Below are 573,591 nucleotides of genomic sequence, written 5' to 3'. Positions count from 1 at the left end.
ATGTATATATATATATGTGTGTTTATATATATGTGTATATTTATATATATATATAGAGAGAGAGAGAGAGTACATATGATGTTGTAATGTTCACTGATTAGAGCAGCATTCAGGGAAGGTGATCTGTTAGAAGAAAGCTCCTTCAATCAGCCCAAACAAAACTAAAAAAGGCCAAGTGAAGAGAAGGGAGTTAAAAATAACCCTTCCACAGCTGCGGTGCACATAGAGGTCATGGCGATAGGCTGTGTTCCAAATAAGACAAGTGACTTGTCCACTTGAGATTGCAGCATGAGCTGGATGGCATCTGTCCACACTGCTAGAAGAATAACAAAAGCAGAACTTAAGAAAGCACAAAGAAGGGCCTCGATCAAAGCCAACAGGTACACCTAATATGGGAGAGAAGGCATCACAGGCACATGGTGGTGATTTAGTGAGATATGGAGACCAGAACTGGGTTCTGGGAACAAATTCCAGAAATTTCTATTGGCTGTTAATTTATTTACTATATGACATATGAGTATAAAAATCACATCACAATACAAAGCCCAAAAAACACCTGCTTTCATAACAGAGAATATATGAAAAGTCTTAAACAGATGTTATTAATGTGCTCAGTTGACACTAGGGTTGCATACAGGAGGCCATGTCGATTCCTTCCATCCACTTTAAGGTGCACTTCTTTAAGATATGGCATATGTCTGGTTTTCGGCAGGGCAGTCATACACTGGGGAGTGGTATTCTACCCTATTTGTTCTATGACTACGAGTCCCAAGCACTAAAGAGTTCCAAAACACAAAGACACAAAAATGCCCACTAGAGGGGGAAACCATGAAACTCAGCTAGTAAAAAGGGCAAACACAAACCTTTATATATAACAATCTTCACATTCAAGGAAAATACTTTGTAACCCTGTGAAGCTCCAAAGAGCACAAAAGACATGTAATGTCTATTAAAGGGAAATCCAAAATCAAACATTACTCAAGAGTAATCAAAAAACACAAAAGGTGAAAAAAATCCAGTAATTTACTAAGCACAAGCAGAACACAAGAACTCACCACTCCTAAGTGCATTTGTGATGAAGCACCTGGAGCTGTGGGAGACTCTCTGGCCATACAGGACAGTGGAGGAGGGCAGTGCCTGACGATGATTGGCAGGTGGCCCCGCCTCTTCAAGAACCCACCCACAGAACACAAGCCATATAACTAAGGCGGCAAAAATGAAAACTAGGAATAATGCATATAATCCACCAAAGTAAAAATGAACAAATAGGACATTAAAGAAAGACTTGAACCCCAGGACACTTGGCTGAAATATAACAATCTGTGGAAGGCATCAGCACATCTACTAGGGATGTGCGTTCAGTTTTAGAGCTCGAGTAACCAACAGGGCAAAAATTGAGTGTATGTGGGGAGTGTGAGAGAAAGTGGGTGGGATGAGCACATGGGTAAAAAGCATACTGATATAAACTGCATTTTAAATATTATTGAATTTTCATTTATTAAATGTACTTCTTATTTGATTTGGTGAAACAGCAACTCTCAATGCTAACCTTGTACTTTGAGAAAAATGTCAAACTAGCTTTAAACTGCTGAGCCACTGAACATTCAATCGGGGAAAGCAAACTCAAAATTTGGAAAAGAAAAGGGAGATTGTGCTTCTACTGCATATTCTTATTCAGAAAGATCAATCTCTGCACATGCTCTGTTGACAGGAACCGTGTGCATTTGATGGACAATGTGGCGGCTAAGCAAATTTCTTCACCCGGGGCAGAGGTTAGAGGCACACAAAGCAAACATTACGTAAGAACACTTAACTATTTGCAGCGATGATCGTATTATTGTAGCATGAGAATCAGAGGTTAGAGAGGTGCTTGAGTCACCGGTGACTCTGTCTGTCTTTGAAAGTTTATCTTGAAGGGAGGATGCAGTCTTTACTTAAAGTTATGGCAGTTGTGGCGTTTCAGCAGGGTATGGTGTATTGGGGTTCAGTGTCCCCTAAAGTCTTCCCCCTCTACAAAGCGAGGTGGTAGTATGTCTTAAGCAAACATCTCCTCTACTGGCTGTGTAGTTCTTTCTGCTCTACTAGCATGGCGCCTTCATTTAGCATCAACGAATAAAGAAATGCTGCTTTGGCTTGTCGTAGGATTAGACATATCATTTTCGTCTAAAAGAAAGGTGGTGTAGCATTGTGCTTGTCATGTTATGGTGTCGATGTTTTATTTGGCACAGCGTGCACTGAACAGTCCTTTGGTCAAGTTGTTCAAAGTGTCTCCATACTTCACTACATTTCACTGGGGTCATCGTCAAACGCATATCTGAATAAAGGTGGAACGTACTACCTGCCCCAAATTTCTGACCCCATCAGAAAAATAAGAACATACAACCCTGCGCCTTGTGACTTTGTGATTAGAAATGTATCGTGATAAGACAGAGCCACGCTGTACACAACAATCTGTATTTAGCTATGCGATTGACTGGTACATATTAAACAGGATTTGAATTTTAATGGACACGTTTTCTAATAAATCTCCAGTTTCAGGTACACTTTTGAGTATACAAGTGCACTTTTGGTTACTCAAGTACTCGAGTACTCATTCTTATCACTAGCATCTATTTGAGCCGCCAAACCAATAAAAGCAGTTCAGAACAAGAGAAATCACAGTGTGCTGTAAACCTGGATAAGACTTTGACGAGAAGATGACTGGAGCTTGGCAGAGCTGATGAGACGAGAACATGAGGGTGACTGGACAGCAAGTAGACCACCTCCACCAGACAGAGACGACTGGATGAGATGACCACCTTCCATCAGGCAGAGATGGCTGGATGAGATAACCACCTTCCACCAGGCAGAAATGACTGATTGAGATGACCACCTTCCATCAGGCAGAGATGGCTGGATGAGATGACCACCTTCCACCAGGCAGAAATGACTGGATGAGATGACCACCTTCCATCAGGCAGAGATGGCTGGATGAGATGACCACCTTCCCCCAGGCAAAGATGACTGAATAAAATGACCACCTTCCCCTAGCTGGGATGGCTGGATGAGAAGACATCCTCCAACTCTAATTGGTAGGGATGACTGGACGAGAATAGCACCTCTTGGCCAGGGTAACTCAGAAGTGAATTTTTTTAGAGTTTCACTTGACTGTTGGCGATTCCTGAAGCAAGGCTTTTCCGTCGAGTCCAAGCAGTAGGGTGGCAGAGACGACTTCCTGGCAACACTCTGACAGCAAGTTGATAGCACCCCCTTCTGGTGATGCAAAAAAAAATTCTGAAGCAACTCCTCTTGGGGGAACAACAACAGGTTTTAAGATAAGCAGTAGCTCGATGGGCTCAGGCAACCAGGTAAAAGCAGAAGACTCCTTCAGAGTAGCAGATGCCTGAGGTTCAGTTATAGTAGTGGAACAGATGGCTCAGTGAGACCTGTGGCAAAAACCAGAATTGGTGAATTTGACAGCCATTGTGGCATAGACTGGAGCTGATGGCTTTACAGCAACCCAGACAAAAACTGGAACTGGTATTCAACAGCAACTGCAGTAAAGACTGGAGCTACTGGCTTTACAGCAACTGAGGCGAAACTGGAAATGGTCATTCAACACCAACTGTGGAAAAACCTGGAACTGATGGTTAAACTACATGGTAACTATAGCAAAGGCAGGAACTGCTGGTTCGATAGCAACTATGGCAAAAAAAGAACTGGTGGTTCAACGGCAGCAGTGGTAAAGACTGGAGCCACTGGCTTGATGGCGACTGAAGCAAAAACTCGAGCTGGTGGGTCAACAGCAGCCAAGGAAAAGACTGGAGCTTCAGGTTTGACGTCAACTGCATCAAAGGCTGGAGATGTGGGTTCATGGTCAGACACAGCTGGCTTAGGCTTCAGAGCTTTTTCCACAGCTCTACGAGTGGATCACACTAACAGGTATTGGATATTGGCTTGGCATATACTTAAAAAGTCTGTCAAATCAAAAAAGGAATCATCTTCCTCCAAATCCACAATTCATTCCAAAAATGATGAGGCAGTCACTAATTTGTCCATTATCTGTTTTGCATAATTATATGTATGGATCAGACCTATGGACGGTATGCCATCATTCAAAGCCTCACAATACCTCTGAAAAATGTTGTCCACATCCTCCAAATGTTTAGGAATGTAACATATCTCATCCTGTGGTCTTTTGTATGGCAATTGTGGAAGAGAAGTGAAAAAGAGAGTGCAGGCAGGATGGAATGGGTGGAGGAGAATGTCAGGAATGATTTGTGACAGACAATTATCAGCAAGAGTGAAAGGGAAGGTCTACAGGACAGTAGTGAGACCAACTATGTTATATGGGTTGGAAACAGTGACACTGACCAGAAAGCAGGAGACAGAGCTGGAGGTAGCAGAGTTAAAGATACTAAGATTTGCATTTGGTGTGACGAGGATGGACAGGATTAGAAATGAGGACATTAGAGGGTCAGTTCAAGTTGGACGGTTGGGAGATAAAGTCAGAGAGGCGAGATTGCGCTAGTTTGGCAGAGGAGAGATGCTGAGTATATTAGGAGAAGGATGCTAAGGATAGAGCTGCCATGGAAGAGGAAAAGAGGAAGGCCTAAGAGAAGGTTTATGCATGTGATGAGAGAGGACATGCAGGTGATGGATGTGACAGAGCAAGATACAGAGGACAGGAAGATATGGAAGAAGATGATCTGCTGTGGCAACCCCTAACGGGAGCAGCCAGAAGAAAAAGAAGAAGACTTTTGTATGGATGCTCATTCTATTGGGATTTAATTAGTGATGAGCGAGCACCTAAGTGTTCAGGTGTTCGGGCACCCGAGTATAATGTAAGTCAATGGGAGACAACCAAGCACCCCTTGCTCTGAAGAGGGGAGGGTGGCTGGTCCATTGGAAAAGGTCAGAAAGTGACAGAAACACCACCCAAATGGACCGGGAACAGCATGGGAACGATGTCTGGATGCATCTTGGACTCCCAAGTCACTGCTTTGAACCAGTTTGTCCAAGTTGTACACTACTTTTACAGACTGACCAAAAAACTCCCAAAATCCCCCCAAAAAAATCAATTTTACAGGAAAAATGACGCTCTAAAACATTATATGCCAGTGCCTGCAGGTGAGCTGACGCTCTAAAACATGACGTGTACCGGCCAGCCAATCACTGTAATGCCAGCACCTGACATGGCTACTGGCATTACAGTGAGGGCAGTACTTACCTGCCACTTGACTGGCTGTCTCCAACCCGCAAAACGTGTGGGGCGGAGACTCGAGCATGGTGCACGAGCACATGTGGTGCTCGTTCGAGTAGCGCCATGCTCCAAGCATAGTGATGCTTGAGCCGAACACATGTTCGGCCGGGCATGCTCACTCATCACTAGATTTATTCTTACAAGTAAAAATGATATGAGGCTTTCAAAAAAACTGAGGAATATGGGCCTGAATCCCACCAGCCTGTCCAGGGGAGATGCACCAAAAAGCAGCCTAGCGTCCATTTTTCAAACAAAATATATTCTATACCACACTCAAAATGCCCCAAAAAGAAGAGGATCATCATCAACCCCTCACTTATATAAAGCAGTGATTCTTAAATGGGTAGCCTAAGAAGACTTCAAGGGAAGCCACAAGTTGACTGGAAAATAACAATAACAAGCCATAAATACTACAGCAGGAGTAAGGCATGTTGGCAGTTGGAGCCTGGGATCTTTTTAAAGTGGACAGCTTCATCAGTATTCAAGTATGCTACAAACGGACTGTTCGTTTTTCTCTGAGATGACCTTGTAAACATGTTGCGTATATACAGTATACAGTTGACTCAGAAGGTAATGAGATCCTTTCACTTTTTGCACACTTCATTGTTTTGTAGATTTCATTTGAAATGGATACCTTTGCCATTTTTGCCCATCGCGCTCAATAACCCATAATGACAAAGTGAAATTCTGTTTTCAGAAAGGTTTGCAAATTTATTAAAAAAGTGGAAATCTCTCATTCTTATAAGCATATAAGTATTTAAACCCTTTTTTGTGGTACTCCAAATTTTGGTTGGGTGCTCCTTTTTGCTTTAATTCTTCTTGAGGTGTGTCTAGAAGTTGATTGGGGTCCATCTGTGGAAAAATTAATTGATTGGACATCATTTAGAAAGGCACATGTGGACCTGCATATATAGAAGCTGCCACAATTCACACTGCATGGCAGGACAGAAGCCAAGCCATGAAGTCCAAGGAACCAACAGAGCTCTTCCTAAGGTTGTCCATCTGGACAAACTATGTAACCGGTGTGAGGGATGGCTGAGAGACTTACCTGGCCGGGATGCCCTGACCATGGAAGGAACTGGGAGAGACAACCAGCACAGGGTTTTGTCTCCCTCAGGGCTCTAGATGACAGCACCCCTGGGCTACAGTATTGCCATGGATTACCTCAGAGAATCCTGGGAATTTTGGGAGTTTGTTAACTTAGCTCTGTAGAGTTCCGTCGGTGCCGCCAGGAGGTGCTATAGGGATTGGTGAGCCCTATTTGGTCAGCCTTCAACATCACCCAGATGTGCTTCCAGGAATTACATAAAAAGAGCTCCCTGACACAACTCTGGGAGCCAGAGTCGGGAGGAGAAAACAACACTTGCTTGGAGGAGTGCCAGCAGAGAGAAAAAGAAAAGAGGACAAAACATTACTGTTTGCTGTTGGCTGTAGTTGTGGTTGTGGTGTGGGAAACACTTACTTTGGAAGAGTTTCCCACAATAACAGCCTTGGGTCAGTGCAACTTGTGTCTGAGCTTTTGGGTTCGGGTGACTGGGGAGCTGCAGCACGCCTTGGAGGCCATACCCGGTAAGAAGGTCCTTGGTCAGGGAGGTGACCAACAACCCAATGATCACACTTAACAGATGTTCAAAATGTTGTATTGGGAGAACCATCATAAACCATCTCAGCAACGCTCCATCCATCTGGCTTCTGTGGTGGCCAGATGGAAGCCACAATTGAGTAAAAAGCAAATGACAGCCCACTTGGACTGTCAGAGCATGAGGAAAAGGACTCTTTGGTCTGATGAGACACAAACTGAATTTTTTTGGGCTGAACTCCAAACACAATGTCAGGTGAAGACTAGGCACTGCTCATCACCTGCCTAATACCATCCCTACGGTGACGCATGGTGGTGGTATCATCATGTTATGGGGGTGCTTCTCAGTGACGCAACAGGGACACTGGTCAGAATAGAGGGAAGGATAAATGCAGTGAAATACAAAAGGGGGTTTGAAGAAAACATGCTCAAGCACATGTCATCTCAGATCAGCTCCGACCCGAGGCCCACAACCAAGATAATGCTGGAGCAGTTTTGGGACAAGGGTTGAGTGGCCCAGCCAAAGTCCAGAGTGTCACCACAAAGAACATCTGTGGAGGGACCTGAAGATGGCAGTTTCCAGACACTTCACATGGAATTAACAACAATGACATGAATTATCAGTAAGGGTTTTTCTTTCTCAGCCTCATTGTCAATTCTGATCCTAGTTACCCTAAGCGAATAAATAAAGTTAGTTTTGCACATTCCAAAGAAATGAACCAAAAGATAAACACTGAGATGAATAAAGTTTCAAAGTTTAAGTCAATACCTAGCAGTTTGCACTAATATTAGTTAAAAGATACACAAGGATTTCCACAAGTTAAATTATGGCTTGTTTCAGCATTTTGGTATGTTTTGAAATTTAGAGTCCCAATAAATAAATGTCTTTTATTGTTTATTTGAGAAGGTTATAGTCCTAAAAGTTTAAAGTTCAGGCCCTGAGTGCGGCCTGGGTATTCTGTGTTAGCTCACACAGTTCAGATTTTGTCTTGCAGTCTAATTTCCAATTTTATATTTTTTAATTTATAGTACAGTATTATGAGTTTCAACATTTATTCTTCATATGGCTTATTGCTATGCCATAACAAAGGGTCCTTCCTCTTCCGGACAGGACCATCATGTGGGGCGAGGCAACAAGGTGATGTAACAGTGTTGTTATTTTTTTTTTAACATTTCCAAAATAAGAAAAAGATTTAGGTTCGCCACCCCATATACTTGGTAATGTCTGGCAAAATGAAGCAAAAAATAAAACCCAAAACAGAACTGAGAACTTGGAGGTAAGACGGCCGTTATATAGGCGGTGGGCAGGAAGAGGAGGGCTCAATGGGACCGGAAGTAGAAATGATGTCTTTGATAGGTGGGTTCATGGAGACTGGAGACGGAAGTGATGTGTTCTAGGAAGCAGGTTTGTCAGGTGGTCTGCAGAGGGGCAGAAGAGAAAGTGTTAGAGTGCAGCACCGCAGTGTCCGGTGGGAAACACATTTATTTGGGCCCGTAAACTGTCTGACATTAGTTAAGTAGGAACCATAAGAATTACATACACATCCAGTGTCCTACTAATAAACTACTTTCAAAATCTGTGAGGAATAATTAAATTCTGAAAGTTTCATATTTAACTGAACACTGTTTTCACGGCCTCACTGCTACAGAAACATCTGAGAATTAAAATGGCGCATTTTGAAGGTACACATCAGTGCATGATATTCCTGATTTTCACAAAACAAACTGTGCACATATTGGTTATGTCCTTTTGTAAAGTTCCATTCATTTCTGAAATGCCATTAAGGTGTCAGTTGAATGTCTTTAAAGTTTTCATCTCTTGTGTTTAGTTAAAGAGGGCAGGCGGGACAGTTTGAAATTGCCAAGGAATTGAAAGAATCACGCAGGATGAGCAAAGCATTTAATTTCACAGTTACAAAATTCATTGAATAGCTGAAAACAGAAGAGATGATGAATTAATACATTTTATTAAATTAATGCATATGTTGTGTGTTTAATTGCTTTTAAGCTATTTTTTTTGTAGTTTTCACTTTTTTATTTGTTGTCTGTTGTTCTGAGGATGTACCATATCATGGTAGTGTTGTGTTGTGAAGCCTGTTGGTCAAGTGTATCATCTCACGCCTAGTGACGATATAAATGATGGTTGGCAACAAGGTGCCTTGTCACAGGCGTCATTATTTAATACACTGGCACAGCTTCAGCATTACACACAACAAACAAAATATCACAACATCTATATATATATATATATATATATATATATATATATATATATATATATATATACAGGGTGGGCCATTTATATGGATACACCTTAATAAAATGAGAATGGTTGGTGATATTAACTTCCTGTGTGTGGCACATTAGTATATGTGAGGGGGGAAGTTACGTTAAAGCCAAGCACACCATTGTTTTTCTTGTGAAATTCCCAATAAGTTTGATGTGTCACATGACCCTCTTCCTATTGAAAAAACAAAAGTTGGATCCAAAATGGCGACTTCCAAATGGCCACCATGGTCACCACCCATCTTGAAAAGTTTCCCCTCACATATACTAATGTGCCACAAACAGGAAGTTAATATCACCAACCATTCCCATTTTATTAAGGTGTATCCATATAAATGGCCCACCCTGTATATATATATATATATATATATATATATATATATATATATATATATATATATATATATATATATATATATATATATATATATATATATATATATATATAGTGAAGAAAACACCGAGACACAGGTTAAATATTGGGGTTCTGCCCCATATATTGTGTGGTCCGATAGAAATCTTGTTTGAGCAAGTACAACAATCAGGTTTTGTGAAAAATGGTTGACAATCAATGGCGTACAAACGGAGCAATTAATGGGATCTGAAGAGGAAGTAAACTGCAGGAAGGGTGACGTGGATAGTCTTCGACGGAGATGACGTTATCAGGGAAAGACAGGAATAATGCGGTAGTTCTTTGGATTTTGGGATGATGTTTTCTTCGGTTTGTCTGGTGAAATAAAGAGAGAAGCATTAATACGGTACCCTTAGTTCCCCATCCTGCACTTTTTCGCGCCTTGTCAGGTCCTTTAGCTGCCCCCTAATCGCTTGTGTGACTATATATATATATATATATATATATATATATATATATATATATATATATATATATATATATATATATATATATCCAAAGTCTGTCTGTCTGCTTTTAACAAGAGAACCTCTTAACGGATTTAGATCAGGTTTTTTCTAGAATTTGCTTGAATATTCCGGTTGATTTTGCGACTTCTCTCATCGTGCTAAGTATCATAGTTCGCTAGCGGCACTGATATATTTCCACAAATCTGAGAGAGACACAGCAGGCCAAGACGGGGAGGCCCTCCTCACTCACACACCAGCCTCCATTCAAGTCGCTGTACCTATTGCCACGTGTTGGAGTGTATCTTGCCATCCGCTTAGCTAGCGATAACAGTTTGTTCAGACGTTATCATCTACAGATTGTTAAGGAGTAACGTTTGACATTTTCTAGAGAGAGATCAGAGCTATGTGTGTTTTAGAGGGTAGCTGTTCATTGGCAGAGATATCATGGCCACGTACTCTTTTTCCCCACATGGGGGACGCTCTCCCATCAGAGCTGAACACAATCAGATACAGTGCCAATGTTTGATGCTGTAGCTTACCTACCTTCCGCTTGGCCAGAATTACATTTTTTTTTAAATTTGGTTATTGATTTTTAAAGTTTGTCCTGTTACACTACTATGTGGCCGGAGCCACAGGGGACAGCTAGTAAATAATGAAACAAAAACAAAACAGTGCAAAACTACTATCAGCTGACAGACACATACCTTCATGTTGGGTATTAAGACAATCGCAGAGAACACCATTGTTGCGCCTATGGTGAAAAACACACACCTGAACTGAGAACAAAAAACATTTGCACCAGAAGGTCAGAAGCAGGCAGGGGTGAAAACTGGAAGATCAAAAGTACCAAACGGTTCTCAAAGAGCTTGTGAGAAGGTCCTAATAACTTTTGATCGGTTCACTAAGCCTACGGTGGGCTGGCGCTCTGCCTGGGGTTTGTTTCCTGCCTTGCACCCTGTGTTGGCTGGGATTGGCTCCAGCAGACCCCCGTGACACTGTAGTTAGGATATAGCAGGTTGGATAATGGATGGATGGATAGGATCCTGAGCTCTGCTGCAGTGATGGTGTCTCAGCTCTGTCTGCTGAATGCATTCACCTTTATCCGAGGTGACTTCTAACATTTCAGATACAACTGATTACATTTCTTTTTGTTTTTCCAGTTGGTGCCCAGGCAGGTGAACTGAGTTGCTGTTGGTCAAATGGTGTCAGTAGTGGGATTTGTTCCTACAGCCTCAGGGGTTGAACTCCAAAGCCTTAATCACTATGCTGCACTGCCTGAATCTTTTCCTTGTCTCAACTCTGATATGTTGATTACCACAAACAAGTAAGAATTTCACTGCACTCTGTACATGTGGCAGGATTGATCCTTTAATCCTACGGGTATCCTCCCAGCCCCTTTCTGTACGCTCCCAAATGTCCATTTTGCCAATTCCCCACAAAGTGTCAGAAGCTTTTTCAGTTGCAGTGCTTCTTCTTGATGAGGATCTAGATGGACGAGTTATTGTTATTGACCATGAGAGGTGACAATATAAAGAAGTTAAATTACTGACAGGTTCCTTGCTGCCCTCATAATATTTTGCACAATGGCTGATTCTCCTTTCATTTCCTTAACCTGTTTGGACTTTACAGATTACACGTTGCTCAGGACCATCTAAGGACTATATGTTGAATAGACAGTTTCCTCATTTACCAACTCCTGGAATTGTTAAGCAAAGTAAAAGGGCTACTTGACAACACAGACTCGTTTTGTCAGCAGACTACTTTAGTGGGCCACATACTCCATTCCAGCTGTCTAAGAAAGACAGAAACGGCCTTGTTCAGTGCTTGTGCAAGGGAGCGCTGCACTCCAGGCTGACCTGCCCATGCACCAAGGGGCAGCTCTGCTGGATTACACCCTTCTATCTGATTACACATTAACACTCATATAATAGGTCCTCTGTTAGAAGACTGTGTAGCTAATTAGTATCCTGCTAATGGGCTTAAAACGTCCAGGTTCTAAATAACTTCCTGCTCCTGGATTGAGGGCTCTGATCTGAGCAAAAGAAAAGGCTTTGAGGCCGACTCCACTTCAGCCACTGGCTCCTTGTGCACTGCTCGGCCAGGCTCACTCACACGTTTGGGTTCTTCAGGGGAGAAGGTGTAGAACTTGAAGCCAGTATGCCCAGCTGGCCCAGCCCTGCAGCCCAGTGGTGTGATTTCAGTTCCATTTCTCACTCCCTGAGCATTCCTCACCCAAGCTGCATCAACTTTTTGTGTTTCTGAGTGACGCTCGAAGCACTGAATCCTTTGGTGCTACTGAATTGTGTAGTCCAGTGGTCCCCAACCTTTTTGACAGCAAGGACCACTTTACTAGAAGCAAATTTTTCCAGGGACCTTGGGGGTCTAGGATTTCGGGACGGGTTTGTTGGGCAGTTTTATACACAATTTACATTACATTTCTATTATTGTTAAGTTATTAAGCAGTTCGCATATGTTTGCAACCCGAGATTTTTCTTCTTTTTGCATATAACAAAGACATATGCATTGCATTTGTCATTTTCAACAGATTGTACATCAACAACAACATTTTTATTTATATAGCACATTCTCATACAAAAAGTAGCTCAAAGTGCTTTACATAATGAAGAATAGAAAAATAAAAGACACAGTAAAAAGATAAAATAAGTCAACATTAATTAACATAGAATAAGAGTAAGGTCCAATGACCAGGGTGGACAGAAAAAACAAAAAACTCCAGATGGCTGGAGAAAAAAATAAAATCTGTAGGGATTCCAGACCATGAGACCGCCCAGTCCCCTCTGGTCATTCTACCTAACATAACTAAAACAGTCCTCTTTGGATTTAGGGTTCTCACAGAAGGACTTGATGATGATGGTCACGTAGACTTCTGGCTTTTAATCCATCCATCATTGTTGGAGCATCATGATGCTTTGAGTAGGTGGTCTGCGCCACCACCACAAAGAAACCGGAAAAAGAAACAGAAGAGAGAGTAGGGGTCAGTAAGGATTTTAGAGCCACCATGAATAGTTATTATGATGAATTAACATAAATAGTTATTATGATGAACTGAACATACAGAGTATCAGTATTAAGTTAAATTGAAGTTATAAAAAGGCCATGTTAAAGTAATGTGTTTTCAGCAGTGTTTTAAAGTGCTCTACTGTATCAGCCTGGCGAATTCCTATTGGCAGGCTATTCCAGATTTTAGGTGCATAACAGCAGAAGGCCGCCTGCCTCACCACTTCTTTTAAGTTTTGTTCTTGGAATTCTAAGGAGACACTCATTTGAGGATCTAAGGTTACGATTTGGAATATAAGGTGTCAGACATTCCGATATATAAGATGGAGCGCGATTAAGGCTTTATAAACCATAAGCAGAATTTTAAAGTCAATTCTGAATGACACAGGTAACCAGTGTAGTGACATCAAAACCGGAGAGATGTGCTTAGATTTTCTTTTCCCAGTTAGGATTCTAGCAGCTGCATTCTGCACTCGTTGCAAATGACTTATGTCTTTTTTGGGTGGTCCTGAGAGGAGTGCGTTACAGTAATCTAGTCGACTGAAAACAAACGCGTGAACTAATTTCTCAGCATCTTTCAGTGATATAAGAGGTCTAACTTTACTTATGTTTCTTAAGTGAAAAACTGCTGTCCTAGTGATCTGATTAATATGCGATTTAAAATTCAGATTACAGTCAACAATCACCCCTAAGCTTTTTACCTCCGTCTTGACTTTTAATCCTAATGTATCCAGTTTATTTCTAATAGCCTCATTGTATCCATTATTGCTAATCACTAAGATTTCAGTTTTCTCTTTATTTAACTTGAAAAAGTTACTATTCATCCATTCTGAGATACAAGTCAGACATTGTGTTAGTGAATCGAGAGAGTCAGTGTCATCAGGAGCTATTGATAAGTACAGCTGTGTGTCATCAGCATAGCTGTGGTAGCTCACGTTGTGCCCTGAGATAATCTGACATAACGGAAGCATGTAGATTGAGAAGAGCAGCGGACCCAGGATAGAGCCTTGTGGAACACCATATCGGATATCATGCGTCTTTGAGTTGTAATTACCACAACTAACAAAGAATTTTCTCCCTGCCAGGTAGGATTCAAACCAATTTAAGACACTGCCAGAGAGGCCCACCCATTGACTAAGGCGATTTCTAAGAATGTTGTGATCAATGGTGTCAAATGCAGCACTCAGATCTAAGAGGATGAGAACAGATAAATGGCCTCTGTCTGCATTCACCCGCAAATCATTTACTACTTTAACGAGTGCAGTTTCTGTGCTGTGATTTGTTCTAAAACCTGACTGAAATTTATCAAGAATAGCAGGTTTATTGAGGTGGTCATTTAACTGCACAATGGCTGCCTTCTCCAGAACTTTACTTAAGAAAGGCAGGTTAGAGATGGGTCTAAAGTTTTCAAGAGCCGAGGGGTCAGGATTATGTTTCTTAAGTAGGGGTTTAACTACAGCAGTCTTAAGACAGTCTGGGAAGACCCCCGTATCTAATGACGAATTTACCATGTCAAGAACATTATCAATTAGTACGCCTGATACTTCTTTGAAATAATTTGTTGGTATTGGGTCAAGGACGCAGGTGGAGGGTTTTAATTGAGATATTATTTTTGTAAATCAGGTAAATCTATCCCAGTGAAAGAGTTTAATTTGCTTATAACAGAATGCTGGGGTTTAGGAGGATCCTTAGTGTTGGAGGGATATACTGTTATTTCTAATATCATTAATTTTTTGATTGAAAAATACAGCAATAGCCTCTGTCACAAAACGAGTCAAAGACAGAAAAAGGTTTGGGGCAGCCACCCATGTAATTTGGTATCCTGGCTGCAACTTTGTTTTCTTTCTAATACCAGCACTGAAGTGCTTACAACAGAGTCCAAAACAAGACTGACACAGAAGGGAAAAGGGAAGGCTTTTAAAGGGAGACAGGAAGTGAGGTCATAAGGGTCGGGCACGTGTTCATTGTTCATTGGTTTAGTCCCGGATGTGACATCAGGGGGGCCGGAGCTGGCAAGGTCTGTCTCCATTGGCTCGTCCCAGAAGTGACGTCCAGAGAGACAGGTGGAACCTCCCGGGTTAGGTCTACAGGGAAGTGAGAAAGAGAGTTAGTGCGCTCTGCCACATCCCGGCATGGCTCAGAACTGCCTTCACTCGAGCCCTTTAGCTGCCTCCCATGCGCGCGTGTGTGACACCTCACAGGTTTTACTGGAAGTACTTAGGAGACATTCCTTTAAGCTACCTGGGTTTAGCAGACGATCAATTGTAGAAAATAAGACTCTGGGATTACTATTGTTATTTATAATCTTGGAGAAATAGCAGAATAGAGAAATAGAAATCACAAACATTAACACTGTTATCATTTTTTTTGTGCCGTTTCTATAGGAGGGTGACAATGAGTTAAGTTCCAATGGATGTTTTTCAAATGTTGGTGAGCAATAAGCATAAGGTATCACTGAAAACCACAGAAAACAAAAACAAAAAAAAAAAAAAACTGTACGAGGAAAGTTCGAAGAAAGAATTTTTTTTTTACAATGTTTCTGTTTGAGGATCGTTATGCAAATGTGCACAACTGAGCTGTGACCACAGAACCTAACTGCTCTACGGATGATTTATTCAGGCATTTCAAGGTCACTTCTTTGTAATGAAAGTATCTGCTGCCGAATGTACTTCGTAGTAACGAGATTTCTATAGACTCGTGTCATATGGGGAAACTGTCGGGACCATAAAAATACTTTGTTGTAATACTCTCTCACCTCGGTCTCTCTCCTCTCTCTACGCTGCTGCAAAGCCCCGCCCTCCAAGCGTTCTGAAAAGTCTGAGTGAGTCTCCGTTGCCGGCAGTTCTCTCGCAGCCTGGCTGTCAGGCTGTAGTGGGCCATGGACCAGGGTTTGGGGACCCCTGGTGTAGTCCACCGATCAAATTGTCTTCTGGTACCCAGGATTCCATGGTGTATAGTAGTAGAGATTCCATTACATCCACTAAATCCCCTTGTACCTCTAGGCCCAGTAGGCCAGATTCCAATTTATTTCTGACTCATCAAGATTCCCTTGCAATCAACACAAGAACAAAGCATCCCTTAGGGAGACAACACATGTATGTACAGTGTAAGTAGAATAAAAACCACAGGACATGCAGAACACGCACATGCACGGTAAAGCACAGGGAGATGAACACAGTAACCCACCGGACACAAGCTCTAATAAAGTGTGGGTTTCTTAAGTTTAAGCTTTTCATTCAAATGTCCAGTCCTAACCCGTTAGTCGCATTCTGTCACCATCAATGTGACATTCTTCTGGTGCAACAGCAGACTGAGCAGCAGAGTCCTTCCCAGTCTTACCTGTAATTAATGTACTTGGGATTAGATTTCAGTCATTTTCATATATACATTTACTATTTTTTTGTTTTTTTCAAAAATGATGTCTGTTTTGTCATTATCAGCGATCAACATTGACAGCTTTGGATGTACACACAAACTCCTGTACAAATTAATGTTGAGTTGCTGTCATTGCCAACTAAGCAGCACTAGTGATTCAAATAAGCACCTGTGTGATTCTCCATGAGTTAACAGGCTGTGGACCACCGTCGCATTCTGTATTCGTACAGCCACCATGACCCTGACTCAGACAGGCAGGACACTAATTGCCACACAGCACACTTTTATTTATAGGTGGGGAAGTGCTTTCTACACTCCCCACAAGAGCACACTGTCCACAAGACAAACACACCATTCTTTCTTTCTTTCTTTCTTTCTCTTTCTTTCTTTCACCTCCACTCCTCTTCTCTCCTCTCCTCTCCCAGCAAGCTTCGTCCACTTCCTCCCAACACTGGCTCTTCAAATGGAGTGAGGCAGCTCCTTTTATTCTGCTCCTGGGAGTGCACCAGGTGGCTTATCTGTATTACCTAAAATCACTCCCAGGTGTGCTGAAAGTCTACTGTAGGGCTCTGCAGATCCCCCTGGTGGCCCCCATGGAACTCAACATGGCTGTGCCAAACTCCAAGTCCCAGCATGCCCTGTGGGAAGCCGTGGTGTCACAGCCGCCCAGGGGGGCTGCCCTCTAGCATCCCAGGAGAGGTAATGCCTTGCAGATGCTCTCTCTCCCTGTTCTTCCATCCAGCTGGTGTGCCAGCTGGGTAATGACCAAGGCTGCCTGTTACAATATATACATATCATTTTTTATACAAAACAGTATTTTTTTTCTCAGTTAAAAAAGTCATTACTAGACAGTCCGTGCAGTCTGATTGGACAAACATGGCTTCCCGAGGCCCACATTTCACTTGTCAAGATTCCAGTTCAACCTCCGACTCATGTAGGTCAACCAAAGAGTAGCAGAGTTCACCTCACATCAGCAGTCCAGACTCCATCTGATACATGGGGATCACTTGTGTCCAGCATCTTGGATTCAGTTTGGCTACTGACTCCAGGGATTTCAGTGGTCCAGCTGCCAGTTCCTGCACCAACTCCTAGTGTTGTCCCAAGTCCTGGAACTCAGACTTAAATCCATTGTATATTACAGTTCAGTACAATCAGTTATATTGTAAAGTTTTCCACTGATTGATTTGCTGTGGTATTACTAAAATGAAATTTACATGGAAGTACTGTATGGACCATACCATACCAATTCTTTAATACAGTATATCCCAAATATTATGGACACACTACAAAGGTAGAAGTGTCCAGAGCAAAAGTTAAGTAGAAAAATGACAAGGGAAAGAAAGAAGCAATTGGGAACTGGTAAAATCTTAGCCTAAAAAAATGTTGTGGGTTAGAATGCTGAAGACATATGCATGTCTGGGGACCAGCTTCCTGGCTGCTTTCTCCTTTTTCTGCTGCTGCCAAAAAAAACACACCCAAGAAGGCCAATCTGACCCCGCCCCATCACCCAGAGAAAAACCCGCCCCTTCTGGCCTCAGCCCTATAAAGCCGTCCCGTTTCCAAAAGGTGGTGACTTACACTGAACTGACAGTAGTGAAGGACAAAGCTCCTGAGTGACATAAAGTCTTCATGAAGTATTAAAACTGCTTTTAGTCTCAGCCTTTTGTCAGTTGACTTTTTTGTTAAAATTAAAATGGGTTGCCATGGTGATACCCCAACCTTTCTTTGACTCCTTGAGTGTTCTGCTTACTTGGCCACCATACACTGACATAAATGATGATCATACGGTGGCCCCTGAAGGGCAAGTGACAAAAAATGTAAAGATGTGCTGTGCACAATTAAACAAGGTGCTGCACACACTTAAGGTGACGCGCACATTTGGACGAGGTGACGCGCAGAATTAAATGTGGTGCCGCACAATTATAAAAGGTGATGCACCCATTTAAGGTGCAATAAACATTTTGTTCCATTTGTAGTGTTAGGGGAAAGAAACTCATGTATGTGCTTGAATGTATTTTTGTTACCTAGTGGACATCATTGGTACACTGCAAAAAATGCATATGCAAAAACTAGTTAAAAAACTTTAAATGAGAGTTGTTTTGCTTTTATTTAGCAAAAAAATCTGCCAATGGGGTAAGAAAAAATTTACTTGACAAGATTTCTCAAAACATGCTAAATAATTGTAAATACAAGTTTTTTGACAAGTCAATAATTCTTACAATAAGAAAAAAAAGATTTAACATTATGATATAAGTACTTTTCACTTGTTTAGATTTCATTTTTTGCAGTGTATAAAAGATCATATTATACACCACTTTGATATCCATGTTTCAATTAAACTAAAGACTTAAAGTGCACTTTTTGGTGTATTTTTCCCTGTGTTTTGACTTGCTTTCTGACTTAAGATTGTAGTGAAAAGTCAAGCAAAATGACACCTTTTATTTTATTTTATTATAACTAAAAACATTACAATAATGGTGTTATCCATTTCAAAACGAATGCACAAAATGTCATAATAAGGGTAACAGATATAAATAAAGAAAACAAGACATTTATTTGTATAGTCCTAACTGGCACTGCTTTGTGCTGATTTAGAGGTAAACAAGTAGGTGGGCCACATCCCCATAAGATGGGGGTCTCATTTATGGTTTATTTATACAGCTTTGCTTCCTCTGACTTGTTCTCTTGGGGTTATATAGAGAAAAGCTAAGCAAAATGACCCCTTTTATTGGCTAACTAAAAGGATTACAATATGCAAGCTTTCGAGGCAACTCAGGCCCCTTCTTCAGCCAAGATGTAAACTTAAGATTCTGATTCTTGTCTCAGTTTGTATTACTGGTTTTGGCCCCAGCATGTGCTCCGTTTTGTTCCCATCTCATCTTCTGACCTTGAAACTAAAATCATTCGGCTTCAGCAGAACAGAAACATTCTCCAAAATCTTAACACCATCGTTCAATAAAGAAATTGGCCTATAGCTTTAATTTCAATATGCTACTGAAACATACCTATGATTGTAAAATAAAATACAAATGAAAACCAAGTTAACCTCTTTAGTGTTGCATTTAATCCCAAAAAAAATGTAAAAAGTGTTGATTTTTATTTTGGAATGAAAAATTACATTTTTATTAAATCTCAAAAGTATAATAATGATAAAAATAATAATAGTAATGATGAATAAAAATAAAATATGAAATTAACAATAATAACAAAAATAATAATAACAGTAATAATAATACTACTAATGATGCCAAAACAGCATATAATCTCAAAATGAGTCCTTTGAGTGATAAATCTTAAAGCACAGTGTAGGACACATTCCAAAGTCACAGTAGGGACAATCATTGTGTGTTTCTTTGTGGATTTTCTTTCCAGACTGATCGGTTTTTGCACCGCACACTGCACAGGTATGCATTGGATTCTGCTTCTTCTCTGTTGATAGGATATATTCAATGAAATGTCTACCAATAAGATGCCCTGGATTGATCCACGATGTGCTGAAATTGACCGCATCTCAGTAGCAGTAGTGTCAACGATGGATGTGCAGCAATGATTTGTTCAACTAGCTGACATGTGATGTTTGCAAGAGAGACAATTTTGTCATCTTTGTCTGAACAATACAAATGTATTTCAAATGCACTGTTCGAGCAGATGGCAAAATATCTTTTTGTAATATTTCTGTTGCTGCTTTCTCATAAACGGATGGAAAGTCAATTCCTGATGTCACACACGTGCAAGTAGGAGGCAGCTAAAGGGTCTGAGTAAGTGTAATAAAACATCCGACCAGGGGGCGGTGGAGTGTGGTGATTGTCTTTCTCAGTTTCCTACAGACCTTTCCCGGGAAATCCTGAAAGGTTCCCGCGCCTCAGAAGACATCGCTTACCTGACGTCACCTCCAAAGCTGGCCCCTTTGCTGACATCACTCCCGAAGCCGGTCCCTTTGCTGACGTCACTTCTAACTCCGGCCATTTTGATGACATCAGTTCCTCTACAGGCCTTTAAAGCCTCCATCTTGGGCTACTATAGTTAGTTCTGTTTTGGACTCTGTTATATGCACATCGTGCTACTTATTTCAAACCCTTTTGTAGCTGGGAAAAACAACATACGGGTGGTTGCCCCAAACCTTTCTGATGTCTTGTACTCTTGATTGGCACACTGATCAGCATGCTCTACACCACCCATCACATTATTGTAGTCGATCACAACACAAGGCTTAGTAACATGTTTGCTGCCTCTAGCCTGAAGTGAGCGTAGCCTTGTTATGCACAGTACTGATGAGACAAACTCTTTTTTGTCTTTCCATTTCATCACAAGCAGTTTACCTTTTAGCCAGGCTGCCAGTGCACCTCGCAAGTCTCAGGCAAGCAAAGACAGTTAGGGCACACTGTTCCATATGCATATGCATCAATAGCTCTGGTGATAAATACAGTTTGTCCATGGTTACGCAGTAACAGTGATCAAACGGAGCATTCATCACAGTCCCACCAATAACACAGCAACTCTGTGCTGATTGTATTTATCATCAAAATGTATTCCTTTTCCTGTGTACAGAACGGATTTCCAAATGTATCTAGTCTTAGATTCACAGAGCATGTAGAATTGTATCCCAAATCTTGCTCTTTTTGATGCAATGTACTATATCTGTGACAACCTGCCCTTATAAGCCATGAGACTTTAGTCTATGCTGACATCACAATCTGGAATGTATACGTTTTGGAAATTTGATTAAAATTCCATCTGTTGGTGAAGGAAGATTCACTGATCTTGACTTTGCTGATGATGCTGTGATCTTCGCAGAGTCAATGGAGGCTCTGATCATGGCGGTCAAGAGTCTGAGTGTCTGGGCTTGCAAGTGTCCTAATAAAAACCAAGATCCAAGCCTTTAATGACCTCTTGGTCACAGCAGTGTGTCTGTCTGCAGAGAGAGTGTCGACCTCGTCGAGAGGTTCACTTACCTTGGCAGTGACATTCATGTCTCTGTGACTCTTCCTATGAAGTCAGTAGACGGATTGGGTGAGCATGGTGGGGTCATGAGGCTGCTGGAAAGGGGTGTGTGGTGCTCAAAATATCTATGCAAAAGGACGAAGGTCCAAGTCTTTAGAGTCCTGGTCCTTTCTGTCTTGCTAAACGGTTGTGAGACATGGACGCTATCCAGTGACCTGAGACGAAGACTGGACTCCTTCAGTACTGTGTCTCTGTGGAGTATCCTTGGGTACCACTGGTTTGACTTTGTGTTGACTTTGCGGTTGCTCATGGAGTCCTAAATGAGGCACATTACCTAAATTGTGAAGGAGTGTCAGTTACGGCACTATGGCCATGTGGTGAGATTCCCCAAGGGCGATCTGGCACACAGGATCCTCATTGTTGAGGACCCGAGCAGCTGGACCAGACCAAGGGGATGCTCAGGTAACAACTGGCTGCGGCGGATAAAGGGTGATTCCCGGAGGGTGGGACTGGACTGAGTGTCTGCCTGGGGGGTTGCCAACTAGGATCCCAAATGGTTTCATCATGTGGTGGGTGCAGCAACGCGCTGTACCAGTGCATGCTCCCCAACCTGGCCTGACCTGACCTTGTGGTTCACCTGGAAGGTAGCTGGTTCAAATCCCATTACTGCTAGAATGGATTGCTTAACCTGAAAATTGCTCCAGAGGTGCTGTACAATGGCTGACCCTGTACTCTGACCTCTGAACTCCAAAGGTCATGCGAAAAGACAATTTTCCCTCAGGGATTAAAAAAGTATATTAAATCAAAAAAACAAATCAAATCAAAGTTAGAAAAAATAGATCTTTTCTATTTTAGCAGCACATTGTTTTGTATTCAACATGAAATAATACAGCTTGACATTGATCACATCGCTGGTCTTATTGTGCTAAGTAGTGGTATTTGCATGGCACTCAGCAGATGTTGTTGCTCTTATTTTCTGTCACTATTTAGGCCACTTTGCCATCCTTTTTTTGACTTTTTATAAAGATTAATTCTCTATGATAAATAAACACAATACTTACATTTATTCTGTACACATATGTACCATTTCTTGGGGGATTATCAATGGATGGGCTTACGCTGACCATGGTTCTGTTACAATAGAGTTGTCTGTCCACCAGTAAAGTGGCCACCACTTTTGGCTCAACCTAAAAGTTTTTGCATTTCCAGAACATATCAGGCTAGTTTAAGATTTTTTCATGTGTGTCAGTTTGTTTTAGCACCTTGTATGCTTATTCTTTCTCATTCTTTGTTACTAAAGTGCCTTCTGCAGTGTGCTTGATGTTCAGCAGATGTCACTGCTCTTCTTTTTCTTTCTTCCTATTACAGTGCTCTTCATCACATAACCAGCATCTGCAATTTACGTGATGCTCTTCTTTTTTTCTCTTGTTGCCACGTCACTTCATACGCTGACCACTTTTACGTAATAAACACACAACCTCTGATCATGTTGTCGAGGCTGTCGCGGCGTAAAAATTTTTGAATTTCCTGAACAGATCAGGCCATATGCTTTTAAATTAAGACCAAGATCAAGGTTCTAGCCCTGGCAGATTTTAAGCAATTATGTGACAGACAGACAAACTTAAGTATTATATATATAACTAGGGGGGCCAACACCCCCGAAATATTCGGCATTCAACCCCCAGTTGCAGCCAGAATATTAGTAAAATCTGTTAATGTACAAAAGAAAACTTATTATTTATTGGAGTCAAAATCACGAAATTAACAAAAATTAAAAGAAAAATGAACTGTTATTTAACGGAGTGTGGAACATGACCCGAACACAGACAGGCGGACACATTAATGTCACCCAACACACGTTTATTCATAATTATTTACAAGTTCAAGTGCACACAAACCCCAAAAGTCCCCAAAGTCCTGGCCAACAACAATGCCTCAGTTCCTTCAAGCCGCCTCCTTGGCTCCTCCACCAAGCTCTGTCCAACGCCATTCCCGACTCTCACCATCGTACGAAGGGAGGGGGTCCCTTTTATACACACCCGGATGTGCTCCAGGTGCTACCGGCAATCTCCCACCGACAAGCCCCAGTGTGGCGGAAGTGCCGGCTGCATACCCGGAAGCACCCCAGGTGCCCCCAGTCTTCTCCCCCCCCCGGCCCTTCAGAGGCACATGGGTGCCCCTGGCGGTGACCACGGGCCCATACAGGGTTGAGCTTCTAAGCTTTGTACCCGTGGCCCCCAAAGGAACCAGGGCGGTCGCCCCCACATGGTCTGGGGAAGGCGTAAGCCCTCCTCTGGTCTCCCTAGGTGTCCCGGCCGGGTTGCCACCTCAGCTATCTCTGACAGGAGTAAAAATCATGGAATGAGAATAAAATATTTACTCCCTTACCGATTGGAGTATTCCAGTTAAACTGAGGTCCACTGTGCTCGATGAGTATTTATAAGAGACTAAATAAACGAGCCATTCATTTTAACTGACATTCTTATAGATAAAAAAACTTTAAAAAAATGACTCGTTTAAATAACAGGAAAAATCACGTGAAAACTAAAGTGGTATGCAATAAGCCATCGTAACTTGACCTTCAGCTAACTAAATCACCTAAATACAAACATTGGTGTTATGAATAGATCATTTTTTTAATAGTTTGTTCCTGTGAAAGAAGGTTTACTTGATCAAAAATAAAAACTACGACTTTCTTGATATTAAAAACCATGACTTTCTTGATATTTTAGTTTATAATTTAAAAACAGAACAGGAATCTTAAAACCTAACCATCACATTAAAGTTCAATAAATTCTGAAAAGAATGATACCAAACATATATATGTAAGTTTTAAAATAAGCCAGATTTAAAGCGTGACAAAAAAGTGACATAAAATGGTTGAACTTTTAGGCTTAGGATTTTATATATCGAGAGTAGATATATATATATTTTATATTTTTATATAATATATATAGTAGATATCCAGGCTCAGCACAGACTTTGCCCAGGGTGGGTTCCTGCCATGCACCCAATGTTTCTGTGACAATTTGACTAAATGATCCTGATAATGATTTCATGATTAAGTATACTGTATATAAGAAGTGTTCAGATCCAATTCATGTGGGACAAATGTCCCTGCAAAGGTACCCTCTCATACAATGCATGCCATGTTACGCCTCTGTAAATCATTTTTAGTTTATTTTAAGCCCCCTGAACATTCTTCCCATCTTCTCAGCCCCTAGCACACTGACTGTTAAAATCAATTTGATTTTGTTGCCAGCTATTCCCAGATTTACACTGCTCCTAACAGGAGAGAGACGAAAGGAGTTGGTAATACCTAACACACTCCTAACATGGCCTCCGCTGACTCACGCTGGACAGGCACTCACACATGGTCACCAGGCCTGTTGTCAGGTTACTCTGCCTCACTCTTGGTCAGAAGCAGGTGGCAAGAAAGTCACGGGGTCACTTGTGGTGAGTCACTTCCAGTAAGTAGTTACTGTGACAGAGAAATGTTTCCACTTCACCATAAACTAACAGAAATAGTGGCCACTGAACTATAACTTGTACAGGAGTTTAGAAGGAGGCTTAATGACTGTGGCAGGCATGGCTGTCTGTTTGGTGGAGACAGCAGATGAACCAAGCTGTTGTAAAGAACAGACAGAAACACATCACAGCATACACAGCAGTGAGGTTAAGAGAAGAACAGAAACGGTGAGCACTGACACATCAGACATTTGGTCAGACATACAGTAAATAAAAAGCTGTGGTCACTGTGGCCGAAAAGCTAAGGAAGCAGACTTGAAATCCTAGGAAAAAGAAGATTCTGCCTCTAGAAGAGGATAGATAGATAGATAGATAGATAGATAGATAGATAGATAGATAGATAGATAGATAGATAGATAGATAGATAGATAGATAGATAGATAGATAGATAGATAGATAGATAGATAGATAGATAGATATTTTTTTATTTTTAAAAGCAAACTTTATTAAATAAACACAGGAATAAATACAAAAAAACACAGTAAACTCAAAATCTTAAGTCTTACAAAAAAACACGTACACACTTTCCTAATGATGAATATTCATTTTTAAACCATTACATATTCATATTGTTCTTGGAGTATATATTTATCTAATCCCCCCCATTGTTTCCACCCTCCAATCCCACTTATTCTCAATTTATCCACCCAATTTATAAAGGAATGAAACACCAAAGTCAAAGCACAAATTGCAAATTATCTTCATCACATACACAAAGCACATTATTCACGCACCACATTTCCTTAAACTTTGCTAAATTATTTGTGGACTTATAAAAATTAAAATCCACTAATATCCTACTTTCACATACTTTTCTAAAAAATACAACAACATTTTCATTTCCACTCCCAGTAATCTTGTTTTTACGGGTCTTCCATATTGACAGTTTTGCTTGCCCGATAATAAAATTAATTAAGTTCATATTTTCTCTGGTGTGTTTTGTAATTCTAACCCCAAACACAAACACCGTGCCATTATACGGGACCCCCAGCCCTTCTACTATTCTTTCAATTTCACTAAAAAAGGTCTGGAGCCTCTCACAATACATAAATGCATGAAAGACACTTTCCCTCAGACCACAAAAAGGGCAGCAATCTGAGACCCCGGACATATAATCGATAAGAAGGAGTTCACCGCTAGTATCCCATGTACCAACCTCCACTGCAGGTCTCCCACCCTACTGGCCAATGGCGGCTTGTACAACGACCTCCATGCGGGGTTCAGTCCTTGAGGGGCTCCAAGCTTGTCTCTCCATGGTGTGTCGTGTCTTCGTGTCCTCAGCTGCTCCAGGTTGTTCACCTTCACACAAATCCTGTACAGCTGTTTCCCCGGCACTGTAGGTAGAGATAACGCCTCTAGAGAACTTAAGGCTAAAACATTAGTCTCACCATCCCTCAGTTCAACAGCCGGAGACACAGTAAGCGTTGGAAAAGGTGTTTCGTCAGTTGGCTTCAATTGTGATGAGAAAATTCCGTGCAGGAGTGTCATGGATTCCCTGTCCATTGATGATTGTACCTGCCACAGAAACTTCTCCATTAGCGGACTGAGTGTACCCTGTCTCCACTGCTACCACTTGTGCACTTTTCCAAGTGTAATTTTCCCAGTCAATTATGTCCTTTATTGTGGTTATTCCATGTATTATGAAATGATTAATACAATTTTCAGAAAGTCCTGTAGCAGTGCCAACAGCAGGATTGTAGAACAGTGGTTCATGAAGGACCCAAAATGTGGAGAGGTCATCACAGTCCTTTTTTATCAACAGCAGTTGCCACGCTGCTAGAAGGCTTTTATAAAACCTGGCACCTGTAAAGTCTTGATCTTATCTAAGTGGCACAGCAGTAAACTTTTCCCAAGTCCCATATGCCTGGCTTGTTTAAAGAAGAGTACGGCTAAGTTCATCCACTGGCTCTGCTCGACAGGATACAGCAGTTTTGAATGGTCTGAAGGCGGAAAGCAGCAATCCTGCTGGTAATGTCAATAAGTCCTTGTCCGCCTTCATCCAATGGTAAAATAGAACGCCCTTCTGTATCCAATGGGTACCAGTCCAAAAAAAATCCATGATCGCCTTCTGTATCTGCTGAACAAGCAAAGGTGGAGGTTGTAGACAAATACACTTATGCCACAGGCTGGAGGTCACCAGGTTATTAATGACCAGCATCCGTCCTCTATAGGATAACTGAGGGAGTATCCACTTCCACTTGGCAAGCCGAGCTGTAACCTTGTCCAACAGACCCTCCCAGTTCTTTTGGATGTAGTGGTCATCTCCAAGATGGACTCCCAGGTACAGGAAGCCTCCAGTTGTCCACTGCAGACCCCTTCAGTCGAGGAGGACTACATCCTTCCAGTTCCCAACCAACACTGCACTACTTTTGTTCCAATTCACTTTAGCCGAAGATGCTTTGCTGTAATTCCTCAGACAATCAGTTAATTTGTCCAAATCCTTCTGGCTTGTGATGACCACAGCAAGATCATCTGCATAAGCAGTGACTTTCACAGGGTCCATGTTGCAGTTGGGGATGGAGAGACCAGTCAGCACCTTCCTCAGGTGCACCAGGAAAGGCTCCAGCGCCAGAGCATATAACATGCCGGACAAAGAACATCCCTGTCTGACTCCTCTTCTGACACTGAAAGGTGCACACAAGCCACCATTGACCTTTATGATACCAGAAATGTCACTATAAAGTAAGCGAATATGTTTAATAAAAGACCCCCCAAACCCAAACGCCTTCATGGCATTCCATAAAATGAGTGACTGACCCTGTCAAAAGCTTTTCCTGGTCAAGAAAAATAAGACCAGTCTGAAAACCAAACAGTTCTGCAGCAGCCAAAATGTCCCGAATTAAAAAAATGTTATTAAAGATGGACCTGCCAGCCACGCAGTAATTCTGATCAGGATGCACCACTCTCCCTAAAACTTGGACCATCCTGTTGGCTAAGGCTTTAGAGAGAACTTTATAATCAGCGCATAAGAGAGACACAGGCCGCCAGTTCTTAATGAGACACAAGTCTCCCTTCTTCGGCAGCAGCGTGATCACGGCTCTACGGCAGCTCTGCGGTAACAAGCCAGCTTTAAAACTCCACGAACACTTCCAATAAGTCCAGGCCGATGACATCCCAGAACTCTTTATAAAACTCCACTGGTATTCCATCGATTCCGGGACCTTCCCTGTTTTCAGCTGTCCCAGGGCTGTGGTGAGTTCTGCAAAGGTCACCTCTCTATTTAGCTGTGCCACATCTGCATTGGGCAGCTGCGTAAGTCCTGCAAAAGGCCTGTTGGTCTTCACTGCCACCATCTCCATCTGCAGCAAACAGAAGTTCATAAAATTCGGACCACCTGCCTTATTTCACTGGGCTCTTGTGTCTCACTGCCATCGGGTGTTCTTATGCAATGTAAGATTTTACTCTGCGAGTTTTTTTTCTCTAAACCAAAAAAATATTGAGTTGGTGCATCCATCTCAGTCAGTCGTTGAAAGCGGGCCCTCACTAAAGCCCCCTGAGCTCTGGTCTCAAGCAGGTGAGCCAACCCCAGTTTAGCAGAAGTCAGGCTCGCCTGAAGCTGCTCATTTGGACCCTTCTCTAGAAGCTGTTGAAATTCAGCTATTTTAATTTCTAAAGCTGCCATTTCTGACCGCAATACTTGGGTGACATTTCTGGTATACTCCTGACACAAGGCCCGGATGTGACTCTTCCCAACCTCCCACCACTGTTGTAAGCTGGTGAACTCCTTCTTCATAGCCTTCCAGCCTCCCCAGAAATGAACAAATAACTCTTTAAAGTTCTGATCTTTAAGGAGGAGTGTGTTAAAATGCCAGTATGGACTACGGGTCTGTAAGTGTTACAAATAAGTGTACAACACACCAAACTGTGATCAGAGAATCCAGTAGGCACAATAGAGCACACCTTAAATAAACCTAACAGGTGCTTAAAACTATAAAAATGATCGAGTCTCGCCATTGAGATCGTATTTCCACTCGTCCGCCCCAGGTGTATTGCCGACAGGCCCCATTTTAGCCCTCCATACATCTTCCAGCCCAATGTCCTTAATTATTTTACCTAAAGCTCGTGCTGAGCGAGGGTGCGGTTCCAGCCCATTATTTCTGTCTATTCTGGTATCAAGTGTACAATTAAAATCCCCTCCTAACACCACCACTTCCTCAGGGTCACACTTGGATAAAAGATCTCCTAACTTGTTAAAGAAGTGGAGCCTCTCCTCACCCTCATTCGGCGTACACATTAATGAAAGTGACGACACTGCCTTGAAGTTTCACCGTCACTTTCAGGAGTCCCTTTCACCAGCTCATCAGTGCTGCAAACTTCTACTTGAAGTCCTCCAAGAAATAAAATGGCCACTCCAGCACTAACATTTGTCCCATTACTAAATAAAATGTCCCCCTTCCAATCTCTGCTCCACTCCCACTGATTTTGCTCATCAATGTGGGTTTCTTGTAGAAAGGTGACATTCAAGTCTTTTGTCTGATAAAATCAAACAATGCGACCCTCTTATCTGGACTTCTCCCACCGTTAATATTTAGGGTTCCTATGTGTACACTTGCCATGGTAACAGAATAGATAGATGAACACACAATGAAACACAGGGACCACCACAAAGACTGTGGAGTAGATTTAACAGGGGGCTTAGCCATTAGGTGGTGTTTAGATTGGACTGTTTTCTCAGTTTACTTGTTAAATTCTTTAGCCTCACGAGCTCTTTAACATCAAACATTGCGGAGGCTGCTTTGTCTCGTCGCAACCCGCGGACAGACGATAGAAAGAGGTCAATGTCAGGGAAAAATTCGGCCACATCCACCCCCTTTTTTCCGGCGGTATTCACCAAAAACTCTTTCACACTTTGAGCGCTGTAACCCCCCCTGGCTTTTAACTCTGGGGGCTCCGAGGCAGCAGACCCATCGGAGATATTACCGTCGTCGTTTTCTTCCCCGACACTCCCCGCATTTGAGACGTTATCGGCCGTCTCCGCGAAGACGGGAAAATCCTCCTGACAAGGACCATAGGCGGGATCCTCTCCAACGACCCCCGAGCCCTGACTTAAAACAATTTTCTTTCGTGCCCGATCTTCTCTTTCTCCTTGCCTTTTTGAGCAGGACGTTTAAATTCACTTTTTCCTCTGTCTCGTTGCTGCCTCCCTCATCCATATCAATTCTCCCCACACACTTTCTGCTGCAGTCGCTGTTTGATCTACCGTTTCACTACCGCCTTCATTCGGCTCATCTCTGGGCGGCACTTGATTCTCCTGCCCTTCAGCTCTAGTAGCATTTTATTCTTATCACCTTGCGCCTCTGCGCCATCAGCCACAATTTCGTGATCTTCCACTTTCTGCCCCTCTATTTCTGTGTTTGTACGGCCAGTTTTCTTGCTCCCTTGCTGTCTCTCAGGACACTGTTTAATTAAATGTGCTTCACTCCCGCACCCAAAACATTTCATTTCGTTAGAAGTGACGAAAATCACATAATCGAAACCGTCCACTCTAAACTTCATTGCCACATTTAATTCGTCATCCATTCTATTTAAAACCATAAAAACTTGTCTCCTAAATGACAAGACATGTTTTAAATCAGGCGATTTACAACCTAAAGGAATGTGCCGAATTTTCGATACCAGACGCCCATGCCGCTCCAACTCTTTCGCTATAGTTTCATTTTTGAGAAAAGGCGGCGCATTTGAAATTGTTACTCTACGGGACGGGACGGCTAAAGGGGAAACCTGTACAAAGGAGCCATTAATAACCACCCCCTTCTCAACCACTGTCGGAACTAAATCCACAGAGCTCAAAAAAACCACGATATTCCCGCTCATTCGTGAAGCTGACTTAATATTGTCACATCCGACCACTTCGCCTACCGCCAAAACCCCCGCCTCTAAAGGAACAAACTCCTCCGATATAAGTTTAATCCCATGGCGGCGGCTCAAACGCTCAAGATTAGCAGCCATTGCGGCTGCCGTGGCCTAAGCCACTCAGTACAAAAACAAGTGTAGCTGTTTTCACCAAAGAAAAGATAGAAATAAGAAACTAGAAAATTAGAAGAAAAAAGAATCACCACACTCACCTCAGCGTCCACCACCAGTTCCACTCGCTCACACTCGAGACAACCACCCAGCATGCACAGCGACAGCAAGAACAGGAAGGAGATAGATAGATAGATAGATAGATAGATAGATATGAAAGGCTCTATATAATAGATAGATAGATAGATAGATAGATAGATAGATAGATAGATAGATAGATATGAAAAGCACTATATAATAGATAGATAGATAGATAGATAGATAGATAGATAGATAGATAGATAGATAGATAGATAGATAGATAGATAGATATGAAAGGCTCTATATGATAGATACAGTGGTGTGAAAAACTATTTACCCCCTTCCTGATTTCTTATTCTTTTGCATGTTTGTCACACAAAATGTTTCTGATCATCAAACACATTTAACCATTAGTCAAATATAACACAAGTAAACACAAAATGCAGTTTTTAAATGATGGTTTTTATTATTTAGGGAGAAAAAATCCAAACCTACATGGCCCTGTGTGAAAAAGTAATTGCCCCCTTGTTAAAAAATAACCTAACTGTGGTGTATCACACCTGACTTCAATTTCCGTAGCCACCCCAGGCCTGATTACTGCCACACCTGTTTCAATCAAGAAATCACTTCAATAGGAGCTGCCTGACACAGAGAAGTAGACCAAAAGCACCTCAAAAGCTAGACATCATGCCAAGATCCAAAGAAATTCAGGAACAAATGAGAACAGAAGTAATTGAGATCTATCAGTCTGGTAAAGGTTATAAAGCCATTTCTAAAGCTTTGGGACTCCAGCGAACCACAGTGAGAGCCATTATCCACAAATGGCAAAAACATGGAACAGAGGTGAACCTTCCCAGGAGTGGCCGGCCGACCAAAATGACCCCAAGAGCGCAGAGACGACTCATCCAAGAGGTCACAAAAGACCCCAGGACAACGTCTAAAGAACTGCAGGCCTCACTTGCCTCAATTAAGGTCAGTGTTCACGACTCCACCATAAGAAAGAGACTGGGCAAAAACGGCCTGCATGGCAGATTTCCAAGACGCAAACCACTGTTAAGCAAAAAGAACATTACGGCTCGTCTCAATTTTGCTAAGAAACATCTCAATGATTGCCAAGACTTTTGGGAAAATACCTTGTGGACTGATGAGACAAAAGTTGAACTTTTGGAAGGCAAATGTCCCGTTACATCTGGCGTAAAAGGAACACAGCATTTCAGAAAAAGAACATCATACCAACAGTAAAATATGGTGGTGGTAGTGTGATTGTCTGAGGTTGTTTTGCTGCTTCAGGACCTGGAAGGCTTGCTGTGATAGATGGAACCATGAATTCTACTCTCTACCAAAAAATCCTGAAGGAGAATGTCCGGCCATCTGTTCGTCAACTCAAGCTGAAGCGATCTTGGGTGCTGCAACAGGACAATGACCCAAAACACACCAGCAAATCCACCTCTGAATGGCTGAAGAAAAACAAAATGAAGACTTTGGAGTGGCCTAGTCAAAGTCCTGACCTGAATCCAATTGAGATGCTATGGCATGACCTTAAAAAGGCGGTTCATCCTAGAAAACCCTCAAATAAAGCAGAATTACAACAATTCTGCAAAGATGAGTGGGTTAAAAATTCCTCCAGAGCGCTGTAAAAGACTCATTGCAAGTTATCGCAAACGCTTGATTGCAGTTATTGCTGCTAAGGGTGGCCCAACCAGTTATTAGGTTCAGGGGGCAATTACTTTTTCACACAGGGCAGTAGGTAGGTTTGGATTTTTTTTTCTCCCTAAATAATAAAAACCATCATTTAAAAACTGCATTTTGTGTTTACTTGTGTTATATTTGACTAATGGTTAAATGTGTTTGATGATCAGAAACATTTTGTGTGACAAACATGCAAAAGAATAAGAAATCAGGAAGGGGGCAAATAGTTTTTCACACCACTGTAGATAGATAGATAGATAGATAGATATGAAAGGCTCTATATGATAGATAGATAGATAGATAGATAGATATGAAAGGCTCTATATGATAGATAGATAGATAGATAGATAGATAGATAGATAGATAGATAGATATGAAAGGCTCTATATGATAGATAGATAGATAGATAGATAGATAGATAGATATGAAAGGCACTATATGATAGATAGATAGATAGATAGATAGATAGATAGAGGGTCTCACATAGTTCCTGGAGGTTCATTTCACATGTGCTAGGCTGTGCTTTGTTTACTTGTGTTTCAGTTGTGTTTATTGTGATTATGTCGGTTTTTGAACCTTTGCTCTGTCTTTTAACTGTTCTTTGATATTTGTATTGGGACTGTGCTTGCCTTGGACTGCTGAGATTTCTGTCAACTTCTTTTTTGTGCTCCACGGAGCTTCTTATGCTACAGAGCATTTTTGTTAAAAATAAACCTTTTATTTTATAAAACCTCTTCAAGGCCCTTTTTGTCTCTAGTCAGGGTTTGGACAGTAATCCCCCCTAGCACCAAACCGGGGCCAATTTTGGAATATTTATGGGACGTGTGCTGTGGGACTGCCAGTATCTCGACAACATGTAGCATCAGAGCGATCATAGGCTCCATAATGTTGTTATCCATTTCAAAACGAATGCACAAAATGTCATAATAAGGGTAACAGATATAAATAAAGAAAACAAGACATTTATTTGTATAGTCCTAACTGGCACTGCTTTGTGCTGATTTAGAGGTAAACAAGTAGGTGGGCCACATCCCCATAAGATGGGGGTCTCATTTATGGTTTATTTATACAGCTTTGCTTCCTCTGACTTGTTCTCTTGGGGTTATATAGAGAAAAGCTAAGCAAAATGACCCCTTTTATTGGCTAACTAAAAGGATTACAATATGCAAGCTTTCGAGGCAACTCAGGCCCCTTCTTCAGACAAGATGTAATATATATATACTGTACATATACATATGTAAAATCCAATGTCTGTCTGTCTGCTTTTCACGAGAGAACTACTTAACGGATTTCGATTGGGTTTTTTTCTGGAATTTGCTTGAGCAATCCGGTTGATTTTGCGACTTCTCTCATCGCACAAGAATCGTGGTTCACTTGTGGCACCAATTTATTTGTGCAAATCCAAGAGACACGTAGTGGGCTGAAGGGAGCCAGGCGGGGCCCTCTTCACTCACACGCCAGCCTCCGTTCGAGTCGCTCTACCCCTCGCCACGTGTTGGAGCGCACCTTGTCTCCACTTAGCTAGCGATACCTGTTTGTTCAGCAGACATTATCATCTACAGATTGTAAAGGAGTAACGTTTGTCGTTTTTGAGAGCGAGATCGCAGCTATGTGTGTTTTAGAGGGTACCTGCTCATTAGCAGAGATATCGCGGTCACGTGCTCTTCTATATACGTGGGGGATGCTCTCCCCATCAGAGCTGAACACGATCAGATACAGTGGCAACGTCTGATGTTGGAGCGTACCTACCTTCCGCTTGGACAGAGGTACCTTGCCAACTTTTTACATTTTTGGCAAAGAGATCACAGCTCCATTCTCGCCCCTGATAGCAAAACCAAAAGTATTGTATATCAAGACCCCCTCGGATAAAACATTCATCAATATAAATTCTTCTCAGTACAAATTACATTTTTAACATTTTTTTAATTGATTTTTAATGTTTGTCCTGTTTCAGCTAGTATAACATATAAACAGCAGTGCTTTTTTTATTGTTGTGGCCTTTTTATAAATCCCTCTTTAACAATCGGTATAAAATAACAAGGATTAAGAGCTTCTTTCCCTTCACTACTTCTGCTTTATTGTTTGCTCTTCTCTTCCATTCTCTCACTGAATTATTTTTCTTTCCTTTGTGCTTCATGGTGGGGGTGAGGGGGGCAGTTGTTTGCGTCTCTTAACCCCTCTCATTCATGCCTGCCCTTTATGTCCCTGGTGTTATCAACTGGCCTTTACATGTGAAGCGCCGTTAAATCTGTGTGCCCCTTTTGTCAGGAGGGTGACTCTTATGTCAGCTGGACCATAGATAACCTCGGAGGATAGCTCTTTACAGTCCCCTTTGTACTTTATAGACTTGAAGCCGACTGAAAGTAATGAGTATGTGCAACATGGATTATTATAGAAATGGGGATTGACGTAAACCGCACAAATCAGCTGCTTTAGCTGGACACACAAGCCCCCCCAATAAAAAGCTGATGACTTGATGTGGCAGACTCCTCTAGCCAAGGGCTCCGAATTTGCTTACAAAGTGGCATTAGCAAGACAAAGGCCAGCAAATGAGGTCAGCCCAGTGAGTACGTGCGGCGCTGGAGATTGTCCTCTCCGGCTATCAGTCAAGCGGACAGCCTCAGTCCTAAACTATGAATAGCTGCCTGACACGACTCCAGAGGACGCAAGGTTCTGCCTTCTAGTACGTGTATATCAGGAATCACTAGAGGAATGTCCTTGTGTCCGTGTGACAATCCCCCATCTACGGCGACTCATTAGAACTGGAAGTGACGGCTTGAGGGTCAGGAGCAAAAATGCATAGGGATAAGTGGCGTCTCTTAAACACTTTCCATCGATGACTACATTGGTATCAGTTTACGGTATGCAATCCTGAACAAGATCTGATGGAAACCAAATATGGTAGACTTGAGAGGCCAGTGCAGTGCCAGTGTCCGAGCTTCTTCAAGGCTGTTTGGGTGGGACACAAGCTGCCTCATGGTGTTGGGTACAGTCCATTCAAGAGCACCATTAAGACCTGGTCAGTGGCAGCCCAACTTCCACCAGTCACACCTGATTTCAGAGTCAGGCTCAAGTCAACTGATGCTGTTTTTGGGCTACTTTAAAGTAGTGTTAGAGTCAGGATAATAGTGAGAAGTCAAGCAAAATGGCACCTTTTATGGACTAACTAAAAAAGATTACACTATGCAGGCTTTCAAGGCAACTCTGGCCCCTTCTTCAGGCAAGATGTAAGATTACAGAAGGGGCCTGAGTTGCCTTGAAAGCCTGCATAGTGTAATCTTTTTTAGTTAGTCCATAAAAGGTGCCATTTTGCTTGACTTCTCACCAGTGGTGATTCCAGACCAAACTTACCAAGTGGGCCAGAGTGGAGCCAGTGTTTTTTCATGGGAGCACAGAACATCACCGTAAGGGATTAATTCAAATTTTATCTCTTCGGCACAGTTTTACAGGAGCACTGGCCCATGCTGGCCCACGTCTAAAACCGCCTATTCTTCTCACTACATTCATAATGGCTAGATAGATAGATAGATAGATAGATAGATAGATAGATAGATAGATAGATAGATAGATAGATAGATAGATAGATAGATAGATAGATAGATAGATAGATAGATAGATACTTTATTAATCCCAAGGGGAAATTCACATAATCCAGCAGCAGTATACTGATACAAAGAAACAATATTAAATTAAATAGCAATAAAAATTTTAAAAAAAATGAAAAAAATTAAAATAAAATTAATGATAGCATTTACTCCCCTGGGTGGAACTGAAGAGTCGGCTAACACGGTACAACACCCTAGTACTTTTTTCCTCACAGGTGGTGCAGTGGTAGTGCTGCTGCTTTGCAGTAAGGAGACTGTGGAAGATTATGGGTTTGCTTCCCAGTTCCTCCCTGTGTGGATAGTGCTTTGAGTACTGAGAAAATCGCTATATAAATGTAATGAATTATTATTATTATTATTACTACAATCAGGATAATATGAACTTGTGTCATTAGTGGAGCAATTTAAACTGTGTCAGGGATGCCAGGGGCAACAACCCGGCCGGGACGCCGTGAGGGGCCGGAAGAGGGTCAGAGCCCACCCTGGATCACGTGGAGGCCGCCTTCCTGGTTGCTCTGGGGGGCAAGCTCCACCCTGTAGGGGCCCGTGGTCACCGCCAGGAGGCGCCCCAATGCCTTGGGGACCTGTTACCCCAGCACTTCCGCCACACCAGGAAGTGCTGGGGGGAAGATTTAGGACGGCACCCGGAGAGCTGCCGGGAGGACAGCCGGCACTTCCGCCACGCTGGGGCGTGGCCAGAGGAGGAATGCCAAGAACACCTGGGGCTCCTCCGGGGACTGTATAAAAGGGGCCGTCTCCATTCATTCAGCGCTAGAGTCGGGTGGAAGAAGGATGAGCCAAGAGAGGAGAGAGGAGAGTGGAGGCGGCCTGAGAAGAAGGCATTAGTGGCCAGGACTGTGTGTGTGTTGGGGTTTGTGCACTTACTGAACTGGGTCTGAGTGACCAATTAATTGTAAATACTTCGGTAAATAAACATGTGGTGGTATTTAACAACATGTCCGCCTGTCTATGTCCGGGTCGGCTCCACAACTGGTGTCCTCCATCAGTGTTCTATTAACCTGGGTTGGTCAGGATAGTGTGAACTGGTGTGACTCCTACACTGCTTTAAATTGTAGAAAACAATGTGAAATGAAGTCAACTCTGAAATGATTAAAAATGCACTCATCGAGGAGATTGCAAACTGGTTTGAGTCCTGGTTAGATTTAAACTTTTGTGAATACATTTATGCCGTCTGCACAGATGGTAATGTCATGACACAGAATGCTGTGCTATTAGAAACTCTAAGACAGGGGTATCAAACTCCGGGCCTGGAGGGCCGCAGTGGCAGCAGGTTTTCACTCAAACCCTTTTCCTAATCAGTGACCAGTTTTCACTGCTAATTAACTTCTTTTCCCTTCATTTTAATAGCCCTTGTTTTTAAGGATTCAGTCCTCTCAATTGATTCTTTTCTTCATTAAATGACAGCCAAACAGAACTGAGATGTGAAACGAGCTGACAGTTGACCAGTTAAATTGGGATTTCAAACTCCAACCAATCTCTTAATGAGAAGATGATTCTTGCAGTTAATTAAACCCGTTATTTAATTCCACAGCTTGTTGCTGCTCTTGTTCTGCTACAGCAGACATTTCCAAAACTTTAGATTTTTCTGTTTTTTCTAAGAACACCGTCAAGATGTTTTGGTGAGCTGAGAGATTATGCTTACCGACAACCATCACCTTTCTTTATTTTCAGATATTGTGTGATGGGCAAAGGTGAGCTGGTCATGTGTTTTCTGTCTGATTAATGTCTGGCTGCTAATTAAGGAAAAATAGGCAACTAAGGGGTCTGAGTCAAGTTAATTAAAATTAAAGAAAAAGAAGTTAATTAGAAACACAAACGAAGAAGATGGTTAGAATGAAAACCTGCAGCCACTGCGGCCTTCCAGGACCGGAGTTTGATACCCGTGCTGTAAGACACAGTGGACTGTCACAATAAGGGGAGCACAGCACGTGAGAAAGGAAAATGGTAACATGGAAACAAACTGCTAGCTGCTCTACACAAAATCTGAGAACAGCTTTCCTCGTCCCTGTCTATGTCTGTAAGATGAGGTGTCTAACCGACTTCCCCACCTCAAAAGTGAACTCCTATCCTCACCACTCATCTCTATCTTTCAGCCAGCAGTGGTCATTGCCCCAAGTGACCCTTCCTGACACACCAATGGCCCATCCCGTGGTCGTCTACAGGGTCACACACTGGGATCACTTAATTCAAGTTCAGACTCATGAAGGTCTTCAGCCATAGGTTCGCACCCGGATGTGACATCACAGGGGCCAGAGGTCAGGCAAGGTCTTCTTCAGTAGGCTCAGTCCCGGAAGTGACGTCAAGAGGGCCAGGTGGAAACTCCCGTGAATGGTCTGCAAAAGGGAGAAAAAGAGTCGGAACTCGGAAGAGTATGTCTTGGAACTGCCCTTACTCAAACCCTTCAGCTGCCTCCCATTGCGCACGTGTGTGACACTCTCTATTATATAAAAAAATCTTGGGATGAGATGAGACTTTTTCAGATAGATGAGATTTTCACATCCCGTGAGACAAAGAGTAGATGCCAAAGTAGAACATCATAAAGAATTCAAAAACGTTGGCACGATACACATGCAGAGCAGGTTAGATATAATTGAAGTATGAAAATTCAAAAGTCTCAAAAAATGATAGTAAAGATCGCATTAGCACAAACAAATGGAAATTATTACTCAATGAAATAACGGAACAGCAAAAAGAGATCGAATATATTGTTTGGATTTAAACTTTAAGTCAGAGACTTGTAGATCGTCTAATTCGTGTTGCCATCAGCGACTAGTAGTGTTTCTTCCCAGTGTAGAGGCGTATCCACGAGAATTAAAAGATTTGTTGTTTGGTGAAAGTGAAATCCACATACGCTGTCACGCTTGGGTCACAGAGTTGCACATATACACAGGAGATTATTCAGACACTTCAAACAAACATAAGTCTCTTTCAGGAGTTAATGGATCTTCATGAATAGTCAGAGGGGACAGTTCCGTCTCTCAATTAAAAGAATAGAATATCTTCCTCTTCATACGACAGCGGGACCCCCAACAGGAAAAGAGGATGTCTGGGCGAGAAGAGAGACAAGGCAATGAGACAAAAGGACAACTGTTGTACAGGCTTTTAAACGTTAGAAGCGCCATGCGAGATGCAGATCACACTGCAGCAGCAGCAGCAAATCAGCAGCTGATCGAGCAAAGAGGAGGTAAAAAAAAAAAATGGATTTGTTTCCCATTGTATCACCATTTAAGAGGAGTTTTGGAGGAGCAACCACGTCTCCTTGGGTGGATTCAGCCCTCCTCTTCACAACGCGAGCAGCAGAGATGCGAAGTGGCTTACACGTAGCGCAGGCTTTGGGGTTGTGGGCTTTGGCAAGCGAAGCCAGTCCTGGCACTTTACAATGGAGGGTATAAGGGCTCGGAGGAAAAGATTAAATATTTACCAAATACATCCTAGGAACAAAGTGCTGCCACCTAATGGCCAGGAGATGTTCTCATCTTCTCCTTTAAGAAACCCATCCACCTCCACCATCCCTGTCCTCCATATCCCCCACTAAATATCCACCGCCCCATCCGTAACATATTATGCGTCTAATGCCCTGTGGCATCAAGGAAAAATATTAAAATATGAAGAGCAGTCACCCTGATATAATCTAGACCAATGTTTCTTAAACTAAGGAGATACGTTGATGTCATGAATTATAGCACTGAATGAGAAAGGGTCGTGAACGGTTTGCTCAATGGCCTGCGATGGGTCATCCTTTGCATGGAGAAAAGAATCTCTCCAGGCGATTCTCCAAGGGGGGAACCCAAGATGAAGATTACCAGCGATTCTCCAAGGGGGATCAGGGGTGACAATCAGCAGTGACTTAAAGTTGATCTCAAAGCAAACAAAAGGTGAACCGGTGTCACTCCTCAACTTGTTTAAACTGGAGTGAAGTAGAATCACTAAATGACTAAATCAGGAGTGGAAACTGTGATCGGGCCACTTCAGTGTAACATAGACCTGGGGTAACGTGAAGGGATATTTATGAGGGGGCACAAAGGATCACATTACCAAAAAGTCACATTGTCTATTCAATCATACATACTGTACATTTCCTGAATTGCTTACAAAGTTTAGGGTGACAGGAAGCCAACACTTATCACTGAGAACAAAGCAGGAATCAACCCCCTAATAGTGGGCTAGTAAGTGTCGCTTACAAATGAGCGCGGGTTTATATCAGCTAGGATGCCAGCTTGTGAACTGTGACACCCCAGCCCCATCGGCTTTGTGTTCGTGACCTCGCTGCACATCAGCATACCAGCCTATAAAACACATAGAAGACTCTGATTGGGGGTGAAAGGTTAATGGTTGGATGGATTATCTGTCACCGCAGCCATTGATATACTGCCGTTTTGTGTGCTGCTCATGGAAACACACCGAGTGGACTGCTGCCTGTCTCAGATGGCTGCTGTGGCGTCTTTATTCGGTGCTCAGCACGTACATGTGTATTAGTCTCTGGAGGCTGCGATCATCCTCTTATCTTGGTACTGTGGATATGTTCCCAAGTATTGTAATCGTCGATAAAGATTCGATGTGAAGATTTTGATGAATCTTGACGTTTTAGACCTCCCTGACTTTCTTGTGTACAAAATAAAGGGAAAGTATTGGAATCCTTCAAAAGTTCCATTTCAAGATTTTGATGACTCTCGACATTTTAGACCTTTCTGAGTCCAAAAATACCATTTCTGGAATTATGTCTGTGTGTCTGTCTGTGTGTGTGTGTGTATGTAAACACGATAACTTGAGTACGCTTTAATAATAATAATAATAATAATAATAATACATTTTATTTATATAGCGCCTTTCCCATGCTCAAGGCACTTCACAGAGTTTAAGAGAGAACGGCAGGGTATACAGTATACGGCATAGTACAAACCAAATAAATAAATAAAGAAGATTAAGACAGTAAATTCAGAGAAAACCTAACAGACAACAGAATTGATGGTCTCGCACACACACACAGGTTACATGAGCATCTCGACAGAGAGGTAAACTGAGAGAAGGGTAATAAAGTCAAGTAGAGCTAAGAGCCTTCCTGAACAGATGAGTTTTGAGTTGTTTTTTAAAAGAATTCATGGAGTCAGCTGACCTGATTAATTTCGGTAGATCATTCCAGAGTCTGGGCGCTATACAGCTGAAGGTCCTGTCACCCATGGAGTGTAGATTAGCGTGGGGCACAACAAGATTGCCAGAATCAGAGGACCTTAGTGGGTCCTTACTGATGTAGTTTGGCGCGAGGTTATTTAAGGCTTTGTAGGTTATTAGTAGGATTTTATATTCAATTCTGTAAGACACACTTAGGTCAACCAAATTTTCCATACAAGTTGTGGCGGACAGCCGGGGCCCTTGCCAAGCTGGGACGCTTCCACGCTGGGAGTACTGGGGAAGCAAGTGTGGCCAGAGCATTACCTCCCCCAGAATGTTAAACAGCAGCCCCCCTGGGTTGCAGCGGTGCCTCGGACTCCCACAGGGCTTCATGGGAGTTGGAGATTGGCACAGCCCTGTGGGGATCCATGGGCACCACCAGGGGGTGCTATAATTACTGCTGAGCCCTGGAGAGCAGCTCTTCTGTCACACCCGGACACCTGGAGCACTCCCGGGTGTCCTATATAAGGGGCCAGCAGGCACTACTCCGGGAGCCAGAGTCTGGAGGAGGAGGATGAAGCCTGCCGGGTGGAGAGTGGAGGAGAAAGAAAGACAAATAGAAAGAGAGAGAGAACGAAGAAGAAACGAAAGGAAAGTAAAGCGTGCTGGTGCTTGTTGGAACTGTATAAATAAAGTCGTGTGTAGTTTGGTACTTGTGGCCTTAGCGTCTGTCTGTGATCAAGGCTGGAAAGTTCACAAAGTATTAGGTATACATTTTCTATCAACTTTTGAGCTGTTTCTACTAACCAGAAGTGGTATAGGGGGGCCCACGGAAAAGCAGCCCGCCTCCACTGAGAGTGCAAAGAGTGTACATGAGCATGCTGAGACGGGCACAGAGATGTATTGACACACAAGGAGATCACTTTCAGTGTCTTCTGCAAATGTGAGTACCAGCCTCGATCATTTTTCTCTTCACCACGTAATGCAGTCGTCTTGGTGGAGATAGGACACTTTTTCGTGGGCCATCCTGTACTTTACCTTTTATTCATGCAGCTGCACAGTCTGATTTATTCAGCTTTACTTTTATAATAATTGTTCAGTATATTATTAATTTGATGTGAATTGTTCTTGATGGTTCTTTAAGGTACATAATATAAAAATAGAATCATTGTCTTGTGGTTTACTCCTCAAATATCCATCCCCCTGCAGTGAGCTGGTGCCCGGCCCCGGGTTTGTTTCTTGCCTTACACCCTGTGTTGGCTGGGATTGGCTCCAGCAGACCCCCATGACCCTGTGGTTAGGTTATAACGGGTTGGATAATGGATGGATAGATGGATATCCATCCCCGTATTTAAGCATATGAGAAAGTCTAGGGGAGCCCACTCCCGATTTCTTACACTGAAATCAACAACAATAACAACAAAAGTTACAGCTGAAAACAGGGTGACCAGGTCATATCAGTCTTTCAAAACCTTTGTCCAGTATACCAAATGGATGCATCGCTAACAATCAATATCACCTTGCCAGCTAGAATTGTATGTCATTATAAGAACGTATGATAGTACACTGTAAGAGACTGCATGAAGAAGGTATGGAACAGAATAAGCACTGGCTGTCCACCATTACCTTGCTCCAGTTGGGATAAATAGATTGCAAAATGCATTCATTGATGGACAGGAGTTGAAGAACTGGGGAAAATATTAAAGAATAAAAAATTAAAAATCTGACTAGTAAAACATGCCCCTTAATGTGCTGCCATCCCATCCAGGCCGGTTTCCTTCCTTGCACTTGCTCTTGCCAGTATAGTCTTGGGCAACCAGTCACCCTGCCAAGAACAAAGATGTTTGAAAAAAATCAAACAATGGATCTTAGTTAAAAACACAAGTCCAGTGGTGAGGAGGACATGTGGAATAAAATAGAAAGTAGGGGAGATCTGCCACTCCATTTAAGTCCAAATGTTGCATAACAGGCCATGGCACATCACGTAAGTATTCCAGTGAATTTCAGCCATTGCTGTAATTTAAATATTCTTAGCGAGATGGAGGCAGTCGGCAGTGTGGTCCTGTGAAGTCAGTGGTGGGCCAAGGTGGCTTTGCAGATGGACCATGGCCAACCCCAGATGCCAGACCCCAATCAGAAGATTCCCAGTGGCAGGTGAATTGTGGACGATCTTGGATGACCAAAACTCCCCACTCTGACAATCATTCCTGATTCGCCATTGATGATTGCACTTGATTCACCTAATGCTCTGACACTCTGGTGGTCACACTGGACACAAAGGTTGGGAAGCATTGACCTAAGGCAGGGGTGCCCAATGTGTCAATCGCGATCAATCTGTAGATCGCAAACGTAGTGCAGGTCGATCACGTTGCATTTAAATCATTTTTTTTTAATGTATGTTAATGTTAATATATCCTTCCTATGGCATTTGCCACTTGATTGACATACAGGGCAGCCAGTCTGAGATCTCTTCTCTTGTAACACACTTGTCATGCCGCACGCAGGATCAAACGTGCAAGCTACTGCAAAACTCCGGCTGTGATCTAGTTAGCCTTCCAATTTATATCGACTAAAGAAGGGATTAAAAAAAAATTGTTTGGGGAGGGTATGGACTGGATGTGAAATTAGAAGAGGATTTTTTTCTCTCACATGTCACAACTGAAGTGCGTTTGTCTGATCTGTCAATCTATCATTGCTATTCCAAAGAAGGAAGATGTGGAAAGGCACTTTCGAACTGTTATAAAAAAACTACGAAACTGACGTCCTTGCAAAAAGCGATCTAAGAAAGAGAAAGGAGAGGGAACTAAAATCGCAGTTAATCGGACAGCCGTCATTTTTCACTCGGCTGAATTCAAAAGCTCCTTGACTGAATTATTCGGCTCTACTTATTTATGTGAGTCAGCCTTTTACCACACGACGATTATGAAATCCTAATACTATAGTGATCATAAATGTATTGAATTGTTATTGTGCCATAAAGGTTATTCAGTTATGCAAGGTACGACAACATATATTTTATGTATAAAGTATACTCAGTATAAGCCTAAGGTGACACACTCAGTGGCTCCAACTAATCCAATGACTTGCTCTGACAAAATCAAACAAATTAGATTTTTTTTGAGAGCTGACAACCCATGAATGCTCACCCAGAAGTACAAAGCATATCAGGGCAGCGATGAGAAATAAGAAACATGCATGTTTTAGACGTAACACACAGAAGAGAAGCTCATCTGTCTGATGTTTAATATTTCACATACCCCAGAAGTACAGAATAAAGGGAATAAAATAAAATGGGCTGAGATTACATCTGAACTCGCCATAGATATTTACTCTTCGTATAGCGCTGGCTCTGCCAAGACAGTTAGCTATTGGCTGTCAGGAATAGGTGCAATATGACTGTGCTAAGCGGTCAGCACTCACTCCACAAATGTGAACTGACCAGCGACTTCCAGGCGGTGAGATCAGCAACTGCAGTCAGCAACCCATAAAGTCACATGATGTGACATCGGCTTTAGGAGAGAAGTATGGTATATAAACCAGGGCAGAAAAGAGTCTTTATTATAGCCAGTCTTTGAGATCTGCTATTAGTGATAGTAAACAGCAGCCTTAGCAGTTGTATTGTCACGTGTACAGAGTAGAACAGAATACAACGCGTCATCATGTCATGATACTGTATAATCAAAACTGTATTTTGATAATATTTTTTTCTTTAAGGCCAGAGGCACAGGTACCAGTCCATCATAAGGCTCACTCACACACCCCGACAAGGAGACTTCATATATCCTTCTGTGACCCTGGTCTGGATTTAGCAGGTTGGAAAATGACATGACATCCCTCCATTTCCTCAATGTGTTTTATTATGTTCCTTAGGTACAATGAATCCAGTCCTGTAACAGGCACTAATTCATTGCTGGGCACACTTTTGCACACACCCAAGTAAATATATACGTTATACGTTTATCCGTCCATTTCAATCCATTCAGACTTAAAGAGGGCTGGAGACTCTCCTAGTAACGACAGGCACAAGGAAGGAACAAACCCCAGATGGGATACCAGGTCATCACAAGGTGCATTCATGCACACAATGACAGAAAGACAATTTGAGTATCGCGTAAATAATTTAGCAGTATACCACTTAGTGGGGCAGCCATGCCTGACCAGATACTTTAAACTAATCCAAGCAGAAATGCAGGATTTAATGAAGGCAGCAACAGCGACGAGTGCTACTGCCTCCTGTAGTTTGGCGTCAAGTCCCGGCCTAGTCACTGCCTACTCTACATGACATTTGCTCATTCTCCTTGAATTAGTGTAGACCAGGGGTTCTCAAACTCGGTCCTGGGGACCCCCTGTGGCTTCACGTTTTTGTTCCAACCAGACTCATAACCAGTGACAACAATTGATAACACGGATCTCATTTAATTAGCTGGTATATTTTCTCTTATTCTCTTATTCTACATTCAGAAAAGCACAGCAGCATGATTTTTACATTCATAAGAAACTTAGAAATATTTCTGTTTTTGCTATGGATTTAAATGCTTACCTCTCTTTTCATTATATTTTGCCCTTTCTCTCTGCAGTTTCCTCCCTTCGTTGAATCTTAATAATGACAATCAAAAACAAGCAGAGCAGAAACCCAAGCAAACAGCACTGAATTATGAAAGGCTGCTTTAGCGTCAGCCCCACAAAGTAGTAAATAACAGATTAATGAAACAATGAAAACACCTAGAAAAGTAGAATGACAATCAAGATGAAAATACTGTTAAAAAGAAACAAACACATATAACTGCTTAGTACATTTTTTTTTAACTAATCATAGTTTTCTAGGTGGCACGGTGGCGCTGCTGCCTCACAGTTAGGAGACCCGGGTTCGCTTCCCGTGTCCTCCCTGTGCGGAGTTTGTATGTTCTCCCCGTGTCTGTGTGGGTTTCCTCTCGGTACTCCAGTTCTCTCCCACTGTCCAAAGACATGCCGGTTAGGTGGATTGGCGATTCTAAATTGTCCTTTGTGTGTGTGTATGCCCTGCCTGGGGTTTATTTCCTGCCCTGTGTTGGCTGGGATTGGCTCCAGCAGACCCCCATGACCCTGTGTTCAGATTCAGCAGGTTGGAAAATGGATGGATGGATGGAAACCACTAAGGGGTCTGAGTCAACTTAATGAAAACTAAAGCAAAAAAAGTTAATTAGCAGCCAAAACTGGTCACTATTTAAGAAGATGGTTAGAATGAAAACGTGCAGCCCTCCCGGACCGGAGTTCACCACACCAGCGCTAGATGATAATAATAATAATAGTTGTAACTGGCAGACTAAGTTTATTGCTAATACTACAATCTGATCACAACAAAAAGTAATTCTTCATGACCTGTCCACTCACACATGAGCCCTCATTTTAACCACTAGCACTATTTGGCATGCCAGTACTTTTCAGTCAGATCTGGAAACCTTTCTGCTATCATTACATGAAAGGCCTCTTTTTCACATGCCAGCTTACCTTCTATCAGCACCCATCACTAGAGACCATTAGCATGTCTTAGGGTTGCTGCCATGACATGCACCAAAAACCTGTAATAATAATAATAATAATAATAATAATAATTCTTTACATTTATATAGCATTTTTCTCACTACTCAAAGTGCTTTTCAGAGAGTGGGGGGCCACTTCAAACACCACCAATGTACAGCATCCACCTGGATGATGCGATGGCAGCCATTTTTGCACCAGTATGCTCACCACACATTAGGTGTTAGGTAGTGAAGTGGTGAGAGAGAGAAAGTCAATCAGAGACAAGGGATGATTAGGGGGCCAGAATGACTAGGCCGTGGTGGGCAATTTAGCCAGGACATCGGGATAGACTCTGCTCTTTATGAAGGATGCCCAGAGATCTTTAATGACCACAGAGAGTCAGGACCTCAATTTTTATGTGTCATCTGAAGGATGGTGCCATTTTTACGGCACAGTAAGTATTAGTATCCACATTCAGATCACTCCTTGTGTCTGGGTCTACAACTGACTCCTTGAACAGGGTCTGTTCAGAATCTGCTTCCCTGGTCAATTCCGATATGTGGGAGAAGGCTCTTCCAAAGGTAGGAGTTGAACTCATTTTGAACCATCCTGTAGCCATTCCTACAAAATCTTCATCAACTATTTAGGTCTTCCATGTCTGTCTAAGGGGGGATCAGTTGACAGCTCACAGCTTCTCTTTACAAAAATGCCTCATACCAGATGACAAACTGACTCATCAAAAATTGGTCTGAAGGGAGGGACAAGACAAATAATAATAAAAATATATAATCTGACCATTAAAATATTGTGATCAGGACTGAGAATTTCATAAAGAACAGGGATACCTGGACTCACTTATAGAATCAGGCCAGAGAGTATTTGCCAGCTAGCCCCTGTAGTCCCATGTAGCCCAAAAAAATCAAAAGTGGGGCCACCAAACCAGTAGTATGGAAACAGGGATAAGAAATACATCACACCACCTGATTTGTGTTTTCCATTAAAATCAAATTATGTATTTTAATCCATTAATCCATCCAAGGTGCTGGACAGTGGTGAAGTATTGCATGCTGGTCGAATGTGCACTGCCCTCTGCACATGTACTGCTAATACCACAACACTTGAACTCACCTACACACCCAGCATTAGCTATGAAAACTGACATCTCAAGCAAAGCTGGTCTGTCTCCCACTCAGCTGCCCTACAGGAGAGGCCTGAGCAGCTATGGGGGATACTCACAAGCACCTGATTGGATTCTGTAGAGTTAAGTGTGTGTGGTGCTGGTCAAGAAGGTCACCTCTGTGCGATTTTGTGTTGCAGACAGGAAAACATTTGTTGATGCTTGCATGTATGCATTCACCAGCTACTCAAGAGGATTGATGCCTGACTCCTCAGGCCTACCAGAATGAAGAAGATAACTGGAGGGGAACGTCTGGGCAAAACGACCTGCCTGATTGGAATCTGAATTGTGAATTTTTAAATCTACACTCACTGAGCACATTATTAGGAACACCTATACACTTACTTATCCATGCAATCCTCTAATAAGCCTTTCACGTGACAGCAGGGCAAAGCATAAAATCATACAGACAGGGATCAGGAGCTTCTGTTAATGTTCACATCAAACACCAGAATGGGAAAAAATGACACCTCACCGATTTTGACCATAGATTGCACCGGTCTACAAAACAAATGTTTTGTTTGCTACTGGGAACTTCCGACCAGCTCTTTATTAAGTTTTTTACACTGATTTCATATGTGAAATCTCATAATTCTCATATGAGAATTAAGCTAGCACATCATGTTCTTGAGATACACATCATTGACGTTTTGACACTTTTGAATATCAATATATCAAGACAATATCTGTATTTGGACTGTCCCACCAAAATTGTTTTGATGTGTTTATACTGAAAACAAACCAGAAGACGATGCCAGCATGTTCTCAACAAGCTCAGTATAACTCTCTGCTCTGTGACTGCCAAGAACATTCTGGACAACCTGCACAAATGCCCATGCTGCTGTTTCAGTTGGCTTGAGTTCCCTTTTGAACTCATCATCAAGGATCAGTTCATGGATATCAGGACCAATAAAAACACCTTCCTTAGTTTTGGGTTCACTTTTGTCGAGACCAAACTTATTTCTTAAATGCATTGCCGTGTCTGTCCATCTCCTTGAAAACATTTTCAAAGTAATGGTGAATCTCCATCCATCCATTATCCAACCCGCTATATCCTAACTACAGGGTCTGCTGGAGCCAATCCCAGGGCGCAAGGCAGGAACAAACCCCGGGCAGGGCACCAGCCCACTGCAGGGCACACTCATCCACACACTAGGGACAATTCAGAATCGCCAATGCACCTAACCTTCATGTCTTTGGACTGTGGGAGGAAACCCACACAGACACGGGGAGAACATGCAAACTCCATGCAGGGTGGACCCGGGAAGCAAACCCGGGTCTCCTAACTGCGAGGCAGCAGCGCTACCCACTGCGCCACCATGCCGCCCAATGGTGAATCTAGCGAACAAAATGTCCTGAAATGTAGTGTTATGTTAAGGAAACAGTAAAACCGACTACCTACTGCAGCGTCAAGTCTGAGTTGTGTCATTATGCTTAAGACTTGGTAATCAGTAACAAATATTTTTTCCGCTAATCAAAAATGAATAATTTTTAAATAAAATTAAAATTGATAAGGTAAACAACTCACAGCTGTTAGTAGCGTGTGGCATCCCTAGTAGAATTACCAGTATTTATCAAAATGGCTATCCATCTTTACTGTCCAGTCACCCTAGTTGTCCAAGACCTGGAACATCATAACTAAAAAGTGGGACGTGCTGGATAAAAACGGCTTTCAGATTTGCAGTCAGCAAGTGAAATGTGTTAAAGAACAGCTGAAAGAATCCCAGTAGCAAAATGCTTGTTGACCAGTGTCATTTGTCTGTGAGAGGCTAGTCTGCGCATTTCTGTAACTGATGATCTCCTGAGATTTTAATGCACAACAGTCTCTCGAGTTTACTCAAAACATCAAACATCCAGTGAGCAGCCGTTCAGAAGATGGATGCACCTTGTTGATGAGAGGAGAATGGTGAGGTCAGAGGAGAATGGTCAGACAGGTTTGAGCTGACAGGAAGAGGCTACGGTATCTCAAATAACCACTCTGTACAACTGTGGTGAGCAGAAAAGCATCTCAAAACGCACAACACATCAAGCTCTGAGGCAGATGGGCTACAAAAGCAGATGCCCATGTTGGTTTCCACTCCTGTCAGCCCAAAACAGTAAAACAGTAAAGGCTGCAGTGAGCACTGGATCACCACAACTGGCCAGCTGAAGACTGGAAAAATGTAGCCTGGTCAGTTGGTCGTCAAGTTCTGCCAAGGCACACAGATGGTAGGGTCAGCATTTAGAGCCAACAGCCTGAATTCAAGAACCCAAACTGTTTTGTGTCAACAGTCCAGGCTGATGGTGGTGTTGTAATGGTGTGGGGTAATGTTTTCTTGGCACACTATGGGCTTGTTAATAGCACTGTCACTGCTTGAATGCCATGGCCTAGCTGAGTACTGTTGCTGATCATGTGCTTGCTTCCCTTCATGGCCACAATTTACCCTTCTCCTAATGGCAACTTCCAGCATAATAAACGTGGCCTAACAAATGGGATTAGGCCAAAAATGAGCTGGATCTGCTTTGCCATTGAAAAAAGCACTCTGGCCCATATCAGAGCTCAGTACATGACTATCTGAAATGGAAAAGAGTCACGTGCCATAAAGTTAAGACGACCTAACATACAGTAGGTTGACTCAGGTACAGGATGAGAGAAATGAGTGCACATTGAAAAGACAAAGCGACTTGCAAAACCTGCATAGTACAAATATTGCCCTTCACCCAGTAGCTCCTTATTTGCTCAAAGTTTATCAGAGGACGTCCTTTATAAACTGGCAATTCCTAGAAGACCAATGGAAAGTGCATTATCAATGCTAAGCAAATATTCATTTTAACAGCACTTAAATTATGAAAGAAATGACAGGAATGAGGGAGAAAGACTCACACTGGCAGGATCACTGCAGCTAACAATGAGACCATTAGATGTGTAGCATGCTGCATACATGTACTGGGAGTCATGGGGGTGCAGTTGATGGGGTACCAGTAACAGCAGAAAATTAGAGGCAGCATAGGCAGAGGCAAAGCGTCACGGTGGGGCAGTGGTAGCGCTGCTGCTTCGCGGTTAGGAGACCGGGTTTGCTTCCCGGGTCCTCCCTGTGTGGAGTTTGCATGTTCTTCCTGTGTCTGCGTCGGTTTCCACATGCAGGTTAGTTGTATTGGTGATTCTCAATTGTCCCTAGTGTGTGCTTGGTGTGTGAGTGTGTGTGTGTGTGTGTGTGTGTGCCCTGTGGCAAGCTGGCACCCTGCCTGGGGTTTATTTCCTGCTTTGCGCCCTGTGTTGGCTGGGATTGGCTCCAGCAGACCCCAGTGACCCTGTGTTAGGATATAGCGGGTTGGATAATGGATGGATGGATAGGGAGGGCTGGACAGAATGCAACCCAAAAGGGGTCAGGAATGCCAGGACCCTCACTCTACCATGCCAAACACAGAAAAGAGGTCGCAAAATGTCCTGGCCAGTGGAGAACAGCATAGAGCCATTACCTGTGTGAGGTGAGGTTAGGTTGTTCAATCTAAGGTGAGTCCACAAAGAACTGGGACACTTGTACCTATCTGCTGGAAATCATATTCAAATGGCTACTGGATACAAAACAATTCCAGCCCAATGTAAAAAGGCCCTGGCTTTCTCTCTGTCTTCTGCATGTGGCTGATGGGATTCCACGTCTCTCTACCCACCCCTAAACGTTTGTGCTGTACATGCACATCCATGTTGCACTACAACAGGGGTCCTCAATCACGGTCCTGGAGGGCCGCAGTGGCTGCAGGTTTTTATTCCAACTCGTTTCCTAATTAGAAGAAGATAGTCCATGATGATAATGAAATGTGGTATTGAACTGTTTGGCTTGTTAATGCTTGCATTCATTCAACAGACATTTAAATTGTACTGTAGAGTTTCCTTCTGTGAGAACATTATCCAAGTGTTTTGTGGACCAGAACAGATTTAAACTTAATGGTCGTTCCAATTCCCCTCTCATTCATTTCGAAACATTTTTTATCACAGATATTTTGTGGTAAGCACGTTAGCTGGAGAGCTGCTGGTTTATTGGTTATCTGCATCTTATTATTAACTATCCATCCATCCATTATCCAACCCGCTATATCCTAAGTACAGGGTCACGGGGGTCTGCTGGAGCCAATCCCAGCCAACACAGGGCGCAAGGCAGGAAACAAACCCTGGGCAGGGTGCTTTCCCACCGCAGCATTATTAACTAATGTCTGGTAAAGAATACAGGCAACAATTAAAACTTAAATGCAGCTGCTAAAATCTAAACTAGGCAATTAAGGGTTCTGAATGGTAACAGGCAAGATAACTAAAATGAAGCCCAAAAAACGTATTGCTTTAGTAGTAAATGAAAGGGTTCTAATTAAGAAGTCGGTTAAAGTGGAAACCTGCTACCATAGCAGACCTCCAGGACTGTAATTGAGGGCCTCTGATCTACAAAGTAGCTAAACTTTGTATTTGATGAATGAAAGCACCAACAAGGCATAGAGTTAAACACCAACTATCATTATCAGCAAGGACCGAGTTCTAATTAGGAAACGGGCTGGAATGAACACCCTTAGCCACTGCGGCCCTCCAGGACCGTGATTAAGGACCACTGCACTACAAGATGGTCTCCGAGAGCCTTTCCCACTGTGCAGCATGTCTTAGGTTACTTTTTGAGATAAATTTACCATTGCGTTGAATGAATGTTTCCAGCTGGTGATAAATTGCTTGATGCGTCTTCTGTTGTGTATACGTCATGAAAACTGTAAGCTTGTAACACTGAGACCGTTCAAAGCTTGCATTGGTAAGTGGCAGCTTGTTTCCATTTAGGTTGTCCCTCTCTGTCTCCTATGCTGGTGCCCCCCTGTCTATGTGTCATCTGCTCACTAGCCACATAATGGCATATGCTGGGCCTCTTTGTTGCCAGTGTGCTACTCTGTCTATCCAGGTGGTCTGATGTGGAAGCTTATCCTGTCATGTGTGATCCTGGTGTAGCCCCTCACAACTTCTGGTCGACTAGGTGTCTTCATACAATATCTTGCTTATTTATCAAAGTCTATATTTATTTATTCAAATATCACTATTGCTTTATTTGGTGTTTTCAAATGCTTACTCTGTATTTTTTGGCAATAAAGCGTTGATTTAGCAATGCCAATAAATCATTTTTGAACTAAACAGAGCGTTAAGAAAGAGAAGGTGCTGGTGGATCAAGCATGGGGTTAAGCACCATGGGGGAAGAAGCACACAATAAGACGGAAAAGGCGAATGCACTACAGTCCCGTTTCTCTGAAGTTATTCTTGGCAAGGAAGTTGGTATAGGACGCAGGTATAGGACCTACGCAGAGCTTGGTAGACAAAATAAATAATCTGCAGGGATTCAGGAAGCGAAAACAAAAGAAGACTTTGGGCAGGTGAAAAAACAGTTCTCCTTGAATCCTCAAAGAAGTGGCTGCATGTATACAATATGCAAATCTTCTAACTGAAAATAAACTCGGGAAATTCTTCAAGACTGGAAGCTAAGCCGTATTGAATTGGTATGACATTGGCACAAGACTCAGATTGGTAGGAATGGCAGCAGTGGGCTTAAATTGACTGCCTTGTAGCTCCAAGGGTCAGAGTTCAAATCTCATCCCAGGGTGCGGTTTGTGTGTTCTTGCAGTATTAATGTTGGTTATCTCTGGTTGCTCCAATTTCCTGGTTAAACAAGAATAAATTAACAGATTCATTGCAAAACATGATGAACAGCATATTTGTATTTTTAGAATATGTGGACGATAAGGGCGCCGTTTAGGGAATCCATTCCCAGACGGGTTTATCCATTCCTGGGAATTTGGGAATCCCGCATTTCATTACCAGGGTTCCTGGGGATGACACAGTGCACGGGCATCTCACATGTGAACAGTTTTAGAATGACCATTACTTATTTTTAATAAAACTACTGCGATATGTTGACACAAATAAAAGACTAACCTTATCTACAAGCAGTTCATGCTGTCATATAAGTACATGTATCTTTAGTTGTGGTAATAAGAGCGTAGAAAGAATCATGTCCTCACAGGTGGCGCACTGGTAGTGCTGCTTCCTTGCACGAAGAAGATTGTGGGTTCGCTTCCCAGTTCCTCCCAGTGTGGATAGCGCTTTGAGTACTGAGAAAAGCATTATATCAGCGTTTCTCAACCTTTAAGTATTTGCGACCCGAGTTTTCATAACAGTTCTAATCGCGCCCCCCTAACGTTTTTTGATAGGAGCCCACTAATACCAATTTGTTCTTTTTTTAATTAATGATATATCATCGATGCATATTTTATTATACCTACTTAACTTTTATCGACATTTATCTAACTCTATATTTATTTTTCTAGTATCAGAATGCAGTTTAAGTTAATTTGTTTTGGTTTCAATAGATGTATTTTTCATATTTTCATATATTCTTGTTGTCTTTTTTTCTCATCTTCGCGCCCCTCTTTTTGTTACTTTGCGCCCCCTAGGGGTTGAGAACCACTGTGCTATATAAATGTAATTTATTATTATTAATTATTATTAACGTGTCCAGCATGCGATCATCCAGGCAAGAGTGCACCTTCGTGCAGAAGTACACTAGCCGCTGAGGAAGCACGCTCTGCCTCCATTGATTTAGGCGGCACAATCATCAGATACTGATACACTTGTTCTAAACAACACCCGTGCTTGCCATTGCTCTGAAACACCGCCATTTCAGCTTTTACTGATGCATCCAGTTTCTTGTCATCATTCTGTGATGGCAAGTTTCTTGGCACAGATAATGCGGATGCAACAGCCTGACGCATCGCAATTTCAAGTTGCTGTTCAAAGCTGTTGTCTGATGAAGTGCAAGCTGCAGCAATGGCGCCACCTTAATTATTTTCAACTATAACTCTGTTATTTCTTGATCGATTTTTACACCTTTACACGTTATACATGCGAGCTTGGCCGTTCCCGTTTTCTCGGGAATTACAGCAGTTTCAAATGTCCAGGAATCCCAGGCTAAAAAATTGATTCCCTAGTGCTGTTGCCCCAGGAAACTCAACAGACAGATGTCCAGGACACACGTATAAAAGCACTAAGAAGAATTTTAATATTTTTCTTCAATAAAGTGCACAAAGCACCACACTCTCCACAATTACAATAATCAATACTTTAAATCAATCCTCCACTCCCAGCAGATTCATCACCCAACCTCCCAACTCCGGCTCCCCTTGCTGGGTCTCCAACAGTCCTTTATATATTCCATGACCCGGAAATGTTTCTCCTCTTCTTCCGGGTCAAACGCTACATCATCCTCCTCAAGCATCCCAGAAGTACTGTGGGCTTCCATCCTCGTGACTCCGAAGTACTTCCAGGTTGTAAGAACAGTAGGAGTCCACAGGTCCTTTATTAGCTCCCCCTGGCAGCACCCACGGCACCCAACAGGGCTGAGAAAATGGACTCCACGTCCCATGGTGCCCTGCGGGTATCCAGGGTACATTTACCATCCAGGGGAGCTGCCACCTAGCGTCCTGGGGAGGTAGTGTCCTGGAAAGGCTGTCCTTCTCCATTCTTCCCATCCTGGGATGTCCCGGCTGGATTGAGCTGCTGGCCGTCTCTCACAAACCACAGCACTGACTGAGAGTCCTATACTGTACTGAAATCGTAGTTCTGAAAAATGTGACGTTACCTTCTTGTGTGCTTTCACTTCAGAATGCAATAAAGAGCATTTTCTGTTTAGTACAGGTAGATATACAGCGGGGAAAATAAGTATTAAGCATGTTAATGTTTTTCTCAGGAAATATGCTTCTAATGGGGCTATTGACAGGAAATTTTCACCAGATGTCGGTAACAACCCAAGTAACCCACACATACAAAGAAATAAAAACAAATAAGTCCATAAATTCAGTTATGTGTAATAAAGTGGAATAACACAGAGAATAAGTATTGAACACATGAAGAAAAGAAGGCGCAAAAAGGCATGGAAAGCCAAGAAAGCAGCTGAAATGTGCCAGTATTTAGAAAGCAATCCTGATAGCCGCCTATCAGTGCAAATGAATATCAGCTGGTTTAGTCCTAAATGATGGCCTATAAAAAGGTTTCTCATTACCAAGGGAAGCATCTCGTGATGGGTAAAAGCAAAGAGCTTGCTCAAGACCTTCACAACCTTATTGTTGTCAAAGCCACTATTTCTAAACTTCTGAATGTTCCAGTGAGCACCGTTGAGGCCATAATCCTGGTAGATGGCAGCAGATTCTTATCAAGAATGTCCTGGTACATTTCTCCATTCATCCAAGCCCAGTGGATTAAAGCAAAGGAGTGGGTCTCATATGTTCTGCTCTCAGCTGCCTTTTTCTGTCTCACTCACTCAACGCACACCTTCTCACGTTTATGTGAAACCGGAGCCGCTAGCATTGTATCGCATTTTCACTACTAAGAAAGTACTTCCTCGGTGGTGGAGGCCTCATTATTCCTTTTTCCAGGCAGTAATAAGAATTGATTTTTATTGGAAGTGTTCAAGTAGAGCGGACAGTTGCTCTTTTCCAGAATGTCAAACAAAGGACGCACCACAGCTGGAATGACACAGCAGCAAACGTTAAGTCAGTCAATACTTCATCATGACAAGTGAATTGAAAATGACCACCATGGGGAGGAAGCGTGAGGTTAATTCCTGGATCTTTTCAGGTTTTTCTCCCCCATTTAGCACTGCAAAATAACACTAAAATATATTTTCATCATAGTAGAGATTGATGTTGGAAAATGGAAAATAGTGAAGGATGCACTGATGAATGTCAATTTTAATACCTAGACAAGGCCTGCTCAGACCTTCTCAAAGGTCATCAAATTTAGCAAATCCAGCTTTCCCTGTTACTATGAAACTGGTAAGAACTCCATAACAATGATTTGTACTCTGAGCTGCCTGTTTGCAAACTCCCTCATGGTGTGGGAAGCCAAACCATATCCCAGTGCTGACCTAAACCATTAAGATTTCAAATTGCCCTTCAAAACAAACAACATGACTTCTGTAGGCTGTGATGTTGCTGATTAAACGCTCGCACTGCTGTAGTTTTGGAACCTCTGTAACAAACTGCTCAATTTCACCACTTTGGTTCTGAATTATGGGATTTCCATTTGCTTTTCAGCAATTTCTTTGCACAGCCCACTATTCAGGGTACAGATGCTGTCTTGACATTATTAGAGCTCACGTCAGTCTAATTTGGTGGAAGAGGACAAGGATCACAAAACAACAACATTTATTTGTGTAGCATGTTTTCATACAAATGATGTAGGTCAAAGTGCTTTACAAGATGAAGAAAGAAAAAAAGTAAAAACAAGTAGCCAACCCGTGGCGTACCATACGCCGCATAATCAGGCCGGTTTTTTAATGATTTTTAAGCACAGGGAGAAAATTAACATTTGAAAAATCGGTAATGTAATAAATCAGCAAGAAAAGCAACATTGTAACAATGCACGGAACGAACCAACACACAATCGTCCGTGACTGAAAACTGGCGGACCGCCATCGCTCATGTGCCCACCTCCAACTCGTCACTTGAGTCATTGTCGTCTTTGCACAGTCCAGATGCACATGTGACTCACCTGTAGACTTTCCGTGTTCCTGCAGGAGCATCTAAGAAGACGCATGTTTGTCGCGGATGCGAATTGCTGTATGTAGCGTGTAAAACAGTTTGCTATGGTGCACAAGGTCGTCTGTGTGCGTCGAATCAAAACTCACTTTTTAAAGACTGCTTAATTCATTTTGTTTTAACTTCAGTTTTAAAGGATTGTTTTAAGGATCCTATGGGATACCCCTCGCAAACCATTTTACACGCTGCATATGGCGATTCACCTCTGGCGTGGCTCCTTCCATTTTACACGCGCGTGTCATAGGTGTCTTACTTGACGGTGGCTTAGTGAATCCATGCTCCTTCCGGCGTGCTCTCCATGGGTGTCTTGCGTTAGTGAATTATATATATATATAGATTAGGCAATATTAAATAACAAAGAATAAAGTAATGTCCAATGGCCAACGAGGACAGAAAAAAAAAAAAAATACAAAAACAAAATCTGCAGGGGTCCCAAGGCAACAAGACCACCCAGCCCTTAATAGGCACTCTACCTAACATCAATGATCTCAATCAATCTTCATGGTTTTCAGGTTTCACGTGGGAGAATTAGACAATGATGGTCATGTGGACCTTCATTTCATCAATGTAGGGACATCACGGTGCTCTGATCAGGTGGTGGTGGAGCAGAACACCACCACAGATAACCAGAAAGAGAACAGCAGAGAAAGTAGGGGTTAGTATGGATTGTAAAGCCATGATAAAAACGAGAATTAAACACATATACAGAATATCAGGGTTACACTAAAATGAAGCTCTGAGAAAGCCACGTTAAAGTAATGGGATGTTTAGCAGTGTTTGAAAGTGCTCCACCATATTAGCCTGAATTTCTATCAGTCAGCTATTCCAGATTTCAGGTGCATAACAGCAGAAGGCCGCCTGCCTCCCCACTTCTTTTAAGTTTAGCTCTTGGAACTCTAAGCAGACCCTCATTTGAAGATCTAAGGTTATGATTTGGAGTGTAAGGTGACAGGCATTCTGAAATGTAGGATGGAGCAGATGACTGAAGGCTTTGAGAACCATCAGCAGTATTTTAAAGTCAATTCTAAATGGCACAGGTAACCAATGTAGTGACATCAAAACTGGGGTGATGTGCTCGGGTTTTCCTTTTCTAGTTAAGATTCTGGCAGCTGCATTCTGCACTCGTAATCGATTGATGTCTTGCTTGGGTGGTCCTGAAAGGAGTGCGTTACGGTAATCTAGTCAACTAAAAACAAAAGTGTGAACTCATTTTTCAGCATCTTGCAAAGTTATAAGAGGTCTAAGTTTTGCTATATTTCTTAAGTGAAAAAATGCTGTCCTAGTAATCTGATTAATATGTGATTTAAAATGTAGGTCAGAGTCAATAATTACCCCTAAATTCTTTACCTCTGTCTTAATGGATTAAGATTATTTCTAATATCCTCATTATATCCATTTTTGCAGATCACCAAGATTTCCAAAAGTAAAACGGCAGGCTGTAGAGGTGTAGTGCAGACTGAAAAGTGATCACCGTCTCTTTGTTATGAATGTGCTTGTGCCTTTTATTTTTATTTTTGCTCTCTTGTGCTGTCATGTTTCTGCACAACTTTACTGGTTGGCCACGATTTTAAACATTGATGTCATTTCTGTAATTCTGTAATGTAGTTATTTTTTTTGCATCCTTTTTCAATGGAATTTTGTTTCTGCAAGCACTGCCATTTTTTTGGTGTGGTTGCTAAAACATTTCTAAGAAAAATGACTCACATGATGCCACCATTGGGACAGTATAAAAGGTCAGAATTAGCCAGCCAGAATTAATTTACCAGTTAAGAATCTTTTTGCTTCATATTTATAAATATGTTTTGTTTCCAGTCTGATGAAAGATCGGATTGACTTTTGGTTTTCAAACTCTGCATGAATTTTTGACTACATTTCCTCTTCTGATCCCCATCTTTAAAATTCTTCTGTCTGCCTTGTTCTACTAGCACAATATTCCTGAAATAATTTTTTGTCAGGCTGGACATACGAGGTGAGACACAAAAATAACCGGACTGGGCTTGGGGCTTTCCTGGAAAACCGTCTGGAGGTCGGCTGGACATGAATCATAGAACGATATCCCCTCCTTCACGCCCTCTCAAACCGCTGACCGGCTAGGTCTATCCTGTGAATAGCTCAGTCAGTATTGGCACAACAACTGCTACTCGAGTTGCCGCAATAATGTCAGGTGAAAAAAATCGAACAGCGAATCAACATCAAATTTCTCACGAATTTTCTCTTTTTCCATTAAGCAGTTTTTGACTGACAGAAACATTCCTGTCCTCGATCATCTTCCCTATTTGCTCGATTTAGCTTTATGTGATTTTTATTTGTTCCTGAAAATCAAAAGTGACCTGAAGGGAACACATTTTTCTTCACTGGATTAAGTGAAGACAGAAACGGCAAGCCTGTTGAAGAGCCACAAACAAGAAGACTTCCAGCACTGTTTCAATCAATGGAAGATACGTATGGAGCGGTGGAGAGATTAGGAGGGGGAGTATATAGAAGGTGACGATGCTTAGAATGCTGTAATTCATCAATAAATATATATTTTTTTACCAAATGAGTTATTTTTGTGTCACACCTCATACTCTGTTCAATTTTTATAAATCAGTGACCACTCACACTGCATGATAGAGTCGCAAGTTGTATATGTGCTCCAACTGTAAACGCACGTTGGTCTGATTGACGTGCCACAATGTGGGTGATCAGACTCTATGTGTACTCTGCCCTGACAGCCAGTTTTATCCACTGGCATTCTGCAAAAAAAAAAGCTTTCTGCATTCAAAAAAATAATATTGCCACAGGCGTCTCAAAAAATCAACAAAGAGCTGTGTTGCTGACTCTTGCTGTATGGTGTTCTGAAACTACAAAGCAAAGATAAAGGCCTAACCGGACACATGGACGGTACGAAAGGCACAGACAATACACAGAGAGAACTGGAGGAATGTAATGTATGTAATTTACAGTCTTGTGTGTTTATTTTGGGATTCTTCGAGTAAATGTTTCCAAAGATATTTTTGCCAGTGGGCATTTAGTTGTATGTGTGTTGCTGTATGATAAGTAGCATTTTGGGTGGAAAAGATGAAAAACAGCATGACAACATCAATACCCGAAGTACAGCGTCCAGCCACCATACCACAATGTAATGAAATACCACAGCAATCATTTCTCACTGCTGTTCTACAGGCCAACCTCTTGAAGTAAATGACCTCTTTCATCATGGTGTTCATTTCTTATCATGTTGTAACATAGGTGGATTATATGAAAAGGTTTGGTGAATTTCTACACATGTAGTTATTATTTTATCACTGTTGCCATGCACACACTCACTTCAGTCTGGGAAATTTCATGACGATACCAGAAAATCGACTTGTGAGACTGGTCATAACTTCAAGACACCACAAAGACAGAGTAAACAGAAACCTAAGCAATATTATATGCACTGCAAAGTAAATCAAGCAATGAATACAACTAATTATATTATTTACATAATACATAATTTAACTCAATATATTATTTACAATAAAGGAAGAAAAAACTTTACATAGGAAAAAAATACACATACAGTTATACAAAAAACACATCTCAAAACCCAAACTTAAACTGAAATCTTATATAGAGTTACAGTGAAAAAACTTAAGTAGAATAGATTACCAATCAATATATAAATATATACAGTATACAGTATTTACTAGGGGACTTCACCCCCTGATCGCTTCGCTCGTCAATCCCTGTGCCTGCGCAGGTTCGGTCGCTCGCGTATGGGGATGCAGTTGTACAATTAAACAGATTTTCATTTTATTTGCATACGCATAATAGAACTATTTTACATTCCAGTGAGTAATTAACCATATTAAAAAAGAGTAAAACGTAATAATTGTTAAAGTAAATTATGTTTCATGTTGAATTAGAGTTATTCTTTGCGTAATACGATTTCTTTCTGTTTGTACTACATTACCTTTCTTGGATACATCCTTCTTTCTACAGTAATTCATGTGGTGGAAGACCGGATGGTGTTAACAGTTGTAAATATTCTTCATGATATTGTAAGTTGATATTTTCATCTTCCGCACCATTACCAGGAACTGTTTCAGCATAGTCTATTGATATGCATTTAACCAATTTGCAGTGTAACCGATCATCATTTTTCACGTTAATTCGTTTGACTTCATCGTTTCTCTGTGCTAGGATTGCCCGTGTACTCATTTTTTCTGTTGATAACCCTTCGTGATGAAATTCTTCAATAAGATTTGGACATAATATGTCTTCTTTAAGTGGGAATTTATATTGAGGAAAATGTTAAAATTTATAAGAGCTGAGAGAGCAGATACTGTGTCTATCAAAAACAGTCACACGAATGAGAGGTGATAGGACCGTGGCCGTGATTCAATATGGTTGAGAGGAGGGCGTGACTTGAAAAAATCTCATGGCCAAGGCCTCAACTTGCGGGACTTCCAAAAAGTTTTGTCTCGTCAGAGGATTTTTTTATTATAATAGAGATATATGAATGACAGAAATTCCATGCCAGACCAGGGGGTGGCGGAGCATACTAACTCTTTTTCTCACATCTCTGCAGACCAGTTATGGGAAATCCCGCCTGGCCCTGATGACGTCACCTCAGTTTTTACCGACCCTACTGATGACGTCACTTCCGGTTCCAATCCCAGGGATGATGTTGCTTCCTCTGCTCTCCTTTAAAGCTGCCATGTTTGTGCCAACAAGGCAGTTCAGTTGTAGACTCGAACCTGTACAATTCTGTACCAAAAAATTAGCCATTGCAGCCATTAACAATATATGGGTGGCTGCCCCAGAACATTTTTTTGTGTGAATGTTTGTCGTACATATGACAGTATATACTGAGTGTAAATGTACAGTAGAATGTTCCCATTAACTAATTTAGTACCCAATTTCAGTTATCCCACGTGTCTTACAACAAAATTTTACAAAACCAACAAAGAAACAGTAATGTGCCAAAAAACGAGAACTGAAAGATACAGAGTAAAATGTCTATGAAACATGTATAAATGAACAATCAGAAAATAAATAGAACATATCAATAAAAAAAGCAGTGTGAGCCCACTAAATGAAGCGATACATCTTAGAATTATACAACAATCATTTGTAAAGAATATTTCACAAAAACCAAACAGGCACATCGTCGGGTGGAACTGAGCAAAGAGTCATTGGCTTCTTGACCGTTTCAAGTGATATGAAGAGATGTGAAGGTCTGACCGACTAAAGTTTCTGATATAACACACATTCTTCCAATTATACAACAGCCAAGTTGTAAGATGCACTGAGGCATCACAAACCTTCTCATACTTCACGTGAAACAACGGACAATGAAGCTGAAATTCAGGCCAACTCAGAAAAACTGGACTAAAATCGTGTCAAAAATCGCACAGTGTATCCTCGGGTCAAACTTCAACATCCTTATAGTTTTTTGTTTTTTTTCCTTCTGTAGTATTTTGGGTACTTTGCTGTTTATTTCGACATTGAAGCTCTGCTGATGGCAGAAGGCTTTTTGCATCCCCTTTTGATGAATAGCAATGACTCTAAGGCCTTCCATTCTTGCCCCAGTGGTGGACTTAACGTGTACTAGTAGATCAGTGAATGCTGGGCTCACGTCTGTTCCTCTCTGAAAGTTACATGGGTGGTAGACCCATTTGGCCGGGCTGGCTCAGCATAGAGATAAACAGTTCTAAATGTCAGTCTACAGAGCTCCTGCTGGCAGCACTCACTCGTGTAATGTTAACAGTGCCTGACAGATTGTTCATGTAGCATTCCTTGGCAGCATTCAAGACATAAACACGACTCTGCATTGTGTTGTTTAGTTTTAAAAAAAAAAAAAATCACATGGAAGTCACTCTGCTCTTTGAACAGATTTTAGACACTGACTGAAGCAGCCACCTTGAGTGAAAGAGTGAAAAACAGCCAGCCTCTCATCAACCCACAGCTGCCCTCCAAACTCCACTAATCCCTAATGAGAAAATTAACTAAACTACAATATTACAATTCAATATTGTCACAAGAATAAGCCTTAGGCATCATGAAGGTTTGGGGCAGCCACCGTTATGTTGTTCAAAAGCTGTAAAATGAGGTTAACTTGAACAGAAGTATTCACAGATTCGAGTCCACAACAAAACTGAAGTTACTGAGACAAGATGGCGGCTTAAAGGCCAGTAAAGGAAATTACATCATCTGGGTGGAACCGGAAGTGACGTCATCGTCAGGGTTGGGACCGGAAATGACGTCATCAGTGGCGCTGGTACCCTGCAGAATTTCTCGTGGATGGTCTGCAAGCGACTGAAAGAGACAGTCAGCACACTCTGCTGCCCCCTGGTCTGGCATGGAATTGCTATCATTTAGGCCCTTCAGTTGTCTCCCAATCGCACATGTGTGATAACATACATTAATCTCTATATATATAAAATCCAACATCTATCTTTCTCTCTGCTTTTCACAAGAGAACTACTTAATGGATTTAGATCGGGTTTTTTCTATAATTTGCTTGAACATTGCAGTTGATTTTGCGACTCCTCTCATTGCGCTAAGAATCCTAGTTCAGATTCCTAGAGAGACAGGCTACAGGCCGAGGATAAGGGGAGGCAGAACCTCAAGAGTAGAGAGCCAGACGGGGCCCTCCTCACTCACGCGCCAGTCACCGTTCGAGTTGGTCAGCCTCTTGTCACGTGTTAGAGTGTACCTTGCTTCCGCTTAGCTAGCGATACCTGTTTGATCAGCAGACATTATCATCTACAGATTGTTAAGAAGTAACATTTGACGTTTTTTAGAGAAAGATCAGAGCTACGTGTGTTTTAGAGGGTACCTGCACATTGGCAGAGATATCACGGCCATGTGCTCTTTTCTCTACGTGGGGGACACTCTACCATCAGAGCAGAACACGATCAGATACAGTGCCAACATTTGACAATGGAGTGTGCCTACGCTTGGCCAGAGATACATTTTTGGTAAAGAGAACACAGCTACATTCTCGTCCCTGATAGCAAAACCAAAAACATTGCATATCAAGCGGCTCTTGGATACGAAAACTAGCAATATAAATTCTTCAGAATACAAGTTGCCTCTTTTTTTTTTTAATTGATTTTTAAAATGTATCCTGTTTCACTACTACATGGGTGGAGCCGCTGGGGAAAGTTAGTATTACATAAAAATCACACAATATATTATACACAAAGGACTAATGCTGTATGGTGCCTCAAACATAACAATAAAACTGTTTTACAATGTAAACACCTGCATGTATAAAACAACAGAAAATAAAATTAATGCTGGCTAGCTTTAATATAACATACAATTTACATTCTATATTACACCGTATGGGGTGTCAAACATAATAGAAAATCTGTTTTTACAGCGCAGACACCTGCCCATATAAGATGACAGAAAATAAAATGAAAACTGGCCAGCCACTTGTCAGTGCACACCCCGCTGCTCGCTCAGGACAGAGAAAAACAGGAATGGCAATACAAAAGGCTCCCCACCGAGCGACATTAAAACAATATATCATCGCATTCCTACATTATACATATACTGAATGTTTTTAGAGGCTTCACGACAGGTTCCTCTAAGATAAATCACATATTTTGTTTCACTGGAATACATTTGAAACAACTATAGAAAGAATCCAATCGAGAGCTCATCTCTGTAATACCAAACTTAGCGTTGACTGAGTGAGCAAAATGGAGCGGCAGGGGCAGACATCAAAGATAAAGCTAACAAAAGAAATGAAGAGCCAAAATAATCTTAAATAATCTTTCTGTAATTTAACAAGTATACACATAACCAAAAATAATGTTGGGGTGAAATTATCCAAGTTAAAGAAATTCCTGTTACATTCAGTTTGGAGTGTGTTGCAAAATCACAATTGCGAAGTAAACCACTGCTGCTTCTTTGTAAATTTGGTTCATTGAAAGATATTAGGAAAAGGAACAACAATAAATGCCACGGCTGACTTCCCAGTTTTTCTGTGGATTGAAAGCATCTGAGCAAGACTGACTTGTAAGTTTGTGTGCTTTTCATCTGGAAAACTTTTATAAAGTGTTAATCAGTTTGTGGTGGGGAAGGCCACCAGCGTCACTAGTCTGAAAGTCTAATGCAATGGAAAAATTTGACAATAGCTTGTTGTTATCATGCTGTTAGTTTTAAAATTCAGTACAAATAAATAATAGTATGATTATTGCCTTTGAGGATTTTGAAGACCTGGATTTGATCCCCACGCAGTCTCCTCTGCTCGAGACTAAACAGGTTTAATTCTCTGAGCCTGTCACCATACGACATATCCTTAATGAGTTAAACTTGCTTGTAACAATCTCTTATATATATTTCTCTTCTGGTTCGTCCTGCTTCCTCTTCAAACCTGGTCCCGCCCACACGCAGCCCACATGGCATTTCTCGATTCCTATTTGTCCTCTTCCAAACCCTTCCCCATGCTGCCTGTGGCCTCCCATACACCCCCCACGCCACTTTTCTCGAGTCCTATTCCTCCTTCGGACTACCGCGTTCCCCGCTCCTCTCTCATTACCCCATTGGTGTCACGTCATCACCCGATAACCTGACCTAACCTGACCACGTGACCTTTCACTTCGGCCATGTCTGCACCTGGGAGTCTTTTCCGTAGCCTGCTATAGGAAGGTACTCTCTCGACCATTGGCATTGGTTTCGCTCCTTGCTATTTTCATTATACTGTGACGGTTGTTTCCTAAGCCTTTGTTATAAAATGAACGACAGTATCTTCTCTGTTTTTGTACAACATCATTTGTATTCTGGGATCCGGCAACTGCCGGATCCTATCAGTGGCTTATTTCTTGACACAAACGGTTGACAAAGGTAATGCACTCTCACTACGACATAGGGCAGTAGATGTTGTTGCATCACATTGGGACAGATTTGGAGACATTCTTCCTGTTGTTCTTTCCAACGCAAGTCGAGTTAAAACAACAAGTCAGGAGTACTATCAATACATGGCAACATCTGGAGTTTATGGTGGTGAAGCTAAAATTCAAACTCTTTCCGAGATTAGATCTTTCGACTCATTATCTGTTGTCTCCAGCAAAACACCTATTCACAACTGCGTCTTTCAAGAAATATTTCTTTCTTCTTGATTTCTGAATTCCTTTCTCACCGTTTTCCATTCCTCTTTTTACACCGCTGTATGCTATGGCGAGCGTCGGCTAGTAAGGTATATTGTAATCTTTTTGTTAGCCAATAAAAGGTGTAATTTTTCTTGACTTTTCACTGCATTGTAATAATAAAAAAGTAAAGCAAAAATAATGACTTTTTGAATTATAACAGAGATGATGAACTTCTACAAACGACCCCTTCATGGTAACTCCTGTTTCCTCATTTAGACCTCCTCTGACCTGACATTTATATTGCAGTGGTACATAAGAAATCTGACAGACGAGAGGAGGCCATTCAGCCCTTCAAGCTTGTTTGTTCAGCTAACAGCTAAGCTGTCTCAGTGTCTCCTCCAGATTCTTCTGAAAGGTTGTCAAGGTATCTGCTACATCTGCATATCACACCACGTTTTTTCAAATTCCCACAATTCATTGAGTAAAGATGTGCTTCCTCAGTCCTAAATGCACTTTCCCCTCAATTTATACTGGTGTTAAGTATGTGATTCTCCTTTAAGTAGAAAGAATTCGACTGGATCTACCTCATCGATGCCTTTGTAAATTCTGAAGACCAGGATTAGGTCCCCACACAGTCTCTACTGCTTGAGACTAAACAGATTTAAGTCTCTGAGCCTGTCACCAGGTCCTTAGGTCCTGGGATGTCCTTGGCTGCTCTTCTCTGCACATCTTCATGTGCTGCTATGTTTTACTTGTAGTGTGGTGACCAGAATTGCACACAGAAGTCCACTTAGAATCTCACTAATGCATGACGTAGCATAACTTCCCTCGATATTATATTCAACGTTTTTAATGAAATAACCTAACATTTCCTTAGATGACAAAAATGTTGGGTCAACATAACCCCATAAATCCTTTTTAGAGATTGCTTCTTATAGGACGGCGTTTCCCATCTTGTATTTATGATTGATGTTCCTCTGGCCCACGTGTAGCACTTTGCACTTTTATATGTTAAACTGCATTTGTGAATTCCCCAAGTTTAGTAACTATAACAAGATGTGTGTCATTAATGTAAATCAGAAAACATAATGGCTCCAGGACAGACCCCTGAGGGACTCCACTGGTGCTCTCGCTCCCCACAGAGCATTCTCCTCTTATCTGTATTCTTTGTCTCCTGCCGGTTAACTGTTTTGTAGGTTACCGCTGATGCATCCAGCTTCTAGCATTCAGAATTATTCTTTGGTGTGGGACTGTATCAAAGGTTCTTTGAAAAGTCTAAATAAATGATGTTATATGTCTTTCTAGCTGCCCCCCGCAGTTCCACCCGCATAGCAGTCAAACAGGAGAAACTTAAAAAATCAATAAACAACCAGATATTGCTAGAAATGTGGAGGCAAGGTAAGCTCCAAAACACAGAGGTAGACTGACTCGAACGGAGGCTGGTGTTGTGAGTGAGGAGGGCCAACCCAACTGCCTACTCCTAACGTCACGCTTCCCACTTCCCTTGATCCACAGCCTCTCTCTCGGTTTAGTGCTAATAAATTGATCCAGCAAGCAAACAATGATACATAGCGCAATGAGAGATGTCACAAAATCAACCAGAATCTAAATCCAATCTAAATCCATGAAGTAGTTCTCTTGTTCGTTAGCTAAGTGGAGGTAAGGTACGCCCCGAGGCTGGTGCGTGAGTAAGGAGGGCTCTGCCCCCTTCCCTCAGCCCACTGTGCATCTCTTGGATTCGCTCAAATAAATCGGTACCACAAGCGAACTATGATACAGAACAAAATGAGAGAAATCGCAAAATCAATCGGACTGTTCAAGCAAATTATAGAAAAAAATCTCGATCTAAATTTGTTAAGTAGTTCTCTCGTTCGCTAGCTAAGTGGAAGTAAGGTGTTCCCCGAAGCTGGAGCGTGAGTAAGGAGGGCCCCGCCCCATATCTCTCAGATTCACACAAATAAATCGGTACCGCAAGTGAACCATTATACTGTACTTAGCGCAATGAGAGAAGTTGCAAAATCAACTGGAATGTTAAAGCAAATTATAGAAAAAAACAATCTAAATTCGTTAAGTAGTTCTCTCGTGAAAAGCAGACAGACAGACATTTGCCTGTTCATAAAATCTTAAGAGATTGTTTTCACAAGATCTTCCTTTCATAAACTGATGCTGTCTGCTATTTTAGCATATTATTTTTAGTACTTGTCTAATTTGTTTCTATAATTTTTCAGGGTACAGGAGTATGAAGCCAGTTTAGAAGATGTAATGTCTTCTGTCATCTGAAATGTTAGGTTTCTGATTCCACCTTAAAAATGAATTATACTGTATTTCTAGCGAGCAATATGGCGGTGTCTCGTAGATTCAGCTTGCTGGGTCTGAGATTCCGTACCCTGGTGATGTAAGTATGGAGTCTGATGCTTGTCCCCATGTCTGTCTGTGTAAGTATTCCTCCAACATCCCAAAGACATGTGTTGTGACTCTAAAATGGCCTGATGTGGATGTGTGTGGGCAGCCTATCTAGAGGTGATTCCTACCTTGTGCCTGATGCTTGTACAGTAGACTAGATTCCCACATATGGTGTTCATCTGACTAAAAGCATCTATATATATAATTTACTAAGGCAAGACACCCATGGAAAGCACGCAGGAAGGGGTGTGGATTCACTAAGCCGCCGACAAGTAAGACACCTATGGCGCACGCAGGAAGGAGCCACGCCCACCAACTCGGATGCAATGACACAGAAAAAACAGCGTCATTTATATTTGTCTTTCGTAGAGGCCACATGCACCTCCGAGCCACGTTGACAGTTCATAGAGGCATGTTTCTCGCGGAGGTGAATCGCCATATGCAGCATGTAAAACGGTTTGCGAGGGGTATCCCATGGGATCCTTAAAACAATCCTTTACAACTGAAGTTAAAACACAATGAAGTAAGCAGTCTTTAAAAACCGAGCAGTCTTTAAAAACCGAGTTTTCGGTTATGACGCACGGCCGCGTGCACCATAGCAAACTGTTTCACACGCTACATACAGCAATTCGCGCTACTACCGTGGTCGGGTGTCTTGGTGGATTATATATAGAAAAGCAGCCAAAACCGCACAGAGCAATGAAAAGTCTACGTGAGTCACAGGTGCATGTGGACTGTGCAAAGACGACAACGACTCAAGTGACGAGTTGGAGGTGGGCACATGAGCAATGGTGGTCCGCCAGTTTTCAGTCACGGACGATTGTGTGTTGGTTCGTTCCGTGCATTGTTACAATGTTGCTTTTCTTGCTGATTTATAACATTACCGATTTTTCAAATGTTAATTTTCTCCCTGTGCTTAAAAATCATTAAAAAACCGGCCTGATTATGCGGCGTATGGTACGCCGCGGGTTGGCTAGTTTTATATATTTCTAAAGTTGCCACAGTTATAATTATTGGGTACACCTCATGTAATTTTTTCAGCTTTTGATTTAAGTGAAATAATGAAAGATTATTTTTTGATTGGCTCCTCCAGTTAAGAACCATGGTACGTTATAGTTGGAATTTTGAACCAAACTCAATGTGCATTTTCAAGTTGCCATTATCCCCTCAGTAATGACCTTTGTCCTAATTCCACTTTAGTGTGAACACTTGACTTTATGATGAACGCCTTAGTATTGGGGGGACCTTTAGATTCCTAAATTCATGCAACTGCAGCTGTAAGATTACACAGTTCACCCCAAACCGGAATTGTTGACTTTCTGATTAAGCCCCAGGAGTGAAGAGACAGATGGTAGATTTCTGTTCTCTCCATAACTCCAGATTCTGTCCAGAAGCATTTGCAGATCTCAGTTTGTGACGCATAGTGCAAACATTAACAGAAAGCGAAGGAGAGGCAAAGCTTTCCAAACAAACGCACTCTGTGACAACACTGTTGGGTGGGTCTGTTCGATGCCAAACAAAACGGGTGTAGAGCAGTCACACCGAGAGACTCTGAGGACAGTGAGATCTGATATGCGTGTTGACATGTCTCTTTATTGATTGTGGTCGACGGCCGGGACGCCCTGATTATGGAATGACCGGGGGAAGAGAGTATTTTCAAGACCGTTTCTCCCTGGGGGCTATGGGTAATGAGCATGCTGGGCACCTGGATGTTTACAGGGCCCTATTTGGCAGCACTTCCACCACACCCAGAGGTTGGGTACCTGTTGGGTACCTGGACTCCTTCCTTGTCAGTCGCCACCACTCAATGTCCAGAGTCTGGAGGAAGTGGAGGACAAAACTTGTGTGGAGAAGTGGAGGCGGAAGGGCTGTGCTGCAGATCTGTGCTGAACTGTCTTTTGTAAATAAACCATGTACTGTGTGGCAATTTGTGTCCTGCCCGTCTGTGTCGGGGTTAGGGCGGCTGAACGAACCCGGGCGTCACATGGCACAGACTGTAAGAAAAAATACAAAGGAACGAAGAAGGCAGAGACGACACCTGCGACTCGGCTGCACTGCTTGCTTGCTTTTCTTGGTGCAATTCATTCTGTAAAATGGCAGTCCAAAGACAAGCTATAAATGGCTCGGACATTTGAGGGTGTCATTGTGCCCAGCGACTGAGTGGCATCAGCACTGGCCTTAGCTAACTGTAATACTGAACAGGATAATAAAGCTGATGAATGGATGGATGGATGGGCAGTACCAGGGAAAGTCCTCGCCTTATTCATGCCAACCAACAAACATCACAAAAGGAAAAACAACAGTTACATACAACTCACATTAATAGGAGTCATGAATCAGCACTTCATTTTCTTCTCTTCAGCCGTCCTCATCCCTTTTTGTCCTTGACTCATTTCTGTATTTCCTCATTTATGGTGTGGCTTTTTGGTTTCTTGGAAAAGATGATGTTAGTATTCTTGTTTTGTTTTGGACGTGCTCTGTCTCTAGGTATTGTCAGAGGACGGGGACTTCGTGAAGTGTGATCTAGCCTCATGAGGGGAGGCAATATTGCGGGGCAGGAGGGGGAGAGAGAGCAAGCTATTTCTAACCTATCCTTTTAATCCTTATAATTGTAAGTGTCAATGTAGCAATAGGCTACATGACAATAATGCCTGGAAAAATTGGAAATTAAGGTCAACGCTATCTTATGTAATAATGTACTATCTTAAATTAAGACTACAAAATGTCAACAAAAGTTGATGTTAGTGTTCTTGTAAAGCATTTCCTTACAGCGCTCTCTCTCTATCAGAGGAGGAGGTTGCACTGATAGAGCGCATTGCCACACCCGCCACATGATGAACTGCCTCAGGATCCCAACTTAGGACCCCAACACTGCCGTGCAATGGGCACCACACTAGTTTGAATGGAATGGGACAGTGTGAGGTTTTTTGTTTTTTTTTTTACAGTGGCTGGTGTGCCATTCCTGCCACCGACCCCCAAGTTCTCCCTGCAGGTTGGAGGACCTGCTTGCAGGTTAACGACTTACCCAGGATGGAGAAATTGCAGATTAAGGGGCCTTGCTTACTACTGCCATTTACAGAATTCAAACTGGCAACTGTCCGATTTCTGGTGCAGACCCCGAGCCTCAGAGCCACCACTCCGCCTGTCAGAGTTACGTCACAAAATAAAATGCCACTTCCACATCAGAATATCTCTCCTTATCATTCTGGCTACTTTTAAACACGAATCTTGAATGTTTCCAGTAATTTTACTTTGTGCATTGAGTGTCATAGATTATACAATATTTCTCAGTGTCTAAATTATATTTGAAAATAAAACCATAGCATAGAAATATGCACAGTTTGTTTCCAGAGCAACAGCATTTGAATTCAGTCACATTTTTGTTCCTTGACTCCAGTGACACTTTTGTGTGTCAGCCACACATTTCATGTTCTCAGTGCCGCTTACATAACAGCAGTCAAGTACAGCACAGAGTTAGGCGTCTCAAGGGTCCCAGTGTGTCCTAACATTTTCAGTTTAAAGTGAGGTCCTCGTGGACCAAGCGCCTTGGCTTCACGTTCTGCGTCCAGTTGCTGGCAGTGAGGAGTTTGCATGTCCTTTATTTTTTCCCCACGTATCCTATTCATATTTCATTTCCCTCATCCCAAAGACACATATGTTGGGTTAAATTGTCTTTTTAAATTCACCCAGTGTGAGTTTGGGTGAGCTCTGGTTTGTCCTAAACTTTGCTGGGATTTGATCCTGTGTCCACCCAGTGTGACCCTTAAATAGATTAAGCAGGTCTAAGAATATTATAAAATTTTAAGAAATGTGTATGTACACCAAGCAAATTGTCAGGAATAACATATTAATACTTGGGTAGTGCCAGGGCAGTCTTAACGCAGGGGCCACATGCTAATCTATGTATGTTGTGACTTGCTGTTAATAAATAACACTCTCTTGTATGAACCGGGGGAGCAAGCCTGGTCAGGACAGTACCTACCCCAGAACACTAGATGGCAGCCCCTCTGGGTTGCGGTGGTGTCTAGGACTCCCGTAGGGCTTCATGGGAGTTGGAGTTTGGTGCTGCCCTGTGGGGATCTGTGGGCGCCGCCAGGGGGTGCTATAGCTGCTGCTGAGCCCTACAGAGCAGGACTTCCACCACACCCGGTAGTGCTGCCGGGTGTATAATGGTACATTATAAAAGGAGCCAGCAGCCACTACTCTGGGAGCCAGAGTCAGGAGGAGGAGGGTGAAGCTACCCAGAGGGAGACTGGAGAAGAAAGAAAGAGAAAAGAGTTTTGTGTTGTGCTGGGGACTGTGTGTTATACTTGTGGGGAATGGAAAAAGTGTTTCCCACAAGAGAAAAAGAAAATAAAATCCACTTGTGTGCTTTGAACCCGTGTCCTATGTCTGTCTGTGTCAGGGCTGGTCTTTACACACTATACTATACTAAACTATAAGCATTTGTTATTGTATTACAAGTGGACATTTGCATTCGCCTTTAGTATCACGGTAACCTCTGCAACCTCACGTGCATTTATGTGTACGGATCTCACGAACTACATCACGCAAAAAGCGTATATGTTAACGTCACTTCTTCTCAATTCTCTGCAAAGAAATTCCGCAAATGTTTGTGTTGAACACTTGAGTAATAATAAATAATTCACAGTCATTTCATACTGTGCCATCTCCGTCTGTATGGTTTACCAATTGAGTATCATTTACCGTATATACTCACATACAAGTCGGGTCTTGAAGCCCGAAAAATCGATCATAAAATCAGACCCTGACTTATACGCCCATTCAAAAATATGATAATTAATTTTTTTACATGTTCTTGCCTCCTCCAATTTCGCACCAGTTTCTCTGACACATCTGTTGCAGCAGCGCAGTTATCATTTCCTTCGCCACTTCAACAACTTTTAATTTAAAAACAGCTTCATATTTTCTTCTGATCAAACCCTCTATTGTAGATAAGGGATGCTCTTATGATAAAGGTGTATGAGGGTGTGAGATACAAAAAACGCAACACGCTTCAGAATAGATCAGGTGTTACTGTGAGGTCACATAGGCACAATATACAGAAAAAAAAAGGCTGTGTGTTCCATGGTTACTCTCGCAGGTGGACGTTAGCATATCGTAATCTTTTGGACCAATAGTGTGAGTTTTGTGCATTTGACTTATACGACCGACATTATAAAATACCAGAAATTATACGATAAAATCAAGCCCCGACTTATCCGTGGGAGAACTTAAACGCAAGTATATACGGTATATGTTGTAATTTTTGTGTTTTTCAAGGCTCATGTTATATTGTTCAAATGTTTGTATTTATTCATCTTTGTTGTACCTCCTATTATTATGTATTACTAGGGGGCTTCACCCCCTGCTCGCTTCGCTCAACAACCCCCCTACCTGCGCTATGCACCAGGAACTTCACATCTCTGCCGCTTGTGTAGGTGGATTTCACTTTCACCAAACAACAAAACTTTTAATTCTTACGGATATGCCTCTTTATTGGGAAGAAACGCTACTTTTTCCTGATGGCAACACGAATTAGACGATCGACAAGTCTCCGACTTAAAGTTTAAAGCCAAACAATATCTACATACTTTTGTCATATCACCCATGTCCATATATTCGATCTCTTTTCGCTTTTACCTTTTCCTCAATATCGTATTGAATTTTGATTCCGTGTTTGGAATTACATCGTGACAACGCAACGTATAACTGCCTGTGAGTGAATATCGTTTCTTTCTCTCTACACGAACTGTGTCTGACAATACTATTCACACAAATGAGAAATGATTAAACAGTGTGCGTGGTTGTAAATGTTTTAGATGTGGGCAGGACTTTTCCAAATCTCTTTGCATAAAGTCTTGTCTCGCACGGCTTGAAATTTTCTCTCGTGGGATTTCACTTTCACCAAACAACCAATTTTTTAATTCTCGTGGATACATCTCTTCATTGGGAAGAAACACTACTTTTCCCTGATGGCAACACGAATTAGATGATCTACAAGTCTCCGACGTAAAGTTTAAATCCGAACAATATATTCAACCTCTTTTCGATGTTCCGTTATTTTACTGACTAATAATTTCCCTTTGTTTGCACTAATGCGATCTTTTTTTGATCCTTTCGAATTTTCGTACTTCCATTATCTCTAACCTGCTCTGCAAGTATATCTCGCCAACATTGTCATCTACTCTTTGTCTTTTATCTCCGGCTCCAGGCGTGGTTAAATCTCTTGGCACAAAGTCTTGTCTCGCGGGACATGAAATTATCTCTCTGAAAAAGTCACGTCTCGTCTCCTTTCAAGATTTTTTTATTATAATACAGAAATATGTATTATTATGTATATTATGTATCATATAATATGTATTATGTTTCATATTATGTATGAAACCAGTTTGAGGTGACGTTTACTTTGTGACACGGTGTATTATCATGCTGGAAGTAGCCATTAGAAGATGCGTACACTGTGGCCACAAAAGGATGCACATGGTAAGCCATAATACTCAGATAGGCAATGGCAGGTCCAAAGTGTACCAAGGAAACATTTGTCACACCACTGCACCAGCAGCCTGGACTGTTGACACAAGGCATGTTGGACTCATGAATTCATTGGGTTGGTGCCAAATTCGGACTGTGCCATCCATGTGTCTCAGCAGAAACTGAGATTCATCAGAACAGGCTCTGTTTTGCAGTCTTCACCTGTTCAGTTTTGATGGAGCTCTGGCAACCACAGCCTCAGATTCTTGTTCTTGGCTGACAGTATTAGAACCCAACGTGGCTTCAAAATGTGACGTGTTGTGCCTTCTGAAATGCTTTTCTACTCCCCACAGTTGTGCAAAGTGATTATCAAAGTTACCGTAGCATTTCTGTCAGTTCAAACCAGGCTCACCATTCTCCTCCGACCTTTCTATTCAACAAGGCATTTCAATCTGATGAGCTGCCATTCACGGGCTGTTTATATGTGCTTGATTTTATGCATTAGGCTGTGATTAGATACTTACATGGACAAGCCGGTGTACATGTGTTCCTAATAATGTGCTGTGTGTGTTTTTATAGCTGTTTAAAACATACGAGGGGATACCCAAAAATAACCTGTACCTGGAGCACCAATCTTGACTTAGTTGCGAATTTCACTGCTTGGTGTAGCAGACTTGATGTAGTCTGCCAAGTGGCATTGCTCTGTATTGTTCATATGCCTTTCCGTGTCAGTTTTTCTTGGTGCTTATTAAACATTTTCTGTGATTTTTGTGATGGGTGATCATAAAAAACAGCGAGTTTGTATTAAATTTTGTTTTCTCTTAGGGAAAACAGCTGCTGAAACTGTAGTGATGCTTGAAACTGCTTTCAATGAGGAAGCTTTAAGTAAAACACAGAACTACGAGTGGTTTTTGCGTTTCAAATGAAGGCAAATGTCACTTGAAGACCAATCAAGGTTGGGCTGACCTTCCACAATTAGGAATGACGAAAATGTTGAAAAAGTTCGCAATGCAATTTACAAAGATCTTTGTCAGACTATTGAAGAGATTTCTAAAATTGACTTGTGTGTCTTGGAGTTCTTACCACCCTCCCTACTCGCCTGATCTTTGCTGCGTGCAACTTCTTCTTGTTCCTGCATATGAAAAAAGAACTCAAAAGGAAAGCGTTTTTGTACAGTGGAAGAAGTCAAAGAAAAATCACTGTGGGCATTGAACAACGTTCCTCTTCAGCAATTCCATAAAGGTTTGCACCAGTGGGAAAACCTTTGGGACAAGTGCATTCATTCACACTAAAGTTTTAGTAAGTAAAAATTATTAAAACAATTATCTTTTTTTCAGTTCTGGTTATTTTTGGGTACCCCCTCATATCGTATCCATCCATTATCCATCTGTTCAGTTTCTCAAGTCTAGGGTCAGGGCCCCTTCAAACTCACCAGTTGACCTACAGTGCTATATGAACGGTAGGTGGGACTCTGGCTTATAAACACGTAAACCTAACTCAGGTCCACAGAACAGTGAGCTGTCCAGCAGCACTAACCCTAAGCACTGCCGCACCATACATGAAGAACAATGGCTTGAAAAGTGCAAGGAAACTACATTGAGTGCTTTTACTGAGGACACCCTGCTGCCTGATACACTCACACTTTCACAGGCAGGGGAGTTGTGTGCTGTTAAGAGTCTTATTTTTGTTTGTTTTGTTAAAATGTCCACATATGACATGAAATCTGTTTATTTTCATGGCTTCATTCACTGGCAGGCAAATTGGCTGCAGTTGACTTACCCACCTAACTAATAATTATGGAAATTGAGTGTGGCATTAATGGGGGACTATGATGTGGCATTTTATTATTATTACCCATCATTTAACTATGTCAAGTCAAATCAAGTCGGGGAGCATGCACAGGTACATTGCGTTTCCGCACCCACCACATGACGAAACAGCTTGGGATCCCGGTTGGCAAACCCCCAGGCAGACAAGCGGTCCAGTACCACCCTCAAGAAATGACCCTCTATTTGCCACAGCCAGGTGTTACGTGGGTGTCCCCTTGGCCTGGTCCAGCCACTCGGGTCCTCAAAAATAAGGATCTTACGAGCTGGATCACCCTCAGGGAAACACGCCACATGGCCATAACTGATGGTCCCTCACAATTCAGGTAATGTGCCTCATTCAGGACTCCATGAGCAACTTCTCATTTGACACAAAGTCAAACCAGCGGTACCCAAGGATCTTCCGAAGAAACACAGTACCAAAGGAGTCTTCATCTCTTCATCTCATAGCGTCCATGTCTCACAACCATATAGCAAGCCTTGAAGCACCAGGACTCTAGATACTTGGACCTTCATCCCTTTGATATCGGGAGCATCACCCACCCCTTTCCAGCGACCTCATGAACCCCTGCGCGATGAAAGAAGTCGCAAAATCAACCGGAATGTACAAGCACATTATAGAAAAAAACCCCAATCTAATTCCGTTAAGTAGTTCTGTTGTTCGCTAACTAAGCCAATGCAAGATACGTCCTGAGGCTGATGTGTGTGTCCCCTCGGCTCCCCTAGATTAGAGCAAATAAATTGGCACTGAACAAACTATGATACATAGCGCAAAGAGAGAAGGAGCAGAATCAACCAGAATGTTCAAGCAAGTTATAGAAAAAAAACCCGATCTAAATCTGTTAAGTAGTTCTTGTGTGAAAAGCGGACAGACAGACAGACAGACGTTGGATTTTATATACAGTATTTTGTGAACAGGGGAGCTGAACGCACCCCTAGAAAACATGGACACCCCTCCTAAATACTGATACAATGGGAATAAATGCAATTTATTACCTTCTCTTTGCTCCCTTACTTACTGGACTGCTCTTTCGCGTGATATGCTACTCCTGCCACACTTTGTATACTTAAAAACCTGAAGAGCACCTGTCCTCTTGGCTGATTGCTTTGTTTCTCTCTCGTCCCCCAGACATCTTCTGCTACTCTTGGGGGTCCCGCTCCCATTGTGCACCCCTATAATGTTTGCCTATTCTTTTAATTGAGAACTAACTACACACGGAGAACGTTTTACTTCTGAAAGACACGTTTGTTTGAAGTGTTTGAATAAAGTTCCTGTTTCTACAATCTCCTGTGTTTCTGTGCAATTCTGTGACCCAGTCGTGACAAGTGGTACCAGGAATGGTTGCACAGATGGATCCTCAAGATGATGTGAATGTTCTGGGTTTGGCAAAGGGCTCTGCGCTATAAAGAGAGAGAGCTTATACAGTGAACCCTTCTATTCAGGTCTGGCTGCTACTGCCAGAACAGGCCACCTCACATTCAAAAAATTATTAGTTTCAGGAACAGTAAACGTTCTGCATAAATGGATCGAGTAATTCAAACTCAGTTCATTGTGCTAAATTTACCACTAACCAAATGAATTACTCATGCAGTATAGTAAATGTGGTTAATGTCATTAATTGGAGTTATTTTAACTTCCATCCATCCATTATCCAACCCACTATATCCTAACTACAGGGTCACGGGGGTCTGCTGGAGCCAATCCCAACCAACACAAGGCACCAGCCCACTGCAGCGCACACACACTTACACACCAGGGACAATTTAGGATCACCAATGTGCCTAACCTGCATGTCTTTGGATTGTGAGAGGAAACCCACACAGACACGGGAAGAACATGCAAACTCCACGCAAGGAGGACCCAGGAAGCAAACCCAGGTCTCCTTACTGCGAGGCAGCAGCACTAACACTGTGCCACTGTGCCACCTTATTTTAACTTGCTTCAATTAAAAATGATTAATTGGTTTTGTTCAAACAAATTGTTGCATGTTAGTTATGTTGATTGCACCCACTTATATTGTGTGATAATTCATTGTCCATAAGGTTAATCCAAAAACAGAAACATTTTCTTAGAAATTTTCTTTATACCGATTAACTTGGCAAATAACCATCTTCTGACACCTAAGTTTTGTTTTTTCTAATTCTATTTTATTAAACAGATGTATCTTAAATCTACTGAGGTTTCTTTCTTTCGGTTTTCCTCTTGACACCTAACTGTCCAAACACACTCATCAGTGACATTAGACAGTGTCATTAATGTGTGACATGGCCGTCTGTCTGCCACATGAAGAAGAGGAATGTGATGCAGGGAGTGCCGCAAGTTTGCTAGCATGTGGGTGACAGATTAGCCCAGAGCCACCTTGATGGCCACATGCAGTGTGCACTTAAAAATGTACTGCTACCTTTTATTGACTCTGTATAAATGAAAAATGCAAGAAAGAAAAGTACAGAAAGGATCATAAAAACCGCGCTCTACCCAAAACCATTTCTGCCCATTGAGAAATGTTCAACAATCCCCCACTTCAGGGATGAACCCTGTTCACTTGTCAAGTGTGTGGGGGTCTCGATATCAATAAAATGTGTTTGCCTTGTTTAAACAGACACCACATGAACCTTGTGATATTCAATGAAATGATGCCGACCATATTAGAAGTGGATAAACTGTAAAGCCCCTGTGCCACCCACCAATCCTCCCATTTTCTAAACCTGCTTATCCAGAACAGACCTATCCCAGCAAGCGTGGCGCAGGGCAGGAACAATCGCACCAGGCATCGTCAGTTTCAGTTGAATGAACATAAGATGCCTGTAGAATTACAGCTCTGCCCAAAAGACATTTATGTAATTATAAAATTACCAGTAATGGCGCAAATACACTTGACTTGAGCATTCCTAGTTTTCATCCTCTTTCTCTGTACGTTTAGCATTCATTTGCTCAAAGGCGGATGTGCTTGCTGCTTCTTGAGCAGCTCTTCTTTTCTCCACCCTAACAGCCTGCTTCTTTTCTTCTTTCGTCTGCTTCTTTTTGAGTTGAAACCGATGAAGTCAGTGTTTGTATTGCAATTGCTTAGTTCGTTTTCTTTAATTTTTCACTTAAGCTGGCACTCAAGTCTTCAATCTGCCCCAAGAATGATTTAAAATAGGAAGAGATAGGGGAAGTGACGGCGAAGGTGATAGGGATAAGAATGGTGCCTGGTATACGCATGTGCCGCTAGGCCGCCGTTCTGGCCGCTACCGAGAGTTGATTCTACAATAAAATAAAATAAAAAGAGGAATAAACTTGGAGGTCAATCATCACCCCGAAAGCGAGTAGCAGACGTCACGTTGTATATGTGTACCAGATTTCAGGTTAATAGTTCAAACGGTTTGCGAGCTACAGGTAATTTAAAATCCTGGGCAGACAAATGAACAGCCATTGTAGCGTATTATATCTAAAGATGTTTGGAGTAAAGTCATCCTGTTCGATTTGAATAAATTAATTAAAAAAATTGTAAGTTTACGTTTAAAACAATTTAATTCACAACATCAAAAAATGTTGAGACGCATAAAGCAACGTATTGCTAATATCAACAAAATGAAAACAGTAAACGGCATTGGCTCCTTAATACTGTAGCGTTCTGTTCTTTATTGTAGAGTTCTGTTCTGCAGTTTGTGTTCTGTGATTTACATCCCTCTCAGTTATTTATTCTGTTGTCCCTGTTATTTCTGATGGACTGTAATAGAGTGGAAGGTAAAGGAGGTTCCGGAGGGATGAGGGGGTGGAGCCGAGGCGGGGGGGAGCGCTGTGAAAAAGGAGGAGTGGAGGACGATCTTGTCGCCCCTAGCTAAGAGAGTTTTGTTTTTGGATTGCTGTCTGTTCGGCGGAGTTGTGGCCAACAGCAACCATTTTTTATGTTTGTGTTTAATAAAGAGGGAACTAACCAAGTGACCGTCTAGGATCGTCATTACGTCTGGAAGACGCTACAATACTTTCCTACAAAATATTTCTACAGACATTCAGTGTTTTAATACAGCGTCCCTGTGAGTCTGGGATAATACAATTAATTATAAAAATTCGTGCATTATTAGGCCTACAACAATTGGTATTTGGTTTAATTGTTAAAAAAAGATTGCAACCGTTTAACTGTGGTACTGTTTTTCCTGTGAAAATAAATGGGTTATTTAATGTGTCTGACGGGAATTTTTATGGTGTGTGTTACAGGAACGTATGCCGAAAAATTACTTTTGACTTCAAAGTTAAAATTGAAAAAGTAATGAATGTGTGCTGGAATGGTGCACGAAATAATTCAACTGCACATGTCCGTGATATTCGAGAATTTCTTCATTCTACGTGCAGAGCGCACGTTCATACTCAGCACAGATTCACTCGGGGTCTGCGATATTTCATCACACTCGCCGAGCCCTGCCTCCCCCAATCCACAACCAAAGAGACCACCCACCCACCCACCTCACCCCTCTACGCGCACCCCAGTACAGAGACGCGCTGTCGTGATGGTTTTAGGTTATTAATATCAGCCCGCTTTGAAAAGCGGTCAGCACGGGGACCACCATATTTTATGGCTACCAAGTGATAACCGTAATAAAAAAGCGGCCTCAGGAAACGCGTCGGTGAATAAAAGAAGCTGCGGAATCAGTCGGGTTGTTTGCATGATGTCTAATTATTAGCCTAAAAGGTTTGTCTTTATTTCTAGATATTTGTCATATCTCATTAGGTGAAATGCTATTCAATTAAACCAGCATGAAAGAAAGAAAGAAAATGTGACTTGTGTTTTCTATTGCTGGAGCACATCACATTTCAGTACACAACACTGATATTACACTGTGCTGTACTCAAAAAGAATTAGAAGCCTGTACGTAATAAGCCAGGTCAACCGCCGAGTTGTCGGAAATGGCTTTAGTCTCAAATTTAGAACGATCGGGATTGGGCGAGTCGAGCTAACGTGCAGAACGTGCTGCTAGGCACTCCTCTGGCAGCCAAGGTTACTCACGTCTGCCCGTCTGCCTTTTTTCCGTCGATGACTGCTGCAGAGTCAGCGCCCATCCAGCTCATCATTCGATTGATTCATTACGCCGAGCAAAGGCGGCTTCATTTCTTTGTAATACGGCGCTTTTATGACGAGTTTGTTTCATTGTACATGTACATGGTCAATTTCTTAAATGCAAAGTTCGGATGCCCAGTCGCTGCCAGTGTGCATCGCTTTGTCAATGAAGTAACGCATAAATTCATATGCTTAATCCTTTTCGGCACCAGCTTATCGACTCACCAAATCTGTCGTTGCTTTCGAGTCTTAGTGTACACAAGAGCACTTGAGGTGGTCGGCTCCTATGATATTTATAGTCCTCTGTGGCTCAAAGTTACAGATTTCGCTCAAACTACAAGAAACGGGTACAGAGAAAACACAATGTGAATAACTGTTAATCCTGTTAAAACGGTTAATTTTGAAGCATTAGAGTTACTAAATACACTAAACAGTAAGGTAAATGTGGTGGATAACTGTCAGGCACTGCTCATAACTTTGCTCTGCTTTTACCTTTTTTACCCTTTTCTAATATATTAGATTTTTTACTAATTTTCAAATCTATTGTTAATTTTATTATAATAAAGCACTTTGGTCCACTTTTAGCTGAAATAAATCTGAATTGATTTGACCAGTGCAGCTGATATCAAACTGGGGCCCTAAGTGGAATCTTTTTGTTTTCCCTCCTTACCATTCCCTGAATCCATTACATTAGTACTTCTTATAACAGCTTTAATTTGAACAATAAATCTGTAAATAAATAATAAACAAAGAAGCACACATCACAGATTTAACTACAATTTTTTGATTTGTTTCCTTTATAAATGAAGGCCTAATTAGTTAATAATAATAATAATAATAATAATAATAATAATAATAATAATAATAATAATAATAATGGTCAGTCATTTTCCAACCTGTCATATTCTAACATAGGGTCACGGGGGTCTGCTGGAGCCAATCCTAGGCAGCACAGGGCGCAAGGCAGGAACAAATCCCAGGCAGGACGCCAGCCCGCCGCAGAACACACACACCAAGAGCACACTAGGGACAATTTAGGATCGCCAATGCACCTAATCTGCATGTCTTTGGACTGTGGGAGGAAACCCACACAAACACAGGGAGAACATGCAAACTCCATGCAGGGAGGACCTGGGAAGTGCGCCACCGTGCTGCCCATAATAATAATAATAATAATAATAGTCCAGGTTATCACTGTCATGTTATCCTCTCTTACTTGATACATCCAGAGTAGCACATGTCACATGTGATACAGCAAAAAACAACAATTTCAATATTAGTACTACTACTAATAAAGATAATAATTTGAAATACATCTACTACTACTGCTGTTGCTTATAATAATATATAAAATACTAATAATAATAACAATAAAATAAAAACTAATACTATTACTGAATGTGTTTAATAAACTTATTGTGGTAAACACGAGGTCAAAAAGAAGCTGAATATCTAGATATTTAAAAAAAATAAACATGTGTCTGTTTCACTACACTTATGAATAAATTTAAACTTCATTGTGTAGCAAATAATGCATTAATCGAATCAGTAATGTTAGCTACCAATACAATGAATGACTAATTGAAGTTATTCTGAGGTAGTTGTTCTTTTTTATATCAAAGTTGCTTGCATGGCACTTTCCCACAATTCATCCAGTAACGGACAAGTCAGTAAGAGAGCCGGCGTGTAAAAGTTACAAACGTGCCTTCAATGCAACGGCACTCGGAGCACTTCACATGTTGACTAACGGTATAGTAGCCTTTAAAAACGTGCAGAGCTCCTCAGCCATGAGACATCCAGGTACAGTAACATCAGATGGTATCTGTTAAACTGTTACACGTTATGCTACTCCATTAGCTGCAGTAAACCGCTAGCTTTTTTGTAGTGGCCATTGATGTAGCGTTAACGTGCTTACTGGAAGGTGGACAAACTAAACAACACCTGCCACAAGTGTAGCACGAACTGCTTCTTACTGCTTTCGTTTTTTTTCTGCGCACCTGACTGCTGTTGATCTCTCGTTGATGGAAAATTAATTATTAATTTTACGATTCATGACACAGCAATAAAATCAATTGACTCGAGCTGTAGTCCTTCAGAAGCTCCGCTGCGTCGATGTTTTACATTACACTTAAGCGATGTTACGCGATACTCCCGGTTACGTTATGCTCAAGACTGTTGTAGTGGGAGTTATTATCTCAAGCCGATAAAATAAAACGTGCAATCCAAATGGCTGCCCTGCGGAGCACTTGAATCGCGGAGGTCTGAGAACCCGCAACGGCACCAACCATTTGATCCTCTGATCACGTGCCCCACGTACAGCGCGTGATCAACTTATGGAAGGGACGGCTCGCGGTGTACGCTGGTGGCCTAATTGTTAATAAGTCTGCTTTTCAAGCTGGAGTCAAGGGTTTAATTCCCAGACATTACATTTAGGCTATTTGGTACAGCGGTCAGGTTGTGGGTTCAGCTTCTGACACTGCCACCATGATGAGCAAGTCACTTCACCTGCCTGTGAGCCAAATGAAAAAAAAAATAACCAATTGTATTTCAGATGTGTAAGTTGCCTTGGATAAAGTCGTCTGCCAAATAAGTAAATGCACACCAAATTAAAAGATAACACAAATTCAAAAGAGGGATATTATTAGTGTCATTCATTTGCAAGCACACTTATCAGGTATCCACAGTTTTACCGCATTCACCTGAAGTGTATACACATTTTGATAAATGCAGCTACTTTCTGCAGTAGAAGAGAAGTAATTGGACAACTAATCACTCTTTTTATATTTAGAAGAAAGGGTAATCTGACCCGCTAGCTGGAAACTTTTTAATTTGTCTAAAGTGATAGCTTTGAAAAGTCTGATACTGTGGAAACAGAGTGTTGCATATCTGTCTTTTTGTAGATGGCAAATGTGCCATTTTCTAACAGTTTGCCTTTCATTCTTGAAATATTTGCATTTGTGTGTAAATAGCATCTAAGCTTAATGTCTTCACTGGTAAGTATACACATTTCAATAAGCCAGATCTTTAAGACCTTAAAATCTGTAGTTTTGTGCACAAGGACACTTTGGGCCGAGCTAATTCTGAGTGTTGCATTTTAATTATGCCAACAAATTATGGCTGGTGATTACACAGCTAGAAGCTGTGCTTCAATATGTACTGTAGCTACTGATTACACATAAGTCATGATACACGTGGTCAGTTAGCAAAGGGCCCAGGAAGAACAAATACAAACACATGAAATTGAATGCAATTTAAGGCATACACAGTACTATAATGGCAACTTTTAAACATATGAAAAGCTGTGACTCTGTCAGTAGGGATTTTAGTTCAGTGCCCACAACTGATGACTGAATCATGGATAATAAAACAATCTAGTGCCTGTTATTTTTAAAACACTAACATATTTAAAATGTTTTCAGGCAACATAAAAGACAGATCACTTAAGAATTTCTAGTGTCTTGAATCCAGGACTATAGAGCAGTGAAGCTGCTGTACTAACTGCTGCACCACCGTGATGTATTTTAATGTAAATCTAGTTTGTAGAAAACAAATTCATTACACTTCCCATGTAGATAGATTATTTAAACAAGGAGACCATCTGTGTAGAATTTGCAAGTTCTCCGCACGTCACTTTAGGTTTTTCTTTGGGTATTCAGTTGTTTTTTTTTTTTTTTCACTTTCAAAAAACAGAGAAGTTAATTGTGACTAATTTTGAAGTTTGTGTGTGTGGTGTGTGTGTGTGTGTGCCCTGTGGTGGGCTGGTGCCCCGTCCCGGGCATTTGTTCCTGCCTTGTGCCCTGTGTTGGCTGGGATTTGCTCCAGCAGACCCTCCTGACCCTATGTTAGGATATAGCAGGTTGGATAATGGATGGACGGATGGAGTGTGCTCTTCAATAAACATGCAGCCCATCCAAGGCTGTTTCCTGCCTTGTGCCCAGTGCATCCAGGACAGGCTCCAGATCAAGCCTATTTTTGTTATACTTTACTTTGAAAACTTTTATATCATAATAAGATTCTACTCAGTTAGACATGCATTAATAACATAAAAGTACTGTACAGCCATTTACTTTAAAATAATTTCAAATGTAACAAAGAAAAATATTTTGATACAAACTGGTGAAAAGGCAAAACACAGCAAAACCAAGATTCAACCACATCCAACCAAAATTAGTTTAAGAATTGATGGCCTGTTTTATATTTGAAGAGTTAGTAGTTTTCTGTGAGCGATGCCATTTGTATGGTTGCATTGGAATTCGCACGTTTTTACTCTTTACATTGTCGTTTAAAGGGTTACAGTGAAGTTGCATCATTCTGCGGATTTCATTGACCAGAAAAATACATTTGCTTGTTCCTGACGTCTCCAAGCTGCCCGTCCAGCGCCAGAGGCCACTTTACCTTCCACGTAAAACTGAGAAACGGGTTCATTTTATTTGATAGAAAATACACTTTCGTATACATCCGTCTGCCCCTTCTGTTTATGACCCACCGGTGCTTGCTGGTCATCGATTGTTCACCTTGAAGCACAGCTTCGGACAGCATTGTATGAATTCAACAATGAAACTTTAATACTTTTTATTCAGCCTAAATAGGTGACACCAGGTGCCATACTCTGAGGAAGGTATGACGTTATACACATATTTTCTAAACAGTGTAGGACGTGCGCTAATTCATTGCTTTAGCATAGACCTCCTCTTTTTTCTTTTGCAGCCTTCACGTACTTGCATCTCTGTAACAAAAAAAAATAACCAATCAACGGTTGACATAGAGCCGGCGCCCAAACACACCCCCGTGACGTAGTTCCGCTTGACCAATGAGAGAATTGTGTCATCAGCGGTATATTAACCTGATTAATGCCTGGGACGTCAAATTGTAGTCTGGAGGAAGAAGCGATTGGGAAGATCTCTTTCCTCAGGTCTCTGCTGCTAGAGGTCGAAAAGCTTACCTGCTTTGATTTTTTTTATCTGTCTCCAAAGCTTCCCGCCTGGACAAAGAAGAATGGATTCGGGTGGAAAGGTAATTTTACTGATCGCTTGCGCGAGTGAGTGCGTGCGTGGCTGTGACGCCTTGTGCTGCCAGTGCTCCGGCATCACCGCGCGCCTCCTCTTCTCGTCATGGCCGTTTTGTAAAGTTCAGTGAGATGTTTTTCTTAAGTCTCCTTGTTTCAGTTCTCGGTGCTTTTTAATTCAGTAAACCGTCGAAAAGTGTGGCAGGTGTTTAGGTGGGTACAGTTTACTGCAGAAATTGGAATTTATTTTAACTTCCTTGTAAGATTATCTTGGTGGAAAAGGCACATTGAGAGGAGGCGCTTTCGTCACCGGCATCCTCCAGGATTTAATTTCATTGATACCAACAGCGCCCGTGTCACGTTTGTTATTTTCCTCACCCAACGACTCCAACTTATCACATAGTTTCTTTTATTTGCCTGCTTTATCCGAGTTCTACTCCGTTTCTTTTAGTGTGGTGGGCGCCTGTAGGAGTTGATAGTGAAAACGAGGGAGGACTGACTCATTCGGGGCTCCGTGTGTGTTACAGTATAGCGTGGTCCTCTCTCTATCAAACGGCGATGTGAGGGAGCACATTACTCTCGGTGGCATTGTTTCGTGTGGTGCTACTCTGTGCCTTTTTTTTTTCCTTACCTTGATGTACGTCTGCGTATGATGCTTCTTGACAGTTAGAATTTTGTAATATAAAAGTTGTCTCTAGAGAACTGCGATCACAAGTTATAATGAAAATCCAGAGAAGTGTTTCTTAAACTGTGTTCCGGGGAAGTTTCGCAAAACCTAATAGCAGTTCCGTGAGCCATCAGTCATAATACCTTGAATCAACTGTTGCTTCCGGAAAAATTCGCGGCGATCAGCGTCTGGGCAGAATTTGATGCTGATCTGACTGGGCTGACCTAAACCAGAAAGCACAGGTCCTGCTGTCTGTCATGATGCATCATACATGTCTGTTGTTTGATACATGCAATGTTATATGTGTCACTGTGCATTTAGTTGTGCGCATTAACGAACTGAACGCATTCTTATTACTATGGTTATTTTTCATTCCTTTTTTTACTAATACGAGTAAACCACTCAATTTAGATTTCATTTTTTATCATTATTACATATGGATGTTCGCTAGTTTTCGCAAGGTCAGATTTTTAAAAATACTCCGTGATAATCTGAGAGCAGAAATAATTACATTCCCATCAAACAAACTGTGACCTTGTGCAGTACTTTAAATATGCAGATTGGAATATAAAGTTACGTTATCTTGCAGACACACTTTTGAATAAGTTTAACATGTCACTTCAGGAAATACACACACTAACAGTTCAAATAAAAGGCTCAAAGAAAATAAACTTATAAAGAATTAAACATATTTTCTTTGATAATTTCTGCCTCATTCACTTATGTTTTGAAGTTATGATTATTGTGTCCAATAGTTTGCAAAATGTCATTAGTTAAACTTGAAGACTATTTTCCAGAAAGTTAGGACTCCAGGGAAGGGTTCTTTCTTTGGAGTTTGGGGGGGGGGCTCATTTATTTTCAGTGAGCAAGTAAAAATATTATATGAATGTAAAAAAAAAAAAAAATTGAAGACTAGTTTAAGCATTGATAGGTTAAAAAATATGTTGATTGTGGACCTTTAAGTCAATAAGCATTTACGATCCTACTTTAGTTTGCTTCTACATGCTTACCTGAAAGTCGATTTTCGACTAATTACTGCAACTAAGCAAAATACCAGAATTGCCTAATGATACACACAGACATTAACGCTTTTCTTTACCTTAAACCATATAATGATGATTTGTGTCATACAATGCCGACACATTCTTTTCATTTACATTTCATGTCTGAAACAGTTATTACATTTTTTTTTTCATAAATACATACTGTGTGTGCAAATGTTTATAAATATTTTCTTGATTAAAATGTTTTTTACATTACAGATTATTCTGTAATTTCTTTTATTTTCATAGGAGTTCTGTGGATCAATTTTTTTTTCCTATAGGGCTTCGCAGTTCCAAAACATTTTAGAGCATTGACCTTCTGCTGTGTATTTCCAGCACTATTCCAGTTGTATTTTCTAAGCTTCACCAATAGCCTGCATGAATGTCTGTTACTCTGCCCAGTGTGTTGGTATGCTTGTGTTCTGGCTGTCAGACCTGTTCCATATCCATTTTGTTTTCAAGCTACACAATTCTGTGTCAGTATTTTTGTGTTGCCCTAGGTATTTGTGTGTGTGTGTGTATGGCCTGCTCTTGCATTCTGCACATTCAGGTTTAATTCATGCATATATCCAGTCCTGACAAAATATACTTTTGTTCCCTGCAATTCTGTATTGAGGGAAGCGGCTTCAGAGAACAGATAAATAGAGGTCTCTCTTACCTGTTTTGTTTGTTTATTTCTGTACCCAACTGCATGTTTGTCTGTGTAAATCTTGGTACTCCTCTCTTGCGTTGTGTGTCTCCCTGTGTCCTACTTGCTTAACCTGTTCCATAGTCAAGTGCTCTCACACCAAACTCCATAAATCTGTATGTTTACTTGTGCGAGCTGAACTTTGTGAGTGTTTGCATTTGCCCCACATGTCTGTGTATGAATGCCTGGCCATAGTCCTACCCAGGGCTGTTCCTGTCCCTGTGCCCCCCTTTGGGTGTTTTGCAGCATCACATGAGCACACATGTACACTTGTGAACCCTCAGCATATCTGTCCATGCCACCACACTGTATGTTTATGTTTTACTCATCTTACTTACTTCCTCCCTGGACATGTGCCATGTTGTCTTTTTCTCTCTGTACCTGTGTGTGTGTGTGTGTGTGTGTGTGTGTCTGAACAGCCAGTGTTGTGGTTACTAGGCCTTGTTTACAAGCCTGAGTTGCCCTGGGAAGATTCAGCCTCTCCTTATCTCCTGTCTTCCATTTCAGTTCCTTTGATTGTCTGACATCTTAGGCTAAGGCTCATCTCATTCGATTAAGTAGATCCCACTGCCTCTTATTGTAGTCATTTGAGATGTTCCAAGCTGTTGTCACTTTGCAGCAAAGTTCAATGGCTTCTGATATTTTCTTGCACTCTAATGCCACTTGTCCTCTTTTCTTATTGCATCTGCCAACATGTATGCTGAAAACCCAAATTTTTTTTTTATAAAAAGTTAATGAAACAAAAGAAAAATTCAATTTGCATCCCTTTTAAATCTTTAGGGTACCACTCTGTGCCACGGGAAGCCATTTTCTTTACTGCTGAGTGAAGTACATCTACAGAAGATGGAATAGCTTAAGCTTTATTTGCATTTGGCAGAGTGAAGTACAAAGGCTATGGAAATCATTATAAACATGTCAAGTGTAGCCACCTCCCTTTAATATTCCCTCAACTCAGGTGAACAAAGCATAATTAGAAAAGAGAGAAATTGAGAGTCTGGACCCAATGATCTTAAAACTGAGCCTCTGTCTTCTGCCTGCCCTGTTCATTCTCACCTTTCAATTAGCTACTCGCCGCTGACAGCTGTAAGCATTTGGTGTGGGGGCAGCGGTATGGGCAGGGCTCTGGTTTGGTCTTATTATTGATTTGAAAGGGGCACATGTGCTCAAGATTGGTAACTCACAGTTGTGCACAGAGGACACATTATCAACAAGCCGTTTAGTGAACCAAGACTCCATGTTCGGAGGTGGGGGTCTCCGTGAAGGACTACAGTTTGGAGGCTTTACTGCATGCAGTATTGTTAATAGCTCCAGGGTTTATGCTTTGATATACAGAGGTATGGAAATTAGGGCTGCATAATATAGACATGATTTCGCATCGTGATTATGTGGCTGCCTACTGCAGTATGACCTGCGATATAAAAAGCTCACTGAGTAACTGATATGTCCACATGAAAACTGAACAAGAGAATTAGGCATCATTCTAAAAATGACATCCGGTGAATCAATACAATTGATCCAAGTCTCTAAAATAATTCTAATTTAAAATAGTTCACTGCATCATTTTCTGAATTTCAACATTTACGCCATTAAGCTTGCAGCACCCAAGTCTAAAAGTAAAATCTTCTTCAAAGCACTAATTGGAGAGGAAGTGCTTTGCTACTCCAGCGGAGGGCATCGGTGGGCACAGACTCTCAGTCTGTGCCTCGTCTTTCAGGCTTATGATACTGGCCTAATTAGACCTCTTGTTTCCGAGGTCATGCTGAGGATTGTGGATAAGGTCGTAGTTTGGGTTTATTTTTTTATATTCTGTAATTCAGAATTTGAGGGCTGCCTCCTTGGATGTGTTGGTGTGCATCCTACTGATGTTTAAGTGGGTAGCGGTAACTCAGTGGAGAGCTGGTATGCACCCCCTTTTTTTTTTCTTTTTTTTATTAATGTGGCTTTACATTCACAAATGACTCCACGCTCGATGTTTGCTAAATATAGCGCTTAACCTGGAATTTCTTTTTGTTCAAATGAAGTGTTCCCCAAGAATTCCATTTAAAGGTCCGTGGTGTTTCAAATTTCAGGCATAATTCTCACCAACTACGGAAAAACTCTGTATGTCACATCTTTCAAGTGTTTGGTAAATTGAGATTGAGAATTGATGTCGCCCCTATAATTAACAATCTCTAGATTTCATTTTTCCTAAGCTTCACGTACACTCTTATATTTATTTACCACTAATGTTTTATATGCACGTACAGGTGAGCTGAGTGCTTATGAAGGCTCTCTAGGAGTCGAGCTCTTTAGTATGCATCCTGAATTTCTGTGCAAATGCCAAAAGCTGTGCTTGCAGTTTGTGTGGCCCTGCATCTGCTCATATAGTGTTGGACACGGTTAACGCACAGAACTAATAGCAGTGCCCTTGAAGGCAGTGGTTTAGGGAGAGTGATGACCTTTTAGAGGTGACATTATGAAGGCAGTTGTGCCGCACTTGTCCAACATTTTTCATGTTAACTTACTGTGGTTTCTTCTTGCCTTAATCCACAAGATGAATGTATATTTTACTTTACCAGTAACGGTGCACTGCACAAATACATGCAGTGAATACGCTTGACTTGAGCATTCCTAGTTTTCATCGTCTTTCTCTATACGTTTAGCATTCGTCTGCTCAGAGATTGATGTGCTGGCTGCTTCCTGAGCAGCTCTCCATTTCTCCACCCTAGCAGCCCGCTTCTTTTTCTTCTTTCATCGGCATCTCTTTGCATTAAAACTGATTAAATCACTGTTTGTGTTGCAATTACGTAGTATGTTTTCCTTAATTTTTCATTTAAAGCTGGCACTTAAGTCTTCAATCTGCCTCAAGAATGATTTAAGGATATGAAGAGGTAGATTAAGTGATGGCAAAGGTGGTAAGGAATGAATGCGCCACCTGTATGCATGCGCTGCACAGCTGCCCTGCTGGCCGCTGCTGAGAGCTAATTCTCCAGTAAAGTAAAATAAAAATGGAGAGGAATAACCTTGGAGGTCGATCACCCCGAAAGCAGATAGTAGTCGTCATGTAGTATGTGTACCAAATTTCAGGTCAATGGGTGAAATGGTTTGCGAGCTAAAGGTGATTTTAAAATCCTGGACAGACAATGGACAGCCACAGTAGCGTATTACATAAGAAGATAAGGAAATGCTTTGTGTCTGCATCTGCCACACTCCACAGATTGACATCTTTGAATCTTCTCTTGTAAGAATGTGGATGTGAAGTTGACAGCAAAAGAGAAATGTTTTGAGGGAATTAGCATATTGGCTGTTTGCCATCTTTGGTGATTGTGGCCCACTAATTGTCACTGTCTGTTGTGTAAATGATACGTCACGAGCCAGTTTAAGTTTAGATTTTTCAGTGTTGCTCTGGTTTAAACAGGCCATAAGTAGCCGATTGTATTTCATTTTTTGTTCTTGGAGTCTCTAGTTGTGTGTACCTGAGCCAAGTCTCCTTAGCTCACCTAGCTGTGTCCTTCAAAGAAGAGTTTATGACTGAAGAGGATTAAAGGGACAGAAGCCACAAACAAGTGTACTTTTTTTTTTTTTTTTTTTCTGTAGTAAACCCAGTGGTAGCCCGGCGATTCAGTAACAAGGATTGACCTTTCAGCCCTGTGCTCTGACACTTTAGCCCCTTAGTCCCCCTTCCTAGGGTTCCAGTTTAGCCCCATACTTGAGCTTTGCTCCTTAGCCAAGCCAGCCAGTTTACTTGTTTTTTTTTTGGTTTTTTTTAGAAATACGTAAGTGAATGAGTTGCCCACACCCTCAGATTTCAAACTCTTGGGAGGCACTGAATTTGCATGTCCTCAAGTGAAATGCTTTTGCTTCTCTTCAGAAATAACAGTTGTCACCTGAATACAAATGTCATATGCGTAACTGGCTTGTTGTTCTTGCAGTTTCTTTGATTTGAAAAATTGATTATCGGTAAAACATTTACCAGAACTGGGTGGCATGAAATGCAAGGTGATACTTTGCTGTTATTGAAGTAACCCCGAGGGCTGTAATTTAAAAACATCAAAGATGCAAAGTTTGGAGTCCACCAGAAAGTTTGTTTTTTTTTCTTTCAGGTGCTTCAGGTTATGTGCTTATAATGGCGTTGATTTTAGGATTGCCGTCATGGCTGCTACTACCACTACCTCGCATTCTCTTGCTGGCTAACAGCGCAGTGTATTGCCACTTGGTGTTTCACTTCAGCCAAGCAAATTCTTCAAACCGTACAGGATTTTGGATTTTGGCTATTAGAATGAGCATCAAATAGTTCAGGCTCCCTCCATCTGGTCATCTTGTTTTTTTCCTGTGTTCATAAGCTTAAGGAAGTCTAGCAACCCACTGTGTGCCTGAATACAGAACAAACTTGGACCATGCGGTACAAAGAATGTTGAAAATTGAGGGACTATGCTAAAAACTGATTTGCGTACGAGTTATAACTGACTTGCAGATTTTTAAGAAGAACCTCATTGATATTGTATTACTTGACCTCATAGTAATGTGTGTCTCCACAATAGAAGATTACTCAGTCTTTGCACTGCCATTCATGATGATGGAAGAAACTGTATATCACGTTCACCACGGTGTGCACGTAACTAGCAAACCCAGTAGTACTTTTGCATCCACATGCAATGCCAAAGGTATTGTGGTATTAGAAGTTACAGAGCGGCCCTGCTGCTTCAGAGAGCTGACAGAAGTAGTGCTTTCATGTGTCTCAGTCAAATTGTTAAAAGGCTGAGTATTTTGCAGGATACGTTCAGCACTTTCATGTTGCAAGTTATTTCTTCACAATCATAGTGTATAGTCGTTTAACTTGGCATTCTAAAGTTAAACATATTTTATCAATAATAAAAATATACATATAAAAATACTTTTTTAAAAACCATGCTTATATTAAGTTAAAAAGTGTACTAAAAAGTAAAAAATAAGCCTCTCGTACATCACTCGTGTAAAAAAAAAAAAAAAAAAATTGAGGATGAATGAGAGACTTTATTTTTTACTTTTTAGTACTTTTTAACTTACTTTTTTAAAACCACGCATATATACAGTGCATCCAGAAAGTATTCACAGCACATCACTTTTTCCACATTTTATGTTGCAGCCTTATTCCAAAATGGATTAAATTCATTTTTTTCCTCCAAATTCTACACACAACACCCCATAATGACAATGTGGAAAAATTTTTTTTTTTTTTTTTTTTTTTTTTTAAATAAAATTTGTAAAAACCTCAAGTAAACTGAGTTCTGTGTTTTGGAAACAATATAGAAATTAGAAAACTAAGTTTGTTAAATTAGTGGGTCTGATGCTAAAGTTCTTGCAGCCTTTGATTATTCTGTGTTGTTTGCCAGTGTGTCTGCTCTGCTCATTTTAAATTGTCATTAATAAGATACAACAAAGGGGAAAAACTGCACAGAGAAAGGGTAAAATATATCAACAAAAGAGAGTTAAGCATTTAAATCTATAGCAAAAGCAGAAATATTTCTAAATGTCTTATAAATGTAAAAATCATGCAGCTGTGCTTTTCTCAATGTAGAATAAAAGAAAAATACCAGCTAATTAAATGAGATCCGTGTTATCAGGTGTTGTCACTGATTAGGAATCTGGTTGGAACAAAAACCTGCAGCCACAGTGGACCCCCAGGACCGAGTTTGGGGAAACACTGCTGTAGATGGTTAGCCGGAAAAAGTCGCACTTGTGATCACTTGTATTCAGTCAATTTATTTTGTTATTTTTTCAAAGATATTGCCTGCTTTTGCCAGTATGATCATGCGCTTGTGTACTTTGGTGGTCTAACAAGAGACTGAGTGTGCAATCAAGTGATATAGACGTTATAGGCATACATTTAGATTTAATCGGGGTGAAGTTTTAATACAAATGTTTTCGCAAAGGCAGAGCGGTAAAACAGAGCTGTCGTTTCTGCCTCTCGTGCCAGATTCTGCACAGAGTTTGCAAATATTTCCAGTGTATTTACAGACTAATTGGTATCCAAGTGTCCGTGAGTTTACTCACTCCGATGTTGTGCTCGGGTCTTTTATAACCACATCCTCAGCAAGAGAGGCTCATCGTCTGTTAAATTTGATAATTGATTTGTGACACCTTAATTAGTTTTATGGTGGTGGGGCTCTGTAGCACACTCCCTTTTTCATTTTCTGAGTAGTACACCACAGAAAGTGCGACATGCAGGTGACTTGGCTCTTTGAAAAATCAATGGCTTTTATCAACTATAATCAGTTCAGGTTTATTATTATGTTTAGAAAGTACAATGAAACTCACTGTGTAGGCAAACAGCACACAACATAATGGGCAGAAAGTTGAGAGCTCATGATTTGAGTGCATATCTGTGTGTTACAAGCTGAAGCTGAAGAAAGGGAACTGCAGAAGCAAAAGCAGGATAACCGGCAGAATACAGCATGGCGGCCACTGCGAGCAGAGAAGTGAGCAAGAAACTTATTGTAACCATGACAGATTAGTACCAAAAATCTGCAATTTCAAATGTGTTCTTTCTAGTTTACCTTAGTAGCCGCAAGCATGCTTCAGAAACACAGAAGGCACCGTTTTTAATCAAATCGTCTGCTACTTCAAAGTGGATATATAAAGTTTTTAAGGCTTTTTTTCCTCTCCACATTTGGATCTTGGTACCCATTAGCACCACTATAAAACAAAAAAGCAGGCTAGTTCACTTGGTTTAATTTAAAAAACATGCTTGCTTTTATGTTTTTTTCACGTGGAAAATTAATACATACCATGATTGTGAAGAAATAACGTCAACTTGAAAAATGACGGACTTGAGATGCAACACTACCAGAGTTACGGGTTGGGTAATAAGAGAGCCGGAAAGAGTTCATCTTGGTTAATTTAATGAAGTTCCTGCATTTGCACTCCTTTCCCTGGGACCGTTTCTCTAAAGCACCAGGTACAAGTAGCAGGCAAAGCAGAGTGGACCGACCCAAGCATGTCGCTGTAAGACCTAGTGTGTGTTTATGCTGCTGCGTCCAATAGTACAGTCGGACAGAGGGATCTCAAGTACCATCACAGTGCAATACTTGACTAATCTATTCTCAGATTCTCTCTCTCAAAGTTGTATCAGGATGGACCAGAGTGCTTCTGTCTGCAACTCAATTATAAAAGAGCTTTTTCTGTTGTGCCAAGCCTACACTGTAAAAAAAAAAGTCAGCAAATATATTTAATCGTAAAAATAATGGTGAAATAAAAATTCCTTTTCTGGAAAAAAAGGAAATTGAACTTATGTTTTAATGAAAATTACCAATTGATCTTAAACAATACATTTCATTAGTTTTTACAGCCAAGTTCTGTATAATATTTTTCTACCTTCCAAATATGCTACATACTGTTTACTGATACAGTACACTAAAAAAAAAATCGCTGTTTAATTTTACAGTCTAAAAATCTGGAGAGGTCTCCACTAGACTCTTGTATACTCCGATATGGGGATGAATATTTGAGGAGTAAACTGCAAGACAATGATTATGTTTTTATATTGTGTACATTAAATTACCACCACCAAAAAATCCAATCAAATTAATAATATATTGAACAGTTTATTATAAAAGTAAAGTTGAATAAATCGGACTCTGCAGCTACAAGGATGAAAGGTAAAGTCACACTTCCGGTTGACGGAATTAGCCCAAAAGTTAAAGAAATGTGTTGTACCTAATACTTATATGCAAAATTTGGTTAACCTAAGTGAAGGCGTACTCAGGTTATCGTGTTTACATACACACTCACACACACACACAGACAAATATACTCACAAATATATAGCACAAATATAATTCCTAAAATGTTTTTTTTCAGTTTCAAGGAGGTCCAAAACATCATGATTCATCCATCCATCCATTTTCCAACTCGCTGAATCCAAATACCGGGTCATGGGGGGGAGTGGGGTCTGCTGGAGCCAGTCCCAGCCAACACAGGGCACAAGGCAGGAACCAATCCCGGGCAGGGTGCCAACCCACCGCAGGACCCACACAAACACACCCGCACACAATAGGGCCAATTTAGAATCACCAATCCACCTAACCTGCATGTCTTTGGACTGTGGGAGGAAACCAGAGCGCCTGGAGGAAACCCACGCAGACACGGGGAGAACATGCAAACTCCACGCAGGGAGGACCTGGGAAGCGAACCTGGGTCTCCTAACTGCGAGGCTCGTGATTCATCAAAATCTCAAAATTGAATTTTTGGACGATTCCAATACTTTGTATACGAGAAAATCAGGAAAGTCTAAAACATCGAGATTCATCAAAATCTCACCATTGAATCTTTGGATGATTGTATACGAGAAAGTAAAAATGTTCAATAGCGAAGGTAAACAACTGTAAAATATAAAACAGTAAAGCACTGTTTCAAGTAACACTAAAGTTGCGATATTTGCATAAGGAAACCCCCTTTTACCGTATTGTTCCTGGTGAATTGCATGCCTTTGAACAGAAGGGGAAAATAAACTTAGTTAGACTTATTTTTCCCTGTGTGCTAAAGGTTTTTTGAGGTTATGGAAGCTGATTTATGGTGCGTCGTATTCGATAAGCTGGCACACCTGTAGGACCCCATACACCACAAAAGCAAACTTTACCTCTCCACGAGACAATGTGCCATAACTTCCTTAAACATTGAATTGTTTTCAGTGTATATAATTAAATGATGCATAGTTGCTATTGGTTGTTGTTACCTAACTGATACAAACTGTGTGCTGGGGTTTGATCCTGAAAGTGTTTTCTAATGGCTTCTTGATTGACATATTTATTACAGTGCATGGATTTGAGGTTATGCTTAAACGTTCACTTCCGTTGGAATGCGTTGTAAAGAAAAAAGTTATTTACTACAAAGTTTATACTATAGATCTAAAAATATTGTCACCTTATTTTTTTTACGGTAAAATTCTGGCAACCACAGTTGCTAGTACTTTACCGTAAATTTAACACTATTTATGTATTTATTTTACAGTGCAGCCACATCTGTTGCAAAAGCAGTTGCCCTTTTTTTTTTTTTTTTTTTTTTTTAAGCATCTCTTTGGAAAAAGATCAATTTCTTCCATCAAAAGTTTCACTTTGTACGCACATTTTGTGTCCTGTATATTTACTTTGCTTTGAATTTGCTTTAACCAAATTAAGATTTTTATATCTTGTTTCCATTAGTTGCACACACCCCCAGATGACCACACTCACTGTCTGAAATGGACGTCTTGAACTTTTTGACACTGCTCTCCTTCTTCCTCCTGCTAAACGGCTGTACACTCTTTTCCTTGTAATGGTGGCTAGCTGCCCTCCTCTGAATCGTCATCTCACGCTGCCGTTTGCTGTGATTTCAGCCTGATATGGCCTCGTGTTTAGTAGTTATCAAGCTGTCTGCACTGCAGCAATTCTACAAGAGAGCAGGCTGGTGTATGATCTGCTTCTGAATGAGCACAAGGCCAGCAGCTCTAGTTTTTCTTTTCCCTTATAAATGCAGAGATTGTTATAGACATGAGACTTTAGATGAGCTACGCCATTGGTATGGCTGTAGGTTCTCACCTTTTTGTCTCCATCATTCTCTCTTGCACTCAAGTACGAACACTGGCAGTAAGAAATAGCCGGCCAGACAAGCATTAAGCAAGTCATAACTGGCCAGATGATACAGGTATGCTTCAGCATGTTAATGGAAAAATGTTGAAAGAAGGGGGTGCAGGACAGGTGGTCCTGAACATGATTTTGTTGGCCTGTCTGATGCTTCATTTGTATAAAGCTGGTTGCCTGCTTGCTGCATATCTAGCCATGCAGAAGAGTGGTGTGGATTTGCACTTGAACTCCATCTGTTGTGCTTTAAAAAGATGGCTGGGCCAAATTCAGATTGTGGTGTGCCCACTCTCTGCTCCACAGTGGCAGCCATTGTGCTTAAGGTGAGATGTGCAATATGTAGCCGTGGCAATAAAAATCGGTCCATTTTCAAAAAGTGTGCAAGAATTAACTATTTTGACCTGTGGCTCGCATCCCACCAGGCTCAGTTCTTAACTAGAAAAGATAGTGGGAGCCATGCACCAAAGACACTTATGGCTGGTTTGTTATTTTTGAATTCAAGTGGCAGCTTAATTTCTTCAAGCATGGCAGAGGAGAGAATAAATAATGTAAAAGGAAAAGCTAAGAATAGACAGCAGGGAGAAAGGCTTTTAAAGTTCTCTGATAACATTTTTTAAAAAGGCAAATAAAACTTCAGCCAGACTCCAAAATGACAGCCTGGCTGGTCTTTGAAAGTGGATAATGGAGGTCAGGAGCCGCTTCTCCGCCCATTCTCCCCCAAACCTAAACAGCTTCTTAGCCTGCGGCAGCAGTGTTTAAGGGGCCGTGTTGAGAAGTATGTAGGTTAAAGGCAAATATGTTGGCGTATAAGACTTCAAGGATGAATATGAGTGTGAGCAGCAAGGCTATCCTCGGACCCCCCCGCTTCTAAACACACTTCAACTCTGTCTCTGCCTCTCACTCGCTCTGACAGCATTTCTTTCTTTCTCCTTGAAATTGAACTCTCTTTTTGAAATGGGATTCCAGTAAATGGTTCTTTTTGGATTTTTTTTTTTTTTTTCCTGGTCAGTTACTTTTTGGTCATGTAAAATTTGATACTGCACATTTTTCTACCACATAGGCTTTGATTTTTCCAGTAGACCCCAGGGAATTGGAGACAGGAGCAATCAATGAAACATGGAGGGTTCATTTAAAGACTGGGGTTAGGGCACCTGATTTACAGAGCACTTTGTGTCCCTCAGCAACTGATGTGCATGTAATACTGTGACTAACAGAGTGGCAACTGGCAGAAACAGAGAGCAGTGGCTTATGGTGGTGGGTGAGTTTGCCAGCTGAAGTACCCACACTTAATAAGGTGGAGGGAACTTGTAGACTTTGGACTTCAGTCCCTGAAGATGTGGGTTCAAATCGTGCTACTGGTACTGTCTGACCATGAGCAGCTTCAACTGGAAATAATCAGACATACCTCCTTGTTGTTGTTCACCAGTGAAGTGCCACCCATGTTTGACTTGACTCAAAAGTCATCTTGGATAAAAGTGCCAACCGTCTTTCTCTTTTGGCTACTCCTGTTAGGGGTTGCCACAGCGAATCATCTTCTTCCATATCTTTCTGTCCCCTGAATCTTGCTCTGTTACACTCATCATCTGCATGTCCCCTCTCACCACATCCATTAACCTGCTCTTAGGCCTTCCTCTTTTCCTCTTACCTGGCAGCTCTATCTTTAACATCCTTTTTCCAATATACTCAGCATCTCTCCTGTGCACATGTCCAAACCAACACAATCTCGCCTCTGTCTTTCTCTCCCAACCGTCTAACCTGAGGTGACCCTCTAATGTCCTCATTTCTAATCCCGTCCATCCTCGTCACAACCTGCAAATCTTAGCATCTTTAACTCTGCTACCTCCAGCTCTTTTTCCTGCTTTCTGGTCAGTGCCACCGTCTCCAACCCATATAACAAAGCTGGTCTCACTACCGTCCTGTAGACCTTCCCTTTCACTCTTGTTGATATCCTTCTGTCACAAATCACTCCTGACACTCTTCTCCACCCATTCCACCCTGCCTGCACTCTCTCTTTTTCTCCTCTCTTCCACAATCCCCATTACTCTGTACTGTTGATCCAAAGTATTTAAACTCATCCACCTTCGCCAACTCTATAATAAGTAATCAAAATAACAATGTCATAACAAAACCCGAGGCACGTAGGCAGGCTTGTCATGGTAGGGCTAATGTGTTCTGTTTAGATTAAGAATCTGTGGCTATAGGGCCCCAGAAAGTTGCTTCTCATCTCTTCTTCTATCCAGGGAGTGCCGACTCCTCCTTGATTATTGATGGTGATGGTACTAAAGGTGAAATGTGCTGCTTGCCAAACTCCCTGCATTTTGTGTGGGTGTGTGATGATCAACAGACTTTATGACAGCTTTGGTGCTGCTTCTTCAGGATATTCCAATGAGTCTGTAAAGACAAAACATGGTCAAGTACCTCTGACTGTGCTTATCTGTGCTGCAGTATTTTTCTTTTGTAATTTTTTTCTGTCCTTTATCGTATATCATTTTGACCCTGATTTGTATACTAACTTAGGCTTCTGAGCATGGAATTTCAGATTTTCTTAATGTTTTTTGTATTAGTATAATTAACATTATTTGATATAGTTGCTTATTTTGTTGCATATTTTCCCAAATCCATTTTGAAATCCAAGTTGCTATGGAGAAGTTTAGAGGCCCGCGGTGTGTGATGACACCAAAGCGACTGTATGATAGTCAACACCACCCGAGTTTGCTGATAAAACAAAGCAGCTTTTCCAACTGTTATTTGTAGCGATTTTTTTTTTTTTGGTGTTATTGAACTTGGTGTTCTGCATTTCTGCTTTAATTTCCGACTGCAATTTCTTAGTGCAATGACAGTATGAATTTGACTTCCCAGCTTTCATTGCTGCTAGTCTTTAGGTTTAGATCTTCTCTTCTGGACTCATTAAGTCAACTAAGAAATGTGAAGACATCCACTCCTCAAATAAAACTGGTTCATGTAGAGCAAGCTAAACATTTCCTTTTTGTCCACACCTTCTTTTGTTTTCAGTTTGAAAAAAAAATATCGCTGCATAGTGAACAATTGCTGATATAAGTAGTGTTCCTCGGCGAAATGTTGATGTAAAAGATATGAGAGGAAGTTGCGAGTAGTGTTTTGATCTACTTCTAACAATGAGTGTTCCAGGCAATGTGCGTTATGCTTAGTAGATGTCTCCATGGTGAGGAATTGGTAATGTAAGCATCATAACTAGCGCTCCTCAACCAAACGTTGATGTAAGAATGTAAAAGCAGTCTTTGCATATGAGCAGAAGTTGTGAGTAGTATAGTATTTGATGATCTCCTTGTTTGTCAGCATATGTTTCTCTGTTGTTGTACGACATCTAGCATGGCGATAAGCTGTAGTGTTATCTAGCTGGCTAGTTGCTCCGGATTCAGGCTTACCTCTTGGTTTTCTTCATCTCTGAAGTGCTTGATGCTCGGGAGATGTCACAGCTGGAGTCCACCCTCAGTGTGTAGCACTATATTTTGTGATCATAATAAACACTTTGTCAGCAGATGGCACTACTGTTCTTCTTACTATGAGTGGCCTCAGCAATGTGCTTTATGCTTAGTAGATGTCGCCACGGTTCTTTTCCTTTCTGCCATGTCACCCTCTCGAGCAGTATGCTGTAAGAAACTTTAGGGTGGTTACTGCTACACAAATTTTTTACTTCATCAGTGCACATCATGTGATAAACTTTCGATTAAGACTAAGATTAAGATTCTAGCCCCACTGATTTATGAGTAATCGTGTGACACAGGAGCACAACCATTAGTATTTTAATATTTAGTTCCTCACACACAGTTAACTCAGTTCCTCTATTTGGCAGAACAATTCTGAATGGGTGTGTGTGTGTGTGATGAGGACCGAAAGAAGAGAGTGTTGCCATCAGTATTACCTCAAGCACTGTGTCCTTTAACTCTTCACCGAGTTCTCACCTATGGTGTTGTCACTTGTGTTACACTCAAGGATTTGCTTATGACATTTTACCCTGAGACACACATTGCACTGCTTGTGTAATGCAGAGCCTTTGGCAGTTTCATGCACTTTTTCAAAACATGTGAAATGGGAGTGATGGTTTTTTTTTTTTTTGTCTGCAATGGCCAGGAATTCATTACTTCCCAATTGAAAAATGAGCAAATAGGCTAACATAATGCATTTATTCATCTGCTCAAGGCGTGTGTGCCTTTAAGACCTGCCTGCCCAGCCCTTGTAAATTCCCCAGAGGCCTGTCTTTGTCTGCCAGGGTGCGTCACACATCCTGCTGTAGAGCTGGTTATTCCATTCAGGTAATGTGTACTCTGTGACCTCTGCTCAATCATTTGCAGTGCTTGGTGGTCCAAGGGGGGCGGGGGTTAAGGGGGATGTTAAATCTGGATGGTGCCCCTTGCCTGAAGAGTATGAGGAGGACATACCTTTTAAGATGACTGTGCCAGTTTTAAGGCACGTTAGTAAACACTATAACAAAAAGGGTGACGTCCTACGTGTCATGGGATATTTGAGACTTGAACATACCCAGATTGGCAAGGAGGGGTTACTCTGCAATGTCAGTGGCACTCCTGCACAGAGTAAGGCCGTGTAATGTAGAGCCTGGTGTAACTAAGCTCTTTGCCAACTAAAAAACTAGAATGTGGGCTTCTGTTCCCAGTCAGCATACTCGCCACTGACTTTTTTTTTTTTTTTTTTTTCCCCCCTCTGCTGTCCATAGATTAGTGGTTTTTCTTCATTATGGCTTCCAGGATAAAGTTGTTATAAAAACAGAAAGAGAGAACTAATTGAAGGCAGATAGCGGTGTGTGTATCTGCCTGGCACCTTTTACATACAGTTAACTCTCGGGTCATAAATGACACACGGCAACATACTGTAATCAAGTTGCAGTTGTCACGGCTGTGATGAAGTGTGTGTTTATTTTCGAGCTGGGAGTGAGAAAGTTTTTAAAAAAAAAAATTGCCAGATGGGCAAGGGGGTGGAGGAGAGAAAATCTTTAAGAACAAAACCAAGGATGTTGGACAGTAATTGGGTTAACATACGAGGGGGTACCCAAAAATCTGCAGGAACCAGGAATCTGCACCTGGCACTCAGTCTCGACTTCGTTGCGAATTTCGCTGCTAGGTGTAGCACACTTACAGTATCATGTGACAGTCTGCCAAGTAGTGTTGCTCCATATTGTTCGTACGCCTTTCCGTGTCAGGTTTTTCTTGGTGCTTATTAAACGTGTTCTGCAATTTTTGTGATGGGTGATCATAAAGAACAGCGAGTCTGTTTAAATTTTGTTTTCTCTTGAGAGGAAAACCGCTGCTGAAACTGTAATGATGCTTGAAACGGCTTTTAAAGAGGAAGCTTTAAGTAAAACACGGGTCTACGAATGGTTTTCACGTTTCAAACGAGGGAAAAATGTTACTTGAAGACCGACCAAGATCGGGCTGACCTTCCGCAATTAGGAATGACGAAAATGTTGAAAAAGTTCTCAATGCAATTTACGAAGATCGTCATCAGACTATTGAAGAGATTTCTAAAATTGACTTGTGTGTCTTGGAGTTCTTGCCACCTTCCCTACTCGCCTGATCTTTGCTCCGTGCAACTGCTTCTTGTTCCCGCATATGAAAAAAACTCCAAGGAAAGCGTTTTTGTACTGTGGAGGAAGTCAAAGAAAAATCGCTGCAGGCATTGAACAACGTTCATCATCAGCAATCTCAAAAAAGTTTGTACCAGTGGGAAAACCATTGCGATAAGTGCATTCATTTACATGGAGAGTACTTTGAAGGAGATTTAAAGTTCCAGCAAGTAAAAAAAATTATTAAAACAATTTTTTTTTTTTAAATTCAGGTTATTTTTGGGGACCCCCTCGTATATGTGTTGAAATAGGGAGATAGAGAATCGACTAACCAATGATGTAACAAGCGATATACAATGCAGTCACTGGAACTAAAATTCTTTAAGCACTATGTGCGATATGTGAGACACATGGATGATGTTATGTGCCGCGCACTCCAACCGAGCTACCTACCAAGGACCCAAAGACAATGGCACTAAATGACAATGGCCAGAAAATAATTTTAACATGGCATTGAGATAAGTTGCATTTAACTTTTAACATTTTTGAAATCGCCCACTATTGAAAGTGAAGCTAGGCCATTGAATTATTTGACCCCTAAACTCCCCCAAATGTTATCTGACATTTTTTTAAAATGTCTGAAAACAAAGAAAAAAAAATTTTAAATTGATTTCAGATCATGACCGTAGTATTGTCACATATACAGAGTGGAGTGAAATTCTTACTTGCATGTGTCCAACTGACCTGCTGCACCGTCACATGAAGGGAGACGGGGGCTCATTTCCTCTGGCAGTGCCAACCTGATGCCTAAACTGTTGTATGATATGATTGTAGATGCATGAGAGTTCAGATTTAGTTTCTACCACTATCTTCTATGAGACCCTCCCAGAGTGAGTTAAATTTATCTAAAATTGATTATTTAATCAGTAGACAGAATTATTAACCTGCTCCTTTTTTGTTTTCTAAACCTGTTCAATCCAAGTTTATGGGTGCGGAGAGCCATAGCCACGCCAGGTAGCCTTGAGTGATGGGGAGGAACAGGACTCTGAATGAGGTGTCAAGTCCATTATAAGACACTTTCACGTACAACGGGCCACATTACACTCGCACCAAGTATGCACATTTTAGGTAAATAGGTTATGGGAGAAAAAACAAATATAATACCTGGTGAAAAATCCATTCAGACATAAGGAAAAGGTGTTAATTAATCACATAGAAACCATGCATTGCATCAGAATGAAACCCTGTGTGCCAAAGGTTGGAGGCAGCAGCACTGCCAGCCATGACACCAGTTTGTATAAAAATATCCGTTTGATTAAATGTAATTGGTATTTCTGGCCCTTGTAACCATATAACAGTGAGTTTCCTTCGCCTTCTCTGGTTAAGGTCTTTAGAAGAAGAATGTCACAATAGCTAAATGGTTCAAAGCCAGTAATGTAACCATAACTCGGCAAGAGTGTTGCCTTCTTGGGAAATGTCCTTTAAGAATTATAGCCAAACCGAAACCTCTAAATGGTTTTGCCTTGCTAGAGGTCTATATGCATGAATTAAGACAAACAAATATTGCATCAAATACAAATAGCACTAGCACTGCTTTTACTGTTGATTTACACTCCCAAATAAAACCAGCTGATGGAACCCATTGAATTACTTGTGTCATATTGAGAACTATGGCCGCCATCTTTGTCCGTCTCAGAGGATCATGGGCTGTTTGTCCACAGAATCCAGAATTTGGTTCCTGTCTTGTGTCTGGCGCTGCTGTGATAGGCCTCCTGACTGTATTACATGAAAGCTGGTTCAGAAAATGGATAGCTTCATAAAAATCTGGCAGGGTGAATTTGCCAGATCCTACTGTGTCTTTAAATTTGTTGTAACAACACTTAAGAGATTTTTTTTTTGTTTGTTTGTTTTGGTTTCTTTAAAGTGGCTACAAAAATATAACATGGTCACTTTGTTAGCAATGAGGAAGAAAAAGATAAACCAGAAGTGCATTCAGATGGACAGGCAGGTTAAGCGCAGTGCATATATTAGTAGATTACCTCCCATAGAAACAAGTTATCTAAACAAAAATGAACGGAGCTATAGGAGCACACTTAAACAATGGATACAGTAGCTCAATTGATGTTGTTGTGCAAAATGAAGTACAAATGCCAAGCGTAAAGGTCAGTCCCTACATCTGGAACTCTGACTGGTCATGTAATGTGCCCAGGGTTGATTCCTGATGCTGCCAGGATCCCCTTTGACTCAATTTCTGGCAAGATAATAAGGCGGGTGGCACGCTAATTCATCCATGCATCAATTATCAAGCTGTTTTAATCAAATTCAGGGTCATGGTAAGAGTGCTCGTGATCTTGAACAGATAAAACCTGGCCCACAAAGAAAACCAGTTTTAAAACTTATCAGATAGGAAACGCATGCTTAAGGTGACGTTTTTGAAGAAATACAACTTAAATGTTTTTTTTTGTTTTTTTCTTTATTCCATATTTCCATTCTATAGCACATTTTCTTTCTAGTAATCTATGTCAAATACTTCTGCTTGTTTTGTTCTCTTGCTGACTAAACGTGACTTGCAGGACACCTTCTCTCCTTTAAAAGAAATAAAATAAAACAATACAGCTTTTCTGCCATTTCAGCATTTTAGATTCTTCCCATCTGATGCATTTTTCTTCCTTGCGGCTCTGTCCGTTTTTAGTCTGCCTCTTATATCAAACTTGACCTTTTTTCCACTTCTGGTGTATGTTGTTCAGATTTTTGCTTCAGAAAGTGTTTCTTTCAAGGGCAGGCAGCTGGTGTATAAAGGTGGACTATCCTGTGTGCTGGTGCCAAGTCATGATTCAGCAGGAGGGATAATCCTAAATCATTTAGTGGGATACCACTGATCACAACAACAACATTTACTGGTATAGCACATTTTCATACAAATGGTGTAGTTCAAAGTGGTTTAAAAGATGAAGAAAGAAAAATATAAAAAATAAGATTAGGCAATACTATGTAACAAAGAATAAAGTAAGGTCCGATGGACCAAAAAAAAAAAAAAACTCCAAATGGCATAAGAGGGAAAAGACAATCTGCAGGTTGTTCTGAGGCCACGAGACCACCCAGCCCCCACTGGGCATTCTACCTAACATCATTGATCTCAATCAGTCCTCATGGTTTTCAGGCTGCGCGTGGAAGAATTAGACGACGACGACGATGATGATGATGGTCATATGGACCTCTTGCCTTCAATCAGTGTAGGGACTGCACGGTGCTTTGATCAGGTGATGGTGGCGCAGATGGGCACCACAGAAAACCAGAAAAAGAACAGCAGAGAAAGTAGGGGTTAGTGCGGAGTGTGGAGCCATGATAAAAATGATAACTCAATGCATACACAGAATATCAGGGTTACACTAAAATGAAGCTCTGAGAAAGCCACGTTAAAGTAATGAGTTTTTATCAGTTTTTTTTTTAAATGCTCCACGGCATTAGCCTGAATTTCTATCAGTCAGCTATTCCAGATTTTTGGTGCATAACATTAAAAGGCCGCCTCACCACTTTGTTTAAGTTTAGCTCTTGGAAATCTAAGCAGACCCTCATTTGAAGATCTAAGGTTACGATTTGGAGTGTAAGGTGACAGGCATTCTGAGATATAGGACGGAGCGAGATTATTAAAGGCTTTGTAAACCATCAGCAGTATTTTAAAGTCAATTCTAAATGGCACAGGTAACCGATGTAGTGACATCAGAACTGGGGTGATGTACTTGGATTTCCCTTTCCTAGTTAAGATTCTGGCAGCTTCATTCTGCACTTGTTGTAATCAATTGATGTCTTTCTTGGGTGATCCTGAGAGGAGTGCGTTACAGTAATCTAGTCGAGTAAAAACAAAAGCGTGAACTAATTTTTTAGCATCTTGCCATAGTTATAAGGGATCTAATTTTTGCTATTTTTGCTGTCCTAGTGATCTGATTAATATTTTTTAATGTAGCTTACAACGTTAAAGATAGTGACAAATACAATCGGCATCATCCCATAATAAAAATCGCTGGCATATTCGAAGGTTACCTATGAACAAATGGGACATCCAGCAGGCCATGCCTAATGGTAAGGCCTTCTGCTACCCGGAGGAGGACGAAGATGATCAGCATAGCTTCCACACACTGTGAAGAGGGCCACCTCACACTTTTAGACTTTGCTTTGAATCCTAGCTTGGGGTTCTTTTGGTGTTGATTTTTCATTTTCTCTCTGTTTTATATAAACCATTAAGGTGTCTAGTTGCTCCACCAAAATCCATAGCTGCACCAAATTTCATTGGATGCTTTTTAATCAAATCAATTTGGACTAGACCGTCCTGCAAATTTGTGCCACAGCTTAAAGGAAGTCGAGGTTGCGCAATTCCCTGAAAATGATAATATACACAATGGAAAGATAAAAACAAGATGAACACAACATACCTCAAGAATGAGGCAAAGCCAAACATCTGCTACTGCCTCGCAGTCTCTTTACAGACTCTGTCTGTCTGGTGGGGCTAGCCCACCTCAAACTACTATAAAAAGGTGTGTCCTTGTCACTTTGAGGTGGCTTTAAAACCCCTTTCCCTGAGGTCACTTCTGGGGTCTACAAAGACATTAGGCTGGAACTGTGTCCAGTGGTATCTTGGGTCCTTGGCCTTCACAGCAGCTTCCACCCATCCTGCTTTCATGGAGGGGCAGCGCGATTCCATTTATCTGATTCCTGGACTGCGTGCTGCCCATTGGTTGGTGGGAGGAAAACAACTGTGACCCAGAATCAGTTCTTTCGTGTCTTAACCATAAATATTTAACACAGTCCCAACTTTGCTTGGCTAAGAACCATATACTGGCACCTAGTGGTCTCCTTGCACACTGTGACCCTTTTTCTATTTAGGTGTATAGAGGATCATGCACCCTTAGCATTCTATGGTCAACCTGCCCTCTAGACTTTTTGGAATCTTCTCTACCATTCCCATAGTTTCGGTCTTTTTGTGGTGTTCCCAAAACTTGCACATCTTGGGCATTGTATTGGAAAGTGACATCTGCTCCGTAGCCATCTTTTTTCTTTTTATTCCAAAGGGAACTACCTGGTCTACCTGTCCTCAGAAAAGCAACAATTTGCTATCTTGCCAACTTTTTTCTGCCCTTGGCAAACCCTTGACAGCCAGGCACTATATGACAACCTATGTATATAAAAAAGAGGCTCATTCAGCTCAAAGTCATGTAAGAAAATCCTATTTTACTTGCTAAGCTGGACAGGCAACCATGAACAAATCCGTAGGAATCGTAGGTAGTTATAATAAGTTTAAGCCAAAGTGGGTAGCATAGTTACCCTGCCATGTATGGAATATGGCAGCAAGAATGAAGAAACCTCAGCCAAAGGTTTATTAAAGGCGCAAATGAGTTATTAGATATTCACTGCAGTGACAGAATGCTGATAAGAGATAAGAGTCGGCATTAAGTGACTGGATTTTTCCAAAGGCTTTTATTTTTACTCTGAAAAATACTCCCTAATTAGAGTAGCGGTGTGTTTTATGTTGATTAACGGATGCAAGTAAGAATTTCAACCATCCTCTGTACAGTGCACACATGACTCTATATAGTCTTATGAAAAAAGAGTTTTGTCACAGGATCCCCAAAACAGATACTACAGTGGTTCAAGTACTTTGATGTTCAGGGTGAGTGGAAAATGAAGTACCAAATTTCCTTCTCCAAGGTCATTGTGTGAGGAAGAGGCAGCCGAGTGGGTTGGGGTGGGGGTCCTTTGATAGCGATCCCTTGTAGTTTTCAGTTGGCAACATGCCTTGGTCTGGTACGCACCGTGCTTTCGCTTTCGAAGCATTCTTCAAAGACAACAAATCCATCATCACTACGCAACACGCCTTCCTAACATACTTCAGCATTCCTCCTAACAGTGACATCCCAAATCAGAAAACAATTACTTCAGTGGGTGGCTAATTTTAGACAGACGGGTACAACATTGAGCAGGAAGTCTCCAGGCCATCCTCAGCCTCTACGAACGCCTGAAAACATTCAAGTTGTAAGGCCATCAATTTTGCAATCTCCCAGACGTTCAGCATACAAACCTGCTTCTGCCTTAGGCATTTGCAACACGTCTTTGAGGTGGGTTTTGCATGAGGGCCTTCATTTCCATCCATATAAAATGATGGTAGTGCAGGAACTCACTGGGAGAGCAGTAGAGAGTTGTGTGCAAACCATTCATTGAGATGCCATTGTCATGTGCAGTGACGAAGCACATTTCCATCTGAATGTTTGTGGAAATAAGAAAAACTTTCTCCATTGGGCTGAAACCAACCCTCGTGAACTTTGTCCGAGATCCCTGCACGGTGCACGTGTTAGTTTAGTGTGCCGTTGCAAATTTTGGCATTGTAGGCCCTTACTTTTTTGAGGAGCGGGAGAGCAACGGTCACCATCACTTCAGAACATTCTATTGAAATGCTAGAGGTTTTTGCAGCCCCAACTGGAAGAAATGGATGTGGTGGATGCCTCGTTTCAACAGGATGGAGCAACAGCTTTTAAAACACGGAGATCCCTGCAAGTTTTATGAGAGATGTTTCTGGGGAAGCTGATCTCGTGCACGGCGATGTCAGGTGGCCTTCATGTTCGCCTGATCTCGCTGTGTGCGATTTCTTTTTGAGGTGCTGTCTCAAGTTGAAGGTATACACACACCGACCTCAAAACCTTGAAGCCCTCAAGGATGCTATTCCCCTTGAAATGGCCAAACGAGTCATACAAGCATCCAGAAATCGTCTAGTTAATGATGGCCACCACCTTGAAGACATTGTTTTTAAAATGTAGTGGAAAAAAATCTATTTTGTATACCCTTTCTTGGGCCATTTTATCGTTTTTGTAGAATAAACACTTGAAATGTGGAACTTCTATTTGGCTCACCCTGTATATATATTATATATTATATATATATATATTATATATTAAATATATATATATATATATATATACTATATATATATATACATATGTATGTATGTATGTATATGTGTGTATATATATATACATATATATATATATATATATATATATATATATATATATATATATATATATATATATATATATATATATATATATATATATTTTTTTTTTTTTTCTCTCTAATTTCAGTTTTCTGCATTGGTATAGTCAAAGGGAAGCTGGCTTTTTGGAATACTTTAAATTACCCACTCACTTTAAAGTGTCCATCCTTACCCAAAACCCTCAAACCGTTACTAGTCACTGAGGGATAAAGTCAATGGTCCAAACAGCTAAAGTGCAGTCAGGTGACTGAGATTACTCTTCATGAAGGGTGAGCAGCCTGGCAATCTGGAAGGTTCTTGGAAGTAAAGCTGCAAGTAAGCTTAGGTGGTCCAGACATCTTGTCACCACAGGTAGTAAGCAAGGCACAGCCTACTAGGAGGAAATATTAAAGTAAATCCAGAATTTGATGGGGAGTGCTTTGTCATGGCTGCTTTGGAAATTCAAAAGTAAAAATTGAAAAAAATAAAACATTAAAAATAAATCTAATTTGCAGTCTTTCTGGGAAAGGGGACATGTGACCACAACAGAGCAGAATAGCCCAAAGGCTTCTCGCAATAACAAGCAGTATTGGAAGTGAATAGAAATATTCAAGGAATTGCTAGCAATTTTGTCTTTACATATGCAAGAGCTCTCTCCTATTCAATATTTAAACATTATGCACCACTGCACCTTCTGAAACAGAAGTGGTGGATGGTCATCAGGCTGATTTTATGTTTCGAGGCCAATGGGGAATGGCCTGCTTCTACTGGCTGCTGATTAACAAAGTTTAGTGTCTAGAGAAATTAATTTCCCTGCAGTGTTGGACAATAGTCATGCCTCTTATGATTACAAAGTGCTATCTAGTGTTTAAGCATTAATGCATTCTACTAAATTATTTATGTCTTTGCAACAGGAAGAAACTTCATGGGGAAAAAAATAACTGGCAGCCAAAAGAGGCACCAGCATACACCATAAAATGTAAATTAAACAAAACAGGTCTTGATTGATTTTAACTCTTTATTTATATTGTTTCATTTCTAACTTTTTTTAACCACAGCCTAAAAGCAATGGTCACACAATGTACCCTGGGCTTAACCAGGGAGTATGACCCAAAGCCAGTCTATGCGAGCACAGAGAGAATCGGCAAGTGAGGAATGCCCCAACATGGACATAAGCTCTCTGAGGAGATGCTCCCCATAATGATATATTATGTTTAAGTCTACTATGCCATCTTGTTTTCATACATCAGTCTGTAATTCACAATAAAGTGTCACTGCCTGTATCTTTTAATAGTTTCGTTTATCCAGCATGCAGCTGGTGGCACTTGGTGGAGTTCTAAAGGAAATGGGCGTGCTTGTCCTCCTTGGCCTGTATTATTGTGGTTGCTGGCAGCGGTGTGTGTGTCTTGTCTGTGTTTCTTCTCCTCCTCCTCCTCCTCCTCCCAGTGGTCCTACTCTTCTCTTCCAGACTGAAGTCCCACCTTTCCCCGAGTGGCACATCTAAGCAGAGCCAGCATACCGTAAACTGCCTCATCGGTGTATCAGTCTCTTCCCTTTAATTGTATCTGCTAGTTTTGTATCCAGTACTCGGTTTCAATTTGGTCTTCATAATAAATGTGTATGGCACTTCTATATAAAGTAAACACTACTTGTGTTATTGATATCATTAAGATTTTTGGGAGATGGCCAAGAGTGATAACAGATTGATAAAGAAAACTTTGTTAATAAATCCATTGTCTATTATCTTTGGGTGGGATGGGTGCAACCATGAAGTAACCATTTGTATTTGGTAAAATGTAATGCCATGGGGGAGTGAAAGGTACCTTGTAACGTCATTTTACACAATTATGGGCAATGATGAACAAGTTTGTAATAAAATAAAGAAATTCATTTTAGTTAGTAGAAGATCCAGATTAGCTTACCTGATGTATTCTTATCTCCATTTCTACACCACTTGTTTGGTTACGCTTTCAGTTCCTAAAATTGTCTTGTTAGATTCTTAGCCTACTCTCTGCACATGCCAATACTACTACTGCTGTTCTCTCCGCCTTGGGTTACTGACTCCAGGGCATTTGATACTCCATTGGGGATTCAATGCACTTAAGTCCCCCGCTAGCCATCGGTTCTCTTCCACTTTCTCCATAATACGGAGTCTATTCCAGAAGCATTGTTCACAAGTCCTGCAACTATCCTCGGCAGAATGCTAGTCCGTTAAAAACCCTGCAACCTTATTTTTTTGATTGAAATGATGTTTGTGGACTAATGACTAGTGGGTGGCTAGCTCGCCCTGTCTCCTTTACAACATGATAGGCATCACACCAACAAACTACTTAATAATTGTGCTGTGCAAACAGAACAAATTCCAGAAATTGCTGCTCAGCTGCACGGCGGGGATAAGGCCGGATTATTAAACACAGACATGAGCAGGACTTTAAAGAAAGAAGGAGTTTGTTTTATTGCAGTTATGGTAGTTTGTGTAGATAGTGACTCAAGCCTGGACACGCCATCTTCAGTTCCTGTAAGCTGTGCCATTTTTTAACAGGGGCATTGTCAAGGTTTAAAGTCACAAATGCATCCGAAACGGTTATGGCACAGTGTTGATGGAAATTTTTTATTGAGTCGTGAGAAAAGCCAGTCACGTGGCCTCTACCCAGTGCCCACCTCGAACACAGGCTTCCTCTTTAAAACTCATATGAGACCTTCTGGTTATTTTCCAAGATTATTCCCCGAAGCTTTGAAAGAGAGGCATTGAATAAATCTCTTCCCCTTACTGCTTACTCAGCCCTGCATTTTTCACATCCTCATTAAAAACAAATGGTGAGTTTTGCCATGGCGACCAACTGGCCCTTTGTCATGATGCAGCAATCCATTGATCTCTGAACTCTAGAGATGTGCGTGAGTCCAGGCAGAGCCTACGTGTCCAGCCGCTCGTGGAATCTGTAGATGTAATCAATAGGGTGGGTTAACATTTTTATCCCATCACTCTCCGGGGCAAGGAGTAAGGCACATGGCTCTCTTTTTTTACTTTTAAATTGTTCATTTTTATTGCTGTTGGCTATTTTTATTTCATGGCCTTGAGTCTCAATAAAAGGCAGCAACTTTACACAATGTGACCAGCCTAAAACCAGTTTGTGTGTGTGTGTTCAGAAATGGGATTCGTAAACTAAGTAAAAACACTTCCCTCAATGAATCCTTTGTGTGATAAAAGTGGTCTTTCAGCACTCTTAGCGAGCAAGCATACAGCAGGACAAACCTGAGCATTGAACAAGTTGCGTTAGTACAAATTCTGGGTACTGACACACTTAACAGGGATTGCGAGCAGATGTGGGCCTCACTGTACTCTTACGGCCTTGTAACAACACCCCCATCCCACCCCACCAACACTCGAGGCTTTGTACAGCCAGTTCTCATCTCACCGGTGCCTACACAGAGCCAAACCTCGCTCTCCTGTGACATCTCAAGGACAAGTGGGTTATCTGCGGGATTGCACGTTTATGATCTCAGGAGAAGGGCAGCTGTATCAGACCATTGATAGATTTTCCTATTGTCTATCCTGGTTTTGCATATCCTCTAAATAGCTTGCTCAAAAAATGGTGCTCAACAAGGACATGATTGTGCCATTACAATGGCTCTGTGCTGTCCTTTGCATGATTGCCATCATCCGCTACGTTGTAGGATTCTCATGTTTACGCTTTGTGAAGTTTAATTCTAATTAGGTGGACACAATGAGAGTTGATTTAAACATATTGTTAGTTCTAGCTGTGTTTGTGTGCAGGTTAGCACAAGTGTGGTCCATAGTAGACTGGCACCTCATGGAGGGTTCATTCCAGCTTTGTGCTCCGTGCTGCCAGGACACTGTAAATCAGGGGTCGCCAATTCCATTCATGGAGGACCACTGTGGCTGTAGGTTTTCAATCTAATCCATTTTTTTTTTTTTTTTTTTTTTATTTTAAATGAGTGCCCTGCTTGTGCTGCTAATTAACTTTTTGTGAATTCATTTTAATTGACTTGTTTCTTAAGATTTGCTCCTCTGAATTAATGAATTTCTTTCCTTAAACGGCACCCAAACAGAAATGAAATGTGAGTGAGCTATCAGAAGACCAACTAAGTCAGGGCCTCAAACTCCAACCAATTTCACTCCAACCAGCTGCTTAATTAGGTGCCAAGTCCTGTTGTTAATTAAACCCATTCTTTAATTCCAGCTCTTGTTGCTGCTCTCATTGTGTAATAGCAGACATTTCTGAAATTGTTGATTTTCTCTTTTTTTAAGAGGACTGTTAAAATGTCTGGCAGACTTGAGCAGATCCGCATTCCTGAGACCTTCACCTTTCTTTATTTTTAGATATCATATGATGGACACCAGTTATCTCATTATTGTTTGACTTTGAAGGAAAAAGAAACAATTAAGGGGTCTGAGTCTTCAAGAGCAACTCAATTAAATAATTAGGAGCAAAAACCGGTCACTCATTAAGAAAAGGGTTAGAATGAAAACCTGCAGAAACGGTGGTCCTCCAGGACCGTAATTGGCGACCCCTGCTCTAAATGACACAAACAAGACTGAAAATGGACGAATGGTTCAAAAAATGCATCATCAGCACCTGCTTGCATACTGCCATTCCATGTAAAAAACGTCCCTTAGTTAGAAAGCCCTACAGGGGTAGTTAGCCGGTCACAAATTACATTAGGATTTATTTATTTTTCTTTTAAACCACTGTCCCTGCTCTCACCACGGTGGCCACAGTACGCAGCTTGCTCGAGTATCCGGGTTTCTGACATGGTAAGCAATGCTGACAGGATTATGGGTCAGTGTTTAATGATGTGCTGTTTACTTTTCTGTCAAACACAAATGACCTTTTTAACCTTTTTCTTTTTTTTTTCTCTCTCTCTCTCTCATTGTAGCAAGTGACAGTTCCGCTGATGGTAGCGGTAGGAGCAGCTGTTATTGGATCATTACAGTTTGGATACAACACGGGTGTGATCAACGCTCCTCAGAAGGTATATCCCAGATTAACAATCCTATGTTTAATTCCTTGGCCATTCACCGGACTCCCTCTAACATGCCAGTGCGCTGCTTTGAAGGAATTGGAAAGCAACAGTACATGTTGCTGACCACGTCTTCCTGACGGTGTCGCCTGATTGGAGATTAAGGCAGTTGAAAGCAGATTAAGGGATTATGCACTATTATTAAAAATCAAAGTCCTTGGGCAACAATGCCCTCAACATCCTACATCTTCAGAGTTTAGTGCCACACTCCGGTGTCTCTTTGCTTCATGTCTGTGTGTCGGTCGTTTTGTAAACAGCTGCAAGCCACTAAAGTCACCATTTTCCAAGATGCCCTGCATTATTCCCTGTGTCCCTACAGGACGATGAGATTTTACATTTTCAGTCTTGTCTTTGTTTAATCACAGTGCAGCAAAAAGCCAATAGGTTTACTAAAAAACAAGGTACAGGGATTAAAAAGGAGACAAATGAATGTACCAATCCAATAAGGGCCAGGGAACTGTATAGCCTGCTGGGAAAGCTGGCACATACCCAAGATCTAATAAATAATGGCAGACTAATTAGTGGAAATAAATTGTGATTTTGGTCATTGCACACAATAGGCAGATGCCCAGTGTTTAAAGACAGTTAAAACATGTAAAGCCAGGGAGTGGTCTTCAGGTGGCACATTTTAATTCTATCCCCATCCCTTTTTTGTGGTGTGCCAGGTTTCTGTAGTAGGCTGTAAGAACAGCTTCAATCTTCTTAAAGAACATTATCTGTGTTTCTGGTCCCTTTTTTACGTCTCTTCTTCCCAAACCTTTGGGTATTCTCAAATCCATTTGTTCCATCCTCTCCATCACAATTCATCCTCAAATCAGCCTTCTTCTTGGCCTCACCACCACTTCAGTGTCTTTCGCCAGCCTAACTGCATTGTCCCAGCCATCTTTCCCCCCACACCCATTTCTGTACTTGACTTTTGTCTCCTCCACTCAGTGCTGTGCACATCCACTAGGGTATCCTGTCCTATTTCCTTTCAGGTTTGCTTTAAGTCCTACCATCTTTGACCATGTGCTACTCCCATTCTTCATGCGTCCTGCCCAAGTTTTTTAAACTTTTCCCTCTAGTACCTGGGATGCTTTATTTAGAAAACTGAATAAAGTATATTTCTCAGAACATCTTCCATGTACATTTCACCCTTGTTATTACAGTCGAGTCTGCATCTCCATTCGACATTTAGCTTGACACTTAAAAGTGTAGAATTCCTACTTACTGAAGACGAATCTTCCCCATACGTTTACCACACATCGCCTACTCTGCACAATATCTTTCCTGATTTTACTTTCAGAGCTTTCTTTACCAATTTCCATTTCTGTTTCTACACCTGTAGTACTAGGGTGTTGTACCGTGTTAGCCATTATGAATGTAGTTAGAGTCAAGTAAAATGACACCTTTTATGGGCTAACTAAAAAGATTACAATATGCAAACTTTCTAGGAAACCCAGGCCCCTTCTTCAGGCAAGATGTTTCTACTCATTAAATCCTGTCCCTTTTCACCACTGGTATGGATTCTTCTCATGCCTTCCTTTAATTTAACTAGGGGGCTCTGTCCCCTGCTCGCCTCGCTCACCAACACCCGGGCGGTGCTACGCGCTAGCCACTTCGCAGATCTTCCACTCGCATATGGGGAAGCGGATGTACAATTTAAACAGATTTTCATGAAAATTGTTACATATGCATAATAGAACTATTTTTTTACATTACACCAAGTAATTAACCATAGTAAAAAAAATCATAAAATGCAATAAATTTAAAGAAAATTATGTTTCATGTTGTGTTAGAGATGTTCGTTGCGTTATACGCTATCATTCTGTTTGGCTTTGAAATTAACATGCAAATACATTTTAAACTTACACTTTTACTGTAAAACTTCAGTAAAAACAATTTTTTGAATTAACTTTTCGTCAATATCGTATTGAATTTTGATTTCGTGTTTGGACTTACATCGTGACAACACAACGTATAACTGCCCATGAGTAAATATCTATCTCTCTTAATAAATAAACTGACTTTTTCGAATGTTTGCCCCTATGATTTGTTAATTGTCTTTGCAAAAGCTATTCTAATGGGAAACATTTTAATTCGAATGGCTTATCAAGATCTCCTTTGGTGTCTAATGTTATCCACGGAAGATGTACTACAGAATTGTTCGACCAATTTTGAATACAACTAATCTTGTTCTATTGCATGGCCGTCACTCAGACATAAACTATGTAATAACATTACAATACATCCTTCTTTCAACAGTAATTCGGCCGGTGCAAGACCGGACGGTGTTAACAGTTGTAGATATTCTACAGGATATTGTAAGTTGATCTTCTCATCTTTCACACCATCACCACCAACTGTTTCAGCATAGTTTATTGATACGCATTTTGCCAATTTGCTGTGTAACCGATCGGCAATTTTCGCCTTAATTCGTTTGACTTCATCATTTCTCAATGCTAGGATTGCCCGTGTACTCATTTCTTCTGTTGATAACCCTTCAGGATGAAATTCTTCAATAAGATTTGGACATAATACATCTTATTTTATTGGGAACTTAAAGTGAGGAAAACATAAAAATTTATAAGAGCTGAGAGAGCAGGAACTGTGTCTGACAAAAGCATTTGCACGAATGACAGGTGAGAGGACCGTGGGCATGGGCCATTAACCGTAAATAGTTGAGAGGAGGGCAGGACATGAAAAAATCTTTTGGCAGTAGTCTTGCCTTAACACTTTCTTTTATAGTAGAGAGACATGAACAACAGTAGACTTGTAACAGATGCCCTAAGGAAGCTGCACACTCATTTCCATTTTCCGTTCTTCCCATCTGCCATCGAGATCACAGTTTGTGCTTCTTCATTCACTCCAGTGCTAACTTTTAGCACTCATATTCAGCTCACTCTCTCTGTCTTGACTCTGTGAAATGCCTCACCCAGTTCAATAAATGTATATAATTCAAGTCTACTTATCCTGATGCTTTACCTACATTAGCACCATAATGACAGTTTCATCCGTTGCTCCTTTCCTTGGTTTCTAATCAAGATGTGCTTCACCAATTCACCTGGATTCTTTTTTTTTTTTATCGTGTGACATAAAACCTTGATTTTTTTTAATATCACCTGTGTTTCACTGGATTGCCCTTTTTATCTTTGGGGGACACAAGTTCAGCCCGCTTAAGGTCACTTTAGAGTTTCCAGGGTCTGCTTGTGCCCAGCTGACTGGCAGCTGAGTGTCAGGGTGGCAGGGAGTGGGTTGCCAGATCCTGTAAACATTTCCAGCCCAATGACCCCCTAATGGCTCTGTGGAACAGCCCAGTGAATTACAGTACATATGCTCTTTGTAGACCATAATATGCAATATTGAATTGACAACTGGTTCCCTTTGGAGTATTATGGAAGCAGAGTATTTTTTCCCTTTCATTTTTTTTAAAGAATGATGACAAGCATGTCCCCAATGGGTGTTTCTCAAAAAAAAAAAGGTCCTATCCATGAATGCTGTTCTTCCTCCAGACCACATGGATGGAAACACTAATGGGGAAAAAACTGGATTTAGAAAATGATTAATGGATTGATACACTGTTATTTAAAGCAGTTTTTTTTTTTTTTTTGTTCTAAGTGACTTTTTCTCAGGAAGATAACAGTTAATCGTATTATTTACCTTGTGATCGATACTTATTATAAAAGTTGCTGTTTTTGTTTTTACTGAGATTAAAACTGAATTGAATAAACTGGGCACAGACGCCATCAGTCAAAAAAAATATTTTTCATGTCAGGGTGCAAACATCAATTTTAGCTCACTTTGTACTCCACTCGTAATAAAACCGTTGAGATTCTGAGAGCAGTAATGCAGTATAGAGGCAAGGAGGGCCTGTCAGAATATTTTTAGAGCCAAGATAAAGAAAAGGGTGTCTAACATGTGCAGCTTTTAAACTCTACTCATATGTTAGTTGAAATGAACTACTGAAGGCACATGCTCTTCAACCCAAAGACTTGAGCACGCTGAAATGGGGTGGGGAACACATACCACAAGGTACTCTCTATGTTCCTTGGTAATACAGTATCTACTGTAAAAGAGAGCCCAGGCACAGACAGACACGACTCCACAGATGTCCAAAAAGCACACTATTTATTTCTCTTTTCCTACACACAACACAACACAGCACAAGCACAGTGCCCAAAGACTCACAGTCATTTTCTTTCCTTCTTGTGACACCTCTACTCCACTCCTCGCAGCTCCATCCTCTTCCACCCGACTGTGGCTCTCTGTAAGGAGTAAGGTGGCCCCTTTTATAATGCACCCGGATGTGCTCCAGGTGCTCCCTGATGATCTCCCAGCAGCACTTCCTGGTGTGGCGGAAGTGCTGCGGGTGTACCTGGTTCGGCAGCACTTCCTGCTGCGGCCCATGGCTCCTTAGTCCTTTGGGCGCCCCCTGGCGGAGGCCACGGATTCCCACAGGGTTGAGCCTTCCAGTTCCATGGCTCCCACACAATTCAGGATGGTTGCCCTCTTGCTTCCTGGGGAAGGAATTGCCCCTCTCCCGGTCCCCTGCTTCTCCAGGCTTCCTGGTGGGGCCAGGTCCCCGGCCGTCTTATCACACTGCTTACCTGTAACAACCTGGTGGAGGAAGCAGCTTGAAAAAGGACATTACTGGACAGAAGAGCATTGGCACACAAAAGAGGCCACTAGCAGTATTTCTGTAGTCTGGACTGATTTAAATAAAATATGTTTGTCTTGACTGTGTTGTTAGCCATCCATCTTAAGGGGCTATAAAATAAAAGTAATGTATGTTTCTGGGAATCCTTCATCTTTGAGGATGCCGTGTGTCTCTTAGCAGAGCCATACAGTAAGTGAGATCTTGCAGAGTAGTCCAAATGTGTGCTGTTCTGTATATACTACTTGCCATAGGACTGGATACGTGTCCCTAGGATTTCCTTGTAGTTGTTGTGTACATAAAGGAGCCATGTTAGGAGGTAAGCCACACCTACCTTCTACAGAACCTTCTCTCTTCCAGCAGGGCAGGTCAGCCAGGTGACGCCTGTGATCTACTACAAATAGCAGCCATGTGATAAGATTACTGAGAACTTGAGAGCTTGGGGAATGCAGATCAGTACACCGCCTCCTTTAGCACTGCCTCTGTATCACTCGGCCATGGTTTTGTGTTTACGCAATGCAGGCCAATGCGTTATAATCACTCAGGGTGCTTATTCTGTGATTAAAACTGCTGCCCCACATTCAGCACACTCACACTGCTGGCGCTTCAGTTATTACGTTCATCAAATGCACATTCTGTTGTATCCATCCAGATTATTACCCGCTGACCCTAGCCAGTCAGTTACTCATCGTCCTTCACCGACGTTAACTTTCACATTTTTCCTGTTGAACTGCCACCCTGTGTTTCGAGTAATAGAGAAGAATTGGGACCACCTTTAAGTTTCACCAAATGTAGAAGGCATTCTTGTGTAAGTCCGAGTTCCCCTGTGAACTAGGATCTCTCTGTTAATGTCTATTAAAATATATTTCAAATTCAAAATGTTGGGTCTAAATGAATAGAAGATAACTAACTGTGGAAGAATTACACCATCCTCCATAATACATAGTAATTGCAGTTTATTTTTAGCATATTTTTATGTGAGCAGAATCAGAAAAGACAGAATGTTAAGAATCTCTTCTTACATGGTCCGTTATATAAAATGTAAGCAAAAGATTTTTCTTCTTCACTTTTTTTAAACATTTGTTACGATCATATGATTTCTACAGGAGCTATTGCTTTGTCATGCTGAGTACTGTTTTGTAAAGGACTTCAATTAGGACACAGCCTGTGATTCTTTCCCTTGATGCAGCAGTGCCACCAAGTGGACACATCAATGTGCTGGAAAATAGTGATTACTCTTTTTTGTTTTTATTTTTTTGAAGATGTTCTGCTCTGCCCAAGTGATCATTAAAGTAAAAGTAAGCTGCTGGGTAATTTTAATATTTTATTATATTACAGGTAATTGAAAAGTTCTATAATGACACGTGGATTCAACGCAACAATGTAAGCATCAGTACTGGTACTCTCACGGCACTCTGGTCACTGTCTGTTGCTATCTTTTCTGTTGGAGGCATCATTGGCTCCTTCTCAGTGGGACTCTTCGTGAACCGATTTGGAAGGTAATACAGCTGCATGCATTTCTGTGTCTCTTGGCATTTTTCTGCTTTGGTCTACTTCTGATGTCATGATACATAGATTTGCACTCTATATTCAGTGCCATAAAACCTCTTCATTTTCAAGATACAATGGATGTTCTGATACATCTCAGCATGTAAGCTAAGGCTATGGCCTAAATATTAAACACCTCAGTCAGATATGTCTTATGTTAAGCCTTATTATGGAACAGATTCATTTTGAAGTACTTTTAAAAATAATTCTTTTGCTTACACAAAACGGATTGCTTGACAATTTCTGATCTTATGAAAAATCATATGCGTTAGACTCGCATTGAAGTCTGACCATTGGTCCTTTACATGTTTCATGCACTTGAGATTTAATACAGAAAGTTTATACTCTACAGCGGACCTCCTGTTAAATTTATATTAGAGATACGTGGTTGATCTCCTAATAAGTTTGAATATCCATCACATCTATACAAAAGCTGCTTTCCTAACGAGTCCCATTATTATAAACGTATATATACTACAGTCTGAATATTCACAGCATGCATATGGCAGCATATGTAAAATCAGGAGTTTATTTGAGACAGACTTCACTGGACTTTATTCATTTCACAGCACCTCTCCTCAGCAGACAGATCACCCAGTATTTACTACATAGTGTGACCAGTAAGGGGTGTCACAGAGCCCCAGACACGATTACTCAAACTCCAGTCCTGGATTCAGATTAAGTACCTTCATATAGTCTTCATCCAAATCAACACAAAACAAAGCACAATTCTTTCCCCCTTTCCTTTGTTCTTTCCCCATTCCCTACTCTAGACTCCCCTGCCTCTGTGGAGTGCTCCCTTTTTGTACCTAACCCAGGAATACTTTCAGCACCCAAAGATTGCCTACAAGAAGCACTTTCCCAAGAGAGGGGGGCTTGCCTCCCAATACCTCCCTGTGGTAGCTCCCATGGAATCCAGCAGGTCAGCCCTACCGAACCACAACTCCCATGTTGCCCTGCAAGCAGCCAAACAGGGACAACAAAGCAATATGATCACAGGAGGCAGCCTCCTGGCACCCTTTATTTATACTGGCCCCCAACTAAGGAAAGGGAACACTAACCATACTAGCTGAGATACCCCAACAGGGCCCATTATACTGGCCTATTGGGCAGGTAAGGAACTCCCATCTATCTCTGCAACATTTTCTATTCACCCTGCCGACACTCTCTTCTGTATTGGCCTTCTATCCAAGTAAGGAAACATGGGCCACCTCCATCAGGACACCATAAAACACTTCTAAAAATGTAGTACTTAAATACTAAGTATCATAAGAACATGCAGGTTAAAATCAATTCGTCAAGGAACTCGCACAGTGTTTTCTTAATGTTACAAATACCCAGCATACACCTCTCATGGCACAGATCAGTCATGTAGTGACCCTTTGTATCATATCACTGCTAATGTTTGATATGATGGCCACTGTGCTTTCACTCATTTCTTCAACTGCTACAATATGGAGAAAAACTAAGGGTAGCTGTACATTTTGCTACTGCACATATTACATGAACATAAGATACTTAGTTATTGACTAATACCTTTTTCAAAGTGTTCAGTTCTTTTTTAAATTACCCTGTCCACACTAGTAAACTTGTGAATTGTTCTGTTGAGAACATTTATAATAAAAAAAAAATAAAACCGTAATGGCGCACTGCACAATAGCGTGCACGGAATACACTTGACTTGAGCATTCCTAGTTTTCAGACTCTTTCTCTGTACGTTTAACATTCGTTTGCTCAGAGGTGGATGCGCTTGCTGCTTCCTGAGCAGCTCTTCTTCTTTTCTCCACCCTAGCGGCCCAGTTCTTCTCTTTTTGCGTGAAAACTGATTAAGTCAGTGTTTGTGTTGCAATTACTTAGTACGTTTTCTTTAATTTTTCACTTAAGCTGGCACTCAAGTCTTCAATCTGCCTCAACAATGATTTAAGATATGAAAAGGTAGGAGAAGTGACGGTGAAGGTGGTATGGATGAGAACAGCACCCATACACATGCGCCGCACAGCCACCCAGCTACCTGCCTGCCGAGAGTTGATTCTACAATAAAATACAATAAAAATAAAAAGAGGTTTAACCTTGAAGGTCAATCATCACCCCGAAAGCAGATAGTAGACGTCACGTAGTATATGTGTACCAAATTTCAGGTCAATAGTTCACACGGTTTGCGAGCTACAGGTGATTTAAAATCCTGGACAGACAAACGGACAGTAGCGTATTATATACGAAGATAAGCCTTAGGAGTTCTGGCTGTTGGTACATCTGTGCTGTAGTAAATTTGGTCATTCTTAATATTCAGGGTTATGTAGTCAGCCTTAATATCTTATGCATATACGGTACACTCTACACCTCATGGTAAATAAAAAGGGATCTGCTGTAGTGTATATATTTATATTAGAGTCTGACTGTCAAGCCCATCTGAAATCTCTTGAATCTATAATCGGGTAGATCTAATTAGTCTGGGCATCTGGTGATTTAATATTACAGTAAATCACATAATTAGTCTGACCAACGGCTACACCTTTTGTGCAGTAGATTGGCCTGTTTGAAGCTTTATACGTATTGTGGAAAATGCTGAATCTGAATATTGATAGAATATTTTCACACAACTCTCTCAATCCATGCTTCTCTTTGTGTCTTTATTTTCTAACAGGCGGAACTCAATGCTAATGGTGAACGTTCTCGCTTTCATTTCTGCTGCCCTCATGGGGTTTTCAAAGATGGCACAGTCCTATGAGATGCTGATCATTGGCCGTTTCCTAGTAGGGATATACTCGGGCTTATCCACTGGATTTGTGCCCATGTATGTTGGCGAGATTTCACCTACATCACTCAGAGGTGCACTGGGCACACTCCATCAGCTGGGAATTGTTATTGGGATCCTGCTAGCTCAGGTAACCGTCCGTTCCTTCAAAATGTTGCACATTAAATAAACACTGATGCGCCACCGGTTAAGTCTATTTGGTTTAACTGATTTGCCCATCCGGAGGTGTGTTATGAAGAAATGTGCCACTCCATTTGATGTAACTTGAACTATTCTGTTTTCCTCAGATCTCAAAGCTAACTCCTTCTGTTCTCTTGTAGATCTTTGGAATTGAATCCATCATGGGAAATTCTACTTGGTGGCCCTTCCTCTTGGGTTTCACTTTCATCCCAGCTATTCTACAATGTATCATACTCCCTCTCTGTCCAGAGAGTCCCCGCTTCCTGCTTATCAACCGAAATGAAGAAAACAGGGCCAAGAGTGGTAAGCATCTTGTCCAGAAACTCCCTGCTGTTTCTTCTTAAATCATAATTCCCACTGTGTAAGTCAAGAAAGGTCCTAAACAAAACCTCCGTCTTTACATTTGATGTCATGAAAACTACAAAAGAAACATAAAGGCACCACATACCGTATCATTAGTCTTATAAGCACTAATGTTACACAACCTTAGTATTTTTTTTATCTTCCTGCTTCAACAATAGTATGTTTGTGTAACTCACTTAATTTGTGAAATACTGGCACTTTTTCATTAGCATTCATTTTACTTTATTTGTTTCTCAGTCACCGAGCTTTCTCCTGTCGGATGAGTTCAGTGAAATGTCTACATTCATGCACAGATATGAAGTGGGCATCTTGTCATGCAAGCCCCAATCACTCAAGCTACTCTTATGCCTCTACAACACGTTAGTGCAGTTTCCTGCTTTTATTGGACAGGGGCCTTGCAGACTTAGGTTCTTCACTGGCCTCAGTACCAAGTGACATCTCCAAACTGTTCAGAGAGTAACTTGTCCATTCACATGTACGTCTTAATGAACGCTTACTTATGAAGATATATAAATCTTTACCAGCGGTAACCCCACATGTTTGCTGCTGTAATAACATTGATCAACAAACATTTTGCTACTGGGATTCCTTTACCTCTACTTTAACAAATTTCACTTGCTGACTCCAAATCTGAAAGCCGTTTTCTTACAGCACGTCCCATTTTTCAGTTATGATGTTCCAGGTGTTGGACAACTAGGGTGACTGGTCTGTAAAGGTGATGCGTTTCAGCATTTAAGAAATAAGTTTGGTCTCGAGAAAAGTGAAGCCAGAATTAAGGAAGGTGTTTTTGTTGGTCCTGAAATCCGTGAACTGATGCTTGACGATGAGTTCAAAAGGAAACTGAAGCCAACTGAAATAAGCGCCCTCATTCGTGTAGGTTGTCCAGACTTTTTTTGACAGTCACAGAGCAGAGAATTATGCTGAGCTTGTGGAGAACCTGCTCAAAGTGTATCAGCTTATGGAAGCCAGAATGTCACTGAAGATGCATTTTTTTTTTTTTTTTACATTCTCATCTCGACTGTTTTCCACCAAATCTAAGCGATGTCAGAGATGAGCATGGGGAAAGATTTCATCAAGATACAAAGGTGATGGAAAACCGATTATCAGGGAAAATTTACTGTGAGCATGATGGGGGACTACTGTTGGTTCATGCAAAGAGAGACAAGCGCAAAAGCACAAAATTGCCTCAGACAATTTTAAGCACACTGACCTCAATTTTATATTGAGGTAAATTGATATAAGCATGTTTTAAAGTGTCTCTGGTATCGTCTTCTGGTTTGTTTTCAGAATAAACACATTCAAACAATTTTGGTGGGACAGTTCAAACTCTAGATATTGTGTTGATATATTATATTGATATTCAAAAGTGTCAAAATGGCAATGATGTGTACCTCAAAAATCTGATATGCTAGCTTAATTCCATATATGAAATCCGTGTAAAAAACTTAATAGAGAACTGGTCTGAAGTTCCCAGTAGCAAACAAAAAATATTTTCTTGCATACCAGTGTAATAAGACGACTCAGGATATTTTTTAATTTAATGAAGTACTTGTGCTAGAAATGGATCTAGAATGGTAGGTTTGGGGTCATCAAGGTTTATTTCCTCACATTTCCCTTTTTTCATTTTTTTAAATTGATCAGTCCTTAAAAAGCTGCGTGGCACAACAGATGTAAGCAGCGACATGCAAGAGATGAAGGAAGAGAGCCGGCAGATGATGAGAGAAAAGAAAGTGACCATCATCGAGCTGTTCCGATCACCTTTGTACAGACAGCCTATAGTAGTCGCCATCATTCTGCAACTCTCCCAGCAGCTTTCTGGCATCAATGCAGTGAGTATCCCTCCTGAGTTACATATATTCTACTTGGCTTGATGACAGCTGCAGCATTTCCTGGATTTTATTCCAAACAATTCTCAGTTAATCTCTACTTTTTTTTTAATAGGTTATCTGCATGTTTGGCGGTGTTGGCAGTATTCGTTTTTTTTTCTTACATTTCCCTGAGTGTGGATTTTCTTAAATAATTTCAGCACGGCCCATCCGCATGATCTTTTTGAATTTGTTTCCCTTATCTTTAAAAACTCTTAACTGGTGCTGGTCTGCATTGGGCAGTACATGTTTCAAAAGACTAGAATCAAGAGTAATTAGTGCTTTGTCTACTAAGGCTCCATTCTTCACAAAGGCCTTGCTGCCTTGCCTCACTTAGGGTGAACCAGTACCCAAAAGTGTGCACTGCTGGAACATGGCATGCTGCATCTTTTAAAGTCCTTTACATCAGCTCAGCCCTTGTGTTTGTGGAAAGAAGATAACACCAATGTGGCGTCTTATCAAAGACAACACCACTGTGGTTACCTTTACTTAGTGCTCACTATCTTAGTATACACTTAAAATGTCAGACTTTTACCATAAATCATAACTGCTGGTGAATCACATTTGATTTGGTCTGGAAGGAAGCTATAAAAAGCTTTTCTTGTCAGCTCTGTTTTATGTTGTTTCCGGAGTCTAGTAGTCTGAAACTGACTAATGTCTCTTACACAGATTTGCTAACAATACTCTTCTGTTTCCCTCAGGTCTTCTACTACTCTACCAGCATCTTTGAAAAGGCTGGTGTGGCCCAGCCCGTCTATGCCACCATTGGTACTGGAGTGGTCAACACTGCCTTCACGGTGGTCTCGGTAGGTTCTGTCCTCAGTGCTTTGCTTATGCTTTTGTACACATTAAAATTTATGTAATCTTATTTAGTGTAAACACATCCTTTACTGGATTGTTCCCTAATAGTGCATGTGTCAAGTTTTTGGTCGGCTACTGGTCCCATTGGTTGTTCAGAGGACACATAGTAAGTACTACTGCAGATTGCCAAGAGAGTCGAGTTCCTATTACCCAAAACTACCAGCTCTGCTCCCAGGTAGTGCATATGAAGAGCGGGAGCCAGATTAGCACAACTTGCATTCTCTCACTTGAACATAAATCTTCACGAGACATAAAGGCTTGCTGTTGCCATGACAACAAGCTATTGCAAAAGGTTCAATTTAGATTTTTCTATCTATGTGCAAGAGAGAAAAGGGCAGCTTAGATCAACAGCTTTTGATTTCACTAAAGCAGGAATGAGTGCCGTGGCAAACAAGTTTTTTTTTTAACCCATGCTGGATAAGCATTCCTTTTTAAAAATTTGTTTAGTTATTTACATTTTGCTTTCTCTCTTCTGTCTTTTCTTTAAAGGGTTTGATTCCATTTTTTTCACCTTTTCCCTTACTATGATGGTCTTTCTTCCCTTTTCGGCTTTTAACTACAGGACAAGGCAGCAGCAGCAGCAATACCACTCATTCTCACAACCCTCATCCATTGTAATTGTGCTTTATTGAGATGACATGGCTTTCAATATTGATACAGTGTTACAAATAAATTATGAAATGTAAATGCACAAAATTAATCATATTATTATATACAGTCATATGAAAAAGTTTGGGAACCCCTCTTAATTCTTTGGATTTTTGTTTATCATTGGCTCAGCTTTCAAAGTAGCAACTTTCTTTTAATATCTGACATGCCTTATGGAAACAGTAGTATTTCAGCAGTGACATTAAGTTTATTGGATTAACAGAAAATATGCAATATGCATCATAACAAAATTAGACAGGTGCATAAATTTGGGCACCCCAACAGGGATATTACATCAATACTTAGTTGAGCCTACGTTTGCAAATATAACAGCCTCGAGACGCCTCCTATAGCCTTTGATGAGTGTCTGGATTCTGGATGGAGGTATTCTTGACCATTCCTCCATACAAAATCTCTCCATTTCAGTTAAATTTGATGGCTGCCGAGCATGGACAGCCTGCTTCAAATCATCCCATAGATTTTCGATGATATTCAAGTCAGGGGACTGTGACGGCCATTCCAGAACATTGTACTTCTCCCTCTGTATGAATGCCTTTGTAGATTTCAAACTGTGTTTTGGGTCATTGTCTTCTTAGAATATCCAACCCCTGTGTAACTTCAACTTTGTGACTGATGCTTGAACATTATCCTGCAGAATTTGTTGATATTGGGTTGAATTCATCTGACCCTCGACTTTAACAAGGGCCCCAGTCCCTGAACTAGCCACACAGCCCCACAGCATGATGGAACCTCCACCACATTTGACAGTAGGTAGCAGGTGTTTTCCTACCCGATTGGACGTTTCTTAGCTTTGGTCAAAAGAAGAGATGGCCTGACCTGAGCCCGTATTTATGAACCACCTCCGAGTTAGAAAAACAGTCCTAACTAGTTAAAAAATCTCAGAATGACACACTCTTGGGAACATTGATAAAATACCTTTAGTCATGTTTCTAATTGAAGAAACTACTCCTAACTTCACCAGGATTTAGGAACGCTTGTCCCAACTCTCTAGGAGCTGCCAAAAGATGCCATTCAGGCAGAGATCAGCATGCACATCCCAGGAAAGGCAGATGTAAATGCTGGACAACAATAAATTCACAAAAAGACATCAATTTGGCAGATAGGGAATAAAATTCTTAACAAATCTTATATGCAAAATAGTCTCTCTGTATACATGGGGAAGCTGTGTACTGTCTGATCAAAAAGGTTTTTTGAAAAATGCAGGTTTGCCATAGCGGTGATTTGGTTATGCCACAGTCAACCATTTCTCAAATTGTGCACCAGACTTTGAACACTCTCACCACACGTGAGGTAATGCGCAGATGTATACATTTTCCCACCACTCCACAGGAGGTTACGTTAAAGCAAGCTGCATTCATGCAGATTGGCACACATATTAAGATCACTGACCCAAGTGTGGATGACCATATACATGTGAATGACAAGTCTCGTTGCACAGGTGGTCATGAAGGCAGACTGTACTGTAATCGCCAGCATATTATCCTGTTAGGGACATGATGGGTGATTGACAGCAAAACACTACACACAGGTATGCTGCGCTCTGCACTCCATGAACCACTGGAATACTCATGTTACACTTTACATGCCCAGGAAGGTTCAAGAAGGCAGGCAGAGATTCCCAGGGCATTAGATAAATAGAGCCTCACATTAAATTTGGAATCACAGAGAGAGAGCCCCGACATACCACAAGATGATCAGGAACACTGGAAGAGTGAACGCGACCTCAGAAGCGTCACAATAGCAGCCGTTGCTAGTTTAAGTACAACAGTTACCTTACGAGGGCTTTGCTGTGGCCATAACTGCAGGAAGGTGATTCTTGTGGAAGTCTGGCTGTGGATCATTCATTGTTAAAATAACTGCCAGTTACCAGGGTCATCTGTCATTCCGTGTGTATCTCAGACTTTCTATATTGGTGCTCATTACAGTGTCAGTCTTGAGGTTGTTGAGAAATAGCAATAATTGCGTCCCAACTTATGTTTTCTTCCTCGTTTTAATATCATCATCATCTTTCGGGTGAAGCCTTCTGTTAGTCTTAGAAAACTACAAAGTATCATCATGGCCTATGAACCATCTTAATCTAGTGCCATTTTGTGGCTTGGCGTGCCGTAAAATTGTGACGTCATTCATTCTCAACTCCTCGCTTTTAGAAAGCCTTCCCTCTTTTTCTTTATATTTTAGAAAGGAGAACAGGATGTGTGCCTCTGTTCCTCTCGGATCTGTTTCTCTGTGTCATCATCTGGTTTGACTTCATTTTTCCAGTCCTCCTCCATCTCACTCTCTTTGGCTGGCTCACTATTTTTAATTCCTGTTGCTGGTTTGTCTGTGGAGTCATGTCTTATTCTCCACACGCCACTCATCTGTGTCTTCTTCTTTTTCCAGCTCTTTGTTGTGGAGCGGGCTGGCCGGAGAACCCTGCACCTTATTGGCCTCATGGGCATGGCCGTGTCTGCTGTTCTTATGACGATTGCTTTGGCATTGCTGGTATGTGTTCTTGTTGGTGGGTAACAGCATTCAGCTGCCAGTATACTCGCGTCTTGTCTGTGCCTATGGTTGCAGTAAGAGGGGCAAGCCTAGGAGTATATTCCAGTAAAAAAGCATCAGAGGATTACGTCTAGTAGTGCATGCAGCCGTAGTTGTAATGGTTACTGTTGATACAAGCATAACCAATTGAACTGGGTTTCAAAAATGCTGCCCAATATTTGAGACTGTTGGGTTTACAACCTCAGAAAAGATGTCATTCAGAATGTGGCAAAGGGGGTGTATAGTGGGGTGCCAGCTACACTGTTCTTAACCTTTGCTTATCCTTTTCAGGAGAAGCTCGCCTGGATGTCTTATGTAAGCATAGTGGCCATCTTTGGATTTGTGGCATTGTTTGAAATTGGACCAGGACCAATTCCATGGTTTATCGTAGCAGAGTTATTCAGTCAGGGGCCTCGTCCTGCTGCTATTGCTGTGTCAGGCTTCTGCAACTGGACAGCCAACTTCATTGTGGCCATGTGCTTTCAGTATGTTGAGGTAAGGACTGGCAACTTGAAAATTTACCACTTCATATAAATAGCATTTCTTTGGCAACATCATCTTAATGTATTTGCATTCTGCTTCAATGTCTACAAGCAGCACTCTCATTTAACAGGGTGCGACTATCAGGCCATATTTTAGTAAAATGGGAGTCTTTCCAAGAGTGAATCTTATCAACTAATTGACATTTTGAAAGTTGAAGGCCTAAGTAAAATGGCCTCAAGTGGTGCAATGCACAGAAGTAATTTGTTGCTGGTGCATAATGTAGAATGTTTTGCTGCAGGTTCTCAACTAAGTTGCCAGATAACTAACTTTTACATTTTGTGTTTCCTTTACAGCAAGCATTAGGCCCCTACGTGTTCATCATCTTCACTGTCCTCTTGATATTGTTCTTTGTCTTCACCTACTTCAAAGTCCCGGAGACCAAGGGTCGGACATTTGACGAGATCTCCGCCGGGTTCCGTCAAGGCGCCGGTTCCAACCCTGCTGAGAAGCACTCGCCGGAAGAGCTCAACAGCCTGGGAGCCGACTCCCAGCTGTAATCGGCTGCCACCTACTGTAGACTGCAAAACAGACACAGAAGAGCAAAACAAAAAAGTGAGCAGATGTTTGATGTCTGTTTTGGAAGTACTCACTGACTGGCAGCATCACTTTTGCGACATTTCTCCCGTTTTGTCCTGGATGCTCACTGAAGTATGGCGAAATGGGAACACTTTTCCTGAGTTTTACTTTCCACATTCCGCCCCTCCCCTCCTCTTCTTTTTAGGAACTCCTGTTGTCACAAGTCCTTTTTTTTTTTTTTTTTTTTTTTTTTTCTCCCTCCCATGTACTCTTAATGGCAGAGTGGGTGGGGCCAAGTTTGTGGCAGACTTTATATGGAGATGTGACCATCAGAGGATGTCTAGGGGGCACTGCGGAGTGTAGTGTGTATTTGGTAAGTTTGTATGTGTGTATGCCTTTTTACATTTGACTTGTTTTGAGTGTTTCCGAATCCGGAGCGCAAGACTACTCTTCACTTTCACAGCTAGACTGACAATTTTTATGTGTTTTAATTTTTAATTTTTTTTTTTGTTTTGTTAAAGTAAGCAAGTGAAGTTTTTAATGCTGTAGTTCTTATTCAGGGTGGCGGTGGTAGAGGGTGGTTAAAAGTCTAGCTTTTGATTTGTCATCACCCTGTATTCCTTCCATTGCAGTTTTATTACTGATAATTTAGGGGCTGCCTTCTTAAGGAAGTGGTGGGCATTTTAGTCTACTTACTGCATGCCCCTCTTCACACCCGATTCCCTCTACCCCGCCTAAATCACCAATGTACAATACTGTAAATACTATGCAGGGGAGCCTTCCCACTAAGTCTAGAAGAGATTCGTTTAAATCAGAGGGTAAGAATAAAGAAAATTATTAAGTCACGTAAATGATGAGTTCTGGCAGTCATCCGCAATGTCCGAGTGCACTGTTTGGTGGTTAGAAGAAAAATCTAAAGGCACCACTCAACACCCCTCACTTGACCTACAAATCAGACCTCCCACAATTCCTAGCCTGGCTTTCCATTTCTAAACCTCAGACACTTGGTAATCCATCCATCCATTATCCAACATGCAATATCCTAACACAGGGTCACGGGGGTCAGCTGGAGCCAATCCCAGCCAACACAGGGCACAAGGCAGGAAACTAACCCCGGGCAAGGCGCCAGCCCACCGCAGCACTTGTTAATACAGCTGCTAATCTTTGCTTAGTACAAAGGGGTATACGTAGGCCCGTTTCACCGGGCAGCATCACCGAAGTGACAGGAGGGAGAGGTGAGCAGGAACTTTAAACTCTGTGCCCCAATGTTGGCATTCTTGACGTAGACAGGCAGGCCTGTGTAATGGTCAATGGGCAGAACGGTTCGTCCCAGTTGTGTACTGTCATATTTGTTCCTTTCTTGATTAGATTCGGAGGGTCTTTTGTAAAATGCAGGCATTGCTTTTCATAATGCCGCTTGGTGCCCCTACACACCCCTGAACAGAATTAAACATCCCGGCCCACTGACATTCTTTTTTTATTTTGGTCAGGCTGTCTGACATTTGCTGGCAGAGGGGTGACTCTATAATTCAGTGGATCTACGTCCGTCGCTCTGGTTTCACTGGGAGTCCTTCCCTAAGTTGTGACTTCGCTTAAATCATCTTGTAACACTTTCACTGGCCATCCACAAACTTGTTTTCGGAGCACTGAATTCTGAGCATTTGCTAGTAGACTAAACATGGAGGAGAACCTCCAATACTCACGCCACTTAGACAGCACAAGGGATATTCTGGGGTTGTGGGGATGGAAAGCCAACCGTCACCGCTTGTACCCTTGGAGTGGCTGCCCTCCTCATGTCTACCTGGTTGTAGACTAAAAGCAAAGAACTGTTCCTAGAAGTGTAAGGGACTAGGAAGCTGACACTTTTTACCTTCTAATTTCCCCTCCTGATATTTTCCTGAGCGATGTGGGACCAAATAAGAATTAAAAAGATAGTTGAGTAGGAACTCCAGGGGCAGGATGGGGCTAACCATCGGCTGATTAGACTCTTCCTGCAGGGGACTCCCTTATTTTGCCTTGTAGCCGATATGCAATACCGAAGTATTTCTCTGCACTTTGCCTGCTTTTTTTTCTTTTTTATCAAGTATTTTATTTTTTTATAAAAACAAAGATCTACTGCCACGTTGGCACCTCGACAGGCCATGCAAGAAGGTTGAGTGTGTCTGTGGGATGAGGACCGCATTTGGGGATTCCCGAGGGGAGGAGGGTTGGCTGTATCTGGTGTTCGCCCCAACACGTGAGACCTTGAATTTGATTTGGTGGAGTCTGGTGAGGGCTTACAGCGGGCCCCTCCACTTGACCCACCTAGTCACTGCCTGCTGAGGGTCAGTGTGTCCTGCTACTCTTATGTATCGATTGCAATATTTATCTGTGTTTTTCAAGTGACTCTTGTGTGATGGTTCCTGAGTGAATATAAAAGAAATACTGTAAATGTTAGGAGACTCGCGTCCACGAGTAGCACCAGTGTCTGGTCTCAAAGCCCTGGAGTGTGTGGGTGTGTGTGGGTGTGGGTGGGTGGGTGCATGGCGTGTGTGTGTGTGTGTGTGTGCAGACAGACACCCACCGGGGCTGCAGCATGACTGCCGAGATTGGCCTTTTCGTAGCGCATGCGTCCCCTTGCACTGCAGCTTCAACAAGGCAGGCACCAGCACAATAGAGAGCTATTTATTAGACGTTTTAAATTATTAGTGTCTTTATAAATTTAGCAACTTTATAAATTATACATTTGAAAATATCACAAAAAACAGCTTCTGTGTGTTTGTTTCTTGGGGGGGTGGTGGTGTGGGTAGGTCTGTGCCAAGATACACTGCTGTTTTCAAGAAATGTATTTTTGTAACATTTGACTCTCTGCTGTATAAAACAATAAATCACAAACACACAGGACTCTGGTCTCCTGGCTCATTCTGTAGTCATCTTCCACCTAAAATGTTGGCCAATGTTGACTAAAAGCAGTGTGGTTTGAAATCCCCATGCCATAATTATTATTCATCCACAATTCTTTTAGACCAGTAAAACAATTTTGACAAGAACACCCCAAAAAAACAAACAAAAAAAAAAAAATTGTGCCAATCACATTCACCCAATTAAGGAAAAAAAAACAAACCAGAAGTCGAGACTTGAAGGTTCCCCAAGTCTTTCTCCTTCAAACAGCACCTGAATTTATTACATGTGTCAGTAGTTCTCTGCCTGTAACAAGTTGCCATCGTGTTCCCTGTTTTTTCTTGAAAAGTAGATTTTGAAGTGGGGCGGCATGGTGGCACAGTGGTAGCGCTGCTGCCTCTCAGTAAGGAGACCTGGGTTCACTTCCTGGGTTGTCCCTGCATGTTTGCATGTTCTCCCCATGTCTGTGTGGGTTTCCTCCCACAGTCCAAAGACATGCAGGTTAGGTGCATTGGCGATCCTAAATTGTCCTTGGTGTGTGTCCTGCCCGGGATTTGTTCCGGCCTTGCGCCCTGTGTTGGCAGGGATTGGCTCCAGCAGACCCCCGTGACCCTGTGTTCAGATATAGCAGGTTGGGCAATGACTGACTGAGTAGAAGTAAAAGCTGGAGATCCACCTTACTGACTTTTCTTTTTAAGGCCAATACCGTGTATTTGCACTGAAAAACATTTTTGGTTTTTCATCAGTTTACCTCGGCTACTTGTTGTCACTTCTCCAAGAACTGACCGATTGGTCAGGAATACCTCAGACAAGCTTCAATAGCACCATACCTGTTGTGCTGGTAGCCATTAGCTGACTGAGGAGGGTGCTACATCCAGATCTTATATGCCGGGTGTGCACAAACATACTGTAAATTGTTACGTGTTGTCACCAACACAGAAAGTCAGTCGTCCGCAGTGTCCAGTTCTCCTAAAGTCTTTGAATCGATCTACTGCACTCATACTACAACAAGGGCATCTCGCAAGCGTGAAGCTACATTTATTAACCGAAACTCAATTGCATTCCATTAATGTACAAGTCATATGTGACGCCAAGATGAGACTGACAAGCCTCATGGCTCCGTGGCCTGAGTTAGCCCGTGATTCACGTAATGGCTGACTGCTTGCTAAGGTAACTGGCTGAACGCTCAGTTTTCACATGGCCTGTACTATTCATTGCAACAGCAATCCCGTCTTTATGTGTGCCAGTTGACAGCTGCTGCTCGCTCAGATGCTGGCGACTTATGCCTCTCCCAGACCCCCAGAATAGAGAGCAGGAGCACTATAAAGGCTTGTGGAGCACAGCCAGATGCTCTTGAATGCAGGCGCCGGGGTCTCAGCCCGAGATCACATGTGTGTGAGGTGGATGAGCATTGAGGCGCACTCATGATTTCTAAAGGTAGATTGCATAGCAGTGTGCATAAAACCAAGTTTTATGAATCTACATTTTTTTAGCATACGCATTTTCCTGTTTTTTGGCGTGAGCATATTTTCACAATGAAATCCATGCAAAGTTTCATAAATGAGAGCCCCAGGAGATGAAGAAAACCAAGGGTCCGAGTCAAAACTGTAGCCAAAACTCAGGCAGGGACTGTTACCTAAAAGGCCAAAAGTAACCATTTGATAAACGCAATACGCAACGCTAACATCTTAATCAAAGGTCAAAGCTAAAACTAGCAAAAATAATAATAATACAGGGCGAGTCAAAATTATGTTAACATTTGAATGGTGGAAACAATTTATTCAGAAAACATGTAAGATGATTTACAGCAAGAGTTCCCAAAGTGGTCGATATCAACCCCCTGGGGTCGATTTGAACTTTCTTGGGGTCGATAGTTTCAGTAAAAAAATTTGGGGGTCTATGACAGCAAAAATAGACCCCATTACTACGGCTATTTGTTTGATACTTCAAAATATCTATGATTCCAATAGTTACCTAATTAAGAAGTAAAATAATTTAAAAACAAAAAAAAAACACTTTTTTGATAAAAACACATTATATACCAAACTTGCGAACGAAAAGGTAAAATGTGTCATTAAAAGAGTCACATGTAAGAATGTATGAAAATACATGTAGCACTAACATGTCTGTGCATTGTCTTATCAAACGTATCAAAGCAAGTGTGGACATGAAAAACCGTTGCATGTCCGCACTTCCTCGCAGCGGGACGAGACGACGGATATTCGATATGAGCAGAAGCCATCAGTCTTGTACGGTCATGCCTTCATAAAACACTAGAAATTGGTTTGTTTGATGTGAGATGTACTTATTTGTGATTTGAACTTTGAATATAATTATTTATTGAGGAGCAGTACTACGAAAAAGAAAATCAGAGGACACAGTTTATTTATATGACTGAACAAAAATCTTCTGTTTCAAGTAAGTACATACTTTATTATTTCTTTTTTTTATCACAGGGGCTGTTGAAATTGTTTGTTAATAAAAGTTTTTACTTCTTCAGATAAAAATATGACTGAACCAAAAAAGAAACACGGACAGTACAGCTTGGACTATTTGTACTTATTTTGAATTTACATATTTATTTCATAAATGTCAAAAATGTAAAAAAACTCTGCTAGTATTTTTTTGCTTTAATTTTCGTTAATGCAGGTTTTGATATTTAAATGTTGCACAAGATAATGACATATTCCGTAGTCCTTTTATCTTTTTCAATCATTAATTACAAGTGATTAAAATGAAAAGTTTGATATCTAGTGAAATATTTAATAACGAGTACTGTACAAATTTATTAATTTGAGTAAAGAGAAAAGCCAAGTAAAATGTCACCTTTTATTGGCTAACTAAAAAGATTACAATATGCAAGCTTTCAAGGAGGCAACTCAGGCCCCTTCTTCAGGCAAGAAGTAAAGTTTGAGAAAGTAAAGTAAATGACTAGGGGGTTGTCATTTTAAAAGTTTTTGGTAATGGGGTCTGCGGCCGAAAAAAGTTTGGGAACTCTTGATCTACAGGAATGTCTCAACATGTTCGCCATCATGCTCAACACACAAAAAGCAACGAGCAGCAATACCATTTAAAGCCTGGACACACATTTCACAGTCCGTATTCTGTCCTTCAGCTCATTGATATCACAATCTCTCCTGCTGTACCCGCGCACCTTCATCATACCCCATAACCGGAAATCACAGGGTGTCAAATCAGGGGAGTGTGCAGGCCATGGCAATGGTCCACCATGGCCTAGCCATCGACCTGGAAAGGTGTGCTCAAGATAAAAATAATCCATTAGTGTTAACATAATTTTGACTCACCCTGTAATAATAATAATAATCTAGGATTGGCTCCAGCAGACCCCCTTGACCCTGTAGTTGGGATATAGCAGGTTGGATAATGGATGGTTGGTTGGTTCTTTTTACCACAACTATGAGTTAACTAGTAGTAGGTAATCTATAGATGGATGCCACCTACCAGTTCTCTCGTAAACCATCTTCAGGGCTCTAGCACCAAATACAAGCATATGCAGGGGTACTCGATCTGAACAGAGGACAGTGGGCATCTAAAATAAAAAAAAAATAAAATAAAATCAGCATACCATCACAGAACATTTCACTTTCAGCTTTTTCTTATTACCTATATTTTGGATAGTATTCATTTTTCACAATAATAATTGGCATATGCAGAGCCACCACCATTGGAGTATCTCTCAAGGGCTGGCACCTCACCACCTTCCAAACGGTGTAAGACCTACTTTGTTAGACCCAGCCGAGTTATCGTCCAGCTGGCGTGCACAAAGAATGTTACAACTGTGAGGTAACTTGAATAGATCATTTTTTTTAGAGAAAGGATGTTTTTGAGTTTTGCTAAATAGAAAAATGCGTTTAATTGGTATATTTCAAACAACGCCCCGATTTTACACTGACATCCGAAAGAAACGTCCTCGTTTTCGGCATGCGATGTGCTAAAGTTCAGTTTCCTAGGGGGACCCTGTGTTTGCTTGCTTTCAGACTCTTTACTAAGCACACCTGAACCGAAGGCCCCAAATCCCACCTATAAGCCTTGCCAGCCTGGCCACTGCCAGGGTTGAATTCTAGGGTGGTTCACTACTTTCCCTCCTTTACATTACATTTGTAATGCAGGTGCCACAACAGGCAAAAGAGAAAGTGACACTTTTTATTCATACTTTGATTAACCTTAAGGTTTCCATTAGGCTCAAATTATAAGCAGTGTGAAAATGAGTGTCAGACAAAGTTACAATCTGATTAATAAGCAGCTTGTTTTATGTGCTTAGCTACAAGGTGGCGCCCTGTCTTAGGATGCTGATTGGACTCTGTGGTGCAGCATGGCTTGCCAATGGAATGGTAGGCCCCTCTACACTTGTGATTCCCAGGTTACCTGGTGCTGGAATACTCAACCTTGAACCCAGCAAGACTGAGGTGGACCAGGCCGAATGAGGACACAGAACAACAAGGGTAGCTGCAAAACTGGCCACTGTTATTGTTCAAAAACAATCAAACAAGGCAATATCCTAATTGAAGTGTCAAGCTTCTTTACATAAATCCAGCCAAGCCTGATGTCACAGCCTGATCGATACTCCAGCCTTCCACCCAGCGTGCATTAAACAAAAAAACTTTATTATTTTTATTTGAGGGCTACATTACAGTAGCAGACCATAATGAGAATATTAGGAGCACTGCCACTGGATGTACAGTATGACACCGATTCGTGTGCAACGGCAGCACAGAGCCTCATGGCCAATTTGCATGCATAGCCCCAGCACGTGGCTAATTAAGATCTAAAATGAGCCTTAAAGGAGCTCTCCCTTCCTGTCCCCTCCCTGAGAAAGAGAACGCAGACGAGACTGTGAAATAATAATGAAAGATTTATTACTGGTTATAAAGGTGTTTCTATCCTCTTAATAGAAGAAAAAAGGGCCAAGCATCTGCACATAGATTGGAAACAAGAAGACGTTCCCTCTGTGCCCTTCAAACAATGGAAAGAGCCGCCACTTCATGGCATGGCTAATGGGTGCTCCAACACTGGAACTTTATGAACGTGACGATCTACTAGTATGTACTCTTTTGTAATTTATTGCTAGTTTGGGGCCATTTGTCATTCAGTGGAACCTCGGGTCAGGGCCGGGTTTAGACTTGATAAGGCCCTAAGCTATTTGAGACATGGGGCCCTTTATAAGTCCAGATATTCTATGTAAGTGCCAAATATGATTTGTTTTGGGGGGCCCTAAGCTATAGCTTGTGTAGCTTATACGTAAATCCTGCACTGCCTCGGGTCACGAACGTCTCTAAACACATACAAATCGGGTTACAACCAAAAAGTTCACCAAACTTTTGCATCTGTTCACGACCACACACTCGGGTGACGAACAAGCCGGTTTCCCTTCTGGTTCGTACGCACCGGTGATTTACGCACGTGTTCAGTCTCTCCCTGCACAGTACATTGTTCTCAGTCAGACAATGGGACTTTACCTCAAAACTGTAACCTCCTCTCCATGCAGTTCCTCCTCACTTCTTTCATGCCAGAACTCAACTCCTGCAAGGTTAGTTTTCTTGGTTGTTTATGATTAGTTTTTGTATAAATTATGGATTTTTCAAATATTCATTTTTTTCCCTACACTTAAAACTCATAAAAAAAAAAAAAAAGTGCAGGAGCTCACGCTACAGCCTTACGAACCGCTCGCTGTAAACAATGTTCGTTTTCTCTGTTGTTCAAGGTTTTCTCAGTGTTATTCAATGTTTTTACATGTAGTTTACTATTACACTGTGCATTCTATGGTATAATTAACTATTTTTGTGCTTATAAATCTTTAAAAAGAAAACATTTACATACAGCTCGTATGGTCCGGAACGGATTAATTGTATTTATTATTTTGGGTCATGACCAAAACAGGTTGCAACCAGAGTTTTGGAACGAATTACAGTTGTGACCCGAGGTTCCACTGTATTTTGTTTGTGGTCATTGTCCCATCTTTGAGGCATGGTGGTGTAGTGGTTAGCACAGCTGCCTCACAGCTCACCCGGATCACATTTAAGACCACAATAATCAGTCCAGCTTCCCTAGCCGTCAGAGACCATTAAAACAACACTTCACAGTTATAATTCTCTAAAAACTAGTTCCGCTCATCCTTCCAAATTGACTTCAATGCATTATGTGGAGTTTGCTACATTTTCTGAGCATTTCCATGATTTTGCTCGTCATTAATGACTTGTCTTAGGTAGATTTTACGTTCAGCACTCGGGCTGATTCATGGATGGTGCTTTTGACGTCTAGGTAGATAGAGCGGGGGGTCTACTTTCACCCAAGTGGGCACTCTGTTTATGACAAATGGCCACGCAGTTTTCTGGACCTCCATGATGTTACACAGATACTTTGGTGATGGACATCTCAGCCTGAAAGCTTTAATCGTGAAAGTACGTACAAAACACTTTATCACAGCAAGTTCTTTTGAGAAAGGTACTCCATGTAGCATTTGAGTTAGAGGCTGTCTGGTCAATCTAACCTAATGTTACAATGCGGGTTATGTAGTTAGATATAAAAATGAAAATAGACCAAGTACACAGCATGAAAACATCTCACAGCGTTCCTCTGCATGAAGTCCCAGAGAGAGTTTGTTTACATGTCATCTCTGTCCTTCATAACTAAAACTTGTGAGCAAGCCAGATGAGACCTCACTTTTAATATAGTGCCTGCACCCCGAACACGAGGAGTGCTCACTCTGTAACACTGAGCATGACATCCTTCTAACTCAGTCCTCCAATGATGGGCACATCGGTTTTATCAAGCACAGGTCAGTATGATCTTCCACTCGCTCATACAGAAGAGCCAAGGGTCATACAGAAGGGAAACCTCGTAACTGACCCTCAGCTGGGACCCACCTTGCCAATGTGACCACCAGAGAGTATTGCTGAGCGAAGTCTGAGCCTTTAAACAACAGGGTGCAGGAAAGAACATGGAGTGTACCTGTGTGAAAGAACTCAACTAGCCACTTGAAATTCTGGATGTGGCATCTTTGTGTTAGCCTTTACTTTGTACGGTGCCTTTTATTACCCTTTTACTCCCAGTGATTTGTGTAAAATTGCTTTAGTGGGGTGCACAACAGTAATGAAATGCAGTTGGTGCTTGGGAGTCATGCATACATGAGAGACGGGGACACTAAGACACTGCATGCTAAGCACATAGTAATTCCAGGTACAATGTTCACAACCACCCATCCACGTTTCTAATGTGCTTTTCCAGGTCAATGTTATGGAGAACCAGTGTCTTATACCAGCAGCAGAAGTGTTCATATTCTTGCAAGTGTGTCATGCAACATGTCACCACTGTCACATCCTGGCAGCACTCAATGGCAAGTCGGACCCACACCTGGACAGTGTGCCAGTCTTTATTTGCTTATTGTTGAAGCTGTCAGTTCTGCAGGTGACGTCGCCACTTTCTTTATATGTCAGAGTTTTTACGCTGGCCAGCACTGCATGGCATTCAGTTGAAAAATATGCACCAACCCATGTATGCACCCCAGGCCATAAGCTAGAAGCTCCTTCTGGTGGCACATTTCTTGGTTTCCTCTCCCTTGGTCCTTCTCCCCTGATTTCTCAGTTTGACCAGGCAGTCAATTCTAGGAAGAATCATAGATTTTCCAACCTCCTTCACTTTAAGCATTATGGAGAACCTTCCATGTTGCACAACTTTCTGTAGATTCCCCTGATTTGTTTCTCAACACTATTCTGTCTCTTAAGCACCGCAGGCAATTCCTTCATCTTCATGGTTTGGTTTTGTAACCACAAGGTGGCGCCAGAGAACCCAAAAACCACAGACACAGTAACACCTCACACAGCTCCTGGTTCAAAGAGAAGATATCTATTCAAACACAGCACCTTTCCAATGATCACCCTTCCAAAGACGCATCCGAATACACCTAAAAATAAACCAATCACAACGCCTCCTTCTTCCTCCTCCTAGAGTGTAGCCTACTGCCTCCCAACTGTGACTCATTCATGTATGGCAGCAGACCCCTTTTTAAGCCAGACTCAGGAGTGCTTCCGGTGTCAAGCCATAACTTCTGGGAAGCACTTCTGGGCATTAATGAAAGTAGGGAGGTTCCCCCACGCCCCGATAGTGCCCTCTGTTAGTCCCCAGGGACCCTGACAGGGCTGTATTTCCAGACTCCATATCCCAAGCACCCCGGCGAGCATCCCGACTGTGTTCCCAAGTGAGGACCACTACCACCTGGCATAAGGGGGATGAGACCACTCCCAATTCCCGCCAATCACTGGTCCGTCCATTACTTGACCCCGGTCAGACACAAATTTATTTTCTATTCCCACCAGCCAATCCCTTTGTCTTTCTGTTCTGGCCTCCTGTCCGGGTATGAAACCACCCTCCTTCCCATCTGGGATGCCTCTTACAGTTTTTACACAGATACACCTTCAATGGAGAACTGTGTGTGTGCCTTTCTCTACTCATGTCCACTCAATTGAAATGACCACAGGTGGACTCCAAACAAGGTGTAGATACAGTTGTGCTTGAAAGTTTGAGAACCCTTTAGAATTTTCTATATTTCTGCATAAATATGACCTAAAACATCATCAGATTTTCACTCAAGTCCTAAAAGTAGATCAAGAGAAACCAGTTAAACAAATGAGATAAAAATATTATACTTGGTCATTTATTTATTGAGGAAAATGATAGAATATTACATATTTGTGAGTGGCAAAAGTATGTGAACCTTTGCTTTCAGTATCTGGTGTGACCCCCCTTTGCAGCAATAACTGCAACTAAACATTTCCGGTAACTTTTGATCATTCCTGCACACCGGCTTGGAGGAATTTTTGCCCATTCCTCTGTACAGAGCAGCTGGTGGGTTTCCTCACATTAACTGTTCGCTCAGGTCCTTCCACAACATTTCAATTGGATTAAGATCAGGACTTTGACTTGGCCATTCCAAAACATTAACTTGATTCTTCTTTAACCATTCTTTGGTAGAACAACTTGTGTGCTTAGGGTCGTTGTCTTGCTGCATGACCCACCTTCTCTTGAGATTCAGTTCATGGACTGATGTCCTGACATTTTCCTTTAGAATTTTCTGATATACTTCAGAATTTATTGTTCCATCAATGAAGGCAAGCCGTCCTGGCCCAGATGCAGCAAAACAGGCCCAAACCATGATACTACCACCACCATGTTTCATCGATGGGATACAGTAAGGTTCTTGCAGTGCAGTGCAGTGTTTTCCTTTCTCCAAACATAACGCTTTTCATTTAAATCAAAAAGTTCTATTTTGGTCTCATCCGTCCACAAAAACATTCTTCCAATAGCCTTCTGGTTTGTCCATGTGATCTTTAGCAAACTGCAGACGAGCAGCAATGTTTTTTTTGGAGTGCAGTGGCTTTCTCCTTGCAGCGCTGCCATGCACACCATTGTTGTTCAGTTTTCTCCTGATGGTGGACTCATGAACATGAACATTAGCCAATGTGAGAGAGGCCTCCAGTTGCTTAGAAGTTACCCTGGGGTCCTTTGTGACCTCACCGACTATTACACGTGTGCCTTGCTCTTGGAGTGATCTTTGTTGGTTGACCACTCCTGGGGAGGGTAACAATGGTCTTGAATTTCCTCCATTTGTACACAATCTGTCCGACTGTGGATTGGTGGAGTCCAAACTCTTCAGAGATGGTTTTGTAACCTTTTCCAGCCTGATGAGCATCAATAACTCTTTTTCTGAGGTCCTCAGAAATCTCCTTTGTTCGTGCCATGATACACTTCCACAAACGTGTTGTGAAGAGCAGACTTTGATAGATCCCAGTTCTTTAAATAACACAGGGTGCCCACTCACACCTGATTGTCATCTCATTGATTGAAAACACCGGACTTGAATTTCACCTTCAAACTAACTGCTCATCCTAGAGGTTCACATACTTTTGCCACTCACAAATATGTAATATTCGATCATTTTCCTTAATAAATAAATGACCATGTATAATATTTTTGTCTCATTTGTTTAACTGGTTTCTCTTTATCTACTTTTAGGACTTGAGTGAAAATCTGATGATGTTTTAGGTCATATTTTTGCAGAAATATAGAAAATTCTAAAGGGTTCACAAACTTTCAAGCACAACTGTACATCTCAATGACGATCCACAGCATGGGATGTACCTGAGCCAAATATCAAGTATCACAGCAAAGGGTCAAAATATTTGGGTCCATGTGATATTTTGTTTTTTTCATTTTTTTAATAAATTTTCAAAAAAAAAAAAAACTAGAAGCCTCTTTTTGCTTTGTCTTTCTGGGGAACTAAATGTTTGATAAGGGGAAAAAATGAAATAAAACTCTTTTAGCCCAAGGTGGCAACAGAACAAAATGTGTAGAAAGTAAAGGGGTTTGAATATTTTGTGAAGGCCATACCATCTTTAATTGGGAAGTAGACGTGTGGGATAGAAAATGGATGGAGGTGCTCAATCAAACTTGTTTTTATATTGCACCTTTCCTGGTACAAAATGAACATGCATTGTATGTGAATTTGGTTTATGAATAAGTGAAGATAACATGGCGGCACAAGTTAAAATAGCATGCAGGCACATCATTAGACTTGGATTTATACAACACCTTTCACCATAAGATAGTGGCTGTATGTTATAAACAAGGTCTCATATGGCACCTTTCACAGAACAAAATAGCAAAATAACACTTGATGCAAAGGGTGAAGGTGATTCTATGCACTTGGTCAATGAGGATTTTATATACTGTATATACTCGCATATAAGTCGGGTCCTGAAACCCAAAAAATCGATCATAAAATCAGACCGCGACTTATACGCCCGTTCAAAAATGCGACTCTTACATTTGTTTTTTACATCTTCTTGCCTCCTCCAATTTCACATCAGTTTCTCAGACACAACGAATTTTGTTGCAGCAGCACAGTTACCAATTTCTTTCGCCACTTCAACGACTTTTAATTTAAAACCAGCTTCATATTTTCTTCTGATCGAACGGTCCATCATAGATAAGGGATGCTCTTACGATAAAGGCGTATGAGGATGTGAGATACCAAAAACACAAAACACTGCAAACGTCGCTTCTGAATAGTTCAGGTCTTACCGTGTGGTCACGTAGACAATATATAGAAAACAAAGGTCGTGTGCTCCGTGGTTACTCTCTCAGCTGGGCGTTAACATATCATAATCTCTTGGACCAATAGCGTGAGTTTTCCAGATTCGACTTATACGACCAACATTATAAAATACCGGAAATTATACGGCAAATTCAAGCCCAGACTCATCCGTGGTATCTCACTTCACTTGAAATTCTCAAACCCAAAATCAAGGTCGGGGGGCCTGGAGCCTATCTCAGTAGCTCTGGGCACAATGCAGTAATCGGCGCTGGACAAGGTGCCGGTCCATCAATGAGTGTGCCCCGTGATTAACGTCGCCTGCATGGCAATGTGGGAGGAACTCGAGGAGACTGAGTAAACTCCAGGTAGACAACATTCATGCATAAGATTTGAACCCAGCAGGCTACACTACACTTTGGTGGTTCTCACGCTTGATGTTTTTCTCCATCTGTTTTTGTAAAAAAGGGGTAGGGGGAGCAGGGAGGGGAGGTCTCCCTTTTAGTTCCTCTTCTAGAAGGGGGGTTTGGGGATTTTACTTCCACAATGTTCACCACGCACCTAGCCACCTCTTGTGGCACACCATTTGACAGCCACTTCTCTACCCAACATACCACCATTCGACACAAGATGTACTCCCAAAAAATTTTACTTTGTATTTATTAAAGATGCACTGTAACAGAAAAGTATGAGCTGGAAGCCCCTCAGCAGTAAACTTCCTGGGTGGCCTGGTCTCAGTTGAAGAACATGAAGGCACAGCACACCACTCAAATAGTAACATGTTAAATGGCAATAATAGGGCAACATGCTGTAAGAGGACAATAACATTTAAGACCAGAAGAGGAAGAGAAGTACCTGATAGTACTGTAAGGGTCTGCCACTAATTCTTTAGTCCAAAACACCTCACCAATGCAGTCCACCTCCTTGTGAGTTTTCAGTGACTGGAGCAATACAAACTGTCTGGATCTGAACACAACGAAGACCAAGGAGATGATTGTGGATTTCCGCAGGTCTAAGCTCCCATTTCAGCCTGTTAACATCCAAGGGGAGAGGACATTGAGGTGGTGCAGATTTATAAATGCCTAGGTGTCCACCTTGATGGCAGACTGGACTGGTCTGGTCTGTCAACACAGATGTCTTCTACAGGAAGATGCGGAGCAGGCTCTTTATTCCTCAAAAGACTCGGATCATTCAGCAACTGTTGCCAGTGTCCTCTTCTTTGCTGGTGTGTGTTGGGTAGGCAGAATGACAGATAAGAACATGAAGAGGCTGGTGAAGAATGCCGACTTGGTGCTGGGTAGGACTGTGAACTCACTGGGAATGGTGGTGGAAAGGTGTATGGGAAGATGGTACAGGCCAACCTTGACAATAGCAGTCAACCTCTCCACAACATTTTGGCAGGTCAGAGAAGTAAAAACCGCAGTCATCTTCTCTCACTTCACTGTAGAAAAGAATATTTTAGAAAATCATTTGTTCCTACGACGGTGAGATTTTATAACTCTGTTGTCAACACAAGTGATTCATGACCAGGGGCCTCATGCATAACGCTGTGCAAAGAACTCACACTAAAACATGGCGTACAGACAAAAGTGGAAATGTGCGTACGCACAAACAATAATTCAGATGCACAAAACCGTGCATAAGCCAACTTCCATGCACTTCAGCTCCATAAATCCCGGTCAGTGTGGAAAGTAACGCACATGCACACGCCTGCTGTCCCACACCAACTCCTCCCGTAATTTTCCATTTTTTAATATGCAAATCAATATAAATACAACTTTCCCAATTCCGTGTTTGGTTAAAAAACCAAGGCAAAAGCACGTGAAAACTATTTCAGCAAATGCGAAGTGGAGGCAAGGAAAAACTTACTATTTGTGGGCTTAAGCAGTGGTATAAGCAACAAAAGGAAGTTGATCAAGTGATACAGAGTGGCGGAGAAACTCGGAAGTTCAAGTTCAGAAAGTCACACAGTGTATACAATAACAAAAAAAGAAGTGGTCAGATATCAAAGCCGCTGTGAAAAGGTGAGTCGTAGTCCACCGTCTGAGTGTCATATGGAAACAAATTAGGGTAAAAAATTAGTGACACTGTGGAAATAAAGGTTGAAATGTCCACTTTTAATCTCATAGTTTATTTTGTCATTAAAGTAGAACATCATAAACTTAATTTTAAAATCAATGTTAAATTTACTAGAATTCCTCAGATCTCATCGTAACTACAGCAACATGTTAAATGCTGCATATTGTTCTTCTGTGTGCTCTATGTGTGTGAATCACTATGTGCTTCTTAAATGGGCTCTCTGTTACGCCAACAGGACACATTACATTCATGATATTACAGCTCTCTGAACAATTTAAGTGTTAAGATGTATACTTGATATCATTTTCATGATAAAATTAATTAAAGCATCTATCACACAGTGATAGTAATGAGCTGGCGCCCCATCCAGGATTGTTCCTGCCTCCCGCAAGATGCTAGCTGCGACGTGCGCTACTCTCGATGAAATAATTTAATGCAGCAGTACTGTCTCTTTCAAATGTACCAGCACCCAGTTCTTGTCCTTCCTTTTCTCTCTCCACATAACCAACTGCCACACAATAAGCTCTTTATTAAATGTCAAGCCATCTGTAAACTTAGAATATCAATTCTTCAAAACATTTAAGGAACATTGAAATATCTTTGTAGTACATGTTTAATTATTCCATCTGTTTATCCATCTAGTCCCAGAAAACATACAACGTGAGGCAGGAAAAATCCCTGGACGGGGCGCCAGCTCATTGCTACCACTGCACTACCATGCACACAAGTTTACTTATTAACAGTATACATTATGTAAATGAAGTTAAAATGTATCTGTATAATGTAATAAACATTCTTGAATGCATTTCATCTTAGAAAAGATTTTGAGCTCCAAGAAGATAGCTGTTGGAAACCTAAATCGACTTAGAAGCCATTGCTGTTACAACTTCCGGTTGAGTGAACGCTGGCGGGACTGGTCGCCGCTGCTCGCCGGTAACTAGAATATTGATTTTGCTAAGACTAGTGATTTTGATGGTATTTCTTTTGCCATATTGCTGACATCTCTGCATGGCTATATATGCTATATACTATAAACTATATCCTGTGTCTGCATTTAGCTTCAGCCTAACCTCCGTTTCGTTTGAAACTTACCGGTTTATTCTCTGCACGTCTGAGCTGCTTGCGGCCTCCTCGCCTACAATGTGGACTGGTAGAATTTTTGCTTGGTTGTTTGTTTGGAATCTTCTGTCGCACGTTATTCAACCTGCGACTGGCTTCCTCAAGTACCCAGCTGCTGAGCTGCTTCGACTGCGTGCGTCTTCTCCAGTCTGTGCCTCTGCTGTCGGTGCTATATTTCGACCGGACGTCATACTTCTCCTCGTCGGAGATACATCCATTGTGGGTCCGCCGGAGATTCCGAACGGACGCCTCGAAAGGAATTAACTCTTTTTGGTCTGATTTTCGGCACCCTCCACATAACACAGATAGGAACGCTGACCATAGCGTGTTGGCCAGCTTAGCTCGGTCGACTAACACCACTGTCAAATGCGACAGCAACATTGTCAGCTTTGGTCTATTGAACATCCGCTCACTTACGAGCAAGGGACATCTCATTCAGGATCTCCTCATTGACCGTAAGTTTGACTTTCTCTGTTTAACTGAGACTTGGCAGCAACCTCAAGACTTTTCACAACTTAATGAATGCACCCCCCCGGGGTTTGTTTACACTTGTCAACCCCGTGCATCTGGCCGTGGAGGAGGTGTCGCGATAATTTATCGTGAGAAGTGGAAAGTCCTGCCGTTGCCTGCTCCTGCTGTTAGCTCTTTTGAATCGACTGTGTGTCAACTGTCTGGGCCAGTTCCAACCATCATTGCAACTGTCTACCGTCCTCCTAAGTCTAACAACAATTTTTGAACGATCTTGCTACCTTCCTTACCAATCTATCTGTAATTACTCCAAATATAATTCTGCTGGGGATTTTAATATACATCTGGACAATATCAATATCCCTCTCACTAGAGACTTTTATCTTGCCTGGAGAGTTTTGGATACCAGCAGCACACTGATGTTCCTACCCATTGTAAAGGACATATCTTGGACCTGATTTGCTGCTCTGGTGTTGTTCCTTTTGATCTTACAGCAGATGAACTCACTATAACCGACCACTTTCTCCTCTCATTCAACGCTAAACTTACCTTTTCTGTTCCTAAGCTTCCACGTCTCATAGCCTTTCGTAACATTAAGAATATCAACTTGAATTTGCTGTCTTCTAGAATTGATTGCAAATGGACTTTTATAATTTATCCTCTCCCATAGAACTGGTCTCATATTATGACACTTGTCTTAATGATATTCTTAATTCTCTGGCTCCGCTAAAACCAGATCTGTTTCTTTTCCTTTTCTGCCCCCTGGTTTACACCTGAACTTCGGCTTCTGAAAGCTAAAGGCAGGCAACTTGAAAGGTTGTTTAAAAAAACCAGACTCTTTGTCCACAAAGAGATGTATAAAAATCATCTACTCTATTACAAGGATTGTATAGCTCAAACCAAATCTAATTATTACACTCAAAGGTAACACCAAGTCTTTGTTTTCTTTACTTAATAATGTTACACAACCTCCAGACTCTTTACCATCTCACCTTCACTCAACTGCCTTCTGTAATTCTCTTATGTCTTTTTTCAATGAGAAAATCCAAAAGATACATCAGCACCTTGGTCCAGATCCTTTCTGTATTTCTTCTGAACTACACTCACCTATTCACTCTTTCTCTTCTTTCCAGCTTCCCACTTCCTCTGAAATCTCAGATCTCATCTGCAAATCCAAGTCATCTACTTGTCAGCTGGACCCCCTGCCTACAGTTTTGGTTAAAGCCTGCCTCCCCTCTCTAGTCCCTCTTATTTCTGCCATCATTCACTCTTCTCTTACTACTGGTATTATTCCCTCATCTTTCAAAACTGCTGCTATAACCCCAATATTAAAAAAAACCTGGTTGTGATCCTACTAATTTCAATAATTTTCGCCCCATTTCTAACTTGCCCTTTATCTCCAAAATTCTTGAAAAATAGTAGCTATCCAACTTCACACCCACTTGTCTCACAATAATCTATATGAGAAGTTCCAGTCTGGTTTTCGCCCCCTTCATAGTACAGAAACAGCACTTGTTAAAATTACTAATGACCTCCTTATGGCTGCTGATTCTGGTCTAATCACTATTCTCATCCTTCTTGATCTGAGTGCGGCCTTTGATACTATTTGTCATACCACTCTCCTTAATAGATTATCTTTGATATCTCACACTCCACTTGATTGGTTTAGATCTTACCTTTCAGGCCGCACTCAGTTCATACAGCTTAAAACTTTCACATCCCAACCCACCGCTGTTACTTCTGGTGTGCCCCAAGGCTCTGTCCTGGGGCCTCTTCTTTATTATTTACCTTCTTCCCCTTGGCAATATTTTTCGCAAATATAACATTAATTTTCACTGTTATGCTGATGACACCCAGCTCTACCTTGCTGGTAAACCCACCTCCTCTTTTCCACCACCCTCACTTATTGATTGCATTTCTGAAATTAAATCCTGGTTCTCTTCAAATTTTCTTAAATTAAACAGTGACAAAACTGAGGTTCTCCTCATTGGTTCAAAATCATCATTATCCAAAACCAATAATCTTTCTTTTATTATTGATAACTCTGTTGTTTCCCCATCATCTCAGGTCAAGAGTCTGGGTGTCATCCTCGACAGTACTCTATCTTTCCAATGTCACATTAATAACATCACCCGGTCTGCTTACTTCCACTTACGTAATATTAATCGCATTCGTCCCTCCCTCACTCCTCATACTACTGCCATTCTTGTTCATAGTCTTGTCACTTCTCGGCTGGACTACTGCAATTCACTCCTCTTTGGTCTCCCTAATAAATCTCTTCACAAGCTTCAGTTAGTCCAGAATTCTGCAGCACGTATCATCACTGGAATCCCATCTTTTCACCATATTACTCCGGTCTTGCAGCAGCTTCATTGGCTCCCGATCAAGTTTCGTATTGATTTTAAGATTCTGCTACTAACTTTTAAGGCCATCCATAACCTCGCACCTCCATATCTGTCTGACCTTCTACATGTTGCCATTCCATCCCGTAACCTTAGATCCTCTTCCTCCACCCATCTGACCGTTCCTCCTCCCGTCTAACCACCATGGGGAGCAGAGCTTTCAGCCGTTCTGCTCCCAAGCACTGGAACTCATTACCTGCGGATCTCCGAAATATCAAATCATATTCATCTTTCAAATGTAAACTTAAAACACATTTGTTTAAAATGGCTTTTTCTTCTTCCTCCTAATTATAGTGGTTTTGTTTGGTTTTAATTTTTAGATTTTCTGATGTTTTAAGTTGTTTATAATTGTGTTTTGTATTTATTTATTTATTTATTTATTTGTTCGGTGTCCTTGAGTTCTCTGAAAGGCGCCTTGTATAAATAAAATGTATTATTATTATTTATTATTATTATTCATCATCATCTGTAAATACGCGCTCTTTTCTGTTGAATTGAATTCCTTTATTGTTATTGTATGGTACAATGAGATTCAATATGTAAATCATCCATAAACTTATTTTCCTATAAAATAATAATAATATGATAAACAATGAAAAAATATACAATATGAAAGCAAAAGTACAATATACATGTGCATAGTGCAAATGGTTCATAAAATGGCTCAGGTTGTGCAGTATTACAGCTGAATGGCAAGTTTACAGTGAGGTAACTGTAATTCTAACAGTTCTACTGGGTGCACTTGATGAACTGATTGAGGGCGTTTATAGCTCTTTGGGATGAAACTGTTTCTGAACCTCGTGGTTCATGTAGGAAAGGCTCTGAAGTGTTTGCCGAATGGGAGAAGTTCAAATAGACTGTGCACATGGCTGAGGCAGCGTGTGCTTGATGCTGTATCCCGATAATTCTCTTTCTGATCAGCTGCTATACAGCTGTGATTCCACACTCGGATACAGTGGGTTAAAATACTCTGAGTGGGCACTGAGAGTAACAATGCTAAAGCACCTATGATATTTGGAATAGTTTGTCCATTCCATAGACTATTATATTGTTACAGGTTGATTACAATCAGATGCCTTACATTTATAACCGATATGCGGTTAATTTCAGTGTATTTGATAAAGCCCACATCATGGATGTGAATCTAAAAAAGAAAGGGAAACCACACAGGAACAGTAGTACTGCTTTGATGCTGGGTGTTGCCAGTTTGCAAAACCAAGTGTAAACTTGCGTACACACAGGGCAATGCTGGCGTGAGAATGTGTGCGGCTTTACACCAAGATTAGTTTTTATACATTGCGATGCGAGTGTGGAAACGGCCTTATGCAACATTTTTGTGCATACGCACCATTTATACATGAGGCTCCTGGTCACCACTCTACCCTCCAATGCTGTTTTCAATTGACCGTTTGTACTTTTTACTATTTATTTGTTTTGTTCTCCTTGCCTTTTTAAATAATTACTGATGTGTTTGAACACCTGATTTCCCTGGGGAGGTGAATAAATATCTATCTATCTAGGATGGTGGCTTAATAAACCCCAGTGTGAGGTCCCTTCTGCGATTTTTCCCATATAATATTGCCATCTAGTGGCAGTTGTGCACATTGCACATTTCTCTGCCTGCCTTCTTCGGTCTGACTTCTTTCCTGAGCACTGTTGTATTAAGGTGCAGGACTTTTGAGAGCCTAAGCAAATGCAAGAATATGAATTGGTGCAGAGGGTCCTCACAACAGAAACACTAATCTGGGAGAAGATCCACAAGCAAGCCATCGCCTGGAGGTTTACTGGTTTCAGTGGAAAGTGAGAGCCCGCCGATCCTAAGGAGGCTTTTATACTGAACGCTTACACTCGCACTAAACACAGCGATTTTGAAAATCGGCAGACGCACAAAGCTCACCGGGGCACCAATTACGGCGTTACACACCAAGCCGTATTTCCAGGCCGTTGCTTGCGGTTTTTATTATTAGGGGAAATGTCAGCAGCGCTAACGTTCTTGTCATTACAGCGCGAGAACGGCGTCTGTGAGCAGCAGAGGAACGGAGGAGACGAACACAAGTGGTGTCACGAGCGGCACATCTGTGTCGAGCTGGAAATGTTCTCACCCTAATTACACTGTAATGATGCTTCATTTGTACAAGGGCTACCTAATTACAGTGTTTAACAAGCAGGCAGCCGCTGAGGGGGCTGGAGGATCCGATCGCAGAATCACTTGCATGGAATACTAACGTGGGCTGCCAAAGAGGAAGATCGCTGCTGCAGAGCCACCGCTGTGAGGAAGAGGATGGCCAAAAGTCTTCATTCATTCATTCATTCCGCAGAATACGTGCCAAGACTGAACTCAATCCAACGGGTGAAAAGGCACTGAAATGCATTACATTTGAAGTCATAATTAACTTAGCACCCCATATAAAATTAACGACCATGCCGCCCCCCTCAGATTTACAAACGGAGGGAGGGGAGCTAAATTCAGACACCAGTGAAAGTTGCAAATTCTTTATCGCCACAATTCGGAGACTATTTGAGATAATTCACATCAGGAGACCACCAGTCTGGTCAGGAGTAGGCTCTTAAAGGGCTAATAACAACATGCAATCAAAGAACTATAGAATTCAACTTAACCAAATCCTTCGAGATTTAACATTCAGCAAAATAATAATAATAAAAAAAAAACAACACTCCACACTTAAACCCTGCTGCAAACTCCTACCAAGACCCCTACACAACAAACTGTAAGAACAAAGTTTCAGTTTTTATTCAGTCCCTGCTGTATCAGCGCAAACTCCTCCTCCTTCACCGGCATATCACCCCCAGCAGACCTGCGGCGAGAGAACGCAGTACAGCGATAATAAATCAAGTCAGACAACATTCTGATGCGTTCGGTGTCTACGTTAACTGGCATGAAAGTCGGAGCATTTCACTTTACTGTTTTCTTTACCGAAGAGTCTCAGTTGTTACATTTTTGTTTATTAAATAGTTTCGTAGCGTGAAGCGGCAACAGAACGCAAGTCCGTGCGTTTGGAGACTCCATTAGATAAGACAATGAAAAGGAGCACAAATAGACCCCTGGTGGCTCAAGGGGCATTCATACCCAGCAGACTGCATTTCAATTGGGCTGAAAGTTGAATCGATTGATGTGTGCGAGAGGTTTAGGGGTGGGGGGGTCTGTGACTAACTGTTGTTCGACTTTCTTAAACATAATATTTTTGAAAATATACCTAATCGAGTAGTATCCAGTAATTCGCAAATGAAAAAGATGTTTTAATAGAAATTACTAGTATAAAAGCATTATCAAAAGGAGAAAGGGTACTGAAATAAGTTCCCATCAAGCTATTAATATTAAAGCACAGCAGTTCATTAAAAATTATATAAATACTGTAAGAAATTGGAAATGAACTGATTTATTGTATAACGGGAATACGAATGGAACATGATGGGCACGATGATCAGAGGCTTACCGCGATTGTTCGAGTCGGAGACTCAAGGTTCAGGAGCTGGGCATCAGAACTCAGGGGGGTTTAAGCCGTTGCAGCCCCCTGTCTCCCGAGGCTACTGTCCACTCTTAAACCCGTCCTATGTTTGTTTCATTTAGGGCAGCTGCACCTTTCCCGTGTTATAAATTAGGTCAGATGCTGCAGTTTGATAACGTCAGTTCTTTATAATACTGTTCACTGTAAAAAATGTCAGTAAATTTAACGGTACAAATACTGTAAATGGTGAAGGTAAAATACATTTTCTGAAAAAAGGAAAGTTGCCTTATGTTCTACTGAAAATTACCTGTATTAAACAATAAATTTCATTATTTTTTTACAGCCAAGTTCTGTAAAATCAATATTTGTCTACTTTCAAAATATGCTAAATACCGTTTATTGATGCATTACAGTTATACTGAAAAAAATCTGTTAATTTTACAGTGTAAAACTGTTAAATAACGAAGGTAAACAACCGTAAAACGGTAAATCACTGTTTCAGTAAAACCGGGTACGATATTTGCATAAGGACACGCCCCTTTTTACAATATTGTGCCTGGTGAACGTCATACCTTTAATAGTAGGGGAAAAAAACTTAACCTAAGTTAGCAGACTTATTTTTCCCCACGTGCTGAAGGTTTTTTGAGGTTATGGAAGCTGATTTATGGTGGGTTGTATTCGATAAGTAGGACACCATACACCACAAAAGAGAAAACTTTACTTCGCTACCAGGCAACTTGCCGTAACTTTCTTGAACATTGAATTGTTTTCAATGCGTATAATTAAATGATCTATGCTTGTTATTGGTTGTTGTTAATTAACTGATGCTAGCTGTGTACTGAGGTTTGACCCTGCTGATATGTATTGTTTATTGATTGTCATGTTTATTACATGAGTTTCTCGTTATGGTTTATCATTCCCCTCTGTTGGACTTTGTTGATAAAACCAAATCGTTTTTTCTACAAAATTATACTGTAAAATGAAAAATATTGTCACCTTATTTATTACAGTAAAATTATGGCAACCCAGCTGCCAGTATTTTACCGTAAATTTAACATTATTTTTTAAAGTGTACCGTAGACCAAAAAATATTGTTACCTTCTTTTTTACGGTAAAACCCTGGTGACCCCAGCTGCCAGTTTTTTACCGTAAATTTAAATTTTTTTTACAGTGTTCGATTATTATTCTTCCATATAGTTAGGTCCATAAATATTTGGACAGAGACAACTTTTTTCTAATTTTGGTTCTGTACATGACCACAATGAATTTTAAATGAAACAACTCAGATGCAGTTGAAGTGCAGACTTTCAGCTTTAATTCAGTGGGTTGAACAAAACGATTGCATAAAAATGTGAGGCAACTAAAGCATTTTTTAACACAATCCCTTCATTTCAGGGGCTCAAAAGTAATTGGACAATTGACTCAAAGGCTATTTCATGGGCAGGTGTGTTCAAGTCCGTTGTTATATCTTATCAATTAAGCAGATAAAAGGCCTGCAGTTGATCTGAGGTGTGGTGCTTGCATGTGGAAGATTTTACTGTGAACAGACAACATGCGGTCAAAGGAGCTCTCCATGCAGGTGAAAGAAGCCATCCTTAAGCTGCAAAAACAGAAAAACCCATCCGAGAAATTGCTACAATATTATGAGTGGCAAAATCTACAGTTTGGTACATCCTGAGATAGAAAGCAAGCACTGGTGAACTCAGCAACGCAAAAAGACCTGGACGTCCATGGAAGACAACAGTGGTGGATGATCGCAGAATCATTTCCATGGTGAAGAGAAACCCCTTCACAACAGCCAACCAAGTGAACAACACTCTCCAGGGGTAGCGTATCGATATCCAAGTCTACCATAAAGAGAAGACTGCATGAAAGTAAATACAGAGGGTGCACTGCAAGGTGCCAGCCACTCATAAGCCTCAAGAATAGAAAGGCTAGATTGGACTTTGCTAAAGAACATCTAAAAAGCCAGCACAGTTCTGGAAAAACATTCTTTGGACAGATGAAACCAAGATCAACCTCTACCAGAATGATGGCAAGAAAAAAGTATGGAGAAGGCGTGGAACAGCTCATTATCCAAAGCATACCACATCATCTGTAAAACACGGTGGAGTCAGGCAGTGTGATGGCTTGGGCATGCATGGCTGCCAGTGGCACTGGGACACTAGTGTTTATTGATGATGTGACACAGGACAGAAGCAGCCGAATGAATTCTGAGGTGTTCAGAGACATACTGTCTGCTCAAATCCAGCTAAATGCAGTCAAATTGATTGGGTGGCGTTTCATGATACAGATGGACAATGACCCAAAACATACAGCCAAAGCAACCCAGGAGTTTATTAAAGCAAAGAAGTGGAAAATTCTTGAATGGCCAAGTCAGTCACCTGATCTTAACCCAATGAGAGCATCACTTGTTGAAGACTAAACTTCGGACAGAAAGGCCCACAAACAAACAGCAACTGAAAGTAAAGCCGCTGCAGTAAAGGCCTGGCAGAGCATTAAAAAGGAGGAAACCCAGCATCTGGTGATGTCCATGAGTTCAAGACTTCAGGCTGTCATTGCCAGCAAAGGGTTTTCAACCAAGTATTAGAAATGAACATTTTATTTCCAGTTATTTAATTTGTCCAATTACTTTTGAGCCCCTGAAATAAAGGGATTGTGTTAAAACAACGCTTTAGTTCCCTCACATTTTTATGCAATCTTTTGTTCACCCCACTGAATTAAAGCTGAAAGTCTGCACTTCAACTGCATCAGAGTTTTTTCATTTAAAATTCATTGTGGTAATGTACAGAACCAAAATTAGAAAAAAGTTGTCTCTGTCCAAATATTTATGGACCTAACTGTAATTGTTTTCATGTATTTTCATTATTATTTGTAGTCTGTTACCTCCCCTACTACACTAGTTGAACAAACAGGTCCTAGTGTAACTCTGGTAAGCCGATCTTCATGGCGGAAGAAAGCCGCCTGCGGAGCAGAGCCGGGTCCATTTAGGCTCTTTTAATCGTCTGGCAGCCACTCGGATAGCCATTGCAAGTGAGTCAGACGCCGATCAGAGTCCTGCTCTTTAGGTAAGTTCACTCATGTTTCCATTCATATTTATTTCTTTAGATGACCCTTTTGTCCGAAGCGATACACATAATCGAGTAGCATTACACTAGAAGATCAGCTTACCAGAGGAGAAAAGACCCAATATACACGGTCAATGTAAACTTGAAACAATAAACGTATGATGCGTCCACGGGTGCTCGGCCTACTCGGAGCTGTGCTTTGTGACGCTTCACCTTCCTTCATCACTGGGTTTCCGATCGGACTGTTTGGGAAAAATTCGAGGTTGCTGTTGTTTTGTTAGTTGATTGGCAAATCAACAAGCCAATTAAAGATAAATGGCATTTTGTGGGATTAACAAAAAAATAAAAGTATTGACTATTCGTCACTTCGCTCCGAATTCATTTCGACCAAAAAAAAGGCACTTTGGCCTGACAAGGCTATATATTTTATTTTAAACAATTGATTAAGGTGAAAGGTCAGCGTTACCTCACAACTCGAATATTCGGGTAGCTTTATTTGGTCCAAGTCGTAATACGTGAGCTTTATGTGTCCACAGCATTAGTACTCCATTTTTAGATGAACGAATTCGCAAACTCACTAATGTAGGTATCAGCAAAAAAAAAACCCGTTCATAATCCGTTCGACTGCATTACAATAATTCGTTACAACTGATTTTTACTTTTTTCGTATAGCTGTTTATTTTTCTTGGCATGCAGTTTAGTTTAACCGGAACTGGTAAAGCATAACCAGCCAACAGTTTCCGTCTATTCTAACGCTGTTCAGTACCATTATCACCTCGATTTTAAACTTCTTTTCTTCTATTATCATTTCCACCGCTGACTCTGGAATACAATGTTCTCTGAGAAAATTACAGAAATCCATTCTTGTAACTTCTCCTGCATTTGAAGCTCCTTAAAAGAACCGTTTCATCTTCGGTGGTCTTCCAAGTAGTTCCTCTTCTGGTTCACTGATATTAACACACACAGCTTACAGTTCACTGAACTGTATGCCTGGAACACCGTAAGGGGCTCCGTATTAAGAACTGGTCTGTAAGGGGGAAAATAATAATAATCAGTTCAAATAAATGAATACATAATTATAGGGCTTCGTACTACCGAAATAAGAGTCAGGGAAAAAAATATAAATAATCTGTTCAAACGCGTTACTAATTCATTCAGACAAGTTCATAATTCATTCGATTAGATTTTTTTTTAGTTGCTTAATACCTACGGGACTCTACTTTTCAATGGGAAATCTTGAAATTTTAAAATGTCATACAGTGCAATCAGTAGGAGATCTCGCAAAAAAAATTGAACTGTTGGGGCAAATTTCTTTAAAGGATAAGTGTGACAAATCGCAACAAAATTGGTCCACGATGAATAAGTAGTTTCAGACAGACACAAGTTTCTGTAATAGGTGCTTTGCACTTTATATGCAAATGCACCTAAATACAAATTAAAATTAAGAGAACAGTGACTGACAAACCTGACTATTAAAAGGAAATGAATAAAAAATAAGCCTACAATACTTTATGCGGTGCACTGAAACTGGCTTTTCGCATGACCTTTGAAAGTCAGAGTGCAGGGTCAGCCATTGCACAGAGCTCCAAAGCAATTTTCAGATTATCATCCACTAGAATTATCATTCACCATTTGAATATCCCCTGAACTTTAGCTTCTGATCTAACTTCATACAAGGATGAGCCTAAATGTGTCATGTTATTTTTAACTACCGGTAAATCTCTCTTATTATATAAAACAATCCTGCGATGCGACAAGACTTTTTGGAAGATTTTTTCAGGTCCCCGCGATATGAGACTTTGGCCATGAGATTTTTTTCAAGTCCCGCCCTCCTCTCAACCATATTGAACCACGCACACGGTACTCTCACCTCTCATTCGTGTGAATGCTTTTGACAGGCACAGCTTCTGCTCTCTCAGCTCTGTGGAATACGGCCCGGACACAGACAGGCGGACACCGATGATTCAAGCACCAACACACGTTTAATCATATTTACGCCATTTACAGTGCACACACAACCCAGTACTCCGTACCAAACACCCTTAACGTCCAGGCTTCTATCCAATGCCTCTCTCTTCAGGTCCGCCTCGCATCCTCTCGCCTCCTCTCCTCTCCTCTCTTCCGAGCTCTGTCCTTCTTCCACCCGACTCCAGCCATCGAATAGATGGAGGCGCCCCCTTTTATGCTCACCCAGATGAGCTCCAGGTGCCTCTTGATAACCTTCCACTGGCCCTCCTAGGTGTGGCAGAAGTGCCGGCTGTGCTCCCAGAAGCACTCCGGGTGTCCCTGGTCTTCATCCCCCCAACACTTCTGGGTGTGGTGGAAGTGCTGAGGGCCAGGGCTCTTCAGGCATCTGGGCACCCCCTGGTGGTGACCACGGGCCCCTATAGGGTTGAACTTCCATGCTTCTTTCCCGTGGTCCCCAAAGCCACCAGGGCAGTCACCTGCTCGTGGTCTGGAGGAGGCTCCTCCGGTCCTTCTGGGCGTCCCGGCTGGGTACCACCCCCAGCTGCGCACCACAGCTCTTATAAACTTTAATGTTTTCCTCACTTTAAGTTCCCAATTAAAGAACAACATGAACATCAACATTTATTTATATAGCACATTTTCATACAAATAATGTAGCTCAAAGAAGACATATTATGTCCAAATCTTATTGAAGATTTTTATCACGAAGGGTTATAAACAGAAAAAATGAGTATATGCAAGAAGCGAAGAAGCCAAACAAATTAACGTTAAAAATGGCAATCGGTTTCACGGCAAATTGGTTAAATGCACATCAATAGGCTCTGCTGAAACAGCTGGTGGTGATCGTGCAGAAGATGAAAACATCAACTTACAATATCTCGTAGAACATCTACAACCATTAACACCATCCGGTCTTCCACCAGCCGAATTACTGTAGAAAGAAGGATGTGTCCAAGAAAGGTAATGTAGTACATCTTCAGGGAATAACATACATTAGACAACAAAGGAGATCTTGATATGCCATTTGTATTAAAACGTTTACAGTTTCCTGCTAGAATAGCTTTGTCAAAGACAATTTACAAATCTCAGAACCAAACATTCAATAAAAGTCATCTTATTTAATAGAGGGAAAGAAACGAAATTCACTCATGGGCAGTTATACATTGCGTTTCACGGTGAAAGTCCAAACACAGAATCACAATTCAATGCGATATTGACAAAAATTGAATTAAAGAAATTGTTTTACAGTAAAAGTGTAAGCTTTAAAAGTATTTATATGTGTTAATTTCAAAGTCAAACAGAACAAAAACGTATAATGCAACGTGAAACATAATTTTCTTTCAATTTATTATGTTTTACGATTTTTTTTTACTAGGGTTAATTACTTGCTGTAATGTAAAAAGTTCTATTATGCATATGTAACAATTCCCATAAAAATAAAAATCTGTTTAAATTGTACAACCACATCCCCATACGCGAGCAACAGAACCGCAAAGAGGCTAGCGTGTAGCACAGACCCAGGGGTTGACGAGTGAAGCAAGCAGGGGGCAAAGCCCCCTAGTATTCATAAAAAAATGTAGAAGTGCAATCATATTAAACACTTTTTTTTTTGCACATTTATTTGACATGTTTTTTTGTTAACACTAATTTAAATCCATTTGGTGAAGATAAATTGCCTATTTTTTGTTGATACATGAGACAGCCCATCACAAGGCACAAACAGCCTAATAATATCCGTTATAATTTGGACCAGTACAGTCCGATTATAGCCCTGCCATTCCTTGCAGTGTGTGAATGCGTTCTTGATCCATGCGTTTCCAGCCTCAGAATGCACCAGTCAGTCTGTCCTCAACTAGATTATTACAAAAAGGCCAAAAGCACATCTTCTGATGTCTCATATTCCACCCACACACTGTTATCTGTTGTTTCAATGATCCACAAAGCTTGTAAGTTGAATGATAAAGCTGGTTCTCCTGAAGCCCTGAGACTAAGCCTCTTCATTCGAGTGCAAGACAGTGATTCACGGGTCACAGCGCATGCCCAGTGAAAGAGAACAGCTCCAACATATGCATTTTCATTTGTTTTAGCAAGGATGGAGATGCATCATAAACTATGTGAAAATGCCATTTTTAACTGAAAATGTAGTACTGTAGACGTAAGACTAGGTGTTCATTGACATACATGGGATGGGGCAGTTTTAGGGCAAATGCCATTGTGCTAGCATATAGCAAGACCTCTCCATGCATTCTTGTACGGTAGGTAAACAGAGCGTAAGATAATGAATAAATAATAAGAACATTACTACTGAATTCCCATGTTTGTGTGGGTTTCCTCTGGGTGCTGCAGTTTCCTCTCACACTCCAGAGACATGCAGGTTGGGTGGGTTGGTGATGCTAAATTGGCCCTAATCTGTGTGTTCACCTTATGTTGGACTGGCGTCCTGTCCAGAGATTGTTCCTGCCTTGCGCCCTATGCTTTCAACTTCTCCACATCTCTGCACAGGATGAGGCGGGTAAAGAATGTGGATAGCGGGTTGGAAAATGACTGACTGACTGAAGAAAGAATATCCTTGCTAGTGTGACACCTGCAGGAGGTGCGCCAGCCACCCAACCCGACACAAACAGACTCAGGAGGCACACTTATAAAAGCACAGGTGAAATGTATTTCTCTTCACACGTGGGCAACACCTTCCTCATTCCCACAAGTACAACAAATTATTAAGCACATGCCCAATACACCTGAGCACAATACGTTCTCTTCTTTTTCTTTTCTCAGTCTTTTTCTCATCCACTCCTCCTCGGCAAGCTTCATCTCCTTCCTCCCGACTCTTGCTCACTGAGTAATGTCTGCTGGCTCCTTTTCTACTGCACCCGGAAATTTTCCGGGTGCTTGATGACCTACGTCCGGCAGCACTTTCAGGTGAGGCAAAAGAACCACCCATACGTGCTCAGGAGCAGCTGCAGCACCCCCTGGCAGCACCCCCGGATCCCAACAGGGCTGTATCCAACTCCAACTCCCATGAAGCCCTGCAGGAGTCCGAGGCACCATTGCAACCCATGTAGCTTTCTAGGGGAGGTACTGCTCTGACCAGGCTTGCTCCCCGGGTCCTCCCAGCGAAGAGGCGTCCCGGCCGTCCATGACACTAGCATATACGGCAAATGTACTGAGACCATACACACCTTCTTCTTCATCTTCAGGATAAGGGCATGGTTGGGTTCAGGAATTGTAATCCATTGCTGCCATCTCCTGGAGCCATTCACGTTACAGTCTTTTTATATGTTAACACTTGGCCAACCAACCCTGCCCACATCTGGCTCCAAAAAGTACTTGGCCTTCATTATGATGAGATGATTCTTTTGAACTAGTTGATTAAGTGAATTGATTCATTTGATTTGCTTGATTCAATAGGATCTTGAGGTTGGTGGCAAGAAAAATAACATGCTGATAATTCATATGAAAGCACAAAGCCTGACAGCATAATGAAAATTCATAATTAAAATAAGACCATGTTCAGGAATCATAAGTGAATGTGACTTGTTCATGGATAATAAATCAGTTCACCAATTTAATGAACAAGAATCGTGTGCCCCGTTCTCGGGTAATGATTCAGTTTGCGAATCAAATGAATGAGAATTGTCAAAAGAACTCATTCATTCTTACTTTCTAAAGCTGTGTTTCTCAACCTTTTTGGTGTTGCAAGCCATCTTTTCACATGTAAGTGTCTTTGTGACCCACCAAATCAAGCACAGTCGTCATCAGAGTGGGTCGGGGGATCGATCGTGATCCACTGCGTGACCCACCGTGTCACATTACAAATATAAACAATAGCAACTCACAACCCGCTGGCAGCAATAGCTGAGAAACACTGATCCAAAGAGAGTGACTATGGTTAAAGTCATTATGATACATGATACTGTCTAACATCCTTGTTCTTTAGTTCTACAAGCAATTCATATGAGGATATCTTGGCGTTATTAGGTTTTGATCTGGGTTTATTCCATGGCTTAATTTGTGGCCTGCAGGGGGCGCACCAGGTCCCCAAACCCAACACAGACCGACACAAGGCACAAGTCCAGCACAACACAGGCTTTATTAGTGGGAAACGCTTCCCAAACCATTTCCCACAGCACAGTCACAGCATACAGCATAACAGAATAAAGCGTTCAGTCCTTTCTTCTACTTTTTCTTCTTCTTCTCTGTCTCTCTGTCTTCCACCTCTATTCCTTCCAGCAAGCGCCATCCCGCTCTCCCTCCCGACTCTGGCTCCTGGAGCAATGGCAGTGGGCTTCTTTTATCCCACAGCCAGGATTACTTCCAGTGGCCCATTAGCATGGTCTGGAAGCACTGCTGGGTGAGATGGAAGCCCAACAAAGTAGGGATCCACAATCCCTTCAGCACCCCCTGGCGGCACCCACAGAACAGGGCTGTACCGAACTCCAACTCTCAGAAGCCCTGTGGGAATCCAAGGCACCGTTGCAACCCAGGGGGGCTGCCATCTAGCGCTCCAGGGGAGATAATGCCTGGTGTATGTTCTCTAACCTGTTCCTTCCATTAAGAAGATATCCTGGCCAGGTAGGGACGTTCTTGTTTTTGAATTATTTGCTATGTACTTTTTATCCTTATTTATTTTTCTGTTAATATTGTAAAGCCTGAAGCCTTTACTCTTAATTCCCAAAGCTAGTCATTGTGAGGTAGACTTTGGCCTGGAATTCACAGTCCTACTGAACAAGCACGAGGAAGAGTGTGGCATGAAGTCCTTGAACCTTAGAGCAAATGTATGTCAGTGAGGAAGAATTCAGACATATATGTAGTTTCTCTGTTGACAGTTTGAATTGAATATATTTTGACATCTTCCTCTTTTAGGGACAGGAGATTCTGAATATTTGTATGCTTTAGAGTCTGATGATACACATCCTACATAGCACCTGCCAGCCACTCCCATTTCACCATTTCCTGAAGCCTTGTCCGTCCTAGCTGAATGGACTTCATTTTCTTGCTCATCCTTCTCACGTTTTGTGTCCTCTTCCAGACTAATGTGGCTTCAAACAGTCGGACCCTCCGCGCCTCCTGCAATTCCTGCTGACAAACAGCATCCAGGTGCATTCGTTGGTTGCCCTGGTTACACGGACTTCACGTCTTTTTCTCATTTATCTGCAGCCTTGGTAATTATGAAGCCTGACAGCGGGAGACACAGCATTCAGAAGATCTGGCAGCCTTGAGAAGGCATCATGTCGTGCCGGCACGTCACGCTGCTGCCATCCACTGTGAGAGGATCACAGCTCTTCTTGGTGTGAAGCGGCCGTTCAGTGGACACGCATGACACTCCCAGACAGAAGAGGTGTCACACCCTGCCATGGAAGACGGGAGTCTGTAACGACAGATTGTGACTCCCGTCTGTGTAATCTCACATTTTCTATCAGGTTGGAAGACCCTCCCCAACAGACCCACTGAGACACCCCCCACACATGCCTTTCTACAATGAGACCAGTTTAGGGAGTAGTAGTGGATCCAGAAGAAACGCCACTTAGACCCTTTGATTCAGGCAGGCCCCCTGCAATGTCAGATTTAGTTGCAACACCCCCAGATATCCACTCAGACACCTGTCACCCAATCCCTAACATACTTACATAAGTATTAAACTCCTTTGATCATCATTAGCAGCCCCAAGGGCTCTTATTAGGCTCACAGCAGAACTGGTAATCTAAGATTTGCTTATACCCTCCCATAGATATACTTATTATGAGACCCTTTCAGTAACTATGAGCAGACCTGGGACCCTCCGGATCATCTTTAGACCCTCTGTTGCAGGTAGACTAGAGCCTGAAGACAATCTGCTATTTCAGATTTTCATACACTCTTGCCTGTTAAGATAATTCCCCACTTATTTTTAGAACCCTTTTGTAAATATGTGCAGACCCCATGATCCTCTCTAGACCCTCTGATACAGGTAGACCCAAAAGATGCCCAGCATTATCAAATTCTCTTACTCTCATTCCTGCCTTTTGAGGTTCTCACCGCCTGCCCTATACATGTTGGTATTCCTTGAGACCCTGCAGATTGCTAAGAGACCCCCTGATGCAGGCTGACAGCAATGTCAGATTTTCTTACACATTGTCCACTGCCTTGGCCACATCTTTATGTGCTTACTGTTTATGTCTATGAGAACTCTTTGGTCAGTATGAACAGACCTTTGAGACCCCCTAGATCCTCATTAGAATCCCAGGTGCGAGGAGACCCCAATAAGAGCCTGACAACACCCTGCAGTTTCAGATTTGCTTACACCTACATCCTCTCCTGCCCCACTTAGTTTCTTCATAAATTTACTGTTCATATCTATGAGAACCCGTTGCTAAGTGTTAGTGATGTAAGACCCCCTGTTCCCTGAGCTCTGCATAAACCATCCTCGAATGAAAGACCCCAAGCTTAATTACCCACTCTTCCCATCCCACTCTCATACAGTATGGAATTACATTGCCATATATTATGAGACTGGTCATACCCCTCGACCCCCCCAGTCTTAAAGGGATGCACATCTGTGACCACCATGCTGATGCCTTCTGTATTATCAGGCCTGGGGGTCCTTTACATTATCAGACTTGTGAAGATCCTTAATTAAGTACAGTAATCCCTCGCTATATCGCGCTTCGACTTTCGCGGCTTCACTCTATTGCGGATTTTATATGTAAGCATATCTAAATATATAACGCAGATTTTTCGCTGCTTCGCGGGTTTCTGTGGACAATTTACTTTTGGTACATGCTTCCTCAGTTGGTTTGCCCAGTTGATTTCATACAAGGGACGCTATTGGCGGATGGCTGAGAAGCTACCCAATCAGAGCACACCGTTAAGTTCCTGTGTGCTGATTGGCTCAGCGACAGAGCGAGGAATTCAATTCCGCTGCATTAACCAGGAAGTCTCGTCTCGCTCATTCAGCATCAACGTGTTTCGCTGTGTAAAGAGTTAACTGTTGTGTTTATCTTTGTGCATAGTCAAGCCCTTCATTATGGCTCCAAAACGATCTGCTCCTGCTACTGCTTCAGCAGCCGTGCCCAGGCGCCAACGGAAGATGCTAATGATTGCCCAAAAGGTAAAAGTTTTGGATATGTTGAAGTAAGGGAACAGCTACACCGCTGCAGGATGCCATTATGGCATCAATGAGTCCACGATTCTTTTAATTTAAAAAGAAGGAAAAGAATATAAGATCTACAGCCGCAGTGTCCTTTAAACCAGGGCACAAAATGAGTTGTAAGTGGACGTAATAAAGCGGTAGTCTGGATGGAATCTGCTTTAGGGATTTGGATTGAAAACTGCCGGAAGAAGAACAATGGCGGTGCTACACATTTGCCTGAAGAGGCTCCTTTAGAAGAGCTGTAACGCTCTCCTTTGTTGTGCAGTAAAATTAAACTCATCGTTATCGGACAAGTCGTCGTGTTATTGTTGGTGAGTACCCATAACTAATTTTCTACATACTTAGTACATGTACGTACGTTTATTGTAACTGTACACACATTTTATAAAATTTTTCTTGCATTGTAGGTATTTATTGACGGCGGCCTGTCTATCTTAATGGCTGTAACATATGTGATATCGGAGACGCTCTATAGTATCTTTAAAATAACATTTTGGTTTTATGTACAGCATTTACATGTTATAGATTTTTCACTTTATTTTTATATTACCTGATCAATTACAAATGTTTAAAACTGTATTACGTATTAAATTAAACTCCTCAATGATATACGATACGTATGTTTCTGAGTAGCATATAAACAGTGTGTTTACATACATAATTGCAACGAATCTTACCTAATAACTAAGAGAATAGAAAGGGTTTATGCTGTACAAATGTGCAGGGAATATTTATAAACAGTGTGGGAGAGTTTATAAGGGCTTAAAATATATAAAAATAACCATAAAAACATATGGTTTCTACTTCGCGGATTTTCACCTATCGCGGGAGGGTCTGGAACGCAACCCTCGCAATCGAGGAGGGATTACAGTATTGGCCTGTCATATTTTTTTTCTAAGTTCCCATAGCAGTGAATTTCCTATATTGGCAGACCCCTGATGGTACAAGTCTCTTCTGGACATGAATGATTCAAAGGTGGGCAGTGGACTCCTTTAATGTTCATTCTCCTGTTCCGGATGTCACATGACTTGTCCAGTTGGACTTTGGTGGACCAGAGAAGTTTCAGTTCTGTTTGAATCCGAATCCTGGCACACGCATTTCCCCGTAAATTGAAAAGCCATCTGTTATTGGCAGCAAAGTGAGTGATAATCTGTGATGGCATCTTGTGGAACAACAGTCTGGGCGCAGTGCTTACCCATGGATTTGTTAGCCAAAGAGCGCATCCACTTTCTGCCTTCCGGGTGTCCCAGTTTGCCAAAGCCTGGTTCAGGGGAGTGGGAGTAGTGGCAGCAGAGCGGTGGCCATGATTTTTACTTCTTGTCATTATTTGATTGTTCAGTCACCCCAGTTTTCATCTGAGGAGCAAAATGTCAGGAGTGTCTCAGCAGGCCTTCTCCTTCCATTTAGGGCTGTGCCTTTAAAATCTGACAGACTCAGGAGTCACTAAATGTCCATAGGAATGCCAATCAGAGAAAGGATACTTCCGTATTTTAGCGTGGGAGTTCATCTCTCAGTCTAAGCTGGTAAACAAGATCTATGATGGACTGGCGCTCCGCCAGGGTTGGTTCCTGCCTTGTGACTGATGCCAAGATAGGCGCCAGCTGAACTGAAACAAGGCCAGCTTATTGTAGTAGTCAGTAGTAAACACTGTAAATCAGAATAGTATGGCAGCATGTAAATAAAGCAAAGTGGCATCGAATGATAGTGCCAACTCCTGCCCTGAGAATGAACTTAGCAGCCTGACACCTTCTTACCTTTGAAACAGAAAGTAACACCTAAGGGTAAAACTGTAACATGCTTCCCTTTGTTAGGGTCCATCCCTAATACCTGAATGCAGTGCCATGCCTAATGGCACATCAACAGCCTGTGAATATACTGCATTATACAATACAATACAATTCAATTTAGTTTTGTATAGCCCACAATCACCCAGGAAGTGCCACATTGGGCTTTAACAGGCCCTGCCTCTTGACAGCCCCCCAGCTTTGACTCTCTAAGAAGACAAGAAAAAACTCCCAAAAAAAACTTGTAGGGAAAAATAGAAGAAACCTTAGGAAAGGCAGTTCAAAGAGAGACCCCTTTCCAGGTAGGTTTGGCGTGCAGTGGGTGTTAAAAGAAGGGGGTCAATACAATACAATAAAATACACGGAACAGAACAAATCCTCAATACAGTATAAAAATAAAAATTTTGGAAGTACGGAGCAGAATTTAACAGTAGATGGTATCACATAATAAGATTTGGATATTTTAGAGTCCTGGAGACCTCATCCATCAAGCTGCCTCTCCCATTTGGCCATTCCACAGCTGAAACAGTGCTGGGCCAGCCAATCCGATGAAAGGAACTCTCTTTCCCATGATTCCTGTGATCCTCCATCAGGGATGACTTTACCATAGGCAGGCACAACAACTTGACAGGTGGGCCATGGCACCGAGTGCCACATTTGAGTACCGAGAAGAGAAACAGAATAGGTGAGGGTTAGTATCAAATTATAATTATCATGTTACTTATGTTTTAGTGCTAATGTCTGACAACAGAGATGCAGTCTGTACAGTAAATCAGCAGCTCTAGTCAGGATATGCTAAACTGAAGTAGTGAGTCTTCATTCAGGATTTAAAAGCTGAGACCGAGGAGGCATCTCTTATAGTAGCAGGCAGACCATTCCACAGTTTAGGGGCCCTGTAACTAAAAGTTCGACCTCCCACTGTTATTTTATTAATCCTTGGAATCATAAGCAGAGCGGCGTCTTGAGATCTTAATGTGCGCTCAGGTTTGTAAGGCATGATAAGTTCAGACAAGTAAGCCGGACCTTGGCCATTTAATGCTTTATATGTTAAAAGGAGGATTTTGAAATCTGCCCTAAACTTAACTGGGAGCCAGTGTAAGGACTTAAGAACTGGAGTTATGTGTTCATATTTTCTTGTTCTTGTAATAATTCTTGCAGCCGCATTTTAGATTAACTGGAGGCTGTATAGAGAACAGTTTGAACAGCTAGTGAACACCACATTGCAGTAGTCAATCTTACTAGAAATTGATGCATGAATTTAATTTCTCAGAATCCTGTTTATTTAGAAAGCGCCTTAATTTCCCAACATTTTTAAGATGGAAGAAACATGATTTGGACAACTTTGTAATATGCGCTGTAAATAACATGCTAGAGTCAAAGATAACTCCGAGATTGCGGGCTGATTCAGTAAAATTAATGGTGATTCCAACTGAGTTAAATGGTGATAAAATATTGTTGTGATCAACGTCATTCCCTCCAACAATTAACATCTGTTTTATCTGTATTTAAAGACAAGTAGCCTCAAGGAGATAGACGTAGTATGTGCTGCTACTAGAGGCCAATGTAGTGATCTGGAAAGAGGAGTGACATGTGCCCGCCTCGGCTGGTTGAATAGCAGACGTGCTGCTGCATTTTGCAGTGGTCTGGTGGCACAAATGGTGGTTCTCCTGTCAGCAGAGAGTTCCAGTAGTCCAGACATGACAGGACCAAAACCTGTGCTGCATACTGAGCCAGACATGCTCTGATCTTGCAGATGTTGTATAGAGTGAATCTGTAGGACCGAGAGATCATAGCAACGTTGTCCTTGAGTGACAGGTGGTCAGTGATTACCACCCCAAACATGCCAAGTGTTAGCAATAGTAAATCAGATGGGATGCTGAATAGATGGACAAGCTGGGATAACAAGGCGTCCTGTGTTTACAAGATGGGGCTGGAGATGGCGCAACTTCATACAGGCTGCAATATCAATGAGACATGAAGAGATTGTACCTGATACCGTGTGGTCCTCTGGCAGGAATGACAGCCATAGCTGCATATCATCAGCATAGCACTGCTAAGAAAAATCATGGGGCAGGATGACAGGGCCTAGTGAGGAGGGCACTAGAAAGGAGAGGAGAGGAGAGGAAAAGGGCCAGCACTTGATCCTTGGGGCACCCTTGTGCTCGCCTGGTGCACCCATGGCATCTCTCCTCATCAGGACACGTGGTAGGATCTGCCCAAGGGATAGAACTGAGACCAAGTGAGGGCAGTCCAAGGTCAGAAAGGGTATTTGACCCTGTCAAAGGCAGAGGAGAGATCTTGCAGGACAAGAACAAATGACATGTGGTAAGCAGAGCTGTCCCAATGGAATGGCCCTTCTTGAAGTTTGACTGGTTAGGATCACTCACGCAGTCTATTCTGCAGATGAAAGAAAGAATCTGAAGTATGGCAGTTTGTTACAGCAGGTTATGAATACAATGCCCTGGCCAACAATATAGGCCACTTCCTGAATTTGACACCTCTTTAGAGTAGAGCAGCCCAGCCCAGCTCTGTTACCTTAACACACAACACCACTTCCCTTGTTACCTGATCGTAATTCTTCATTCCTGAATGTGCCCCTCTAGGCCTCCAGTGCTTACTGTCGATATAAGATATTAAGTCCCCATCGCCTTCTGCACACTTCATTTGCAAACCTTTCAGAAAACAGGTTTTCACTTTTTCATTATGGTTATTGAATATAAATTGATGAGCAACAATGGTAAATTTTGCCATTTTTAAAAATAAATCTACAACACAAAAAAATGTGAAGGGGTCTGAGTATATTTTCTGAATCCAATGTATGCTGTGGACACCAGGGGGCGTACAGCTCCCCACAATACACACACACAACAGACACAGAGACCAATTCCAGCACACAACATTTGTTTCGTTTCCCACCTTATGCAGCACCAAATACACAAGTCCCAGTCCATCTTTCTCTCTCTCTTCTGTCTCTTGTCCACCTCCAATCCTCTTCCCGTAAGCTTTGGCTCCCTGAATGGAGAGAGGCGGCCACCTTTTTAGAGCAGCCAGAAGCGCTCCAGGTGTTCCATAATGTCCTTCAGCCATTCTCCATTTGCCCCCTGGTGTTGGCCACGGGCCCCAACAGGGTTGAGCTTCCATGCTCCAAACCCGTGGCTCTGTAGCAAGCCAGAGGGGCTGCCCTCTGTCGTCCCGGGGAGGTATTGCCTCATGCACGATTCTTCCCCTTGTCCATCTGTTACAGAGGCATCCCAGCCAGGTAAGAATCCCGGCTCTCCGTTACAATGTATAGTATGCATTAACACCCACAGTCCCCTTTAAACACAGCTCCAATGGCATCTGAGTTTAGGGCTCCAGCTCCTGAATATGGCACTCTTCTATCTTAATATAGCATGGCTTTAAGAAATACGGCATACAGGCACAAGACTATTGGGCTCCTCTAAAGTATTGCACACCAACGTCCTTGTGTGGACTTTTCTTAATAACACCGCACCCTTAGCAGTCTACCTGAACGTGGCACCTTACCTTTGCCTTTTAGATCAAATGTACCACCAGATTGTCTCATAGTATCATAAATATGACACTACCACTTGTGCATGTGTCACACAAAACATGAATATATCACATGACAGAGGGTCACCCTCTGAGTTCTTCCCAAGTATGTACTACCACCCGAGCCGAGAGAGGGCGCTGTTGCAAACTGTCTGGTCTTCTTCTTCCTCCACAGTGCAGAGAACCCAGCAAGTTCAGGCAACAGACTCCACCGACCCACTTCTTGTTCAAGAGACCTAAGAAGGTGAGCTCCACGGCCTGTTTATAGTCAATCGAGTCATCTTGACTGAGCTCTCCCGAGTGTTAAGGGGCAGCATTTTTGTTTCCTGTTTTGAACGCCATCGTTGTTGAATTCTGCAAGTAACAGCCAGGTTTGTCACCCCAAATATCAGCCTGCCATTTCCTCAGATGACCACAACCCCTTTCATAAATCTTCCAGTGCCACGCATCAGTGAAGAGCTCTAGCACCTGAATATGGCATCACCAGCTCCTGACTACATGCCACCCTATGCTGGCAATTGATGGCCTTGTCTCTGGACTTTCTATTTCTACTTTAAACATAGGAGTAGTCCATGCTGTTTAGAGTTTGAGGGTCCCCTAGTGGTCCACCCTGGGTAGTGCAGCTTTGAACGGGCTGCTTGTCTGGTGCTGCAACTTGCCACAAAGTTTGAGAGCACAAGTGAGATTGTATTGTGTTGTTTGGCAGCGTAATGGATTGGAAATTAATGGAGGCCAGTCTTGATCTTCTGGTGCCCCCTTAGTGTAGTGAACCAAGGACAGGAGGAGCCACTCTACCCTGCCCCTACCCATCCACCTCATGCTGCTTTAGTACATTAATATGTTCAGTTAAAAGTCCCAAGAATTTCATCATTTCTGAGAGGTCTCATTATCTCTCCAGTTCAAAGAACACAATATTCTCTTTCCGGGGGATTTCATCAAAAATTGATGTGAGAAATGCATTGCCATGAAATATAGATCAGAGCGGCTTGTCAGCCTGGGCACACTTGACTGCCCTGCGGTCTGGGCTTGTGCTTTCTCTTTTTACTGACCCACCCCGTCTTGCCGGATTGGATGAGATCTCTATCAAAGGCGCTCAGTTCGGCTGAGAACATCTCTGCAGCTAAAATTAGAGGCCGAGCCAAGCAGCCCTGTAATTATTTACAGATAATTACAGGCTGATCCTGTCACTGAGCCGAGGGGCCCTGGAAAAAGAGACAAAGTCAAGAAATCTGGCACAGGCGGCAACACCTCTGCCGCTAGCGACGGTCACGGGTATCGGTATGAAATTAACAATCAGTTTAAAAAAAATACAATGGAATCCGGTGCCCACCTTGGACAAACAATCCTGATATGTGCCAGAGCGGTGCAGTGATGGCTTATCCCAAGGACTCTGGAGTATTCCCATGATTTCATGCCCCTGGAATACAGGTGAAACAAAGGAGGTGGGTTATCACCAGCGTGACATTATCCTGGGAATGCCAAGTTGAACTCGTCTGTTGCCATGGTTACCAAGTCCTAGAATACAAGAAAAGCGATTTCCAGGAATAGGGCGTCATCAGGAGTGCTAATGGGGCGTTATCAGAAGTGGGTTAAGACCCTTAGCTGGCAGTCATTACTATTGTCATCCACACACCCCCAAGACTAACTCACTTCTCTAGGACAGGTTCATTGGGAGCTTGTGCAGGTCTTGGAACGCAAGGCAAGCAGGTACCAGACCTGGATGGGACGCCTGTGCGCCTCAAGATCTTTGACACATATATAGGTCAGTTTTACTATTGAGCTGCACCTTGTAAGCTCCTAAGAATGGTGCCCTCAACTAAAAGGCGCTATATAACATCTAATTATGTTACCAAACCCTAGAAGGACTGGAGCAGTGTGATGAAGGCCCCTGTGCAGCACCCTGAGATGGGCCCCTCCTGTCTAGCATAACTCTTTTTTTTTTTTTAATTTTATTAATTTTGTTGTAATCATTCCATAGAAATTGATCAATTTTTACAAAAAATAGGACTGAAAACAAGTCGATCCCCACCCCTTGGCATAACACTTATTTACTCGCCACTAGATCCTAGGGGCCGGCTAGGCAGTGGTGTCACTCTGGTGACAAACAAATCCAGCTCTCTAAATTAAATCTGTCATAACTTTTTAAATAGCTTTATTAGAGCCGCTGTAAGTTAGCAAAAACAAAATAAATTGTGGGAATGGAATGTGGGAGGTGTGGGTAGTAAGTAATACTAGTACATACATCTATGTAAGATGTGGACCTGCTTACTTTTCCAAGACAACTTTGTGAAAGAAGATGATTAAAATGTAACATAAGGTAGAAAGCAGAAACTGTTTAGTGCTATACAATAAAGAAATTTCAATTTGCAACAAATTTAAACGACAACACCGGCTGACAGGATACTACCACACAATCGGCCCATTTTACACGAGTTCTGAGAAAATGGACATCATAAAGTGGTGACGCTCACAAATCTAATGCACAGTAAGCCATGCTAAGGTACACAATGAAACAGATTAAAGATCTGTTAAACTGTTAAAGCTTACAAAAGTGGAACTGACTGACAAGCAGGGCCAGATTTAGACTTGATAAGGCCCTAAGCTATTTGAGACATGGGGCCCTTTATAAGTCCAGATATTCTATGTAAGTGCCAAATATGATTTGTTTTGGGGGCCCTAAGCTATAGCTTGTGTAGCTTATACGTAAATCCTGCACTGTGTGACAAGTCACAAATCATATTACTTCTAATATCACTAGTACCTTAAAATACTCGCTTGAGTGCCTTCTGTTGCACAAAAGTCTCAACAATGTTTGACACGTGAAGTTGTCAGAAGCGCTCGTTTTCGATTGAGAGTACAGCCAAGCCATTAAGTCTGTCTTGCGACGTGGTGCTTCTGAGGTCATTTTTGATGGGGATTAACTTGGAGGACGATCGTTCACTCGCAGCAACAGTCAACAGTAACATGTAAGCCGTGCAAATGTCAGTGGAAGTAGACAACGACGCACAGCGATCTATCAGCAGCAGTTCAGCTACTCCCGAAACAGTCGACTTGGTTGGCAGGATTTATTGAAAACATGCACGAAATGACAACAACTGGGTGCAAAACGGCGGTGAAATGTCGGTGCTATAGCATTCAATGAGAAGATCGGCAGCAGCATACAATTCGTCATCAGCTATCCAGGTCAGAGTTTTTGGTAAGAAGACTCTGAACGTCGAAGCCACTGCAATGAGACTGTGAAACTGCTGTTTTAGTTACTGTATATGAAACCCAAAAAATCGATTATAAAATCAGACCCCGTCTCATGCGCCCGTTCACTTAATTTTAGCTTTACATCTCCTTGCTTCCTCCAATTTCACATCAGTTTCTCAGACACATCGAATGTTGTTGCAGCAGCGCAGTTACAAATTTCTTTCGCCACTTCAACGACGTTTAATTTAAAACCAGCTTCATATTTTCTTCTGGTTGAACGCTTCATCGTAGATGAGGGATGCTCTTAAGATAAAGGTGTATGAGGGTGTGAGATACAAAAAACACAAAACAGTGCAAACGTCGCTTCGGAACAGTTCGGGTATTACCGTGTGGTCACGTAGGCACAATACATAGAAAAGAAAGGCCGTGGGCTCCGTGGTTACTCTCTCAGGTAGGCGTTAGCATATCGTAATCACTTGGACCAATAGCGTGAGTTTTCTGCATTTGACTTATATGACTGACATTATAAAATAAAATCAAGTCCCAACTTATCCGTGGGAGAACTTAAATGTGAGTATATACGGTACTGTAAGTTATGAAATTTTTTTTTTAAATCTTTATGGTCCCCCAAGCTCATAGGCTCTTGTGCTTTGCACAATCTGCATAATCCATTGCTACGCCAGTGGCCAGGTGTATCACCACTCTCACATGATCTCAGTGTGGGATTTCAGGTTGTTATTTCATGGAGTTTCAGATCTCACTGGTGCCCTGAGGCAGTGCTGCAGTCATGCATTTCAAGAATTCGTAATAATATGTGTTTCAGGATATTGTCATGGTCACTTGTTCTTGAAGTCTTCAGGCCTCATCATGGATCTGTCCATCTGTCCAGTTTCTTAACCTGCTTATGGAGGACAGGCTCGCAGAGCAGCTGGAGCTTATTCCAGCAACACACAGAGGCAGGGAGTGTCTTGGAGTTTTGCCGTGGGTCCTCTTTGCTGGCTATCGTTTTCCTGAAGCTTTGCCATGGTTGCCCATTCTGGTTTACTGATGAAACTTCTGTCAAGGTTCCCCACTCCAAGAGCCAATGTCATGTTGGTGTTTCAGAGTGTTACCATGGCTACTCATTCCAAGTGAACGGTGAACTGTGCTCCTTGTGTTGCCATGGTAACGGGCACAAGTGGAATGCATGCTCTCTTCCTGTAGGCCTGTCAAGTACTGGTTACAGGTGGGCATGAGAAGTGTGAGCGCCAAGGGCATAGCCAGGAACAGATGAGAAAGTCCATCTACAGTGAATTCATGGCTTATGTTTTTACTGATCTCCATTGTCCACTGTGGAACCTTCTACAGACAGGTCTTTCCTAACCACAAGGTGGAGAAACATCTCAGTGACAATCAGTAGGATGAGCCAAACTTCATGGGTCTTAGCAAAGGGGCTGAATACCTGGGCTGATTTATTTTTAATAAATCTACACGAATTTCTAAAATCCTGTTTTTGTTTTGTTATTCTGGGGTATTTCAGTGAATTGTTGCTTGATAAGTGAAAAAATGAATTTAAATGATTTTAGCACAAGGCTACAAAATAGCAAAATGTGAAAATAAGCAGAGTGGTCTAAATACTTTCTGAACCCACTATATACCCATCCATCCAGTATCCAACCCGCTATATCCTAACTACATGGTCACAGGGTTCTGCTGGAGCCAATCCCAGCCAATACAGGGCGCAAGGCAGGAAACAAATCTCAGGCAGGGTGCCAGCCCATCGCGGGCCACACACACACACACACCACACACCAAGCACACACTGGGGACAATTTAGGATCTTTAATGCACCTAACCTGCATGTCTTTGGACTGTGGGAGGAAACCCATGCAGACACGGGGAGAACATGCAAACTCCACGCAGGGAGGACCCAGGAAGCAAACCCGGGTCTCCTTACTGCAAGGCAGCAGCAGTATCACTGTGCCCCCACTATATATATTTTTGTTATTAATTATTAATGTTAAGATTTGGCCTCTGGCTTGTTAGTATCGGTTACAATACGTATTTATATATACACATACTGTATATGAGGGGCAGACAAAAAACACACAAAAATGGAGCATATTGTAATTAAAGCTGAAATGTCCGATCCACACTTCAAAATGCAATCTGAATTTGTCCATATTACCGACTGATTGCATCGTCCTGTTCATACCTGCATTTAAATTCAGCAACAGAAATCCATTCTGAACACTCTAAAGATGAGCCATTCTGACCGCTGGTGCCTTCAGCAAGGCAGACGTCTATCAGGGTGTTCTTTTTGTGGTCACACCAAGCTGGGCCGGCTGTATTTAAACGTGAATGTCTTTAAATGTAAACCTGCGTTACATCTGGACCACCAGACAGGCCTCACATCTTACTGCCAACTACAAGCCTGTTATTGATGGCAGCCGCTCATCATAATCCAATCCTGAAGGGGAGTTGTTTATTGTTTTTCATACATATGTTGTGATGCCACCAGGGGGCATACAGCCACCCTAACCCGGACACACACAGACAGGACACAGGTTCAACTCAACACCCGTATTTATTTAAAGCAAAAGTGCACAAATTACCAACACCTCACCATACCAATACTCAGACCCTTCTTGACGCCAGTCCATCTGCCTCCACTTCTCCTCAGATTTTATCTCCTTCCTCCCGACTCTGGCCTCTGAGTGGTAGGACTGACTCCAGGATGCTAACAAGCTTCTTCCAGCCACACTTGCGGGTATGGCAGAAGTGTGTCCAAATAAGGCCCTGGAAAGGTCCATGTGCCCCCTGATGATGGCCACTGGAAACCAAGGGGGCCATCCTCTATCAGCCCAGGAAAGAAACTGTCCTGATAATACTCTCTCTCCCGCTCCTTCAACTCTCTGGGTGCCCTGGCTGGGTAAGGATTCCGGCCACCCGCCACAATGTATACACTTTACAGTATATATATTATATATTATATCATATATATATATTGTGGCAAGCGGCTGGGGGTGGTACCAGAGGTGAAAAAAGACATTGTGTTAGTGAATCAAGAGAATCGGGGTCATCAGGTGCTATTGAAAAGCACAGCTGTGTGTCATCAGCATAGCTGTGGTAGCTCACGTTGTGACCTGAGATAATCTGACCTAACGGAAGCATGTAGATTGAGAAGAGCAGCGGACCCAGGATAGAGCCTTGTGGAACACCATATCGGATATCATGTGTCTTTGAGTTGTGATTACCACAACTAACAAAGAATTCTCTCCCTGCCAGGTAGGATTCAAACCAATGTAAGACACTGCCAGAGAGGCCCACCCATTGACTAAGGCGATTTCTAAGAATATTATGATCAATGGTGTCAAATGCAGCACTCAGATCTAAGAGGATGAGAACAGATAAATGGCCTCTGTCTGCATTCACTCGCAAATCATTTACTACTTTAACGAGTGCAGTTTCTGTGCTGTGATTTGTTCTAAAACCCGACTGAAATTTATCAAGAATAGCAGGTTTATTGAGGTGGTCATTTAACTGCATAATGACTGCCTTCTCCAGAACTTTACTTAAGAAAGGCAGGTTAGATATGGGTCTAAAATTTTCAAGAGCCGAGGGGTCAAGATTATGTTTCTTATGTAGGGGTTTAACTACAGCAGTCTTAAGACAGTCTGGGAAGACCCCCGTATCTAATGATGAATTTACTATGTCAAGAAAAGGGGCCACCTCCCTCCATTTGATAGCTGGAGTTGGGGGGAAGAGGATGACGCCTGGAGGAGAGGAGTGGAGGCGGTCAGAGAGAGAAAGGCATTGAAGAAAAGGCCAGGGCTGAGGGTGATTGGTATGGGAGCACTGGGATGTGTGAAATCATGAATAAATGTGTGTTTGGGTGCAAACCAGTGCTGTCCGCCTGTCTGTGTCCAGGCTGCTTTCCACAATATATATATTGTGACAGATAGAGGGCGCTATCATCCTCTTAAACCCTCAGATCAAACGCCAGACACCAGGTAAAACTCCAATAAGTTGACTTTTTATTAATACACAGTGCACAAAGCACCCTCCTCTCCACAATACTCATTAAATAAACACAATACTACAGTCAATAATCAATCCTCCTACTCCCAGACGCATTGCCACCCTTCCACCCAGCTCAGCTCAACCCTCTGGGTTTCCCACAACCCTTTATAGTCCTTGACCCGGAAGCACGTCATTTCCTCTGTCCATGTGACTAGGACACACTTCCGGGATGTAGGGAAAATACTTATTGTTCCTCCCTGCAGCGTCCTCTAGTGGCCCCCATGGTATCCAGCAGGGCTGTGGATAAAAGCTCCATTGTCCAGGATTCCCTGCTGGCCTTCGGGGTACTCGTATGCTGCAGGGAGGTCTCCATCTGGCAGCCTGGGGGTATTGGCCAGGATGAACGGCCGGCCATATATCACTATATATATATATATATAAACACCCACATTTTTTCTTCTGTTGAGCTTCTGTAAATTTTTCCCTAGGGGACAAATCTAATCTAATATTAATAAAATTAAAATACCCTCTGCCTGTCTTTTGAATTTTTCAGATTTGGTTGATATTATTTATCCATTTTGCATGCTAACAACCTAGTTTCAGCCCTCAGATGACATCTTGTATGTTTGCTTATCTGTTTGTTTGTTTGCTAATGACGTAAAAACAGCTGAACCAATTTTCAAAAAAAATTTCCATGTAGGCTGCCATCCACCCTATCCAACCTATAATGTTAGACTATATGGCATTTCAAAAATTGCAATGTTAGATAGATAGATAGATAGAACATGTATTAATCCTGACGGAAATTGCAGGGTTACAGCAGCAGACTGAAATAGGCACAAACAAGTATAGACTGTAACAAGAATTGTAATATCTTAGGTGTGCCCACAAGGTACAAATACCAATGTAACCTGGCTTATCTGTAAGCATATTAACTAAGTGCTGGTATTTACTAAGTGTAAAGTAATTCAAATTGCAAACACTTACAAGTTCACTTTCACAGTGCAAGATGTCCGGATTTGGTACTGTTTGTTACACGCAGTGTCATTGTCTGTTAACTTGACGTCTAGACCAGCTCAGTACCATTCAGACCACAATGAGCAAGACCACCTCCGCCGTGGCAGAGAGTAGAAACAGCACCCAGGATTAATGCAGTTGTCTCAGTCTGCTACTGAAGGTGCTTCTCTGTTTAGCCAAAACTCTCATCCTCACCATTGTCTGGGAGATTCAGCAGTTTCCTGAGTGACTACCTTTTATGCACTGGTTTCTAGGGTGTGGGGCTCTATAGTGCCCCCTTTTTGTCACATGCCTTACACCAATCTTTTGTTCAAGACATCCACTGTAGGTCCACATCTCTCATTTCTTTGATCACTTTTTTTTAATTTTAAACTGTCACATGGTCAAAGGTCACACATTAAGTGTTTAAATAAATATGAACAAATTTAAAGGAGTTGTAGCTTGTGGTATAATAAGTGCCCCCTGGTGGTTACACCATCCTCGATATTCAACTTTTGCTGACTGTTATAGGAATAATTACTTTGGAGACACTGCCAAGAGCTCCATGGAGCCACATTAGCTTTGCTACCATCTGCACTGATGGCCTTTTAATATTTAAGGTTATTCTTGGCTGATGACAGATGGCTTGTGTTGTCCTGCTGTGGCAGGAAGGCAATGGCTTGTCACAGTTGTTTTCCAGAAACAGAAATGCTTGTTTTGTCTGGAGAGGCTGGTCTCTCCACTTTTGTTTCACAGCCTGTGTCCCTCACTGGATGAGACAGAGAGAGAGACCTCTAAAAAAGAACAAAATTGGGGAAAAGCAACCAGCAACCTATGGAGAGACCCCGAGTATAAACACAAAACAATAAGGCCCAATGTGAAATGACCAACATGTATATATCCGGGGGAAAGAAATAAGCAAGAGTGAGAAAGGAGTGATAGTGAAATGGACAGAAATAAAACAAATGAGAATGAAGTTCTCAATGTGGAAAGAATGAACGAGAGCATGAAATACGCAGGGTGAGAAGAATGAGGTGGGCTTATAAAAGGAATGAGATGGCAGACATGGGCTGGGCCGATTCAAGATTCCTTATCAGGATGGCAGGCTGGGCCACCAAATAGGCAGGATGGTGCCTGCGGCAGCCAGGAAATGGATAGGAATAGATAAGCTGGCATCCCAGAAGGCCTTGATAAAGGATCCTTAAGTGTCTGAGATGCTAATACAATGGAAGGACAAGGGAGGCAATTTATTCAGTTCCCTGGTTATGGTACCTGTTTGGAAACCCTCAGTGCATACTGGGAACTGTAGTCCTGTGGCGCAGCCCTGTTGGGTTCCATGGGTGCTGAAGCGATTAAAGTACCCTACTTCATGGGACTTCTGCCTAACCCAAAAGTGCATCCAAGGTACAGTGTTGGATAAAGGAAGCAGCTCTGCTTCAGTACAGGAGAGCCAGACCTGGAAGAGGAGCTGGACAACTCACACCAGGGAGAAGTGGAGAAAAGAAGATGGAAAAGAGAGAAGATATGTTCTGCTATTGTTTTTTTTTTTTTTAGTTTTTTTTATTAATTTTATTACAAGCCATACAAAGCAATCAAGATTTTACAAAAAGAAAAATTGAGTTAAGAACAGATCGATCCCCACCCCTGTTCTGCTATTGTATTGTATTATACAGAGAGAGAGAAAGAAAGAGGCCCCTCAAAGGCAGGTTATCAATTAAATGTTCATGTTTGTACCAGGGAAAGGTACAAACCCTGGGGCTCAGTGGCTCCTTCTGGTCACAATTAATTTTTTAAGGCTTCGACTTAAGGATTCGACACAGTAGGTCTCGTGGCCAGTTCAAACATCACAGGCAGCTGCACAGGACTTTGACCAGGTGGTGGTGTTGGTCATAATGCCACCGCAGAAAATCTGGAGAATAAAACAGAGAAAAGTAAAGTTTAATAAAGAATGCAGATACACCAAAGAGTAGGATACTTCAGTGCTTATGTAATTCATTTAGGGTAGAATTAAAAAATCAAATTCAAAATAGAGGTTTTAAAGACTTTTTTAAAATGGTCCATGCTGTTAGCCTGGCATATATCTATTGGAGAAATTGTCATTGTGGAATGAATGTGAGTGAGAATGAAGCTGTCATCCCAGGTCATGGGGTTTGGGGCTGTCGGTGTAAAACAGGCAACAGTGAAAGGAGCAGTGGTGTTATTGGAATGAAAGTTTTGGTGGGGCCACATAGACCTATGAAAGCAGAGATGCCATCCTGAGAAGCCATGCAGAGTGTTAGCAAGAGAGTGAACAGACAGTGAGATGATCAGGAACTTAAAGAGTAAAAGTTAGAAGACTCTCTCCTCTGCTGAAGCGTATTGGTCTGGGAATGTGGCCACTGGTAAACTTTTGAAGGATCCTGGCTTGGATCAGCTCAAGGCCTGCTCTGATCTACCATCTTGGTGACTTGGGTGTGTGCGCATCTAGGGGCCCTGTTCACAAAGTGGTCCTTGTACATGCAAGAGAAAAAATTATTATTAACAAGACAAGCCCACATTTTTACCTTCAGTACAGCAACCCAGTGTTCAGCACATACCTTTTACCCCATTTTGTTACTTAAAATCATAAACTTTACCCAATCGGACTTAAATAAAAAACTTTCAAAAGATAAAAATCCTGGTTAGGTTGCCAAAAAAATCCACGTGGCTGGCAATTAAATGTAAGAGTGCAGTAAAAAGAAAAGAAAATTAAAAAAGAGAGATACAAGCTGTTGTGGTGTGAAAGTTTGCATACAAGTTGATGAATATTCTGTGTGTTTTATTTGTATGGTTAAGTACCCCCACTCCCTTTTAGGGCTGAGTCTCTTTGTAATTTTACGACAGGGTCGGTGTTAGTGCCTCAAACACATTTGGCAAGAGATTCTCTGCAGGACTCTCTCAGTCAACCCCCACAGGAAAGCCAGACTGCCAAGCTGGCAAACATCAGCTCAACATATGGTTTTGGGGGCAGGCGTGAAGGTGTTCTGTGCCCCATTGGTCTGAAGTATGGCTGTTTGGAAGTGACTTGTATCACAAGCTTTTAAGTACCGTGACACCCTATTGGCTGTAGGGGTTGGACAGAAAATCTATAAATTTCCTTGCTTTACCCCTCCCTAACTCTCTCTCTTACCAACTGATGAAGCAGCACCTCACACACCATGAATTGAAAAGGACAGCACAATGAGAGCTGAGCTCGGCAGCCATATTGAGACAGGCATGTGGCCTGTTCTGAAGAAAGGTGACCAAAAATGAAGACTTAACTAGAGACATTTTAAGAAATTAACAAGTCTATGTGCCGCCTGAAACTACACATCAGCATTTATCAGGTTGTAGGCTTGCCAATATTCAAATGTACTTTACTTATTGTTATTACAGTCGACCCCGTGAAGTCGAGGTTCAGAGTTTGCGGCCTCAGCTGTTCGTGGATTTTTCCTTAGAACCTAACTTGTAATTGTTAGCGGAAACCACAAATATCCTCCACAATTCTTTATGGCTTTTTTCAACGTAATACTGTACTGTAGAGAGAACACCAAGCGACCGTAGAGGAAAACACGGCTTGGGATGGTGAAAGTAGCCAATCCGAGAGCGTTATTCATTTCTCCTTGTTGCTGATTGGCTGCTGCCCTTTGACGCATCTCCGGCAGATGCAGCCCAGCATTCCCGCATCAAAACAGTTTACCACGTGTAGCTGTCTCGAGTGTTTTGCTGAGTGTTCTCGTGTTTTTCGTTTTGTTCTTAAAGCCCTAAGATGCCGCCCAAATGCCCTGCACCTTCTAAGGCTTCTGGCAATGAACCTAAGCACTAGAAGAAGTTTAAGACAATCCAGGAGAAGGCTGAACTACTAGATTTGCTCTGGGAACTAAAAAGTTATGCTGCAACTTCCCATCACTATGTTCCTTAAACCTATCAAGAAAAGCCAGCACGAAACCCCACCAGAAGAAGACCCATCAGAAGTCCTCCTGAAGCACCTGAAGAAGAGGTGCCTCCCAAGGAGCTGTAAATCCTCTGCTTTGCTGTGTAGACATTATCTTCATTACATACCTTCATCGTACTGCACAGCTAATTCATTATCATCATCATCTTCAATCAATATCATTCATTATTGGGGAGTATCCGCAGAGAAGTATGTAAGAGTTGTACAGGATATGTATGAGGGAAGTGTGACAGTGGTGAGGTCTGTGGTAGGAGCGACGGATGCATTTAAGGTGGAGGTGGGATTACATCAGGGATCAGCTGTGAGCCTTTTCTTATTTGCCGTGGTGATGGACAGGTTGACAGATGAGATTAGACAGGAGTCCCCATGGACTATGATGTTTGCTGATGACATTGTGATCTGTAGTGATAGTAGGGAGCAGGTTGAGGAGACCCTGGAGAGGTGGAGATATGCTCTAGAGAAGGAGAGGAATGAAGGTCAGTAGGAACAAAACAGAATACATGTGTGTAAATGAGAGGGAGGTCAGTGGAATGGTGAGAATGCAAAGAGCAGAGTTGGCGAAGGTGGATGAGTTTAAATACTTGGGATCAACTGTACAGAGTAATGTGGATTGTGGAAGAGAGGTGAAAAAGAGAGTGCAGGCAGAGTGGAATGGATGGAGAAGCGTGTCAGGAGTAATTTGTGACAGAATGGTATCAGCAAGAGTGAAAGGGAAGGTCTACAGGATGGTAGTGAGACCAGCTTTGTTATATGGGCTAGAGACAGTGGCACTGACCAGAAAGCAGGAGATAGAGCTGGAGGTGGTAGAGTTAAAGATGTTAAGATTTGCATTGGTTGTGACAAGGATGGACAGGATCAGAAATGTGTACATTAGAAGGTCAGCTCAAGTTGGACGGTTGGGAGACAAAGTCAGAGAGGTAACATTGTGTTGGTTTGGACATGTGCAGAGGAGAGATGCTGGGTATATTGGGAGAAGGATGCTAAGGATAGAGCTGCCAGGGAAGAGGAAAAGACGAAGGCCTAAGTGAAGGTTTATGGATGTGGTGAGAGGGGACATGCAGATGATGAGTATAACAGAGCAAGATTCAGGGGACAGAAAGATATGGAAGAAGATGATTCACTATGGCAACCCCTAACGGGAGCAGCCAAAAGAAGAAGAAGAAGATTGGGGAGTACCCGTACATTTTACTGCATTTTTATTAAATTAAATTAAATTATTATGCATTTACCCTATTTATACCAAAGAAAATGCACTTGCATGAATTACAGTACATATTGGGATAACATCGGTATTTTGCATTCTAGCACTACGGAGAATATAGAAGTACAGTACTGTACAGTATACAGGTTTACCTTCACATTCTTTTTTTTTTGGGTAATGTGTTAAGGTGAGTTTGAAATTAAATTAAAGTTTTTTGGGGGCATATTTAAGGTTTAAACTATAAAAATATGCCTCGCAGTAAGGAGACCTGGGTTCACTTCCCGGGTCCTCCCTGCGTGTATTTTGCATGTTCTCCCTGTGTCTGCGTGGGTTTTCTCCAGGTGTTCCGGTTTCCTCCTACAGTCCAAAGACTTGCAGGTGAGGTGCTTTGGCGATCCTGAATTGTCACTTAGTGTGTAGGTGTGTGGGTGTGTGTGTGTGCCCTGCGGTGGGCTGGCTCCCTGCCCGGGATTTGTTCCTGCCTTGCACCCTGTGCTGGCTGGCATTGGCTCCAGCAGACCCCCATGATCCCGTGATAGGATATAGCGGGTTGGACAATGACTGACTGACTGATGACTATAAAAATAGGCATTTATAAACATTTTTTGACCACATCCAAAATTCACAATTTTTCACAATTCACGGGTGTTCTAGGAACGTAACCCCCGTGAATTTTGGGGGTCATCTGTATTTGTGAATATTATCAATAATACATTATTTAAAGTGTAACTTAACTCCTGCTTGTCTTTTACTACACCGAATTGCCTGAGGTTATAGATGTAGAAGGGAAGGTGGGGAGAAGTTTTGTGGTACAATACCTTATAAACAGTGGTAGGTCTGGGAGATTTGAGGCCTTCTGACAAAGGCTACATATTAATAATGTAAAAGGGGAAAGGAGAGTAATAAAGAACTCTACCAATACAAAACACAAGCAAAAGACGCTGCTTTGCTGAAAACTCCATGTGACACAAAATAAACTAAAATAATGATCTGTACCAGCACCTTCAGCAATCTGTAAATCCTGCAGCAGAGACTAATGAGAGTGACCTTACAAAGAGCCAGGAAAAGGCTAACATTACCATTTGCTGCAGCTTCAACAGCCACGTGCGTCCAATAAAAGTGACACAGACGTGAGTGACAATGCGGCAGACCACAAGACCACTGCAGGAGATAGGAGACACCAGACAACTGCAGACTCGAACAAGAGATCCGCTGGTCTTTTACTTTATCTGGTGCTATGCTTTACCTTCCTACCACAAAATGGCTGAACCTGAATCGATGTTTTTTAACTGCAGTGTCAGAAGAAATCTGATCTCACATCGATGTGATGTTGCACTTGTCAAATTGTTTGTTGAAAGCTTCAAGGATAAAAAAGGAAAGTGACAGTTGACCTGATGTAAACTTTTGGATTGTTCTTTGTAGGTGATTTATTGTTATTGCTGAGTGTGCCTAGTGGGGTCTTCTGGGGCCTGTGTGGGACGTAACTTGGCATGGGTATGAGGAGATGAGTTTAGATGATGTCGTCTGACCCCAAGTGAGTGATGTGAGGTGGAGCCAGCAGTGTGACACAGCAGAAGCTGTTGGAAGGCTGCACTGGCACTGGTAGGGCAGCCGAAAAAGTAGGAAACGTCCAGTAATCCTTGCATGAGGAAGCAGAAGTGAGGCCCTGTGCTTCACAGTGCTTTAGGCTACCTACACCATTGATGATAACATGTCAGACGAATCATCACATAAAGAAACACACAAAGTGGAGGTCCATCAAGATATTGTCATATATCACAACAAGCAAGGGGAAACATTTAACAACAACAACATTTATTCATACAAAAGATGTAGCTCAGAGTTCTTTACAGGATGAAGAAAGAGAAAAAACAAAACAAAAATTCCAGACGGCTGGAGAAAAAAAAAATCTGCAGGGGTTCTGAGGCTACGAGACCTGCCAGCCCCTACCTAACCTATTCTACCTAACATAAATGACCTCAATCAGTCCTCATGGTATTCAGGGTTCACATGGAAGAACTTGATGATGCTGGTCCTGTTGACTTCATGTGGACTTCTTAATGATGATGACCACTCTAAGAGGACGAAGAGAACCCGGAATTTGGGATAAACCACTCTAAAGAAACAAGATGTGCAAGTTCACACACTATAAAAACTGTGATGCAAAACATTCAATCAATGGGTCTCTTAAACGGGTTCTAGCCTTCAAGCCCTGAAAAGTTCAGACTGCACATGGGCACCCGAAAACAGGTTAGTGGCACCAGGGGCAATGGTGACTTCACTTGTCTTGAGCATATCATGGGAAAAAATGGAATAAAGATTATGGTTATGATGGCACAAATCTAGAAAAGAGCTATAGGCCCATGGTATATGTCACCAAAAAGAGTGGTAAAGAGTAGGACTTTAAGCTCCCGTGCTAAATCAAGTTTGCTATAAACATTTTAACAATAAGTTAAATTATACTGGCCTGTAAACAAAATGTTTATTTTATCACCATCAAAAATTGTAGTTGTTCTTCATAGATTTGAGGGTGCTGAATTCACCCATAGTACGGTGGTAGACAGAGGGTGCTCTCGCTCCCTTGAACCCCTGTCCATGACTCCAGACACCAGGTAAAAGTCCTCAAGTTGACTTTATTAAATTGCCACAGTGTATAAAACGCCTTGTCCTCCCCTATACTCATATAAACTCACAATAATACTCAATAAATCAATCCTCCAGCTCCCAGACACATTGCCACCCTTCCACCCAGCTCAGCTCGCCTTCTGGGAGCTCCCACAGTCCTTTCATATCTCCTGACCCGGAAGTGTTCCTAATCCCCAGTCCATGTGATTCTCAATCACTTCTGGGTCCGGTAAAAGTTCTTTTCTTCAAGCCCGTCGCTCTTCCTATGACGAACTTCCGGGTCATAGGGCATGAAGAAATCTTCGGTCCTCCCTGCAGCTCCCTCTTGTGGCCCCCATGGCATCCAGCAGGGTGGTGCATAAAAACTCCATTGTCCATGATGCTCTGCTGGTCTTCTGGGGACCTAATGCTGCAAGGAGGGCTCCACCTGGTGGCTTGGGGGTATTGGCCGGGATAAACGGCCGGCCATCCTCCACACCCTGTACTTTATGGTTTTTAGTGCTTGCTAAATTATAAAATCCATTATTTGAACCTGTGACTGTGTTGGACATTATTGGGTCTGGGGTTTGGGGCTCAGTGGTGCCTCCGAGTGGTTACAACCCCTATGTGTGAAGTTAGTACCTGAATGGTTCCCCACATGCAAAGCATTAAAAAAACAAAAACAAACCCACAGTATTTTCATTTGAGGGGTACATCAGCTGACCATAATGAGAATATTATTAAAATACTTTGTTGTTCTGCATTGCTGAAGTAAGCGTGTTATGCTCTTCGCCAGTGCAGGTTGGATAGTGACAATGACATCGGCCGAGTATGTAACGCTGATCCCTTGCGTCACAGGCTCTGTGGGTGTTAGGTAGTCACAGTGATAGGAGCTCAGGAGACGCAGAGAGAGTAAAGGTCTTGGAGTGTTTTGGACTCAGGGAGGCACGGTGGTGCAGTGGTTAGCACTGCTGCCTCACAGCTCAGATCACATTTTTTGTCACAATAATCAGTCCAGCATAATTGGTAGACATGTCCCTAGCCCACAGGGTCACTTAAAATACTATTGCACCATTACAGTCCAGTCAAAGTTACTTCAGTTTCTCCCATAATGCATTGGTACAAGTTGACTGAATTTCCGACATCGTTTTTTTTTTTTCAAACTCCAGGTGGCGTGGATTTCACTCATCACTACTTTTACTTTTCTTTTGACTTTGTGGTTTGCTTCGCCCTCTCATCTGATGCCAGCACTGTTATCTTCCTGGGTTTCAGTCTCATTTGTTGTTTGACTACTTGTACACTGAGGATCTCCTCACAGGCTCAATCAAGGTATGTGACAAACCACCGGGGCGAGAGGGGGCACTGTCACCAACATTGTCTGCTCCTTCTCTACCCACAGCACTTAGCCCGGTCCACGTGATATACAGTAAGAAGGTCGACTGCCTGGAAGGAGACATCATTGGCAAGCAGAGCAGACTGCCAGACGGAGCTCCAGTGACTGACCCTGATTCCCACGGCATTGACCCAAATTACTTTTGGTGTTTCATTTACCCAAGTGGGCTGTTTATTGTATTTCTTGTTGCACTCTCCTTATTAAACCAGGTCGGTGTCCCAGTTATTCCTCTGCTTGTACATCCCGTCATTCCTGCTCCCGGCCTCAGCATTCAATTCCTGGTCCTTCACTGGAAGAACACTCTGAAGGTGATCCACAAAGCAGGAGGGCATAGAGACACAAATAAGGACAAGCAGCCTTGCACCTCTGCCACCTGACCGACTTCTGAATGTGGTGGGGTGTGCCCCCTGTTCTTCATTTCACAGACACTTGTGTCTCTTTCCTAATTGTCTGTTGTCAGCGTCTGTCCACCAGACCTGGCCAGGGTGTGACACAAGCATCTGCATATGTGAGCTCCCTGTCCTCTGGTACTCCTGCTGGCCTGCAAAATGCCAGTCAGATTTCCTGGTTGAACTGCGCCAGGCACTTTGATGGCAGAATAAGAGAAGAGCCAGCATGAATTCAAGAAGCCCCAAATGAGGCTCTAAGTGGTATTAGGCACACGGCTCGGATGTGCGAGAAGTGCTCAGCAGTGCACTTTCATCTGAAACCTAATCTCCTGCTCTCTCCACTGATGACATTTCTACGACCTTCCATCCCAGTGGTTTCCGTGGAAACAGCCAGATAAGTGTGCAATAATATGAACCCACTCTTGGTTAGTCTTACTTCTTACTTTTGCCTCCCCTGGGCGCAGATCTCATCAGTATCCCCTCCGCACTGCAAATTGGTAAATTCATATGGACACACAAACTGGCATCCCCTTTCACTTCTGGCTTTAGTTTCTTCATTTGAATAAGCTACACAAAAAAGTGGGCAAGAGGTTTAGCATCAGGTGTCGTAAAGGAAACCTTCTGACAAGTGATCTCTGGACTCCGGGTGCAGATACTGTTCAAGAAGACTAAGAAAGGGTGTGAGGGTCTGAACTACAAGATGGCACCACATCAAGCTGGAGGTCACGGTGAGACAGAAAGATTGTGAGGGTCAGTCATTGAGAGAGAGGTGACCAAGGAGGACACCGGGGGTGAGTGTCTGAACTGGAATATGGCAACCAAAAAGTGTGGCAGAACTGTGGCAGAAATGGGTAAAGGAGTCAGTTAGAAGATTACAGAGGAACTGTGAGAACTGACTGATGGGAAATTAGTCACTGAATTGGGGGAAGACCGAGAACAGGGATGTCTGAATGGGGGTGAGACACAGAAATGTGGTGGGGGGGGTCAGGAGATGACACACAATCACACTTAACATATAAGACAAAGACATCATGAGGTCAGCCACTGAACGTATGAAGACCAGGGGGCACACCAGTAGTCAAGATCTGAAGTGGGCTCCATGACACCAATGCATTGTGGGGGTCAGTGAGTATACTGAGAGATGACACTGTCAAAAGATGAACAAGACGAAGGGTTATATACCTGAAATGGAGGATGTGACAAGCTTATATTGGGAATAAATGACTGCACTGTGGTCAACTACAGTAACGCACTGGGAAATCACTGACTGAAGTTAGGGAGTCAGTGAGATCTGAGATCAAGGGGAGGAGCTTAATGGTCTAGAGGGTGGGGCTAATCAGAGACAGACACGGCCCTCTTGGCTGTGATAGGTTAACCTGATATCAAGGGGAGGGGCTTAATTGTCTAGAGGGTGGAGCTAATTAGTAGCAGTCACTGCCATTTTAGCTGTGATTGGTTAAGGTGACCCCACCCAGACCTCCATCCATCTACACTGCTTATAAAAAAGGGATTCACCCCTTGGAAATTTTCACATTTTATTGTTATACAATATGAAATTATTGAAGTGAATCTGATCTTTTTGACCCTGATTTACAGAAAAAAACTCTTTAATCTCAAAGTGAAAACAGATCTCTGTAAAATGGTCTAAATTAATCACAAATATAAAACGCAAAATAATTAATCACATAAGTATTCACCCCCTTCAGGTCAGTATTTAGCAGCCACACCGTTGGCAGCCATGCCAGCTTTCAGTCTGTGTTCACAGGTCTCTCTCTATCAGCTTTGCACATCTAGACATTGCACTTTTTCCCCATTCTTCTTTACAAATGTACTCAAACTCTGTCAGGTGCCACGTTGATCGCGAGTGAACAGCCTTTTTCATGTTCAGCCAAAAACTCTCAGTTGGGTTGAGATCTGGACTTTGACTCTGTCACTCCAGGACATTAACATCGTTGCAGGCTGTATCGGGTTTTCCTCCAGGATTTCCTTGGATTTTGCTGCTTTCGTGTTACCCTCACCCTCGCGTTACGGCTTTCCTGAGCTTGATGTAGACAAGCTTCACCACACCATGATGCCACCACCTTCATGCTTCATGGTCGAGATGTTGTGCCTTTGGTAAGGTGCAGTGTTCAAACGTGGTGTTTAGTCTGATGGCCAAAAAAGTTCAGTTTTGATTTCATCAGATCACAGAACCTTCTTACTGCTGTACTCAGAGTCTCCCATCTGCCTTCTGCCAAGACGTCATGTGCGTTTTTTAACAGTGGCTTTTCTCTTTGCCACTCTCCCATAAAGCTGTGACTGGTGCAGCATCTGGACAACAGTTGCTGTCTGCATAGTCTCTCCCATCTGAGCTACTGTAGCTTTTCTTTCCTGTAGAGTCATAACAGGTCTCCCTCATTAACCTTCTTCTTGCACGATCCGCTTCTTTTTATTTGAATGACCTGCCCTAGCAGATTTACAGCAGCTGTAAATCTGCCATAATCTTTCCATTTCCAAATCCTTGATTAAACTCCGCTCTAAGAGATACTGACTGACTTGGTTATTTTCTTGTCGCCATCCCCTGACTTGTGCTTTTCAATTACTCTTTCTCAAAGTTGCTTGGAGTCTTCTTTTGTCTATGGTGTGTTGGCTAGACCACCATACTGACGCGGCACAAGCTGGCCCTTCCAGTTAAGGTTCATTTATGCAACAAATAACTTAAACCACAAACAGGTGACCTGCATTGAACTAATCCTGCGACTTCTAAAATCAATTGGCAGCCCGAGTGATGATTTAGGGGTGTCATAATAAAGTAGGTGAATATGTGATCAATTATTTTATGTTTTATATCTCTCTATTATAAAAGGAAATCTTGAGACGAGACTTTTTGCCAAGAGATTTTTTCAAGTCCCGCCCTCCTCTCAACCATTCACAGTTATGGCGCTCGTCACAGTCCTCTCACCTCTCATTCGTGTGAATGCTTTTGTCAGAAACAGTTCCTGCGCTCTCAGCTGTTATAAATTACGTTTTCCCCATTTAAAGTCAATGTTGGTGCGATACACATGCAGAGCAGGTTAGAGATTATGAAAACTAAAATTTGAAAGTCTCAAACAACTGATAGTAAAGATCACATTAGCGCTAACAAACGGAGATTATTACTCGGTGAAATAATGGAACTGCAAAAAGAGATCGAATATATGGACATAGGTGATATGACAGAAGTATGTAGATATTGTTCGGCTTTAAAGTTTGTCAGAGACTTGTAGATCATCTAATTCGTGTTGCCATCAGGAAAAGTAGTGTTTCTTCCCAATGAAGAGGCTTATCCACGAGAATTAAAAGATTTGTTTGGTGAAAGTGAAATCCACAAACACTACAGGCGCAATATCCAAATCTACAATAATCTGTTAGCGAACGCTACATTCAATGCTCAAAACTTAGATTTACACGATTTAGGATCATACGCTATGAGAATCTGTGGCCTCGCAACAATTAAAGCTACTACAAGTTTAATTTCAAAGATAACACAATTCGGTCAGGTTTATATTTATGATCACGGAGAAGCGATGTAACAGAGAATCGAAAGAGTTTAGTGATCTGATATATTAGAAATTCTACAGCCAGTAATGGATACAAATCCATATGTCCAAAAGTATCGCACTTTACACAAAATGTATCTGAAAAACACAGACAAAAAAGTTTACATCTGTTATTATATGAATCCGAAAGATCACAGTCGCATTTACAATAAAAAACATGTGACAAATTGTCAGCGATAACAGTTTCGAAAGACGGAGATATCAAAGACAGAAGTTTAAAAAGTATATGCGTGTTAATTTCAAAGCCAAACAGAATGAAAACGTATAACTCAACAAATACCACTAACGCAACATGAAACATAATTTTATTTCAATTTATTGTGTTTTACTATTTTTAACTATGGTTAATTACTTTCTGTAATGTAAAGAAGTTAGTTCTATTATACATATGTAACAGTTCCCATGAAAATAACAATCTGTTTAAATTGTACCTCTGTTTCCCCATACGTGAGTGGCAAAGATATGAAGTGGCTGGCGCATAGCACCCACACAGGGGTTGGCGAGCAAAGCGAGCAGGGGGCAGAGCCCTCTAGTTTGCTGTTAATTTAGAACCTGTGAAGTCAGACATTACCCCAGCAGCACTGGGAACAAAGCAGGAGACCACCCTGAACAGGATGCTAGTCCATCATGGAGCACGTTCCATGTTGTGAAAAAGTATTTGCCCCCTCCTGATTTCTTCTAGTTTTGCTTATTCATTACACTTAATTGTGTCTTATCTCTATACAAATGTTTTATACTTTAAAAGATAACCAGTACAGTACAAGGCAATGATCACCCATTAGTCTCTTTCTTCTTTCTTCTCCTTTGTCTCTCTCACGTTCTGGCCATGAAGAGATGACCACCTATTTCTCTTGCCTTTTATCTATGAGGCATCCATACTGAGACAGACGTGTGGCCTGTTTCAATGCTCCATTTAAAGGCCACGTGGTAGCCAAGACAAAGCCAGACTGAGGAGACATCAGTTTATCTTTTTGCTAACCACCTTGCATGTATTTTTTTGACCACATTTTAGCTCCTGATCCTGTAATTAAAATTGTTCACTCTTTTATGCTGAGGTAGAACACATGCTTAAGAAGGTAGCACTAACAGATCATTTTTATAAATAACTAGTTTATTTGAATAATTAACAGGCGTACAAAAAAAATAGCAAAAATAGCAATCATTAATCAAAAGACAAAAACCAAGTAAAAATCCATAATACACCACAAAAATGAAATACAATCCCAAATGTTCACTGTAACATCTCATAATGAACCTCTAAACACTGCAACTCCTCCACCAGACTTCAAAGGCGGACCCTCAGCAGATATGTTGTGGTGGCCAAGCCTCTGGTCTTTCACGCACGAAACACAGAGAATGTAGCCCTGAGGCTCATTGTAACAAGAATAAATAATGTACAGTTTGCTAAACATGGCTCGTAGCATGTAATTTGTGTGTGTGTGTCTTTCTTTTGCTGTGTTTTATTTTAGAAATATTCAGATGTGGCTTTTAAGTGAGTAAACTGTGTGCCTAAAGCTAGCCTTCCTTTTGACAGGAGTCGAGCAGGCGGGTGTCCAGCACATGCAGGCGCGTGACAGTGACTCACTCATAGGATGTTTTCAAGATGGATGACAGTTTGAAATGCAAGCAAATCGATTTAAGGAAATTCTGGGATTTAAAATGAAAAAAGAGGGTTATTGTCTATTAAACTCAGATAAACTAACCAGTGTGTATATGTATATATACTTGTAAGTGCTTGGGACTTTGTAAGTCAACAGATTTCTAAGAAGTATCTTAACCCTTAAACCACCGCAACCGGCTATAGTCGGTTCCCAGTGCCATTTGCCAGCACGCCAGAACTGATCAGTCAGTGGCATACTTTCGTTGGGCAGCCAGCTCATGACCACTGCCTAAACCTAGCGAATCAGCATCACTGTCTCTGGGCACTAGACTAGCCTGCCAGCATCAGTGTTGGCCTCTGTGTGCTTGTGTGCAGCCAGTTCAAGTGCAGTTGGTTCTGTGATTTACTGAATTTCATCAATGGCGTCAGTTGTACCTTGTACATATAATAATAGATTGTTGCAGTAGTTTTTTATAGTTTTTACATTTCGTTGGCAGTGTGTAAAATGGATAGATAGATAGATGGATAGATAGATAGATAGATAGATAGATAGATAGATAGATAGATAGATAGATAGATAGATAGATAGATAGATAGATATGAAAGGCACTATATAATAGATATGTCACTATATAACAGATAGATAGATAGATAGATAGATAGATAGATAGATAGATAGATAGATAGATAGATAGATAGATAGATAGATAGATAGATACTTTATTAATCCCAAGGGGAAATTCACATACTCCAGCAGCAGCATACTGATAAAGAACAATGTTAAATTAAAGAGTGATAACAATGAAGGTATAACAGACAGACAATAATTTTGTATAATATTAACGTTTACCCCCCGGGTGGAATTGAAGAGTCGCATAGTTTGGGGGAGTAATTGTGATGTTGTTTGCATGAAAAAATGTGTTCCATTAAAATTGCACTTTTTCTTGGTGAATTTGTGACGTTTCCTTAAAAAGTGCAGCAAAAAAGTATTTGGCGTCCAGGGGTGCATTAACCCCCCCAAGTATGTGGTGCTTTAAGGGTTAACGTACAGTGGATTTGGAAAGTATTCAGACTCACTTTCTGCACACTTCATTGTGTTGTAGTTTCATTTTAAATAGATTGTGACAGAAATAACAGGCCAAGGTTAGAGGTCTGGGACATCTTGCAGCCAATCCTGTATAATTCTAAGTAGTAACCTGAAAGTAAATGCTTGTTATGACATAAAAAGCGAATCGTCCCGACTCCCGTCTTAGGTAGGTTGACTAAGACGGTGGCTCCTTTGAATTTAAATCATTCTGGGAGGATGTGGCAAGACCAGGTGGAGGAACTCCAGAGCTCACGTTAGATGGAGCAGCGTCAATCATCTTTTCTGCAGAAGGGGAAGAAGAAAGAGACATCACTGACAACTAACCAGGCTATGGGAACTGCTTAGATCAGAGGAGAGAGAGAGACAGGTTGGGAGCCTGTGCTGAGTTGATTACAGCACGTTGCCGCACCTTCCACATGGCAAACCGTCCAGATTGGGACCTGAGGACAGCAGGTGACACCTCAGCACCACACTGGAACAGCATCAGGTTTTTTTTACAGTGACTGGAGTGCCAATCCTGCCACCAACCCCCAAGTTTTCCCTGCAAGTTGGAGAACCTGCTTACAGGTTAACGTCATACCCAGGATGGAGCAATTGCAGGTTAAGTGACTTGCTCAAGGGCCCAGCAGAGTTTATGGGATTCAAACCAGCAACCTTCCAATTGTAAGTGTAGATCCCTTTCCTCTGAGCCACCACTCACCAACAGATTAGATTATATTCGATTAGATAAAATTCATTAATCCCAAACAGGCTTTACTAATAAATTTGTTCAGGCATTGCACATCTTTTGAGCTAAAGTTGCTTCCCAAGGAGACATAGAACACCACACTGGCTATTATGGACTGGTAGAACATTTCCAGCAGCTTGCTGCACACATCAAAAGAGCTGAGTCTCCTTAGCAAGTCCAGTCTGCTCTGGCCGTTCTTGTCCAGAGCCACTATGTGGTCAGACCTGTCCAGTTTGCCTTTTACATGAACCAACAGGTAATTGTAGCTCTGCACCACTTCCACGTCCTCTCCCTGAATGGTGACAGGTCTCAGAGTACCTTTGGCACACTGGAAGTCCACCACCAGCTCTTTTGTCTTGCTAATGGCGAGTTGCAGGTGGCTGTCCCTGCAGCCCAAGATGAAGACCTCCACAACCTTGTTGCACTCTGATTCATCTCCATTATTAATGCAGCCTATGATGGTGGCGGCATCTGAAGATATCTGTAGGTGGCAAGCACTGGTATTGTTCTGGAAGTCTGTTGTCCAGTTTTGATTTCCAATATCTTTCATAAAACTGCCATCTAAGGCACCCAATAAAGTATAGGATTTTAAAAGCATTTTCAGAACCAGCACAACTGCCACCAATAGAAGACCACTCAGTCAGATGTTAAGATCTACAACCGTTCTGCTGCTCCCAGGCATCACACCTGAATTAAGGAAACAATGACTGCAGCAACTGAAGCTGTAGCCACCACCTGATGTGATGTTTTGCTTGACCCTGATTTGAATCGTTCAGGTTCTATGTCTTTCATATCTCTTTTTCTGCAAATAGCCATAAGTAATGAATGGAGTAAAGTCCAAGTTTTCTTGAGTTGTCTTCCGGTTTGCTGACAATTAGCAATGAGTTATGAGTGCTTAGATACTCTAGTCTGATATTGCAATGACTTTGCAAGACCAAGAGTTTGTTGCAGCATGGTCAACGAAGGACAGCTGGCCATCAATCTCCACTCCAAGGTTATATACAGACTTAGCAAGTATTAGCAATAGTTAACCGAGTTGAACAGAGATGAGGTGCTGAATAGAAGAACACGCTGCAATAACACTTGCCATTTTGAGCTGAAACCATGAGGCAGGTTGTTGGGGCCTAGTGAGGAGGTGTATATTGTCACACATGTGTACATAGAAGGCAGCTAAAGGGTTCAAAAAACAATAATTCCACTGATCCTGCACTGATCCTTTCTCTTTTTCCTCTGCAGGCCAACTACGGGAAATTCTGCCTGGGCTTGATGACGTCACTTCCATTTCTGGGCCCAGAATACATCACTTACAGTTCCTGCCCAGATTACGTCATTTCCCCTGCCCAGTTTTGTCTGTCTCACCAGTTCTGTTTTGGACTGAAGTCTTTAAAGTCATTTTTTTTAACAAACCTTCGCTTTTTGCAGCCTATTTCAAGTATAGTGGAACCTTGGGTCACAACCGTAATTCGTTCCAAAACTCTGGTCGCAACCCGATTTGGTTGTGACCCGAAGTAATTTCCCCCATAGGATTGTATGTAAATACAATTAATCCGTTCCGGACCATACGAGCTGTATGTAAATATTTTTTTTTAAAGATTTTTAAGCACAAAAATAGTTAATTATACCATAGAATGCTCAGTGTAATAGTAAACTAAATGTAGAAACATTGAATAACCCTGAGAAAACCTTGAACAGAGAAAACTAACATTGCAAGATTTCACACTACAGACTTACGAACCACTCGCTGTAAACACTTTTTTTTTTTTAATGAGTTTTAAGCACAGGGAAAAAATGAACATTTGAAACATCCGTAATTTATACAAAAACTAACCATAAGCAACCAAGAAAACTAACCTTGCATGAGTCGAGTTCTGGCATGAAGGAAGTGAGAAGGAACTGGGTGGAGAGGAGATTGTGTTACCAATGAGCACGACAGTGAGGCACTACAATGGAGCAATCGGATGGTGCAAAAAGTGCCAAAATGCATTTATTAAAATCAACAAAACAACAATCAAAAAGCAAAGTCCAAATTAAATAAAGTGCAGTGCATTCAGAAGCCTTCAATAAATAAATGATTCCATAAAAACAGAAGTGAAGTAGAAGTTAAAATCAAATAGAAAAAAATCTTCATTAAATACAACGAGATTAAAACAATGCTCGAAGCAGTATCTTTAAAAACAAGCCCGGTGCATTCTTTAACTGCCTTCTCAGCCTTACTGTCTTCTTTAACTGCTCTCTCTCTCTCGCTCTCTCGCTCTCTCTCTCGCTCGCTGCGCAGGGAATGCACAGGGAGAGACTGAACACGTGCGGAAACCATCAGCGCGTACGAAGGGAAACTGGCTTGTTGGTCACCCAATTGTGTGGTCGCTAACAGATGCAAAAATTTGGCAAACTTTTTGGTCGTAACCCGATTTGTACGTGGTCCGAGACGTTCATGACCCGAGGTTCCACTGTATATGGGATGCTGCCCCCAAGCCTTTTTCCTGTGATGTTTGAATTATTTCATAATACACAGAAGAGCCGAGGGCCCAGCACTGATCCTCAGGGCCTGGTACACCCTTGACATACCTCCTCACCAGAACACATGGTTTGATCTGCCCAAGAGGTAGGACTCATACCACCGGGGGGCCATCCCATTGATGCCAGAATCAGAGAGGTTATCAAGGAGGATCTGAAAGCTGATTGGGTTGAAGGCAGAGGAGAGATCAAGAAGAATGAGGACAGATGACAATCATAAAGTGTCCACAGCAGTGAGTAGGACTGTCTCAGCAAAGCCTAAATGATTAGGATAAAATATATTAAACAGATTATTTATTTATTTATTTATTATTTTGCCCATTGTTCCAAGGATATGCTACATAGAGACAGTATTCTGTTATGAACCCTGTATCAGAATGTTGTGTCATGTGTCACACACATGCGAGTAGGAGGACATTGTATAGACCAAGTGAAGGTAATTCCAGGCCAGGCCAGGGGGTGGTGGGGTGCGCTAAACCTTCATCTGTTGTCTGTGCAGACCAGATGCTGGAAAACCTGTCTGACTCCTCCCTGAAGACATCACTTCTGGTTCCAGCACATAGGACGATGTCACTTCCGGTTATGATGTCGGAAGAAGGTCACTTCCAGTTCCCATAGGTCACTTGGCATATAAAGCCACCATTTTTACAGCCTCAATCTCAGTTCACTTTTGGACTCCATCAAAGACACTTCTGTCTCCTTTCAAAACCCATTGAAGCCAGGGACAATACATGGGTGGCTGCCCCAAACCTTTTTGAGTGTGTTGAGTCTGATCATTTCACACATGTCATTTTCTCACCCACTTAATCCAGCTAGCCTATCCCAGCTAGCAAAAGGAGCAAAACAGGAATAAACGCTGAATGCGGTTCTAGTAAATCACACACTCACACACAGACACACACACTAAGGCCAATTTAGTGTCACCAGTTCAACTCACCTTCGTGTCTTTGGACAGTGGCAGGAAACCCATACAGACACGGGAGAACATTCAAACTCCACTTAGAGAGGACCCGGTCTCCAGCATCACTCCCACTTCACCACCTTGCCACCCTGGCATTAAAATGCATCTTCTTATATAATACGCTACTGTGGCTGTTCCTTTGTCTGTCCAGGATTTTCACCTGTAGCTCGCAAACTGTTTCATCTATTGACTTGAAATTTGGCACACATATACTACATGACGTCTACTATCCGCTTTCGGGGTGATGATTTTTATTACTCTTTTTATTTTTATTTTATTTTATTATAGAATCAACTCTCGGCAGCGAACAGCAGGGCGGCGCATGCGTATGGGTGCCGTTCTCATTCTCTACCACCTTCGCTAACCATTCTTGAGGCAGATTGAAGACTTAAGTGCCAGCTTAAGTGAAAAATTAAACAAAACGTACTAAGTAATTGCAACACAAACACTGACTTAATTAGTTTTTTAATGCGAAAAGATGCAGACGAAAGAAGAGAAGAAGTGGGCCGCTAGGGTGGAGAAAAGAACAGCTGATCAGGAAGCAGCAAGCGCATCAACCTCTGAGCAAACGAATGCTAAACAGAGACAGAGAAAGAGGATGAAAACTAGGAAGGCTCAGGTCAAGTGTATTCACTGCATGTTATCATGCAGTACGCTGTTACTGGTATTTTATAATATTCATTAAGTGTATCAACACATGCCTAATAAATGTATATGGGTTGGCAAATGTACGCCTTGCATCAGGCTCCATTATTTAACGCACAGGCCTTGGTTACAACTGATCTTGTCAGTCTGACTTTTCTTCTGGGAGTCCTCAAATTAAATCAAGAAGCCATTATTCTTTCACTGCCTCTCTTGCTCTGTCACCCTCTCTTCCTACAAGCATATCTGAAAATTGTGGTGACGAGAGACCACAACACCAACTCGATTCCCCACGTAAGTGACTCAATACGTGTAACAAGTTGACTGCACCCTGTAAAAACAACACAGAGACTAACACAGCATTTCCCATCCTTGGGGTCGGGACCCCAAGTGCAGTCACCTGATATACTAATGAGACACGCGAGAAAATATTTGAATATAGGAACAAACACATTAAACAATGTATTGAATAGAAAGTGAACGTCAATATTTCAAACAACTGGGATTGCAAAAAAGCTCAGATTTCAAAATGGGGTCACAAACCAAAAAAAGTTGAAAGCCTCTGGACTAGCATGATCAAATGCCATCAGTAAGATGGGACCCGTGTTATGTAAAAACTGCTGTTACTAAAATTCAGAAGCACTTCCCAAGCTGCCTACTCTGATATGAGCAGGACTTTACAGATGTGCGTGGCGAGGAGTACCCTCCAGAGGCGTACTGTGATCACACCGTAAATTTGTTACCTGGGTCACCTCCACCAAAGGCACTGTTATGTGGTTTTTCCACATCAGAAGCAAAAACAATGAGCCTCACTTTAAGGAATATCTTGTTGATGGTTTAAGTCGCCCATCTTGTCGTCTGTTGTGTGTAACTGATTTAACGGAGCAGCAGAAATTCATGAACAAGCTTCAGGACCAGACAGGAGAAGAGTCAGTGAAAGCTGCAGTTGGAACAAAGAGAATCATTGAACCAGAACTCAAAAGTCACACATAAACCAAATTCAAAATGTCTGCTACTGTTGTGTTTCCATCTGGGTTCTTCCCCTGGCTAGGGTTCAAACCACTGTCTCAGTTTGTTTGCTTCCATTTTAATTCTTGTATTTATGTTAATGTTACTTTTGTTGATTATTTTCATTGTTCTTTTGTTTTTGAATGCATGGTTCAGATAGCACCATTCGCATTGACGGACAAGAGCTTAAGGTCTCCAAGTTCAAGTATCTTCTCTCACTCGCCTGCTCACACAGCAACACCCAACCAGAAGCCCAAAGCACGAGCCAACACAGCATGTTTGAAATAGCATCAAGTCACAGGGGTGCTATGCAATCACAAGACGCTGAATATCTACAAATTAGTCATTCGACTGGTGGCCATGTACGGAGTTGAATGCTGGCCAGTCTCTACCAAGGACGATGAAACACTCCATGTCATTGAGGTAATGATACTATGGTGGGTCCTTGGCCTCACCCGCTTCATCCACATCATGAACGAAGATATCTGTATGATCAAAGATCAATGAGAAGATGCGTGCAGCACAACTTCAGTGGTACGGTCACATATTCCAGAGCGATGACAACTCAGTGGCCAAGACAGCCTTACGATTCGGCCTGCGTGGCAAACAGCGGAAGATGCCCCAGATTGAAACAAATGACGATTGACCTGTTTGACAGCTGACCCTGCACAAACTAAGGATCAAGGCTAAGAGGAAGAAGATTCTTTGTGTTTTATACTTGATTGTGACTATGCTTATAAGTTGCCCTGGTTACATGCCATGTGTTTTGTGGGTGGTGCCACCTGCCAATCACTACCAAGAACCGCCCTCCACCCTATAAATCCAGAGGTTCTCCCATGGCTCCTGGCGGTTCATTTCTTTAGTGCTAGGGAGATTTGGTGACTTCTGTGTTTTTGCTTTGCCTTTTGCGTTTTGTGATCTACTGTTATTTTTGGCCTTTTGCTCTGCATTTTGACTATTCTTGGAATTTAGTTTTGGGATTTGTTTGCTTTGATTGCTTTCTTTGTGTTTCAGGGAAATCCTTTTGTATTCTATGGAGTTTTTTGTGAAAAAATAAATAAATTTATGAAGATTTTGTGTTTGCCCTATTAACTAGCCAGGGTTTGGTGCTATGTCCCCCTCTAGTGGGCATTTTTGGAAGTGTTTTTTGGGACTTATGTGCCTTGGGACTTGCATTACATTTAATTCCCTGCAATCCAACTTTATGAGTTGTCTGCATTGACAAGAAGTCCCGTTGCTCTTGCATAGCAATCAAAAGTGACAACATGAAATGTCAGCAACAGTCCAGTATTTGGATCTAAAATGTATTTTAAACAGGGTCCAAGTCTGTGGATAAAACGAAAGAAGAGCAGCAAGCAGTGACCCACTTTTTATGGACTGAAGCTGTACCTGGAGCTGTAAACGGTGGCGTCACTAGGGTTGATGTCACCCAGTGCAATAACCAAGACCAGACTAAGGCCCCCACAGGTCTCTGTGTGACTTGATGAATAGAGAGTTGGTTATACTGTTGGTGTGGACTAGGAGTCCCAAAGCACATAGTCCATCCAAGGGTGTCCAACTCCAGGCCTGGAGAGCCGCAGTGGCTGCAGGTTTTCATTCTAACCATCATCTTAATTGGTGACTAGTTTTTGCTGCAAATTATTTATTTTGCCTTAGTTTTAATTAACTTGACTCAGACCCCTTAGTTGTTTCTTTTTGATTAATTATCAGCCAAACAATAATGAGACAAAATGAGCTGCCACATGACCAGCTAACCACAAAACTGAAAATAAAGAAAGGTGAAGGTCTCAGTAAGGTTGATCTGCTCAGGTCGCCAAAACATTTTGACAGTGCTTTTGGAAATGTCTGCTGTGCCAGAAAGAATGAAGAAAAGAATCAATTCAAAGACTGAGGGCTATTAAAATAGGAATAAAAGTTAATTAGCAGTGGAAACTGGTAACTGATTAGAAAAAGGATTAGAATGAAAACCTGCAGCCACTGCGGCCCTGACACCCCTGACAAAGTCCCAAAAGCACTTCCAAAAAATGCCCACTAGAGGGGGATATCACTGTCCAACCCCGGCTAGTAATAAGGGCAACCACAGAGTTTTTATAAAAGAAACAAAAATCCTCTGTCTAACTACAACACTCCAAAGGGCAAAGTAGTGGAATATCCTACAAAGGCCAAGTCCATCAACTGACCTCAGCCCAACTGGACATGCTGAAGTCAATACTGATGGCAGAAAGTCCAACGAACAGGCCGCATCTGAAGACAGCTCAGTAAAGGCCTGGCAAAGCCTCACAAAGATGGAAACCCAGCACTTGGAGATGGCCATGGGTTCAGACTTCAGGCAGTCACTGACTGTAAAGGATTTTCAACCAAATATTGAAAATGATCATTATATTTAGAATTATGTTAGTTTATCCAAGCCCCTGAAAATAGGGGGACAATATATGAAAATGGCTGTCATTCCTAAACAGCTCATACAATATTTTTTGTAAAACCCCTTGAATTAAAACTGAAAGTCTGCACTTCAATCACATAATGATTGCTTTATTTCAAACCTATTGTGGAGCCAAAATTATGAAAATCAGGTTACTGTCCAAATACTAATGGACCTAAGTGTATGTTTATTAATTAAATTTATGGTTTCTGATAATAATTGTGTCATATTATGGAGCTCAGTTTATTTTCCTTGAAATATTTTTTTATCATTTTAGAATTAAGGTAAACTAATAGAGGGGATAATGGAGAACACGATTTTTGCAAAAATTGATCCATAGGAGGAGTACTGTTGGATTATTAATAAATCTTCCTCAGCTGGACATTCACCATTAAAATGTGTTTATGGATCCTAAGCATCCTTGCTAACCACTTCAATGGAACACGTGGATTAAACTCCAAAAGAAGTTGGTATATGCTGACCGTTGTTGTCATTGCAGTCCTAATCAACGGATCAGGAGTATGGTTTTGTATGAGGGTTCTGTCATTACAAGTAGACCCACATTTTATTTAACTTTAAAAATTAAAAAAAAAAAACAAGCTGGCCCAGTTACATACACTTACGTTCTACATGTTAATTTCTGCATACATCCCACTTCCCATATTTCTTAGTCTATTTCTGTCGCCTGTCACCTCGTTGCATTCTCCCTCCTCCTATCATTGTTGTTGGATCCTAGAAGAGGAAGTGAAATGTATTATGGATTCACAACACAGAGGATCAGTGATTCAATGTTTGGTTCATTGGCAGGGATAGGGACCCCCTTTGGGAGGGAGAGGGGATTTTAAAATCTTGTACTCATTTGCATTTCTGCGTCTGTTTCATTTGATCCCAATAAACCTGATGGCCATAGCTGGAGTGCACATATTCAGGTGTGGAGCATCACCAGGATCTCCAATGCCTTCAAAACGTATTCAGATCCCTTCACATTTTGCACACTTTGTTGCGCTCAAATCACTTCAAGTTATATTCTCCCTCATCAAGTGACATTCAATAACCTAGAATGACAAAGCAAAATAGGATTTTAGCGATTGTAGCAGGTTTCTTAAAAATAAAAAAAACTGAAATATCGCATTGACACAAGTACTCAGTACTTCCTTGAAGACCCTTTGGCTGTGATTCCAGCCTGGGGTTTTCTTGGGTATGATGTGGCAAGCATTGCCCATGTGGATTTGCCATTCTTCTCTGTAGATCTTCTCAAGCTGTCAGGTTGAATGGAGCCCATCAGTGGACAGTTATTTTCAGGTCTCTCCAGAGATGTTTGACTTGGTTCAAGTCTGGGCTCTGGCCTGGCAACTCAAGAACATCCACAGAGTTGACCTAAAGCAACTGCCGTGTTGTCTTTTTTTAAAGCTGGAGGTCATGGTCCTCTTTAAAGAAGAGCATTTGGTCTAGTCTAAGATCTAGAGCGCCCTGGAGCAGGTTTTCCGTAAGGATATCTCTATACTTTTTTCTGTTCCACTTTCCCTCAACCTTAACTAGTCTCCCAGTCCCTGCTCCTGAAAAAGAGCCCCACAGGCTGATGCTGCCACCACCACATTTCACCATTGGAATGGTATTGCACAGGTGTTGAGCCGTGTCTGGTTTCCTGCAAATGTGACTCCTAAAATTGAGGTTTCCTCAGGTTAGAGAATCTTGCTTCTCATAGACCGTGAGATCATTAGGTGGCTTTTAACAAACTCCAAGTGGGCTTTCATGTGTCACCTGGCCACTCTGTCATAAAGCCCAGTTTAGTGGAGTGTTGTAGTGATGGTTGTTTCTCTCATCTCCTTATATGCCAGTCAGAGTCAGAGGGTTCTTGATCACCGCTCTTACCAAGGCCCTTTTCTCACAATTGCTCAGTTTGGCCATGCAGCTAGCTCTAGGAAGAGTTGAGATTGTTCAAAACCAGTTTCATTTAAGAATTATGGACATCATTACACTCTTGAGAACCTTCAATGCTGCAGACATATTTTTGTAGCCTTCTTCAGATCTGTGTCTCTCGACTATATAGGCAATTTCATCAATATCATGCCTTGATTTTTGCTTAGATACACATTAGGTGCTTTCCCACCGCCAGAACTATTTTCAGGAACCAGAAACTCAGGAACCTTTGCAGCATTCCTACCACAAGAACGCAAACCATTTGTAGTTCCTGGTAAGTAGTTCTTGGTACTTTTTTTAGTTCCTTCACCAGGGTACGTATTTTTGTTCAACCAGGAGCTATCATAAGTGGCATTCAGGTGATAAATTGTGCTGACTGGTTGACCACAAGCACTGGCAACATCTTACAAACCAGTCAGCAGTTTGGATTCTGAAGAGTTATCAGTGAAGACGAAATGCTGAACTTTGCACCTGAACTCTCTCTTCATAGTTGCCTCCATGGTGCACCTCACCATTCACTGCATTGAAACAATAAGTGGGGGTGAAGGGTGTCCCCAATAAAGTCTAAAGCATGTTGAAGCAATATATGAGAGGGGTTCCCCATGAAATCCTGAATATGCCTCACTTTGCACCGCATCACTCTACTGTGCACATCATCTATTTTATATAAAGGTTCCTGTTGTGTGGTGGGAACACAACACACCAAAGTGGCCAGAAAACACAAGTGGCCCAGGGTCCTGAAAACAAAACTCCTGTGGTGGGAAAGCACCTTTTGTCGACTGGGATCCCTCTACAGACAGGTGTGTGTCTTTCCTAATCATGTCCAGTCAATTGAATTGAACGCAAGTGGTCTCCAAACAAGGCGTAGAAACATCTCAGTGATGATCAATAGAATGAGAGACACCAGAGCCACATTTCAAGTGTCTGAATACTTACGCCAATGTAATATCTTGATTTTTTAATTATTTTTTTTTTTAATTGGCAAAAATTCCTAAAATCCTGTTTTGCTTTGTCATATTAGGGTCTTGAGTGCAACTTGGTGAGGGAAAAAATGAATTAAAATGATTTTAGCACAAGGTGGTAACATAACAAAATATGTAAAAAGTGAAGGGGTGAGGATTCTTTCTGGACCCTAACCCTAACCTTAACCCTAATATACAGATGTCTAAAACCATTTTAGGAATTCTAGAAGAGCTTTTTTCCACATTTGGTTTCTCTGAAATGAATTTATTTATATTTTATATTTTTCTCTCATTGCATCCTTGGTGACACCATTCATATTAACATTACAAACCAGGACTGCTGCACATGACACAATTTGTGAGCCATCTTATTTAAGAGTAGGGGGTTGTAAATACTCCACCTCTGCACTATAAAACAAATTTAAGAAATGGTCTGCCTTTCCTCAAGTATTTAGTAATAAAATAATCTTAACAGGTGTGTGTGTGTCTAGGCTCCGTGGTGGACTGGCACCCTGTCCAGGACAGTTTTTCATCCTTACGCTCAGTGCTCCTGCCATAGCCCCTCAGTAGGTTTGAAAATGTTGCATTATGTAAAGTCTCGAATGTTTCAAGTGTTTTTGCCTTTTTTCCCCCTGTAGAACTTCAAGTCTTGCTTTGCCTCATTAAGAAGGTCTGTACAATCGATCAACTTTTGCCTGTTTTCTGGTTTCTGACCCAGTCATGCATTTCTAACCTATGCCACTTACACTCAAATACCGTATCTAATGGCACGTACTTCTTTTTTTAATGGACAGAAATGCTTGTTGGTCGCCCCTGGCACTCCTGCTCCTGCTCAGATAAGTCCTTATCAAGGCTTTATGTATGGAAGTGCTTTAGCGGTCAGCCCAAGGTTGTTGAAAGGATGATGTGACGGGAATGGGGGCTGGAAAGCCAAAAGGTAAGGGGGCGGGGGGTGCAAAAATTGACGAGGATTTCAATTACAGAAGCATTGTGATCTTAAGAATTGGCATGATAGTAATAGATTGGCATAAGACTGAGTTCAATAAGCTTGACTGGCACCTCAAAATCATGACTATGCAATAATAAGAGACTGGCATTCCATCTAGGCATTCAAATCTTTTGTCCAGACTTTTGAGTAACAGATTTATGAACACCTTCACCAAAATTCTGAGGCTCAGCTCTAGCAATTGAGAAAACTTTAGCTTTGTAGAGCATCTGGGTGTAAGTCACCCCAGTACTGTAATCCTGGGTGCTGGAGGGTATAATGTCCCCAAGTCAGGTCTTGCCCAAGCCAGAGCCACATGCATTGAGATCTGCCAGCTGCCAGCATTGTATAAAGTGATGGAACTGCTGCTCCATATTTAAGGATGTCCTTTAGGGACTCTGAAGTTGCCCCGTCACTGGTTTACCTCTCTTTTTGCAGGTTCAGTATGCAAAACAGGAGATCCTACAAAACCCAGCTAGTTGCCAGAAAGTTTAGTGGAAACACCAGAACAAAGCAAACAGATAATTGATTCCATGTACAGAGTGTTGCTGGATATTAGCTGAGAAAAAGGAGAAGGCTCTGAGCTCCTCCAACTGACTCAGTCAACAGAAACTTTAGCAATACACTAAGCCTTTCAGGTTTTCTCATGACAGTTGAATGTTGAATACCATCTGTGGCTGCATCACATGGGGTACAGGTGACAATTAAATGGTTCGCCTGTATCCAGACTTTTCATCTGTTTCTACCTCACCGGTCAGGTCAAGAAGCACCAGTGAGAGCTGTGAATGAAGTCTGTCACCATTTGCTGTCTGAGATGCTAAAACTACAAATAATAATTTTGCACTGAGCCTCTGCTAGAATTGACACATATCTTTAGGGGAGCACTGGTGACAGTTTTGAGGTCTTCTAGGTGACTAAACAGTCCCATGCCCAACCCAGTCATTAGACACGCAGTAGGCTGGTAAGGCAGACAGACCTTCAGGAGTCTGTGCCAATGCAGCTGCCAATATAAAATGAGACTTATCTTTTACAGCTTTCACCCCAGCCTGCTGACAGGATAACATTGGGCATGAATGACATGAATGTGAGGTGGTTGGAATTGGTGCAGAAGCACAGGGGTTTGATGATGGCTGCCCATCTGAATAGAGAGGTCAATCAGTCTGGATGGTTGCAGTATTAAGATTGACTGGCACTCAGACCAATATATATGTTGTGAGATCAGCCCTCTGGCCATAGGAGACCTTTCATTCAGGGTATCATTTAGCCAGGCTAAGCCCCCCAAATATCACATCAAGTCCTATCACCCACGCTGTTCGGTTTGCTGTTACTAGTTGGATTTTTGGAACTTTTCCATTCCATGCCTCTCGTGGTATTTCAGACACCCTCTTTTACCGTTTTGCCTGGAGTCGATGCTAGGCTGGGATACTTGGGATTGTAGCTATTAGATCCTTCAGATGTAAATGACTGCTGGACTTAGCCCCAGGCTATCACCAAAGTTTGGAGTTAGGACCACTGGCCAGAAACACATGGTGGTGAGGAACTGATATCCTGCAGGGGGAAAAACTGGCAGTCTGGAGTCCGGCCTGCTGCCCCAGGTACCACAGAAGCATCAGATGGTTCAAAGCCAAGCTTGCTGACAGGATCAAGAGGGATGCATCAGACAATTTTGAGATCAGTATGGTAAGTGGGTTATGAAGGTGGGCTTCTACTAGTTTTGTGCTCTCTGTGTTGGCCAGTTAACTATCTGGGTTCAAAGCCGAGTCTGCTAACAGATTTGGGACAGGTCCAGCTGACGGTTCTAATTTCAGCCTGGCAGACTGGTCACGGGTTGCATATCTATCAGTTCTGAGACTACCCAGGCCACAAAGACGTTCAAATCCATAGAAAGGATCAAGAGGGTTGCAGCAGACATATCTGAGATCAGTCCAGTAAGTGATTGATTAATGAAGGAGACTTCTATTAGTTCTAAGCCCTCTGTATTGGCCAGTTTACAAAAAGCATATAAAGCGTATCTGATGGTTCCGAGCTGAGTCTGCTGATAGATTTAGGTCAGATATGACTGATGAAAGTTCTCAGTCTAGTCTGGTAGGCACGTCACAGGGGGCATAACTGTCAGTTCTGAGACTAGTCTGGCAATTGGGTAATAAAGATGGTTCATAGCCACGGATAGGATCAAGAAGGGTCCCATGAACAGTTCTGGGACCACTCTGGTTGGCAGAGTACAAACAGCACCGCTGACTGTTTTGTGCCCAGGTCACAAAAAACACATCTGACAGCTTCAAGAGCAAGTCGGCTGTCGGGTGTATATAGAACAAATGCAGCAGCAGACTCTTCTGAGATCAGTGTGGTAGGTGCATCGGAGTCATAGCAAGAAGAAAAAGGGTAATGATTACCCAGAGCCCACTGGGTTTGGGGGGCATTGAAGCTTGGAATGACAAGTTTATTTTCCAGAAGAGGGGTCCCACAGAGACTGCTTAAGTATAGTTCTGTGTTACACCCCTTGGTTAAGTGGATTATGAAGGGGGCTTCTACTAGGTCTTTGCCCATTGTTTTGTCAGCAAACAAAAAGCATATCTGAATGTTTCAAGCAAAGTCTGCTGATAGACTGAGGACAGATGCTGCTGACAGTCAGACAGGTCACTGGGTAGGTATGTATCAGTTGACAGTCAAAGGTCGTTCAAAGTCACGAACAGGATCAGGAGGGGTACCGTGGATAGTTCTGAGACCTCTGTAGTCAGTAAATTAAGAAGCGCTAGTTTTGTGCCCAGGTCACGAAAAGCAAATCTAACAACTTGAAAAGCAAGTGGGCAGTCAGGTGTCTGACAGATGCAGCGGACAGTTCTGTCCGAGTCACGTGGAGCGCAGGTGACGGTTCCGAGCCCAGCCCGCTGACCGGGTCACGTGGGAGGTGCGCCCGCGCCGCGCCGCGCACGCCTGTTTTTTTTCACAGACGCGCTGTAAGCACAAGACGTTCAGCCGGCTGTCGCTGCGGCTTCAGTTTCAGTGCATCGCGCTGCAGACTTGAACATAACTGCCCTGCAGGTAAGTCCGCCGCCCCATCGGCATCCTTAATGGGACAGTCAGGTGCTTGTTGGTCAATTGCAGATGCTAAATGAGAGGTGTGGATTTCGGGGAAGGACGACGAGTGCGGGTCAGTCGCTTTGTCATCTCGCCTTTTTTTTTACTCGGCTTCTGCCGTAAGTAGCATGAAGCGCTGGGGAACAGGACGGGGAGATAAGGAAAAGAACAGGTCATCCAACTGGACATACTGCTGCCCTCTCCTTTAGATGAAATTCTGTTCTTCACAGGCAGTTTAGTGTCCACGCTTTTCGGCGTGTGCCTGTATGTCCATTTCTGTTTCGGAGGCTGCTGCCTGTGTATCTCCATTGAAGAGACTCTTGTTTAAGTGGACGTGTATGTGCATTCATGTTTCAGCTTTGATCTCACTACATCTGTGTGTGTGTGTGTGTGTGTGTGTGTGTGTGTGTGTGTGTGAGTGCTTGAATCTGTGTGGCGTATTCAGAAACCATCGATGGATTGATATGTATGTGTATGTAAAACATATTTCCACGGATACCTGTCAGAAGTGAGCCATCCAGCTGCGTGTACACTTGCATTCCATTATAATGTGTCCGTCCATCATTCAATATATTCATTCCCAAGTGTCTGCTACTTTTCGTATACGTTTGCGTGTTCACATTGGAAACTCCTCCTTTACTGCTTTGTGTGTTTGTCCAGCCTGTAGACCATCTGCTGGTCATTTGTGTATGCATGAGTCTGAGCATGTGAGTGTAATTCTAGTTAAAGGATGTATGTATGCTAATACATGCTATACCCTATAGGCACTCTGCTCCTCCGTGTGTATACTTACCCTTTTGAGTGTATGGATTTGTGTACCTTTCTTTCAGAGACCAAAGTACACCTACTTATCAATCTGGACGTGTATCTGTAATCTGGAAGTCTCATGTTCCCATGATACCCTCAATGTATCAGCGCGTGAGTGCGTTTGGCTGTTTGTTCCCGTTTCGGAGCCCCAGTGTGTATTTAACAGATTGCGTCTTTGTATAACATAGAGAGCTTCTGCCGCTGGTTTGCGCATTTATTACAGCATCCGTGTGCGCGCGTGTGTGAATCTAGAGCCGATCGTGCCGGGACTCATCTACAGATCAGCTTGAGTATTTATTGTTTACCCGGCAGTTCCTTTCCAAATGTTCCTTCTTTGTGTACAAAGCACACTTAACACTTAAAACACATATTTATATGACTGTTCTTTCACTGTTCGTTGGGACTCTCCTCAATTTGTGCTTTTTTTTCTCGTGTTCTTGTTTGTATGAAGAATCCCCGATCTTGTTTCTTTTGTGCTGACTGATTTGTCTGCTGAGCTGAAGCGCCTTCCAGCCGCGTTTCTGTGATGAGCTGAAAGTCTCGTCCATGTTGACTAAGTGTCTCGTGTCAGTGTCTGACAGAGACACACGCCGTTTGCTTCCATCACTCTCAATAAAAGACCAGAAATGGCTGATGTCCGTTTTCTTGATATCTCCCAAAGGCTAGGACACCTTTCCAGTACAATAATTTTACCTGCAATAGAGAAAGGAGACAATGAAATCCTAGGAGATCTAAAAGATTTGCTAATGTCTCACCTGGGCATTTGAGGTTGCACAGCGTTAAAGTTGCTCCCTTAGGGCTCCCGAAGATATGCAGGGAAGGGTAGATTGGTCAGTGTGCATAAATGCGCCCAGTTAAAGAAATGGTGCCCTGTCTGGCAATTCAATTCAGGAGGATGCCATAAGGAAGTCATTTTTTGGTTCCTAAAAGAACCATCCACATGAAGGTTCCCGAAATAACCTTTTATTTAGAAAAGCAACATTTTCCAAAAATAATCATAAGTAGATGAGATTTGTGAAATGGCATTGGGTTCCTAATTGTAAAAGATCTCTTTCTGCATACACTAACACAGCCTGAGTTCAGGTTTTCTACAAGATAACGGGGACCTCATGGGTGCTACAAGATGTCAATCCATTACAGCGTAGTGTGTTACCACTGGTGTTCTTGGTGACTGTGGTCCCACATCTGCCTTCAGATCATTAACAAGCTCCTCCTGTGTAGTTTTGGGCTGACCCCTCACCTTTCTCATGATCATCTTCACCCCATGAGACAAGATCTTGCATGAAGCTCCTGACCGAGGGCGATTGATGGTCATTTTATATTTATCTTCTATTTCTGAATAATAGCACTAACAGTTGTCACCTTCTCACTAAGCATCTTGATGATGGTCTTGTGGCCCATTCCAGCCTCGTGCAAGTCTACACTCTTGTCCCTGACATCCTTTGACAGGTCCTTGGTCTTACCAATGGAATGGAAGAAATGGATTCTGTGGACAAGTGTGCTTTCTACACATAACGAGCTGAGATCAGGAGTATATCATTGATTGATTGTAATCTGTGTGTCGCGTGGAAGCCAGCATTCTGGCTGGGTTGTAGGGGATCAAATACTTATTTCTCTCAATGACATGCAAATCAATTTATAACTTTTATGTAAAGTGTGTTTTCTGGATTTGTGGTTGGTATTCTGTCTTTCTCCATTAAAATGAAACTACCGTAAAAACTAGAGACTCTTCATTTCTTTGCAAATGAGCAAACTTACAAATTCAGCAGGGGATCAAATACTCATTTCCCCCACTGTATTTATGCATATCTGATAGAGTGGCACAGAGTATTGCTTACTACCTCATAATCTCAAATATATGTTGCATCAGTTTAAAATGTTATGAATTTCTAATTTCCTGGAAGTACCCTAACTACAGCAGTAGAACTGCCAATTCACAGCACTTGCACTTTGATTTTCTAGCTGTTATTCCACCAGTCAGAAACTGTGTATTTTTTCCTTGGGAGTTCCGTTTTTCTCCCAGCATGCTGTGGATTCAGAAAGTATTCATACCCCTTCTGTTTTTTTTTTTTTTGTTTTTTTTTGACGTTTGCTATATTGCAGCCTTGTGCTAAAATCATTTAAATTCTTTTTTTTTCAATACCCCAGAATCGCAAAGTGAAAACTTGATTTTAACAGTTTTCTTTTCAAATTTCTTTAAACTAGAAACCTGAAACATCACATTGATACAAGTATGCAGACCCTTTACTCAGTACGCAGTTGTCAGTTGCAGCAAATACAGCCTGGAGCCACCTTGTGGGTGCGACTCAACAAGCGTCACATACCTGGATGTGGAGATTTTCTGCCATTTTTCTCTGTAGATCTTCTCAAGCTCTATCAGGTTGGATGTTGACAGTTATTTTCAGGTCTCTCCAGAGAGGTTTGATTTGGCTTGGGCACTCCTGGACATCCCCTGTGTTGTCTTTGCTTGGCGCTTAGGGTCATTGTCCTGTTGGAAGATGATCCTTCAGCCCAGTCTGAGGTCCAGAGTGCTCTGCAGCAGGTTTTCATTTAGGATTTCTCTGTACTTTGCTCTGTTTAGCTTTCCCTCAACCCCGTCTAGTCTCCGAGTCTTTGCCGCTGTAAAATAACCCCACAGCCTGGCACTGTCATCGCCATGCTTTACCTTTGGAATGGTATTGCACAGAGTGGTGTCTCGTTTGCTCCAGACATGACACTAATCTTGGTTTCATCAGATCGGAGAATCACGTTTCTCACAGTCCAGTGTTTGTACCTTAGGTGGCATTTTGGAAAATCCAAGTGGGCGTCCATGTGTGAGGAGAAGTTAACTATCTGCCTAGATTGGTGGAGTGTTCCAGTGATGGTTGTCCTTCGGGAAGTAATTTCTGTTGCTCATAGACCCAGAATGTGGAGGTCAAATCCCAGGTATTTTCATCAACTGTGTGCTCGGGCAAGGGTGGATCACTAGTCGGATTATGCCTGTAATAATAATAATAATTCTTCGCATTTATATAGCACTTTTCTCACTACTCAAAGTGCTCAGCAATTGCAGGTTAAGGGCCTTGCTCAAGGGTCCAACAGAGCAGAGTCCCTATTGGCATTTACGGGATTCAAACCGGTAACCTTCCGATTGCCAGTGCAGATCCCCAGCCGCAGAGCCACCACTCCGATTGTGGCTGATTTTGTCTGGTATAAATGACAGTGGACCCCCAAGAGGTTTATTTTCTCCCGTGATGCTGGTGACCCAAGTTATTGATTGCCTTTCCATGATTTTCAACTGGCTCTTATTCAACAATAACTTTAATGGACAGATGTTGTTAGGTTCCATTTATGTTCATCAGTTTGGAACTGTTCTTTGTTCAACAAATATGTGTATTCATTCTATAATCTCTATATACATATAAAATCCAGCGTCTGTCTGTCACGAGAGGACTACTTAACGGATTTAGATCGGGTTTTTTTCTATAACTTGTGTCATAAACAGATAAAGGTTTGGGGCAGCCACCCGTATAATATGGTATCCTGGTTGCAAAGTCATTTTTTATCAAATACACCGCACTGATGTGCATACAACTGAGTCCAGAACAAGACTGAGGGAAAAGGGGAAAAAGGGCAGGCTTTTAAAGGGGAAGACAGGAAGTGAGGTCATAAGGATCAGGCACGTGTTCTTCAATCATTGGATCACACCCGGACGTGACATCAGAGGGGCCGGAGCTGGTAAGGTCTATTTCCATTGGCTCGGTCCCGGAAGTGACGTCAAGAGAGCCAGGTGGAACCTCCCGGGTTTGGTCTACAGGAAAGGGAGAAAAAGAGTCAGTGCACTCTGCCACATCCCGGCATGCCTCCGAACTGCCGTCACTCAAGCCCTTTAGCTGCCTCCCATGCGCACGTGTGTGACACTTGCTTGAACATTCAGGTTGATTTTGTGACTTCTCTCATCACACTAAGTATCATAGTTCGCTTGCGGTACCGATTTTATTGTGCGAATCCGAGAGAGACGCAGCAGGCCGAGGGGAGAGGGTCGGGGTCCTCCTCACTCACACACCAGCCACGGGGTGTTCATTTCCTCTGCTTAGCTAGGGAACAAGAGAAATACTTAACGGATTTAGATTGGGGTTTTTTTCTATAACTTGCTTGAACATTCCGGTTGATTTTGCGACTTCTTTCATCACGCTAAGAATCATAGTTCGCTTGCAGGAGCGACATATCCGCGCTAATCCGATAAAGAGGCTGCGGGCTGAGGGGAGGGTGAACTGTGATGTCAGGAGTGGGGCCTTCCTCACTCACTCACACACCAGCCTCCGTTCGAATCACTCTATCTCTCTCCATGTTTTGAAGTAGACATTGCCTCTGCTTAGCTAGTGATACCTGTTTGTTTGTTTATTGATTTTTAAAGTTTGTTCTGTTTCACTACTATGTGGGCACAGCCATGGAGGGGACAGTTAGCTAATAATATGTAAAGATTGTAATTACATTTACCTGTGAATTTGTTACAGCGCTTTGAGACTGCACTCAGTGAAGAGTGCTATATACAAATTAGCTGAACTGAAGTTTGTACATTCTCTCCATGTCTATGTGCCGTGTTATCCAAGAACTCTGGTTTTCTTCCTGCTTTCCAAGGATTTGCATGTTTACTTAACAATTGACACTAAATTGGCGCACTTTGAGTAAGTGTGGATTGTAGACGATCGCGTAGACCTGGAAGGAAAAAGAATGCCGTTCACTTAGTCATGAAAAGATCCTAGGACTTCCAAAAGTGTGAAGATCATAAAAGGATGGAGGAGACAATTCTTAAAGGCTGAAGGGTCAGTTGGTACACTAGAGGGCAGCAGGACGGCTTATTGACATATACTGCCACCCATAATAATGGTCTGGCCACTTGGTTGTTGTCTGGCTCTTTAATAGAAAGAACACCTGGGGACACTAGAAGGGGCTGTCTGAGGATTGGCCTGCCTGGACCTCAGAAACTATTTCCAGAATGTTCCCAAGGTACTCACTTACTGGGGCTTGGAAGCTCCTTCTAGCCATAAGGACTTTGCAAATGAAGCTGGAAGGAGAGCTTAACAAGGGTTCAATTGGTAGAAATAAGAGAAGCCAAAGATGTTAGAGAAAAGGTATGGAAGGTGAGAAGAGAGAGAATTTGTGTGAGTGCTTTACACATCTCTTCTGATAGACAGATAGATAAGAAGGGCCCAGGGGGCCATTAGGTTTATTGATTTCTGGTTTATTTGTTACTTTTAAGTTCTTTCGTTAATCATCCACCCCTTGTAATTGTTATTTTTGTGAAAACATCCCCTTTTAATGCCACTTTTTGGCCTTTCTGGTTCTGGGGACACTTTATGATTGGTCCCTAGAGGCAACATTGTGCGTGCGTAAGTGTACCCTGCAGCAGAATGGCTCCCCATCCAGGGATGGCTCCTGCCTCGGCCCTGAATTGGATGAATGAATGGATGAACCACTTTATTTAATTATTCAGTGAGAAGAGAGCACTTTGTGTTATCTACTCTGGTGAACACGTGTTTGCCCCTGGGTGGATTGGCATCCAAGCCCAGTTCCTTTTTCACCACCTGGGATAAGCAAGTTTGAATATTGATAGACAAGTTAAACATCAAAGACCCCATGATACAAGATACACCGCCAGGCTGTTAACACTCAGGTATGCACGCGCACAAAGAGAAGCAAATGTCAGTGCTGATAAAACCGACTGCTTTAAATGCTTCTCTGCATATTCAGAAATCAGATGGTGCTGTTTTTCTTGTTCATGACATTTTTAACATGGAGCTTCTACTGAAAACTCCACTTTTGTTCAAGGACCAACTGCCTTTGGCTTGATGGCCACAGTTTGGTTACATGAAGGTGAGCTGGGAGCTGGATTGTAATGAATAAAGTACATGTACACTGATAAAAAGCGCTATATAAATGTAATGAATTATTATTATTATTATGTACACTTGACAAATCTTCTGGTAAATTAAGGGAATGGGGAACCATCGGTCTACCTGTGTGTCCTTCTGTTGCCTCAAAATGGTAAAGAGAACAACAAGTCAGGCAGCAAAGGACTCCAAGCAGGAATCAGTAACATCAGAGGAACTGCTTACGGCTTTAGTACGACTAAAGTGTTTGTGCACGTTAACACAAGTGTGCACACCGAGGACATGGCTGATTGTTTAATCTGTACCTAGAGTTAAGAAGCTGGACTTGACAAGAAAGACCGTGAGTCCAAATGGTTCCCAAAACCCCTCAGAATTTTTTCAAACATTTTCTTTGTTTTGTTTCTCTGGTTTTTGAACTCTCTGCACTCCTGGTTTTGATTTTGTCTCACAATTCTTGGCTTAGGTTACTGATCATTGTTCTCCTGGTTCTGACCCTTGCCATGTTTTTTTTTTTTTACTACATCCTTGTCTTCCTGTTGCCTTCTGCGGTCTCATGCCAAATGGTACATCACAAACATAAACACAGTCTTTGTGAGTCCCATTCCAAATAGCATATAACAGAGACATATGCATTGCATTTGGCATTCCAACAGATGGTGCATCACAAGCATTAACACTGCTTTTACGAGTCCCATTCCAAATAGCGTATAACAGAGCAAATGCATTGCATTTTCTATTCTAACAGATGGTGTATTATAACCATGTGTAGTAATAAAATGGATTGCATTTGGCATTCCAACAGATGGTGTATTACAACCATGTGTAGTAATAAAATGCATTGCATTTGGCATTCCAACAGATGGTGCATCACAAACATTAACACTGCTTTTACGAGTCCCATTCCAAATAGCGTATAACAGAGCAAATGCATTGCATTTTCTATTCTAACAGATGGTGTATTATAACCATGTGTAGTAATAAAATGCATTGCATTTGGCATTCCAAACATTTTTCGTGATGAATTTTATTACTAAAAATGTTTGTCATGCACCATCTGTTGGAATGACAAATGTAAAGAATTTTATTACTACATGTATTACAAAATTCATTCAAATAGATGGTGCAAATGTTAATGCTGAGGTCTACATTGATTACTTAGATTTCAAACCATCTCAGATGGGTAGCACAGATAGTTGCAATAACAGACTAATTCCCAATTTGAGCCACACATTTTAATACTTTGCACAGTGTAATCTGTTTGAGATATCTCAACGAAATTTGTATCGTTAAATTTCCTTGAAGAAGAAGCGTTCCACGTTTCAACAAGATGGGCCCATTGGGGAATAAGTTGTGTCATGTGACCAGCCAGAAAGACAGACAGACAGGCAGGTACCATGCACATTATATGAGAACAAACCTAAAAATGTGTGTTTCCTATTACAAGGCAGTTGAATGAGAAGGAGGGTTTATAAGGCACCTGTTTAATGCAAACAAGTCAGAAGTCAGCAGAAGCAGGGCATTGTGGGTATGCTTGGTGAAATAACCAGGCTGGCTTGACACTGGCCTTTATTTTCTTTTCTTTTCTTTTCTTAGCCACTGACCTGCCGACGACGTTAAGTGAAAGGATAGTCCTACTCGTACTAGACTCCGGTCCCCAGACATTAAAATCATTTTGGCTATCATCTCAGTGATTTTTTTTTTTTTTGCACCAAATTAAATATTTTTTTATTGGAATTTTTTTTCTCATTTTTGTAGTAATGCCATTGCATCATCTTTTTTTTCCATGAGTCCTGCCATTTTGCATGTTGGTTTGCATAGCCGCTGCACAGCTATGTTGTTTAGAGTAAGGACCTCATCGCTAGTCATGTACTGTAAGTTGTGACCTGTGATGTCCCTGTACAGCCTCCATAAAAGAATGCAGTGCAGTGTTGTGACAAATCTGATTGTAGATTGTAAGGACCAGAAAATGAAACAGAAATGAATGTCCCCTCAAGGGCCTTCCTAGGCATTTCAGCTCTTGGCAGCATTTTTAGTGATGCTGGGCTCTGGACATTTCAGTCTCTGAGGTCTGAGTTTGGAATTCCATCCTCCTCTTTTTTTTTGTTTTATGTACACCTTTTGTTCTCAAAACATGCAGAGTTTCTTTATCTTCCCTCCCATCCACTTCATAATTCCTATAGCTCTCGGTCCTCTACTTTGAGACCTGTGGCAGCTCTGTGTGCTTCTCTGTGCAAGGCCTCATATCGACCTTCACCAGTTCTCTCTGTTGAGCAGCAGGACCAACTCTCAACATCTCTCACCACTTTCTTGGAACTCAGCACAATCAAGAATGATTTATGAACCGATTAGAGATGTGTTTGGGTTTAAAAAACAGGGATAACACCCACAAAGAGGAGACAACAAATAAACTCCACATGTAGGCTGGGCCAGCATTTGAATCCAGGGTTCTGCAGGGACCTCATGGTGCCAACTTCCATGCCATCCTACTGCTGTTTAAAATATTTAAAAACTAGAAGTAGCAGATATGCTCAGTGGACAACCATGGAGGTGGAAATTTACTGAAGGAGAGGTAGAAAAATGACAATGAAAAATTGAGGCCTATGAACACATGAGAGCAATTGCTGAAAGAGAAATTAGATATCCTACATATTGGTAAGAGAGCAGCAAAGCCAAGGGAAATAAAATACGCAGAAAAAGAGCTACAAGGTACACATAAAAGGAAATGTCATTATAATGGATATGCAGTAAAGTGAACAAAATTCTTAATTTGACATGTGAGCGTATTATATAACGCAAACCAGGGCCTGAGCTGATATCTCAGACTATTTTGGTATTTACTCGACTCTTTACTCAATGAGTTGTGGGAATCTGGAACAAATTATTGAGACGTGGAGTTGAAGCAGAAACCCTGACAACCCTTGAGAAGAATCTGGATGAGGCATTGGGACAGCTTAGCTATTAGAGAAACAAACGAGCTTAATGGGCTGAATGGTCTCCTCTCGACTGTCACACTTATGTTCTTATGCATCTGCTGCCTGGTACACAACCTGAAGTTTCCGAAGCAGAATTTTACAATTGTTTTTATTTTTTCTGATATCTTTGTGCAGTATTAGAACCTGAAGTTAGTAATTTGTTTACAAATGTTATAGGTTTGGGTTTTTTGTTTGTATTGTGACAGCCCCTCAACCTGACACAGACAGACACAGAGGCACACTTACAAAACTCACACTTTTTATTTCTTGTTTTCCAATTCAGCACAAAGCAGCTTACACAGTGCTCCAATCACCACAATAACTCAGTCCTGTCTTCTTCTCTATTTTCTTTCTCTTTTTCTCTTCTTTTGCCACCTCGACTCCTCCCTTCACAAGCTCTATCCTCCACCTCCTAACTCCCAACTCCGGCTCCCAGAATGGAGTGATGAGGCCCCTTTTATATTGAGCCCCAGGTGCTCCCTAATGATCTTCCTGCAGCACTTCCTGGCGTGGCGGAAGTGGAGTGCTGCATGGGCACCCAGAAGCACTCCAAGTGCACCTGGATTATCTTCCGACAGCACTTCCTGGTGTGGTGGAAGTGCTGCAGTCCATGGCTCCGGAATCGTCCAAGCGCCCTCTCGTGTCCCGGCGGAGGTGTTGCCTCTCCCCAGGTCTTCTCATCCTCCAGGCGTCCTGGCTGAGCGGGTGTCCCAGTCGTCCTCCACAGTATCTTTGTGCAATATATGACAGAACTTGTTTTTGAATGTTATAATTTATTTTTCTGAACTTTGGATTAGTATGTTCGATTTTTGTTCTTGCTTGTATGCTGCACAATTCACCTTACAGCAGAGCAGTTTATGTTTATCCAGACTGTAATGTTCATGCCCTGTAGTTCAATTATGATACATATTTCATTGTGTTTGGATTCATGTCTTGTTAACATTAAGAGGAAATCAGTCAGTCAGTCATTTTCCAACCCGCTATATCCTAACACAGGGTCAAGGGAGTCTGCTGGAGCCAATCCCAGCCAACACAGGGCGCAAGGCAGGAACAAACCCCAGGCAGGGCGCCAACCCACCGCAGGGCACACACCCACACACTTTAGGATCGCCAATGCACCTAACCTGCATGTCTTTGGACTATAGGAGGAAACCCACGCAGACACGGGGAGAACATACAAACTCCATTAAGAGGAAGCGTCTCTTTAAAATGCCCTGATTTGGAATACTTTTGTTGGGCAGTCAGTGTTTGTTTTGCTAGGGTTATACCGGCTAAATGTCATATTCAGAACCTGTTGAATGCATTGTTGTTTAGTTCATTATTTATTCATAATAATCATTATTTATATGTTTTTGTGGCCGTCACCATTTTGAGTATCAGTTGTTATGGTGTTGCTTTGCATGGAGCTGACGTAATGCTGCAAGGGGATTAAAGATCGCACTGTGCCTTTCTTAGTCATACAAGTTTATCTCTAAGAAATATCTGTGCATTGCTTTTCACGTTCTTATTTAACGTTTCAGACCCCTTTTTTTTTTCTGCCTTTGATTTTGATGTCCCAGTTTTTCAGTTTTGATGAAAGTTAGGACAGATTCTCGTTACTGAACTTTTGTCTCATATTTTTGAAGTTTATATTCCTGGTCACCTTCATTAATTTAGTTTGCCTTCCTTTTTCTTGACACATTGTCACTATCAAATACTCCGATAATGTAGTTTATACAACGGCGGTTTAGATATCATATATTGCCGCTCATGTTTAAGGGGCATGACTATGGCAACCAGTGATAAACGTTTGATGACAGCACCGCAAAGTGGCAGCATCCAGAAGAAAGCATAATTATTACATTTTGTGAAAACAAGAAGCGACTTTATTACAGACATGTTTCAAAAAGGAGAAAATGTTATTTGTTAAATCTCCATGTTCAAAATTCCCCCAAAATTTCTTGTGTGTTTCTGAAGAGAAATTCATGTTTGAAGTTTTTTTATCTTATCACTTTTTGTTTTGTCCCCATTTCAATTAAGAAGCTGCTGCAGCACACCATTTACTTCATATTATTCATTTTGTTTTGATTACTTTGTTATTTTTGTGACAACCAAACCTAAAGAAGTAAACAGCAAATGTTTAGATGCCAAGTGTGCTTGTGACAGTCTGGATTGCAGGCAGCTGCCACTACGGCCATGAACTCAGTGGGATGGACTGCCGGGTCCCTGCCCAGCCAGGAGGCTGATATATTAGAAGAACCGGGGAAGCAGATGTGCACAGGACACTGCCTCCATCAGAATGCTAGGTGGCAGCCCCCCTGGGTTGCAGCGGCAATTTCTGCAGGGCTCCATGGGAGTTGCGGTTTGACACAGTCTTGTTGGGTTCCATTGGGGCCATCAGGGGGAGCTGCAGAGCCCCACTTTGGGCTTCCACCCCACCTGGGAGTGATTCCAGACCTCCCTAATGAGCCACCTGGATTACTCCCGGGTGCAGCTTAAAAGGAGCCGCCTCACTTCACGCGGGGCACCAGAGTCGGGAGGAAGAGGGACAAAGCTTACCAGGAGGAGTGAAGGCAGAAGCAGACAGAGAGAGAAGTAAGGCAAAGTACTGTGTGCTTGGGACTGTGTTTTACTAGGCTGCGTACCGTGCACTACAGGTGGGAAACGATTGAAAAGTGTTTCCCACTGAAATAATAAAGCCTTGTGCTGTGCTGCACTTATTTATGTGTCTGTTGTGTCGGGTGTTTGGGGAGCTGGTCACAATGGGTCCATCAATAGTCATAAACCGAGATGAGCCAGTACAATGAGGACACTTAGCAAGCAAGAGGAAAACATGCAAAGTTCAAAAGCAAGTGCAGTGCAGTAAGTCTTCGTCGATAAATAATCCATAAAAGCTGTTTCAAAGTGGAGGTTAAAAAGTCCGATAAATAAACATAACATTAAAATTAACATTGCAGGGTAAAGAAGAAGGACGTCTCACGCCTGGACAAACTTGTTAGGAAGGCAGGCTCTATTGTAGGAATAAACCTGGACAGTTTAACATCTGTAGCAGAGCGACGGGCGCTGAGCAAACTCCTGTCAATCATAAAGAATCCACTGCATCCACTGAACAGGATCATCTCCAGGCAGAGGAGCAGCTTCAGCGACAGACTGCTGTTACCGTCCTGCTCCACTGACAGACTGAGGAGATCGGTCCTCCACACTATGCGACTCTTCAGTTCCACCCGGGGGGGTAAATGCTAACATTATTCAGTTATTGTCTGCTTTTACATGCATTTTTATTACTCTTTAATTTAATATTGTTTCTTGTATCAGTATACTGCTGCTGGATTATGTGAATTTCCCCTTAGGATTAATAAAGTATCTATCTATCTATCTATCTATCTATCTATCTATCTATCTATCTATCTATCTATCTATCTATCTATCTATCTATCTATCATATAGTGCATTTCAGTTATATCTATCTATCTATCTATCTATCTATCTATCTATCTATCTATCTATCTATCTATCTATCTAAACCAACAATGCAGTTAAAACACAGTCAGGATCTTCTTTTAAAACCACCGCGAGCCTTGAGTGCCTCCCTCTAAAACTGACGTCTCCTCAGCTCACCATGATTGGCCCCCTCAGTATGAGGAGACATTGGCCGGCAGGCGCCATCTTCCTTCTCTATAGCTTGGACTCCAGCCCCCTCAGGAAGTGCCCACTAAGGCACCGCAGGTCCATCTTGTCTTCTCGATGCCTTACCTCGACACCGGCAGGGACCCCACAAGCCCTGCTCCTGTCTCCCACCACCATCCCTGTGTGTCTGCGGGAGCCCACTCAGAGCAACTGATCACTCCTACACCTAGGAGCAACTTGGGGTCAATTCGTCCTCCCTAGCTCCGCTGTGGTCCTGACTCCTTTTCTATCTTTCTTTCCTTTAACCTCTGCACTTCTTCTTTACTTTCTCTTCCTCAATTTCATCAGGCTCCTCTTTTTACACCTGTGGATGTGGCAACCTAATTACCATCTGTGGGGGGCAGCTGACCTAATTTAAATAATCCGCTCACCTCTGCACTAAATATCCTGTGGCCGCACCCACAGATCCCAAGACGTACTGTATTTGTTTTTTTTTTTGACTTGCAGACCACAGGCCTCTTTCATGACAGTGCAATGTCATCTGTTATTTGACTGGAGACTAGTCATGATGGAGTCGGTAGGTTTTAGGGAAAAAGATAAATTAAAGAATGGATGTTTTTATTTCATTTTGCTTAACTGGTTTATTGATTGATTGATTTCCCATATACTGTAGTGAATGGAGATGAAGCTGAGCCTAAGAGAAAAGATGAGGCTGCCAGCATAAGTGGCTCTTTTGAAAATGTGAATTAGCTGTCAAACTAAAATCTTCCAAGATCACGACACACAAGTCGACGCCAGCTGTTATAGTCTCAGCGCATGCTGGACTGATGCCACTCAGGTGGGAGGTGTTGTTAGGCCTGCTAAAACATTGTGGGTTGACTGACTCTTAAAACTTCAAACCCTGATGCTTCAGTCCTCATCGTTCTGGTCCTGGGAGCGTCTACCCTCTTACCCCAGTCCAAACCAAACCACGTCATGTTCATTGGCTATGTTTCCATTTGTCGTGTCCAAATCAATGGGAGTCATTTCACCAGAGGTCAGATTTGGGAAAGTTCCATGTCAGGTTGCCTCCTGGTATCTTTACATGAAGATAGGGATGTGGGGGGCGTTTGTCCAAACACAATTAGTCACTTAAGGGTCCTGCCACCTTCCCATAAGGAGTGTCCCAACAAAGTGGGGTTTCACTGTTGACACCACTTCTCTGCCCGTATCCTGTCTAGGACACTGGAATAATGCCAGTTGAAGGTAAGGAGCATGGTTGCAGATAATAATTAGACCCTGGAATGTCATGATTTGGCAAGCAATTTTAATTTTTCCGGACTGTTCCTTGATCTTTTAAAATTTTGGAACTTCATTTTCAGGGTTTTGAAGATCAAGCAATGGAGTGGTTTTATCTGATTTTGATTTCAAAGCGTTTTTAATAATATTGAACACAAATTACATTGTCTTATGGTGCCATATTGTTTTCTTATGGGTGATGCCATTTTAGTTGCTATGCAGTTACCATGCAAGATGAACGGGAGTGTGTGGCACATAATGTCCTCAGTGCCACCATTACTGTTTTAGTTCTTCTTTCCATTTTCTTATGTATTTTTATTTATGGATTCATGAGATCCAACACTCGTCTTAGAGGGTTTTGAGGCTCCTGAATGACTCTGATGGTTATTTTTGGAATTTCCAATTGCTTCAAGAGTGGTAACATTTTTTTGGACCATTTTGTCTGCCATTTTGTATTTTAACTTCAAGCGTTGCTAGGGGCGTGTCCTAGGAGATTGTGACCTTTGCATAACAACATGACAGGATAAAAGGTCATCCAAGGTTTCACCACCATATCTAAACCCTTTTTCAAAAGATATTTGTATTCTAACGCTGTAAGGTTTTGGCTTTATCTGGTAATTGAGTCATGGCAACTGGACTTCGGTCTTGTTAGGTCGATACATTTCACTGCTCGATCCAAACGGACACTCATTTGAGCACATTAGCATCCAGATATTGGATAGAGAAGACAAATGGTTTGAGAGAGGGGTGAGGGAAGCATGTGCAAATCAACAACCCCTCACTCTACAGAGGTGGAGGCCTTAGGCATAACCTGTCTTCAAATTATCATGCTGCCCTTTCATCCATCCCCAGGAAAATCAGGCCCAATTCAAACCTCCAACAGGTGGACCACTCCTAACAACCTACTCTATGGGGGTAGGGGGGGCTGTTAAAAGGCGTGACATCCACCCACACCTTCCCCTTCTTTTGTTTTACTCAACGAGCCTATTCAGGGCAGGTGTGAAGTGAACCTAACCTGGAGGATAAACTGGTGGTCTCTAACAACATTCCTCAGACTGAACAAGCAGCTTGGATGAGCAGTGAAATGTATCTGCCTAACAAGAAAGAAGTCCAGTTGCCATAACTCAATTACCAGATAATTTCACCTGGATGACTGAGAATCTTCACAGACGTTTTGGCTTTATGTTCCTGAGTTTTTGACCACAAATGTTTTTGGCGTAACGCTCACGTTTTTTGATCTCCCAATTTTGACCCTTTTTCTGTTTACTCAACTATCCCCCTGGTCCACTCTCAAATCCCATCTATGTGCAGACATAAATAACCGCGACTGTATAAAGCTCAATGTGTGTATTCCACCAGTTCTCTTAAAATTAAGAAATACTTTGGTGGTCATTCTTTTAGGAAGTTCCTCTTTTGTTCTTTGACTTGGTATAACGTCTGCTCGACTCAGCTCTGATTACATGTTCACTTTTGGCTACGAAATCCTACACTATGTCCCGACTTTGATTCATGTCTTTATGGTTTCAAAATTTGGTTTGTTATTTTGACTTCACAAAACTTCCAATTCCTTTCTCATTTAAAACCACTACTACCCAGTGCAGGCAGGGCATGGACAGCACATGTCTTGAGTGCATTGAGGACGTTAACTCAGTGGTTCTCATCCTGTGGGGCGGGCCCCCCTAGGGGGGCGCGAAGTAACAAAAAGGGAGCACGAAGATGCGAAAAAAAGAAAACAAGAATCAAAAATATGAAAAAAACATCTGTTGAAACCAAAACAAATGAACTTAAACTACAGTACATTCTGATACTAGAACAATAAATATAGAGTTAGATAAATGTCGATAAAAGTTAAGTAGGTATAATAAAATATGCATCTACATTTCAAAAAAATGTTTGGGGGGCACGATTAAAACTGTTATTAAAAACTCGGGTCGCAAATACTTAAAGGTTGAGAATCTGGATTTTTTTTATTATCACTAATATATATATAGAGGTGACCCAAAAATTCCTGGAATTGTTAAAGAAACCTTTACCTTTTAGTCACCTTCCAAATCTTCTCTTCGAGATGCAATACTCCTGCTTCAGCGCTTCTCCCATTCCTCTTAACATTCCCTGTACTCCACATTTTTTTACCATATCTAGAGCCTGTTACATTTCTTCCATGGTAGCAAATCTTCTTCCCTTCAGTCTCACTTTTAATTTTTGGGGTCTGAAAGAAGACACGAGGAGCGAGATCTGGCAAATACTGGAGGTGTGAAGCAACAACCACGTTGTTTTTGGTCAAAACCTCCTCTTACTGACAACATGGTGTGCGCAGGTGCTTTGCCTTGGTCCAAAATGTAGTTTTACATGCGACTCTACTGTGGATGTTTTCTCCTGACGCTTTCTCATTGACGCCTCAGCTTTTCAGTGTAATGTCGTTGATTAACACTCTGTCCACGGGGAGCAAACTCTTAATGAAGAAGTCTGTCAATGTTGAAAAACGTGATTTTCATTGTCTCTTGGTGGCTTGGAGAAAAAACAAATCGCCCAAGTCACATGCACGATTATAGAATAAATGCTGGAAATACACACTCGATCAGCTCAGCACAATGTAGCTTGGGGGTCTGATTAGTGAGAGTGTAGGAATGCAATACCTAGAGAATTACACCCTACTCCCATGTTATTGAGCAATTCCAGGAATGTTTGGGCCCTCGCCCGTACAATGATGTAAAAAAGAAAGAACAACCATGAAAAGGTTTGTTGTTTTTTTACTTTTTTTGTATTAAAGGATATTGTGGCACCACCAGGGGGCGTACCAGCCACCCAACCTGACACCGACAGACGCAGAGGCACAACTCCAAAGCACACAGGGCTTTTTGTATTTTCTTTTTCCCTTGTGGGAAACACATTACTCCTTCTTCTTCTTCTTCTTCTTCTTCTTCTTCTTCTTCTTCTTCTTCTTCTTCTTCTTCTTCTTCTTCTTCTTTCTTTCTTTGTTTTCTTTTTCTCCTCTACTCCTCCTGGTCAAGTTTCGTCTTCCTCCTCCTCACTCTGGCTCACTGAGTAGTGTTTAAAGGCCCCTTATATAAGGCACCTGGAAGTACTCCAGGTGCTCGGTGATGGACTTCCAGCAGCACTTACTGGTGTAGTGCAAGTGCTATGCTCCAGGGCTCAGCATCTGCAGCAGCACCCCCTGGCGGCACCCACCGACCCCAACAGGACTGTATCAAACTCCAACTCCCATGGAACCCTATGGGAGTCAGAGGCACCACTGTCATCCAGGGCGGCTGCCACCTAGTATTCCAGGAGAGGTAATGTTCTGGCCACATCTCCTCCACTGGTCCTTCCAGTGTGGTGGCATCCTGGTCAGGCAAGGACCCCGGCCATACACAACAATATATAATCATCATTTCAACACTACCAATCCATAAACGTTATCTGATTAAAAACAAATCACATTTTGAACCCATTGGTACAATTTAAATCAACAAAAATGCAGTGTAGAAATAGTTAATAATACACCTCCTGCCTTTATAATTGCATCAAGTGTCTGCTGCTTCCAAACCGTTAGAGAGGAACTTCGAGGGCCCTGCCATAAATACACTTCAGAAACCTGTGTTGGAGCATATGGCTATGTCAAAAGAGCTTTATGTGGCCTCTGAGTCTGGGAAAGATTTTAAATCAATTTGTAGTCAATCGTTCCAATGTCTTCTACAAATGGAGGAGATGTCAGTCTTCTAGCAGTCTGTCTTGGCCAAGTTAGCCAAAGAGTTTATTGAAAGAGTCACCCAAGAAGTAGCGGATGACATCAAGGGATTTACAGGAAAGTGCTTGAGTCAAACACACGGAAGAGGCCACACTTAGGCTAACATACAAGGCCAGGAAGGAAAAACTGACTAGAGATGGGCAGAGGAACGATGATGAGTTTGGGTACCAACTCGGTAAAACCTGGTTTAACCAGCAAATGATGGGACAAAATTAAATAAACAAAAAGTAACAAGCAAAGAAACAAGAGAATCAGCTCTTATAGCAAAAGGGCTCAAGGCACTTCTGGAGGCTGGTATAGCTCCCACCAGACACGGGTTCTTCATATCAGTGCTGGTGTTTAAATGTGGTCCAGAGCATAAGAAGAGTGATGTCACACTTCTTCCCTTCAAGAGCCGTCCGGTCTGCTGGTGAAAGGGAAGAACATGTGAGTGACAGCAATCTCTGCATGGCACTGGAGGAGAAATGCATGTGTCCTGAAAGCCTTGAAGATGCCCCTCTAATAGGGCATGTCTGACAACAGATAGCACCCAGTTGGAGAACAGGACTGTTGGAACCAATGAGACAAAGGTATAGCTGTTTGGTCATAATGGCAGACTTTACTTTTGGTGGAAACTACAAACTGCATTTGTCAAAAAAACAAAATAGCAATGGCGGTTCTAGGCAGTTTTTCATCCTTAGCATCTTAGCCACCTTGCCATCATAAGGTCCCACCCTCTACCAGAAAGTATTTGACTGACATATGAGGGCATCTGTCAAACAAAACTAGAGCTGAACCACAGGTGGACCTCGCAACAAGAGCAGGGCCCAAAACACTCAAGCAATGTCTCAAATAAGAGAAATGAAGGATAGTGCAAATGTCCAGGTTAACTCCGCAGAAGTGTTCGGTACGTGAAACAAACTGCCAGACACCACCCAGCTGAAGAAGTTCTGTAAGGTCAAGTGTGGAAAACATGAATGAGGCTAACACATACTGACAAGAAGCACTTACAGGAAGTTATTTGTCCCAAAGGAGGGCACCAGCTGGTAGGCCTGCAGGGTGCACTTATTTTTTTCCACAGCCGGGAACTGAAACTTTGACTGTTATTATTAAATAAATGATTGCAAAGATTTGTTTCAAATATTATTTGTTAAATCACATTAACATCAATATCATTGAAATGAAGATCATATTTCCACACACGCTGATATGTTGAAGATCACGCACCTTCTCATGGGGTGTACGTATTTTTTCACTGCAATGTGAAGATGGTGGCAAAAATTGAAAAAATTGTGCACTTTCCTGTAAGCCAGGGAGCATCTTCACAAATATAGAACAAAACAGTGCTCTCCATCTGCTTCCTGGCATCTGCCTTGACATCCAGAAGGTAAGCAGCAGTACGTTTGGCAGCTCACACCACTCGCATGGCTCTGGTCCCAGACAGATGGTTAAAACGAGCTGGGCAGGCCTGATGGGCAATGCCAGTCTTTTTTTGGTTTGCTCAGAAATGTCTGTCTGCGTGTTTCACATTGCGGTGTGCAGGCAAAGAGGCTACACTGCAGGGCAAGTGAGACCCAGTGGGACATAGAAGTGAATACGTGACAAGGGACCACCTATCATCTACACATGGGCAGAATTTGTTGAACAAGCCGAGCTATGCTTGTAGGCCAGGTCCAAGGAAATGCTTGGTTGGCATGTGAGTGGAGCCGCTTTGCTAAAATGGGTAGAAACAGGGCTCTGGAGGGTGCCAATTAGCGCAAAATCCATCCAAAAAAAAAAAAACTATTGTGAAAAAAGGTCACCCACTAGAGGGCAGCAGGTACATTTATGAGTGGGAAAGTAAGCTGCTAGAGAGACTTGTGCATGGCACGGCTAATACAGCATGCAAAGGGGTGTGTTTCCCTTTACCAAGAAAATTTTGAGGAATTCTGCTGGGGCCACAGCCACCCCAGGCAGTACCCCCTAAGGCACTGCTGAATTCTGAGCCGACTGATGGTAATACAGTATTGGCAGTTCACAGTCGGCAGAGCAGCACTGACATAAAACAATAGTCAAGGTGACAGGAGTGTCAGGGCCACCATGTGTCAATCCAGTACACCTACCACTTGCCCATCACTCAAACAAGGACCTGACCTCCAAATCTGTCAGGATTTCAGGGACAGCTAAGTCATGTATCTCCCCTGTTGTGTCCCTTTGTTCCCTCAGAGTCCTCACTTGCTATTTTTGGAAGTTCAGTTCTGACTCATCAATCGATGTTTATTTTTATAAAGCACCTTTAGTAATGTGCACTGTGATAAAGCATTTTTAAAGCAGCCATCTTTAGAAAATGAACTGTGACGGAACTGTAAATACATCAACCGGTTAGTAGATGCTTTATGGCACTTTTAGGTTGAATGTAATGCATAAGCAATTTACGCAGGAAGATGGTACTCAATCAGTTCCTCTTATATATTCTGTGCCCTCTATAATGTTTGGGACAAAAACACATTTTTCCTTGATTTACCACATTTTAAAATTACAAATCAAACGATTCAGATGTACTGTACGTATTTAAAGTGCACATTGCAGACTTTCATTTAAGGGGATTTGGCATACATTTTCGGTCTACATGGCCCCCCCATTTCTGGGCTTCACAATGTTTGGGACACGGCAGTGGCAGGTCAATTAAAGCCGTCATATTCAGGACTTTGTTGCGTATCCCTGGCATGTAAAGCCTGCGATTCAAATGACATCACCAGGTGCTAAGGGTCTTCTGCCAAGTCTCTAATGCAGCCATCTTCAGCTCCTGCTTGTTTTGGGGGTTTGTCCCCTTAACGTTTCTCTTCAGCATATGGAAGGCCTGCTCAACTGAGTTTAAATCGGGCGACTGGCTTGGCCATTCAAGACATTTCCAATTTTTAGCTTTGAAGAAGAGCGCCTGTGTTACCTCAGCAGCATGTTTGGGTCGTCATTTTGTTGTAAGATGAAGTGCCATCCAGCGTGTTTGGAGGAATTTACTTGAACTCGAGTAGATCAGATGCTTCTGTACACCTCAGAATTCACTGTGTCATTGCCGTCAGTAGTTCCATCATCTCTCAGTGAAGAGAAGTGTGCCAGGACCTGTGGCTGCCACACATGCCCAAGCCATGATGCCTCCACCACCACGTTTAACAGAATAGGTGGCCTGCTTTGGATCTTGGGCAGTTCCTTTTGGTCTCCACACTCTGCTCTTGCCATCACTGTGATCAGGTTCTTCTTTGTCTCGTCTGTCCACAAGACCTTTTCCCACAAGTCTGTGGGCTCTTGTAAGTCCTTTTTCATAAAATTTAATCTGGCCATTATGTTTTTGTGGCTATCTAGTGGTCTCCATCTTGCAGTGTGGCCTCTGTATTTCTGTTCTTGAAGTCTTCTGCTGATAGTTGTCTCTGACACACGCACTTCGGCCCCCTGAAGGCTGCGTATGATCTGTCAGGCGTTTGGAGCTTTTTCTTTACCATTTTGAGAGTTGTTCTGTCATCAGCAGTGGGAGTCTTCCTAGGCCTACCGGTCCCTTTGTGATTACTGAGCCCACCAGTGTGTTCTTTCTTCTTGATGATATTCCAGACAGTTGATTTAGGTCATCCTAAGGGTTTATTGATGTCTCTAGTGTTTTTTCTTCTTGTTTTACATCCTCATAATGGCTTATTAAACTATCATTGGCACAGCTCTTGCCCTCATGTTGAACAATGGTTACTTCAGAGTCTGAAGGGTACAAGCACACCAAAGTATCTTATGAAGCCATAAATCCCACCTGTGAATCACAAACACCTCAGACGCCAATTGTAACAAACACTATGGTGCCTTAAAATGGAGGGGCCATGTAAAGAAAGTGCTGTCATTTCTACATGGTGGGACCAAAATGTATGCCAAATCCCCTTAAATGAAAGTCTGCAGCGTGCACTTTAATCATGATGTCTGAATTGATAGATTTGTAATTTTAAACTATGGAGCAGAGGGGTAAATCAAGGAAAAATGTGTCATTGTCCCAAACATTATGGAGGGCACTGTAGTGACTTTCAAAACCGCATTTAAAAATGAAATGAAGCAGTACGTTTTTGGGACCCGACCCTACTACAAATTTCTTTTTTATCTTGGCAAATACATATTTAAGGAACCACAGTGTTCAGTTAGTGGCTTCTGACACAGCGGACATAACGGAGTAAAGCTTGGCTGAGGTACTCCTTCTCTGAGAAGTGACAAAAAAATGCCAACATTAACTGCCGAATAACCAAAAAAGTTATTCAGTGCAAATACGCAGCATTGGCCCTCTTAAAAGTAAACTAAAATACAGTCTCTGCATTATAATTATCCCTTTTGAGATTTAATATGTTCATCACGTCAACGCACCTTGTAATACCAGTCCGGCGTTATGAATTATTATACATGTGAGTCATCATTTATTTGGTTTCCCTGCTTGATCAAGGTTGTTGTCATTATCCACTTTCTTTGAAATGTTGGGTCAGAGTTGCCAGAAATACACACTTTTTTTTTTTTTATAAATCCAAAAATTCTCCTGTAAATTACTGCATGCGTAAATTTCAGTCCACTTTTTGTGTGTGCACAAGTTTTACAAATCTGGTTGCTATCCATGAAGTGACCTCATTGGGTTGCCGGTATTCAAGATGGCAGCTTACGACTGTTGTTTGTCCAGGTTAATGGATAATTAGTGATTAGTTACGTGTTCTTTTCTAGTTTAAAAGGCATTATTACAGTTGCTAGCTTGTGATGTTGATTTTTGGTTAGCGTTTGTGCTTTATTATGTTGGTATTAGACTTTTGCCTGTTTCAGATGTTGTTTTCTCTCCTTACCTGGTCCATCTCTTTTTCAGATTCAATCTGTTAACCAGATAAGACCCCAGTGTCACTCGAGTCCTTTGCATGATTAGATCAAATGCATCACAACATTCAGAGACTAATAGTTTATTTTTTCTAAATCCTAATGGTTACCCTTGCTTGCAGTTATCAGTGGAATTGAGATGCCTAAACAGAAGGGGACACACAGGAGGGTGCCCTGCTGGTCACTTTACTGGCCAAAAGAAGAAATAGGAGCACATAATTCATGCCCAGGCAACTCCTTTATGTGAGAAGTGGGTAGCAGTTTAGAGCAGGTTAAATATGAAGACCACCCTCCTACTGGCACAGCCCTAAGTCCTATAGTGCTGCTGTGCCTCTATTGACGTGGCAGTGCCATGCAGGACCATGTTCATCTGCCATGGCATCAACAAAAAAAAAAAATAGACACTCTGTAAATGGAAGAGCATTTGAGCATGGAAAGGAACATTTAGAGGAGCTAATGACGCATTTTTGTTTTCCTTTCAGAAGCTGAAGCTGAATAAAACAAAATGCAAATATGCCTGGCAGGCGCGCCTGGTTGTGTTGTCTATCTGTACCAATGAGGGCTGCTGTGGCCTCTGACAAGCTGGCTGTGCCTGTAGGCAGCTCACGACGGGTAGATAGTTAGAATACGTGAGCTGTTTTCCTCAAGCGGAGCCATGCGGCATTAGAGGGATGGGCCGTGCTGAACTGCATAGCATCCTGTTATGGCTGGTGTGAGCTAAATATGTCTACAGGTATATGAAGGTGGGCAGCACTCAGATTAAATATGGGTGGTGCTTGCACAACTCACAACATTTGTTATTTTGCTGGGTATACACAAAAAGTGCCCACTTCACCAAGGTCTTTCCAAGATGCTGTTTCATTTAACATTCATTTCCTAAAGAGGCTCAGTTTGCACCCCCACCCTGTTATATTACAGGCGGGTTTGTTTCCTGACTTATGTCTGTTGTCTTTTTATTGCATTATTTTTAATGTGTTTTTTGTTTATATGGCATTTTTGTTAATATTGTTTCATTGTTATGTATGGCATTGTTGAGCCTCAAAACTACATGCCTTATGTTTTGTGGGTGGAACCCCAGGAGGCGGGGCCACCATGATGTCACTGCTAAGGGACCACCCTCAGCCTTTATATTCAAGTAGAAGAGATTTCGGCTTCTCAGAATGTTGGTGCAAAAGTATTGTGGGTTGGAGTTCAAGTGGGTACATTTCATGATTTTTTTTTGGTTATTGTGGTTTTATTGTGGATAATGTGAGTACAGGATAACAGATTGGACTTGTTAGCCTTGGGCTGCCTTTTGAGTCAATCTCCTTTTGCCTTTCTTTTTGCCATTTTTCTCTGTTTTGCCATTTTGTGGTTCTTTTTGTTTATATAAATTTCTTCATTTATAAAGATGCTTAATTATCCTTTGTCTTCTCATGCCAGAGGTTTACAGTCTTCCTTTCTCTTGAAGAACAGTTTTGTGCAGCTAAAGTATTTTTGTACTTTGAAGGCCTGATGTCAATTTATTAATAATGAGGTGCAAATGACAAAGGAGCTCCCATCTCCCCACCTAACATGCTTCCATTTAAACCTGTGTACACGCACCATGCAGTATCTGTGTTAATAAAATAATTTGAAATAAATGAGAGAGAAGGGCAGAACTACAAAAAAAATGTATAACATTCTCAGAAATCAAAAAATATACCATTTATGTCTTGCAAGAATGAAAAGTACTAACAAGTCATATAACTAAATACCAAGTTTCATTATCTGCTAGGCCGAAAGTGGTGGGAATGAAAACCTCCAAGACTATAACTAAGTAATCCCTAGCCTAGTCATTCTTCTCTGGACTTCTCAAGTGCTGCTATGTATTTTTTGTAACATGTTGACCAAAACTGTACACAGTACTCCAGGTGAGTCCTCTCTCATGTGATATGTACTATGGCATGCTAAAGTCTGGGCACCCTTGCTTAAAATGTCCATTAGTGTGAATAGCTAAGTGAGCAGAAGATGAACTGATCCCCAAACGGCATACAGTGAAAGATGACACATTTCTTTTCAGCATTTTATGCAAGATTAGTGTATTGCTTTTGTTTTGTACAATGAAAAAGGAAAGAAGCGCCTTGCAAAAGTTTGTGCACCCCAAGATATTTGAGGTCTCAGATAACTTTTACTAAGGTGGTCTCAGACCTTCATTAGCTCATTAGGGCTCTCACTTGTTCACAGTCGTCATTAGGAAACCCCATGTGATGGAAATCGGAAAGCCGTATACATTTTCTTATTCCTCCAACATTGTCCCAACAATCGTCAGCCATGGGCTCCTCTAAGCAGCTGCCTAGCACTCTGAAGAATAAAAGAATTGATGCTCTGAAAGCAGGAAAAGGCTACAAGAAGATAGCAAAGCGTTTTCAGGTAGCTGTTTTCCTCAGTTTGTAATGCTATTAAGAAATGGCAGTCAACAGGAATGGTGGAAGTCAAGTTGAGGTCTGGAAGACCAAGAAAATTTTCTGTAAGAACTGCTCATTAGATTGCTGGAAAGGCAAATAAAACCCCATTTGACTGCAAAAGAGCTTCATGGAGATTTTGCAGAATCTGGAGTGGTGGTCCACTGTTCTACTGTGCAGTGACACCAGAACAAATATGACCTTAACGGTAGAGTCAGCAGAAGAAAACCTTTTCAGCATCATAACCACAAAATTCAGTGACTGAAGTTTGCAAATGAACATCTAAACAAACCTGATGCATTTTGGAAATAAGTCCTATGGACTGATGAAGTCGAAATGGAATGTTTTGGCCATAATGTACAAAGGTATGTTAGGAGAAATAAGGGTACCGAATTCCAGGATCCAACTATTATTGTAAGCATGGCGGTGGATCAATCGTACTTGGTCTTATGTTACAGCCACTGGCACAGGGAACATGTTATTATTGGTAGAGGGAAGAATTGATACAAATGAATACCACCATCTGTAAAAAAGCAAAAGATAATGATCAGAGACACACCTCAAAATCTACAATGGAATACCTCAAGAGACACAAGTTGATGGAAGTCAAAGTCCCCCAACATAAATATCATTGAAAATGTGTGGATAGATCTCAAAAGAGCAGTGCATGCAAGACAGCCTTTTGTAAGGACAAATGAGAGAAAATACCCCACATGTGAACTGAAAGACTCTAAGCTGGCTACAAAAAGCATTTACAAGCTGTGATACTTGCTGAGGTAGGTGTTACTAAGAACTGACCAGGTTGAGTGCACAACCTTTTGCTTCAGGCCCTTTTCATTTTTTGGTATTTTGTACCTGCGAATGATGGAAATCAAAATGTAATCTTGCTTAAAATATTAAAGAAATGTGTCATCTTTAACCTTATACCTTTGGATGATCAGTTCATCTTCTGTTCACTTAAATATTCACAGTAACAGACATTTTAAGCAAGGGTGACCAATTAGCTGTGAACCCCCCAATCTCACTGAGATTGCACAGGTGGTGAACCAGCTGCGAGGCTGCAGGGATCTGTGGTATCTGGGGTGAACTTCTCCAGGCTGGTGGCAAGGCTCTCTTCCTGGCATTGCAAGCAATCTTTGCTCCATTTGGGAGACTCGCATCATCCCAACTGACTGGAAAACGGGACTTGTCATCCCTATCTTGAAAGGGAAGGGTGATCGTCTGGATTACAGCAACTACAGGGGGATAACGCTGCTCTCTGTGCCGGGTAAGGTCCTTGCTAGGGTCGTCCTCAATAGGATCTGTGATCACTTGCGACCGGAACAGTCTGGTTTTACGCCTAAGAAGTCTACCATCGACCACATCCTGGCACTGAGGGTTCTCATGGAGTGCGAACGCGAATATCGGCAAAGTTTCTTTGCAGCCTTTGTTGATTTTTGTAAAGCGTTCAAATCAGTTGATCGAGCTGCCCTGTGGGACATCCTGATGGTTCGCAAGATCCCCTCGAGGTTGCTGGATATCATGGCTGGCCTGTACACTGGTACTGTGAGTGCTGTGCAGAGTGGAGGCAAGACCCTTGCGTTTTTCCCAGTTGATTCTGGGGTTCATCATCGATGTGTTTCTGCTCCTACTCTGTACAATACTTGTATAGACTGGGTGTTGGGAAAGGTCGTGGGGTCCAGCAGCCGTGGGGCATCTGTTGGTGAAGAAAGATTCACAGATCTTGACTTTGCTGACGATGCTGTGATCTTCGCGGAGTCAATGGAGGCTCAATGGGGCGCTCAAGAGACTGAGTGAGGAGTCTGAGTGTCTGGGCTTGCGAGTGTCCTGATAAAAACCAAGATCCAGGCCTTTAATGACCTCTTGGGCACAGGCGTCAGCAGTGTGTCTGTCTGCGGAGAGAGTTTCGACCTTGTCGAGAGGTTTACTTACCTTGGCAGTGACATTCATGTCTGTGGTGACTCTTACTATGAAGTCAGTAGACAGATTGGGAGAGCATGGGGGTCATGAGGTCACCCGAAAGGGGTGTATGGCGCTCCCAATATTAAAAGGACGAAGGTCCAAGTTTTTAGAATCCTGATGCTTCCTGTCTTGCTATATGGTTGCAGGACCATGGACGCTATCCAGTGACCGGAGATGAAGAGCAGACTCCTTTGGTACTGTGTCTCTCCAGAAAATCCTTGGGTACCGCCGGTTTGACATTGTGTTGCTCATGGAATTCCGAATGAGGCACATTACCTGCATTGTGAGGGAGCGTCAGTTATGACACTATGACCATGTGGCGCATTTCCCAGAGGGTGATCTGTCTCGTAAGATCCTCATTGTTGGGGACTTGAGTGGCTGGACCAGGGGTTGCCCACATAACACCTGGCTGTAGCAGATAGAGGGTCATTTCCAGAGGGTGGAACTGGACCATGTGTCTGCCTGGGGAGTTGCAAAATGGGATCTTCATGTAGTGGGTGCAGCGATGCACTGTACCAGTGTATGCTCCCCAACTTGACTTGACTTGACTTATGACCAAAGTTTTGCATGCCACTGTAACTTAAGCATAGCATCATCTGACTTATACTTGACAGACATGGCGCTACATAACAACACCAAGGTAGCCATTGTAAGAGACGGCCGGCAACTCAGCCTGGCCGGGACATCCCGAGAATGGAAGGATGGGGGAAGGCAACTACTTTTGAACACTGCCTCTCCCAAGACACTAGATGGCAGCTCCTCTGAAGTGTAGCGGTGCCCCGGATTCTCCCAGGACATCCTGAGACTTGGAGTTCGGTATCTCAGCCCTGGTGGGTGCCGCCAGGGGGTGTTGTGGAAGGATCTGGGGAGTCACGTTTCCCTTATGGCCCAGAAGTACTAGGAAGTTACGTGGACGGAAGAGCAGAAGCAACTCCGGGTCGGGAAATATATAAAGGCCTGCGGAACACGCAGCAGGCAATTTGGGTGGAGGTTGACAAAGCTTGCTCGGAGGTGTGGCGGAGAAAGAGAAAGAGAGAATTGTGATTGTTGTACTGTATTATTTACTTGTGTTATTGTGGCTGAGGTGCTTGGAGGGCACTGTAAGAAGGATGAAGAAAGAATTAAATAACTTCTTGATGCTTTTACCCTGTGTCCTGCATGTCTGTCTGTTGGGTTTGAGGGTCAACAGTGACCCCTAGCGTCCACACCATTTTAGTGACTTGTGTACACTATCTGTGACTCCCAGGTCCTTCTCATAATGGGTACTTTCAAGTTACATGCCTCTCATTTGTACTATTTATATGTAATTCCCTACTTTAAGTTACATTAAAATCATCTGCCACAAACCTGCATTCTGTCCAAGACCCTCTCAGGTGATTCTGCATTATCTGTCATCCCACCTAGAATGGCATCCCCAGCTTGTTTTTTATATTCAAACATCCCAGTGATGCCCCCAGTATTGTAAGCTCTAACCCAGTACTGAATACGCCCAGCTGGTTTTTAGTGCCAGGATGGAGTGCCAGTCTATTGCAGGACATGCAGCCACATTTAGACAACCACGGTGTGCGTTTTGTTTCAGCTTCGTTGCTTTCTGTCGTTTCATGCTTCCTCCCTTCCCCGACACTTTAGCAAAGCAAGCTGCTAGCGTAAATTTCAGCACCTCTTTAGTGACAGGGACGTTTAGTGGGTAATTAAATTAACAAGCTTCACTTAAGCGATTCAGGTCTGCTTCTGAGTGAGAAGTGTACAAAACATCACAGCAGTGCTGATTTCCTACACTCCTCACAGTCAGGTAGTTTCCTTACTTATCATCTTTTAAAGAACCCGGCCTGGCTTGAATGGATCCAGACGTGCAGGGCAATCTACAAAATGCCATTTAATTAGCAATCACAAAAGATGAGCGTTTAGTTGCCACCAGATAAACCCAATCTCTTCTCTTTTTACGTCATTCTTTCACCTCCAGCGTTGTTTAGTTGCTTTGCATCTTACTGTGCTGGCAACGAGAGTGTAACGATCCAAAATACTTCCCACAATGGAAAACCAGCAGGACAACCAATTAAAATGTGGGGAGAGTCCATCACTCGGATTTAGTCGTTCTGACGGGATGTCAGTCATCTCGGTACGTGTGGGTCTTCATAAAAAGGCCAATCAGGCCAGATAAACCTGGCTGTCCAGATTTGTCCATGTTTGTTGATACTGGAGACCCTTCTAACATTGGGCGTCCACGTGGACAAAGCGCCCTTTCTAATAATGATTCTCAAATTTATATTGCGCTTTTCTCGCTACTCAAAACGCTTCAGTGAGAGAGTAACCACTTCAACCACCACCAATGTGTAGCACCCACCTGGATGATGCGACGGCAGCCATTATTGCGCCAGTATGCTCACCACATATTACCTGTTAGGTGGTGAAGTGGTTAGAGTGAGGTAGCCAATTAGAGGCAGGGGATGGCTAGGGGGCCAGAATGTCTAAACTGTGGTGGGCAATTTAGCCAGGATATTGGGATACACCCTGGTCTTTTCACACGATGCCCATAGATCTGTAATGACCACAGTGAGTCAGAACCTCAGTTTTACATCTCATCTGAAGCACCATTTTTACAGCACAGTGTCCCTGTCACTACACTGGGGCACTGGGATCCACATTCAGATGGCAGGGTGAGCACCCCCCTGCTGGCCTCACCAACACCTCTTCCAGCAGCAACCCAAGCTTTTCTCCCATCCAAGTACTGGCCGGGGCTGAACATACTTAGCTTCAGGTTGATTCAGCATTTCTGTATGGTAAATACTACACAGGCGTTTAACAGACGGGCCATATGTTGCAATGTGTCTGTCCTTCTTGAATTCAGGTTTACAGGGAAGGCAGCGTTCAGCACAAGACAGGACACCACCTGGTCCATCAGCAGGAAACAGTCCATCACTGCCATAGACAGACTAACACGGGCCAGTTTAGACACACCAGTGACCCGGCAGCATGCCCTTCTCTCTGGGGTTAAGTTGATTAGAACACGGGCCACGCATTGTGAGGAAATGGACACCCCAGATAATGGAGATGAGCTCCAACATGTGTGACGACTGGAGACTGTATGATAGAGATAAGCTTCATCAAGCTGTGATATGTAAAAAAAAAATGATGGAGATTAGGCGAACCATGGATTAAAAAGACAGAGTGAAAACGTTCAGTAGGCTAATGTGGAATAGGGCTGTTTGATTCGTATGCAGTCTTTGACACATTCAAAGGTGAACTGAGCAATTTCAAAGCTTCCGTTTTGCTGTAGAAAGTGAGGGGTGCCCTTCCTTGCCTTAAAACATAACCCCCTTTCTGTGCAACAAGGTGCTTTTTAGTGTTGCCCCACCTCAGTTTCCACTTACCAGCTACTGCACTTGCTCTAGTGTACAGGCCGCAGTGGCACAACCTGCTAGTGTGACTCCCGGGTCTGACGGCTCGACATCAGTCCGTCCTGAAGCTGCTACTGTGGTCCATGTCTTCCCTGTTGCCGGGTATTGCTTGACCCTATGGCCGGTGCCGTGCATGAACTAATTCAAAAGAGCGCCTTCACTCTTGGCACGCAGACTCATTCTGATAAACTGGAAGAACCCAAACTCTCCTCTTTTAAGTCAGTGGGAAACCGATGTGTTATATTATTTGAAATTGGAAAAAATCAAATACTCAGTTAGAGGATCCGTACATACTTTTTTCAAAACATGGCAGGATCTAATCAGTAATTTTTAAAATAAGTTTATAAAGCACAGAGAATTTATTAATTTAGGTATGTTTACAAGCCTTAAATTTTACGCCGTTTGGCTTGCTCTCTCTCTCAGGGGTGGGGATCGATCTGTTCTTAACATAATTCTTCTTTTTGTAAAAACTTGATTGCTTTGTATGGATTGTAATAAAATTTATAGAAAAATTAAAAAAAAAAAAAAAAGAGCGCCTTCATTGAACAAACTCATTTTTCTAACAACGGTGAACTTAGCTTAACGTATTTGCAAGTGAAGAACTTGAACGTGAGCGAGTTCAGTTTTAGGTGACATTTAGGTCCAGATTAAATGTTTTGCCGTATCCAAATAAGGTATTCGAATAAGCACGAATCGTGGATTTTTACGAATATTTATTTCATACTAATTTTTTTGCCATGTATTTGTATTTAGAAAAAATAATGTTAAATCAAGCAGGCCCTGTCTGTGTCTGCCTGCTTGTGCTTAAGCTGCAGCCCCGCTGACACGAGTAGCCTACGCGGTGAAGCTCCGCTTTCGCTTTTAGGAAAATGTTGTACTTCGCGAGGCCACTTTATATTTTTCCCCCTTGGACATGCAATATGTGATGTGAATTTTGACCAGCAAGGTAATCGGTTAGTTCACCTACACGCTGGTCCCACAGTCACCATTTGTGTCACACGAAGAGCGGTAATTTTTACGTATAGGCTACAGTACTTACATCTTTGTTGACCGGGAGGATATTAGCATACTGTATATGGTTATACGTGTTTGTTGCTTGCTTTAACTCAATAAAGTGTATTTAAATAAAAAAAAGTCTTCATAATTATTGTATTTTATTCAAGAGCACTGTAATAGCCTAATATAAAACATGCAAAATTGAAAAAACTAAACTCATGGGTCATTTATTCTCACTCCTTAAAATATACAAAATGAACTCTGAATGTGAATTTATTCATTTTAATCTGTGCGAACTGAACTTTAAGCGAGTTCTTGTGAGCTGTGAACTTGCACAACACTGGCCTATGGCAGTAGCAGCGCTAAAAAGTATTGAAATACATTTACTTTTGTTACTGGACTTGAGTAAATTTTGTAGTGACTTGTACTTTTTAAACTATTTTATATGCAAATACTTTTACTCTTTAAAATATATATCTATTAGGTAATGATGCTACTCTGTTATATTTTCAAAGTGGGTCGTTACAAAGTACATTTGATTGCTTATGTTCAAAATGAAAATTTGCAAAGGACCATTAAAGTAAATTGTACAGTCGTGATAATGGAGTGCAAAGTGTTATAGCAAATGACGCAATGGCTATGCAGTTCTCCCCGGCTGTGTCTGTCTGTACAACTTGGTATACTGCGGTACGACTGCCCAACGCATTGGACAGATGGCCAGCAACTGAGAGTGCGCTGTTAAAGACTTCACCTTAAATCTGATGTGCCACAACTTGACGTTTTCTTCATGTTTAGATGTGAATACCACTTTCATTTCTTTTGTCTCCTACTGCACAACTGTAAGCTTTTCTTTTCTCCCCACTGTAGTCTCACGGTGGCACAGTGGGTAGCGCTGTTACCTCGCAGTTAGGAGACCTGGGTTCGCTTCCTGGGTTCTCCCCGTGTCTGTGTGGGTTTCCTCCCACAGTCCAAAGACATGCAGGTTAGGTACATTGGCGATCCTAAATTGTCCCTAGTGTGTGTGCCCTGCGGTGGGCTGGCGCCCTGTCTCGGGTTTGTTTCCTGTGTTGGCTGGGATTGGCTCCAGTAGACCCCCCGTGACCCTGTAGTTAGGATATACAGTAGCAGGTTGGATAATGGATGGATGGATGAAGTCTCTGTCATCTCAAATAATGATTTATAGTTGATAGCTATGGATTACATTGTTAACTTACTAAATATAGATTTTTTTTATATATTTTATTTTATTAAAATCAAAATACATTCTATACATGCTAGTCAAGTTTAACAAAACTGGTTTGAAACATATAGACCCCCCACCCATAACTTACTGAATATTAAGGATGTAAGAAATGTACCTAATAATTCAAATTTGAAGTTTATTTTTTATTGATGTCAAACAAATAGTAAAGAAACAAAAAAGTGAAAGATATTTTCATATTAAAATTTTGAAGAAAACCACTGCACACCCAAAACCCTGGAGCTATTGAAATATTCAAATTTTTCCTCGGTGCTCTTTTCTCACGTGTATTTTCGCTTTTGACCCTCCTGTTCTCTGAACTACAATGACTGTCTCTCGCATTGGGCTTTGTTTCACTTTATATCTTTTTTTTGTTTGTTTTGTTTTTTTACGCCAATCTCCCAGTTTTTGCTCAAACATTTCTCTCCCAGTTTTGCTGACAGAACAGGACCACTCAAGGTCGGTCTCAGACTTGTCACCAAGCTACTCCGGCATTGTCTTGGCTGCATGCTGCAGATCGTTGTCGTGCTGAAAGGAGAACCGTCACCTCAAAGAATATTCTACGTGTTAAAAAAGAACTGAAACTAATTTAAGACACCATCACAGAGACCCACCCATTGACTTATTACAAATAACACGGCCTTTGGTGTCAAATGTTGAATACTTTCTGAATCCACTGTATATATGTAGGGTGCATAATTTGTCCCAACCAGCGCATTTTGCAGTAATCTTTACACCAATTAAGGACTGACATAAATCAAGGAACCTAGTAGGGCCCAACTACTGAGGGTCCCACTTCACTTCCCTAACACTAGAATCCCTAAAGCCTGCAAAATTTTTCGTTGTCCCAGTTCAGCTTAATTGTCCTCGCAGCTCCTGTAGAAGGGTATATTTATCTTACTGCTGAATATTGGTGATTAATATATGTATTTACAATGAATCATCAGCACACAAAAGAAATGAGTGTTATATTTTATTAAGCTTGAGCACTATAAGAATTAAACTAGAAAAGTTTGGGTCTGTTATTTTTTATGTGTCTGAATAAGCTGGAAAGCACCAATATACAGGGTGGCACAGGGAAATGGGAAATTTTGGAACTCGGTGTTGGCGACCCTGGGGTGTCAACAGTTGTTTGGGACCAATGCGACTTTGTGTAGAACCCCTTGCCATTAGTTATAATGGAGCAGTGGAGTGTGAAAGCCTTTTACAAGAATGGTAATAGTGTGCGCAAAGGGAATTTTGGCGTCATTACCAGTTGGGACGTCATGATAGTGTCCCATCTGCTCATGCGATTACAACATGGGTGCGTATTTTCGAAGAAACGGGTTCAGCCATAAAAAAGAAGTCCCCAGGCGGAGCCACTTAGCATACTGCCCGACAATCGACGGCAGCTATTCGACGATTGTTTGGAAGGCGTGTCATTTCACTCAATGGTGACATTCCATGGCCCCTGAGATCCCCAGATTGTGCATTCCTGCTGGCCTGTCAAGCCACCCAGACAGAAACGGCGAATACGCACAGACAGCAGCCGCAGCCGGAACAACAGGTGTTTTATGTTGATTTACGTGTGAAACCGTTGCTTTTTGTGCATTTCAGAAATCTGAAAATTATACAGCACTCAACGAGTTAATAGTGAAATATTGGCCTTGTCGTGAAGCCTCTGGATTCTTCCTTTCCCAAAAAACACTCTGACGTAAAACTGCCAGTTAAGCTGCACCGTGTACTAAGGTGAAGTGATAAGCATTTACATATAACTGATTGATTTAAAATAACAGATGCAAATAATTATTTTGGTTAACTGATGATATGCAAATAGAGTTAAAATGTCCAAACCTAACTTTCTTTGAGTCAAGAATGACCGAATTGAACACAAAAGACCAAAATCCACCTTATTTAACACATTTCTGTCTTCCAAGAACGGCATTTGGGGGTGGCAAGTGGGGTAACCACCCCAGGCCCCGTGCCTAAGGGGGGTCCGCTTTTGAGGTCTGCATGTCCTGTTCGAGCGGATTTGTCAAGTTATATTCTCCAGTTATATTTTGATAAAGTCCGCATGTTATCTTGCAAAAATGTAGCTAAATTCTGTAATGAGAAAATCCGGTGTATGTTAACATTATTGTTCTAAAGTTTATACAGTCCACACATACCAGTAACAGCGTTTGACATAAACGGCCCCGTGTTGGGTTGGTCAGCCCTAGGCCCCGCACACCCCTAAGGCCGCCTCTGCTGTCTTTTATTTTTTATTATGTCTTTCAGACTCATTTCTATTGTTTTATTTTGCTGTATTACTTCACACTCCACACAGGCACTGTCAATTGGTGCTGAGCAGGCTCCTGTCAATCATGGAGAATCCACTGCATCCACTGAACAGGATCATCTCCAGACAGAGGAGCAGCTTCAGCGACTGACTGCTGTCACCGTCCTGCTCCACTGACAGACTGAGGAGATCGGTCCTCCAACACACTATGCGACTCTTCAGTTCCACCCGGGGGGGTTAAACGTTAACATTATACAAAGTAATTGTCTGTTATACCTTCATTGTTATCACTCTTTAATTTAATATTGTTTTTTATCAGTATGCTGCTGCTGGAGTATGTGAATTTCACCTTGGGATTAATAAAGTATCTATCTATCTATCTATCTATCTATCTATCTATCTATCTATCTATCTATCTATCTATCTATCTATCTATCTATCTATCTATCTATTATATAGTGCCTTTCATATCTATCTATCTATCTATTACCACAACTGGTGTGTGCAGTAAGCTGTCCAGTATCATGATGACTTGTCACTGATGTCAGCACAGCACACCATTGATGAATATCAGTAGACTGTCTGCTGACGTTACGCTGTTGGCAGTAATGATGAGTAATGACTGGTATAGAAACACCTAACCATATAATGAAGTGTAATGAAGATGGAGGGGAGATACATTCTATTACAATGTGTAGTAACTGGAGGAAGACCGCCTGTGATTAGTGATGACTAATGGAGATAAGTGCCACTCTTCATACAGAAGTATAATAAATGAAGGTGATTAGTTGTTTTCTATAACAATGACTAATAACTGATGTCATTAAGATGATTGTGGATTTAGGGCCAATAACCAATAGAGACAAAACATGCTGTATAATAATAAATAGGGACTCCATTTTTTCTTGACCTGCATTTCTATGGTTGTCCTCAAAGCATCCTGATAGATATGACATGTGTGGCCACTAGGGAGCGTAGCAGTACCTCAAACCCCAGGCACAGCTACACAAGGGCAGTCCCATATTCAACCAAAGGTTATTTTCATTTTCGAGCAGTTCCTCTGACAGGCTTCTTTTCCTCACGAATACACCATTGCATTCTATTCAATTCTAGTCAATCCAGTTCTTCTCTTCTCTTCTCTTCTCTTCTCTTCTCTTCTCTTCTCTTCTTTCCTCTCCTCCACTCTTCCCAGGTGAGTGTTGTCCAGCTCCTCTCCTGACTCCAACTCCCTGAGCCGAGTGGAGGTCTCGCTTTTAACTGCGGACTTGGGAGTACTACCAGTGCCTAACCTTTTGCCTCCAGGAAGCTCTTTCAGGTCAGGCAGGACCACAACAGTCCATGTATTATCACTATCTGAGGCTACCACAGACCCTGACAGGGCAGGCCCATAGGACCAGAACTCCCATGCTGCCCTGCAGGCATCCATAATGGGGCTTGCCAGATGGGATGCTTCCACCCAGTGTATAGGGGGGCGCTCTGCCCATAGCAGGTAGTCACCCACTGTGCTGTCCTTTCCAGTTCCCTGGGTGTCGCTCTGTGTTTTTTTACGATGCAAGGCCCAATGTAGAGTCACTGTAAGGTCCTGGCATGGAGATGAGATATTGTCACTTCATGACCTTCTCGAGGGCTGAGGGGAAGGGGGCGGGGCCCTCCTCACTCATGCATCAACCTTGGGGCGTATCTTATATCGGCTTAGCTAACAAACGAGAAAACTACTTGGTTTTGGTCTAGAATTTGCTTAAACATTCTGGTTGATGTTGTGACTTGTCTCATCATGCTAAGTATCATAGTTCGCTTGCAGTACCGATTTATTTGCACAAATCCAAGAGACACGCAGCGGGCCAAGGGGCTCACTTACGCGCTAGCCTCCATTCAAGTCGCTCTACCTGGCGCCACATGTTAAAGCGTACGTTGCCTCTGCTTAGCTAGCAATACCTCTTTGTTCAACAGACATTATCATCTAGAGATTGTTAAGGTGTAACGTTTGACGTTTTTGAGAGATAGATCAGAGCTACGTGTGTTTTAGAGGGTAGCTGCTGATTGGCAGAGATATCACAGCCAGTGCTCTTCTCCCCACGCGGGAGACGCTGACCTGTGAGAGTTACAGTTCGCTTACAGGAGCGATTTATTTGAGCTAATCTGAGAGACAGGCTGCGGGCTGAGGGTTGGAGTACATGTGACGTCAGGAGTGGAGAGCCGATGGGGCCTTCCGCACTCACACGGCAGCCTCCGTTTGAATTGCTCTGCTTCTCACCACATGTTGGAGATTACTTAGCTAGCAATACCTGTTTGTTTATTGATTTTTAAAGATTGTCCTGTTTGACTACTATGTGTTCGGAGCCACGGGGGACGGCTGGTTCTTTATACAATTATAACTCTGACGAAACCCCTGGTGAAGTGGTGGCACATGATGGATCTGCAGCTTAGTGCTGTTTAAGTCAAACATCTCCATGTGGCAGCATACGTCAAGATTCATCCAAGCAGGTGACTTGTTTCCAACTTCAGTGGTCTGGTCATTTTTAAAACATTTCAATCCACTAATAGACAACGCTATGAGAGAGAATATGCGGAGATGAATTTGTGCTCCCGGCACACCTTCTGCCCACAAAAAGCGTATGACAGAACTCTGTTCCTCTTTGGTACAATTTATAATTTTCACAGCCATCTTTACCACAGGGTGGCAACGCTTATACTAAACTGCAAGGGCCGCCAGTTTGCCAGACAGAACTAGTCACATGACACTCTCAGGCGCGGCCAATGACTACTCCTCCCGCCTTCACCGTTACCAACAAAAATAAGTGTGGAAACTTTTTGAATGTCCCTCGTAGTATTATTATTTATTATTGACTTGGAATTCAACGCAGGTCTCAGGGCCGTGAAGTAGCGGCAGTGCTGCACGATGGTGCTGTCCCATTTGGGAGTGAGGGTAGGTAATGTTAAGGGGGTCTCAAAAAGCTTTTTGTTTCTCTGTGATGCATTTTCTCGTAGTGTATTAGTGAGACACAATCTCCTCTGTCTAAACCCTGCATAGTGTCCATTATCTGTCAGACATGGTCACGCTGGCTGCTTTTCTGTCTTGTCTTGTGGAGCTTAGCTAACCTGATTGTCCGGCAGCTGAGCTGTTGCTGAGATTCATCCCAAATTTCAGGCAAGTCCTATTCCTGAAGAGTAGGACCAATTTCCTGCTTCTGATCTCCTGCTCTGACCTTGACAGTGTGAATCGCTTCAGTGCTTTGCGAGTTTCACAAAGTACCGCTTGGAAGAGGGGGGATTTTTTGACAGATGAAGTCTGACAGTGAACAGGAAAGGTCACCATGTGCCCACTTAGTTCTACTTTAGTTGTCTTGGGGTTTTTTCTTCCTAAGACGTTTCATGTAATGGGAACATAGAATGAGGAGTTAGGAGTACAGAAAAATGATGTGACAAGTTGAAATAACGAGATGATGGGAAACAGGAGAGGCAATCAGGTTATAGTAGATAAGGAGCCTCCAATAAAGGCCTGGCCCTTCAAGAACAAAGATGCCAAATTGACAACAGAAGCATCAGCAAATAATGCAGCACTCTGAGAACAACGTCCTCCAAAGACATATTGGTAGGATTTGGGGCATTTCACTCTCTACAGAGTACTATATAATTGAAAGATTCAAGAAATCGGGTAAACTCTTGGTGCGTGAAGGACAAGGCCATAATCCCTTTCTGAATGTGTGTGACCACCGATCCCTCAGACGTCAATGCCTTAAAAACCGGGAAGTGTCTGTAATGGATATCATGACGTGGGCTTGGAAATACTTTGGTAAACCTTCATCAGTCAAGAACGTTCATTGCTACATCCACAAATGCAATTTAAGGCTTTACTATGCAAAGCAGAAGCCACCTTTAGAGTGGGGGCTCTGTGGCTAAAGGATCTGGGCTTGAAACGTGAAAGTTGCCAGTTCAAATCCCACCAGGGACGGAAGGATTGCTACTCCATTACGCCCTTAAGCAACCTGCAATTTCCCCAGGGGTGCTGTACAAATAGCTGACCCTGTGCTCTGACCCCCAAAAAACTCTCTGGAGTGTAAGTTGGAGTATATGAAAACTGACACATTCCTAATACAAGACATTGTATATGGTGATTTAAAAAATCACTAAAAAAACACCCATCAACACTGTCCAGAAGTTCTGCCAACTGCTCTGGGCTCAACCTCATTGAAAGTGGTGCAGTTGAATGGTATTTTGTGGCCCAACAAGTCCACATTTAAAATAGTTTTTGGAAAAAAACAGCCATCGCCAAGCTGTTATCAGTGTCAGGTCGAAAAGTGTCTGTCATGGCGCGGGGGTTATGTCAGTGCCCACGGCATGGCTAACTGGTACCTCTGTGAGGGTGCCATGAATGCAGAAAGGTTTGTACAAATTTAAGAGTAACAAGTGCCACCGTCCAAATGCCATCTTTACCAGGGACATCCCTGCATTTTCTAGCAGTACAAATCCAACCACATTCGGGTTACAAGGGCAAGGCTGCGTGAGGAGAGAGCGAGAGTGCGGGCACTAGACTGGCTCGCCTGCAGTCCTGACCTGTCTGTGATGAAGAATGTGTGACACATTATGAAATGCAAAGAAAAAAAAAGAAGGCCAGTGAAGGGAGGCCCTGTGCGATTGCACAGCTGAAGACGTGCATAATGGATGAGCGGAGGAAAATTCCACTTGCTAAACTTAGCCAGCTTGTGTCTTCCGTGCCCCATACGTGCTATTAAAAGAAATGGTGGTGGTACACAGTGGGAAATACTTAACTCTCCCAACGTTTTTAGAGTGGGGTGCAATCATTTGATTTGGCGTGAGTGATATATTTAAAAATCAAAAAATGAAAACACCAAACAATGTGTTGTTGTAAAACTTTCTATATAATTCAGGATGAATAGAATTTAAAAGTCACTCCTTTCTGTAGGGTGGCACAGAGGTTACGCTGCTGCCTCACAGTAAAGAGATGTCCTGGGCCCTCTCTGCATGAAGTTTGCATGTCCTCCCTGTGTCTGCATAGCTTTTCTCCCATAGCCCAAAGACATGCAGGTTAGGTGACATTAAATTGGCCCTGCTCTGTCTGTGCCTTGTGCCATATGCTACCTAAGATAAGCTTCAGCCGCCCATAACCCTGGTTTGGATTAAGTGGGTTAGACATAACTCCTTTATGTTTTTATTAGCATTTTCTATACTGTCACCAACTTTTTTAGAATTGGGGTTTTACTACAGCACTAAATTAGAGTCACCAGTCAATGTGCCCAAATTTTGTGATGTGGGATTAGAATCAGAGCCTCTGGATGACAATCAACTCAAAGGAGACAAAGCAGAGCAAAGTCTATAGCAAAAGACACAGCAGCCATGGCACATGCACTTCAGAAGAGGTCATCCACCTGAAGCTAAGGATGACTGGACCCGGCCAGTATTTGGGTGGGAGACCATCTAGAAAGAGCTTGGGTTGCTGCTGGAAGAGGTGTTGGTGAGGCCAGCAGGGCATGCTTACCCTGTGGTTTGAACATGGATCCCAGTGCAGTGATTGGGACACTGTGCTGTAAAAATTGCACCAACGTTCGGATGAGACACAAAATCGAGGCCCATACTCTCTGTGGTCATTAAAGATCCCTGGCAGCCTTCACTTAGAGTAGGGTGTATCCCAATGTCCAGGCTAAATTGCCCACCACCGCCTGGTCATTCTGGCCCCCTAATCATCTATTGTCTCTAATTGGCTATCTCACTTTCACCCACCTTGGGTGTCATTGTAGTGACATGACTACCCAGGGCCCACTGGGTTTGAGGGGGGGTCCTTGAAGCCTAGAATGAAAAGTTTGTTTTCGAGAGGAAGCCCACAGAGTCTGCTTACGTATTGGTCCCCCAACCACCTTATAACTAATGTGTGGTGAGCGTACTGGTGCAAAAATGGCTGCCGTCACATCATCTATGGAAGTGCTGCACAGTAGTTGTTACTGAAGTGGCTCCCCACTCACTGAAGCATTTTGAGTCGTGGGAAAAGAGCTGTATAAATATAAAGAATTATTATTACGAGGGATCTTCAAAAAGTTTCCGCACTTTATTTTAACTCTATTTATTAAGAATATAAAAAACAAATTACATCACCTCGTACATAGCCACCTTCCTTTGTGATGCAATTTTCCCAGTCTTGTACCAACTGCAATCAATGCCATCAATCAACTGCCAATGCCATCAGCAAAAAATGTTTTTGGTTGAACGTGTAGCCACTCATGCACCGCTGCTTTCACATCATCATCACATGAAAATCTGGTCATGGCTGTAGCTGGACGTCTGGAGCTCTCTGTATCCGTTACACTAGTACGGCCATTTTTAAACATTTCAATCCACTCATAGAGGACGCTACAAGAGAGAACATGCGGAGATGAATTTCTGCTCCCGGCACACCTTCTGCCCAAATTGGTGTAATTTATAATTTTCACAGCCATCTTCACCACAGGGTGAAAACGCTTACACTAAACTGCAAGGGCCGCCAGCTTGCCAGACAGAACTAGTCACATGACACTCTCAGGCGCGGCCAATGACTACTCCTCCCGCCTTCACCGTTACCAACGAAAATAAGTGTAGAAACTTTTTGAATGTCCCTCGTAGTATTATTATTTATTATTGACTTGGAATTCAACGCAGGTCTCAGGGCCGTGAAGCAGCGGCAGTGCTGCACGATGGTGCTGTCCTATTTGGGAGTGAGGATACATAATATTAAGTGGGTGGGGGGTCTCAAAAAGCTTTTTGTTTCTCTGTGATGCATTTTCTCGTAGTGTATTAGTGAGACACAATCTCCTCTGTCTAAACCCCTGCATAGTGTCCATTATCTGTCAGTCATGGTCACGCTGGCTGCTTTTCTGTCTTGTCTTGTGGAGCTTAGCTAACCTGATTGTCCGGCAGCTGAGCTGTTGCTGAGATTCATCCCAAATTTCAGGCAAGTCCTATTCCTGAAGAGTAGGACCAATTTCCTGCTTCTGTTCTCCCGATCTGACCTTGACAGCGTGAATCGCTTCAGTGCTTTGTGAGTTTCACAAAGTACCGCCTGGAACAGGGGGGATTTTTTGACAGATGAAGTCTGACAGTGAACAGGGAAGACGTGAGTCAGAATAATTCAAGGACAGAGGCGTCTGGCCTGACACTTTAGCGACTCAATCTCTGCAAGTCCTTGTCAACAGGTACTGCTTTCGTGACATGAAAAGAGTGGTGCAGTGACACAGAGACTGGTGTCAGCAAAGAGCAAAACTGCCATGAAAAAGAAAGCACTGGGAGAGGCTGCTCAAAGAATTGAATAAAAGCATCACCAAAAAACTGAAATGAGGCGCTTTTCTAGAATCAAATAGAAAACGTTTGCTTGAGGGGGTTCTGTCTGGAGAGAGGATGGATCAATGTCAAGAGCACTGCCCAGAAAGAGGATGAGCACTGACATTAGGGAGTCCATCTTGGAAGGATAACAGTTGACTTCAAGTGGCTCTGGCCTGGTAGAGAAAGCTGTTGAAAGAAAGATTAAAGTTGAAAAGCATGGCTGAGGTTCGTAGAGTCGGCAGCAATTATTGGGTTACTGAAGTTGAATTTAGTGAAACTTGTGACCACCAGGGGGAGCTGCAGCTCTCCAAACTCCCGACACAAAGGCTCAGACTTAACGTCTCCTTAGAGAAAAAAGGCTTGTATTGTGTGAAACTGTTACAAGGAAGCGTTTCCCACACCACAACCACAACTCATATCTAACTGGTAGACACTTTTCAGTGATTTTAAATTCCTCTTTTTCATCTACTGCTCCTCTTAAATATGGTGTTCCTCAGGGATCCATTTTGGGTCCAATCTTATCCTCTACATACCTTCACTTTAATTTAACATTTCTTTTCACTGCTATGCTGATGATACTCAGGTTTATATTCCCATCTGCAATTCTGCAATGAATCAACTGCACAACTGTCTTTTTGAACTAAGATCCTGGATGGATGGAATTTTCTTGATCTGAATCAAAATAAAACAGAGGTGCTTATAGTTGGTCCATCAGCTAAAGTCCAAATTGGTCTTGGACTTCTCGACTCTTTCTCTGTCTTCTGCAAGCCTCAAGTCCGCAATCTTGGTGTTTTCTTTGACAGTAACCTCTCTTTTGAGAAACAAGTTAATTCTGTAGTCAAGAGTTGCTTTTTCCAGCTTTGTCTTTTAGGTAAGATCAAGCCTTTTTTATCTTCTAGGGATCTTGAGAAAGCTATTAATGCTTTTATCTTTTCTCTCCTTGATTGCTGCAACTCACTGTATTCTGGGATTAGCAAATCCCTGATACGCAGGTTACAGTTGGTCCAGAATGCTGCTGCAAGAAAGTCTGACTCTGTTTCTCCAATATTAGCTTCTTTACACTGGCTGCCTGTCAGTTTTCAAATTGATTTTAAAATCTTGTTGCTAGTTTTTAAATCCTTACATGGGTTTGCTCCTGCCTATTTATCTGAATTGTGTGCTTTACACCAGCCATCTAGAGTGCTTAGATCTTCTGGTCAGTTGTCTCTTGTTGTCCCACATACCAAGTGTAAAACTAAGGAGGACTGGGCTTGTGCAGCTGCTGCTCCTCGCCTGTGGACCTCTTTACCTCGTCACATAAAGGAGTCGTCTACAATTGAACTGGTCAACATGAGACTAAAGACTCATTTCTATTGTGGACTCAGTCCGGGCACAGACAGGCAGACATGTTGTTAATTCACCACCACACGTTTATTTACAACTATTTACAGAACAAAATCCGTGCACACAAACCCCCACAAAGTCCTGGCCACACAACGCCTTTCTTCGGGCCGCCTCCACTCTCTCTCTTGCCTTGTCCTGCCTCCACCCGACTCCAGCCTCGAATGAAGGGAGACGGCCCCTTTTATTTCATCCCGGATGGGCTCCAGGTGTTCCCTGGCACTCCTCCCTGGACACGCCCCAGTGTGGCGGAAGTGCCGGCTGTTCTCCTGGAAGCTCTCTGGGTGTCCCTTCTCCTCTTCCCCCCAGCACTTCCTGGTGTGGCGGAAGTGCTGAGGTCCAGGGTCCGCAAGGCATTGAGGCGCCCCCTGGCGGCGGTGACCACGGGTCCCTACAGGGTTGGGCTTGCATGCCCTCTACCCGTGGCCCCCAAAGCAACCAGGATGGCGGCCCCCACGTGATCCAGGGCGGGCATAGACCCTCTTCCGGTCCCTCAAGGCGTCCCGGCCGGGTCGTTGCCCCTGGCATCCCTGACAGTGCCCCACAGCCAGCGAAGACCACTCGGGAGGAGCGACACGTCCCGCGAGGGCAGCTTACCCCCAAAGCGGGTCCTACTCCTGGGCAGCCGAGGTCCGGCCCTGTTCTCCCAACAGGGATAGGGGCGGAGATGCCACCTGGACACCACCACTTGGTGTCCTCCTGTGCCTCGCACAGGCTGCGCTCCCCCCTCTTACCGGCACCCCGGGGCCCACTCCTTCGGCACCCCCTCCGAGGTTTTCACCCCCCTTTGGTTGGAGCCACTAGCTCCCTCGTAGCCTCCTCCAGCTGTGGCGGCACCCGCATGCCAGCGGAGAGTACTTCCAGCAGACGGCCCGTCTCCTGAGGGCTGGTCCTCAACGAAGTGGGTCCTACTGCTTGACCCGGGTCCGGCCCTGAAACAGACTGAAACAAAGGGGCAGAACCGCTGCCTGGACACCCTTCCCTGGCGTCCCTCTGTGCAACGCACTGGCAGCGTTCCCCCCTCCATCCGGCACCCCGGCACTTGCCTGTTCTGTGTCCCTCCTGTCATTGTAACAGTCGGAACGCCTGCACTCCTTTCCTCTCTGCTGACCTCAAGGGTTCCCTCTGTCCCCGCAGAGGGCGGCCAGCACCCGGACGTGTGCACCCAGCACCACATCCCCTCCTATCGGAGGAACCGGGATTCACCTTCCGATTCCTCCTGTCGCTCTGGGATGCCCTGACGTTCTGAGTCTCCTTATTAAAAAGAAAGAGCCTCCTTCCCGTCTGCGTCCCTGTAGAGCAGCGCGAGACTGCTGCTGACTCAGGGCGGAGGGCGCTAGGACCTGGGGCACTCAACAGCCCGTGTCCTGCCAGCCCTCTCGCTGTCTCTCCCCTCACCGCGTGCACAGCCCCCTGCGCCGCATCCACTGTTGGAGGACTGCTTACTTGATACTGATCATTGGAATCACAGCCATTTTCAGCAGACCCTCCTTCATGCTGTACGGGGATGGCTGTACTCACCTTCCCCACTGTACACCTTTGGCTGAAGAATCCTGATCTGATCACCACCAAAAGCTCCTCCATAGACGCGACCGCCTTCATTTCCAGGACTTGCAATTCTGCCCGGAGGGCACGTAGCACCTCCGACACACGCTGCTCCTCGGGCTAAAGGCATGCCTCCAGCTCCGACAGAGCAGCCAGCAAAGACAGGAAGTCAACCGACACGGAGCCTACCTGTCCATCAGCCCCAGACGCCGGCAACTTCCTGTGGGCCTCTTCCTCCGGCCCAATCGGGTCTCCCCCCGGCACGTGATGGACATTCCTTCGTCTCGCATCTCTCCAGTCATTGGCGGGCATGCAAGACACACCATCCAACCGCGTGCCTGTCAGGGGGAGGGACTTCTGGTCCGCTGCCATTTTGGCTCCCCTCCTGCGACGGCAACGTGCTTGCCGGCAGCGTTACTGTTCCTTAAGCTGCAGCGGCTCCTTTTCACCAGCTCCCGCAGGCGCCACCGTGCCATCGAAGCCCCGCTGACCAGCATGCGTCTGTCACTGATGCAGATCCGGGCTGTCCCTGCCAACGAAATAAAGCACACGCCCGGCCCTAACTACAGGCAGGGAACTCACCTCCCGGGTCCCACCCAACCGCGGAAACGTCCTCGACGTGGCCTCTGTAGACGCGATGCTGTCCCGGGCGCCTCCAGCAACGGTGTACCCACAGGAGCCTGCTGCAGTCCGGCTCCACACACCGTCGATCTGTCCTTGGGGAAAACGGCTCTCCTACGGACCCCTGGCGATCCGTGGGGTACTTTTACCCCGTGGGGCTGTGTGCACGCCGCTCCCGCGGCACGTGGGTGGGGTCCCCTGCTGCGCCGGGCCGTCCACAACAAGATTTGAAAATTCAGGTCCCCGTCTTGCACCAGACGGAGTATCCTGATGGCTACGCCAGATGTGGACACGGCCCGGGCACAGACAGGCAGACATGTTGTTAATTCACCACCACAGGTTTATTTACAACTATTTACCAAACAAAGTCTGTGCACACAAACCCCCACAAAGTCCTGGCCACTCAACGCCTTCTCTTCGGCCGCCTCCACTCTCTCTCTCTTGCCTTGTCCTGCCTCCTCCCGACTCCAGCCTCGAATGAAGGGAGACGGCCCCTTTTATTTCATCCCGGATGGGCTCCAGGTGTCCCTTCTCCTCTTCCCCCCAGCACTTCCTGGTGTGGCGGAAGTGCTGAGGTCCAGGGTCCGCAAGGCATTGGGGCGCCCCCTGGCGGTGACCACGGGTCCCTACAGGGTTGGGCTTCCATGCCCTCTACCCGTGGCCCCCAAAGCAACCAGGATGGCGGCCCCCACGTGATCCAGGGCGGGCATAGACCCTCTTCCGGCCCCTCAAGGCATCCCGGCCAGGTCGTTGCCCCTGGCATCCCTGACACTATTCATTTGCCTTCCGTGACCTTCAGTAACACAGATGGTTTCCTCATTGTGATTATGTAACATTACTTCTATTTATTATTTATTTTATTTATGTTTAGCAGCGGGGATGAGAGTCAGCACCTCTAAATCCGAGGACATGGTTCTCAGCCGGAAAAGGGTGGAATGCTCTTTCTGGGTTGGGAACACAGTACTACCTCAAGTATCTTGGGGTCTTGTTGACAGACAGATCAGTGCGACATCCGCAGTAATGCGGGCTCTGCAATGGTCCGTCATGGTGAAAAGAGAGATGAACCAAAAGGCGAGCCTGTCGATTTACCAGTCGATCTACGTTCCTACCCTCACCAATGGCCAGGAGCTTTGGGTAGTGACCGAAAGAGCAAGATCGCAGATACAAGCGGCCGAAATGAGTTTTTCTCCGCAGGGTGGCTGGACTTTCCCTTAGATATAGGGTGAGGAGTTCATTTATCCGGGAGAGTCTCGGAGTAGAGTCGCTGCTCCTCCGCATTGAGAGGAGTCAGTTGAGGTGGTTGGGGCATCTGGTTAAGATGCCCCCTGGACGCCTCCCTAGGGGAGTGTTCCGGGCATGCCCCACTGGGAGAAGGCCACGGGACAGACCCAGGATATGCTGGAGGGATTATATCTCCTGGCTCGCCTTGGAACGCCTCGGGGTCCTCCCAGAAGAGCTGGAGGAGGTGGCCGGGGAGAGGGAGGTCTGGGCTTCCCTGCTTAGGCTGCTGCCCCCGCGACCCGACCTCGGATAAGTGGTGGATAATGAATGGATGCATTTATGTTCATTTATTTTATTTCTATTTATGTTATTCATGTTAATTGTATGTTTTTCTTTAATTCTATTATTGTAAAGCACTTTGGCCACAGCATTCCTATGTTGTTTTAAATTTGCTATATAAATAAAGCTGACATTGATATTAACATCTCTGTTTCGCTCTCTGCCACACCGTCATCTCCGCTCTCGACTCTGTCTCCCTGAATGAAGGAGGCTGCTCCTTTTATGTAAAACCTGGAGACTCCTGGTGTTCCAATACTATGGCTCGGGAGTACTTCCGGGTATGTCTGGAGCCCGGTGAAGCAGTGTAGAGGCAGGCTGACACGGCAGCCCCAATGAAGACACTCAGAGAATTCAGAACAGACAGCAGAATTAAGCTTTACTGTATGCCGCACATACAGACTCACTTGAGCAAACAACTCAAATCATTTACTGTATTACCATTCTTATCACACAAGTCGTTATTCATCTTCATCTGACTCCTAGCATTCTGTTGCTCTAGTCCTGCCTCTAATTGATTCCACCAATAATTCTTAGTTAAGGGGTGTCAGACCCTGCTCTGTCTATCTTATCTGCTTGATAAGGACTGCTCTTGCTTGTTACTATAATTTACAGCCAAAGAGTTCACATTCTCTCTCTGTAAGCGAGGGGCCCATCTTTCTCCAGTTCTCCTGCACGTCTAACCTTTGGCTTAATAAACTATTGGTGATTTCTAGCTCATACAGAATAATAAAAAATATGTAGGCATAAGTCTTTTTAATTCTGTGAAAAGATCAGACTTGACACACTTAAAAAGGTTTGGGGCAGCCACCCGTATATTATCCCTGGCTGCAATGGGCAGATTTTTAAGACAAATGAACTGCTGGAGGTTTGAAAAGATGGCAGTTTTAAGTGCTTAAACTGGAAGTGAACTTCTTCTGACGTTCGTCTAGGCCAGTGTTTCCCAACCTCAGTCCTGGGGGTCCACTGTGGCTGCAGGTTTTTGTTCCAACCAGATTCCTAATCAGTGACAGAACCTGATAACACGGATCTCATTTAATTAGCTGGTATTATTTCTCTTATTCTACATTCAGAAAAGCACAGCTGCATGATTTTTACATTTATAAGACATTTATAAATATTTCTGCCTTTGCTTTAGATTTAAATGCTTAACTCTCTTTTGTTGATTTCATTATATTTCGCCCTTTCTCTGTGCAGTTTTTCCCCTTCGTTGTATCTTATTAAAGACAATTAAAAACGAGCAAAGCTGACACACTGGCAAAAAACACGGAATAATCAAAGGCTGCAAGAACTTTAGCATCAGACCCACTTCTTCTTCTTCTTCTTCTTTCGGCTGCTCTCGTTAGAGGTTGCCACAGCGGATCATCTGTCCACATTTGGCAAGATTTTACACCGGATGCCCTTCCTGACTTAACCTTCCCCATTTATCCGGGCTTAATTAGTAAATAATTTATTAATTAAACAATCAGAACACATAGAAAGGTAGAGTGAAAATCAAGATGAAAATATTGTTAAAAAGAAAAAAAATACATTATTCCTATATAACTGCTTGGTACATTTATATATATATATTTTTACCAAACTTTGTTTTCTAATTTCTATATTGTTCCCAAAACACAGAACTTGGGAAATAAGACAACACTTAATTAGCCCAGGAGTCCAATTAAAAACAGAAGCTGGTTGGAAGAAAAACCTGCAGCCTCAGTGTGCCCTCAGGACCAAGGTTGGGAAACACTGGTGTAGGCGCCAGAACCAGAACTGATGTCATCCTTTTGACACCCACTGCACGCCCACCTAACTGGAAAGGGGTCTCTCTTTGAACTGCCTTTCCCGAGGTTTCTTCCATTTTTCCCTACAAGGTTTTTTTGGGAGCTTTTCCTTGTCTTCTTAGAGAGTCAAGGCTGGGGGGCTGTCAATAGGCAGGGCCTGTTAAAGCCTATGTGATTTTGGGATACACAAAAATAAACTGTATTGTAAACTGCATTGTATCCTAGGCACCGGAGCCACAAGTGACGTCATCCTGGGCACCAGAAACCGGAAGTGACGTCTTCAATGTTGAGTCAGACCGGTTGTCCCGCGGCTGGTCTTTAGAGATAACAGGAGACGGTTTAGTGCACCCTGCCACCCCCTGGCCTGGCGTGGTATTACCTTCACTTGGTCCATCCAACTTCTTCCTACTCGCATGTGCGTGACCATTCTAACTCTTACATCTTAATGCTTAGTAAAATACAGGGTCTGCTTTTCTCATGTACTTATGATACTTTTCTCATACATGGAGATTATCAATTTTAAGAGTATAATTTTCTATATTTTCCCTCATAAATTCTTTCAGCACAACCTGGTCACACCTTTGGGACCTAACAGGTCTGTCTTGTGGTGCCAGGGTCTGCCTGGGGTTTGCATGTTCTCCTCATGCATTTCTGGGTTGATTGGTATCAGTCAGTGTGCTTTAGGGCTGTCAAGCTACAGTTTGAATGTTCAAGTTAAAAATAAGTAAATATTTAAATATATTCAAATTTAAGTTAACGATTCTGGGCGTTACCTATACATTTGTGCATGCTTTTCTTATGGTTGATTATAACGGTAATGGAAGCAGCAGCGAGCAAATGTTATTTAAATATAAGAGCCATCAAAATTTCAAGCAGCTGCACCCTATCAAAGGAAAGCATCAGCAGCGCCGTCTTGTTTGCAGATTATTACTGAGGGCTGGTGGGCAAATCTTAAACCGCTAAGCCTGTTGGGAATGAAAGCACTGCCCCTCAACCAGTCACTCAGCTCTTCCTGCGGGGGTGCCCTGCGCCCTTTCCTCACAGCTGTCCTTGCTGCATGTCGCAGTACGACATGAGCTGAGCGCTACAAACCATACAACATTGTCACAAGTGCTTCATGTTTTGCAGATACACGGCGAGTAAAAAAAGTAAACATATTAATAACGATGCAGTGCCAGCGCATGTGGCTCCTAAGAATTTAAGCTCCTTTTCGTGGCTGCTTTTATGGCTCACTGTCCTGACAAGGATAAAGAGGAATATGGGTCAGTTAGTTAGACCACAACAGGGTGAGAAGTAAAAGAGCAGGCCAGAGGCAGACTTGTTTTTAATTATTTCAGAGATGTCCAGCAGACAGGGGCAGAATACAGTCAACATTGTGGCTCTCTGAATAAAAAGCCAGTCGGCCACCATTGGACTTGCCACATGTCAAGTCAGGGTCTGCACAATCTGTCTGCTTTTTAGAGATGCAGCAATATTTTTTGTATATTTCCAAGCCCACCTTATTTATTTTTGGCATTGGTGGTACTTGAACTGGTTCCCCTATGCCCAGAGGTGTGCGCCTTATACATAAGTAGGCTTGTGGTATAGCGGGTCCACAGCCCTCTAAGCAAGGGCCAGCAGTTTTAAATTAAATAAATAATCACCGTGCTCGTGGCTTAGTGAGGGGGCGTAGCGGCCGTAGCAAGCCACGGGGCGATCTGCGGTGTGGGCATTTCTCACCTAGTGCACAGGGGGACAGAGGGACTGCCCACATCCATGATTGTTCCTGTGGCTAATGTGCTGCAGCTGCTAAGGCCCCCTCACAATATAAAGAAGTGCGAGTCGTTTAAAAAAGAGATCAAGGAGAACAAATCGGAAAGAGAGAAGGAAATGGAGGTTGCAGCAGGAAGCAGTGAGGAGATAGAGCAAGTCGCTGCAGCAGGAAGCAGGCCTGGTTGTTTGGCCAACACCTGGGAGAAGTAGTGGTTGTGGTCGCTCCTGCAGAATTTGTTTTGCAGGGAGGGAGTGACCGGAACTCTAACTCCCAGTGTGCCCTTCGGAAATCTGTGGCGCCCCAGCTGCCCTGGAGGGCTGCACTCTAGCATCCCAGGGAAGTTAGTGCCCTATTGATACTTTCTCCCCCCGGTCATCCCATCCAGCCAGGTAATGACCATCACAATGTATATTTAATACCTTTATTCATACTTGATTATATGCTACACATGTGCTTAACATTGTCGCCAACAGTCATGACTAGACAGCCGGAGCACACATGTGCACAATGTTATTACTGACCCCGGCGGGAAATGTATTTGCAAAATAAGGCAACACCTTTCTTCTTATATAATATGGTGTCCATTTTTCGGTCCAGGATTTCAAATTACCTGTAGCTCAAAATTTGGCACACATATACTACATGACCTCTGCTGTCCGCTTTTGGGGTGAAAATTTTTGTTACTCTTTTTAGTTTTATTTTATTTTATTGTAGAATCAACTCTCGGCAGTGGCCAGCAGGGCAGCCTAGCGGTGGATGCGTACGGACGCCGTTCTCATCCCTCCCACCTTCTCTGTCACTTCCCCTACGTCTTCATATCTTAAATCAATCTTGAAGCAAATTGAAGACTTAAGTGCCAGCTTAAGTGAAAAATTAAGAAGAACGTACTAAGTAATTGTAACACAAACAAACTGACTTAATCAGTTTTTAAGATGCCAATGGAAGAAGAGAAGATGCGGACCGCTATGGTGGAGAAAAGAAGAAGAGCTGCTCAGGAAGCAGCAAGCGCATCAAATTCTGAGCAAATGAAGGGTAAACATACAGAGAAAGAGGATGAAAACTAGGAATGCTCAAGTCAAGTGTATTTGTGCAGTGCGCTGTTACTGGTATAAAATAGCACAATATATTCTTTCTTTCAGTACCTTCTTTAATGTAGGCATCTCTTATTCAAGGAGACATCAGTCACAAATACCAAACCCTTCACCTTCTTTGTTTATTGCTTTCACAAAGCTTTCCGTCAGTCCATGTTTTAAGTGAAGAGCAGGCAAACATCTCCTCCATACTTTTCTGTCCTGGAGCGGCCAGATCTTTTTAATGTAGTGACACTCTTTAGCCTGGCTGTCCCAGTCGCAGTATTTGTTCTAACTGAGCTGCATTCCTAGTCATAATGGTGCTGTTTTTAGACCACCGCAGAGGGTCCAGTTGTAGTTGACGCATATTTATAATATGAGAGTCGTTTGATAAGTTTGGTAAATGGCGCCACAATTCATTTGGTGACGTCACAGCTAGCAGGTGTCACTCTTCAGACTAAGCCAGGCCAAATTTCAGCCAGAAGCGGTGCTTTGCTTATTTTCTACAGACACCCAAAGTGATTTTTTTTTTTCCCAAAAAAACGGTTTTAACTTTTTTACCATACTTATCACACAACCCTTGTATGAGAGGAAATCAATTAAGTTGCAAATGCAATCAAACAGCACACAATATTTATTGGCTAACTGAACAGATTAAGACATGCAGGTTAGGTGAATTAGCGATTCTAAATTGTCCCTAGTGTGTGCTTGGTGTGTGGCTGTGGGTGTAGGTGTGTCCTGCGGTGGGTTGGCGCCCTGCCCGGGATTGGTTCCTGCCTTGTGCCCTGTGTTGGCTGGGATTGGCTCCAGCAGACCCCCGTGACCCTGTGTTCGGATTCACCGGGTTGGAAAATGGATGGATGAACAGATTACAAGTCTTATTTTCTACAATTGATTGTCTGTTAAACCCAGGTAACACAAAGGAATGCCCCCAGAATACTTCCAGTGAAACCTGTGAGAACATTGCTGTATTTTTCAAACAAAAAATTAATGATATTAGAGATAACATAGTATATCTCCCCAACACTGCAGAACCTCCAAAGCCTCGGTACTCCATTATAAACAAATTAAATTCTTTCACCAGGATAGATTTACCTGAATTACATAGTATAATCTCTCAACTGAAACCCTCCACCTGCGTCCTTGACCCAATACCAACCAGGTTTTTCAAAGAAATATCAGGCGTGCTAATTGACAATATTCTGGACATAGTTAATTTGTCATTAGATACGGGGTCTTTCCAGACTGTCTTAAGACTGCTGTAGTTAAAACACTGCTCAAGAAAAATAATCCTGACCCCACTGCTTATGAAAATTTTAGCCCCATCTCTAACCTGCCCTTCTTAAGTAAAATTCTAGAGAAGGCAGTCATTATGCAGTTAAATGACCACCTCAATAAACATGCTATTCTTGATAAATTTCAGTCAGGCTTCAGAACAAATCACAGCACAGAAACTGCACTCGTTAAAGTAGTAAATGACTTGCGGGTAAATGCAGACAGAGGCCATTTATCTGTTCTCATCCTCTTAGATCTGAGTGCTGCATTTGACACCATTGATCATAATATTCTTAGAAATCGCCTTAGTCAATGGGTGGGCCTCTCTGGCAGTGTCTTAAATTGGTTTGAATCCTACCTGGCAGGGAGAAAATTCTTTGTGAGTTGTGGTAATCAAATCTCAAAGACACATGATATGGTGTTCCACAAGGCTCTATCCTGGGTCCGCTGCTCTTCTCAATCTACATGCTTCCGTTAGGTCAGATTATCTCAGGTTACAACGTGAGCTACCACAGCTATGCTGATGACACACAGCTGTACTTATCAATAGCACCTGATGACTCCGACTCTTTCGATACACTAACACAATGTCTTACTGGTATTTCTGAATGGATGAATAGTAATTTTCTCAAACTAAATAAAGAAAACTGAAATTTTAGTAATTGGCAATAATGGATTCAATGAGGTTATCAGAAATAAACTTGATGCACTAGGATTAAAAGTTAAGACGGAAGTAAAAAATTTAGGGGTAACCGTTGACTGTAATCTGAATTTTAAATCGCATATTCATCAGACCACTAGGACAGCATTTTTCACTTAAGAAACATAGCTAAAGTTAGACCTCTTATATCATTGAAAGATGCTGAGAAATTAATTCACGCTTTTGTTTTCAGTCGACTAGATTACTGTAACGCACTCCTCTCAGGACTACCCAAAAAAGACATAAATCACTTGCACGAGTGCAGAATGCAGCTGCTAGAATCCTAACTGGGAAAAGAAAATCCAACACATTTCTCCAGTTTTGATGTCACTACACTGGTTACCTGTGTCATTCAGGATTGACTTTAAAATTCTGCTTATGGTTTATAAAGCCTTAAATAATCTCGCTCCATCTTATATATCGGAATGTCTGACACCTTATATTCCAAATCGTAACCTTAGATCTTCAAATGAGTGTCTCCTTATAATTCCAAAAGCTAAACTTAAAAGAAGTGGTGAGGCGGCCTTCTGCTGTTATGCACCTAAAATCTGGAATAGCCTGCCAATAGGAATTCGCCAGGCTGATACAGTAGAGCACTTTAAAACACTGCTGAAAACACATTACTTTAACATGGCCTTTTTATAACTTCACTTTAACTTAATCCTGATACTCTGTATGTTCAATTCTTCATAATAACTATTCATGGTGGCTCTAAAATCCGTACTGACCCCTACTCTCTCTTCTGTTTCTTTTTCCGGTTTCTTTGTGGTGGCGGCCTGTGCCACCACCACCTACTCAAAGCATCATGATGCACCAACATTGATGGACTGAAAGCCAGAAGTCTACGTGACCATCATCATCAGGTCCTTCCATGAAAACCCTAAATACAAAGAGGACTGTTTGACTTATGTTAGGTAGATTGCCCAGAGGGACTGGGCGTCTCTGGTCTGGAACCCTACAGATTTTATTTTTTCTCCAGCCTTTGGAGTTTTTTTGTTTTTTCTGTCCACCCTGGCCATCGGACCTTACTTATTCTATGTTAATTAATGTTGAGTTATGTTTATCTTTTATTGTGTCTTCTATTTCTCTATTCATTTTGAAAAGCACTTTGAGCTACATTTTTATGTATGAATATGTGCTATATAAATAAATGTTGATTGATTGATTGAATACACAAGCATTTGAAGGCAGCTCAGGCCCTGTCTTCAGTGACGACACGCAATGACCTTTCTTGATTTTGCTTTGTAAATATCTCCTCTGTCTGGTCCACAAGCATAACTGTATGACCTGTTGATGCAGCTGCCTTTTCAATTTCTGGAGCCCATGACAGTAGTAGCCTGCTACAACAACAACAATAACAACAACATTTATTTATTTAGCATATTTTCATACAAATAATGTAGCTCAAAGTGCTTTACATTATGAAGAAAAGAGAAATAAAAGACAACGTGAGAATTAGAATAGGACAACACTAATTAACAAAGAATAAGAGTAAGGTCCGATGGCCAGGGAGGACAGAAAAAACAAAAAAAAACTCCAGATGGCTGGATAGAAAAAATAAAATCTGCAGGGGTTCTGAGACCACGGGACCACCCAGCCCCCTCTGGGCATTCTACCTAACATAACTGAAACAGTCCTCTTTGTATTTTGGGTTCTCTTTAGTGATGAGCGAACATGCTTGGCCGAACATGTGTTCGGCTCAAGCATCGCTATGCTCGGAGCATGGCGCTACTCAAACGAGCACCACATGCGCTCATGCGCCATGCTCGAGTCTCCGCCCTGCATGTTTCGCGGGTTGGAGACAGCCAATCAAGGGGCAGGTAAGTACTGCCCTCACTGTAATGCCAGTAGCCATGTCAGGTGCTGGCATTACAGTGATTGGCTGGCCGGAACACGTCATCGGGTGCTATATATGCAGGCACTGTCATATAATGTTTTAGAGCGTCAGCTCACCTGCAGGCACTGGCATATAATGTTTTAGAGTGTAATTTTTCCTGTAAAATTGATTTTTTGGGGGGGTTTTGGGCGTGTTTTTGTCAGTCTGTAAAAGTGGTGTACAACTCCGACAGACTGGTTCCCAGCAGCGACTTGGGAGTCCAAGATGCATCCAAACATAGTCTCCATGCTGTTCCCGGTCCATTTGGGTAGTGTTTCTGTCACTTTCTGACCTTTTCCAATGGACCAGGCACCCTCCCCTCTTCAGAGCAGGCGGGGCCTGGTTGTCTCCCATTGACTTACATTATACTCGGGTGCTCGGTAGAGCACACGAACATCGCGATGTGTTCGGACCGAACACTCAAACACTTTGGTGCTCACTCATCACTAGTTCTCTTGGAAGGACTTGATGATGGTGGTCATGTAGACTTCTGGCTTTTGATGCTTCAATGTAGGAACATCACGGTGCTTTGATTAGGTGGTGGTGGCACAGAAGAAAACAGAAACAGAAGACAGAGTAGGGGTTAGTATGGATTTTAAAGCCACCATGAACAGTTATGATAATAAATTGAATATACAGAGTATCAGGATTAAATTAAAATGAAGCTCTGAGAAGGCCACGTTAAAGTAATGTGTTTTCAGCAGTGTTTTAAAGTGCTCCACTGTATCAGCCTGGCGAATTCCTATTGGCAGGCTATTCCAGATTTTAGGTGCATAACAGCAGAAGGCCGCCTGCCTCACCACTTCTTTTAAGTTTAGCTCTTGGAATTCTAAGCAGACACTCATTTAAAGATCTAAGGTTACGATTTGGAGTGTAAGGTGTCAGACATTCCGATATATAAGATGGAGCGAGATTATTTAAGGCTTTGTAAGCCATAAGCAGTATTTTAAAGTCAATTCTGAATGACACAGGTAACCAGTGTAGTGACATCAAAACTGGGGTGATGTGCTAGGCCCAGAAAGACCCTTACCTGGCTCACAGCCTCTTGCACCACTGTCACCTTTTCTGGGGCTGGCTCTTCCCCCATCTTGCCTGAAGAAGGGACCTGAGTTGCCTTGAAAGCTTGCATATTGTAATCTTTTTAGTTAGCCAATAAAAGGTGTCAATTTGCAGGGAAAAAAACCATAACATGCACCCAAAAGGGTTAAAGGAAGCAAAATCTTCTCTGTCTATTGGAATGGGTGGGCACAGAACCACATCTACCCTTCCACATCTTATCATGAATTCCCTGTAAAGCTAATGGATCTCACCCACAGACGGCATCAGCATCCTGTGTGATAAACATGCATTCTGTGCGAGAGGGCATGTGGGTGCCAGGGAACACCGAGTGTTAAAGCTTGGGATATCCCCAGTGCTGTGGAAAACAAGCACATTTTTCTTGGGCAGTGTTCTCAAAGATAGAGGGCCTGGAGGGAAAATACATCTCCTGACATTCTAGTTAATATTTCAAAAAGCTTTTCTGACAGCAGCTAAAAATACTTGTGCTTGTCATGTTTCATTATTTAAAGTCGCTTTGTGGGTGGCAGGCATTGATTGGGCGTAACCCATGTTGGGAAGCCTGGCTTTGGCTTTTATTGCTTTGTTCTTCTGTTTCATGCTCTTTCTTATGTGTTACATCTCCACTTTCAGTAGTGTATGCTGGTCTGCATGATGATATTCTGGTGGCACGCAGGAACCATTGAGTAAACACGAGAAGCGGGGGGCTCAGTTTAGCAGATTCTTGACAAAGACCCCTCTCCACATGGTAACCCTGCTCAGGCTCTTTGTATTATAGAGAATTGTTTCTACAGGGCTGAGGACAAACTATAACAGTGGGGTTGGCATTTAGGAGGGCATGCATGTCTTTCAAAAGCAACTTTTGATTTTGAGGGATTCTCCCTGTTGTGCTCCTCACCTCCTAGCTTAGTCTATGGCTGCCAATGTAATGTCGAACCTGATCAAAGTTCAGACAATGTCTGTAAATTCAGCTCCATGTTATCCTTATTAGCCATAACCCACTGAACCAAGTCCCAGCCATTAAGCATAAACGTCACCTTCCATTTCTGCTACTGTCTTCCCATGTGTGGCTCAGACAAGATCCATTTCGACCACCAACTCCACATGGTGTTTTCTGTGTCACGTCTGTTGCATCGGTTACACGTGGTGTGGTCTTGAATTGACCGTCCTCGCCTCCAAAATCGGCTCCCAGTCTTCGTGCTCTTGAGTGAAGTCCACCTTAGTCTTTAGCACCATTTATCCGTTAGAGTCAAGGATCTGTTTGGCTAGTGGTGTTAACTGGAATTGATGGGTGCAAAAAATTGGCAACATCTCTTATTTTAAAAAAAAAATGAAACAGAAATAAAATCAACTGGACTAATTCCCTTCATCATTTTAAACACTTCAGTCAGGTGTCCTCTTCATCTCCTTTTGCTTTAACTGAAAAGGCTCAGCTCTTTTATTCTTTCTTCATCCCCTGTAGCCCTGGAGTCAGCCTAGTCCCTCTTCTCTGGACTTTTTCTAGTGCTGCTGTGTCTTTTTTGTAGCCTGGAGAGCAAAACTGTACCCAGTACTCCAGAGAAAGCCTCACCAGTGTGCTATAAAGCTCCTTGGACTTGTACTCCACACATCAGGGCGCTATATAACCTCATATTCTATTAGCCTTCTTAATGGCTTCTGAGCACTGTATGGAAGTTGATAATGTCAAGTCCACTAAGACTTCTAAATCCTTCTCATATGGTGTACTTTCAATTTTCACACCTCTCATTGTGTATTCAAATGTCGCATTTTTACTTGCTAAATGTAAAAATGCAAATCTGGCCAAACCTTTATGCTGTCCATATGCTGAAAAGCAGGTTCACTTAATGGATGACTGCATGGTCACTTACTATCAGAAGTGAATTAATATCTGCTAGAGGCTCTGCCAACCCATTGTGAGAGAAGGAGTGATTAGAAATGGGGGTCCTCGTTTATTTATACCACTTAGGGCACCAAAACAGCTCAAAATGGCCAGGGATGACCGACATAATGAATTACACTAAATAATACAATAAATGATAATGCTTGGAGGCTGAGTTTGACTTCCAGTCTGGTGACACAGTCTGTGCTGAAGTTGCATGCTCTAGAGTAGAGTTTTCTCCATGCTCTTCTGTTTTGCTCTCATTGTCTGCAGATATGTGTTAATTTAACTGGTGACTCCATGAGTGATTCTGCCAAGTGATGGACTGGTACCATATTCAAAGATGGTTCATACCCTCTGGCCAGAGCTGAATTGGATTAAAATGGTTTGATCCTGCAAAGGTGGAATAATACAAATGAATACTCCCTTCTTCATCTGACAGATTTATTTTTGCTCTGTGCCTGTGCTTTCTGGTGTATGTACAGTAAATCATATTTGTGGATTTCTTGAGCACCATGGACACAATTTAAATGGAATGATCGCTTTTAAAGGTTCTAGGCTTTCAGTATTTTTAAATAGAAATGGGGTGTAATGTTGGCTGAGGCAAGCAGGGGGTGTCTTTCTGTGATGAGCATTGTTATTTTGGGCTGGCCTGTGATTGTCCAACCCTTATTTAATTCTCACTCACTCTTTCTTTCTTTCTTTCTTTCTTTCTTTCTTTCTTTCTTTCTTTCTTTCTTTCTGTCTGTCTGTCTGTCACTCTCGTTGCCACCACCACTCCCAGCCTGTGCTTTGTGTTACATTAGAAGCAAGTCCCCTCTTCTGATGCAGCATGGGTGTTGGCCATGCAGGCTTTATTTACCTTCTCCTTGGACTCTCCTGCCCTCCGATGTCCTTGCACCAGGGATTGGTTACTGTTTCCCTGGTGTACAATGATATCCCCTTTCTCTGAAAGACATTGAGACTCCTCTAAGGAGTCCATTCTAGAGAGGTGCTCTGCGACAGGGCAGCGTCTACGGATCGGATGTTGTACAAGGTAATTAACTGCTATGGCATTCCCTATGGAGTCTGAAGGACTTAGCGGTGAGCGCGAGAAGCCGGAGCCTCTAATGAGCTGGACACCCCACTTAGTGGATCAGCGCTGAAGGACATTGAGAGGAAATGGCATGAAATCCATATTCAGCAGGGTGTGAGGGGTCTCCAGAGAGAACTGAGCTGCAGGATGAACACATGGTGCCCGACTGACTTTTGCTAATTAGGTTTGACTTTTGCTGGCGTCGGGTACTTTAAACTCCAGTGATTCAAGTGTTGTCATTTAGGAGGCTGAGGGCATCTTGACAGTTTGAGTGTTACTGTGTTTTGTTTTGGGAAGAAAAAGTTTTCACCTAGTAATCATACAGCTACAGTAGACTTACTTATTATTTCTTTTTTGTTAATCAGCCTGCAGCTACACCAGGAAAAAAAATCTCAGACATGATCAGAAACCTTCTCACGGGACATTCCTCTACTGTCTTTAAGTTTCATCTGTGGATGGCTGAAGCAAAGACAGACTCAAACAAGAAGAATTTTTGGGACACCAACCAGGTCGTCCCTTTTTTTTTGTCCCTAGACTAAATGAAATGAAAGATTAAAATTAGTGAGTTTTGACACATCTCCTCTCAATCGGGACGTAAAGGTTTCAGACTTGGTCTGGCTTCTCACAGCTCCATACTATAACTTGCTTGGGCTGAAAGTGTTGCCTCCTTACTGGGACATCCATAATTTATGGCAGAAGGACCAGAAGGGGCAAGACTAGGAGCCCTCATGGGGCAGTTTCTTGGCACTGCAAGGGAAGAAAGAGAAGACAATGCTACTGACACTGGCCACTCTCATCGCAGCAGGTCATTACATACCTTGACAAAGCCTCCTCTGAAACACATGTGTGACCCATCACATTGAGGAATGTGGATTGTGGGGAGATCCATTCCTTTTACTTTATTTGGGCATTAATTGTGGTCCCTCATCCCATGTCACTCTTCTTCTACGTGTGGGTTGGGGGCCTCCATCTTACTGAGGGGCCCCAAGCAGTTACTTAGCTTGCTAGAAACTGCCCTATTTGTGTGAATGGACAATGATCAGGAACCATTTATGAGCACCCCTCTGAGCTGGGTGATCCTGAACATGATGTGTGACTGTATGGATAGACCTGCTGTACATATCCACATCATTTGAACATTTAACTGTCTCCTGATTGTTGCAATTCAAAATCTGACTTTTGTTCTCGTCAGAGCTCATTAGAGTTTGGCACATCTGTGGAAAGTAACTGAGGTTTTGTTATGCAGTTTGATGTTATGTGTATTTTATGTCACATCAAATCAAATCACATTTTATTTGTCACATACAATTACACATCGCACAATATGTATTGAAATGATTAGTTGCTGAACTCCAAAACTGCATTAGAAAAATATAAAAATATATACTCATCTCTGTAAATATCAATATGTACAATGACAGTTTTATATTAATATTAGCAAAATATACAATAAATGAATAAATAACTTAATGTAGGAGAATTGACAATAGGGCATCATGCAGCTCTGGGCAGTGTCCTCATTTAGGATGTGGATGGACTGTAAATAGAAGATCCTCCCCGTCTCTCCGCACTGGCCTTCAGGCCATGGTGTTGTTTCCCCATTCGTAGCACAGAGATGTTGGGATGACGTTCTGGACATTAGAGAGCGCACACCCAGTGATGTGTTCAGCTGACTCTATGCAGAACCTTGTCTTCCAGCTGCATGATGTTTCCATGGCTGGCAGTATCACTTCTTGTCAGGATACGTTTGATGGTGGATATGTACAAGTTCTTAAGTATCTGAAATCCCTGAGGCATCTGAGGTGGTAACAATGTTGCTGTGCCTTCTTCGCCATGGTGTCAATGTACTTGAACCAAGTTAGGTCTTCCATGATGTGAACACCGAGGTATCTGAAACTGTCCACCTTCTCTATCTGAGTGTTGTTACTACTGAGGGAGTGGTAAGGTTTCTCCTGTTTTCACCCAAAGTCCACAATCAACTCCTTTGTCTCCAAGGCATTCAGGAGAAGACACTCCACTTCTTCCAAGCAAACCTGCACATTGTTGTTAGAGATCAGATCTATCACAGCTGAGCCATCAGCGAATTTGACAATGATGTGCATCCATGCAGTCATATGTGAAGAGAGAGTTCAGTAGAGGACTCAGGACCCAGCCCGGCGGAGTGGCTGTGTTGAGAGTGGGGGATATTTAAGTGTAGCTAGACACTCAAACCATCCCGGGATCTGTCTTTCTGGAAGTTAAAAACCGAGATGTACAGTGAAGTGTTCAGATGCCCCTGAGCTTGGTGATGAGCTTAAGGGAATTTATTGTGTGAATTGCTGAAGTGTAGTCTATAAGTAGCATTTATAGTAGCAAATAATTCCATCTCCCTTTTGTCCAGGTGGGCCAGTGCTAAATGAAGGATGAATGACATCTTCAGTGGGTCCACTGGAGTGATATGCAAACTATAATGGATCCAGTTCTTTGGGCAATGAAGAGCATATGTATTTCTTGATTAGCTTATCAAAACACTTCATTGCTATAGGTGTTAGTGTGGCTGGACAATAATCATTCATGCAGCTTGTCACACACGTGCGATTGGGAGGCAGCTAAAGGGCCTGAATAATAGTAGTACCACACCAGAATCGGGGGTGGCGAGCTGCACTGACTTTCTCTCTCAATCTTCTGCAGACCATCCGTGGGAAATCCCACTCGTTTCTGGCACCTTTGATGACATCACTTCCGGTATTGGTGCATCGATGATGCCACTTCTAGTACTGGTGCCATTGGTGACTACACTTCCGTTTTTCCGCCACCATTGATGATGTCGCTTCTGGCCCTGACAACATCATTTCCAATTCCATTGCTGTTGATGATGTCACTTCCGGTCCTGATGAGATCACTTCCGGTTCAGGTCTCAGTGACACCACTTCCTGTCTCAACCTTTAAAGCTGCCATCTTCCCATCCTAAAATCAGTTCTGTTTTGTACTCTGTTCAGTGAACAACTCAACAATTTACCCATTTGCAGCCTTGGCAGAATATACAGGTGGCTGCCCCAAAGTTTTTTTGATGTCTCTGGCTCGTTTACATGACAAGGTTTAATGTGATTTCTTAAGTACAGGGGCAATGGTGGACCCTTTTAAGTACATTGTGTTAAAAAGTGTTTAAATATTACCATGAACACTGATGCAGGCTGATCAGCACAGACATGTTGTGGAATGGCATTTGGAATTACTGCTTTGCTGGTGTTCACTTTCCTGAAAGATCTCCTTACATTGTGTTCCAACAAAATAAGAGCTCTGGGCAGATTTGTTGTTAATATAGAGTTATTATTTTTCATGCCTTTATGTAATTTTTTTATGTTTCATTGTTGATTTTATAATGGCCTCCTTGTGGGTGGAGCCCTAGGAGGCGGGGCCACCCTGATGTCACTACTCCTGAACCCTTCCTCAGATTATTTAAATTGGCTGAGAAAGCTCAGGAGTTGGAGAAGATTTGTTTGTTGGAGTTTTTCTGTGTTTACCACTATTTCTTGCTGGATTTTCTCTGTCTTAAGGATTCAGATTTCTGGACTGTGAATTTAGAGATGTTTGTTAGGCAACTGCTTTTCACTTCCTTTTGGTTTCTGAGTTTTTCCTTATAATTTTCTGAGTTTTATTTAAATAAATCCTTGATTTACAGAGATGCTCTATTTGCCCTTTTTTAAACAAAAGCTGGGGGTTTATTGTCATCCTTTCTCTTGTACAGCTTTTGTTATATTGTTGTGATATTTGTAATAGTTATGTCAGCTCTCTGTTTTGGTGCCAGCAGATATTATTAGGGACCCACCAAAGTTCAGGTGAGCCTCTGCTGGGGAAACTAGTTAGGATTTCAGTCTGCTGCCTTGTCCACGCCCTATTGTCTTAGTGACATAATACAACAAAGCACACGACAACAGGAGGTGCTGAAGGGAGTCCTATCCTGATTTCACTGCAGCATGTATAAAGCTGTCTGTGAACATGAAAATCATTGCAAGGCTCAGAAGGAAGTAACTCCAGAATGGGGTTCAAAGTTGCCTTGTGGTCAGAGGTTAGTTATTATGTTTGCTGGCTTGTGAAACTTAAAAGCAAGCTTTAAACCCACAACATTTAAGCCTAACCCCTCTTGTATGGCCTAAAAAGAAGAACTAGAATGCCTCCAAACTCAAGAAATACGCCTTACAGTATGCATAGGCTGAAATGGACCAGGCTGAAAACAAAATCATAACTGAGGGAGAGGGGAACTGTTAAACCCCTGGCCCCAGATAATGTAGTTCTGTGGGGCCAGAAGTGATTCTCGAAGAGAATACATGTGTGAGAGCAACTCGTTAAAAACTTTGTAATGAATAGTGGTAAAATCGGCGGCAGAAAAGGCTTTCCGTCAGTCAGTACACTTTAAACATTTACAGTTGCATTTTTACTTTTTTCCTATTAGGAAAATGTGTAAAATCACTATGTAAAGACAGGGAGAGAGAAAAAGCAGCTGAACAAAAGACTTGACACTGTGAGAAAATAGAAAGCAAAAATTGCTGTTATCAGTTCAGGAGCTCAGTAGCAGAAGGAAATTGAAGCTTAATGATTCATTTGTACATTGTAAAGTGCGTGGGGACAGACGAGACAGACACATACACACACACATAAGCGCACATAGACCACCACAGCAACTGGGCCTCACACGTTTGAGAAGTGCTTCTGTCTCCTATGAAACCTTTCTGTCCTTTTAACTATTGCATCTCTACATGGCATAACAACAGCAAACAGAGCTTAGAGAAACATTGTGGTTTATGGATTACTACGTGTTAAAGCACTGAGGCTATTCTGGCATGGCGTGTTTGAATTCTCACTTCGGCAGTAATGTTAACTTACTTTAGTTATTCAGTTAGATGTGCCATCAGAAGGTGGATGCTGTGCAGCCTCGTCTGCGGTTCTGCAGGAATGGTGTCAGCGTCATTAGGCACCTTTAACTGGCTTGAGAGTTTTGAGTACTGAAATGTGCATCTCCTGCGGCTCTTTGTTATCTGTTCTCCTAGCGGCTGTCCTTTTTGCATCTTTTTAAGGGGATATGACAAGCGGTTTACTTTGAATGCAGATATTTTGCAGTTCGTGTTCTCACAAGCATAGCTATCATTATTTTCAAACTTACATAAACTCTGACACTATTGTTATAACTGTGGACAAAAGAGAGAACACACAACACCTGCAACAACGTATCGTTCACTTTTACTACTAGTCCACTGAGGACTTTGAATGCCTATTCATAATTTGATTTTACAGCAAGGTTATACTTAATTTTAACACAGGCATCGTGCTCTGTGCATACAAGACATACACACGTAAGTGTTTAATAGCAGTCTTTATGGGAAACTATTTAGCAGTAGACAGTTTATCATAATCAGAGAAGCTTTCTGTCTGTCAGACAAGGTTGACAAAGTGTCATTGCGCTTCTAAATCACCACCCCTACTCTGAGGGCCACCTTCATGAGATGTTGGGACATGTCACATTTAATGAACCACAAAATAAAAACAGAATAGATGCAGCCCCTAATAAAAAACTCACACAAAAGACCAGACTTATTACAGGTGTGGGCCTACTGGGTTTGGCCTCACCCCAGGCACCCTTATCTCAACTCAAAAGGCCTGCACATGCCCAAAATGGGGCTAAGGCTTTTAAAGTTCAAAAATCTCAAATGTGCCCATAACAGGAGAGGATGACCGTAAATCTCTGGTCCAAAGGCACCACAAAACAAAGTATCTTTAATAATAATGAAATGTTACTAATAAATGAAAAAAGGTGAAGCACAAAACAGATAAGGCAATGAGGAGGAACCCCAAAAGCTTAACATCTTTCATAAACAGACATCAAGATGAGTCGAATGGTACATCATATGTGGGGCCTTTCTTGTACTGGTGAGCCAGGAGGTGTCGGACAAAAAAAAAAACTGAAGTGATTTTAAAGCATTCATAAGTTATTCTTATAATCACAATTAAGGAAACGTATTAATTAAATGAAGTAAAATACAATCAAATGTAATCATCAAAAAAGCCAAAATTTCAAAAGTCAAAAAAAAAAATGTAACATTAAACCAAGCCAAAATCAACCTAATTCCAAAATGAACAGCCCACTTGGCCAACAAACGTATGAACCACAAAACAGAAAGGGGCACAGAACAGCATAACCCAAGGTAATGCCACCGCACAAAGGCGATGGCATGGAGGGCTTTAAATAATCCTCAGGTGTTGTAATACAGCTGAATGGAGCTTCTGGGGCCACTAATTTAATTGACTTCCCTTTCCTTTAATTGAAGGATGAAGGAGCCTTATAATTGATTGTTCCTCCACTCCTGTTAATGGCCTGTTGCTGCCAATTGGGGAAGGTGTGATTTTAACCTCATCAGTGATATCGGGGTTCAAGGGTTAGATCCCAGGGGGGACAGAAAGGGACAAGTTTGAGAAAACATAAAATTGTACCCCCATTACAGGATAAATCTTACATGACCCAAGGAAGCAGTCTATGTGGTTAGACTGGCTAGTTTCCTTGTGGGAATTGCAACTAAAGTTCTCCAAGTTAGCATATGTGTACCCTGCAGTGTAAACATCATATTAAATCCTGCGTATTGTAACAACTCTAGTGGGCGCACCAGCCACCCAACCCAACACGGACAGAAGCTAGAGGCACACTGATAAAAACTAAGATTTTTAAAATTTTTTCTTCAACACGTGGGAAACTCCTTCCCCGTTTCCCACAGGCACAACTCAGTCCCACCAACACAAAAGCACACAATACAATAAATTGTCTTTTCTTTCTCCTTCAGTCTTCCTCGGCAAGCTATTGTCCACCTTCCACCCGACTTTGGCTCACCAAGTACTGTCCACTGGTCCCTTATATAAGGCACCCGGAAGTGCTTCAGGTGCTTGTTGCGCCAATTGTGGCAGCACTTCCGGGTGTGGCGGAAGAACCGCCCATTCAGGCTCAGGAACAGCTGCAGTGCCCCCTGGCGGTGCCCCCAGATCCCAACAGGGCTGTATCGGACTCCCTCTCCCATGAAGCTCTGCGGTACGGCTGCCACCCAGGGACTCTGCAATCTAGTGTTTCGGGGGAGGTAGTGTTCTGTCCACACTGGCTCCCTCGGTCCCTCCATAGCAGAGGTGTCCCGGCCAGGCAAGGGCCCTGGCCATCTATGACAGTATGCAACGGGATATTCAATCTACAAGTGCCATTGAAGACTAATAAGCAGTTCAGTTCTATGTGATGCTCCATAGTATGTACATAGAAGTTGCTTTACATGGCTGGGTAGCCTTCCTCATCAGTGTTGTTGGGGCCGTTCCTGCTTGGAGACACTGACCAAGGTTCACTTATTGATAGACTTCTAGCTAGCTCTCCAATTTACATTGACAGTAGATTGGTTAATATGTGTGGCAACAGTTTACCAGAGCTTTGACCATCCATCAGAAACTGGAGAACACTCTTCTTAGTGGACGGCTTGAAACTGCCATTGCAGATCCGTGCACAGCACTTAACATAGATCTACTTGCAGGGCAGTAATTACATTTTCACGTGACGTATGCATTCAGCTGCCCTACAGAAGCAGCAGAGGACGTTCAATGGAGGTGTGCCGATTGTTTGATGAGGCAAAGGCTCTTGTGAGATTGTTGCTAGTGGTGCCTGCATCATCCACTGAAGCTGAGAGAAATTTTAGTGCTCTTGGGAGATTAGAGATGTGATGTAGAGGACAGACTGAACAATATTGCAGACTGCCATGTCCAAAAAACCTGACCCTTTGGACAAAAGCATTCTGGGCCAGCAATGTATTGTTGGCAGTGATGTTCATTGGCATTTCTTTAGAAAATATAAACAATACAACACAACTGTACACTCACATATATGGGCTTCCAAGAAATCTTTACATGAACCGAGTGAATAGAGACAGTTGAACAGAAACCTTTAAAAGGTTTTAAATTGCAAATCTGGGCTTCATTTGAAGGCGTAGTACCATTTATTCAATTCATTTTGCTGCTCGATGCATCAAGGTACTCTTATTATTGTGGTTATCTATAATTGTATAAATAGATGAATGTGCTGTACTGTTATGTTATGAAGAAGGATCCCTGATTGTTGTCCTCCCAAAATATGAAGTGAGATCTATGACTCTGTCTGATTCTAGTATCCCTCCACGCCTTATAGGATCTAGCCCTGTTTATAAGTTTGGGCATAAAGGTGAAATTCGTTTACATATTTAGCTGACACCTTTATCCAAGGCAACTTACAACATTTATGACACAATTGACTCCATTTCTTTTGGTTTTTCAATTGGAGTACAGGCAGGACAAGTGATTAGCTCATTGTCAGATGGTGTCAGCAGTGGGATTTGAGCCCACAACCTCTGGGTTTGAAGTTGTGGCGTGCAGGCGGGGCCCCTGCCCGGCTAGGATTACTTCACGCTGGAAGAACCGGGGGACGAAGTATGGCCAGTGCATTACCTCCCCCGAAGCACTTGGTGGTACTCCCCCTGAGTTGCAGTAGCCGCAGTGCTACATGGGAGATGCTTGATACAGCCCTGTTGGGATCCGTGGGCACCGCCAGGGGGTGCTGCAGCTCCTGCTGAGCCCTTCTGAGCAGCTTTTCAGCCACACCCAGACGTTTTGCATCAATGAGCACCTGGATCAATCTGGGTGCCTTATAAAAGGGGCCAGCAGACACTACTTCAGGAGCCAGAGTCGGGAGGAGTGGAGGAGAAAAGAGAGAGAAAAAGAAGAAGAATGGATTTGTGTATTATGTGCGGTGCTTGGGGAAAGCGTTTGGCTTGTGGGAGATGGGGAAGACGTTTTTGCACAAGGGAAAAGAAGATAAAAAGTCCTGTGTGTTTTGCAGTTGTGCCTCTGCGACTGTCTGTGCCAGGTTGGGACGGTGGTGCCCACCTTAGAGGTCCACAAAGTCTAAAGGCTTAGCCACTACACCACACTTCCTCCCAGTTCAAGGGTGGCCAGGGACTTCAGTGCTGATAATAAATCCATACCTTAATTCTCTATGAGTTAGGTTGATGTTATCAAGGGGCAAGTGAGACTCATCAGGTTAGCTATGGATTGGTGTACTGTCACACACCCAAAGTTCAACACACACACACACACATACACAAAGAGAGAATCCTGTTATGATATCACAACACAAAATGGTCAAAATGGTTAAAAAGCCTCAGGATTGACAGAAACTCCGACCGGGACTTCACTGGTCTACCTAGAAACTGATGTCACCACAGGAAGCCTGGACCTAAACTCAAAAGTCAGGCCTGTAGAGCTCCACAATGAGGCTAATGATTCAAAAAAAGTTCAAAACACTCAAAATGCTCAAAAATACCCATCAAAGTAGAAGGTAACCGTGAAACCTTCTGGCTTGAAAAGAAAAAAGACAAAATAATGTCCCTCAAATTTAAAGAATAAATTAACTCTTTGAAGACTGAATATTTTTTCCAGTTTTCTGAAAAGTACACACAGCAATGGTTTCACATATAAATTAGCATAAAACATCCTTTGCTTCATGACATGACTGCTGTTGGCGCCTGTTTGGTGTCTCAGGTAGCAGCGGCTGTGCCGGGGGGATGCAGCTCAGTGACCAGCAGGAATACGCACAGCAGTAGCAGTGTGACGCAATCTGGTTTGTGCCTCTTGACATCATACAGAGATGGTCCTCCCAGATGAACGTTAGAGTAGGTACATTAGCCAAACAGGCATGTTGAGCACTACGATCAGCTTATTCTGGTCCTTCACTTTCATTTGCGATCTCCAGATCACTTACATCAAAACAGAGTCCAACTCAACGATATCATACGTAAAATGTCATCCACAGAGTATTTTGTTTTTGGTATTTCACCAGATTTTGATGCCATTTGAGGGGTTGTTTGCTCTTTGCTACTCATGCACACACAGAAAAACTCAGTCAAATTAACAAAGCTAACCTTAAAGAGAGTTTTCTCACAGTTTACAGCTGATTACCGTCCTCTACCCCTGAATTTTGACAAAAGTCGACATACGCCTTGAAAGAGTTAAATAAGAAAAAAATTCTAAAAAAAGGCAGGACAAGGAAAACAGGCTAAAATGAGGCAAAAAAGCTTTGCCTAAAAAGACAACCCAAGGCTAACAAACTCAATCCATCCAAGAACAAAGCAAGAATCCACAAATAGTAAAAGTACTCACAAGATGATGTAGACTCCACAGTTTTCAATGAACCTTTGATAGAATGACACCACAGTTCAAAATATAAAGGCAGAGGGCGGTCTCTCAGCAGTGATGTCATGGTGGCTCCGCCTCTTGGGCCTCCTCCACAGGAAAGGACATGGGCAAAACACATAAATACACAATACATACATAGAAACTTTATAATATTTTAAACAAAACAATATTCACAAAAGTTAACATGAAAAAGAATTATTCACAAGAGCAGAAACAATAATTTAGAAATAAATAAGCATAAGCCAAGGAGCAATCCCAATCATACCTGCACTCCTCAGTACTCCAATTGGGAACCCAGTAGCTTTAGCTTGAGCTGACCAGCTTTGTGTCCCCAAGTGTCCCCTAGACAATAGAGAGTGATACTGCTTAGTTATTGCTGCTTAACAATGATGTGTCACTCCTTAACCGTGATGCTCATTATTGAAGACGTCTAGTGTTGTGTAGTACTGAGAAAAGTACACAAAAACCCAATTTTTAAAACATTACTATACCAGAATTTTGCTAATTTCATTACCAGAAGTACTGTCGTATATCAGCACGATCAGTACACCAAGGGACACCCCACTTCGGTATAATAAACGAATGTGCTTTGAAGTATTATATTCCTGTTATCACTCTGTAAAACCAAGGGGGACACTGTCACCCCCACCACACTTCATTCTGATATGCAGAGTGCGTTGGGGCAGAGAGTGGTCTGCGTGTTGGTAGGGGAGCAGAGCAGCGAGCAAGTGTGTGCAGCGGAGCAGAGTGGCACACGTGTCTGTGGCGGAGCAGAGTGGCATGTCGGTGTGTGGGCCAGGGGAACCAAAGGTGGTGGGGGAGTTATTCATTACTTGCTTCATTATTTCTTTTGTACCAGTATTGACATGACAAAAGCTGGAAGCAGTACCAATATTGGAAGAGTAGAAGTAACAATCTACCAACATTAGGCGCCTCGTATTTACCTCAGTTACCCAAGATGTGCAAACAAAGTATAGAATTTAAAAGCAAACCAAATAGAATAATAGCAGTAAAATTAATAATAGCAACAAATAATATAAATGAAACAAATGGTGAGGAATAAAAGCAATGTCTGAATGCAAAGAGTATGTAAATACAGTCTTGTTCTAAAGCCAAAAAGCTTAAAAATTATTTTCCGTGAGGATATGAAAGCTTAAGAGTACAACCTAAAGAGAGATCTGTGCGAGGGAGAGGCAAGGGAAGGAGCAGGCTTGCCATGCAGGTGGCTTGTCTTGACTCAGAGGTCAGGCTGATTCATGGATCGCCACGTCGATGTCCTGGTGCAGGGGTGGGCAATGTCGGTCCTGGAGAGCTGCAGTGGCTACAGGTTTTTGTTCGTTCCAACCCAGTTTCTTAATGAGGGAACAATTATTGCTGATGAAGCACTTATTACTTAAATGACATTTTGATGCTTCATTTTAGTGGTCTCACTTGTTAAGGTTCCCCACCTTCGATTGGTTATTTCAATCTTAAAGAGCTGCATTTATTTTTTTAATGGTCCCTTATCAGCAATAAAATGTAAATGACAAAGCAGCCAGCAGTTCTCCATCCAGTTTGTTTTCATTTACATCTGTCTGTGTTCATCTTGCACTGTTTGATTTAATAAAACACTTAATAGAAAAATGTAACAGACTGAAAATTATGCTTTCAAATCATTTGGATGATATTTAATTTTATGGCTTGTTAGTCTGCAATGTAAGGTTCTTATATCGTAGATTTTTTACTCTCTAAGGATAAGGTGCGAGACTGGCAAGGAATGGTTTCTAATGAAGCAGTTGGATTGGAATGAAAACTTGCAGCCACTGGGATCGGCATTACTCACCCCTGTCCTGATGGAATAAAGTCTTTCTCTCACCCTCAAGTGGGCCGTTCTTTATGCCAGTATCTCACATGGGCTTCTGGACCTTATGCAGTTACACACAGATGGAGTAATTGGTGAACTCCTCTAATGATGGACCTCTTGTCCTATATATATACTATATACAGTTATACAAGTACTAGCCATGTGCGCCCAACTACGTTGTGCGTGTTAAGGTTGTCTGTGAAGGGCTCCCTGTTTAAACGTGGCTGCCAGTCGTGAACTGGACCCTTCGTCGCACAGCATTATGATTTTTTATAAGGAAAACAAAATTACAAAAGAAAACCCTTGGACATTGATTCGATAGGAACGGCCTACTCAGAATCTCTGTCCGAATCGTAATTATGTGGTGGTGTAGGAGCATTCTGTTTCTGTCCGTTCACAGTCTGTCTCGTTTTCACGACGCTATCGTTTCCTCTCACGATGTCTTCTCAACCTTTCTCCAATCTCGCAGGTTGCTTTGTGGCAATCCAAAGAGTAAAGCAATATACACGGAGCAATGGTTATAAAAGGGGGACCCATAGGTATCCAGGCTCTTTAAAACATAAATAGGGATCACTTCACTGACATGTGAGCAAGCCACGGTACAACTGTGAGACGCGCAGCACTCGCCGGGTACAACGTAACAATAATAATTTCCGGAACGTGCTGTTACGTTGTCATTCATTTTACCCACTGTCTTTCTTTCAGTCATATGTTACGTAGGCACGTACCTTTTATCTTCGGCAATCTCATTCTGTAACCAGGCCTCAGGAGCTAACCAGCGTAACACTGTCCACCACCCCTTTCGTTATTCTGGCATATTGTTGACATCCGTGAGTAACAACAACGTACTAAACTGGAAGGTGGTCTACGCATGCGTGGAATTCAAGGACAAAGATCAAGATCGAAATGAAGATCTCTTTAGTTAATTTAAAGCACAACAATTTGTTTAGTTTGAATGTCTGTGTTTTGAGGTGTGACTGGCGTACTACAGTCTTCAGTAGTATAAGCCTGGAGGAGATTCTTAATGCAATGCATATGTTTTAGCTGTCTCTCTACTGCCATCTAGTGCTTCTTCTTCTAATTCATTCGCAGACAAACAAAGATCAAGATCTAAATGAAGATCTCTTTAGTTAATTTAAAGCACAACAATTTGTTTAGTTTGAATGTCTGTGCTTTGAGGTGTGACCGGCGTACTACAGTCTTCAGTAGTATAAGCCTGGAGGAGATTCTTAATGCAATGCCTATGTTTTAGCTGTCTCTCTACTGCCATCTAGTGCTTCTTCTTCTAATTCATTCGCAGACAAACAAAGATCAAGATCTAAATGAAGATCTCTTTAGTTAATTTAAAGCACAACAATTTGTTTAGTTTGAATGTCTGTGCTTTGAGGTGTGACCGGCGTACTACAGTCTTCAGTAGTATAAGCCTGGAGGAGATTCTTAATGCAATGCCTATGTTTTAGCTGTTCTACTGCCATCTAGTGCTTCTTCTTCTAATTCATTCGCGGACAAACAAGATCAAGATCCAAATGAAGATTATATATAGAGATGAGCGAGCAGTGTATCTTGTCAAAGGTGTTTATTTATCTATACTGTGTCCAGTCCCTGTGGGATGAATACTCCCATCTGGCATTTCAGTTATAGTCTGAGCGGTCATTCTAACCTAAGAATAAATGTGAGTTATTCACTGAGATAAAACAAAACTGCATTGTGATTAAAATATGCAGAGGAGAAATGAACTGACTTAAACAACTTCACAATGCTGCATAAAGGCAACTTACCCTTTAATGACAGTAACTCTGAGAAGATTAATATAAACGGTTCAATCACTTCTCCACATACCTTTCCTGCAGGTCAATGCACTTCTTGTTTCAGCTGCTCCCGATTCCCAGCCTGCTCTGCTCCCTAAACCTCCTCATCAGAGGTGATCCTTCGACCATGTAGAGCCTCTTAAAGTGGACCGAAGCTGTGGTAGATGTTCAGACTGCAATTGTTGCATTGCCTCCACCATTTCGGACGCTGCGTGGGGACATCTTTTGTCATGGAACGGCGGGACTGTTTTGACAGTATTCTTCTTCTTTTGCTGCGAATTACAGGTTTCCGTTTCAGGAAATCTCACATTGTTCAATAATGGTGCAATCCCACAGCAGAGCATTCATGTTAATTTGACCTTGGCTTCAACTAGCCTAATGGCAGAGCGCTGTCCATCAGCCATCACAAACGTGTCGTATGGCGTCAGCTTCTATAGTTTTTTTTTTTATTTTGATTTAAATTCATACATAGGATAATGAACTAAAGCATGGAACAAATTCTCATAGTGTTGCTCTTTGTGAAATATCTCTGAGGGAAAGCTCCAAATTTATAAGAAAAACTTGCAGAAAAAAGCAGTCCTCTGTAGTTTTCAAGCAAAATGTCTGCAGTCCTCAACCTCCATTTACTATCTGACCAAACGTCCTGCATGGTCTGTAGCCACGGTGAGGTTTGGAAGTGATTTCACTTGATTTTCATTTTATTTTGTGCCATTTCTGTACAGTTTGATTAGACCTAAATGTTACAGACTTGTATTTTTTTGTTAAAGAGAAAAGGGGGGTAAAGGCTTGGGTTATTATAATCCAGAACAATTCAGATTTGGAGGCTCAGCACTAAAATCAGCAAGTGCCATAGCTATTCGAACATGTAGACCTGGGTGGCACCACTAACACACACTCGAGACTCACAGCTTTATTGAGACACCCTGCACTACTAAGGATGGAACTCAACAGACAGGATCTGTCACCAAGGGAGAGACACCACATGGAAACAACTGTGATTAATCCACCCCAAAAACGATGGCGGCCCTGCTGCTCAGCTCCAGCACTGGCCTCCCTTGTGAGGCTGCAGCGGAGAGCAAGTCCCCAGTAAGCAAAGGAGATTTATGAGCTAGTTGCTCGACAAGTGGAGTAATTAACCCAAGTGCCACCTTCAATTAGCCTTGTACTTGCGGAAATCCATCTTGAGGCTGCTCATCGCTAGCACAGCAGCCTGCTTTGGAAGGCTTGCTGCAGGGAGAAGCGCTGAGTCACGGCACAGAAAGAGACGCTGCTATTCAGGCCAGGGGTGGTTAGTGAGCCGGCAGACATACTCTTTGGGTATGAGGTGGGCACTCCTCCTTAGCGACAGGCCAACCAAACAAATTACATCTTAGTGGGGCCATCAGTCGAGCAGGATTGACACCGCTCTTTCAAACTGGTTGCTGAGAGTATTTCCTTTACAAACATTTTATATAGCACCTTTTTTATGGTGAACATAACTTTTCAAGTATGCACCTTTACTAGAAGTGCTGATGTATATTTACTTCACTCCTGGAGAGCAAACAGATTGAGTAACATGCTCAAGGTCACACACTGAGTCATCTGGCAGAAGTGAAACTGGCAAATAACTGGGCCACCCAGCCAGTGCCCAGTGAGGGTCTACCATCCTCTATAGCAGGGGTGTCAAACTCCGCAGTGGCTACAGGTTTTCATTCTGACCCTTTTCCTAATCATTGATCAGTTTTCCCTGCTAATTAAGTCCTTTTCCCTTCATTTTAATAGCCCTGTTTTTAAGGATTCAGTCCTCTGAATTGATTTGTTTGTTTGTGAAATGGCAGCCAAACAGAAATGAGACGTGAAACGAGCCAACAGACGACCAGCTAAACTTGGATTTCAAACTCCAACCAATTTCACTCCAACCAATCTCTTAATGAGAAGCTGATTCTTGCTGTTAATTAAGCCCATTATTTAATTTTGTAGTCTTTTGCTGCTCTCATTCTGCCACAGCAGACATTTCCAAAACTGTTGATTTTCTGTTCGTCAAACTGTTTTGGTGACCTGAGAGATCAACCTTACTGAGACCTTCACTTTTCTTTATTTTCAGATATTGTGTGACGGGAACAGGTGATGTGGCGGCTCGTTTTGTGTCTCATTATTGTTTGGCTGCTAATTAAAAAAAGAGACAACTAAGGGGCCTGAGTCAAGTTAATTCAAACTAAAGCAAAAGAAGTTAATTAGCAGCAAAAACTGGTCACTAATGAAGAAGGTGGTTAGAATGAAAACCTGCAGCCGCTGCAGCCCTCCAGGCCTGGAGTTCGACACCCGTGCTCTATAGCGCTGCTTCCTGTCTTGGTGGAGATGTCTGTGGTTTCTCACCACACTTCACTGAAAATTCAACCACACTTCGGTATGGAGAATGGCAGCACAATCCAAGGATGATCTGGACACTGGGGGCCCCATGTGACAAGGCGTCATAGTGTGCTCAAAAGTCAGGGTAGTTTTGGGCTTAGGCATTAACAGAACAAGTGAGAATATCAATTGTTAAGTGTTGTACTTCGTGAATGAGGGGTGATGGTGCACAAATGCTCTGAGGGATGGAGAGAAGCTGCAGTGTGGTGTACCGCAACACTGCGGCTATGAAGAGAACAGTTGGTAAGTAGTGGGCCAACTTGAGTGTGTTCACACGGGTGTGTATGTGTGTGTGATGGACAATGCAGTTAAAAATTTGGCACCAGACCGGTGAGAATCAAACTATGTCTGGCGCATTCATTGGCTATGAAGTGATGACTAAGGGCATAAAGAACAAATCACAGTACAGAAACTGCACTTGTGAAAGTAGTAAATGACTTGTGGGTAAATGCAGACAGAGGCCGTCTATCTGTTCCCCTCCTCTTAGATATGAGTGCCCCATTTGACAATTACCAAATACCATTGATCACAATATTCTCATAAATCGCCTTAGTCAGTGGGTGGGCCTCTTAAATTTGTTTGAGTCTTACTTGACAGGTAGAAAATTCTTTGTTAGTTGTAGTAATTATACTTCAAAGACACATGATATTCTACATGGTGTTCCACAAGGCTCTATCCTGGGTCCACTGCTCTTTTCGATCTCCATGCTTCCATTAGGTCAGATTATCTCAAGACATAATGTGAGCTACCACAGCTATGTTGATGACACACAGCTGTATTTATCAATAGCGCCTGATGACCCTGACTCTCTTGTCTCACTTACCCAACGTCTTACTTGTGTTTCTGAATGAATGGGTAGTAATTTTGTCAAACTAAATAAGGAGAAAGCAGAAACCTTAGTGACTGGCAAATTTAGATATAACGAGGTTATTAGAAATAAACTTGATCCATTAGGCTTGAAAGTTAAGAGAGAAGTAAAGAATTTAGGGGTAACTATTTTAACTCTTTCAGGGCGGATGTCGACTTTTTTTGTCGACATTCAGTGGTAGAGGATGGTAATCAGCTGTAAGCTTTGACAAAACTCACCATTACGTTTTAGCTGGACCCTCTTTGTCAGAAGGAATGTTCGCTTCATTGCCTTGACCTTTAGTTCCCCGCGCGTGAGAAGAGTAGCAAAGAGCAAACAGCCTGTAAACCGGCATCGACCAAAAAGAAATACTCGGCGGACGAGGTTTTGAGATTATCACTGAGTCAGACTCTGATTTTGATGCAAGTGATCCAGAGATGGATAATGAAAAGGGATCCCAGCATCAGCTGATCGGTCCCCAGCTCATTATGGTGCTGAACACATTCATGTAGTTGACGCACTTTCAGGACGGCCGCTTACAATGACATATTGCGCCTCGCTATGACTGCTGCCACCTTCCTCCTTCCACGTAAAGACAGCCAGGCAGCCGGCCCACCGTGCATCCCTACTGGCTGGTGAGCACCCCCAAACAGGTGCACACAACATCAGATGTTTTATGCTGATTTATGTATGACACCCTCACTTTGCGTGCGCTTCAGAAAAATTCAGCCCTCAGAGAGTTAAATAACATATTAATCAGATTACTAGGTCAGCATTTTTTCACTTAAGAAATATAGCAAAAGTTAGATTCCCTTATAACTTTGCAAGATGCTGAAAAATTAGTTCACGCTTTTGTTTTTAGTCGACTAGATTGCTGTAACGCACTCCTCTCAGGATCACCCAAAAGACATCGATTGTTTGCAATTCGTGCAGAATGCAGCTGCCAGAATCTCAATTAGAAAAAGAAAATCCGAGCACATCTGTCCAGTGTTGATGTCGCTACACTGGTTACCTGTGCCATTTAGATTTGACTTTAAAATCCTGCTTATGGTTTACAAAGACTTAAATAATCTCGCTCAGTCCTATATCTCAGAATGCCTGCCAGCTTACACTCCAAATCGTAACCTTAGATCTTCAAATGAGGGTCTGTTTAGAATTCCAAGAATTAAACTTAAACGGAGTGGTGAGGCAGACGGCCTTCTAATGTTATGCACCTAAAATCTGGAATAGCTGACTGATAGAAATTCACCAGGCTGATACGGTGGAGCACTTTAAAACACTGCTAAAAACCCATTACTTTAACGTGGCTTTCTCAGAGCTTCATTTTAGTGTAACCATGATATTCTGTATATACTTTGAATTATCGTTATCGATCTACACCACCACCTCCTGATCAAAGCACATTGATAGATTGAAGGCCAGAGGTCCACATGACCATCATCGTCTAATTCTTCCATGTGAACCATGAGAACTGATTGAGATCACTGATGTTAGGTAGAATGCCTAGTAGGGGCTGGGTGGTCTTGTGACCCCTGCAGATTTTGTTTTTTTCTCTTACGCCCTCTGGAGTTTTTTTTGTTTGTTTGTTTTTTCTGTCCTCCCTGGCCATTGACCTTACTTTATTCTTTGTTAATTAGTATTGTTTAATCTTTATATTTTTTCTTTTTTCTTTCTTCATCTTGTAAAGCACTTTGAGCTACATCATTCATATGAAGACATGCTATAGAAGTAAATGCTGTTGTTGTTGTTGTTGTTGTAAGGGGATGAGGTTAAGCTTTTATCCAAAGGCTCTTTCTAGGGTGTTATGAGTATTGGAGAGTGAGACGGCCTGGTGAGAGACAGCCTGGATTAGCTGAGAGCTCATTTGAGCTCCACATGGTTGTCCAGCTCAAATTCAGTTGTATCTGCTGAACAAACTATGAGAGCAGAGAAGACTGGGACCTCCGAACACATGTGAGTTCCATGGATCCGGCAATGGCAGAGAGAAAGGGAGTACAAGTGAGGTTAGTCCTCTGATTGAATAACAAAGGGAAAGAGAAAGAGGAGAAGTAATCTCAAGGGCTCGGGAGGAACAGGAGCCGAATAGGATGTGAATAAGTGGTTGTTGGATCACTGGAATTTTAAAGAGGATTTTATGATATCTGCAGTATTATTTCTTTTATTTTTAGTCAGGGAGTCATGGTCTTTTTTTTTTTTTAACTGGTGCTCTTTTTACTATTGAATGGGCGATTCTTGACTTTGAATGCTCATTGTGTGATGATCTTCACGATTTTACAACAGTTTGGCACAAAAGAAAATTGAGAACTTAACTGCTTTGCACTACTCCGCAGTGGGCTGTGTTCCTCCTTTCCTCAGTGATGCTCGGTACATAAACTAGAAGATGACTAAGCAGTAATCGTGCTGTGGTATGCTGACATGGGGCATCACAGTCCAACTGTATTGAGAAACATGATTGTCAGTGTTAAGTTCAAGGTGCCTCCCACCCGTCAGGAAGAACTGGTGGGGAAGAGCTGCCAGGAAGTCAGGTTAAAGAGGAGTGCTGGGGTCTCGCTTTCATTTTGAATGTGGTGTGCCAGTGGGCAGTGGTCTGAAGGGGATGAGGATCTGTGATCAAATTGTTATGTAGTGGCAATGCTGGGCAGAAAAGGTGGGGACTGGTAGAGAAAGAGAGGAAGCTCAGCTGACACCACCAGGAGGCGCTCCGCTCGCAGTGTTCAGAGAATGGTCTCTACACAGACTGCTAAGGGAGCTTACGTTATAAGGTGTCTCCAGATGTTTCATCTTTGTTTCTGACCAGCTGCACGTCACCATAATCTTCATACGGAGTTGTTTGTGTTGCGAGTGCACAAAGTTCACTTGGTGAAAAGTATGGGATTTGGGGATCTGGTAAGGTTTAAATAGTGAAGAGTCTAAAATAGAAAATGGGGTCACCCGAGGACCCTACCACAAAAAAAAACAGTAGGGGTACATGGAAAGAGCTTTGGTAAAATAAAAGAAGGACAAATGCCACCAGTAGTATATACTCTGATAGATGTGTGATGCACAGCTGGATGTCTTACCGGAAGATGACACTGCAGTCACCCTTTATATTCAATTCATTTCAGTTTATTTTTATATAGTGCCCTTCACCGAATGGGGCAGAGTGGTGGATTTGTGGCTAGGACAATCAGATGGTTGCTGGTTCGAATCCTGTAAATGCAAGAACCTTAACCTGCAAGTCCTGAGTATGACATTAACCTGCACCCAGCCCTGGCAGCAGCTCCTCCAGCTTGCAGAAAATATTCAGGGGTTGGTGGTAGGATTGGCACTCCAGCCACTCTTAAAAAAAAAAACCTAACACTGTTCCATTCCATTAAAAGCTAGTGTGGTGCTGAGGTGTTGCCCGTTCTGTGGTTGCACTTGGGTCATAATCGGAGATCCTGACGTGGTTCGCCGTGTTGTGCGTGCGGCAACATGTTGTATCAGTACGTGCTCCCAACCTCTCTCTCGACACTGAATACAGCACAGAGTGCTATGACAAGTGCATGGGTAGACAGGCAGAATGAGCACACATAAAGACACACATTTGTTCAAACAGTATGGAAATAAAGTGGTTTGAAACTGTTTAACATAAATGGAGCCCAGCCATATCTGTCTATTGATATTATTGTTAAGCCATGGCCAGTTGACAACAGAAGGAGAGGAAAGCAAAAATTCTAGTCAGCAGCATCCATATTTTATACCAGGAGTCACAGGACTGCCTGACCAGACGTGGGCACTCCAGGCGGGCATCAAAGTGGGTTTTGAAGAGATTGACTGAACTGGAGAGAGGCTGGGGTTCAAGGAGTATTCCATGTAAGAGATGGAGAGGGGTGACCACAACAAACAAACTGGAGTGGAGCAAGAAAGTGTGGAATTGAAGCAAAATTTGTTACCGTCTACAGGAAGCTTGTGGTCATTTTAGAGCCATTTTTCATGTATCTAAGCATCAGAAAAAATGCTCAAGTGCATAACCTGAGCGATTTAAAAGTCACTTTGCCTCCATGACTGTCAGGTTATGAACCACATAACTCACACTTGGGAACTACTGCTGGTCAGCGGACCACACTTTGAAAGCCACTGGCATAGAGCATGGGGTTATTGTTTGTACTAAAGTGTATGGTTTTCTTTTCATTATTATTAAAATTATAACGATGATGGTCATTATTATTAGTCACAGTGGCTAACTGCTGCTTCATAATGGATCCAACATCCTAGCACCCTGTCTCTTTCTGCGCGGGGCCTGCTTGTTCTCCATATGTCTGCATGGGTTTCTGTAAGAGGTGTTAGTGTTAGTTTGTTAAGTCACTCTAAATTGGCTTTTATGATGGTGTGAGTGTGTGCAAGAGGAAGTCGTATGATAGACTACTGCCCCCATGACCCTAAACTAGATAAAATGAGTTGTAGAGTGTTACGTTTTATTATTGTTAGCTGATACTGACCCTGCTGTTCCTGGTAAAATGCCCTCATCTTTAAACAATTTGAAAATGACACTTGTCTTCTTCTTGATGTATTTCACCAGCGTTTCTTAGCTGGGTGCATTGATCTGAGCTTTAGTATCCCCAAATGATGGGCCTGGATGTCTGATTGACCCTACATCTATATATGGAGGATGACACACAGACAAACAGACATGGTCCATTGTGTACTGTTCTTGTGAAGTTTGTTGTTGGTTCGAGTTTCAGACCCTCCAAGGTGACATCTGACCTTTAGATCCCATCAAAGTCAGTCTGCAAAAGGTTTACCAGCTTTTGAAAATGAGAGTAGGATTACCAATTGTGTACTTCCTGCTCTCACTAATCCTGAGGTACCATAGGGTATTCCTTTGCCATCAGTATTACTGCTTTGAAGCTTTCCTGTTGTAACCTTTAAGAAAATCCTGTCATTTTCACTTTCAGCAACAACTTCCGTTTGAAATAATAAGCACCCAAGAGGAAGGGCAACATGCGGACATTCGTAATGAATAGCCACATGCTATAGCAAGGGGCAGCAAGGTTGAAAAGAGAGTTGTCTGTGTAATGTGCCACCCTGGCAGTTTTAGTTAGAAGTCAGAAGCCCACATGTTCACTTGAGCTGGGAGGGTTCCCTTTAACTCAACTGGGTAAGCAAGTGCTTACTGGCTCAGACGCCACCAGCTCATGCCCAGCCTCATCATGTGAGGATGTGAAACAGAGAGGAGTAGAGATTTGTAACCAGTGACATATTATTATTACTTTTTATCATTTCTGTCCAGGGCAGCATGGTGGTACAGTGGTAGTGCTGCTTCCTCACACTAAGAAATTCCAGGGTTCACATTCTGAATCCTCCATGTTTGCGTCTGCACGGGTTTCCTCCCACATGCTGGTTAGGTGAATTGGCCCCAGTGTGTGATCAGGGTGGAGTTGCCTGTGTGTTCGCCCTCTGATGGATTGGCACCCTGTCCAGGGTTTATTCCTGCCTTGCGCCCTGTGTTAGCTGGGATAGGCTCTGGCAGAACAGTGTGATCCTCTTCAGGACTTAACAGGTTAGAAACTGCCTGACTGCCTGATTTCTGTCAAGGTTTGGTTCCTCCCTTGTGCCCTGTGTTGACAATGGGCTGAAAAAAATGAATTTAGTTAGTTTTGGTATTAAATATAGTATATAAAAGTATTGTCATTTCTGTTACTATTGTTGTCATACACAGGTGGTTGCACACCTTTCTTATGACTTCATGGACTTGGGTCTTGTTACTATTTGTTTGGAGAGTGCATGCCTTCTCTGTGTCCCCATATATTTTATTTGGACAGATACAGTTAATTCAAAACCTTTCCAGACCATTTTACTATACGCAAACTTTCTTGGGTTGTAGATTTCATTTTAAATGGATAAATTTGCCAATTGTGTCTATCAACCTACGTTGAATAACCCATAATGACAAAGTGAAAACAAGTTTTCTGAAGGTTTATTAAAAATCTCTCATTTCCATAAGTAGACTCTTCACTGCAGCACTCCAGATTGTGGTCAGGCACATCCTGTTTGCTTCAGATCTCCTTGAGAGGTGCCTAGAACTTCATTGAAGTCCATCAGTGGCAAATTAAACTGACTGGACACAATTTAGAAAGGCCCACACCTGTCTGCAGAAGGTCCAACAATTCACACAAGTCAGAACAAAATCAAAGAAACAAGGAACTCCCTGTAGACGTCCATGATTGTTGTGAGGCACAGATCAGGACAAGGGGATAAAACCATTTATAAAGCTTCCAGTGCTCCCAGGAGCAAAGTGGGCTTCAGTAATTGTGAAATTAAAGGAGTCTGGAACCACCAGAACTCTTCCTAGAGTTGGCCGCCTGGCCAAACTGAGTAACCAGCCAAGAAGGGCCTTGATGAGGGAGGTGGCCGAGAACCCAATTGTCATTCTAATAGAATTTCAGAAGTCCTCTGCTGAGATGAGAGACCCTGTCAGAAAGATGGCCATCTCAGCAGCATTCCATCAGTCGGACGTTTATGGTAGATTAGCTGTCTCCCACTTGGAGTTGGCCAACCAGCATTTAAAGGACTCTGAGAGCTTGTCTGATGAGACAAAAATTGAACTCTTTGGCTGGAGTGGTGGCTCTGTGGCTAAAGGATCTGGGGGCTGGTAACTTGAAGGTTGCTGGTTGGAATCCCACCAGTGACAGAAGGAGTACTACTCTGTTGGGCCCTTAAGCAAGGCCCTTAACATTTAATTGCTCCAGGGGTGTTGTGCAAATAGCTGACCCTGCGCTCTACCCCTAAAACTCTGAGTAAGTTGGGGTATGCAAAAAAGAAAATTTCCCCTAGGAGATTAATACGGTACAGTATACCAAAAAAGAAATTCCAACTCTGTAGACTACTGATCATCAGCTTCTTAGTATGCATCCCTATAGTGAAGCATAGTGGTGGGAGAATCATGTTATGGCAGTACATCCATTAGGCAAGGCCAGGAAGACTGGCCAAAAATGAGGTTTGGATAAATGCAGTCAAATACAGAAAGGTCCCTGAAGAAAACCTGCCCCAGAACTCAGTCTGGGGTTACGGTTTATCTTTCAGCACGACAACCACTTGAGGCCTATAGCCAGAGCAATGGTGATGTGACTTCGGGACAAGTGTCCTTGAGTGGCCCTGACACAAACCCCATAGGACAGGGGTGCAGAGACCTGAAGATGGCAATGTTAGGCACGTTTCCCATCAGATCTAACAGAGCGTAAGAGGATCTGCAATGAAGAATGAGGCAAACTGCCTAAACCCAGGAGTAGGGAAAAGCCAAGCAAAATGACACCTTTTATTAAATCCAGGAGTGTAAACCTTGTAGAGTCTTACCCAAGAAGAATCAAAACAGGGATCACTGCCTTCTACAAAGTATGGAATTAAAAGTCTAAATATTTACATGCTGTAAATGAGAAATGTGCAAATCTTTCTAGCAACATATTAAACTTTGTTATTATGGGTTATTGAGATTGATGGGCAAAATGGTAACTGTATTCTCTTAAAATGAAATCTACAACACAATAAAGTGAAGGGTCTGAATACTTTCTGAATCCACTCTGCTTGTTGATTCCTCCCACATCTTGATGATATGGTGTGCATTAAATGAATGAGTGACTAAACATTGGTCCATTAAAAGTGTGAGTGAGCATTCCCAATGCTGGACTTGATGATTCCTGCCTTGCGCCCAAATCCTGCCAGTGTAGCTGTTATGGTTTTACCAGCCTATACTGGAATGAGTGGAGTCAGGGAATGGGTGGATTGCTACACATGTTTGCTCTTCTTTCCACGTTCTTTATTTAGTTTCACGATCCACCATTTGTCTCCTCTCACCGTCTAGACTTGGCTTCTTTGTTGCTCTTTCGTCTCCCACCCCCAGCAGCTTGACAGGTGGACATCAAAATGTGGACAATAAAAGGAAAAATGAGACACTTTCCGGTTTGGTAAAGCACTCTTCATTTTTCTCTGCTATATTAAAAAAGAAGAAAATGGAAAGTATTAAAATCACTTTTGTTTTCTTCTCAAAGCTTTCCACTTTACAGGAATTATCAATCCATTACCCAGCTCTCTAAGGCCTCTGCGGGAAGGATAAAAAGAGAAGGGGAGAGCGAGACAGATTTTATTGAGCGCTTTTTGTTTCCAGGAAATCATCAATAATTCATTTTTATGAAAAGAAGCCTCTTTCCTTTAGATCTGGGAGGATCATCCGACTCCTGTTTCACGCTGTCTCCGTGACCCCCTTTCGCTAAGCAGCTAGGGACACAAAAGCCGAGAGAAGATGCCTTTCTTCATACAGCCATTGGCAGAACAGATCACAAAACCGATTTACCTCGCTTAAGATTGAGTCAGCCCACCGATAAGCTTATTTATTAGGAGTCCGGCTTCTATCAGCTCACTCTGAGCTCAGCTAAAATACATTGGGGTCCTGCCACTTATTATCCTCTGCAGCTATTGTCATCCTTCCCTGTGATGAAGTTCCCTTCTCTATCTGTGATTTCTGTATCTTGATCCAGTTCTTCTCTCCTCACAGGTCTATCTTCTTCCTAACCCTAAGTGTTTCTTTCACTGTTACTGTTCTCCAGCTCCCAGTTCACTCACAGCCAGTTCTAGATATTGGACGATGAGAGTCCAGTAATTCATTATCGGTTTTCTATATGAACAGTGTCAGTGCATGTGACCATACCCTTCCAACTGTTAAAGTCCACCTATCATAATCTCAATCTGTAGTATTAATATGTCTACCTGGATGCCCAGTGCCCACCACTGGTTCAGAGGTACATCTTCAATCTACTTACCCAGGATTTTATATATCACCCGGCCTATACCACCCACTATTTCAAGGGACCACCTGTGGTATTCCTCCTCCTCCATGTATAGGGTGGTCCAGATCTAATTATGCAATTTTCATTACGCTATAACTTATTAAGCTTATTACATAGAAAATCAGCCGAAAAATCCCGTACCATCGAGAAGTGTGCAAACTGACGACATGAAGAATCATCTTCGCGCTGAACTGGAATCATCCCTGCATAAATCAAAGTCATCCAGACAATCTGGATCTGCATAATTAGATCTGGACCACCCTATATGTTAATAGCCTTGACTCATCGTACTACTCCCATTTTAAGAGTTCCACAACCATCATCTGAGCCGGTCCCTCCATGTAGGCAAACTAGGTGAATACCTAGAGTGGCTGCCTGTAGAGTAGCATAGCAATGTGGGACCCCATCACTTGTCTAGTAGTGAGGACCCCCACAGAAGTGTTTAAAATGCTGAAGGAAGTTAGCTGGATGGATGCCAGCTGCTTTTTCATAATCTGGTTGTGTAGAACACAGGGCACAGATGAAGGCCAGTTAAGGATGTATCTGTCACAAATGTTAAGAAATATTTCTTTATAGGAAAGACTGCACATACATGGAGTAAGCTGCCACGCAGTGTCACTCAAAGATACAAAGCACACATTCAAGTGTCAACTTGACAATATTTTGGAAACATTAGATGACGAGGAAATGGTGAGTTACTTCTGACTGACTACACTGTTCTATTCAAAAATGTCCTTATACAGTATTAACATCAGGACATGAGTGACAATATCCTATTCTTCCCACTCCCAGGTGATGATCTGGAAGTATTACTAGTTCATCATTAAAGCAGAAACTTTGTCACTTCAGTCCAGAGCACTCAGTGCATTTAGTGACTGTAGAGTAACCTAAAGTTCATGGAAGAGCGTTTCTTCTCACCAGTCTCTCTTTAATCGCACATTGTCAGCCATACCACGTGCACTTCAGAACAGCTAATCCACTGGAAGCTAAGCATCCAATTCTTGGATGCTGGACCAGCTAGGAAAGATTTGGGTTGCTGCAGGAAGAGGCGTTGGTGAGACCACTTACCTTGTAGTCTATGTGTGTGGATCTCAAAGATGAATGCAGGAATGGGGACATTGTGCCCAGAAACTGGTGATGTCCATCAGATGAGAAGTTAATCCAAGGTCCTTACTCTCCCTGATCATAAAAGATCCTGGGAAATCTTTTGAAAATAGTAGGGTGTCTTTCTTTCTTTCTTTCTTTCTTTCTTTCTTTCTTTCTTTTCTCATCCTCGTATCCTCCGAGGCTAGTATTGATCTTCTCCTTTCCTGACATCCTGAGTTGCTTCCTTTATTTTTGGACCCAGGAGTACTTCTGGTCCCACCCTTACTGCACCAAGGAGGCACTCCCAAGTCTGGTGGAACCTCCTAAAACAAGGAACCCATAAAAAAACATCCTGGTGGTTCAGAAGAAAAATCAGCAGTGCATCCAATTGGAACTGCAACTCTTATTCAGCCTCAAAGGTGTGCACATGGGAGGTCCACCAGAGAGAAGCTTCTACCTGTCATATAAGAGGAGCACAAGGCCCCTGGAGGCTGCTTTCTTTCCTCCTTCCTTCCCTCCCTCTCTCCCTCTGTTCACCCATCCATCTAATTATGGAGTGGTTGATTTTTTTATGCCCGTGTGGGCACAATTAGCATCGAACATTTACCCCACAATTCATGATAAAGACAATGATTGGGATAAATAGCATGGATAATTTTATTTATTTATTTATTTATTTATTTATTTATTTATTTATTATTTACCAGCCACAGTACCTGTCAAGGACAGCTACTAGAATATTTAAAGAATATTTGCTATCTCTTTCCCTACGTGTACCTTCAGCGCCTTTCCTCTGTATTTGTGTGGGTCTGAACATCTCTTACCCGGCGCTCACTTTCTTGAGTTGCTCCCGTAAGGCCTACTTCTTAGACTCTGTCATTATTTTTCGAAGCACCTTTCTTGTCTAATGTTATGTTTTACTCTTTCCATCTTTGAAGGACCACCCACCACCCGATCCCCCACAATCCCCGCCTCAGTATGCCTCATACATCTTTACTTCTCCTCATGCATCTCACACTCGCACTTCCTCTTTCATTGCATCGCCAAAGCCAAACTGACCAATCAGATTGCTCAGATGGACTGCACACACATATAGTAGATTGATACAGTAGATTTGTACACATTTATAAACATTTTTTTGAAAGATTGTAGTGTGAAATCAAGCAAAATGACACCTTTTATTGGCTAACTAAAAAGAGTACAATATGCAAGCTTTCGAGGCAACTCAGGCCCCTTCTTCAGGCAAGTTGTAGATTATGTAGTTTTATCTTAATAAATATTTGCTTGGACGAAGCTTACTTAATATTTCATATTCATTTTTATTATTTATTAACAGTTTAAGTGTGAAGTGTTAGTGTCACCCTTCAGGTCAGGCTCTATGTTGCTCATTCAACAAGGTCTCCTAAAATAATTCAATGTGTGATTTTTGGTATACCAAGGTCGGCTTGATCTCAATGAGCCAAAATGTTGATTTTTTTTCAACAAGGAAAAAAGTTATTATGTGTAACAGAAACATGTAAATCTGAAAAACGTCAAGATAAACACAGGAGGAAACGCCTGTCGAGTGTCCACTGCTGTACAGATACAGATTTAGGACACGTCCTTCATGTGATACGTTTTGAAACCGTCACCAGCACTTAGCCCGATGTCATAGTCAGGACAGTAGAAGTGTGTTTCTTTGTGCACTTTTCTTAAAATAGTTGTTCTGTTGCCTGTGCATGAGAAGTTAGAATATCTGCACCTAATCTGCACGATCAGCGCCACAGTGTTATTGTAGGCTACCACAGACCAACGCTTACTGACTTCTACATTTCCACTGACATGAACATTGACAGTTGCTGTATTGTGAGCAGTGTTTAAGGAATCAACATCTTCCCTGTCCTTCTAGTTGATTGTAATCATGCTGTCTTTTTGCTGTGAACTTTCACACGATTGAATTCTTCAGGCAAGTCAATGCGTTTCAGTCATACAGTGCTGTGTGCACCAGTTTCTCTTTCTGATGACCAATTCACAGCGTCATCACTATCAATTCAACTAATAGTTTGGTTCAATTTTTTTTAATACCAGCTTTACAGCTTTTTGTTTAAATGACATTGTGCGTTTTGGTTGAAGGCTCCACTCCCTCATGAATATTGATGAGTTATCAAAGTGGCAGAACGCATAGAAATATTCATGATGGTTTAGCAGTATGATGTTCTTTCGTCCACAAAATGGCAGCAGAATACTGGCCCCGATGTTCTTCAGGCTTAGCACTGTATAGCTGTTATATTTCAGCCAGCGTTTCTCCCCTGAACAGGGTTCAAATTCTTGTTTTATGTCTTGTTTGATCATTTTTGAGGTCTTTGATTTATGCTAATGTCGCTTTTATTTATTACTTGCTGTGTAAGGGTCCTAGAAACTATTGAAATTGTCAGAAAAAAAACTGAAATGTAGAGATATCAGGTAACTGAAAGGAACTACTCTGGGCGTCTCTCTCCTAGGAGGTTTCGTTTTGCCGATGTGCTCGCATCCCTTGTGCATTAGCAGTAAGCGACTTTGTCTTTGTTCGGAGGTTTTGCTTTGCCAACGTGCACGCCTTACTTGTGTATCCTCACAGGTGGAGCCCTTAGCCCGACTCCACTTCTCACTTCCGGGCCGGTGTGACGATGTGGGTTCTGGCTCCACACTCCCATCTGATTTTGGGAACCCTTGAACCCAACACCGTCGATAATGTTACCGAGTGAGCTAGTCAATGGAGGCAAATAATTCCAGCAAGGGGAAGGTAAAAAGTGCAACAGTGCTTTTATTAAAAACCAACAAAAACAGTGTTTCATAAATAAATAGTGCAGTTCTTCACAGTTCTTCATTAAATAAATAATCCATAAAAAGAACACGTGGAGGTTAAAAATCAATAAATAGAAAAACAAACACATCCTTAAAAACGAGAGGTTAAAATCTTCTTTTAGGAAGCAGTCTTAAAAACCAACAACAAATCCGGTGCTCTTCTGTTAGCGTCTCACCTGCTTATCCCGTTTGGGCCAAGCAGCAGGCAAGACGCTCTCTGCAGCTGCCCTCCTACAACACACCCGAGACTGGAGACCTCCCGATCCCTGGCTTCGGTCTGGCACTCATCCCAGTCCCTGAGACTTGATTACCCCAATAGCCAGGACGCTCATATTGGGGACTCCACCACCAAGCCTCCCGACTTCCGCTGCCTTTCCACGGCCTTCTGCGGCTCGTCGCTTTCCTCTAGGCACTCCCACTACCTGCTCACTCAGCGGGAGCAACCTCAACTCAAACGTCTAGGTGTTGGCCTAACACCCAGCTTCCATACAGCTGCCCACGAGCGCTCGATCGCGCGCTCACCAGACGCACACACCGCCTGTCCGTCTCTCTTGCATCGCATGCTTCCTCGCTCCCTGTAACCTCCGTCCTCTTTCCTCATCTCCTTTCTCCTCTCTCCATTTTTTACATGACGTTTCTTTCTCCCCCTTTAAAACTGACTCGCGCTTCTTTTTAAAATGATGAGGGCCACAGCAGCTGCAGCATTAGCCACGGGACAATCATGAATGTGGGCAGTTCCTCACCTGTGCACTAGGTGAGAAACGCCCACACCCTACGGATCGTCCCGCGGCTCACTATTGCCCAACGTCCCCTCACTAAGCCGCGAGCACATCGATTATTCATCCAAAATGAATGGCCTTTTGCTCAACGAGCTGTGGACCCATAACACCACAGCCGGGCAGACAGACACACACACTTCCAAGCATAGTCGTTTATATACTGTATAAGATTTGCTGTATTCACTGTGTTATGTGCCACATGTTTTGTGGGTGGTTCCCCAAGAAGCGGGACCACCTGTCCATCACCTCAAGGGACAGTCCTCAGCCCTTTAAGGTGGGAGTAACCCACCTTCCCTTGAGGTTCATTCAAATGCACTTGATATCGGTGAGTTTCTTGGTTTGTGAGACTTTTTTGCCCTTATGTGCTCCATAGAGCTTGCTTTTTGTTTAGGGACTTCTTATAAGAATTTTTATTTTATTAAGATAATGTGTTTGTCGTTATTACTAGCCAGGTGCCCATATAACTAATTTTGTGAGCGAAACCAGGAGATGCATGCAAAAGGCAAAACAAAACAAATGAAATATAAACAAAGCGACTGAACCCCAGACTAAAAGCAAGAATCAGAGACAAAAATCAGGCAAGACATGAAGATCAATTAGCAAAGAGGGGTTGTTTGTGTTTAAAGGATTTAAAGGTGCAAATGCTGACCTTTTATCCCGTCATTGTCAATGAATTCAAGGTCACAACCCCAGAGACCACACCCCCAGAAACGCGGGACGCGATCCTAATGACAGTTATGCAAAATGGCGTCTAATACGGAAAAAGCGATAGGATCCTAAAATTCAGCCCCACTCATGACACCAGGGTTTCACAGTAAATCCACCCTTGGTTGGCATTTTTGGGACTTACAGTACATGCCTGGGAACACTCAAGTTCCATAGGAATATCTCATCAAAGCAAGTTACGAACAGGTTACATGGACTTTTTTTTTTTTACATAGAAATCCAAGCCCGAGAATCACTGGAGGATAATGCCAAGCAGTTAATCATGCCATTTCTGTCCACACCATTGCTGATTCTTCTGGTACGTCAAGACTCGTATGGCATTCCTCAGTTGCTCAGCAGTTCACCGCTCTATTGCTGATCTTCAGTTTCAGTTATCAGTGACTGCATGCCACAACTTTCCATTTTCCTGGATTAAGGATCTGTGTGCAGAAGAGGCTTAAGGTTAAATAATCCTGCAGAACCATTCAGTGTTTTCAGTCTTCTGTCCTGTCCCTCCATCAGTTACCCCCATGGATCCTTTAAATCATGTACGTAATTCACAGGCCCTGCCATGATCCCATTAGTGAACCTTCTGCATTTTGATTTAGGTGGTGTGTGCGCTTTGGAGAGAGGCCTTTCATTATTCCTCACTTTTTATTCAAAAGCTTTACAATTAGGGTTCACCCCTAAACCCAACATCATGCCGTCATCTCCTAAATCAGCCAATGAGTCCTACACTTTCAGCGACATGACTTATGGACTGCCGCTTTAACTTCCAATTGCCCAAACTACCACAGCAGAGAGAGTGACATCACAAATTGGATTGTTCCAAGATCCTTTGGGGCTTAGAACTCTCGAAAATGACCCGCCAGGCTCCAGCTAACTGACGGCAGATTGAATTTTACATTGAAATCATTTAATAAAAATCTATTAGTATCATATTGCTGTGAGGCAGCAGAAATAATGATTGTCAGAGGGACTTTTCATATCGAATAAAACGCCAGAATAATGAAAACAGATGACAGCTCTTTAATTGAAAGGCACCTCCATTAGGCGGCTTGGTCCTTTGTGCTTTACCGTTTGTTTTGGAGAGCAAGTGCATTCAGCTAGCATTTGCTTCTTAATCCAACAGGGAGACAATAAAAAATGTCCCTAGTCGAACTGAGGTTGAGCTTGAAATAGATGTTTCTGAATGCTTACTGAATACAAATGCAGCTGATCCCATGACTTTAACTCAAGAAAGGGATGAGAGACAACTTTGGTATTTGTTTGCAGATGCAAATGGGCTGGAGGACTGAGTTGGTGGAGAGCCACACGCTGAAGCCATTTCACTTGGTTACGATGTGCCTCACCACTTAACAGACTTGACGCTGAGAGAGTCACTAGGGGGCACATCTCCCATTATCTGTTCTTATATGGTGATTCCTGAGCCCACACAAAGTCAAGTCAAGTGGCTTGATTGTCTTACTGTCAGTACACCATATTGCAGCATACAGTGGCACAAAATGATGTTCACCAGGACTGCAGTGTATCATATACATGAAGACAGGACTAGTGTCAGACAAGTAGAGAATTCTACTATACTATAATAGACAAATAAATAGATAATAGGTAATGAACAGATAGTAATAAGCTGAAATAGATATTTTTAAAAGAAAAATGGTAGCAACATCTATATCTCTATATATATAAAATCCAACGTCTGTCTGTCTGTCTGTCCGCTTTTTCACAAGAGAACTGCTTAACGGATTTAGATTGGGTTTATTTCTATAATTTCTTTGAACATTCCAGTTGATTTTGCGACTTCTCTCATTGCACCATGTGTCATAGTTCGCTTACGGTACTGATTTATTTGCGCAAATCCAAGAGACACGCAGTGGGCCAAGGGGAGGGGGTGGGGCCTTCTTCACTCACGCACCAGTCTCGGTGCATACCTTACCTCCGCTTAGCTAGCGAATGAGAGAACTTCTTAACGGGTTTAGATCAGGGTTTTTTTCTATAGTTTGCTTGAACTTTGTAATTGATTTTGTGATATCTCCCATCGCACTAAGAATCATATTTCGCTTGCAGGAGCGATATATTCGTGCTAATCTGAGACAAAGGCTGTGGGCAGGGGGAAGGGGGAAGTGTGACATCAGGAGTGGGGAGCCGGGCAGGGCCCACCTCACTGTCCTGTTTCACTACTGTGCAGGCGGAGCTAGTATATATATAAAATCCAATGCCTATCTGTCTGTCTATATGTTTGTTCGCTTTTCACAAGAGAACTATTTAACGGATTTAGATCAGGTTTATTTCTAAAATTTGCTTGAACATTCCAGTTGATTTTGCGCTTCTCTCATCACGCTAAGTATCATAGTTCACTTGCGTCAGTGATTTATTAGCACGAATCCAAGAGGGAGGGAGGGGGTCGGTACCCTCCTCATTCACACTCCAGCCTCCATTCAGTCGCTCTACCTCTCACCATGTGTTGGAGTGTACCTTGCCTCCACTTAGCTAGTGATACCTGTTTGTTCAACAGACATTACCATCTAGAGATTGTTAAGGAGTAACGTTTGACGTTTTTGAGAGAGAGATCAGAGTTATGTGTGTTTTAAAGGGTAGCTGCTGATTGCCTGAGATATCGTGACCATGCGCTTTTTTCCCCATGCGGTAGACGCTCTCCTGTCGGAGCTGAACATGATCAGATACAGTGCCAACGTTTAACATCGGAGCGTACCTACCTTCCACTTGGCCAGAGTAACATTTTTTTTTAAATTGATTTTTTAAAAGGTTCTCCAGTTTCACGACTACATGGGTGAAGCCGCAGAGGACAGCTAGTCTAATAATAAATACAACAGTATAACTGTATAAGCATACTACTAAAAGCAGATCTGAGGGCATGGGGACAGCACAGAGTTCAGAGTCTGGACAGCCAAGGGGTATATGATGTTGCAGAACGTGGCAGAACATGGGATGCTACAGTACCTTCTACTGAAGTGGCACAAAGACACTATGGGAGGGTTAGAAACGGTCCTCCACAATGCTGCAGGTTTTACGGATGGAACACCTAATACAGATGTCTTTAAACCTTTACCCGCCAACTCCCTAAATATTCCCCACGCCGGGCGAAATCTGAACAATTTTAGATTTTTACTGATTAGATGTATTCAAGCAGTATTTACCACTAAATGTTGTGCAAGTTCTAGAAATGGGCAAACGTGTAATAAAACACAAAAATGTACATTTTCTCAGGCTTCTGGATTTAGTGTCTATTATAAAACGGAACAGTCAAAAGCTATCGAAGTAGTTCAGTCAATCATAGTTTCATTCCCAGTATTTGAGTTTGCTGTGCCACAGGCCAAAGCAGGGAACTGCACAAACTTACATTCATCTGGCAGCATTGCTGAAATACTACTCATAGGCTCCTCTTTGCCAGTGTATACACAAAATCTATAAATGTAACCTGAATTCTCAGCTAAGCAAAACATCTTGATACCAAACCGTGCCCTTTTCAAGCGGCCCTTCCACAACAATAAACTTTCATCAACTGCAACTGATGGGCCTGGTATGTAGGGCAACTGAAATGTTTCAAATAAATGGTCAATCAAAGGACGTACCTTGAACAAGCGGTAACAGTTTGGATCTTTCTTATCTGGCTCATTGCCCACTCATCGCCATCATCCGATGCGTCGTCATTCACAGTATAATGCAGCACACATTGCTGATCATCATTGTCACTAAAATCTTCTTCAGATCTGCTAAAATCGTGATCAGAATTATTGTCCAAAATTACCTGCAAAACCTCACTTGAAGTCAGTTTACGTTTCGTCATATTCACAACTTTCACTTCCGAATCACAAAGTAAACAATGGTTATTTCCGGCCAATACAACCACAGAGTTGTCGAAATACAATGTAGTAATAATACCCACGCCAAACCGTCAGTTATACTACGCGCCAGGCATTCACATAACCATAGGCAAATGTGCCGGATAATTCCGGCAGTAAGGCGTCAGCAATAACTCTACGATGCCAGATATATCCGGCAGAGGGCGGTTAAGAGGTTAAAGGAAGGTCGAGAGGTCCCAATGATCTTTCCTGCTGTGTATAACTATCTGTTGTAGGACCTTGTGGTCAGAAACACTTCAGTTCCCTAACCAGACAGTGATGCAGCTGGTCAGAAATCTCTTGTAGAATGTGGTGAGAATGGAGAGAGTCGCTGAAGGAGGTGGAGACCCTGCTGGTCCTTCTTGGCTATGAAAGTGGTGTTAATTGACCAAATAAGGTCAGCTGCCAGATGCACACCAAGGAGTTTAGTGCTCTTCAACAATTCCACCACAGAACACTTGATGTGCAGTGGGATGTGAACACCATGGGTCTTTCTGAAGTCAACAGTCATCACTGTCATCTTGCCCTTGTTAAGAAACACTGTTGCACTTGTACTAATCTGCCAATCATCATATCTCCATATTGCAAGCTGTTTCACCCCCATTGCTGATGAGACCCACCACGGTTGTTCATCAGCTGTACGTAGCCATAAAGTCGTGGGTCAGCAGAGTGGATAGAAGTGGGATGCCAGTGCTCAGTGTAATGGTGATGAAGACAATATTTCTGATGCGGACTGCATGGTGCCTATCAGTCAGGAAGTCCAGGATCCACTTGCATAGGGAAGTGCTCCAGCCTACCAGAATTAACTTCCCTATGAGCTTCTGAGGGATGGTGGTGCTGAACTCTGAATTGAAGTCTATGACCAGCATTCTAGCAAACGTGTCTCTTTTATCCAGATGGGATAGGACCAGATGAGTAGTTGACATGGAACGACACGCAAACTGGAGAGAGTCATGTGATGTGGGAAGTCTGGCTTTTCAGGTGACTCAAGTCTGACATCCTGAAGCACTTCATGGTGACCGGTATGAGCGCTATAGGGCAAAAGTCACTGAGGCAAGAGATAAACTGCCTTTCCCTATTCTTGTAATGAAATCATTTTATGTCAGGCATTATACAACTTAAAGACTGAACATTCGGAACACTTCTGAATTTATATACAGATCACAACCACCAATTAGCGAATCTGCTATGGGGTATTCCAATGGAAGCATCTCACAAATCATCAACCTAATTGATGACCAACACTGTCAGAGGACTGAAACCCTCATGTGAGTGGTACGGCCCATTTCCTGTGCTATGGATTCCTCCATTCTGCCTACACTGTTCATCCTGTGAGACGCTTCTCATTTCAGAATTTGACTGATGCGTTTCCAATCAAGCAGGATAGGTCAGGTAAGTTGTCTCTTCCTTGTCAGCTTTTCCTGACCCTTGCCTCATAACTAACTCAGAGCAGAGCAATCTCCTTCAGAGGGAGAATGGCACATTTGTGTTGGTGTCAAGTCTCTGCTCGCTGCACCTGATGAAACAATGACCTTATGTGGAAAAAAACATTTTCATCGTGGTGGGACAAGGGTTACTGTGTCTTATTTGATGTGATCTGCTCTTCTGCTTCAGACGTGTAGTAGAAAGTGAGTGCTTTGTTGAGGAAATGGTCTCATGCATGTGAGTGTGGCCTATTAAAACAGAAATTGGACAATGAATCTCTGAGAAGCTGGTATTGTCCATGAAGAGCTGATGCTTTGAGCTTAACATCTACTTTGTGCTAAAATGAAGTCTGCAAACACATCTTGATCTGTGGTGGAGTTTTATCCAACCTGCTGAATCCAAACACAGGGTCACAGGAGCCAATCCCAGGCAGGGTGCCAACCCACCGCAGGACACACACTAGGGCCAATTTAGAATCGCCAATCCACCTAACCTGCATGTCTTTGGACTGTGGGAGGAAACCCACGCAGACACGGGGAGAACATGCAAAGTCCATGCAGGGAGGACCCGGGAAGCGAACCCAGGTCTCCTAACTGCGAGGCAGCAGCACTACCACTGTGCCACTGTGCCGCCCATGGTGGAGTTTTATGTAAAAGTAAAACCAATTGTTCATTAGGAGCTCTGCCCTGTTACATTATCCAGTTGAATTAATTACATTGTGCTCGGCTTGTCTCCCCTGCTCTGATTAGTTACATTTAGTTGGCCTCAATTTGATTGTGTTAAGTTTAGTCTTATTTCTCTTTTTTTAAAAACTGACTGTCTGGATCTCATAATGAAGAGTTAAGTCTGGTCTCACTTCTTCCTGATTATGTGAGTCGCATATCGATGTGTCCATTGTTGCCTTATTACTTGTCCCCTTACCTTGTTACTCTTTTTGATTGTCCCCAAATTTGACTGATCAAATCCAATTTTATTTGTCACATACAGTAGAATATGTAGTGAAATGCTTAGTTGCTAAACTACAAGATTGTGCATTAGGAGAAGAATATAAACAGTCAATAAATAGTAAATCCTCAGCTCTATTAATACTATTAAATATCATTATTTTTTTATCAGTATGGGACAACACTGAGCCCCAAACCCCAGAACCAATAATACCCAGCATCGTCACTATTCAAAATAATGGATTTTTAATCTTTTATGCACTTCTTTGCAATGAAGCACAGCCAATAACCATACACTGAAACTCTTAACCTCTCCTGCCACCTTCAGCCTCCAGACTCTGACACCTTGAAGTAAGGCAGCAGACTCCTTTTATGCTTGAACCAGAATAGCTTCTGGTGACCTGGCAGGACTTGTGGGGAGTGCTTCCGGGATGTTTGGGAACCACGGTAGTCCTCCCACTTCTGGTACCCAGCAACCCCAACAGGGCTGCACTTCCACGCTCCATTTCCCATGAATCCTAATATATGGGCAATGGAAAAGCTCCTGGTCTTAGGCTTCTGCTTGTCTGTCCCCTGGCACCTTCCATTTTGTCCAGAGGTCATGCTGTCATCCAGCCAGAATGACTGTATGACCTCTGTGGCACTCAAAATGTATGACGACAGTATTATTTAAATGTTATTAAAATATTAGCCGTCCCCTGTGGCTCCGCCCTTGTAGTAGTGAAACATGACAAACTCAATAAACAAAAAGGTATTGCAAGCTGAGTGGAGGCATGGTAAGCTCCAAAACACAGACGTAGACCGACTCCCCACTCCTGACGTCACGCATCCCCCTCCCCTCGGCCCACAGCCTCTGTCTCAGATTAGCGCGAATATATCACTCCTGCAAGCGAACTATGATTCTTAGCGCAATGAGAGAAGTCGCAAAATCAACCGGAATGTTCAAGCAAATTCTAGAAAAAAAACGGACCTAAATCCTTTAAGTAGTTGTGTCGTTTGTTAGCTAAGCGGAGGTAAGCAACACCCCAAGGCTGACGCGTGAGTGAGGAGGGCCCTGCCGCCCTCCCCTTGGCCCGCTACTGTGTCTCTCGGATTCACGCAAATAAATCGGTACTGCATGCGAACTGTGATACATAGCACAATGAGAGAAGTCACAAAATTAGAAAAAAACAGATCTAAATCGTGAAAAGCAGACAGACAGACGTTGGATTTTATACATATTTACAAAAATGAATACACTTGACTTGAGCATTCATAGTTTTCATCCTCTTTCTCTGTACATTTACAATTCGTTTGCTCAGAGGTTGATGTGCTTGCTGCTTCCTGAGCAGCTCTTCATTTCTCCACCCTAGCGGCCCGCCTCTTCTCTTGTTCCATCTGTATCTTTTCATGTTAAAACTGATTAAGTCCGTTTTTGTGTTGCAATTACTTAGTACATTTTTCTACATTTTTGTTTTCAATTTAAGTGTTCAATCTACCTCAAGAATGATGTAAGATATGAAGAGGTAGAGGAAGTGACAGCGAAGGTGGTAGCGATGATGCCCACTAGCTATCTGCCTCAAGAATGATTTGAAATATGGAAAGGTAGGGCAAGTGATGGCGAAGGTGATAGGGATGAGAATGGCTGCCCACTGCCGAGAGTTAATTCTACAATAAAATAAAATAAAAATAAAAAGAGTAATAAAAATCATCACCCCGAAAGCAAACAGTAGAGGTCACATAGTATTTGTGTTCCAAATTTCATATCAATAGGTCAAACGGTTTGCGAGCTACAGGTGATTTAAAATCCTGGACAGACAAACGGACAGCCACAGTAGAGTATTAAATAAGAAGATAGAATAAATAAATCCATCCATTCATCCATTATCCAACCCGCTATATCCCAACTACAGGGTCACGGGGGTCTGCTGGAGCCAATCCCAGCAAACACAGGGCGAAAGGCAGAAAACAAACCCTGGGCAGGGCACCAGCCCACTGCAGAATAAATAAATCATATAAGAGAATTGGTCATCAGGCGGGTCAGCCCTGTCCTCATTTAGGGTGTGGATGGACTGTGGACTGAAGTTCCTGCTTGATCTCTCCGCGGTGGTCTTCAGGCAGTGGTAATGTTTCCCTGACGACATCACAGAAAAGATCCCATTGTTGGGATGGCTGGTGTCACAGGTACTTTTTGTTTTTCCTGGTCTGACATTGCATGGTGTAGATGTCCTGCAAGTTAAAGAGTGCACACCCAGTGATGTATTCATCTTTGTAGACCCCTGTGGTCCTACTGCGTGCTGTTTCCACACCAGGTGATGGTACTTCCTGTTAGCATAATTTTGATGGTGGATTTGTTATCTGAGTGGGCAGTCTGAAATCCCTGAGGCTGAGTGTTATTATTTTCACCTAAAGTCCACAATCAGCTCCTTTGTCATGTTGATGACATTCAAGTGTAGACTGTTGCCCTGACACCTTTGTAAAAGGCTCTCCACTTCATCCAGGTAGGCCTGCTCATTGTTGTTAGATATCAGGCCTACCACAGCTGTGTCATCAGCAGACGTCACAATGTTGTTAGTCACGTACAGCCATTCAGTCAGATGTGTAGCAGGAGTAGTACGACAGAGGGCTCAGAGCACAGCCCTGTGGAGTGCCTGTGGTGAGGGCAAGTGTTTGATGAAGTGTGGACCCGCACTTGATCCACCTGCGGCCTAAAACGCAGCCGCACTTTGAAGTGTTCAGACACAGATCCCTAACCTTGAGCAAGGCCCTTAACTTGCAATTGCTGAGCACTTTGAGTAGTGAGAAAAACGTTATATAAATGCAAAGAATTATTATTATTAAACTTGGTGATGACTCAGTGGGGATTATTGTGTTAAATGAAGAACTGTAGGCCATAAATAGCATTCACGCATAATTCCTTCAACTGTTGTCCAGGTGGGCCAGTACTATATGTAGGATCAAGGTGATGGCATCATCTGTGGGTCTACTGGAGTGATATGCAAACTTCAATAGATTCAGTTCTTTGGGCAGTGAAGAGCATATGTAATTCTTGACTAGATTTTCAAAACTCTTCACTGCTGTGGGCGCTAGTGCAACCAGACGATAGTCATTCAGGCAGGTTGGCTGTGTTTTCTTAGGTACTCGGACAGTGGAGGATCTTTTAAAGCATGTTGGTATGACAGACTGGGTTAAAGAGAGTTTAAATAACACCATAAACATGGGTAGAAGATGACCGATACAGATACTAAAAACACGTCCTGGAATACTGTCTGGGCCTGCTGACTTCTTGGTGCTCTGAATTAATTGAATTAAATAAAATTATTACGCTTGTTATTAAATTATCATCTTTGGCATAATTTCCTTTCTTTTGGAGTATGCATGTTCAGCATCAAGCTGGCGCCCTGCCCAGGGTTTGTTTCCTGCCTTGCGCCCTGTGTTGGCTGGGATTGGCTCCGGCAGACCCCAGTTACCCTGTAGTTAGGATATAGCAGGTTGGATAATGGATGGATGGATGGATGTTCAGCATCATAGTTCAAATCGTGCTGTCAATGACTGCATTGCTTTATGAGTGACCGCACTCTTCTACCCTGTTTGTGTAGGCACAGATTCATTTTGTGATTGGTGTCTGCTTCCACCTTGTGATATTTTTCTAATTGATCCATTTTGACTGATTCCATTACTTTCTGTCTGATTGGCCCGACCACTATTTAGGTGCTCTTTATTTGTAACTGCTTTCCCCGTAATTAACTCTTCTTTGTTGATGTGACAATTCTACTAGTAAGAATTAATCAATTACATATGCTGCTTTTTCAACCTCAACACTTATTTTACACTCAGATGGTCTCACCCATAATTGATTTCCTTCCTTTCTGATTGGATCTGCCCTTAATTATTTGTTCAGTATGGCCTTACATATGTTTCAGATTACCTCATCTTTAATTAATTACTTAGATTAGATTAGATTAGATCTGTTATTGTCACATACACTTCAAGAGCATAGTGAAATTCTTGTATTGACAGTTGTGGTGGCTGAAGGTCGAAAGGTGGATGAGGGTGGGTGTTTGCAGGGAAGTATATACGAAAAATAAGACAATAAAATTATTTATAAATAAAGCAGAAATATACGGATCACACATTTTAACAGTTTTGAAAGAAAAACGTAGATGGCAATACACATGTAACATACAACAGAATTAATTACACAAAAAAACCAGCAGGAGGGTACAGCGCAGGGCAGGTAAGATCATTGACCTTATGGCCTGAGCAAGAAGCTCTTTCTGAAGAGGGCATAGCAGGTGGTGAGGCTCAGGTAACGTTCAGCAGAAGGCAGAAACGAAAGCAGGGGACAAGCAGGATGGCTGGCATCAGAGATGATGGGTTCAGCTCTCCTCAGACATCTGGTGAAGGAGATGTCACTGCCCGGGACTGCCCTCAGCTCTATAAAGGCACGGGCTTCCCACAGTCCTGGCAGTTCATCTCGCATAGGCTTGGGGGTTTTTGGTGTGTTTCTACTGTGCTTACTGAGATTTTTTTTACCTTTTTGTTCTGTCTTTTTACTACTCTTTGGATTCTTATTGGGACTTTGTTCCCCTGCATTTACCTTGCAAGCAATTCCATTTTGCCTTTTGTGCTCTACGGAGTATTTTTCTGAGAATATAAGTCCTGTGTTTGCTCTTGTATCTAGTTGGGGTTTAATGGAAGACCCCCATTGTTCATTTTGAGCATTTCTGGGACTCTGGTGTGTTTTACATCAGGTTATCAAACAACATCACCATGCATCTGGTCAGGTTACTTTGAACAGTAAGATCCTTTGCTTAGCTTTTTTGAGGAGCAGATGGTATTGACTGACTAAGGAAGAGGGAGTCAGTGATCTGGATACCCAGGAACCTGAATCTTCTAACTTCCTGAATGGAAGAGCCATTGATATGGGTTTGGCTCATGACTGCATTTGTTCTTCCTGAAGTCTACAATGCCTTGCTTTCTTTTGTTGATGTTCAGGTAGAGTCTGTTGTCATGGCATCATACAGTAGGGTCTTTTACCACCCTCCATTAAACAGCCTTATCAATGTTGCTAATCAAGCCACTCCCAGTGGTGTCGTCCCGGAACTTGATGATGATGTTGCTCTCATGCTTTGCCCCACAGTCATACTTCATGAAGTCATTGCCTGTTTTTCTCAATATGTGTCTCTTCCTGACTCATCACTTTTGGTCTACATTTTTTTCTGTTCGATTGACTGGCCCAGTAATTATTTGTCTTACTGTGTTCTGAATCTGCTTAAGATGGGCTCTATCCATAATGATTCACTTTGTGTAGTCATTGTCTGGCTCCACCCCCTTTAATTGCCTCTGCATCTCATTGGTTCACTTTGATTTATTGATTTTGGTCCTGCTTCCTCTGTGTCTGATTGGCCCATTCTCTGCTTACTTGATCTCAGCTGATTGATTTCCATTTTGGCCCCACCCACAATAAATTATAGTGCTGCCTTATAATTGTGCCTGTCCTTGATTTCTTATCCCAGGGGTGCCTTATATATAGTTGGTTCAGATTGACTCCATGTGTAATTATTTACCCCTTTTAACCCTTACCTCATTTTGGCCATTTATGTTTGCCCTCAACTGGCTACTCTTATCCTACAATGGATTGATTTTCATTATTTTTGCACCTTTCCCTTTTCCTATTAGCCCCATTTCTAATTACTTACCCCATGCAACATTAAACTAATGTTAAATTTTAGCCAGGGCCCCCACCCCTTATCTGGGGTTCCAATTCTTTTTTATGTCTGTTTTGTTCATTTTTGATTCTTTTATTTTATTATTGTTGAACATTGAGTTTTTATGTGTCAATGTATCTTTGATTATGTTCCATGTATTTTTGAATGGTCCCCTAAGAGGCAGGACCACCTGCCATCAAGGCCAAGGAAAACCCACAGCCCCTTGAGGTTCATTGACTGTGCTTGTGGTGTTGGTGAGTTCTTGTGTCTATTGCTTTGCTTATGATTTATTGTTCTGGATTTTAACTTTTGTTCTGTTTATTCGACTATTCTTTTGGATTTGTATATTTGGACATCATTGTACGCTACAGAATGTCCTGTTTTAGACAACTCCTTCAATGCCTTTTGTGTCCATCAGAGCCTCTTTTGTTTAATAGAGCTTTTGGAAAAATACATCTTTTTTATTTATAAAGATCCTGTGTTTGCCATTTCATTACTATCCAGTTTTCCCACTTCCTGTGGACATGTTGAGGTATTTTTGGGACTCAGTTTGCTGGGTTTTCTCCAACTTCATAACAGAATGAACCACCACAAAGTAAAGAACAAGGAAAAAAGGTTAAAATCCAGAGCAATAAATCAAAAGTACCCGGAGGAGACCCACACGGACATGGGGAGAACATGCAAACTCCATGCAGGGAGGACCCGGGAAGCAAACCCAGGTCTCCTTACTGCGAGGCAGCAGCGCTACCACTGTGCCACTGTGCCACCCAAACTTTAGAGTAAACAATCTAAATAAAACTCTTCTTTTTATGCAAAAAGTAATGGCCATTCATTATAATTATGGAGTACAATCCTCTTGTGCAAATGAAAACAGATTTACTACTGCTACGTTTTCTACTACCATTACTACTGCTACTACTACTACATCTGCTCTAAGGCTGTATAGTGAATATAAATGTTAATTTTAACTCACCCTCACGGACCCCCTGAAACCCATCCAGGAGTCCACAGACCTCAGATTAAGAACCTCAGGTTTAGAGGACTGATGGTGGTCTCTTGACAGTATTGGGCAGGTAGCCCAGCCGCATGGGAGACCATCCACAAACTGCATGGACCATAGTATCCAAGATACATAGACACACAGAAACTAAATGATTAACAATATAAACAGAAACAAACAAAACAGGCATATAGAAGGAGTTTGAACCCCAACTGAAACATAACACTAAGTGAGGACTGGCACTCCAGCCACCATAAAAATGAAAAGCCTCACACTGTTCCAGTGTGGTGCTGTGGTGTCACCCGCAGGACTCGGGTCCCAGTCTAGGTGGTTAGTCATGTGGTCGGTCAGCGCATGGTTCTACTTCCATTTACTTGCCCCAATGTGCCATTTTCCTCCTCTTCTCATCTGTCCCACTTTAATTTAAATGTTTATTGCATTCTAATGTCTTACACCCTACTGCTGTCTTGACCACCTTACTTAAGTAGCCCCCCATGAATATCTTGCCCCTGCTGACTTGATCCCTACTCCTAATATCTTGTTGCTCCACTCCCAATTATCTTCCTTGCGCAGCCTTGACCTTTTTTCCCCAAACACGGCTTTTCCGTTAGCTTTTTGCTTTTCCTCTCGTCTTCTTGTTGTTTGTTCTTGTTCTATTCTTCTAGTGTTCCTGCTCTACACGCTTAATCAGGTGTCTCTCTGCAGTGATATGTGTCGTTAGATTTAAGTGCCTCTGGCATGGCACAGTGGGGGTGGGGAGTGTGAAAGCGAGAGCTTTGAAATAACACGCCGATTTCGGTATGAAATGTCGGGCATGGTGACGCCAGGCTTTGAAGACCTTCTGGCTGCCTGTGGATTGATACATCACTGCAGGACACAGTAAATGTCAGCCCAAGCTGTGCTGCCTCCTGTTAGAAGATCAGAGCTGTGATCTCTGCAGGGGGAATGAGCTGATCGTGTGTCCCAACAGAAAGAAAGGGCAGGTCGCTTTGGCTCTTGCAGATTCACATGCCGGCCTGCTTTACTTTCGGTGGCATTGAGAGGGCGCATGGAAAGTTCAGCTGCGGTGCGTCTGCTGAACCGAAGTCGCTTTGGTGCCCTGACTGTCACATTCAAGAGCTCTCATCGTCTAGCGATGCCTTGGACTTAAGTTTATGGGGTACACCTCACGTCTACTCAACTGTGCGTGTGGGCTGCCCGTGAGCTTCTAAAGACTGTGGGTGGGCAAGGCTCAAGTTTAAGAGCCATTGGGCTGTTGAGCTGCAGTTATGCAAAGTGTAATTAGTTAGGGTGAAGATGATGAGCATTTTGGGTTTATAAGCCAATGTCTAAACCGTATACCAACTTGGAACAAGACAATAAAATCTGTTTTTTAATGACAAAAGGACCAGGAGATAAGATATGGTCAAAAAGTGAGCCATGTTTGAGTACCAAAAAGTTTAACTGATCTGTCATCGAGTCCAATTCACAAACCAAAAAAATCACATGGAATAGTCCATACAGCACTTCCATGTAAATGACATTTTAGTGGTAATACGGGAAATCACACAACGGAAGATTTTACAACACAATACAGTCGATTGTATTGTGCAATTATATTCAATCAGGTACTTGTATAATCTTTATTATGTACACAAATACAAAGTAAATGTAGAGTCAGATGAACAGGAAATTGAATCAAGTGAACAACTGAAATAATATTTAATTAAAACACATTGGGTCAAATGACGTAAACCAGCTGTATAGATAGACGGATTGATACAGGGGGTGGCTTAATGCCTCTGTCCATGTTGACCTTACCATCCAGCATATGCTCTGTCAGCTCTCTGGGTGTGTGTGTGTGTGTGCGTGTGTGTGCATACATGTCTGTAAATTCATCATGCTAATCAAAAGCTACTCATGCCAAGATTTTATGAATCAATAAGCCTGGTCCCATGACTAAAGGAGACTGCAATATCTCTTATCTAAATGGAACAATTTCTACCTCAGTTATTGTCGGAGATCGCATAGACTGTGTTTTGAAGGATATGATGATTAGCACTGGACCAAACTGGACCATAAACAATAAGCAGTTGACAATGGCAAACACGATGCAACTTGTTTAAAGAAGATAGGTCGATTTGGTTAGAACTTAGCATTGTACATAGATCTTGGCATATGGGATGAATGTTTTGGAAAACGGTTGTTCTAAATTTTTGTATCTTTGGTAGAACATAATGTGAACCACTAAGGGGGTGTTACAGCACCCCAAACCCCTGACACAACCTCACAGACACAGTGTGAATAAAGGTTTATTCTGATAAATACCTTTCACAACAGTCTTTAAATAAATGAGAAACAAACCACCACCCAGTCCTTTTCTTCTCTCTATTTCTCTTCTTTCCTCCACTCCTCCCAGGCGAGTTTTGTCCACTTCCACCCGACTCCAACTCACCCAGATGTGGCAGGTGGGTTCCTTTTATGTTGGATCCGAGAGAACTTCCAGTGCTAGGACATATCCTGGTGGAAGTACTTCCTGGCCAACTGGAAGTCCTACAAAGTACGGATTGTCACATGACCTGAGGGATCAGAAGCACTTCCAGGTCATGGACTATAAAAGACTGTGGGAGATCCCAGATGGTGGAGCTGAGTTGGGAGGAAGGGAAAAACGCATCTGGGAAAGGAGGATTGATTATTGAGAATTGTATTGATTGTAAATTTATGAGTATAGTGGAGTGGAGGGGGGTTTGTGCACTTTATCTATACTAATAAAAGGCAAAACCCTCACTGACTCACTCTCTCTCTCACTCACTCACTCACTCACTGACTGACTCACTCTCTCACTCACTCACTCACTCACTCACTCATCACTAATTCTCCAAGTTCCCGTGTAGGTAGAAGGCTGAAATTTGGCAGGCTCATTCCTTACAGCTTACTTACAAAAGTTGGACAGGTTTCATTTCGAAATTCTACGCGTAATGGTCATAACTGGAACCTATTTTTCTCCATATACTGTAATGGAGTTCAGCTTGATGGCTGTGGGGGGTGGAGTTTCGTGTGACATCATCACGCCTCCCACGTAATCACGTGAACTGACTGAGCGCAGTACGTAGAAAACAAGGAAGAGCTCCAAAAAGCGCTGAAGAAAACATGCATTATACAATTTAGAAGGCAGCGAAACAATAAGAAGCGAGCGAGTGACACATACAAGCATATTCATAAGTGCAGCTACTGCAGAAACAAAGCACGGTGTAAACCTAAAGTTTAAATTAAGTTTATAGACACGCTCCCACTGCCGTTTGTCATGCACAGTGACGCATACAAGCATATTCATGACTGCAGCTACTTCGGAAACAAAGCACGGTGTAAACGTAAAGTTTAAATTAAGTTCATAGACAGGCTGCCGCTGGCGTTTGTCATGCCCACGGGTAATGCGGGATACAAGTTTAATGAGAGGACGCAGGGTATAAATGAGAGTTTTGATCACTTTGTAACTAAGTTAAAATTGCTGGTGAAGGGCTATGCTTATGCAAATTCTGAGACACTGTGTTTGTGGGGGGATTGACAGTTGAGGCGGGTGGGGAGTCACGTCATCATCTCCCCTCCCATTCACCTCATTTCGCTCTGAGCTGAGCTCCGCATCTAACGCGGTCTTGCGGAAGTAACTTCGTCACGCTACCACCAAATACTCACAGAAAAATCCACAAGTTAATACACATGCTGTCTCTAGAGTTTCTCCACACTCAATGCATTCCTGGCATCACCGTTATACCCTCTGATCTCCCATTTTAATTCAAATGCCTCAAATTTCCAGTAAGGCTCTGCTTCGCGATGACAGTTAATAAGTCTCAGGGACACACCCTACAAAAGGTTGCCATTGATTTGAGGCAACATTGCTTTCCTCCTGGACAAAACTAGACGTTGCATTCTCAAAAGTAATCTCAGTGCACAGCTTGGTCATATTACAACCGGACTGCTGAACTGACAACGTGGTATATGCGGGAATTTTTCTATATACAGTATATATGTATATATAGATATATACTGTATGTATGTATGTATGTTTATATATATATATATATATATATATATATATATATATGTATATATATATGTAGATATGTATGTATGTATATATATATATATATATATATATATGTGGATATGTATATATGTTATGGACGCTGGCCTGGACACAGACAGCCGGACATCTTGTTCTTCACCACACATCGTTTATTTACAGACTAATATTTACAAAGTTACCGTGCTCTCACAAACCCCAGTGCCTCTTGCACCGATTCCCCAAAGTCCAGGCTACACAGTCCTTTTCTGGCCGCCTCCTGTCATCTCGCCAGCTTTTTTTTCCTTCCTCCCGACTCTCGCCCCGACTGCTGGGAGGCGGCCCCTTTTATGGGAACCCGGAAGGGCTCCAGCTGCTTCCCGGCACTCCTCCGCAGACACGCCCTTGTGTGGCGCAAGTGCCGGCTGCGCACCCGGAAGCCGTCCGGGTGTCCCCTGTAGTCTTCCCCCCAGCACTTCCTGGTGTGGCAGAAGTGCTGGGCTCCAGGGTTGTTCAGGCAGCAGGGCGCCGCCTGGCGGTGGCTACGGGCCCCTACAGGGCTGGGCTTCCATGCCCCCTACCCGAGGCCACCAACGTAACCAGGGCAGACACCCTTCGTGGTCTGGTGGAGGTACAGGCCCTCCTCCGGTCCTCCTGGTCGTCCCGGCCGGGCTCCTGCCTCGGCCGGATGTGGCAGATGATGGTCTGGAAGTGGAGCGCCGCCTGGCGGTGGCCAAGGGCCCCTACAGGGCTGGGCTTCCATGCCCCCTTAACCCAAGGCCCCCAACATAACCAGGGCAATCGCCCCCTTGCGGTCTGGAGGAGGCACAAGCCCTCCTCTGGTCCTCCTGGGCGTCCCGGCCGGAGACCACAATGTATATATATATATAGATATGTGTATATGTAGATATGTTTATATGTATATATGTATATGTATATATATGTTTATATGTGTGTGTGTCTGTGTGTGTGTGTATATATCTATACTAATAAAAGGCAAAGCCCTCACTCACTCACTCACTGACTCACTCACTGACTCATCACTAATTCTCCAACTTCCCGTGTAGGTAGAAGGCTGAAATTTGGCAGGCTCATTCCTTACAGCTTACTTACAAAAGTTAAGCAGGTTTCATTTAGAAATTCTACACGTAACGGTCATACCGGTCGATAATGGTCGATAACGTCCGCCATGTTGAATTTTCTTATTTATGGCCCCATCTTCACGAAATTTGGTAGGTGGCTTCCCGGTGCTAGCCAAAACCGATGTACGTACTTATTTCGGTGGTATGACGCCATTGTCGGCCGCCATATTGAATTTTCCACACGTCACTAATTCTCCAACTTCCTGTGTAGGTAGAAGGCTGAAATTTGGCAGGCCCATTCCTTACAGCTTACTTAAAAAAGTTAAGCAGGTTTCATTTCGAAATTCTACGTGTAACGGTCATAACGGTCGACAACGTCCGCCATATTGAACTTTCTTATTCATGGCCCTATCTTCACGAAATTTGGTAGGCGGCTTCCCTGCGCTAACCGAAACCAATGTACATACTTATTTCGGTGGAATGACGCCACTGTCAGCCGCCATATTGAACTTTCCAACGTCACTAATTCTCCAACTTCCCGTGTAGGTAGAAGGCTGAAATTTGGCAGGCTCATTCTTTACAGCTTACTTACAACAATTAAGCAGGTTTTATTTCGAAATTGTCCACGTAACGGTCATAACGGTCAACAACGTCCGCCATGTTAAACTTTCTTATTTACGGTCCCATCTTCACGAAATTTGGTAGGTGGCTTCCCTTAGCTAACCGAAACCAATGTACGTGCTTATTTCGGTGGTATGATGCCACTGTCAGCCGCCATATTGAATTTTCCAACATCACTAATTCTCCAACTTTCCGTATAGGTAGAAGGCTGAAATTTGCAAGGCTCATTCCTTACAGCTTACTTACAAAAGTTAAGCAGGTTTCATTTCGAAATTCTACGCGTAATGGTCATAACGGTCAACAACGTCCGCCATGTTGAACTTTCTTATTTATGGCCCCATCTTCATGAAATTTGGTAGGCGGCTTCCCTCCACTAACTGAAACCAATGTACGTACTTATTTCGGTAGTATGATGCCACTGTCGGCCGCCATATTAAACTTTTCAACAGTCTTTGTTACTTATGGGCCCATCTTCAAGAAATTCTTTCGATCAAAGAACTGTCACTTACCGAGTGGTTTCCATGCCGGAGATACCACCTACCTTTTCCATTCTCTTTGTTACATATTGCACGGCCATATCAGGCTCACTCTTGATATCCGGAGGAACATTCTGTCTTATGTATTGAATGACTGGGACAGGTTCAAGGTGTGGACTGATGACGGTACAGGAGATAATTATACTACACAGGAGCACTAGAAGAGTGAAATGCTTAAGCCCTTCACCTATGGTTCTGCATGTGAGTTGATGGCTGCCGCTGAATTGTTCGGTGGTCGCTTTCAAGTGTACCGAAATGGCCAAATATTTTACACCTTTCGACAACCGCCAATGCCTCTTAAACATCTTAAGATTCAGAGGTGACGATTTCAGTAGTGGACACTTTGATGTTTATGAATGTTTAAACTCTCAAAAGCTGGATGTGATTTTATCGATGAAACCGGTTGTGTGCTTACAACGCTTGACAGATGCCAAATGTCACTTCAACACAACAAATCCTGCAAATACTGTCGTAATTGAAACAAACCATGGATCTCAAACCGATTATGACAGCAGCAATCCAAGCTGTGAGATTTGAGACAAGATTACTGTTCACATGGCCAACTGTAAGTTACATGCTCAAGAGTAAGCTCAGCGCACAGCTTGGTCATGTTACAACCGGACGGCCGAACTGACAACATGGTATACAAAGATATCCTTTACAAATAATTATTGGCATATTGTCCCACAGTTTAAAAAGGTTTAATTTTCTTCCTAATAAAAATTTGAATGCAGTACTTCGCCTCTGCGAAGCGCGGGTATTTTGCTAGTATATATATATAACAGCAACACTCATAATAGTGACAAAACAATTACATTGACAATCATGTTACGTTATTTTTAAAATGTTTCCTTTTCTTTTTCATAACTTCTTTAACACACTACTGGGTATTTTGCTAGTTATTGTAATAAAACCAATTATTGGACTTTTATCTGGTGTCTGGTCTGAGGGTTCAAGGGGATGACAGCGCCCCCTATCTGTCACTATGCAGTATATATATATACTAGCAGAATACCCACGCTTCGCAGCGGCGAAGTAGTGTGTTAAAAGAAGGTACGAAAAAGAAAAGGAAAAATTTTAAAAATAACGTAACATGATTGTTAATGTAATTGTTTTGTCATTGATATGAGTGTTGTTCTCATATCTATCTATATATATATATATATATATATATATATATATATATACAGTATCTATATATATATATATATATATGTTGTTCTCATATCTATCTATATATATATATCTCTATCTATATATATATATATATATACTCGCGCTTGGCAGCGGAGAAGTAGTGTGTTAAAGAAGGAAAGAGAAAGAAAAGGAAAGATTTTGAAAATAACGTAACATGATTGTCAATGTAATTGTTTTGTCACTGTTATGAGTGTCGCTGTGATATATATATATATATAGCAAAATACCGCGCTTAGCGATGTCATGTGTTTAAGAAGTTATGAAAAAGAAAAGGAAACATTTTAAAAATAATGTAACATGATTGTCAAAGTAATTGTTTTGTGTATTTGGCGGCAGCGTCACGAAGTTGTTTTCGGTAGCTGCATCAGAAAATGTACCACGACGTCTGACACGCCTCCTTTTTACTGTTTTCTCAAAGCTTGGATTGCTGCTGTCATATATATATACACACACACACACACACACACACACACACACACACACATACATACATACATACATACATACATACATATATATATATATATATATACACATATATATACACATACATATCTTCATATCTACATATCTATATATACATATCTACATATACACATATATATATATACATACCTATCTACATCATATATACACACACATACATACATACACACACACAAATTATATATATGTGTGTATGTATGTATTATATATATATATATATATATATATATAATCTAGATAGGGGTGTGTGTGTATATATATCTATATATATATACATACATACATATATATATACACATATATATACTTGTGTGTATGTTTGTATGTGTCTATATGTGTGTGTATAGCTTTGGTCACTGAGTGCAAGGGAAAAATAATAAAATATAGTCTATAAGTTATTAAACAGTAAAACATTAACGTTTTAAGAAGTACAGGTACATTGAGCCCTACTGGAGTGGTTGCGGGTAAACTACATTTTAAAGACTGTGTAACACAACAGGTAAGTAACTAACAGCAGCTAAAATGTATATGGATCATCTCTCGGTAGTAGATCCCTTTTGAAAGGCGCTACACGATGGCTGTGGTATAGAAATTACATTTTCTATGTGAGCGTTCAAATTTGTGCCTCTGGTAATGTGCCTTACCGGCATTTAAAGAAAATTAGTTTTGTGTCCTCTGCACTGTTAAGAGAGAAAGGCTTTGATTTAGGATAAAAGGTGTAAAGAAAGGAAAGTTGCCTTTTTCTTTTATATAGTATAGAGAGATGTGTTAAGCTGGCGTTATGATCGCCTTTTTGGGACAGTCGCGGTGGGTCTTGTGTAGACTGGTGAGACGTCCCTGCCATTAATCGGCTGTGATGGCACTGTCAGTCCTCCACTCGTGTGCGTGTCTTCATAATCCGAGGTGATGACCTCATAATCGTATACGTGCAAAAGAAAGTGTGAATCGCCTTAATATTATTTTTCCGTGGTGTAGAAAAGGGGTCCGTGTTTGCACTTGTCTGGGCTATAGCGCGGGGAGGATGAAAAAATTAAAAGTGCTCACTTTGACTTAAGGCAGAAGCGCAGTCAGCGTCTCAAAGGCGGCACAGCTATGCGCTGCGCTGGCTGCTCGACTTTGCTGGGCAGGAGACCCAGTTTTGCAGACACGTTCATGATATCAAAAGTCTCAGCTCTTTGGAGGTCATTCATATATTATATATATAGCAAAATCCCGCTACCGCAGCGAGAAGTAGTGTGTTAAAGAAGTAATGAAAAAGAAAAGGAAACATTTTAATAATAACGTAACATGATTGACATTGTCATGAGTGTTGCTGTCATATATATGCCTGCCTAAATAAGTCACCCTCGCTTTGCTCTTACTTTTTTACCGTTCATTTAATCATGGCTAGTGGCGGAAAAATTATAAAATGGAAGGAGGATGGCTTTACCAAAACAATTATTGATGGCGAATCGATTATTCATAAAGCTTGAATTGGTGATGTTTTTCTGTGTTAACCTCATATTTTTTTCATACTTCTTCTCAAACTAAGGTGGTGCGAGGGTAAAATGAATCGGGATCGCTGATCAATGTAATCGTGTACCAGGAAATCATGCATTGACAAAAGCTCCCCTTTGCTTGTAATGCAAAGTGTGATTAAATGCATTATTTTTAACGTTATGGAGCACATGCATCGAAGCTTCTCAGCTGTGCTTGTGCTAAGAAAAGGAAAGATTTTAAAAATAACGTAACACGATTGTCAATGTAACCTTTTGTAAGTAGTGCCTGGAGGATTCAGTGTGGAGAAACTCGAGAGATAGCGTGTGTATTAACTTGTGGATTTTTCTGTGAGTATTTGGTGGCAGTCTGACGAAGTTGCTTGAAGACGGTATTAGTAGAGCTCAGCTCAGAGCGAAATAGATGAATGGGAGGGAGATGATGACGTGACTCCCCACCCGCCTTAACTGTCAATCCCCCACAAACACAGTCTCTCGGAATTTGCATAAGCACACCCCTTCACCTACAATTTTAACTTAGTTACAAAGTGATCAAAACTCTCATTTATATCCTGCGTCCTCTCATTAAACTTGTATCCCGCATTACCTGTGGGCATGTGAAAGCAGGAAGCCTGTCTATGAACTTAATTTAAAGTTTAGGTTTACACCTTTCTTTCTTTCGAGGCAGCAACACTCATGAATATGGTAGTATATGTCACTCGCTTCGCTTCTTATTGTTTTCGCTGCCTTCTCAATTATATAATGCATGTTTTCTTAAGCGCTTTTGGAGGTCTTCCTGGTTTTCTACGCACTGCGTTGACAATCAGTTCACGTGATTACGTGGGAGGCGTGATGATGTCACACGAAACTCCGCCCCCCCACGTCATTCCAGCTCAACTCCATTACAGTTAATGGAGAAAAATACCTTCCAGTTATGACCATTAGGCGTAGAATTTCGAAATGAAACCTGCCCAACTTTTGTAAGTAAGCTGTAAGGAATGAGCCTGCCAAATTTCAGCCTTCTACCTACACGGGAAGTTGGAGAATTAGTGATGAGTGAGTGAGTGAGTGAGTGAGTGAGTGAGTGAGTGAGTGAGTGAGTGAGTGAGTGAGTGAGTGAGTGAGTGAGTGAGTGAGTGAGTGAGTGAGTGAGTGAGTGAGTGAGTGAGTGAGTGAGTGAGTGAGGGCTTTGCCTTTTATTAGTATACTAGCAAAATACCCAGGCCAAGAAGGTGAAATACTGTCTGAATATTTTTATTAATAAAAAGTAAACATTTTAGACTGAACGAAAATATGTCAAAAATTAATTGTTAAGGATCTCTCTGTATACCACGTTGTCAGTTCGGCCCTCTGGTTGTAATATGACTAAGCTGTGTGCTGAGCTCACTCTTGAGCATGCAACATACAGTTGGCCATGTGAAAAGCAATCCGCCTCAAATAAATGCCAACCTTTTGTAGTGTTTGTCCCTGAGACTTATTAATTGTCATTGCGAAGCAGAGCCTTACTGGAAATTGAACGCGTTTGAATTAAAATGGGAGATTAGATGGTATAACGCGGATGCGAGAAATAAAAACTGTGTCACTGAGGCACTGCCAGTAAATATAGTTGCTTCAATTAGGTTGTTTTATAGAGATGTGACCTGAAGTCTTGTGCCGTTACAAAGTTTCGGTGGTTGTAAGTTTCTGCTTCCTTGGCGAAGGTCGTAAACGAAAGATGACACCGCAGTGACACACAGAAGAGAACCCGTGGATTAAATAAAACCTACACAATAACTATAAAAATCGTAATAAATGAACAATGAAACAGCGGAGAACCCGTGGATTTAAATAAAAGGCTGCTTAGTTGGCGAAGCAAGGAAAAAGGACTTTCTTATATATCGTTCGTTTATAAAACAGTGCAGAAGCTTTGAAAAGCTGCTTCCTTCATAAAGTAAGGAAACGACTGAAGAGAGGCGGTGACGCGGTAAGTGTTCGGCAAGGCAGCTGAAGCCCTGCATTATGGGATCTGTAGTTTATTGTGTTACCAGTGCTTCATATCCCCGGGCCATTAATAACAATAATACAGTATATAAAATGATCTCGCGGGCCGGATATAATTACACGCGGGCCAGATGTTGCCTCGGGCCTTGAGTTTGACACATATGGAGTAAATAGAACTTGAAAAGATGTATTTTTTCGTACATCGAGCCCGCGTGCTATTGTGGTTTTGCTTGCATGCCTCAATAAGTCATCCTCCCCTCGCTCTTACTTTTTACCGTTCATCTAATGAATACACTGAGTATGGCTTTACCAAAACAATCATTGATGGCAAATAAAGTATCCATTATTCGAGTATGTTGATCGGGATATATATATATACATATATATATACCCGCGTATCACTGAGAGAAGTAGTGTGTTTAAAAAGCTAGAAAAGAAAAGGGAACATTTTAAAAATAACGTAACATGACTGTCAATATACAGTATTTGTTTTGTGAGTGTTACTGAGTGTTGCTGTCATCAAGGATTTGATTATCATTATTTCTTTCAATCAGGTTCGTATTTGTAGGATGTGTTGTGTTCAAGTTACATTCCGTGTTTGTCAATCGTTGTAAAGATGACAGGTTTCTTTCATTGATTCGTTTCTTACTGCATCAATAAACAGCTCGTCTTCTTCTTTATCTGAGACCTGACACACTGCATGCTGTCTTCCTTTAGCAGGACATTGACTTTTTCCACCGTGTGCTTTGTTTCCGCAGTAGTTGGATTTATGAATATGCTTATATGTATCAAACGCTTCATATTTTTTTCTGCCTTTTCAATTGTGTAATTCGGTTTTTGTTCAGCGCTCTTTGGAACTGTTGCCTTTTATCTGTGCACTGCGTCAGTTCACGTGAGCCACTCGGTGTACATGCATCGAAGGTTCCCAGCTGTGCTGGTGCCATCTCGTGCTATGTCCATGGCTGTATTTAATGTTACCTTTGTCCTGGCACTTAAAACTTTCTCTCGCAGTTTCGCTGAGTTTGTGTCAAACACCACCCTGACCATCTCATCTTCCTCTCCATAAACACAGTCCTTCACCCGTGAATATTTACCCGTGGCAGTTTGCTATTGGATTGCCGCTGACGGACGGCCTTATATGGGCAGGCACTAAATTACAAACGCCAGCGCAGCCTGTCTATGAACTTAATTTAAAGTGTAGGTTTACATCGTGCTTTGGTTCCGAAGTAGCAGAACTCATGAATATGGTTGTATATGTCACTTTCCTTCGCTTTTATTGTTTCGCTGCCTTCTCAATTATATAATGCATGTTTTCTTCAGCGCTTTTTGGAGGTCTTCCTGGTTTTCTATGTACTGCGTGATTACGTGGGAGGCGTGATGATGTCACACGAAACTCCGCCCCCACGGCGTTGAAGCTCATCTCCATTACAGTAAATGGAGAAAAACAGCTTCCAGTTATGACCATTACGCGTAGAATTTCGATATAAAACCTGCCCAACTTTTGTAAGGAAGCTGTAAGGAATGAACCTGCCAAATTTCAGCCTTCCATCCACACGGGAAGTTGGAGAATTAGTGATGAGTCAGTGAGTGAGTGAGTCAGTGAGTGAGTGAGTGAGTGAGTGAGTGAGGGCTTTGCCTTTTATTAGTATATATATATATATATACTGTATATATATATATATATATATATAATATACTGTATATTGTGGCCAATAGAGGGCGCTTCAGCCCCAACCCGACACATACAGGAGGAGGCACAACTTCAAAGCGCACATACTTTATTTTTCTTTTTCCCTTGTGGGAAATGTCTTCCTTGTCTCCCTTCAGCTACAACTCTCCCTTCTTCTTCTCTTTTTCTTTTCTTTCTCCTTTACTCCTTCAAGCAAGCTTCGCCTTCCTCCTCCTGACACTGGCTTCCCGAGTAGTGTCTGCTGGCTCCTGTTGCAAGGCACCCGGTAGCACTTCAGGGTGTAACGGAAGAGCTGTTTTCCAGGGCTCAGCAGCCACTGCAGCACCCCCTGGCAGAGCCCATGTTTCCCAACAGGGCTGTATCCAACTCCCATGGAGCCCTACAGGAGTCCGAGGCACTGCTGCAAGCCAGTAGGGCTGCCACCTAGCGCTCTGTGGAAGGTATTGCTCTGACCACACTTCCTCCCCTGGTCCTTCCAGTGTGGGGGGATCCCAGCCAGGCCAGGGCCCTGCCCATCCACTACAATATACCAGAATAACTGAAAAGGAAAGAAAATTTTAAAAATAAAGAAAAGAAAACGTCTGACTTGACAGTCTCAGTGAGGCATTATGCAGGTGTATTACTGTTGGTATAAAGGAGCCCCCCATAGTGTTTCTTGACACACTTCTGCTGAATAACTAATTGACTGAAAGTCCTCAGTGTTGGTGTGTCAGAGAAAGGATGTGCAAGGTTGTTCATAATGGCACTAAGTTCTGTTTTAATTCTGTCCTTTGCTACAACCTCCAGGGGGTCCAGAGTGCCACTCATAACTGAGCCTGCATTTTTAATTAGCTTGTTAATTCAGTGGGTATATCTTAAAGTGATGTTACTGGCCCAGTACGCCACAGCATAGAAAAACTTAACTCACTAGATAATTTTAGACCCCATCTTCAAACTTCCATTTACATGAAAGTAAATTCATAGCATCTAATACCAAAAGCAAAGTTCTTCAGCCAGCAAATTTCTCACTAAAGGTTTACAAGTCAACACAGAGAGTTATCTGTGATCTCAGATGATCTGGACCTTTATACAGCTGCTCCGGTGATGTCACACGCTATGCACTCCTGGATCGTGGTATCCATAGCAGAACAAAAACGACATTGCTAAAACTTTTTTTCCAAATGTCTTCTAGTGAAAAACAAATTTCAAATTCCTTGTGTTAAAAATCCCAAACAGATACATACAGTTTCAACACATAAACTATTAAAGAAATGCTCAGGTTATAACACTGCAATTCACTCTCAATTACATCCGCACTCCTTCCTGGTTCTTCACATCATTGGCGTGACATTGAGCATGTCCCAGCTGCAACATTTGTAAGGCAGGACCCAGCGCTGGACAGAATGCTAGTCATCCACATCACACCTTCATTCATGCTCAGGCAGAGAACCTCCAGAGCACAGACAGAACATGTAAACTCTAAACAGAAGATACTGAGATCTCAGGATTTGAATATCCATGCAGCGTCCGACGTAATTCTTAAATGAAAATACACAACTCTGAGCACTCCTGTGAGGCCAAGAAAGAAGAATCGAACTGCCTGCAAATTCAAGAAACAGGCATCCCAGTCTGCATAGGTCAGAATGGACCAGACTGAAAACAAAATCACAATCGAGGGAGAAAGGAACCATTAAACCCCTGCCCACAGATAGCCTAGACGAAGAGAATAACATGTCTGGGGTGAACTTGTTAAAAGGTTTGTAGTGAATGCGGTGAAATCTGCTGCTGAAAAGGCTCCGCCCACAGGGCTTCTTCCTAAAACAATCCCACTCACATCCCCCCCACCCCCCAGTTTCTTCAGTCTGCGCACTATAAATCAGCAAAATCGTCAGGGTTTCAGGGTGGGATCAAAATGAACTGAACCTAACTTAACCTGGCGCTGAGAGAAAATAAAAACGCTAAATTCGCTGTTATCAATTCAGGTGACTGAAGCTTTAATAATTAATTTGTAAATTGTAAAGAGTACGTTGACTAAAGAGACAGACAAACACTCACGCACACATACACCACTGCAGCTACTTGGCTCCGCGTGTTTGACAAGTGCTTCTGGATGCTACAATATATTTATATCGTTTTGACTATTGCGTCACAATATGGCGTAAGAACAGCACATAGAAAAGCATTGTAGCCTGTGGATTAACTGCGTGTTAAAGCGCTGCGGCAATATTGTACCAAATCTGCATCTCCTGTGGCTCTTCATTATCAGCTCAACGGCATTTCTTTTCATCTCCTTTTGATCAAGAGGGTGTGAAGCACCGTTTAATTCAATTGCATATTTTGCAACTCGTATTTTCAGGAACATAGCTGCCAATTCTTTCAAGCTTACATCAAGCACACGCAGCTCCTACGACAACATATTGTTCACTTTCCCCACTACTCCATCGATGTCTTTGAATGTTAATGTACTCCAGAAAATGTGAGGCAGCATCAGTCTCTCCAAGCTTACCTGCACTTGTGGCTTTCTTACCGTAAAGTAATAGACAAACGAATGATGTGGCAGAAAGAGCATGAAGACAAGATGAGCATCAAGCAAATCGCCGAGGCCGGTGACGCGCCAGGATACACAATGTAACAATGACAACAACAGGCTAATGTGTGCCAACAGACAATATCCCCAGTGTAGTCACTGTGAAGCTGTATTCTGTCATGGCGAAAACAAAAGAATGTGTCACCAAAATGGAAAACTTCAGCCTGCTCTATAGGAACTATCTTTAAGAACAGCAGCTACATCTGCTGTGAGGGAAGCAAATTGCAGAAACTGGTTAAATGATAGGAAGAAGATGGATGGCAGCTGCAATAGGCAGAAGAATGACAACTGCGTCATCTGCTGACCAGCAGGCAGCAACTGGAACTGGAACCTTAATCTTGGTCTCAATGAAATGCTAATGAACTGGGGCCTCATGTATAACGGCGTGCGTCACTATAACATGGCGTAAGCACAAAAGCCGAAATGTGCTTACGCACAGAAAAATCCAGATGCTGGAATCTGTGTGTACTCCAACTTCCACGTTCTTCCGCTACATAAATCCCGATCAGCGTGAAAACTAATGCTCGTGCACGCGCATTATGTAATGCCCCAACTCCTCCCAGAATTACACCTATTTGAATATGCAAATCAATATAAATCGCCCTTAAGCTCAGCTTTCTGTGAAAAGACAATGGAAAAAGCATGGGGAAAATATAAGAATTTCAGCGAATACCAAGTGGAGGCAAAGGAAAAACATACTATTTGTTCAAATAAACCGTGGTATAATCAACAAAATGAAGTTGATCGAGTGACATAGCGTGTTGGAGAAACTTGAAAGCTCACGTTCACAAAATCGCACAGTGCCGGAAATAAAAAAGAAGTCACATATCAAAGTCGCCGTGAAAAGGCGAGTTGTAGCCCACTGTCTGAGTGTCATATGAAAGTTTATTAGGGTACAGAGAAAAAAGGCACACAGTGGGGAAAAAGCACGAAATGTCAACTTCAATCTCGACATTTCCACTTTAATCACGTAGTTTATTTTGTCATTAAAGTAGAACATCATAAACTTCATCTTAAAATTGTTTAATTAACCAGTTTCTCAAATCATATCGTAATCAAAGTAGCACGTTAAATGCTTTGTTTTGTATTTGATTTTCTATGTGCTCTATGTGTGTGAATCACTACTTGCTTCTTAAACCGGCTGTCTTCCAACTGGACACAGAGTCCATTACATTCGTGATAACAGCTCTCTGAATAACTAAAATACTGAGACGTATACGTGATGTCATTTTCATGATGATAGGAGTTAAAGCACGTTATTAAACATGTGTTTCACTTCGATGAAATAATTTATTGCAGCAGTACTCAGGGCGGCTCTAGGCTTGTGGTGGCACTGGGCACAGGAAGAATCGGTGGCTCCTTCGCCCGCCAATGTCAGTAAGGTAGCTTATGCACGGTGGATGGCCACGTCCGTTGCAGACACTGCATAGCCGCCTCGTGCTCATGACACAAGCATTTAACTTTTGCCGAAATTTGTCGCTGCGTTTTTAGCTGTGTTGTTATTTTCTCTTTCTGTTTTATATTCAATATATATTGGCGTGGCCGCCCCAAGAGTCCTTGCTTTTCTTTCCCCAAATAACCGTTCACCACACAATCAGCTCTGTAATAGAAGTTAAGCCATCTGTAAGCTTAGCGCCGATTCTTCAAAACGTTTAAGGAACATTGAAATATCTTCGTAGTACATGTTTAATTATTCTATCCTTAACGACACTCCCAGTGAAGAATACAGATTATTTAAATGAAGTTAAAGTTTTATCTGTATAATATTATAAACATATTTTGCTGCAGTTCACCTTAAAAATTATATCGTCATCATATGTAAATACGCGTCCTTAGAGGAAAGGCTTTGAAACTTTTTGCCGTGGCTGAGGTAGCGTGTGCTTGAAGCTGTATACCAATAATTCTCTTTCCGATCAGCTGCTGCTGTGATTCACACTCAGATACAGTGATATAAATACTCCGAGTGGTGCAGTGAGAGTAATATGGAAAAAGATGATCCGCTGTGGCAACACCTAACGGGAGCAGCTGAAAGAAGAAGAAGGAGAAGTGAGAGTAACAACGCTAAAGCAGTTATGGTATTTGGAATACTATGGCTGTTCCCTGGACCATTATATTGTTACGAGTTAATTACAATCAGATGCGTTACACTAATAAACAATATGCGGTTAGTTTCAGTGTATTTATAAAGCCGCATCAGGAAAATAAGGTGTAACCACACAGGAACAGTAGCACTGCTTTGACGCTGGGTGCCGCCAGTCTGCAAAACTGAGCGGAGAACTTGCGTACAACAAGGTATGAGGTTCCATGGAAAAGTGCGTGGCCTTACGCTAAATGTAGGTTTTATACATCGTGATTTGAACGTGGAAAAGTTCTTACGCAATATTTCTGTGCGTATACACCGTTTATACATGAGGCCCCTGGTATGTTCTTGAAAATCCATAAAATTGAGGCAGCAGCAGCCTTGGAAAAGTAAAGTGATCAACAAAGTGACACAGCAGAAAGAAGAGCAATGCCATCTGCTGTGCGTCTTGCTGGTGGGCAGAAAATGTTTTTGCAATTAGGACTGAATCCTCGCAAGCCCATCTAGTGATAATCCCCCCGGACATGCTACATATGTCTTCTGAATTCATAATCAGGTGCAGGGATTGTGTTTATTGATCATCGACCATGATGAAGAATTCGGTAATCGGAAGAAGGAAAAAGAAGGAAAAAGAAGAGCAGCGACATCTGCTGGGCTTCGGATGCATCATGGAAGGTGCTTAACACAAGATACAGAATACAGGAACGAGTACGAGTATGAGAGAGAGAGAGATACATGCAGACAAACGAACGCAGCTTAGGAAAGTTACATCACCAACGTGACCACGGTAAAGCTTTGATGGTGGCCACAGCTTATTATTACAACATTGTGCATTCAGGCAGGAAACGGCCCAGAATGTGGCACTACATCATGACGGAGCCCACTCATAACTGGGAAAATTTAGAATTGCCAATAAACCTGACTTACACATCTTGACCTAAAATTTTTTGTCTTTCCAGAACATATCAGGCTATATTCAGGATTACTTGTTTAGCAAGGTTGCTCTTTCTTGTCCTTCACCATTTAATCACCCCTCGGCAAATGTGCTTGATGCTCAGCAGATGTTGCTGCTCTTTTTTTCTTTCTGTCATTATGGTATTTCTTGATCAGCTTTGTCATGAACGCACAACCACAGGTAACTTTGCTGTCCTTTATGACTACCAGATTGCCACTACCTAAATTTTTTTGAATTTCTGGGTCAGGTCATGTTATATGCTTTCAATTAAGACCATTATTAAAGTTCCAGCCCCAGTATTTCACAAGTAAATGCGTGACATTATGGCCACAGGGAGAACATCCTGACTCCACACAGGCCACATCAAGAACACTAGATCCATGAAGCAACACAGTTTAGCCACTTTTAAAACAGTTGTAAAATGACACAGCCCCAGCTGACTGCGACTGTGGTAAATGTTTAAAAACGTCCCCTTGCTTTGTGTTATTGTAAGGTTTATTGTGATGGTGCTGTTAATGAAAGCTGCTATATAACATGAATATTGAACCACTGATTGTATCAAATATTTATAATGACTATGGAGAAGAAGATGGATGGTATGGTCTTTGCCAGTGAATTATTATTCAGGACAAGTTCAAAGTCGGGATCGCGGTAACAACAAGTGTGTTATCGTAATATTCCCCTCTAATTACCCTTTACCTATTTTCTTACTCCATTGGTCAACTAGAATTGAAAAGACTGTATGGATGAAAGCCACTGGCACCCCGCCCCCATGTTTTTGCATATTTTGTGTTTTGAGACCCCCACCAGTCTCCTTTAAAGCTTTGTTCAACTGAATGGAGCTGAGCATGATAAGACAGTGAGTGCCAAGATACCAAAGATACCCCCACCACATGCAGCCAAATGAGATCTGAGCGCGAGTCTCCAGCGACCTGCCGGCTGCTCTTCCAGAAGCTGAGACTGCGTGTTTAGATCAAAGGCTTCTTGGGGGGCATCTCTTCATTGCAGACATGATGCTTTCTGCCTTAACAAGTGCACACCGCCTGATTGCTGTTTTGCTCGATTTGTGGAGGCCGCTAGCTTCGGAGTCAGGAGCCGCATTCGGTGAGCAGCACCCTCCTGGAAGTAACATGGCCTGTTATTTGTTATTCTTTATTTGGCCTGGAGCCTTGTTATTATATTGATCTCGATGGACTTTTTCTTTTCGCCCCAAGTAAATATTTGCTCATCCTCTGCTTGAACTGCAGTGTCTGGCCATATCAGTGAGGCTGGAGATCTGTGACACTGTAAAAGTTGAACAAGCTTAAGCACTGGGCAGTCCGTGATGTCCATATGACCTGAATGGTGCCTGTGTAGTCCGGAAATTCACCAACTCTTAACGTTTCCTGGTCAGGACTGAAAGGATCTGCAACCTTTAATGTCAATGGCTACCCTTACATTTTCTTAATCTGGGTCTAATCAGGCACTTGTGGACACAAAGACCCCCTGAAGATATCAAATGTCCTTTCCACTTCACACTAACACAAGCTACTTGCTCACTAACTCCATGTGGAGTCACAGGATGGATTGTGAGACAAGATCAGGATGCTAGGAGTGAACAAACGAGCACAAGGAAAGATCTGCCAGATACCCAGAAGACATGCCAGGCAGGAATCAACCAGGGGTTCGTGTGTTGCTCTGTTCCACTCTAGCATTAGTCAACTCATCTTAGCTAATTACAGCTTTCTTCCCAATCTCTCACTTGAATATGATAGTGGCCCCCATCCACTCCTCCCATATCCTAAGATGCCAATCATCAAGCCGCAGATCTTGGAAAGAGCTGTCACCAGAAAGTTCTGTTTGGGTGTAGCTTCTTCTCCATCTTCTCCTCATCAAAAACGTGGTGCACCTCAATGGCGCTTGATGAATCGTGCTGCGCCACTGGGGACATTCCATTACTAGCTTCTCCCGGACAGCAATGCCAACCCAGAGTTTTGTCACAGAGGCCTTAAAGATATTTTTCAACCCTTAGTCTTCTATGAGTGGTCAGTGTAACGGAGTAAGATGCAGAGGACATAAAGATATGGACAAAGATGATGCGATATGGCGACCCCTAATGGGAGCAGCCAAAAGAAAAAGTCTTCATGATATGAGCTGGTTTGTTGGACATTCAAGTCATTCATTGATTTGTTTTCCAAAACTGGTTGTTCCATTACATTATTATTGGGAGCCAGGGCACAGTCCACAAATGCCAGCTCTTCTTCACAGATGACTAGTCCACCACCTCACAATTAGGAGATGCCTGTTCATCTACCCAAATGTCTTTTGGGATGTGGAAGCAAACTAAAAAGTCCACATGAACAAATTGAGAACATGAAGACTCCATGGAGATACCTAGATCCCTGGACATTGAGGTTGTGTGTTCATTTAAGAGGTGGAAGGGTAGCAGGAAATGTCCTCCAGTGAATGTAACTCTGGAAATATCTGTTAACTCACATGAAGAGACCACCACCAATCTGGAAAAAGGCTGGTGGGGATAAGAAGATGGTGGAGAGTCTCATAACTGCTAAAGTGATAACTGTGACTCTGGAAATGTTACCATAATGACTCTGGGCAATATGGTGGACAGGTAGGTCTCTGCTTTTGACTGTGACTATGAGTACTCTGAACAAACTGACTTAATTGTTACTGTGACCACCACCCCATTACACTTTGGAGCAGAAGAATATGGAATCTGTCTGACCGCTGAGGCCATCAAGAACATCTTTAGGTCTGACTGTCCACAAACGTGACCCACAGGAAACTGTCTGATGGCTTCAGTGACCATGAGGACTCAGGACAAGACGATCTGAAACACAATAATAACTCTGGAGAAGAAGGTGGATAAGCAGACCTCTGACAATCAATGGGGTGATTATTAGTCTGGACAGGTTCAAAGTTGAGGGGGTCTCATAGTAACAACAACAAGATGATAGCGAGGTCTGAGTGGACACCAGTGTGACCTTCATGATTATGAAAAAGGTTATGGGGACTGTTAACAATCAAAGAGACCACCCTGACTCTGGACACAAACAATGGTAGCAATGCAGCCATAAAGACTGCTACCACTAGAAAAGATGATAGAAAATGCCATCCTTATAGGGCTGTTATCACTATGGACAAGAAGATGGAGAGGCCTGTCTTCCTGGGAATATCCTTCATCATTCTTAAACCTGCATAATCCAAGGCAGGACCATGGTGACTGCAACACTGTGCACAAAGTCTAAGGTGTCATTCACTTATAGAGCCCAGTCACACTAGCACCCAAACCAGGGTCCTTCTGCAATTGCCACTTGACCTAGCTGGCACATCTTGTGTGATTTGTGGAGAACACTCAACACAGCCACAGGGAGAACATTGAGGGCATTAGATCCATTAAGCTGCAGGGATCATCACCACACTGACTGGTAATGGAAAGATCTTAATTCTGGACAGAAGGTTGTTGCCTACTAATGTGACCATTGTGGCTCCTTGTATGTCAGCTGATGGACAGACGTAGAGCTGGGCAGCTGCATAGATGCTGCAGTGAGGCCTGGCACAGCGCTCTTGAGGCTTTGGGAAGTGAACCCTCTCAGCAGACGTAAATCAGCTTCCGGCCTTTTTAATCCGATTTAGAAGCTCCCAGTTTTGGATTATCTTCTGTGCCAGCATGAGAAAACCAGCAGCGGGACTTTCGTGATGCAAATGATTCTGCATGTCTTATCACCACCAGTGAGGATATTTATAAACTGGGAGGCCATTCTGGGACAGAGGGATTTAGATACTGCAAAGTCCTGCTGCTTTTCTGATCTCAAAAAGGAAAAGGGAAGCTGAACTGCATAATCAGATGAGCTTAATGGGTACAACAAAAAAGTCGTCAGTGCCCACCTGACTGACCAGACCCGTTCTCTTCTGTGCCTGGTGTGATTGTTCTGCCAAACTAAACAATTCCTGCCATGTTTGTTACTATTATATGATGTTCATGGGATACTGGGATATACGTACTTCAGGTCAGTATTTACTTGACCATGTGCTGCCAGGATATACTGGGCATTGTAGGCATTATGTGATGTCATATTCGGATGTAGTCTGGCATGTCACAGCTGTCAGGGCATGTTCCTTTATTACCTTTTTTATGTTGCCATATTTTAATCCTATCCTATGGTTGTGTGTTGCCAAGTATAGGAACACCTGTCTGCCAGGTTCTGCAGTGTTTTGCCCCATTTTACCATTTCTGGCTCTGCTTCATGGCACGTTTGGCCATATGATGCCACATACAGGTACATCCATACACTCTGTCATCTGTTGCCAGGTTCTGCTCCCTTTTTCTGCCATTTCTACTTATTTCTTATGGTACGTTTAGCCTTGTACTGGCACATTCTGTAATCTGATGCCATTATATATAGCCTTCTCAAAAACTGCCTGCCATGTTCTGAGACCCAAGGTCATATTGCTGCCACATCTGCTAAGGTTCACACTATTTTCTGAAACTCTGTTATGCCATTTTCTAGCACACTCTGTCATGAAGAATATACTGGAACGTTTTTATGCTTCCTGCCTGCACCTGTGATGCAGTTCTGTGTACTACCAGTTTCAGTGTCTGCCATGTACAACATTTTCTGGCTCATTGGCATGCCACAATGTGCCATATGATTTCACATACAGTATAGTCTTTTTCCATATGATACTATGTTCTGGCATATTCTGTTGTGTGACGCCATTGTCTGTAACATTCTGAACTGGCTTGGCACTTGCCATAATGCTGTAGGTCTTGCTCTTTTCTATCACATGCAGTAATTAATGTTCACTTCTTTGGTGACGTGCATGGTCACACTGTGCCACAAGGTGCCACTTTTCACTTTCCAGCATGTTAGTCATTTGTTTGTCTTGCCTGTCTCCAGCTGTCATATTTTACATTGTCCCATGCTCCTCTCCGATGCTATGTTCTGTCATATTTTTTACATTTACTACTGCCACCTGCCATTCACTACTAATTACTGCTCTTTTTTGCCACACACACACCCACTACATTCTTGTTCTAAAGTGGTCATTAGGAACTAGTGAAACAAAAGGACCTATGGACATAAAAATAAAATGATACAAAAGGCAAGATAAAACCATCAGTAAACTCTCAATGTTCCCATAGGGTCAGAGGTTTTGACTGTTTGACCTTCTCCTCGATTACCACCATTTCTACTTCTGGGGCGCTCTTTCATTGGCTATCCTGAAGTTTGTCTTGCATGCCTATGAGCCTTCATGGTTGTTTGCTGCTTGATTGCTTTTTATTTAGGAGTACTTCTTCCTTGTCAATGTGATTCAGCATCTTGTCTTCTTATTCTTTACTCCTCTTTGTCACTTAATTGCCTTCTGCTATGTGCTTGACACTCTGCAGATGTCGCTACAGACATCATAGCTAACGCTAGCATTATTTAAAGTTATTGTCTGTTTTTACCTGCATTTTTATTACTCTTTAATTAAATGTTGTTTTTTGTATCAGTATGCTGCTGCTGGTTTATGTGAATTTCCCCTTGGGATTAATAAAGTATCTGTCTATCTATCTATCTATCTATCTATCTATCTATCTATCTATCTATCTATCTATCTATCTATCTATCTATTAGATAGTGCCTCTCATATCTATCTATCTATCTATCTATCTATCTATCTATCTATCTATCTATCTATCTATCTATCTATCTATCTACATTTCTTTTTGTTTCTGTTGTTATGGTGGCCATCACTTCATTTTTTGACCACTTTGCCATAAACATACAACTGCAGGTCACTTTGCTCTCCTATAATAATAATAATAATAATAATAATAATAATAATAATAATAATAATAATAATAAAGTTTGATCTTCTTTTTCCTCTTCATCTTTTCCCAGTTCAATGTTCAATGATCATTAAACACAATGCATACACTTAATTATGAATTACACTTAATTATGAATTTCAAACTCATATGTACCGCATATGGGGAATTATTCTAAATAGATGGGCTTGCAGCACTGTGCTTTTTTGACAATTAGCTTTTCTGGCCACCAGTAAAGTGGCCACTGGGTGGCCATGACCTAAAAGTTTTTGTCTTTCCAGAACATATCAGGCTATATTCAGGATTACATGTTCAGCAAGTTTGCTCTTTCTTGTCCTTCACCATTTAATCACCCCTCGGCAATGTGCTTGATGCTCAGCAGATGTTGTTGCTCTTTTTTTCTTTCTGTCATTATGGTATTTCCTGATCAGCTTTGTCATGAACGCACAACCACAGGTAACTTTGCTGTCCTTTATGACTACCAGATTGCCACTACCTAAATTTTTTTGAATTTCTGGGTCAGGTCATGTCATATGCTTTCAATTAAGACCATTATTAAAGTTCCAGCCCCAGTATTTCACAAGTAAATGCGTGACAGACAGATAGATATTTGCATTTTATATATAGACTAGCTGTGCTACTCATTGTAAAATGGGTTGAAATCTACGTAATCATAGTAGGCCATAATGTTAATGTCTGGAATGTATTTTGTAAAGCATTCAAACAGATGGCCCTTTGCAAACATTTGTAGGAATAAAATGCATTTCTGATGCAACTATCTGTTGGAATGACAAATGTAATGAATATGTCTCTGTTATATGCGATTTGGTGTGGAAATTATAAAAGCAGTGTTAGTGCTTGTGATGCGCCCTCTATTGGAATAACAAATGCAGTGCATTTTATTATAACAAATCTTTTGGAATGAATGAGACATTGCAACTGGACAAATACACAGACACTTACCCTTGTATTAAAGTGGATTGGCACTGCTGCATACTGGCACAGTCTGTCATGCTCTGTGTGTTCAGTGTAGTGTAATTTACTGGCACAGTGCCTGCTCTCTATATTTCAATGACTTATGCTAAAGGTTGTTTCCTTGCTTAAATCAGAAGATGTAATATACCAACTGCAGACATTTTGTCTTTGTGCTTCTTGTTCTGAGAGCTTATCCTTTTTTTTGGGGGGTGGGTTTGGTTTTAAAGCGCCCTCCAGTGCTGATGAGGCAGTACTGCAGCTCTGATGACAGCTCTCTCCATGGTTGTATGTTAAACTGATTGCCAGCATTTTCTAGCTGTCAGCTGCTGTACCACTCTGGCCTCCAATAGGTGTCTCTCAATTAAATGAGCAGCCCAAGGGTTACCGGCACTGGGTGGAACTGCCATCGAGTGAGGCCCTTAGCAGAAAGTCTTGTTTTTTGGTCTGATTGAGGACCTCTGATGGTTACTGCCCCCACCCTATTCAAGATCTTGCATGGCTTGGGTACTCTGAATTTACCAATGCATTTTGTGGTCATTATATTCATGTTCTTGTCACCAGGTTGCCAACTTGCATGGCCTACTGGCAGCCCTGTCAAAACAAAGACTGAAAATGAAAAGACTCTTAAAAATAGAAATGATTGAGAAGAGGAGGATGTGTGGCAGTCCAGCAGGGGGCAGTCAGGACTCACATTCCTCTACACACCAAGCCAACAATGAGACGCTTTTCTAGGCCTCTGTCAATGGAGCAGATTGTGCGAGTCCTGGCGGCACAGAGAGCACTTTTCATGTCTTGCTCACAAGGCGGCTGAGAGTGGGTGCCGCCTTCACAAGGGTCCAACAACACTGCTTTTCTTTTCTTCTGCCTAATTATCTTTGACTTTTTTCCTCACAAATCAGTATGAATGGGTCCAGTGTCACAAGGCCAGCGTGTGTGCACTACCCGACTGTTTATATACTGGCAGAATAAATATCTGGTGCACGTCATGCGTGTAGGTCTGTTACTCAGCCTAAGGCAAGGCAAAGAAGCGTCCGCCTTAGCCCTCCGTTAACCCTCTGTGTCCTGCAGTAGCTGGTTTGAGGACTAGCGGGGTACTCTTTAATATTATGGCTTTAATGAGTTTGTAATGAGCCAAAGTGAGATAGTGGGCATCAGCAAATGGGGAGCACTCACCTATGTGTGACTTGTAGGAGACAGGAGCACTTGATCTTGATGTTGGTAGAATGGTGGGCACTTGTGAGATGGGGACACTTCTGTAGTTCATATGAGGAAATGGACAATTGTGAGGCAGAGATATGACAGGCATATGACATTATGGGGCTCTAGTGAGACAGGAGATGCCTGTAAGACCAGGAGGCGTGTGTGTGTGTGTCTCATGTTAAACAGCAGCCACTTGTGAGACACAGGACCCCTGCTGGGCCTGACGACTTGTAGGTGTCTCTAGTTTAAAGAGTAGACACGTGTGAGACACATGAGACACTTGTAAGATTAGGGAACGTGTGGTGCCTCTAATCAGACAGTAGAACAGTTGAGAGATATGGGACCCTTGTAAGACCGGGGAGACTTGTATGTGTCTCTAATTTAACAGCAGGCACTTGTGAGACACAGGACACTTGTACGGCTGGGTGACCTGTGTATGTCTCCAGTTAGGCAGAAGACACTAGTAAGAACAGGGGGTCTATAGTGCCTTGTAATTATGTAGTAGACACCTGTGTGGTTTGTCATGTGGTGGGTGTGGCCAAGTGCTGTATCAGGGCACGCTCCTAACCTCCTCCTCCTCCTGACAGTTGTGAGACACGGGACCCTTGTAAGACCAGGGGCTTGTAGTGCTTCTAATCAGACAGCTGACGCATGTGAGACGCAGGACACCTCTAGGGCCAGATGACTTGTGTATGTCTCTAGTTAGACAGAGGACACTTGTAAGAACAGGGGGTCTATAGCGCCTTGTAGTTATTTACCAGACACTAGAGAGACCAGGAGGACCTGTATGGGTCTCTAGTTAGACTGCAGGCACTGTAAAAGTAAGGAACTTGTGCTCTCTGTAATTAGACAGTAGACACTTGGGAGACAGAGGACCTCTTGTAAGATTGGGAGACTTGGATGTGCCTCTAGTTAAACAGCAGAGAGACCTACCCTGTATATGGCCAGGTGACTTGTGTTTCTCTCTACTTAGACAGAAGCGAGCTTATAGTGCCTTGTAATTATTTAGCAGAAACTTGTGAGACAAGAGTACACTTGTAAGACTAAGAGACTTGTAGGTGTCTCTAGTTAGACAGTCGACACTCATAAGACACAGTAGACTCTACTAGCACTAGTGAGCTTGTAGCGCCTGTGATTAGACCATAGACACCTGTAACACACAGGACCTCAGTTAGATCAGGAGACTTGTATGCGTCTCTTGTTAGACTGCAGACACTTGTGAGATCAGAGGCTTGCATTGCCCTTAATTTGACAGTAGACGTGTAATGTTAGACGGTGTTTCTAGTTAGAGAGCAGGCACTTGTAAGACTGGTAGCTTGACAGAAGACACTTTTGAGACTGGCAGACTTGTAAGTGTCTCTAGTTAGATAGCCGGCAATCATAAGACACAGTAGACACTACTAGGACTAGTGAACTTGTAGCGCCCATGATTAGACCATAGACACCTGTAACACACAGGACCCCAGTTAGATCAGGAGACTTGTATGCGTCTCTTGTTAGACTGCAGAACAGTAGAAGGCACTTGTAAGACTGGTAGCTTGACAGAAGACACTTTTGAGACTGGCAGATTTGTAAGTGTCTCTAGTTAGACAGTCGACACTCATAAGACACAGTAGACTCTACTAGCACTAGTGAGCTTGTAGCGCCTGTGATTAGACCATAGACACCTGTAACACACAGGACCTCAGTTAGATCAGGAGACTTGTATGCGTCTCTTGTTAGACTGCAGACACTTGTGAGATCAGAGGCTTGCATTGCCCTTAATTTGACAGTAGACGTGTAATGTTAGACGGTGTTTCTAGTTAGAGAGCAGGCACTTGTAAGACTGGTGGCTTGACAGAAGACACTTTCCAGACTCGGAAACCTGCATGTGTCTAAAGACTAGTGAACTTGTAGCGCCTGTGATTAGACAGTAGACACCTGTAACACACAGGACCCCAGTTAGATCAGGAGACTTGTATGTGTCTCTTATTAGACTGTAGAACAGTAAACACCTGTAGGGCCAGACGACTTATACCTGTATGTGTTTCTAGTTAGAGAGCAGGCACTTGTAAGACTGGTGGCTTGACAGTAGACCCTTTTAAAACTGGCAGACTTGTAAGTGTCTCTAGTTAGACATCCAGCACTTAGAAGACACAGTAGACACTACTAGGACTAGTGAACTTATGGTACCTGTGATTAGACAGTGGATACTTGTGAGACACAGGTCCCCAGTTAGATCAGGAGACTTGTATCTGTCTCTTGTTAGACTGCAGACACTTGTGAGATCAGGGACTTGCAGTGTCTTTCATCAGACAGCTGACCCACATGAGACGCAGGACACCTGTAGGGCCAGACGACTTATATGTGTTTCTAGTTAGAGTGCAGGCACTTGTAAGACTGGTGGCTTGAAAGTAGACCCTTTTGGGACTGGCAGACTTGTAAGTGTCTCTAGTTAGACAGCCGGCAATCATAAGACACAGTAGACACTACTAGGACTAGTGAACTTGTAGTGTCTGTGATTAGACCATAGACACCTGTAACACACAGGACCTCAGTAAGATCGGGAGACTTGAAGGTGTCACTTGTTAGACTGCAGAACAGTAAACACCTGTAAGGTCAGATGACTTGTATGTGTTTCTAGTTAGAGAGAAGGCACTTGTAAGACTGATAGCTTGACAGTACTCAAAATAGCTTGACAGTACACCCTTTTGAGACTGGCAGACTTGTAGTTAGACTGCAGACACTCGTAAGACACAAGACACTTGTAAAAACTAGTAAACTTGTGGTACCTGTGATTAGACAGTAGACACCTGTAACACACAGGACCCCAGTTAGGTCAGGAGACTTGAAGGTGTCACTTGTTAGACTGCCGACACTTGTGAGATCAGAGGCTTGCAGTGCCTTTAATTAGACTGTTGACACCTGTAGGCCTTAGATGACTTGTATGTGTTTCTAGTTAGGGAGCAGACACAGGTAAGACTCATGGCTTGACAGTAGACACTTTTGAGACTGGGAGACCTGTATGTGTCTCTTGTTGGACAGTAAACACTTGTAAGGCAGGGAACATTGTAAAACCAAGAGACGTGCATGTGTCACTAGCTGTACTATGGACACTTGTTAGATGAGGGGGCTTGTGGTGTCATTAATTGGACAAGGGCACGCCTGTTAGTCCAGCCAATAAGTGGGCACTTTTGAAAGAGAGTAAGGCTGCAGATACTTGTGAGACTGAGTGACCTCTTATAGTCTATAGTTAGATACTTCTGAGTCCCACGAGACACTTATTTCTGCACCCAGAAAGATAAAAGTTCACATCTGTGAAACAGTGGCATTTGTATTATATGTGAATCTCGTGTAACAATAATGTGAATTTCTGACTTATAAAACAATGGGTACTGCACGGCACACTTGTATGAGAAAGCAGAGACACGGAGAGACTCTAATGAGACCTGAACACTTTTTGGGATTTCATTCACATTTGTCATATTTATTGTCCGCATGATGCCCTTCAGTGCTATTTGGACATTCCTGGATGCTCACTGGGTCTCCCAGCCTGGTGTGCTGGTCATCTCCCTGGAGGGCCAACTCTCTGTGGCCTGCGCTGTGTGGGCAGAGGCACTGCACGAGTGGCATAACCCCAATTTTTGAACCCATTATAAGGCAGCTAATGTAATTGTCTCGGCACAGAAGAGTAAGTGTCTTTCGAGACTCCAGGTGAAATGCACGCCGGCGGCTGCTGCTGTGGTGGCTGCTCCTCCTCTCGTAGTAAAGCCAGAAAAGCGTGCGAGTGGCGTGCTGGAGTGGTTGCTAAGGTAACCCTTCTGCTTACAAGTGAGGAGCTGGAGCTGGCAGAGCAACAGGAAGAGGGCAGTGCAGTGCACCCTGGGATGGAAATGCTGGCTGTAGCCTCTGGAGTCACAGGCACGCGCTTACTCACACACACACACACACACCGAGTGAGTGAGCGAGCGAGCGAGTGAGCGAGCGGCAGAGCGCCTCTCTCCAAGTAACTGGCCTCTGAGACTCTTCAGCAAGTTGGCGGGAGTGCTTTTTGGACGACATCAACTCCCCCACCTCCTGCCCCCCCCCTCCTCGGATGCTGGGATGCCGCACAGGAAGAGGAGCTTCACCTTTGGAGCTTACGGAGGGTGGGTGCTTTCTAATTTCTGGAACCGCGTGTGATTTTATTTTATTATTATTTTTTAATGACAGCTGCCTGCTGAGTGCCGTTCCAGCTAACCGAGCTGACTGGCATCGGTTTGTGGCTCAGTGAGGTTGTACTTTGTGAGACAGAATTTACTTTGTTGAATTGATTTTCTTGTAACAAACTGAATAGCTGACAGTTGGGGTGCCAAGTGTCCTCTTCTCTATAGGAGAGGGTACTGGGGTGGCAGTGCCTTAAGCAGGCAGCCTGTCTCTTTTGGTGAGCGGCTTGTAGGCTTAGGTGTGCTGCTAGACAAGTGTCAATTAGAGATGAGGTGTAGCTGTAGGGGCCAACACTGAGACATCACCCTATAGTGACTGTGAGTGCGAGAGTCAGGGTGAGAGTGAAAGCTCTGGTGTCGTCATCCACAAACCGCTTAGTGGCACACCACCAAACCAGCTCAGGGCCCCAGCACTCTGAGCACCTCTGCTCACACTGGCCCAGGATTAGATGTGCATTCCAGCCCAGATTTTCACTAAGCTGACATGAGATGACCTGCAGTCTTGGTGAGGGTGGGAGGGAGGGAGTACTCATTCTTTTACATGTCACTTCCTTTTAGTCAAGGGTGACTGGACTGATACCTCTAGGGGCGACATTACTATCACTCAAGAAGTGCTGGAGTTGGTATGGTGGAAGAGAGCTTCATGGCATCTTTATCGTTAAAATGCTTCTTATCTACTGGGAGACAAATTCAGAATTACACACAGTGTATCTTGTGGGCCAATTTGAATCAAATAATGGACTAAGCAGGTTACGAAAATGGATGGCTGGATGACAAGTATTGAACTTGAACATGAATGTAAAATACCATCCTTTAATCTGACCCATAAGCTGTGGAAGCTGATGTGTTGTGCTTATACTGGCAGAAGCCCTGAAAGTGTGGGAATGCTGGCCTAGGTGGAGGAGGACACTATCCATGAACCTGCTCGATCCAGTCTGAGATCACAGGGTGCAATAATTCAATGTTGGCAGCGTGCCCCCACATCCCTAGATTGAGGAACACCTTTAGAATGTATTTCTACTGTATAAAATGTTAAGGATTGTGTCAACAAGATTGTCACTAGATCACTAGAACCTTGATCTTGGTTTGAATCAAAAGCTTATGACATGATAAGTGCTGGTGCCTGGAGGCCACCCCCGCAATGAGGTGTCACTGATCAAGTAGGTGACATGGCAGAGAAAAAAAGAAAGGCAGTGACATCTGCTGAGCATGAGGCAGATTTCTTGGCTGAGGGAAAAAGATGGGCAGCAACATCTGCTGAACATGAGGCAAATTGCAAAAGCCGGTTATGTGACAGAAAGAAAAAGAATGACAGCCCCAGTATGCACTGTGCACAACCTGCTGATAGTCGAGAAATGCTTCTAGTAGGAATCGTCGTGAAGTTTTTAGGGTTTGTGTCTTCCTTACGGCAATCAGCACAGTCAGACTGTTCAAGTATAGGGTGGTCCAGATCTAATTATGCAATTTTCATTACGCTATAACTTAAGTTTATTACATAGAAAATCACCGGAAAAATCCCAGACCATCGAGAAGTGTGCGAACTGACAACATGAAGAATTGTCTTCGTGCTGAACTGGAATTGTCCCCGCATAAATCAAAGTCATCCAGATGATCTGGACCTGCATAATTAGATCTGGACCACGCTGTAGGTGAGAAGTCACAGAGGAAATGAAGAGCAGCAACATCTGCTGAGCGTGAAGCAACTCACAGAAACCTTCTGTGTGAGAGGAAAAAGAAGAATGACAGCCCTGGCATCCACTGCATGCAGCCTGCTGGTTCTTGCAAACTGCTGGGGATGGAACTTTGATCATAGGAGAGGACAGAGGTCCAGATGTTTTCTATTATAAGAACAGTTTTGGTGAGGACAGGTCGTCCTACTCCTTTTTTCCCTTGAGCAAGGCCCTTAACCTGAAAATTACTCCAGGGGTGCTGTACAATGGCTGACCCTGTGCTCTGACATCCAAAGGGCAGGCAAAAAGGCAGTTACCCCCCTGGGGGGTTTAATACAACGTACCGTCAGACTTTACCCGAATGGATGTTATGATGCACATAGCTATATATAATATACTAAGGTCTGTCCATCTGTCATGGGATTTTTCACATACTAATGGGACTAGAACCTTGACCTTGGTCTTATTTGATAGCTCATGACCGGATATGTTCTGGAAATTTTAAAAAATGAAGGCAATAAAATGGATTTGCCTTTTATTTTAGGACCACAGGTCCCCGTGTTTTACTACTTTCAAAAACAATGGTGGCCTAGTGGTTGATGACACTGCCTAGTGGATTTGAATACTGCGCCTAGTCATTACCATTTGCTCAGTTTGCATATTTTGCCTAAGTCTGTATAGAAAGTCTTCTATTTTGCTTCCCACATCCCTGAAGACATGTGTGTGTGTGTGTGTGTGTGTGTGCGTGTGTGTGTGTGTGCGTGTGTGTGTTTATCAGGTCGATTGGCATCATGAAATTTGCCCTGTGAGTTGTTTTCCTGAATATGTGTGCCCTACAACAGACTGGCACTCTGTCCATTGTTGGTTCCTGCTTTGCATCTGATGCCTCCGGGATCGGCTTCTGCTTTCCATGACTCTAAACTGGATTAAGAGAGTTTAATAATGTTGTGTAGTGTAGTGCTGTGGTGGGCTGGCGCCCTGCCAGGGATTTGTTCCTGCCTTGTGCCCTGTGCTGGCTGGGATTGGCTCCAGCAGACCCCCGTGACCCTGTTTTAGTATATAGCAGGTTGGAAAATGGATGGATGGATGGAAGTAGTGTAGTGATTAAAGCTTTGGACTTCAGATCCTGAGGTTGTGGGTTCAAATCCCTCCACTGACACTGTGACCCTGAGCGAGTAACTTGACCTGCCTGGAAAACCAAAAAGAGACGTAACGTAATTGTTTCATAAATGTTGTAAGTCACCTTGGATAAAGGTGTCAGCCAAATAATTACACGTTATAAACTGTCAATTCATAGTATGTTTGGCTCACTGTTTATTTTGTAAATAGTGTGTGACTGTTATCAGTACACAGATCTGTTAATTAAATTAAAATAGCAATAGTATTATTTGTCACAGGTACAGTGTAGAGTGAAACTCTTCCTTACACGTACGACCAACGTGCAGCACCATCACCTGACAGCATGTGAAGCAAATGTCTGCAGGCTAACTGGCTGTATGTCTTTTATATTTCCATTTATGTTATATACAATGTGAGACAATATAATCAATACGTGTTTTCATTATACGATTAATTTTTGAAATCAAAACTTGTTGACCGGCTTCCCATAAAAGCTTTCCTCCTGCTGCTGCCATAGGCCCACTCATCACAAATACTATACAGGACTAAGCAGGCTCCATAATGGATGGATGGACAGAAATGTTATCACTAACTTAGTAGTGACTGTGATCAGTTCTAATAATGGAACTCATTCACTTCTCATTGTCTGAATGAACAACAGAGTTTGAAGGAAAATAGCTACGGACTGCAATCAGCAACTTAAAGAGTTCCCTGGTGTGTGCTGCTGTCAAAGGGACAATGACAGATGCTAGCTGTAGCCCGAACACTCATTGTAGGCACCTTCACAATTGGACCCTTGAGACGAGACCATTGCCATTGTTTAAACTTTTATGATTTTTATTGCTTCCCTTTAACAAGAGAGACCTACACTACATGTGGTGTTATTGAAATAACCTGAGGCCACGTGAGAGGTTCACACATGTCTGCTCGAGTCCCTCAGGGAGTAGGATGTATTTCCTTGAAAGGAGTCATTGCAGCCCTGGATCAAATTATTTTATGAAAAGGCTGAAATACACAAAAGAAGAAAGCATTTATTGTCCTTAAAGGAGTGTTACCATAGGGAGCATCACAATATAAGACAATGGCAGGCAGTAAAATCTCTTCTGCCTCGGTGGGCCTGCTGGTGCAATTTCCTGTTTCTTCATCCCCTGTAGATGGGGTGGCTTGTCCACCTTATATAACTCACAGACACCCCTGGACCTTCCATATTTCTTTTTATTTCTCTCTGTCCATTCCTGGCAGCTCTTCTTATGGTCACTCGAGTGCTCATCAACCCGTCTGCCACTTCAACATGCCAATTCCGTCCAGAAAGGAGATGTGTTTATCTCACCTCTCCGAATCCATTCAGTCCGGGCCACCTAATTATGTCTGGGGTCAGGATGGCTCTGTACCTGCTTCAAGGGGCTTCAGGCTACAGCTTGGTGCAGTGGTCCTTGGTAGCTCTGCAGCCTGTACCTCACAGTCTGTCTTTCTTTCTTTCTTTCCTTCTTTCTTTCTTTATTTCTATCATCTCAAGAGTCTTATTTCTTTCTGTTATCTCGATTGTCTTCTTTCTTTCTTTCTGTTATCTCAAGGGTCTTCTTTCTTTCTTTATTTCTGTTATCTCAATTGTCTTCTTTCTTTCTTTCTTATGTTATCTCAGGGGTCTTCTTTCTTTCTTTCTTTCTGTTATCTCAATTGTCTTCTTTCTTTCTGTTATCTCAATTGTCTTCTTTCTTTCTTTCTGTTATCTCAATTGTCTTCTTTCTTTCTTTCTGTTATCTCAAGAGTCTTCTTTCTTTCTGTTATTTCCATTGTCTTCTTTCTTTCTGTTATTTCAATTTTCTTCTTTCTTTCTTTCTTTCTTCCTGTTATCTCAAGACCAGACCTATGCTAGGAACAGTGCAGTCCAACATTTTCCTTTATTTCTGTCTAAGTGGCAACTCTGGCACCCCTGTCTAAAGCCCCTCTTGCATACATAGTACATGCACACTGTACAGTATATGTCCCCAACGGGCAGAGCAAGTCAATCCATTAGGTAACATAGGTGGCCACTTATTGAGGCATTATCTGAGGGGCACCATTGATGAAAGTTACGTTGCACACATGCTGTGGACACTGGGGTCAGGCCATAGAAGTATAATAATAATGTCTGTGGTATGTACACAAAGGGTACATTCAAATACACTGGTATTTCTGAAGGTGTGTGCGCTCCAGACAACAAACTGCCCACCCAGTTGTCAAACTATGATGGGAATGAGTAGGCAACGTTAATGAAAGTAAATCCAAGGGGACCCGATCACCATTGCAGGTCATTGTAATGTAATAATACCGAGTGCCTGCTATAAACAACAAGGGGTGAAGCCCATCAGCCCCACCTCAGGCTTTGATCGCCACTGCTGTACTTTTATTCTGGCACAGCAGCTAACCTTTCCCCAGTGTGTGCACAATTTGAACTTTAAGGGGGGATGCTGTGGGACCACATCCCTGTCAGACATCGGTCTTCTGAGCCTGCAGCCAAACTCCTTACTACCTGCTTACAATGGCATATACAGTCCTGCACAAGGACACGCGGAAATATATAACTGCAGTTGAAAAAGGAAGAAACCCCCCAGTTAGAGACATACATGTTTAGTTAATTTGGTGATTCTAAGCCGGCCCCAGTATGTTAGCCTGAGGGTGTGACTGTCTGCCCTTTGATGGACCAGCACCTTGTCCAGTGTTGTTTGCTGCCTCATGTCCACTGCTGCTGGGACAGACTATCACTCCCCAAATTGAATTAAGTGGGGTTGCAAATATACAGGTATATATATATGTATTCTATTTTTCGGTCATTACCCTCAGCTCATTACCAGAGTTGAGGACAGGGATTTAAAAACCACCACAAAACAGTAAGAGTCTGCAGAACAGCTGCTGCCCCACTGACGCTGCTGCCTCATCAGAACTGGCTGAAGTTAAGAGTCGTGTCCTACAGGGGGCAGTCCTTGGGCCGCTGCTATTGTTAATATTTTTAATTGGTCTGGAAAGCAATATAAATAATAAGCTGGTTAAGTCTGCCGATGGTACCAAACTAGGTGGATTGGCAAATAATGGTGATTCTGTTGAATTATTACAGAGGGACTTGGACAGCATGCAGACCTGGGCAGATTTGGGGGAGATGAAATTAAATGTAAAGTATTACAAGTTGGAAGTAAAAATGTTCGATTGGAATTCACAGTGGCAGGCTGAAAACTTGAAAGAACCCCTAATAAAAAAGGACCTAGCGGTCATGGTGGACACATCCAGGCAGTGCTCAGAAGCCACTTAGAAGGCTAACAGAATGTCAGGTTATACTGTATAGCGCCCTGATGTGTGGAGTACAAGTCACAGGAGGATCTGCTCAAGCTTTATAACACACTGGTGAGGCCTCATCTGGAGGACTGGGTACAGTTTTGCTCTCCTGGCTATAAAAAAGACATTCAAGTGCTAGAAATAGTCCAGAGAAGAGCAACTAGGCCTGTTCTAGGACTGCACGGTGTGAACAATAAGGAAGGATTAAAGGAGTTGAACCTTTTCAGTTTAGGAAAATAAAGATTAAGAGGCAACTTGAGAGAAATGTTTAAAATGAAGGGAATTAGTCCAGTGGATCAAAACTGTCATTTTAAAATGAGTTTAACAAAAACACAAGGAAGCGGCCGGACGTAGTGTCATAAACAGCATGGATGGATGGATGGATAGATAGATAGATATGAAAGAAACTATATAATAGATAGATAGATAGATAGATATGAAAGGCACTATATAATAGATAGATAGATAGATAGATTGATCCCCTACCACCTTCGCTAATCATTCTTGAGGCAGATTGAAGACTTGAGTGCCAGCTTAAGTGAAAAACTAAAGAAAATATACTAAGTAATTGCAACACAAAAACTAACTTAATCAGTTTTAACTCGAAAAGATGCCAACAAAAGAAGAGAAGCAGCGGGCCGCTAGGGTGGATAAAAGAAGAGCTGATCAGGAAGCAGCAAGCAAATCAACCTCTGAGCAAATGAATGCTAAACAGAGACAGCGAAGAGGAGAAACACTAGGAATGCTCAAGTCAAGTTTATTCACTATGTCGCTGAAGCTGCTCCTCTGTCTGGAGATGATCCTGTTCAGTGGATGCAGTGGATTCTCCATGATTGACAGGAGCCTGATCAGCACCCGTCGCTCCGCCGCAGATGTCAAACTGTCCAGCTCCGTGCCTACAATAGAGCCTGCCTTTCTTACCAGTTTGTCCAGGCGTGAGGCATCCCTCTTCTTTATTGCAGATGTTGAAGGACGCCAGCTTTCTAAGGAAGTATAGTCGGCTCTGTCCTTTCTTGCACAGAGCATCAGTATTGGCAGTCCAGTCCAATTTATCATCCAGCTGCACTCCCAGGTATTTCTAGGTCTGCACCCTCTGCACACAGTCACCTCTGATGATCACGGGGTCCATGAGGGGCCTGGGCCTCCTAAAATCCACCACCAGTTCCTTGGTCTTACTGGTGTTCAGGTGTAAGAGGTTTGAGTCGCACCATTTAACAAAGTCTTTGATTAGGTTCCTACCTTGATGTTGTTGTGGTGGAATTAGGTGGATAGGACTGGTGTCCTTTGTTGGGCTGAATGGTCTGTTCTCATCAAAACCTCTTCTTATGTTCAAATATGACAGACTGGTATCTTACCATGTGTATAACACATTAAATTGGATTTAAGTAGTTTTCTTTATGAATGACTAACAATGCTGTAGGCCTTAAATCTGTAAAATATGTTCATGTAGTCTCCCACCCAGAGCTGCTTTTTGCACTGCCCCCTGTGGTGTTGTTACAGGCTCTTTAATTGCCCCTGAAATGGATGGATTGGTGGCTAGAATAGCATGTTATAATAAAATACAGTTCCATGATGAAATGCGGTCCTGTCTAGGGCAGGTTGCTGCACCTCATCTAATATAACTGGAATAGGATCAAGACCACCCTGCAATCCTAAAACTGAATTCAGCAGGGTTAAAAGATGAATAAATAAATGAAGGAATGAGTACGCAGTGACTTATCCATCCACCCAGTGCCTACTCCAGCACTATCTGAGGCAAAGCAGGATACGGCCATCATAGTCCATCCATCTTGCGAGGTCTGCTTAGATGGTCAGGTTGTTCAGCTAATACAGCAGGACTGGTGTCAGGAGCCTCAGTCTATGCCTGGCCAAAGATGACTTTTGTCAGTTTACCTTCAGGTCACCTTCACTGTCACCTGGCGTTTGTGAGGGGAGTGCGGTGTCTGGCTGACTGAGTTACATTCTGTCACCTCGGCCCACATTGTCACATGCTGTAATGATCCATCGCCTTGACTTAATTGCACAGCATCCAGCAGGTCAGGTTTCCTGTAGAGTAAGTAGACTATTCAGGCAACCCCCATTGTGCTGCTGTATAGTTTTCACACCTAAAATAATTTGATATTTGCAATATTATTCATTTAAAATTCTATAGCCACAATAACAGGGTTACACTTCACCGAATTTTATGTGAAAGAACTTTAATGGCCCTCAATTATTGCATACTTTAACTCTAATTCACAGTAACTCATGTCGTGTGAAAGAGAGCAGATAAAAACCGTGAGAGATGCCCGGAAAGTCCCAAATCAGCAAAGCAGGATAGTCGTAGGTCTGTCACATTGTTGTGTAGACAAAACCTTAGGTCAGCATAGTTTTGCTCCCTTCCATGTTACTATGGTTTCATTTAAACACTGAATTTTTAAACTTTAACAATCTCCATCCACACTATGATTTTCACATCATCTACTCTGTTGATGACCTTTGAGCAAGGCCCTTAACCTGCAATTGCGCCATCTTGGGTATGACGTTAACCTGAAAATATCCCTGCAAGCAGGCCTTCCCACTTACAGGAAAACTTGGGGGGTTGGTGGCGGGATTGGCACTCCAGCCACCATAAAAAAAACCTCAAACTGTTTCATTCCATCTGAGACTCAGTTTTCAGGTATTAAAAAATACCAGGGTAGTGTTGATGCAAGACAAACATGGAGACTAATGTAGATATAGAAATACAGAGTTGGCATAGCATTCAGCATCAAATGATGACTTGTATCCTGTTTGTGGCGTTCAGACACCGGAAGGGGAGGAGTTTGGAAGGAGCAGAGGTGATGTCACTGCTCCTTGCACATGACATCCTGCTGCCAGTAATGCAAAGGTCGTTAACCTTCGTCAGATCTGTGCAATTTGATTGGCTCGTTAATGGAGCTGAGCTCTGGAGGTCTGCAGATCTATACTAATAAAAGGCAAAGCCCTCACTGACTGACTCACTGACTCATCACTAATTCTCCAACTTCCCGTGTAGGTAGAAGGCTGAAATTTGGCAGGCTCATTCCTTACAGCTTCCTTACAAAAGTTGGGCAGGTTTCATTTCGAAATTCTACGTGTAATGGTCATAACTGGAAGCGATTTTTCTCTATTTACTGTAATGGAGTTGAGCGCGAAAGCTGTGGGGGCGGATTTTCGTGTGACATCATCACGCCTCCCACGTAATCACGTGAACTGACTTTTAACGCAGTACATAGAAAACCAGGAAGAGCTCCAAAACGCGTTGAAGAAAACATGCATTATATAATTGAGAAGGCAGCGAAACAATAGGAAGCGAGCGAATGACATATATACAACCATATTCATGAGTGCTGCTACTTCGGAAACAAAGCACGATGTAAACATAAAATTTAAATTAAGTTCATAGACAGGCTGCCGCTGGCGTGCATGCCCATGGGTAATGCAGGATACAAGTTTAATGAGAGGATGCAGGATATAAACGAGAGTTGTATATTGTTATTAATGGCTCGGGGATATGAAGCGCTGGTAACACAATAAACTACAGATCCCATAATGCAGCGCTTCAGCTGCCTTGCCGAACACTTACCGCGTTAATCAAGTCTAGCTTATGATGCTGCAAGTTATTGCGAAGCTAGCCCACACGATGCAGAAGAGAAAAGGTGATTCTGAACATAGAGCCTTTAAAAACCGATGGGAGGCTGAGTATATGTTTACTGACATTGCCGGTAAACCCGTGTGTCTCATTTGTGGAGCTAATGTGGCTGTAATTACAGAATTTAATCTAAGACGGCACTATGAGACAAAACATCAAGATAACTTGAAAGACCTGAATGCAATGCAGAAGATATAGAAAGCAAAAGAGTTAAAGAAGAATCCAGCTAGGGTTGCCACTTTTAATATAAAAAAATAAGGGACGCACACTTTGCAGACTCTACTTAAAAGACCCGCCCTCCTCACTGGACAGTTAAAAAGACCAATCAAACTAACGATGACATCAAGTATTACCCAATCAAAAGTAGGAAAGGAGGCATCTTCATAAAATGCGTGTGGGATGATTTGCATGAGACGCTGCTTTAAAAAAAATGATAAAAAAAATACGGAACAAAACCCGTCACGTATCGATTCAAAACGGGACGCGCAATTTCATTCTCAAATATGGGACGATTCCGTATTTTAAAGGACGGGTGACAACCCTAAATCCAGCAGACGTTTTTACCCGTGCAAAATCACAAAGTGATTTCAAGTGAAGCTGCTTTTATGGGAGACACAAATGCACCAGTGCAACTTGCCCCACTTTCCCTGTTGCCAAGTAATGTTAAACCAAGTCGGCACAACGGTGTTCTCAAATACGCACTTTGCTGATAAACTGAGCGCACTGCGCACTGAGTTCGCACGGCGCTTTGGTGACTTTGAAGAACAAAAAAAGAATTTTGAGTTGTTTCGCAACCCATTTGCCGTCGATGTGGAAACTGCACCTGTGCAGATTCAGATGGAGGTGATTGAGCTGCAGTTTAATGGCACACTGAAGGCAAAGTACGATACTGCACGGCCCGCACAGTTTATTCACTCCATTCCCGAAAAAATGCTCCAGCTCCGTCTACATGCGGCTCGAACCTTGTGCATGTTTGGTACCACATATCTGTGTGAGAAGCTCTTCTCAGTGATAAAGAATAACAAAACAGCACACAGGAGTCGCCTCACTGATGAGCACCTGCAGTCCATCCGGACAATCTCCACAACACAGAACCTCACACCAAACAGAAACCAACTTGTTGCCAAAAAAAGATGCCAGGCGTCCAGCTCTGATAAAATGACATAAGAGCAAAGACAACTGAATGATTTGATTTGTTATTGCTGAAAAGAACACATTTTATTTATATTACCAGGTTTTGTTATGCACCATGTTCATATTTGAATTTGTATAATTTTGACAGGATATATTTTTATGGAGAGCAAAATCTTTTGGGATATTTCAAATTTAAGTTTATTTTTTATGTAAAATTACATAAGAGTAAAGAAATTTGAATCTTTGTTCTTTTAACGTTTACTTTATTTCTAACTTGTATAATTTAGACAGGATATATTTTTATGGAGAGCAAAATATAAGTTATTTAACGTTTGAGTTGATTTATTCCGGAATAATATTCTGTCGACTAAATAAAAATTCCTTCTATTTAAAATTTAAATAGAACTTGAACAGATACGATAGTTCATAATATCCACGAAGACTTGCACGTAAGTCCGTTTTAACAAACAGCGTATTGCACTGATACGAAATAGCCTGCCCATTTAATTATTTAGGAATGGATAAATAAATTAAGATTTTGTACAAATAATGTTTTTCATTTTTCTTCCTTCATGGATTTTGGCACCCCCAGCAACAGTTGCTCGCACCCCAAAGACTGTATATATGTGTATATATATATATATATGTGTGTGTGTGTATATGTATATATGTAGATATGTATGTATATACATCTATACTAATAAAAGGCAAAGCCCTCACTCACTCACTCACTCACTCACTCACTCACTCACTCACTGACTCATCACTAATTCTCCAACTTCCCGTGTGGGTGGAAGGCTGAAATTTGGCAGGTTCATTCCTTACAGCTTCCTTACAAAAGTTGGGCAGGTTTTATATCGAAATTCTACGCGTAATGGTCATAACTGGAAGCAGTTTTTCTCCATTTACTGTAATGGAGATGAGCTTCAACGCCGTGGGGGCGGAGTTTCGTGTGACATCATCACGCCTCCCACGTAATCACGCAGTACATAGAAAACCAGGAAGACCTCAAAAAGCGCTGAAGAAAACATGCATTATATAATTGAGAAGGCAGCGAAACAATAAGAAGCGGAAAGTGACATATACAACCATATTCATGAGTTCTGCTACTTGAAACAAAGCACGATGTAAACCTACACTTTAAATTAAGTTCATAGACAGGCTGCGCTGGCGTTTGTAATTTAGTGCCTGCCCATATAAGGCCGTCCGTCAGCGGCAATCCAATAGCAAACTCCCACTAAATATTCACGGGTTAAGGACTGTGCTTATGCAGAGGAAGATGAGATGGTCAGGGTGGTGTTTGGTACAAACTCAGCGAAACTGCGAGAGAAAGTTTTAAGTGCCAGGACTAAGGTAACATTAAATACAGCCATGGACATAGCACGAGATGGCACCAGCACAGCTGGGAACTTCGATGCATGTACACCGAGGCTCACGTGAACTGACGCAGTGCACAGATAAAAGCAACAGTTCCAAAGAGCTGAACAAAACCGAATTACACAATTGAAAAGGCAGCAAAAATATGAAGCGCTGATACATACAAGCATATTCATAAATCCAAAACAAAGCACACGTTGGAAAAAGTCAATGTCCCGCTAAAGGAAGACAGTGTAAAAAAAAACCGTGCATGCAGTGTGTCAGGTCTCAGATAAAGAAGAAGACGAGCTGTTTATTGATGCAGTAAGAAACGAATCGATGAATGAAACCTGTCATCTTTACAACGATTGACAAACACGGAATGTAACTTGAACACAACACATCCTACAAATACGAACCTGATTGAAAGAAATAATGATAATCAAATCCTTGATGACAGCAACACTCAGTAACACTCACAAAACAAATACTGTATATTGACAGTCATGTTACGTTATTTTTAAAATGTTCCCTTTTCTTTTCTAGCTTTTTAACACACTACTTCTCGCTGCGATACGCTGGTATATATATATATATATATATATATGTATATATATATAACCCGATCTACATACTCGAATAATGGATACTTTATTCGCCATCAATGATTGTTTTGGTAAAGCCATACTCAGTGTATTCATTAGATGAACGGTAAAAAGTAAGAGCGAGGGAGGATGACTTATTGAGGCATGCAGGCTGTAGTGCTTGCGCCAACTCTATCTGAATTGCGCGATCACATTTGAAAAATATATCTTTTCAAGTTCTATTTAGTCCATATGTGTCAAACTCAAGGGCGGGCCACATCCGCCCGGCGTAATTATATCCGCCCGCGAGATCATTTTATATACTGTATTATTGTTATTAAAGCCCGGTATATGAAGCGCTGGTAACACAATAAACTACAGATCCCATAATGCAGCGCTTCAGCTGCCTTGCCAACACTTACCGAGTTAATCAAGTTATTGCGAAGCTAGCTCACACGATGCTGAAGAGAAAAGTTGATTCTGAAAATAGAGCCTTTAAAAACCGATGGGAGGCTGAGTATATGTTTACTGAACCCGTGTGTCTCATTTGTGGAGCTAATGTGGCTGTAATTACAGAATTTAATCTAAGACGGCACTATGAGACAAAACATCAGGTTAACCTGAATGCAATGCAGAAGATACAGAAAGCAGCATAATTAAATAAGAATCTGACACTTCAGCGGACGTTTTAACCCGTGCACAATCACAAAGTGATTTCAAGTGAAGCTGCTTTTATGGGAGACACAAATGCACCAGTGCACCTTGCCCCACTTTCCCTGTTGCCAAGTAATGTTAAACCAAGTCGTCACTACGGTGTTCCCAAATACGCACTTTGCTGATAAACTGAGCGCACTGAGTTTGCACGGCGCTTTGGTGACTTTGAAGAACAAAAAGTCCGTCTACATGCGGCTCGAACCTTGTGCATGTTTGGTAGCACATATCTGTGTGAGAAGCTCTTCTCAGTGATAAAGACTAACAAAACAGCACACAGGAGTCGCCTCACTGATGAGCACCTGCAATCCATCCTGAGAATCTCCACAACACAGAACCTCACACCAAACATAAACGAACCTGTGGCCAAAAAAGATGCCAGGCGCCCAGCTCTAAAATGACATATGAGCAAAGACAACTGAATGATTTGATTTGTTATTGCTGAAAGGAACACATTTTATTTATATTTCTAGGTTTTGTTATGCAGCATGTTCATATTTGAATTTGTATAATTTTGACAGGATATATTTTTATGGAGAGCAAAATCTTTTGGGATATTTAAAATCTAAGTTTATTTTTATATAAAATTACATAAGAGTAAAGAAATTTGAATGTTTGTTCTTTTAACGTTTACTTTATTTCTAACTTGTATAATTTAGACAGGATAAATTTTTATGGAGAGCAAAATATTATAAGTTGTTTAAGGTTTGAGTTGATTTATTCACGAATAATATTCCTGTCTGTTTTTACCATTCCTACCAAAGATATTTCTGTCGACTAAATAAAAATTCCTTCTATTTAAAATTTAAATAGAACTTGAACAAATACGATAGTTCATAATATCCACGCAGACTTGCACGTAAGAGCGGAGTTATCCGTTTTAACAAGCAGCGTATTGCACTGATCTGAAATAGCTGTGTGTGTATATATGTAGATATGTATGTATATGTATATATATGTTTATATATGTGTGTGTATGTATGTATATATATATATATATGTATATGTGTGTATATATGTGTGTGTATATATGTAGATATATATATATGTGTATATATATGTGTATATATATAGATATATATATATATATGTTTATGTGTGTGTAAATATATATATATATATATATGACAACAACACTCATCACTCACAACAGTGACAAAACAATTACATTGACAATCATGTTACGTTATTTTCAAAATGTTTCCTTTTCTTTTTCATTGCTTCTTTAACACACTACTTCTCCGCTGCGAAGCGCGGGTATTTTGCTAGTGTTTATATATATATGTGTGTATGTATATATATATATGTAGATGTATGTGTATATATGTATGTATATATATATATACATATATATATGTATGATATGTATGTATATATATGTGTGTGTATATGTATATGTGTATGGATATGTATATATATATATATATATATATATATATATATATATATATATATGACAGAAACACTCATAACAGTGACAAAACAATTACATTGACAATCATGTTATGTTATTTTCAAAATGTTTCCTTTTCTTTTTCATTACTTCTTTAACACACTACTTCTCCGCTGCGAAGCGCGGGTATTTTGCTAGTAGACTATATAGGAAACATTAGTGGTTAAACTATCCAACCCTCCATTTCATCCCTCCAGTGTCCCTTTAAACTGATCCCCATCAAGCACTCACCAAGCATGTTTTGACAGCTGCCAGATAAAAGAGGTGTGTAAAGAGTTCGGGGTCCCAAAACAGATCTGCTGCCTAGGGACCCAAAATTGCTCAACATAGCCCTGTGTGAGTTGTGTATATTACACTGCTCTTGAAGGCTTAACGTATGTGGCAAGATGATGACTGGTACCCATGCACCCATTGTACATGCTGCAGAGCCTCCATGAATCTCTTGGTTGCATCTTCATGGTTTGGCCTCCACAGACATTTCTTAAGGGTTTTTTCATTTTCCATTTCTAGAATGTGTTTCATATGGTCGTGTGCCAAGCCACAAACCTAGGAGATCTTAATGAGTCACCCAGTTGTACCAGTCCCTGTGTTGCTCAATGGGGTTGGTTAAGACGTATTGTTCCGGAAATGTGTACTGAATTTGACTTCTGGAAGTGATGTCAGAGGTCAACAAGAGTAGAAACGGTGAAATGAGGGAGATACCGGGAGAGGAAATGGTCAGATGTTGTGAAATTGTAGGGGACTAGAAGTTGGGCCAGAGGAGTATGAACAGAGTACATTAAAATTGTTACTTGCATGTGTTAAGGAGGTGGAAATCAACTTCACATTCTGCACTCTAGAACGTCCCATAAAGGTTCAGGTTATTGGGAGGCACCTGGAGTTCATCTGGGTGAGCATAAAAGGGACCACCTCCCTCCATTCGATGGCTGGAGACGGGTGAAAGAAGGACAGAGCTCAGAGGAGAGGAGTGAAGGAGGACCAGAAGAGAAAGGCATTGTTGTGAGGCCTGGACTGAGGGTGTTTGGTACGGGGTACTGGGTTGTGCACTGTAAATATGGACAATAAACGTGTGTTGTCTGTGTCCGGGCTGTTCCCCACAATGTACTAATCAACAAGTACCACATCTTCACTCTCCACCTCCATGATTAGTGAGCAGAACTACCTTAACATGACCTTACCTAACCCTCACCCTAACCCTAATTTTTTACCATTAGTAGACATATTATTTTAATAGGTTTTGGAAAATGATGGTGTAATAGCAGTTAATAAGTTTTAAAATACAACCAATGAGGAAATTACTGTAAAACAAAAATAAATATGAATGTCATCAAGCACTTACTTTTGAAGGTACAGTGGAACCTCGGATCATGAACGTCTCGGAACACGTGCAAATCGGTTTACGACCAAAAAGTTAGCCAAACTTTTGCATCTGTTCACGACCACAGACTCAGTATACGAACAAGCCAGTTTCTCTTTTAGTCTGTACACGCCGATGATTTCCGCACGTGTTTAGTCTCTCCCTGTGCAGAGAGAGAGAGAGACAGACAGACAGACAGACAGACAGACAGACACACACACACACACACACACACACACACACACGCGAGAGAGACACACACACCTCCACTTCACTTTTGTTTACAGCAATCGGTTCGTAGCGTGCATTGTTGCAATATTACTTTTCTTGGTGGTTTATTAAATTATGGATTTTTCAAATGTTCATTTTTTTCCCTGTGCTTAAAACTCATTTAAAAAAAAGTGTTTTTAGTGAGCGGTTTCATAGCGCTATAGCGCAAACTCTTACAGTGTTAGTTTTCTCTGTTGTTCAAGGTTTTCTCAGTGTTATTCATTCAATGTTTTTACATTTAGTTTACTATTACACTGTGCATTCTATGGTATAATTAACTATATTTGTGCTTAAAAATCTTTAAAAAAATATATTTACATACAGTTCGTACGGTCTGGAATGGATTCATTGTATTTACATAAAATCCTATGGGGGAAATTACTTCAGTTCACGACCAAATCGATTTACTACCAGAGTTTTGGTACGAATTATGGTCGTGAACCGAGGTTCCACTATATTAACTTTTTTTTTTCTCTTCTGGTGGCTATCTAGTGGGTGTTTGGGAGCACCACAGCTTTTTCCAGTTGACATTGCTAGAGGGCATGTCTTCCAAGGTCATAACCTGCAGGTAATTGCAGTGATGACTTTAAAAGCTCATCCATTTCACCTCCTTTGTCCAAGCTGCAGATTATTAAACAATTTTTGAGTTAACTTTTTGGTTCCATACTTTTACTTCATTCCTCTGACCACAATTTTCCCCCAGCCCTTTGGCTACTTTATTTAGGTTCTTTTCGATCACCTCGTTTTTACCTTTTTCTGCTTACCGTCCCTATCCTGATTTGTCCTTTACATCTTTTGCCAGTTTTCCAGGAATACAACAGGATCATAATGTCTAAATATTTTGTTACCTTTATTTATAAGACTCATTGGCCTTTCATCCTTAATTTTTATATTAGCTTGTCATAACAGGTATGGTATAGCAAAAAAAGCAGTAACATTATGGATGGGGATTCTTTTTGTTATAATATGAGTGTTTTATACTGATAGTAATTCGTAATGGTGTGTGTGAATTTTCAGAATGTATTCTGGGCTTGACAGTGGATCAAACACAAATATATCAGCATATGACTTTCCTTCCTTAAAGCTGTGATTTGTTGTTTTTTTTTTTTTTTGCAGTAAAACATTGGTGGTTAGCTTGTGCAAAAAAGGAAAGTGTGGCTGGGTGCAGAAATGACAAGTCTTGTAGCACTGAATGAAAGGTTTGGTCATCAACTGGGTCACCTTGTTTAACACTACCGTCCCAAACAAAAATCATGCCTTTAGGCGATGAGGTGAATAGCCTCTTGTACACAACTATAAAGTATCAGACTCTTGGCTGTCAAGACAACGGTCGTTCATTGGTGATCTGCCCAGCTGATCGGTCTTAGTAGAAATGATGCCTTCTTCTGGTCAGATGGGAGGGGGCTGGGCTAAGTGCCAGAGAGAGAGGAAGAGAAGAAGAAGAGGATGTTAGTGACAATGCCTCCTCTCCCCGGTGGGTTATAAAATGCATCAATCAAGTCTGTGAGGTGACCCTCTGATGCGCATGCATGTCAATAAACTTTATATATCTGTCTACTAGATAATAAAAATGTTAATGTCTGTGTGTCTGGTCCCTCAGAGCAATCCGATTGGTCAGTTTAGCATTGGTCTGATTTGCTTTGATTTCTCAGTCAAATGTGATCTAGATAGAGATGTTGACACACACGAGAACACTGAGCAGGTGTACAATTTTTAATTCCTGACTGTCCTGACTGTGACAATTTTTTTTTTTACTTTTACAAAAAAGGAGTTTAAAAGGAGCATTCCAACGAAACAAAGCAAATAACATACCAAGTGGCGTTTGGTCGCTAAATACTAACATGGTGCAAAAGAAGTCGCCTTTAAAGTCAGGAAATGTTGTTTCTGGTCCTCAAACCTGTCTGCTTGTTTGTGCTTCTGTGGATGAGCTTGGGCAGCACATATGGAGACATCTGTGAAGGTTCTGCTTGGCAGAGACTCTTGATGATGCAGGATGACCAACTTGTGCTTGATAAAGTTATCACGATTCATTCAGAATCCGTGATCCTTCTTTGAGTTTGATTTCTAGAATAATAAAAAAAAACCAATAGGGAAATATTTTACAGCAGTTTGTTAAAAAAAGAACTCCCAGCTGAAGGTTTCACTTTGATACTGGCCTTAATAAAAATGAGACTTGGATGAGAAGGGGGTGGACTGTAAACCACAAAGAAGTCAGCTTAGTCTCCAGCATTGGCCAAATCACTTCATCTGTAAGTATTCCAAAATAAGGATAATTGTATTAATAAGTCGATTTGGATGAAAGTGTCACTTAAATATTTCAATGTGGAGAACACCACAGTAATGAGAGTGCTCAGTGTTAAACATATGCTGGCACTTTCTCTTGAGTCAAACACACACACACACAGCAGGGTTGGACCAGCCAGGTTTGGCTGCAAGTGATTTACCCGGTGGCATGGCAGAGCTGTTAGATTTAGTGAGGTGTTGGGATTCAGAGAAGGCAATGCTACAGCTGACATGGTAGCACAAACAGCCCTTCTTCCTTTCTACTGGGGCCCCTGATGCTCGGAAGCAGAAAGTGATTTCCAATTTTAGCCAGGACTTCCTCATGAGAAAAGATGACGAGGTGGTTTCTGCTTCTCTTTTCTGCCTGAGAAAGTAGCATGATTCCAGCCTATCAGCACGATCTGTGAACATGGCACTCAAAGCCTAAAGAGACACACACTGGTGTTATCCCTTAGAGTACTTCCGTCATTGTCCCCTACCCGAATGTCCTAGCAGTGGTGTTGATTACACATCTTGCCTCCAGCAGCAGGAGTTTTTGGTTGTTGCTAGCCACTGTCAGCCTTGGCACCCTGCTGCTTCAAATTAATTTAAGATGTATTGATGTCATTCTTTTTACTTGTTATGGCACTTTGCCAGAGCTCAAAAATGAACATGGTAGACCTTAAACCGGAGTGCCTGGTATGGCTGGGGGAAGGGTAAGTGCCAGTTTGGACTCTTTGTGCCTTTCTCTTGGTGGCGTTTCTGCATTTTTCCGTCTTCTCTGCCCTCTTGTCTTCTCCGACATTCTTCTGCTGGTCTCCTCCTACCCAGCACTCTCTTTACCCTGTCCTTTGCTCCTTTCATTCTTTAAACACCCCTCCAGTCTTTACCCCTTTCTTCTTTTGCCTCTCACCTTCTCTCTGCTACCATTTTACCCAAGATGCTTTCCAGACCGCCGATACTCTCGGGTGAGAGTGCTCCTCTGGTGACTATAGAGTATGTAAGACAGATGAGCCCATTAGTTGCTAAGCTACATCAGACGAGCGCTTCAGGGATCACAGAGTATTAATCGGGCATCTGAGAAGCAATGCTCATGTTTTTATAAAATACTTTCTAAACTGTTAATGCGGCTAACATGAGGCTGGCACACAAGTAAAGAATACAGGGTGGGCGCTCAGCTTCTTATCTGTGTAATGGCCCTGTGAGAAACTGCAAAGAACAAAGCAGCTGTCTCGGTAGTGAGCCGTGTGGGCAGGAGCTTATTGTTTTGAGAGAGCAGGCAAGTGGATATGGATAATGGAGTTAATGTTATAGTGCCTTTCATCGTGTGAACGTCTATTCTGTTGTTAGGGAGACGTAGCAAACTGGTAATGTAAGAACGCACCTGTTCCCAGTTGAATGATCTTTTTTTTTCAGGCTGCAGCAGATTCCCTTTAGAGGAAAATCCATGCCAGTCTGATCAGCGCAGTGGAGTATTCACCCAACACGTTCTTGTTTATCATGGCGTCTGCATCTGGACAGGATTTCAGTATACTCTATACATGTGACAGTATTACCACTATTGGCCGATTATGTCTTTCTACTGGTGGTCTCTATTAGAGGGGATGGGGTGTGAGTGTTCGTTTGTGGATGAAGCCTTTTTGATTATCAGCATGAAGTATGAGTGTTGCTCTGTGGCTCGGGTCTTTTTACTTGTCACTCCTCGCTTTCATTCTTCAAAAAGTCAATCGTGTCATTGCGTTCTTTATTCAGAGAAGTGAGGGGGTATTTCAGTTCACTTTACTGATTGGATTCTTTTGATCTGCCTGTTTTAGTAAAACGATTCTTTTGATTCCTTTGATTCACTTGATTAAAGAGTCAGGTGCATATGGGAAGTCTGCAAGGTTTGGAGGGGTTTCCCATCTGACTGTGCGCATATAAATATATAAAAAATATCATTGTTTATTAATTTGTACATAACTAGCCGTCTCCCGCGGCTCCACCCACGTAGTAGTGAACAAGACAGCAAGGAGGGCCCGGCCTGGCTCCCCACTCCTGATGTCACGCTTCCCCATTCCCTCAGCCCACAGCCTCTGTCTCGGATTAGCATGAATACATCGCTCCTGCAAGCGAACTACGATACTATGATGAGAGAAGTCGCAAAATCAACCAGAATGTTCAAGCAAATTGTAGATCAAAACCCAATCAAAATCCGTTAAGTAGTTCTCTCATGAAAAGTGGACAGACAGGCAGACGTTGGATTTAATATATACAGTATATATATATATAAAGAGATTTATACATAATTGTGCAATAATGTAAATATGTAAATAAGTTATTCTAGCCACTGACAGGTGAAGTCAGTAACATTGATTATCTCGTTACAGTGGCACTTTTCAAGGGGTGGGATATATTAAGCAGCAAGTGAACAGTGAGTTCTTCAATGGAAGCAGGTGAAATATGGCAAGCATAAGGATCTGTACAACTTTGACAAGGGACAAATTGTGATGGCTAGACAACCCGGGTTAGAGCATCTCCAAAACGGCAGGTCTTGTGGGGCGGTCCCAGTGTGCTGTGATTAGTACCTACTAAAAGTGGTCCAAGGGAGGACAATAAGTGAATTGGCGATGGGGTCATGTGTGCCCAAGGCTCATTGATGCAAGTGGGGAACAAAGGCTAGCCTGTCTGGTCCAGCCCCACAGAAGAGCTATTGTCAAACAAATTGCTTAAAAACCGCAGAAAAGTCAGAGTGCCCATGCTGGTCCTTTTCCACCACCAAAAGTCCCTACAATGGGCACATGAGAACCAGAACTGAGCCATAGAGCAGTGGAAGAGGTTGTCCTGGTCTAATGAATCACGTTTCCATTCAGATCTTGTGGAGAATCAGGTTCTTGTGTGTCATTCACCTGGAGAGAAGATGGCAGCAGGATGCATTATGGGCAGTATTGTGCCCTGGGCAATGTTGTGCAAGGAAAACTTGGATCCTGGTATTCATGTGAATCTTACTTTGACATGTACCACCTACCTTAAGATTTTTGCAGACCACGTACACTTCCTCATGGCAGCTGTATTCCCTTCAACAGGTTACTTTAACAGGTTATGTACTGGTACTGCAAAAAATGTTCAGGAATGGTTTGAGGAATGTGACAGGGTGAGAGGTCAGGGTGTTGACTTGTCCTCCAAACTCAAAACTGATCGAGCATCTATAAGATGTCCTGGAAAAACAAGTCCAGTCCATGGAGTCCCCATACCACAATTTACAGGACTTAAAGGATCTGCTGCCAACATCTTGGTGCCAGATACCACTGGACTCCATCAGAGGTCTTATGAAGTCCATGCCTTGACAAGTCAGAGCTGTTTTGATGGCAAGGGGGTGACACAACGTTAGTCAGGTGGTTTTAGCTGATCAGTGCATATTATAGATAGATAGATATATACTTTATTAATCCCAAGGGGAAGTTCACATAATCCAGCAGCAGCATACTGATAAAGAACAATATTAAATTATTATAACATCTACCAGTGACATTGAACTGAAAGATGATGATGACAGCACTCAGAACACGCATGCGCCTTAACACACCTGATTCGATTTGTTCATGCTCATATGATACACTGGAAAGAGTCATTCAAAAGGAAAAAAAAAAGTTCACTAATTGCCCATCAACAATCCAGAAGATTCGACCCTTCCTCACTAATTATGCCCTGCAAATAACCCCTTGTTCAGGCTCTGGTTCTTTCTCAGTTGGTCTATTGCTACTCTCTCTTGGTGGGACATCCTTCAACTGCTATTCAGCCTGCCCAGCTCCTCTGTCCCTTGTTTGTTTCACTCCTGCTACTCTGCTTCAGTATCTTCACTGGTTTTCTTGTTGCTGCAAGGATCCAGTTCAGATTTCTTGTCTTGACCTGCATTTTTTTCCATGGTTCTGCTCCTCAGTATCTCCAGTCTTTGGTCACTCCATTTGTCCCTTCAAGAAGTGTCCATCCTGCCTCTGCCTGTTTACTGAACGTCCCACCCCTTGCCAGATGTGCCAAGACTGGAGAGTTCCTCTCCATTGTTGCACCAAAGCTTAATGATCTCCCTTTGACTATTTGAAGCGGCACCCCACTTAATTATTCTTATGTGTCTTCTGAAAACGTGCCCTTTCATGAAATACTGTATTTTGGAACTGTTTAATATTTCTTCTACAGGGAGAGCTGCTGTCGTACTGACAAAGAACTTAGGATACTGATGTGTGTCTTAGTCCAGCTGCAGGTATAAATATATTGTAGAAGTACGACTCCTTCTTACTCTGTGTTTACCTTGTTCTTTGTTACTTTTGAAACTTGCACCTTCTGATCATTCTTGTATGTATCATAAGTTGCTTTGTAAGTTGCCTTGGATAAAGGAGTCTACTAAATAAATCAATAATAATAATAATAATAATATCCAGGCTTTGTCTAAATTACCCCTCTGTAGGTGATGATTGGGTGTCAGTATTGTTCTGTGAAAATTGTTCTGTCTTCTAAATGAGCTGATTTGAGAAGGGTGGCTTATGCACATCATCTTTCTTTTGCAAGTAAGGGTTTAACAGGAGTGTGCTGGCAGGGATTGGGCGTGAATACTACTCTGCAGGTGGAGTCACTCACCCATTTGAAGGAGATGGATAGGGCTGACTTATTTTATCTTTTTTTTTATTTTACAAAGTCAAAAAGAAATCAGCATGTCAAGATGAGAAGCAATCAATCTGTGAAATAAACCCACACAGCATCCCATGTCCTGTGCCACACCACCAGGATCCACAGCATTGCCAACCAACCGTACCACTACACTTGACCAAGGAGGTGACTGGATCAGAAGCCTCGACACATAAAACTGGCACAATCCCAATTGTGAATTGATGCTCTTGTTAATTTGTGAAGCAGACAACCACAGTTAGGGTTAGGGTTTCTTAAAGAACATTTGACATTATTAAAATGGTGCCCCAGCAAATGGGATTGTGGGGAAGATAATGTGAGGTCCTAAGACATGAGAGAGAAGGTTTTATAGGAAGCCTTACCTAACAGGAAGTACATAACTGAGAGAGTAAAATAAAAGAAAAGAATATGACTGAGTGAAGAAGAAATAAGTAAGCCACCGTAGACCTTGAGTGTTGAACAAAGTACAAGGTGGTAGAAGAAGGCTAAAGAAAGAGTGAAGATTCTGGGATGACTCAAGGCCAGATTCCTGGAGCTGACATATGAAGTTGGGCCATTTTTGTATGGTGATTGAGTCTTTTGAACAGAGCACAGTATAAGCATTGTCCTGTTCGTTGGGTACTTGTGCTTGTAGGTTGAGTCTGTCTGTCTTCAGAAGAAGTCTTTTGGAGAGGATGAGGCTCAAGCACAGATTACACATTTATTCTGCCATATTTGATATCCATCCAAAATAGCCTGGGTGAAGAAGCTTTGACTTGTGTGGGCAGCACCTCTTTGTATGTAAATGAAGACCACCCTCAGGAGGAGTCTGTGGGGCTCCTGCACTGTGAAGTTTGTTTCTGAGTGAGTCCTCTAGGTCTAAATTCAGGAAGGGTCTATGGATGACCCTGGACGGGGGCTGTTCTTCTATCAGTCTTCCAAAAGAAATGGCTGAAGAGGGGAGACATTTTGCAAGTGGTGATCTGATAGCACTCTAGGTGGAGTTCATCATTTGATGCAGTCAGTTGGAGAGTGTGGGAAATGAGCATTGTTATTTGTTCTTTGTTCATTGTTCCGTCGTTTGATGCAGCCAGCTGGAGAGTGTGGAGAATAAGCATTGCTCTTTGGGTGGGTATATTTGTTTGTTTGACTTTAGGAGAAGTTCATTGAAGACAAAGGGGTTCCAGCATTGCTTATTTGCCTCTTTGTGGGATCTGATGGCCTTTAACTGGACAGACGTGGATGGATATCTATCTTTGTATTGGTAGGGGGTCTGTCGTACAGCTTATTTGCTTGTCAGTGGGACCACTCTCTAACCAAAGGGGTGGAGATGTGTCACTGTCACTTTCTAGATGAGGCCTATTTTTCTGAAAGTGGGGTCTGTCGTTCTTTCTCAAAAACTAGACATTTGTAAGTGTGGCACCTGGAGGACTCATTTGGAGAGTGCAAAGTGTGGGCATTGTTGGTTCTGTGTGTGTGTGTGTGTGTCTAGGGGTCTGTTTTTCTATACACAGGCATATGTCGGAGTTCTGAGTAAGCTGAAAGGAAATAGATGATCTGTGCTTGTCATCACTCATTGACAGGGAATGAGATCCATTCATAGGAGAGTCTGTTAGAAAGTCACTTAAAGTAACTTACTTTCTCTTAAATCACCTTTTCTCCCCATTCTGATGCTCAGTTTGAACCTTAGCAGGTTGTCTTGACAAGGTCTACAGGCCTACATGCATGAAATTGCTGGCTGATTAGATATTTGCATTAACAAGCTGTTGACATTGAATTGTTGCCATGTGATTGGCTGATGTACAAGTATGCAGGGCTACCAATTATAGTATTTGCTGCAGCTAGGCAGTGTTTGTCAGTATTTCCTCTTTTAGGGCTAATTATTTTTTCTTTTTATTTCGTCCCAGGGTTTTTTTTTTTTCCTAACAAACTCAGTTTTCTAAAAGGCACACAAAGCAATGGTTTCACACATAAATCAATTTAAAATAATTACTGTATTTATGACAAATGTCACTCTGGTTTAAGTTCCATGAGCCACTACAGTATGTCAATTCACAGACTCATTCCATAAACTGAAAGGCAGGTTCTGGAAAAAACAGTTTGACATAGTCGAGTGGCCGGTAATCCGTTGTGTCCACTAGCACTCCGTGTCGTTTGATGAAGACCAATTGCCAGCCTGCCTCCCACAGATCTATGTCTGCTAGTCCTGCCAAGGTGAACTTTGCCTGCTTGTTCGTCAGCTGCACAATCGCCTGGGGACTGATCAGCTGATGCAGGTATCTCACATTCATTTTTCGATCTTCAGATCACTTGCATCAAAATCGGAGTCTGATAAGTCAGTGTCTGATTCAGCAATAATATGCAATAAATAAATGAATAAATAAATTTGCTTTGCACATTTGCTTTGCTCTCTCGCCCGATGTTGATGCCATTCTAGGCACAGTTTACTCTATGCTACTCATGTACATGCCGGGATTCGATGTGAAGTCAAAGAGTCAAACAGTCCTCCTAGCCAACAGGGTCTACCTATAATGTAACGGCAAGTTTTATCGATGTTTATGGCTTTTTTAAAATTTTTACACCCTCTGCCCCCTGGATGTTGACTTTAGTCGACATCCGCTCTTGACCCCCTTGTGTTGACAAAAGTCAACATCCGCCCTAAAAGAGTTAAAGACAATACAGTAAAAGGTTCTTTTGCCTCAACTCATTGTGCATCCACAAGCGTTTTGCAGATTACATGATTACAAAAGCATATACAGTACTCAGAGACTCTTCATGATTGGTCAGTGGGCACTGAAATGCAGAATTAGCTCATGTGAGTTCTCCTAAGCTCAGGTCACATTCAACGACTTTTCCAGTGATTTTCAGCCATGGGTTTTACAGACTCCTGGTGTCACACGCCACTCAGCTAATTAACCCAAAACACTTGTAAAGGTGCCCTGAGCCTTTAAATACTCTCTCAGTCTGGTTCAGTAGGCCACACAATCATGGGGAATGAAGAGTGCTGACTCATTGCTAAAGAAGCTGGCTGTTCACAGAGTGCTGTATCCAAGCAAATTAATGGAAAGTTGAGTGGAAGGAAAAAATGTGGCAGAAAAAGGTGCCCAAGCAACAGGGATAACCGCAGCCTTGAGAGGATTGTGAAGTCCATTAAAGAATTTGGGGGAGATTTTCTAGGAGTGAACTGCGGCTGGAGGCTGTGCTTCAAAAGCCACCACACACAGACGTATCCAGGAAATTACAGCATTCCTTGTGTCAAGCCACTCCTGAACTCATTGGATTTCATTTGGAAATCAAGGTCCCAGAGTCTGGAGGACAAGTGGAGAGGCACAGAATCCAAGTTGCTTGAGGTCCAGTGTGAAGTTTCTATAGTCAGTGATGATTTGGGGAGCCATGTCATCTGCTGGTGTTGATCCACTGTGTTTTATCAAGTCCAAAGTCAGCGCAGCCGTCTACCAGGAAATGTTTGAGCACTTCATGCTTCCCTCTGCTAACAAGCTTTATGGAGATGCTGATTTCATTTTCCAGTAGGACTAGGCACCTGCCCACACTGTCAAAAGTACCAATGCCTAGTTTAATGACCATGGTATAGCTGTGCTTGATTGGCCAGCAAACTCGCCTGACCTTAAACCACATAGGGAATCTAACAAGAGGAAAATGAGAGACACCAGAGCTAACAATGCAGACGAACTGAATGCCGCGATCAAACCATCCTGGGCTTCCATAACACCTTAGCAGTGCCACAGGCTGATGATCTCTTCCATGCCACGCTGCATTGATGCAGTAATTCATGCAAAAGGATCCCCGACCTTTGAGTACTGAATGCGTACATGGACATACTTTTCAGTAGGCCATCATTTCTGTATTAAAAATCTTTTTTTATTTGTCTTGTGTAATATTCTAATTTTCTGAGATAATGAATTTTGAGTTTTCATTACCATAATCAGCAAAATGAAAAGAAATAAATAAATATATCACTCTGTGTGGGTATCCTTCAATAAGGGCGCGTAAATAAAGACGAGCTTCAAAAGGGCAACCTCAATTGGGCGCAGCGAATAAAGGCAAATGCAACAAAATTATTACAGAAAATTTATTATCATTGTTGCTCTTCACATATTCCAGAGCCATTTGAACTAAATTATCTACGAAATCCTTTATTCGCCGCCTCAATTGAGGTCGCCCTTTTGAAGCTCGCCTTTTTGTGCGCTCTTTTATTGAATAGAGCCCTCTATGTGTAATGAATCTATAAAATACTAGGAGGCTCCACCCACTGCTCGCTTTGCTCGCCAAACCCGGGGGCAGACACTGGGTCCCCATCTATCCTGCAGTTGAGCCACTCCATTAGAGAAAGCTATTGTATTTAAAGATATGGTACAAGCTCCCCAGGCGCCTTTAGCGCCCAACATCCAGATGTGGGCCTAGTAGGCCGCCCCACAACTTTCTTGATATTTTACTTTATAATTTAAAAAACGGAATAAGAATCTGAAAATCTAACATCACATTAAAGTTTGATAAAAACTGAGTAGTATGATACCAATTCTTATAAGCGTATGAACCAATCCTTAAAACATAAGAATTGCGTCTATTCTGAGGTGGCAAAGGTTTTGATTTAAGAAAATGTGCCTTGGTGAGGCATGCTAGGGACAATAAAAGTAAAGTGGAAGTAATATATTTTATCACATGGTACAATTTTCTTGAGGTAAAAACACGTTTCCTGTTCGCTGGTCTACGCTAGCATTTCTGTCCTGCCTGGAGTTCACAGTTGTATTTGTTTGTGTCGTCTAAATTTATGCTATTTATTTCTGTTAATGTTTCTTTTATTTATTATGTACATTCTTCGTTGTATTAATTTTTAAATGGAAAGGGCCTAGGTTATGTCCCTTGTGTTTTGTGGGTGGTTCCCCCACCTGCCAATCACCACCAAGAACGACCCTCAACCCTATTTATGGGACGGCCTCCCAAAGTTCCTGGCAGTTCATTCTGAACACACTAGGGGGAGTGGAGAGTTCTTGTGTATTTACTGTGCCTTTGCTGTTACTTTGGTGATTTTCTGGTATTTCAAGCCTGTGCCCTCTTTCTCGACAACGTCTTTGAATTCTGCATTGGGACTGTGTTTATGGCTTTTTGAACCCGTGCTCAGTTTTTGACTATGCCTCTAGATTCTGTATTATGATTTTGGTTACTGTGATTACCTTGCCATTTCAGGCAATCTCTTTGACCTCTTCAAAGCTTCATGTACTACAGAGCCTTTGATATAATAAACTTTTTTATTTTATAAAGATTTTTCAAGGCCCTTTTCAGTGTCTAGTCAGGGTTTTTGGCAGTTTTTCCTGGTACCTTTGAAGTGCTTTTTGGAGCTTTTGTCGGGAGAACCAAGTCATGACAGCTGCAGTCATCGTGCATGGAGTTTTGACATTTACCCCGGAGATATCAAGAATTTGTTGCATCTAGAAGCAAGAATTTCACTGTGCTCTGTACATTTAACAATTGTAACAAATTGACTCCAGACAGTCACAAAGGTTTGGGGCTGCCACCTGTATAATATAACCGTGGCTGCAGTAGGTTTAAAAATTTGAGTTGTTTACAAGACAAAGTCCAAAACAGAACTGATTAAGTGGAAGTAGGATGGCGGTTTTAAGGGCTAGAAGAGGAAGTGACATCATCAAAAGGCGCAATGACCGGAAGTGACATCATCAAAAGCGCCAAGACTGGAAGTGACATCATCAGAGGAGCGCCAGAACCAGGTGGGATTTTCCCGGAATGGTCTGTAAGAGACTGAAAGAGACAGTCAGCACATTCGGCCACCCCTTAGCCTGACTTAGTATTAAAGTTACTCAAGCCCTTTAGCTGCCTCCTAATCGCACGTGTGTGATACAATCCTAATGCTACGAGTACTACATCTGTGGGAGGCTGTTGGAGAGGTTGAAATAGAGGAACAACGTCCTCCATGCAAGGCCTGTTTTCTGTTGATGGACTTAGTCTTTCATTCAAATGAACTTGTTAGAGATGGTGATAAGTGTAGGAAGTGGTGCCTCATGATTTGATATTTCAGCATAGTTGCATGGTTATGGCTTGTTGTTATTCACTTAGAATCTGTTTTTCTCTTGAAAGAATTAAGCAGTGATGGATGGCTGTTCCTGGTAGCTAATTGCATGAGGTTCAAATCCATTATCTCTGCGGAGCTTTTAGAGAGTGTTGTCTAAAAACATTAATGCAATCTGTCTAATTTTTGGAGGGGTCAGCTGTCAAGAATGAGGGGTCCTGTTTTTCTGTAAGTGGAGTAGGCCAGCCTTCTAAATGAACAGCACAGAGACAAATGATGCATTCCTTCCATGTCTTTTTTTGAATAGAGATGAAGTCCATCTCGAAGTCTGCACTAAAGGATACTAGCATGAGTATTCATTTTCTCGTAGGACATACTTTTCTGAGCATGTGTTGTGTCAGCCTATTGAATGATTTAGATGGAGCTTGTTGAGTATTGTAGATAGAATCTCTTTGAATGTAGCGCAACTCCATCATTTCTTGGAGCCTATTGAAGAGTGTGGGCTACAAGTATTGCAATTCTTATCTCTAACCTCAGACGTCTATATGAAAGGATGTGGTATAAGCATTGCTGTGTGAGTGGGCATTTTTTTCTGATAGAGTGGTCTGTTAGTCTATTTGATGAAGCAGCCATACTTACCTGCACTTCACAATTGGAAATCCACCTGAAGCTGAACATGTCTGAGCTTAGTCAGTACTTGGATAGGAGACCATTCCTGAAAATTTTGGATTACTGCTGGAAGAGGTGTTGGTGAGGCCAGCAGGGGGCACTTGCCCTGTGGTAGGACATATTTTTCTGAGCATGTGGTGTGCCAGTCTATTGAATGATTTAGATGGAGCTTGTTGAGTATTGTAGATAGTATCTCTTTGAATGTATTGCAAGTCCATCATTTGTTGGAGTCTATTGAAGAGTGTGGGCTACAAGCATTGCAAATTTGAGTTTCTTACCTCAGAGGTCTATTTGAAAGGATGGGTTATAAGCATTGCTGTGTGTGAGTGGGGCATTTTTTTCTGATAGAGTAGTCTGTTGGTCTATTTGATGAAACAACCATACTTACCTGCAATTCACAATTGCAAATCCACCCGAAGCTGAGCATGTTTGAGCTCGGCCAGCACTTGAATGGGAGACCATTCCAGAATAGTTTGGGTTACTTCTGGAAGAGGTGTTGGTGAGGCCAGCAGGGGGCACTTACCCTGTGGTCCATTGCAGTTATGTGCAAATCCGAAACAACACTTCTGAAAAGTCGACAAAACTCCAACACGAATTGTCTGTGTTTTCTCTGAGTGATTTTATGTGAATAAAGTTTGTTTCAACCCCTTTAATTAAAAATGGCGACCAATGTGATGGGTGTTGGTTCTTTTACTTCAGTTGCAGCTACAATCACTGTGTTCGTTTTTAAGCGAGTGAATACAATAAAGGGAAGGAAAACTCCCTATACTTGGCAGTGGCCACGTATTCAGGATTTCTTTGAAATCACCCACAATGATTTTACTGAGGAGCAGTGGGTAGAACATTTTAGGGTGAGCAGCTCAACATTCATGGAATTAAGCAACACAGTGGGCCCTCTTGTGTCCCCTACCGTAGGATACATGAGGGAGCCGACTGAGAAGCACACGGCCGTCACGCATTATAAACTGGCTACCTGTGCGGAGTACAGGGTTGTTGCCAAGATTTTTGCTGTGAACAAAACCACCGTTCACAATTGTGTATACAGGGTGTCTCAGGCCATATGCTCCAAGCTAAGGAGGCAATACATCACTTTACCTGACGTGGAGGAGGCACAGCAAATTTGATGAGGCACACAAAATTCCTCAGGTGTATGGTTGCAATTGACGGCACACATATCCCTATTCGTGCACCAAGTGACGGGTAACAGGAAAGGCTGGCCATCTATCGTTCTGCAGATGGTCGTTGACGACAGATTAATGGTTTACGTCATGTCACGGGACCTAAATGTCAAAAAAGTGTTTCCATTGCAGTTTTGCGAATTTATTGCATTGTCGAATTGCCTGAAAAACCACCTCAAGTGAGCGTATAAACTTTTTTGCAAAATGTGAGAGTTTTTTCAAAATTCAGGTGTTTCCATTACTGTTTTTTTTTTGTTTCGCAATTTCAAAACACACATTAAGGAGGTTAATGGAAGTGTGATGCGGACACCGTGCTGTAAAACTTGGCACCGTCCTTCAGATGAGTCCTAAAACTGAGATCCTGACTCTCATCATTTCTCAATGTCCTGTCTAATTGTCCACCACGGCCTGGTCATTCTAACTCCTAATCCTCACCTGTCTCTTTCTGACTAACTATCTCTCTCAACCTTTCACCACCTTACAGCTAATGTGTGATGAGCATATTGGAGCAAAAATGGCCGCCATCATATCATCCAGATGGATACCACACATTGTTGAAGGTGGTTCCCCACCGACTATGGAAAGCATTTTGACTGGGTTAAAAAAACACTACATGAATGTAATTGATCATTATTTATCATTACTAGGGGGCTCTACCCCCTGCTCACTTCGCTCGCCCACCCCCGGGTTTGGTTTACATACAATTTAAAGAGATTGTTACTTTCATGGGAATTGTCACATACTGTATGCATTATTTTCAGTTTTACTTTTAAAACTTTTGTAAAAACAATACTTGTCCTTTTTATCCTGCCCAGGGTGTGGTTAAATCTCTTTCTCGCAGGACGTATAACGCTGCTCGTGTTGTGAATGTGGCTGAACGCACGCTAAGGAGATGCCATCGGATCAGGTTTTTGCTGCTGCTGGCGAGCTGCGTGTTCTGCTTGTCGCTTGTTGTTTTAAGAGCTGGGAGCACATGATGTGTGTCTGCCAAAAGCATTCCAACAACTGCTAGGTTAGATGTCCGTGAACTGGTTTTAAATGTTGTCTCACTGCCTTGTCTTGCGTGACGTTCAAGTTTCTCTCGCGGGATGTCAAATTGTCTTTCGGGAAGATCACATCTCGTCTCCCTAGTCTCCCTCCCAAGATTTTTTTTTTAATAATAGATCTAATAGATGAGGCCTAACCGTATTTACGTGAAATCCATCATCTAGGATGGTCTGAATAAGAGGGTGGGATAACATCATTATTCTGTGAGCAGAACCTATTTGCTCATAAGTGGGCTCTGTCAGTCTTTAGAAAGGAGATCTTTTAGAGTTGTGGGTTGTGCATTGCTCTGGACTCCACTGTTAGCCCACCCGTCATTGTGCTGCTTGCTACGCAACCCCTATTATGAAGCAGTCAAGTGATAGAAGGTGGGAGGAATTCAAAAGGAGTTCACCCCTCAGCATGACAGCTAGCATTGTGCCCTTTTGCAGCTGTACAAGACCCTTTGTGCTCTGTATTGGCATTTTAGAGGTTTAATCTTTTTTAATCCTTAACATTGCCTAGTGTTTTGGGTTTTGGTCTTGCTGCCTTTCTTGGTTTTTAATCAGTTATTTCTTTTGTTCTGATTGCTGTTTGGCCTTGCAGATAATACAGCGGTGGACTTTATTTTGTTACCTTGTATGTTTGATTCATTCATGACGTCAACTCATGTTAGGAATGCTGGCTCAGCCGCGGCCTTTATGGATCCATTGATCGCTTACATCCCACTCTGCCAGCACTTCTCCTTCCTTTCACTGTCAGTGTGCAAAAACTGAAAGAGATCCTGGAGAACCTGCCTGGCCAGTCCAGGTGTGACATTTGTGGGGCTCTGTTTGTTGGAGATGGTGGGGTTTAGTTGTGGGTGGGGGACTCCTGTTCCTTCTCTTCAGTCTTTTTATTTGTAGTTAACTGATCATATGCAGTCATGTTAAAAAATTAAGTACACCCCTAGGAAATTGTTGAGTTTTTGAATAGGCAACCAGTTGAATCTTCATGTAAAGAGTGCCCAGAGGTAAATGTGATATAACAATAAAAACACAAGGAACATCTGCCTTTTTAATTTTATTCAACAAAAATATCAATAGATGTGGTGGTCTACTGTGAACCCTTGACCTCAGAAGCAAGTACTGCTTTGAAATGACTTCTTGTATGCGCTATGAATAACGGCCCACCAGTCTCTGACATCATCTCGGTGAAATTTCTGACCACAGCTCCATGAAAAATTCCTTCTGTTGCGAGATGCTCGTTGGTTATTTTTTAGTCATGCTGCCCTTTTCAAGTCCCCCCACAACATTTCAGTGGGATTCAAACCAGGGCTTTGATTAGGCCAGTCCATAGCCTTCCATGTCTTCTTTTTTAGTTATTCCTTGATACATTTGCTAGTGTGCTTCAGTTCATTAGCGTGCTGAAAGGTTTAATTCCAGTTCAACCTCACCTTTCAGACAGATGGCCTCACAACCCCCCCCCCTTTAAGCACATTTTCATATGATGGCAGAACTCCTAGTTGACTTAGTGACTGCAAGCTGCCTGGCCCTGAGGCAGAAACGCAATCCCAAACCGTACCTTTTTCACCGCCATGCTTCACAGTCGGCATGAAGTTCTTCTGAAATGCTGTCTTGGGTTTGCGCCCAACATGTCTACTGTTATTGTGGCCAAACAACTTTGTCTTTGGTTCATCTGTCCAGAACACATTATTCCAGAAGGCCTGGTCTTTGTCTAGATGTTCAATGGCAAAGTGTAGTCTTGGGACAGCATAAGCATTTTACTGGCACTCCTGGCATACAAGTTTATTCAATTGTAAATGCCTGCACTTCGATATCAAGTTTTTGCAAGCGCTACCTACAGACTCCACCATGAAATTTTGGGGTTCTTGGAGACGTCTTTTAATTTCAAACCGGCAACTCTTGGGCTGAATTTGCTGGACCAGCCCAGTCCAGTCCTGGACGATTTAGCAGTCGTTTGAAGTTTTCCATAAAGTGGAATGATTGATATCAAATAGTGCGGCAGTCTTTGACGATCCATTTATGTGAGAAGAGCAGGGCATCCCAGCAGAAACCTGAATAACATAAGAGGCAGGAGGCCACGTACACAATGCTACACCTCCCTGCTTCCGACTTTAGTTTTGGGAGACTCATATCTCCTATTCCTAGCTACTGACCTTCCATTTCTGTTCCATGCCTAGAAGAGTTACTGTTAAATATCTCCCTTTAGTTAGAAATTTGCCATCCACACCAGGACATGTAACTGTCAGATCTTCCATCCAGGTTCTAAGTACAGTACACATTCTGCTCGGCCAAGGTGGGAATGAGTCCTGCCTGTCAAGAAAGGAGTATACAATGTAAGGCATGGAGTCAAGCTTTACATGGTCCTATCACAGTCATCCATCCATTATCCTACCCACCATATCCTAACCACAGGGTCACGGGGGTCTGCTGGAGCCAATCCCAGCCAACACAGGGCACAAGGCAGGAAACAAACCCCGGGCAGGGCGCCAGCTCACTGCAGCCAATCACAGTCATGTAATTCATAATTTCACAGATTATCACTTCAGTTTAGTAAGAACAGACCACCAAAATGGAGATTTTTCCAAATACAAAAATGACGGATTAACAGAGGATGGAGATTATGAGAGACGGCAAGCACCCTTGCCCCGTCGGGACCCTAACACCATGGAAGGAGACAGCATGTATGGGGCATTGCCTCCCCCAGACTGTTGGGTTGCAGCATCATCACGGTTTCCCACAGGGCACCATGGGAGTCTTTGACTCAGCCCTGTTGGGTTCTGTAGGTGCTGCTGGGGGGTGGGGGGGTGCTGCAGGGACTGGGAAACCCTACTTTGTTGGGCTCTCAACTCATCCCAAAAGTGCTTCCGAGCTACAGCTTTGGAACGCCGAAGTGCCTCTGGGTGTAACATAAAAGAAGCCTGCTGCCTTCATTTGAGGAGCCAGAGTCGGGAGGTGGAGGACAAAGCTTGCTAGAAGGAGCGGAGGAGGCAGAGAAGTGGCCAGGACAGAGGGAAACAGGAAGAGAAGATAAAAGTGTTGCAGAGTGTTTGCTGTGGGCTGCTTCTCTAACTGGTGCTGTGGGAAACGCTTGCTATTAGAGTTTCCCATTAATAAAATCCTATTATTTATTTTATACACTTGTGTCCGAGCCTATCTGTCGGGTGTTTGGGGAGGTGGAGCACCCCCTACAGGACACAAGATTAAATTGGGGGCAGATTCTGCTGCCACCCAGGACTTCATGTTTTGAAATGGCACCCCTCCCGCACCCATTCATTTTAGCTGACCTTATTGCGACGGGCACTCTCACTTCTCACGTGCAGCGGAAGAGGATGCCTCAGAGGCAGTGCCACAGACTGCTAGGGACACTTTTATAAGCCTTGTGCCAGTCAACCCCGTCATTTGTACCACTAGTAGAAGTCCTTGGCAGGAATACATTTGCTGTTCTTATATGCCCATCCTTCTGTGTCTGGTAGGCAGATGGAATTTCAAGAAAAGGCAATTCTGTTGTGATGGTGATGGTATCATAATTGGAGAAGCTGGAGCTGGTCCTGGCAATAACTTGGCATAAGGAGAGGGGCATCTTGTTTGGGATGCTAGACGATCTCTGGGCACATGCACTGTATGTGTCTAGAATAAAACCCACACATCAGTGAAATTGTGAAATTACTGCATCGGTGTCAGCATAATTATTGAGAGGTGTCTGGGCATCCCCCTTGGCACAGCAATTCAGTGGAATATGAGAGTCTACCAGCAACGGCTAAGTAAGTGGCCATGACAACCCAGACAGGATGGCACTAGTGCATTTAGCAGCAACATGACGCTAGCTTCTGTACTTCACTGGGTGAATAGCAGAGCCTGCAGCTGTGTGCCTGGCAGGGACCTCCCAGGCTGGCGACTCATTTCTTCTATTAAAGCTCCTTAAGGAAAAGTAAGGGGGAGGATGGAAATAAGATGCCATCAGTCCTCTTCTTTCTTCTCCATTGCCTCCTACGTCCCCTGTGTCACTCCTTGGGTGCCGCTGGGCACAATGATGTCAACACACACCATAAAAAGCCTCAATGAGCTTCATGGAAGAGTAGTGCTAAGAGCGCCCTCCTCTGTCTGAAGGGTACACTGCAAGCAGATCACCTTGCAGTCCCTCCCATTCCAGCTCTCACTACATTCACATGGGAAACAAATAGAATGTGAGAGCGGCCCTGTTAGCTCATACTCCAGCAGCACCCCCCCACCCCAACAATACACGTCAAGGGAAGCAGTCATATGCTTTCTCCAGAGCTACAAAACACATGTAGTTATTATACTACCATACACCCTCCAGCAACTGGTCTGCTGTTCCACAGCCCGGACAGAATCCACATTATTCCTCCTGCCTCACCTCCGTCACTCTTCATATGGCTTATCTGGAAGGGCTAAGAAGTGTGATCTTTCGTAATTAGAATTCACCCTCTGGACACTTTTATCACACCTTAAAAAGCGTTGATGAGCTTAATGGAAGCAGAATGCTAAGAGCGCCCTCCTCTGTCTATGAAGCACAAAGCAAGCAGTTCACATTGCAGTCCTGCCACATGCCAACCTGTTAACCTTCTCCACTAATGCCCTAATGCCAGCGCTTAGCGACTTGTTTTCAAGGAGAAACTCACTGGTAGTAGTGCCCTCCTGGCATCATTTAAGAATAGACCAAACAACTTGAGGGCCATTAAACAAGTTTCCTCTAACTTTATTTTTTTTTTTTTAACAGAGTGGACAAGACCTTCAGTCTGCCGAAAACTCTCTGGTGAGTGACCATTTTGTCTGATTGATGGGGTCTCTTCATCTGGTTAGTACACTTGTGGCTCTAGCAACAAGAAAAAACCTGCATGATTGAGATCAGAGCTGCTGGCATCCATCCTGATGAAAAAGCAGACCGGCGGGTGTAAGGTGCCCAGCTGTGTGTCACACATAAATGGCCTTTGTCCTTCAGGGCCTCATCAAGGCTGCTTTCTGTGCAGGTGTGTTATTTTGCACCCTGCTGGCCTTTTGAACTTGCCCCTTCAGATGCCTCACTCCATGGCACCTCTGAAGATGTGAGTCTCACCTCAGTCACCTGAGACATTTGTTTGTGTGTGGCCTAACTTAATTGTGCTTTGACATGCCTCCCACAAAGGGTGCCACTAATGTGACTTTTTATGTACAGTGTTATGTGTGACCCCTTGTTTTATTGGTACACTGCCAATCTGTATGATACCCGAATGATTTGTAATATTCATGTATGGCACTTTAGTGGCTTGTGACATTCCTCTGGATTGGTATCACTGTGAATTGTCACCTAGTGCTCGTCTTACTGTATGAGCTATGACACCTTAATGGGTGTGTGCTTGACTTTGGTGACCCATGGCACCCCACTCTGCATGTATGATACTTGACACTACTGTGATTTCTAACACTCCTTTCTGAAAATGTCTTTGAGTATGGGAACCTTCATTGGTCTCTGACACTGCATATGTGATTCTTAACATGGACTGTCACAATCCTTTGGAGTCTGACACTGCATACTGTATGTGATACTCATGTGGCCTGTCACACTCCTTACACTATATTGCCATTGCTGTGACACATCTCCTTGTGCATATCTTACTCACTGAGCAGTGACAAATCACTGGATGGGTGTTTCACACTCCTGTCTGCCCATTTGATCCTTCTGTGATCTGCGTTACTCCTCATGTCATGTATGGTATTGTTTGTGGCAAATTTTCTTCCTAAGTTGTGATACTTAAGTATGTTGGTTTTTAACTTTGGTGGTCTGTGACCCTCCTCTAATAATGCATGAAAGGTATGTGACATGTGACCCTCTTCTCTGAATTTGTGTCATTTATGTTTCCTGTGACCCCCCCATGTATGACAATTCATAAGGTCAAGTCATTCAACTTTATTTATAGAGCACAGAGCACATATACAACAGCCGAAGTCAACCAAATTGCTGTACAGCTTCCATAAATACACGTATATATATATATATATAGTGACAGATAGAGGGCGCTATTCCTCTAGAACCCTCGGACAATACGTCAGACACCAAGTACAAGTCCAATAGTTGACTTTATTATTAATAAATAGTGCACAAAGCACCCTCCTCTCCACAATACTCATATAAATAAACAATTCTCCAATTCATATAACAATCCTCCACTCCCAGATGTATTGCCACCCTTCCACCCAGCTCAGTTTGCCGTCTGGGATTTCCCATGGTCTTTTATAGTCCTCGACCCGGAAGTGGTTTGCTCTCTCTGTCCATGTGACTAGGAACATTTCCGGGTCCTTTTTTTCTTCAACCCGGAAGCACGTCATTCCTCTTGTCCATGTGACTCGGACGTACTTCCGGGGTGTAGGGAAAATACTCTTTGTTCCTCCTTGCAGCAACCTCTAGCAGCCCCCATTGTATCCAGCAGGGCTGTGGATAAAAACTCCATTGTCTAGGATTCCCTGCTGGCCTTCGGGGCACCTCCATGCTGCAGGGAGGTCTCCATCTGGCGGCCTGGGGGTATTGGCCGGGATGAAAGGCTGGCCATATATCAGAATATCTATATTGTGAGGGACGGCCAGCCGGGACGCCCAAAGGATAGAAGGATGGGGGAAGGCAGCGCATCCAGGACACTGCCTTCCCCAAAACGCAGCTTCCCGGGAGTGCAAGACATCCTGGGACTTGGAGTCCGGTTTCTCAGCTCTGTTGGGTGCTATGGGTGCCTCCAGGGGGAGCTGTAAAAAGACCTGAGGAGTCATGCTTCCCTTGCAGCCCGGAAGTACTAGGAAGTCATGAGGACGGAAGCCCCAAAGTATTTCCGGGCTGATTAAAGAAATGGGATTCTCCATCTGACCCGGAAGTGCTGGCACGTCACATGGGTGAAAGAATGAAGCACTTCTGGGTCAAGGACTATTCAAAGGACTGTTGAAGACCCAGCAAGCGAGCTAGATTTAGGAGGAGTAAGACAGAGCTTGCTGGGAGGTGTAGAGGAGACATTGTGTTTATTGTTATTATTATTATCATTATTGTTATTATTGTATATTCTCTTGCCTGTTTATTGTGGCTGGGGTGCTTTTGAGGCACTGCTTGAAAAGAGAAGAATTAAAGATCTTCTTATTGCTTTTACCCTGTGTCTATGTCTGGCTGTTGGATTTAACAGGACAACAGCGCCCCCAAGCGTTTGACAATATACATGCAGTAAATAAATACACCAAAAATAAAAACAAGTTTAAAAGGCTTTCAAGTGGGATTTAAATGTGACCAAAGCTGGTTCTGAGCCTAATAGAAAAGAGTAGACCAGTCCAAAGTTTAGGGGCAGCTACTGCAAAGGCATGGTCCCCTCTAAGCTCAAGTGTAGAACTCGGCACGACTGATAACGTCAGGCCAGAGGACCTCAGTGATCGCGAGGGAGAGTGTCAGTGCAGGATTTACGTATAAGCTACACAAGCTATAGCTTAGGGCCCCCCAAAACAAATCATATTTGGCACTTACATAGAATATCTGGACTTATAAAGGGCCCCATGTCTCAAATAGCTTAGGACCATATCAAGTCTAAATCCGGCCCTGGAGAGTGTGGGTGTAAGAGGTCAGTAAGACATGAGGAGGCTAAACCATTCAATCCTGTAGCGAACAGGAAGCCAGTGAAGAGAAGCTAAGATTGGTGTGATGTGATTCTGTTTTTGTGTGCCTGTTGGAGGCTTGGCCACCATGTTCTGGATGAGCTGAAGATGAGCAAAGGATGGCTGACTAACTCCAGTGCTTAGTGAGTTACCATAGTCAAGCCGAGATGAAACAAACGCATGAATTAGTGTCTGAAAATCACTTGCAGAAAGAAAAGGCTTTACTTTAGCCAACACCCTGAGTTGACAGAAGCAAGCTTTCACAATGGAGTTCATCTGTTTATCATGTTTGAGGGCATTAGAAAAAATCACGCCAAGGGTTTACCATATGTTGTCAAAGGGCCAGGATTAGTTGCAGGAGCTCAAGATCAGAAGGTCCAAAACACACAATGTCTGTTTTTTGTCATTTAAAATAAGAAAATGTAGCGACCTCCTGTAAGAACCAATCTTAGAGAGTTAATGCTTTAAGTTAAACTCATATTAGTGTTTGCTTAATTTGAATAGAATTTAATTTTCTTTCATAGCTATAGAGTATGGTATGGTCTTTTACTCCCTGTAAGTTAACATGAGATTGAACCTTCTCAGCTGTATGTGTGATACAGTGTGTTAATTGAGTCACTTGTTGTTTAGAGCAGGTCCCAGCGCTGGCAGGGACCGAAAGGCCCATTTACAGCTTGAAAATGGGAGAAGCATCGTGTAGAAATGGTTCTGCTGTATAAGCAAACTGAGCTACTGTGTGTGTTCCCCAGAAGCCAGCCCACGCCTGTGGGTCCCTCTACCTTCTCCACGAGATGGGTTGGTAGCCCCGGTTATGCTCGTGGAGCAGAGCCTGCACCGCCCTTCCTGACCCCCGCGCACTCCCTGCCCCAAACTCGCCCCGTACTCACCCACCTGGTTCCTTGAAGGTCGTGGTCCCGGGTTCTTCAGGGACACCATCCTGCCGCCACGCCACTGTAATAAGTAAAGAAATGAAACAAGATTTATAAACTTTAAACAAGAACTTCTCTTAAACAAGAACTTTTCTTTTATTTGCCATACCAACATTCTCTATTTTTGTGTGAACTGTTCTACTTAGAATTTTTACTAAAGCTTTTAAAATGAAGATTTTTTTTGTCTGTGGAATCATTCCAACGCGTCAAACTTTTCCCAGAATCCCATGAAGCATACTGGAGCTGCAGAACTTTGGTAATTTTGGGTAAATGCAGCTACATCTCTACTGTATATTGTAATGTCTTTCAGACATTCCAATAAGGGTGTAAGAGAATATTGTTTTGCTTTTGCTTCAGTGGAGCATATATCTGTGTATCCTCTGCATAACAATGGAAAGAAGTATTGTGTTTTTTTAAAAATGGATCCTAAGGGCAACATGTACAGTGAAAAAAGAATAGGCCCAAGGACTGATCCTTGAGGAACCCCACAGTTGATAGTGTAGCGAGTTCCTCTTAACGTATGAGGAGGAGCCCGGCACACGCGAGAGTCTCCTACTCTTAGGAAGGAACCAATTGTATCGGGAACGGAACCAGACAGAACCTTAGCCCCAATTTGATCCCCTTTGATAGAGGTGTCCTTTATGTATTTAAAAAAGAAAATCACCAGCCGAACAATTCAGTCAATTAAACAAGAATATATATATATATATATATATATATATATATATATATTGGGGTAGTCGGCCCGGACACAGACAGGCGGACACGTTTGAGTCACCCACAACACGTTTATTATACATACTATTATTTACAGAAGTGCACCACAACCCCAAAGTCCCCCAAAAGTCCAGGCTTCACAATAATGCCTTTTTCTCTTCAGGCCGCCTCCTTGCCTCTCCTCCTGAGCTCCATCCTTCTCCACTCCCGACTCAGGCCAACAAACGGAGGGAGGTGGCCCCTTTTATAATCACCTCAATGTGCTCCAGGTGCCTCCCGACAGTCTTCCACCGGCACTCCCCAGTGTGGCGGAAGTGCCAGCTGCAGACCCGGAAGCACTCTGGGTGTTCTCGATCTTTTTCCCCCCCAGCACTTCTGGGTATGGCAGAAGTGCTGAGATCCAGGGCTCCCATGGCATTGGGGTGCCCCCTGGCGGTGACCATGGGCCCGTACAGGGTTGAGCTTCAAAGCTCTGCACCCCTGGTCCCCATAGCCACCAGGGCGGTCACCCCCACCTGGTCTGGGGGAGGCAAACTAGGAGGCTTTGCGCCCTGCTCGCTTTGCTCGCCAATGCCAGCATTACACACTGTTGTGAAGAGGGGGACTGAATGCCCACCAAGGAGACGCGGTCGCTCCTCCTAAACCCCTTCTTAAACGGTGATGCAATGGGAAACCTCCTCTTTGCTCGATCAGCTGCTGGCTTGCTGCTGTTCCAGTGCCCCGTTCGAACATTTAAAATCCTGTGCAGCAGCTGTCCTTTTGTCTCACTGCCTTGTCTCTCTTCTCCCCCAGATATCCTCAAACACTCTTCGATCTCTTTTCACTGTTCCGTTATTTCACCAAGTATTAATTCCGTTTGTTTGCACTAATGCAATCTTTACTATCATTTTTTTGAGACTTTCGAATTTTCCTACTTCCATTATCTTTAACATCCTCTCCATGTGTATCGCGCCAACGTTTTTGAATTCTTTATGACGTTCTACTTTGTCTTTTTCTGACCCTGAGCGTGGTTAAATCTCTTGGCACAAAGTCTAGTCTCATGGGACGGGCTGATTATTACTTTCCTTATTTTCAGAAATTGAACATTGGTTATTTTTGTTCTTTTTTGCATTCTTTTCTCTCCAACGCTTTTGGGTCTCTTTTCGACACGCTGCTCTTTCTTCTTCACTTAGTCATTGACGTGTCATCTTGAACGTGTCTGCCAAAAGCATTCCAACAACTGAGAGGTTAGATGACCGTGGTTTTGTTTGAAAATGGTTGTAAGTAGGGCATGACTTGCAAAAGTCACCGTCTCATGGGATTCGCTTCCAAAGGTTGTAAGTATGACGTGACTTGACCGTCTTGCCGGAATGTGAAAGTGTCTCTCTGTCTCTCTTCAGAAGATCACGTCTCGTCACAGGTAAAAAGTCTTGTCTCGTCCGAAGATTTTTTTTTTTTATAATAGAGAGACAACCAAAAAAAACTTTAAACAAGCTTTAACCATCCATCCATCCATCCATTTTCCAACCCGCTGAATCCGAACACAGGGTCACGGGGGTCTGCCGGAGCCAATCCCAGCCAACACAGGGCACAAGGCAGGAACCAATCCTGGGCAGGGTGCCAACCCACCGCAGGACACACACAAACACACCCAAACACCAAGCACACACTAGGGCCAATTTAGAATCGCCAATCCATCTAACCTGCATGTCTTTGGATTGTGGGAGGAAACCGGAGTGCCTGGAGGAAACCCACGCAGACACGAGGAGAACATGCAAACTCCACGCAGGGAGGACCCGAAGCTTTAACCAATCCTACACAAATCTGGAACAAATAAACAGATACTAATTAATATGACCACCCCCTTGAACCCCCTTTACAATGCAATCCCCAGAAAAACATTGAAACAGAAAAGGAAATGAGACAAGAATAATAACAAAAAAAAAGAAATATGACCATTTACAGACAGCACGAAAATATTCACAGCACATACATACTGTATATATACATCCATCCATCCAACCATTTTCTAACCCGCTGAATCCGAATACAGGGTCACGGGGGTCTGCTGGAGCCAATCCCAGCCAACACAGGGCACAAGGCAGGAACCAATCCTGGGCAGGGTGCCAACCCACCGTAGGACACACACAAACACCAAGCACACACTAGGGCCAATACAGAATCGCCAATCCACCTAACCTGCATGTCTTTGGATTGTGGGAGGAAACCGGAGCGCCCGGAGGAAACCCACGCAGACACGGGAGAACATGCAAACTCCACGCAGGGAGGACCCGGGAAGCGAACCCGGGTCTCCTAACTGCGAGGCAACAGCGCTACCACTGCGCCACCGTGCCGCCCCTGTATATATACATATATATACAAATATAAATTAGACATGCACTCCCTACGCAATCCCCAGTCCCTTTTATATCAACTTTGATTTAGCTTTAAATTCAACCGGGCTGGGAATTCCGCTGATAAATCCAGCATACTGGTCAAAATATTGATGATCTTCCCTGGTCCGTGCACTCGAACCGATCTAGCTACGGAGCATTTCTTGCCTTACAGATCGCTTCCTTTCTATTCCATTTTCCCAGCTCTTTCTCAAGCAGTCCTTTCTTTTTTAAAATGTGCGCCTCCTTGTCCTTTTGAAATCTGTTCTTTCTCTTACGACAAGCTTCCTCTTCCTCTTATGCAAGCACCCAGAAGCGTGGTTTGGCCCCCTGCTCCCCTTAAAGACATATCCTTAAAATATTCATTCTCTCAGACATATATTCCAAAGGGAGCAAGCATCCGAACCAGATAAAAGCACTAAAATATGTAGCAACCGTTACAATAGGGGCCAAGGATGAGGAGAGATTTCCTGGGCTGAGTGAAAAGCTTGTGCCAGTGAGGTGTGACCTAAAGCATCCCAAAGCAGTTCGTTGTATACCCACAGACTGCTCAAGATGGCTGATAAGGATGTTGTGGTCATCTGTTTCCAATGCTGTAGGTAGATCTAACAGCAACAAGACAGCAGTATCCCCAGAGTCACTTCTTAATAAGATAAACAATGTGACACATATATAGAGTCTATCTAGAATGTGTCACTTCATATATGCCTGTTGTGACACTCTTCATTCACCGGCCTGTGTCACTATATGTGCTACTTACTGGGGAGTTACATTGACCTCTGTCAGCGTGTCTCATTTCTGTAGCCACTGACTGTCCTCTCTGGATGTCTGGGCTTTGCTAGTCCTTGTTTGGTGGCCTGTGACACTCCGGTGACACTTTTGTCTGTCTTCCTCTATGTTTGCAGACCACTGAAGTGTGTTGCTAGTGTTGTGCTGTCCAGCTCGAGTGCCATCTTGGTGTGTGGGTACCCATTCTCGCTCTCTGCAGTCAGAGAGTCGAGTGTCTGCCGTTGCACGTGTGTGTAAGTCCTTTCCAGGTCTCTGCTTCTCTGCCGGATTAGAATTCTTCTGAGTGTCTTTGCTTGACTTCTATAATGCATCCTATAGGTAGACACTAATTAATAAGAGGTACACAATAGGCACGGCACATTGGCATTGCACTGGGCTCCCTAATATTGGTGCAGTGGCAAACACGGTGAAGAAGAGAGATCATTAGATGTGGGGGTGTGAGGTGCCAAGCAGAAACCCAGCATGTCATCCTTTCTGATTCCCATAGCTAAGTTGAGGATAGTTTGCTATAACATATTATCAATGAAATCAGCTGTCAAAGGTTGGCTGTTCTTCACCTGTCCCGTCACAGAATACACCTTTGATGTTTACTTGTGCTGTGGAGCTGCACAGTAAAATGCATGGCAACTGAAAAGTGGACTTCAGACATCACAAATAGTAAGTGGGATGGGGTGAAGTTTGTGGGGGGTTTTGTAATTGACAGATTTTAGGAAGCTCTGACTGGTCTCAACAGATCACACCATTTTGTCCTTGAGTGATAGAATGTCAAGAGATGCAGCTTTCACCCGCCAGTGAAATGGGTCACGGGATGGTTCAGATGAACCAGTACTCATTGTGAAGGACGTCTCTGATCTTTAGACCTCAGGCCAGTGAGAGAGCAGCAGACCTTAAGAGTCACATGTCTGAATGATTAGTAAGAAAGACCTTAGGTAATCACATACAGTACCAGCACAAAAAAAGCTTGATTCAGTACACTAATGTCTGCATACAGAATGAGACAAAGGCTGACTGAAAAGAAGTCCATGACGGCTTCCATGTGTAACTCCGAGCTTCCTTGTCAAAAACCTATTTTGAAAGAACTCGAAAGCAGAGAGTGCTATGAGCTATAAGAAGGTCAGTCAAAAAGAGAAGGAAAGAAAAAGGGGGCTGTGGGGAGGAAAAGAGAAAGAGAATCTAATTTCTTGGCTCCCTCTTCAGGACACAGGGTGCAAAAACGTATCTTTTTTTCCAGTGCAATGAGAAGTCCAGCAAAATGACACCTTTTATTGGCTAACTAAACACATTACAATATGCAAGCTTTCAATGCAACTCAGGCCCCTTCTTCAAGAGTTGCCTTGAAAGCTTGCATGTTATAATCTGTTCAGTTAGCCAATAAAAGGTGTCATCCATAATGGCTAACACGGTACAACACCCTAGTGCTATTTTCCAATGCAAGAAACAGACAAAAAGCATAAACCATTAAATGCTATCTGATTGCCTATGTCTATATCTTTATCTATAACAGATAAAAGAGAATTTTAAATAATTGTTTAATATCTGAAGGAGGATATTAATAATGAGGAGGATGATTCATAAGAAATTAATGGCTATTATAAAATTAGTAGACAGGCAGGGTGGAGTATTTACTAAGACACTGAACTGTAAAGCACAAGGTTGCCAATTCAATTCCCAGTCCTTCATCACTGCATAACCCTGAGTGAGTCACTTAACCTGCCGCTGGCAACAGGAACAAAGGCATTAGCCGTTGGTTCGTAAGTAACTTTGGTTAAAAATATCTGCTGCTGTAAATTTGAAAACAAATAAATAATGGAAGTTTTAAAAAATTGTTTTTTATTCTGTCTTGATGACAGTACATTTTCAGGTTCTTCTCTGTGTTTCACTGTTTCCTGTGGCATATCGTTTATCATGAATGGAGTCTTGCATTCTTTGTAGCCACTTTGTGTTGGCCACTCTGTGGAAGGAGCTACCAGACTGAGAATTATTGTTTCATTGATGCGTGGGATGAGAGCACACTAGCTAATGATTTGCAGCTCTAAGGACTTTTAAACCCCCACTCTTGTCATTGTCCATCTGGGGTCTGCATGCTCTCTCCCTGTGTCTGTCTCTGAAAAGTTTGGTCTCGTCTCACGTTGTAAAAATAAAAAGGCCAGGCTATCTGGCAAATCTAATTGACCCAGTAGGACTGTAACTGTAAGGTAACCCTCTAAGGTAGGGTCCTGCCGAGTAGTGATAGAAAACAGATCAGTAAGTTACCAAGTAGTGTGGTGGATGGTAAGACTTCAGAGACCTTCAAAACCTGACTTGATGTTATGTTTGGAGGAATTAAGTGGATAGGACTGGAGAGCTTTATTAGGCTGAATGACCTGTTCTCATTTAGATTGTTTCTACTGTTCTAGTAAAAAATATTGATTAATAATAGAATCAATCAGTTATTCATGAAATGGCAGAATAGTATTAATGTAATTTAACTGTACCAGAAAATGTAATTAATTAAATAACAGTAATCTTAATGTTTGACAATGAATGCTTAGGCACACCCATCAGCAGTGTGTCTGTCTGCGGAGAGAGTGTCGACCTCGTTGAGAGGTTTACTTATCTCGACAGAGACATTAATGTCTCTGGTGACTCTTCCTATGAAGTCGGTAAACGGATTGGGAGAGCATGGGGGGGTCTTGAAGAGGGTTTGTGACGCCCCCGATATCTCTGCAAAAGGATGAAGGTCCAAGTTCTGGTGTTTCCTGTCTTGCTACATGGTTGCGAGACATGGATGCTATGCAGTGACCTGTGATGAAGACTGGTGTCCTTTGGGGCTGTGTCTCTTCTGAGAATCCTTGTGTACTGTTGGTTTGACTTTGTGTCGAATGAACAGTTGCTCACAAAGTCCCAAATAAGGCATATTACCTGCATTGTGTAGGAGCGTCGGTTACGGCACTACGGCCATGTGGTGTGATTCCTCAAGAGTGATCTGACTTACAGGATCCTCATTGTTGGGGACCCGAGTGGCTGGATCAAGCCAAGGGGACACCCATGTAACAATTGGCAGCTGTAAAAGATACAGCAAGAGGCAACAAAAAGGTTTGGGGTTTTCCGGCCCCTTATATTGTCGACACTCCAGAATTCAAGAAAAAAAACGTTTGGTCAAACATAAACAATATACAATTCATGCCTAGTATGGCGTCGCGGCCATTTTTATATGGGAGGAGCCGGAAGTGCAGGAATGCTGGGAAGGAGCCGTGATGGATGATGGGAGTAATGACGTCATTGAAGATGGCGGAGGGAGGGCGGAAGTAACCGTACTGCGGGCAAGGTCTTTATGGCGGAGCGTCTTTGGGTCTGGAAAACAAAGAAATAAGGTTAGTACTCCGCCATTCCCCGCCGGCGAACATCCTTCGACGTGTTTTAAGATCCGTCCGCGATCTCCTACTCGCGCATGCGTGACACAGCAGCAGATAAAAGGTCATTTCTGAAGGGTGGGACTGGACCGCGTGTCTCCCTGGGGGGGTTACCAACCAGGATACAGAGGTGTTTTGTCGTATGGTAGGTGCGGCAATGCACTGTACCAGTGCATGCTCCCCAATCTGACCTGACCTGAATCTTAACATTAGAACTTTAGAAAAGCTGTGATGAGAGCAGGCCATTCAGCCCAATGTGCTTGTCCATCCTAATTATCTAGATTAGTGTTTCTCGCGTCTCAATCTTGGCCTTATTAGTGTCTTCAAGATCCAGTCCATGATGACCACCAGACTGGGGATAATAGCCACTGACAGTCATCCCAGGGGATTGACACTTCACAAACCATACATTAACCCTTTCCCTTTGAAAACAATGGTGAGTCACGACTCTGCAGCAACTGGTGACCCATTTTGGGCAGCGACTCATAGTTTAAGAAACTGTAATCTAGATTGTCCAAAATAACATGAATTGGAGATTTCAAGGTGCCTAAAATCCTACTCTCTACCACACTGCATGGTCATTTATTCCATTTGTTTGTGTTTTTTTATGTGAAGAAAGCTTTCTAACATGTGTGTGAAGTCTGCCCTTAACAAATTTCCAACTACGCCTCCAGGTTCTTGTTCTAAAATTTATCTAAGAGTAACAGTTGGGATCTACTCTACTAATTCCTTTCAGTCCAGTCTCCTCTTAACACTAGAATCCCTGAAGCCTACGAAAAAATGTGTAATCCTGGCCCACCTTAAATTCCTTTGCACCTCTCCATCAGCGTCTTTTGTTTTGCAAATGCATCAAATCAGCACAAGCAGCCTGCTGCAAGAATCACCCAAAACCACCCGTTGACGGAGCTCAATAACAATATATCGTTATTTGGAACACATGCATTTCATGTGTGTTTCGTGTCTACATCGATCTGTGTAAATTGCAGTATGACAGGAAATGCAAGAAATATAGAACAAATACGTATCTAAAAATAGGAACTTTTTTCATGTTATAGTACTAACGACAAAATTTTGACATGAATTGTATACTGTGTGAAGACCGGAGAGAGTGTGAATGTGACGGAGTGAATAAAACTGAATAATAGTAACAATAAGAGCAGCTCACTACTTGAAACAGTAATTCTGGAGAGTGCCCAGATTCGATCCCACGACCTCTTGATTATCAACAGTTCTTACCGCCACACCACCCAAGCGGTCATGTCAATGTCGTACCCTAACCTGAATTCTTTTTCTTCGTTTATATTCTTGAATAAAAGTGCACTTGTTTTGTTATACCTTTTGTGAAAGTGTTTATTTGATATTTGGACTTCAGTCTTCACACATTATACACTTCATTTCAAAATTTTGTCGTTAAGTACTATAACATGAAAAAAATATCTATTTTAGGTATTTGTTCAATATTTCTTGCTTTTCTCGTATTTCTTATTATCCTACACTTACCCAGATCGCTGTAGACACGGAGCACACATGAACTGCATGTGTTCCAAATAATGATATATTATTTACCCTGTACAGCTCAAATACCTCAGTTCTTGCTGCAAAGGGGGTCACACCAGATACTGAAAGCAAAGGTTCACATACTTTTGCCACTCACAAATATGTAATATTCAATCATTTTCCTTAATAAATAAATGACCAAGTATAATATTTTTGTCTCATTTGTTTAACTGGTTTCTCTTTATCTACTTTTAGGACTTGAGTGAAAATCTGATTATATTTTAGGTCATATTTATGCAGAAATATAGAAAAGTTTAAAGGATTCACAAACTTTCAAGAACAACTGTAGATTAAAAACAGTAGCAGCCCCAGCACTGAGCCTTAAGGGACACCAGTATTAACATTACCTAATCCTGATAACATTCTCATACCACGGGTCCAACTGTAGACCTCTGCAGTGCCATGATGCAGTAGCTACACTGGACAGTAGCAGGGTACCGGTACAGAAAGGTCACAACTGGGTTCACACTGCAGGTTGGACATCACGATTCAGTACGAGTTCAGTACAATGAGATTTAAGCAACAACAAATGAAAAAGCATAAGGCTAGGTTTCTTTTCATTTATTTTGAACAGACAGTAGTAAACGTTCACCAGCAGTCCCTGAGGGAGTCCAGTTGATAGCCTACAGCCTCTAGTGTATTAAGCAGTAAACGCATAACACACACTCTTTCATATATTTTTTATGTATGGAAGATAAAAAACAAAAGGCAATAAGTTTCAGACTGAAACATCTCACTTACTAGTAGAGAGCGATTGAGAGAGCAGGTACAGTCAAGGCCTCATTTTGCCAAATGGCCACTTTGGTTACTTCTTTATAAAAATAAGGACCTAAAATGTTTCCCCGTATTAGGCAGTGTAAACAGCAAACAAATTCACGCTGAACATACACATACATTGAAAAACATTTCTTATGCCGTGAAAATATTATAAAATAAACAACAATACAGAGCTGAATAACAATATTAAATAGCCGTGCCTTGAAGAGCAATGAATCACATTTGTGACTGATTACTGCCTCAAACACAATCCGTTATGCACCTTGTGTACGCCGGTAACGTGCAGGGACCACTGATTAGCTTATGTTTTAACAAGGCTCAAGCACTTTTAATAAAATACTTGGAGGCAGAGGTCTTCAACCACTGCATATGGCCGCATAGCTGATGAAATGTAAATGCCGATTGCTCTTGACAATGATGATTGGAGCAACTGGATGATGTCATCGAATATGTATTAGCATGTTTGATGCGTTTCCACACACATTCCCTACAAATGGCGAACAATCCGATCTATCGCTGTCTGTCCATTGCTATCGCAATTCACCGGGAACCCAAAATGTCCCCACACAGCTGATTTTAAAGAAGCAGGCGGGTGTTCCAGTCCATCTGTGGTTGTTTCCATCCCCATAGTGTGACTGATGTTGTGAGAAGCTAGTCAGCTTGTGTTTGAACTTGCTGAAGGCTTACAGTTTACGGTTTCTGTGTAGAACTCATGCTTGTAAATTTGGTTCTGCATTACTCTAATCAGTTTTTGCACATTCTGTATGACTGCATGTACCGAACTGTAACGGCCGTACCATGACGGTTCCGTCTGAATACACGTACCATTATAGCCCTAGTGGACAGCCAATTGGATTGCAAGTTTTTGTCACCGGGTTTACTTGACTTGATCACTGACGTATAACATAAAGAGACAACCTCCTCAATGGAGTGGAGCTCTGGAGATCTGCAGCTGGAGTCTATTGTTCTTGGCTTACAGGAGTGGGACCCATTGTGGCCTTCTGCTGTTGTAGCCCTTCAAGGTATGACATTCTGAGATGCTTTTCTGATAACCACAGTTGTACAGAGTGCTTATCTGAGTTACGGTAGCCTTTCTTTCAGCCCAGACCAGCGTGGGCATTCTCCTCTGACCTCTCTCATCAACAAGGTGTTTCAGTCGTCATTTCTGTTTTTCACACCATCCTCAGTACACTCTGGAGGCTGTTGTGCATGAAAATCCCAGGAGATCAACAGTATAAGTGCTGATAATAATTTGTTCAGTGAGTGTATACATTAGTTGGAGGAGGCATTGTGATGTGTCTAAACAACTGGATGGAAAAGCATGAGGTGAACTTGCATAATCCTCAGGGAGTCATTGAACCTGCCAGGGGTACCAACTGTTGAGTTATGGAAAGTGTAGAAACAGCGATATAACATCAAGTTCTCAAACCCGCTTAATCTAATTCAGGGTCCTGGAAGGCCAGGGTCTATCCTGGCAACAAACATCCTTGAATGGGGTGGTAGTCTACCATGAGGCACACTCACACACCCAAATTGGAAAGGCCAGTTACCTAGCATGCATGACTTCTGGGATGTATAAAAACAGGAGTACCTGGGGGGAAAAAAAACCCACAGAGAATATGGAAACGCCACATGGATAACGGTCAGGAGTGAAATTTGAACCCGCTGTGCTGGATCAATGTGGCTGCAATGCTAACTACTGAGCCACTATGCAGTATTGAAGATGGCCCTGCACTGTTACCAACAGACAAACACTCGCAGCTGGCATTTTGTGCCAGTCTGACTAATGGACACATGTTATGGATGTTAACTGGGTCCAAGTGCTGCCTGATAGCAAAAGTAAAGAGGCTACTTCATGATGTTAGTCAGGGTTGGGATCATGCACTGACACAGCGTGTTACTGCACCCACCATGTGACGAACCACCTCAGAATCCCAAATTAGTACCCGAGTGCAGCCGTGCAACAGGTAACACCTCAACACCACACAAGTTTGATGGTATGGAACAGTGTGAGGTTTTACAATGCCTGGAGTCCATCAACCCCTAAGTTTTCCCTGCAAGTTGGAGGACTTCCTTAAGGGCTGGATGCTGGTTAACGTCATCGCCAGGATTGAGCAGGTGCAGGTTAAGGGCCTTGCTCAAGAGACCAATGATTCAAACTGGCCAGCTTCGATTGCCAGTGTAGATCCCTACGCTCAGAACCACCACTCTGATGTTGGTCAGAATAGCATTAAATAATATTCTCAAAGCCATTTAACACTAGAATTACCAATGCCTACGAAAAAACTCGTAATCCCGGCCACCTGCAGCTAAACTCACTTCAGTACACATATAGTATGTCAGCATGCCCATGTCGATCAAAAACAGGAAGCACTGCAGTCTGCTTGTGGCTTTACGCTGTAGGAAGATACGTAAATAAATCATGGTAAATAACATTTGATCTGGCTTTTATATACAGTAAGTAACATATACATGTTTTTGTTTAAAGACCATCAGAAAACATAATCACAAACTGGACTTTGCATGATACCTTGGCAAGCTCTGTAAGCCGTGCATTTTCTTTGAAGGACAGGTGTGGGGCAGACCGACTGGCAGGATGACGCCGGACCTCTTGCTGCATCCAACGCAGCTGCGTTGTTCTTATATTTGAGTGGATGTTTCTTGGGGGCTTCTGTTTCTTTTCTCCAATGTAGAGCCCCCATCCCCATCTGAATTCGCCTCTGTTATAGCTCGTCTTTATTTGAAAACTAGCAGTGTCAGATCAGGGCGATTGTGAACGTGACTGAAAGAATAAAACTAAATAATCAAAAAAATGCTATCCTTTACAAGTACCATAAATTTACAATGGCTGTTACAGACTCAAATAAATCAAATGTATGTTTTTATTGTATAATAGTAACAATAAGAGCAGCTCACTACTCAAAATGTTTATCTTGTGACACGGCAAGGCTTGAACCCGCGTCCTCTTGATTATGCATCAGCAGTTCTTACCGTTGTACTACCAAAGCAGTTGTGACAATGACGTACACTAACCCAAAGGGTTATATAGTCTTGAATAAAAGCACACTTGTTTTGTTATACTTGTATCTTTTGTGAAAGTGCTTATTTTATATTTGGACTTCAGTGTTCATACATTATACACTTCATGTCGAAATTTTGTCATTAGTACTAAACATGAAACAAGTGTGTCTTTTAGTTATGTGCTTGACATTTCTTGCACATCCTACACTTACATAGATCTTTGTAGACATGGAACATATCTGAAATGTATGTGATCCAAATAACAATATATTATTTACCGTATACAACTCCAGGCACCTCACACCGAGATAAACAAGACTTGAGCTAGAAGAACTTTTTGCCCTTCCCGCAGCAGGCTGCTGGCTGCTTGCACGTATCGACACTATTACAACACAAAAGATGCAGAATGGAGAGGTGTGAACGGATTTAAGGAGGGCCGGGATTGCAAGTTTTTTCGTAGGCTTTGGTAATTCTAGTGTTGATTGAATTGAGTGTCATAGGGGCAGAGATTTTCCTGACAACAGAGGGCTCAATGTTGGGATCAGCTTTGGGCAGGTTGCCAGTGCATTGCAAAGCCCAGTCGTTCACACACCCACCACATAGGGCACATTTCAAATCACCAATTAACCCAGCCTGCACATCTTTTGATGGAGGATACGAGAGGGAGTCCAGACTACCACAAAGAAAAAAAATCCCTCGGAGTTACAGGTAGAATGTGCAAAGTCCACATGAGCAACAGCCGGGCTTCAGATTTACAGTTGTGCTTGAAAGTTTGTGAACCCTTTAGAATTTTCTATATTTCTGCATAAATATGACCTAAAACATCATCAGATTTTCACTCAAGTCCTAAAAGTAGAAAAAGAGAAACCAGTTAAGCAAATGAGATAAAAAATATTATACATGGTCATTTATTTATTAAGGAAAATGATCGAATGTTACATATTTGTGAGTGGCAAAAGTATGTGAACCTTTGCTTTCAGTATCTGGTGTGACCCCCCTTTGCAGCAATAACTGCAACTAAACGTTTCTGGTAACTTTTGATCATTCCTGCACACCGGCTTGGTGGAATTTTAGCCCATTCCTCCATACAGAACAGCTTCAACTCTGGGATGTTGGTGGGTTTCCTCACATTAACTGCTCGCTTCAGGTCCTTCTACAACATTTCGATTGTCGATCAGGTCAGGACTTTGACTTGGCCATTCCAAAACTTTAACTTTATTCTTCTTTGACCATTCTTTGGTAGAACGTCTTGTGTGCTTTGGGTCATTGTCTTGCTACATGACCCACCTTCTCTTGAGATTCAGTTCATGGACAGATGTCCTGACATTTTCCTTTAGAATTCTCTGATATAATTCAGAATTCATTGTTCCATCAATGAAGGCAAGCCGTTAGGGTCCAGATGCAGCAAAACAGGCCCAAACCATGATACTACCACCACCATGTTTCACAGATGGGATAAGGTTCTTACCCTGTATGTTGAAATGCACTGTTTTCCTTTCTCCAAACATAACGCTTTTCATTTAAACCAAAAAGTTCTATTTTGGTCTCATCCATCCACAAAACATTCTTCCAATAGCCTTCTGGTTTGTCCACGTGATCTTTAGCAAACTGCAGACAAGCAGCAATGTTTTTTTGGGGAGAAGTGGCTTTCTCCTTGCAACCCTGCCATGCACACCATTGTTGTTCAGTGTTCTCCTGATGTTGGACTCATGAACATGAACATTAGCCAATTTGAGAGAGGCCTTCAGTTGCTTAGAAGTTTTCCTGGAGTCCTTTGTGACCTTGACGACTATTACACGCCTTGCTCTTGGAGTGATCTTTGTTGGTCAACCACTCCTGGGGAGGGTAACAATGGTCTTGAATTTCCTTCATTTGTACACAATCTGTCTGACTGTGGATTGGTGGAGTCCAAACTCTTCAGAGATGGTTTTGTAACCTTTTCTAGCCTGATGAGCATCAATAACTCTTTTTCTGAGGTCCTCAGAAGTCTCCTTTGTTCGTGCCATGATACACTTCCACAAATATGTGTTGTGAAGAGCAGACTTTGATCGATCCTGTTCTTTAAATAACACAGGGTGCCCACTCACACCTGATTGTCATCCCATTGATTGAAAACACCGGACTCGAATTTCACCTTCAAACTAACTGCTAATCCTAGAGGTTCACATATTTTTGCCACTCACGAATATGTAATATTCAATCATTTTCCTCAATAAATAAATGACCAAGTATAATATTTTTGTCTCATTTGTTTAACTGGTTTCTCTTTATGTTCTTTTAGGACTTGAGTGAAAATCTGATGATGTTTTAAATCATATTTATGCAGAAATATAGAAAATTCTAAAGGGTTCACAAACTTTCAAGCACAATCGTATATCCATGCGGCAAGAGTGTTAACCACTGTGTGCCACTGTGCAGTAATGAAAAGAGACTTTATACATTACCAGGTATAAAGAATATATTAAATCATTCAGTGGGAGTCACTGGGATGGGGAGTTTGAACACTGGAACATTGAATCCTATAACACAAACAAAGCTCACCAACATTTTATATTGAGACATAAAGTAATAATGCTGTGCAAACAATTTTATCGGGAAGCAATAAAAGGTAATCCATGTTCATTTCCTTAATACTAGCCATTTACCCATTTCAGTGTGATAAACATTAGGCACCAGTCAACATCTGTCGCAGCATGACTGCTAAGGCTGATTTATACTTCTGTGTCGAGCCTACACTGTAACCACACCATAGCCTGAGGCCCAGCTCCTCAAAAATGGGGCTACACATCACGTTCATTTGAACCCCAAGCAGACCCCATGACTCTGATTAGCCAGTTTGGTAACTACATGTTTTCTGAAACTACTTTCCATTTGTCTTCTGGTTTGAAAGTTGGCAAATGTATGAAAAAGTGGCAAATTCATTAATCTACCCCAGAAAACGTGTAGCAAGAGGAGATGCGGACAAAAAATGCCTGCATTTTAATGGCTCATTCGCTTTGGTTGCATGCTATGAATGCCACCAACTATCATTCAGGCAGGTGCCATGCCACAGACATGTAAACTGCTTTTGATAATAACAGCTCATTTATCTGCTGAATCCTTGAGCAAGGCCCATAACCTGCAATTGCTTCATCCTGGGTATGACGTTAAACTGCATCCAGCCCTGCAGGCAGGTCCTCCAACTTACAGCAAAAATGTCGGGGTTGGTGGCAGGATTGGCATTCCCGTCACCGTAAAAAACTCAGATTGTTCCACTATGGTGCTGAGGTGTCACCCATTGAACGTGAGTTCCAATTCAAGTGGTGTGTCATGTGTTATCAGCGCATGCTCCTAACCTCCTCCTCCTCATCCCTACAAGTAACAGAAATCTAAATGCGAATAAATGAATTCTTACATCTGTTGATCCTTATCCTTGGAAACCCAAATCTGCAGCATGATGGCAACAACTAAAAAACTCAAGAAAAAGAGGATGGCTGCTGCAGGACAGAATGTAGTTGGCCTCCTTTCTAACCTGTTTGTGACACAGCTTGGTGAAAGGGGGCTGCTGCAAACCAATCATTTTACTGCTAATATATATAATCTTGTTAAGATGGTTTATATTCTTAATGCTGAGTTTGTCAAATCAATATATAAAAGCAAATGTAAGATTAGACTCAATAAAGGACTTATAAAGCAGGTTTTGTCCACTTCAAAGCAGTTGGGTTTCCTAAGAAACAATAGCCATTTCTGCCCCTTCTTGCAATTTTTTTCTAGGTTGAGATTAAAAGTTAACCTAAATAACTGTCCTTTGTAATTCTCCAACATGTCCGCTCATTCTGCTTTAATTGTTGAAAGAGTAGGGACATGTAAAATCTATAGCCAAATCCTTGGTCTTAAAGATATTTAACTGTAAAAAAAAGAACAATGGCTGACCTCTTTATCTTGAAGAAGGCTCACTATGACTATGTATCCACTATGTCTGCAGACTTCAGGATATGTCTGTCCTTCTGTGAACCCCAGCAGCCATTAGGCATATATAAACAAAAGACCAGTGTGTGTGTGTGTGTGTGTGTGTGTGTGCGTGTCTGTATGTGTGTGTCTGTGTTTATGGCACAGTCCACTCTGCTCATGCTCAACCGCAGCCACAGAATTGGCGCATGCATGGACTTTTACATTTTTTCGGCACTTGATATGCACCTCACTTCTCACTTTGAAAGGCCTGCGTGCAGCAAACGCCACCACACAACAATGCTGTCATGCTAATGACAGAGATGAAGAGACACAACGTCAAAACACATGGCTCAACAACATGCAAGTGAAACACCTCAGCAATGGAGGGTAAGGCTTGAAGTTTTCACTGAAAACGTTGTCTATCCAGAGGTATTTTCTCAAGACAAAGTTTAATGGGACTCATATTCCAGTGATATGGCTAAGATATGGCATCGCCAGTGTCTTTTTATGAAAGCCAGTGCAACAGCAAGCAGTGGTGGGTCCATGTCCTCCTCACTGGGTAATTTTTAAGAGTTAGCTGACGTCGCTCCAAGCTCACAAATAGAGTAAAACTGCTAGGGAGTCTTTGGGTTGTGTTTTGTCCCGAAGACCACAAGCAGCTAATATACAAAATGAAAACACAATTTCCCATTTATTTAAAAAGCTGAAATTTGGCAAAATCTAGGCCAGTAGGTACCTGCTAAGAGAGGACATTATGATTTATCAATATTTAGGGGGCAAATCCTAAGACTGAAGAGAGGTCATTTTAATGTAGTAATATTTAGAAATAAAACTCCCCATACAACAGAAAAATGAAATACCCCAAAATCTAAAAAATGCTCTGACTGATTTGATTGAAATTTGGTGATGTGTTACAGAAAAAAGAAATTTCACTGATCATTGTTTTTTTTCTATGCTGATACATTTTGTATCTGTCAATATTTGTTAATATTATTCTAACAGACATGCTCTGCTCTGCGCTGCGAGCGTGATTCATACTAATGAAGGACAGAGCCAAAGTGATCGACGAGCCTGGCTAATCTCAGCCCTATGACTATCAATGGTTACAGATTTGAGGGGCTCCCGGAAGCAACCAGTCGGAGCAAACCTGGACCATCACATACACCCAATTAACCAACAGCAATATAACTTAGGCCCATAGTCTTATGAAAACTTCCCAGGCAACAGACGCTAGTCTGTGTATAAAATAAACCGAAGAGAAGACAGATATCAGCCTTGCTATTAGTCTCAGAAAAACAACTGCTAACACTCCATTGATTGATCCATTTGTCAACCTTTGATGGTCTGGACTGACTTCATGGACCCTGGCAGCTTGATCATAATCATAGAATGAGGTTGAGCAAAGCTAAGGAGGACACACACACAGTCAGCAAATACTCTGTGTTTTTGTTAAGAGCAAATGATAAAGTGTCCAAAATGCAGTGTAACAATCTTCAATAAATAATCCATAAAATCAGTGCAGGTTAAAATCCAATAAACAATAAATAATCCTTTAAAAACAAGGTTAAAAGTCCAAAAAGCAGAATTATTCTAAAAACAAATGAGCCACAGCGGTTCACTCTAAAAACTGACGTCTCCTCTGCTTGCCTCAGGTGGGATCCTGCAGCCAGAGGAGATGTCCTTCTGGCAGGCTCAACCAAACTTTTAAATTACAGGCTCTGGGCCCTGATGTCACCCCGAGCTCCCAGCAGGCGCCACACCAAGCTTCAATCATTTAACTCCTGATGTCGCTCCTTGGCATCACGTGGGAACCATCTTTGAGCACTGGGTCACTCCTACTTCTTAAAGCCCTCTCAAGCGACGGCCACACACTCCTCCATGGGGCTCACTTTCCCCGCTGAATACCTACTCACTACTGCGCAGGCTCCTGTCTCTCTCACTCTCTGCTTTCACCAGTTTGTCTTTCTTCTACCCTCACTGATATTCTCTCCTTTTTCTTTCTTTTTTACCTCCCTATTTTCCTGCCCAGGCTCCACTTTATGTGCCGAGATTTTGCAATCATGAAACCCGGAGCACTTACGAGGAGATTGACTGAACCACACACATCTGCATGTGAATGCATAGCCAGTCAATTCCCCCATTAAACCCCGGGCTGCTTTCCTCATTTGCCCTTGCAAAAGGTTTCTAATTCTTCAAGATTCTTGACCCGACTTGCATGCACTGCTGCTTTAAGATCTCTCTACAGATTTTCAATGAGGGTTAGGTCGGGGGACTGTGAGTGCCATGGTAAAACCGTCAGCTTTCACCTCACATAGATTTTGAGGTGTGTTTCAGATAATTATGTTGTTGTAAGACCCATCCTCTTTTTGCTTTCTCATATATGAAGTATAGGGAAAGTATTGTAATCGTCCAAAAATTTGATTTTGAGATTTTGATGAATCTCAACGTTTTAGACCTCCCTGAGTCAGAAAATATAATTTTTGGAATTATGTCTGTGTGTGTGTGTGTATGTAAACACAATCACCTGAGTACACTTTCACTTTGGTCAACCAAATTTTACATACAAGTATTACGTACAGAACATAGATTTCTATCAACTTTTGAGCTATTCCCCCTAGCCGGAAGTGGTACTTTACCTTTTATTCATGCAGCTGCAAAGTCCGATTTATTCAACTTTACTTTCGTAAGAATTGTTCAATATATTATTAATTTGATTTGTTGTTGATGGTTCTTTAATGTACATAATATAAAAATATAGTAATTGTCTTGTGGTTTACTCCTCAAGTATTCATCCCTGTATCTGAGTATACGAGAAAGTCGAGAGGAGACCACTCCCGATTTGATTTTTAACTTCAACGTTTTTAAAGATGGTATGATGTTTACTTACTGATTTGCTGATGTTTATTTGAATCCATTCTTTCCTCTAGCAATGACATGTTCCCTGTGCCACTGGCAGCAACACAAGCCCAAAGCATGATCAATCCACCCCCATGCTTAATAGCTGGGAGATGTTCTTTTCCTGGAATCCGGTTTGACAAGCACTAGGGACGTGCCAGCCACCCAACCTGACACAGACAGACACAGGAGGCACACTAATAAAAACACATGCTTTTATTTTCTTAATTCACCTGTGCGCAACGTCTTCCCCGTTTCCCACAGGCCCACTAAGCATAACAACACAATACACAATACTTTCTTCTTCTCCTTTTCTTTTCTCCTCCACTCCTCCCAGTAAGCTTTGTCTCCCTCCTCCCGACTCTAGCTCACCGAGTACTGTCCGTTGATCCCTTATACTGTATAAGGCACCCGGAAGTGCTTCAGGTGCATATTGCCCGACTTCTGGCTGCACTTCCAGCTGTGTCGGAAAAACCGCCCACGTGGGCTCAGGAACAACTGCAGTGTCCCCTGGCGGCAGCCCCGGATCCCACCAGGGCTGTATCAAACTCCATCTCCCGTAAAGCCCTGCAGTAGTCCAAGACACGGCTCTCACCCTGGGGGGGTGCCATTTAGCATTCCAGGGGATGTAATGTTCTGTCCACAATTGCTCCCCCCGGTCATTCCAAGGGAAAGTCGTCCCAACGGGGCAAGAGACCTGGCCATCCATGACACCGGAATCCTTCCCACCCCCTCTCCAAATATACCTTTGCACATTGTGGCCCACAAAGTTCTATTTTGCCTTCATCAGTCCACAGGACTTGTTCAGATGTTCATTTGCAAACTTCAGCTGCTGAATTTTGTGGCTAGGACACAGGAAAGGCTTTCTTTTGCAGACTCTACCAGGAAAGTCATATTTGTTCAGGAGTCACTTTAAAGTACAACAGTGCACCACCACTCCAACGTCTGCTAAATCTTCCTGAAGGTCTTTTGAAGTCAAATGGGGTTTTTATCTGCTTTTCTAGCAAGCCAACGAGCAGTTCTCTCAAAGTTTTCTTAGTCTTCCAGACCTCAATTTGACCTCCACTGTTCCTGTTAACTGCCATTTCTTTAAACATTGTGAACTTATGAGCTACCTGAAAACACTTTGCTATCTTCTTGTAGCATTCTACTGCTTTGTGAGCATCAGTTCTTTTATTTTTCAGAGTGCTAGGCAGCTGCTTAGAGGAATCCATGGCTGCTGATTGTTGGGACAATGTTTCAGGGGTCAGGGAATTTACACAGCTTTGCAATTTGCATCACCTGGGGTTTCCTATTGAGACTGTGAATAAGCTACAGCCCTAACAAGTTAATTAAGGTCTGAGACCACCTTGGGAAAACGTATCTGAGACCTCAAATAACTTGGGGATGCCCAAACTTTTGCATGGCACTCCTTTCCTTTTTCACTGTACAACGTTGGCACTGACCAGAAAGCAGGAGACAGAGCTAGAGGTGGCAGAGTTAAAGATGCTAAGATTTGCATTGGGTGTGACAAGGATGGACTGGATCAGAAATGAGGACATTAGAGGGTCAGCTCAAGTTGGACGGTTGGGAGACAAAGTCAGAGAGGCGAGATCTTGTTGGTTTGGCAGAGGAGAGATGCTGAGTATATTGGGAGAAGGATGCCAAGGATAGAGCTGCCAGGAAAGAGGAAAAGAGGAAGGCCTAAGAGGAGGTTTATGGATGTGGTGCAAGAAGACATGCAGGTGACGGGTGTGACAGAACAAGATGCAGAGGACAGGAAGATATGGAAGAAGATGATCCACTGTGGCAACCCCTAACGGGAGCTGCCGAAAGAAAAAGAAGAAGAAGTAGAAAAAACAATACGCTAATCTTACATTAAATGCTGAAAATAAATAATTTGTCTTTAACTTTATGCCTTATGGCGATCAGTTCATCTTCTGCTCACTTAACTCTTCAGAGTAGCAGACAGTTTAAGCAAGGGTGCCCAAACTTTTGCCACATGCCACCGTGAATGATTTCAGTAAACCTGGAAAGACAAAATCAAAATGCAAGGCAGTGCCCCCGGAACGGAAGCTTCTGGACACACATGTGGCTCCTGCTCGATCGCGAGTACTTGTCGGCTGCGTTGGAGTGCTAATTGGTTCGCCTCATGTACCTAATAATGAATAATAAGAAAGAAGAAGTACAGATAATCATATGACAAAAAGTGCCAGGGCCTTCCATTCAGCTCCCCGCTGATACCAAAGCACTCCAGTAATAAGAGCCGAGAGCGGCTGGTCAGGCTTATTCCTCATTAGAGAGAAGAGCGCGCCCCGCTGTCTCGCTTCACCTGAGCAACTCCATCTTTTGTCTGTCTTGTTGAGCCAACTTGCTATATTTTCTTCAAAAGCTAATGGGAAAAAAAGAGCTTTTGCTGTTTGAGCCATTGGCTTCTTCCTACGTAATCTTACACATCCACCTGAAATGTCCGACCTCCAATGTCAGTTATGAGGTGCTTCGTGGCTGAGCCGTCCCACTCCTCTCTACCTTAGATGAAGCACGACAGCTCCACTGCCCTTTTTCTTTTCTGTAACAGGGCGTTCACGATTGAATTTCAAGTCACATTTCGTCTCCTGAGCACAACAGCGAAGAAACGTGGCTCAGGGAGCTAGCCAAATTCTGTGGAAATAATCAAAGCACTCTTAATTCAATTCAATTCAATTTATTTCCTCTATCCCTAAGTACATGCTCGGAGCTCTGTGACAATTCTGCTGCTTTAATGCGATGACAGAAATAATTAAATCATACATCAATTTACAAGCATGGACACGGAAATTACAACAAACCCACGGTAGTAAATTTAAATCAGATTAACATAAAATTATGGCAGCAGTATATGCTGTGGCAACCAGGGGGCGCACCAGCTCCCCAAACCCAATACAGACAAATGCTAAGGCACAAGTCGAGCACCACACGTTTTTTTATTTCAGTAGGAAACTTTTTCCTTTTCATTTCCCACCTGCTCAGCCCCGTTTAAAAGCACTATAAACAGCACACAGCAACGCTTTATCATCGTCTCTCTGTCTCTTTCTCTTGGTCACTGCCTCCTCACAAGTCTCACCCACCTTCCTCCCAACTCTGGCGCCATGATGCGAGGTAGGTAGTCCCTTTTATTTTAGCCGCCCCAGGTGAGGCAGAAACCCAGTGACATAGGGACTCCCAACAGAGCTGTCCTCTGCGACTACAATACCCAGCAAGCCGTGCAGGCACCCATGTGGGAATCTGAGCCTAGGCTCCCTGTCATCTAGCATCCTGAGGGAGATAAAGCCTCTGTTTAAGCTGTCTACCTCTGTCCTTCCCACTTGAGGGTGTCCCGTCCGGGTAAGGATGCCAGCTGCCCTTCACAACATCCATTAACAGAAAAGAAGAAAACAAAAATGTCACTCAAATGTTGTGTCAGTCTGGACATTTTATCAGTGATGTCCCTGAGGTCATTGAGTGTTTTGGGCCTTTCAACATCATACGTTCTCCTCCAGGTGACCCCACCAGGGTTGATCAGACCCCAGCATGTGTCCGGACAGCTAGCTACTCTGACCCCATGCTTCTCTTCTCCTGAGCCATTGCCATCTTGAGGCTCTTTCTGCCACTTTGATGGTACTCTCCTCTTCCTCTCAAGATCCTTTGAAGCCTAAACTGCTAATGGCTCTGACCAAAGAACAGGCCGCAAACCCCCTGCACCCCACCTCCACGGGGAGTCACCTACCTCTCCATCTTTGACTGCTGACATATGCTGACCAGTTTTGCATACTTGGAGAGCTTCCTTTTAAAGGCTTCATCTAAACAATCTTCCCACGGGATTGTTAGTTCCAGGAGAACAACTTGCTTGGTAAACTCAGACACCAGGACTATGTCTGGTCGCAGGGTGGTGGCTACAATGTGGCAGTCAGTGCTGTCACAGCCATGTTCTAAAATTATTTGAAGTCATTTTTTCCTCATTAAACACTCAATTCCCCAGAAGAACAATGTGAAAGCAGGATTTTAGAAATTTTAGCAAATTAATTTAAAATAACTAAAATATCACATGGGCACCGGTACTCAGACCCTTTACTCCTGTCACAACAAGAACACAAAGGAGTCATAAAATGTTATGGGGGAGCCACCCCGTATATTGTAGGTGGTTGCAAGTGAAGCAAAACAATTAATTTCATTGAGTTCAAAACGCAACTGATGCATAGGTGGAAAATGGCCATATTTAAAGTGAGGCAGAGGAAGTGACGTCGTCGGCCCCAAAACCGGAAGTGACGTCGTTGGGGTCATTCCTGAGAATGGTCTGCCTGAGAAGAAGAGAAAGGGTTAATACACTCCTCCCCTAATATTTCGAACCCCCCATTCGAACCCTTTAGCTGCCTCCCATGCACACGTGTGCGACGCTTCGTACTTTGTTGAAGCACTTTTGACAGCGATTACAGATTTGAGTCTTCTCGAGTCTGACACAACAAGTTTTGCACATCGGAGTTTTTTCTACCATTCTTCACTGCAGGTCCTCTCAAGCTCTGTCAGGCTCGATGAAGTCCATCAGTGGACAGCCATTTTCAGGTTTCTCCAGAGATGTTTGGTTGGGTTCAAGTCTGGGCTTTGGAAGAGAATTGTCCGTAAACCCCTCTTGAGTTGTGCTTAGGGTCATTGTCCTGTTCGAAGATGAACGTTTGGACCAGTCCAAGGTCCAGAGCAGGTTTTCATTAAGAATATCTCTTCCATTTAGCATTTTCTCAACCCTGACTGGTCTCACAGTCCTGGCCACTGTAACACAACAACCCCACAGCATGATGCCATCACCAACACGCTTCACTGTTGCAATGGTATTACACAGATGGGCAGTACTTGGTTTCCTCCAGACATGGCACTTAACAGTTCAGTGTAATTTGGCTAACGCCTTTCTTTATCCAAAGTGACTTACAACATTTGATACAATTGGTTACATTTCTTTTTTTTCCCCTGTTGGAGCACAAGCAGGTGACACGTTGTCAGTAGCAGGATTTGAACCCCACATTCTCAGAGTTTGAAGTCCAAAGCCTTAACTCCTATGCAACAGTGCCAGCCCTTAATTCAGTCTTAGTTTCATCAGACCCAAAAATCTTGTTTCACAATGCTCTGAGAGTCCCTTAAATGCCTTTTTGCAAACATCAAGCGGGCTTTCAAGTGTCATCTGACCAGTGTGCCATGAGGTCCAGATTAGTGTTGTGCTGCAGAGGTGGTTGTCCTTCTAGAAGTTTCTCCCATCTTCACACAGGTTCTGTAAAGCTCAGCCAGAGTGTCCATCGAGTTCTTGGTCACCCCTCTCACTATGGCCCTTCTCTCCTGATTGCCCCATTTGTCGTAGTTGTAGTTGTTCCAAATGTCTTCTGTTTAAGAATCGTCAAGGCCACAGTGCTTTTGGGAACCTTCAATGCTGCAGAAACAATTTTGTAGCCTTCTTGACATCTGTGCCCCAACACAATCCTGTCTCTAATCTTTGGAGGCAATTCCTTCGGCTTGTAGATGCCATAATGGATGAACAGGAGTCTTGTCTAATATGAGGAACCATACCTTAACCAGCCTAGGAGGCCATAATGAATGAACTACATAAGCGGAGGTGCAGGATCAGCCAGGATGGTGCTGGGTTCCTATCCTAGTCTGGGTGGTCATATAATGGATGGACTGGGGGAAAATGATTCTCAAGGACAATTTATCCCCCAGGGAAGAAGGTGGCAGTGCTACTCTGGTATGGTCCCAGTGTGGACTGCTGCGGCATTCCATGGGACGTGTAGTTTGGAAGGGCAACCCTGTTGGGGTCCCTGGGTGCTGGCAGAGGGCGCTGCTGGGACAAGGAGTTTCCACGTGACCTGGAAGTGCTTCCGCCACGCCATGTCATGAGATGTACCAACATAAAAGAAGCCATCTGGCCTCACTTAGCTGAGTCAGAGTTGGGCAGAAGAGGACGACACTCAGCGTGGAGGTGGAAGGAGTTTGAGTTACTGGTTTATACACTGTTGACTGACCTAAAAGCCTGTCACGGAATTTTTGTGCAGTAAAATAAAACTTTGTTCTAACTTGGAACTGTGTCTGGTGGTCTGGGCTCACTGGCGCCCCCCTAGAGCCCACATTCCTTATGGTTTGCTTTTTGCTCTGATACAGATTGTCAGCTGTGGGGACTTCTATAGATGATCCATCCATTGTACTGACCACAAGTGGAAATCATGTGTAGAAACATCTCAGCAATGGTTAATAGAATGAATGTTTGTTAATAGAATTTTTGTCATTCTAGGGTACTGAGTGTTGTTTGGTGAGGGGACAAATTAACTGAAATAGTTTGAGCACAAGACTGCAACGTGGCAAAACCTGAAAGAAGTGAAAGGGTCTGAACTTTCTGATGGCACTGCATGTAGTGCCAGCAACCACACCTGTCCTGGCCGCTGCTGTACCTTTTCCTTGGTTTTTGTTACCTGTTTTATCTGTTTGCTTTTGTGTTTATTGCTTTATGTGAGTTTAATTATTATCTTTCAATTTCTTTATTTTGGTTAATTATTTTGCAATTGTCAACCACCTGTGTGTTAATGGGTGTCCTGTTTGCTTTTGGTTTATGTTTCTTTATTTATTTAGGGGTCATTTAAATTCTATAGGTGTGCCTTTATTTAGTTGATCTTGTGAGGCTGCCCGATATAAGGGTCTACTTGGCCACAGTCGCATTTACAATACTTTGTAATTTACCACATGAAATTGTGTTCTAATGTGAAGCATTTTTTATCTACTTTAAAAATACATAGATAGATAGATAGATAGATAGATATGAAAGGCACTATATAATAGATAGATAGATAGATAGATAGATAGATAGATAGATAGATAGATAGATAGATAGATAGATATGAAAGGCATTATATAATAGATAGATAGATAGATAGATAGATAGATAGATAGATAGATAGATATGAAAGGCATTATATAATAGATAGATAGATAGATAGATATGAAAGGCACTATATAATAGATAGATAGATAGATAGATAGATAGATAGATAGATAGATAGATAGATAGATAGATAGATAGATAGATATGAAGGGCACTATATAATAGATAGATAGATAGACAGATAGATAGATAGATATGAAGGGCACTATATAATAGATAGATAGATAGATAGATAGATAGATAGATAGATAGATAGATAGATAGATATGAAGGGCACTATATAATAGATAGATAGATAGATAGATAGATAGATAGATAGATAGATAGATAGATAGATATGAAGGGCACTATATAATAGATAGATAGATAGATAGATAGATAGATAGATAGATGTTTCTGGGGGAAACTTGAGTTTTTAAATAAATATATAAATAGATAAGTCGGCTAGGAAATAGGGGCGGCACAGTGGTGCAGTGTGTAGTGCAGTTAGGAGAACTCCTGTGTGGAGTTTGCATGTTCTCCCCGTGTCTGCGTAGGTTTCCTCCCACAATCCAAAGACATGCTGGTTAGTTGCATTGGCGATCCTAAATTGTACTTGGTGTGTTTGTTTGTGCGCTCCCTGACCGGGGTTTGTTTCCTGCCTTGCACCCTGTGTTGGCTGGGATTGGCTCCAGCAGATATAGCAGGTTGGATAATGGATGGTTAGTGAATAAATAAAAAATAAATATACACTCATTCTTTGGTCTGAACACACACCAGAATGACTATTAGGCAAAAAAATTAAAAAGAAAAAAAACCAAGCCTACTATTGCATTTTTATCTAGAGTTGATGGATCCAAACATCATTAAAGTATTAAAACTTAACAATTATGTCCCTTTTTTTTGTTTGTTTCAGGCCAGGAGTCTTATCGAGTCTGATCAACCTCTTATGATTAAACTGTGTTAGGAAAGAGAAAAAGGCAAAACATTTTTTTGAGATTCGGCCATTTCAAAGGGAGGACTGGCTGTCTGTTGGCTTCACCTGCCTGATTGTCTTCCTTCATGTCAACGTTTCGGCCCCTCGGGTGCAGCTTCTCTTCAAAAAGTCGTTCCCAAGTGTTCCCAAATTCCAGCTGACATTATTGAATGGTGATGCCCAGCTGTGAATTGCCATCTCTGTGCTGTAGACTTCTAGACAATATTCACTAAAGTATTTCACATTATCACTCACAGTCTTGAACTGCATATTATTTTTTAATTAAAATAATTATAAGTTGATTTAATATGGGAAACACAGCTTAGTGCTACCTTGTGATATTATGGGATTGAATAAAAGTCTGCCAAGGAAAAACAGTGAAACATACAGTACTAGTTACATTTACTTACTCAAGGACATTGTCCTTAGCTCTTTTATTTCCATATCCTCAGCAGGAGCCACTCAGCATGCATTGTTAAGTCACTAATTGGTTTGCGGCCCTTCAGTCAGTTTCATCCTGGCTCTTAGTCTGATGCCTTTGGCATTTTGTTTTCAGTATTTTTTGATTGTGCATGCCCAAGAAATGCCAGTGAAGTGTGTGACACTGAGCACTGATTGGCACTGTAATCTTAGTGCTGATGTGCAGGTGCCCTTGAGGGCTTTTATAAAAACTGCAATGCAATGCAGTGTGTGATGAGTTCAGTTCAGATTTATTGTTACGCTGTCACTTGGTGTGGGTCTCACTCCGTATGCTATGTTTAATAATGGCACCGAGTGTTTTAGGTGAAAATATGGTGCATCATGTGTTGTTACGTGTGTCAGTATTGTTTATTAAAAAAAAATATATGAGTTGATTACATATGACATTAGATAAGAAAATGATTTGAATAAAGATGTGCCTTCAGCGCTGGTGCACATTGTAAATCATGGCAGACCTTCACGGCCTATCAGACACTCAACACTTCTGTAAAGAGCCATCATTTGTTACAAGGCATGGCAGAATATAACTGATGAAGCAACAGAACTACAGGGACACAAGTGTAGGATGGATAAATATGGATGGACAGCCGAAGAGCAGCACACGGTTTGTGAACAAGGAGGGTGTTGTCTCTTTAACTCGCCCACTTGTATAAAATGGCCTAGAAAAGGTCTGGAGGCATAGAGATCAGGGGCTGACTTGGTGTGGTGCGATTGTAAAGCAGTAAGGAAGTAAAATCCATGTGCCTCAAATTTTCACTTATTTTGGTATGTTTAAATGATTTAAATGGTTTTATTTTTATGGGGATTTTTTTGTACCTACATATATAGTATATTTTTAATGTTCAAGGTATTGTTTTGTAGGGAGAATGGGGCTTGTCATGTTTTTCTTTAGTTTCTTCACAAAGTTGTTACATTGACTTGCCGTGAGTTATTGCTGAATTTTGTTATTAATTTGATTTCACGACCTCTTGGATGGTTCCTTGGGTTTTTATGCACATAGAGAAGTTCACTTTTATTCGAATATGTTATTTGTAATAAAACGTATTGTATGACTCATTAAACATTAGATCAAAAAACAATCCAGATGAGAACAGGCCATTTAGCCCAGTAATGTTTGCCAGTCCTGCCCACTTAATTTTTCCAAAATAACATCAAGTCGAGTTCTGAAGGTTCCTAAAGTCTTACTGTCTACCACACTACTTGGTAGCATATTCTATGTGTCTGTGGTTCTCTGTGTAAAGAAAAACTTCCTAATGTTTGTGCGAAATTTACCCTTAACAAGTTTCCAACTGTGTCCCCGTGTTCTTGAGGAACTCATTTTAAAGTCACCATCTTGGTCCACTGAACTGATTCCATTCATCATTTTAAACACTTCAGTCAGGTCTCCTCTGAATCTTCTTTTGCTTAATCTGTAAACGTTCAGCTCTTTCAATCTTTCCTCATAATTCATCCCCTGTAGCCCTGGTATCACCCTAGTCGCTCTTCTCTGGACCTTTTCTAGCGCTGTTTTGTCCGTTTTGTAGCCTGGAGACCAAAACTGCACCCAGTACTCCAGAACAAGCCTCATCAGAGTGTTATTGAGTTTGAGCAGCAGCTCCTGTGACTTGTATACTCCACACATCAGGGCGCTATATAACCTGACATTCTGTTAGCCTTCTTAATGATGAACATGATTGACATGTGCCATGACTGAAGTGTTTAAAATGATGATGAGAATTACAGTCCAGTGGACCAAGACTGTGACTTTAAAATGAGTTCATCAAAAACATGGGGTCACTTATGAAGGGTACATTTCGCACAGATATTAGGAAGTTTTTCTTCACACAGAGAACCACAGACACTTTGAATAAGTGGCTAAGTAGTATAGAAGACTGTAGGACTTTAGAGATCTTCAGAACTCGACTTGATGTTATTTTAGAAGAATTCAGTGGATAGGACTTGCGAACTTTACTGGGCTGAATGGTGTGTCCTCATCTCGATTGTTCTAATGAACACGGTCTAGTAATTGATAATGATGAGTCCACTGCGACTCCTAAATCCTTCTCATGAGGTGTACGTTTGATTTTCAGACCTCCCATTGTGTATTCAGGTCTCACATTTTTACTTCTTACATGTTATACTTTACATTTACAGACATTAAATTTATGCTGTCGAGGTCCATCTGTAATGACTCAATGGATCCCAGATTATCTGCCAATCCGCCTATCTTGGTATCATCTGCAAAATGAACCAGCTTGTTACTTATATTCCTTTCCAAATCATTTATATATATTAAAAACATTATTACTCTATTAAATGCCAGACCTGTGCTACACAAGGAGGATCATATGCATCCTGGAGCTCCAGAAATCAAGTGAGTTGGAGGATCATCTGTGGAAAATGTCACACCACTGTAATGAGACAAGCAAAATGAAAATGTGTCCCTTACTTTAACAAAATCTGTGATGAAATGCATTGCATCCAATTTAGCTTTATTGTCACAATCACACCTTGGTAATTGTGGAAGGCACGTTTTCATAATTTGAAACCTTTGCTGCTTCCAAATGGACTTATTCAGTAAGTTTTAAGTTTTGTTTTTTTTTTAGACCCACACCAATACAATACAATACAGTTTATTTTTATATAGCCCAAAATTACACAAGAAGTGCCACAATGGGCTTTAACAGGCCCTGACTTATGACAGCCCCCCAGCCTTGACTCTCTAAAAAGACAAGGAAACACTGCCAAAAAAACCCTTGTAGGGAAAAAAATGGTACAAACCTTGGGAAAGGCAGTTCAAAGAGAGACCCCTTTCCAGTTAGGCTGTGTGTGCAGTGCGTGTCAAAAAGAAGGGGGGCAATACAATACAATACACAGAACAGAACACAAGTAATCCTCAATATAATAGTTAAATAAAAATATTACAAGTACAGAGCAGAATTTAACAGTAGATGATATCACATAATATGATTTGGATTTGTTTAGAGTCCTGAAGACCTCAGCCATCAACCTGCCTCCCCCATTTGGCCATTCCACAGCTGAGTCAGTGCTGGGCCAGTCAATCCATTAGAGATGACTTTAATTTAAGCAGGCACAACAACTTAGCAGGTGGGCTGTGGCACCAAGTGCCACATTTGAGTACCGAGAAGAGAAACAGAACAGGTGAGGGTTAGTAACAAATTATAACATTCATGTTACTTGTGTTTTAGTGCTAATGTCTGACAACAGAGATGCAGTCTGTACATTGAATCAGCAGCTCTAGTCAGGGTACACTAAACTGAAGTAGTGAGTCTTCAGCCGGGATTTGAAAGCTGAGACCGAGGAGGCATCTCTTATAGTAGCAGGCAGACCATTCCACAGTTTAGGGGTAACTAAAAGCTCGACCTCCCACTGTTATTTTATTAATCCTTGGAATCATAAGCAGACCGGCATCTTGAGATCTTAATGTGCGCTCTGGCTTGTAGGGCATGATAAGTTCAGATATGTAAGCTGGACCTTGGCCATTTAAGGCTTTATATGTTAAAAGGAGGATTTTAAAATCTGCCCTAAACTTAACCGGGAGCCAGTGTAAGGATTTAAGAACTGGAGTTATGTGTTCGTATTTTCTTGTTCTTGTAATAATTCTTGCAGGAGCATTTTGGATTAACTGGAGGCTGTATAAAGAACAGTTTGAACATCCAGTGAACATCACATTGCAGTAGTCAATCCTACTAGAAATTAATGTATGAATTCATTTTTCAGTATCCCACTTAATTAGAAAATGCCTTAATTTCCCAACATTTTTAAGATGAAAGAAACATGATTTGATTTGACTAACTTTGTAATGTGCACTTTAGATGACATGCTAGAGTCAAAGATAACTCTTCGATTGTGGGCTGATTCATCACTTCACCTCCATTTTAAAACACAAGAGCAGACTTGGTGTTTGTTCAAATGCATAAAAAAATGCTTCACTTTCAAACTGAATTTTTTTGTGGTACATTAATATAAGCCGGAATGATCGTGAAGAAAGCACTTCAACATGAAGCATGCTGAACTTACCCTTGGAGGTTAATTAACAGTATCTCACTTTATTATTTTTTATTTTGTTTTTAGCCATTTTGGTGTGGATTTTGTTTTTTGGGCCTTTCTCTGGTTTTGATTAATTTCATTCTTTGTAAAGTAATTACTGTTCGATTGTGGACATTTCACCCTTTTTTGAATGATCAATATAAGAAATGTTAAGAATGTCCTTTGAATTTCTATTTGGTTTAAGAGTTTTAATCTTCCCCTTTTGTGTGCTAAACGATTAATCAATTACTACTCTTCTGCTTAATTGCTTTATTTTCCTATCCAGGAGTCGCCAAGTACGAGAACGGCGCGCGTTGTGGTGCAGGCTTGGTACTCAAACTAAGTGCTGCTGAGGCCTATTGGCTTGTGAATGAACCGGGAGGCAGTGTGGCAGGCAGGTTGCGAGAGTGAGACATGGCGGGTTGGCATGGGGGTGTGTTCTGAATGGATGAGACAGCTGGGAGCATAAGGTGCTGCAGAAGACCTCAGCGGTGTGGCGGTGGTGACACTGGAGAAGCCAAAAGTTGTTTTTAGGGCAACACCAGTGGCCTGGTGCAAGGTGGCTCAATCCATTCCTCCTTTTCTTGCACCCCACTTGGGTTATTACAGTGGTGTCAGTATTGAGATAGATAGATAGATAGATAGATAGATAGATAGATAGAAGAACCCGATAGATAGATAGATAGATAGATAGATAGATAGATAGATAGATAGATAGATAGATAGATAGATAGATAGATAGATAGATAGATAGATAGATAGATAGATAGATAGATAGATAGATAGATAGATAGATAGATACTTTATTATCTAGAGGGTTCTAATGATTCTGAGACGGAGGACTGGTTTACCAATCAGCCACGCTTACAGCTTACTCCAGACTGGGCAGATTGGAAACCTCTCAGGTCACTACACTGCCAGAACTTTCGCTCTTGAGTGTAACACAAACTCCATCTGGCAGGACACTCAAGATTTGCAAGGAGACATGGTCTACCAAGCCTGAATCAAGCTGAAGCCATCTCAGAGTTGTTAGTTGGTTCTATCCCACTTCTAACACCACTGTAACAACCTGGAGGATGGTGAGAGCTAGAGGAATGGATTCAGCCATCATATACTATACCAGTAGTGAGCCCCTAAAACGGACCATTGTCTTCTTCATTGTCACTTTTGCCACAACCTTTGTCCCCTCACTCCAATACACCCATGTGGGCCACCTCTGCCACGCTGAACCTAAGTGCCACACTATCTCCTGGTTTTTGAGCTGACCCATGACCAGCATGTCTGTAGCTCTCTAGGGGCCACACTTACAGGTAAATAGGCCAGCAGCAGGGAGACACTGACTAAAGTGCTTACTCACACTGCCAGGTTTTCATCCCCACTCACGTTGTTCATGGTACCGGATTTTCCGGGTATCCTTGCCCCTTCTGATAGTGTGTCCCTCTCAGGCCCAACCCCATAGTTGCTATAATATTACAATTCCAGCCCTTCCCTTTTCTAGATACAAAGTCTGTATTACCAGATGGCAGTAGTGCCCTTCAGCTATGCCAGTAGGTCTATGTGACTGTGGCATGAGTTTGCTTGCAGGATCATTGCAGGTCCCTGTATTCCTGGCAAGATGTTAGCTTTTTTTTTTACTGATTGAAACCACGACCTCAACTCAGTGTTGCATTTTGGAGCGTTTTGGATCAGTAAGCTCCACTACCTTCCGTGGCCAGCTGCGCATTCATTAAAGAAACACCTTATAAACACTCAGGAGTCCTGTAGTCCTGTGGCGGCCGGCGCCACCAGCAGCACCCGCTGTCGGGGGGGGGTTGGTGGGCAGCAGGTGTGCGGCGGGCTGCAGAGGTGCGTGATTCTAACGGCTAATCCAATTTGCGCGAGCTGCCGTGGGGAGGGGAGGGGGACTGCGCTGCGTCCGCGGCATCGTCTGCAACCAGCCGCCCGGCAAGACGACAGTGAGTAACTTTGCCTTTCGTCCTTCCCTCGCTGTCGTAAAAAAGCCGATGCCAGAGCCGTCCGTGTGTCATGCGTCTCCGCTAAGATGTCCGCTGCCAGCACGCTCAGGTGGCACTCGCCGGTCACCGACAGGACGGACGCCTTTGTCTGCGCACACAGGTTCTGGTGTCTCAGCTGGGGCCGGTCAGCCTGCTCGGGATGGTCAGTCGCCGTCTTCTCATTTGTCACTTTGTTTGCAGTGGAGGGCGGGGCTCAGCTACAAGCAAGCGTCCTCCTGAGGGTGACAGGGCAGAGTAGCTGGTTTGGCTGTTTTGTGTGTGTGTGTGTGCGTGAAAATCTGCGAACGGGTGTGCAGATCTCATTCAGGGAAGGGGATGTGCGGGGGAAACTGTGCTTAGCAGTCGGCATCCAGCTGTCAAGTCAGCAGCAGCAACCTCAAGGCTGGGAGGCGCGGCGTCAGCGAAGGACGAGGGGGGACAAGACAGTCCGACTGTCGCACTGAGGCCAGCTATGGAAGCAGGGCGCTGGCACTGAAAGTGGACACTGGGCACCAACTCCGTGGGGTTTGTTCAGTGCCCAGCGCTCAGGAAAAGAAGTTGGCACAACCTTGTGGCCAGGTGTGACCTTCTAGATGATCTGGACTCCAGCCCACTTTTTGTTAGAAGTGGGGGGATGCATTTAAATATCCTGTTCATGGACCGGTAAGGGTGCTTTTGCGTGAGTGTATGTTATTGATCAGTCTGAGTTTCGTTTTATTAGAATGTGTGAAATGTAATGGGAGGGGCGTGGCGCGTGGTCACTTGTCACCCTGTCAATCAATGAGCAGCCGTCGCTTGTGTGACACTCTCAGCCCTCTGTCTCCTCGGTTTGTGTCACACGCTTCTAGCTGCTTAGCCCTTCTCAGTTTCACTTTAAAATGTGTTTAACTGTAATTTGTATCACTCAGTTTTGTATACTGTCTTATTTGTATGTTATTGTCATATTTATGTATCACTCTTCGTCTTAATTGTATATCACTCTGCACCCGTGGATCTTTAGCCAATACTTGAATTATATGGCTGCAAAGTAAATTTCAAATGTAATGATTTTTTTAAAAAGTTATGCTGACTCAATGATACTAATTACCTCAACTTACTATTGAAAGTAATTTTAAGTCCCTTTCATTAATTAAGTGAGAACAGAAAAAAATCAAAGTGGTAACTTAATCAAGTTGGCTGGCTGAAGTGATTTCGCTCCATGTCACAATTTAACTTGAAAATCTTAACAAGTGATGAGGTCAAACTATCTGGAACAACTTAAATGTTAATGAAATTAAAAATCTTGTCCTCCTGCTTATATTTATTAACTAAGGGTGACGCAGTGTAGGCACCGCTGCCTCGCCGTAAGGGGTTCACATCCCAGGTCCTCCATGTGTGGAGTTTGCATGTTCTCCCCATGTCCCCTGTATGTTGTTTTCCTTCTACAGTCCGAAGACATGCAGGTATGAAGGTTAGGTGGACAGGTGATGCTGAGTTGGCCCTAGGGTGGGTGTGTGTGTGTGTTCACCCTGGCGTCCTGTCCAGGGATTGTTCCTGCCTTCCACCTGATGGAGGTTGGGTTTGGCTCCATCTTCCCAGCGACTTTGCTCAGGAAGAAACAAGTTAGACAGTGGAGGGATTTATTTACTAAGTAAGTGATACATAAAGGAGCGGCACAGTAGCATGGTGGTAACACTGCTGCCCTCCAATAAGGAAACCAATGTTTGTGTCCTGGGTGTTCCCTGGGTGGAATTTGCATGTTTTTGTATGTTGGCATGTCTGTGTGTTTCCTTCAGGTGCACCGGTTTCCTCCCACAGTCCAAAGACACACAGATTAGGTGGCTAGGTTATGCTAAGTTAGCCCCAATGTGTGTGTGTGTGTTTACTAAGTGATGGACTGACACCCTGTCTAGGGATTGTTCCTGCCTTCTATCTGATGGTGACTGGGTTTGGCTCCAGCATCCCTAAAACCCTGCTCAGAATTCAGAAAATGGATGGATAAAAGTACATGATACATAAAGGGGTGGCACAGCAGCACAGTGGTAGTGCTGCTGCCATGCAAAGAGGAGACCAGGGTTTGTGTTCCGGGTGCTCCCTGCATGGACTTGTTGAAGTTTTGCCAGTGTGTGAGTGTGTGTCTGTCTGTCTGTCTGTCTGCGTGTGAGTGTTTAGCCTGGGGCTGTTCCTGTCTGAACCCACTGCTTGCTCCAGTAGGCTCCAACTGGCCCCCTGCCCTGGACAAGTGGGCTTAGAAAATGTAAAGATGGATGATGCGTAAAATTCCTTTGCATATTGAGAAAAAAATTACTTTTTTTGTGTAGCCAATTTAAAAGTTGGGTTTATACTGCTGTTAAGTAAATGATGAATAAAAACTGCTTAAATATGAAGGAAAGGTAAATTCACCTTACTGACTGAAGTGTATTGAGTCGTCTCCATTTTAACAGAAGTCGACAACTGACTGGAAATGAAACGTCTGTCTGTCATTCCTCAGCTTTGTAATTCTTCTTTATATTGCACTCTCATCTGTGTACTTTTTGAATTTGTCGCTGCCTCAGTCACTCAGATGTGCAGCACTTTACTGCAGTAATAGCAGTTAAAGTCTCCCAACCCCAAGTGGTGTACCAGATAACTGATAGATAGATACTTTATTAATCCCAAGGGGAAATTCACTGTGTGTACAGATAACCGTTCCATTAATCCCACGTAATTGTGCATTGCTTGGGTATTAAAAATCTCATTTCTCAATCTCACGTCTTTCGTTGGCACTCATGTTGGCATCACTCACATTTCCAGACAGTCCCACGTTCTCTCACTCGAGTGTCACTCACAGTTGTGCTTTAATGGCTCAGTCACTGTCACCCTCTCAGATGTGCACCCTTGCGTCGTATTTGTACCAAAAACTCTTCCAGTCAGCCATTCTCTATCGGGTGTTGTCAGCTCACTTGTGTCTAACGCTTTAATATCTTAATCTCATTTCTCACTTATGTGTGTATCATTCTTCTATTTGTGTTAATGCTCTTACCTATTAATTTTGTGTAATATTTTCAGTAGTGTAGCACCCGAGCCGTGTTTTCATGCTCATTGTGTGCCACTCTCATGGGTATCCATCTCTTGTTATATTTGCTTCCATCAATCTTTGGTGTATCACTAAGAATCATGCAAGTGTCGTACAACAGTTTTAAATCTCTTAAGAGTGGTGACTCCACAGTAGTAATAGTTTGTAATAATTACCACAGTCAGCTCTCATTAATAGTTGAGTACCCCTCGGTCTCTTGTGTATCACTTTTTATTACTAACAGTATTGTAGCACAGTGGCAGAGAACATGATGATGATGGGTTCACATCCCAGGTCCACCCAGCAGTTTTCATGCTGTCTACTGGGGTCTCCCTCCAAAGACATTTAGGTTAGGTGGGTGCTCCACTGTATGTCCAATTGGCCTCAATCTGTGCCTGTGTGTTCACCCTGCAATGGATAACGCAGATCTAGAAAATGGATGGATTATTACACTTGATTTAATAACTGCTCCAGTCAGGTACACTCAGATGTGCATCACTTTTGCTGTATTTGTTTATTTCTTATCATTTCTCATTCTTGTAACAGCTGTGTGTTACTTTCTCAGTAGTTTATCTCTAGCACTCTTCCAGTTTACCACACTCACTCATGACTGAATATAATAACTCTTTAATGTTTATGTTGCTCGTTACAGTCTTCATTGTTTATCCACTGTGTTTCACTCTCCCATTGTCTAATTATTCCTCTGGTTGATCACACTACCTGATTCCTCACTATCTCACATTTATGAAGCTTTATTTCTTTCAAAGTTAAACCTCTTGTAACAGTTGTGTGTCCATTTCTCAGTTGCTTATCACTGTCACGTATACATCGTGTGCACCACTCACCTTCATTTTCAAGTAGTTTTTTTTTGGCTTCCTCTGCTGTAGTTCATTATGAGCTATTTTTCATTCTCCCTTATTACCCCTTGAGCAGGTCACTCTCTCTCCTGTATCACTCTGTCATATGACTCATGTCATATCACACATTATGACAGTTGAGCATTGCCCATTTTGTTTTCTGTTATTATCAACTATGTTTTACTTCCCCAATATACAGGAAAGTACAGTTGGTGAAGGTGGATGAGTTTAAATACTTGGGATCAACAGTACAGAGTAACGGGGATTGTGGAAGAGAGGTGAAAAAGAGAGTGCGGGTGGAGAAGAGTGTCAGGAGTGATTTGTGACAGACGGGTATCAGCAAGAGTGAAAGGGAAGGTCTACAGGACGGTAGTGAGACCAGCTATGTTATATGGATTGGAGATGGTGGCACTGACCAGAAAGCAGGAGACAGAGCTGGAGGTGGCAGAGCTAAAGATGTTAAGATTTGAATTGGGTGTCATGAGGATGGACAGGATTAGAAATGAGGACATTAGAGGGTCAGCTCAGGTTGGACAGTCTGGAGACAAAGTCAGAGAGGCAAGATTGAGTTGGTTTGGACATGTACACAGGAGAGTTGCTGGGTATACTGGGAAAAGGATGCTAAGGATAGAGCTGCCAGGGAAGAGGAAAAGAGGAAGGCCTAAGAGAAGGTTTATGGATGTGGTGAGACAGGACATGCAGGTGATGGGTGTAACAGAGCAAGTGCAGAAGTCAGGACAATATGGAAGAAGAAGATCCACTGTGGCAACCCCTTAAAGGAGCAGCCGAAAGAAGAAGAATTAATCATTAGTTGCCTACAGCTGAAATGTCAGTTGTAAATGTGCAATTTGATGACTGAAGGTTTAATTCCAGAGTTTTGAAGAATCACCAATTACAACATGGAACTCGCTAGATCAGTGAAAGTAACAGTTCTAATTTCAAGCCGTATTTCATGTTGTGTTTGGGAAAATATTACAGACAATAATAAATGAATAAAATAAATAAGTAACAAACTTATTATGTGGCACATTTATTTAATTCTGTGCTTTTTCTGTATTTATTTTCACATTTCATTGTACTTCTGTTTATTTCATTTTGCCTGCAATATTCCTCCTTTATGACAGTGCGTATCGCTCTCCCTTTTATTGCCTTTCTCCACTTGCTGATCAGACACACTTGTGCAGCACTCCTTCATGTTTATAGTGCTCTTTAAGTTTCAAGCTAAGTTTCTTTTCTTATGTTACTGTTTCTGTTGTTACCACTCATCCCTGATCCTGTTGATCATACTCACCTGTGCCTCGGTGGCAGTTTCATCTCACTCTTGTTACGACACTTGTTTCCTGTTTCTTGCTGTCAGCTACGCATCACTTTCACTTGTGTGATTATTTTATCACTCTCTTTATTTGGTCGGCACCAGCTTTGGTCACTTTTAAATCCCGCCTGAAAGCTTATCTATTTGTTTTAGCTTTTTAAACTCTATTTATTTTTGGTGTATTTACTATATGTCTTTTATTTAAACATCTATGTGTGGAAGTGTGTGTGTGTGTGTGTGTGTGTCTGCCCAGCCCGGAAGTGACAGGTGGAGCTGAGTTAAAGGTTCCACCTGCATCAAAACAGAAAACTCGCTTAGCAGTTAATGCACAAGCGAGGCAAGCACGTCGGCAAAGTGAAACCTCTGAAGAAAGACAAAGTCGCTTAACCGCTGACATCAGCAAAATGGTATCCCTTTTACTTTTCCTCCACCGCTAATAACACAAGCAAGGTGAGCATGTCGGCAAAACGAAACCTCCTAGGAGAGATGCGCCCAGAGATGTTCCTTTCAATTACCTGACATCTCTACATTTCAATTTTTTTTTCTGACAATTTCAATAGTTTATAGGACCCCAGGGTTATTACAGCACAGGCTTACACAGCAAGTGTATATATCTATATATATATATATATATACATACAGTGAAACCTCTAGATACAATCACCTCTGTCTATGAGAAATTCAAGATAAGAGGAAAGTATGAGCGAAAAATTCGGATCTAAATACGAGCATTGGCTCGTAACGAGCCACGAGCCAGGCTGTGGTTATGCGTGACGCGTTTCCCGATCCGCCTTGACTCGGGGATTCACCCAAGATGACGCTGCCCGTCAGTTCACTCAGTGTTCCTTGTTCTCCCGTAGCGTGAGGATCTACGCGTTTGTGCGCTTGTGATTTCATTATTTCGCTGTAGCAGTTCGCTGTATAAGCGTATCCAAAAATATCGCTGACATGCAGACAGAGAATAGGAGACGATTGCCCTCAAGTGGAGAGAGAGAGAGAGAGAGAGAGGTGCGCGAGCGAGAGAGATAAGGAGAGAGAGAGAGAGATGCGTTCGCGAGCGAGAGAGATAAGGAGAGAGAAGAACCATCAGCTCAGTTATGCTCACATGATGCTCAGCAGACAAAGTGTATCCATACTACTTGTATTGCAAGACAGTGCTTGTTTTATCAAGTCAAAATTAATTAAAAAATTTAGCTCGTCTTGCAAAACACTCGTAAATCAAGTTACTTGCAAATCGAGGTTCCACGTGTATATATCATTTATCAGTGTTATTTGTTAGGAAAATTGATTTTTATGTTGATATCTTTGGGGGTGCGGAACGGATTAACTGGATTTCCATTATTTTCAATGGGGAAGTTTGTTCTAGATACGAGAAATTCGCTATACAAGCTCAGTGCTGGAACGAATTAAACTCGAGGTATCTCGAGGTTCCACTGTATATATATATATATACTAGGGGGCTCTTCCCCTGCTCACTTCGCTCGCCCCCCACCAGGTTTTATTTACTGGATATACAAGTAAAAAAGATTGTTAGTTTCATGGGAATTGTTACATATGCATTATTTTCACTTTTATTTTTACTTTTGTTAACAACAATACTTTATTTTCGGCCCCGGGCATAGTTACATCTCTTTCTCACAGGTCATATAATGCTGTTCACATTGAGAAGGGGGTGCGGCTGAATGCACTCTAAGGAGCTGCCGTCGGATCATCTGCTGTCTTTCTGCTGCTGGCAAGCTGCCTATTCTGGTTGTCTCGCTGCCCGATCATTTCAAAGCCTGTACAGCAGCTGTCCTTTTGCCACTTTGCCTCTCTCTCGCTCGCGTTGTGAAGGGGGTGGTGTGGGATGGGGGGGGAGAGGATTAGTTTGGCTGAACGCACGCTAAGGAGAAGCATTCTGATCATCGGCAAACTTTTTGCTGCTGGTGAGCTGCGTGTTTTGCTTGTCTCTTGTCGTTGTTGTAAGGTTTTAAGAGCTGGGAGCACATGAAGCATGTCTGCCAACAGCAATCTAACAACTGCTAGGCTAGATGTCTGTGGACTTCTTTTAAATGATGTCTCATTGCCTTGTCTCGCATGAAGTTGTAAAAACAATACTTGTCCTTTATTTACAGCCTCAGGTGTGGTTAAATCTCTTTCTCTCTTTCTCACAGGACGTACAATGCTGCTCGCATTGTCAAGGTGGGGGGCAGCGTCTAAACACATATCAAGGAGGTGCCGTCGCACTGCTATCAGTCTTCCGTGCTGTACTCTGCCCTCCCTCAATTGGACCTAACAGTCACTTAAAACAAAAAAGGCTTCAACCTGGCTGGGACGCTACAATACTTTCAGATTTTACTGCTTTCATATTCTTTACCTTTCTCTGCATGTGTATTGCGCCATCGTTTGTTTGAGCCTTTCGAATTCCACTGCTTCCATAATCCCTTATCTGCCTTTTTTCTCTCCAGCGCTTTTGGGTCTCTTTTCTCCGCGTTGCTCTTTCTTCTTCTTTCGTTGATGTTTCATATAGAACGCATTGTCCTTATACTTTTTATATGTGCTGAGAGCACAGGATCTGTGTGTGCTACGTGCCTTTACACGACTGAGTGTTATTTGATATTGTTTGCATCTTGTGGGTCTTTTAAGTGTCTTCTGAGAACTTCAGAGAAGATCATGTATCGTTGCCCTGCTTTTCCTTTCCAGGATTTTTTTTTTACAATATATATATATATATACAGTTGTGCTTGAAAGTTTGTGAACCCTTTAGAATTTTCTAGATTTCTGCATAAATATGACCTAAAACAACATCATCGAAATTTTGCGGAAGGACTCACACCTGATTGTATTCCCATTGATTGAAACACCTGACTGTAATTTTACCTTCAAACTAACTGCTAATCCTAGAGGTTTTACTTTTGCCACTCACAGACATGTAATATTCGATAATTTTCCTTAATATATAAATGACCAAGTATAATATTTTTGTCTCATTTGTTTAACTGGTTTCTCTTTATCTACTTTTAGGACTTGAGTGAAAACCTGATGATGTTTTAGGTCATATTTATGCAGAAATATAGAAAATTCTAAAGGGTTCACAAACTTTCAAGCACAACTGTATATATATATATATGTTAGCCATCTTCCGCGGCTTTGCAGCGTATTAGTGAAACAGGACAGTGAGGAGGGCCCCGCCTGGCTCCCCACTCCTAACGTCACACTTCCCCCTCCCCTCGGCCCGCACGCTCTGTCTCAGATTAGCACAAATATATTGCTCTTGCAAGTGAACTATGATTCTTGGCACGATGAGAGAAGTCACAAAATCAAACGGAATGTTTAAGCAAATTATAGAAAAAAAAAGATCTAAATCCATGAAGTAGTTCTGTCGTTCGCTAACTAAGCAGAGTTAAGGTTATGCCCTGAGTGAGGAGGGCCCCACCCCAACAAACCCCCTCCACAGCCCAATGAGTCTCTGTCAGATTCGCGGTGATAAATCAGTACAGCAAGTGAACTCTGATACTCTGATAAAGTTGCAAAATCAACGGAATGTTCACGTAAATTATAGAAAAAAAAAACCAATCTAAATCCGTTAAGTAGTTCTATCGTGAAAAGCGAACAGACAGACAAACGGGTCTAAAAAACTATGAGAAATTTCACGCTTGGACCACGAAATTTTTAAAGCAGTTTCTTAGCGAGCACCTATGGGCCAAGGGTAACCTACATTCCAAATTTCAAGATCCAAGTTTTCATGGTTCGGGAGATTTTGTGATGAGTGAATCAGTGGTATTTGGCTTTTATTTATATAGATAGACGTGTGTGTGTATTTATTGGTGTATTTATGGAAGCTGTGCAGCACTTTGTTCAACTTCTCTTACTTTAAATGTGCTCTGTAAATAAAATTGACTTGACTTTTTGCTTTGTGTTCTTTGCCATCGCAGGAAGCAGGATGGCGAGGAAGCCCCCATCTCAAGCAGTCTAGAGCTGAAGACGCCGACTCTTCCCTCACTCCACGCACACGACTTCAAGGTACCGCCGTTGATCCTTTCACATGGCTATGGCTTGCTGCTCATCCTTTCATCTCATCTATTCCTTTTCATGTGTGTGTGTGTGTGTGTGTGTGTGTGTCTTTCATAAGTCGGACATACCTTATGGAATCGGGGTGACACTTTTTGTTAAATGTACATGAAGGTCCTTTTTATTGTGTATCTCATGGTGTCTCCATGGTGCAGTCTGACCATACAAGTGAATGTTATTACAGCCAAATCTCCAAACCAATCCCTCATCGAGTGTATACACACTTGGAACATAAGTACACAAGTGAAATAAATGGCACCACATGCAGTGACCCTTGTAGCTTGCCCAGTACCATCTAAAGGAGGGCCTCACCTACTCACCTGAACCATTTCCTTCCAAAAGAGCTGTGTCTGGAGATGGCTATGCTCAGAGCCCACTTACTTTCTGTTTTATTCTACTAGGCAGATAGATAGTGAGAGGAGGATAGTGTTCAGACCTGGCGATAGAGGTGGCATAGAGAATCATCTCTCAGCGGGTGCTCAGATTGGTTGACTTAATTCCCTGAATGATTAAACACAGAGAATTAAAGAGCCGGACCTCTGACCCCCTGATGTCACTTCAGCCAGGCTAGGTGTTTCCTTAAATGGTGGCACATTAACATTGACAGAATGCTGCCGTTACTTGAGCAAAGCCCCTCAAAATGTGAGTGAAACCTCTACCTTCGTGGATCTAGTGAAGTAATAAATGCCATGCACTGGCACAATAGCACAGCTGTCACCTGAAAGCATTTGGACCCTGGAGCTGGAGTACCCTCTATGTGGAGTTTGTATGTTCTCTCTGTGTGCCCAAAGACATGATGCTTGGTGCATTAGCGCCAGTTGCTGCCAGGACATTCCCTGATGCACTGATCAGGGAAATTGGGTTTATAAAACAGATCAACCAACTGCGTGTATGCCGCTTTGGGATGTGCTACCAGCCCCAAGTGATAAAGTACTGCACTGGTTGGGTGCCATGATGTAATGTCACAAGAATTCCAGAAATGGAAGATTAAGATGCTTAGGGGGCAGCTAGAAAAAGAGGGGAAGGGTTGTGACTCTGAAAAAGGGGAAGAGGAGGTGAAGGACAGGAGTGAGATTGTATGGCAGACAGGCCAGTGATGAAAATGTAAGTAAGGCGGCATTTTTAAAAGGGCTCTTGCCAATGGCCTCAAGTGGAAGATTTTAAGTACCTCGGGATCTTTTTTCACGAGTGACTGGAAAAGGGATGGAGAGATCAATAGAAAGGGGTGGCAAGCATACTTATGTGGTCGCTACACCGATCCATAGTGGTGAAGAAGAAGCTGAGCCTGAAGGCAAAGCTCTCAATTTACCAGTCCACAGACATCCCAATCCTCAGCTATGGGCATGAGCTTTAGGTAATGAGTGAAAGAATGAGATGACTAGTACAAGGTAGCCAAAATGAGCTTTCTCAACATTGTGGTCGCGGCCTTCCCTTAGAGATAGGGTGGAAAGTGCAGACATCCTGGAGGGACTTTGAGAAGAGTCTGCTGACCCTGGTTCCAGTTATCTCAGTGGGCATTGGATGGTCCCGACCTTCGCCATGTTCTGGTACTTGACTCTGCTCCTGATGAATGCACCTTCTTTGCTGAGGATGGTGCTTTATTCTTAAAATCTGTCCACAGGGACTCCCTCAATGAGTAGTGGACAATACCCTACACCCAGCATGCCCTTCTACAGTTAAGCCATAATGCAGGGGACAGTTTCTCACCCAAGATATCCAGAGTCACTGGGGAGGCAGTATTTTTGGGTCATGCGTGTTCTTTGGATTCTCATTACTTTGGCCCTTCAGTCACCCCCCTGGGGGGAGTCATTGAGTTGTGATGTGATTTTGCAGTTACTGGGCACCTTGGGCCTATTGCTTTAGTTCCGGTGGCTCATGACCCCTTGCATTGCAGTATTAGTGGCTCATGTCATCGAGATGGATTAGCTGGAAGGCAATAAGCATGCCGGCTGTCTCATGCAATCTGTGCTCCTTATCTGCAGACAGATGTGCACAACTGAAGTTAAACAAGGAGCTTTGTGTTCCTCACAACAGTGGCACACAGCCAGGAGAAGGACAAGCCTGCCTGCGCAGCCCTCCCTTTGTATACTCCAGCCTTCTATAGAGATATGAATCCCACCCCCCAGGCTCCTCAGGGTTTTCCTGCAACTGTTTTGAAACCCAAACATTTTCTCCTGATGACACAAGGAATAGCTGTGAACCGTCTCTGAACCTTAAGGGCCATCTTAACATATGGGCACAATGGGCACTGGCCAGGGGGCCCCAGGAGCATAGGGGTCCACATTGTTTTTTATGCCTATGTATGTTGCTGTTTTGCTTTCAAAACAAGATGCCCCAGCACACTACTATGCTCAGGGGGTCTATGACGCTGTTAAGACGGCCCTGTACAGCTTATGTGCAGTTGCTGCCTGTCCAGCATTCACATGTGATGTATGCCGTGCACTGCAGTGCAAACATCTCCCCCACCTATGTGCAAATTGGAGGTGATATGTGTCTTTCTATCTTTGAGAATTGTTGTGTCAGGTTACATATTTGACAGCTGTGTGGTGGAGAACAGCAGGACTGGTTTAATGTCACATCAGATAATGTTTAGTTAAGCATGGTGTACCTGGAAACTACTGTACATTTGCTACAGCATCCCCATCCATGCTAGTGTTGGTCATCCTAGTCGAGATGTCATTATATGTTCTGTCCAATAATGCCACCCCGATGCAGGCCAGTCTGCTCAAGAAGGAACTGTATGTCTTCCTTAGTAACTCTCCACTAGTGCTAGCCATTGTTGCGTAATTACAACCCCACTAAACAGACTCCTGTAGTCAGTCTGGTCAAAATGGAACAATATGCATTCTCTCCTCACTCCACGTAATATGTTCTGTCCAATATTACCACCCTGATGCAGGCCAGTCTGCTCTGGAGGGAGTTGTCTTGCTTAGTAACTCCACAATAGTGCCAGCCATTGTTGTGTCAATGTATCCCAATGGTCAGTCTGGTCAAAGTGGAGCAATACTTCTCTCCAAAAGATAGTTTGGTAAGAATGGACGAATATAGTAAGTCCTCTCCAGCAACTAAACAGTAGTGCTGGCCATTGTAATAGAAATGTAACTCTGCACCTGCTCTAGTAGCTTCATGCTGGTGCTGGCCAGTTTCTTCATGGTGTGTCTGTTATTGAGCAACATAATTCACACAATGTCCCCTACACCACAACCATACATAATGCTGGCCACTGCCTTTCACCAGGAACCTACTTATGTACATACATATCGGCCATAGCCTGCAGCTCGGTTGCCGTGTGAGGCGGAGTTGCGTCCCTCATTGTCACGCCTCCCACGTAATTGAATGCCTGCTCATATAAGGCCGTCCATCAGCAGCAATCCAATAGACACGCTGCCGCTAAATATTCGCGAGTGAAGGACTGTGCTTATGCAAACGAAGATGAGATGGTCAAGGATAGACTAGTGTTTGACACAAATTCAGTGAAAGTGTGAGAGAAACTTTTAAGTGCCGGGTCTGAGCTAACATTAAATAAAGCCGTGGACATCGTGAGATTGCACGAGATAGCACAAGCACAGCTGACAACCTTCGATGCATGTACTCTGAGCGGCTCATGTGAACTGACTGTGAATGCAGTACGCAGAGAACAAGCAAGAGCTCCAAAGAGCTCTGAACAAAAAACGCATTAAACAATTGAGAAGGCAGCAAAAGAATATGAAGCGAGTGACGCATACAAGCATATTCATAAGTGCAGCTACTGCAGAAACAAAGCACGGTGTAAACCTTAAGTTTAAATTAAGTTCATAGACACGCTGCCGCTGGCGTTTGTCATGCCTAAGACGAATACGATATTCACGAGATACAAGTTTAATGAGAGGACACAGGGTATAAATGAGACTTTTGATCACTTTGTAACGGAGTTAAAATTGCTGTAACGGAGTTAAAATTGCTGGTGAAGGACTGTGCTTATGCAAACGAATAGGAAAGCAAAGTGTAAAGCTTAACTTTAAATTAGGTTCATAGACACGCTGCTGCTGGCGTTTGTCATGCCTAAGACGAATACGATATTCGCGAGATACAAGTTTAATGAGAGGACGCAGGGTATAAACAAGACTTTTGATCACTTTGTAACGGAGTTAAAATTGCTGGTGAAGGACTGTGCTTATGCAAACGAAGATGAGATGGTTAGGGATAGAATAGTGTTTGGCACAAACTCAGCGAAAGTGCGAGAGAAACGTTTAAGTGCCGGGTCTGAGCTAACATTAAATAAAGCACAGCTGAGAACCTTCGATGCATGTACTCCGAGCAGCTCACGTGAACTGACTTTGCAGGACTGGGAAAGGTAAACCCGTGCATGCAGTGTGTAATGTCTCAGATAAAGAGGAAGACGAGCTGTTTATTGATGCAGTAAGAAAGGAACAACCCTCTGAATCTGAACAAGCCTTTGTAGACATATCAGTAGGAAAGCAAGGTGTAAAGCTTAAGTTTAAATGAAGTTCATAGACACGCTGCCGCTGGCGTTTGTCATGCCTAAGACGAATATGATATTCATGAGATACAAGTTTAATGAGAGGACACAGTTACGTTCATAGACACGCTGCCGCTAAATATTCGCAGGCAAATTCACAACTTAATACCTGGAATGCCTGTCGAACATCTTAGATTCACGAGTACCGATTTGGGTGGTGAACACTTCGATGAATGAAACCTGTTACCTTTACAATGGTTGACATACACGGAATGTAACTTGAACACAACACATCCTCCAAATACGAACCTGATTGACAGAAATAATGATAATCAAATCCTTGATGACAGCAACACTCATAACAGTGACAAAACAATCACATTGACAATCATGTTACGTTATTTTTAAAATGTTCATAACTTCTTTAACACACTACTTCTCCACTGCGAAGCGTGGGTATTTTGTTAGTATTCATATAAAAACAATTAATACAAAATATAAAGTCAAAATACATAAAACAAAGTAATCTACACTACCTTTGAAAAAAATCATGGCTGGTGTGAGGGAGACGAGAGAGAGGAGAGGAGGAGGAGGAGGGTTATTGTGTAGGACGACTTTCACTCTAACTAACGGAATCACTGCTGTCTGTTGGCTCACTGGAATCTTTTTCTTTTTTTGCGACTTTAACAAGGAACCTCTCAGATGACAGTTGATTTTGCGGAAATGTGACATTGCATTGTCGTTAAACAGATGCATTGCTCGCACACAAAATAAAAAATGCTTTACACACACACACAAGGTCACAATGCTATAGTAAACAGTATCCACTCGTACAGATGTCGACTATACGAGTGAGGCACGCCGACTAAGACCGAACATGGGAGACGATTACCCACAATCCCACAGAGAGAGAAAAACCATTGGCTCAGTTGTGATCACGTGACACCCGGAAGGCAAAGCGTATACAGACTCCTCATATTGCAAGACCTCGCTTATTTATCAAGTTAAAATTTATTACAAATTTCTGCTCGTCTTGCAAAACATTTACACACCAAGTTACTCGCAATCCAAGGTTTTACTGTACTCCATATATAGGAATTTTTAAATACATGTCTGTCTGTAACATTGCTACTGAACCCTAATGATCTAATTGGTCCATCGAATCTCCGGGGATTCAGACCATCTGAATTGTTTTCCTGCATGCTGGCCGCTTAGTAAAGTCTTTAAATCCTCAACGTCTCCCGATCTGAAAGGTTCTGAGGTACCTTCATTAACCCCCCACTCCCCCCACACTGCTCAATCGTCTTTATCATCTCTGGCTCAAGCCCAGCTTCGACGTATTTGGACAGAGTGTCGGAATGCGTGGCTGCTGTGCGTTATCAGCAGGCATATGAGTGAGAGTGAATGAGAGAGAGAGAGAGAGAGAGACCCCAGAGTGCTCTCCTGCACTGCCAATGGTCTGTGACTGTGAAGTGAATACAGGAGAGCAGGCAGCTACCAGACGCTGCACAGGGTGAGAGTCCAGTTTCCTCCAGTGTCTGAGTACACAGTTGAACCTTCAGATGTTGTGTTGGATCTCGTCAAAAGCCATGTGCTACTCTCAGGACGTAAGTATCCCTGCCGTCATTTTTTCCTCCTCTTTACTCCTGTCTTCCAGCCGTGCCATCTTGTATACCACTCAGTGTGCCCCCTGGCACAGATACTAATGCCATTCAGTGTGCATGGCTTACTAATTCTCTTGGTCCCTCTTGGGTCAGTGTAGCTGGGCAGACCTCCTCATCAGGTGCACATGTCTAGCTCCTGTCAGGACTGAGACCCAGCCTCTAGGCTAATTTGGCTTCTTGATATCACAATGCCAGCCACTTGCCTGTATGTTTAAGGCTCTCGTGACCTTTTGAGGTCAGCCTTGGTTGGCACCTATGCTTATATGTTTCAGATTAACACCCGGCCCCAATACCTTTAAATTCATTGCTTTCTAGGATGCTAAAATCTCTAGAATAAGCTTGCAAAATAACAGATCCCCTTGAGATTGGCAGGCCGTATGTGTCTCATTCCAATTAACATGCCGCCTTGTTATCAGTTCCGACTTCGTTTGGGACTTTACCCTGTGAAGTCAAGGGCTGACATGTGGTTTGGACTAACCTGCCCCCTTGTGGACAATGTGTTAACAGCTTTGGGCCTGTGCCTCCTTAGAGAAAAGGGCACAGGCCGCATGGGGACCAAACGCTTTTGAGGACACACTACAACTGGGTGGAGAATCATTGAAGTGTGAACAGAAACTGGGGGTGAAACAACAAAAAAAAATCAACTCTCTGTTATTTTCTTCCAGACCTCTGATTTGTTTGAAATGATTGAAAAGATGCAGGTAAGGTGTTTTTAATGGCTGTCCTAAAGAACTGTTTTTCACTGCTTTTCACTGAGGCTGAATCAGATGGTGAGGGATTGTGGGGGCGGTGCCCTCTACCTCCATGCTGGGTTTCCACCAGTCATCCTCTGTCAGTACTGATCGGTGGTCCTATTAGTAATGGCCAGCCTGGCATGCTGACTTTCGACTAGGCAGACTTACACAGCACTCCCTCCATTCCATTGTGATATTGATATGAGTATGGCGGTCTTCCTGCAACTAACATCGGTGTATGTGAGGTGGTCTCCCTGCAACTAATCCCTATGTTAACCGTCTTATCTTTGGCATGACTCAACACCTGTGAGGCTGAACCAGTCCAGTTTCACCTCTGCTTGCAGCAGTTAAGGGTCACAGAATCCATTGTGTTGGTAGAAGATGCTTTCCAAATATGGTACACCTGTCCTAAATACCTGTAGCTGTCCATCTTCTGCACCTGTGAACGCTTAGCTACAGGGCAGCCATGCAGTGAGCAGTCAGACAGATTTAATCAGAAACTCAGTTGGATTCTCACAGTGCCCTGCCGCCCATCTGGAACTTGTTGATCACCTAATAATAAAGTTGAGTGACCACAATTGGAGCATCTGCCATGGGGCTTACCTTCTCACACGGACAGAAAACTGAGCCTGCGTCCCGACAGCTTTGACCCTAAGTTGGCACAGTTGTACTCCTGTGCATATAGTGGACAGAGTCGGATTTACATGCTCCCTGTTTGCTGTCTGGTTCTTTGCAGGCTGTATGGATGGTGATGGGCACTCATTTAGCTCCTTCCAGTTACTGACTTGAGTCTTGCATATATTGGTGATACTTTGTCTTATGTGTTCATTTCAACAACATATCAGTTGTGTGATCAGGGTCACTAAATTCATTCTTCTGCATATTTGGGACCTGTGTCCTTGTGCTGCTTCGTCATATATTTGGGTTCCCGTATCCTTTTTGCCAGGTGCTTAATCTGGTTTTCTTTGCCTTCTCACCTCAGGCCTCCATGGCAGCTCAACTGATCCCCTGTAATCACTGAGATGACTCTCCAAATCGTTTGTTCTGTTTGCTCTCTTAGGTCCTTGTGGTATTTGGTCTTATCTTTGAGGTCCTGACCTCTCTCTTCCTTCTGTGTGATCATTGAGTTCACTCTACTTGTTGCAGAGTGCCTCAGGTTTGTTTGAATTCTTTCATTGGGTTTCTATGGACACTCAGTGTAATTATTGAGTTGAGCCTCCATATCCCATCAGCTCACTCAGGTCTTCATGTTCTGCTTATTCATGTTATATTTATGTTTCTGTGACAACTCCGCTCCTTCTGTGTGGTCATTAAGTCCAATCTCCATGTTGGATGGAGTCTAAGTTTAGGTTTCTTTGGTCACTAGGCCTCCTGTCTTTAGTAAATGAGTTCCGTCACCTTGTTTATCTGGTAGCTCACTTTGGTCTTTCTGGTGTTGTTTCTTAGCATTTCTTTTTGGGTATCTGTGATCATTGACTTGAGTTATTGTGCTGCTCAGTGGCTTATTTGTGTTACTTTTGGGTGGTTGAGTGTTTCTGAATTCCTTGATATCCTAGTTGAAGGTTTGTTATGCCTGGTTTAAACGTGAGACTTTGTGTCTAACCTGGCTCATTGAATTGGGCCTTTGTAGTCACATATTCACTCTTATACTCATGTCGGTCTGTATGGCCTTACCATCACCTCTTTGGTTGTGCCTTCTTCTCTTATCAGGTATTTTCCTGAGTGCCATCCACATTCTTTTCTTCTGTGGACCCTAAACATCTTGTTCTGTTTCAGGGCAATGCGATTGCATGTAGTGAAGGGCATTTCAAATGGACCTTACTGATTCCATACTTTCAAACTACCCACTTAAGGGAATCAATTCTTTTGATTTGTTCGCCACCTCAAATAGTAAATCCGAGGGATGGATCCCCTCTGATTGCATCTGAAATATATAATTTTATTATTCATTCACAAAGTGGTGTATATATACTGCTCAAAAAACCTGAACACTTTTTAATCAGAGTATAGCATTAAGTTAGTGACACTTTATGGATATTAATCTGGTCAGTTAAGTAGCAGAGGGGTTGTTAATCAGTTTCAGCTGCTTGGGTGTTAATGAAATTATCAACAGGTGCACTAGAGGGGCAACAAGGAGACGACCCCCAAAACAGGACTGGTGTAACAGGTGGAGGGAGGCCATTGACATTTTTACCTCCTCATCTGTTTCTCGTTTTGCATTTGGCTACAGTCAGTGTCACTACTGGTAGCATGAGGCGATACTTAGACCCTACAGAGGTGGCACAGGTGGTCCAACTTCTCCAGGATGGTACATCAATATGTGCCATTGCCAGAAGGTTTGCAGTGTCTCCCAGCAACAGTCTCAAGGAGAGGTGGACAGGGCCGTAGAAAGTTCTTAACCCATCAGCAGGACCGGCATCTGCTCCTCTGGGCAAGGAGGAGCAGGATGACAACTGCCAGAGCCTACAAAATGACCTCCAGCAGGCAGGCCACTGGTGTGAATGTCTCGGACCAAACAATCAGAAACAGACTTCAATAGGGTGGCCTGAGGACCCGACTTCCTCTAGTGGGCCCTGTGCTCACTGCCTGGCACCATGGAGCTCGATTGGCATTTTCCAATGAATACTAGAATTGGCAGGTCCAACACTTGCGCCCTGTACTTTTCACAGATTCACCCTGAGCACATGTGACAGACGTGAAAGGGTCTGGAGAAGCCATGGAGAATGTTATGCTGCCTGTGACATTGTTCAGTATGACCGGTTTAGTGGTGGGTCAGTGATGGGGAGGCATATCCATGGAGGGACGCACAGACCTCTACAGGCTACACAATGGCACCTTAACTGTCATTAGGTATCGAGATGAAATCCTTGGACCCATTATCAGACCCTATGCTGGTGCAGTGGGTCCTGGGTTCCTACTGGTGCACGACAATGCCTGGCCTCAAGTGGCGAGAGTATGCAGGCAGTTCCTGGAGGATGAAGGAATTGATAACATTGACTGGCCCCCATGCTCACCTGACTTCAATCCAATAGAACACCTCAGTGACATTATGCTTCGGTCCATCCAATGCTACCAGGTTGCACCTCAGACTGTCCAGGAGCTCAGTGATGCCCTGGTCCAGATCTGGGAGGAGATCCCTCAGGACACTATTTGTCGTCTCATTAGGGGCATGAGCCCCCCAATGTAGCTGCAATGAAATTTCATCAAAATGGACTAGCCTGCCTGCCGCATCATTTTTTCACTTTGATTTTCAGGGGGTCTTTGAATTCAGCCCTCTGTAGGTTAAGTTTCATTTCCATCAAACAATGTGGCATCCTTTCATTCCTAACACATTACCAGTCCATATCAGTAGAGATATCATGTATTTACAACATGTATTTACAGTATATAGCATATTTTTCATACAAAAAAGTAGCTCAAAATGCTTTACAAGATGACAAAAAGAAAGTTACATGAAAAGAAAAAGAAGTAAGATTAGGCAATAATATTAAAGAATAAGTGACAAAGAAAAAGGTAAGGTCAGATGGGCAGAAGGACAGAAAAAAAAACGTCAGTTAGGCTGAAGAAAAAACAAAATCCACAGGGGTTCCAAGGCCAAAAAGACCACCAAGCCCCTATTGGGAATTCTGCCTAACATAAATGTTCTTAAATCAAACCTCTTGGTTTTCAGGCTTCACATGATTGGATTTGATGAAGCTGGACTGAGCCGTCTTAACAGCATTATAGGCTCCAGGGCAAAGCAGTACACTGGGGCCCCTACCTACACAACCACTCAGCAAGTCACAGCATAGATAGATTAGCATGGGGCCCCTGGGCAACTGCCCAGCGTGCCCATGCGTCAAGATGGGACTGAACCTGGCCTTGTGGACTGCTGGGACATCCGCTTGCTTTCCATGGTACCTTGATCAGTTGGTGGTGGTGCAGATCTCCACAAAAGACAGCAGAGAATAGTGGGGATTAGTACATATTGCAGATCCCTGAAGAATATGATAATCGTATATCCATATACTCTATCAGGAAAGAATATGATAATCGTATATCCATATACTCTATCAGGAGTACAACTAAAATGTAGTTATGAAAAATCCATATTAACATAATGAGGTTTTTAGCATTTTTTCAGCGTAGCAAATTTCCTTAGGTAAAATATTCCACATGTTAAGTGCATAACAGCAAAAGGCCACCTCTCCACTTCTTCTAAGTTTGGTTATTGGAATTATAAGCAGACCTCCATTTGAAGATCTAAGGTTACGACTTGGAGTGTAGGGGGACAAACATTTCAAAAACAGGTCAGGGCAAGATTACTTAATGCTTTATAAACCTTTAGTAGGATTTTAAAGTAAATTCTGGACGACACAGGTAACCAATGTAACAATGCTAAAACAGATGAGATGTGCTGAAATGTTCTTTTCCTGGTTAAGCTTCTTTCTGCTGGTTTCTGAACTAACAGCATCCGATTGTTGTCTTTCATAGATAGTCCTGCCAGGAGTGCATTACAGTAATCTAGTTGACTCAAAAAAGCAAGGACAAGGTCAAAGGTGAACAGTACAAGAAAAGATGGCCGTGCAGAGCAGGAAAGGAACCACGTCTGACTGGTCTCTGTGTTGGTCCACGATGTTTCACCTCACAGGTGTTTGATGTCAAGCTGTAGTAAGAAAACGCCCCCCATCCATTCTTTATCATTTGCCCTCTTCCAAAATTATGATTCAGTCACCTGGGTCTCCACAAAGGTATGATCTCATGTAGCCAAGTGGGTACTCTCATATGACTGCATGCCCTCTGGGCACTGCCATTACTTTTATATTTATCTTCAAACATGGGTAGTTTGCTTTGTGTAATTCTTTCAGGGTAAATCCACCAGTCTGCTGCATTCAACAGCAGGCCACAATTCTGCACACGTGTAGCCTGTTCCTAAAAAGCACGTGCCACACCAGAATAATTGTCCTGCCCTTCCTTGTCTGTTTGTTTGTTTGATGTCGGCCATCTTTCCCATTTTAGTGTTGCCCTAAAACCCATCAGTGTCCAGTCACCCAGCCATCCCACCTCATCATCTCCAGCTGCTAAATCTTTCACAGTTGCCCACTGATGTGTCCCTCTATTTCACTTTCAGAGCAGTAGGATGGATGAGCAGAGAAGTGTCCTTCCACCCCCCTTGAAGGTGAGTGCAGCCTGCAATGGCACTGCCCGGTGTGTGGGCACAGCTGAATGTTGTATTTTCTATTTGTAGTTTTTTCTTCTGCTAGGTTTTGTTACTATTCTGCTATTTCTGCAGTCTTTAAAAATAAGAGGGTCTTGAATGAAGACTATACTGACCTGTTAAAGTCAACAACAATAGAGATCTGCATGGTCAGTTACTCAAGCCACTTTCATGTACTGCCATTATGCCTCTAGTATTATCATATGATCAACAAGAGCTTCAAGTTACTAGATGAACCCTGAAAAAAAAACTCTTTAAAAAAAGGAAAGGATTTTTAGTTAGTATCAGACACTCCACAGGGGTCACTCAGGATTCCATCTATCTGAACCACATTACGATATATGCTTCCATTGTGCTTACCAGTTCCTCACTACATTGTATGCTTTTGTATTATTTGCAGACGGAAGAAGACTACATCCCATACCCTAGTGTACATGAGGTAAGAGAAGTGGCAGGTCCCAATGATGGCCCTCATCTGTCCTCTATCCTCTCAAGGTTGGTCCAAAGCATTCCATGGTGTGAGTCCCCAGGTTTTCGGTAGGCTGGCACTCCACCTAATGTGTGCCCTTTTTACACCTTAATAAAAACTCTTTGAGTTTCTCAGATGGCACTCTGATCCTATCCCTTCCTGCCACTCATTTCATTGTTTTTTACCCTCAGGTCCTTGGACGCAATAGTCCCTACCCACTTATCCTCCTACCCCAGTTTGGGGGTTATTGGATTGAAGGGACTAACCATGAGCTGAACAGCACCAAGGATGCAGAGCTTCAGTCACTGCCCACCTCTCACATCCGCCTCGAATGTAACACTGTGGCCAAGCTCTACAGGAAGCATTTTTTGGGAAAGGTGGGGAACGTCTCTCTCTCTGTCTCTTTCACTCTGTCTTTACGATGGTTACCTTTCTTTAAACATCAAGCACACAGCTTCTGATTTAATCTCTGCTTCTGCCTCACTGTGTATCCATGAGAAAGTTGCATAACCCTGTATGTACTCCAAGCTGTTGTGCATGTGATGGACCAACCAGTATCCTGACCAGGGTGAACCCTGCTCCCTTACCTGTCCTGCAAGCCAAAATAAGAGATCATCAGAAAGGGACCTCTCCTGTCAGGAGGTAGACACGCAGGAATGCTTAGGCAGCAGATGCTCCAGAGCTGCCCTGCTAGCATCTGCGGATGGACATGTTGGGTGGAGAAGCAACCCGAATAGGGTGCTTGCAGGTCCCTTTCCCAGTCAGGAGGCCAGGAATACAGTACAGCTGGAGACTGCCTGCTCTGAGCAGATCATAAACCCCATACACTGGGTGGCAGCATCCATTCTGGTGGGCCCTGTTATGGAAGACCTCAGGGCAGCATGGGAGTTGTGGTCCCGTAGGCCTGCCCTGTTGGGTTCTGTAGTAGCCGCCAGGGGGGGTGGGCCAGGTCCTGGAATTGGAAGCCTGCAGGGCAGGATGGGAGTTGTGGTCCCATAGTCCGGCCCTGCCAGGTTATCCGGCCACCAGCAGGGGGATCTATGGAGAATTAACGGTTGAGCGGCCAGACCTTGCAGTGCTTCCAGGAAAGAATGGATTGAGCACCAGAAGTACTCCCTGAGTCGGGTGTTAAAAGAGATAGCCCTTCACTTGGCCCAACAGGTCAGCTTTGGGAGTGGAGAAGGGCGACACTATTCTGGGAGGAGTGAAGAGTAAAGTTAGAACAAAGGAAAAGGAGAGAATTTGTTTGTGATGGGCAAATGGAAAAAAGCCTTTGGAAAGATACTTTTGTTAAATGAAAACATTAATTGTGAACCTGGGATTTGTCTGTGTAGTTGTGTCTGGAGTTTGGGGTGCTGTTACGCCCCCTAGAGACCATAAGCCCTACTGTATGTTACCTCTCTATATCTAAAGTGCATTTCAACCTACAGAGGTTCCATATAATGTAAAGATTGATATGACGATGAACCATTTGCCGTTGTCTTAATTAAATAGTAACTTAACACTCGGAATCATCATAAACGTAAAGGGAATTATTGTTAAAAACATAAACCATTTTCATATCTGTCATAGATTTTTAAAAATGTATTTGTTTTTCCTTCCAATCCCTAAACTGCAAAGTGACCTAAAATGTGCTAAAAATCTCATCCCATTTTCCGTGCTTCTAAAAGTGTGGCAAAATTTGACTTTATGCTTGCAATAAAATATTTTATTAAATGTCAGTGGTTTACATCTGCTTTACCTGTCCATTTTCTTACTCACAGCGGCTCAGGATGATTAGTTGTTACTTCCTGATAGTCGAGCTTTACATGTTGATGTATTGTTAGCAATTAGCATTGATCTGCAGAATTCATCAAAGTATTTTTTGCAGCAAGAATTCTGTGTTAACTGGTGACCTTGTTTACTAAATATTTTCTTGGAAAAGCCATGCAGCTGTCTTAGGCAAACTTTTTTTTTCCCAGCTCCCCATGTCCTTTGCGAGGCAAGTGTGACATCACTGAGCTGTACCAGCCATGTAGAGAACTTGTAACGCCTACTGCTTCACACATGCATGATGTCACTGCCCAGATAACATGGCAGCCAAATTTGCACTCCTCATACATTAAAAAAATGCAGTATTTTCATTTGAGGGATATATTAGCTGACCATAATGAAAATGCAGGGTGGCACGGTGGCGCAGTGGTAGCGCTGCTGCCTTGCAGTTAGGAGACCTGGGTTCGCTTCCTGCGTGGAGTTTGCATGTTCTCCCCGTGTCTGCGTGGGTTTCCTCCGGGCGCTCTGGTTTCCTCCCACAGTCCAAAGACATGCAGGTTAGGTGGATTGGTGATTCTAAATTGGCCCTGGTGTGTGGTGTGTGGGTGTGTTTGTGTGTGTTCTGGGGTGGGTTGGGTTGCCCAGGATTGGTTCGTGCCCTGTGTTGGCTGGGATTGGCTCCAGCGGACCCCTGTGTTCGGATTCAGCGGGCTAGAAAATGGATGGGTGGGTGGATATTGAAAATGCATTGTTCTGCATAGATTAAATTAGACATACTTTATTTGTCCTCATATTCATCATACGTTGTGTCTTCACTTCTGGGATTAAGCATGTTATGCTCCTCATTATGTAGCGCAGATCAGGTAGTGACAGGAATGGCCTCCTCAGTATATCATGCTGATCCCTCAGATCTCAGGCTTTCCATGCACCAATATGCATACACTAGATGGCAGATACTCAAACAGGTATATGCCGGTATGGAGTAGTGCAAACCAATCTTCATTTTTGCTGAACTGTAAAACGAACTCCATGAAGTTCGCTCATCACTATAAGTAATTCTGCCTGACAGCTCCCTGCCTTTCCTGCTTTCAGATTCCTGCCCAGGGCTACCAGTGTGGAGTTTCAGTCTTCCTCCCTTGTCTGCCTAGTTTTGCATCTTATGGTTGTCTGTTTCTTCTCTTGCATCTTAAAGAGGAAACTCTGAATTTGTCCTGTGTGTTGTGTTCATTGGTGTCTAATGTGATGGACTCGACGGCCCATCCATGGTTGGTTCCTGCCAGATAAGCACCAACCCTCGTGACTTTGAAGTTGATTAAGCGCATTAAGTAACAGGTGGATGAAGATCAGCAACGTGTGTTTATATAGAGCATTAAATAAGTTTTGATGGTAAATGAGTCTTTATGGGGAAGGAGTTCACAACTGAACTTTATATAATGTAGTACCAGCATGAGATAACACAGCAACTTCAGGGCTCAACACAGGATTTGCTAATTGCTACACTGTTCCTAGATGTCGAACAGGGTTGATATTCATTTTTCAATCAATCCAGTCATGATCCTGCTAAAAATTCCTTTTCTGCCACCAGGAGCATTTCAACTTCTACTCAATGGACAGCGCTCTAGGGCACCTTGTCTTCTCGGTGAAATACGATGTGATTGGCGATCAGGAGCACCTACGTCTCTTCCTACGGTATTTTTCACTTCTCGTAATCTTGTCTTTGCCTGCAATGGACTGACACCCCATCCAGGGTTGGGAACCTGCCTTGTATTCAGTTCTGCTGGGATAGACTCCAGCCAACCACTGTCCCGAACTGAATCAAGTGGGTCTGATAATGAGTGGCTTGATATTCTTGTGGCATCATTATGACTGGATTTGAGCAGGGTGTGTGTCAGTGTTCATTTGTATGCATCTCTCTCTGGTACCGTGTGACTAATTTCAAGTCTATGGTTGTATACGTGTTTGCCTGTGAATTTTTTCAGCATGCTTTTGTGTAGAACCATGAAATTGGTTGCGCTACTTTCTGTACAAATGCATGTCTGTCTCTATAAGCTTCATACTCTCTTGGCATTGCACATTTTTATTTGCACATGCATTCATGTACCTGTGTTTGTGTCCTCAGCTACCACACTCCCAAATTACATACTGTATTGTTAATTGTTGTATTTTTCACATAATTAAACCTTACATGTATTCATTTTTGTAGCTCATGTGAGATTTTCACACACCGTTTGTCTCGGTACACTTTCTTCATCATCAGTTCAGTTTTACAGATAGGTAAAAGAATAATAATGATACTTCTTTAAATTTATAAAGAGCTGTTCTCACTACTCAAAGTGCTTTTACGTAGAGAGTGGGGGGCACTTCGACAACCGCCAATGTGGATTGGTCTACCTGGATGATGCGACGGCAGCCATTTTGCGTCAGTACACTCATAACAGATTAGCTATTAGGTGGTGAAGTGGTGAGAGAGAGAGAGACAATTAGAGACAGGGGTTGATTAGGGGGCCAGAACGACTAGGCCATGGTGGGCAATTTAAACAGGACATCTGGATACACCCTGCTCTTTACAAAAGGGTCTTTTATGACCAGAGAGCCAGGACCTCAGTTTTATGTCTCATCTGAAGGACAGCACCAATTTTACTTCAAAGTGTCCCAATCACTGCACTGGGGCATTGGGCTCCACATTGAAAACACAAGGTAAGCACCCCCTGCTGGCCTCCCCAACACCTCTTCCAGCAGCAACCCAAGTTTTTCCTGGTTGGTCTCCCATCCATGCACTTACCGGGCATAGTCATGCTTGGTTTCAGGTAGATGACCTGTTCTGAAGTGCATGTGGTATGGCTGCTAGTAACCCAAGGTTGGCTGTTTTACCCTAAATTCCTCTTCTCCATCAACATCTATTAGCTGCATTCATAACTCTTGCCACCTCATCTAATCAAAGTTTCTTAGCCTACTTCTATGCTGCTTACCATCCATCAATAGTTCACGGCATCGCTTCACCCAGTCATCGTCATCCTTTCACATCTCATGCACAAGACAATGCTTATAGGTTTAACATTCACTCTGCTGCACAGATCTGTCTTTCAAGACACAACACACACATCCATGTCATCAATCACATCCCAGTTCTCTCTGACTTTGTCAGTTATTCAAATTTTAACACTTAGGTTTCACTACAGCATACAGGTGGAAGAAATTCTGCCTTTCGTTTGTAGTGTAGCTGCCTTTGACTTTAGCAATGGTAAAACTTCTGTAAGCGTTTGCCAACCATACCTCAGTCTGGTGGTGACAGCTAAATCTGCCCTACCAGTAGAGCCTAGCATATTGCCAAGTTAACTAAATCTATTGGCCCAGTCTAATTCTGTATTATGTGGTAGAAATTGACATCTCTCTATTACATAAAAAAATATTTTGATGCAACAAGACTTTTTAGGAGACAAGACTTTTTGGAAAAGATTTTTTCAAGTCCCGTGAGACGAGAATATTGCCATGAGATTTTTTTCAAGTCACGCTGTCCTATCAACCATTTTCAAAAAAGACCAGTCCTCTCACCTCTCAGTCTTGTGTATGCTTTTGACAGACACACTTCCTCCGCCCTTATAAATTTTAAAGTTTTCCATACTTAAATTCACAATTAAAGAATTATGTCCATATCTTATTGAAGGATTACATCACGAAGGGTTATCAACAGAAAAAATGAGTACACAGGCAATCCTAGCACCGAGAAATGAGGAAGTCAAATAAATTTATGCTAAAAATGTTGATCGGTAACACGGCAAATTGGTTAAATGCGCATCAATAGACTATGCTGAAACTTTTGGTGGTGATCGTGCGAAAGATGAAAACATCGACTTATAATATCACAAAGAATATCTATGACCATTAAAACTTTCTGGTCTTCCACCACACAAATTACTGTAGAAAGAGGGATGTATCCAAGAAAGGTAATGTAGTACATCTCAGGGGATAACATCAGACAACAAAGGAGATCTTGATATGCCATTTGTATTAAAACGTTAACAGTTTCCTATTAGAATAGCTTTTGCATAGACAATTAATAAATCTCAGAGCCAAACATTCGAAAAAGTAATTTTATTTAAAAGAGAGAAAGACAAGAAATTCAATCACAGGCAGTTATACATCACGTTGATGCAAATGTAACACTTCACATGAAAATTAAAATCTGCATCCCCATACGCGAGCGGCAGAACCGCAAAGAGGGTAGCACATAGCGCTGACCCAGGGGTTGGTGAGCGAAGCAAGCAGGTGGCAAAGCCCCCTTGTCTTAATTAAAAAAAGAAACTTATCCTCTAACAGGACAAGTCTGATAAAACTTTAGTCAGTAATCAGGTAGGAGGCATCTGCCTCATTTATTACATCTGCAGCACCAAGCAGAGGAGGGAGCATCTCTTACTGCAGTCTGTTACAGCATCGTCAGAGTGATCACAGAATAAAAGCAGAAGGAACTGAATTTACATACCAGTGCTGATTAATGCTTACATATCATACTCTGATTGGATAAAAGATATGAAGTGCTTTAGCATAGAGCACAACCAGCATCCATTATACCCTTGCTCTTCAATATCTCTTCGTTTAGATATTACCCTTGATATCTCCATGTATGTGACAACTGTCCATTCTAGTTGTTTACAGGACATCTGCTCACTTCTTACTCATCTCTTAGTCAACTTTGTTTACTTTGTGTGCTACATCTTTGTCTTTGTTGTTCACTTGATCTTGATCTGGTTTCCTGATATGCCTGAACAGGCTTCTGACATGTATTAACCCTCTGTGTGCTTTCTTTAAGATGAATGCTATATTTTAATATGGACAACATATCAAAACACTTTATCCTAAATGACTATGTGACCCCTAAAAACACTTTATCCCCTGAATCAAATTTATCTTCCACAATCACGTTCAGTCACTTTACATTGAACCATTTCTCACATTCTGTGCACTTGATCGGGTTTGAACTTATGGACTGAACATACACTGCATGGCCACCTTCCAGATTCTTCTGTGGTTTCCTATCTGACACTTGCCATCATCACCTTAGTCTTAGCCTATGTCACATTAGACAACTTGTCCAGCGATTTATCGTTATAGCCTTCATTTTCATAATCTAGTGAGTCAGAGTTAGTTGAAGGCACTTTGGCCTTCCCTTCCTCCTGCTAGTTAAGCCCTTGCCAACATCAATCCTACCGACCCTTATACGTTGGTCAGAAGGAGATTTTAAACCTGGACCATGAATCACTACCAGACAAATCCTGGGGATCATTCCTGGGGTTAGCACCAGTCTGTGGATCTCCTAAAGCTCCCTCGTATGGCCTCAGGTACTGTCTTGAGATAAAACTTCTGATTAAAGATGCAGAATATCCCTGGCCACCTGTCCATAATAATACATCACAGGAATCCACAAATGACATTATCAGTCTACCTGCTGCCACTTATCAGCCCAAAATCCATGTTTCTGGAACTCCTGGAAGCCTTGTACTACCTGTTGGTGGATGAGTGTCACTGGTGAAGCTGTAGAAGTTACCCTTCAGTTCACATTATGCTCGTCACTATATACGCTCAGTGTATATGTGCACAATCCATAATTTCAATGCATTAAACACATGGTAAACAGAGCAGAAAGATCCAAATCACAACAATATAAGTTGTGGTAAAGTGTATGAGCATATTAATTGAAATCTGGTCAATTGACATCAGACGCTCCAGTCAACAGCATTACTGGAGAGAAATAACATCTGGGGGGTTAATTGTGAGTTACAACAGACAAAGTCACATTCAAAGTCAAATATAGTTTCAGGTCCAATGTCCTCAGAGAGCTGGCTGCTCACCCTTCATGGGCAAAATCAGAAGTACAGTGGACCCTTGACTTACGAACTCAATTCGTTCGCGAGGGCTGGTTGTAACTCAAGTTGGTTGTAAGTTAAGACTATATTTCCCATAAGAAATAATGGAAATACCCATAATGTGCTCCGAACCTCTCACAGCAACACTTACTTAACCTTTTCATAATAAAAAAGGGTTGTATAATGTGCATAATTTACCAAAACACCAATAATTTTTCTAATGTACTAACCAAAAAGTTATAAAAAGTGCCTAGCCTACCAGAAACAACAATTTCATACTGTACTCACCATTTAATTTGACATCTTTGGGCTGCAGGAAGGGAGGAGGAAGAGAATGAAACGGAAGGTGGTTATTGTTTAGAAGGAGCCTCCTTATGCAAATCTTTTCTTTGTAAAATTGTCGAGATGGTGGATTTCGACATGCTGTACATATTAGCGAGATCGGTCACACGAACGCCACTCTCATATTTCCGCACAATTTTCTTCTTTGTTTCGATTGTGATTGCTGTTTCTCAAGTTAATAATGACAGTAGTCGAGCACTCCGTTCAAAGCTGGTCGTGTTATGAACTGCTGTAATAATACACTACAAAGCCAGCCAGTGCCGACTCAGCCTGAAGACATCATCATGTGCCGCGCCAGCCCGCTAGCTAACATCCCTTAACAATCGCTTTACCTTCGTTACCTTCTCTTCCTTCCTTAGCAATTATGCATCTTGCTTGCCATGGTCTTAGTGAATTATATATATAGATAAATCACTGCACTGACCGAAATTACGTCCACAAACACATGTAGCTGGGCTCCGAATGACGCTTACAAACAATCTCGGCTGTTTGTTTACAGTCCCACAAGCAGATACACGTGACCGCATTCGGGTCGTAACGCAAGATGTTGGTCGTAAATCAAAACAAAAATTTTGGTCATAAATCAAGTTGTTTGCATGTCAGGCCGGCCGTATGTCAAGGGTCGACTGTACTTTACATTATCATTAGACTCTTCTGCACCCTGGAAAATCAACTGATGTTCCAGTTCCGACTGTCATGACCCCCTACTTCCAAATATTTCATAAAGGTGCCTGTTGGTTGCCTTCAGGACTTGATCTTAGGCATACTCCCGCCTTGTAGTCTGCAACAGATAATTGTCTCTTTTCTTTATCTTTCAGAACCAAGTTTAAGACGTACCATGATGTCATACCCATCTCCTGCCTTACAGAATTCCCCAATGTGGTGCAGATGGCCAAGGTAAGGCTACCCCTATGTTCCTAAGCAGCTGCACTTTAAGGTGAATTTGCGGCTCACTCTGGTTCTAGTGATCCCTCTTACCACATACATAGAAGAAGAAGCCGAGTCCCTTAATGTGGCTCTTCCAGACAGGTAGGAAGCCTGCAGCTGTTTACAGGCCTTTCTCATTATCTCCAGGCGACTGCCTGTGATTTCTGTTGCTAGGAGTGCCAGCTGTCAATGTTGACACACACAAGTGAGCACGCATGCACCAAGACACTAATGAGAGCAGCCAGGGGTGAGAACAGAAGGAAAGAAAGTCACGTCTGCCACTGCATGCTGGGCTTTTCTACTTCGACAAATTCAGATTCAAAGCGTCATATACAAAGGCTGAATCAGTGTTTGACGTGCGAAAAGGACATTCAAGCGCATCAGAAAAAAAAAAAGAGCATGAATTTTTGACAGAAGCGTTGACTCCTTCTTCTGTATCTTTGCATTTATTTATTTGGCTGTCACTGTCCAGAGTGACTTACAAATCATTAAGTGTGTGAAAGGAAATGCAAATGGATTCACACAGGCATCAAACCGAAATTTACTGCTCAAGTCACTCTCTGCGGCTTCAAAGTCTGCCACTTACTTTTAATATATAATGCTAATAGAAAGTTTTTCTGCCCCCTTTCACTTGTTCACATTTTGCTATTTGTAGCCTTATGCTAAAATCACTTCAATTCATTTTTCCCTCATCAAGCAACATTCAATACCCCGGAACGACAAAGTAAAATCGGGGTTTTGGGAACTTAGACAATGTACGCGTGGCGTAACATCAGGTGTGTTCGGGGTCTAGATGTTAACTGATATGAAAGCTGGAGCATTTCACTTTATTATTGTCTTCAAGAGTCAGGTCAAGTCAGGCTGGGGAGCATGCACTGGTACAGGATGTTGTCATAGCCACCACCTGACGAAACAGGACAGGATCCCAGTTGGCAAGGCAGGCAGACACATGGTCCAGTCCCACTCTCTGGAACGTGGGCGTCACCTTCAGCTGGTCCAGCCACTCGGGTCCTCAAGACTGGGGGTCCTGCGAGCTGGATCAGCCTCGGGGAATTGCGCCACATGGCCGTAGTGCTATAACAGACACTCCCTCACAATGCAGGTAATGTGCCTCATTCGGGACTCTGTGAGCAACTGCCCAATCAACACAAAGTCAAACCAGCGGTACCTGAGGATTCTCTGAAGAGACACAGAACCAGGAGTCAGTTATTGCCTTTTTGTTCCTTAAATAGTTTTGTATTCAAAAGTAATAATAATGATAACAGAATGTAATTCCATGTGTTGGTAGGCAACATTAAATATGACACTTTCTAATGGAGTACAAAGACGCTTGTGGTGGCTTTCATATACATCCATCCATTTTCCAACCCGCTTATTCTGAACACAGGGGTCTGCTGGAGCCAATCCCAGCCAACACAGGAACCAATCCCAGGCAGGGTGCCAACCCACTGCGGGACACACACAAACACACCAAGCCCAATTTCGAATTGCCAATTCACCTAACCTGCATGTCTTTGGACTGTGGGAGGAAACCCATGCAGACACGGGGAGAACATGCAAACTCCACGCAGGGAGGAACCGGGAAGCGAACCCAGGTCTCCTAACTGCGAGGCAGCAGCACCACCGTGCCGCTTTTATATACAGCAGACTGCAATTCAAGTGACATGAAGTGTGGCATCGATTGAAGTGTGTTAAAAATGAAGGGTCTTTGATTAATTGTTCAATTTTGTTAAGCATAACATTTTTGAAAGTATACCCAGTCGAGCAGTATCCAGTAATCAGCAATTGAAAAATGTCTGTTGATACAAAATGATAAAACACTATTATAAAATCAATATCACTATTACACTGAAAAAAGGAGAAAAGGAATTGAAATAAGTTCCCAATCTAGCTATTAATATTAGTTAAAACACAGTAATTCATTAAAACTGTATAAATAAATAAGAATTTGGAAAGGAATTGATTTAATGTCAGTCAGTCATTTCCTAATCCGCTTAGTCCTGAACAGGGGAGCAGGGGGTGCCGAGCCCATCCCAGCCAGCATAGGTTGCAAGGCAGGAACAAATCCTGGACAGGGTAGCTGTCCATCGTAGTGTGAACCCACACACACACACACACATCCCAACCACACACCAGGGCCAATTTAGTATCGCCACCCCACCTAACCTGCATGTTCCTGGACTGTAAAAAGAAACCGGAGCTCGAGGAGAAAACCCACGCAATCACGAGAAGAGCATGCAAACTCCATGTGGGGAGGACCCGGGACACAAACCCTGGTCTCATTAGTGCAAGTCAGCAGCAGAACCACTGCGCCAATGGGCTGCCCCCAGATTTATGGTATAACAGAAATACAAAGGGTACATAATGGGCAAGAAGCTCAGGGGCTTGCCAAGATTTTTCGTGTCTATCTGGGACTGAAATATATAAAGGGGTTGGCAGCCAGGGATCAGGAGCTGATGCTACTGACGCCTCCCACCTTCCGACATCAATGTCTATTTTAAAACCCGTCTTCTGTTTATATCACTTAGGGCAGCCAGCTGCACCTTTCCCGTATTACTTACTTCAAACACCGTTTCGTTGCATGTTGATAATGTCAGTTCTTTCCAATAATAATCTGCAGATAGTATTGTTCAGTCAATTCAGTCTTATATATGCTTTCATAATTGTTTTTCCCTTCCATTTATTTCCAAAGAAGTGACCCTATTTTTGTATTGTATTGATGAACTTACTTAAAGAGCAGGAGAAGGCGCTGCTGTGCTAAACTGAGCGAGCTGTTTGTGCGCGTGCGCTCTGACCGGCGTCTGACACGTTTGCACCGGCTATCCGAGCGGCTGCCAGACGAGTAAAAGAGGAGAACAGACCCAATATACATGATCAAGCAACTGCTCTCAAGGGAAACTCGAAATGGCAAACTTAATTCCTAATCGAAGCAGCACAAAACCTTTCTCCATTTTATGATGGATGAGTTCGCAATTTTCACAATGCGCTTCAATGGGAAATCTTGAAATTGTAAAACATCTTACAGCGCAATGTGTTTGAGATATCTGAATGGTTTTCAACGGATCTTGACATTTTAGGGTCCCCGGATACCAAAAACATTGATATCTTGATGATGAGTGTGTGTGTCTGTGTGTCACAGTTTCTTGAGGACAGTCTGGAATTAAAACGACTGGACAGAAAAATTACCAAACTCAGCCTGTTATGAGATGACGATGTGCTGATTAATTTTTGAGCCAAATTTTGCAAGAGAAAGAGGCACTCTTGAGGAACCCTCAAATACCATAATTCTGCAATTAATTATGAATTCTTCTCATCAATTGCTACCGTAATGACCTACAAAGTACATTATGATCAGAAAGATCAGCATCAGAGCAGAAAATCATTACTGAAATACAATACGATTTATTTTTGTATAGACCGCAATCACACAAGAAGTACCCCAATGGGCTTTAACAGGCCCTGACTTTTGAGCGCCGCCCCCAGCCTTGACTCTCTAAGAAGACAAGGAAAAACTCAAAAAAAAAAAAAAACCATAGTAGGGAAATAATGGAAGAAACCTTGGGAAAGGCAGTTCAAAGAGAGACCCCTTTCCAGGTAGGCTGGGTGTGCAGTGGGTGTCAAAGAGAAGGGGGTCAATACAATAAAATAGACAGAACAGAACACAAGTAATCCTCAATACAATATAATCCATCCATCCCGCTATATCCTTACTACAGGGGTCTCCTGGAGCCAATCCCAGCCAACACAGGCAGGGCGCACACGCAGTAGGGACAGTTTAGATCACTAATGCACCTAACCTGCGTGTCTTTGAACTGTGGGAGGAAACTGGACCACCCGGAGGAGAACATGCAAACAAGCAAACCCAGGTCTCCTAACTGCGAGGCAACAGCGCTACCACTGCGCCACCCATACAGTACAGTATAATAGTAAAATAAAAATATTACAAGTACAAAGCAAAATTTTACAGTAGATGATATCACATAATAGGATTTGGATTTGTTCAGAGTCCTGGAGACCTCAACCATCAAGCTGCCGCCCCCTATTGGCCATTCCACAGCTGACACAGAGCTGGGCCAGCCAATCTGATGAAAGGACTCCTCTACCCGACGACTCCTGCAATCCTCCATCAGAGATGAAATGTTATTAAATAGTTTGGGTAACTTGGTTCCTAGGGCACAAAGCCTACTAACATCCACGTCCAATTTTTTTAAATTAGTTTGTTCCAGAGTCAGTGTGAAAGTTGTCCAGTTTGGTGCTAATCAATACCTTTGTTTTTTTGTCTCTCCTTTTTTGATGTTCAGTTCTCAGTTTCCCCTTTTTGATTCATTTGGCCATTATTTGTCTGTCTATTTGTCTGCTCATTCTTTTTGACTATTCTTTGGCATAGCATTCTCACTTCCTGGTATTTTTTAGCCCACAATAACCCCATGTGACAAGTCTGGAGGAAACCAGACCCTACTAATCACCAGTTCAATACCATTCTAAGGGCTCGTTTATACTTCACGCTCAGAACACGTACGCGCACGCATCATGGCTGCCACGTGTTCCCAGCCTTCATTTGACGCGTCCTCTGAGCAGGTCCTCAGAAATGAGCACGACACATGCGCGAGTTGCAGGACCAGCTAAAAGTCGGGGGGCGCAGTGTGATAAAAGTCGGAATGTGACGTCAGGGTCTCTGTTTACTATCTACATGTGACAGAAAGCCACTTTGAGGATCCTCCAGGATCGATGTGCCTACTTCGATGTGGTGAAGCAAAATGGCGACATACAAATGCATTCATGGTGCTTTTATATTTAAGCGTCGCAATGACACAATACATTTTAAAAGTCTTACATACCATCTTTTTTTCTGGGGCTTCCTCCTGACCTGACAGGAGCAGCAAACAGCAATAGATGACCACACTGAGCACATTAAATGTATGATATTCCAGCTCTCTGTACATTTAGAATCCTAAGATTTATACCTTGATACCACTTTCATGATGAAATGAATTAAAGTACAGTGGAGGAAATAATTATTTGACCCCTCACTGATTTTGTAAGTTTGTCCAATGACAAAGAAATGAAAAGTCTCAGAACAGTATCATTTCAATGGTAGGTTTATTTCAACAGTGGCAGATTGCACATCAAAAGGAAAATCGAAAAAATAACTTTAAATAAAAGATAGAAATTGATTTGCATTTCATTGAGGGAAATAAGTTTTTGAACCCTCTAACAAAAAAAGACTTAATACTAAGTGGAAAAACCCTTGTTTGCAAGCACAGAGGTCAAACGTTTCTTGTAATTGATGACCAAGTTTGCGCACATTTTAGGAGGAATGTTGGTCCACTCCTCTTTGCAGATCATCTCTAAATCCCTAAGGTTTCGAGGCTGTCTCTGTGCTACTCTGAGCTTGAGCTCCCTCCATAGGTTTTCTATTGGATTAAGGTCCGGAGACTGACTAGGCCACTCCATGACCTTAATGTGCTTCTTCTTGAGCCACTCCTTTGTTGCCTTTGCTGTATGTTTTGGGTCATTGTCGTGCTGGAACACCCATCCACGACCCATTTTCAGTTTCCTGGCAGAGGGAAGGAGATTGTCGCTCAGGATTTCACGATACATGGCTCCGTCCATTTTCCCGTTAATGCGATTAAGTTGTCCTGTGCCCTTAGCAGAAAAACACCCCCAAAGCAAAATGTTTCCACCCCCATGCTTGACGGTGGGGACGGTGTTTTGGGGTCATAGGCAGCATTTTTCTTCCTCCAAACACAGCGAGTTGAGTTAATGCCAAAGAGCTCTATTTTGGTCTCATCAGACCACAGCACCTTCTCCCAGTCACTCTCTGAATCATTCAGGTGTTCATTGGCAAACTTCAGACGGGCCTGCACATGTGCCTTCTTGAGCAGGGGACCTTGCGAGCCCTGCAGGATTTTAATCCATTGCGGTGTAATGTGTTTCCAATGGTTTTCTTGGTGACTGTGGTCCCTGCTAATTTGAGGTCATTAACTAACTCCTCCCGTGTAGTTCTAGGATTCTTTTCACCTTTCTCAGAACCATTGACACCCCACGAGGTGAGATCTTGCGTGGAGCCCCAGAGCGAGGTCGATTGATGGTCATTTTGTGCTCCTTCCATTTTCGAACAATCGCACCAACAGTTGTCACCTTCTCTCCCAGCTTCTTGCTAATGGTTTTGTAGCCCATTCCAGCCTTGTGCAGGTCTACAATTTTGTCTCTGACATCCTTGGACAGCTCTTTGGTCTTTCCCATGTTGTAGAGTGTGGAGTCTGCTTGATTGATTGATTCTGTGGACAGGTGTCTTTTATACAGGTGACTAGTTAAGACAGGTGTCCTTAATGAGGGTGACTAATTGAGTAGAAGTGTCTAACCACTCTGTGGGAGCCAGAACTCTTAATGGTTGGTAGGGGTTCAAAAACTTATTTCCCTCAATGAAATGCAAATCAATTTCTATTTTTTATTTAAAGTTATTTTTTCGATTTTCCTTTTGATGTGCAATCTGCCACTGTTGAAATAAACCTACCATTGAAATGATACTGTTCTGAGACTTTTCATTTCTTTGTCATTGGACAAACTTACAAAATCAGTGAGGGGTCAAATAATTATTTCCTCCACTGTATATATGTTACATTTTACAGATAAATCGTTAATTTTGTTTAAATAATGAATACTGTTAATAATTACACACATGGAGGTGACAAGGTGGCAGAGCGGTAGCACTGCTGTCTCGCAGGGAGTCACGTCGCTGATATTCCCTGCTTGGAGTTTACATTTCTTCCTGCTGGGTTTCCACAGTGGGCTCCGGTTTCCTTCCAAAGATATACCGATTTGGGGATTTGGTGATGCTAAAATGACTGCAGTGTATGTGAGTGCTTGTATTCACCTTGCGATGAGCGGAGGCCCAGTCCAGGGATTGTTTCTGCCTCATGCTCAATGCTTGCTGGAATGGACACATCCCTGGATTGATGGATTTAATCATTAAACATCATTTTCAGAGATATTAAGAAAGGTGTCATCAGAATTTATTGGATGTTCCAGGCAATTCACAGCACAGAAAAGCCGAACCTGTTCTCACCGTGGTGATATCTCGCACTGCCATCTGCTGGATTCCTCCAGATTTACGTAAAGTATGTGCGCAAGTAAAACAGTAAAACGCTTGCGTAGCAGGAGCGTCCACTGAAGCATGCGTCGCGTCGTGTGAAGTATAAACCTGGCCTTACGGTCACGCTGTGGGGTTGATTTTCAGCGGCAAAAACTGGGAGACTAGTCAAGGTTGGGGGAAAGCTGAACAGAGCAAAGTACAGAGATGTCCTTAATAAAAACCAGCTCTCCAGAGTTCTGGGCCAAAGTTTTTACCATCCACAGGACAGAAACCCTCGGCACAAAGACATCACAGGGGTGGTTTAGGGTCAACTCTGTGGATGTTCTTAAGTGGCCCAGCCAGAGCGAACACTTGAAATCAATCGAACACCTCTAGAGAGATGGGAGAATAGCCATCCGCCAATGGTCTCTTGACAGCTAGACCTTGATCTTCAGAGAAGAATGGCAGAGTATTCTCAAATGCAGGTGTACAAAGCTTGTTGGGTCATACCCATGATGACCCTGGGCTGTAATTGCTCCCAAAGGGGCTTCAACAAAGTACAGAGCAAAGGGTCTGAATACTGGTATCCATGTGATATATCGTTTTTTTATTGTAATGAATTTGCGAGAGAAAAAAAAATTGTAAAATCTTCTTTTTTGCTTTGTCTTTCTGGGTTATTCAGTTTTGCTTGATGAGGGGAAAATAAATGTAAATGATTTTTGCACATGGATGCAACAAAGAAAAAAGTGTAAAAAGTGATAAGGCCTGAATAGTTTCTGAACAACAACCAGGGCCGGATTAAGACGAAATTGGGCCTGATGCTGCAGCGCAAAAAAGGCCTATTTTTTCTCGGAATTGGTGCATTTGCATTCGACACTCACCATACATGCGCACTCAGACCGGCCAAGCAGCCTTAACTGCTTGCAACACAACCAGCCAGCCTTTATTGAACATGAATAATAATAACAACGTAGTATCGTAACAACTCGAGATTAACATCAAACTATATAACATCAACATTCAATAGCAATTGTCTGAAAAGAGCACTTAATGCAGAAAACCTAACAATGAAATACACAAACTTTCGCAATTCTCTTACGAAGCAGAGTAAGAAAAAATGAATTTGCAGAGACATTGGGTTTAAGTGACTCAGTTCAGGCTCTTTCATAATAGACCAGAATCCTGTCGAGGATTTAAAAAATTCTAAACATCCATGCCAGGCCCGCGGACTGGCTTTTAGTTTTACCTTTACAGATAACCATTTAAATAGCCATCGATTTTTACTGTACAACTAACTTTCAAGGTGAAAAATCTACTACGTGGCACTTACCGAACAGTAATAAAGTGGCAAGAATCCCCAAGATATTGCAAAAAGCGCAGCTAAATTACTAAGTAAACTGTTTAACGTAAAATTGATAGCATTAACTTGAAATCTTCGGTTAACAATAAACACAACAACGTTATAGTTACGTCAAAGCACAAAGAACAATAGTAACTGTATAATAAGTAACGCTGTGTCTAGGCATCTAAGGCATCTTTCTAAGAATTATTTTGAGGTTAATATAGCAAAGGAAAATTGTTCATCTTCCGGAAAATTCTCGTCTGTTTTCATCTGGGCCTATTTCAGGAGTGGGCCTAATGCTGCAGCATCAATAGCACCCACCTTAATCTGGCCCTGACAACAACAACGTTCTCTCTCTACAACATTCTCTACAGTCTCAGAAGGCGATGTATATTCAGAATAAGTGGCATCATACAGCACCCGACCACAGGGTTCGAACCCCAGTCTGCTCACTCGCTGTGTGTACAGTTTGCATGTTCTCTCCAGATCAGGATGAAGCTGACTATTGACTCCAAATCGGTTTGATGTGAGTGACATGGGTGTGTGTATGAGTGTAACAAGGGATGAACTGGCAGCCATTCTAAGTGTAAGAGCCAAATCCTTTAAGTTAGTGTGAATGGTAAATGTACCTTAGTTTTTTTGCTTAGTTTACATTAAAATAGGTAATGGACGATTTAGTTCCACTTTCTACAAGTTAAAGGTAATGGAATGTTCTTAACATTAGCTCTTTGCGATGAGAGTGTGGCTGTTAGATTTAAGTCTGACAGCTAGAGAGAAACGTGAACTGTTAGTCTGGTGGACATTAAGAGCATTGCGTCCATAGGTCCCAGTATATGTGTAACAGATTGAAACCTTAAAAAATGTAACCTAAATACCAACCATAGACGAGACGTTGCCCTTTATTCCTGTTCTTACACGTATTATCAACCTTTTTCCTTATTTTTGTGTAAACTGTTTGTTTAGATTTTACTGAAATCTTTAAAACGTAGACATTTGGAGAGTGGAGATTCATTTTCTTTAAAACAATGAGTGACACTAACTGCTGGAATACCTTTTGGGTAGCTGCATTTGAACTCTGTGGAAACCCTCAACAAATGTAGTTAGACTAGATAAGGGTTACTCCCTAATGGCCCTGAAATTGGATAAAACAGATTCAGTGGATGGATGAATATTTTGCACTTAGAGAACATGTTACTTATCCTACTTACAGCACTTACTGAAATAAGAGTGCATTTGTCTAAGCCATTCAGTCTTTATTTCTAACTCCTGAGTATCCTAATAAAATATAATATAGTATATTATGATAATGTGCAGTGAATACACTTGACTTGAGCATTCCTAGTTTTCATCCTCTTTCTCTGTAGGTTTAGCATTCGTTTGCTCAGAGGTTGATGCGCCTGCTGCTTCCTGAGCAGCTTTTCTTTTCTCCACCCTAGCGGCCCGCTTCTTCTCTTCTTTCGTCAACATCTTTTCACGTTAAAACTGATTAAGTCAGTGTTTGTGTTGCAATTACTTAGTACGTTTTCTTTAATTTTTCACTTAAGCTGGCACTCAAGTCTTCAATCTGCCTAAAGAATAATTTTAAGATATGAAGAGGTAGTGGAAGTGACGGCAAAGGTGATAGGGATGAGAATGGTGCCTGTACGCATGTGCCGCTAGGCCACCGTTCTGATTCCACAATAAAATAAAATAAAAATAAAAAGAGGAATGACCTTGGAGGTCAATCATCACCCCGAAAGCGGATAGTAGATGTCACATAGTATATGCGTACCAAATTTCAGGTCAATAGGTCAAACGGTTTGCGAGCTACAGGTGATTTAAAATCCTGGACCGGGAAATGGACAGCCACAGTAGCGTATCATATAAGAAGATGACTGTCTAGGGGCTGTGGACTAAAGGAAGGTTTGAGGCCCAGTCCCTAGACGAGCAATGTCTGAATAAGTAGCAGTCTCTGAGTGATGTCTGGTTAGGTTCCTCTCCTGTGCTACTTCATACCTCTATGGTCCAGCACTAGCACACCAGACCCCTCTCACCATTCATTTATTTGTCTTCTGGTTTTCTTTCTGTCCAGCTCGTCTGTGAAGAGGTCAATGTGGATCGCTTTTACCCAGTCATCTACCCCAAGGTATAGTACCTTCCTCTGCAGATGTGGGCTCACCTTTGCTTTACATCACATTAAGATACAATCAGTAGTAATTTGAAATAGCAGTTATCAATTGGAAATAGGGCCATGGCATCACTAGCCCCTCAAGCTCTGAAGAGAACCCAATGCAAACATGTAAACTTGGTATCACATTAGCATGGCATGAACAACTGCTGCGGCCTGTCTTCTTCTGCATGCTGCCTGCATTTCCAGTGTTTCCCGTAAGTGTTCAAACATCATTTCTAGGAGTAATCTCTCTTTATGTCTCTTCTCAGGCCTCTCGGCTCATTGTGACCTTTGATGAGCATGTGATTAGCAACAACTTCAAGTTTGGAGTCATCTACCAGAAGTTTGGCCAGGTAAGTCTTTTGCATCAGTTGGCCCAGTGGTGACTCATTTAACCTTTTGCTTTGTCTGCTGGGCCTCTTTTTCTTTGGCAATGATCACTTGAGCTGGCAATTTCTTCTGGAAGATCAAATAGAACACTTGTCGTAAATACACGTAAATGAAAAGAAAATGTACTATTGAAACAAAGAGGCTCGCAGAATCGTCGCCACTCTTAAGCCCTATAACCAGCATGCTCTCCGGGTCCTCTCACCTCATGTCATTTGAATTGCTAATGGGAGCCTTTTTTCTTGCTTGGTGGCCTTTCTTTGTTTTTCTTTTTAGACGTCCTCTTGTGACATCAAACAAATTGTTAATTAGCGGACTACCAGGCAAAAATATATTTTAAAGATTTTGAAAATTATTCATGGCATAACATTCAGGTGTGTTCAGAGACTATATCAATAGGTATGAAAGCTGGTGTTTTTCACTTTATTATTTTCTTATTTTATTTCTATAATTTTTGTTTATTAAATAGTTTTGTAACAATCGATTTCAAAAGCAATAGTGATATTAGAATACAATTACATGTGTTAATAGACTACGTTAGACATATATAAACACTAGCTGTGTAAGCCATATATAAACACTAGCTATATATATGATAGATAGATAGTGTGGACGCGGCCTGGACACAGACAGGCGGACATGTTGTTTCTCAACCACCACACGTTTATTTACAATATTTACAGACAAGTTCAATGGTCACTAAGACCCAAATTAGTGCACAATACCCCAATATTCTCAGTCCTGGCCATAATGCCTCTCTTGGGGCCGCCTCCACACCTCCTCTGTGCTTCGTCCTTCCTCCTCCCGACTCCAGCCTCGAATGAAGGGAGACGGCCCCTTTTATACATGACCCGGATGAGCTCCAGGTGCTTCCGAAACTCCCCCATTGGCCACGCCCCAGCGTGGCGGAAGTGCTGGCTGTTCTCCCGGCAGCTCTCCGGGTATCCTCCAAAGTCTTCCCCCCAGCACTTCCTGGTGTGCAAGGCATTGGGGCACCTCCTGGCGGTGACCACGAGCCCCTACAGGGTGGAGCTTCCATGCCCTGTACCCGTGGCCCCCAGAGCAACCAGGAAGGCGACCCCCACGTGATCCAGGGTGGGCGCAGACCCACATCCGGTCCCTCATGGCGTCCCGGCCGGGTCATGGCCCCTGGCATCCCTGACAATAGATAGATAGATAGATATAGGGTGGTCCAGATCTAATTATGCAGATCCCAATCATCTGGATGACTTTGATTTATGCGGGGACAATTCCAGTTTGGCGTGAAGACGATTCTTCATGTCGTCAGTTCGTACACTTCTCGATGGTCCGGGATTTTTCGGGTGATTTTCTATGTAATAAACTTAATAAGTTATAGCGTAATGGAAATTGCATAATTAGATCTAGACCACCCTATAGAATCAGGTCCATAAGTATTTGGGCAGTGACACAGTTTTCATTTGGCTATGCATGCCACCACAATGGATTTAAAATAAAGCAATCATATGTGAGTGAAGTGTTTACCAAAAATATCATATGAGGAATGACAGACATTTTTCTGCATAGTTCCCATTTCCAGGGGCTCAAAAGTATTTGGACATTTGACTGATAAGCTGTTCCATAGGCAGGTGGGAGCAGGTCCCTCATTATACTATTAACTATTAAGCAGGCAGAAGATCTGGAATTCATTCCAAGTGTGGAATTTGCATTTAGTAGGTGTCACTGTGAACTCTCCACATGAGGTCCACAGAGCTGTCCATGCAAGTAAAAACAGTCCAAATGGTACACTGTCCAAACACTTATATGGAGCGGACGATTGATCGATAGATAGATAGATAGATAGATAGATAGATAGATAGATAGATAGATAGATAGATAGATAGATGTGGAAGGCACTATATAATAGATAGATAGATATGCTAGATGGATGGATAGAGAGATATGTCAGGTACTATATAATAGATAGGTAAGAGGCTACATGATAGATAGAAACAGACAGTGAGAAAGACATTATATAATAGATAGCTCAATAGAAATATTACCAGTGTGCCTGGAAGCTAAGTTATTTCATACAGACTGACAGACTTTTAGACATGGCTACCACAATAGGTGATTCTCACATTATATGTGAGTGCATATACAGTATAAATGAAATGTGTCCAGTTCTTAGGACAGTATTGCACATGTCCAAGGTCAGGAACAGAGTAGGCACTGCACTAAGAATGCCATTGCCACTGTTGTCATTTGCTTCCTATCCAGAGTTTTGCCTTGATAAATTTTCTCTTGCCTTCCTGTAGTAATGCAGGGGGGCAGCGCTAACACCACAGAAGACTCCTCTTACACTTACACCACCGTCCTAGTTCTGTTGTAATTTGTATAAACTATGTAGAACACTTCTCTGTTGGGCCACAATGAACTGACATCCGGTCCAGAGCTAACACCTGCCTTGTGCCTAATGCCGCCAGTATAGACTCTTCCCTTTCCCAACCCTGAATTGGACTCAGTGGGTCTGAGAGTGTTAGGTTCATTCTCTGTGTGACTGACATGCTCTGTGTAGAGGTTACATATGTTCCTCATGTCTGTGCAGGTGTTTATCTGGGTGCTTTGGTTTTCCTCCTTTATCCCTGAATTTGTGTGTTGCATTACCAGATGATTCAAAACTGGCCCTGTGCTATTGTGAGAGCACATGAGAGTGGGCCCTGTGATGGACCGGTGCCCGGTCTGGAGCTGTTTCCTGCTATCAGGATTCCTCCATGACCACACATTTTGGAATATTTGATTTTGGTTTTCAATTTTGTTATGGATGAGCGTCTTAATTGTGGGAGCTTATGGGACAGTGGTCAGTAGAAAAGAACCTTTTATAAGATGAGTTTCAAAAGTTACTGCTGGGACAAGAGTTGGACTTTGGCTCAGCTAAGTGATTTCTGATTTATACTTTACATAGAGGCAAACTTTGATTGCACCATCTCTGGGTCCACAAAATAAATGTGTACATGATACCATATGGAAGATGCCTGTAAATATGGCGGTCTTACTGCAGTAAGCATTGCAGTTCTCAGACACAACCCGCAGATCATTTCACTGTGGTGTACTGTGTTCAGTTGCATCCTCTGTGAAGCAAGCAAACTGTCAGAGAAGATAGCAGAGTAAGGGTGCGCTGTGTGCCCCCTGGGACAAAGGCATGAGTGTTAGTAAACACCTTTAGTTCAGTGGGTTTAGCTAATTGCTTTCTGTGCACTTGAGACTGGCACAAATTTGGTTAAAATCCCACTGGAGGACCACGTGGTCGGCCACAGCAGGGAAAGTTCACTTCTTGTAACAAACAGGATTGGCATAGCTGCAGGCTACCAATGGGGACTTAGGACACTGTTTAAGAATTCTGACCTGTCATGGACATTTAGGAGTTGTCAGGATTGAGCAGGATACCAACCCATCTTTACAAATGCTATTTAACGGTGGGTCTGTCTAACATCCTCTGCTGTGATCACAGGATTAAAGGGACAGGGACGTTAAGATGGAGCACTGACTCAAGTTCAATGTGCCACATGAGCCATTGAGAAGCGATCTGGTGGATTTCACGTTAATGATACAGAACTGGATTTTAGTTGTGGCTTGGTGCTTTGAATACCTGCCATTGTTTTTGAGTATTCTGTTTGGAAGGAGAGACACTCACAGCAGGCGGCATGGTGGAGCAGTGGTAGTGCTGCTGCCTCGCAGTTAGGAGACCTGGGTCCTCCCTGCATGGAGTTGGCATGTTCTCCCCGTGTCTGCATGGGTTTCCTCCGGGCGCTCTGGTTTCCTCCCGCAGTCCAAAGACATGCCAGTTAGGTGGATTGGCGATTCTAAATTGGCCCGTGTGTGTTCTGTGGTGGGTTGGCACCCTGCCCAGGATTGGTTCCTTTTGCAGTGTTACCCCTTGTGCATATTAAATCTTGAAATCCTTCGAGTAACACACACATACGCACGCACGCACAGCTTGTGTGAAAAAAATGCACCCATTCTTTCATCATTTTGTTGCAGCCTATCAAAGACTTGCTGATCATGTTTTCTAGACTCAATATATGTGGGCTTTTCACTCAGCGCGCGCATTCATCTCGGATGATTAGATCCTGCTAGACTAATCTACTACCCCACTGCAATTGAAAAACCAACTTATCCCGGATGAGTTTCACTGGCATTAACTCATCCAACATGAGGCATCTGATCTTGGATGATTTAAGAGACGTACGGAAAATACCCCTCGGTGATAATAATAATAATATATTTTATTTATATAGCGCCTTTACCATGCTCAAGGTGCTTGTTGCATGTTGCATGTTGGTTGATCATGCAAGTTAGACTTTCACTGCACACTGTACACATAGCACTATTACTAAAGTTGCATCCACACTTAGAGAGTATACAGAAATTCTTACTTACATATAGCATATGCACCAAGTCTCAAGTCTCCAAAAAGTAGGCCCTCCCTGCACCTTCAGAGCAGCTCCTGCCCTTCTTGGAACACTGGCATACAAGTCCTCAGCTGTGCATATTGGGGTATTACAAAAGAAAAGCCTCCGGTTGTTTAAGAGATGAAGAAGTTGAAAGTCAGTTTGGCACTATTTACTCCAGAACTTTCCATAAAGGTTTTAAGATGTTAGCCCAGTCTGGTGATTGGGATTATAGCAAGGCTTGCCAGCCTGGGGGTGCCCATATCCCCAGAGGGTGTGAGGCGCCATTTCTAGGAATGCGGCAAAGAGGATGGCCGCGTCACGATTTGACAAAATTGAGTGAGGTTGTTGTCTGACTTTCTTGTGGTTCACTGGGTGTTTTGCAGTGGTCAATCATTTGTAGGTCATTTATTAGTTAGACCTATGATATGAAAAGAATTAAACATTGCATTGCACAATTGACACCAGTGAATGAGCCACAGAAATGCACGTTCTCGCAGGTTCCTGCGGGCAGAGCATTCATCAAAGCTAATAACTTTTTTTAAAGCAATGGAATTTGGACTTTGCAATGATCCATAGGGACAGGTGAAGCCTAGGACTGATTTCTGTGTAAGCTCTGCTCATGAATACATCACTGGTTTGGTTTTAAGGTTTGATTGACAGTTTTGCCCAAAGGTGGGCTGAATTGGATGCAGCACCTGCTGCTTGCGCTGAGCCCATCTCTCCTGCTGGCAGTCCTGACAGAACAGCAGCAATTTTAACTGTGTGACGCATCTGGCTTTGAATTGCAGTGCTGTTGTTATCGGGGGACAAAGCTCGTTGAGTGTGTTTCATTGTTTTGCTCACGCGCCGGCACCCATTGTTTCACAAGGGCTCTCCATACCACAAAACCCCTTGGTTTTTGATTGTGTGTCATTTCCTCGCAGTGCTTGATGCTTGGCAGGACTTTCCAGCCTCTGTGTAAGGCTTGTCCATGTTTAGCATACATCTCTCTCTATTATATAAAAAAATCCTGCGATGAGACAAGACTTTGGCCATGAGATTTTTTTCAAGTCCCGCCCTCCTTTCAACCATTTACGGTTAACGGCCCACACCCACGGTTCTTTCACCTCTCATTCGTGTGAATGCTTTTATCAAGACACAGTTCCTCCACTCTCAGCTCTTATAAATTTTAATGTTTTCCTCACTTTAAGTTCCCAATTAAAGAACATGTTTTATGTCCAAATCTTAATGAAGAATTTCATCCTGAAGGGTTATCAACAGAAAAAATGAGTACACAGGCAATCCTAACAGCGAGAAACGATGAAGTCAAACGAATTAACGGCAAAAATGTTGATTGGTTACACAGCAAATTGGTTAAATGCATATCAATAGACTATGTTGAAATGGTGGTGATGGTGCGGAAGATGAAAACATCAACTTACAATATCATGAAGAATATCTACAACCGTTAACACCGTCCGGTCTTCCACCACGTGAATAATTGTAGAAAGAAGGATGTGTCCAAGTTGTTTTATTTCATAAAGAGAAAGAAACGATACTCACTCACAGGCAGTTATACGTTGCGTTGTCACGATGTAAGTGCAAATAGAGAATCACAATTCAAAGTGATATTGACAAAAATGTAATTAAAAAAATAGTTTTTACTGAAGTTTTGCAGTAAAAGTGTAAGTTTAAAAAGTATTTGTGTGTTAATTTCAAAGCCAAACAGAATGAAAATGTATAACACAACGAATACTTCTAACGCAACAGGAAACATAATTTACTTTCAAATTATTATGTTTTACTATTTTTTAATATGGTTAATTAATGCTGTAATGTAAAATAGTTCTATTACCATGAAAATAAAAATCTGTTTAAATTGTACATCCACATCCCCATACGTGAGCGGCTGAACCGCAAAGTGGCTAGCGTGTAGCACAGGTCCGATGGTTAGAGAACGAAGCTAGTAGTCATTATTTTTGAGACTGTTCCCCTTGACACATTAAATAATTTTGACGTATTGGACCTCTTGGGAATTCCAGTAGTTGCCTCATGCTACCTTATAAACTCACATATTGAAGCTCCACTTGTCAAACCTCTTGCATTGCCGACACATACTGCTACATGTTCATCAGTCTAATACAGTGTTTTTCAACCAGTGTCCCATGGCATAGTGGTGTGCCATGAGAACTGCCCAGGTATGCCCTGGAAATGATAGTATAGCTTCCCTCGGTCTGAACCAGTTGAGCACATGTATGAGATATAATGTGCTTGTGATTAGCAGAACAGTGGTGTGCCTTGGGATATTTCTGGTTACAGAAAGTGTGCCACCACAGAAATAAAGGTTGGAAAACACTGGTCTAATAGAAGACACTTTCTTATTTGTGATTTAGTTCATTTACAGGTAAAGCTTCTTTTTCAGTAAGGGTATCTGCTGTTTTGTGCCATGGTGGCACCAGAAAATGGTATGACATACAGTAAGTGAGGCTCACTCAAATTCGAAAGTCCACTTGAATGTATAGAGTTCATCTTCCACTCAAGCGGGTGTCAAGGTTTGGTTTCTTATTCCTGTAGAGCAGCAGTTCTCAAACATTTTCTTAGAGCCCAATTTGGTTGTTCCTTGACTTTGCTACCCAATACTGCCGTGCCTTCCGTCAAACATCTTCTGGGAGAGGGTTGGTCCTCCTTGGAAAAACACAGCAAATCGTCCACCAGCCCTTAGAGAGTCACCACAGATTGCCTTTGTCCCCTTTGCATAACCTCTACTGGTTGTCTTCAAAGGGGGAGGTTCTCCCATGGAGAATTGCTGACAAACTGCACCCAGGGAGTTTGTTTCAGCCATTCCAGCAGTGACCCATCAAAGGGCTTTCCTTAAACCGTTTAGTGACCCTTTCTCATTCTCTTCAATTGTAATTCATGACTCTTCATGGCCCAAATAGTTAAAGAAACGCTGTTCTAACGGAGCAGGGCCAACATTTGACTGCAAGCAAGACTGAGGTCCAGCTTCATCTCATGGCGGAAGACAATCCTCTGTTTGAGTTCTTGATATTTCCTACACACGTCTACGAAACTGACTTTCCTTCTCTGTAGATGCCATACATCAATGGGGGCTGTTTAACCGGACTGTCTGGCTAAGTGTAAGTCACCCATTTACCTACTCTAGAGACAGATAATCTCTAGTGGCTTCCATGACACTTGAGAAAAGACAGTCCCAGTGGCAATAACTACCTGCACTGTTTTATTCATGGATGCAGTGAGCTTCATTGGGATGATGGCTGACAGACGTTTCTAGAATGTGCTTTCTGTAGTGCGCTCCAGTTAATTTTAAGTAACCTTAAGGCACCTTCACAGATGGGTGCAGAAAGCACCATCCCCTTTTATTAATGGAAGTCCTCTCTTCTAAAAACACATTGCATTCATCTCTGACAGATTAATAAATCAAATTTCCAAACTTCAGAGGACAGAAAATGAAAACTTGAGAACGGCAACAACTTTACAAAGTAGAATGGATAATCTCACTGTGCCCCAATGTGCAGATTTGGCAGGGACTCCTCCTAAATGAATCATGACTCCAATTTGTACTCCATGTGTTTATGCCCAGTATTGATTCTATGGGGCTGAATGCAGGAGGAATCTGTTACTTTTAATTAATAATTAAATTAGACAGATTAGTTAAATTAGCTTTTCCATTTAATTTTCTTTGTGTTGATCAATGACAATTAAATTAAGAGCATCCGGGACTTGAATCTCAACCTCTCCCAACTCTTTGTTCAAATGGACTGTGTGGCATTGTGCGATTTCCACCAGGTACTCCCGTTTTACTCCTACATCCCAATACACGTGGAGGATTAGGCTGACTGATGATTCCACTTTGGCCCCCTTATGAGTGTGAGAGTTAGTGGGCACTGTAAAGGACTGGCACCCTGTCCACGACTGTCTTCTGCCTTGTGCCCAGCTCCACCCAACACCCTGAATCAGCCTACGTGGGTATGAGAGTGTTACGTTGTTATAACAGAATATGATGAGGTTAATTTTATATCCACTTTGTATAAGGAAGTGCCTGATGAAAACACAGGGGGGTCCAGCACAGTAATGAAAATGGCCACCAGTTACACCTCAGTGCCACATCAAAAATAATTTCCTTTTTGTAGTACTTATTTATGGATAATAGGTGTTAAGCAAACAAAAACAAAAAATCTGTTAAATCTGTTTAAATGAATTTTGAACTTGTTTGAAGGAATTACATAACTCGTTCGAATGGATTACAAGTAATCCCTCCTCGATCGCGGGGGTTGCGTTCCAGACCCCCCCGCGATAGGTGAAAATCCACGAAGTAGAAACCATATGTTTGTATGGTTATTTTTATATATTTTAAGCCCTTATAAACTCTCCCACCCTGTTAACATTATTAGAGCCCTCTAGACATGAAATAACACCCGTTAGTCAAAAGTTTAAACTGTGCTCCATGACAAGACAGAGATGACAGTTCTTTCTCACAATTAAAAGAATGCAAACATATCTTATCTTCAAAAGAGCGCTGTCAGGAACAATCAAAAAATCAATACGTGCTTTTAAGTATACAGAAGCGGCATTTTGTAGAGGAGCGTCCGTGTCCTCTGTGCAAACAGCCCCTCTGCTCACACCCCCTCCGTCAGGCAGAGAGAGTGAGAAAGATAGAGAGAAGCAAACAATCTCAAGCACCGCGCGGGAAGCATATCTTATATCATTGAGGAGTTTTAGTTAATATGTATGGAGGAATATTTCGGACAAAATGAAATAAATAAATAAATGCGTAAATAAATAAAAGTACTGTGAAATGTGAGCATAAATAAATAAATGTATCATGAAATGAAGCCTTAATAAATAAATGTATCGTGAAATGATAGCATAAATAAATAAATGTGTCACGAAATATGTTTTTCGTTGCTTATTTATTTATTTTATTTTGTCCGTAACATTCCTGCAAACCGTCGTGAAATACGGCTTGAAATAAAACTGTCAGTTTCACTCGTCAAAGTTGAGAGGGTGGGCTCTAACACGCCCTCTAGTTTCTGATTGGTGAATCGACAGCACAAGAATGAATTAGAAAAATGCTTACTACTGCCGATGAAATGGATTCTGCCGAAGATATTACGTATTTCAGAGAGAATTGAAGATTTATCGGAAGAAATGACAATGTTGGCGGCCCTTTTAGACTCCGATATAGATTAAACTATTTTTGAAATTATCAAAGAACAGGTGGAACGGACTCTACTACACTCCAGTTCAGGTGACTCAGTTTCCTGCTCTGGACGTCCATCCTTTGACATTCCAGCTGAGTCAATAAATATTAGTTGGAGCTGCTTTGGGCATTCCATGTCAAAGTACCTAAACTAATACAGCCGTTGCAGCTTACCGTATATCAAACTGGCTCATTTGCCTTGTGATCGTCTTCTCTGATACATCATACAGATCTGCAATCTGTTGTACTTTTAAACCGCATGACAGAAAGGTGTTCTATTGACTCAGCTGGAATGTCAAAGGATGGACGTCCAGAGCAGGAAACTGAGTCACCTGAACTGGAGTGTAGTAGAGTCCGTTCCACCTGTTCTTTGATAATTTCAAAAACAGTTTCATCTATATCGGAGTCTAAAAGGGCCGCCAACATTGTAATTTCTTCCGATAAATCTTCAATTCTCTCTCTGAAATACGTGATTCTAAATTGGCCCTAGTGTGTGCTTGGTGTGTGGGTGTGTTTGTGCGTGTCCTGCGGTGGGTTGGCACCCTGCCCAGGATTGGTTCCTGCCTTGTGCCCTGTGTTGGCTGGGATTGGCTCCAGCAGACCCCCGTGACCCTATTCGGATTCAGCGGGTTAGACAATGGATGGATGAAATACGTAATATCAGAATCCATTTCATCGGCAGTAGTAAGCATTTTTCTAATTCATTCTTGTGCTGTCGATTCACCAATCAGAAACTAGAGGGCGTGTTAGAGCCCACCCTCTCAACTTTGACGAGTGAAGGTGACAGTTTTATTTCAAGCCGTATTTCACGACGGTTTGCAGGAATGTTACGGACAAAATGAAATAAATAAATAAGCAACGAAAAACATATTTCGTGACACATTTATTTATTTATGCTATCATTTCACGATACATTTATTTATTAAGGCTTCATTTCATGATACATTTATTTATTTATGCTCACATTTCACAGTACTTTTATTTATTTACGCATTTATTTATTTATTTCATTTTGTCCAAAATATCCCCCCATAAATATGTAATACATGCTCTGATTGGGCAGCTTCTAAGCCATCCGCCAATAGCGTCCCTTGTATGAAATCAACTGGGCAATCAAACTGAGGAAGCATGTAACCTAAATTAAAAGACCCATTGTCCGCAGAAAGCGGCGAACCAGCGAAAAATCCATGATATATATTTAGATGTGCTTACATTTAAAATCTGCGATAGAGTGAAGCCGCGAAAGTCGAAGCGCGATATAACGAGGGATTACTGTATTATTTTTTTTTCTTGTTTCAGTAGTATGGAACTCTGTCCTGTATTAATTTCTTTAAACAGATTATTATTTTTCTCCCTTGCAGTCCAGTTTTTATTATGGAGCCCCATACAGTTTTCCTGGCTTGCAGTTCAGTGTAAGTTGTGTGTGTTAACATTAGTGAACCGGAGGAGGAACAATTTGGAAGACCACTGCGGTTGAAACAGTTATTTTGTGGAGACTTGAAATGAGTTTCAAACACACAGGAGAATTTACAAAAATGGATTTATGGAATTTTCTCTGAGAACTATCCATCCATCCATTATCCAACCCACTATATCCTAACTACAGGGTCACAGGGGTCTGCTGGAGCCAATCCCAGCCAACATAAGGTGCAAGGCAGGAAACAAACCCCGGGCAGGGCGCACACACACCCACCAAACACACATTGGGGACAATTTAGAATCGCCAATGTATCTGACCTGCATGTCTTTGGACTGTGGGAGGAAACCCACATAGACACGGGGAGAACATGTAAAGTCCACCCAGGGAGGACCCGGGAAGCGAACCCGAGTCTCCTTACTGTGAGGCAGCAGTGCTACCCACTGCGCCACCATGCCGCCCTGAGAACTATATAAATAACGTATTATTATTATTATTATTATTATTATTATTATTATTATTATTATTATTATTATTATTATTATTATTATTATTATTAACATGATATTCCAGAGTCAGTGGTGGAAATGTTAATAAAAGAAAAGGTAAGTTTAAAGCCTAGTTAAGAATGGCACTGAGCAGCGTAGAATAGACTGAAAATGTTGGCTGGCTGTACTCTTCTGGTTCTGGTTCACTAAACTGAATAGCAGAAAAAATAAATAGCTACTAAAATAAGAAAAGAATAAAAATAATCCATTCAAACAAATGATATCATTCATTGGCACGAGTTACTAATTCGTTTGAATGAGTTACGTAATTTGTTCAAACGAGTTACTGATTCATTTGAATGGATTCATAATTCACTTGAATGGACTAATAATTTGTTCAAATGGATTAATAAATTGTTCAAACATATTTTTTTTTTTGCCTCACACCTACAGGGCTCCATACATGTTTAATATAAGTCAAGTCAAATCTATTGTCATATGAATGTAGTACACAGAAATTCATACTTGTCATGTCTCCTCAGAAAACTTGACAAAAACACAATAGGAAAAGCTATAAATAATTAAACATGCAGTATATTAAGCATGAAATGTATATATACAGTTATATAAAATATGTATTTGCATGTGTTATATATAGTATTTTTCACACAGTTTGTTACAATATTTGAATTCTTATGAATGAATGTTCAGTAACCACTCTACTGGTGCGAGTGCCAATGCCCTGTACCATCTGCCAGAAGGCAGGAGTGAGAAAAGCAGCTGTGCATGGTGACTGAGGCCTTTAATTATCCTGTTTGACTTTCTAATGCAGCAAGTGCCATGACCAGAAGGCAGCTGTGCCGCCTTCACCCTTGTCTGCAGTGCTTTACCATCTTGAACTGCACGTGTGCCGTGCCACAATGTGATGCAGCCTGTGAGGTAGAAGTTTGTGAAAACTAATGGAGAGCTGTGAGCTGTCCTCAGACCTCTGAGAAAGTGACAAGAGCTGAAATCTGCTGTGCCCACTTCAGTTCATCATTAGAACATTTTAAAAAATGTCGACAAGAACAGATCATTTATCCCCGCAAAGCTTGCCAATGCTGCCCACTTAATTCCTTCCAAATAGCATCACGTCGACTTTTGAATGCCCTAAAGTCCTACTGTCTACCACACTACTTGGTATCTTGTTCCTTGTATCTTTGGTTCACGGAGTGAAGGAAAACTTCCTAATGTTTGTATGAAGTTTACCTTTAATAAGTTTCCAACTGTGTCCCCATTACAGTTATGTGGTATAAAAGTACTGAAAAACACATTTTAAAATGGTACAGTACCAGCATTTCAGGATTTTTGGTACTGTACCATTTCTCCACTGTTCCCTCAACATTCACTATAGCAGTTGTTTAAAAATATCCGTTCTGCATCAATGTAATTGGAACTTCACAGCTATCAAGAGGCGAGCAGAGTATAGTGCGGCACAATGGCACAGCATACTAGGGAATGAGAGTAAGACACGACGGCAAGCATGCCAGGGAGGTTGGAGTTATCCGTATTTTGCTTCAGAACAGTTCTGGTTCCGGTACTAGGGACCCAAAGCTAATATCAATACCAATGTCAAATATTTAGTAGCGATGCAACAGTAACCACCAGTAGTCCATATATATGGTCTTGTTGAACTCACTTTAAATTAACGGCCTGTATCCATTGTACTAATTCCTTTCGTAATTTTTAAATACTTGAATCACTTCTTAAACACCTTTCGCTCAAACTGAAAAGGTTCAACTATTTTAACCTTTCTTCATAACTCATACCCTGCAATCCAGGAATCAGACTAGTTGATCTTCTGTGGACATTTCTACTGCTGTTGCGTCTTTTCTGTAACCCAGAAACCAAAACTACAGCCTGTACTCCATTGTCTGCTTTAGCTTGTACAGTACTACACATCAGGACTCTGTATAACCCAACATTCTGTTAGACTTGTCAATGGCTTCTGAACACTGGCTGGAAGCTGATAGTGATGAGTCCATTACGACTCCTACATCCTTCTCATTAAAAGCACTTTGAATTATCAGATGTAATATTTTCCTCAATAAATAAATGACCAAGTATAATATTTTTTTTCTCATTTGTTTAACTGGTTTCTCTTTATCTACTTTTGGGACTTGAGTGAAAATCTGATGATGTTTTAGGTCATATTTATGCAGAAATATAGAAAATTGTAAAGGGTTCACAAACCTTTAAGCACAACTGTACCTGGACAACTCCACGTGCAGCCTTTATCTTCTGTGATATAAAAAGAAGTATCGTGCGCATTTGCCGGGAGTGTGTTGGGTGAGTCTTGATTGAGAGGGGAAGAGCAGCACAAAACAAAGTAGATTCAAAGAGCTGTTGTTTATCTCCCTCTTTGCCAGGTTTTATTCATAATTTAAGCATTATGAACCTTGAACTTAGAGGATGAATCAGACCTGACAGCATTCCTGGTTGTAATTCAGCAAGGAGTTATGACAATTCTGGAATCCAAAAGGACCAATTCTCAGATGACGAGAGCAGAGACGTTGATAGAATGGTGGATGGGACAGCTAGCAATAACAACAGGATCACCATTTAAAAAGCCCATAAACCTTTGCTTTCTTTCCTTAACCCATTCTACAAATATACCAAGGCAACACGAGCGGCTAGTCATTTTATATATCAATCACTGTTAGTGGGTTGGAAAATGACTGACTGACTGTTAGTTTTTATTAAGAATCATTTTGTTCTCTTGGCTTAGATGTTGGTATACTTCAGACGTTATCATAATAAGATTAATCGCACATAGTGGTGAAAGTGTAAGCACTTTTTTACTCAGTTATGACTCGGCTTGAATAAATCCAGCGTTTCATCTTGACTTGCTAGAATGTCATGGTCACAACTTGAGATGTGAATTGAAATTTGAAGGTTAGGACTTGAAGCTTACTTACTGTGGGTCTTGTATATGTAGGACTCTGTCCCATCTTTTGCAGTTCAGGTCATCTATTACTGAACCCAGTTAAGTGCAACTTATGGTCATGGGAGTCTGGGGCCAGAGACAACCAAACACTCACCCCAATCCCTTTTTGGACAAATACATACATGTTTAAATATCTGAATAAAGTAACCCTCAAAAGCCTTATTTTTACTTAGGATGAAATCTACACCATGCTGACACTGACCACTGCTCTAACAAGTACCTCAGCCGGAGCCTTCGTTCACCCCAAACTCACAAAAACACTCATGCTGGGCCAACACAGACATGCCAAGTAACCTAACTTTTACAACTTTGGAAAATGGCAGGAAAACTAGAAACTGGCACAGAGAGAATGTTATTTCCTTAGCCTAGGTTTATGGGGCGATGCGGCTGCAGCACTAAGCCTTGCCTTTGTGCCACCCAACTCAGTCATGCCTACTCAATCCAATTCAGGTAATCAATCCATTGTCAAAGCTCCTTAATGGAGTTCCAAGTCTTAAACCCTGGGGCTGCCATTCCCAGTGGCATCAGGCTTAAGGCAGGAGGCCGACCTACACAGAGCACAGTCATGCACTCGTCTACATTCACTAATAAACTTAATCTATATAGCAATTTTCATATAAAGGTGCTCAAAGTGCATTGTAAGCAAATAAAAAATAATGTATGAGCAAAGTTTGCCAAAGCTCCACAGGTGATGTCATTTTTTGATGATTAATTTCCCAAATTAACACAGAAATGACCATCAGCCTAAAATGACTCAAAGCACCTCTTAGAGACTCTGCCTCTGTCTATGTACAGCAACATGAGCTGCAATGCGATCATAATCCGATCACAACAGGAGCTTTTATTTAATCAGCATTTGGCCGCAGGTCATTGAAAGCTCTGACCAAAGCAGCTTCTGTGCTGTGATTCATATGACAACCAAAAACGAAATTCCTCAAGACTATTATTAGACACAAGATAGTCATTCAGTTGTGTGAACAGACAAATGGAGGATTTGAAATTAGTCTAAAAATACCATTGGCACCATTATACTATATGTGTCAGGCTTCAACGTGGCTGTCTTAAATGAACTTGAGAAATCACTGTTTAATAATGGGTGACATGGTAGCACAGCGGATGGCACTGCTGCTCTGTGGATCAAGATGAAACTGGGTGTTGTCTTTGTGGAGTTTGCATGCTCTCCCACTTTCTATTTTTGGGGCTTGCTCTAGCTGTTCCGGTTCTTCTCAAAAACCTCCAGAGATGTGCAGGTTAGGTTAATCGGTGACTCCAAACTGGTCCTCGTAGGAGTGCGAGCGTGATTGGGCCCTCCATGGCTGGTTTCTGCGAGGACACCCTTCTGTCCCTGCAATTTTGGGAAAGTGGAAGGACTTGACTTGACTTGACTTTCCTAAGTGCTTACCCGGCCGGAATGCCCTAACAATGGAAAGGACAGGGGGGGAGATAGCTCCTATAGGGCACTGCCTCCCCCAGAACACTAGATAGCAGCAAACCCAGGCTAGGATCCTCACATGGGTGCCCACAGGGCATGCCAAGTATTTTAGTTCTGGGGGACAGCCCTGTTATGCCCTGTGGGGGCCGCTGCAGGATTAGGGAGCTCCAACCTCACACAGGAGTACTTTGGAGCCACAGTTTCACATCACCGGGAGCACTCCTAGGTGCTAGATAAGAGGAACTGCCTGCCCCACTTCAAGGAGCCAGAGTCTGGAGGAAGAGGACAACGCTTGTGTGGAGGAGGCAGTGACAAGTCACAGAAAGGAAGAAAAGAGTTGTTCTATACTGTACTTTATTGTACTTCTGGCTGGGGTGGTGGGAAACACTTACAGGGAAGAGTTTCTCACAGTAAAAGACTCTTTAGCCTTTTAACTTGTGCCTGCGCCAGCCTGTGTTGGTTGTCTGGGAAGCTGGAGCGACTCTTGGTGTCCACACATATCAATATTTTAATTATGTGGACAACAGCAAACAATTCTGAGAGACTTGAACCCAGCAATGGGATGACTGAATAGTCCTGCCCTTTCATAATAATAAAATAATTATTTACCTTTCTATAGTGCTTTTCTCATTACTCAAAGTGCTTTATTGAGTGGAGAGCTACTTTAGCCTCCACTAATGTGTAGCATCCACCTGGATGATGCAATGGCAGCCATTTTTGCACCAGTATGCTTACCACACATTAGCTATTAGATGGTGAAGTGGAGAGAGAGATAGCAAATTAGAAACCGGGGATGAATAGGGGGGACCAGAATGACTAGGCCATGGAGGGCAATTTAGCCAGGACATCGAGATATACCCTGCTCTTTGTGAAGGATGCACAGAGATCTTTAACGACCACAGAGTGTGAGGACCTTGGTTTTAAGTCTCATCTGAAGGGTGGCGTCATATTTACAGCATTGTGTCCCTGTCACTGTACAGTGGCATTGGGATCCACATTCAGACCACAGGGTAAGTGCCCCCTGCTGGCCTCACCAACACCTCATCTAGCAGCAGCCCAAGCTTTTTCCAAGATGGTCTTCCATTCAAGTGCTGGCCAGGCCTGAACACACTTAGCTTGAGGTGGATGAGCTCTTCTGAAGTGCAAGTGTGATATGGCAGCTGTCACACTGTTCTCATTTAACTTGATTTTTTGCTATAGGTATCTTCTTCCACCTCTCTACATGGATCAACCTGTGACCATTAAATGTGATGCTGCTGTCACATGGTGGGGTCCTGTAACACATAAATGGTGGCACTTAATTAAAACCACTCTTAATCAGGTGACACTGCAGTGTCTTAATTATACAGAAAACCTTAATTAAGATCAATTAAAACATATATTTTATTTATTTATGAAGATTGAAACTAATTTAATTCAAAGGTTAAAAAAACAGGAAAACTAAATGGAAGGAATTAACCGCAGGCCTCCGGCCCTCACCTCAGATAAAGGTGGTTCATGCAGAGCAAGCTGAACATTTCTACACATTCTTTTGTTTTCAGTTTTATAATTTAGCACCAACCGTGAGCACACTGTTGATCTAACCTTTGTTAGGAGTGCTCCTCAATGACCTCAACCAAACATTGATGTCAAGGATGTAAAAGCAGTCTTTGCATATGGGCGGAAGTTGTGAATATTCAATGATCTCCTCGTTTATCAGCACACATTTCTCTGCCATTGTTGCAGTTGACATGTGTCTACCTTGGGGGTTGCCAAACGGGATGGGTGCAGCAATGTGCTGTACCACTGAATGCTCCCCAACCTGCGCTGACCTGACCTGACGTGCTGTTATTGCATTCTGTATCGTGGAGTATGTCTGGTATGTCAAATTGCTGCAGTGACCAATGATTTCATATTCAGGCTTACCTCTTGTTGTTCTTTATTACTAAGGGCACCTCTTGTGTTTGGCTTGATGCTCAGGTGACGTCACACCATCATTGTGTATAGCATTATCTTTTGTGATCATACTGATCAATTTGGTGTGAGGACAGGAGCGCTGGTCAGTTTGCACAGGCATTTGTCTGTCATTGTCACACATGTGTTATTAATGCTCAGTAGATGGCTCTTCTTCTTTCTATTAGTGGCCTCAGCAATATGCTTCACGCTCAGCAGATGTCAACCTCTAAAATAGTTTGCCATAAGTAAGATTACAAAACACAGAACGAGATGTTACTATCCTTGTGCAAGCACGTACAATAGGTTCAGTTACGCTTGTCGGTGAATGGTGAATGGTAGACTTAGAGAAGTTTTCCAGAATATTGGGACGCATCATCAGTAGTGTTCCTCTGGCTCATGGGGTGTTTCAGCCTTTCACACTATACACCCTCACCAGAGGCGGCCAGCTATATGGTGATCAGCCCTAAGCTTGCGTCCCACTCCCAATTAGTCATGAGAGTCGCTTTGGTGCCAAATGACTGAAATCTCATGAACCTATGTATGGCAGCCTAAGTTTATTAATTGGGGGCCCAACAGGGAATATTCCTCTTCATCCAAAGCCACTGGCTACTTCTCTTCGCTGCCTCTGATGCAGCTTTGATGGCTGCGCGCTGGCTCTGGCCCCTAATTCCCAGGTCGCTAAGCAGTTTGACGGTAGATGTTGCCACAAACCCTCTGCATGCAACTTCCACTGGGCGAACCTCCATGGTCCAGCCGCAATGTTACGCTTCAGCAGCCAACTCAGCATAGCGTAGATATTTCCGCTCATATGCCTCATCCACAGAATCCTCCCAGGGTACGGTAAGCTCGATAATGTAACCCTTCCTTAAGGCAGGGGACCAGAGCACCATGTCAGGTCTCAAGGTAGTAGAGGCAATCTCCGGAGGAAACACCAACTGTTGGCCAATATCTACCAGCAGTTTCCAGTCGCGTGCAAAGCACAGCTGGCCTCTTTCCGATGGTGTGGAGTTGCTCCTGGTAACTGTAGCCCCTTCTTGGACAAAGGCAATCGTCCATGGGTGATTAGATATTGGTTGTGAAAGGGCATTGATGAAAGATCATTTTTCCTCCATTGTGGACGCAAGGCGTTTTAGGACCTGGTTGTGGCGCCAAGTGCATCGCCCTTGAGTGAGACTGGTCTTACACCATGTGAGTATATGTCGGAGAGAGGCTGGCCTGGAGCAAAGGGCACACCCTGGATCTTCACCAATCCACTGATGGAGATTGGTTGGTGTTGGCAGGACATTATAAGTGGCTCTGATGGTAAAGCTCAGACTCCTCGTCTCCATGGCCTACACATTGTTCAAGCTAAGCTTCCTCCTTTTGACACTGTCCCACCGTGTCCACTGCCCCTGTTTTCCAAGCAAGACTGCCTTAACCCACCTTGCAGCCTCTTCCTGACAATGTACTTCCTCCACCACCATCCTCCTCCGTGCTTGAGCAGTGGCTTTATTCCAGGCTGGGCGGCTAGTTGTAAGGCCAAGGCCTCCTCTTCCATGCTGAACATTCCCCACAATGTCAGCATATCTGAGAGCTGATATTGCCTCCTTCACCGCTGCTGCTGGTCTCCATTTTCGGCCAGTAGCCAAGGTTGGTGCATTGCTCCTCAACACATTGTCCTGAGAATCATTCAGTGTCATCTGCAGTCATGTTTTAGTGCACTTGTACTCCTCTGTGAGGCTGATGAGGGGCAGCTTGAGGACACCGTCTCCATAGAGGCCTATGGAGGTAAGGCTCCTCGGAACCCCGAGCCACTTTTTAATGTAGGCTGTGACTCCTCTTTCCAGCTTCTCTACTATTGAGATGGGGACCTCATAAACTGAAAGGGGTCACAATGCCCGGGGTAGGAGACCAAACTGGAAGCACCAGGTCTTTAATTTCCCAGGTAGCTGGGTGCTGTCGATGGACCGTAGACCAGCATTAATGTCCTTGCACAGTTGTTTCACCTGGTCTCTGTCTTTCAGGCTTGCATCATAGCACCTTCCGAGGCTCTTTACAGGCTGTTCCGATACTGTGGGAATTGGCTCATCTCTGATGAAGAACCTCTGGTTAGCAAGCACTCCCTTTACCACTGAGATGCTGCGTGACTTAGATGGCTTTACCTTCATCTGGGCCCAACTGATATTCTCCTCCAGCTTTCTGAGCAATCTCCTGGCGCATGAACCATACCATACCAACTGAACAAATTGCAAACAGGCAGCAAACACAAGTTTCCTCGTTACATTTGGGTTATTTTCATCAAGAGAATATGAGAAAAGAAAGTATAGTCTTTATATATAATTTGATACTATCTGTATTTATGGTGTTCACAGCAATACCTCGAGCAAGCACAAGAGCAGCGGCTGTGGGAAGGATGCGTAGGAAACGAAGTCACATGACTGACACGTAACATAGACTTGCTAATGCGAACACACGTACACATCAAGCACAACAAACGGATGAGCAGCGTATGGCTACAAATGCTACTAACGCTGAAAAAATCGTGCAAATCGGACACAAAGGACAGATGAAGAACATGCGCTACGGTATGCTACTAACGCTGACAGACATCGTGCCAGCCGTGCACAAGCAACTGAAGTAGCTCGAGCAGCCGCAGATGCAGGACAGGTTGAAAGAAATCAAGCAGCCCATGCCTTGCGGCAGCCAAAAAAGTCTATTTTAACCACAAATCAGTGCCATGATAACAAAATCATTTCAAGGACTTAACAAAACAAATAATTCTTTACAGAGAAAGTATGGATTTCACAAACGTTGAATTTGTAGCCCAATTCGATCGGGCTCCCAGCCACTAGTTACAGTACTTATAAAGTTACAACTAAGTACCATAAGAAGGTAGTAAAAATATATTTTTAATTATGAAATTCAAAATTGAACTAAATACGGGACATTTGGGTGTCCCAGAAAGGTCAGCACAGGACAGGGGACAACATTTTTAAATATGGGACATGTCCCATATATAAGGGACATCTGGCAACCCTACTCTAGGTTGGAATTGCTTACCTGATCAGAGCTAGGAAGGTGGTCCAGAGACGTCCATGCATGACAATAGCAAGCAGCTTATTCTAAAGTATGATGTAAATTTTTGATTGTTTCTACTAGGCTTTCAAGAAAACGAAGTTATATCTTTTAAATAAATTCTATAGTACCATGGCGCCTGACATGTTACATGTTGGTCAGACATGTAAGTAACAATTTCACTATACTCTTTACATCTAACAATATTACTACTACTAGGCAATATTGGCCTTTGGATTGTCCAAGCCTCTGCCCACTAAGTAAATATAATTATAATTTATGGACATTAGATCTACTAGAGACATCTTCGGGCATACTGAGCACCATTAAAGAAGGCCATGTAATTATCTCCATGAATGAATTCTCAACGTGGGTGGAACCCAAGTGGACAAGATGAATAGTAAAAAAAGGTCACAGTGACGGGTTAGAAGACAATGATTGTAACCCAAGTTCAGCCTTGAGTGCTCAGAGGATGGAACCCTTTGGATAACCCTGATGCGTCTTCCTCCCTTTTTTAAATTTGTACAGACTACAGAAGAAGAACTCTTTGGGAACAATGAAGAAAGCCCAGCCTTTGTGGAGTTCCTGGAGTTCCTGGGGCAGAAGATTGAACTGCATGACTTCAAAGGGTAAGCTGGCCTGTGCCTGCTTTGAGAATCTCCATGCCAGATGTGCTCTTTCAGTGGTCTGTCAATTGACGGCAGTGCCCTACTTTCCCCATGCTATATTTTAAGCACATGCTCTTTGTTCTATGTCTTCTGTATACAACTGCAACTGACTACCCTGCTCTTTGCTTTTGTTATTCAGTTTCCGCGGTGGTCTAGATGTGACTCATGGGCAGACTGGCATAGAGTCTGTCTACTGCAACTTCCGAAACAAGGAGATCATGTTTCATGTCTCGACAAAGCTGCCATATACGGAGGGAGATACCCAGCAGGTAAACCATTCAGTCACCCTAATACAAATCATTTAGTCTAACTGACAAAGAAAATGGTCTTCTTATCAGTCATGTGACCTTGTTCATTTTCGTAGAGCTGTGCCTCCTTTTCTAATTCAGGTTATGGTGTGATCAGTTTCTGAGAAGACTCAGTCTGTCAATCCTGTTCTGTGGAACTCATTTTATAGGGAGAACTTCTGAGTTACCTTTTAATGGTTCAAGAGCAGACTTTCATTCAAGGAGAACTTAATTGATTTTTCTTGTCTGGCCCTCAGTGTCCATGAGAATCCAGTATATTATATTGAGAACCCCAAAGTATGGGCTCTTCAGGAAGCTCACCTGGAGAGAGAACTAGCTCAGTTAATGTTGAAGGCTGTTTTGGTACATCTAGATATATTCCAGCACTGGAAGCCAGGCCAGAAACAATCATGGACTGGATGTTATTCCATTTTAGGACCACACCAGCCTGAAAACACAAACTAACCTAACCTGCATGCCAGATGAGAGTCATTGTGTGACCCTGGACAAGTCACCTATTGCAGTTATAAAAAGCATTTGTAAGATGGATGGATGACTGGATAGACGAGTGTATGTGTTTCCTACACTTGATTTATGGGGCGGTTGGACAAGTGCTGTGCTCTGTTGAGTAGGACAAGTTAATAGTGAATTGGTGAACTGATGTTAAAATCTGGGGAAGGCTTCATAATTTTTTGTTGATATATACACTGAAACTTGCATGATAAAAATGTAAGCCAATTATATAATGAAAGCAATACTCCAGTTTCCTTGCAGAGGCATGTAAATTAGAATTATTGACTACACTCAGTGATTGTGGGTATTGTAAACTGCTCCCTGTCGTAGACTGGTATCCTGTCCAGGACTGGTTCCCTTTTTACCTGACCAGTGATATCGTCTGACCTTAAAGCCCCAGTAGAAGAACTGACAGATAGAGATTTGTGTACACAAGCCGAGAATCAGAAATGTAAATGAACGACTGCCAAGTAGACCTACAAATCAATGAGCACATTGAGCCCCCTAATGGTAATTTTGTGTCATTGCAGCTCCAGAGAAAACGGCACATAGGAAATGACATTGTGGCAATAGTCTTTCAGGATGAAAGTACACCGTTTGTACCCGACATGATCGCTTCAAACTTTCTTCATGCTTATGTGGTGGTCCAGGTGGAGAACCCTTGCTCTGACAACATTTGGTATAAGGTGAATCCCTCAGATCTTTAGTGGAATAAGGTACACTGATGCTCCTATTTGTTTTTTGTTTTTTATAAATTATTATAAACACACATTCAGTTTCAGGCAGGTCTTTTGTTTGATGTTGGATTGTACTTCAGGAGTGAATGCAGTATCAATAATGGGGTGGGTACATAACATGCATTTCCACCTGAGAATCTGTCAGTGCTGGACAGTAACTGATTTATCTCACTTTCTTCCAGGTATCGGTAACGGCAAGAGACGATGTGCCTTTTTTTGGACCTGCTTTACCAAACCCTGCTGTTTTCAAGAAGGTATAGTGATGGGAAAGTGGGAGCATTTTTGTACATGTACAGTATGTTCTTTATTTGGCACGTGGCTCGGGCACATATAGAAGGAGATGAAATTGAATTGAGAAGATAATACGAGTCACAAAACCATGCAGCACAACAGCCTCCCTGGCTTTCCTTTCTTCCTATTAAAATGGATTTATAGATTTACATCTTCTGTTTGTTTGCTGAAGGGTGGGCTCAAATGCCACAGAGATCCAGATATATAAATGTGGTACAATACTTAGATGACTTTGGCATTCTGTATATATGGGAAACTGTTATTGGTCATATTGTTCTTGGTTCAGAAAACCAAGCAATGCCAACAATATTCTTGTATGCACATACATACAAACTTTAGGCAGCATACTAACTTTTGATTATAACTTGCCTGTACATCCATGTAACAAGTTCCAGCCTCACTGGGCCACATGTTTTGGGCCTGCACCAAGTTAATCATTCTGGACCAAAATCTTTAAATGCCTTTCAGACAGCTTTGGTGTCACAATCCCTCCTAATCTACTAACAGCTGTGTTTGGTGGTCTCACAGAGGGGCTTAAAGTGGAGAAGGACAAACAAACTGTGATTGTCTTTACTGCACTACTGGCACGTATACTTATCTTACTAAACAGGAAGAGTCCTAACTCACCTCTTTTAAGTCAGTGGGTAACTGATGTTATATATTATTTGAAATTGGAGAAAATCAAATTCTCATTTAGAGGATCTGTACAAAACATTTTCAAAACCTGGTAGGATCTGATAAATAACATTTTAGAATAAGCATTTAAATTAAGGAAGTGGATTCTCTCCCCTCTTTTTCTATTCCAGCTTTCTTTCATTCTTTCTTTCTTCCTTTATTTATTTACATATTTTTACTATTATTAAAGCGCTACTCTGCTGACCTAGCTCTCTCTCTCATGGGTGGGGATCGATTTGTTTCAAACCAGTTTTGTTAAACTTGACTTGCATGTATGGAATATTTTTGATTTTATCCATCCACCTATCCATTATTCAACCCGCTATATCTGCTGGAGCCAATCCCAGCCAACACATGGCGCTAGGCAGGAAACAAACCCTAAGCAGGGCGCCAGCCCACCACAGGGCACACACACACAGACACACCAAGCACAATTTACAATCGCCAATGTACCTAACCTGCACGTCTTTGGACTGTGGGAGGAAACCCACGCAGACACCGGGAGAACATGCAAACTCCACACAGGGAGGACCCGGGAAGTGAACCCGAGTCTCCTAACTGCGAGGCAGCAGCACTACCCACTGCGCCACCATGCTGCCCTATTTTTGATTTTAATAAAATAAAATTAAGAAATAGAATTTCTATTTAAAAAAATCATTAAAATGTAAATGTTCAACATAACTAATTAAAGTAGCTGGTTAGGAATGTAAAGATAAAATAAATTGGGCGCTCAGTGTCGTGCTGTCTTGAAGAGGAAGTGGCCAGAAGAAAGACATCTTCAAAACACAGCATGCTAACCCAAAATATTTAACTGACAAATAGAAGCAGAGGGATTGATAACAGTTTTCATTTAAGAAAAGCACAGTAATATGATCTGAGTTTGGAGAAGGTGAAAGTCTGAGATAGATAGATAGATAGATAGATAGATAGATAGATAGATAGATAGATAGATAGATAGATAGATAGATAGATAGATGTGAAAGGCACTATATAATAGATAGATAGATAGATAGATAGATAGATAGATAGATAGATAGCACTATATAATAGATAGATAGATAGATAGATAGATAGATAGATGTGAAAGGCACTATATAATAGATAGATAGATAGATAGATGTGAAAGGCACTATATAATAGATAGAGCATTTCTGCCTCCTACCACTCCACTTCTGCCCACTTTCAGTTCATTTCATTTGCTCTCTGAATATCTGAAGAATGAAATGTTGTTGTCTTTTTATGCTTCCAGGGCAGCGACTTTCATGATTTCTTGCTGACAAAACTTATAAATGCAGAGTATGCCTGCTACAAAGCGGACAAGTTTGCCAAACTTGAGGTAAGACTGCCGAGTTGTTTCAGTTGCAAAAGAATTTTAAAACTTTAAAATGATGTTATGTATACACTACTAGTGTGGAGAGTTTTACTTTATCGAGACGTGGATGCTAAGGAAAGCTGATTTTCAACATTGGAAGCATGCAAGATGTAGTCATGGAGAAGAAGGGGAAGCAAACACTGGAGAGAAGAAGAAGAGAGTATTAAAGAGTTACTGAGAAGAGTAGGAGAGGAAAGGACCTTCATTAGAGCAGCGGGTCTCAACCTGTGGACGACGGGGTCGAATGATGATTTGCCAGGGGTCGTCTAAGACCATTGGAAATATGGGTTTTGTCTGTTCTAATGTGTAAAACTTGCCATTGTACAATTTTTTTTCCATTGGTAGTTACTAGTTTTTTCGAGGATAGATGCTGCAGACAATTGAATCAGAATAATTTCAAAAGTTTTAATTGTCGTAACTTTATTATTTTTAACTGTTTACATTACTGTACATCGAATGGTGTGACGTTACGTAACGTCACGCCATTGTGGGGATTTACGCACTTCTTCCATTTCCAACATCATATCTTTGCGAAACAGGGTTTTCCAGCTTGTTGGTTATCAAGTCAAAATACAGAAGTAGACTTGTTGCAGAAGATGATCTTCGTCGTGCTGTTACAAAGACTGCCCCGAGAATTTCTGATCTGGTGAGAAAGAAGCAACCTCAACCTTCGCACTGACGTTGGCTTTTTACGTGTACTGTCGCAACAATTTTGTAGCAATGTAGTTTACTGTTGTTATATTAAGACTGTTGTTACCCATGCTACGCCATGCTTTTCACATTTTCACATAAGTATACAACATGAATACGGTGAATACAGTTAAATACACAATGAAGAAAAACAAATAAACGTAAGTCATAAAGACAAAATTTCATTTATTTGTAATTAGAAATAAATATTTCACAATATATAATTACATATTGTTTTTGTTTTTAATCACTACGCTTTAATTATGTTCAATTTGTAACAATGAAAATACATCCTGCATATCAGATATTTACATTACGATTCATAACAGTAGCAAAATTACAGTTATGAAGTAGCAACGAAAATAATTTTACGGTTAGGGTCGCCACAGCATGGGAAATAGATAGATAGATAGATAGATAGATAGATAGATAGATAGATAGATACTTTATTAATCCCAAGGGGAAATTCACATAATCCAGCAGCAGTATACTGATACAAAGAAACAATATTAAATTAAATAGTAATAAAAATGAAAAAAAATTAAAATAAAATTAATGTTAGCCTTTACTCCCCCGGGTGGAATTGAAGAGTCACATAGTGTGGGGGAGGAACGATCTCCTCTGTCACTGAAGCTACTCCTCTGCCTGGAGATGACACTGTTAAGTGGATGCAGTGGATTATTCATGATTGACAGGAATTTGCTTAATGCCCGTCGCTCTGCCACAGATGTTAAACTGTCCAACTTTAATCCTACAATAGAGCCTGCCTTCTTAACAAGTTTGTCCAGGCGTGAGGCGTCTTTCATCTTTATTCTGCCACCCCAGCACACCACCGCGTAGAAGAGGGCACTCGCCACAACCGTCTGGTAGAACATCTGCAGCATCTTACTGCAGATGTTGAAGGATGCCAACCTTCTCAGAAAGTATAGTCTGCTCTGAAATTTCTTACATAGAGCATCAGTATTGGCAGTCCAGTCCAATTTGTCATCCAGCTGCACTCCCAGATATTTAAAGGTCTGCACCCTCTGCACACAGTCACCTCTGATGATCACAGGGTCCATGAGGGGCCTGGGCCTCCTAAAATCCACCACCAGCTCCTTGGTCTTGCTGGTGTTAAGGTGTAAGTGGTTTGAGTCGCACCATTTAACAAAGTCTTTGATTAACTTTCTGTACTCCTCCTCCTGTCCACTCCTGATGCAGCCCACAATAGCAGTGTCATCAGCGAACTTTTGCACATGGCAGGACTCCGAGTCATACTGGAAGTCTGATGTATATAGATTGAACAGGACCGGAGAAAGTACAGTCCCCTGCGGCGCCCCTGTATTGCTGAACACAATGTCAGACCTGCAGTTCCCAAGATGCACATATTGAGGTCTGTCTGTAAGATAGTCCACAATCCATGCCACAAGGTGTGAATCTACTCCCATCTCAGTCAGCTTGTCTCTAAGGAGCAGAGGTTGGATGGTGTTGAAGGTGCTAGAGAACTCCAAAAACATAATTCTTACAGCACCGCTGCCTCTGTCCAGGTGGGAGAGGGATCGGTGAAGCATATAGATGATGGCATCCTCCGCTCCCACCTTCTCCTGGTATGCGAACTGCAGAGGGTCGAGGGTGTGGCGGACCTGTGGCCTCAGGTGGTGAAGCAGCAGCCGCTCCATGGTCTTCATCAGATGTGACGTCAGAGCAACAGATTGTATTAATAATAATAATAATACAGCTTATTTATGTAGCACCTTTCCCATGCGCAAGGCACTTATTAAAGGGTCACATCACTAGAAAGGTTGAGAACCGCTGCATTAGAGACAGAGGAGATGGTTGAGACAAGTACTTGAGCACACACATGCTGTATATATATATATATATATATATATATATATATATATATATATATATATATATATATATATATATATATATATATATACTAGCAAAAATCCCGCACTCCGCAGCGGAGAAGTAGTGTGTTAAAGAAGTTATAAAAAAGAAAATGAAACATTTTAAAAATAACGTAACATGATTGTCAATGTAATTGTCATAGGTTTATTTTAGTATTGAGAGTGAATTTAATGATTGTAAAGAGTTTAATTTATGATTGTAAATATTGTGTATGAGAAATAACCATTTTTAGGATGTACAGATCTCTCAGTAAATGGCGTTTGCAGTTCTGCCCTTGGGCTGTAAGATGACCAAGCTGTCTGCTGAGCTTACTCTTGAGCATGCAGCGTACAGTTGGCATTGTGAGAAGCCATCTTGTGTCAAGTCAATGCCGACCCTTTTTAGAGTCTAGCCCTGTGACTTATTTATTGTCATAGCAAAGCAGACCCTTACTGGAAATTGGAGGCATTTGAATTGGAATGGGAGGTCAGAGGGTATGAGAGGGATGCGTGGAATAAATACAGCCTCCCCTGAGCCAGTTCAAGTGAAGACAGTTTCCTCAATGAGGTTCTTGTGCAGAGATCTGATCTGAAGCCTGGTGCCGTTACAAAGTTTTGGTGGTTGTAAGTTTCGTAGTAACATAATTGGTGCGTCGACCTTCAAAAGTAGAGTATTCGGACGCATGCCTAGAGGATTAAGAGTGTGAAGAAACTGTACCGGATAGTGCACCAAGTCCTCTAGTTCTACAACAGAGTCAACAGACTTATATGTTTTTGTTTCAGAAGTTAGTTGTTGAAGTAAAATGGTGTTTATATGTGAAGTCTTGTCAATTTTGGTGTTAGAACAGTTGTCTCCCTCAACCATGAGACGTCCTTTTCATGCAGATTTCTTAGGTTGGGGTGCGCAGACAGCAGCCGTGTGGAAAAATGAAGAGGGACCAGGTTCAGCCTTTGTGCATCTCTGCCATGAATTAAATCGTCTGTTAACAGAAATAAGGAATGAAACTGCCAAAAGGAGAGGTCAGTTCCGAAAGTTCCTTAACGTAATATTGAGAACCACCAAACAAAAGACGTTATTTTTGAAAGTTCGTTATGGGGCATGGCATGAAATGAAACATACTTAACGTTTGTAAGTACAGTGTTAAGGATGAGCAAGGGATATTTGGGCATATATTGGAAGTTGCAGAAATAGTGAGGACAGGTTTCCCTGTCTATATTTGCAGTTTTATTGGGTACAGATAGATAGATAGATAGATAGATAGATAGATAGATAGATAGATAGATAGATAGATAGATAGATAGATAGATAGATAGATAGATAGATAGATAGATAGATAGATAGATAGATAGATAGATAGATAGATAGATAGATACTTTATTAAAACTTTATTAATCCCAAGGGGAAATTCACTCCAGCAGCAGCATACTGATAAAAAAACAATATTAAATTAAAGAGTGATAACAATGCAGGTATAACAGACAATAACTTTGTATAATGTTAACATTTACGCACCCCCACCCCTGGGTGGAACTGAAGAGTCGCATAGTGTGGCAGAGGACCGATCTCCTCAGTCTGTCAGTGGAGCAGGACGGTGACAGCAGTCTGTCGCTGAAGCTGCTCCTCTGTCTGGAGATGATCCTGTTCAGTGGATGCAGTGGATTTTCCATTATTGACAGGAGCAGCGCCCATCGCTCTGCCACGGATGTCAAACAGTCCAGCTCCATGCCTACAATAAAGCCTGCCTTCTTCACCAGTTTGTCCAGGTGTGAGGCATCCTTCTTCTTTATGCTGCCTCCCCAGCACACCACCGTGTAGAAGAGGGTGCTCACCACAACCGTCTGATAGAACATCTTCAGCATCTTATTGCAGCTGTTGAGGACGCCAGCCTTCTAAGGAAGTATAGTTGGCTGTATCCTCTCTTGCACAGAGCATCAGTATTGGCAGTCCAGTCCAATTTATCATCCAGCTGCACTCCCAGGTATTTATAGGTCTGCACTCTCTGCACACAGTCACCTCTAATGATCACGGGGTCCAGGAAGGGCCTGGGTCTCCTAAAATCCACCACCAGCTCCTTGGTTTTGCTGGTGTTCAGTTGTAGGTGGTTTGAGTTGCACCATTTAAAAAAGTCCTTGATTAAGGTTGCTATACTCCTCCTCCTGCCCACTCCTGTTGTAGCCCATGATAGCAGTGCCGTCAGCGAACCTTTGCCCGTGGCAGGACTCTGAGTTGTATCGGAAGTCCGATGTATATAGGCTGAACAGGACCGGAGAAAGTACAGTTCCCTGCGGTGCTCCTGTGCTGCTGACCACAATGTCAGACCTGCAGTTCCCAAGACGCACATACTGAGGTCTGTCTGTAAGATTGTCCACGATCCATGCCACCAGGTGTGAATCTACTCCCACCTTTGTCAGCTTGTCACTAAGGAGCAGAGATTGGATGGTGCTGTATATGCAATATGCAAAGACATTACCTTTAAGACATTAATACACAACATAAAATCACATTCCTCGTTTCTTTTAGTGAGATAACATGCTTTATGTTTATCAGTATTTCTTCCATATCAGTGTGAATGTCATCACAAGGCACAAAACTTAAATCTGATAACGTTTTTCTGTGCAAGAGATTCCTTTGCTTTTCTCTACATCATCTGCCCAAAATAGAAAAATCTGCCCATTAGTTACATGCATTTGTCTCTGCGTGCATTTGCCGCCTCATGCTTTAGTCAGTGCGCTTTCATCCTGTGCATTGCATTTATGCTTATTGTATGCACACTTCTGGTTTTTATCTGTGTTTAGTACATGTTTTGTCTTGCTAGAGTTCTGTATGATTCTACTTTCCCCTTTTGTATTCTTTATTGTGTAGCCTTTGTCAGAATGCCTAAAATCCCATAGACTTAGCACTGTTTATAAGGTAGTGTAGTATATAACTTCGCCCCACCTTCCTTTCTACATCTGTAACCTCAGGCAATTAGGTATAGTAAAAGACAAGCAGGAGTTTGGTTACAACTTTAAATAATTTATTATTGATAACCAGTAACGGCAGTGAAATATACTTGACTTGAGCATTCCTAATTTTCATCCTCTTTCTCTGTACGTTTACCATTCATTTGCTCAGAGGTTGATGCGTTTGCTGCTTCCTGATTAGCTCTTTTTTTCTCCACCCTAATGGCCCGCTTCTTCTCTTCTTTTGTCGGCATCTTTTCACATTAAAACTGATTCGGTTTTTGTTTTGCAATTACTTAGTAAGTTTTCCTTCATTTTTCAATCTGCCTCAAGAATGATTTAAGATATGAAGAGATAACGGAAGTGACAGAAAAGGTAGTAGGGATAAGAACAGCACCTGTATGCACATGCTGCACAGCTATCCTGCTGTCTGCACTGAGAGTTGATTGTACAATAAAATAAAATAGAAATAAAAAGAGGAATAAAAATCATCACCCCGAAAGCGGACAGTAGAAGTCATGTAGTATATATGCACCAAATTTTAGGTCAATGGGTCAAACGGTTTGCAAGCTACAGGTGATTTAAATTCCTGGACAGACAAATGAACAGCCACGGTAGTGTATTATATATCAAGACTAGCAAAATACCCGCGCTTTGCAGCGGCGAAGTACTGCGTTAAAATTTTTATTAAGAAGAAAATTAAACCTTTTTAAACTGAGGGAAAATATACCAATAATTATTTGTTAAGGTTCTCTTTGTATACCACATTGTGAGTTCGGCCCTCCGGTTGTAATATGACCAAGCTGTGTGCTGAGCTTACTCTTGAGCATGCAAGCTACAGTTGGCCATGTGAACAGTAATCTTGTTTCAAATCTCACAGCTTGGATTGCTGCTGTCGTAATTGGTTTGAGTTTCATGGTTTGTTTTAATTACGACAGTATTTGCAGAACTTGTGTTGAAGTGACATTCGGCATCTGTCAAGCGTTGTAAGCATACAACCGATTTAACTTCACATCCAGCTTTTGAGAGTTTAAACATTCATAAACATCAAAGTGTTCACTACTGAAATCGTCACCTCTGAATCTAAGATGTTTAAGAGGCATTGGCGGTTGTCCAAAGGTGTAAAATATTTGGCCATTTCGGTACACTTGAAAGCGACAACCGAACAATTCAGCGGCAGCCTTCAACTCACATGCAGATGCATAAGTGAAGGGCTTAAACATTTCACTCTTCTAGTGCTCCTGTGTAGTATAATTATCTCCTGTACCGTCATCAGTCCACACCTTGAACCTGTCCCAGTCATTCAATACATAAGACACAATGTTCCTCCGGATATCAAGAGTGAGCCTGATATGGCCGTTCAATATGTAACAAAGAGAATGGAAAAGGTAGGTGCCATCTCCGGGCATGGAAACCACTCGGTAAGTGACAGTTCTTTGATCGATGGTGATCACCTCGATAGACATGTTAATGGGGGTACGGTTGGAATGATAAAGTAAATGGGTACCTGAACAATGTAAAGTAAGTCTAAAATACCTACACAATAACTAGAATCGTAATAAATGAACAATAAAACAGCAGAGAAGCCGTGAATTAAATAAAAAGGCTGTAGTTATCAGCAGGGAGACGTGAATCCCGTGGCGAAGCAAGGAAGGGAATGTAGAGACTGGAGCGACGGACGGCCTTATATAGGCAGGCAGCCAACAACGTGGGAGGCGTTGGGATGGGGGACCCAACGCTGCCTTACACGGTGACTGAGCTGCAGGCTATGGACGTATATATGTACGTAAGTAGGATTCAGTTAGCGTTGGGAACCCACGTACCAAATTTCTTGAAGATGGGCCCATAAGTAACAAAGACCATTGAAAAGTTCAATATGGCGGCCGACAGTGGCATCATACCACTGAAATAAGTACGTACATTGGTTTTGGTTAGCGCAGGGAAGCCACCTACCAAATTTCGTGAAGATGGGGCCATAAATAAGAAAGTTCAACATGGCGAACGTTGTCAACCGTTATGACCGTTATGCATAGAATTTCGAAATGAAACGTGCTTAACTTTTGTAAGTAAGCTGTGAGGAATGAGCCTGCCAAATTTCAGCCTTCTACCTACACGGGAAGTTGGAGAATTAGTGACGTTGGAAAGTTCAATATGGCGGCTGACAGTGGCGCTATACCACCAAAATAAGTACGTACATTGGTTTCGGTTAGCGCAGGGAGGCCGCCTACCAAATTTCGTGAAGATGGGGCCATGAATAAGAAAGTTCAACATGGCGGACGTTGTTGACCGTTATGACCGTTACGTGTAGAATTTTGAAATGAAACATGCTTAACTTTTGTAAGTAAGCTGTAAGGAATGAGCCTGCAAATTTCAGCCTTCTACCTACATGGGAAGTTGAAGAATTAGTGACGTTAGAAAATTCAATATGGCAGCCGACAGTGGCGTCATACCAAACAAAATAAGTACGTACATCGGTTTTGGTTAGCACAGGGAAGCCACCTACCAAATTTCGTGAAGATGGGGTCAGCCTTCTACCTACACGGGAAGTTGGAAAATTAGTGACTTGGAAAGTTCAATATGGCGGCTGACAGTGGCGCCATACCATCGAAATAAGTACGTACATCGGTTTCGGTTAGCGCAGGGAAGCCGCCTACCAGATTTCGTGAAGATGGGGCCATAAATAAGAAAGTTCAACATGGCGGACGTTGTCGACTGTTATCGACCGTTATGACCGTTACGTGTAGAATTTCGAAATGAAACCTGAAACATGAAATGCTTAACTTTTGTAAGTAAGCTGTAAGGAATAAGCCTGCCAAATTTCAGCCTTCTACCTACACGGGAATTTGGAGAATTAGTGATGAGTCAGTGAGTGAATGAGTGAGTCAGTGAGTCAGTCAGTCAGTCAGTCAGTCAGTGAGGGCTTTGCCTTTTATTAGTATAGATATTCATAAAATAATAACTAAGCAAAGTACATTTGAATATTGGCAGCCATACAACCTCATAAATGCTGATGTGTAGTTTCTGGCAGCACACAGAGTTGTTAGTTACTCAAAATGTCTCTAGTTGAGACATCATTTCTGGCTTTCTTCAGGACAGGCTGCATGCCTGTCTCAATATGGCTGCTGAGCTGTGCTCTTCATTGTGTTGTCCTTTTCAAGGCAATGGTGTGAGAGATGCTCCTTCATGGTGATGGTGTGAGACAAAAGTGAAGGGGTAAAGCATTTGATTTATACATTCTCTGTTCAAATCCTACAGCCAATATTGCATCATGGTACACAATGGCCTCTGATTCAAACCCAAACAGCCAACTTTAGACCAATAGAATTCTGGTCTGACACATCCCTCAGTTATTGGCTTATTTTCACACCTGCCCCCAAAACCCATTTGTTGAGTGAAGCTTGCCAGCCAGAGGCAGTTCGGCTTCCTCTTGGCAATTGATTAAGAGAGAATGTCCTGTAGAGAATCACTTGCCAGACTGGTTTTGGGCATTTACCCCAACCTTGTCTTAAAATTCTGCAGTCAGTCCAAAGATTTAGGGGGGTCTTTCTACATGAAAGCTTCTCACCAAAGAAACACTGATATTACATTACTTTGTCTAACTTCCAAATAAAGAAATAGTAGCTTTGCCCCCTGTTCGCTTCACTCACCAAGCCCGGGCGGGCGCTACACACTAGCCATTTTGTGGTTCTACCACTCACGTATGGGGAAGTGGATGTACAATTTAAACAGATTGTTATTATAATAGGACTTGTTACATATGCATAATAAAACTATTTTACATTACAACGAGTAATTAACCATAGTAAAAAATAGTAATAGTGTTGTGTTAGAGGTAATCGTTGCATTATATGTTTTCGCTCTGTTTGGCTTTGAAATTAACACGCAAATACTTTTTAAACTTACACTTTTACTGTAAAACTTCGGTTAAAACAATATTTGGAATTAACTTTTTATCAATATCGCATTGAATTTTGATTCCATGTTTGGAGTTACATCGTGACAACGCAACATATATAACTGTACGTGGGTGAATATCGTTTCTTTCTCTCTAATAAATAAAGCGAGTTTTTTGAATGTTTGTCCCTGTGATTTGTTAATTGTCATAACAAAAGCTATTCTAATGGGAAGCTGTAAACGTTTTAATACGAATGGCATATCAAGATCTACTTTGGTGTCTAATGTTATCCCCTGAAGATGTACTACATTACCTTTCATGTCGACTGTTAAAATTTTATTTGTCAGAATTGTTCGACCAATTTTGAATACAACTAATCTTGTCCTATTGCATAGCCCATCGCTCAGACATAAATTACGCCATAACATTATGATACATCCTTCTTTCAACAGTAATTTGGCTGGTCGAAGACCATACAGTGTTAACGGTATTGTAAGTTGAGGTTTTCATCTTCCGCACCATCACCACCAACTGTTTCAGCATAGTCTATTGATACGCATTTAACCAATTTGCCGTGTAACCGATCGCCAATTTTTGCGTTAATTCGTTTGACTTCATAGTTTCTCTGTGCTAGGATTGTCCGTGTACTCATTTCTTCCATTGATAACCCTTCGGGATGAAATTCTTCAATAAGATTTGGACATAATAAGTCTTCTTTTATTGGGAACTTAAAGTGAGGAAAACGTAAAAATTTTATAAGAGCTGAGAGCGCAGGAACTGTGTCTGACAGAAACATTCACACGAATGAGAGGTGAGAGGACCGTGGGCGTGGGCCGTTAACCATAAATGGTTGAGAGGAGGGCGGGACTTGAAAAAATCTCTTGGCAATAGTCTTGTCTCGCGGGACTTGAAAAAATCTAATGGCAATAATCCTGTCTTGTCTCAAGATTTTCTTTTATAATAAAGAAACAAAATGTTTATCGACTTGATTAGAAAATTTCACACCACAACAGTACTATAATTGTATGTTTAGCATGTTGATTCGATTAGTTATTACATTTTATTAGTAGCACTTATTCTTTGTTAGCCCTGCTTACCTTCACTCTCTTCCTACCCATCTGTTTTGGAGTAAATGGATTGCAGGTAAGATAAACCCAAAATGGAATGGAGATATGGAAAGGGCTATAGACTGATGGATTCTATTAGCCAAAAGAAGGCAGAGCTTTCTCTTTTTTACTGGCAATGTATAATAGTGAATGTAACTTAGTGGCAAATTTCTGTTCAGTCTGTAAGTGAAAGTGAAGTACACTATGATGTGTCATTGCCTTTACAGAGGTGGTGGTGGTCTTCGGTTCTAAATCGGATTACAGTTGTGGTTAGCCCTGTTTTTGGGCCATGCAACTGGGTCAGATGTGATGATTAACTGTCACTTTGGGGTCATGAAACAGGGTCAGAGGAGATGATTACATTTCAGCAGATCTTGTGTTCATGGAGTCTGTGAAGCTCGCATTTCTTTAGCAGAAATTTGAGCTGGACTTCACTGCAGACAGTTCAGTTGTTTCATACATTTCACTTTTCAAACCAAAGGTGCTGTTTACATTTTCAAACTCTTCCTGTTCTAGGAGCGTACCCGTACTGCCCTGCTTGAGACACTCTATGAGGAGCTGCACATCAACAGCCAGTCGATGATGGGAATGGGTGGAGAAGATGACAAGATGGAGAACGGTGCAGGAGGGGGAGGGGGCTTTTTTGAATCATTCAAGGTAACATTTTGTAAAATATAAAATGGTGGTGGTCAGCTAAGATACAAATCCAACGTAAAGTAACCAGCATGTATAAGTCCTTCTCGAATGTTAGTTCTTGCCCTTAAGTTCAGGTTTCGGGAACTCTGCTTATTAAAAATGTTGCCTATGGGATGGGTGTTTAATGTCAATTGGAATTTTGGTTTCTGTTGATCAATTATTGATAATATTTCCTGGAAAGACTTTAGAGGGCTACTCTTGTTAGTCATGTTCCTCACAGAACTGGTGCCATTTGGTGATGTCACCTCATTTTTAAGAATGATCAGCAGTGGTTAGATTAGTACAGATTAGCTGTGCCATTTGTAAAACAACTAATCTATTGGTAATGCCACTTAGAGGAATAAAACTTAATAGTAACACCGTTAAATAGGATGTGATTTTAGTAAAGTGTAGTGATTTCACTCAAGGAGGGGGTTCTTAATCAGTAACATCATTCTAGGGGGATTAATAGTGGCATCATTCCATTGACAGACTTTCCATAAACACTAATTTGGGTCTCTTTAGTTTATATTATTGTTGTTAGTTTACTGGGTGACATTATAGGGCAGAACGTATCAATAATGCTACTCATTACAGAGATGATACTCATTACAAGAGGGATTTTTTTAGAAATAAATTGTGCTCTCAATTAAGGAGAGACTTTTTAGTACTAAATAGTGGTGTCCTTTAGTGAGAGATTTTGCAGAGCTACACATTTTTGAAATAACTGCTAATTAGTGATGCAAAGATCATGTCACATTACACAACTTTTCCAGTGATTTTCGGTCATAGCCTTTGTTTACATATGAGGCAGTTGGCCTTGCACTCCCGTAAAGCCAGTCGCATAGCCTGACATGCTCAGTAACTCACTCCAGTCGGACCACAACTCACGCCAACAAAATGTTTTGATTTTGACTTGGGTGGTCTCTGTGCATGTGAGCCGATGTGAGAGCTGACAACCAATGAACGCTCACTTGGAAGTACAATGCATAGACTGTAGTGGCATGAAATAAAGAACACGGGTGTTTTGGACCTCACAAACAGATAAGAAGCTTGTCTGTCTGATGTCTCGTGTTTTATGTACCACTAGCAGACCACGTGCGCTTCGCTGCAGTCGCTGTAGTTGGAATAATTATGTATCTATGTGCGACTTATAGAGCTTCTTTATATACAACATTTCAATAAAGTAAAAGTCTACTAAACACTAAAGTACAAAAACGAAGTAGAAAGTAACAGTAAACCGCAACAACGCCAGGAACAGATGCACACCGCGCCTACTAAACACTAAGAAACACTAAAGGAAAAAATACTATTCAGTAAGTACTGCGTCTAGTAAACAGTAAATCAGTAAAGGAGAGAGGACTAAACACTAAGGAAAAAGAACAGCAAGACCGCGTCAGCTGCGGAGCTCAACTCGGAGCGAAATGAAGTGAATGAAATGAGGTGAATGGGAGGGGAGACGATCATGTGACTTCCCCACCCGCCTTAACTCTCCATCCCTCCACAAACACACAAACACAGTCTCTTGGATCCCAACTCTCCTTTATATAAATCAGTAAAGGAGAGAGGACTAAACACTAAGGAAAAAGAACGGTAAGACCGCGTCAGCTGCGGAGCTCAGCTCGGAGTAAAATGAAGTGAATGAAATGACGTGAATGGGAGGGGAGACGATCACGTGACTCCCCACCCGCCCTAATTCTCCATCCCTCCACAAACACAGTCTCTCGGATCCCTGACAGAATAAATACACAAAAAAAAAATGGGCAGAGATTGCAACTGAGCTCGTTGTAACTGGAAAGCATTCATACAGGACTGACTCTGTCAGGCAGCACATTTTTGGCTGTCACAAAAAGGGGTGAGCATGACTGTTCTGGAGGGTCATCAGACAGTTACTAAATGTGACATGCCCAGCGATTTCCAGCCGTGTGAACTGATATGGTCCAGTGATGAGATAAGCAACTGAACACCTTGAGTCTGACATACCCAACCACTAGACGTTACGTAGTGTGACATCGGCTTCACTGATTGGTGAAGTCATTCCATTGACTTTTTAGTAAATAATCTCACTTATTTTGCATTAAGTATTGATGGAATTTAGGAAGAGGTTTCAGAGAACCACACTTGGAGGAGTGATACTAATTAGTGACATAATTCCACGGATCTTTTCACCATGGATTCGTCAGGGCTTCTCTAGTATTAGTCTTGCTGGGCTAGATCTATAATATATAGATAACCACAAATGAATCTGACTTAAATGTGGGTGGGAACATTAAATGTTTCACTGAGTGTGAGCTTTGTAAACCAATCCAACCATTCCAATGCAACGTAAAGCAGCAAAGAGCAACGGTGGTCATGTGAACATCATCCAAACATCTGTGGCTGAAAGTCTCCCAAAAACACCCCATTTAACATGCAAATTTGTATACAAAACACATTAATTATGTTAAAGTAAACATAACCTTCTGCAAAAGAAAAAATATTCTGGAAAGCAGATTGCCGGTTTGGCATTTGAAATCATCGATGTATTCCGATGCCAGTTATACATGGCCTCCGTCGCTGACAGTTATGGCAATACACTGAGAATAAATACAGTTGAATGAATTGGCAGATACTGTATGTCTGCAAAAATATAAACTCTGCAATATGCATTTGAGGTAAATGGTATGCCGTCACCTGCAGTTAAAAGGAGGTGAAAGGAGCTCACCTTATACTATTGATAATGAAAAGCCACAGGGGGTGCAGGTTTCAATGGTTATTAAACCCAAAACGATTCTGAAACCTGCAGAACTGTGGACCACCGCCTCTGTAGCTTCATTCCTGGTCTACGTTTGCAACGAATAGCTAAAGGGAGAGAAAATGACTGTTAAACATGCCATGCCAGTATGAATACAGACCACAATAATGAGCCGAACATTTTTTGAAACATTACTATTAATGTTGCCTTAACAAAGTCAATACATTTTGCTGCTCATCACAACGTTGCCTTTGCTTGTGTTTCTAATTGTACTACAAATATTTACCACTGCATGGACTGGGGGAAATAAGGGGTGGATTTTTAAAAAGAACCTCTTAGGCTTAGCTACTTTATTCCGAGAATCATGTCTGGCCCCAACAGACAACGCCAGCATCAATAGTGTTGTTATTCAAGGACTGGTATTAGAAGACCACACTTAGTGTTGATATTCCTTTAAGGATAATGCTAATTAATTCTCCCATTCAACAGAGGGACTTTTTTCAGTAATTCACTCACTCGCTTAAGGAAGGGCTTCGTTAGTACTAATTAGACATATCATTTAAAGGACTACACTACATTAGTTTCTTTAGGTAATTAGGGATGTCATTCCATAGTGGAACATTTTTAATAATGATCCGTGAGTTGCCTAATAAATGAGAGGTGTTTCTGTACTGATTAAGCTTATTGTTCAGGGAGAGAGTGTGGATGACATCACCTGCTAGCAACAGGAATGTGAATTAGTTATGTTATTCATAGAGTTGACTTTTTAATAAAGTTTAATGGTTTCACTTAAGGTGGGGTTTCATTCATATACAGTCATATGAAGAAGTGAGTACACCCTGTAGAAATTCTTGACAAATGTGAGATCTTCATGCAGTGCCTTCAGGTAAAGTTAGTACACTTGAACAAACGATGCTCAAAAATGGCACGGTGTATTCATTCTCATAATCTAAATGAATAAAATTACAGATTTGTCAGGCAGAAAAAGTAAGTGCTCCCCTACATGTATCACCACTTCAAAACCATCAAATTAGAATCAGCTGTCCTACATTAGTGCAAAAGAGTATACCCTCCTTACGAAATATGCAGGTGGGCCTGGTCTTATTTAAACCACAGTTATTCAGAGTCTGGTGTCCTCTTACTACTAACATGTGTTGGGTCATCATGTCAAGATCAAAAAGAGCTTTCTAAGACCCTCGGATAGAAGGTTGTGCATGCCTACGAGTCTGGCAAAGGATTTAGAAAGATCCCTGGATTATTTAAAACCAATCATTCCACTCTGTTGAAGAATATCATCTGCAAGTGTTGTTGATTGTAAATGACAGATAATTTGTCCAGAACTGGCCTGCCCAGCAAATTCAGCCCAAGAGCTAACCATTTGACCATTTAACCATATCTGTTATATAGTGCCTTTCATGTCTGTCTATCTATCTATCTATCTATCTATCTATCTATCTATCTATCTATTATATAGTGCCTTACATATCTATCTATCTATCTATATCTATCTATCAATTTTTATATAGTGTCTTTCATGTCTATCTATCTATCTATATCTATCTATCTATTATATAGTGCCTTTCATAACTATCTATCATACTGTATAGTGCCTAATCTATCTATCTATCTATCTATCTATCTATCTATCTATCTATCTATCTATTATACTGTATAGTGCCTAATCTATCTATCTATCTATCTATCTATCATACTGTATAGTGCCTAATCTATCTATCTATCTATCTATCTATCTATCTATCTATCTATCTATCTATCTAATCAGAGAGAAACTACATAAACCTGACTTGTCCAAAAAGACATTGGAGTAAGGCTACAGTTTGCCATTGAACATTTAGGCAAAGACCATGTTTGCATGAATATCATTTGTCTGCCTGTTCAAATATGTTGAAAACGTGAGCAGTTTCCATGGGGTGTACTTATTTTTTCACATGGCTGTAAATTAGTGATGTCAATGCAGTATTACTTTAATTAACAGTGTCATCTAGCCATGGTTTCTTGAATATCTTGTGTTCAGTATTATGTTCACTATACTGGTTACTGATGTCAAGTAATGTCAGGGATTATTGATTAATGAGTTGTGATGTCACATCGGGGAGGGGCTTTGTCAGTGCTAATAAAGGGGATCACATAATTTGGCCTTGACAATTTGGTAATCCTGTAGCAGTGCTGACAGTCATAATTGAAAGTGGGCATATTGATCTCTTTAACATTAGCCAGATCTGCATTTATAGAACACCACTTCAGCTAACTACTGCAGTATTAAATGGGTGGTGTTTGTAGCAAGACAAGTCTCCCCCCCAATGTGTACAGAATGTTTCTCAGAGGTGCAGCACAGTGTACAAGTTCTCAGCTAATCCAGCAGGAAGGCCTCCTCTAGGGACAGGTCCTCAGCACATTTTGCTGTATATTTGAAGGGGTTGGGGATACCAAGCTCCTAAACCTCTGGATGGTCCAAATCTTTAGGAATGCAATGATGAGCCTCAGACTGTTAGCTTCACTCTGACAGTTCTTTCTTTTCTTTCCTTGGTATAGAAGAGGTAATTGTGGGTTTGAAATGAGGACCGTGTGCTCCAAACCGCAGTCCAGCACTGCTCTGCATTGCCTGTCCCTTGCACTGATAATCAAAAAGTTTTCAGATCCCCCTAACCCCTCCCCAACCCCACCAACTTTGGGAGTGACAGTGTTGTATTGTGGTTAAACCTCTCTTTGCATCTCTCTCTGTAGAGGGTCATCCGCAGTAGAAGCCAATCTATGGACGCCATGGGCCTCAGTAACAAGAAGCAAAACACGGTTTCTACTAGTCACAGCGGGAGCTTTACCCACAATCCTCCAGAGACCCCCAAAACCCCTGGGATAGTAAGTAACCCTTTTGGTGTTAAAAGAGGCAACAGCTGGTCTCTAAAAGGAGCTAGGGGTCAGGAGGAAGTGTGCTAGCCCAAGTGAGCCTCATTTGACATACAGGAGTAGAAGGGAACGAAATAAAAAGACAGACAAGCAGGGAGGCATGGGTATGGCACCGCTTTTGTTCCGACAAATGCTTCAACAGTCCAGACAGTAGAGCCGAAACTCCTCCAACTTCCTTTCTGCTCCCACCACCATTCTGAATCTTCTGATTTGACTCAGCCTTTGTCCGTGATGCCGAAAGTAAGACGCCTATTAAATACTTCAAACCCCTACCTCAGGGAGTTTGTCACTTTTGATGTTAGCTACCTGCTTTAATTCAATAGTCATTGGAATGGTCATCAGATAGTCAATGAATCCCAGAATGTTCCTGGGTTCTGTCTTTACCGAATAAGGGAGAAGAAACTTAATTGGCAAGAAAGGAAAAGCAAAAGTTTCATTTGTGTGCATTCTGTGCCATGTTGGGTTCACTCCTGTGAGTCTTACTGTCTTCACTGACATTACAAAGCAGTCAGGTGGACATGAAGGTGCCACTTACACCTAAGCTTTAAGCTTCCTTATAGATGAGGAATGCAATTTTAAGGATTAAGGTGGGCCTGGAAAGCATATCCACTCAATCTGCTGAATAAGCAGTATTAAGATTTGCAGCACAGAAACACGTCAGATGTAGAGGCTGGAGGTGTTACCCTGTCCCTACTTTGTGGCACTAACCGTCTAGAAAATTTCAAAGTGCCATCCTGCTAGGTGCTGAGGGGGGAGCTACAGCTCTTTAGCCTTTGTCGCTGGCAAGTGCTGGACTGCAGTTTGGAGACTAAGAGGAACACACAGTGGGACAGCCGCAAGTGCCAGGCCCTCCATTGGCAAACAAGTTTCCCTTGCCTAAAAAAATCAAATGCTGGCACTTTCTTCCTCATGCCCCCAGTTCTTATTCCAGAATGCTTGGCGCATGGCATTCTCTATAGGTTTGACATTCCATAGTCACCCCTCTTTTTCAAAAGTGAGTATTTCTAGTGTGTTTGGATGTTTGGGGGGATGGGGTGGGTAATTCCATCCTGCTGTCATTAGTCCCTGAGAATCTCTTGTCAAACAGAGCTGTCCTCCGTTTCCTCATTTCATGCCTTTTCTGATTTTCTGCTGTGCTTTTACTGCTTATGATTGTATTTCTTTTTTTTTTCTTAGTATGAATTAATCAGGAGCTTCCTGCTGCATGAATCTCATGGTGTCTCTCTTCTCTCTCTTCTTCTCCTGTCTTCTGTGCCTCCTGTCTGCCTCAGTCATTGCTTGTGCCAGGGAAAAATTCCAGTAAATATGGACGTCGTGGCAGCGCCATAGGGATAGGAACCATAGAAGAGGTTCACGTATAAACTCTGTCTTCTCTTTGCATGCTCAACATGTCCAACATGTACAGTATGTCTACTTCTGCCCAGCTAATTGGCACCTGAGTACATACAAAACATGGTGGGAGGGCTCACTTACCCAGGCTTGCAACATCTACAGCTCTCAAAGTCTACAAGTCGGATGTACAATATATCAAAAGAAAATCACCGACACACGCGTGTGCGAAATAGCACAGTAGATGACATCGCAACAAATATAAAGTGCTTCTTAGTGTGTTGGTGTGTGCGCATAAACGTCACGTGTGTGCAAGTATCTGTACGGTGGATTCAGAAAGCATTCAGACCTCTTCGCTTTCTGCACACTTCATTGAATTGTGGATTCAATTTTAAATGGATAAATCTGACATCTTTGCCCATCAGCCTAAATTCAATAACGCATAATGACAAAGTAAAACCACATTTTAAGAAAGGTTTGCAAATTTATTTAAAATCAAGAGCTGAAATCTCTCACTCATATTAAGTATTCAGACAATTAAATCACTACTTTGTAGAAGCTCCTTTGGCTATGATTCCCACTTCCAGTCTTCCTGGCTAAGTGTCCACAAGTTTTGCACAATTGGTGTGATGGAATTCTTACCCGACCCCGGGACAGATGCCTTCATAACCCAAGGACCGGAGCTTGCACTGGATGACAGAGGGCCTGGCTGACGGTGGTACCACGGGGTTGGAGCCTGGAACCTCAACACTCTCAGGCCCCGTGAACGGACCACCTGGAAGTGCGGCCGGAAGGAGATTGTAGAACACCTGGAGCACTTCCATGTGTTCTATAAAAAGGGCTGCCTCACTCTATTCGGAGAGCCAGAGCTCTGGAGGTTGAGGGTGGACTTGAGGCAGAAGAGAAGAGACAATAAGAAGAAAGGGACTGTGTGTATGTGGTGCTTGATGGTACTGTGCTGAAACGGTGGGAAACAACCGTGTGTTGTGTGCTCTACTTGGACTCTGTGTCTGTTGTGTCAGGTGTTTGGGGAGCTGTGCGCCCCTTGGTGGTTGACACTGGAGTTAGGCAGTTTACTCCACTCTTCTTGAAAGATCTTCTCAGGCTCCTTTAGACTGGACAGGAAGTGCCTGTAAACCGGCATCTTCAGCTCTCGTCACACATGTTCTATGAAGTTTATGTCTGATCTTTTGCTGGGCCACTCAAGGGCAGTCAGTGATTCGTCCTAAAGCCACTTCTGTGTTGTCTTGGCTGTATGCTTTTTGGGATGAAAGGTGAACTGTTGCTCCAGTCTGAGGCCATGTGCACTCTAGAGCAGGTTTTCTTCAAGGCCTTCTCTGTATTTGGGTGCATTCGTCTTTCCCTCAGTTTTTACCAGTCTCCCTGTCCCTGTGAAGTGCCCTCCATAGCATGATGCTGCTATCACCACGCTTCACCATAGGGATGGTATTAGGCAGGTGATGAGCAGTGCCAGGTCTTCGCCAGGCATAGTGCTCGGTGATTCGTTCAAGTGAATGCTACTTGGCAAACTCCAAGCAGGCTGTCCTATGCCGTGTACTCAAGAGTTGCTAGCCATCTGATTGATGGAGGGCTGCTGAGATGGTCATCCTTTCCATACGTTCTCTCATCTCAGCAGGGGACTCCTGAAGCTCTGTTAGAGTGACCATTGGGTTTTTGGCCACCTCCCTGACCAAGGTGCTTCTTGCCTGGTTACTCAGTTTGACTCGATGGCGAACTCTTGGAAGAGTCCTGGTGGTTCCAGACTTTTTTCCATTTCACAATTAAAGCTTTAGAAATGCTTTTATCTCCTAGCCCTGATCTATACTTCACCACAATTTGATGACGGATGTTACAGAGAGTTCCCTACACTTCACTTGTTGGTTTTTGTCCTGATGTGCAGTGTGAATTGTGGGGCCTTCCATACACTGGTGTGGGGCTATCTAGACGAGGTACAGTCAGCTCAGTTGGCCAGAGGTGGACTCCAGTCAAGTTCTACACGCATCTCAAGGAGGATTAAAGCAAATTGACCACAGTTTGGAGTGCTTTAGGAAAGGGTCTGAATACTTACATGAATTGATGAGCAAAAATGGCAAATATATCTATTTAAAATAAAGTGTGCAGAAAGTAAAGGGTCTGAATACCTCCTGAATCCACCATGTGTGTGTGCGTGTATGTGTGTCAGTTCTCCGTTACTACTAAGAGTGCAGGTTGTGTGAATTGATGTGTGGCAAACTAAGCATTCACACATCTGCAAGAGAAGGGTGGCACAGTGGCGCAGTGGTAGCGCTGCTGCCTCGCAGTTAGGAGACCTGGGTTCGCTTCCAGGGTCATCCCTGCATGGAGTTTGCTGTTCTCCCCGTGTCTGTGTGGGTTTCCTCCCAAAGACATGCAGGTTAGGTGCATTGGCGATTCTAAATTGTCGTGTGTGTGTGGGTGGACTGGCACCCTGCCTGGGGTTTGTTTCCTGCCTTGCACCCTGTGTTGGCAGGAATTGGCTTCAGCAGACCCCTGTGACCCTGTAGTTAGGATATAATGGTTTGGATAATGGATGGATGGATGGACATCTGCAAGAGCCTGCGCTAAGATTTACTTTTTTGGTGGAATGTGAAGGCGTGTGCTTTAGCATTAATGTGAACATGCTTCTGTAACTGTACAGAAATGTGAAAACAGGCATGTGTGTGAATTTCAACTCATGACAGTAAATGTGACTGACACTCGGGCTTAGTGGTTGGCACTGCTGCCTCACGGCCTTGGAGCTTGAGGTCAATTTCTGACCATGTGGACTCCGTACTGTGCTTGAGTTTCCTCTCACTTTGCAGACTCATTCAGATTATGTGAATGGGTGAACTCCTGATACCCAGTGTGCCCGGTGGTGGTTTAAAAGGGTTTGTTGCTCCTGCAATAAGCTGTTTCCATCCAGCCGATTTTGGGAATCATTTAAGAATAGATATAAATAGAATGTGACACATGAGAGAGGGTCTGACAGAAGTACCTCCATATACAAACGTGTGTGTTCTGACATTTGTGCTTTAGTGTCTGTGCGTATACAGACTCATGGTCTTCAAACTGTGTGTCTAAATGCATGTAAATACTTGTGTATGTGAAAGCGGGTGGCTTGTGCAGCAGAGTTTGTGAAACTAAAGAGTGAACTCCTGCAGTGTGAGCTCACATCCATTTAAGCACAAAGCCCAAGAACGCAGACGCTATGCCTGCTGTGCCACTCTCAGGAAACACATAACCTAATGTGGCTTCTCCCCCTTGTGGCCAATGTGGGAAGTCCACTTTCTGTGAATTTCAAATACAAGTGGTACCTTGGTATACGTCCTTAATCCGTTCCAGATCCTTGGACTTATACCAAACAGGACTTATGCCAAACAAATTTTTCCCATAAGAAATAATGGGAAAATAATTAATTCGTTCCCATGAAAAAAAAATCCTATTGTTATTGGCATATTATACATTGATGGGGTTGTATAAAATAATTTAAACACTGCTTAATACTAAAATACATAAATACAAAAGCAATTAGATGAAATAAATGAAAATGACTTGTCCGATAACAATGAGTTTAATTTTACTGCACAACAAAGGAGAGCGTTACAGCTCTTCCAAAGAAGCCTCTTCAGGCAAATGTGAAGCACTGCCATTGTTCTTCTGGCAGTCTTCAATCCAAATCCCTAAAGCAGATTCTATCCAGACCACTGCCTTATTACATCCACTTACAACTCGTTTTGCACCCTGGTTAAAAGGACACTGCGGCCGTAGATCTTATATTCCTTTCCTACTTTTTAAATAAAAAGAATCGTAGCCTTCATCAAATCCAAAACGTTTACCTTTTCGGTAATCATTAACATCTTCCGTTTGCACTTGGGCACGGCCCCTGAAGCAGTAGCAGATCGTTTTGGAGCCATAATGAAGGGCTTGACTATGCACAAAGATAAACACAAACGAGCACAAAAGTTAACTCTTTACATAGCGAAACACATTGATGCTGAATGAGCGGGACGAGACTTCCTGGTTAACACTGCATTCAGTGCGCAGGAACTTAACTGCGTGCTGTGATTGGTTAGCTTCTCAGTCAGGAGAACTGAACTGCGTGCTCTGATTGGTTAGCTTCTCAGTCTTCCGCCAATAGTGTCCCTTGTATGAAATCAACTGGGCAAACCAACTGAGGAAGCATGTACAGGAAGTAAAAAGACACATTGTCCACATAACCCGCGAAGCAGCGAAAAATCCTCGTTATATATTTAGTTATGCTTTCATATAAAATTCACGATGGAGTGAAGCTGCGAAAGTCGAAGCGCGATATAGTGAGGGATTACTGTACAGGTTAAAACTTTTTTTTTGAAGGCGCGCGACCGGTATACCACACGTGTTGTTCTAGCACACGAGTCGTATTCCAAACAAAGGTCGTATACCAAGCAAAATATTTCGCCTCTAAACAGGACGTATACCGAGGTACCACTGTAATTCTTTAGAGATCACTTTAAAACACACAGATGAAGAATATTTGGCTTTTCCTATTAATTTCATAGAGGCAAACTAGCGATGTGTGAATCAGAGCTCAGAAAGTGTCATTGAAGATTTTCTAGGCCAGAGCAAAGCCGGGACACATTGAAACACAATTTATCTGAAGGAAAGTAATGTGTGTTCATAAATAATAATAATTAATTACATTTATGTAGCACTTTTCTCACCATTCAAAGTGCCTTGACAGCACAGAGGGGAACCAGTGTGTAACACCCACCTGGATGATGAGACAGCAGCTATTACTGCACCAGTACACTCATCAAGCATTAGCTATGAGGTGGTGAAGGCGTGAGAGAAATAGCCAATTAGAGACAGGGGATGATTAGGGGGCCAGAATGACGAGGCCATGGTGGGCAATTTAGCAGGCCATCGGGATACACCCTGCTGTTTTCAAAAGATGCCCACGGATCTTTTATGACCACAGAAAGTCAGGACCTCAAATTTATGTCTCATCCCGAGGTTGGTGCCATATTTACAGCACAGTGTCACAGTCATTTCACTGGGGCATTGGAATCCACATACATAGCACCCCCTTTTGGACTCAACAACACCTCTTCCAGCAGCAACCCAAGCTTTCCTAGATGATCTCCTATCCAGGTATTGGCTAGGCTTGAACACGCTTAGCTTTAGGTTGATGACCTCTTCTAAAGGCCATGTGGTATGGCTGCTGGCTATGTGGTCACTGAGTACACCACACAGAACCATAAAGCACACTCAGTTGAGAGGGTAACACATGTTAAAATCCCACATTAGCTACCAGGTGATTAAAATAGTTGGGGAGGTCTCAGGTAACAGTAAATGACCCAGACCTAATTCAAGTAGGGCAGCATGGTGGTGCAGTGGGTAGCGCTACTGCCTCGCAGTAAGGAGACCTGGGTGTTCTTCCCATTTACTCCCTGCGTGGAGTTTGCATGTTCTCCCCGTGTCTGCGTGGGTTTCCTCCCACAGTCCAAAGACATGCAGGTTAGGTGCATTGGCGATCCTAAATTGTCCCTAGTGTGTGCTTGATGTGTGTGAGTGTGTGCCTTGTGGTGGGCTGGCGCCCTGCCCGGGGTTTGTTCCTGCCTTGCGCCCTGTGTTGGCTGGGATTGGCTCCAGCGTGACCCTGTGTTAGGATATAACAGGTTGGAAAATGACTGACTGATGACTGACTAATTCAAGTATGTGTATTTAAAGCAACTAGTGCCTATTACTTGGATCACATGACCACACACAAGGCATGATATTAAGAATCAGGGTTTTGAATGTGGGTCTATACATAAGACTTAACACACTCCCCTTCAGTCAGCCAACTGTGCACCCATAATAGTCGCCACGCCATTTTGAACACAAGGAACACATAAGGAAAAATGAAATTATCATACTGGAAGTAGCCATTTGAAGATGGGCAACTTGAGGCCATGAAGGGATGCACATGCTCAGGAACAATACTCAAATAGGCCATAGCATTCAAGTGATGGATTGATTGACATTAACAGGCCCAATGTGTGCCAAGAAAGCATTCTCTGACTCCATTACAGTGCCACCACCAGCTTGAACTGTTGACACAAGGCAGGCTGGGTGCATGGATTCATGCAGTTGGCACCAAATTTTGACCTTACCATCGGTGTGCATCAGCATAAATTGAGATTGATTAGACAAGGCTACGTTTTGCCAGTTTTCAACTGTCCAGTTTTGGTGAGCCTGTGCCCACTGCAGCCTCAGCTTTCTGTTCTTAAGTGACAGGAGTGGAACCCATTGTGGCCTTCTGCTGTTGCATTCTGGGATGCTTTTCTGCTCACCAGAATGGTTATCTGACTTGCCATAAGCCTTCTGTCAGCTGAAACCAGACTGATCATTCTCCTCTGACCTGTCTCATCAAAAAGGCATTTCCATCCACAGGACTGCCACTCTCTAGATGTATTTGTTTTGGTTTTTCACACCATTCTGAGTGAACTCCAGAGACTGCTGTGTGTGAAAATCCAAGGAGATCATCAGTTGCAGAAATCTTCAAACCAGCCCGTGTGACCCCAACAGTCATGACACGGTCCAAATCACTGACAACACATTTTTTCTCCATTCTGGTTCTTCATGTAAATATTAAATGAAGCTCCTGACCTGTGTCTGCAGGATTTTATGCATTATGCTGCTGCCACATGAGTAGATAATTGCATGGACCAGAAGGTGTACACATCATCCTGATAATTTGCTTAGTGAGTGTAAGTGGATTGTTAATTCTGAATTACTGCTGTCTCTCCAGGTCTCCTTTATTTCCAACTTTTATTTTCAAATGGGCAAACTGATGAGCACCAACCTCTTCTAAGATTCAGTTATGTTATGTAACAGGAAAAGCCATCAGAAATCACTTCATGACACAACCCAAAAAGTTCACATATTTTCCAAGTCAGAAAGTCATTCTGCCCAAATGCCATTTTACAGCTACACAAAAAATTGTTTTCATCTAGGCACCATGCACAGGGACTAGTGAGATCAACATCTGACTGCACAAATAAGTTCTTAGGGCACAATGTGACAGAATGAGCCCTTGCTGTCCTGTCTATCGTCAGACGATTTCCATTCTTGAGTACTCTACACTGCCTCTTATTCAGGGTGAGGCGCGAACTTTTTTGCTGCCCCAACCAGATGCTGAACTAGCATGTCATTGTGTTTTACAGTCATTGATCATCCCAGGGAAGAGCCCCACGAGGAAAAAGTCTGGACCGTTCAGCTCCCGGCGAAGCAGTGCCATTGGAATTGAGAATATCCAGGAGGTACAGGAGAGAAGGTGAGAATGGTAAGGTCAGTCAAAGAAAATGGACAGTCAAGGCTACACTCCCAGCCCTGTGAACACTGGTGCTTCTCTGCAGCCCAGTTGTACATTGGGACCTCAAATTTAAACCAGTGTAGTGAATAAGGCCACACATTCAGCCCTGTCACAGTCACTGATTTACTAGGTCAAAGATTGTTGTAACTTCAGAGTCTAGGCCCCACTTGACCATCCAGATCCAAAACCTCCATCCTCTACATCTGGTAAAGCAAACACTTTGCCTTTTGGCTGTGCTGCTCTTTATATAAAGTATGCAAGAATCCCTTTTGATTTAGATTTTAATTTGACCACATTATTGATTCCATCTTCAGCAGGGAGTGTTCTCCAAGTGCCCCAAAACACCCAGACAGTGGTCATGTGTCCCAGGAGCCAAAGTCAGACAACTCATCCAATCAGAGTTCACCAGAGATGCCCACCACCAAGAACAGGTGAGCTCTTGTATTGAGTCATGTAAATGCAGACATGTTAGTGCTGGTGTCACATGGAGCTGGAAACGTTATCAAGAACCCAATTTGGTGATCGGTGAACCAGTCTTCGATCCTAGGTGGCATTTTTTTTTCTGCAGTGTTTTTGTGGGAAATTGCTTGGAGTGCACATCACAGGCCTTATTTCTTTAGAATTGGCGGGATTAAGGTCAGCCTTCTTAATGATTCAGCCCTGATGTTTGAGGATCCTGTTGAGGTTTTCTTCAACAGCATGGTGGTCACATTAATATTTTACCTAGAAATATGCAGTATTGATGGGTCTTCTTAGGGTTTACTTCAGAAGGGAGCACAACCAGAGAACAAGAATAGAGAAAAAAAAAAGCAAACAGGAATGTGCATGCTGAACATTTAAAACCCCCTTCTATCAACATTTAGGAATCAACCACCCACTTAAGCATAAATCATGATATAAGTTGTGAAATCTTCCAGCCATTCTTGTACACATTCTAGAAGCACAGTATGGTCCATGTGAGCTTCCAGTGCTCAGCAGAATATGCCAAAGATAAACTGAAAAGTAAACCTGCCCATTTTGTGTTACTGTAATTTGACATTAAAATCAGATTTCTATGTAAATAATTGCATACTAGCCGACGCCCGCCATAGCATACAGCGGTGTAAGAACAGGAATGGAAAATGGTGAGAAAGGAATTCAGAAATCAAGAAGAAATAAATACTTCTTGAAAGACGCAGTGTGCATGTAGAATTTCCGGCCAAGTAGCATTACATGTGAAAGTGATGAATAAATCAGGCTTTCCGAATTTACATACTATGGCCATGGCATCCTGATAGTTTTGTTGCATGTATCTTGGACTTCCTGGAAATGTGGACAGTAATATGATCATTTTGTCTACACGTACGTTATTATTTTCAGCGTTTGCTTGCAGTGCATCTGTATTCAAACATTGTATTGTTCCACACGCAGATCTTGTTAATGTAATCTGAGATAGTTGAGACACGCACCCTCTGTTTTAACATACGCATCTACGACATACTGTTGGAATAGTTTGCCGTTGGAGTGCAAAATACTAAATGTATTCCTCATTGCTAATCTGTACGCGTAAAATTAGCATTGAGTAAGCCTGATTCGCTTGGTGGTTCTTTCGTCGGGAACATGTTGTAAATCTTGGTGCCAGCTAGTGTCTCCATAAGGGTATAAAAGTGGGTAAACCATAGGATCGCAATTCATATTGAGCATGGAAATCTGTTTACATGAGTTGCGTATGGGATAGATGCAAATGTCCCTTTCGGCAGGTATTTCGCCATCTTCTCCAACGAAAATCACTGCAATGTCGGGGTAGATGCTGTTGGATTGGACTGAGCGATTTTATGCATGTGTTTGCATGATTTAGCGAAGGGGTTGATGGTTCTGAGCATGTAATCTAGCTGGAGAAGTACATTTTCGCTGCATGCAGAATTTGCTTTATTTTGTAAGCATACTGCATTAGCTTGCGCTGTGTCAAAAACATACAACTGTCCATATCCTGGAGAGGTAGAAGTGTTAGCGTACAGTGGAGAGATGTGGTGATAAATTTGCCCGTGTATTTTAAAACAGTATGGTCCGTGGCCAGGAGGTTGAGTTATCTATGCACCCATGGAAACAAACGCTAGAGAAGAGTTGTATTCTCAAATGTGTTCACGATAATTTTTAGCTTCTGATGTTTGCTGTGTAAGAAGCTGTGGTAAAGACATAGGTGGCTCCCGCAAAGGTGGTAAAGCTACTTTACCGTTGTGGCAGCACCTCGAGTACTTGTTGGATGTATTACGCTCAGCAGGCCAGTATAGTGCATGACATGGAAGACAACGAATAGGAATCGAGAAATGACGTGTAGGCTGCGTGTGGGCGAGACCGGTTTTGAAGTGGAAGCAGGATGAACCAGAAGAGAAATATATAAGAGATTAGTGGTGGCTTAGAGGCTAAGGATCTGTACTGTTATCCGGAAGGCTGCCAGTTCAAATCCCCATTACTGCCAAAGGGGATCCTACTCAGCAAGGCCCTTACCCTGCACTTGCTCCAGGGGTGCTATACAGTGGCTGACCCCAAGGGGTATACAAAAACTAAAAAATTGTAAATTGCAAAATAACGATCATATTTCTGATCCTTCTTTGATTTTAACAAACCCAATAGGCAGCTGCACCATTTATTTACAAATGAAACTTATTCTTTGCTGTATATTTGCAAAGAGTTCAGTCACTGCAATAGTGTTTATTAGCAGATAGGACATAAGAGCATAGGAAACTTTAATGATGAGATAAGTCTTTTCATTCCAGTTAGTGAATATCTACACCGCATCTGCTAGTATCTCATTCAGACATTTCTTAGAAGTCATCACGATCTTTTCTTCCCTATCTCAACTTGACAGTTATTCACAATTCCCATAACACTTTATGTGAAGAGGACCTTTTGTTTTCAATCTTCAGTGCACTTCCACTTAACTTCCAACGGTGCTCTTGAGTATATGTTTCATTATTCAGCTGAAACAATTCTATTGCCTTAACTTCAACAAAATCTTGAGATTTTGAAGTAAATCAAAACTGTGACATTGAAGCAACTGAGTTGAAGTTGTATAAGAATTGGGTGCAATACGTATAATCAGGGGGTTCTGTTGGTGCCTCAGTGTCAGCTGAACGCTAAGGTCTTACTCTGGTGCTCTATTAGATAATCTGCTTTTCACAGTATTTTTTTTATTGTGCGTATACCCGACATGTCACAGAAAGCGGGTAATGCGGAGTGTTGATTGGCACTGTGAACTTAGTATCAGCTTACAGGTGGTCATGGCTTTTTCAAAAATCTAAAGCTTTTATAAAAAATGCAATGCAGTGTAATCCATTGAATTCAGATTTAGTGTTCTGGTGTACAAAGTACAGTGATTCCCTTGTGTGCACCTCTCACCAACACACAGCACATGGCATGAATCTCCCTCCATAGGCTGTTTAAAAAATAATTGGTGAAAAATTGGTTTAAATGTTCATCTGTCGTTAAACCATTATGACTGTATGTGAGTTAGTATGTGTTGCCAACATTGCCTATAAACAAATATAATTTAAATATATATTGCATAAGAAAATAATATGAGTTGTGTATGCCTGTGTCGCCAGCCCGTTTTGAATCATGGCAGGTACCTACTCCACTCCAGTAATTTCAGGGCATGCTGACAGCTCTGCTGCTATGTCACACAATGAGCACTCGTTTGTTAAGTGCATCTCTTTATTAAGCCATTGTGGAAAATAACCGTTGAAGAAACAGAACTGCAGAGACAAAGTAGGATAATATGTTTCCTGAAACTATGGACATTTGGCGAATTAGGAGTACACCTGTGGAAAATGTCAAAACTCCTCCACAGTGGCCACTGTGAGCAGATAAGCGAACGAGAAAAAGTGTCCTTACTAGGTGTCCTTAGATTAACATTAACTTCCAGTTTACTTTTATCATCACAAGCAGGCCTCTGAAATGTGGGAAACACACTTTCTTAAATCAAAACCTTTGCTGCTTCAGAGTGGTCATCTTCAGTCAGGTGCCCCTTCACCTCCATTTTAAAATGCCAGAACAGGCTAGGTGAAAAATGCTTAACCTTAAAATCAGAATTTTACATGGCATAATTTATTCCATGGTCGTGAATAAATAACTTTGACTTTAAAAATAAAGAATTGATCCTTTAATGAATGGAATGTGTTTACTTCAAATGAAAATCAAAGTTGCTGTCTTGTACTTTTCCAATTTGTACAATTATTATGTTTATCATTAATTTATTTTAAATCATGGTAATGATTTGTGTTTTTCTGCAAGGGAAAAGACTATTTTACTTTTTTATTATATCCCCTCTTACTCTGCAATACCAAGATCACCAAGGTCACAGATAAGGAACGGTGTACTCACACTAGCAATCTGTTCCGTGCCTGAGCACATTTGTCCACATGTAATCCGCCCCGCCACAAAGTCTAGTTCATTAGACTAGAGTGATCACTCCATGGCTTACCAATGGTACTGTGCCAACCATACCGTGCCCTGACCCGCAGTGGCATAGCTCGAGTTCGTGCCGCTCAGGGCAGGGTGGTGCTTCAATTTGCCACCCTCCAACATATGTAATTATGTTAACCTGTTTAAATAGAAAATTAAAATGACGTATAGAGAAAAATTAAGATAGATTTGCATAGATTTATTCATATATAGAGAATCAGCAATCATTTTTCAAATATAATTATTTATAAGCATCAAGTAGACAAGAATATAGTATAGACGCACTGATAAGCCGTTTTTTAATTATTAGTTTAATATAATTACGCTGCAAAAACCAGAACCAGAGTATTGTGTAAGTGATAGGTGGGGATGTTTTCTGCGCAGAGCAAGAACGCATTTGGATTGATAACGAAACAAAATTATAAATTGTAAATTAGTCGTTTATCTTCCTAGAAATTATTATCAGTGTAATGTTTGTTTATTTTTGTTATTGCTTCTTTTCAACCGCTGTGTCTGATGCCGTCACAGGAGGACAGTCTGAAAATTAATTTTGAAACATTTGTGGATAAAAAATCAGAGAATTTAACTTTTTGGATTCATGAGTGATATTTTTCCAAACCCTGCTGCTTACACACGAATTGTACTGACCCTTTTGGCCAATAATGCAGCCCCCAAAAATGTGCCACCCGGTGCAGACCGCCACCTCTGCCCGCCTCTAGCTACTGCACTGCTGGCCTGTTTGGAAGAGGTGGGCCCGAGCTTGGTTCAGTAGCATTCTGAAATAGTGTGATCGCTAAACGTGCCCGAGCACAGAACACAGACATGACGACAATGATGCAACATCATTTCCTTCGATTCCATTTGAGTTAAAAACAGGTTTTTTATTCTCACCTTACAGATGAACATGATTTAACATCATTTGTCTCCGTAAAAATACTCTCGTGCAGCAGAATTAACAGCAAAAACCTACTCTGCACACTCTTTAAATCTGTAAGAGTGGAGAGTGTTATCCTACCCTACACGACTCTAAAAAAAACACAAAATAAGGAAGATCCATTTAAACATGTATGCAGTCACACTATATGCGGATTTTGTTTTGGCAACATTAGTGTGAGTGCAGGCCAGCAGGGCAGTAGGGAGTGGGGACAATCGTGCTCAGGCACCGTACGGAACAAACGTGCCTAGTATGAGTACACCCTGTAATACGTTTATGGTGCAATGGCTTTCATCTTGATCTTGGAGTACCGTGTGCACAATTTTGATTCAAACCTGGCAGGCAGTGTGGTGCAGTGGTTAAGGCTTTGGCCTATAAGCCCTGCCATTGGGGGTTCGAATCCCACTGCTGACCCTGAGCCAGTCACTTCACCCACCTGTGTTCCAATTGGAAAAAGAAAAGAAATGTAACCAATTGTTCTGGATAGAAGCATCAGCCAAAAAAAATGTAAAATGAGGGGAAAAGAATGACAAGAGCTCGTTTGATTGTGTCTGTTGCATTTATTTTTTCTTTCAGGTGAAACAACATAACAGAGAGTTAAAGGTTATTTCCACCCTGAATAGGAAAGAAGGCAAGAGACCCAATGTTTCAGCTGCATGTTACCACAATGTCATGTCTCTTACCTACTATTCAGTTGGAAACTTTAACTTTTTTTGTCTTAAAATTGTATGACATTGCTAAACGCCAGCAACACAATTAAAAATGTCACAGTGTTCACGCAGAAACCATTCTTGTAAAAATATACTGGTCTTGTTTAATGTTTTACTCTAAGTCTCGTATTCACATAAGAAACTATGCTACAGCCTTTTAGTCTTCACATTGTCTCAAAGAGCAAGTGCGAGCCATTGGTTTAGATCAAGATTGCCATCCCATACATTTTAAAAGTGTTTTTATATTTTCCCCTCATGTTTTCAAAACGTGGTCCAACAGTGGTAGAGTCATCATGAAAACGCTCTCTGTTCTCAAGTTATCCTGCCTCTACATTCTTATCTCAGACACTCATTTGTGTTTTTCTGTTTTGGACAGATTGTTTTCACCAGTTGTAGTTTGTTCATACCTACGGCAATGGTCAATTTTTATTATTATTATTATTATTATTATTATTATTATTATTATTATTATTATTATTATTACCACGCTTATTTTAACTTTCACCTGTTTGTTGTCTGGTACAAATCTTGTAATCGATATTTAACCCACTTCCTATTGTCCAAATGACTCACTTCCGATGACAATACATGAATCAGTAATCAGTTTCACTACTTGATCAGGTGGCACAGTGGCACAGTGGTAGCACTGCTGCCTTGCAGTTGGGAGATGCGGGTTCGCTTCCCAGGTCCTCCCTGCATGGAGTTTGCATGTTCTCCCTGTGTCTGTGTGGGTTTCCTGCAGATTAGGTGCATTGGCGATCCTAAATTGTCCCTAATGTCTGCTACCTGAGCTTTTTTCCTGCCTTGCGCCCTGGGATTGGCTCCAACAACATTTATTTATATAGCACATTTTCATACAAAAAGTAGCTCAAAGCGCTTTACATAATGAAGTATAGAAAAATAAAAGACACAATAAGAAAATAAAATAAGTCAACATTAATTAACATAGAATAAGAGTAAGGTCTAATGGCCAGGGTGGACAGAAAAAACAAAAAAAAAACTCCAGACGGCTGGAGAAAAAAATAAAATCTGTAGGGATTCCAGACCATTAGACTGCCCAGTCCCCTCTGGTCATTCTACCTAACATAACTGAAACGGTCCTCTTTGGATTTAGGGTTCTCATGGAAGGACTTGATGATGATGGTCACGTAGACTTCTGGCTTTTCATCCATCCATCATTGTTGGAGCATCATGATGCTTTGAGTAGGTGGTGGTGGTGCAGGCCGCCACCACAAAGAAACCGGAAAAAGAAACAGAAGAGAGAGTAGGGAGAGCAGCAGACCCCCATGACCCTGTGTTAGGACATAGCGGGTTGGAAAATGACTAATTGATCAATTAATCCATGTTAATTAAGAAATGAAATTTTCAAATGAAGATTAGTTTAAGATTTCACCAATAGATGGCACTAAAACAAACCCAATACTAAAAAGTTGAAAATAATATATAATAATAATAACTCATAAAATAAAAGCATGGGCGCTTTTCATTAATCAACATTCAAAAAACACTTCTTAAAATCTAAGCAAAAGCGCACACCTTTTATTTTTTTTACGAGTGATGTATGAGAGACTTATTTTTTTTACTTTTTAGTACACTTTGTAACTTAATATAAGCGTGGTTTTTTAAAGGTATTTTTATATATATTGTGACAGATACGGGGCGCTGTCATCCCCTAGAACCCTCGGATCAGACGCCAGACACCAGATAAAAGTCCCAAATATTGACTTTTTATTATAAATAAGTGCACAAAGCACCCTCCATTCCACAATACTCATATAAATCAATACAATAACAATAATAATAGTCAATCCTCCTCTCCCAGACGTGTTGTTCCCTTCCTCCCAACTCAGCTCGACGCTCTGGATTTCCCACAATTCTTTATAGTCCTCGACCCGGAAGTGTTTCTTTCTCTCTGTCCATGTGACTGGTAACACTTCTGGGTCAAATAAAAACTCCTTTTCTTCAACTCGGAAGTACATCATTTTTTCTGTCCACGTGACTGGGCCGTACTTCCGGGCTGTAGGGAAAATAATTCTTGATCCTCCCTGCAGCGTCCTTTGGCAGCCCCCATGGTATCCAGCAGGTCTGTGAATAAACACTCCATTGTCCATGAATCCCTGCTGGCATTCGGGGGACCTCCATGCTGCAGGGAGGGCTCCATCTGGCGGCCTGGGGGTATTGGCTGGGATGAATGGCTGGCCATTAACCACAATATATATATTTTATTGAATGAACTATAACCATCTGTGAAATGGACATGTTTTAAACTTCAAATGAAGGGAGTTGTGCGCTATTTCAATGTTTTTTAGTCTATTTGGTGTCGTGTCCTATTTTTTTTTTCCATACAAGTTTCTTCACGACCCATGCATGCAGGTCTCTCCCTTGGTGGTTGTCCATGGTGAACCGTGCACAAATGACAGAGCACTTGATCTCCATTGGTGAATCGAGCGCAATCGTCTAAGCCTGAGGGGGAAGGAGCGGAACTCATTATCAATGAGAAACACTGTCATAGTTTGCAAAAAAAAAAAGAAATGGTTTCATAGGCTAAACTGACATGGTGCCATGGGGCACAATTGCAAGTAAAACAGCTCAAAATGAAGAGTTAAATCCAAGTCATTTGTTCCTCACACAACAAACCACATATGGTCCAACTGGGCGTGAAACCATCCAGTCTGGCCACCATGTTGATAAATTCTGAGCGTGGACTCAAGAGCAGGGATTGAAGACTCCAAATTAATTTGCACAGCCAACACTAAACGCCTCCTATGAGAATCCTTTAGCAACAATATTGGCAAACCCATTCCAGACTGCCCAGATTAGATGAATATGGCTTAGAATGTAATAAGGAACTGAGCTTAATATTTGTCCGTGTGCAAAAGGAGGTACCACTGTTAGAAGCAGAGATGAGAGTGCAGGACTACGCTTTGTTCCTTAAAGTTGTCAGATAACTACCAGCTGGTTTCACTGCTGTCTCCTGAAGGATATCTTATTGTAGCTGATTAATTATTTTCACTTGGCTTTGCAGAGCATAGACTGAGTGTGTCCGTGGAGAAGCTCGCAAGAGAGAGGCAGAGAGCAGGAGGAAATGCACCGGATGTGAATACCTGACAATAATGCTGCATGTTTAAAATTTGAACTGAGCCATCCGTGAAACGATGCTTTCCTGCCACATTGACTTTGATCTGAGCGGGACCCTACTCCCCTCAACAGGTAGGAGAGTGCAGTGAGTCCAGGGAAACCCCCAAGGCGCTGAATGCTAAACGCTGGCCAGGCCAAGCAATTCAGCTTGCATTAGTTAAGTTCTTCATTCTCCCTTAGCTTTAGAGGTAGTATCTAGCAAAAGGATGGCAGTACAACTCCTGCTACCCATGTTCTCTGTGATCTCAACCATTCATGTATTCTTTTTCTGCACATGTGTAGTGTATTACAGGGTCACCAGGAGCTGGAGCCCATCCCGGCAGCAGTGGAAGCAAGGCAGCAACTCAAACTGGATGGGATGCCACACTGTGTGCACAGGACCAATTTAGAATCAGTGTTCACTTTAAATTGTACTTCTTAAGGATTATAAAAGGAAAATGAAATGCCCAAAGGAAGCCCACGTGAATATGAACATGTAAACTTCACTCAGAGAGACTTAAGAGCAATGAGGCAGCAGTGCTGATCATTTCATTACGGTGCCACACTCATGGGCACTCATTCAGCTACACCTTCACATGTTGACTTACGGCATTACAGCATAGGATCAAGCTAACAAACATATGCGCAGAATCACATTTACACTTGTTCCAATTGAAACAAGAATGTAGTATTAATAAGAGACCGCAAACAACCTTTATTTTGTGCAGTGTCCTAAGTTAGGCCCAGTCTTGCATCAGATGCCACTCTAAAAATTCTAATTTCAAGACACTGTCACCTTTTACTAAGGCTACATCATGCAGCACCCACATCCTGCACCAGAGTTCATATATCACTGGAGATTGGCAGACACACAAAATCTTTACTCTGGGTAGTGGGAATCTCTTGGCACTATACACATAACATTGTCTCCTCCATTGAGGCCAAGCATTTCCAGGATTTGTGGAATTGCCAAGGCATCTGTAACAGGATGAAATGAAACTGTGGCACTGCAGAGTCTTTTAAGATATTGAAAGGCTCAATACAATGCCAACAAAAAGACTGTGCAGGTCTAATACAGATGTGCAGCTATTCTGTGTATTGCAGGGCCGCCTCCATCCCTGAAGACCAGGACTTGTCGCGCTCCTCATCCAATGCCAGCAGTTTTGCCAGTGTAGTGGAAGAGAATGAGACCCTGGAGGACTATGACACTGGCATGGTAAGCGAAAAAGGGGTTTTGAATTGTTTTTATCTGTTTTGTCTTTATTTGGAAAAGTAGTGTCTGTATTTATCAAGCATCTCATAGTAGGAAAACTGGCCTGGCTGGCTGAAAAATCCCAGAGTGACACAAATTTGCTCCAACTCTTAAGGGTAGGAGTTAAAAGCATGTTATCAATTCTCCTAGTTTAGGAAACGACTCCTTACTTCACCAGAATTTGAGAGTTCATTACCCGTACTAATTCACAAGTAGGGAATTGTTCACGCATCCTGGGAAATGTTGAAAGTTTTTGAACCGCTGGACAATGGTGAACTCATAAAAAGATATCAACTTGACAGAGATGGAATAAAATTTTGTCCATCGTATGATCGCTACATTTCTTTGAAGAAGCCATGCGCCATAAGCCAAAATGAAAGTGTCGTTACTTGGCCACAGGGAAAATGAAGCTTTATGAGAGTGCTGATTTAAGTATCTCACAACCAACCATTTCTTAAATTGTGCACCAAGCCCTTATCTAACACTCCATGTGAGGTAATGTTAAAGTTAATTAGTGCAAATTGCTGGATTTCCTGGAGTTGTTGGTATGGTTGACTGTATGGACTGTGATAAGAATGAGTCCTAGACATCATAAAGATTTGGGGCAGCCACCCATATATTGTTTTCCCGGCTGCAAAAGTCGATTTAAAGTAGCACGATGTGCATAGAACAGAGTCCAGAACATAACTGACTGCATTGAGAAAAGATGGCGGTTTTAACAGAAACAATGGGAAATGGGCCAGAACCGGTAGTGACGTCTTCATGACCCGACGTGATGTCATCGTCGGCACCGGAACTGGGAGTGACTTCCACATTCCCGGAAGTGACGTCATTGTAAGCTCTGGAACTGGAAGTGGCGTCATCGTGACCGGAAGTGGCGTCATCGTCAACGCCGGAACCAAGCGGGATTTCCCAACAAAGGTCTGCAGGAGACTGAGTTAGACAGTCAGCACAGTCCACCGCATCCTGGTTTGGTGTAGAATTACTATTATTTAGAGCCTTTAGCTGTTTCCCATGTGCACGTGTGAGACAGGACATAAAGATCATTGCCCTAAGTGTGAATGAACACTCAAATGTGCATTGGAAGCAATACCCCAGTATCAACACATAGGTGGTCATGGGTTCAAACTGTACCATAGTAGCCAGCATAGTACCCTGAAGATAGGAAGGGCTGGGTGGGTGATTGACAGCGAAATGTCACAGAGGTATGCTGGACTCTGTATTCCACTAAAACCTGAAATATTTGTATTACACTTACACCTCTCAAGCTTGGGAAGGTTCAAGAAGGCAGGCGGAGACTCCTGGGGCAATGGTTAAATAAAGCCTTACAGAAGATAAGTGGGGGATCATGGAGAGATGTATGGCACGTGACTCTGCAAGACAATCAGGAACACTGGAAGAGTATATGCAACCTCAGAAATAGCACGAAAACAGCAATACTGTTACTTTACAAAGTGTTTCCCGTGGCCTTTTCTGGAAATATGGCTGTGAATCATTTATTGTTAGATAATCGTGTCCATTATCAGACTTTACTCTCTTTGGTCTTTCCCTCTAGGTGCTCATTACTGTATTGTTCTTAATGGGCCTGATTCAATGCATGGCTCTAGAGTACTTCATGAGAGTGACATAAACCTTATAGACAGATACATAGATAAACAGAACTTTATTTGGCCCCAGGGGGAAATTTGGCTTTTTACAGAATTTCTTAAAATAATTAAATACATTAATAGGTAGCTAATGTAAATAAATAAATACACATATACTTTGGTCAAAACACACACTGGAATTACTATAAAGCAAGAAAAATTCAAAAGAAAGAAACTTCTGACTTGGCAGTCCCAGTCCCAGTGAGGCATTATGCAGATGTACTGTATTACTGTTGGTATAAAGGAGCCCCCGTAGTGTTTCTTGACACACTTCTGCTGAATTCATTGTCTGAAAGTCCTCAGTGTTGGTGTGCCAGAGTGAGGATGGGCAGCATTGTTCATAATTGCACTAAGTTTTGTGTTAATTCTCTCCTTTGCTACAACCACCAGAGGGTTCAGAGTGTGTCCTATAACCGTGTCTGCCCTTTTAAATTAGCCTGTTGATTCAGTGGGCCTCTCTTAAAGTGATGTTACCAGCACTGCACTGCATGGCAAGCAGATTACACTTGGAGTGTACTCATCACACTAGGCACACTAGACATGATTGTTACCGACTCCATACTCCTTCTCTGGCCTGCACTCACACTTAACGTTCTGGGCCCAGGCATACTTTCGTCATTACCGAATGGCATTCTGTAAAGCCAAAACAAGATCCGCACACAGAGTGACAGCATGCATGTCAAAATGATTGTGTTTTTTTTGGAGTCATATAGGGCAGGTATTAAGTGTTTTGCTGTTAATTGTGTTGCACATACTAGAACAGTTTACAGAGACACATGATGTTAAGGGGGGAATTTGCAGCTTTTCTTGCCAACTGCAGTTCATGTTCATCTGTAAGGTGAGAATAAAAGCCTGTTTTTAACTCAAATGAGAATCTCTTCCACGTGGGCCAGGGCACGGAGCCATCAAAATAGTCAAACAAAATAGATTTTGGGGGGATACATGTGGACAAACTTGCTCGGGCACGGAACAAATTGCTAGTGTGAGTATACTGTATACCTGAGTATAACTGGTGAGGAAGGCAGGCTCTAATGTAGGCACGGAGTTGGACAGTTTAACATCTGTGGCAGAGTGACGGGCGCTGAGCAGGCTCCAGTCAATCATGGAGAATCCACTGCATCCACTGAACAGGATCATCTCCAGACAGAGGAGCAGCTTCAGCGACAGACTGCTGTCACCGTCCAGCTCCACTGACAGACTAAGGAGACCCCACACTATGCGACTCTTCAATTCCACCCGGGGTGGTAAACGTTAACATTATACAAAGTTATAGACTGTTATACCTGCATTTTTATCACTCTTTAATTTAAAATTGTTTTTTATCAGTATGCTGCTGCTAGAGTATGTGAATTTCCCCTTGGGGTTAATAAAGTATCCATCTATCTATCTATCTATCTATCTATCTATCTATCTATCTATCTATCTATCTATCTATCTATCTATCTATCTATCTATCTATCTATCTATCTATCTATCTATCTATCTATCTATCTATCTATCCATCCATCCATCCATCCATCCACCCCCTTAAAGGCATCTTTACCATTTAAATACAGTACAGCAGGTCCAGCTGTTTTCCTCCAGTGGAACAAGTCACAAGCTGATAGAAAGTTGTCATCATTTGGTTGAAGTCACCACATGTTATAACTGCAGGGTCAGAGTGAGTCATCATTAAAGTGTTGGTGACAGAATGAATTATTTCCAATGCTAGGTCCCCATTAGCGGAGGGAGGAATATAAACATTAATAAGGATGATTTAATTTATCTCCCTGGGCAAATAACAGCCAGACAGCCAGAATTTCAATGTCTGAACTACAAACTGTGGTTTTAAGGGTAATCTGCTCCTTTTTACACCATTCCTCATTCACGTAGATGGCCAGCCCCCCTCCTATCTTTTTTCCACACTGCGCTGGAGATGATCCGCTGTGGCATCCCCTAACAGGAGCAGCTGAAAGAAGAAGAACTGGGTCTCTGTCTGCTCAAATAAGATGAAATCCATCCAGAATTAAAACAGTGTCAGGCATTAAGCGCAGACAGTTCATCCATTTTATTTGACAGCGGTCAAACATTTCCCATTACAGTAAATAGTAGACCAGTTCTAAAACGTTTTTGCTTTGCTTTTACTCTCGCGCTGCCACATCTCCCTCTTCGTCTGTGGATAAACAGCTCCTGTGATAAAGTGTAACTGAGCTGCTTATTCGCTCGCAATCTCAATACAAGTAGCCGATTACAGCAGTATTTAATACACCCTGCTTTTGTTTTCTGTGCCTCTTACTGTGTTAGGTGCTGCAGACATAAAGCAGTCCTCTTCGTGACTCTTGGGTTTGCATGCATTGCAGTTCATCTGTAAATTTGAAATCCATTTTAAATTCATTAATCCGATTTCTAGTGGCTACTATGAGCCAGATCAATTCTAATTTTAAACAAGACTAGTTAACTAGTAAATGAATTGAGAAAAACAAAAAAAAAGTGAGAGCTTCTGCAAAAAAGGCTGCTGCTTCCCTGTGTGGAGTTTGCATATTCTCCCCGTCTTTGTGGGTTTCCTCCAGGTGCTCCGTTTTCCTCCCACAGTCCAAAGACATGCAGGTTAGGTACATTGGTGATCTTAAATTGTCCCTAGTGTGCGTGCTTGGTGTGTGGGTGGGTGGGTGTGTGTGTGTGTGCCCTGCGGTGGGCTGACGCTCTGCCCGGGGTTTGTTCCTGCCTTGTGCCCTGTGTTGGCTGGGATTGGCTCCAGCAGACCCCCGTGACCCTGTAGTTAGGATATAGCAAGTTAGATAATGGCTGGATGGATGTCCCTTTGAATAATATTATTATTGTTATTATCAAAACCTTTGGTAAAGTCTTAGTGTCACTATCAGAAAACTAAAAATAAGGTCCTCAGGATGTCCAAGGAAACTTCAAAACTACAATATTAGTGCTACTTTGCAGTTTAAGGTGCCGTAAAAATCCGGATGTCAATTATTCTGAAATGTGAAGTCCTGCTTCATGCTGGTGGTAGGCTGGCGTGAAGCGTAGAACTCTGTGCCCTTTACATAAGCAGTCTCTGTGGGTCTCCCTTCCCCTCAAAAACAAACTTTTCATTCCAGACTTCGAGGCAGTAGTAGACCCTCGATAATCATTACCACTACAACACACATGATAGTAGGTATGGTGCACTTCATACCTACCTTGTGTACTAATCTGGGGTAAGACAAATTCTTAGGTAAATTCTTTGGAGTAGTTTGGAAAGGCCAGTCTGTCTGTCTTGATCTTCCTTCATTAGGCCCCATTTCTCTGTTCAGTTGGCTGTATATGTGCCAATCCTATGCCCTATATATGTAAAACCATGCAAAAATGTTCAGTCCTTTGGGTTTTTTTTTTTTAATTTGCTGAATAACAGATTTTGTTTTCTGTGATATTTTATTAAAACCACCTAAACATTGTTATATGTATGCAGTGCTGGGGATAACATTAAAGGTAATGTATATTATGTAGTGAGATTACTTTTTAAAGTAATGAGTAACTTATTTAATTGAAGTAAAACTACCTGCATTACTTAAAGAAAAAAAAATAACAGATATGCCTTACAGCATTACTACTGAAGCGTATTTCTAACACTCCAAAAACAAAAATTACTGTATTATTTCACAAAAGTATTGTGTTTATTTGGTGCCATCTTGGGCGTGCACGTGCTCTGGCTTTCTGGTGAGGAAGAGGTTAGGCCCGTGTATAGCATGCAAAGAAATGAAAAGAACTTAACAAAAGTTATAAGTATTATAAGTATACATTTAATTCTGCATGTGCTGAGGGATAAATTTTATTGGCTCAGTTTATGGTCACAGGGAGCCAGCCCTGGGTGTAAGGCAAGAAGCAAACTTGGTGGACATAAGCTGGTCATTTGCAGGGCTCAGTTACTTAGCCAAGCAGGACAGAGTGTGCTACGTGAAGTCCAGTAAGAGAAGCCCAGTACTAACGTTTCAGTTTAGTTTCAACCTCTTATTTGCTATTGATACGTTGAAACAGTGTGCTCTGGTGGCACGGTGGCACAGTGGCCAGTGTTCTTTGGGGGCTCACTTTGGGGATGTAAAAAGGAAATGGATGTTATCTACTTCACAGCACGTGAAAGACTAAATGTTTTTATAACACACCAAAAAAATATCAAATTTGGTTGTGTTTCCAGGGTAAGATCCAACCTGCAAATGCTGCAGTCGAGCTCCGGCCTCACTGGGTCACATGTTTTGGGCCTACACCAAATTAACATCATTCTGGACCATAATCTTTAAATGCCTTTCAAACAGCCTTGGGGTCACAATCCCTCCTAATCCACTAACAGCTGTGTTTGGTGATCTCCCAGATGGGTTTAAAGTGCTCAACTAGAAGAATCCTAACTCTTCTATTCTAAGTTAGTGGGTAACTGATGTTATATACTATTTGAAACTGGAAAAAATCTAATTCTTAGAGGATCTGTACAAAACTTTTTCAAAACCTGGCAGGATCTAATCCATCCATCCATTATCCAGCTCGCTATATCCCAACTACAGGGTCTTGGGGGGTCTGCTGGAGCCAATCCCAGCCAACACAGGGTGCAAGGTAGGAAACAAATCCCAGGCAGGGCATACACACACACATTTTAGGATCACCAATGCGCCTAACCTGCATGTCTTTGGAAGGAAACCCAGGTAGACACGGGGAGAACATGCAAACTCCATACAGGGAGGACCTGGGAAGCAAACCCAGTTCTCCTAACTGCGAGGCAGCAGCACTACCCACTGCACCACCCTGCCGCCCTAGGATCTAATCAATAACATTTTAGAAAAAGCATTTAATATGATGAAGCAGGTTCTCTCCTTTCTTTCACTTCTTTTATCTCTATTCATTTATTATTTTATCTATTCATTTGTCTTTACTTGCATAAAGTTTTACACTGCTGGCCTAGCTCTCTTTCTCAGGAGTGGGGGTTGATTTGTTTCAAACCTTTTTCTTTTCTTTTTTTTTTCTTTCTGTAAAACTTGAATTGTGTGTATGGAGTGTTATTTGATTTTAATAAATTCAATTAAAATTAAAAAATAAATAAGTAAATTTGGTTGTGTTCAGGTAACTTGGTTCCAAGGACACACAGCCTACTGACTGAGTTTCAGTGCTTTGAAATGAAATTATCACAGTGAACAAAGTTTTAGTGTAGGATTTACAGAAAAGTCAAAAGATGACCGACAGAGATTATGAGTTTGTAGAAATGAATTGAACAGGATTGTTGAGCTCGTATGGTCTGTTCTCATGCAAGTTGTTCTAATTTGCTTTTCAGTAAAATTAGAGGTCTGCTCAAGGGTTCGTGGGCCTGGTCTGTGCTAAATCAAAAAGCGAGAGGCTGTAGCAGAAAGTAGAGGTGGCGGTGTTGGGTGGATGAGCAAAACTGGACACTGAATTGTTGTGGTTGCTTGTTTGCCTGCAGGAAAGTCTGTCATCTGCTGGAACACCACACAAGCGGGACTCCTTTACGTACAGTACCTGGTTAGAAGATGGTACGGCCAATGTAGGAGGAGGAGGAGGCAGCTCAGCAGGTGCAAGAATGGGATTGCAGTCTCCCTGCAATTTCAACTCATCCTCTCTTCCCATCCCCAAAATCCTTTTCTGCTGTCATGTTCTGTATGTAGGAAAGTGTTAGATCATCTGAAGCTCTGTTTCTTCTCCAGCTCCAGCCATGCGAGCCCACCATCAGGAGTCCGTGAAGCCAGAGATCCAAATCAAGTTGGAGAAGCCGCAAGAACAGAAGCAGCCACAAGTAAGGGCCAGGGTGCCACTAAAACTTTGTAGACTGTCTGTCAGATTTGTAGTGCTTCAGACCAAACCATCCCAGTGTCCAAGGTTTTGACCAGTATCACCATACTCCATATATAGTACCACTCAAAAGTCTGGACACACCCAGAAATCTTCATGTTTCTGATAGAAAATGACCCCCTTTTTTATTAAGATACCATTAAATTGATTTAAAAATGTAGTCAAGACATTACATGTGTGTATAATGGCTGTTACTGCTTAAAATGACTGATTTTAAATGTATTATTCACATATTTTAGCAGCCATTCCTTTACGTTCTTAATGATCAACCTCCTTAGTTTATCAGTAATTAGTTGATTATAAATGTTAACTGGTTATTAGAGAAATCTTTCTAATTATATTTACACAGCAGAAACGTGTTATTCTGTTCACTAGGTTTGCCTAAAGTTCAGTTCTGGGTTCAAATATGGCCAAAGTAAAACAACCTTCTCAAAAAACATATCCATTTATTGTTTCTTTGCAGAATGAAGGTTACTCATGTGACAAATTCCCAGGCAACTGAAGTTTTCATTCAAAGGTATCAGTTACTGTCTTAAGAGAAAGCAAACTGGATGTGAGCACAAGAGAAGAACAGATGAGTAACTGCATACAAGGAGAAGAACATCAGAATGTGTAGTGTGAGAAACAAACAGCACAGGTCCTCAGTTGGCTTCTTCGTTAAATACGTGCCAAATACCAGTACCATCTGCAACAGAGAAAAGACAATTGTGGGATGCTGGCCTTAGAGGCAGAGCTTCAAAGAAAAATCCATATCTGAAACTGGCAAATAGAAAAAAATGGTTAAAATAGGCAAATGAACCCAGAAGACGACTGGAAAAGCATATTAAGGTCAGCATCCCGGAGTCGTCTTTTCAGTGTTGCAAACAACACTGACATTTGGTGTGTATTTAATGAAGACACCAACTGAGGACCTGTAAGGTGTTGGTTTCTCACACCACACACTCTGATGCCCTTCACCTCCTATGTAGTTCTGCATCGAGCCTTCCCTTCTTTTCCTGTGCTGCTTAGATCTTGTTTGTCCCCCTTTAATGCAGTAATAGACGCCTTTTGTATGAAATCCTGTCACATGGAATGGCCGTCATTCTGCAAGGACAAAAAGAGCCTGACATGTTGGTTATTTTTGAATCCAGAAATGAATTTTTGAATGCCAGTACCTTGTAGCCCAAGAGAACAAAGCAACAAGTTTCAGCAGGGCTAATGCAATTGCTAAGGTTTCTCTAATAACCAGTTGTTACTTAAAACATTAGGACACTGAAGGAATTGCTGCTGGAAATAGGGCTTTGCAGTCACATATGGATATAACATTAAAAATCAGTAATTGTGTTCATATGAATTACTTATGAATGCTTTGAAATCACTTTAGTATTTTGTTCCAGTGCTTCCTGCCTCACCAGTAGGAGAAAAACCCCATATATGATATACCATTCAACTTGTTTTAATATCTAGTTATTCAGATTGTCCAGCTTTTTGGGATTTTCCCCCATATCTTTAGCTCTCTACTCCCAAAAAACTTGGGACCATGTTTTGTGCAAGAAGTGACACCCATATGACAAAGAGTAAACCAATAGATGTCTGCAACAAAATGATCAGAAGGTCTTCAGGTTGTCCATGCCACATCAGCTGACTCCAGGGGCTTACCCACCCAGGTGTAAATGCTCTGTCTTCTTTAAAATCACTTTTTTTGTCCTAACGATGAGAAACCCCCATGTATGAAATACCATTCCATTTGTCTTGATATCTAGTTATGCAAGACATTGAACTTGTTGGGGTCCCTGCCCTCCACCCCCCATTTTTGGCCCTCTAGAGCTGAAAACCCCTCATTTTTAGGCCAATTGTGGACCAGATTTTGTGCAGGAAATTACACCCTTATGATAAAGAATAAACCAATAGGGGTCTTTAGCAAAAATGATCAGAAGGACTTGGAACTTCTGCATGGCAGAAGGACTTGGAAGTTTTGCATGGCACATGGTACATCAACTGACCCCAGGGGTTCACCCCCCAAATGAGACATGTGAAGTCGAAGTTAGTCCTTTTCACAAAACTTCAAAAAAATGGGGATCCTGTAGAGTGTCGTTTTATGCTAATTTGAGGATGCTGGTAATGAATTTGATCATGTTCTTGATATCTCATTCTTTACTGATGGTCCTAGCCCCCTAAGAAATACTCCACCAGGAGGTTAAAAATGACAAATTTCAAACATAAGCATGTGGGATATTGTTTTGGACTATTTCAAGGTCTGTGAATATGAATAAGACGTTATTTTTCATTTGTGATCCTTTTCTAGGGGCCTAGCCCCCCTATGGACCACAATCAAAGGATGAAGAATGACATATTTCTATTACAATCGAGAACGTTTAAACTTTAAACATTTGACACAACGATTCTTGTTTATTATGTACTTCTAAATCTTGAAGTAAATCATTGCATTTCTTGTGAACATCCTGAATTAGGACAGCTTAGGCTAATTCAGACTTTTCTCAAGCAGTGATAGCCATTAGCAACACTAGTAATTTCTTGGCTATATTTTTAAATCAAGTTAATTATACCGCTCTATTATATAAAAAAATCTTGGGACAAGACAAGACTTTTTCAGAGAGCTGAGATGAGACATTTTCAAAGAGATAATTTCACGTCCTGCGGGACGAGACTTTGTGCCAAGAGATGAATTGAGAACCTAAAAGGTCCAAGCAGGGGCAGAAATAAAAGACAAACAGTAGAAGAAGAAAAGACAAAGAGTAGAAGACAAAGTAGAACATTGTAAAGAGGTTCAAAAACATTGGTGTTATACACATGCAGAGCAGGTTAGAGATTATGAAAAGTACTCAAATTCGAAAGTCTGAAAAAACTGATAGTAAAGATCCCATTAGCGCTAACAAATAAAAATTATTACTCGGTGAACCACCGTTACAATGAAAAGAGATCAATAATATAGACATAGGTGATATGACAGAGCTACTACAAGTTTAATTTCAAAGAATCCAAAATTCAGTCAGGTTTATATTTATGATCACGGAGAAGCGATGCAACATAGAATCGAGTTAAATAATCAGACGTATTAGAGATTCTACAGCCAATAATGGGTACAAATCCATAATTCCAAAAACTTTACACAAATTCTATCTGAAAAACACGGACAAAGACGTTTTCTTGGATTTCTATATGAATCTCAAAAGATCACGCTCGCATATATAATAAACCAACATATGATGAATTGTCAGTGAGTATATTTTCGAAAGACGGAGATATCAAAGACAGAGTTGATATTCGTGTTTATCCAAAAGCACATCACGATTAGTCACAAGCGGTAGATCCAGGAAATGACTAGCGTGTAGTCTTAATTAAAGAAAGTATCAATTTCTATCAAAAACATAAAAAATGTCTGGGTGTGTCCAGTTTTTTGACTAGTCATGTATAGGTTTATAGAGCCCATATTGACACACATACAGATTAAAGTCCTAATCAACATTCAAAATGGTACTTTAAATGATTAACTTTAATTGTTCCCCTCAAGGCCCAGCATTTTGAGTCATGCTGAGAACATACTGTTACAGAGAGTGGACAGCCATACAATGACCCTGAAAAACAAGGACTTTACCTTTCTGTAATAGATGAAAAGTTAGTGACATTAAGTGACTGGCTTAGGGTGACAGAATGATTCAGAGGTAGATTAAAAAATTAAAAACCTTGTGGTTGATCGTCCAGCGCCTTCATCACAATGCCAGTGCTAACTAATCCTCAGCACAACTGATCTTAACCTCTTCTCTCTGCTTCTCTGTGTCCTGAACAGAACTGCTAGCCTCTTCCATTTGGTCGCTTTATGGATGTTCATCAGCAACAGGTGAGAGCTCTTTAATGGACATTGGGTGTTTCAAGACAATGAGTTACTAGGTGGTTAGTAATGGAAGGGACTCACTTAGCAAGATGCTGGCTGCACACATACAGACAATGAGGTGCAAAATCACTTGTGTCATTGTGCTTTTGTTAGATCGACCATGGAGAGTTGTCTGTGTAAGCCAGCAGAGGACAGTGGAGAGTGGGCAATAGTGGCAATTTTGTTTAACAGCTTCCAGCATTCCCAGGGAAGTATTTTAGATCAGTGAAGGCCTGTTTTGTCTCGCAGCAGCATTTCCATATGAAACCCACAATCAAGGAGCTGAGGCAGAAGATGATGTGTACAGCAGGACGAGGAGAGATTTGATGAGTCTTCACGCATCACAAGAAAGGCTTCGCACTGGGATGACAGAACCTCATACCACCGAGAAAGTGAAAGGCATTGTGCTTGCACATTTTTGACATCTTATGGGGTTGTTGGGCTGTAGAGTGTTTTGACACACTCGGCTGTGACCTATCATGGCCAGCAGAATGGACATAGCTACCCCAGTGTGTATTAAAGGTTTAACGGGCCAAAACTGAGGAGACAAGTACCAGCATGTAAGCTAAGTGAAGGGTGTCATCACGGGGGTGTTTCACCATATAGTGTACTAAAGCAGAGGAGTCTTGGTGTGCCAAAGGGGTGTCTGCTTGGCAGCTGAGCGATAACATCTCCTCGAGGTTGAATTGGCTGGCAGCCACACTACTTGCACTCTTCAGACTTGTCTGCCATAATGCATCTGGCTGTGATCTTCACCGAATGCACATTTCACTCACATTTCCCATATTACACCACTGTGATCTTCACAAACTGTCCTTTTTACTCACTTTGGTTCCTACTTTCCCATAATGCTTTTGTTTGGGATCTGATCTGTTTGTATATCCAGCTCCCATTTATCATTATTTTCACACTCCCATAGATCACTCACCAATAACTGATCTTAGTATTCTGCTTACGTATTTCACTTTTGTCTCCCTTGTATTGTGTAGCTAGGCATGGACCTTAATAACAAGTCTAAGTGGCCACCGTATTCGTAAGTGCAAACCTCAGACTTGGCTCTTGAATTCCCTAAACAGGGAACAACATGCCTGTCCCTAATAATTCCCCCATTTTCCATGCTCAAATTATTATTGTCAACCTATGCACAGCCATGTACAATACTAACATCTCAACTTAGACTGAGACTTCCCAAAATTCATCAGAAACCACCCTACCCATTTTCTGCATACACTAATAAAGAAAATGACCAAAGGGATGTTTGGTGTACAACTGTCTCCTCCATTCTCAGTGTAGTTGCCAAATTAGGAAAATACACAGTCATTTAAAAAGTTGAAAGTGTGCTACCACCGTGTAAACACTTATGTCTAGCAGGTGAATGAGAGACCTCTGCTGGGCTCTTTTTACTGTTTATGAGCCTCTCAGGACTTGGATCCCTCTAGTATTGAGTTGTTGACACCATGACAGTTTACGCTATATATATTTAATTTTACGTGTAATCTATTCGCTCTCACAGCTTGTATTACCAATAATGAACCTATTATACAAATCAATTAAATCTGCAATCATGACCACAGAAAAAGGGTTGGAAAACTCTTGAGCTCTGGCTTATTTCATTTAAAGCACAAAATAGGCAGTTGTGTGAATTGCCTGTAGGCACTTTGTTTAAAGTGCTTTGTTTGTGCCAGTTTAATTATTTTAGTAGACCCCTCACAGGTTATCACACTGCAGTTGAATTTGTCCAGGACCCCCAGTTACTGATGGACCTTTATGTGGAGTCAGTTTAATTATTTTAGTAGACCCCTCACAGGTTATCACACTGCAGTTGTATTTGTCCAGGACCCCCAGTTACTGATGGACCTCTGAGTGGAGCCAGTTTAATTATTTTAGACCCCTCACAGGTTATAACACTGCAGTTGTATTTGTCCAAGACCCCTCAGTTACTTTTGGACATTTGTGTGGAGCCAGTTTAATTATTTTAGTAGGTCCCTCATAGGTTATCAAATTGCAGTTGAATTTGCCCAGGACCCTCCAGTTACTCATGGACCTCTGAGTGGAGGCAGAGTGTGTTTTAATAATCCATGTCATTTCAGGACAGACAATTTATAGCCTCTGATTTAGAACTTAACCTCCAGGAAGTTGTAGTAAAATCTTTGTAGACACAGCAGAACTATGCAAACTCCACACAATAACAAGGCAAATGTGCAAATTCTACAGTGACTGGAAACAAATCTGACATTTGAGCCCAAGGATATATATTTATATGAATATATTTATAGGTTTGTGTGTGTGTATATACACCACGTATGTGTACATATTTAATGCAGAGACATACAATATATTTCACTTACTGTATATGGCATTATAGATGGAATGTTCTGAAAAAAAAGATATATTGTTAAAGAAAACATTCTTCATTCATTCATTTAGATCAGGGGTTCTCAGACTCGGTCCTGGGGGACCCCTGTGGCTGCAGGTTTTTGTTCCAACCAGCCTCTGTTTTTAATTGGACTCCTGGGCTAATTAAGTGAACTGTTGTTTCCCAGATTCCCTGTTTTGGGAACAATATAGAAATTAGAAAACTAAGTTTGATTAAAAAAAAAGTATTAAAATGTACTAAGCAGTTATATGTATTTTTTTCTTTTTAACAGTATTTTCATCTTGATTTTCATACTACTTTTCTAGGTGTTCTAATTGTTTAATTAATCTGTTATTTACTACTTTGTGGGGCTGACACTATAGTAGTTGCAGCCTTTCACGATTGAGTGTTGTTTGCTTGGGTGTCTGCTCTGCTTGTTTTTAATTGTCATTATTAATATTCAATGAAGGGAGGAAACTGCACAGAGAAAGGGCAAAATGTAATGGAAAGGAGAGTTACGCATTTAAATCCATAGCAAAAACAGTTTATTATAAATGTAAAAATCATGCTGCTGTGCTTTTCTGAATGTAGAATAAAAGATAAATAATACCAGCTAATTAAATGAGGTCTGTGTTATCAGATGTTGTCATTTATTAGGAATCTGGTTGGAACAAAAACCTGCAGCCACAGGCGTCCCCTAGGACTGAGTTTGAGTACCCCTGATTTAGATCAAGGAGACTCTGCATTGTGTCTCAACCATTTTGCCCTACCATCAAACCATTCCTGAACTATGTGATGTTATATTATTCATTATACACCAGTTCTCACAATTAATAAATCTACATGGTTCTTGACATTAGATTACGGCTGCCTGGCAACACCAACTCTACTTCACCTCAGAGGGGAGAATAGTTGACACACAAAAAATGAACCCCCACTTTTTTGATAAGCAAAACTCCGGCTGTCATAGCAGTAGCAGAAAATGTGCACCCAAAGGCCAGAGGGCACAGGGCAGAGTTGGGCACGGATCACTTCAAGTCTGAGAAATCCCGATGCTCCTGTGGGCGGAGGTATAGCAAGTGTGACAAGAAGCTTAAGGAGTGAACAATGGAAAGGACGTGAAATGCCTTGATTAGGCCTGACTGAGCGCTCTGTTTCTTTGTACATAGTTATTTATTTTGAAATTGGCTCCATGGGATTGACTAGGGGAATATAGAAGGAGCCCCTTCTTTGTGATTTTTGTGCTTCAACTTCGGTCACATTTTGTGTTGGTTTCATTTACTATCCCCACTTTGCTATGAACAAGTTAGGTCATTTTTTTTTTCCTTTTTAAAAAATTTTGTTTGTCACTACAGTATATATTCATCCAGACAGTGGAATGCATAGAATTTGAATAGATAACAGTTTTTAGGTGGACTTGCCTCACTTTGCCTCCTCGTCCTCTGTAGAACTAAGAAGAGTGAATAAAGTAGAGGATCAAATGAAATGATAAATGTGACCAAACAGGGGGTTATGAGAGTCTTCTTAATCGATAGTGAGAAAGTCCTGTGTGGATTTGGGTTCATTTGAATGACCCTGTTATTGTATCACTTGGGGTTTCCATAGGGTAGGCGAGTCTTTGAGGTGGCCACTTAATTCTGACCAGGTATAGGTCACTCTACAACACATTGACATTTCTATATCACATCATAGGCAGAACAACTTTCTAAACCTACTAATAAAAAGTCATGGGGAGCTCAAGCCAAAGCTGGCAACACTGGGTACAGAGCAGGAATTACCCAGTGCCTCACAGCACCCATCCATACAGAACGCACACACCTACCGCACTTTCACTGGGTTAAGGTCAATTATGGCCATCACTGGAAGCAAAAATAAATGTGGATAACATTGTTCTCTATTTGTGGTTTTCAATTGTGACACGTCTACAAAGCTTGTTATTGATCTAAGTGTCTTTATTAACTGTTTTGTTTTTTTGGGGGGGGTCTTCACTCAAGTCTGTTAACTGAATCAGTATGTTTAATCTGACCCCTCATGGAGGCTGAATGCTCAAATTCTTTGATCCATGAAGAAGAGTTTTTTTCTCCAGTTAGGTGGGTACTGGACCTTTCAGACAAACTCTTTAAGTGGAGAATTGGGAAATTCTATGGTTTGGGCTTGAATAAGGGCATAAATGACAAAGAAAATTACAATTTAAATTAGCAAATGTTCAAATCATTGAATTTGTAATTAATTGACATAAAACATGACTGTGGTGTGTGAAAGAAGGGACAAAGATGCCCAGCCTGGGGGGCATGGAGGGGCACTCAGGTGGTCCACTGGTAGCAACCTGCGAATCACTAGGGTGGCATTTCCCCTATACTGAAAAATGGGATGCTGTCTCACAACTTCTTTTGTATTTTTTATGTGTGTTTTATGTTTTTTTTTTCCTGTGTTGTGAAACAATGAATATATAAATATTTTATTTTCCAACAAAAATAAATGAAAGCACAAAACATCAGGTTACAAAAAAGAAAAAAAACAGTTCCATTCACTGAAAATGGCTTTGTTCAAAATGCTTGTATTTGTGTTCCAGTGTGGTTATCGACTGTCAAACTGCAGTTCTTGTCACAAACAATTCATTTGTAAATATTGCTTTTGTAAATATGGGCAGAAATAAAGTCACAAATATTGAGAAATTAGATTTGTGCTTTCTTTGTCCTGGGCTTCTTTTGTACATTTATTTTAAGTGTGAAAGACAGGCTGGAGGACTTTGGTTTTGTCAACCACATCATTGGGTGGTCAGATCTCGTCACCTTCTGGTCCAAGCAAGGAACTAACCCTGACTTGGTTAGCACAGGCCATACTCCTCACAAGTGCTGCTTAGTGAAATTCACAAACGCACGCAGCAAATCTGCTGTTTGTCATTGACATCTTATGGAATTCAACTGTGAGGTTCACTTAGACAATTTTTTTTATCCCCACTGACCCATGGTGTTTTGCAAGGCTAGCGTAATCTCAGAGCTGTAGCAGCCAATGTTGGGTGGAACAGCCCCCCGACTATACAACACTGATCCTAGTAGAGGGCTGAAAATTAACAGAAAACTTGTTAATACATTTAAACACAAAATACACACAGAAGGAAACTGGAAATGGGTTGTCGTATTCGTGCCTTAAAGGAAATGTTTTTTGTATGGACTTGTATGTGACTTGTATGTTGTATATGAGCCTACCCTGGTAATAGTATTACCCAGAGTGTTGTGCAGTTGATGCAAACATGAAGGAGTGAAGAATCCACATGCTTTAGTGTTGCACTTATCTGGTAGCAGTAGCAGTAGCAGTGAACAAGCAAAAGCGTCAGGGGAGAAGAAACAAACTATACTTTTCGGTTCAAGAGACGTGGGTACCTGCTGTGGAATCTTTGGGGGATACTCCATAGTGAATTCACAAAACATTTTACTGTTCTGATATTTTCATTTGCTCATTTTCCACCACTTACCTGAGACTGGGTCACAGGGGCAACAGTCTTAGCAGTTAGGCCCATACGTCCTATTCCCCAGCCACATTTGCCAATTCACACTGTGGGATCCCAAGGAATTCCCAGGCCATTTGGAAGATATAATCCTCCCAGCAAGCCCTGGGTCTTTCCCGGGGTGTCCTTCCAGCTGGTGATACCCATAAAACCTCCACAGGGAAGCGTCCAGGAGGCATCTGATACAGACCTCAGTTGGCACCCCTCAATGCGGAGGGTCTGGTCCAAGCCTCTTCCAGATGTCTACACTTTTCACCCTATCTTTAAAGGAGAGCCCAGCCACCCTCTGGGGAAAGCTCATTTTGGCCACTTGTTCTGATATTTTATTGTATTAATTTCATCTCAGGGAAGCACAATGGTGTACTGGTTAGCACTGCTGCCTCACAGCTCAGGTTACATTTTTGGCCCACAATAATCAGTCCAGCATAGCTGGTTGGCGTTCCCCTAGCCAGCAGGAGAACCTAAAAGACCATTGCATCATTATTTCCCACTCAAATCTAGCTCAGCTTCCCCTTCCCCACTGACTTCAATCCATTTTCCCAAGTGTAGCGTAGTCCCAAAATGTTTCCCCAAAATCACCAAACTCGAGGCAAAGAAAATTTACAGCATCTGCTCATCACTCTTTTTCTTCTTTTGGCTGCTCTCCTTAGGGGTTGCCACAGCGGATCATCTTCTTCCAAATCTTCCTGTCCTCTACATCTTGCTCTGTCACACCCATCACCTACATGTCCTCTCTCACCACATCCATAAATCCTGCTCTTAGGCCTTCCTCTTTTCCTTTTGCCTGGCAGCTCTATCCTTAACATCCTTTTCCCAATATACCCAGCATCTGTACTCTGCACATGTCCAAACCAATGCAATCTCGCCTCTCTGACTTTGTCTCCAAACTGTCAAACCTGAGCCGACCCTCTAATGTCCTCATTTCTAATCCTGCCCATCCTTGTCACACCCTAGTCATGAATAAACCAACCTTTCCTCTCACTTAGTTTATAGTCATCAGTTAACCTATTTGATCACTAGGGGGTGCTCTTGAGCTTCATTCATGCTGAAATGTTGCCTGGAGACCAGAATCAATAAATAAAGGTAGTTTAATAAAAATATTATGGAAACTATATTACACATAACAGATTCCTACAGTCACTCTAGGACTTCTTCTGTGCCAGGCTGCCATGTCCACTTGCCTACTAAGCAGAGCTTTTAAGTAAGCTGCTCTCCACCTTCCCTCACCATCCACTTGCTGTCTTTCACCTGGCCTCTCTTCCTACAGCCAGTCAGTTTCTGTCCCTGAAGCTACTCTTAACTTCACACTCGGGCTGTCACGAAGAGACCTTTGACCTCCAGCCAGAAGCCACTTCCCAAAGATAACCTCTGGGAATAGGAACAACCTTGGGAGCCCCTGGGGCTGTCTTATCTTGAAATGCACGTAGAGTCAGTAGGCATCTTTGTGATTCTGGATCCACAGCTCTCAATTAAAGGGCCAAGCAGGTTGCCCACCCAACAAAATGTGTAATATGGAGCTGCACAGACTTAATTGGACCAGATTTTCAGTGCAGCCAAATGGAGCTATTATGATGTTACTATTCTCTTTAAATATTTAGTGATGAATTCAGAATCCTCTGTAAGGGACCCAAACAAGCATAAAAAAACTCTGTATAACTGAAAGAAATCAATTCAGGTCAGGTTAGGTCAGGTTGGGGAGCATACACTGATACAGCACGTTGCCGCACCCACAACCACCCTCTGGAAATGACCATCTATCTGCTGCAGCTAGGTTTTAACAGGGGTGTTCCCTTTGGCCTGGTCCAGCTCTTTGGGTCCTCAACAATGAGGATCCTGCTAGCCGGATCACTCACGGGGAATCACACCACATGGATGTTGTGCCATACAGTAAGTAATGCTGCCTCACAATGCAGGTAGTGTGCCTCATTCAGGACTTCATGAGCAACCACTCATTTGACACAAAGTCAAACCTGCAATACCCAAGGATTCTCCAAAGAGACAGTACTGAAGGAGTCCAGTCTTCATGTCAGGTCACTGGATAGCATCCATGTCTCACAACCATATAGCAAATCAGGAAGCACCAGGACCTTTTGCAGAGATGGATGGATGGATGGATGGATCTGAAGTGTACATGACACCATTGTACAGGGCAGGCCATGTCAGGTCGGGGAGCATGCACTGGTACAGTGTGTTTCTGCACCCACCACACAATGAAACAGCTCAGGATCCTGGTTGGCAACCCCCCTAGGCATACACGCGGTGCAGTCCCACACTCCAGAAATGACCATTTATCTGCCACAGCCAGGTGTTACATGGGCATACCCTTGACCTGGTCCAGCCACTCGGGTCCTCAACAATTTGAATCATATGGCCAATCTGACGCTCCCTCGCAATGCAGGTAGTAATGTGCCTCATTTGGGACTCCATGAGCAACTTCTCATTCAACACAAAGTCAAACCAGCGGTACCCAAGGATTCGCCAAAGAGACACAGTACTGAAGGAGTCCAGTCTTCATCTCCAGTCCCTGGATAGTGTCCATGTCTCGTAACCATATAGCAAAACCAGGACTCTAAAGACTTGGACCTTCGTCCTTTTGCAGAGATATTGGCCTTTCATGACCCCCATGCTCTCCCAATTCATCCAACTGACTTCATAGGAAGAGTCACCAGAAACATGAATGTTGCTGCAGAGGTAAGTCAACAAGGTTGACATTCTCTCCGTAGACAGACACACTGCTGAACTGTGCCCAAGAGGTCAATAAAGGCCTGGATCTTGGTTTTCATCCATGACATATGTAAGCCCAGACACTCCTGAGAGCCCAGATCAGAGCCTCCACTGAAGGAAACTGCAAAGTATAAATGCTTTAGGAACAGCAAAAATGTGTTGACAGACACGAGTCTCAAGGGTGACCGTTCTGAGGTGGCGATACTTCCAGTTAAGTATAGGCCAGGCAGGAAGAGGCGGTTCCAGGGGGACGAACACCAGAAGTGACATCAGAGGTGGTAGGGCTGTCAATCATTTGGTCTGTAGAAGGAGGAAGAGAAGTGGTAAATAGTGCCACCTTGTGAATTGGCAAGGAATTTTCACCACCAGGGCCTTTAGGCTGCCCCCAAGGCGCATGTGAGTTACACCTTACATGCACATACAGGACATAAAGGATTACAGGGTCATTACTGTCATGTGAACACAGTACAGTGACATTCTTACTTGCATGTTTCGAATGCTCTGGTGCCATGATTAGTAACTAGGACTCTCTTACCTCAAAACTTCTGTCTTCCTTACCTGGAAATTTTCAGAACACAGTTACCAGACTATCTACTTATAGGAGATATATTAAGTTTCAGTGGATAGGATGTTTTCAGGATTCAAAATTCATATTGAAGAACAGATGCACAAAGAAAGAGGGACTTAAGGGTTAGCATATGCAGTAAGCAGAGGTTCGTAAATGCATGATGTGATTAAGATGGGCAGACTTGCCACTGCACTATTAAGCCTGTTTCAATAGATGAGTGTTTTGCTGTGCTAGTCTTCAGATATTTTAGTGTCTCATAACAAATGGAGCTAATGAATTTAGAGAAGGGCTATGCCAGCATGCACCTGCAAAGGAAAAAAGGGTTAATGGTTATTTCCATGCTGAAAAGGTAAAAGGCAACTTTTGGACTGTATAGTTTTCATCAGGTGTGCAACTGAAAAGGAAAATTCAGAAGGGGAAGGAGGGAACAAAGCAAAGTCAGATGAAAGGTGAAAAGGTCAGAATATTTGAGGAAAGGATGCCATTAGTGAAGATGAAAGGAGGGATTAAAAAGTTAGTCCGTCATTAAGACCAGAAGAAATATCTGGTCCTAACCTGAAAGTGAGCTTAGCTTCTAATGTTTTTCTTTTAAAAACTGCTTTGAAGCCTTGTGAAAGAACACAAACGGAGAATGTTAGAACAATCTGGACGAGAACAGGCCATTCAGCCCAACTAAGCTCGCCACTCCTATCCACTTAATTCTTTGAAAAAACATCAAGTCGAGTTTTGAAGGTCTCATGTGTACCACACTGCTTGGTAGCTTATTCCAAGTGTCTGTGTTTCTCTGTGTGAAGACAAACATCCTAATGTTTGTGTGAAATTTACCCTTCACAAGTTTCCATCTGTATCCCCATGTTGTGTAGGTAAGGTGGTCAATGGAAGGAGATCAAGAGAATGGTAGGAAAAAAAATGCTCCTGTGGTAGGATCAGTCTGCAAAATGGAGTACAGTAGAGTCTCGTACTTAAAACAGTTCTAACTTTGAATGTTGCAGAGTTTGAATGCTAAATTCGATCTGGAGTTCAAACAATGCTCATTTGTTCAAACTGTGCACTCAATGAGAAAATGCTGCAACCGATGCCATTTATGCAGCGAGCATAAACACACAGCATTTATGTGCACCCAAGTCGTTTCTCACTCTTGTTGTGAAAGCATCTCTTGCGCTATGCTTGTGTGTTTTCAGTGCTTTTTTCACTTTATTCTTGTTGTGTTTGGTTATACATACTGCTCAAAAAAATTAAAGGAATAGTTTTTAATCCGAGTATAGCATCAAAATAATGAACCTTCTGGACTATTAATCTGGTCAGTTAAGTAGCAGAGGGGCTTGTTAATCGGTTTCAGCTGCTTTGGTGTTAATGAAATTAACAACAGGCACACTAGAGGGGCAACAATAAGATGACCCATAAAACAGGAATGGTTTAACAGGTGAAGGGAGGCCACTGACATTTTTACCTCCTCATCTGTTTTTTCACTAGTTTTGAATTTGTCTATGGTCAGTGTCACTACTGGTAGCATGAGGTGATACCTGGACCCTACAGAGGTGGCACAGGTAGTCCAACTTCTCCAGGTTGGCACATCAATACGTGCCATTGCCAGAAGGTTTACTGTGTCTCCCAGTCTCAAGGGCATGGAGGAGATTCCAGGAGACAGGCAGTTACTCTAGGAGAATTGGACGGGGCCGTAGAAGGTTCTTAACCCATCAGCAGGACTGGTATCTGGTTCTTTGGGCAAAGAGGAACAGGATGAGCACTGCCAGAGCCCTACAAAATGACCGCCAGCAGGCCACTGGTGTGAATGTCTCTGATCAAACAATCAGAAACAGACTTCATGAGGGTGGCCTGAGGGCCCGACGTCCTCTAGTGGGCCTTGTACTCACTGCCTGGCACCATGGAGTTCGATTGGCATTTGCCATAGAATACTAGAATTGGCAGGTCCACCACAGGTGCCCTGTGCTTTCCACAGATTCACTCTGAGAACATGTGACAGACGTGAAAGGGTCTGCAGAAGACGTATATAACCCCTATCTTTTAACCATGACATCCAAGAAGAGTGTGGAATCCTAAGAGGAAGGTTGTAGTTTCAACAATTGAGGTGAAAAGGAACTTGTCACAAAGGATGAAAGCTGTACATGTGTGGCGGCCTCGAACCAGTAGTACTAAGAGGTAGAAGGGAGAGAGAGAACACCAGAAGTGCAGTTATTTGGCGTGTTTATGGAAGGTGATTCCCCTTCCACAGAGTATGTTTTCTCTTCCTCTCTACCAGCAGGACATCACTACTCCTCACTAAGGTATAGTAAATGCAATTTTCATTTTATTATACAGTATTTACACATTTTATTGTTTTCATGTTTTAATTTATTATTTAGGGCATTTAATTGTGTTTTACCTTAAGCTATGTGTATTTGCAGTTTAAGTTTATCGAAATAGGCATTGTTTAGGGTCTGGGAATGTATTCATTCACTTCCCATTATTTCTAAAGGGAAAAACTGATTCAGACTTAAAACAATTTAGTGATAACGGCCTCCTGAAACAAATACAATTCAAAGTATCAGTCATTTTGTTTGATGACCTGTAGGAGAGATACGAGTGTTAGGGTGGAATGAGAGGACCATTGTGGTTCCCCTTAAAGTGTGTGTAACAAGGTCTCCTCTTGACTTGATTGAAGACCCTGTCCACAACATGAGATGAAGACACGCCTCATTATTACTGCTTCATTACTGAAGTCTCCATCTTCACTGCAGAAGTGGTGGAGTGTAAGGAACTGTGAAAGAGGTAAAGAGTTTTTAATATGTCAGGAATGGAAGGAGCTGTTGAGAAAGTAACTGTGTGAGCCACTTGGCTTGTAATGGACAGATGTTTTAAATCCTGGAAAGCTGATAGAAAGACTGATATTTAAAGGTGGAAGAGTTGTGGTACAAATGACAGTTGTAAACCTGAGAGATGGATGGACACTAGTAAAATCATTAATAAAGTTATAGTACCTGTCTTGCACTTATCCTGTGTCTAGGGGTATGTCACACTGCGGTCCTGAGGAATGTTATTTTGTGCCGTTGTATGCTGTAATGTTGTTTATGGGTGATGTAAGAGAAAGATAAGACTACTATAAAGAGTTGAGTTATTACCCTGGAAAAACACCCAACAATTGTGAAAAGGTCTTGTCAGACACGCGTTCAGGACAGAACTGCTCTAAGATGGTGGATCCTCCGGCTTTGAAGATTTCCGGCAGGAAAATCTTTCTTTCTGAAGAGGAAGGAAGAAAATTATTATTGCATTATTACACAGCACCAACCCCTGGAGTGGTGGGTTATTAACCATTACCAGAGCCCTTAAGCTGTCTGCTAAGCAGACACAAGTAACAGTAGTATGACAATAGAGCCACTTGACTTGACTTGAATTCCTGTTGAATTGCTTCAGGAGCAAGAGACAGCACCAACACAATCATCAATATGACTCTTGTACAGGTCTAATGAGTGATCTTATAACAAAGCGGGTCACTTATTTTTCACATGACCAAGAAAATAAACATTTATTTTAGAAAATAAAGGACTTCTTTTGTTTGAAAGAGGAATTCACTTCAATATGCAATAATTAAAGAGCTTCATGGACTTCGGTTCAAACAATTGTACTGCCATGGGAAGTTTAGCCCAGCATGATGAGCAACGCAGGGTTTGTTGGCATTTATTTTTACCAATAATGGCAGTCAGTGTAAACAAAATATCTACTAAGAGTGACAGAATTTCATTAGCAGTGCATTTTAGTAGCTCTATGATGGCAGTAGCCTAATCACGAGCCCCACCCTGCACACATCTGCAAAACCAACCAACACAAATCTTGCAAGAAAATGGTAGCTGGGTAGATTCAGAAAAAAAATAAGATTTTTTTTATTCAAAAGTAATTTGTGCATGTAGTGGTCACTTTATATTAGAGACACTTATCTAATACCAGGAAGGAGGCACCTTTTGTCTCCAAGACTGCCTAAATTCTTCCTTAGGGATTTTATTACAGGTTGAATCAAAAGAAAGCTTTTTTAACCACACATTCAAGTTGCAGCCCTCCCATTCCACTTCATCCCAGAGTTCCTACACTGGAGTGAAATCTGAGGACTGTGAAGGCCATAAGGAGTAAATGCAAGCCACCATTGGGTTCATGGAACAATCTTTGTGACATGGTCTATTACACATTTGAAAAACGGGTGGACTGACACCATAAAGTAGTGCACATACAGTGGACAGCAAATTCTTAGGCATGCTATGACATTCAGATGAAACTCTCTTAGCATTAATACTGCAAATTTGAATTTGAAGCTGGAGCAAAGTCTCACTACCAGCAAACACCAATTACAACTCCATCTTTTTGCAAGTTCTTTGCATTCCTACTGCTTAGATTAAATTGGAAAGAGTTATGTGTGGATTGTTCAATGTCTGGTTCTTCTCCTCAGACGATTCTGCCAGTGCTAGGTAATATTGCGCCCCAGGCTAAGCTTATTAGTCTGCCAACCAACTGTTAAGTAGCTAACCCATGTGGCTGGGTTATCCCCCGCCCCTTTATGATCTGCACCCTAATTCGTCTTAATGGTGACACTGGCCCTGCCTGTGAGGAGCACTATATAAGGACAACATACAGTAGCTATAAAGATCATTGCGGTAAACAAGCACACGCACAATGGTTAAAGGCTCAAATGGAACAGGAATTGGAAAAATCAGTTGTGGAGAATGAATGGATTAATGAATATTTTATAACTGTCAAGGTGTTAATTCTTCTTCTTCCTCCTTTTCACCTTTTCCTGTGTGGGGTAGATGTGCCTAATCAGCCTTTTCCATACAGCTTGATCCTGCACCTCTTTCCCTAATCAACCCCTTTTCCTTCAGATCTTCTTTTACTTTACCCTTCCTCCTCTTCTTTTTCTTCCTCTCTTGCTTTCTCTTCCCCTGTATTTCCACATCCATGTCTCTTTTCTCCGCATATTCATTGTCTCACTTTATGACATGTCGGTGTCACTTTCAACCTACTTTCTTAGACATCTCTCCTACTTTTGTTGTACCTCTGATTGCCTCATTTATTATTCTGCCCTTTTTTTATAACTCCATACATCCATCTTAACATTCCTATTCCTGCCACATTCAAACTTCCAATTTCTTCTTCTGCGTTACCTTTACTGTCTGTCTGTCAGTTCCATAAATCATTGCTGGTCTTAACACTTTAACAAAGAGTTAATTCTATGTTCATAAAACGAAATGGCTTAAGTGATTCAATGTCTTTAGTAAACTATGTAATTCATTATTTTATTAGTAATCTGTTCTAATTATACATTTTGGTGTAATACATCATTTTATTTATATTGCTATTCTTAATTAAATACATATATACTGTATGACTTACTATATATAGAGAGAGAGAGTGAGAGAGAAAGGGTGTACGGAGTTTTTTTTTCTACAAGTAGGTTCTCTAATTAAATTGACAGGTATTTGGCCAATTAAAAGCAGAAACTTAGACTCGGCTCTGCTTAATGACACGTGCTCATCCAATCGATATCCTTTGTGTTTAGTCTTCATCAGGCACCGCCTCTCCAAAGATTCTCCAATGACGCGTGGCTAATTTTTGATTGGCAGGCACTCTATCCAATAATTTATCTGTGTATCAACAGCCGCAACCTTTATCCTACAAATGACAAGGGAGATAACCAATCATCTATTCTCATAGGTGGGCTGAATGAAGACAATATTGTACGGTATCGGCTCGCATTCCGTCCAGTTCGATCGGCAACGGGAGCGGAGAGAGGAACGCTAAGAGCCTGAAGGCAGCAGCCCCACCACCGCCGGCCCAGGTTACCATCCAGCACCGGGAAAACATACTAGAGAGCCACCGCCGGCAAAAGTCTAAGTTAAAAGCCAGAAACCACCATGAGCAGCGAGGCCGAAACACAACAGCAGGAACAGCAGCAGCCCGCCGCCGCGGAGAGCCCATCCAGCCCGGCAGCCGCAGCTACCGCGGGGGATAAGAAGGTCATCGGTAAGAAGCGGGCGGTTAGCGTGTACTTTTTCAGTACCATTTTTGAGCGGGGTCACCGTCGTTTATTTAAACAGAAAACTGTTTGTAGCTCGGCGTTTGGTTTCTCTTTGTGTGTTTGTGTGCGCGCGTGAGGGGGAGGGAGGGAAACTGGGCTTCCAAGCCGTGTACGTTAGTGGGCCCTTGGACGTCGCCACAAACCAAGTCAAGTTACAAAGTATGGCCCCTCGGCCTGCACGTTACTCCTCGATGCACCCCTTCGCCGTTTGGCGGGATTGGAGCGGTGATGAAATCGACAAGCGTACCCCCTCATGTGTGATAGAAAACCAGTGAAGCTGTTGCACGGATTGGACGGACCAAGATGAGTGAAGAAGCGCGGGGTTGGTGGTGGGGGATGGGACAGCGTGGGTCCCGGATTGAGGTCTCACTGGTCATGTAATCGTCTTGATCTTGGCCTTGATCTTGATGATCCCTTTTTATGCATATCTTTTTCATTAATATTTTGATTGATTTTTTTTAAAAAAAATCTTTTTGTATCGTCGCATCTTGCTAGGATTTTTTTTTTTTTTTAATTTGAGTCGTGCGATTTGAGCGACGATCTGTTTCATCTTGGGTAAACCGGGAATAGACAGTCTCTTTGTTAGCGGGGCTGTATAGTGTAATTCGTATTATGGGGGCGGTAGCGAAAGGCAACATATAGCGTGGGTTTTGAGGCAAGTTGCTTTTCTGCGAGCCTGGGAAGCAAACGTCAAAAGGCCTCTTGCTGAAGGGGGCCGGTTAAAAAAAAAATCCAAAATGTCTGCCGTAGTGCTCGGTGGAAACTAGCAGTTAGACTCTTCGGGAGGTTTGCTTATCTGTTCGTTTCCATGTATTGTGTTCTCGAAAGTGCGCGATAGGAAGGAACACGGATTGAGTTTGATAGGATTGAAGGGTGGTGTACGTTTTGGGTTTGAGTAGTCGGTTTCAGTTTAGCGCTTCTGCGTTTTTTTTGGCTTGCCCACGGCCACATGGTTGGGGGCGACTACTGTCGTTTAATCGGCGGTTTAATGTATTCGGAGGAGTGGTGTGACGTAGAAAGGGCACGTTAAGCTGCTCGTTATGTTAAAAACTAGATTTTTGCCAAGTTCACCACCACCCACGTGGTGATCGCGGCACTTCCTCCTTTCGTCTTTCTGAGAAAGTTGGGCCCTCGCACAACTTGCCGCGTGTGTTGATTTGTCCGGCCATCGTGCCTTATTTAGAGAAGGGATCAACTGCCAGGAACAGCGCAGTTGGTCGGCGCATTGTGGACGGGCCTAGTCTGTTTCGTGCATTTCCTTCAGATAACGGATAATAGGTTTAATTGACGATGGTGTCTGTTGAACTTGGGTGGTTTTCGGCACGACCCCTCGTTAGCTTGCCAGACTTTGAATCATACCTATAAAAAGCCTGGTACGTAAATATAGCCGCCCAGGGTACAGTTTCAAAGTTCGTACAGCGTCTGCGTTTTGGGAGGTTGACAAACACGTGCTAATGCGTTATGGTAATCGCTATGATCCATGGTGATCTGAGCAGCCCAGTGCCCATCAAAATGTAATCCTGTTAAAATCCACGACCCGGAGACTCGAATTCTTAACCCCTGGAGAAGTTCGACTGATCTAAGACTAACGCTGCAATTAGAGCAAGAAATTGGTGCCCTTTGAGTGATCCCCACCTGTTTTAGGTATATTGGGTGGTGTTTAGTATAAACAGTGGCTCAACATTAAGGCACGTTTAACCCACTCGCGCCCCAAGCCCGATCCCCCCGTGTGATATGTGAATAAAAAAAAATCGCCGTGAAAAACGGGTATTGATAAACTTGAACAAATTAGTCCTTTATCTTTAAATGTTAGGTTAAAGTAAACGGTTTCCCATCAGCTGGATGTAGTGTGTTTTTTTTTTTAAATGCCAATTCCAGACATTTTTGTACGTTCCAGTTTTAGGGTCAATATGTATCCAAAGCCTATCTGCCAGGTAGGAGCTATTTTCATGGTCTCTACTCATCACTTGGCACACTCATTTGTAAAATGGGCCATGTTAGTGTTGCCAGTTTGCTTTGCCAGTATTCATTTGTTATACAGCAGTACGGGTTGGAGAGGCTCCTGCCTCTTCCATATGGTATATTGGTATTGGTTGGTGCTTAGGCACACAAATATGTTAGACTTCCATGGCATTTGTGGTGTTTTTTTTTTTTTTGCTTTTTTTTTCCACCTTTGACATTCTCCTGACAAACTGTTCTTGAAGTGTAAAAATTTACTGCTTTAAACTAATAGAAGGGGGTTAAGAAAGCTATGAAACATGCTCAAAGGGTGTGACAGACTTGTTCGTGAGTGATACGATGCAAGTAGTGTGTCTGTGGAAGTGTGGGTTTCCCATACTCTTAAGGATGTTTATTTTTCCAAGAGCTACCACTACACAAGAGTATTCTCTTTTTACATTGCTCATCTGTTAGTCTCTTTGCAAAGTGTTGCATTCATAATCCAACAGCATACATGAAAGTATTCTTGTAAGGGAAGTATTTGTAGCACAGGCATCCAGTAAGTAAACTTTTTTCTGCAGTCATCCTTTCTGTGCATATTGTTCTTGTGATGCATTATTCAGAGTTTATATTTTACTTTATGCCCACCTGTGTTAGATAAACCGCAATTGATAGTAAATGAATTTTAGGCCTTAGAAATCAACAGTCTAGAAGAGAACAAATGCCTTTTGGACAGGATGCCTGTCCTGTCAAGGGAGTGTCCATACCAAGTGTCCAGCTTATACTGAGCAGATGGATGTTTTTTAGGAAAAAAATCTTTTTAACTATAGAAATTTTAACAATCTGCTGGAATCCCAGCCGGTTAAAATCTGAAATATACACAACTATTTCAAAGACCAAACACATTGATTTTGAAATTTGACAAAACATGTTAGTCTTTTTGCAGTGATTTTTAATTTATTTTTTTCCCCCTTCTAGCAACAAAAGTCCTGGGAACAGTGAAATGGTTTAATGTGAGGAACGGCTATGGATTCATCAACAGGTTTGTGCTGTTTTTGCTTTTTAAAACTTCTTTATATCATGCACTCTGTTTGTTGGATCAGATCAATTAGTTATCTACACAATGGCTAATGCATTGCATTTTACAGACTACTTATCCCTATAGTCCCCCTCTGTTAGACTTTTTTTCATGTTAAAGCCTTTAATAAAACCTGAGGAGTGAGGTTCTGTATTTTTCTTTACCGATGGTTTGTCCTTGAATACTTGTGTATAGGGCATTTCTGTTGACTGTGTCATGCAGCAGTTGTACACTTTTTTTGAAATTGAAATTTGCTTTTATTTAAAGCCAGTTATGTAGGCAGACAAACTTTTTTTTTTTTTTCCCCTCCTCTCGGAAAAATGTTTTTTCTTTTGAATCTTTTAAACTGAAATTAAACAACCATATACAATCAGATAACACGTTGTCACTGTGAGTAGTGCTGTTGCCTCATGTCTCCAGAGTCCCAAGTTCAGATTTCAACCTGGGCACTCCCTGTGGAATTTGTTACTGCATGTGGACTTGGAACAACTTTAATATGCTAATCGGTTAAACAGATGCAACTTAAGTGATAAACAAGTCAAGTAGCATTATAATTGAGATAAGGCCAGTTGATGGTGCAGTAAAACAAACTTTGGTCAACTATTTGTGAAGACAATGAATTTTATTGAGCTAGGCTAACTGATCTTGGGCATTCTTTTTAATATCACAACTACCAGATAGTCAGGAAAGCTAGAAACCTTGCATTACTTGAAACCAGTGGTGTAAAGTAACGAATTACATTTACACTTTTTACTGTAATTGTTTAGATTATGCAGGGGAGATTAACCATTTTAAAGTATTTTAAATGCAAATAATTAACTATTTTAGGAAGTGTCATTCAGCAACAATTACTGTTTTCAAGGCAGGTCGTTGCAAAATTGACTGCTTATGTTCAAAATCCAAAGTTCTCAAAACGGCCAATTAAAGTAAAACAATAAGCAAGCATTTTTGCAGTTGTAGGTTGCGATCTTGGTGCCCAAAGTGTTTCTTGGTAAAAGACGCTGTGGCCATAAAGTTCTCTCCAGCTTTGCAAGTTGGTACATCTCAGTGTATCGCAGTATAACATCTCGGCATATTGGCCAGGTGTTCCAAGTATATGCTCTAATATCCCCTACCTTAAATCTAGTGCACAGTGACTGTTTTCTGCATGTGGAGGTACCTGTGCAATAAGGAAAGTTGCACAAATTTTTCTGTTTCTTGAAGCAGTGGCAGCACTGTTTTTAGGTAGAAACAGTAATTCAGTGGTCAAACTTTAGTACCATTCAGTCTCGCAGGTTTAAAACCAAGCAGCTTTATTATGCAGTGTACACTACTTCTATCTATATGGGATCCATTAGTCAAATTTAACGTATTGGAGTTGGTCGATTTTGTTTTATAAAAAATAGTATTTTTACACTGGAGTATCAAAACCAACCGCTACTAATAGCCAAATATCATTGCCCAGTCATCTGTAAAGATAAGCCCCAAAAACCAGCAGCACCAGTCTTAAATAATGTGTGAGGTGCAATGTGCATACATCTTATTGTACATCGGTAATAGCATTATATTTAGCGTTTACATAACTGTAAAAAATATGGGTGCTTACAAAGATTTTTGCATCAGCTTTTGAGCATTCTATTTGCCTGACTACAGATTCTCACCACAGAGAATAGTGATGGCAAATTCATACTGCCTGCCTGTCATGCTCGTGTGGCAACTCAAAATTGGTCACCCACAGGCAGCGGTTGCATCCTTTTATAAACTATTTTGTTGATTACATCTATAACCGGCAGCTGACACAATGTTGTTGTTTTTATCTGAGCACATGTTAAGTGACAAAAGGCACAGTACCTATTTTACCATTAAATTCTATACTTTAGATTAGTAGTCATCAGTGACCCATATTGTCTGAGAAAATTCAGCTCTATTCGCCTATACACAGTAACATGTAAAAGTTTGGCCACCTTTGCTTAAAATGTCTTGCTCTGAATAGTTAAGTGAGCAAAAGATGAATTGTTAAATGGCAAAGTTGAAGATGACTCTTTTCAGCATTTTGTGGAAGATTAGTGTGTGTTTTTTGTTTTTTACAGTGAAAAAGGTAAGGAGTGCCATGTAAAAGTTTGGGCACCCCCAAGATTTCTGTAGTCTCAACTTTTTCCCAAGGTCTCCGACCTTAATTAGCTTGTAAGGACTGTGGCTTATTCACAATCCTCATTAGGAAGCCCCAGGTGATGCAAATTGCAAAGCTTGTATACATTCTGACTCCTCCAACATATTTACTATTTTTGGTTAATGATTTTGTAAACTAACCAGGTTTTATTTGAATTTTTTTTTTCTTTGTATTCCTAGCATATTCCTGTGTATTGATAAATTCTACTTTTTCACTTCTTCCTAAAACCCAGCCTTTCCAGAATCAATAGTGTCTCCGTGTGCTGGAGTAACAGCCTGGCAATGCAGCAGTAATATCAAGTGCCACATCAGGATACAGAGCAATTAAACAAGAACAGGGGGATGTCTTTAATAGCTAATAGTAATGCTTGCTCAAAAAAAAAAAGCTGGCCATCTCATAGTGCTAAAATGTAAATAGATGATCTAGGTAGAACTGCCAAGGTTGAAATGGTTCTAGATGAATAGGTTGGATGCCCGTGCATTGCTTTTAGCTTGCATCATTCAAGTTGAAGGTGTTGCAGATTGAAAGATATCAATATCTTGGCAACCATTTCTGAACGTGTCTAACTGAAGAGGTGTCTCGAATATCCCATCTTCCAAGTAATAAAGTATTTTGCAATATTCTGTTCATGTTTCTAGTTTATTTGCGCTAGATTTAACTTTGGTAGTAAGGTGTTTGACACTGGTCATATTCCACATTTCCTCACAGATGGCATATTCATTAGTTGTCTCACAGATGGCCATAATTGCTTTAAAGAATATCTTGTCAGTTTCTCTTAATACAGTAATGTTACAGTTGTATTCCTTTTATCCACAGTACTGTATACATGGCTTGAAGCATTTCTGGTTATGACATCAGTCCTTTAAGGGGCCCATTTACTTTACCAGTCACTAATTTTAAAGTTATCTATCCGTGTGCGCAGAGGCAAACCACAATACACATTTCTAAGCATTTCCACTTTTGCAATATGCATTTTCCCAAGAAAAGGTAGTCGTACAACTTTATTACTGTAATGTTAGCCTGTTGCTGTAATAGCTCTTGATAGATTGTATGTTGTATATAAATTGTTCGTTGTCCTGTACCTGTTGTGCAAATATTTAACTAGTATTCATGTGTTTGGAAAGCTTACAATATAGACTATACAGAACCTTTTAAAGTCCGTAAAATCTCAGGAAATGTTAAACTATTTAAACAGGACTCATTACCAGCTGTGTACAGTGCACATTTTTCTCTTGATGTTATCCTGATATTTTTTCCCCTTTCTTACAGGAATGACACAAAGGAAGATGTCTTTGTACACCAGGTAAGTGCTGTATAGATTTTATAGGGTGTTTTGGTGTTAATATGTATAAGGGAAGTTCTTGCTTGAATGTATTATCATAGAGCAAAATGCTACCATTCCATGGCACCATTACCAAATGTAACTTGCACTGTTTACCTCGCTTCATTTGTGTTTTATGTGTGTTCCATCCTGTGTAGGCAGTGGTGTTTAATGTAAACTAATATATTGTAAAGGTATTTTTCCCAGCCTTAATGTAGACTTGTTTAGATGCACTTTTTTCTTTTTTAATTCAAGGGGTGTGTTTGGAACAATGATCTAAAGCAAAGATAAAACTTGTTTAAGGCTGTTTACAACAAACTGTTGACTTGCCTCTCACTACTTTTGTTTAGACCGCCATTAAAAAAAACAACCCAAGAAAATATCTGCGCAGTGTTGGAGATGGTGAAACAGTGGAGTTTGATGTAGTAGAAGGAGAGAAGGCAAGTTCTGCTAGTACCTAATACTATTCATATCTACAGTTCTCATTTTGAAATGAGCTTAAGCTCTGACATTTTCTATGGTGTATTGTGTAAGATTAATTTTGACTGCACTTTTTTTTTTTTTTTCCCACCCCCATAGTATTGAAAATTAGAATGTGTAAGGTTTATTCAAGTCAGCAAATGTTAGTTTGTGTTAATATTCCAACTTGCTGTAACTTTGCATATTTGGGCAGTGTAATATTTGATCCTTCTGCAACTTTTTATTTTTTGGTTTAGCACAACTTTTTCACCTGGATGCGTTGATTTTTAAAGCTCTTATCGTTTGGTTTGTATAGACTGAGGTGCTCAAACTAGCATCCCCTTGTGACTTTTTTTATGTTGTGGAAACTTTAGGTCAGTGGTGTTTGAAAAAATAAATGTACCTACTACTGTTTTTTGTACCCCTTAGATCTTGACGTTCAACTACAAAGCTGTCTTAATTTTTTTAAGGTAGTCCTTAAGTTGCATGAGTTTTTCAGCATTTTCTGAAGGTGAATGAATGAGACGTGATCAGGGCGATGGTGGTTCTTTCATTTCAGATATCGTTGTTAATGTAGTCAAATGAACATAACAGTACTTAATTGTAAAGTGGTACATTTTAAATACATGTATCTGTGTTTAACTTTGGAAAGTGGTGTGTCGTCCCCCAACAAACACAACCCTTCTAGGTGATCTACTTAATTTCAATCTCATTCTAAGCAAGTTGTACTTGTTTGCTTTTTAATGTTAAACAGGGTGCGGAAGCAGCTAATGTCACTGGTCCTGGTGGAACCCCAGTCCAGGGAAGCAAATACGCAGCAGACCGTAACCGCTACAGACGCTACCCACGTCGCCGAGGTCCTCCAAGAAACTATCAGCAGAATTACCAGAGTGATGGTGACGAAGGGGGTGAGAAGAGAGAAGGTATGGAGAATGTACCTGATGGGGAAATCCAGACCCAGCAGCGCCGACCTCCTTTTCCAAGACGTCGCTATCCACCTTACTATGTCCGCAGACGCTATGGGCGCCGACCACCATACACAAATGCTCCACCTCGTGGAGAGAGCACAGAGGTAGTACTACTATATTTAACTTTTTATTTGTGTTGCTCTTTAGACAGTGTTAAACATTTTTTTGCAATCGTAAATGGCTTCATATACGTGTGGTGTGGTGTTTAACACCCCCACCCAAATTGTGCAGTTTAGCTTGATATCCTTTTTGTTAACTTTGATTTTTCCATGGTGGGTAATAAAGGCGAGATGTTGACATATCTCTTGTATATAAATTTTTTTTTATTTTATTATTACTCTCTACTGACAGATCTCTTGTATATAAATTTTTTTTATTTATTATTACTCTCTACTGTGGTTACTGCACCTTGTGCATGAACTGTGACCTTGAATGGGCTTGACATATTTAAACACACCATTGGACCTTGAAATACTACTTTTTGTTTTTAGGGAGTTGAAGGGGATATAAACCAAGGTGCTGTAGACCCGAGTGCTAAACCAATGAGACAGAACTACTACAGAGGCTACAGACCAAGATTCCTGCCAAGGTTTGTTTTTTTTGTCTTCCTTTCCTCACAGCATTTAAATCTGTTTAAATGAGTGCACTAGATGTTCTTATCCTCTTTTAATAAAACCCCTGTGTGCTTCCTGGTGTCCGTGTATGTGTCTTCTGGTGAAATGCGCGGAGCATGGTGCGCTGCGCATGGCACCGTGGACGCACAGACACTGGAAGCTGGGCACACAGTGAATGGCACGGCCGCGCATGATAAGCAAATAAATCACATCATTGCTGGGGAGAGTGCTGATAAGGTATTCACGGCTGTGCACATAAAATCCGTTGCTGGGGAGATGCCACACATACTGCCCCGTGCATGTTTACGATCTACTAACATGCCACCCAAAAAGACACGTCATGTAGGACAAAAGAGAGACACTCAAATCGCATACAAGTAACATCTCCTGGAAGAACGGACAGCTCAGCAAGTAAACCTCAACAAAAACGCTGAAAGACAGAGAAATACGAGAAAATAGATCGATTGAAGAAGAAAATGATCAGAATATTTCCCATATTGATTTGGCTCCATTCTCTACTAATTTAACCTTTACTTTAAGAAAGCGACAATTTCCAGTTACACTAGCCTTTGCCATAACCATTAATAAAGCTCAAGTGCAAACCTTAGAAAAAGTTGGCATTTACTTGCAAGAACCAGTATTCAGCCACGGTCAATTTATATGTTGCATTATCAAGAGTTAGAAGTTTTACAGATGTTGTTGTCAATGTTGTAGATGGTTCTGAACAAGGCAAACTGTTGCCAAACTCTGAGTATTTACAAAAAATGTCTATAATGAAATTTTTAATAGAAAAATTTCATGAGGTGTAAAACTTTTTCCTAAATATATCTTCAGATATTGTGTATTACAGATTGTTACAATGTTGTACACATTCAAAGGCAATATTAATTACTTACTGTATTGTCAAGTTTTTTTTTTATATTTTACAAAATATTTTAACAAAAAAAAAATTAAGACAACAAACAGAATGAGGTCAGGCTCCCTTGCCATTTAATATAGACTGTTCCTAATGTTTATGCAGTACTGTTCCAGCTCCCATTATTGTAACTGGCTTAATGTATAATGACACAAAGCAATAGAATGAGGGTTGGTGGTCCTCGTGAAATAGGATTAGGAAATGCCATGCTCCTGATCCAATACTTAGTAATTTAAAGGTTTCTCCAGTTATAATGGTGGTCTGTTGTGGTAAGGTCAAATACTGCCGTAACATGATGTTGGACAAACGGTAGTTTCCAACTTGCAAATTCCAACTTGGAGCTGCGAGTTGGACAATTTGGCAATTTTTATACTTTTATCATCTCTAATTTGAAGTTACTACCTGGTCAGGCAGAAATGCAGTTTTTATTGTCAAATTACATTTAAAGCATATTTAGTGTATTTAGTTTCATTTTTAGAAGTGTGAAGGGAAACCTTACACGGAGTTCTGAAAACCTGATAACTGCACCATAAGCCTGCCTTTAGAGCATTGCTCTGTGTCCATTTCATCTTTAAATTTTATTTATCAGTTCAGAAATCTATAAACAGGATGTGTGTGCTGTCACAGACTTCTACACTATAGGCAGAAGATCAAGGACAAGTAGTAAATTCCACCTATAATTGGTTTTAACCCTAAATATTTTGGTTGCAAGTAGGACTAATGCACTACAGGTTATGTTCAGAGCTGTATATTCAAGAGATCGCTGAATGGGCAGCAGTTCTATAATCTTAAATTGCTTTGTTTGGAAAAATTTTCACTGCTGACTTGCTTCCTTTGTATATAGAATCTATTGTGGTCAACAGTTGGTTTTGGTTCGTCTTTTTTTTTTTTTTTTTTTAAATAAGACTAGACAAAGCATTGCTAATTTTTAAAAACTTAGTGGAATGAGTTTGCTTTGTTTGTGCAAAATAGTCTCCCAAGATTACTGAACCCCTGAAAATGTACAAGTGCTGAATACCCTGGGGACTAAAGACGACATGTAATGTACATAACCAGACATTTGAAATACAAAAATGTCAAATGGATCACAAGAGAAATACTTGTTTGTATAAACTGTCTTGGTTCGCTACTAACTAACATGTCCTGTAATCTCATCTAAGATACTGAGTTGTCAAGGTTCAATAACAGGGCTCTGTAGTTTGCTCCAGATTCCCATGACTGTTTATGTAATCTGCTTCCTAGTTTCTTGAATGAACTTCCCCTTTAATTTCCACTCATGCAATTGAAGTGTAACAGTTTTGCCTTACTTTTGAGCACCCATCTGCCTTATACTATTAGATAGGAACAGGACCTCTAGGCCAGGGATGTACTAGATTGCTCTCCTCTGCTTAGTTTCCAGATCTGGTATTTTTGTTTGGTGGGTGACCAAAAGTGTACATTTATCGAGTGACATATTGTGAAAGTTAAATTACTAATCCAGGGTTGGCCAACTAAATCTCCCCCAACAAACTTGGTTTTGTGATACCAATAGTTAGACATTTTAAGGAAGGATTCTGTTATTCCACTTTGGGATGCCCCACATTTATTGTACAATTCCAAATAAGTATTCAAAGCATCTTTTACAGGTTTAATGTCTGTAGCATTAGTTTTAGCTATAATTGATTGTGGTGATGATAAAAAAGGGGAATAGATGGTAAGATACTCATTTATATTTTCTCTGTGCTTGATTGTGTACCTAGCACTACATTCCATCAAATGAATACCAGCATAGGCTCAGATGGCAAATCTTTTAAACGTTCGCACTTTCTCTCGTAACTGAGATTAAGGTCTCTTGAGAACCTTTCAATGGGCATTGTAACGTGACTTTCTGTGTAAGCCATAGTTGTTGGTCCAGAGTTAAATTCTTTCATTTGCTTGTTTTGAACTAAAAATTGGAAAGACGCTCTGTGCAGATGGTCAGGAGTATTGTGTTTGAATTCTACGTTATGTTGCTTGCTGTTCCACTGCACTTTTTAGAGAGCTGTGGTGCTTTTGCTTTGTTTTAATGTACTCTTACCACTCCTAGGGGCCCTCCACGTCCTAGACCACCAAGGGATGATGCCAACGAGGAAGACAAAGAGAACCAGGGAGATGGAGCTCAGAATGATCAGCCCCGTCAACGCAGGTATCGCCGTAACTTCAACTACCGTCGTAGACGCCCACAGAACCCTAAACCTCAAGATGGCAAAGAGAACAAGGCAGCCGAACCACCAGCTGAGAAAACGTCCGCTCCCGAGGCCGAGCAGGGCGGGGCTGAGTAAATACCGGCTTACCACCTCTACCATCGTCCGGGTATGACCTTTTTAGTAATGTTGCATGCATTTAAGATGTCTTATTTTATTTAATTGTGGCCAAAATCCTTTATCCTGTAGTTCTTTTCTGTTTAGTTTTGTGCTTCCCTTGGGTTTTGGGAGACATTTGTTTTATCACATCTGGGCAGTTCATCCAGTCATTCACTGTTCTCTTGCTTCACCTGCCCAAATCCTCCTTGCCTGCTGCACATCAACATTGCAACTTCTTCAAATTTTAAAGTGGCTTTGTAGTCCTGGGTAATTTTTATACTGATAAAATTCATGCTTGTCCAATTTTTTCAGGAACTTTGCCTAAAGGAGTATTTCACATTCGGTTTACTTAGAATAAAAGTTCACTTCACTTCTCCTGTAGGTGAACTCTGGGAGTATAAGGAACGGATGGGTTTTAATTGTAATCAAAACCTCCATCTTGAAATAGGCAGCATTCCTGCTGATGCTTTGTTTTTCAACAATGCTAGCTATAGTAACAGTCACATTACTGGTATTTTTATAAGACTGTGCCACCCAGTATTTTTACAGAAATCGGTGGTGCATATTGTACTGCTCAGGTTACAGTGTTTTATTGAATACACACTGCATTTCTGAAAGGAGTAAAGCAACACCACATCCAGTTATTTGTAGGTGGCTGTGTCAAGAATAACAAAGTGGAAATTGAGTATTGATTGCACCCTCACTTTCTCTCATTAATTCACTTCCTAGCTAATGTTACATTCGGTTTCCTCTTTAAATGCAGCACTCAATTGAAAAGCCATTTAATATATGTAGAAAGTACTTTTTTTATTTGGTGCATGATTTTATTAAAACCCTTGAGGTCAAGCATTCAAATTTTAATACCTGTCTCATCCAGGAGTTGAACACCTCCATTCTCTTACGCTTCAGATTGTTTCCCATACCTTCAAGAACTTTTAATTTTTCCACCAATTTTACATGTAAAGTATTCTGTCTCTGTCCCATAATTCTCCCATTTATCCTTCTTGAGGAGGCTTTAAACTTGCATTACTTGACACTACCGGTGCTTAATGCGAGTTTTGATTCTTCCATTGTGGGTTGCTATATTTGCGGCCACAAATATATGCTAAATACCTTTTTAAACTGCCACAATCTACATGTGTTTATGATCTTTATGGTGGGCAATTCCATGTAACAGTTGCTTACTTAAACTCGAGTGCATATGTTTAGTGTTGCTGGTTTCTCACAGATCTGATGATTTGTTTTAGTTTCCTACCTGGGCATCAAAGTGTGTAAAGATTTTATTTTTTTCAGCACATGTGTAAGTTTCTTCTTGCAACACAAAAATGTGTGTGGAAGGTTAATGTACAACTTTCAGAACTTGCCTGAAATCGCCAAAATGTACTGACTCCACATTCAAAGCTGGGATAAGCCAACCGATCAGAAATGGTGGTTCAGGAAATGAAGAAATAGTGGAGTCTGTTACATAATTTACATTTATCCATTTTTTATTTATTTTTTAAATTTCCTAAATACTGCTGAAACACTGATCGGCCTTGTCTGTTTATCCTTTTAGTACATTAAAAAGTGAGGAATGACCCAACGTCAACCAATATTGTAATTCAGTTTGATTTGTGCAACTTCCTTTTCCTAAATTGAGACACTCTTTTGAATGTGGTGACCTTCACTGAATTAGAAAAACTGCAAACAGTAAATGGATGTATTGAACCTGATCTGTGCTTTTTAATATTTTGCAATAGAAGTGAATGGGTGCTGTCATATTTTCACTTGTTTTTGTTAGGTGTGTGTGAGAGAGATATAGGACATGAAGCACTTAATTTATTGAGCTACTTAACTCATTCTCATGTACAGTAGATTTGTGCAAGATGTTGCCAAAAGGGAACATTCTACAATGTACCGATTTTATAGTGTATGGTGGTGAGAATGGGTGTACCCTGATATATCACCACAGAGTACAATGCAGGCGCCACCCATAATAGGCTGGACTGATCTTGTAATAGAACTGTACAAAAAAGGGCACAGCAATAGGAGATTGTGCCCTTTTAATGTGGGTTGTGACATACAACTCTGATCACCAGTGCAATTCTGTACTGTGGTGAGCTGGGGTGGGAACATTGCTTTAAGAGTGTCCCACCAAATCGGGATGCTGATTTAAGGCGGCAAACTTTTGAACTTGCCAGAGGTAGTCATGGAGAAGAGAATGAAGACAAAGCTGACATCCATTGAGAATAGCACTGCACATGCTCACACACCAGCTTTGAGGATTTAAAGACTGAGGTTTTGGGAGCAACATTCAACAGAGGTGTGTCAAACGTTACTAGGGCTCCATTCTGCCTACATAATGTCTTAACATTCCATTGTGACTGCTCTGCTCTTTAGCCAAGTCAGAAGTCTGTAGTAATTCTGGTGTGTATTTATGTAACCTCTGCAAAAAGTTGCATTTCACTCTTGGGACAAAGTGCCATCCATCCTTGAACAGGATTCTAATCTGTGTTGGGACTCGCATGGACACCCCCACCAGGTCACTTCCACATAGAATATACTTTCTAAGTAATGCTGTTAGAAACCACAGTACTGATGTGCCTTTTTTGTTTTCTTTATTACAGTTTAGTCAACATGAAGAAACATCAAAATGAAATGAAGATATGAGCAATAAGAAACAGTTTTGACTTGACGATCGAAAGCTTGCTACATGCAGTTGACCAGATACCAGTGAATGCCTGCAGAATCTATGCAGCCCAGTTTTTTCATTACTTTTGTCTGACAACTAAAACACACTTTTTTTGGAAATGGCTAAATTTTTTGTAAATTGGTTTTAAGTTTTTACACCAAATGGTTTTTAAAGTAATTTGATATCTGGTCAATTTGACATTTTTAAATATTAATTTTATTTGTACAACCTGAATTTTGAAAACACAAGCAAGCGCTAATTAAAGTCAAGAAAAGTGTTCTATTTCTTGTGTTGCGTGTCTTTTTAATTTTTGGCCTGTGTCCTTTGTTTTCTGTCCTCAAAGTGATACTGACCAGGGAAGAATTCATGTAGAGATGAATGAGTGTATATACATTCTCTCCATTCTTATAACTGTGCAGTGGCTGACACTCCCGTCTATTGAATGGTAATCAGCGTGGTTTGACTTGGGCATGAAAGTCTCGCTTATCCACCTTTTTTTAAAGGGGAGGTCTGAATAAATTACATTTGCAGTATGGTAGTCTACACTTCGAGCCATCCCGATTGCCATATGGATATCAAGAAAGTGCTACCCTCCCCAATACATGCCAAGTGAAAGATTTCAAATGTTTTATTGAAACTGATATGATGGGCACACAGGTGCCGGTGGTATCAAGTTAGCTGGTCACATGTTAGGTCTCTTGGCAAGTCTTAAAAGTTTGACTGCTGGTTAAGGAGAAAGTTGATTAGGGTTGTGAGTCTTAGAGTTGAGTTCATTCAGATTAAAGGTAAAGAATTCTGTTCCGTTAGCAGCAGTAATTAGTTACTGAAGAAAATGTATGTCCTTTGTGCCTACAGGATTGAGTTACCAACCATGCATAGAGAGAGGCCTTGAGTTTAAGATGGTTTACTGCAGGGGTGTTGATCTCTGCTCCTGGAGGGCCACAGTGGCTGCAGGTTTTCATTGTAACAATCTTAGTGACCAGTACTAATTAACTTGATTTGGCCAAACAATGAGATACAAAACACGCCTGCTCACTTCTGCCCATCAGACAATCTGAATATAAAGAAAGGTGAAGGTCTAAGAGGTGGGTGTCTCAGGTCACCGAAACATTTTTGATGGTGTTCTTGGAAGAAAACCGTTTTGGAAATGTCTGCTGTGGCAGAATGACGGCAGCAACAAGCCATGGAATTCAGTAACTATTTTAATTTAACAGCAAGAATCTTCTCATTAAGAAACTGGTTGGAGTGAAATTTAGTAGGAGTTTGAAGCTGTCATCTGTCAACTTGTTTCATGTGTCATTTCTATTTGGCTGTCATTTAATGAAAAATCAATTCAGAGGATTGAATCCTTAAAAACAAGGGCTATTAAAAATAAAGTGAAAAGTTAATTGGCAGTGAAACTGGCACTGATTAGGAAAAGGGTTAGAATGAAAACCTGCTGCCCTCCAGGGCTGGAGTTTGACACTCCTGGTTTACTGTGAACAGTTATTTTAAATCTCTTGCTTGTAGCAAATACTGCAAGCGAGTCACTTAAGGGTTACTGTGTTGGCTGTCATTTATTTGTACAGTACTGTATCTTTGAAACGGGCAGCTGTAATAGATTAATTTCTTAGTAGTTATAGCTCCACTCGTTTTAGCCATGCTTGCTAAATGATGTGAGGTGAATGTCTTGTTAGCATGGCAATCAACAGGCACCAGCTGCTGATCAGAAGAATGAGATACAAAGGGTAACCAGTCGGTTAGTGTGTGGAGTGTTTTAAGTGTTTATTTGAAGAGTTTGCTTGTCACAAAAGAGAAAAAAAACAAAAGGTCACATCAGCCAGTACAGAGTGTCATGAACAGCACTGTTCGAATGCTGCATGATTCTGTGTGGCTGTTGTGGTATGTGAATTGGAGGAATTAGGCCCCAGTACAGCTGCTGTTTGGTACAAGGACAAAGTACCGGTGCCCAGCGAGCTGTGGCGACCATTTTGGGGCAGCTTAGTTCTATGTATGGGCTCATTAAGGAAGAAACCAATTACCGTGGCATCCTGGGAGCTGCAGATAGCCACAGTTTGGATCCACTTGAGGACTGGGGGCACGATGGGCTGTAACCTCAAGGTTTCACATCATCCTGACAAGAACTTGGGTGAGTGAGCAAAGAATGTTGGACAAAACTGTTCTAAGATATGATGTTTGGGTTTTTAAAGTACTTAATTATTAACAGTGTGACACTGGTGGTATTTTTATGGGATTTATTTGATTACACTATTTAATGCACTTATTTTTTCCTCTTGGGTTTTAGTAAACTGCCATAATTCTGATTTTAAATTCCCTCCTGTCTGCCTCACTCACCCTGGTCTGTCATCCATTATCACTACCAATGTCCCCAGATACAAGGAAGTTTATCTTCAACATTGGGTCTGGGCCATCACAGGATATCTTGCATTGAACTTCGTCTAAATGTCTGATACAATGGCAGTTGAATACACCATGATGTGATGTTCCTGCCTTGTGCCTGATAATTGCTTGGATAGGCTTCAGCTGCCTGACCAATGACCCTCCCTGGGATAAACAGGTTATGAATGAATTATGAGCTGCCTATATTTGCCTTTCTTATGAATTAAGTGGAAGAAACTGTCTGTCTTGGGGATTGTAATGTGTACTTTGACTTTTTGGTGCACGTCTTACACTTTACAGAGCTGCAATGCTGAAAGGAAGAGGATTTGTTGCAGGACGTACTGTTGTTGATTCAAATTTATTTGGAGTAGAAATTTGTTTCAATAGTAAAGTGGCAAAGCCGCTTCAATTTTGAAGCTTGGTCATCACTGGAAATATGACCTAGCTTTATGGAGTCATTACAGTAAGATGGGTTAAAATCTGAGTATTGTAATCAACTTTGACCTCAACATTAACTCTTGCAGTACATCAATTGCAATATTTCATTTTGCATGCAATAATAAAATTCATTGCATTTTTCATTTCAACAGATGACATCTGTCTATTGTATAATTTAGCACTAAGGTCTGTGTCTCCTGTCCCTGTCCTGACCTGAGTGGTCAGTTTGACTTTAGTGATGTGACAAAAGGAGAGACACATGAGGAAGAGCAAAGGCACATAAAGCACACAGTCCCTTTTAACAACTGCAAGTATAAAACCAGGTGGAAGGTGCCTTGAAAATATTGGGAGTCCAAGAAGCAGGGTTGACAGGAGTGCCGGTAAAGAGGCGTTCACACGCACAAATACAGAGAAAAGGTACTGAAAGTACACATTGGGCAAGAGTTATCAAATATATTGAATGATCTGTCTTTGGCATATATTGTGCCTAGGAATAGTAAAATGTATTGATCACATGTGATGTGCTGTCTGTCGATGTCAAATGCAATACAATACTGTATGTCGGTTATACCATTTGGTGTGGGGTTCAAAAAGTGTTAATGTTTGTGGTATACTCTGTTGGAATGATGTAATGTATTAAAATGTGTGTGCTGTACCTTCTGTCAGAATGACAAATGCCGTGCACACTGTATATTGTATCCTATTTTGTATGGGATTCATAAAAGCAGTGTTAATGTTTGTTGTGCGGCATCTGTTGGAATATAGTATAGCACCCAGACAGACACTCGTCCTTTTAGTTAAAGAGGATTATTGTCCTATATGTACAGGGTGTATTGAAATTCTTACCTGCATGTGCTAATCCCCAACTATTCTCCAGTGCTGTGACCATCATCTGTCTGTCTTTCCTGAAAAATCACTGAACAGTTTGCAACCCCACCATTAGGAGAGGTTCAAAAACAGGGGCCTTCAATTTGAAGAGTTTTCACTTTCCACATCCCCAGCCAGTACTGAACACCCTATGCTGCTGAAGCTGAAAGAAATATTAAAACAAGGTGACCGATTTTCAGGATTATTGTAAGGTGCTGCCTTGGACAACGAAAAACCTCAGAGCTGACCTCCCATCATAAAGCTACGAGGCAGCGTGGCGTCCGTTCCACTGCTCAACAACCGTTTTGTCTGAAGGGTTGTGACAGCTGTTCTCAGCATAGTTTTTTTAATGCTGAACCCAAATATTAAGTTTGTTTCCTATTGGGCTTAGTTTTCTTATGACACTACCTTCATATTTTCATCATTTACTGTCATCACTTGAGAAAGCTGTCCTTCTCCAGGTTGCAAACAAATTTGTTGTAAGAAGCTTCTTCGTGAATACATTCAGTATCAGCAATGTCCATGGATCATCTGTGGAGATGCAAAGGCCATTGCACTTTTGCTCATTTACACCAAATCTTGTAGGGTTTTTTTTTTTGGGTGGGATTAAGGTCTACTGGGATTGGAAAGAGTGTCTCAAAGCACTCCACATTTGCTTCAGGATAGAAAAATGTGTGGTAAACCATCCACATATTGCTTCCTGTCCTGTTCTGCAGTTAAAGTTATAATAAAGCAATGGATGAAATACAAGTGGGATTCAGGTAGTTAGGCAAATAAATCAAGTAATGCCAGGATTAAGGAAGTTATGTTTGTAGGTCCACAGATCAGCAAAGTGTTAGAAGATGTGAGACTTAACGAAAAGTTGAATGAACCTGAGAAAGGTGCATGGCAGAGTTTCACATGTGTCTAACATTTTTAGGAAATGAACTGCTTTAAACTATACTGAAACAACGAGTGACCTTCTCAAACAATGGGGTGCAATAGGGCATTGAAGATTCATTTCACTGGAATACGTCCACACGTCTATGTTAGCGTTTGAAAACCTGTTTTTGCGTTTCGACCTCATTACCCTGGTGTGTTCAACCCCTGAAAATGTGTCTACTTCTGAAAACATGTTGTAATGTGGATGGGTGAAAATTCCTTTCCTCCAAAACACAGACTGTAATTGTGCTCTGATTGGTTTGTGCTTCTAATGGGGCTGTTCCCTGATTGGATCCTGCTCATTACAGCATATCATTCCCTGATTGGTCATAGAAGTACCCCCCACATTCCAACATATCGGACACGGATGAGGAGTTGCTTTCCGTGTTGCTGCTTGTTTCGCTTACCTGTCTGCAACTAAATTGCGTTTTGTATGCTTTTGGCATGTGTATGCACGTGTATGCAACATTCAAAGGCTAGCAGTTACTACACATATGCAGTATTTTCAAATTTAGGGTGACCATTACCTTAGCTGATAGAGAAGTTCTAAGAACATGTGGATTCAGCACACACAATAAGATAAAATTCAGGTTTCAATGGAGCGAAACGGTTATTTCTTGTTGACGAGCATGAAAAGCTGCCCTCCACTCTGTCCAACATAACTTTAGTCCCTCCATTTCCCAACCCCATCAGAAGAATCAACTGCCTGCACATTTGAACTGGTACCCTCCACCTTTTGCTGTAGTCCTATGAGGTCTTGCTTGTGAATTGCTGGAGTTTTTCTTGGCAGCACAGAAACAGGAGTAACGAGTGCATCAGGTAGAAAGGTTTTATGTTTTCTATTAAATAGAATGACATTCTGCATTTTGATCCATTTTTGTTTATCATGGTAATGTGTTGCGTGTTTGCTGGACATGCAAATAAGAATTTCCTTGTACTCTGTACGTGTAATGATACTATGCTTAGCACATGGCACTGCTTCCTTCTTTCCTTTTGCTATTTCAGAGCGTGCAGATGAAGGCCTCGGTGCATTCTGCAGACTTGCGTGATCCTAACATGATTTGCTGACTGTCCCCTGCTTTGTACCGACTTCACTGGTGTCCTCCATTACTCTTCACAGCCCTGCAGTTGTTCATACGG

At 42.2% G+C, this 573,591-nt stretch overlaps 3 protein-coding genes across 19 annotated transcripts; all 3 read left to right on the top strand.

Annotated features, from left to right (window-relative positions):
- The first annotated feature begins 87,238 nt into the window (after window positions 1-87,238).
- LOC120530904 (solute carrier family 2, facilitated glucose transporter member 1-like) lies at window positions 87,239-135,523 on the top strand. Its single transcript, XM_039755691.1, has 10 exons — window positions 87,239-87,392; window positions 116,835-116,930; window positions 122,950-123,110; window positions 125,804-126,044; window positions 126,235-126,397; window positions 128,099-128,286; window positions 129,024-129,128; window positions 132,232-132,333; window positions 132,664-132,867; window positions 133,209-135,523. The coding sequence occupies exons 1-10, from the start codon at window positions 87,375-87,377 to the stop codon at window positions 133,410-133,412; spliced, it is 1,482 nt and encodes a 493-aa protein (XP_039611625.1). The 5' UTR covers window positions 87,239-87,374; the 3' UTR covers window positions 133,413-135,523.
- A 78,023-nt stretch (window positions 135,524-213,546) lies between these two features.
- Window positions 213,547-540,648, top strand: LOC120530902 (rap1 GTPase-activating protein 1-like). Of its 17 annotated transcripts, none has more exons than XM_039755686.1 (26): window positions 213,547-213,631; window positions 386,197-386,232; window positions 432,940-433,027; window positions 439,864-439,899; window positions 445,043-445,090; window positions 445,530-445,568; window positions 445,790-445,975; window positions 448,936-449,039; window positions 454,372-454,450; window positions 464,969-465,022; window positions 465,316-465,399; window positions 486,886-486,986; window positions 487,165-487,294; window positions 488,356-488,511; window positions 488,745-488,816; window positions 490,778-490,864; window positions 501,925-502,065; window positions 507,563-507,694; window positions 509,014-509,091; window positions 516,256-516,365; window positions 516,719-516,835; window positions 526,695-526,824; window positions 533,938-534,046; window positions 534,179-534,267; window positions 538,111-538,161; window positions 538,444-540,648. In XM_039755686.1, the coding sequence occupies exons 4-25, from the start codon at window positions 439,882-439,884 to the stop codon at window positions 538,117-538,119; spliced, it is 2,073 nt and encodes a 690-aa protein (XP_039611620.1). In that variant the 5' UTR covers window positions 213,547-213,631; window positions 386,197-386,232; window positions 432,940-433,027; window positions 439,864-439,881; the 3' UTR covers window positions 538,120-538,161; window positions 538,444-540,648. The 17 variants fall into 17 exon arrangements, with proteins under 17 accessions (XP_039611620.1, XP_039611621.1, XP_039611611.1 ...); XM_039755677.1 differs by lacking the exon at window positions 213,547-213,631 and adding an exon at window positions 348,816-348,971; XM_039755687.1 differs by lacking the exon at window positions 386,197-386,232 and having other exon boundaries at window positions 213,563-213,631.
- A 12,470-nt stretch (window positions 540,649-553,118) lies between these two features.
- ybx1 (Y box binding protein 1) lies at window positions 553,119-568,125 on the top strand. Its single transcript, XM_039755671.1, has 8 exons — window positions 553,119-553,356; window positions 556,328-556,391; window positions 559,846-559,879; window positions 560,248-560,337; window positions 561,111-561,428; window positions 561,816-561,913; window positions 564,920-565,185; window positions 567,782-568,125. Exons 1-7 carry the CDS (start codon window positions 553,248-553,250, stop codon window positions 565,152-565,154), a joined length of 948 nt encoding a protein of 315 aa, XP_039611605.1. The 5' UTR covers window positions 553,119-553,247; the 3' UTR covers window positions 565,155-565,185; window positions 567,782-568,125.
- Window positions 568,126-573,591: the final 5,466 nt, after the last annotated feature.

Source organism: Polypterus senegalus, chromosome 6 (assembly GCF_016835505.1).
Source record: "Polypterus senegalus isolate Bchr_013 chromosome 6, ASM1683550v1, whole genome shotgun sequence".
Taxonomy (NCBI): Eukaryota; Metazoa; Chordata; class Cladistia; order Polypteriformes; family Polypteridae; genus Polypterus; species Polypterus senegalus.
Note: the sequence above shows the minus strand (reverse complement) of the source record. Positions and strands in the feature narration are given on the sequence as shown.

Coding starts and splice junctions, on each gene's coding strand:
- LOC120530904 (XM_039755691.1), top strand. Junction 116,931..122,949: donor TGATCAACGCTCCTCAGAAG/GTATATCCCAGA, acceptor ATTATATTACAG/GTAATTGAAAAGTTCTATAA. Junction 123,111..125,803: donor TTCGTGAACCGATTTGGAAG/GTAATACAGCTG, acceptor ATTTTCTAACAG/GCGGAACTCAATGCTAATGG.
- LOC120530902 (XM_039755673.1), top strand. CDS start 423,870: ATGTCCGCTGCCAGCACGCTCAGGTGGCACTCGCCGGTCACCGACAGG. Junction 449,040..454,371: donor CACCTACGTCTCTTCCTACG/GTATTTTTCACT, acceptor TTTATCTTTCAG/AACCAAGTTTAAGACGTACC. Junction 465,400..486,885: donor TCTACCAGAAGTTTGGCCAG/GTAAGTCTTTTG, acceptor AAATTTGTACAG/ACTACAGAAGAAGAACTCTT.
- ybx1 (XM_039755671.1), top strand. CDS start 553,248: ATGAGCAGCGAGGCCGAAACACAACAGCAGGAACAGCAGCAGCCCGCC. Junction 556,392..559,845: donor GGCTATGGATTCATCAACAG/GTTTGTGCTGTT, acceptor CCTTTCTTACAG/GAATGACACAAAGGAAGATG. Junction 561,914..564,919: donor AGACCAAGATTCCTGCCAAG/GTTTGTTTTTTT, acceptor TACCACTCCTAG/GGGCCCTCCACGTCCTAGAC.